Raw genomic sequence first — 487,587 nt, 5'->3', positions numbered from 1 at the left:
TTCCTGACGGCTCTTGGGGAATTTCCCGCCGCCTCGGTTGGTGATCCTGTTGATGCCCTGGTCGCTCTCTGGAATGGGGAGATGACTAGGGCAATAAACACGATCGCTCCAGAACGTCCCCTCTCAAGTAGCCGAGCTAAACCAGCTCCTTGGTTCACTGAGGAGCTGGCAGCGTTGAAGCGAAAGAAGAGGGAACTAGAGAGCGTGTGGCGTTCGAATCCGAGCGAGCCAAATCGAACACGGTTTATGTCCTTTTTAAGGGCATATGCCGCGGCAATAAAAGCCGCAAAGAAGACCTTCTTTGCGGCCACTATTGCGTCTGCAAAGAACCGTCTGGCTGAACTGTTCCGAGTTGTCAGAGGCCTGTTAAAACCCACCATTCAGGATGGGTGCCCTGATGACTCGGCAGCTTGCTGTGAAGCTTTTGCTCAGTTCTTTGCAGACAAAGTCGCCTTGATCCGCTCTGGTCTGGACACCATATTAACGGCAGTCTCTGAGGATGTAACACGAGCATCTGCTTGTCCGGTTTTGATGGATTCATTTCAATTAGTTCAATCCGAGGATGTGGACAAGGTGCTTGGAGGAATGAGAGCTACCACATGCATCCTAGACCCCTGCCCATCCTGGCTTCTGAAGGAGGCCAGAGGGGGATTGGCCGAGTGGGTGAAGGTGGTGGTTAATGCCTCCCTTCGGGAAGGCATATTTCCAGCCAGCTTAAAGCAAGCTGTAATAAAACCGCTGTTGAAAAAACCATCACTGGACCCCACTCAATTCGTCAACTTCCGGCCTGTTTCCAATCTCCCCTTTTTGGGCAAAGTCCTGGAACGTGTGGTGGCCTCACAACTCCAGGCATTCTTGGTAGACACGGATTATCTGGATCCGGCACAGTCTGGCTTCAGGCCGGGGCATGGTACTGAGACAGCCTTGGTCGCCTTAGTGGATGATCTGCGCCGGGAGCTCGACAGGGGGAGTTTGTCCCTGTTGGTGCTTCTGGACCTCTCAGCGGCCTTCGATACCGTCGACCACGGTATCCTTCTGGGACGCCTCGCGGGATTGGGTCTTGGAGGAACTGTTTTACAGTGGCTCCGCTCATTCCTCGAGGGTCGGTCTCAGAAGGTGTTGCTGGGAGACTCCTGTTCAACCCCACAACCTTTGTCTTGTGGGGTTCCTCAGGGCTCAATATTGTCTCCCATGTTGTTTAACATCTACATGAAGCCGGTGGGTGAGATCATCCGGAGTTTCGGAGTGCGATGCCATCTGTACGCGGATGATGTCCAACTCTGTCACTCCTTTCCACCTGCTACTAAGGAGGCTGTCGAGGTCCTGAACCGGTGCCTGGCCGCTGTGACGGTCTGGATGGGGGCGAACAAATTGAAATTGAATCCAGACAAGACAGAGGTACTCCTGGTCAGTCGCAAGGCCGAACAGGGTATAGGGTTACAGCCTGTGTTGGATGGGGTCGCACTCCCCCCGAAGACGCAGGTTCGCAGTTTGGGTGTGATCCTGGACTCATCGCTGAGCCTGGAGCCCCAGGTTTCGGCGGTGACCAGGGGAGCATTCGCACAGTTAAAACTCGTGCGCCAACTGCGCCCGTACCTTGGGAAGTCTGACTTGGCCACGGTAGTCCACGCTCTGGTTACATCCCGTTTGGACTACTGCAACGCTCTCTACGTGGGGCTGCCTTTGAAGACGGCCCGGAAGCTCCAATTAGTCCAACGTGTGGCAGCCATGATACTAACGGGAGCGGAGCGCAGGGAGCATACAACTCCTCTGCTGCACCAGCTCCACTGGCTGCCGATCTGCTACCGGGCTCAATTCAAAGTGCTGGCGTTGGCCTTTAAAGCCCTAAACGGTTCTGGCCCAACTTACCTATCCGAACGTATCTCGGCCTATCAGCCCGCCAGGACCCTAAGATCTTCTGGGGAGGCCCTGCTCTCTATCCCGCCTGCTTCACAGGTGCGGCTGGCGGGTACGAGAGACAGGGCCTTTTCTGTGGTGGCCCCGCGGCTATGGAACGCCCTGCCCTTGGAGGTAAGATCAGCCCCTTCATTGATGGCATTTCGAAGAAGATTGAAGACCTGGATGTTTAAGCAGGCATTTGGTTAACCCAATGCAACGAATGGTGACTGACTAAAGGACTGGCAATATGGATGACGAACTGGATCACGTTTTTTAGTTAAGAGTCGAACTGGATTGGTATTGATGTATGAATTGTGTTTTTATGTTTTTTATGCTTTTAATTGTATACTGTGGATTGTTATACTATGTTGTAAACCGCGTTGAGTCGCCGGCTAGGCTGAGAAACGGCGGTATACAAATATAGCAAATAAATAAAATAAAAACCTTTCTTGCTCGTGAAATGCCTCAGCAGGGTTACAAGATCTCAGGGCTATGCCTTGCTACATTTTATATGATAAAATAGATACTATATAAAAAGATACAAGTTAAGGCAGAAGGTTAGAAAAAACAGATACATTTTATTAAAGGGTTGGAATTATAAAGTCTTTGTGGGGAACTACTGCCACTTGTCTATTCCTAACCTCCAGTGCTTCAAAATAGTGAAAATTTGAAAAAGTCTTAGAAAAGAATAATAATAAAATAATATATTCTTTATAAAGCCCTTGGCAAACTATATATTTATTTGCGGGGTGGGGTGGGGGGTATTATCATGCTTCAACAACAAAACTGCACTCATTCTACAATGTAGATGCACAGTGAATCGAAGAAAGAACCAAATCGCTGCTGATATTCTGAAGGAATGATATGCCTTCATGTAAATGTTGTAGACCTTTTCATTTCCATTGTTTGGCCTGTCTTTTAAAGCACAATCCTACACATGTCAGTTCGGATGACTCTAATCTTATTTTGAGGGAATTGTAAACAGGTGTAAGTCTCTCCTGCTTCTCCCCACTTTTACATGGTAGTTTCTATTTAAGTGCTTAATGTAGTTAAATTGTTTTATTGGAACAAGGAAATTACCATTGTTATTCAGCACCATTATCACTTTCAAAATGCATGCGTTTCACTTTATATTCTATTCCCTTCTGCATACCCCCATCTCACTGTTTTGATTTTTCTTAATGTTCATCTTCTGTCTGGAAATTTGTCCTTAGACCATCTGCTGTTTTCCACCTCGCAAAACAACACCCTAAATATGCCTACAGTGCCAATTTCTCTCTAAACTGACACATAAATGTGGAACTATCACAATCAAATCACACAGAAATGCCAGAGTCTAACCCTTATTTACTGATGAACAGATTTTTCCAGGTGATTAATAGCACAGGTGTTTAATGTAGTTCAATATTGGAAATTTGTATAATTACCAACCGTAAGGTATTCAGGAAAGGTGTTTCAACTACCATTTCCATCCTTGAAATTAGAGCTTGTATATGATGTGTGTCTGTGTGTGTGGGGTGGGGAGGCTGTTTAAAATTTAATTGTTGTCGAACAAACCTGAAAATATTTAAAAGCCACTTTTTTAAAAAAAAAATCAAACATCAGGAGCAGGACATAATTTGCAGCACACTTCAGTTAATACTTATATGCACTTGTTAAGTTAATAGATTTAAAAGGACTGAACTTGTTAAAAGGACTTACTGTATTTGAAACATGTATGTATGTGCCTTCAATTTGTGTGTCAAATTGTGACATCTCTTGATTTTCTTAGGCAAGGAAAACTTAGGGGTAGTTTTGCTAGATCCTTTCTCCAGAATATAGCCTACAGCACCTGGTATTCATTGGTGCTTTCCATCCAAGTACTAACCAGGGTTGACTTTGCTTTGCTTCAAAGATCTGATAGCTTTAGGGCATTTCCTGGTGCTAAAAAAGAAAATAGTCTTGGTGTGAAGGCTAGCTTCCACATTTGAAATGCCCTATCACTGACTGCAACTTATCCACTGGTGAGAGGGGAAATCAGAGTTGGAAGAGACTATAAAGAAGATCCAGTCTAACTTCTTGCCATGCAGGAAAACACAGCCAAAGCACCCCCAGCAAATGCCATCCAGTCTCTGCTTAAAGATCTCCAGATGAGACTCTACCACTCTTGTTGTTGTTGTTGTTGTTGTTGTTGTTGTTGTTGTTGTATATTTGTTTAGTCGCTTCCGACTCTTTGTGACCTCATCTTTGTGACCTCATGGGACCAGCCCATGCCAAAGCTCCCTGTCAGCCATCACCACCCGCATCTCCACATGGTGATGCTTCCCCACATGTGATGGAGGAGTGTCGCTGCCAGTAAGGTGGTAGCAGGGATTGCTTTGCTGCCCCACTGATTTACCACTGGTGAATCAGAACACAGGACCTCATCAATGTGATGAGGTTCCAAGTCACCTGTTGGGTCAATGAATACTCCTGCGACTTGCCTTTTCTTTATTTTCAATACAACCTTCCAAGTACTAATCAGGCTTGATACTTTTTTACTTCCAAAATTAGACTGATTTTGATGCCTTGGAGGTATTTACTCAAGTTCTAATGCTAGTTGGGTTTGATTCTGTATACATGAAGAATGCTGACAAATGGCCTAGAAACAATTTTTGAAAACGAGTGAGTTTTGATGCATTCATCTCAACACCTTATTGTTATTTGCCTCCTTGTTGTTACATTCCCTGCAAATGGGATTTCAGCAGGGCATTGAAAGCCTGACCACAGTTATGTGTGTTATAAATGGAGTACCACACTTAGCTGGCAGAAAATTATTCTTGTCACAAAGGCCACCTAGCCAGACTCTAGGCCAGATATAATAACATCCCAAGAAAAACCTTTTTCTTCTTCAAAAGGATTACAATGTGCTCGCCCCTGAAAGAGGTCAGATGAGCTGGGTAACAACTGTACCATATTCTATCCACTGCTGATTAAAAACAGTGACTCATTTCTACAACTTTAAATCTTCCTGCCAGCAAGGATGATGGCCTTGAACCCGATGAAATACTGCAAGGACATGATTGTGGTGTAAAATTATTCCTCTTCCCTCCACTATCATTATCAGTGTGCAGGCTCTAAATGAGTTCTAACTTGTGTTCTGTCATATTCTGAGTTTTTGTCACACCGCCTCATTGCCTCCAGCTTGTCTGTATCTGAATGATTCTCCCCAGAAAAAAAGCATGCACCTGGGAATATTGATAGAACAGGTTGAGTATTCCTTATCCAAAATCCTTGGGACCAGAACTGGGTTATATATATATATATATATATATATATATATATATATATATATGTACATAATGGGATAGCTTAGAAATGGACAAATGTCTAAATATGCAATTCATTTATGTTTCATTTATATCTTCTACATATAGCCTGAAATTAATTTTATAAAATATTTGTAGTGATTTTGTACATTTAACAACATCTGAGCTCATTGAAGCACCCAAAACCAAAGATGTTACTGTCTCAGCCACACATGTGGGCAATTTCAGATTTTGGAGCACTTCAGAATTTGAAAATCCAGATAAGGAATACTCAACTAGTTTCAACAACCAGCAACTTTTGCATTACATAGACTGGTCCTGGCTTCTGCAAAAGTGCAAATCATACTGATAGGAATCTCTGCCAAAGCTCTCAATCTTTCAAGTGAATGACATCATAGTTGTACTAACTTATTGTTAACAGCCTGCTCTGGGTCCCATATTGGGAGAAAGCAAATAAAAAATAAACTATTATATTAATTGCACAGTAATCATTACTTAATTCAGTATAGGGCTGGGCCACAATTTGAAAGCTTGATGTTTTGTAAAAGGTGAGGTATCCAAGGATGCCTGCCATAAATGCAGGCAAAACATCAGGAGAGAATTCTTTTAGAACATGGTCATATAGCTCGAAAAACCTGCAACAACCCAAAATCAAAATTATTTCAGTCTACCAATTAAGCATATGATTAAACACTGCCTTTGAAAGGAATTGTATTTTACATGCATAATCCTATTGAATTGTGCATTAAATTTACAGCAAAATTTTTCAACTATGGTGATGACACCTTCTGAATTTATTTTAAGTAGGTATCAAGATGGCAGTGCAATGAATTGTGTGCAGGTTGCAGTCTCACTTGATTAATTACATTACAGGTTTGTTGTTTTTATTAATTTTGTAGATACTGCTCCTTAATTCATATGCTGCCTCCTTTTTTCCTAATTGAATTCATTGAAGTTGAAACTGCTGAAGATGTGGATTTAGGACTCCCGAATTTTCTTTTCACAAATAGCTTCAAGTGAGATACAAATCAAGTTTACATCCTCTCCAATCTGGGAGCCTGCTCACTTTTGAGGTATTCCATTAGCACACAATTCTCAGGCAATATCCCCGTTCTGCCTCGTTACATCTTGCGTACAGAAACTGCAGAAGATGCTGACTGCACTGTTTTAAAAGTGCACTTCACAGCTCCAAATTCCTGTTTCTGAAGTGAAGATTTTATTTTATTCTATTAAATAGCTGTCAGGATTTTTAACATTCATTCCAGTGCTTGCAGTTTAATGTATAATGACTACAAGTTACATGCGTATAGTGAAAAGAATTATTATAAAACTGAAAACTTTCCAATGCATGTGTCACACATTTCCCCTTATAATAATAATATTATTATTATTCACATTCATGCCTTTCCCAGATGAGTCGATTTGGTGTAATGAAAAATAGAAATGGACTCAGACTTTCTTTCTTTTTCTGTTTCTGTTTCACCAATCTTCCTGTTTCATCCAAAAGGTTGCAGATATAAGGTTTTAGGATTTTATAATAAAGTAAATTAGGAAAGTATTTTACAGTATCTCCTAACACCACCTACTTATATTTCAAGAGAAAACCTCCAGGGAGAATATTTATACAAAGAGAACGTGACATAGGGCTCATATAATAGTACCTGCCTGTGCTTACAGCTAAGGGAAATAAATATTTGGTTTAGAAGAAAGCATTTTAAACTCACTGAAAGAGAGTCCTGACATGTATTCTCTGAAAGAAAATCCTGGGGAAGTGGAGAACTCACAAGACCTGCTGGAATTAATGGGAATGTGCAAAAATTCAGGATCCAAAGGATGCAAGGTTTATGCCTTTGTTCTCTAATGTCAAAAGATCTGTTCAGATTGCGGAGAAGTGTGGAAGCATTGTGCAAAATTAATACAGTTGTCTTGGAGTATAATTAGCTGCTTCTTAATCATGCAATCATAATTTGGAAGCATGACCTCACTTCTCGTATCTCGTGTAACTAACGAACTCCACATAGCATTTACTACCAGGTAATAGCATATCATGTAACTTATTTAGTTACTACTACAGGATTTTGAGAAACTAATGGCATAAATTCTTTTTAAGATGTGATATTTGTCAATTTTCCATTCTGGACATTTCTCCTAGAACTCAATTTGCAATGTTTAATAGGAAAGTTTCCGCTAGCTAGTTTCAGGGATCTCACTCACTGGAAATTAGTTACATTGAGAAATGGTAAGTGATAAGTAGCACAAATTCTGGCCTAGCAGCAAATCATCTTCCTGATTGGATGCTAAATAACATATTTTCCTAAGGTAGATGTACGCTTTCATGCTGTAAGCATTTTAGCATGATCCTTCCACCCCACTGAGCTGCAAGCTGAACAGAAATTGAAACTGTCACTGAATTTCACAAGGCCATTACATCACAAAAAGTCTACCTTTTTGAAATTAGCATTATTAAAGCCTGACATATAGAAAGACTTTAAAAATACAATTGGCTTTTTATTACATTAATCTGCTTACAAGTCTTGACACAATAAAGATAAACACTTCAATCACATCTCCCAACAAAGGATACATATTTCTTTGAGAAATACATTCTTTGCACAGCCTGGATAAATGTACTTGCTTTCAGGTAAACTTTATTGCAACTGTATTCCAGCTTCTGATTTGCACAGTGAAGTTCACTGGTCAGAAAAATTAAAAACCACAACTGAGGAAACATGGCAACCACCACTATCCCAAATGAAGCCCATGTTTATGGCAGCTGATTTTTATCTCTGAGATAGCTGTAGAGTGCATCCAGTCCTCCTTCTATGATCTGCGGCAGTGGTTTGGACAAAGGATTATGCGAAATATGGAAGCCCTTATCCATTGGATTCCAAGCAATTTTGGGCAGTCTGCGCAGCAAATAAAGTTCATCTGGAAGAGTCTGGATACAATTGTAATCAACATTTAAGAGTTCAAGAGCCGCAACTGAGCAGATAGACCTTGGCAAGGCACGAATGTTATTATAGTCAGCAATGAAGATCTGTAAGTTGACTAGAAATTGGATACTGTCTCCAATGTTTTCAAGTTTGTTGCAGCCTACGTGTAAAAAATCTAAGTTTCTCAATGCAAAAACACTTAGAGGAATGTAAATGAACCGATTGTTGCTAAGGTTCAGCTTCCTCAGGTTTATTAGTTCGGTGATGCTTGGCGGGAGATGAGAGATACGGTTGTGCGAGAGGCTCAGAACTTCCAGTTTCTTGCAGTGTCCAATTTCTGCTGGTAGTTCAGTCAAACAGTTCATATTGACAAATAAGATCTTCAGGTTCCTGAGCAGCCCAATCTCTTTTGGCAGAGATTTCATACGATTTCCACACAAGTTCAGCACTACCAGTCTGTCAAGTGTACCCAATGCAGGAGGAAGAATCACCAGTTGGTTATGTGAGAGATTCAGTTTCTGGACCTGTGGCAATCCCCAAAGAAAGTCAGGAACCCTTGTCATACCCTTCATTATGAGGCTCAAACTGACATACTGCAGTCCACACTTTAGTAGTGTCCTTGGGTCTTTTCCAGAGAGAAGAGTTTCTTCCCATAGAGGTAGCTTCTGGCTTCTCTTCAGCAGCATCATGCTCTTCTTGCCTTGGCCCTTGGAGTTCTTTCCACCCATAAAACCTCCAGCTTTGCTGCTTCTGCTATTTGAAGCTGTGTTTTTGTTGCCTCCTATAATTAACACCTGGCAAAAGGCTTCAGTTTTCAAACAAGTCATAAAACAAGATCAGCCCAGGAAGATGTGCAAAGACCTTGAGGACCATCTTTCCTCCCAGGGAGCCTCTGCAGCTGCTGAAAGAAGTTTCATTTCTCCAGGATGGGACTTGAAGATGTTTTCCTTGTTGCTATATGCCGTGATGACACACTTGCTACTGACACTTCTGAACAAACATCTTCCATTCAAATTGAATGCCACAAGGCAGCTGTCACTGTCATTTTGTCTGTGGCTTTATTGGACAGATACGCATCCTCATTGCATAGAGGTCACCGCAAAGCCGTATATAACTTCACCATGTCAGCTTTCTTGGATTTCTGGTGCATGAGGTAGCAACAGGACAATTAGGAAGCGTAACTATAAAAAAACATGGAGAGAAGATGACCCCACCTCCAAGTAATGTTTATTCAGCTGAGGAACAACTTTCACATTGATATCAATGTTTAGAGCAGCACACGCTTCTATAGAGATTTAGTTTTCTTGCATAAATTTTGTTTTGTGGATCACAGAAAAACAAAACTTCATGACATTTTTCAAGTTTTTTAAATGAATAAAGGAAGTTCCAAGGTAGCTTTTCTTTATATCCTGCATTCTTATCAATAAATGGATAGAATTTAGTGATTTTGTCTCCTTAACACATACAGTACAACCCCTGTGTCCATAGGGGACACATTCCTGAACTTATTGTGGAAATAGGAAACTGGTCAATAGAAAACCCTATAAAAAGAATATGACTACTACTGAAAGTTACCATAGAGCCATTCTGGAGGACCTAGAATATTCCTAGAAAAGGCATCTTTTGTTGGATGCATATATGTGAAACTTCTGATAGCAGTACTGCACATATGAGGTCATCTTGTACTTGTAGCTGATATTTACACATGGACTGATAATCTTCAATTTACCTTGGTCTAACCTGGAAATTGTCTAAATTCTTAATACATACTTGTACAGAAAGTTTTTTGGCAATTTCTCAAGGGACTTTGAGGCTCAGAAAATTACCTACTCAGAACTATTCTATTCATTATCAATATACTTATCTACATACTACTATGCATATTCATTCTTATGTACAGGTCTGAAGTCACAGGTGGGATAAAGAATCAGCTCCAGGTTTTAGTAAAAATTATAATGGTGCTCTTCAATGGGCTATGTTGAAGTCTACTCCTAAATTAGGTTCAGCACCTTATACATATCCTTTAAGGTTCATGTCACACTAAAATTTGAAGTAGATTAATCACCCTACAAACATCAAAGTAGTCAGCCAATATGCTGGCATATTTCTCCTGATGACATACTTCTGATGCTCCAATCTAGTGTGCTAAGAGGAAGGGACATTTTAGAAAGCTGAGAAGTGGAGGAGATATTAGCAATTCTTCTTAGCTTCAGTTTTGAAAACTACTGTGTCATTTCAGGTTCCGGCCCAGTGTATCTATCCGAACGGATCTCCCTCTACGTCCCACCCCGGAGCCTAAGATCCCGGAGCCTAAGATCCTCTGGGGAGGTCCTGCTCTCGACCCCACCTTTATCACAGGTGAGATTGGCGGGGACGGGGAGCAGGGCCTTCTCGGTGGTGGTCCCCCGCCTATGGAATTCTCTCCCCGGGGAAATTAGATCGGCAACTACGCTCCTTTCTTTCAGGAAAAAACTAAAAACATGGATCTGGGACCAGGCATTTGGACAAGCGGGTAAATAAAGAGGAACTCTACTGATGGCTAAGAAATGACTAACGGATTGGTTATGTGGAACTCTGGAAACAAAACGCTGACTATAAGAATGGTTTTTATATGATGTTTATATGATGTTTATACAATGTCTAGGTACTAATGCTGATGTTTTATTGTGACAATCGTTTTAATTACAATTTGTATATCGTTCTTTTATATTTTATATTTTGTATACTATGTATTATTATGTATAGGCATCGAATTCTGCCTTTCGTGTAAGCCGCCCTGAGTCCCCCTCCGGGGGTTGAGAAGGGTGGGGTAAAAGCACCAGTAATAAATAAATAAATAAAAATAAATTTTCACAAACTCTAGCTGTTGTTTTTGCAGTTTGGTATTGAAGAATTTTGTTCAATCTGTACTGAAACTGAAAACAAACTATGATGTTCAAGTACAGATGTTGGAGAATATCCCAGAAAAGGTGGGCATGTCATTTCAACTGCTGACAGCACTTGACCATGCCAAAACAGTTCAGAATGTTTCCACCATTTTTTATTTATGTGTTTCTCTCAGAAAAAAGATATCATAGATGTGAATGCAATGTTAAGTATAACAATCTCATCATACAAGGCTAAAATTGGCGGCAAACACCGATCTAGCCTCAGTCACCCATGGAGCTAATTGGCTCCTATCAGACAATGTATCGCTGGCTCCATGGGTGAAGGAGGGTGGAACCGGCATACCACCACCACTGCAACAATGCAACAATACTGGTTCCACTGATTTTCATGGGTGGAAGCTGCGTGCTCCATTCTTCCTTCATGGGATCAGCTGCTGGAGGAGTCCAGTGATACAGGTTGTGAGGTGGTGGCTTCCTTATGCCCCACAGTGAAGTGGAGCAACATGGGACAGTCCTGTGATGGTCGTTAGGAACAAGTCCGCTCTCCTAGGCCCATGATTAATGATGAAATGTCTACAGTCTCTCCTGCTTATTTTCACTTAGGGGAAGAAGAAGTGGGGGAGAAGTTAGGAGATCACTCCAAGAAATGACCTTGCCTGTTTAATTCAGTATAGGCTAAAATGCTCATGCAGAATATCTTAGGAGCCAGAGTTTGGAAAATATACTTTTAAAATTTTCTAGGATTTCTCAACCTCTATTGCCAAAAGTCTGGGAACTACAGTCAACATTAACTTTTCAAAACTATATTCAGTTTCAGCAGGAACCTCTTTCGTATTCTATACCCAAGCCTTCTCCTTAGCAATTGTAGAACAAGGCTGTGTTGAAACAGATGATTTGTACTTTTCCTGTTTATCAAACTGGGTGGAGAGGAAATGCATGGTATTCTCACAACAATGACATTATTGGTAGTCTCACAACTTGTGAGGTGCACTAGGCTAAGTAGGAGTATGTACCTGATTTGCTCCTAGGGTGCATCTATACCTTAAAATTAATGCAGTTTGACATCACTTTAGTTCAATGTTATGGAAACCTAGGAGTTGTAGTGTTGGTGACGTACCAACACTCTTTGGCCAAGAAGATTTCTAAATGTAATTCACTAACAATACTAACAATATTAAATAATTAGTAGGCACAGGTTTCCAATTTGGGTGCTGAACTCTTCCAGTCAAAATGAATGCTAGTTTCCAAATGGGAGCAGGATTCACAAGACAAGGATGTTAGAGAGAAAAAACAAAGACAAAAAGAGCCAGAAATTAGCAATATCATATAATAATTCAGCAAAAGGCTTAGAGATATTAATTTTTGGACTGGAGCTGTCATCGGAAATGCAACCTGTGCAAGGTCTGGTTCAGCTGCAGCATTTGGTTTCTTGTTTAGTTTCTGTTCAATTAATTAGCAATGTCTTGAGGGTGGAAAGAGTGAAAAGAAGCTGAAAATTAATTGAGCAAATAAAATCTTGTTCTAGCTTTTATTAAATGTAAAAGCATGGCATGTTCCTGAAATTGAAAGCATTGGGGCCTGATGCTCATTCTCCATCAAAATCTGAAAAAGTACTGCTACATATCAATTGGACTAAATGAAGGGTTTTAAAAAGTCACATTTACAAAAATGAATGCAAAAGATAGGCAATGGAGTAATTTTAATCAAAGATGCTTCAAAGGCTTCATACCCAACTCAGGACTACTGTACAGATTTTACTTTTAGGGACAATAAATGAATGAGAACTCCCAATCATTGATTACAAACCAGATTCTAGGCAAAATTTCTAAAACATCATACTCGGGTTATGGATCTAACAAAGATTGTATCAAATGATAGCAATGACAAGTTGTTCTTATCTAGAAAGTAATGGCAGCTCATAATATAACATTTAAATTTACTGAAAAGATTTAAATCTTTGTATAAGGAAACACATTGCAAAAATATTGCTGAAGATGAACATGGAATAGGCAGTGCCCGATTTCTGCTATCTGATTCAGTTATATGAATGTCTGAATACAGTTAAAAACTAGGATGCTATTCTAATGTTAAGAGTGACAATGAAAATAACTATGTGAAGAGCAAGGGTAATTTATTGGTCATTATATTTATTTATTTATTTACTACATTTATATGCTGCCCCTTTCACCCCGAAGGGAACTCAGAGTGGCTTATAAGTTATACTTTTTTTCTGATTTGTGTGCTATTTTCTTTGGACTTCATTCTGGTCTTGATTTTATATAATAAATTTTCTTTCAAATAACCCATTGAAGCTGGAGACGCAATGTTTGAAACCAAATTCTTCCCACTTGCTGAGTTACGGTATATTTTGCTCAAGTTTCTTGTTCATTTTAATCTACAAATGGGATCAATTTCACTGAAAAGCTGAACAGAAAAGGGCAGCGGGACATTCTCTCATTCTTATATATTTGTTCTTGCTTCGCTGAAAGGAGTCATTCAATAGCAGTTGCTATGGCCGGGCAGCCAGGTTGTTGAAGTACTCTTGCCATGAGTATGTCCGGCTGTGGAGGCACCTTGGCCAGGAGTTGTAAGGCAGCAGAGCCAAAGAGGTGCTGCTATGGCTGGCTGTGGGCAGCTAGGTCGTTGAAGTGCTTTCGCCACGAGGCTGTGGGGGCCGTGGAGGTGTAATGCAGCAAGGTGAAGAGGTGTTGCTATGGCCCTGTGCAGGTGTTGCTATAGCCAGCAGCTGGCAGCTATGCCATTTAAGTACTTTCATCAAGAGGTTTTAGGGCCGTGGAGGCACCCTGCCCAGGAGTTGTAAGACAGCAGGGCCAAAGAGGTGTTGCTATGGCCCCGTGCAGGTGTTGCTATGGCTGGCAGTGGGCAGCTAGGCTATTGAAGTACTCTTGCTGTGAGGCTGTGGGGCTGTGGAGGTATCCTGCCCAGGAGTTGTAACACAGCAGGGCCAAAGAGGGGTTGCTGTGGCCCCATGCAGGTGTTGCTTTGGTTGGTAGCGGGCAGCTAGGCCGTTGAAGTAATCTTGCCGCGAGTCTGTGGGGGGGCATGGAGGCACCCTGCCCAGGAGTTGTAAGGCAGCAGGACTGAACAGGTGTTGCTATGGCCCCGTGCAGGTGTTGCTATGGACGGCAATGGGCAGCTAGGCCACTGAAGTACTCTTGCTGTGAGGCTGTGGGGCCATGGAGGTGTCCTGCCCAGGAGTTGTAAGGCAGCAGGGCCAAAGAGGGGTTGCTATGGCCCCACACAGGTGTTGCTTTGGCTGGCAGTGGGCAGCTAGGCCATTGAAGTAATCTTGCCGCGAGACTGTGGGGGGCATGGAGGCACCCTGCCCAGGAGTTGTAAGGCAGCAGGACTGAACAGGTGTTGCTATGGCCTCGTGCAGGTGTTGCTATGGATGGCAATGGGCAGCTAGGCCACTGAAGTACTCTCGCCGTGAGGCTGTGGGGCCATGGAGGTGCTCTGCCCAGGAGTTGTAAGGCAGCAGGGCTGAAGAGTTGTTGCTATGGCCCCATGCAGGTGTTGCTATGGATGGAAGCAGGCAGCTAGGACATTGAAGATCATAACATCTGTGACCAGAGCACATAAGTATTATAAGGTTCAAAAATCAATTACCGTATATACTTGAGTATAAGCTGACCCAAATATAAGCCAAGGCACCTAACTTTACCACAAAACCTGGAAAAACATATTGACTTGAGTATAAGCCGAGGGTGGGAAATGCAGCAGCAGCTGCTGCTAAATTTCAAAATAAAAATAGATACCAATAAAATTACATTAATTGAGACATCCGTATGTTAAATGTTTTTGAAAATTTACATAAAACTGTAATTTAAGATAAGGCTGTCCAACTCTGATTAAACCATTTTTCTAACCTCCTTCAATGTAAATGTGCTTATGTATCCTTCCAATAATTACCATGATTTATTTTAACTATACATTTTGGGGAAAATGCTGTGTGTATATGAATAAGGAAAAGTGGGAAAGACTGATGCCGAGAGAGGAGGACAGAAAGATGTGCGCTGCGTGAGAGAGGAGGAGAGGAAGGAGAGCTGGATTGCTGTGCAGAGAGGTGAGGGTCCTGGCAGGAAGGTGTGGGACTGAAAAACCCTCACCCAAGTATAAGCTGAGGGGGGCTTTTTCAGCCCGAAAGAAGGGCTGAAAAACTAGGCTTATACTCGAGTATATACATAACCTTGAGTTTTAGCCTTCTATGGATATCAATACAGTACATATACTAAGCTGTGATTATATATAACCATTATTGTGGTAATATATAACAGGGTTTTTAAAATAAAAAACTGCACACAATTTTTGTAGAAAGCCATTTTGGTATCACTCTCTGTGATGATGTGACCTGGTGTGGATCAGATCCTCCTAAAGATGCCATTGAAGGCTTTGAATGAAGACTTTGTACATAGTTAGAAATCCAGATTTTCAGTTGCTTGGAAAAGCATGCATGTTTGCCAGTTTCTCATCTTCAAACTTTTGTCCTTCTTCATGTGGGGAGGACAGTGAAAGTGACCGTGGTGGGTCTGGCATGCTTCCCGCCTGTCACATTTACCTTCAAGCACATTCCTAATGCATGAACAGGGATTACTTCATGAGCAACATGGAAGGGAGCCAGCGAAGCAAGAACAAATATATAAGAATGAGAGAATGTCCCGCTGCCCTTTTCTGTTCAGCTTTTCAGTGAAATTGATCCCATTTGTAGATTAAAATGAACAAGAAACTTGAGCAAAATATACCGTAACTCAGCAAGTGGGAAGAATTTGGTTTCAAACATTGCGTCTCCAGCTTCAATGGGTTATTTGAAAGAAAATTTTAATGAGAGGTTCAGAGAGCTTTGTACATTAATTATATCTACCCACATTCCCTTCTTTGCATTACACCCACCATTTTATGCAAAAAATCATCCAACAGTACAACATATGAGGAGTGCCTGAAAAACTCTGGGGAACTGCCTCTATATGTCCTGATTTTCCTGCTTTAGCTCCAGGTTTAGCTTCAGCCATGCCTTCTGGCAGTGGTCAATGCTGAACTGAAATGCCCTATGCGACATTTTTGTTTTACAACTTTCCCTTCCAGTGTTGACATTTTGGTATGTCATATTCATGGCCACATGGTGATAAAGATGCAAGACTGCTTTGATTTACTTAATGTTTATATGTATCCAATTTGTTCATTCAAGATAAAATGATAATAATAGTAAAGATACTGTGAATTACTGCACATGTGCGCACACAATCACATTTTGCATTTCAATATACAAATTGGTTTGAATGCTAAGACCTAAATGCAAATGTTAGTCCCATCTAGAGTGGACTAACTGAATAAAAAGTTGGTGTATCAACATGATTGTAGGAACCATTGACTGTGTCTACTCTAGCTAGCTCCACCAATAGGATTTGTATGAGTTAAAGTTGCCTGTCAACATATGGTGACTACTTGAATTTTTATAGAGGTTTCTCAGGCAAGGAATGCTCAGAGGTGATTTTGCAAGTTTCTTCCTTTCAAATATAGTCTGCAGCACTTTAGACGTATGCTTTTATGTTGCAAGCAAAAGGATAAAAACGTATGTTTCTCACATGAAATGATGCATATAATGATGATGATGATGATAATAATAATAATAATAATAATATTTTTGTAATAACAGAACTTAAGAGCAAAACCATGACATATATTACTCTACAAACTGTATCAGTCTTGAATTGCAAATTACAGAATTTTTCATCATTGGCTAGGCTGGTCAGAGATGTTGGGAATTGTAGTTTAGCAAGATCTGGAGGAGTAGACAATTCCAACCCTTCTGTTATTAATTTTATTTAATTGCTAACACTTTTATATCCTCCACCATCCAAAATTGGGGAGGAGGTGGGCCCCAAAATCAAACCTGAAACCTTGAGCAGCCATATCATATCATATGAAAAGGAAGGAAGGAGGGAAAGATGCTGCATGAGATTAACACAGCTGTTTCTTTGAAAACATAATCATATTACACATGATTACATAAAGATTGTACATTATACAACTACTCCTCCCCATTTGCAGGTTTAACTTTTGTGGATTATTCATGGATTTCATTAATATAATCTCTCTAGGAATCTCTAGGTCCTTTAGCATGGCTGTAGGATCAATGTCTGCTGGAAGGGTCAATTTTGATGTTTGATACTGTTTTTATTGATGACATTGAATTGTTGCCAATTCTGTGAACTGTCCTGAGTCCCCTTTGGGTTTGAGAAAGGCAGTACACAAATACCGCAAATAAATAAGTTGACCACAAAGTTATTCTGGAAGACCTAGAGATTCCTAGAGTTTGTAGAATTTTGCTATGTTTCAACTTCCAGCAGGAGTTGATTATAGAGCCACACTGGAATGCTTAGAGATTGCTAAAGAAGTGTTCTATCAGGTGAAAGTAGTGTTTTAAAAGTTATAGTTTTTCCACTTTCATGGGGGTGTTGTGTCCTTACCCCTGTGAAAATAGGAGATCTACTGTCTGTCTATCTATCTATCTATCTATCTATCTATCTATCTATCTATCTATCTATCTATCTGGGAGAAAGTTTGATAACAAGCTGGATATTTCTCCCATTCCTCCCTTTTATTTTTCTTCTTGTAGCCGGTTAAGTGTGCAGAACACTCCTAGCCTGATAGCTGTTTTATTCACAGGTTGCATCTTGACAGAGCAGTTATTAATTCACAAATGCACATGTATCCATGCCATGTATTATGCAGATACTCCATTTAAATATATATGGTTGAGAATGTGTGTCCCTGTGGGTATGAATGAATGGTCATGTATCAGTTATGAGAATAGGTACCACAATATAAATTTGCAAACACATAAAAATACTATGCACTCGCATGCACACTACATACACACTTTTTAAAGTGCTTTCTATTAATTCTCATGAAACGATTTTTCCAAAACATTGGTTTGATGGCACTCTTTCTTATAGTGACCAGACCAACTGGCATGTTTACACACCCCTTCTTCTCGAGATTGAATTTCTATCAGTGTCTAGAATACATTTAGTTAGGTCATGTTTCCTCACCTTTTTTTAGACCTTGCAAGGAGTAATTAATAGACACAAGCAAAACCTTGTCCAGCCTTGATGCTATCATTTTGCTCCTGTTTCTCAGATTGAGTTCTCACTGCTAGCTTGCTGTGCTGTCTCTCTATTACTCTCTATTACATGTTTGAAACCACGGGGATAGGTGTTCTGTTCTTCACTGATCTGTTAACACTATTGACACATGGATAGAAATCAAGAACCCCGTATAACCCATTTCCCTGTCAGATGGCAAAATCCTGTTGTTTTCTTATGGGATTCAAGGTAGGTTATTTTGCTGTACATGGGCCCTTGGTATCCACTGGGGCTTCATTTCAGGACCACCCCTACTACATACACACCTGTGGATATCAAAAACCAATAGAAGCTGAAGTTCCATTATATGCAATGGCATAGTATAATGCTGTCCTTTATATAAAATGGCAAAGTAAAGGGTTTGTTTCCTGGGATTTTTTATATACTGTATTTACTTTAATCTAATTCTCACCTTTTTTGGCTAAATTACCTTCCCAAAATTAGGGTGTGCATTAGATTCATGTAATATGGTAATCTTAGTGCTGAGCACCTGGTGTTCCTATTTGAGGGACATCATCTCTAATTCAATTGCCATGTCTCAATGCTAAGCAGGACTGGGATTTGTAGTTTGGTGAGGCAGCCCCCATGACTCCAAAGCATTGAGCCAGGATAATTAAAGTGGATTCATTTTACAGCATAGATGCACCCCAAGGTTTTCTTTTCCATTGTTGAAAGCTTTGGTGTTCTAAGACTTTTGTTTTTAAAGAAGGAATTTTAAACCTGCAGCAAAAGCAATGCACACTTTTTTAAAAAACCAAATTATAAAGAGTGCATTTTTTTCCGCCACACATTTTGCCAGGAAATACTTTTTTTGGTTTCAGGGTTTTGAAAATTTAGGTGTGTATTAGATTTGATGGTGCATTAGACGAGTAAATATGGGTATACATATATTCAAGCCATGGATGCAACATCCATGGATACAGAGGGATGACTATTTCCCCCCCCCCCCCCCCCTTTGTGTTACAACTGTTAACTGCCTAAACAATTGCTGCATGTGATACTGGTTCAACACTGCTATCAAACATTGCCATCTAGTGGGTATCTGTGATTATTTCAGGGGAAAAAATGACAAACTACATTACACTTTTTATAAGGAATATTTTTTAAGAACATCATAAATAAGGGAATGGCAATAAGATAGAAACACAAGAGGAGCTAATAATATTTCAAAAGATCACTGCAGTTTAAGAAGTCAGGTAGCAAACATATGCAGAAGGTTAAAAACTCTAGTGGAAAAATACTTTTGGCTACCAGGGTAGTTTTAACATGTTAATGAAATGCTTCTCTTCCTCTTACTCCTAATATAAATATCATTATGTCTATCCTTTTCTTAGAAAAATACTTTCAGCCTCATGGACTAGTATTTTTTAAAAAGGGAAATGTGTGGGACTATACCGAATTTTTCAGCCTACATTAGGCTTTGCATGTGTTGCAGGTTGTACAAATGTTCTATACCCAAAGGATGTGTGAGTATATAGAATAAAAAATGTTCCATCCAAATGCCCAGAACTAGAAAACAAAAGAAAATGAAAGTGAAATGTAAGCAGATAAAACAAAACCAGCCCATTTTGTATTGTCAGACCTCAAGGAATTTCTTTCTCCCCCCAGCTATAGGAATTTCAATATCCTCAGAATTAGATCAACCTACAGATAAACTTAGCCTACCATTGGTGCTTCGCCACATCCAGTTAAGTGGCTGACAAATAGCACTGGACATATTTTTGTCTCAATATGTATGAAGATATAGATAAAAGATACCCTAAACTTAATCCAAAAACCAACAGATCTATTGATTTTTTTTGCCCCAGGCTTATATTGTTTGCAGAGGGGAAAGAAAATAAATATAGGAAGTAGTTGAAAGGCAGTGGTGGCTTTTTATTGGGCATGTTTTACACGTCTTTTAACTTTTATAGACTTTAAGTTGATTTTACAAATGTATTTTGATGTGATTTTAATAGTTTTCAAATAGCATGGCAAATGTTTTTTCCCCATGGAATATTGTAAAAAACATTTATGAATATAGAATAATACTCAGCTGTTACAGTACATATATATTTCACTTGCTTGAATAACATTGGGTCCTCTGGGGATGCCAGCCACAGATGCATGTGAAACGTCAGGAGAAAATGCTGCTAGAACATGTCCATACAATAGATGGTAGGCAGTTAGGTAGGTAGGTAGATAGCTTTGTAGACACTATTGAAGACCTTGTACTGTTTTAATATGGCAGAAATGTATATCCACATATTTCCAGAGTTTCTCACAGTTGCACAATTGTGCAATAGCCTTTGATGTGCACTGGCAGATTTGCTCCGCACCTGAGTGAAAGAAAACAGGAGGTTGTGCGTATGTGTCTGTTGAATGACTGCTCTTGAACAACCTCTGATAAAGGGCAACTACTATTGGAATGTTGTATCATGATAGTGTGTTGAGTCCCAACAGCTTTCCGGCCATTGTTGGCAACCTTTGGATACCACTGCCACAGAATGCATATATGGTATTGTCATGTGCTGTATGGATTCCACAACAAAATATGACTCTAAAAAGTACAATTTAGTGTCTCTTGGTTAAAAAGAAGCCATGTGGTCCAGTGTTGAACATTGCCAACGCCTATAAAATTCAATGGGGCTTACACCCATGAAGGAGCCCCCAGTGGTGCAGTGGGTTGCTGAGCTGCTGAAATTGCTGATTGAAAGGTCGCAGGTTCGAATCTGGGGAGTGATGTGAGCTCCTGCTGTTAGCCCCAGCTTCTGCCAACCTAGCAGTACAAAAATATGCCAGTAAATTAATAGGTACCGCTCCGGCAGGAAGGTAATGGCACTCCATGCAGTCATGCTGGCCACATGACCTTGGAGGTGTCTGTAATGAACTCATACCTTTTCTGCGTAGGCCACAGCCTGGAAGTCAGTGAGCTGGCCTCCATGTTGGGAAGGCAGCTCAGGATGGCGGACATGATGGTATAGGCAGAGAGGCAAGGGGAGGAGTCAGCTAACTCCTGATTGGTTCAGGCCCCAAGGGGAGGAGTTGAAGAAGAGTGTAAATAGGCTGTCATTTCTTACAGAAGAGAGAGAGAAGGATTTGATCTAGCAGAGAAAAGATTAGGATTTCAGACAGGGAGAAGAGAGTTTCTTAGTTAGCTAGGAATTAGCCTGTTAGGGAATAATTAAAGAGCAAGTGCTTCTGTATAGTTTGACTAGGGCAGTCAAAGTGAAGGCTTGTTTACTTGTATTAGGACAGAATACAAGTGGGTTTATTTCCCTAAAGTTCAGAGTAGTCCAGGGGAAACCTAGATACTCTGGAAGGCAGCCAGGGGTGGCTGGTCAAAGAAACGCACTGTTACATGTTACAGGATAGTGTGAGGAAAGTAGCTCATGTTAAGGAAAAGTTACTCCTTCTAAAGAAACCATTTGCTTAATAAGTCTGTGCTTCAGAAACAAACTATGCGTATGTACCTCTCAGTAGTCAGTTGTTTGCTTCAAATACTTCAATAAACCTGTTCTCTAGTTTACTGTTAATCTGCCTCAGCCTTGTTTCATCATATAAGGTTAGATCCAGTAATCCTCCACATCTCTACAGTTTAGTCACCAGAAAGGGAGCCAAAAGGAAGAGCCGGTGTATAGGGGCATTTTACCTCAAGTACAACAACAAGACAATTCCTTAAACTTTAATTTTGGGGTGGTGGCAGCAAACCTACCATTACACACACACCGTTCTCTCTTATCACCTGTAATTTCCTCGTATATTTGTTACAGTGGTGGCAGCAGTGGGATTGAAAAAGAAAGGTTCCCCCCTGTCGCGTGCAATAAGCCCCTTATCTTCATAACAGTGTCTATGGACAATGTTGGCTCTTTGGCTTAGAATTGGAGATGAGCACCAACCTCAAGTCAGGCACAACTGGACTTAATGTCAGGGGAGAACCTTTACCCACACCCAGGGAAGTGTATTTAGGGCTGCAGTCTGATGTTACAAATTCAATGTGAGTTGGGACATGGTTGGGTAGTAAGAGTAACCTAGTTACCCTGATACATGAAGACAAAGATGGCAAGTAAAAACTGAAGAAAATAAGACACAGAAATAAATGTAACCTAATTTTCTCTCCTATGTCTTCTTTTTAAATAAACTCATAACAACGAGAATTCAAGGAGTGGAAAGCTTCTGGGATGACAATAAACAAAATAAAAATTCTCAGTTACAAATACTGAGAAAATTAAATCCCTTCATTGATGACTATGCAAGACAAACAAATTAATCCAGGTTTTCTTCAAGTAGATTTTCTATTTGAGAAACAGTGAGACTGTGTGCAGCTCTTACTAAAAACACAATATACAGTGAATGTATAAACAAAGAAGAAAGAATCTAAAGCTAAATTATATAAAATATTAATAAATCTCTTGAATGTGATTGATGTAAACCCCACACTATGAGAAGTATAATAGCCTTTGGCAATTACTTCCATAAGTTTTCCTTATGATTTCATTGTATTTGGAATTGGTTCACTATAACTCTGAATCTAGGGCTCCTGATCACATATTCACATTTGCAGGGAAGATGCCATCACTTTACAGGGGTGCTTTTTTATGTTTGTTTTGTTATGCTAGGCTGGAGATTGGATTAGATGGCCTTTATGGTCCCTTCAGTTCTATGATTTGATCTCATTGTGCAACACCTTCATTTTCTTCCCACTGAGTTTACTTACAATCTTCAAAGCTGTTAGCGATGGGGGAATTGATCTTCTGCAAAGATAATGGTGGTATATTGTTGCGATTTATCCTTGCAATAATGTAGTCTTTCTGTTCTGGAATGGCAATTAAAACTCATTATATTCATAAAGGTCATACTCCTGATGTAGACCTTTATTTCTTGAAGGAGAGTAACACTCATTTGCATTTTTGAATTGTCCTTGGGGCTCTGGCACCATGTCATGAATTGCTGTTTCAAGTCAAAGGTTTCTGCCACTTCACTGGCTGCACCATATGAGTTTGGACCTCATCATACAGATGAGGCCCCCATCCTGCTTCACCTGCAATCTCCAGCAAACTGGAAGGCATGCAGGGTGCCTGATGGTCCCCGCATGCCCCCCTCCTTCTCCCATCACATGGGAGGAATGGGACAAGGCACATTGGCACCGTGTCCTGGGTAAAGGGCAGAAAAATATGGGTGGCTCCATTGAAGCTATCCAAAACACAGCTTACCTGGCATTTTCGGCGATGAAACATCTTCCGAAGCTTCTTCACCACTTCAGGGATCAATAGGGTGGGACCAAGCCAGCATCATGTGATAGTGCTTGGCAGGCCCAGCTCCAAAGAGTAACAAGGGGCCAAAAGCCCCAAGTGTGATTAGGTCCTTTGTTTATAGGTAAAGGTAATGGTTTCCCCTTGACATTAAGCCTGGTTGTGTCCAACTCTGAGGGGTGGTGCTCATCTTCATTTCTAAACTGAAGAGCTAGTGTTGTCCGTAGACATCTCCAAGGTCATGTGGCTGGCATAACTGCATGGAGTGCCATTACCTTCCCAACAAAGCAGTACCTATTGATCTATTCACATTTGCATGCTTTTGAACTGCTAGGTTTGCAGAAGCTGGGGCTAACAGCAGAAGCTCACTTCGCTCCCCAGATTGAAACCACCAACCTTTTGGTCAGCAAGTTCAGCAGCTCGGCAGTTTAACCCATTGCACCACCAGGGGGCTCCTCCTTTGTTTATACATAGTCAGAACTGGCAATTCCTGGTGTCTTTAAGTCCCATTTCCACTGACTATTTAATACAGTTTCAAACCAGTATTGAATAATTTTGGTGTTGCTGATGATTACTTGGGAAATCCTGGAACCAGTTTATGGTCCAGATGGAGATTACACAAACCACAGACCACTGGCACACATTAAGGGCTTTCTTTTATATGCTTTCATGAGAGTTTGGCTGTCACGGTTTAAGACAAACTGTATTAAATGGTTATTGTGGATGGAGCCTTAGAAATCTTGCTTCTGCCTAACTGCTTACATTTGAGATGAGTTTCAAGAAGTGAAATGTGACTATAAATATGATGGCATATTTTCAGAACTGTGTTGTCAATTATATATTTGAAAGCTGAATAACCATAGGATGAAGGAGTATTCAAAATGTTGACAAGAGAAAGCAATTTAATGGAGAGTCTAATTATACTTGCTTCACATCTACAGATGAAGAATTTTGGATTACGAAGTGGTGTATTCAAAAATAGCTATGTAGAAGATGAAGGATGCAGGAATAGCTTGCTGGTAAATCAATAACCTCAGATCTTGAGTCAGTGATAGCAAGTCAAACAGACCTGGAATTTTTTTCACTTGTCTAAACACAGTGACTGATGATAAAAGGAAGATAGGGAGCTTATCTCTCCAAACACCTAATTAGGTTCCGATTCCACATGTTTGTCATTTTTAGTAACATGCCTCTAATCAACAGCGCTTGTTTACACAGAAACACAATCTTTGTGAATTAGAAAATCTTTATCCAGCCATCAGTTTATGCTAAAAACATATGCAAATTGTCTTTTAATCCCGATATAGAAATATACAACATTGTTGTCAAACACTAAAACTGAAACTTTTAAAAAGCGGAGTCCCTTCATTTAAGACTTCGTTGTCTTCTACTCATAATACTTGATGGGACTCCTGCCAAAAGTAGCATTTGCAAGTCAAGTTCCTCTACTTTTCTCTGTAACATTTTGATTTGCCCAATTTGTTCTGCTGCCTTAATGTTTGTCTATCAAGACCAGTGCGAAGTGGCAGTATGTGTGTGTGTGTCTGTAGCCTCTGATTAAATGCTGTATAGCGTTTCTTATGGTGGGTTGTTTCCAATTTTAAAATAGTGTCCCAAACATATCTCCTTGGCCAAAATATTTCTTAAAATATAGACACATTGACTGAGTTTCAGAAAAGAAGTCTATACTCTCAAAAGCAGTAATGTTATGACACTGAGAGCATATAGTAGTGCCCACAAACTGTCCAGAAGAGGTAGGGAACCTCCCTTTTAGAACCTAGCTACGAGAGCAAGCTTTGCATTGCTGAGTAAGTATTCTTTCTCTTTCTATCACTACTCTTTTCAATAAACGTGGGTGGGCACTTTCTGAAGCAAGGATAACAGTTGGTTGGAAGAGTTGCTTTTATTTGCTCAGAACTTGAGGACTACTTCAACAGGTGGTTGGAAGAGTTGCTTTTATTTGCTCAGAACTTGAGGTCACAGTTTATGACAGGATCTGGGAAGGCACCTATGGAATCATCTGCCCAGTTGATGGAGGGATCAGGTTCAGTTGTTGTGATCAGATGATGTGGGAGAAAGTGCTCGTAAACTTGACCATTGCCCATCTTGATTGATAAAATCTAACAAGATAGATTGATTGAATGGGTTCAGTTGGTGGTAGATGCCCTATTCTTTCATGAGGTGGTACCTGCTGCCCTTTAAGGACACTCGAGTGTGCCTGGGGTAAAGAGAACTTCATTGGATCCAGAAGTATGTGGGGACTATTGCCCCATTGCTAATATCCCATTTGGGTGTGTGGTGTCTGGCAACTTCTGCTAATATGTGTAGGAAGCAGGTTATATTTGGTCATTTCTGCATGGTTTTGGGTTATGCCATGATACTGAAACAATCTTACTTGCTCCAATCGATGACTTACTCTGGGTGAAAAATGAAGGCATAATGCCATGTTGATCTCAAGGACCCATTTCATAGTATTTCCTTGGATTGGGAGTAGGAAGCAGAATCAAAGGTGTGGTTCTTCCTACCCCTAATTTTCAGGAACAGTGTCAGAGACTGGCACTGGGGAATTCCTGCTCAGTTCATGGCTGTGAGGTACAACAGGATTCCATGTGAGTTGGATATTTTAAAATTTTATCCCAAAATAAAATTCCATGAAATGCATAAAATCATATATATACTGTACCTGTAATTACAGCTACAAAGGGGACAAATAAATGAGTATCTGAAGATGTACAGTACTTTTGTGGGATGTGATGTTTCACATAAAGTTCTAAATTGTTGTTAGATTGATTGCATTTATGTTTTTTTAGGTCTCTGTTTAACATTTAGAGGCCACAATGCCAAAATGTACCTCTCTTAGATTATCAGTAAAAGTATGTGTGTGAGGTCTGCTGTACCCGCTGCCTACCCAACTCTTACGTCTGCTCAGTGCCATGAAGTGCTACCAAATGAAGGGAGAAGGGACAAAAGGTGTGGTTCCTGTTCGTAGAAACAAAATAGACTCCAGTGGAGATACAGTATATGGTTGGATCCTGACCACTGTGCTTACAATTCTAGGTGCTGTGATTGGTTTGAGCAGTCAAAGAGCAATATACATTTTTAAAGCGAGGAAAAGTAGTGCTTAAAAAGATAAAGAACTCTAGGTAGAATGTGTGGTTTTTAGGATAAGGTTATGATTATTATCTGTAAACATGTGAGGTCTCATGTTTTATTTCCCAACTTTTGCCTTTTATTCTTCATTTCATGTCTCTACAGGGAGAAGATTCTTTCGTCTACCCACTGACATGCTGTTTCTGGAATCAGTTGACTTTTTTCTACTGCGGATGTTTTGCTTTCCTCTCGATGCCAGAATTGAAATTTAAGAAGCTTCTGGAACGAATGAAGGAGATCTTCTCTAAGGAAATAATATGATTAACATAAACATTCTGCTTCATATATAGAGCGATGTTCTAGTCTTATACCTTGTGGAATTCATTAAGCTAATTTTGCTACTTTTGCATCTCTTAAGATCTTACTCTGCTGGTCATACTGAAAATATAAGCAAAATCTAGTGTCAAGAAGGCGCTTGGACAAACTCTGTTTTTGAACACATGGAATATTAAACATTCAGTAAAAGAAGTTCAATACCACTCTTTTTCCGCTGGCTTTTCCCCATTGATTGCAATGGATTTAGATACACTTAAATTTCCACTTCACAGTGTCCAAATACTTTGGACAATCCTGTGTTGAAAAATCTGCTCCTATTTCATGCACCAGGAAAGTATCATGGAATTAGAATCCTTAATATTTTTTGTTATACAGAAATTAAATTTTGGAATATGACTATGGAAACACTACCATGAGGTTTTCAACACTATCAGGACCGGGTTGTGGCACAGCTGGCTGGGAGTCAGTTGCATTAAAATAACTACTGATCGAAAGGTCATGAGTTCAAAGTCAGCCCAGGTCAGAGTAAGTTCCTGACCATTTGTCTAGCTTGCTGTCGACCTTTGCAGCCCAAAAGACAATTGCATCTGTCAAGTAGGAAATTTAGGTACCACTTATGCATGGAGGCTAATTTAAGTAATTTACGATACCATACGATACCATAAAACTCTTCAGCAGCGTGCAAAAGAATGAGGAAGTACTCCATTGGTGTCACAAGTGGACGGTGAAGCAACAGCTCCCCCAGTGGCTGGAATTCAAAGCATACCCTCATGAATCTGGAAAGTTAAACAGCCTCTGTGTCTGTCTATATATGTTGTGTGTTTATGGCATTGAATGTTTGCTATATATATGTGCATTGTGATCCGCTCTGAGTCCCCTGTTGGGTGAGAAGGGCGGAAGAAAAACACTGTAAATAAATAAATAAATAAACTTTCTTGAAAAATTATTTTTGCAAATCAAAACTTTGTACAGTATATGTATTTGTTTTTGCTGTGTGCCTTCAAATAAGATCCTACACCATGGGCTTTTTGTTGCAAGATTTGTTCCAAAGGGGCTTGTCTTTGCCATCCTCAGAGGCTGAGGGCATGTGACATGCCCAAGGTCACCCAATGAGGTTTCCATGCCTGAGTGAGGCTTTGAATCCTGATCTCCAGAGTTCAATGCTCAAACCACTAGATCACACTAGCTCTCATTTTACACAAGTACGATATGATAATTTGTATAATCTTCAGTTTTTTTCTGGATGAAGATTCTTAATAAGGCTGATAGCTAAGTGATAGCTTAGCCATTATATTCTCGTGCACTATACAAAGAGATAGCGAGAATTATTTTGAGTAAAAGAGGGAAGCTTTGCCTCTGTCTTTGTATTGTCTTGTTAATTGTATAATGGCACTGAATGTTGCAAGATTTGTTCCAAATGTTTGCCATGTATGTATTCTGTAATCCACTCCTGAGTCCCCTCATGGAGACAGAGTAGAATATAAATAAAGTATATTATTACACTCCAGAAGTTTTTACCTTTGCCCAATTACTTTTGTTCCATCTAACTTTAATAAACATCATGAAAATCTACTTTGCATATGTTCAGAGAACCAGTTTATGATGTACTTCCATGTTTCCCAGGCATTGATTTCGGCATGGAAAACCATTTCTGGGTTTTAATTCCAGCTAAAAGAAACTTTAGGATGGAAGAAGATATTGTGATTGTGCGTGAAATACATAAAATATATTGGATTCTATTCAAATCTGTTTTCTTCATGTGTTCACTTATTTATAGTATTTGTATTTCTTTTTGTCTCTCTCAGGGAGACTTGCTTTCAGGAATAAACAGTCTATGTAGGAAACATCCTTGGTTTAGGATAAGACCATAATCTAAACCACACTTTGTCCTCCAGTTGTTTTGAACCTCTTTTCCCCAGATTATTTTAATGCAATTCAATAACACTATTAACTGCCATGGCTCAATGCTATGGAATTATGGGAGTTGTAGTTCAACAAGGTCTCTAGCTTTCTCTACCAAAGATTGCTGATGCCTTCCTAAACTGCAGCTCCCAGGCTTCCATAGAATTGAGCCATGGGAATTAATGTGATCCCAAACTGCATTAACTCTACAGTGTAAATGCACTCCAGGACTCTGGAAACCACCTACTGTGTGATCTTAAGCAAGTCACACTCTCTCAGTCTCAGAGGAAGTCACTTCTGAACATTTTTTTGCAAGAAAAGTCTGTGATGGAGTCGTCTTAAGGTCGGAAATGTCTTGAAAGCATGCAACCACTTCCATGCTGTCGCACTTTGCACTTAATACACTTAGAACTACTATGGCTCCATGCTGTGGAAAAATGAGAGTTGTACATTGAGGAGGTCCTGGCACTCTTTGGCAGAGAAGACTCGAGACCTTGTAAAACCCCAACTCCCAGGACTCCCTAGCATGGAGTCATGACAGCTCAAATGGTGCCAAACTGCACCAATCCGATAGTGCAGGTCAGTGGATCTTAACATGGAGGATGTGGACCAACCACCAGTGGGCCATGAGGATGAAACTCTGGTCCGCGAGCCTCTTTCCTCTTTATTTATTTATTTCTGCTCCTTTCATGCTGCCCACCACTCTTTCCCTGTCGCTGACCATGGCTTATGTTCTGTATCAGAAACTAGAGCTGATGTGGTCTATCCGATGCAATTTTCTAAATTAGCACCTCGAACTGAATTTAAAGTTGACCAAAAACTGATTTGTAACCCTTTTGGATACTAATGTTGGAGAGTGGTCCCTGGTCAAAGTGGTCCATGGTTAAGTGGTCCCTGCAAAGTGGTCCCTGGGCAAAGTGGTCCCTGGTCAAGTGGTCCTTGGCTAAAGTGGTCCATGGACAACTGGTCCCTGCAAAGTGGTCCCTGGTCAAGTTGTCCTTGGCTAAAGTGGTCCATGGTCAACTGGTCCCTGCAAAGTGGTCCCTGGCCAAAGGGGTCCCTGGTCAAGTGGTCCTTGGCTAAAGTGGTCCATGGTCAACTGGTCCCTGCAAAGTAGTCCCTGGTCAAGTGGTCCCTGCAAAGTGGTCCCTGGTCAAAGTGATGTCTGGCCAAAGTGGTCCATGATCAAGTGGTCTCTGCAAAGTGTCCCCTGGCCAAAGCGGTCCCTGGTCAAAATGATCCTTGGAAAGTGGTCCCTGGTCAAAGTGGTTCCTGGTCAAATGGTACCTGCAAAGTGGTCCCTGGTCAAAAAAAGGTTGGGAACCGCTGGTGTAGATGCACCCCTCTATGCACCCCACTGGTGTAGATGCACCCCTCTATACCCCCCAATGGTGTAGATGCACCCCTCTAGGCTGAGGACAAAACTCCCAAGGAAGCTGGAGGTGGCTTGTGGTGTGGGCTTCTTTGCGCAACTCCTAAGTGTCTGAAGAAGGCGCCTTTCCGGCAACGAGAGCCCTCAGACCTTTTCCAGCGTCCCCTTCTGCGACCCCAGCGACTGCTGGGATGAACCACGCAGTACCAGGGGGCTACAAAAGAGCCTGGTACACTTGCGAGGGTCTTGGGTCACCCCAATCTCCCTTTGGGTGCCTTCCAACCTGGCCCCAAATTCCAAGCTGTTCCTTTTGAGGAGTGGAGAGGAGAACTCTTGGAGGAGGGACCTCTCCCCTCTCTCCTTTTTTGCAGAGACCCCCGCCCTTCTGGGAATGGTTCCCTCCAGACCCAGGGGAGGAGAGGGGAGGGGGAGAGGGAGCTCACTGGCCTCCGAGGGCGGCAGGGAGGAGAAGGGGCGGGTGGGAGGAGGAGGGAAGAGGAGGAGGAGGAGGAGGAGGAGGAGACCACCAGAAAAGGCTCCAAAGAGGGTCTCCGCGGCTCCTTTCTGCGTCCCACCTGCGGAGGGAGGATGGCTCGCCTTCTGGGCTCCTCCGGGCTGCTCCTGCTGCTGCTTCTGCTCTGCGCCGGGGCTGAAGGCCAGCTCCGAGGTGAGAAAAGGGGTGCCTTCGGGGGTTGGAGGGAGGAAAGAGAAAGGGGCGTCGGAAGGACTCCAGTCTCCAGCCCACGCGGATCCCCTTCGGAGCACGTGCTTAGGCATCGGTAGCTTAGGGGAGTCCCACACCTACAGGGAGCTGACCCTGATTCAGACCCACGGAGCATTCTGGTGACAGTGATGGTGCCCCCCCCCCCCCAAAGGCATTACTGACTGAGTTGAAGAGTCTCCTTATCTTCCCATTCGGAGCTCCAGAGGTCGGACAAGGTCTCCTTTTGCTCCCACTTTCGTCCTGGTCCTTCTCCCTTGTTCTCTCTCTCTCTCCCCTCTTCTCTTCGGTTAGTAATGTGTAACTCACCCCCTTCCCTTTCCCATTTCTTTCCCTTCCCGTCTTCTTTCCTTTCATCTGGCAGGGAAGGGGAGTGCACTGGCTTCCAGGGGGAAAGGGGCCCGCCCCCTTTGCTTTGTGGAAGCCGAAACTTGGGGAAGGCTGAGGAATGCTTTGAAGTGAAGCCTCCCCTTCTCCCAGGCGCTTCCCTTTGGACCCCCTTTTTTTACTGTCTTGGATCTCCATACACACCACGTCCTCAAACTATTGGATGCAGACTTTCCCCATTGATACTACAGACCCCCCTTTCTGTCTTGATCTTCACACTGCACCAAGTACTAAGGCTGTTGGATGCAGCCCTTGCCCTTCCCCGCTGATGCATGAGTATCTTTGCAAAGGCTGCCCCATTGTCTCCTCTAACAAGGAGGAAGAGGCCACATTCACTGCCTTATCCCTCCCTCCTTCCTCCCCTCCTTCCTCAAGCTGTCCTTTTCTTCCTGGGTAGGCTGAGTTCCAGGCTTTGACCACTAGTTCTGGAAAATGATGGATCCTCCTCACTTAAAAAAAAAAAAGGTTTCCCTCTATTCACTTGTGAGATTTAGATAGATTGGCATTGGCACTCACATGCAAGCTGCAGAAGAGGCTACTGCGTCCCCAAGTGAAGGATGCACGCGAACTAAGGCGTCCCACAGGAGGGATGCATTTCATCAAACTGTTCCTTTGTGGCACAGAAGCAAGGGTGCACTCCGCCATCCATTACTGTTTGGCCAGCTTCTGGTCAAAGGACATTTAGCATAATGCCAAGTTTTTAGAAACGTTGTGTTTTTCAATGCATTTTAACTGTAGAATCAGGATCATAAGTGTTGGAAGAGACTCTCGTGGACCATCCAGCCCAACCCCCTGCCAAGAAGCAGGAAAATTGCATTCAAATCACCCCATCCAGCCTCTGTTTAAAAGCCTCCAAAGAAGGGCAGAGAGTTCCAGGGCAGAGAGTTCCACTATTGAACAGCTCTCACAGTCAGGACATTCTTCCTAATGTTCAGATGGAATCTCTTGTAGTTTGAAGCCATTTTTCCGCATCCTAGTCTCCAGGGCAGTGAAAAACAAGCTTGCTCCCTCCTCCCTATGACTGTACCCTCAACTCGCTTCTGAAAGGACAAATATATACTGTTTGGTATTGCTGAGTGAGAGAAACAGTTGGGAATCTTTGCAATATCCTCTGTTGTCATGATTCAAAACTTTTTTAAAAACAAACAAACAATACATTACCTGTTTGCAGTGTTTGCCGCGTGTGAAATTTCTGGCTAGCTTTTTGTGGAATAATCTGCAGTAGTCAGATTTGAAATGCATCTTTTGTGGCAGGAGAAATACCTTATCTTTCTCTTAGTACGCTTTGTGGGTTCTCAGGGGTTCTTTCACTCCACATGATTACAATACCACGAATCCCCTTTAGTGGCCATGATAGCAAGCTTTGAGGTCCTGACTTTGCCATTTGGGGAGGGATGTTTGACAGGTAATTTGAAGGTGCCTATTTATTTATTTATTTACAATATTTATGGCCTGCCTTTCTCAGCCATATGGGTTACAGGTTGCCTACACACATTTAAAATTATTTGCCAGAAAGCTTTAGTGCAGGCGTCCTCAAACCAGGTTGCTGTGAGTTTTTTAGGCTGTATGGCCATGTTCCAGAAGCATTTTCTCCTGATGTTTCACCCACATATATGGCAGGCATCTTCAGAGGTTGTGAGGTCTGTTGGAAACTAGGCAAGTGGGGTTTATATATCTGTGGAATGTCTGGGATGATGAAATAACTCTTGTCTGTTTGAGGCAAGTGTGAATGTTGCAGTTGGCCACTTTGATTAGCATTTCATGGGTGATCCTTTGTTGGGAGGTGTTAGCTGGCTCTGACTATCTGGAATTTCCCTGTTTTTTTTAGTTTTGTTCTTTATTTACCGTCCTGATTCTAGAGTTTTTTTTAGATGCTGGTAGCCAGATTTTGTTCATTCTCATGGTTTCATCCTTTCTGTTGAAATTGTCCACGTGCTTGTGGATTTCAGTGGCTTCTCTGTTGACTTCATCACACTAGAGAAAAAATCCATTTAAAATCCTGTTTCCTCCTCCTGCAGAATTTTGGGGCTTGTAGTTTGGAGGCTGTTAAAGTCTCCTCCCTAAACTACAAACCCCAGAAACCAGCTTTTAAGTGGATTTTTTCTCTAGTGTGATGAGGCTGGACGTAGTCTGACATGGTGGTTGTTAGAGTGGTTCAGCATTTCTGTCCTCAAACTTTTAAAACATAGGGTCAGCTCACAGTCTCTCAGACCGTTGGGAGGGGCAGACTTTATTTTTTTAAAGTATAGTCTATGCACACTGCATGTATCTTAATTATAATACAATAATAAATAAATGAAAGAACAATACAATATTTAAAACGACAAACAATTTTAACCTACTTAAACTTACCAATATGCAGGCATACCTCCCAGTATTTAATTGGGAAGTATGCCTCCTTTTGGCTGATGAGATAGTCAAGTTAGTTAGGATTGTTGTTGCATGCCTTCAAGTCGTTTCAGACTCATGGTGACCCAAAGTATAAAGTTTAGGGTGAGGTCCAGGTAAATGTCCTTGGGGGGCCTCATTCAGCCCATGGGCCTTAGTTTGGTGACCATTGTACTAGTGCTTCACCAAACTTGCAAATCCCAGGATTACACAGGATGCGGTGTGGAATCATTGTGTAGTGTGAGTGGGCCTCGGATTTTTTTTATCGCATTTGAAGTGACTTGAGAACATATGGCAAGTCGCATCTGGTGTGAGAGAATTGGCTGTCTACAGAGACATTGCCCAGGGGACACCCGGATGTGTACCATCCTGCTGGGAGGCTTCTCTCATGTCCATGCAGGCTAGAGCTGACAGATGGGAGTTCACCCCATCTCATGGATTTGAACGGCAACCTTCAGGTCAGCAACCCAACGTTCAGGTCAGCAGTCCAGCCAGCACAAGAGTTTAACCCATTGCGCAACCACGGCTCAGATTAGATTGTTACTTTACAGTCACACTGGCTCATTTAAGAATGTGATACAGGAGATCTAGATAGTATTATCTACAGTCACTGTTTGTCACTCTGGACTACCTTTTAAGATTAAGGATGAGTTGGGGGGAAAAGGAGAGACAGGTCTACTTGGAGGAAATAGTTGGATAGGAATGTAACAAATAATTATATCTGTCTGGAAGAAGATCTCATTGAAGTCACAGTATTTAGTGGGTATATACATAGTTATGTATGAGACTGCAGTTTTGTTAGTATAACTCAAGTGCTATGCTCTGTCTTCATATCTTAGGTGTTACATGCTGCATAATGTTAGAATAAGTAAAGGTTTCTCCTGACATTAAGTCTAATCAAGTCTGACTATGAGGCCTGGTGCTCATCTGCATTTCTAAGATGAAGAGCTGGTGTTGTCCATAGACACCTCCTAGGACATCTGGCTGGCATGACTAGATGGAGTGTTGTTGCCTTCCCGCTGGAGCAGTACCTATTGATCTATTCACATTTGCATGTTTTTCAACTACTAGGTTGGCAGAAGCTGGGGCTAACAGTGGAAGCTCACCCCACTCCCCAGATTTGAACCACCAACCTCTTGGTCAGCAAGTTCAGCAGCTCAGCGGTTTAACCCGCTGTGCCATCAGGGCCCCTAAATGTTAGACTAACAAAGTCATTTAAAATGGAAGCCTAATATGCATTTTCAGAGCTTCCCCCCCCCCCCAAGATTCAAAAGTTACACTGTTTACATGAATAACCCATTTGTAAAGGCAATTTGATATGCAAAGCAACTAGTAGAAGTAACTTATGAACCAGATCATCTCAGTCTTGCCAGTGAAGGATTAGTCCAATAATACAGGAGAGTTTCCTAGAGTCTCGAGGTCACCAGATCAATTTCTTGGACAGTTCTATAAGTGTAGCAAAACAGTAAAACACAGCAAACACGATGGAAAACAAATCTTGATATACTTGGGTGTAATAGCACTGGAAACCTTCCAAGTATTACCTCCAAAGTTTGGAAAAGCTGCCAGAATCTGCTGCTCTTCGTGCTGCTTTTTAATACTCAAATGAGAACCAATTCATTCTCCTGCTGCCCCACACCTTGCAGTGAATTGCATAGATGTCATTAACAGTTTTGTGGTTGTTGGCAGGGACATGTTCAAATGTTGATTTAGTTGCTATAAAGGAGTTTGAAGGGTAAGAAGCATGGGGCAGGACATGTCTGAAGCTTTTCTGCATTTGTATTCTTTCTGTGTCACTTCTGAACTGACAGACCTATAGAAAGAAACATATATGCATGAGGGAAACTCCTGAATGAACGTCAAAGCCCTCCATGCTGGCAAAAGTTTATAAGGTCACACTCATGTCCTTGTCTCTGTAAATACAGTCTCTGTAAATACAGGTGAGCACCCGCTGTTAGCCCCAGCTGCTGCCAACCTAGCAGTTCGAAAACATGAAATGTGACTAGATCAATAGGTAGCACTTTGGCAGGAAGGTAATGGCACTCCATGCAGTCATGCTGGCCATGTGACCTAGAAGGCATCTATGGACAATGCCAGCTCTTCGACTTAGAAGTGGAGATGAGCACCACCCCCAAGTCTGACTCAACTAAACTTAATGTCAAGGGGAAACCTTTGCCTTTAGGTTGTATTTTGGAGGAGGGAACTGGCAAACCACCTCTGAGGGCCCTTCCACACAGCTATATAATCCAGAATATCAAGGCAGATAATTCACATTATCTTCTTTGAACTGGGTTATCTGAGTCTACACTGCCGTATAATCCAGTTCAATGTGGATTTTATAACACGGTGTGGAAGGTGCCTGAGTGTCCCTTTTCAAAGAAAAGCTATGAAATTCATAGGGTTGCCATAAATTGACAAAAAGTGTCAATTTATGTTTGCCTATTACTGGAACTGATATCTATCATAAGACTTTTTATGAGAATGGATTTGCATAATTTAGCAATTTCCCTTTGAATTGAAAACGTTAATCCAAAAGCAATCCCAAGGATTAAAGAACCCTCCCCTCACACAACTATATGCAAAAATACAGCTGACAAGAAAAACAACTTCTTAAATAAAGTACAATTAACAAAACTAACCTGGTTGTTTCTACAGCTAAATTTTCATTATGCACGGGTTGCTGACAGCCAGAATTCATATATTAGAATACCATTGAAACTAGCATTGATAAGATGCTTAGCATTTCCTGCTTTTCATTATGTGGGTGCATATTTCCTGATAGAAAACAAAGACGCTCTGAAGTGTAAGAATGCTGCTGCTTTGCTTTAAAAATGCTGACTGTGCAGTCACTCCACACAATTAGTTTTGATATAGTCTGAAGTGTAGTGGTTTTTCCCCCATTCCCGCCAGAAAAATATGTTTTTGATGTGTTCACAAATGTTTGTAGTAACAGTAGAAGAGTGTTTTGATGGTTGGTGGTCATTAAGTCTGCTCCATTTCTAGCCTGGTGTGTATGCTCCAGCCTTTGATCCAGAAATCCCTTTGCTGTTAATATTGTTGAAACCCTATGGATTTGAGCAACCTGGGAGGCATGTGGTAGAAATCTTAGCTTAGCCTGAACTACAGTACATTCTTTCCATTTTCAATATGGGGATATATCTCCTCTTTCTTTTATTTCTTCCATCTGGCAGCTTTAATGAGGCAGCTCTCCTAGTCAGACACTAGTCAGACCTGGGACTTTCATAGATTCACCAAGATCATTTAATCATGTGTCTATCAGCCTTCTGCCATGTTGGCTCTTGTGCTTTGTGAAAATATTATTTAATTAGCCACCTTGTGGAGTGAAGACAAATAAATCTGCAAGGTTTTCCAGTTTTATTTGGCTTCTTTGCCCCTGATTCTGTATAACCCAGCACTCATCCTCAAATCAGTGACATCTGAAAAACTGAATGCAAGCCATTTTAATCCACATATAATGGAGTAAGCTACAAAATAAAGAAATAATGCAGAGGACTTCTCTTGATGAACAAGAAACAAGGCTGTACCACTACATACATTATACATAGCAAGCCTTCAATTTGTTGTTCGCGAACAAAGCAGGGTCACAGACCATGATTTGATTCTTATGACCTAGACATTATTATGATATAGAGCCCCATCCACACATCCCTATATCCTAGAATATCAAAGGGGAAAATCCCACAATATCTGCTTAGATCCACACACAGATAATGTGGGATTTTCTGCCTTGATATTCTGGGGTATAGGGCTGTGTGGAAGGGCCCATGTTGTTGTTGTTTTGTTCAGTAGTTTCCGACTCTTCGTGACTTCATGGACCAGCCCACGCCAGAGCTCACTGTCAGCCGTCACCACCCCCAGCTCCTTCAAGGTCAATCCAGTCACTTCAAGGATACCATCTATCCATCTTGCCCTAGGTCGGCCCCTCTTCCTTTTTTTCCCCATTTTCCTCAGCATAATTGTCTTCTCTAAGCTTATCTTTCTTCTCATGATGTGGCCAAAGTACTTCATCTTTGCCTCTAGTATCCTTCCCTCCAATGAGCAGTCGGGCTTTATTTCCTGAAATATGGACTGGTTGAATCTTCTCGTCTATGGAAGGGCCCATCGAGTCATATAATTGGAAGAGACTACAAGGGCTATCCAGTCCTTGCAGGACTGGGCTATCCAGTCCTGCTATGCAGGAAAACACAATATAATTTGAGTTTCCTTGGTCAAGATCTCTTTGAGGGGCTGTGGTTGCTTGCAAGATAAAAGAGAAACTTTTTGATAGGTTGTTCCATGGAAAAGAGGTGGGGAGAAGATAGGAGTGCTTGATATAGCTGGTCTGTGGAACAAGAAGCTTTAGCTTTCTTTCAAGTTTTAAATTAGGGCAGCATACAGTTTTGAACAGAACAGCCCCTCCTCAATTCTGCTGTCCACCATCCTGTGGAGCATCCTGTTGGAGGTCTAGATGGCTAGGCAGGAAAGAGTAGTCTTTGGGCTGAAAAAAAGTCCTCTCTTCTTACCTTTCTATAAGGGAGTAAATGCCTAAGTTTTGTATGCCTAAGTGATATCACCATGTCATCCAGCTCTGTAGTGTAGTCAGCTCCCCTTTCCCAATGTCATGCGTATTGCCATGTTTTTTTATATTACATTCCCATGCTATAGCAACAACTGGAATTTATGGTTGTTACTGAAAGTAGGATCAGGATTTTATTCAAGCCTTAGCTCTACTGCATGGGAGAAATCAGGGGAAAGGGGCAAAATTGTGTCCCTTCTTTTGGCACGTTGTAACACTGGCAAAAGTCCCCAATATTATCTCTCTTGTTCACTTTAGGCTTTCTCACAGGGCCTTTCCAGACAGGTCCTATATCCTAGGATCTGATCCCAGGTTTTCTGTTTATCCCAGATTATCTAGCAGCACAGACTCATATAATCAAGTTTAAAGCAGAAAACCAGAGATCAGATCCTGGCCCTTGGTTAAGCAGGTAAGGGACGCTTGAGGAGAAGCTCTGCATTGTTATCTCTGGTCTCTAGAAGGTACAAGATTATATTCCTGCTTTCCCTGCTCTTTTTTGATTGGGAAATGGAGTGCATATCATGGGGATTTAGAAGGAGGGGTGGTTTTTAGAGAGAGAGGCACTTTTTGTGAGCCCTTTGAGATATCAGATTAGGCATCGGGGTCAGAGTCTTCCCAGCTGTGTGACATGCACATGAGTGCTGATTGTTGATTTATTTAACCAGTAGATAGACCAATAACAATACAGGCTGTCAATATATCAAAATGGTTTAAAGATACAGTGGTTTGGTAAACATAGAAGATGCATTCACTGTAAAAGAAGGAGCTATTTAATCAGGCTATTAATCCTAGTCTGGATCCAATTTTGGAGGCTTTTAAACAGAGGCTGGATGGCCATCTGACAGGCGTACTTTGTGCTTTTCCTGCATGGCAGGGGGTTGGACTAGATGGCCCATATGGTGTCTTCCAACTATGATTCTAAGGCATAGAATAAACTATTTCATGTTTTGTTTTGTTTTTTGTAAAAAGAATAAAAGGGAATTTTGAAGGGAATGAAAAAAATCATATAGAGAGTAAAAGCCATTTTTAAAACTTTCAAGTCACTTGTTGTTTTATGAAGACCCCATGAATTTCATAGACTTTTTTTTAAAGCAATGGATACTCAGATGTAGTTTGCCATTGGATTTCTCTGGGAACCAGCCTATAATAAATACCTGGATTAGGGACCACCAAATAATACCTCCAGGAGGTCCTTGATCCAGATATTTACTGGGCTTGACCCTGATTAGCTTCCAAGATCAGATGAAATCTGATGACTTCCAGTGTTTAGACCTAGTCTAAATGTATGATGTATAGCTTTGCCATAAATCAGGTTTGTTATGTTAAATGTGTAATTTGATGGAATCTGCCCTGAGTCCCCTTAGGGAGATAAGGCAGAATATAAATAAAGTTGTTGTTGTTGTTGTTGCTATTACATAAATAATCATCAATATGAGTAAAACAGAAAGATATCTTGCTCCATCATTCCTCCAAGCAAACATAAAGCATTCATTCCCAGAAAAAGAATCGAGAAAAGGAAACCAAGATCAATGGTTACAATGCTCAAATGCTGTATATTGTCTTAAATAAAAATCTTCTTTTTAGAATACATACTAATAATAATTTTAGGAAGTAAATATATGAACACCTTGCCTTAAATATTTTATTGAATATTCAAAAATATTTCTTTCTATAATCCATTTTAATTTTTTTGGTTTTCCAAATTTAAGGGATTTTTTAATAAAAAAAACAGGATAAAAAGCTTTCCAATTTATCCTCCATACCCAACACTTCATATATCTACTCATCATCCTTACCGGGTTGCTAAAAACTACAATTTCCTAGCTTTTTTGTATTGCCTTTCAGAGAGCAAACTAGGGTTATTTTCAAGTCCAATTAGACTTTTGCCCATAGTGTACAAAAGTATGTGTGATGCAGAAAAATCTTACGAATGCATTCTAAGCAGGCTAAAGATTAACATAAAGCCTCTTGTCAGCAATAAATACTTTTCTCTCTGTCCCCCAGACAACAATGTCTTCTGTGTACTGAAAAACTATTTGCACATGTTGATTAGTTGTTGGTAGTTCCAGAACTTAAATGGAAATGACATCTCTTCCTAAAGAAGAAGAAGAGGAAGAAGACACTTTCTTCTCTCTTTTTTCCTTAACAAGGATTCAACAATGACAGGCCCAAAACGTGGGACCTGTCTCGCTTTTACCTGAGACTCCCAAATGACTCCTCAGATAAAAGCAAATTAATCTGGAGAAAACTGGGATTTCCCAGTTGGCTCCAGATTAATTAAACACCTGTAAATATCCGAACCTTAAACTAAGATCCTGATCTTTCCAGATGAGGGCCCTGTGAGGACTGACTCTCAGGACAGTCAATCTCCACAGCCATCCTGATTTTTCGGCTTCCACCACTCCCCCAGCCACCCACCCCCCAACTCTCTCCTCCTCCTCCTCATTTTCATGCATCAGGAGTACTCTGCAGAGTTTTTTGGGGGGGCAAAAATGGGGGGCTGGATGCTATCCTAGGTCAAGCTTTGGTTGACCCGGGATGGCATTTAGCCACCCCTCAAGGGAAAGACCGGGGTTTTGGTTGGGGATGGTGACAGAAACCTGAGACCAAGTAGGTTAAAATAATCCACTTCCTCCCAGGTGTCTGGCTTGTCTGGAAGGGCCCAATGTTGTTGCTAAAACATTTTGTCCGTACAATTTCTGGACAAGAGAAAGATATATCTTGCATAGGGTTGAGAAGTGTACTATGATATTAATTCATTTCATAATTACTTGGTATTCAAGATAATTTGTTTATATTTGTTGAAATATGTTCAGGGAGTATTATGTTCTACAGGTATCGTCATATCCCTATGTTTCCACTTAAAGCCACAGTTTAGTACTCCAAGAAATAATTCAAGGATGAGTGCTTTCATTTCTTCCTTTTTTTAATTACACATCTAGTTTCTGAAGTGTGCCTACAGTGTATGTCTTTATGTAGGATTCTCCTGGAAGACTACAGAAATCAAATGATCTTTCTGAACCCAATATCTCATCACTTGTATTCTTTTTCATTTTATGATGTCCTGAAACTAGACTAGAGGCAAATGTGTACAAGAACTGTTTTCTATATGGCGAGAACAACCTTAATGAAATATATTAAGGCCATCCTTTCCATATGTAACAATGGTCTCGTACAAAATTACCTCCAGTATTAAGGTTTAATAAAATGAAAAACAGACAGATGGTGTGAAGTTTGGTTGTTATTGTTCATTTGTTCAGTCGCTTCTGACTCTTTGTGACCTCATGGACCAGCCCACACCACAGCTCCCTGTCAGCCGTCACCACCCCCAGCTCCTTCAAGGTCAAGCCAGAAGTTTGGTTAGAAATCTAATTTCAGTACTCTTCCATTTGCCTCACTTTTGGGTGGTCCAGCCAAGTTCTTCTAATGTGGGGAGGAATACGCTTTTTCGGACTATTTCTGTATTTTTTTTTTTTTTAAAAAAATCTGTTTTAACTTAGCAGTAAACAATTATCAGCTTGATTGATGTTGCTTTCCGAGTATGTATTTCTAGATGAATGGTTATGGCTGAAGGCAGGGTTAAAAGCTGAAAGTATTATAGTTTGTGAGTCTCAGAAAGAGGGGTGTTTAGTAAAATCACTTCCGGGAAACAAGACTGGTCTTTTTGCTGTAAGTTGTAAAAATCTTTCCAGGAATCTCGCCTATCTCCTTGTAAATGCTGCCTGGGGAGCCTTTTTCTCTCTCTTTTAGTCAGCAATCTTCAGTGGTTGCCACACTGATGAGAAGAGTTCTCTGTGGGGTTTCTGTGATCAGTAACTTTAAAGAGTCATAGAAGGCTGTGAGATCATCTTAAAACTTTGAAAATACTTGACCAGACCACTGATTGTTTTATTGCTTCCTCTTGAAGATTAACTTTGCTAGAATGGTGACCAAGTCTTGCATAACACTTGCGTTAGGCCCATGCCGCATATGGAACTAGATTTATTTTAATATCTTGCTTTGATTCTAATTGCCCTCATTCATCTGTTACCCTTATCATACTTATCTATTCTTATACTGCTCAGAATGCCAGGCCACAGTCCCTCAAACTGTTGGAGGGCCAGATTACAATTTGAAAAACAAACAAAAACAAAACCTTAGTTTGAGGACCCCTGGTTTAAGACTTTGAAAAAACTGGTAGGTGCAATGGCTTGTTGAACACAAAGCCATCTGTGTTTTCAGAATGTGAGATATTGAAATATGTGATTTCATAAAAGGAATACTAATTCACAGATGGTTTTGGGGATCACACCCATAATGACACATATTCTTGTCTTATTTGTGCTTGAACTTCTCTGTTTAAATTTTAAAAATTCAGTGCTCAAGATGGTTTAATATTGTAATTATGGAGCGATTCTCAGGCTCACATTTGAACGTGAAGAATTGCCAAAGTGCAAATTCCTAAGCTCCAATATCAGTATTCATGGTTCACTCATAGTTGGGGTTGTATAAACATTTTAAGTTCTGGATATCATCATGCAAGTTCTAAGTACCAATTCTTCAATGTCTTAATATTCTAATCCAAAAGTCTCTCCTGATCCATAAAAGCATGAAAGACCCTTCATTCGAAAACATTTGTTCCAGATTTTTATCAGAATAACAGAAGAAACAGCTGTCTACTTGTTATAAATTTCTGGTTGCTTTACTTGGAAAACTAACTTACAAAGAAACTGTCTTTGAACTATTTAAGTGGTTATTTTGGAAAGAAAATTATACATTATTCGTTGTTGCTTTGCAGTTTGGTTTTCTTCCCATGGACAAAATTGGAATTATGAAGTGATCTTTTATTACACTCAGTGTAATAAGAAATACTTGTACATTGCACCACTGATGGAAATTGTTCTTGTTGGTTTGATACAGTGTTCATAACATAGTGCTCTGAACACTGACTCATATGGTAGCATTGTACATACATATTGATGTACAATTCTAGCATATTGTTTTATAAACTTGGAGTGGACAACTTCCAGGTAAGGTTTCTGTAAGAGCAGAAAAGACTGGCTGGGCAACAGAATATAGCCACCAGACTTTTGTGAGAGGAGGCCTTTTGTGACATGATCCAAATCTCAAACATTCTAGGAATCCCCAAACTTCTAGAAGTCTAGCCATCTGGAAGGGAGAAATTTTACTGCTGTCAGGATGAATGTGTTGCTTTGACAGAGTAGAAAGAGTTAGCATTTGTCATAACTCACCCTCTAGAACTGAATGATTCAGATGGAGAGAAAACAGATTGCTAGGAATCTGTATCTTTTAACCATGGTGGTTTTTCTGAGTCAGGGCTTATGGCAGAGGAGGACCCTACTTCCCAACAGAAGCTGTGGACACTGAAGACCCATTGCCATCAGTCATTGAGTGATGAAGGGACAAGGAAAGTTTGTGTTGCTCCCAGTGGTAATTAAGGTGCAGCCCTAAATGGTTTGGGACCTGCCTACCTTCACAATTGCATCTTCCTCCATGAACCTGTGTGCGCTCTAAGATCTTCTGGAGAGGCCCTTCTCTCATTCCCACCTCTGTCACAAACACAGTTGGTGGGGATGCAGGAGAGGGCCTTCTCAGTGGTGGCCCCCAGCTCTGGAACTCTCTCCCCAGGGAGATTAGGCTGCTGCTCACCCAGTCCACTTTTCATAAAGACCAAAAAATGTGGATGTTCCACTGTGCCTTTGATTAAACAGTTTACTAAATAATCCCCCCCCCCCCTCAGCCATAACTGTATATTTGGCTCCTGCACTTTACCACTGTTTTCTGCCCTATAGATATAGTGTCCTAATTGACATTGCTTTTCTAGCCCTAACTTGTCATCTGGCTCCTGCAGTTTTTCCATCTGCCCTGTCCTTGAAATTGTATTGCACAGGCCCTGTCCAACTGAGTTTAGTATTTGGCTACTATGTCAGACCACTGGTTGTTTCTTGATGTTATTTTATGGTGTTGCTTTTATAAATTTTACTATGCTATGTTTTAACCTATGTTTGACCAGGCTTGTCCCCATGTAAGCCGCCTCGAGTCTCTTCTGGGAGATGGTGGCGGGATACAATAATAAAGTTGTTGTTGTTGTTGTTGTTGTTGTTGTTGTTCTTCTTCTTCTTAATTAGAGACACCTGCCTATAAATCTTGCAGCCACTGTCTGGCAGTTTTATTGCTTTCAACCCTCCTTGGCAACTACCTATACTATTCATGTTTAGTTGAGAACCCAAATTATACCCAAAAATGTGGTTATTCCAGAGGAAACTCAACACACCAGTTGCTAGCTGCAGCACCCCTTTGAGGTGCCTTCCCAACACTCTGGATCCAGAAGCAAACCTACCATTTGAACAATGAATGATTCAACTCTGAATACGGATTCTGAATTGCTGCTTGATTGTAACTGTTCAAAGTAACAAACATAATGTACCACCTCTCTGAGCAACGTGTAGTAAATACATTATCTGATATTCTATATACTGGTATGAATCCGTTAACAAAACTTCTGACAATTTTACAAGTATTTTTATGCCCTCCAGGTCCCCCTCCTCTAAGTGGAGGTTTCTTTATTAGCATCAGCATCCAGAGGATGGTGAAGGAGGTGTGGTGAAATGCAGACTTCAGTGTCTGGTTGCATCACCAATGTTATAAACTTTGAGCCATGAATCAATGAGATTCTGCTCCAACCAATACTAGGATAAATGTGTGTACCTGCCTACAACTGGCCCGGTAAACAGCAGGTGCCTCCAGAATCCCTTACTGAGTTTACATAAACAGCAAAACCAAGAAAGTGAGAGCAGATAAGCCTTCTACACCAGTTACCTCCTGTATGCTAAAAATGATCTGTCAGAAGAGAACCCCCTTTGGTTATGTCTCCAAAATCTTAAGAAACATAAAAGCTGTTGAAAGAAAAAGTGATCCATGGATGAATCTCTTGAGAAACTTTCATATCATCTCTAAAAGATTTGAAAGATTTTTATTTGCTTATTGGCATGTAGGAACGTATTCCTATTCTTTAGATGTTATGAGTGTTCTTATTATCTCTTCTGTTAAATAAGTTATGCCTAGAAACACATTTCCTTGTTAATTGACGTATACAATTTGAAGACTATGAACTGTGTTGAAAATAATCTTTTGAGGTAGGATTATGTACCTTGAGTTCTGCTGAACAGTTTTCAAATCACCTCTAGAAAAAGTCTCATGTCGCTATCCCAGTCTCTTTCCTCTACTGTATTCCAATTTAATGTTTACTTAACCTTCCAACCTTAGTTAGGTTTATGGGCAAATCATCTGCACAGATTTTAGTGGGGTGTGCTTTCGCATACTATATTTAGAGTGTATTGTTGTTACTGTTCCAGGTGTAACTTTAATTCAAGGTCAAATGAACTGTAACCTATTCATGGTATCAGGTAGCACTTCTTTTTACTGTGAGAAACTTTTCTCCCCCTTTAGACAAAAATGCACAGCTGGATAATCAAAGGAATACCAACTTCACTTCATTATATAAAGAAACTGGCAAAGATTAAAAGGAGCAATTATACACACTTGCTTGTTTAAATTAGCACTCAGATCTCTCTCTTATTCCTCACTAGTTCTTTCTTTTAAGCCTCATCCAAGCAGATGATTAAAAAAATCTTGATTAAATAGCTTAATCTGGAGATATTTTCTGGACTTTTGATGAGTGTAGTAGGACATTTATATGACTTGTTGCTCGGTAGGACATAAATCCATATTTCAAAGAATGTTTGTGGTAAGACAGTTAAGGGCATACACCTAAATGCCACAAACCAGAAAACAAATCTGAAATGGTGTATATTCTATGAGTTATAATGCTTATTTTTAGTAATTTAGCCTCTTTGTCTGCAAATGTGCAACCCACATGAGAATAGATGTGTATATGTGTGTGTGCTTGTGCCTTGAAGTCGCCTGCCCACTTACAGCAACCCCATGAATTTCATAGGGTTTTCTTAGGCAAATAATACTCAGCGGTAGTTTTGCCAGACCTTTCTGTGTTAGGGGAAAACTCTACTTAGTAGAGAGTTGAAACATCAGGAAACAATATCATAAAATACCTATATCGCATATCTAGTTCTGTGTGACTTCTGCAACTAAATACGTACCTGGAGACGAAAATGTCCCATTTGCCTCAATGAGCATTACATCTTTTTAAGTACTCTTTCATCAAATGATATATTTAAAGCAAATATAAGAGTACAGGAAATGACCAGTGGCAGTATTACAAAGTACATTAATGCAATGAAATGCAATATCCATAGGGGCTTGCAGCAAAACCAGCAAACAGAACTTTGGCACTTAAAAAGCAAACTCATTTATTATGTCAGTTTATATTTTTCAAGCCAAGATCTCACAGTCCCAAGTTATTTACTTTTAGTCACCAGTCTAAAGTGCTTAATTGGAAACACATTTTGCTTAATGGATTCACAATGTAGAAAACCTATAGTTGAAAACCTTATTCAAAAGTCTAGAGGGAAAAAATAATCTCTTTTTACTTTGCATCATGAATGACACTGAACAGGGTCAGGGGCAGTGCTTAGCAGCAGGATCTATCCCCATGCCTTTGTCTGTGGACTGTTCCTGATATGATTTATAGCCCACGCAGTAGACATGTGGGAAGATCATAGACTGCATAGGGAGAGGGCTGGTTAGCCCCACCATCCACCTGCATATGTTAAAATGTGCGAAGCACCATAAGAATATTTGAAATGGGTTCAGTCAATTTGGGGGGGGGGGAGGGGACTACAGTTACTAAAATCTTCATGCTAGCTTGAGACTTGGACTTCATAGTTAAAATGAACTTTCCAAGCATGGTATATGAAAATGTTCATTAGATTTTAGGTTTTTTTTAATGTTCACATAACTCCTTTCAGGTTTTCTAAAGCAATTCTTGGCTGATCTGTCAGAAGAGAACCCCCCTTTGATTTGTTTTAAAGTTTCAATGAGAGCTTTAGTGGCAAGTTGTATTAAATTTCATTATTTCATTGAGTAAAACTGACATCTTTTATTATGGTAGACTGGATTGTGAACGTGGTTCAGAATTAATTAAGTGTCATAACACATTGTGATTTGTGTCCCAGATATATTGCCAGACTTGTCCTGGACATAAATCTTTTTTGAATTTTTCTCCTGCTGAAAAAATAAAAAATATGCATTTGAGCCTCATACTGTTATTCTAAAGACACTGCTTTATTTTTCTGTTACATATGTTTCTAAAGTTGCTGTTTCAGACATGTTAATTTAGTAAATTCCTAAATGGGCATGTTTGTGCAGACACATAAGAAATCACCCTCCTGTAACAGAAACCTGACAAAGGTTCATGAAAATATAATGGAACTTTTATTTGTAAGTTGGATGAAGGTGTAAAGCAGTGTTTCTCAACCTGGGGGTTGAGACCCCTGGGGGGTCATGACGCGGCTTCAGGGGGTCACCAAAGACCATAAGGAAGCATCTATTTCTGATGGTCTTAGGAACCCCTTTGGCAGAACAGGCTGAAGATCTCTTCGCCTGTCATTATCTTTCTTTTTTGGAAACAGAAAGTAAATTTCCCCACCAGAAGCTTTCCTTCTGCTCCAAACTCCAAAACTCAAGGTCAATGGCCACCAAACCCTTCCAGTATTTTCTGTTGGTCATGGGAGTTCTGTGTGCCAAGTTTGGTTCAGTTCCATCGTTGGTGAAGTTCAGAATACTCTTTGATTGTAGGGGAACTATAAATCTCAGCAACTCCCAAATGACAAAATCAATCCCCGCAACCCAGCCAGTGTTTGTGACAAATTTGGTTCAGTAAATGAAAATACATCCTGCATATCAGATATTTGCATTACGGTTCATAACAGTAGCAAAATCACAGTTATGAATTAGCAACGAAAATCATGTTATGGTTAAGGATCATCACAACATGAGGAACTGTATTAAGAGGTCGTAGCATTAGGAAGGTTAAGAACCACCAGCGTAAATTAATCAAAATAAACTTTGCCATATTGTTGAGAATGATGCATCTGGTTGTAAAGTATTGTGAGATGACAACCATATGTACCTTTCAAAGTGCCTTATAACATGATTTTAATTTCTCCCCTTCTTTCAGGTTTATTTCCCGCCATTCTTAACCTTGCTAGCAATGCTCATATCAGCACCAATGCTACTTGTGGTGAAAAGGGCCCTGAGATGTTCTGTAAACTTGTGGAGCATGTTCCTGGCCGACCTCTACGCAATGCACAGTGTCGAATATGTGACTCCAGTAGTTCAAATCCCAAAGGCAAGTTAGACTGGAACTGTTTCTGGTTGTTTCATGAAATGCTGCTTATTGTATTGATTGTGTTTTGAGTTACAGCTGGTTAGGCATATAACTACTTTGGTAATTTAAAGAATAATTCCTAGATAATGTCGCTATAGTCACTAAAAACTTAAATTATGGATTGTCAAGAAATGTACCAAGTTACAGCAGATTTGTTTTAAATCAGTGGAATTCAGTGGATCTGATGATTAACATGGTGGCATGAATAAACTGGACATAATGTACATCAAACATCAAATGGAAGCAATAATAATCCACAATATCAAGACAGATAATCCACATTATCCGCTTTGAACTAGATTATCTGAGTCTATACTGCCAGATAATCTGGATTTTATACAGCTGTGTAGGAGGAGCCTGTATAACATTTCTCTATTCTTTGTTATTTATTTATTTACAGTATTTATATTCCACCCTTCGCACCCCAAAAGGAACTCAGGACAGATCACAATACACACATACATGGCAAACGTTCAATGCCGTTTTTGACATACAAGACATACATACAGACAGAGGCCATTCAGCTGTTCTTCCACCGAGTCCTGGAGGTTGCTCAATTCGGCCACAAGGGGAGCTGTTGCTTCATCCACGCCAAGCCTCCCCACTTTAAGCAGTCCCTAATCTTTCTACTCACAGCTCGCAGCTGTTTTTGAACTGCTTAGGTAGACAGTGAGCTAGGCAATTTCTTTTTTTTAATAGCTTTTTTTAAAAACAGCTATTAACAGTCAGGCGCTCAACTCCGACTCGGGCTTTGAACTTGCCACCTTTTGGTTGACAGTGATTTATTGAAGCTGATTAACCAGTTGCCAACTTAACTTTTTAGGACACATGTACATATCTTATTAAGATGGCAGGAATTTATTTAGCATGCAGACTGAATGCAGCAAGTTAAAAATTCTAGGAGGGAAATCTGACATTAATTTTCATTTATTGTTTATTTTTAGAACAACACCCTATCTCAAATGCTATAGATGGTACTAACAACTGGTGGCAAAGTCCTAGTATTCAGAATGGAAGAGAATATCATTGGGTAACCATCACTCTGGATTTAAGACAGGTAATAACAGCAACATAAAGTATGGCATTTTAGTGTATAACATGATCAAAATATTTCTAGTTTTCTGCCATGGAGTCCAGTGGGAGAAGTAAAGAAAGTGATCAGTAGGTGACTATTTTTATCTTTTACCCACTCTTGTAAGATTTTCTTAAACTTAAAATGGATTCATTTAGTTGTATCATCAAACCCATTCTCCTTATTCTTTGGCCGGTATCTGATGGTTTATTTCTGTTCATGGTAACAGAATTCCCCTTGTGGGTATGAAATCCTGGGGCCCTTCCACACAGCCCTATATCGCAGAATATCAAGGCAGAAAATCCCACAATATCTGCTTTGAACTGGGTTATCAGTTCAGATAATGTGGGATTTTCTGCCTTAATATTATGGGATATAGGGTTATGTGGAAGGTCCCCATGTCTATGTGAAAAGAAAGAATCCAACACTTTCTATTAGCACAAGTGGTAGGATGTTTAGAGATCGCTCCAGCAAGTCTGGCAGTGTTTCCTCAACTGGAAAAACTGGCATTCCTATGATGTAGCCAGTGATCTTTGACAATTAGTTTTCAGCATCCTCAACTAAAGATAGTATATGCATTGCATTTTACATCTGTACATGCTAGTTACTCTTTATGTTTAATTCATATAAGTATGATGGTCTATGCTGCCCTCATACATTAAGGGTATATGTAGATATATTCTATCTATGTATGAATAATAAAGATTGGTAAGAAGTATATAGACAAATTTAATTTTATCATGTTACTTTGAATTCACAGCACAGTACTTGACTATCTTCAAACAGCATAGACATTAATGGACTTTTGTTTAGATTGATTTCTATTTTTGCCAATCATTAGATTCTAAAAGTTTAGAAAACCAGGTTCATAAACTGTGGACTGATTTAATCTATTTTGAATAGGAATGAATAGGAATAAATGAATAGGAATGCATTAATTTAGCTCATTTTTGTGTCATTGAAGTGTTTTTGTTCTCAAACTCATACTTACATTTAGTCCAGATGTGCAGTCATGCTGTAACGGTGCCATGAATGTGTCGCCTGAAGATAGTTCTCCACATAGCTTTTTTCATTATTGGCTCTCCTGTGTCATAGTGTTGAATAAATATGCCTGAGAGAGCAGATCAAATTAAAAGATAACACAATGACCCCCTGGAGGAACACTGTTGCTTTCTTTTCTCTGAGGAATGATGCTGTACTTATCCATGAGTGATCTATAATTTTGACCCCAAAACCTGCTCTCAACTTGTACACAGGTTGTATGGGTATTCAAGAGCAGTAATCTTCTTTTTCCTCAAATTTGCTGTCTTTTATTTACCTACTAAATGTAAAATCAGTACTTCCAAATCAGCACTAATTCAGTTAATATATGAATAATGGACAGCTCTGAAAGGTCCAGCACTGCATGTAATTTGAGGTTGCATGTCAGTAGTGCTGTGTGAACTGCTCTCTTGTCTTGGTAATATAAGAGTTTTCCCTGATTAAAAAAAAACTCTTTTGTAATTTCAAGAACAATTGATTCACTGAATTCTTTGTAACTGTTGACCTAAAACAGTTCGAAAGCTGAGTTCTAGCTATATTAATAATAAAAAAATATTCTTCAAGTTTGTATAAAATCGATAATTTATTTCATGTCAAGAGCATTCCATAAATAAATATAAAACTGATAAAATAGAGGGAGCACAAGTGGCTAAATAATTTTAGACCAAAAATGGGCAGCAGCGACCACATTGTTTGTAGCCTTAAACAGTTTTTCCTCTGTGCATGAGGCAGGGCATTGTGGACAAACATACAGATGTAAAGTAGTAGGTGGAGGATTCTTCTAGGTAGTGCCATTTAACCAGGTTGTCTTTTGATCTTCCAATACCATTTCTGGGTATGTTCAGGGACTTCCAAGTTGCCCATTCTTGGTTGGGTAAGACACTCATGGGGGGGGGGGGGGCATCCATTTGGGATTTCCTGGTTTAGCCGCCCTGGAGGTTACTCTTGATGTTGCTGGGGGAACATTAAGAGGAGTGGTGATTCCCATAAAACTTTTCCTTGATTTGAGTCTACTGGGAGGAGGCTGATAGCTATGCAGTGGATGGCTTTCACAGTGTTCAACCTTATTTCTCTCACAATTGGCAGCAACTTCCTATCGCACATCAGGGAGGGCAATGCCATCTAGCTTATAGAGTTTATCAACAGGTGTAGGTTTGAGACATCCTGTGATTATTCTACATGTTTTGTTCAATGCTATATTCACCTGCATCACATGGACAGACTTGTGCCAAAGAGGGCAGGCACATTCAGCAGTTGAGTAAGACAAGGCCAGGACTGATGTTCTTATTTATTTTAGGTCTGCAATCCTTGTGCTGCCAGTAAGTTTCTTTGTGCTTGGTGTTTATACAGTGTTTCCTAAATGTTAGTGTTTGATGTAAGGTGACACCGAGAGATTTAGGATGGAAACAGTGTTTAAGCTCTTGGCCTTGCCAGGTAACTTTCAATTTCCTGTTGGTTTCATGGTTATGTAGATGGAAAGCACACAGTTGTTTCTTGGCAAGGTTAGGCTTCAGGTGGTTATCTGTGTAGTGGCTGGAGAAATCTTTCAGAGCATTAGTAAGTTGGTTTTCAGCTGTTTCAAAGTCTTTTGCTTGTGTTGTTAAGCCAAGGTCATCAGCATATATAAAGCTCTTTGTGTGTGGTGGCTGTCTCTGATCGTTAGTAAAAGGAGAGAAGAAAGATCACCCTAGGCCATGCCAGAATTACATAATATGTGTGGGTTGAACGTGGGTTCAGACTGATCCCATAATATTCCTTACAAGAGAAGCACTGAAGCCCCTGTTGCTTGAAATAGCACATCTGCATAATACAAGGACATTAACCAAGTTGCCTACTGTAATATCTTCTAATAGCAAGCAGCAAATCTATATCATGGACAATGCAAGAGCACTAGCTTGTCTTTGGACAAAACTGTCTCTTTTATTTTACTCTAATGCATAGAATGAGCAGCGTCGCTCCTCTAAATGCTTTGGTAATATCATATTCATTATTTATAATATCTGCTGTTAACTCTTTAATTATAATAATGCTTATAATTTGTATCTGAATTTCAAGTCTTAATAGGATATTTTTCTCTGAAATACATATGAATCACTTCTTTGATATGGACAAGTTGCCACTAGAAATAACTTCCAGGACTCATAAGATACTTGTTAGAACAGGTGATTCTAGTAATTATATTTTCTCTTAAAGTACTTTGAAATCACAGAAGTATCCTTTTCTGAGATGAAGTGAACATTTCTTGCCTTCAATGCATATTTTGATCTAAATCTTTATAAATTAAATTGCTTTCTTAAGTGAGCAATTTACTTGCAGACAGCCAGCCTGGAGGAGAAATTTAGCATGACTTCCAAATGTTATTTCTTTATGTGATGCCACACTTCAATCACCATCTAACTTGTCACTGCATACATAGTTTTTAAATATTTACCATGTTAATGGGATGATTGAACTTTGAAATCAGTGAGTGTGTCAGCTTTTTAATGCCTCATGAAAAATACAATAGAAAACAGAAATCTCTACCACTTCCACCAAGACAGCATGGTATGACATTTCCATTGTAAGTGAGATCTGAGATCATTAACAGCCTTGAGGAATCATCTTGATTGTTCTTATACATGTGAAAGCTGCTTGGGTATTTTCCAGAAAGACCATGTGGTAAAAATATATTTTATAGACTAGCCTTGAATATTGCTTTTTTATTACATCTGTTTCAGGTTTTTCAAGTTGCGTATGTCATCATCAAAGCTGCAAATTCTCCACGACCTGGAAACTGGATTTTGGAACGTTCTGTAGATGGCATTGAATTCAAGCCTTGGCAGTACTATGCAATTAGTGACACAGAGTGCTTAACTAGATATAATGTAACACCAAGGCTTGGGCCTCCTACATATAAGAGAGATGATGAAATGATCTGCACTTCTTATTATTCTAGGCTTGTGCCGCTTGAACATGGAGAAGTAAGTTTCATTTTTATTCACATAACCGTTATTATTATATGCAGGGTGGCTGTATAGGCACTGTAGCATTGTATACATATGATAAAAAATGGCCAAATGTTAATTTTGTCCCACTTAGTTCAGATTTTATTCAGAATTAAGGCATAGGCTAGATTGTCCTTCAGATAATAATAAACTTTATTTCTATACTGCCTTATCTTCCAAAAGGGATTCAGGGCGGTGAACAACGAAAGATTGGCAAACATTTAACATAAAAACAAGTTCAAATAATAAACATAACATAAAAACAAGTTCAAATAATAAACAATCAAATACATTGGGATATACTTATAAAACAACTCAAAATAACAGGTGAGAAAGTTTAATATACAGAATAAAATAATTGGGACACACTTCTCTAATGACTCTAGTAATGGTCATAGAGTTAGCAATGGGCCATCAGGACAAAGGTAAGTCTCCATGAGCTGGGTCAAAATTTAAAATAAAGTATGAATCCTTCTCCTCCCCATATGCTCGAGTATACAAGTAAACTTTTAACAGTTTCTTAAAGGAGAGGAGGGAAGGGGCAGTTTTCAGTTATTTTGGAAGGGAGTTCCAGAGGTGGAGAGTGATCACGGAGAAGGCCTCCTTTCTCATTGCCATCAGCCACACTTGAGGTGGGGGTGGGACCAAGAGAAGAGCCTCCTCTGCAGAGTGCAGTGCTTGGATTGGTTTATATCCAGAAAGGTGGTTTTTCAAAAAGTCTGGGTAGTTTTTCAAATAGTCTGGACCTGGGACAAACAGGGTTTTATAGGACAAAACCGCCATTTTAAATTGTGTCCAGGACCAAACCATTAGCCAGTGGAATTGATTGTGTGCTCACTATGGCCAAGCTCCAGTCAACAATCTGTCTGTAGCTCTTTGGATCAGTTGAAACACTCTTCAAAAGCAGTCCCATCTAGACCATGTCACAGTAGTTCAACCAGGATGAGATCTGATCCCTCAAGTAATAGATTGGTTACTTTCTCAACCTGTGGGTCCCCAGAGGTTTTGGTCTACAACTCCCAGAAATCCCAGCCAGTTTACCAGCTGTTAGGATTTCTGGGAGTTAAAGGCTAAAACATCTGGGGACCCACAGGTTGAGAACTACTGTAATAGATGCAACTAGCAAACAAACTTTATTCCTAGCCACTTCCGAAATCTGAGTTTCTAGGCTTCCAGTTGAATCCAGGATTGCACTCAAGCTGTAGACTTGCATCTTCAGGGGGAGTATAACTTTGTCAAGCACAAACTGAATCCTTTTTCACGATCTCCTCTTTGACTAGCCAAGAGTATCTCTGTCTTGTTTAGATTCACTCTCCATTTGTTCACCCTTATTCAGTCCATGAATGATGACAAATTGTGGTTTAGAACCAAAACTGTTTGTTTGGCTTCTGGTAGAAAGTAGAGGTGCGTGTCATCTGTGTACTGTTACAATTACTGTATGTATAAGTAGTAGTATAATAAGTTATTGTTTAAGACTAAAATTCCCAGAATCTTTTCTCCAGTGGGGCTGCTGCATGTTGACTGCAGTTTATGGGCATTGCAATCCCAGGATTTAATTGGATTCTACCTTCCAATTGGAGCTGATCCAATTAGTTCCAAGAGTAGAGCCACTGAATCAATGTGGATGTAATAAAGCAATATATACTCCTGGAATCATTACATTGATTCAGTGGCTCCATTGGGACTAACAATTGGTGTTAGGATCTAAAGTAACTTTTCTGAATTCTGTTATTTAGATATGATGAAAAAAAATATTTAAGTCCCACTCCCAATCTCACTCTAAGTAAAATCGTAGAATTTGAAGTAGCAACTGAAAAGTTCTGCTTAGGAAGATAATTCTTGTTACAATACTATATATATGCCATTGTCTTGTCCTTTTGCACAGTTAATTAAATGATTGACTGAATTGTCACCTCCTTTCAAGTTTAGTGCTTTAGCTAAAGTGCTAAGTTAGAGCAATGGAGGGGGAATCAACATCCGCATTGCCAATTTGTTGGTGCAAATTGCATTGAGATGCTTGAATGATGTACATACATAGAATGGTATAAAAGTTCGGAAGAATAATAGAGAGCTAACAATACCTCTGCCAGTTCAAAAGTGCATTGTCAAAACCTGGTTGGTGTTCAACAAAAAAGCTTTGTTTTTGAGTTTGCTTTCCTCTGGTTGCATTTAAGATAACTTTTAATTAAACATTTTTGTGGAACCCCAATTTGCAAAGGAACAAATTATAATTTGGGAGAACCATGTAAATCAGGATCTGACTGATTTTTCAGTCTTAGTTTGGAATGAAAATGGAAGCTATACTGCGGCAGTTTTGACCAATGACCAACAGGATTTCATTTGAGATAGCTGAATATTGTGTTTTGGGTTTAATACAAACTTTGCAGCTCAAACCACTGATAAGAATGGCTTGCAAAGCCCTATGAAAATCAGAAGCTTTTGTCAAATGCTTGGGTGGGAAGATATGCAGCTTGTAATTTATTTTTCTCTTTTGAAACAAAATTGGAAACATGCTTTCCTTACATGTTAGAAACCACCCTAGGTCCCTGTGGGGAGACAGGGCAGTATACAAATAAAGTTTATTGTTGTTGTTCTTGTTTTGATATTTGACTTACATTTTACATTTTTGGGCTACAATTCCCAGAATTGTCCAACTACAATTTTGGAGATGTAGACCAAAAAGTAAGTTTCCAATCTTTGCGAAGATTTAATGGCCCAGACCAGCATGAGAAACAAGAATGTGTTACGTAAATAGGCCTTGCTAGGAGATAGTCCATAAAAATTCTAAGTTTTAAAATCCCAGTGGCTGTTTACTGAAAGCTTATGGCTGTTTATTTAGACCCAGAATCTAATTATCCTTTTTTTCTTTTATTTTCAAAAATGCTCTCTCTAAAGACCACCTGAAATGAGAACAAAAATGTCAAGCACTGAACCAGCAGCCCCTCCCCCTGCCCCAAATGCTGTGTTCAGATTAAGCTCCAAAACAGGGATTGGCATTGTTTCAAAAAGAGAGCATAATTAAAAGAGCTATGTATTGGCAGGTCAAGAGTTTATTGTTCTTTCTTTTAAGCAGTTCTATTCATAGTGGTTCTATAGTATAGATGACAGAAGCAGCCCAGTATTGTAAGGAAATGGCACACTGAATACTGTAGCTGACATACTGTGAATGTCTGTCTTTATAAACTAGCAAACTGGACTCTGACCTTGTAGAAAATAGCTACTAAAGGGGACTCTCCGATTTCTCTTCAAATTAAAGATGTCTACGTCCTTATATGTATAATGTTAACACTGTTCATCAAATTAACTATACTAATTTGACATACTGGATATTTTTTAATGGTAGCTACTCAATATTTGCATCAGGTGCATATCCTGAAATTGAATTTGGTATATTAAAGCAAATTTATGGATGTTTAATGGTATTATTTGTGTCTAGTCACTCAAGGCTATGACAAAAGAATTTTAGATTCCCTGTAATAAACCGTAAATCAATGTATTTGGAAAATAAAGTAAAAATATATAGGGTCTCAAACCATTTGCCAAACTGATATATTTAGCTCTTTCCTAGTATTAGTTCTATTATATACAATTGTTGTCACTGCAGCCTAGAGAAAGCAAGTTGGATAGACATTCTTGCTGATACAAACTGCACAATTTCATTGGAGAAAAAGAAAGGAAACTCTTCAAATGTGCAATTTTTAGAACAAATAGAAGTTTAATATTTCTTATACTTCATGGTTGTTTAGCTACATTATAAAAGATTAGACTGTTAGTATTTCTTGATCTCAAAGATCTTTTCATATTACGAAAAACAAAGCAAAAATAAATAAATAAATTGATAGCCCTTTAAAAAAACCAGTAACGGTATCTCTTGGCACGTAATGAGTAGTTTGCTTCATCCATTTCCAAGTCTAATAATATGGGATCAGGATTATACGTCAGCTGTGCTGTGTGTTTGTCTGTCAGTATTCCTGATTTTCTATGTTCCTCCTTTTTCTGTTTTAATACTTCCTTTGACATTTCATTTGCATATATAACATTGGAATCAAATGGCCCCTGCAGCTTGGAATGAAAGTTCATAAATGTCTGCATACAAATACAATTGCCCCCTTGTCTATCATTCTGTGTTCCTCTGCGGGTCAGTCTTCCAAACAGATGTCTGGATTTCTTTCCTCTTCTTCCATATGCATGTTCATCATTTCCTTTGTGGTTTGGAAGAAATATTGTGGGAGTTGTGAGTCAGAAAGTGGTTAATTCAATATCCTTAGAATGACAGCAGCGGTGGAGAGGAAAAATTGTTTTCTTTGGTATCAGTTTTGTAGAAATACATTCTTTTTGTTCTTCTGGGTTGGGGGACAACAGCTGTCAGGGTGAGTCTAAACTTTCCTCACAAGTTGTGCTAACAACAACAACAACAACAACAGTTTTACCCACCTCTCATTGTGGCTCAAGGTGGGTTACAACATTGCTAAAAACACATAATCATCTAAAAACATTATATGAAACACACATATTGAAACTTATTTCTACAAATACATATTAAAATACACAGGAACAAAGATATAGGACTAAAGTTTAAAATTCATGATTAAAACTGATTGGATAGGCCTGCTGAAAGAGATAGGTCTTTGAATGTGTTTTAAATTCCGACAATTCATTTAGCTGTTGAAGCTCTTCTGGCAGGTTGTCCCATAGTCTTGGGGAAGATGATGAACTTGATTTTAATTGGTTTCTCTTTCTCTCTCTCTTTGTAGATTCACACATCATTGATTAATGGAAGACCTAGTGCTGATGACCCTTCAGAGAAACTATTGGAGTTTACTTCTGCACGATATATCCGTCTTCGACTGCAACGTATAAGGACTCTTAATGCTGATCTCATGACCCTTAGCCACCATGACCCTAAAGATGTTGACCCTATTGTTACAAGAAGGGTAATAATCCAATGATGTTTATTTGCTGATATTGTCGTATCGTATGAATGGGGTGTGTTTTACCGCTATGCAGATGAATGCTTTACTTTTGGAATAAACATAACCCACATTACTTGCTAGTTTTATGACATAAGAAAGTTGTCTTGCAGTGACTTCGCTAATCATTATCCATATGGTGGTGGAAATTGTGAGACATCGGGATGTTGAATCTTCTTATGGGTTAAAAGGTGCATAAAATGGATATAGGAACATATGGCTAATTCCATCTGTTGCTAAATCCACAATCCATAGATTGCTAGCAGTGATATGAGGGTGAGTTTGCATACCAACATAAGCATATTGAGCTCTTACTCATAAAAGAGATGGAATTCTGGGCCAGTCTGTTCCTGGCTTATCAGCCAAGACAGTTAACAAGAGTTTAGAATTCTTGACGAACTCTTGTCGTCAAAACATAAGGAGAGAAATAGAAAAACTGGAAAAATATACTGAATATTCTATTCTTTCTCATTTAACATGGGAATCTGTATCCATCTGGCCCTAAATCATAGAATCATAGAATCAAAGAGTTGGAAGAGACCTCATGGGCCATCCAGTCCAACCCCCTGCCAAGAAGCAGGAATATTGCATTCAAATCACCCCTGACAAATGGCCATCCAGCCTCTGCTTAAAAGCTTCCAAAGAAGGAGCCTCCACCACACTCCGGGGCAGAGAGTTCCACTGCTGAAAGGCTCTCACAGTCAGGAAGTTCTTCCTAATGTTCAGATGGAATCTCCTCTCTTGTAGTTTGAAGCCATTGTTCCACGTCCTAGTCTCCAAGGAAGCAGAAAACAAGCTTGCTCCCTCCCCCCTGTGGCTTCCTCTCACATATTTATACATGGCTATCATATCTCCTCTCAGCCTTCTCTTCTTCAGGCTAAACATGCCCAGTTCCCTAAGCCGCTCCTCATAGGGCTTGTTCTCCAGACCCTTGATCATTTTAGTCGCCCTCCTCTGGACACATTCCAGCTTGTCAATATCTCTCTTGAATTGTGGTGCCCAGAATTGGACACAATATTCCAGATGTGGTCTAACCAATGTGTCCAATGTGCAATACATGTAAGTTCTTGTTAGATATTCCAAGATTCAACAGTATTTAGGTGCAGGTATTGTATAAGAATTATTATTACTAATACAATAAAAAAAGATTATTTGAAAAGCACAGTGAGTGTAATATGTTCATCTTGACAGGTGACATAAATCCATACTTGAGAGTACCCTTGAGAGAATGATCACATGCGAAAAATAAAGTACTAAGCAGTTTTTCCTAATTGTTTGTTTAACTTGGTTTGAGCTATCGTCAGAGTGCTAAACTAACATCTTGTATTCTCAGAAAATGCCTGCAGACCAAATTGATTTCATGATCTCTTTTGGCAGTCACAATATATACCTGAGGTCAAAATGAGTATTGAGTTAAAGGTAGAAGTAATGCTTCAGTTTTTAAATGGCATACCCAGACCAGATTTTATGTTATTTATAGCATCCTATGGATCTAGCATAAGAACATAATGCTAGCAAGCAGACAGAATTTGATACCAGAGTCCTCCTCCCTCTAGGTCAGGGATGGGCAAACTTTGGCTCTCCAGGTGTTTGGACTTCAACTCCCACAATTCCTAACAGCTGGTAGGTTGTTAGGAATTGTGGAAGTTGAAGTCCAAAACACCTGGAGGGCTGAAGTTGGCCCATGCCTGCTCTAGATGGTGATCCAGTTGCATTGCTTTGGTTTGTATGTGTGTGCATGTGCATATATCTGTAGGAACTGTCTTGGTTTACAGTAGATAGATACATATTGGTGTATTCATAAAATATAAAATAATGGTTTTTGTTGTTTCTAATATTAAAAGGCATCTAACTTAAAAAATTAAACTTTACTGTTTTAGTATTACTATTCATTAAAAGACATCTCAGTTGGCGGGATGTGTATCTGCTATGGCCATGCTCGAAGTTGTCCTTTGGATGTTGAAACAAAGGTATGTTTATTTCTTCCCTCCATATTCATCTCTCTCTTTTTTGAACTAAAGTAAAACTGTTAGTTCTTCCAATATCTACTACAAATATCTGCATGCCACTGAAATATTATTAAAGCTATTCTTAGTTCATTAGTCACAATGTAGTTATCCAAACATATTTTGACTGCAGCTTCCAGAATTCATAACTAATGCTTCCTGGATTTTTAGTCCAAAATGATCTGAGGCACCAGGTTTGGGAGTGACCAATTGCTGGCAAACTAGTACATTAAATTATTTTAGCCTAATTTTTAAAATTATTTAAATTATTGTATGCTGCCTTGAATCCCATCTTGGTAAGAAGGTAGGATATGAAATCAATAAACAGATAGATAGATACCAAAATAAAGTGGAAGTGTCATCTCTGGCAGGTTTGAGAGGAATTTTCTAACCATGTAGTTTTCTGGAAGCTGCAGAAGCTACTAAAAATGTCCCCAAAAGCAACAACGTAGAAGTCCATCTCTTGTTTGAAAAAGCAAGGTTTCTTAAAAGCATTGAACACTGCATAAACTATTTATAAGGTAAATTGCTTCTCCTAGAGGCTTCCAGGACAACTGAGTTCCATATTTCCTTTCCTTTCACTCTGATAAAGCACAGTCTAGAAAGTCTGGAGAGGTCAAGGACCAAAAACCCTGAGATGGAGAAAGTCAGAAGGCACTTTTGCTATTCTTGTGATAAAGGCCTATCGCATTCCATCTCAAGTACAGACTATAAGTAGTTCTGGAAAGATATACATTGTTACAGTATAAGTGTTTTCAATAAGCATATCTTTATTAGCATAAGCATTTGAGAGCCAGTAGGATCATACCTTTGTAGATCCTTCTAGAACTGGATAATAATGAAGGAAAAGTGCCATTCTAGCATGAGTACACTGCCTTCGATACCTTCATTGCTTCGTCTTTTAGCTTTTAGCTTACATATATGCATGCTTACCCTTGTACACAAAAATCCAGATGTGCATAGTCAACAAGCACAAGGAATGAGTGAACATATACAGAGATATTTTCTTCCACTGCAGTTAACATTGTGGCTAGTGGTGTTATTCTTCTAAACAAAACCAACAACAATTAATGAATGCATAAAATGCATGATTGTATGTTAAAATATATTTCTATTCAGCTCTGTGCCAATCTAGAATGAATATTCACATGCTTATTGTGAAACTTGCTTTGCTCTCCCTGAAATTTACTCAGAGGAAAATATTCAAATTTGCATGAGTAGTCTATAGGATGTTATTTTGCTGTACTGAAAAATAAAGAAATCCACAACACAATGTTGAAGGTTGTGGTTTTTCTCTAGTATGCTTACAAGTTGGGTTGTATTTAAATAGGTTTTGAGCTCTTTCCTGATGAGAAAATTAACAAGCTTACAATTGGACAGAAAGTTCCATGGTTTAAATCTAGAGAAATATATCATTCCTATAAAAGAGGATAGCAGAAGGAGAACAACTAGGAAATAGTACGAGTCCATTATATAAAAATGTATTGTTTAATGAAGTGTGTAATAATACACCGGGCAAACCGAATGTGTAATCATATAGAAACTGGCAAGTATTGTCAAAGGCTTTCATGGCCGGAATCACTGGTTTGTTGTAGGTTTTTTGGGTTATATGGTCATGTTCTAGAAACAGCCTCTCCTGACATTTCATCTGCATCTATGGCAGGCATCCTCAGAGGATGTCTGTCATAGATGCAGGTGAATCATCAGGAGAGAATGCTTCTAGAACATTGCCATATAGCCTGAAGAACCTACAACAACCCAGAAATTGGCAAGGCCCATTAAAAACCATGTAATTTCTTCATTCTGGCCCTCAATATTTAAAATAGACTTTGAAAATCTCTGGTGAAGAGGCATTTTAAAGCATTAGGTTGTAAAATTATGTTATCATTTGTTTCCATTTAGAAACTACAGTGCCAATGCGAACACAATACTTGTGGCGAGAGCTGCAGTGAGTGTTGCCCTGGCTATCATCAGGCACCATGGAGACCAGGGACCATTTCTGTTGGCAACAAATGTGAGAGTATGTAATGCAAAAATGACAATTCTATGAATGCTTGGTTTATGGTGTTTGTTTTGTAATTATGAAATGAGTAAAAGATGATAGTGGCAGATTGACCATTGCTTTTTTGTGGCATAAATTACCATTGAACTTTTTCCAGGACTCTTTTTTATTATGTAACAGTCCACTTATATGGAATTTTTTTTTTTTTAGCAATTGCAAAAAATTCTGCTCTTGGCAGATTGAGCATGTAGTAATATAAATGCTGAAATGAGTTGGACTTTTTGTAAAACAGAAACCTCTGAGGATGTCTGCCAAAGATGCAGGTGAAACGTAAGGAGAGAATGCTTGTAGAACATGGCCATATAGACCAAAAAAACCTACAACAACCCAAAAATTCAAAAACCTGTTAAAAATTAAAATTCAACCATCAAAGCAACCTTTTTTTGCATGTTGGTCCTAATACATGCCCTCCAGTACTGGTCTGTGATTTTACGTTCATTCTGAATTGGCTACATTTGTTTATTTATCTCCTGGAAATGCTTGGGGATTGGTAGTCAGTGACTTGGGGATCATCCTCGGTATGATCGCTTTGAGCGGCACAGTTCTAGAACATAAAAGCGGTTAAAGTTGCAAATGGAGAAATATTCAGAGAATCTTTGAAATCATAGGGCCCTTCCAAACAGGTCCTATATCCTAGGATTTGATCCCAGGTTTTCTGTTTATCTGGCAGTGCGTACTCATATAATTCAGTTAAAAACAGAAAACCTGGGATCAGATCCTGGGATATAGGGCCTGTCTGGAAGGGCCCTGACATGCTTGGGTTTAAAAAAATGTTTTAAAGGTGAGGTGCTGAAATCCAACCAAGATGATATGGGAGGATGTATTTTTCAGGTATTTATAAGTGATTTCTTTGTAATTTTAGTTAATAGTCTTTTGACTTCTGGAAAGTGTAGAAAGCAAAAAAGAAAACCCCCGACTATCTTAAATGGTTCTGTATTTAAATAGTGCTGCAGATCATAAGTAAAGAAAGGGCTTCTCTGTATATACTAGATACTAAATCTACTGGGAGAAACCAATGACATATTTGTACAGGATGTGTTCAGCATGATTTGTTTTACTGTTGAATTTATTTGTTTAACCATGTTTTATCATACAAGAATGAAAGTGGATTCTTTCTTTATTTTTTTAGGATGTAACTGTCACAACAAAGCAGAGGATTGTTATTATGATCAGAGTGTGGCAGATCAAAACAAAAGTATAAACATGTATGGCGAATTCAAAGGAGGTGGAGTGTGTGTCAACTGTACCCAACACACCACTGGTATAAACTGTGAGATCTGTACTGATGGATACTATAGGCCACATAAAGTAAGATGATGTTGTGTTTCACTGATTCTAAACTGTGTTAAGGGGCTGATGCACTTTGTTCAGCCTATTGTTTATTTATTTATTTCTAAATATAATGCCATTTAAAAGAAAAGTTATGGTGGAAGGCAAACAGAAAAGAATGTCATTGTGAGCTGACACAGTATCATTGGAAGCAAGCTGCTAATTTTGTTGCCAGGCGAATACAATGCTTTATGTCAACTAAAACCCCTTTGTGTTTCTGCAGCTGTTGGCCATATTATATAAACTTAACATTTGTTGAAGGGTCATCTACCATGGTGAGAGACTGGTTTCCCTCAGGACTTGTCCTTTACACCTCAAAATACAGGAAAGAGATTTTGGCACGGTGTGCTCATCCACCACTAGCTCTCTCTCTCTTTTGGAAAAACAGCAGTTTCCTCTATGGCCTCTATCCTTCCTGCAGACTTTCCTATACAATACATAACCTCCTTTCTTGGCTATATTTAGGCCATATGTGCAATGTGGTAAGAGCCCTGTGTGCCTTTCAGGGCCTAACTTTTTAAAATTAAATCTGTGTGCTGCTTCCCAGAGTTGGAGAAGTTACATTTTTTGAAACCATGGCTCTTAAAATCCCTTGGCTAGCAATTCCAAGTTGTGCTGCTTCCATCAGTAAACCCTGTCAAAATGTCTTATTAGTGGCCTGAATCTTGCTGGGTTCCTTTCTGCAGCTCTTGCCTACTCCTTTGCGCAAGGGCACAATTCTATCCATTTTACCTGTTGAGATGAATTGATATACCACATCATCATATCACCGACAGGGAAAATGAGAACTGAATTTTCATTTCTTTCAGGTGTCTCCCTATGACAACAATCCTTGCCTTCCTTGTGAATGTGATTTGTTTGGCTCTTTTGGTTCTGACTGTGTTAGGGATGATGAGCATGCCGAGAAACAGCATGGTATGTAATCTCTAAAAAGCAACTCAGCCAGTATTTTCAAAACTTGTAGTTGCATATGTGAGGAAACACTGGGAAAAAAGATAAGCTCTAGATTTAAAGCGATAGTAGGGGAAATAGAGAGAGTGGGGACTGTAATCTGGTAGGATAGAGAAAGAGTGGTTGATGCCTAATAAGGAGATAGAGGAGTTAAAGGAGGTTGGTGGATCACACATGGCTGGATTGGAGATAAGAAACCGGAATGTAAAAAACGTATCTTGAAGACACATGTAGCTGTTTCAAGGTTAACAGAGAAATGAGAAAGGAATGTCCGGACTGGAAAAGAAAAGAAAATGAAGTAAAAGCAAATGAAGTAGAAGCATCTTCTTCTTGTCTTTTAGATTGGATTGTAGTCAAAAAGTTTGTCCTTAGCATTGGATCAACCAAATTCTTTACACTTTGTGAATTATGTTGCGTTGGATATCTATGATTTTATATAAGAAGATATAGTTTGTTGTATTGGAACATTCAAGCAGAAGCTAGTGGTGTAGGCAATGGGATATGATGAACTGTGGCTTTGTGGGCTTAGTCCTTAAATCCTGGGTGGAATGGAATTCCAAACAGAACTAACATCAGATCAGGTCAGATCAGGGGGATGCAGCTGACAGAACAAGACTAATGCAAAAAATACATATGGAATAATGCATATTCTGGGTGTGAGAAGAATATAATGAGCATTGGATGCCTAAATTGCTGTGATATGTACAGCAGTTGGTTTCCAGGTCTTCTCACATCATGTTTTTCCTCTTTTGTGCCCAGATAAATGAGTCAGTCTTTGTGATGTGGTTACACTTGCCAGACAGTTAAGATATATGTCTAATCTTTAGATCTCAGACCTATTGCCTAGAGAATGTGGGTCACACCTCTAGTCTTGGTTAACAGGGGCATTGCCCAGCATACAATGTGGCATTGCCTTTGCATTGTACCATCTTGGACAAAATTAGTATTTCTCGATGTCATGATCTTGGTGAAATACTTAAAAGGCTAGTGTGGCTGAGGTTCTTGATAACATAGGAAGGAGATGACAACTGAAATGACAGATGAGTTGTATGATAACATGAGAATCAGGATGAGGGAATGTAGGAAAAGTTATTCTGATTTAATCACCATTATTGACAGAAGAATGTTTACAATTATTGCTGGTATGGAAGACTTACATGTGATTGTCAGTCAGCCAAGGCTCAACATGGCAAGGAAAAGAACAGGAAGGGTAGCTTTTGCAAAAGTTTTTCCATTGTGTGGCATTAGTGCCTGTAAACTGTGCTTCTTTAAGGATTTACTTGGCATATTGATAACATTGGATCCAGAAACCAATATAAATATTATTTTCTGTGTTATATTCTCCTCATTCCTGTTTTTTTCCAAGGTGTTCAGCCTGGGCAGTGTCATTGCAAGGAAGGTTATACAGGAGCAAAATGTGATCGTTGTGCCTTTGGCTACAAAGGTTATCCAAATTGCCTGCATTGTAACTGTAGCCTGGTGGGTAGCATTAATGATGATCCATGCGTTGAACCTTGCCTTTGTAAAGTAAGTCAACAATGAATTATTTTTGATTAATTGTATAATTTGAAGTAAAATTTGATGTTTAGTAAGAAAAATATTTTAATGGTGAAAAATACAGCAGTTATCTGAGATGTAAACAATAATCTTTGTGGATGGGCATTTAAATTAAGGGTTGTGGTATATTTCTCACAAATTTTAGGGAAGATTGAATGACAAAATGTAAGCAAGTAAACACAGCTGGGGTTAGAAAGAGGAAGATCAATGACAACATGTTTGTTGTTGGAAGTTTTTGCTTTTTGCTTTATCACTGTCGGAGATTTAGAGCTAGAGAAATAGATTCTCCCTTAACCCAATGCAAGCTGACATTCTCCACATTCCACTTAAACCCAGGAAGCCACATGAAACAACTTTATTAATCTAGTCTTCAATTTAAATATTTTGGGTTTTTTTCTGTATGTACCAAGAGAAAAAAAATCTCAGTTGAAGTAAATCTCAGTTGAAGTAAATGGTTACAGTAGTTTAAACTGTTTCTGTAACCATCACATAGACCAGAGTGAGATGACTGGAAATGCTGTTGTACTTCAGCTCTGGCAATTCTTCACCATTGGCTCTGCTGGCTAGGGTTGGGAGATCTGCATTTAACAACATCTTAAGGATCATATGTTTCCCATCACTATGGTAGAAATCCAATGTTTGCTCAGGACATGATGAAAAATACCTCCCCTTAGCCTTTACATCAGGGGCGACATGTGACACGGGTCCATTTTTCCGCTTTGCAAGAATTCTATTGCCATTGCTGAGATAAAATTTGCTGTCAAGCAGAGCGAATTTATTTGTAATCCATGTCATTTAATTTAATTGTAAGCCATGCATGGAGGGAACATATGGTTTGTTTAAAGGAAAAGGGTAACATTTAAAGTAAAAAGGTCTCCGCTTCCACCCCATTCTTTCTTTTGGAAGGAAGTATTCCAAAAAAGCAGAGGCTTGCTGTTCAGCTATGGATCTGTAGTGCCTTCTGTTTCAATGTTGTTCACATCTGCAGAGGAAGGGCGCTAGTGCTGAAGAAAGAAAGAAAGAAAGTGTGAGTTCGTGTAGGAGAGCATAACCCCTGAAAACAATGAAGCAACTTGGGCAGTTCTGAAAGTCCAAGTTTTCTGCCTAAATTATTCCAGAAGATGCACAAACTACCAAAAGTTCCAAAGAAGCAAAACATCAACAAAAGAAGTGGCTGGAACTCCACTTTTAAAAACTAAATCTTAAAATGTTAGATTTTCTTAAAATTTTCTTAATGTTAAACTATGCAAAGGATGGTGGTAACCTAGGCCTACACTGCGATATAAAAAAACTGGATTATCTGCTTTGAACTGGATTATATGGCAGTGTAGACTCATCTAATCCAGTGTTTCTCAACCTTCCTATGCCGTGACCCCTTAATACAGTTCCTCATGTTGTGGTGACCCTCAATCATAACATGATTTTCATTGCTACTTCATAACTAATTTTGCTACTGTTATGAATCATAATGTAAATCATAATGTGATATGCAGGATGTATTTTCATTCACTGGACCAAACTTGGTACAAATACCTGATACGCCCAAATTTAAACACTGGTGGGGTTGGGGGGATTGATTTTGTCATTCGGGAGTTGTAGTTGCTGGGATTTATAGTTCACTTACAATCAAAGAGCATTCTGAACTCTACCAAAGATGGTATTGAACCAAACTTGGCACACAGAAATCCCATGACCGACAAAAAAATACTGGAAGGGTTTGGTTCACCTACATCCTTAAGTTTTGGAGTTGTGGTTCACCTACATCCATAGAGCACTGTGGACTGAAACAATGATGGATCTGGACCAAACTTGGCACGAATAGTCAATATGCCCAAATTTGAGCACTAGTGGATTTTTTGGGGGGAGGGGGGGGAATAAACCTTGACATTTGGGAGTTATCATTGCTGGGATTTATAGTTCACCTACAATGAAAGAGCATTCTGAATGCCACCAACGATAGAATTGGGCCAACCTTCCCACACAGAACTCCCATGATAAACAGAAAATACTTTGTTTTCTGATGATCTTTGGCAACCCCTCTTCCACCCCCCTCATGACCTCCAGGTTGAGAAACTCTGATCTAATCCAGTTCAAATCAGATAATGTGGATTAATTGTGTGGATAATCAAGATTATATGAAGGTGTAGAAGGGCACCTATTTAAAAGGTGACTTGTCTCACCTGGTGGCTTTCAGGAGGTAATTCACCTTTTTGTTGGAAGCAAGAAAGGAAAGGCCTAAGAGATTCTTGATTGGTCATCCTTGCTGCTGACTGGAAGTTAAGGCCTAAAATTTAATCTTTAACTTATCTTTCCACACTTCATTTCATAAATATAAAAATGTTTAGGCTTCTTTTAAGCAGAGGGATTATTTTTGATGTAAAGTTATATTTTTCTTTCATATCATGCTATAATAGGTCAGCAATTGTTTCTAAATCACAACATATATATGTTTCTGTTTTTGACTATACAATAAATAATATGTGGCTTTCACAGGAAAATGTAGATGGAGAAAACTGTGACCGTTGCAAACCAGGTTTCTATAATCTCCAAGAAAGAAATCCTCATGGTTGTACTGAATGTTTCTGTTTCGGCGTTTCCGATGTCTGTGAAAGCCTCCCGTGGCCCATTAGCCAGGTATAAATTGACCGAACATGATCAGTTTTCCTTAGATAGTGCCATACACTTGTCTCATGTTATCACCTTCTCTTCTAGTACATATTCCTTTTCAGTTTTATTGTCACATAAATGCCTCCATTGCAATGATAAATGATTATATTTGGTTACACGGTTTCATGGATAAATTGCGTAGTTCAAGCCCAGCTTGAGCCTCATGCTTGTGTTAATTTAACAGTGCTGAACAGCTGGTAGAAAATTAAGAAACATATTTTTGTTTGGTAGTATATAGTATAGCATATTGTTTATTAAATATTAAATAGAAAGCTACTTACTCAGAAGAGAAAAGAAAAAAAGCAAGCAAACAGGTGAACAACACGTAGATAGTTAATATAAAGTGTTGGCTTTCTTTCAGGAGGCAAAGTGATTCACTTATTGCTTCCAGACTATAAAGGGTTTGCTATATGTTACCATAGCAAAAATGAAATCTTGGTAATATAGGTCTATTTTTCCCCCGAGAAAGGCTTATTATCTTGGACAATTTTAGTCAAGAGGATATTGTTTAAGCCCATGTCTTTTTTCTTATGCAATCTTTATGAATTAACAGTGTCCTATAGTTCTAGTCCACTTGCATTAATACTCTATAACACTGCACATTATTGTGTCAATTTAGCATTTGTAATACTTTGCTGTGTATTTTCTTAGACATTAAATAATTTTCTCCTTTTTCTTTTACTATAAGGTATCCTCTATGGCTGGTTGGTTGGTGACTGCTCCATATACTTCAAAAACCATAGAGTCCCAACATGTTCAGTTGGATGGACCTCATCAAATAAGTATTAACAACATTGCAGTTGCAAAAATATTGAAGTCTCCTTACTACTGGTCTGCACCTAAACCATACCTTGGAAATAAAGTAAGCATCTGCTGGAATCTAGGATAGATTTTACTGCAGTTTTGTTGTTCCTTATCACTGTTTTATTTACATTGTATGTTTACCCAGTAGTACGCATGAGGAATGTTTAGTGAAAAAGACCCAAGATTTCTTGGGAATCTTGATGAATCAGTGGTATACGGAACAACTCTTCCAACTCTGTTATTCTTTGATTCTATTTTGGAAATAACTGAACATACTAGAATTTTGGCACTACTGGTTGAAGATGTGATCTATGCAAAAGCTGAGGAACAGATCATCTAAGTGATTGAAAATTCAGCTTTTAACTGTAATGGAGAAAGTGATTTGATTGCTAAAATAAAAATGACAAATCCTAGTGATACTTTTCAAGGAGATAATCCTTGTTTGATGTTAAAAACATATGGTAAAACAGATATATGGATTTAATAATGTGTCTAGAGAAAGATGTTTTGCATATAATGTCTGGAATCTTTTGCATGAATAATTATTATTACATAAAGTGAAAGCCCACTTTAACAATTTACTTCTACAGTCATTGAGCATGTTGGAAGTCTCTTTCAACCATACAACCATCAAAAGTGATGTCACCAACATACCAATTTCTGTGTTACCAGTGAGTGGGGGTAATTTAAGTGTTTGGGTCTCTTGTAGATGCCTGTCCCTCTGTGTCTACGAAGACTTGAGGGAACACACCCAACAACTGGAAAAGTGATACATTTGTCTCTGATCCTGCCCCAGATTCCCTACAACATGGAAATGTCTTTATTGTATGGCTGCACTGCTTAAAAGATTGATTTTGGGTGGTTTGATATTGAGATATGGATTAACTACATCTCCCTGTGGATCTCAGGAGTATTCTGCTTTATCTATTTTCTGTGTCCAGTCTATATGTGGGATGCGTGCCATGGATAATAGTTTAATAAAATGCAAAACTTGCTGATATTAAAGAGAATGAAAAGAAGTATTGTTTAGCTGCATATGAGATTTAAATTTTACTTTTATAATCTTCTCCCAACCCTTTCAAAATGTTTGCTCTCTTTTACTTCCAGCTCACTTCCTTTGGTGGTTATCTGAAATATAGCGTGTCCTATGACATTCCCATGGATAGTACAGATAGTGATTTGGTTTCTAATGTGGATGTTATAATTCAGGTAAATCAAGATTATGGGAATTAATGCTTATTGGTGTGATCCAAAGAATATGATTATTCAAAGTATTTTTGAGTGCTGATGGAGTGTGTGTATATATATATTGCATGGTTTATATTGATTCTTTCCTTCATGGAACTGTATTGTGCAGAATCTCTTGACATTTTGAAAATTGCTGTTAAGCAAAGGTGTGTGTGTGTGTTGCTACTAAAATAATGATATTGAAAACTTTTGTATATGTGCTGCTCTTTATATATTTACTTTTAACTTAAATATTGCCAGCCACATATTTGCATTGCCAGTGAATATACCCAATTCAAAGCCTATAGATTAGACCTTCCAACAGTTCATTTTTTGAAGTCATAGTTAGATTCTATTAGACCAGTGTTTCTCAACCTTCCTAATGCCGTGACCCCTTAGTACAGTTTCTCATGTTGTGGTGACCTCCAACCATAAAATTATTTTCATTCCTACTTCATAACAGTAATTTTGCTACTGGTATGAATCATAATGTAAATATCAGATATGCAGGATGTATTTTTCAGTCACTGGAGCCCCGGTGGCACAGTGAGTTAAACCCCTGTGCTGGCAGGACTGAAGACCAACAGGTCACAGGTTCAAATCCGGGGAGAGGTGGTTGAGTTCCCTCTATCAGCCCCAGCTCCTCATGCGGGGACATGAGAGAAGCCTCCCTCAGGGATGATAAAAACATCAAATCAACTGGGCATCCCCTGGGCAACGTCCTTGCAGACGGCCAATTCTCTCACACCAGAAGTGACTTGCAGTTTCTCAAGTCGCTCCTGACATGACAAAAAAAAACTGGACCAAATTTGGCACAATCACCCAATACACCCAAATATGAATACTGGTGGGGTTGGGGGGGGATTGATTTTATCATTTGGGAGTAGTCATTGCTGGGATTTATAGTTAACCTACAATCAAAGAGCATTCTGAACCCCACCAACAATAGAATTGGGCCAGTCTTCAGACACAGAACCCCATGGTCAACAGAAATACGTTTTTTTCTGATGGTCTTTGGCAGTCTGACAACCCCCTCACGACACCCCCAGGGGTCCCAACCCCCCCAGGGGTCCCAACCCCCAGGTTGAGTAGTGTTAAACTAGTCTCTATAATTTTAAAGTGTAGATGCATTTCTCTGGGGATGGAATTCCAAAAGGGGATGGAATTCCGAGCCCCAGGGGAGTGGCGGCATATAAGTTCAAATAATAATAAATAATAAAAGCTGGGATCAACCACAGAGAAAGATATCTCTCATATCCCCACTAAGCCTGTGTTAGGGAACTAACAGAGGTGCCCTTCTCTGAGGGAACTCAGAGAAGGGCACCTCTTGAACCAGTTAGAGCCTAGGGAATTCATATTGGAAGAAACTAGGCCTTCAGATTGCCTAGACCTGAGTTGTATATGAATTATCAGATTGCTTTTGTTATGTTTTGCTATATTCAACAATATGTGTAACATTGTAATACTGATACTTAACTTACAGAATTGGTTGAAAAGGCTTCACAATATAATTTACCTGAAACTCTTCAACAAATCCAAAGGTCCTATATAAGTTTTAAGTTCTGGCCACATTATTTTTCTTACGTATTTATTTATTCAATTTATATCCAACTAGGAAACATTTCATTCAGATAGCTTTCAGTAATTTTTAAACAACTCCAAAATCAGCTACTAATACACTTAAAAAATCCAGGTTAAAAACATACCATTAAAAAATAAACTACATCTTCTTTCAATTACAACTAAACTTACCTGCCAAAATTCTGTCTAAATAAATAGGTTTGTGCCTGCTGGCAGAAGGAGAAATGTAAAGGGGCTGTCAGAGTAACCTTCCTTGGCAGATAATTTCAGAAGTTAAGAGTATCCAAAAAGAAAGCCCTGCAGACACCCACTTTTCCCTTATTAAGCATCAACTGTTTATATATTTGGGATGTTCAATTTTGTATTCACAATCTTATTTTGCTATATAAGAATATAACAAGTAAACAATGAGTTCTTGAGTAGCTCTCTCTTGCAAGATTGTAATCAAAGTAGCTTGAATGAGGTAATAAAAGATAGCTTTTAAATCCTTCACATATATCCATTGGAGCAGGCAGTACGTTTTTGACCTGAGGCCAATGGGGCTTATTTCTGGAAAGATGTTATAGGATTGCAATTGTTGATTTCATCTTGTCTACATTACAAGGAACCTGTGTGCTGTGTAAAATCCCATATGTAGCCAGAATTAAAAAAAACAAAAAAAACAACAAACCCTTGAGTTCTCCATACAGTATGGAAGTACATTCCATTGATTTCAGTCAGAAATCTAATTTTATATAAAACCTGGTGTTACTCAAAACTAAATTTATGGGATGAACTGTGAAAAGGCTGGAAATTGGATGCTTAGAAGGTTATTTGGAATAACCATTTAGTTATGCGTCAGTGTTTCATAAAGTACAGTGGGCCCCCTGGTGGCTAAGTGGGTTAAACTGCTGAGCTGCTGAACTTGCTGACCAAAAGGCTGACAGTTTAAGTCTGGGGAGAAGGGTGAGCTCCCATTGTTAGCCCCAGCATCTGCCAATCTAGCAGTTCAAAAACATGCAAATGTGAGTAGATCTATAGGTACTGCTTCTGCGGGAAGGTAAAGGTGCTCCATACAGTCATGATGGCCACATGACCTCGGCGGTATTTATAGACAACACTGGTTCTTTGACTTAGAAATGGAGATGACCACCACCCCCAAGAGTTGAACATGACTAGACTTAATGTCAGGGAAAACCTTTACCTTTTACTGATTTGTTAGTGTTCCATAAAGTACAGTATATGGAATAAATTAATGAAAGCTGTAAAAACTTTGAATTATTTTTTTTAATGCCTGCTTGTAGTCAATGACACTTGTTATTTCAGGGTAATGGACAAATATTGGGTACCCGAGCTGAAGGATTGTCTTTACAGCCATATGAAGAATATTCCAGTTCTGTAAGACTTGTGCCTGAAAACTTTGTTGATTTTAACACTAAGAAGTCAATAGACCGAGACATGCTGATGACAGTTTTAGTAAATGTTACCCATATTCTACTTCGGGCCAGTTACAACATTGCAAAAAAGGCTGTATACAGGTGAGAGACATGAAATGGTTTGTTCTAGAATTACATTTTTGAGATTCTTTACTTGAAATGAAATGCAGGAGAAAGTTTTTAAAATCTTAAAACTCTGGCTTTGGTCTACTAGGTAATTGTCTGTTGCAGTTCCAGTCAGGTTCAAGAACAAATCTATGCAACAGCATTCATGTGATTTTCTTGGGTTCACAGAGGCATTGGGAAGAGCTCAGACATAGACTGAATCTGTGACTTCAGTGGCAACCTTGCAAACCAGGCCTCTTCCTTTTAGCACAGGAATGGACCAGAAAAGAAAGATCCTCATACCTGAGCCTAATAGTAAAGACAGCTGAAGGGTCCTCAGTTCTGTCCATTAAACAATTGACTGTACAAGAAAGCAGATCATGTTGTCTCCTCACTAATTTGATTCCTAACGGATGCAACAAGTAATTTTTGCATCCCCCTCCAAATATGAGAAAATATTCAAAAACTGTCCAGTTTCAAAGAGCGCTTGGTCATTTTGCAAAGAAAATAGCACAAAAAACATTTTTCTGCAGAAACTGTATTTTTATACAAAGTATAATTCTCTGTGTGCAGAAAAAAAGGTTTTTTTTTGTTCAAAACAGCCATGGGTGAATTTTTCAAAGAATATTCCCCAAACTGTGAATATTCTCAATTAGTTCAGGATTCTTCTCCCCAGGATTTCTTGACAGTCAAGAAACACATATTCTAACCATTGCAAAGATTTTTGAATATTGCTTTCAATCCTGTTCCTTTCATTCTTCCCCCTTGTGAAAGCAGCAAAACAGGAGCATGCTGGACATAAAAATTCAGTGCTTATTTTAGTCCGTGAATACTAATACACAACAAAAAGTGAATGTGAATCATGGTTTGTTCTTTCTCCTATCTCCACCACTGGAAGAGTATTGTCTAGGCCACAGCTTTCCAAAGTGTGTTTTGCAACATGTTACAGCTGCAGTGTGTCGCACAAATGTAATGATAAACCTCAGAGTCTGTGTGATATATGCGATAAATCATATATTTTAAAAATGTATTATAATTTTTATATTATTTATATATGTGGACATATCTCTTATAAGGTATTGGTTTGATCCCTGGTTTGCTAGTAAGACTGAGTCCCCTCCCACACAGCTGAATAAAATTCCACATTATCCCCTTTGAACTTGAATATATGGCAGTGTGGACTCAGATAACCCAGTTCAAAGCAGATATTGTGGGATTTTCTGCTTGATATTCAGGGTTATATGGCTGTGTGGATGGGCCCTGAATTACTGTGTCGTGCATTGATGCATGTCTAAAAAGTGTGTCATCAAAATGAAATGTTCGGAAAGCTGGTCTAGGGTGAAAGGGGGCTCCTGCTAGGAATGCTAAACCATGCATAAGATTTGCACAGATGCTTAGCTACATTGCCTTTTGAAGCACTTCAATGATAAATTACTTTGGCAGGCTTATTTTAAAATTAGTGATTTTTGTTATGGGAACACTACAGGCAGGCTGTTCATTATGACTGACATCACAAAGTCTTTATGACTGAAATTTTTATTCTGGAAAATCCGACGGTTTTTCTATGTTTTATAAGTGGATTTTACCCACACTGTTTGCCTAGGAATTGACTTCTGTCTGCTACAAACAAAACAGCACAGGAACAGCCCACATTCAAGTGAGACTATGCCTGTGGTGATTCGGGGAATTAAAGAGATTGCTTGGCTTGGCACATGCAATGTTGACAAAGCAGCTCATTTATAAAAGCCCACTTGCAGAGCAAGAAGGATGGCTCTTTTCTAACAGGCCAGTGGGGACTTTTAATTGGAAAGCATGTCCTTCTGAATTCTAATGAGCTGATATTTTGTTAATCATTGTTTTGCATTAAACTGTGTGGAAGGAACAATGAGACTTCAGATCGCCAAACCTCCCATTTATTCTTGAGTATGTTATTTTTCTGTACAAGATTGAGCTATGGTGTGTATTTAAGGACAGCATTTCTAAATTTTGCTGAAATGTCATGTAAGTGAAATAGTTATTGGTAAAGTCAGAATATTAGAAATAGTATATAGAGTTCCTAGAAAGTGTGATACCTAATTTAGAATGTTGCTCTCTGAGAAGCCCAATTTAATCAGTAAGAGCAGATTTCTGGCTGTCCTGAACACTTTAGAAATGTATCAACTGTGACATGACTCAGAAACAGTTGATTTTGTCTGTGATGACAAAATGTCTCTACTATTAAAATAAACAAGGAAACTCTGTGAGCACTTTGAACAACTTTTCTACAAATTGACCTAGTCATGGAATCTATTTTGTAGCTTATGTCTCTGCTGCTGGCTACCTCAGAGGCCCATATTTTTGCTGACATGATATATTCTCAACAAATGAATATGGGGAAAGGAAAAACACATTAAAATCACAGCACTGAGGGAAATCAACATTCTGTAGTGTAGCAAGTATCCTAAGTCAGCAGTAAGTAGGTTGATAACGTCTTGAGTTTATTTTCTAAGTCTGTATGTAGATTGGCACACTTCTTTACAATTCTTTTCCTTCCTTTTTTCTGTGTCTCTGCAGTCGATTCCTCCTTTTGTTTTACCCGCTAGAGAGAATTTGTTTAGTGAGCACATGGAAATTACATCATGGCTTTCTGGAGTCATTGAAGCTGTTGTCCAAAAAAGTGTTCCTATCCTATGTGCTCCAAAGTAGTCTAATCCCACACAGGGCAGGTTCTTTCATTGCCCTTTGCTCATGTGTGCTAGATAGCTTGTGTGTGAGCAACTGTAAAAAATACTGAAAACAATGCAAAACTCATATTGATTATAATGGGATGCATTTGATACCACAGAACATTACATATTTATATGTGTTTTAGAAGTGGATATATACATTGCTAACAATGTATAGTTGAGTTTTACCTTTGCATGATTGATCTATTTTGAATATACATTAGCACTGTTCAAGAAGATTTGTTTCTTTGTGATTTGTAGCTTTCATAACTCATTCACAACTTTTTATTTCATTTTAAAAATGTTTCAGGAGAAAAATAATACTGTGTCATTGCAGGTTGAATTCTGTCACTTTGGATACAGCGAATGCTAATCTTGTAGATCCATTGACAGCTGCAGATGTGGAATACTGTGAATGTCCTCAAGGTTACTCTGGGATTTCTTGTGAGGTAATTTTCCATTTTTTTCTGTAAAAAAAGCACTTTTGAGTAGAGATCATACATTCAAGATGTTATACTACTTTTTAGCATATTTTCCATTTACAGATTAGTCTCTTTAAAGTCTTTGCTTTGCTGAATTAAGACTGTTTTTTTTCTGTTTTGCACACATTTTATTTTCTCCTTTTACTGGGGTGGGCAACTGTGATGGGATGAAGTTTAATATCATCTCTATGTTCCCCAGTGGGCAGGACTGCTGTATTTTGGGTTTTATGATAACCCTTTTGGTTTGACTTATGTTCCAAAACTTATGTTCCCAAATCCATGACATCACTCTTTTTCATACCTCGGTTTCCTTTGCTTATATTTTAGCCTCTGGGAACAACAAATTTGTCTCTGATTCTCTCAATCTCTTTTGAACACTAAACATTGTATTACACAGCGCATGTTTTAGCCAGATGTCCCAGCACCCAAAGTCCAAATGCAAAAACTCTCAGACCAATAGTAAAAGTGAACAGCAAAAATCTTTACTCTTTACTTTGCTGAGTTGAAACAAAAGCTGGCAATGTTGCATACAAAAATAAAGAAGTGCAACAAACTTACATAGTCTTTGTAAGAAACAGAAAATAAGGCATCTTCATCTTTACAGCAAATGAGAGCGCAAAATAAATCTGAAGTAGCTGTTTCACCATAGCCTCCTCAGAGTAGCTTCTCCAAACTGCTCCCCAGAACTAAGCCTTTGTCCATAGGTCTCTTCAGAGAAAAGGCTCTCCAGAAGCTCTCCCTCAGGATCTCTCCATCAGCATATCCTGCTCGCACTCCAGAACTCCATCAGGCCACCAGAATACATTCAAAGGAACTCAAACAGTTATAGCCCTTTGGGTCACACTATTTAAGGTTATTTGAAATTTGGATAATTTGATAGAAAAATCTAGCCAAATCATTGCATTCATGAGCTGGTATGCAGTGATGTTGGTAGTTTTTGGAAGAGTTTTGATGAGAATATTTTTTTCACATTTTTACCACTCCTGTGTTTTATCCTGTTGGTTATATTTTTCAGTTTAGCATTGCAAGTTTTTTTTTAAAAAACTTCATAAGATTTCAGAATATGTGTACTTCAGAATTTAAGACTATCCTATGATTCTTCTTTAAGGAGAAGTCAGGGATATGAAAACTAGTGTCATTATATAGAGAGGGGATATCTAAGCATGACAGATTACAGAGCAATTAAATACAAAAGCAACCCTTGTCCATTTGATATATTCATGCTTGCAGCCTTTTTGGCTCTCCAAAATTAGTAGAACAGAACTATTGGGAACTATTGAGAAGAAACTCATATGGCTTTATACTTTATTTGATTGGACAGCAGAATGAACTTATCCACATTCCACTTGTCACAGTATGAGCCCCCCTCCCCAATCACTTTTCTTGTTTCTGATATGTATAATATGTTGTTAAATCCCATAACCAACAATACTGCTTATGTTAACTTGTTGTTAAGAACTATTCAAGTTCATGTGAGTCTGCATCTATTTCTTCATGCCCATTGAAACTGTAGACTTCTTTTTCTTGAAGATTAACTTCCTATGCCATATGAAACTCCTACTCATATAGCTATGTGGATTGAGTTCAGAGATCAGGTTGTATCATTATACTAGTAGAATTAATACATAATTTCAATTGGTTTTACTGCTTTTAAATATTTTAAAAATAAAGATAAAGTGACCTCAGAACAAATTTGTGCTAATTACTTCTGTACATTTATCTTTTTTAAAAAAAGTCGTGCCTTCCTGGCTACTACAGAGTGGATGGAATACTCTTTGGAGGGATTTGCCTGCCGTGTGATTGCAATGGTCATGCAACAGAATGTGATATCCATGGTGTTTGTCTTGTAAGTTATCTATTACCCTTCTTATAGTTACTTTCCTGAAAATATTGTGATAACTTAGTACCAGCAAATGTACAATAAAGAAAGATAATGTGTGCTTGTATGTAAGTTACTGATGTAGTTCCAAGTGAAACACAACTATGTGAAACATGACATGGGTACTAAAGATCTAATGGGAAGAGATCTAATGAATCCCTCATCCCTGTAGAGGTGGGTGCTTTTGCTAGTGTGCAGGATAGTTTTGTAATATATGCAAACATGGAGAAGCATCCCCATATGAGTTTTATAACCTTTCTATAAGCTGCTTTCTGGGCATGTTAAAGACATTAGCTATCTGGCTTGAGTGATGAACTAATATAAAACACAGTTATATATATAAAAACTCATGAAAGCTATAGCTTTTTCCATTGAAATCAGTGGCAAAATTCCTATGGCTCTGAGCAGAAGAATGTTGGAACATAATTAGTTGATGGTATTTATTTTGCTATTGTGAAATTTCCATTATTATCTGCACATTTAAGACTATTTTTTCCATATGCTGAAAATGTTCTGAATTATTTCTGCTACTTGGCAATGTCAAATATTACAGAAGGTGATTTACTCTGCTACCAATAATAATGAGCCTAATTCATGAAGCAAAATATATACACTAGAGCCACATAGCTACTCATTATTGTTGCTGCCTTAGGATGTGTCTATGCCAGGCATGCACAAACTTGGGCCCTCCAGATGTTTTGGACTTCAACTCCCACAATTCCTAACAACCTACTGGCTGTTAGGAATTGTGGGAGTTGAAGTCCAAAACACCTGGAGGGCCCAAGTTTGTACATGCCTGGTCTACACTGTATAATTAATGTATTTTATACCACTTTAACTGCTATGGCCCAATGTTATGGAATCATGAGAATAGAATTTTTGCAAGATCTTTACTTTTCTCTGCCAAAGAGCACTGTTGCCGCATCAAACTTCAAATCCCAGGATTCCATGGCATTGAGCCATGATAGTTAAAGTTGTGTTAGACTATATTGTCTACAGCAGGGATCTCCAAACTTGTTAAGCAGAGAGCTGGTTCATGATTCCTCAGACTGTTGGAGAACCATGAAAAAAACATGAACGTATTGCCATGCACACTGCAGATATCTTATTTGTAGTGTTAGAAAACATGAAAGAATGATACAATATTTAAAATGGAGAAGAAAAAAAACCAACATTAACTTACCAGTATTTAAACGGGTCTCTTTTTATTTGATGAGAGTTAATTAGGATTGTATGTCTTTAAGTCATTTTAGACTTTGTTTGTTGTTCATTAGTTCAGTCGTTTCTGACTCTTCATGACCTTATGGTTCAGCCCATGCCAGAGCTCCCTGTTGGCTGTCACCATCCCCAGCCCCTTCAAGGTCAATCCAGTCACTTCAAAGATGTCATCCATCCATCTTGCCCTTGGTCGGCCCCTCTTCCTAAGTCTAAAATTTAGGGCAACCCTAAGTCTAAAATTTAGGGCAAGAACTGAGTAAATGACCTTGGAGTTCCGCAGACTTGCTGCATGTTCTCTTGTGATGGAAATCCACCCAAAATGAGTATCAGAAGGTCCCCTTGCATTTTTCATAGGCTTGTGAACACAACACTTCAGGACGTTCTTGTGATCAGTGCCTGCCAGGGTTCTATGGAACACCCACCAAGGGCACAGCAGAGGATTGCCAGCTATGTGCCTGTCCACTGAGAACTCCTTCAAACAAGTAAGCTACTAATTGGACATATCAAATGACATATCCACCACTATCAAGTAAGCAGAGTCATGAAGGTACAGTTAAAAGAAAGTAGACTAAAATTAGTGTCACGGAAAGGTGTAAAAATAACATTCCTTCTGAAATGATAGCTCTTGCTTGGCCAAGGAAAGCAGTTGGAAAGCTTCCAATATTTTTCCAAATACAATTGTATCCCTTAGGGCATTTCTTCAAAAGATTGTCCCAAGCTGCTAATATTAGAAAACCTTCTAGTGTTACATTGTTGATGCGCATAAAATCAGTGCAAGCTCAGTCTTGTCCAGCTACAGGATAATGTTGGCATTTAGCAATCTGCTCTAGGCATGCTGAAGAGCTTGGGCATGCCCATTTGGTGTCTTCTAAAAGCAGCTCTTCCCTCAAACATGACATCTTTCTGAGGTTGAGAGTACTGCTTGTGATACAGCACAGCATGATACTTGTTAGGGAAAATTATCTTTATCTGAGCAAATACTAAATGTATTTTTACACTGACAATTACACTTTGATTATTATTAATAATAATTACAGTAGAATCTCACTTATCCAACCTTCGCTCATCCAACATTCTGTATTATCCAATATAGTCTGCCTCCCGCCTGGAACCACAGCAGTTTCAGTACATTGTGATGTTTTAGTGCTAAATTCGTAAATACAGTAATTGCTACATAATGTTACCTTGTACTGAACTTCTTTTTCTGTCAATTTGTTGTAAAACATGGTGTTTTGGTGCTTAATTTGTAAAATCATAACGTAATTTGACGTTTAATAGGCTTTTTCTTAATTCCTCCTTATTATCCAACATTTTTGCTTATCCAACATTCTGCCTGCCCATTTATGTTGGATAGTGAGACTCTACTGCAATAATTAAAAGTATTATTGGAATAAATTCATGATACATATATGTAGCAAATGGATAAGTACCCTAATCTTTCAATTTTTGGGGAGAGAGGTATACTGTTACTGTACCACAGATTAGCGAAACTCATTTGGTTGTGATTTAGAAGAGAGTCTTTTCTGTTGTACTCTCACCATGTTGTGCCATTAAAATGGGGTGTGTTCCCATTGTTGGATGTTTCCACCATTAATATATTTAGCCCAGTGGTTCTCAACCTTCCTAATGCCGTGACCCCTTAATACAGTTCCTCATGTTGTGGTGACCTCCCAACCATAAAATTATTTTCATTGCTACTCCATAACTGTAATTTTGCTACTGTTATGAATCATAATGTAAATATCTGATATGCAGGATGTATTTTAATTCACTGGACCAAATTTGGCACAAATACCCAATGTGCCCAAATTTGAATACTGGTGGGGTTGTCTTTGTCATTCGAGAGTTTTAGTTGTTCACCTACAATCAAAGGGCACTCTGAACTCCACCAATGATGGAATTGAACTAAACTTAGCACACAGAAGTCCCATGACCAACAGAAAATACTGGAAGGGTTTGGTGGGCATTGACCTTGAGTTTTGGAGTTGTGGTTCACATACATCCAGAGAGCACTGTAGACTCAAACAATGATGGATATGAACCACTTGGTACGAATACTCAATATGCCCAAATGTGAACACTGGTGGGGTTTGGAGAAAATAGACTTGGCATTTCAGAGTTGTAGTTGCTGGGATTTATAGTTCACTTATAATGAAAGAGCATTTTGAACCCCACCAAAAATAGAATTGGGCCAAACTTCCCACACAGACCCCCCAAGACCAACAGAAAATACTGTGTTTTCTGAAGGTCTCTGGCAACCCCTCATGACCCAACCAGGAGTCCGGACCCCCAGGTTGAGAAATGCCGATCTAGGTATTAACCTAATTGTTACTTTTATTAGTTACATGTGGCCCTTGTGGTTTGGTTCCAGAATTGCATGTGGATACCAAAGATCCATTGTTACTCAATTTTCATTATATACAGTGGCATACTCAAATTGTGTTCCCCATATAAAATGGCAAAATCAAGTTTTTAAAAACATTTTTGGAGTTAACATTTTAAATCCATATCTGGTGGAATCCACAGGTGCAAAATCTGTGGATGTAGATCACCAACTGTACCCCAGATTTTAAAATGAATAGTTTAATAGATTTTATTAAACTTACTGTTTTAGTGGTGACGCAGCGGGTTAAAGGACTGAGCTGATGAACTTCCTGACCAAAAGGTTGGTGGTTCGAATATGGGAAGCAGGGTGAGATCCTTTTGTTATACCCAGCTTCTGCCAACCTAGCAGTTTGCAAACATGCAAATGTGAGTAGATCAATAGGTACTGCTTTTGCAGGAAGGTAACGGTGCTTCATGCAGTCATGCTGGCCACATGGCCTTGAAGGTATCTACAGACAACACTGGCTCTTTGGCTTAGAAATGGAGATAAGCACCAACTTTCAGAGTTGGACATGACTAGACTTAATGTCAGGGGAAACCTTTATCTTTACCTTTATTGTTTTAGTGTATTTTTCCTTTTAGTCACTTTTGTATTGTAGGTTTTTGAAACTGAATGATTTTTTACTTGGTAAAATGAAAAATGGCATATGAATGTCGGAAATAACTAGATAAAACTATGTATTTTGAATCTTTATTTTGAATCTGTTTCTGTAGTTCAGTGTTTTCCCAAAGTTTCCCATTGTGTTACTGCTGTTTTCTATTTTTATCTCCTTGATGATATTTCATTTTTAATTTATGTACATTCCTTCACAATTTTTTTGGTGAGACAGAATAAACAAAAATTTAAAGTAGCTAATAAAATACTGTGATTGTTTATAGTTTTAGCCCTACTTGTCACTTGGACAGCGTTGGTGACGTTATCTGTGATAAATGCCCTTCTGGATATGCAGGACCCAAATGCGAAAGGTATGAAGCTACAGTAATGAAAATAACCACAAAGCGTCATTGTCCTTTGGTCCAATATCTGCCTTCCCCCATTTTAGTATTCACTTTCAAAATGTGCATTACCTTTGTCAATGACAGAGTCCTTTGTCATAAATGTCATGTCAGGGATGCTAAATTAGAAAGTTGCTTTAGTGAAAAAAGTTCCCTCTATCTTGGTAATTTGGGGAGGGAGATGTTGAACTCTGTGTAAGAAATTCTTGCATTCTATGCTTACTTTTTCAAGTCACTTAGCTAAATCTGGGAGATATACTTTAATCTTGTTGGCTATAATGCCTGGGGTTCACAACTTCCAGGAAGAAATGGATCCAATTTTTCAAACAGCTGCCAAATTGGATAGAAGAAATACATGTATGAAAAGCTCATGAAAGTTGCACTGGAGGATCCTGCATTTTTATCATCATTGTTATTTTCCCTTAAACTCTTTTGACTTGATATTTGTAACATGATTATTTAATTTCCTTTTAACCTTTCCATTGTTCATATTGATTTGTTAATGACTTAAAACTGTTAACCACTTGTCCCATAAAGAGAGAAAGATGGGATATAAATAAAACAAATAATTTAAAACACTTGTTTTATGTAATTTCATCCAATTTCCTATCTGTTGTGCAGATGTGCAAATGGGTACTATGGTGATCCTTTGGTCCCAGGACAATCATGTGTACCTTGTGACTGCAATGGTAATATAGATCCAATGGAAGATGGCTATTGCCACTCACTCACAGGCGAGTGCCTGAAGTGCACTGGGAATACAGTAGGACGTCACTGTGAAAGGTGCGCTAATGGGTATTATGGGGATGCAGTGATCAACAAAGATTGCCATGGTGAGTTAGCCTTGTTTAATTAACCTATGTAGGATTCCTCTATATATAGGAGATTTGCTTACTTTTGAAAGTAGTTTTATAATAAAATAACACATTGAAGAATGTGGGTTGTTAAAATACAATAAATAGATTGGCGCCATAATCTTAAACACTGTGGTTATAGGGACATATTTGTGGGAATGTTTTGGAATAACTTTGGATTGAGGTCTTAGGATCAGAGCTCAATCTCTTTCAGATTTAGAAGTTGTAGAAAGAATTATTAACATAGATGAATTTGTTTCTGATAATTAAGCAAGATTATTTTAGGATTTTGCAACCAGGATAGTAATGTGTTGTTGAAGGCTTTTATGGCGGGAATCACTGGGTTGCCATGAGTTTTCTGGGCTGTATGGCCGTGTTCCAGAAGCATTATCTCCTGATGTTTCACCCACATCTATGGCAGGCATCCTCAGTGGTTGTGAGGTCTGTTGGAAACTAGGCAAGTGGAGTTTATATATCTGTGGAATGTTCAGTGGAAGAAAGAACTCTTGTCTGATTGAGGCAGGAAGCAGCCAGGCTTTGAACTTCAAAGCCATTCAGTGGTAAACAAACTGGCCAATTGTAACATTCACACTTGCCTCAAACAACAGACCTCACAACCTCTGAGGTTGCCTGCCATAGATGTGGGTGAAATGTCAGAAGAGAATGCTTCTGGAACATAGCCATACAGACTGGAAAACTCACAGCAACCCAGGATGATAATGTTTTCCTCTTACATTGTTTCAGCAGTATAGTGTTAGAGCACTGGGTTGAGTCTTAAGTGATTTGGGTTGTGGTTTTAACCATAAAACCTTAGTTTAGCGACTTTTAGTCTGTCTCCCTCAAGGGATTGTTTTAAGAATGGTATGTGGAGGAAGAAAACCATTTAAAATTCTTGAACTCTGAAGGAAGAGCAGCATGTAAATGTAACAAATAAGAGGTAGGAACATTTAACCTGCCTTTGGAAGTGACTACGTGGAGCTCATAAATTATTTTGAGTTTTGATACATGTCTTAATTTTTTTAAAGGCTGATTACTGTAATTAAAGCAACACATGACAAGACTACAGAAAAATTGGGAATAGAATCCTAGCTTTTATGCAGAAAAATATTATTTACAATAATTTGCATCTCACGGTAATTTGCCTTGTCCCTCCCTCCCTCCCTCCCTCCCTCCCTCCCTCCCTCCTTTCTCTTTCTTTCTTTCTTTCTTTCTTTCTTTCTTTCTTTCTTTCTTTCTTATGCATAAGCTTGTGAGTGCAACATGGAAAGCTCTGTTTCCAGCATCTGCCATCATGAGACTGGTCTTTGCCAATGCAAAATGAATGTGGTGGGACAAAGATGTGATAAGTGTTTGGTAAGAAATAATAAACATGATGCTTATGGGCGCGATTTTACTGATGCACTTAATTTGATTAATATACTAAGTGTCTCCGTGAATGTCAACTTAATTATCAAAATCCATGAAATTTGGGGGGGGGGGGCAAAGAATAAACCAGTTCAACAAATCCAAGCAAGACAGAAATCAACAGTTCAATCAACATGACATAAATGTTTTCATTACCATAGTGGAAATAGTCTACCATTACCATAGTGGAAATAGTCTAGCAAAAGTAGTGTGAATTCAATATTAGAATCAATGGGATAAAACAGAATAAGTGGACCCAAGAGTCCAAGCAACTTGATTTAAAAATATTCATTTCAGGAACTTCAGTGACATGTTTTTTTTTTTAAAACTGGCTAGATGGGGCAACTTTGGCACTTTATTCCCAAGATTGTCACTATAGCGTGAAAAATGTAAGGAAGTGACCAGGACAAGCCATCTTTGCAAGCTTCCCAGAGGTTTTAGTGATTAGTATATGACCCACCACACTCCTTTGATATCAGTAATTCATTCTCATTTTTATTAATAATGGCAATAATAGAGGAAATGAAGAAGAAAAAGTATGAGTGAGATTTTAAATTTGCAGCCTCTAGCTTTTAACAGTATTGTCCAGAAATAATATGGATACTGAAGTACTTCCAGCCTCTGATAAATACTAGTTGGACTTCTAACATCACATTGTTCTTTCCTTAGTATTCTCTCAAGGTTTCTGAGGGATGCTATAGCAATAAGCAATTCTGTGTGCTGGGAAAAATGTGGACTTTTTCCCAGTGCACTGCCAAAGAGAGCCGTGCCATGTATATGCAAGCCAAGCAGCAGGAGTGGATAGCATACAACAATGAAATAGAAAACATGAGCAACGACCTATTTTTGTTTCAGTGAACTCTGAAATACTGCTGAAATCCTTTTCTTTTCTGCCCAACAGTTTGGATATTATGGCATAAGTACAGGACTTGGCTGCCTTCCCTGCAACTGCAGTAAAGCTGGCTCAGTTGCCGAGGACTGTAATGATGAAGGACAGTGTCGCTGTGTGCCAGGAGTGGCTGGGGAGAAGTGTGATCGTTGCGCTCACGGTTTTTATGCATTCCAGGATGGTGGTTGCACACGTAAGCTATAGCCCATAATCTGGCCATGGCAGCTTCTTGAACTGCATGAATTTTCTTTCAAAAAGTGCTTTGTGTTTCACCACAGGAAAGGTCAGCTGGGGGTCTGTTTAGCATGCATTTTCAAAGCCGGGTCAGCAGAGCAGTATCAAAGCAATTCTGATAGATTTTTGTCTGCAAGATGAATCCAATTAATTTCACTGTTTGGATAAAGACTTGGACTGATGGAAATGGTTCCTATGACAGTATTTCTTTTTGCCATTTGGGAACAGGGTTATTCAGTTATTATTTGTTTTACGGCATTCATTTGTTTCCTTTCATCCTGTCAGGGCCCCTGGGGCCATACACAAAGGATAAAAGCAGTTTAAAAACATTAAAGCATTAAAACCAACTAAAATGCTCCCAAGTCCCTCTTTAAAAACAGTTCACAAAATGGACAAAAAAGCAGAAAGAGGACACTTTTCAAGATCCAAACGTAAAGCAAAATAGTGCATATTTCACTGCCTACTGGAGATTCAGGAGGAATAGAATCAGTCATATTTGCCTTGGGGAAGAAGTCCACAGTCAGTGCTCTGCCACAGAGAAAGCCCTGTCACTACTCCTGAGACTAGAAGTGGTTGCTTCTTGGGAATGGCATTGCATTTACCATTGACTAATTTGTTAAAGCCTGAATCCCTGGAAGAGCAGACCTATTGAATCAATTGGTGAATGATGAATCAATATTTATTCAACAGACTTGCTCTACCTGGGGATTAACACTATTATTGGAATCAGTATCAGGGCCTTAGCACTTTTTGGGAAAATATGGAAACGAAAATTGTTAGGAATTAGCCTTAGTTTGGCAAAATAACAAAGTGTGCCTCACTTTTTCTGTGTTACTTCCCTGACTTCCCTTGTTGAACCCAAAAACAAACAAGGTAGGCAGTTTACAACAAAAACAAAAGTTTATTTATATAGCACTCTATCTCCCCGGGGGGACTCAGAGCGGTTTCCAAGTAACGTCATCAATACATACAGAGTAAACAACATAAACATAAAATTAACAAAACAATATAAGCAAAAAAATTTCACAGTAACACATATATATTAAAAGTAATCCTACCTATTCAACGCAATTTAAAAGGCCAGGCCAAGGCTAGTGCAAGCTCAAAATTTCTAGGGGTGGGAGGGAATTAAGTGCAGTGCTATAGCAGGCAACAACAATAACAGGCATGAACTATGGCTGTTCATATCTGGGGCCTATTAGAGGGAGTGACCTGGGTAATTGGTAGGGAGAATAAGGCCATATTCAACAATGTCTGGGGCTGAGCTAGAACTAGTCATTCTCAAAGGTTTCCCAATGCCTTTGCATTTATGTATGTATGGTGAACCTACATCCTAACTAGCTAATGAAAAGATAAGGTAAAACTTTCATTCTTAACTTAACAACCTGTTGATGGAAGAAGGAAATGCACTCCCCCTCCGATACAGAGTGAAAATGTTACAAACATTCTTTCAGTCTGGCAGCAGTTACCCCCCCCCCCCCCAAAACAACAACAAAAAAACAAAATAAGCAAACCACAACAACCAAACTCCCAAACTGCATGTTTCATTTTTCTTCTTTCCAGTTTGTGATTGTGCCCATACTCTTGATGCTTGTGATGAAGATTCTGGGGAATGCATTTGTCCTCCTCACACTGAAGGGGAAAAGTGTGAATTTTGTGCAAAAAACTTCTGGGGTCTTGATCCAGAGAAAGGATGCAAGGTGAGCAGGTGCTTGTTGGGGACTATTTGAAAGCCAAGGATCCCCCGTGTATACCAGAATTCGAGGATGCTCAAGTCCCATTATAGAAAACACACCATAGTAAAATGCAAGCCATGAATGATTGATCCCCTGAATGCGAGCTCCATGGATATAGAAGAACAAACACTAAAATTATAAACTTTTCCAAATATTTTCTTTTCAGGCTTGCAATTGCAGTGAGTTAGGTTCGGTCAGTCTCCAGTGTGACCAGCTGTCAGCTCAATGTCAGTGTAAGCATGGGTATGGAGGTGACAACTGTGACGTGTGTGCCTTGGGATATAGAGACTATCCAGATTGTGTTCCTTGTGATTGTGACATACGCGGAAGTAAAGCAGATGTATGTGACCAGAGTCAAGGAATCTGCAGTTGTGAAGAGGAAACTGGCATATGTGTCTGTAAGGTATGTATACAATATTTCCCAAAATATATTAAGGCAAAATTATACAGCTACTCTATGAAATAAAGGGAGAACCTTAGTTGCTGAAAGGGCTGATGCAGTGAAACATAAAAGCATAAAATGAATTGTGTGACTGAACCCTATGATGTTATGGATGCTGGTCCCTATGAGCACTGAGGCTGTGTTCTAACATGACAGAGAAAAAGTAAAGCTAATGTTGTGAATTTTGGCAAGTAAGTGTACAAGGAGGAAGCAACAGCACCCCATAGTTTGCAGCAGTTCTCTCAAACAATAGTAATTTCCCTAGAAATCAATTCAATTGTAAGGTACTTTATTTTTGGAGTACTTGAATTACATTCTCCATGTGAAGCATTGTAAGTCAAAATTGTGTATTGTGCACTTGAATAGCGAACATAGTAGCAATGAAAGCACAAAAAAAGGAAGAGAAAACATGCTTTAAAAACCTAGGCTCCATTTACAAGATCTGCAGAATCGAGCTAGTCTGAAGCATTGTTGTTTCTAGCCAACTCTGGATTCTGCCATGGTGTTTACACCACTCTGCTCCTTAACCATTTCAGTGATAAGAGTGAAGTCTCCACTATCTAGTCAGTCCAAACCAAGCTCAGCCCTGCTGGGCAGTCAGCCTTAGCTTTATTGTTGTCAATTGCCATAGGCCCTCCTCTCCTCAAGTTGTAGCCTCTGATCCACTTCCCCATTCCTAGTCACATGGGCATCTTTGCTAACATCAACAGAGGTGCCGAACAATGGCCAGGAGCTCTCTGGAGCTCGCTGGCCACTGCTGTTGTGACAAAAAATGACAAAGGTAAATGCCATCCTATGGAGCATGGAAAATGTGGGATGGTAGCACTGCTCCTCATGAACAGAGCATTCCCCACTTTACCTAACGTGGGGCAAATCTAGGTTAAGCAGCTTCTCCTCCCCCTGCCCTCTAGGTTAGGGGTAAGATAGGTCTGATCTTCATGTAAACACTACAGGTTGACTTCTTGCTCACTTCGGTGTATTTGATCCATGTAGATGGGTCTCTAGGGCTCAAAAGATTTAGGTCTTGGATACTGTTAAAGTGCTGTGTTAAGGAACAGGATTATAAAGAGGTGAGATTAAGTATACCCAGGGATGGTACACTGACTAAACAATCAAGGTAGCAAACAATAATGAGACAATTGGTTGTCTAGATTTCATATTATGCTCTTTTCAAATTATAGATAAATTTGAATTAATTATGAGCATCTCTGGTGTGTGTGTGTATATATATATATGCATTTGTAACTGTTGTTTAGACAAGTGTTCTGGCAAACATATAAGTTGAAAATGTTTAGACTAACCTTCAGGCACTCCTGCTGCTAACAGCCTTTTTCTTCATCAGGAAAATGTGTTTGGATTACACTGCAGTGAATGTAAAGCTGGGACTTTTGCACTTCATGCTATTAATCCTTTGGGATGCATTCCATGTTTCTGTTCTGGGAAGTCAGAGTTTTGTACAGAAGTAGAAGACTACGTGAGAGTTCTGGTTAGTGAAGTAGCTTCATCTTTCTTCTTTAGTTTTCTCTTCTGTTTCCACTTAATTTTGTGACATCTAACCTTGGGAAGTGGATAAAGTGTAATTCTAGGGGCCACATGCCACACTCCAACTGTGGCATGTTCCCTTTGGACTCCATAGGTTCTTTTTGTCTGACCACAAATGTATGAATTGCCTCTCCTGGAAGCAGATTTCAGTCTATTTCTTTGTCAAAAAAAATACGTACTGTTTTATATAAAAATCACCCAGTTTTCAAAATCAGAAATGGACTTCTAGTCACTTCTGATTATGTGTATAAGGGGGTCACGACTAATCGGTAATCAGTTTTATGTCATACCAAATAACAATAATGGTAGCAAACTGTATCTAGTATGAACATGGAATATAGGGCCTTTTGGTGGCTATTTCCAGGCTTCTTCCTCGAGAAATAATGCTTTCTTTCCTAGAGAGAAACTAATTTCTATTTGTTGCATTATCATTTGTTAGTCAGAAAGTTTCAGAGGAAATGTTTAAAGTAAACAAATGAAATATTGTTTCCACTTATTTACAAATGATTTGTGTGCAAACCCTCTGGCAGTGAAATTTGTTTTGTGGTTAATAGTACTAACTTGATTATATCCTCAGAAACGATTACAACTTTATATCTCCTACTTTCTCTCATTGAGTCTCCTTCCCAGTTTAGTGTTTGCATGGTCTATGGATTATATAGGGAAAATGTGGAGGCAAATGTAAGCAAAGAAAGAAAATTGTGCATAAACGTGTGCTATCTAACTTCACAAATTTGAGTTGTGCTCATGCCAGAATATTAAATATTTTAATCCAGTTGTACCTAAGTTGATGATCATCAGATTTATACTTCTGCTATTTTATAACATTTTGTTGGCGAACTTGGCTAAACTGAACCAATATTTAGTATGACTCATGAATTTGAATGATCTGCTTGTTGTTGCAGGTAACCCTGACTCCTCAGCAGGGTGTTATGTATGTGGTTTCTCAGAGTAATCTCACTGGAACTAGTGAAGGTGTATTTACTCAGTATCCAGATATCTTAATGGATGCTGCAACAGTCCGACAACACTTGAATACAGAGCCATTTTACTGGAAACTGCCCCATCAGTTCCAGGGAGACCAGGTGAACATCGCTTATATAACTATCATTTTCTTAATTTTTAATTGTTTGGAGATGGCTCTAAGACTCAAGCAATCTAGAAAATTTAGTGTGCAGTTGTGATATTTGCATTCATTCGTGTCATGCTTTTATGGTTCAAATGTTACTGTTAAGTATAAAACTGTCAGATTTTATACAACAGTTTTAACAAGTATGGTCTATTGATAAAGTTTAGTGAAAATACTGTATGTATATTACTTTGGTATTGTTCCATTATCTGGGCGGGGGCCACTAGTGGGCACTAGAGAGAGAAGGATAGTCAATTTTACAGGAGTGGAGGGTGGGTTGAAGGAGGAAAACCATTTTCCCTCATTTTCCTGTTATTCCCCCCAACAATGTCCCTGTCTTGTAATCAACCTTCATTTATAATATGGGAAGGGGGAGGGGGATTAACCAGCAAGAACTGGGGAAATTGTTTTCCTCCTTCAACTCCCCCTCCCCCAATAAAAATGAACTATCCTTCTCTCTCCAGCACCTCCTAGTGGCCTCCACTTGGTAAATGGAACAGTATCATTACTTTTGCTTGATGTAGATTTTAGTAAATATTGTTCAGAAAATGTTTGTGAAAAGAATAAGTGTAATGATTAATCCCTCAAACAGCTTATGGCCTATGGTGGAAAATTGATGTATTCGGCTGCTTTTTATGCTGTGGACGGCATTGGAACCTCAAACCTTGAACCACAAATCCTGATGAAGGGAGGACACACTAGTAAATATGTCATCTATGTGGACATCCCTGCTCCACAAAACGGAGTAAGACAAGATGAAGAAATAGTAATGATGGAGGTGAGTATAAAATAGCTTATTTCTATTTTACGTTGCTGTTTCTCTTCATGGCATTTCCTACCTATGGTGACTTTAAGGCAAATTTGTCATAGGTTTTTAAAACTAAGATTTGCTCAGAGGGCATTTACTATTGCCCAGACTAGGGGCGGTTAACTCTGGCAGGGGTTAATTTGCACCTCTTTCAGATCTCCACTGGGCCACATTATTCCAAAATGAAAAGGAAGTAGTGTGATATCAGTTCTTATTGTGTTTTTGGACAGTTTTTTATTCATAGGGAAAGCTGTTGTGATGTAACACTGTATTTCCAGCAGTTTTGTGTTGTTCTTGGCCATTGGGGGGTGGGGGGTGACGGGACAAAACCAAAATCACTTGGAATTTAAAAAAAAAATGTTTTTGGACCTGCCAGCTTTAAGGGCACAAAAAGGTAATTGCTGCTGTATCCGGCCTGCACTTCTCTCACCCGTTTCAGAATATAGATTAACTGCTTTGAACTGGATTATGTGAGTCTACACTGTCATATAATCCAGTTCAATATATTAAATCTGCATTCAAAAACTGGATTTTATGACAGTGTAGATGATGTCTTAGATTAATACAAATTCTTCTTTATATGTTTATGTTATATTATGAAAGTAAATGAATATTAATGTTAGGATTTATTAATTTATGCAACATGAATCTATCCTGCACTAAATTACATAGATGCAAATACCTTAAGGGGCTTATTAGATTTTCAGTCATGTTGCAAACGCCAATCCTGGATTCGTCTTTGCTGGGAAGCATTTAGACAAGCCTTCCTGAACCAGACATTTTAGTCTACAACTTCCATCAGCCAAAGTCATAATGACCAGTGGCTAGGGGTTATGGGAACTCAGTACAAGTACCTATTGTGGATGGTAATGTGGATAAAATCCTCATTTTAGGATATATTATTGGTTTCAAAGAATTATGAACAGAAGCAGAAAATCTGGGTCATTCTGTGCCCAAAACTTGTGCAACATATCAAGAGTAATGTTGCATTGAATGGCAAATAATAACTATATGGGCTACAACATATAAACCTAGTAAGACATAAAATATATTTAAAATTTAAGAATACTCAAGACAGAACTTTTCTATTGAATTAGAAGGATGCCTTCAAAAAGTAGAGGATGTTTTCTGATAAATACAAGACAACTTGGCTCCAAAGCAAAATAAGGGAGATAACACAATGATTGCAATGAGAAGTTGGAGAGAACCTTGTGTCAGGAATCTGCAGCTGTTCCTTGCAGAAGTCAGGAGGAGTCCAAGGTCACAACAGAATCAGTTCAAACAGAGTCCAAGGCACAACAGTTCAATAACAAGGGGCTCACCAAATTTTCAAACAGGTTACACACATGAAGTCCCAAGTTCCAAAATACAAGGATCAAAATTAAGGCTGAAACATTCCATACACAACTATTTTTTCCAGCAAAGAGCTGTTGCAAGCACCCACCCTTGATGCTGCTCCTGCAAAGTCCATCTCTTTCTTTGGGCCAATCGATTGAACCTGTGCAGCTGAATGGCATCCCCCCTGAGGTGCAGCCTAGATGGGAGTGTTAAGCCCCGCTCTTCCTCCTGAACAGCCTCATTCTGCCGAGGCTCAGTTGGCTCTATTCCCAAAGGGTCCTACTCCTGCCCAGCAGTAGCCATCTCTGTAGTGTCAGGCTTTTCATCCCCCTTGGGCTCAGATTCTGCTGCTGGAAGGATATCCTGCTCCCCATCATCCTCTTTTTGCCCCATAATCTTGATATCTTGTTTCAAAAGTGTCTGCATTTTATTAATACAACCCAGTGCATTTTGGAAGGGCATCTCCTTCTTAGAGGCATACCAGTAGACATGCAACTTTCTCCTAGACAGATGTAACAAAATGCCTTGCATATGAGTGCTCTAAAAATAACTTCTCCCCTTCCTTTAGTTGCAATAGCCCTAAGTTGGAAATAAAAATGGCCTAAAACACATGGTTTGTGTGTCTTTCATAGTGTGCAGTGGTGGTTGCCCTGCCAAGCTCAGAGTACACATGAAGACAATAGCAGAAGTGTTTTGATTTCTGTTTTAGAGTCATTTGGACCAAGTATTTGAAATGACTTCTTGCTATCCTTTCTTAATTGTACATAGTATTGTATTCCAATAGCACACAACTTTTTGATGGGATAGGCTTTTGATGGATAAGTACCGTAAATGATATTTAAGTAAATATCACTGAGTATTAAGGACTAAATGACATTGATTTTTTTTCTTTCTAGAGTGCCTGGAAATATTTCAACTCTGTTTCTGATGAATCTGTCTCACATTCTGACTTTATGTCAGTGCTGAGTAACGTTGAATACATCCTTATAAAAGCATCATATGGTCAAGGTTTACAACAAAGCAGGTAAATTTGCATATTTTGCTTTGTTGTTATTGTTATGTGTCTTCAAATCAGTTTCATCTTATGGTGACCCTATCAGAGAGTTTTCCTTGTAAGATTTATTCAGATGAGATCTGTCTTCTTTTTAGACTGAGAAAGTGTGACTTGCTAAGGTCACCTAGTGGATTTCTTAGAGATGATTTGAACAACACTGAAACTACTAAATTGTTCTGTCTCCTGAATTGTTTTAGGAGATAAAACCATGGATAAGATATTAAGAGTGCCTTCTTACTATGATTGGTTCTCAAGATCAATAAGCTTCTGATTTTGTTCTTGATTATTATCAAGCTACACTTCTGAAATGCTCCTAAAAAGTCTTTAGTGCAGCATGAAAAAGTAATATCATCATCTATATAATGTCATCAGTGTGCATGGTGCAATTATTGATTTGATGGCTCCCTGCCCTTAGTATTACTCTAAAAAATTCTAAGTGGAAACTAGGAATTCCTGCTGAATTTAAGGATGTGCTTGATTGGGGTGGAGCATTCTTTGGAGTTAGCTTTACATATATTCTAAGATGCAAATAACTAAATTAAGAGGATTCTGACATGTCTAGTAATATGGAAGAAGTAATTGGTCGTCAATGATCTGCATTAGGTAAGACATAATAGAGAGTGACACATGTATGCTTCTTTCATAATCCATAACTGATTATCTTTTTATTTAAATTATAGTTGTTATGCTTAAGTTGCTCTTTATGTGGGGTTATTTTGGGCTTTTGTATTTGTATTTACTGTTATTGAGGCATTGAATCTGCCTTTTTCCACCCTGAGTCCTCCAGGGGAGATAGGGTGGAATAAAAATATAGAAGTTATTACTATCATCATCATCATCATCATCATCATCACCACCACCATCATCATCATTTGAAAATTGTGAGCAACCTGTTTTGAGTTGTGTTTCTTAAATGAATATGACTGCTTTGTGATTTTGTTTTATTCAAATATCTCATAGAATCTCGAATATCTCCATGGAAATTGCTGTGAGAGCCGATGATGCGCCCTTCATTAGTGACACAGCTCATTATATTGAGAAATGCCTCTGTCCTATAGGTTATGCAGGACTCTCATGTCAGGTGGGTTCATAAAAGTGATTTACATTTAGGAAAAGACCTTAACAGTTCTTGCAATCTAATTTAATAAGCAAGTTCCATTGTATTTTTTTCACTTCCCCCCAACATCCAGGACTGTGCATCAGGATACTACAAGGAGAAACATGCAGGTTCACATTCAAAATCCTCCTCTTGTGTTCCTTGCCAATGCAACAACCACACTGATGTTTGTGATCCAGAAACAGGAAAGTGTTTGGTATGTGAACCTCTCCACTAGGTTTGTTTGCTTTGTCTCAAAAATTGACAGATCAGATGGAAAACTAATATTTTACCCCATACTTCAATAGAAAAGACTCCATCTTCCAGTGGAGTTTACATAGGGCCAGTTAAAAAACCCAAGCTTGGATGACCCCTGACTGCAAGCTTTCAAAGAGATAAAACACTCAGTGTGAAAATAAGCCAATCAATCATGAGTTAATTTTAAGATTTACAAAGAAAAAATATTTAGAAATCAGTGAATTTTTTATTTCGAATAAATTCATCGGGTGAGAACAAGTGCAGTTTAGTGGTTTGAGTGTTGGATTTGGAGACCAGGGTTTGAATTCCCACTCAGCCTTCGTAAGTCACAGTGTGACCTTAGGAAAGTTACACCTTCCTCAGATGAAGGCAATGGCAAATATGAATAAACCTTACCAAGAAAACTTCCATGTCCTTAAGTCAGAGCTGAAATAAATGCATATAATAAACATGTATATGGTATTGCATCCTAATCATTTAAAATTTAAAACTTGAATCCAGTTTCAGTCAGAGTCAGCAAAACCATAATTCCTGCAACCTTCTTTTCATCCTTGAAACCTGCTCTGGCAGCCTGGAAATCCACCAGTTTTTGGCACTCCAGAGGGTTACAGCAAAAGGAGCATGAGACGGATGTCTCTGGGCACTCCCAGACATGACTAAAACACAGGCAAAAATGGGTCAAACTAATCTGTTTTGCCCGTGTTGTAGTCTCTGCCCCCTCCCACAACCCCAGGATTTCCCTCCCAGGATGGCTACATGCTGACACTCCTAAAACCTACCCAACAGACATGCCAGGTATAGAGGGCCTCTCCGGAGAACTGTGGAATCACTTCAGAATGATGCTGAAAGGAAACCTTCCAAAATCATTCTGAAGTGACTCCACTGCTCTTCTGAGAAGCCCTCTGTTACTGGCAAGCTTGTGGCATAAGTTTTGGGGGTGGAAATGCAGGGCTGGGAGGGAAGGGGGTGTCATCCTGCTCTTCCAGGCTTTTGGAAGCCCAAAGAAGTGATATGGCTGTGGGGACACATCCCTGAGTAGTCCCAGTAGTGAGTCCCCACAGATCCAATATCCCATTAAACTTGGGCCTTTCAGGAAGGCCCAGATCTAATGTGGTATTTAATTGATTAGGAACAAACCAGGGAAACCTTGGTTTATTCTGAATTTATTCATTTTACCGGAGACATCATTTGAATGCCTCCGGTAAAAACTGGGGCAAGTCCTTCTTTTTGGACCTGTCTGGATCGGCCCTCTGTCTGCTATTAGATTTCATCTTTAATTTTACATTGTAAGTTATCCTTACTTAATCACCACTATGGATGCCTCAGCTTGGTGAAGGCAGGGAATAGTAGAGTTGCAGTATGCAGTGCCTGTGAAAAGAATGCTGACACTGATTGGTTTTATGGATTGAAGTCTCTTTTCCCTTCGAAGTAAAGGTATAGCAGCATCTGTTTTATAGTAAATTCTTGGTTGTTTGACATTAATATTAGTATTGCATTTTTATCCTCTTGGAATGTTTTGTGGTTTGTCTTTAAAATGCAGGGTGCAATTTTGTTTTAAATTTTCTGATTTTTCTCTCTCCTAGGACTGCCAAGATAATACAGTAGGTGACCACTGTAGCCTTTGTGCCCCAGGCTTTTACGGTAAAGTGATTGGATCTGTCAATGATTGTTCTCTGTGTGCGTGTCCAAGAACAAGCCCTGGGAGGTAAATAAAAATTAACTTGGGTATCTTTAAAAATTATAGGTGCTATATTCACTGCTCTCTCCATGGTATTGTAGCAGCCATGGAGGTTATTGTCAGCTGAGTTTCTCAGGAGCTAAAAAGAATGATTTATAATCAGGGTTAGATAATTTGCATGGAAATGAAAGTAGATGGTGAAATGACTAATCCAGACCAAGATCATACCAGTACATGTGCATTATAGATGGAGCTTGGAAAAGTTATTCTTTTGAACTATTCTGCTAGCAGGCTCGCCTCTCTCAAAGCCAGCCATTATGGCTGGTGGGTTTTATAAACTGTAGTCCAAAACAATAATCGCTTTTCCTTACTTATACCTATATGCAAGTAACATCTATTTTACAAAGTAATAAAAATCTCCAGACAGCAGGAGAGGGTGTTGCATTTCTGAACGTTTCATACATAAATATCCCTGTACAGAAAAAGTATCATGTCAGGGAGGAAGGACTAACCTTTTTACTTCTATATGAGGTGTTTGCTCATGAATTGTTTTGACAACATATTCTCTTTTCTTCTTTAAGTTTTAGTTCCACATGTGTTTTGCAAGGTGTTAGTGATTTCCACTGCAATGCTTGTATCACTGGATATGAAGGGCAATATTGTGAAAGGTGAGATAATTGCAAAAGTTATGTTATGCATCTGAGTGCTGAATAGTTTGCATACACTGACATATAAACACATGATGTGGAAATAAAAATGGGATTGTGAGCAGGTCTAACTTGTTGAGGAAAGTTACTGCTATGTTATTGAAACTTTTAATTGAATGTAAAAGCTGTTATTCTAGCTAACCCTAGGAGCTTCTCTCCCTCATTCCCATTCTCTCTCTTCTTTTCCTCTACCGCTCAACCCTTTGGTTACTTTCCCAACCTGTACCAGGTTTGCCTGGCTTCGAAATCCCTTTGTCTCCTGCCTCTTAATGCTGTTCTTTTATGCTTCCCTGCCCCCTTATCACCCTTACTGGCTTTTCTCACTGTTAAGCCTTTCCATTTTCTAATTCTCCTTTTCATCCTTACTAAACATCAGGGGGTTCTTTGACTTACTCACCTTTGCCTCTATAGGGCTGCCATATTCTTGTTCTCTAAATCCATTAAATCACATGTGTACTTTGTGAACATTATTTGCTTATTATGAAAGGTTTGACCAGCATACACCACCTTAATTTCTCAATAAACACTTCTTCTAAAAATGTTAAACAGAAAGGTTGTTAGATTTTTGCATACATTGTACAGAGATGCTCAGTATGCAGCCCAAAGGCTTTTGTGTGCCACCATCATCCTTAAAATATCCTCCTTCAGAGATCCTATACTTTTAACAGCTGCAAGCTTGGCTGACCCTTCTCTCCTTTTCTTAGACTGACAGGCAAATCCCTTTTAATTTATACAGGCTTTGGGCTAGCAACTGATTGCTATAGAAGGGTCTTGCCAGTGTGGATGTTTTATTCTCATTATTTTTCACCTGATCTCAAATTCTTTAGAATTAGTGTTTTGTAATATGATCACTTATTTTATTGTTTTTGTTAGTCGAGGCCCCATACCATGAATATCTTTTTTTGTGTTTTGTTTTAATCTGTGTTGTCAGCTGCTTTGGGTCATCCCATGCTGGGAAAAAGCAAGAGTATAAAATAAAAATAACTAAACAAAATAAACTAATCAGTAGCTTTTCCAGGAATGGGGCTTCCATGGAGTTTGGGATATAGCTTATGAGGCAGTTAGCCAGCTGTGCTTATCCTTAGCATAATCAGTATCAGGTTTATCTGTATGTAGTGCTTTATGGTCAAGAAGGCTTATAATAAGGTTAGAAGAAAGTTACATAATACACAAGAAGGCTCCCAGATAATTCAATATTTACAGTTCAATGTTTAAACAGTAATATAATTAACATCTCACACTAACCAAAATATCCAAAGATTAATCTGTCTACTAATTATTTGCACTGATTTCTAGGGGTTTTTTTTAAATTGCCAAAAGAGCTATAACAAAATTAAATGTCAACTCACATCTAAAGAAGCTCCTTCCCTCAGGATCTCCAGACACAGATTGTTACTGATTTTGTAGCTGATGTTAGTACTGTCCTACCAGTCCAGGTATACTGAAAATATTGTCTGTGTAAATTTTGCATTGAGTAGGTCCTGAAGTGCAAATAGGCTTTGAAAACTGCATGGTTTTGGAAGACTTTTCCACAGCTGAAAGACATTAACTGGTTGAATCCTTTTCAAATTATTGTATATTATGATGACTATATTAATAACACACGCAACCCAACCTTTAAGTGGAATACACTGGATGTTTCCATCTCTCCTCAGACTAGTCATAATCAGACCAGATTTATGTCATAGCTTACCATAGCTATCCCCTATGAGTCTAAAGTACAATCCAATATAATCATCACCACCATCATCATCACCTGAAGCCTAACCCTGGCAAGACACGAGTGTGTGCTTTCCACCTATGCAACTGTGAGGCCAACAGGAAATTGAAAGTCACCTGGGAAGGTCAAGAGCTTGAACATGGTTTCCATCCTAAATATCTCAGTGTCACCTTAGATCGAACACTAGTATATAGGAAACACTGCTGGAACACCAAGCACAAAGTAGCTGCACGCAATAACATCCTGCAGAAACTTACTGGAAGCACATGGGGTTCAGACCCAAAATTAATAAGAACATCAGCCCTAGCCTTGTCTTATTCAACTGCCGAGTATGCCTGCCCTGTTTGGCATAAGTCTGCCCATGCAAAGCAGGTGAACATAGCGTTGAATGAAACATGCAGAATAATCACCTATAACTAGTAAAAATGGTAGAAAAGTATTAACAAATCACATAAAATTATAACAACACCCGTCAACACATGTAGCAAAAAATCAAAATAATACAATTTTAAAACAGTAGATGATACTAACTGCCATCAATTCACAAGGTGCCAAGTGTCAGCTTCATATGGGCCCATTCAGCCTACTCATGCTCAAAGACCTCTCTGAACATCCATGTTTTTAGGTTGGAATGGAAGGATTGAAGGGTGGGAGCTAATCTATTGTCTTTTGGGAAGTATTCCAGAGCTAGGGGGCCACCACAGAGAAGGCCCTCTCTCTTGTCCCCACCAACCACGCTTGAGACGGTGGTGGGACCAAGAGTAGTGCCTCCCCGGTCAATCTCAGAGCCTGCACCGCTTCATAGAAAGAGATGCCATCTCGAAGATAGGTTGACCCTAAAGTGTGTCTCTATAATTATAAAGGAAATTGTTCCTATGATCAAAATTCTTTGACATGTTCAACACTAAAAGCTTCGTTCTTTCCACTATAAACACGTTGGTGTCATCAGTTGGCATTTAGCGATAAAGATCAAAGTTAAACAGAAAAAAGAGCACATTTTTTTTAGTTCAGAACAGGATGGACGGAGGTCTCTAGCTCAAAAATGGATGTCCCTTTCTTCTGTTCTTTGTTTGAGAACAATTTTTTTTCCTGTTTCTCTCTAGGTGTTCCCCAACTTACTATGGAGACCCTAAGGCACCAGGTGGCAGCTGTCAGCAGTGTCAGTGCAATCCAAATGGTTCTGTTCACAATACCTGTGACCATATCTCTGGACAATGTGTCTGTAAGCAAGGTGTAACAGGATGGCTATGTGATGAATGTGAACCAAGGCACATTCTTGTGGACAACGAATGTACTTGTAAGTTTCTTGAAAACAAACTAACTTTTGGTGTCTTTTTTTAAAAAAAATGTTGTTGTTGTTCATTTGTTCAGTGATTTCCGACTCTTCGTGACTTCATGGACCAGTCCACCCCAGAGCTCCCTGTCGGTCATCACCACCCCTAGCTCCTTCAAGGTCAATCCAGTCATTTCAAGGATGCCATCCATCCATCTTGCCCTTGGTCGGCCCCTTTTCCTTTTTCCTTCCATTTTCTCCAGCATAATTGTCTTCTCTAAGCTTTCCTTTCTTCTCATGATGTGGCCAAAGTACTTCATTTTGGCCTTTACTATTCTTCCCTCCAATGAGCAGTCAGGCTTTATTTCTTGAAGTATGGACTGGTTGGATCTTCTTGCTGTCCAAGGCACTCTCAGCACTTTCCTGCAACACCACAGTTCTAAAGCATCTATCTTCCTTCATTCAGCCTTCCCTATGGTCCAGCTCCCACATCCGTAGGTGACTATGGGGAATACCATTGCTTTAATTATGCGGATCTTTGTTGCCACTGTAATGTCTCTACTCTTCACTATTTTATCAAGATTGGTCATTGCTCTCACATAAAATAGATATGGAGAGGAGCTTCCAGTATTGCGTGGAAAAAATAATTCCATATGACTGCCATCCTAAATACATTTCTTTGGAAGAAATTTTTGTTAAAATTCATGGGACCTCCTTGCAAGTAAATACATTTGGGTAGGAGTATGGCTTTCAGCATACTCCACACTGTATAAACTTTTGCACTAAGAGTGGGCATTGCATTTGAAAATTGTGTTAGTTTATGTTTTGTTTTTAGTATTTTTTTGAAGATTCAAGAGATCATATACTTTTTGGATAATTTTTAACATTTGTTTAGGGGAGATTTGTTGATGTGTTGTTTGCTTTTCCCTGTAGAAAGGGGTGAAACATCCTTATGTGGATTGGTCCTTCCTTTTCTCACACAGGAATGTGATAGCAAATGTCTATTTGAGGAAGTCTAGTTCCTTCTGTTCACTCTGATAGCACACACCTAAGGTGTGCTTTTCTCCTTTTCCCAAACTTTCTATCTGTTGAGGCAAAGATGATGGGAGAGGTGAGGATGTAAAAGAATAGACTAGTATGGTAGATAAAAGGTAATAGCAGATTTATAGTACAGTGTAATGCCTACAAGACTACTACATTAGGAATCGGAACAATAAGGTTCATATCCTCATTCAGTGAAAGTCATTGAATGAAAATGGGTCAGTTACTGTCTCTCAGGTAAATGTACTTCACAAAAGCACAGTTGGATCCCCATATCCATAGAGAATTTATTCCTGAACTTCATATGGATACATTAAACGGCAGATAATAGCAAACCTAAGTGATTTTCAATAGGATGAATGATGGAGGTAGCAAGAAGAAATGAAAAATGAAAAAGTGAAACTGTGGATATGTGAGACTGCAGATATTGGTACCGCGGATATGGGGGAACCTACTGCATGATAGACGAAATGTGTGTGCCATCTTGAAATTGTTGGATGAAAAGTAAAATAATGATTTCAGTAGGTGGATATACAGTATAAATAAATAGTCTTATTAGGTCTACATAGACAAACTGCTATAGTGATGATATTGGAAATCTTTCTTCTTCATATTTTCTCTTGTAGTCTCACATTATGTGTATTGCAATAGGAATTGCCTATAGAGTTGCTCTAAGGCTTATAACCCTAAAACTTTTTTTGTGCTTAAAATGAAATACATTAAGCATTTCACATCTTGTCAGTCAAATAGTTTTTAAGATATGCCTCTATTTTTACTTGTTTCTCCTGTGTGCTGACCTATATTAGTTTTAGGATTATTTAATGTTTAATACACTTACCTGTGCAAATATGTGTGTAAAACTGTAACTAATATTTCTGAAATATTTTTCACAGCTTGTGATGATGATTGCACTGGATTGTTGTTAAATGATCTGGATAATCTTGAGGAAGCTGTATTTTTGGTAAATCTCACCGGTGCTGTCTTTGCACCATATGGAATATTGACAGACTTAGAAAATGCAACAAAACAATTCCAGGTAGGTGTGCTATTATTTTGTTTTTCTTCTGTATAGCGCTCTTTATTTTGTTTGGTGGTTTTAGAGTTCCAATCCCAGCACCCTGTCTAAAAAGAAACCTGACATATTGTGATTAGGACAAAAATGAGCAACCTGTGATTCAGAAAATATTGTTGAACTGCTAATTCTCATTATTTATAAAATTTAGTGGTAGGGCATGATAATGAACCACAGGTTGCCCATCCCGCATGAAAACAAATAATAAGAATAGCAAGAAATGGTAGAAGTATGAGTTTGATCCAGATTAAATCATCTTTAGAGTAAACATGCCGTTGTTTAGAGTAAAAGATGTCGTTGTAGGCGTCTACTACAGACCCCCAAGCCAGGAGGAAGAACTTGATGAAGTCTTCTGCCAACAGTTGACCAAACAGGCACAGAGAAGAGATGTAGTAGTCATGGGCGATTTCAACTATCCCGATATTTGCTGGAAAACAAACTCGGCCAAGAGTACAAAGTCCAACAAATTCCTCGCTTGCCTTGCAGACAATTTCATGGTCCAGAAGGTAGAAGAGGCAACAAGGGGATTGGCTACTCTTGATCTCATCCTAACAAATGCGGACGACCTGATCGATGCGGTCAAAGTGGTAGGATCCTTAGGGGCAAGTGACCATGTGCTCCTGCAATTTGAGGTACAAAGGAAGGCCGAAACTAAGACAAGTCAAACCCGCATTTTGGACTTTAGGAGAGCTGATTTCCAAAAAATGAAGGAAACGCTGAGCAGCATTCCGTGGACACAGATACTAGAAGACAAGGGAGTTACGGATGGATGGGAATTTCTCAAGAGTGAAATACTCAAGGCACAATTGCAAACTGTGCCAACAAAGAGAAAAAATAGAACTTCTAACTGTGCTAAGACACAAAAGAGACATGCACAAGAAGTGGAAAAAGGGAGAAATCACCAAAGAAGAATTCAAACAAATAGCCAACACCTGTAGGGAAAAGGTCCGCAAGGCTAAAGCAAAAAATGAGCTCACACTTGCCAGGGACATTAAAAAAAATAAAAAGGGCTTCTATTCTTATGTCAATAGAAAAAGAAAAAACAAGGAGGCGATAGGACCTCTTTGAGGAGAAGATGGGGCAATGCTGACAGGGGATAGGGCAAAGGCAGAACTACTTAATGCCTTCTTTGCCTCGGTCTTCTCACAAAAAGAGAGCCTTCAACCTCAGCAAGATGGAGTGGATGAGGGATTGGAGGACATCCAACCCCAAATTGGGAAAGAAGTCGTCCAGGAATACCTGGCCGCTCTTAATGAGTTCAAATCCCCGGGGCCAGATCAACTACACCCCAGAGTATTGAAGGAACTAGCGGAAGTCATTTCGGAACCATTGGCAACCATCTTTGAGAGTTCTTGGAGAACTGGAGAAGTTCCAGCAGATTGGAGGAGGGCCAATGTGGTCCCAATCTTCAAGAAGGGAAAAAAGGATGACCCAAACAACTACCGTCCGGTCAGCCTCACGTCGATACCGGGCAAGATTCTGGAAAAGATTGTTAAGGAAGCGGTCTGCAAACACTTAGAAACAAATGCAGTCATCGCTAATAGTCAACATGGATTTATCAAAAACAAGTCATGCCAGACTAATCTGATCTCTTTCTTCGATAGAGCTACAAGCTGGGTAGATGCGGGGAATGCCGTGGATGTAGCGTACCTGGATTTCAGTAAGGCCTTCGACAAGGTCCCCCATGACCTTCTGGCAAGGAAACTAGTCCAATGTGGGCTAGGCAAAACTACGGTGAGGTGGATCTGTAATTGGTTAAGTGGACGAACACAGAGAGTGCTCACTAATGCTTCCTCTTCATCTTGGAAAGAAGTGACGAGCGGAGTGCCGCAGGGTTCCGTCCTGGGCCCGGTCCTGTTCAACATCTTTATTAATGACTTAGATGAAGGGCTAGAAGGCATGATCATCAAGTTTGCAGACGACACCAAATTGGGAGGGATAGCCAATAGTCCAGAGGACAGGAGCAGAATTCAAAACGATCTTGACAGATTAGAGAGATGGGCCAAAACTAACAAAATGAAGTTCAACAGTGACAAATGTAAGATACTCCACTTTGGCAGAAAAAATGAAATGCAAAGATACAGAATGGGTGACGCCTGGCTCGAGAGCAGTACGTGTGAAAAAGATCTTGGAGTCCTCGTGGACAACAAGTTAAACATGAGCCAACAATGTGATGTGGCGGCAAAAAAAGCCAATGGGATTTTGGCCTGCATCAATAGGAGCATAGTGTCTAGATCTAAGGAAGTAATGCTACCCCTCTATTCTGCTTTGGATAGACCACATCTGGAATATTGTGTCCAATTCTGGGCACCACAATTCAAGAGAGATATTGACAAGCTGGAATGTGTCCAGAGGAGGGCGACTAAAATGATCAAGGGTCTGGAGAACAAGCCCTATGAGGAGCGGCTTAGGGAACTGGGCATGTTTAGCCTGAAGAAGAGAAGGCTGAGAGGAGATATGATAGCCATGTATAAATATGTGAGAGGAAGCCACAGGGGGGAGGGAGCAAGCTTGTTTTCTGCTTCCTTGGAGACTAGGACACGGAACAATGGCTTCAAACTACAAGAGAGGAGATTCCATCTGAACATTAGGAAGAACTTCCTGACTGTGAGGGCCGTTCAGCAGTGGCACTCTCTGCCCCGGAGTGTGGTGGAGGCTCCTTCTTTGGAAGCTTTTAAGCAGAGGCTGGATGGCCATCTGTCAGGGGTGATTTGAATGCAATGTTCCTGCTTCTTGGCAGGGGGTTGGACTGGATGGCCCATGAGGTCTCTTCCAACTCTTTGATTCTATGATTCTATGATTCTATGCCATATAGATACTACTAACCTAATTTGTGTTCCGAAGTGAATGCTGTAACTTAATATCATTAAAAAAACCCAAACATCTTCTTGGGTACAAATTTATCTTTTGTTTTGATTTTATATACATTGACTAATAAGGCAGATATTATACTGGAATTATTATTAGAATAATTAGGATTTTACAGTAGTTATCTGATAATGATAATAATAATGATAGTAATAATAATTGTATTTCTGACCTTCCTCTCATCGAGAATGGTCACAGCACAGACAAATGCACAAAATTGGAAAAAGTCTAAAAACACATATATTAAAATGTAGTTCTATAAAAGATTCATATTAAGATGTATTTCTATAAAATACATATTAAATACACAGAACAGAGATTAAAACACAGGACACGAGTTTAAAATTCATGTTTAAAACTAGCTGGTTTATAGTTAGAGAATACATTTTGAGAACACTTACATTGTAATCAGAAGCTGACAGCTTCTGTTCTTAGTGTATTTGGCTCTTTCGCATTACGCAATTGTAGCACTATTTAAGAAGGAGCATTTAGAATGATCTGCCAGAGAGTTGTAGTGTATCACCAAACTCAAGTGTTATAATGGTCTACTGTGAAAGAGTCTGTGGAGAGCCACTTCCAGTCAATTATAGACAGCTCCAGATGTTGCTGGACTAAACGTATTTTTAAATGTAATATTGGCTGGATTTCCAGGCTTTCATTTAAGTAGGTTTATTAGTGGAAGCTTTCACCACTACATAGAATGCTGACATTTAAATGTGGAAATTGCTTGCTAAAAGACAGCTTCTTAGATTCACTGGTTCTTTGTCTTAACTTCTCAGGAATGCATGCTTTTTTTCCTAGGGGTCCTTCTGGGCTAAAGAAGAACCAACTTACTCACTAGAAATTATGCGTGACCATCTTGTAACCCTATCAGGTGACATAGACGAGCTGCAGAAAGAGGTAAGAGCTCTGTATTAAACTTCCATTCCACATCTATACATTTTAGAATACTTAGTAGCAAAATGCACTGTAATCAGTAAAATTATAGAAGTTTACCTGTAGGGTTTACCAATGTTTGTTGAATTGAGGAGAGTGCATGAATCATGCCTGATAGATGTTGAAGGGTATGTCTGTATTGGCCAAGTTAGCCTGGTACAAATCTACCATTGGTCATTTATTCCACTGGATTGTCACTTTCTTGGTGTTACCTCTGCCACTCCAAGTCTAACTCTCTTCCTTCTTGCTAGTTTCATTGGCATTAGCAGAAGTGTCCATGATGGTCGGCTATGAGGTTTGACTCTGGTGCAATCCTCCCCTTTCCCCTGTGCATGGAAAGGGTGATGGTGACAGTATCCATCTGGACAGTAGATTGGGATGAATTAGAGCTGATCTAGTTGTCTGAACTACCCCAAAGCTCCAAGATATTCAGGAATTTTATACATACCCATGAGTATCTCCTGACTTTACTTAATACAAGGCAAAATCAGAGTATAACCCAAACCCCAAGAAAACTAATGGAAAGCTGCAGTGCATCATGAAGAGAGCCAGCAGTCTATGGATGGTGAATCTGGGTTTTTGAGCTAGTGTAGACAAGCCCAGAAATGATAATGCCAATATACCAAAGTTAATGAGATCAACATGTTTCAGGGCATTAGATGCTTATAAGAATATTTAGTACCAGAGGGAGAAATATCATAGAATGCTTAGAAATAGGCTCCTACTCCACAAAAAAGAGAGCAATTTAATGTTTCAGCAAAGTTTTAAATTCAGAACTAACAATAGAAACAGGTTAAAAGACATAACCAAGTCAAGTAAGCCTTGTTAACTGAGGTATACCCAAGGTACACAATTTAAATATTTAGTAAAAAAAAAAGTTCATTGCATAAAAATATTCTGCTGTTGCTAAAGATTTTTCAGCACAGATTTGGGATGTTGTCATCACAAAGGCACCACATTCTACCTTATAGTGGAAGCTAAGCAGTGTCAATCCTAGTTAGTAGGTGGGAGACCACCAGTGAATACCAAGTATTATAAGCTATATTTCAGAAGAAGGAAATAGCAAAATCACCTCAGAGTATTCCTTGCCTAAGAAAGCCCTATAAAATCTGTGGTGTGAAGGCAAATACACACATGCACACAGCAGCAGCACTGTTCTGTAATAATGCAGCATTAAACATTTGAAAATGATGGAGAATTTGATACAGTTGGGACTCACAAAGCCCAGCAGTTTTAAGAGGCTGATGATTCTATGGGTAAGGTGACATTGACCTTGCATTTGTAATCATCCTGTAGAGCAGGACTGAGAATATTAAGAGATACAATTTCACGAAAATATAGATAAATCATAGTGAATTCTAGCTGTGTTCTTTATTCCTTGGCACAGATATTAAAATGATGCTTTAGATATCAAACTTAATTAAGCTACTGTTTCATTTTATGTTAGTCCACAAGAATACTGGAAAGAGGAAGACATCTCAACAACGATACAGAAAAAACCTTAAAGGAGATGAATGATCTGGCTTTATTTATCAACACATTACAGGAAACTGTTACAGGTAACATTTAATTGTAGGCTACAAAAAAGAGTAATATTTTTTAAAATAAGAGGAATATTTATTCACATTTTTACTGTATTTGTCCAAAACAGTGTAGATAAATCACTTATCTCCTCTAATTGATCTTTTCTGCTTTCTTCTAGTACTGGAAGAAATGGCAGCATCTCTCAACCAAACTCTAGGAGCTGATTTCCCATTGTATAACAAAACATTACAGGAATTGCAAGATGAGATTCCCATTAAACTGGACTTAATGCGTGGAAGACGTTTTAAGCATCTACACCAAAACAGCACTCTTGAACTGAAGTAAGTGCACTGTTATTTCTCCATGTGCTCACATTGATAGTGCAAATAGTATAATAGACAAATATATTTGTATGAAGTTAGCTTTAACACTTAGTCAAAATGCTTCTCCATTGAGTCTGGCATTGCCATCTCTGACTGACAGCAGTTCTTGAGGATTTGAGGCAGGATTATTTTATGATCTTTAGATATGCAGTATTGTCTGTTATTCTATTGCATAATATCTTCTATTGCATACCTAGGTGCCTTTAGTCTAGGTATACAAAAAAGATTATGGTGCCTGGAGATAATAGTATCTGAAGTTGCAGCATTCATTTTTCATGTGTTCTGTCACCTGGCTTTACAGCCGGTCCTCTAAAATGTTCTTTAAATAAGTTGTCTGTAGATGGGTCTAAAGGAACCAGATCCCATCTGATCTTGAAAGCTAAACAGGGTCAGAATGTGTGAAGTTCCAGAAGTTGCTGGACAGAGAATATCCCGTGTTCGAGTGTTGAAGGGTGCCATCTTGAGGACAGTGCAGTGTTGACATGCTCCAGTAAATGCAGGATCCAGATTGAAAAGCATGATAGGAAAGATGGAAGGTTGTACCCTTCCATCCTTAGCATAGTCCTGGTTTGGTCTGCACCTACATTTTATTTACAAAAAGAAGTGCATTTGCTCCAAAAGATAATTTTTGATGGTAAAAATTACAGTTGTGGATCCCCACCATGATCCAGTGGTGGAAAACAGAGGGATAGAACCATTATCCCTTGAGCTTATTCTAGAGTAAGCCACATGTTTAAAATTTGGTTTGATTTGATCTAAACTTCTATCAAGATATTAAACCTATTCAGTTATGTTCGTATGAACCCAGCTATGATTCACACAGATTTCTGAAAGATTGTATCCAGTCATGAGCAATACATTTTTACATTAAGGTTTCTAAAACTGTATAAACAAAATATAGCAAATTATAAAATGTTTTTAAGAAAATAGGCAATGGATTGTGTTTCTTTCTTCTTTTTTTTAGAGCTGCAGAAAGATTTTTAGCTCAAATCAAAAAAGAATATTGGAAACCACAACAAGAGCTTAAGAACCTGCAAAAAACAGTGAAACGTACCTTATTGGACCATAGCGCTGGTCTTCAAGAAGCCAAGGATGTTGTGAATGAAGCTACCACTAACATCAATGAGACCAGTCGCCTTCTTTTTCTTATCAATAGTAACCTCAAGAAATTCAATGTAAGAAAGCCAGCAGTATATGTGTTATGTTACCATAGATGTTTTTGTGTATATAAAGTAGCCTGTAAGGAAATTTTGTTTTTTAAAACTATATTAGTCTTAGCAATAATAAAAAAAACATAATTTCAGGTATGTAATCCATTATGTAGTGGTTTGATATTGAACTAGAACTTTGGAGACCAGTAGGTGACCTGGGACAAATTATATTCTCTTGGCTTCAGAGGGAGATAACCCACAAATGTGGAAGGCCGACTGTATGTCTACTTAGCATTTTGTATTTAATGGGCATAACTTTATATACAAATCTTATAATATATTCTATAGTAACTACTGTTATTGAGTATTACGTACTTTTCTATAGAATACAAAGAGGAATGTTGATGAAGATCAGGAAGTCACTGTGGTGCTGACCAAAGAAGGCAAAGTGAAAGTGGATGCTGCCGCTTTCCTTGCTAAAGATGTAATTAACTTGACATCTGTAAGTATATAAACATTTAAGTACTAAGTTGATAAAGTTAATTATCATGATTCAAATGTTAGTAACTTTGAATATTTAGAGCCTAGAAATTCATTGGGATGGACTGATGCTATGGAATGGCAAACTGAGGCAGCATGTGGATGACCTGGTCATGCAGATATCCACCCGAGGAGCTCTTGATCTCATTTACAAAACAGAAAAGCATGCCGCTAGCTTACAGAAAATTGTTCGTGAATTGGAGACGTAAGTAACCAGAAACAAAAAAAAATGAAGTGTCACAATTATTGCTTAATTTAAATTGGGGTCTGGCTGTATCTGTTGGGGAGAAATTCTTCATGTTCTATTTCAATTCAATTGGGATCTGATATTCAGTATCAGGAGAGTATCAGTGTACACCCCAGTATCAGTGCACACCAGGACAAAACTGCAACTGATAGTCTATGTACAACTCAGAAGAAATAGTGCAATGTGATTGTATTTGTGCTTGTGTGGATTATGGCACAGAAACTGGTTCCTGTTGGAATAGTATTTCAGGATATTTAGAATATAAGGGGTAATCAATATATAATAATAAATATTAACTATTCAAAGACTTAACGATGTTATCAATATTCTGCAGTAACATCTTGTAGCACTTTTGAGATTAACTGAGAGAACTAAGTTGCTAGTGGAAGCTTTTGTAGACTAAGTCTATGCATCCTAACAGTTTGAAACCAAAATAACTGCCATGGCTCAATGCTATGGAATCCTGGTTTTTGTAGCTAAAACAGTTGATCAGCTGTTAGGTCTGTGAAATGGACACACAGCTGCTTTAAAGGAAGCACAAATGGAGAGCAGTTAGAATTCTCTGAAACTCTTTATTTTAATGTTTATAATAATAAACTGAGACTTAATAAACAACAGGGGAAGAGAGAAGTCTGGCAGAAGTTTTTTTTTTTCATCCCTCCATTATGTGCTGAACTTCATTGTGCACATTCAAACCTGCTTATATTTTTCTATTAAGATAGTTGCATATGTGCATATATGGTCATAAAGGAGTGATTTTTTTAAAAAAAAATCATCGGATGTTCCCTGTCTGCCCCTCCATCTTGTTCCGTAATAGAGGGAGCATGTGAGGATTTGTGCCAATCTGTAACCTGTCTTGAGTCGTCGTATGGCTGAGAAAGGTGGGCTATAAATATCGTAAATAAATAAATAAATGGGGGGACCCAATCCCGGGACGAATAAGTCTGTGTGGGGATGTTTAGTCATGTCTCAAGATTTTTAACCTCCATTTAAAACCCATTTGTTTGTGCTTTTTGGAAGTGCCTTCAGACTCAAAAGTGCTACAAGACTCCTTGCATACAAATATTTACCGTGATAGCTTAAAACCAGTACTAGCAGTTCTTAGTACAGGTAGTCCCCAAGTTACAAACAAGATAGGTTCTGTAGATTTGTTCTTAAATTGAATTTGTATGCAAGTCATAACAAATACATTTTAAGTGTAACTAACCATTTACACACACACACACACACACACATCTATGCATGCTTTGGATAGCATAGGGAAAAAATAACACTCCTGTGGGTGTATGTTTTGCTGTCTGTGCCCCTGTTAAGAAGATTTCACCTCACTTTCTGTCCCTGTGAAAATTAGATTTTGAAAAATTGGGCTTGTTGTGGAAACAAGGGCTGGTGATAAAGCTTTAGGGGAGACGCCTTTCCCCCCATGATATTTTCCCTTCCTAGGGGTAGATTTCTTTCTCTTCCTGTTGTGTCACTCTCATTTATAACTATGAGTCATTTCTGCATAGGGTGATTTTAATTCAGGGACTGCCTGTATTTCAGACTATAGGGATTAATATAGGTAATAACAAAATATGAAATATATTGATTATAGTAATATCTGTTTAAAACATGGATCTTAAAATATTTCTATTTTGTCCTACACTTCAGCACATATACCTATGGCAGCATTAAGGTTGATCTCATAGTAGTAATATGGTTGTTGCAGTATATCAGTGAAGAGTGACTTAGTGGTGGGAGAAAAGGCCATTTTATAATTCAGAATTTTGTTTCACAGTTCTTTTGAGGGTGTGGTGGGACATTGGAAGACGTATTGAGCAGGCAGTGCAAAGGCTGTTCATTTTGCTTTTAATCTACAATGCATTGAAATCTTTATTGGGTTTAGAAGTTATTACACAGCTCACACAATGCATTTTCTCACATTGGATTGATGTGAGTGGACACCTTCCATTTGAAGCCACACACAGCCAGTAAAATCATCCTGACTAGACTACCAATGTCAAAGTCCTTTTGTATTTAGCCATTCCCATTTTTAGTCATAGTAGTACTAACCGCCATAGGGTGGGAATGGAAGGCAAAGATACTGGAAGTGGAATGCCAATTACTTCACTCTTTTTGTGGGAGTGTAAAAAAAAATCCTAAGGCAAATAAAGGTTATAGTGTAAAGGGAATTCACATTAGCAACTGCCTTGGGGATTAAGGGGAATGTACTGTTCAGTATTCAAGTGTTACTGGGTTTTTTTAAGGATTAAAAAGGATTTCCAAAATCCTCCAGATCATGTAATGTTCTAAATGATTTATGTTTTATGTGAAATGGCTATGTGATTTCTTGCAGTGGTCTCTTGAATGTTAGAAATGTGTCTCTGAATGCAACAAATGCAGTCCATGCTTACTCCACCATTAAAGGTCTAGTAGAAAATGCCGAGAGCCTAGTAGCTGATGCCCATTGGATTGTAACTGAACCAGAACATATGGTAAGTGCTGGCTTCAAATCCTAAGTTGGTAGGCAAGGCTCTTGTGTGGACAACCCTCCAGGTGCTCTTTCACATCACCTAATTATAGCCCTATGATTTCACTTTAATAGCCAGGGAAACATCCCATTGAATCCTAGGACCCTTCTACACATGGCTAAAAACTGGGAAGTAACCGGTATAAAAGTGTACGTGTGTGTGTGGCTACATGGAGTTGATAGGGATATGATGATACAGTCTAGCATACAGATGGCTCACTATAAATTACCCTTTGATCCTGTGCACTTCTATTTATTAGTATTCCCAGTGAAATACAATGTGCCATGTATTTAAAGTACAGAGGACTTGTATCTGTGGCATATTACAATTTGACTTGTATTAGGGATAATATACATAGGATTTCAGAATATATGCGTTTTTCTCACAAAAAAAATATTTATTTACTTATTTAAAGCATTTATATTTCGCTCTTCTCACCCCGAAGGGGACTCAGGGTGGAGCACAGCATATAAACGACAAACATTCAATGCCGAAACATACTAGACCATACACATACAAAAATTACGTCCTATTCTATGAAAGCTATTATTTGTACAACTAGTTGTAGGTTTGTCTCAATATGGTATGTATCCATAAGAAAAGATTCATTTAAACATTGCTGGTATACTAGCCTGCGATAGATTTTTTGAAAATTATCAGGACAAAAATCAATTATTTTAGTTTTGAAGGGGTAATCATAAAAATGTTTCCTTCATATCTGATTGTTTGCAGCCAAAAGAATCATTTGATTCAACTGGGAAACATGTTCTCCAGGCTAGCTCCAAGTTATTAACTGAAACCAAAAGTTTGCACAAGAAGCATGAAGGTAAGCAGCATCATAAATTGCAGTTTGCATGCTAGATTTTAACAGCTATATTGATGGCCATTAAGCAAGAAGATTAAATCTAAACAGGCAATTTTTAAGTTAAGATTCAGTAATGAAAATTAATCATAACCATCTTGAAATCTTCTGACATATTTACGAGCTTGTGTTAGTGAAAGATATGATCCAACACACTGGAAGAGCACCAGATTAACAATGGCTGCTTTTAACAAAAAAGCCATTTTAGAAGTTTTTACCAGATAGATATGTAGAATTAAACTCTCCTTTCTTGCAGATGTCTTAGAAATCCTTGATTAGACTGGGGAATCTCCTGTTTATTGTTTCAGTTTATGTCTTACTTTAGATGAAATCAATTATAAGAAGCCATAGTGGGCTTGACTTGATCACATTTCTACATGTACTGCAGCGTGCATTATTTTATATTATTTTAACATTTTGTCATGTTCTAAATAACTTGTTTTTACTATTATAAAGTTATTGTTATTGTTTTAAATTGCTGCAATTTGAATTCATTGTATGTTTTCCTAAGATCTGCAGATAGAGGGGAAAGTTTGGGAACCAGGGTTCAGATCATTACTCAGCCATGGAATCCTATTAACTAGCCTTGGACAAATCAAAATCTCTCAATCTCAGCAAAGGCGAACCCCTTCTCAACAAACCTTGCAAGAAACTGCAAGACAGGTTTGACTCGGGGTCTCCATAAGTCAGAAAGGACCTAAACAAACACAATAACAATGAATATTTTAATAAATAAATATAATTAAATATTGGGGAGAAACCATGAAATATCATCTATCTAGATTTCACAGCCATACATAGAAATAGGGAATAGAATGACAAGGACACCTCTAAATTTAGTATTCAGTAGTGTAGCTTTAGTCTTCAGGGTGCTGTCTAATTCCTTTCTTCCCTAATAACTAACATAAAAATATAAAAGTGTAAAAAATGGATGATTAACATGATCCAGTTCTGAATTGCTTCTCTGAAAGAAATAAGACCATCACCTACTTAGCATGAGGGAAGAATGGTCACAATTTTCCCACTTCTGTGTCTTGGAGAGAGGCACATGTAGGGCTCTTCTACATATGCTCTAAATATTGGAAGAAACCGGGATAAAAGAGGGGGTGGCAGCGGCTTAATGATGTTTCACAAAAATGTGTGCTGATTTGGAATAACAGCTATAAAACACATGTTAAAAAGGTGTACTTAAAACCCAATTTTGGTGGAAAATGTGCATAATTGCATGACTGTATATTCCTGCAATCAAGGAAAACATATGATTTTGTTCATATACCTGGTGTGGACTACTCCAGCACATGTGCGCATTTTAAAATCTTGAAACAGCTGATCTGGGATGTAAATAAATGGAGGAATGGACATATAGGTGGCTAAATGGAAGCACAAATGGAAAGCAATTACAATGAGAACTCTCTGCAAGCATTCCTTTGTTCTGATCTTTAGGAAATTAAACAGAGGTGGAATTTATACCAGGGTGAAGAGAGATAATAAGAAATCTGCTTGTGTGTACATTTAGATATCTGCATGAGTGCACATGAGGTCCAGCGCATCTAAGAGAGTCTGGTTTTTTTTTTTAAAAAAAGTAAACTTCCACCAGATGCTTTGCCCCACTTATTTGTCTTGTATTTTGATGGTGTCTGGAAGCGCCAGTTGTGTGTTTTGGTTCTGAATTAGCCTTTTTAAAAAAAGACCTTTCATATGAGACTTCCATTTTGTTATCTATAGGTCCACTTTAACGATGGTTATGAGAAGTAGATTGGTTTATCAGGATTACAAATAATCTTCTCTTTACAGGGCTTGTGTCTGGCTTGCATGACATGAACTTAAAAGTAGGAAAGTTTAAAGAGCAAGCTAGCAGGATTGCTAAACAATTCAATGTTTCATTGCTACAGCTGAATGCATTGTCAAATGGTAAGTGAAATCTGTCTTGCCACGTGCCTCTTTGTCATGAAAGGCTCACACATTTAACATGCATATCATTCATTAATTCTAATTGGAAAATATCAGAATTCCTTTTTTATGCTTTGGAAATGATGAAAACTTTTTTGCATATATATTATATGTTTGCAGGTGTCATGTTTTTTTCTAGCAAAGTTATGTGCCTTGATCCCATAACCGAAATGGGGATATTCACTGGGAAAAGTGTTTTGACTGCATTTCTCTGAATTCCTGCTAAGGAAAGACTGAGCTATTAAACTTATGCCTTCATTAACTTCATTACTCTTTAAAGTTAGCTGAAATTTGCAGTGAATTCATTGGCCATTTTTGCACATATATAGCAATATAGTAGCACATATATCGATGTAAATAAGGTGCTTACACTTTAGAACTCCTCCGTGATCTTTTTCTTGCTATATTTACTTTTTAAAAGCAAGGTAGCAATTAGCTAGAAAAACATAATACAAAGTGTAGAGTAGCAAAAAGGCTGGCTTTAATATGCATTGTTTGGCAAGTTTCATCCGCTGTGGCCTCAGTCTGAAAAGCACTTCCAATTTAAAATGCTGAGTCTGCTCTTCATGAACAAATTAAGTTACAACTGTTTAATGAGCCCATTCTTCTTTTAAGATTAAAAGCAACCGTTTTGCAATTCAGGATGTTAAAGTGCACTGAAATGTAACTTACATTCCTTGAATGTAAAGGAAACCTGCACTTAAATGTTAATACGATTGTTATAATTGCTGTAATGTCTGCTAACCCCATAGTCAGTACTGTTAGGATGCAGTGCTGATAAGTTAGAAACTTTACTTTATGTTTTATGTTACATGCAGCAGGAAACAGCAACATATGGGGGTGAGTGATTAAATTCAAATTGGGAAAATGGCCTGGGGAAAAATATTCCTCTGCTGTTCATACTTTTTAATGTCAAAATGTGACTTGATTCCAAGCTGTATGAAAAAATGCATTCTTCTATATGAGCAGATATTTGGAAAGAGAGAACATTTGTAGGTCTGCTCCCAAGATCTTCAACCCCTATTTGGCAGTAGGCAAAAATTTCTTTCTTATAGAAGGAGACTTCTGTAAATGTATAGTTTGCTGAAAAGGAGATTGGCCCCAGGCCCTACCCTGGCCATCAGTTAGATCGCTGCTCTGTACTTTACCAACTTCCCTGGCCCTATTCTTCCTCATTGGCCCAGCCCTCCTATAACTGTTCAGCAGGCCTTGGAAATAAGTAGCCCCAGGTCCTACCCTGATCATTGGTTAGGACCCTGCTTTGCACTTTGCCCACTTCCCCGGCCCTGTGATACTTTGTTGCACAAACCCATCCCTCTCATAGTTGTCTAGGCCCACTCTGAAATTCTGGCCGTTGGTAGTTGAATTTTGCCCAATGGCATAGTACTGGAACTGACTTTAATTTTAAATGTGTATGACTGTTTTAATAGTATTATGATTATGTTTTATAATGATTATTCTGTATGATTTTGTGTTGGGAACTGAATGCTTTTACCTATGCTGGAAACTTCCCTGAGTCCCCTCGGGAAGAAAGAGCAGTATACAAATAAAAGTTATTTATTTATTTATAACCAGCTCAGTGCAGTGTTTTCCTCTGACATATTTTTAATTGTCTTAAATTCCATTTTTATATTTGCTCTTATTCTGTGTTTTAAATCAATTTCCTGCTCACGGTTCCTTGACAAGAGTGGGTTATATATCAAATGAATAAATAAGCAAAGAAATCTGTGGGAGAGATCTTGTTTAGTCCTTTCACGTTATATACATTTTGCCCATAAAATCAATTGCCAAGACTAAGATTGGAATCTTCTACTCCAGTTAGATGTGGAATGATAAGCAGTCAAATAATCTTGATCTTCTGTTTCAGATACCAATGAAAATATTCTTGCTGTAAAATTTCTGGCCGCATCAGCTAATGTGACTGCTGTAAATAGACTGAGCCATGCTGGGGGTTTTAGTGAAAAGTTACTGAACACTTCATCCGCATTGTCTAAGGTTAATGAGACGTTACATAAAACCAATGAACTTATAATCGACTCATCAAAAGCTGGTATGTTTACTGCTTCATTGCTCTTTAGAAATGTCACTGTATGCAAGGAGGGGGTGGTGTCAGTTTTGAAACCACAGTGCTCCTTATCTTTATGTACATAAAAGCCAATTTGAATAGTAGAAATTCACCAGAACTCTTTCTTGAAATCTTAATTTTTTTTGTAGCAGCATCAGCTGAAAAAAAAGTGAATGAAGTTGAAATCCAAGCGGGTCTGTTATTTGGTAGACTGAAACCTCTGAAAGTGCTGGAAGAGAACCTGAGCAGAAATATTTCTGAAATAAAAGAACTCATCAGCCAGGCCCGCAAACAGGCAGCCTCTGTAAGAACCTTGCACGTGTATACATAAGACTGGGGGAATGGGAAACAGGCTACATAGCTCCAATACATTTCCCAAGTAATATGAACTTTACATTAGAATCAGACCACAATCCAGACAGTTTCTTTAAAGGGACTTCTGTTTTGGATTGGGACATACAACCAAGATAGGGGGACCTTGCATAGATTTGGGATGAGAACATTTTAAGGTCACCACTTTAAATCACATTGCCTTAGATCAGAGCTTTTTAAGTATTTCATGTTGGTGACATACTTTTTCAACATGCATTATTTTGTGGCACAGTAATTGAGTTTTACCAGTAAACTAGAGGTTAAAGCAACTCTTTATAACAGAAAAGGACATATATATAAATTGTAATATCAACATGTATTGGGACACAACAAATCTCATTAAAAACTTTCATTCATATTTTTAAAATGTATGCTTTATTGATTATTTCACATACTTAGAGGTTTTGTGTTATTTTTGTGTGACACCCCTACACACTGCAACTGCACGCTAATGTATTGCAACACACAGTTTGGAAATCTCTGCCTTAGACGATTTTGCCTTCTTCCAATTGTGCCTTTAATAAAACTGAATCACATATTGTATTCCTCCCCCCTCTATTTCTGCCTCCCTTTCTCAACTGTTCTTCTGTGCTGAGTCTTAAGTGTAAGCTACAGAACCCAAAGACTTTTATTAATAAAGCACAATGCATGTTGATAGAACTATATAAGTAATGATGTTTAAAATGTAAACATCTGTATTTCTAAATTTTGTTAGTTTGTATGTGCTTTAGGAATTCATTGCATAACCATCAAAATACTTATTTTCAAGACAATCAGGGCTTATATGAAAACCTTACCTTTGCATTTTCTTCTCTTCTTTTCAGATTAAAGTTGCAGTCTCTGCAGAAAGAGATTGTATCCGTGCTTATCAACCCCAGATATTATCTACTAATTACAATACATTAACGCTGAATGTTAAAACAACTGAACCTGATAACCTCCTATTCTACTTGGGTAGCAGTGGCAAAGTAAGATTTTTGATATTTTGTGTGCCAAATGAAGTCTTCCATTTTATGTACAGTGTCTGAGGTATGTTTTGGTTGTAGTAATTAGTGATGCAATCAATCACATCTCTTGCAACATATAGACATTTGACTAAATCGGTGCTGATTTTACATGAAGACTGAAATGAGCACAGAAACCTGCATCACAAAGCCACTGTAAAACTCAGCATTTGGCAATGCTCATATTATAAAAGAAGGAGACAGAAATACTGCAGGATAATTTTTTTTAGTTAGATGAATCAAAAGTAGATGAAAATGGATGAAGCATTTCTTTCATGTCAGGAGCGACTTGGGAAACTGCGAGTCACTTCTGTTGCAGTTTATCAGTCTATGCAGAAGCTACACAGTAGTCTTCCCAGCCCTCTAGTTGAATCACAGAGTCAGAGTAAAAGGAAAAACAAAATTTACTCTTGAGTAGTCAGATACATATGCAGCTTTACAAAATAACCAGCCTTGAAAATAAACCTAGTCCATTGCAGCAAAATAACTCACACAAAAGTCCAATGCATTAAAATCATGCATTCTCTGCTTCTTCATTGGTGCAAGAAGTCTTGTAGTAAATTGTTCAGGATCTTCAGCAAGTCCTATAGTATAGAAGTCCCATCCAGTCTCTTCCTGATCATCTGATCACCATGTCTCTCTCTGAATACACCATGAAGCACTCCTCATGATATACTCCATTCAGGGAGTGGCTCAAGCTTAATTGCTTAATTGTCCAGGTGTTCTTCCTCAACACGCACCCATACAGGCAATGATCCTTGTAAAAACTTAGCTTACATATGCACATCCTGTAATAACTTCTGGTGTGAGAGAATTGGCCGTCTGCAGTGACATTGCCCAAGGGATGCCCAGATGTTTGATGTTTACCATCCTTGTGGGAGGCTCCTCTTATGTCCCTGCATGGGGAGCTGGAGCTGACAGAGGTAGCTCAACTCACTCTCCCCAGATTTGAACCGCTGACCTGTCGGTCAGCAATCCTGCCAGCACAAGGGTTTAAGTCATTGCGCTACCAGGGGCTCTGATTAAGCAGTCGCCTGAAACTGGTATTTCTCTGTACTATCATCCAGGCACTGATGATGCTTTATGCACCAAGGATGCCAGTTGCTTTCAATGGTGGGAAAAGCTTTGATGCTGATATGACACATTCGGGCAAATCTGCTACTTCCATTGAAACGAATAGGTAGACAATTGTAAACAAGGGAAATCTCTATAAGCTCAGTGGCAACTATACATTTGGAAAAAAAAGGTTTGGATACTGCATTTGGCGTAGAATCCAGCTCATTCCTCAGCTGAGCCTGGATTGTTCTTTCCATTCTTTTCCCTACAGCTGCAGGGAAATCAGATGCTGATCTTTTTGCCAGTAATATAATGTTAGTACTTACAAGTAATTTGCATTGTTGTCTTATAGTTTTCATTTTTACAAGAATAATTTGTTCTCTAACTAAGTTGCTTTTACTGCTTAGGCGAGCAAGCTGTATCCCTTAAATAATCCTTCAGATAATGAAGCTTTGATAATTTTGTATTGTCAGCATATTTTGCAAATGCACTATTAGTTTTATATTTCCGGAATGCTTCATTTTCAGATATTACTTTTAATGGTCCTATAAATTCTTTTTATTCTTTTTTAATTGTGTGGAAATTTGTTCCACTTAGCATTACTTCACTCTGTATTCATGCGTGTTAACACCAGCCTTTTAAAAATCAAACTGGCCCTTTTTCTTTCATTTAGTTTTCCAAATTTGGTACATATACTAATGAAACTACTTGAAAATAGAGCAGTCATATCAATATTTTTGTGGTAGATTGTTTTTGTGAAACTGCTTATTGTGGGGTTTGATCAGTTACAGTGCCATGACTCCACTTTAACTGTTGTGGTGCCATCCTATGGAAACCTGCTATTGGCAATTTGGAGTTTTCCCAATCTAAAAAAGACATGATTCCATAGGATGTTGTTGCAGAAGTCAGAATAGAATCAGAGTACCGTGATTGTTTAGTATGAAAAGGGCCCAGGACTCTTCTAGATTTGACTAGTATTGATAATGACTATATTTTTATAGTTCTACTTATATCAGTCTTAGTTATGTTGATACTACTGGTATATTAGTGACCTGACTATTTTCTTCTTAGACTGATTTCATGGCTGTGGAGATGCGGCGTGGCAAAGTAGCTTTCTTGTGGGACATGGGTTCTGGATCTACAAGACTGGAATATCCTGACTTTCCCATAAATAACAACAAATGGCACAAGATACATGCTACAAGGTAAGATGTTAGCAGCATATGACAAGTGTGGTTTGTTTATTTTAGGAAAACATCAAATTTTCTGTCATTAGCATGTAATTACTGCTTAAAGGACAATATATATAAAGGTAAAGTATATGTCATCCAAGTCAGAATTTTCCAAATGTTAGTCTTCCGGGTTTTTTTGGATTTCACCTCCCAGAATACTTGACCATCTGGGGAGTTGAAGTCTAAAACACTTGGAGAATTAGTGTTTGAGAATCATTGTCAACCATATATATACTACTTAATAGCCAATGTTAATCTCAGAACACTTCACAACTCTTCCTTTATCTCTCACTATTTAGCACACTCTGGTAACTGAGTATACATAACAATTTTCATTATTTTCCCCCTCATAATTAGGTTTGGAAAAACTGGCACCTTAACTGTAGAGGAAACAAATTCTCTCCAGAAGCCTTCTGTGAGAAGTGCTACCTCTCCTGGAACAGCCACCATATTGGATGTAGACCAGTCAACCCTCATGTTTATTGGTGGACTTGGAGGACAAGTCAAGGTGAAAAAAATAGTAACCATATTGTAGTTGACAGTAATAGTTTCCATGTAGGTTTCTTTTGTTGTTGTGAATGAATGAGGCAGAGTTATCATGCATCCAAAGATGGAAAGAATGATGTTTAACACTGTGTGGAAGTTGTTATGATTGGGCTCAGATATCTTAACTGTGAGTAAGGAAATTATTCACACCAAACATACCAACATATCTTGCATTCTGTTATCATAATAGGGTTTCTGCACAGTCTTGATGCCCCTCAGTTTGATTGTACATGTTGTGTATTTTTCCTTATTATTAACTTCATGTGCAGGAATTCACATTTTTAAAAAGTTCCTCATTAATTTTTTTATTATTATCTGGCTTGAGTAGGCAAAGGGATTGTGTAGCAACTTAGAGACTAACTGAGAAGATGAAGTTGGTAACATGTATTTTTGTAGGTCAAGTCTACTTCATCCGGCTTTGTCTATGAACGCTTATGCTATAAACTTTGTTCTCTCAATGTGTTGTTGAAGGCTTTCATGACTGGAATCACTGGGTTGCTGTGAGTTTTCTGGTCTGTATGGCCATGTTCCAGAAGCATTCTCTCCTGATGTTTCACCCACATCTGTGACCTCACAACCTCTGAGGATGACTGCCATAGATGTGGGTGAAACAGCAGGAGAAGATGCTTCTGGAACATAGCCATACAGCCCAGAAAACTCACATCAGACCTTTTGTTCTCTCAGCCTGTAAAGTGCCATAAAATCTCTTTGCATACTGAAATTCCAGACTAACATGACTTGTGTCTTTGAATAGTATTTGAGAAAATAGAAATCCAAAAATGGGCTGAAGTCCATTTCTGGTTTTGAAAATATAGGTTTTTTTAAATGTTTAATAATGTAGAGGAATCCTGCTACCTATTTAAAAGCGTAATTCTAACTTCTGGAACTTCCAAATGAGTCAGTTCACATTTTGATGGGCTACAGAAAGGTCATTGTTGGGAGTATTAAGGATTGAGGGTTACAAAAACAGCCTTGTAGAACTTCCAGTGGCTCCAGGGCTACACATTATCTTCCTCTGCTGCAAGTTGTTTGACATTTATTTTATTCATGGAACATGTATGTTCTGTAACAGAAATCACCTGCTGTTAAAGTGACACATTTTAAGGGATGCATGGGAGAGGCAGCTTTGAACGGCAAAACTGTTGGACTCTGGAATTATATGGAAAGGGAAGGCAAATGCCGTGGATGCTATGGAAGGTAAGAAATTGAAGTTGTTGTTGCAGCTAGTTATATGTAATGTATTCTTTTATAAATAAAATTGTCCCCAAACTGGGATTCAGAATAGCTCATAAAATGATTAACAAGTCCAAGTAAAAGTACAAGAAAGTGTAATAATAAAATACAGTTAAACAAACTGTAAAACATAATCCAAATAAACGTGGTTTGAAAGCATCTCCATAAATACTGTGCCAGACCTTTAAAAGCCCCTTTCTCAGCAGCCATTTCTTGCCAAAACACTACCTGAGTATGAAGGTCTTTTCTTGGTAGTAGAAGGACAACAGGGAAAGGAGACTAAACTTTCTTAGGCTGGAGCTATACTGCTATATAATCCAGTTTCAGAATACAGATTAACTGCATTGAAACACATTATATGAGCCTATATTGCTGTATAATCCAGCTTGTATATAAGTGTACCAGATATTAATGTCACACTTATATAAATGTTTGATTTCTTCTATTATTTCACTTAAAATAGTACCAGATATAAATATTTTATTAAGTGTGTGTGTGTGTGTGTATGTATGTGTGTATAAATTCATTCATTCATACATACATACATATTTTCATAATTGTAAATGGCTATATATCTCAAGCATCCTGTGTGAGAATAAATAGTCTTGATTTTGGAAATTCCTGTTTGTTGAGTCTCATTTGTAACCAGCAGAGGGAGGCACAGGGCTATCTTAGAAACATCTGGGCATGGATGACACTTTTGTGTAGTTCGGTTTTAAAATACAAACTTTAGGGAAATCATAAACTGTATGTGTCCTGGCCTTATTATTCATTTATTTATTTACTTTGTTTCTATACCACTTTTCTCAGCCCTCAGGCGACTCAAAGCGGTGAACAACATCAGTACAAAATATCACAAAACAAGTATAGGGCAATTAAAAAGCATTATCACATAAGTCATTAACATCAGTATAACAATCATTAGCGCCTCAACAGTAAAATCAGAATCCAGTCTCGTCATCCATTATTCCGTATTCCTATGTTCAATTACACTGTTTAATCAAATGCTTGTTCGAATAGCCAGGTCTTCACTTTCCTCCGAAACGCCAGCAGGGAGGGGGGCCAATCTGATATCTGCAGGCAGGGCGTTCCACAGCCGAGGGGCCACCACTGAGAAGGCCCTATCTCTCATCCCCACCAAGTGCGCCTGTGATGCAGGCGGGACCGAGAGCAGGGCCTCCCCAGATTATCTTAGTGTCCTAGTCGGTTCATAGGAGGAAATGCGTTCGGAGAGGTAAGTAAGGCCAGAACCGTTTAGGGCTTTATAGGCTAAAGCCAGCACTTTGAATTACTGTGAGTACTGTGAGTATGCCAGTGTCTGTGGATAGGATTTGCCTTTCTTGAAAAGTAACCAGTTGGTGCCAGAGAACCTTTGAAAGCTTACACTCCTTTTGTTTTCCCAGTCCACAGGATGAAGATATTTCATTCCATTTTGATGGCAGTGGATATTCAGTTGTAGAGAAATCACTTCGTTCCACTGTGACCCAAATAATTCTATTTTTCAGCACCTTTTCACCCAATGGGCTCTTAGTATATCTGGCTTCTAATGGCACAGTAAGTACATTATTAGGACTACTTAGTTCCTTAGATCATATAGGATTAATTTTAGGTGGATAAGAAAAGGATTTAGATGTGTGATGTTTATTCGTTTCCCCTGACATTCATTCATTACGTTTTATTTCTCATTTTTAATGTCGTGAAGTAGCTTGAACCTGTGGAGATATCATTTGATTATTTGCCATAAAATGCTGTTTAAATGCTTATATAGTGCTGGCTAGTGAAGGTAGAGGGTTTCCAATTCTTATTTCTTAATAAATGCTTGGAAGTAGATTTGGATAAGTTAAACAGAGTACTCAATAGTATATGGCTAGACAAATAGCCACCAGATTGGTAACAGTTCAATGGCCTGTTAAGTGTACTGTTTTAATCTTTATGTCTTAATCTTTATGTTTTTAACTGTTATAATTGCTGTTTTGTATTTTATGATGCGGCATCAAATTGTTGCCAATTGGGAGCCGCCCTGAGTCCCCTTAGGGATTGAGAAGGGTGGGGTAAAAATGTTCAAAATAAATAAACTAATAAATAAAAAGACAAATATCAGAACAACAGACCAATAACTGAAATTGAAAGGAGATGTTAGTTTCATTCATATATTTAATGTATATCCTGCCTTTCTCTCCCAAAAGGGTCTGAAAGCTATCTCACAAAATACATGAAAACAAAAGTTGAAAAACAATTCGATAAAAGCATTAAATTATTCAAACATACCTTTATGAATATATATAAATTCATGGCATTATGTAAACATTGTATGTGTGTACATAAACAGGTATGTGTGCATGTTTGTGTGTAATATATATGTATGTGTGTGAGAGAAACACATTTTTGAATAAAACTTACAATACCCTGCACAAATGACACCCTTTTAATTTTTTTCTTTGCTTCTTCTTCTGCAGAAGGATTTCTTGTCTCTGGAACTTGTTGATGGAAAAGTGAAATTAATGGTTGATCTTGGTTCAGGTCCTCTTACACTTAAAACAGAAAGTCGCTACAATAATGGAACGTGGTATAAAATTTCTTTCAGTCGAAACAAAAAAGAAGGTAAAAATGTGGAAAAGGGATTAAAGAAGAAGTGTTTTTAAAACCCAGGTATAGGGATATCCTAAGCATTTTAAAACCCCACTGAATTTGAGTTAAAATCAATTGATTAAGCACCCCAACTTAGCTCCTCAAAAGAAAAAAATACATTGGAGAGATTAACTGCAAACAGTGCCAAATCTCTTACACACCAGATATGGGGAAAGAGTCATATCCTATAACTGCAGCTTTCTTAATGTCTTATTTCACTTTCCCTTCAGTTTTTCAACTCCTGCTTTTATTGTGGCCAAGTATGATAAAAAAGGAGCTATATTTTTTCCTTGTTTATTTGTTCACCACCCCCAGCTTCTTCAAGGTCAAGCCAGTCACTTCAAGGATAACATCCATCTATCTTGCCCTTGGTCTGCCCTTCTTCCTTTTTCCTTCAATTTTCCCCCACTATGACCATTTTTATGGGTGCAAGTGTGTGCACATGGGGAAGGATGCCATTTAATGTATGATCACCACTGAAGACCAGAAGCAGTACACATTTCTTTTATTTTTATCAGTTTATTTAACTCTGATCTTTTAAGAATCGGATTTATACAAGTATGTCCACTTTTAGATGGCCAACAACTAACGTGATTATCTGGTTGAACAGGAGTTTTGGTCTCTTACTGTACCAAGAGGCAGTATTTTAAGATTTGATGGAAATTCAGTTCAGTTCATTTCAGCTCCTGACTTGAAAGGTGTCTAAAATACCAAAGTTGACTATCTGGACAGGGTTATAGTGTACCCAGATGAATCTGAATCAAGATGCATTCAATGAAATAGAGCACTAACTAGGTCCTTTATAAATGAACATGTTTGCAACCCAGTCCAGCAGGACGCTTCAGGGTTTTTTCCCCATAGAGGAGATATCTATGGAAACAGAATCATAAGGCTCTGTTGTTACAATGGCAAAACATGAATCTTTATCTTTTTACACCAGTGCACTACATTCCAAAATACTGGAGAAAGTGAAATAAGAGTGGGCAAAAGGTATTCTCCATTTTAGGCAATACAAATTTGGATTTCAACAATTCTATAGATATCACTGATTCTAGTTCTACATATACTAAATTAATCAGATCAGTTGCATCAAGGTTTTCTAGTGTTCCCCAACTCAAAGTACTGACTCACAATTTTCCATCTGAGGATCCAAAAATCCATAATTTTGAATGCACTTCAGATAATCAATTCAAAAAACTTTGTAAGTTTTCACTATATTTCCTGTCAATGAACCTGCCATTTCTAATAGTAACCACTTCAACCAGAAGGATATCATAGCTCTTGGTGTTATCTTCTGTTGCATAGAGCAAGATCACATTACTTAGGTTAGACCAAACTTTTCTGATAAGGGTTCTCTTATCATTTCAAGAGTCACAATAAGTTTACCTCTCTACCATTCTGTTCTTACCCATGAAAAAATGTAGTATTATTTATTTATTTACTATATGTAGTATTATTTATTTATTTACTATATTTGTATACCGCTCTTCCCAGCCCTCGGGCTGAATGATCTAGTAGGAATGCATAGATAATTAGGAAAAGTTAGACAATATTTGTTTCATTCAGTTAAGAGGAGGGATAATACATGCTCCCATTTGCAGTTAAATCCTAATAGAAAGAAATAAAGCTTTAGAATTTTATAAATAAGGGATTTTGTTGTAGTTTAAACTACATCTTTCTTCAGCTCCTTGCTTGTTTTTCAGCTCCTAAAGTAAATATTTAGTAAATGTAAAGCTACTAAAGTTAATTTTTAGAACTCCAATTTGAGTTAGGAGCATAATAGAAAAAAATAACAATATCAATAACCCACCTATATATTGCCATTAAAGAAAATCAAAACTCAGTTGGAACTGGTAAAGGATTTGGATTTTTTTCTCTAATTATCATAGAAGTAAAAGGCTGGGGGTAATTTTGGAAAGGTGAAAGGAGTACTTAAACCTCAAGTGCAGAGGTCCCAGTAAATATCAGTCTCCATGTTATAGTGTCAAACTAAAACAGAGAAAAAGCTACCCCCTGTGTTTTTAATATAATGCATGTCTTGAACTTCAGAATGTCCCTAAAGAAGTGGAGAAATGTACTTCTGGTACATGCTGGGTTTTAATAAACTTGAGCACTCCTGAGAACCTGCTTCATCTTTGCTTTTCAATTAGAACTTAAGTGCAGAAGTTACCAAATATTCTGATATGTGTTCTGTCCAATTTACTATGTATAGAACACATTTAAACATCTTTTAGATTTTTCAAATAGGTTTTTAGAGTGTGTATCTGTTAAATCAGAAAACTTAACATATACTTTTGTAATTATAACAAATTCAAGCTGGTTTACAACCTTAAAAATGAGAAATAGATGGAACACTGAAATTCTTATTACCTCCTCTAGAAATAGTGCCCAAAATAGCATGTAGACCATATGTTTCCTATTTCTACTTCATTGAGAAGGGGCTTTATACAAGAATTAGATTACTTTAATAAAATGTCTAGAACTTTAGTGGTAACAGGCTGTTTTCAATGAACAGCAAACTGATACCTTATTGCTGCAACATTTTTTTCTGTAATGTTTGAATGAAAATAAATGTGGTGTAACAAGCTCTTAGATGCTCCTTTCACAGATCTCTGATTTAATTCCTTTCAGGGATTTTGGCAGTCATGGATGCTTATAATCTCAGTTCTAAAGAAACCAAGCAAGGAGAATCTCCTGGCACAGCCTCTGACCTGAACCGATCTGATAGGGATCCTATTTACATTGGGGGGCTGCCACGTTCAAGGGCACTAAGGTGAGTTCACAAGAAGAAAACATTTTCTTTTGTTCTATTTAAAAGTGTGAATATTCGTTATGAACAATCTAACAAGCAGTAAACAACAACATCACATTTCAACCAAACAAAAGAAAATTTCACAGTAAAGCGACAGAAATGTTGTTCTGTTAATAGATTTATATGCTGTGCTATGTTTCCTTTGTGGACAGGATTCAAATCTTAATTGTGAATGCACCAACAAAACATTTCGGTGTATTGGTTGTCATAGTATCCTTAATATTTTGTAATCACAATTCAGTATGTATTATGCATTTGTTCTCAAGTAATAGATTTTCTTTCAACGAAAGTAATCTTTCTTTCAGAAAAGGACTTAGCAGCAGAACATATGTGGGATGTATTAAGAATTTGGAAATATCTCGTTCTACCTTTGACTTGCTTAAAAACTCATATGGTGTGAGGAAAGGCTGTGTTCTGGAGGTAAGACATACTGATAGGTCATAGAGTAGACTGAAACTCTAAGAGGTTTTGTTGCAACTGAAAACAATGTGTGATAACACTATAATAGTTGATCAGATGGCAAATAATGAACTCTTGTGTTGTTTTGTCTCATTGTTTGATCTAATTTACTTATTGTTTCTTTTCTTTTGCAAACTAGCCCATATACAGTGCCAGTATCTTAAATAGTGGTTACATTGAGTTGTCTCCTAAGCCTCTTTCACCAGACTCACAACTTATGGCTACCTTTGTTACTAAAAATAAAAGTGGCATCATCCTTGTGGGGTTCAGCAAAGGGGCAGAAAAGCGGAGGCGTAGGCAAGCCCACCTGGTAAGCAACCTGTCACTTTCAAATTGATTTTCTCTACTTCTGTTTTCAGATACCTTAGTTCAGTGTTTCTCAACCCCTTAACAGAGTTCATCATTTTGTGGTGACCCTCAACCATAAAGTTATTTTTGTTGCCATTTCATAACTGTAATTTTGCTACCGTTAGGAATTGTAATGTAAATATCTGGTATCAGGATATATTTTCATTCACTGGACCAAATTTGGCACAAATACCTGATACACCCTCATTTGAATACTGGTGGAGTGGGGTGTGTGTGTGTGTGATTTTGTCATTGGGGAGTTGTAGTTGCTGGGAGGTATAGTTCCTCTGCAATCAAAGAGTATTCTGAATTCCAGAATTGTAGTTGCTGGGAGTTGTAGTTGCTGGGAGGTATAGTTCCTCTGCAATCAAAGAGTATTCTGAATTCCACGAATGATGGAATTGAACCAAACTTGGCACACAGAACTCCCGTGACCAACAGAAAATACTGGAAGGGTTTGGTGGGCAGTGACCTTGAATTTTGGAGTTGTAGTTCACCCACATCCAGAGAGCACTGTGGACTCAAACAATGATAGATCTGGACCAAATTTGGCACATATACTCAATATGCCCAGATGTGAAAACTAGTGGAGTTTGGGGAAAATAGAGCTCAACTTTTGGGAGATGTAGTTACTGGGATTTATAGTTCACCTACAATCTAAGAGCATTCTGAACCCCACCAGTGATAGAATTGGGACAAACTTTGCACACAGAAGCCCCATGCCTTGAAGGGATTAGTTTGCGTGAGCCTCCTTTCAGCCTCACACGCTCTCCTTCACCTGCAGATGCATACTATGCTGCCATGCGCTGAGCACACCTGCTTTCCCCTCCCCATTTGGAGTCTCAGAAATAGCCCTCCCCTTAGCTGAGAGACCGGCTGAGAGGCCGCCCAATCACAGCGGAGGAGGGCTTTTAGTGGGAGGATTTGCTGTCTGTTTCCAGAAAGAAAGAGAAGGACAGGCGGAGAGATATTCCCACATGGACAGCACAGCAAAAATAAATAAAATCAAGGAGTGTACAGCAAAGCAAAATCTCTTTTTAAGCACATAATTATGTTTGTTGTCAAACCAAAATCGATTTGCCTTTTTTCTGCAAGATATAATTTTGTAAATTTTATACACTTGACATATTTATGAAGCTTACAGAATAATGTCTGCTGTGTAGTAGACCTTATTTCTTATTTACTATTCACATAATGCTTTATTATGCAATATTATGCATTTTCAACATCAAAAATATGATTTCAACAGGTCTCACTTCAAAATGTTACCTTCCTTTTGTATGAGCAACACGATAGCAAATGGTCCAGGCCATACATCTCTGGATGCCAATGTATTTCCCAACTGCAGTGGCGTTATCTAATGCACAGGTGTCAAACTTGTGGCCCTCCTGATGTTTCAGACTCCAGTTCCCAGAAGCCCTAGCCAACAAGGAATTCTGGGATCTGAAGTCCAAAACATCAGGAGGACTACAGGTTTTTCATCATGGATCTCATGAATGTGAATGGTCTTGGATTAAAAATGTTTGTGCTATACATTTTGAAAGAATATTATATGATGCATTTCACTCATTCCAAAAAAAGAAAATATTTTGTATGCTTTTCCCCCATTGGGCCATTTCAGAAAAATAGATGTGGGGACACAGGAGAGCCCAAAGAAAAGTTGTTTTCTGTCTCCTTCCCTTCTTGCCAGGCCTACAGACCTTTAATAAAACCTTATTAATGTGATCCTCTTCTGAATTATTCTCAGCCATTTTTCTCCATTATGCTGGTCAATGGTCATTTGGCGGTGCATGTTAATGCTGGCGACAGAGCAAGTACCAGAAAGGTCTTGGTTCAACCTGATAATGGAACTTACAGTGATGGGCAAGAACATTCTGTCATTCTGACTCGGAATAAGAGGTACATGCTGGAGCATTTGTTTAATTATAGCCTGTTGTCAGTTTATCTTGTTCCCTAAAGAACTGACTGAGCTTAGTTTATTTCAGTACAATAATCACAGTTGTATTTTCTGTTATTAATGGAGGAGTTCCTATTTATATGGTAATTGCATCCTGCACAAGCACTGATTAAGCTGTGCATGAAATCTGCAAATGCTTGGCCGCCAGAGGGAATCCTAGCAACTATTGATGCAAAATATAATTACATAATTAGCTATTTTATTTATTAGACTTAAAAACATACCAATCAACCTACAGTAGGATTAGCTCTAGAAAATAATTATAAAGATATTAAATAATTCTATATCACCACCAGAATAAGGCGAACAACCACCACCCTGAATCATGTTTAATTTTGAGCAATTTAAGGTGGAGCATGGAAATTACTGAATCTTTCTTCCATTGCAAAATCTGAAATGCACATTGTGGTGGCACTTTGTTAGGAGAACCAAAAGGTGCAGATTGTGTCATACTAACTTGAAGACCAGTGGTTTCTTCATTAGACAGACAGACAGACAAAGAGATCACACAGGGAAAGAAAACTGAAGATAGAATGACAAATCTACATTTGTGGTCTTGAGGGAGAGAGTTGAAGCAGATAAAAGGCTAGACCAAACACACTAATGGGAATTAGGAGTATTAAAGCAAAGGCATTAAAAGAAGTGCAATATTTTCCATTCTTTGACAGCAACCAAGTACCATCATTAGAGAATTAGAATCTGTAGTAGCTAAACACTTAACCAATTTCTCTTTGTTTTGTTCCTTCCAGGATGATAATGGTCCAAGTGGATGAGAATAGCCCTGCAGAAATCAGACTTGGGCCACTGGCAGAAGCTAGACCAATGAATATATCTCACCTTTTCATTGGTGGAATTCCTGCAGGAGAAGGCATTTTAGGGCTAAAGACGACCAGCTCTTTCTATGGCTGTATAACTAATCTGATATTTAACATGGAGTAAGTTAGTTACCATGAGTATTAATACCCTTTCATTCAGTAATACATACAAATTACTCTTTCATACTTAAGCACCCATATTTTGTAGCAGGCAAATAGACCATTTAAGTCCTGTGCAAAACATGTCTTCTTGTAGGACAGGGATAGGCAAACATGGAGGGATGGGGACTGGTTTTCACATATATGCCCCTCCCAGTGGACTATATTGGTTCACCAAAGTCTCTAGATTCCTAAATATTTTTAAAAAACCACTTATCTTGGCAATTATCACTTCCCCCAGCTCAAAACCCCTACAGAATGCAGTGATTTTCCTTCGTTTGCCTTAAAAACGTATCAGTATCCCTCATAAATTTGCCAAAATTGAAACAGCAGCTGAGTGATTACACTTCTAGTTTTGATTCAAGTTTCAGCTAATTTTGAGGGATTTCAACAGGTTTTAAGATATATTTTGTGTTTGGGAGAGCAAAGCTTGTGTGTTTTGATCTGTGGCGGAGTGGAACAAAAAAAATCACCTAGAATTTTATTTTGTTAAAGATCATCAAGTTTGGGACTTGGGGCTTGGGGCTTGGGGCTTGGAGCTTGGAGGCCACACATGGCCCAGTAGCTGCATATTGCTTACTCTGATATAGATGTCTTTTTATTGTCCTATGTTGAAAAAAGGGAAAAGGAATGGGGACATCAGGATGTTGAGAAAAATTATTATATAAAAATCAAAAGTAATCAATTGGCTGCATATAGCCCATCCTGAAATAGGTTGTGATTTTGTATACTCCATAACCTTCAGTTATAGCAAAGTCATTTAGTCAAGTCAACTTTATTTTTTATCCTGTCCCATCTTCCCTTGGGGACTCAGGGTGGCTAACAATATGGATGGCAGCCATTCGATGCCACACAAATACACAAAGATACAAATACATAATACATTGAAAGCAAACAATTAATACCATTTATCATAACTAAGACATAATAGCAATCAAAGAGACACAATTTGCAACAACATTTAAAAACAGGATTAAAAACCCAGTTCAATACATTAAAAGCCATATCTGTCTTCAAAGCCCTGCCAATAAGCCATTCATTGTGTGGTAGCCAGATATTCAAATGTTTGATTCTCCATAAGCCTGGGAGCATAGGTGCATTTTTAATTCTTTCTTGAAAGAGGAGCTTGTGGGGTCCATTTTAATCTCCTTCGGAAGAAAGTTCCATACGTGGGGGTGACTACAGAAAAGGTGCTCTCTCTAGTCTCCACAAGCTGGTTTTAGGATGGGCGTGGGATCGAGAGGAGGACTTTGCTTGATGAACGTAGTGACTGGGCAGGTTCATATGAGGGGAGGCGGGTGGTCCGATAGTTTGGACCCGAATCATTTAGGGCTTTAAATGTAACGACCAGCATTTTAAATTTTGCCTGGTAGCAAACTAGTAGCCAGTGGAGCTTCCGCAACATGGAAATTGTTCACTCCCTTTATGGCCCTACAGTTAGTAACCTGACCACTGATCTCTAGACCAGCTGAAACTTAAAGGTTTTAATGCAATATTGCAAACCTTAAAATGTTTCTGATTAGTACATGTACTTTTTCAGATCTATGAGTAGAGGTCAAAGTCAGATTGTGGAAAAAAAATATGAAATGTCTGACTGATGTAAAAACATGTGAGAATTTTGTAGATGAAAATACAGGCAGCCTATAAATGTTGTTTCCAGCATTTGTAATGTGAAGAATGCAGTCTTGTGTTTCATTTCGACAAAATGACATGTCTCTTTCCTTTAAAATCCAGGCTTCTGGATTTCACAACTGCTTTGAGGTATGAAAGTGTTGATATGGGTAGCTGTTTCCTTTGGGAAAAGCCAAAACCTGCCATCAATCCAGAAGACCCTGAGATCCTTTCTGAAATGCAGATGTTACCAGTTTCCCTACAACCTCTTGCTGAAATTAAAGAAGTATGTAAATGATCCAGTGTAATATAATACATAGTTTTAGAAGTGAAGTAGAATACTGGGAAATGAGGCTTTGAATCCATGCTTGACTGGGTGGCTTTGGGAAAATCACACTCTCTTAGCCTCAGCTCTGAACAAATTTTGTCAAATAAACCCCATGATAGGTTTGTATTAGGGTCACCATAAAACAGAAAGTACTAGAAAGCACATAAAATCAATGTAAATAAAGATCCAGACAACTGATTCTTGTGGCAAAATGCATCTTGAAGAGATGGCAGATGTCATGGGGAGATATGTTGGAAAGAAGAGAACTGACAACAATTTTATTGCACCATCAGAATAATGTTTCTGTTTAGCAGCAGGGAAAAACTTGTACATATAGTGGTATTGTTGAAGAAAGTTAGCAAAATATTCTGGTGTTGTCTTTTCTGTACAGTATTAATCATCAGCAGATTTGAGATACAGAAAAGTAGGGGGAAAAACACACTATATACTCATGCATAAATCTAAGTATTTTAGTCAAAAAATCAACCCAGAAAATCTGGGGTGATTTATCCATGGATCAATATGATTGTTCCTAGACACTGATAAAGATGAAGTCTTCAGATACATAATATGAGTTAATGCTTCACTTAGTCCGTAGAGCAGTGGTTTTCAACCTGTGGGTCCCCAGATGTTTTGGCCTTCAACTCCCAAAAATCATAACAACTGGTAAACTAGCTGGGATTTCTGGGAGTTGTAGGCCAAAACACCTGGGGACCCATAAGTTGAGAACCACTGCCATAGATTTTCTGTTTCTGAATAGTATTTTTACTTGAAATTAAACTACTGAAGCATTCTTTTGTATTCTGGAATGGGAGAGTGCTTCTATAGCTGTAATATAATAAATATCATAGAAGGGTTATGCTCATCAAGAGGGGAAAATGTTGGATTTCTGGTTTTGGCCTTACAGTCAAAGAGAAAAGGGGAATGAACTGCTTACTCATTTCACAGTTGCACCAGGTTTTTCTGCCATTTCATTCTGAATGATAGAGATTGATGCTTATTAAGAAGCAGAACTATCTCAATCACTGAATAAATTTACAATTTACAAACTCAGTTTTCATTTTTGCTAGGGAGCATTATGGTATGTCTGCTTGGATTCTTACGATTCGGCTTCATATTTGTAATTTGTACCTTGAATAGTCAGCAATCTGTTGAAATCTAGCCAGAATATTTTGTCATATGCAGTGATGGATATTAAGCCCTTTAACTTGAACTCTCTCATTAACAGAAACCATGTGCAGAGGGTGAAATACTAAATTATGTCTCCGGGGCGTATCAGTTTGGACTTTCCAGAAACAGTCACTTGGTGCTACTTTTCAATCACTCTACAGTTAGAAAAAAGTAGGTGTATCATAACAGCGTATATTTATGATGCTTTTATGAAATATGCAATGTTTTGTACAATGTTGCTTGCCTTGAAAACATGTATGACAGATGATAGTTTGAATTTTGTGAAATGGCGACTGAGACTGGGAGATAATGGCAAAGGGCACAAAAGATTACTTCTGTTCAGTTCCGTTGATGGATGGGAGAGATAAATGCCTACATTCTCATTCTCTCTCTCTCTCAATATAGATAGAGAGATAGAAATAAATAAATAAATAAATAAATAAATAGATAGATAGATAAACACACATACGCACATGCCCTGAAATGCTGAAGTGGAAAGAATTTCAGGTAGAATACATTCAAAATAACAAATTTACCCATTGTTTTAAGTGCTCATTTTTCAAAAATATGGCTTTTCCAGTGTGCCTTCCCTGAATAAGGAAATAATTCCCAGCAAAATGTCCTCAGAAGCACTTTAACTACTCGTTGGGTTGCTCTCCCTTTATTTCTTTTAAAACTCTCTTACCAGATACATCCTACCTCTGTTCATGACCAGCATTTACTTTTTAAATTTTAAACTATTACATTTGGCCCGGCCATAGGTTTTTAAATCATTGCGTGTTATTGTTTATATGTGATTTATATTAATTGTATTGTTTTATTTGCTTATTGCTTTTTGTTTTTTGATGTGTTGTCGGGCTTGGCCGCATGTAAGCCGCTCCGAGTCCCCTCGGGGAGATGGTGGCGGGGTATAAATACATTTTTATTATTATTTATTATTTTGAATCCATTATACCTGTGGTTTTGTTTTGTACTATTGCCTCCCTTGGCACATCCCAACAGCAACCTAACAGGTGGGTATAAGACTTAACCTGTCAATAACTGTGACAATTCACCAGTGTAGATGATGTGTTAGAATTCTAATTGGTTCATTTTTCAAGTAAGTTCCCCCCACCATATTTGCAAATTAATTCATATATTTCATGGAAGAAAAGTGAGATTTTTCTAAACAAACATAATAAGTTCAGGAAAAAGTGAAACTGATAGGTTTTTATGTGCCTAGTGCAGGGCTTGTGTGTGTTGAACTCCAAGGTGACTTATAAAGGAACCTATAAAAAAGCATGATCATGGAACAACCATTCTTGTCTCCTCCTAGCAGAAAGATGCCTCCGCTTTAACTGCCCTTCAGCAGAGTTCATCTTTTGAGTAGCATTTTGCAGTAGCTGGAGGAGAAAGGCTGGGGAAAGTTCCTACCTGCAAACATCTCAACCTTGAACCCATCCCATTGATTTTTCCACTAGCTTTTTTTAAAAAAAATGTTCCAGTCAACACAGTTAGAAAACCTTTAGCACCAATTTTAACCTTAGATATTCTCTAGGTACTTTGCTGCTTTGTTTTTAACCCCATTCCCCTGTCTATCACAAGTTATTTTCCTCAGATTTCTGTTCTGCTCAACTTTCTTTTCTGTTTTATTCTTCCTACATCGATCCTCTTAGAACAATTTCATTAAACTTTTGTGGCTTGAATCCAGATATGTCCCTCTTCAAGCCAGTCCTTCCATTCGCAATAGGATTTCAGATCTAGCACAGACTTCCCCCTCTATTCTTTATAGGTCACCAAACTAAAAAAATTGCCATTGGTAGTATGTCCAAGGTATTTACTTCTTTGAGACTAATTGAGTATCCCAGGAGTCTCCATGCTGAAATAATTTCTGCCTGCTCTTTTCTAGGTTGTCTGTGCAGTTGAACCTCCGGACCTTCGCTTCCAGTGGTCTCATATACTACATGGCTCATCAAAAGCAGATTGATTATGCTGCGCTTCAGCTACATGGAGGGAAGCTTTATTTTTCATTTGATTTGGGAAAAGGACGGGCAGTAGCTTTTCATGGCACAATCATCAATGATGGGAAATGGCATACGGTGGGTGCCCCAAATGTTCACATTCAACCTTATCTCGGGCCACCCTTGGACTTTTCTCTTCTTCTTCTATTTAAATTCTATTTATTCATTCCCTATAGAATTTCTTTAAAAGCCTTTTTTGTTTTTAACAAATGCCCTCTGTATTTAGATATCCAATGTTGTGAAAGTATAATAAATTAAGACTACATTGACTTCCAACATGAGACCACCGAGAGGCACATTTCTAGTCACAGTACAGGCAATTCCCAAGTTACAAACATCTGACTTACAAATGACTTACAGTTAAAAACAGGGGTGAGATAACAGAAAGTGACATAACAGGAAGTGTGAGAACTCTACTTCTCAGAAGGGAAATTCACTCCTGAAAGGGTTATCATGGGGGAAAGAAAGTGAGGTGAAATCTTCTTAACAGGGGCACAGACAGCAAAACAAACACCACAGGAGTGTTAATCCTTCCCCTAGGCTATCCAAATAATATATATTATATTGTGTTTTATTATATTATATTGTGTTATATTATATTATATTAGTGGAGTTACACTTAAAAATGTACCTGTTCCAACTTGCATACAAATTCGACTTATGAACAAACCTATAGAACCTATCTTGTTTGTAACTTTGGTCTGCCTGAATATGGACTTTTGTATGCACCAAGAGTCTTATTAATGGCATATATCATCTTATAGGTGAGGACGGAGTATATGAAAAAGAAAGGTCTAATAGTTGTTGATGGGCATGAATCTGTGGCTGTGAATGTTCCAGGAGATGGAAACACACTGGATGTTGACGGGAAGCTCTACTTAGGAGGTCTACCCTTCGATTACTCAGCCAGGAATATTGGAAATGTAAGAAGTCTTTTGTTTTTCTTAATGAACTTTAAGTATCTTACCTACCAAGCAGATCAGTCCAAATGGCACCAGTTTGTAAGAGGAGATCAATTTGCAATGCATAGAAACACTGAACTCATGTGGAGAATGACACAATTGTCTTGTCATGAACAATCAGCATGTGAGCTAATTTTAAAATAGTATTCCGTGTTGTCTATAAACCATGTAAATTGACCCATGGTTGTTTTCAGTGTAGATTATATGAATAGCATGATAATTGTGCTTTTGTTTTTTTTACTTCATTTGTTCCAAATATATTTAAAATATATTAAATCTCTTTATTTAAACCAATATTTCAAGTAATTATTTTAAAACTATTTCAGTGCATTTTTTAAAACAGCAGGGTAGTCCTAGTTTGGAAGTCTTAACAACTGTGATTCATTGTCTCTTTTATAGACTCAACAGTGTTCTTTTTTCTTTTTGCCATTAACAATAACTTCCTCAATGCTTTATAGTTCTGAAACAACAAGAAGCCTGATGTATCTATATGTGAGTGTTTGTAATAGTGTTCTACACATGTGACAGTGTATGTGCTTTACTAACACTGGTACTGACTGTATTTTCAGGTTACTCACAGCATCCCTGCTTGCATTGGTGGAATAACTGTTAATAATAAGCAAGTGGACAAAGATAGCCCAGTTTCCATTTTTTCTGTGAACAAATGCTACACTGCAGCCCAGGAAGGAACATTTTTTGATGGAAGTGGTTTTCTTGCTCTTGGTAAGGGAGACATTCTGCCAGCTTCACATCAACTAATTTACTAATTATATTTTAAAAGACAACTGAAATAAGATCGGAAGGGATTTTCTGATTATGTATAAGCAGTCTATAAAGAGTTCCTTGTATAATTATTCTGTATTCGAGAAATGTATGTGTTTCATCAATTCCATTTGAATAGAAAAAGCAAGTAAAAATGATTAAAGTTAAGGAGCTGGGTTTATTTTTTCTGTTGTGAGGTAAGCCACTGAGGCAGTTTTGTACACTGAGAACTTCTTCCTAACCATTACTTGTGGTTACTAATTACTTTATGGAATATATGAAATCCTTGTAGATGGGGTCAGATTGCTCCCCTTTCCCTAAATAGGGCTTAGGCTATTATGGCTGATGTAAATATTGATATTTTTACCTAATGTGTTCATGGTTTTCATTGACTTTAGTGGTGATTTAATGAAACTTTATAGATCTGTTTTTCCTGGTTTTTTTTTAATGATCTGTCTAGTTCAGAGGTTCTTAAGCTTTTTTGTTCCATGTACCTCTTTGCCAGTCAAGTAAAAACCATGGACCCCTTGTCAGAATGTAGTGGCAGGTAGTTTTATGACACACAATATCAGCAATTTTAGTATTATTCAGTTATGTTTAAAATTTTCCTATAATCTCAATACCTTACAACACAGCATATATGTTCAAACTTTTTTGAGGTATGCAACAGCTGTAATGTGATATGAAATCAATATTAATTTACTCTATACACTCTATACATTCATAAGCGAAGAAAATGCTAGATTCCAGTTAGAGGTCAGAGAAAAATAAAGGTAATATGTTGAATTTTTAAAATCCAAACTCTTCTACATGCACATGAACATGGACCCCTGGAATCTCTCATTGGACCCCCAAGCAGACTGTGGACCCCTGGTTAAGACCCTTGGTCTAGTTGTTTCCAAACCATGTGCATGTAGATGGAGTATGATTGGCTGGGTCACTTTTCTGACAGTTTATTTGTTATGGGACTTCACCATATGGCACTGCCTTGTCACATGTTGAGGGGCGGTGTCTAACTGGGATGGATAGGCCTACCATAAGGAAGCATTACGAAAGGCAAGGGAGTTCAAGAAGAACTGCTATTAAAAGTAATGTTCCCTAGACTGATGCCGTCCCTGATGACGGCTGCCAATTCCTAGCAAGTTTCCAGGAATGCCGTTCTCTTGCACAACCTTCCAGGAATGCCGTTCTCTTTTTCATTTTTAGTAATGAAAAGAAATCATTACTATATTAGAGAATCTGTGAAATAGAGAATATTGAAGATGCCCTTCCAATAATCTGCTTTGTTAGACCAAAAAGTAGTAGGACTGGCCTTCTCATATTACTATATTTAAATCAAAAAGTTAGCAGCCTCATCTGATCATTTTGGCTTTTCCAGATGTGGATGTTTCATTCGCCACAACATCCTATTCTGAAAAACTGAAATGCCTCTCTTAATGCTTTTCTTTTTGTTTCCTTTTTCAGTTAAGGAAGGTTATAAAGTACGATCTGATGTTAATATCACATTTGAGTTCCGCACTACTGTTGCAAATGGAGTTCTTCTTGGAATCAGTAGTGCAAAAGTAGATGCTATTGGTCTGGAACTTGTAACCGGCAAGGTATGTTATGTATTCAAATGGTATATGAGGATATCTTGATGAAACAGTCTTGATGGATCTAGCTCTGCATTCCTAATCACTGTCAAGAAGAATACATAAGTTATGTGCAATTCTTGACAGAAAAATTGTGGGAGTTGTTAATGTATGACAGTATAAACTGCTAAGTACACACTTCGTTATGAAAATAGGGTTTAACCCTTAGTTAACCCTTAGAATCATGCGCCTAATTTTCAGTAGCAATGTGCTCCTTCCCTATTTGGATTATTAAGCTGATTTTCCAGCTGTTTGTTTCAATACACTCTGGGAAAAGAATACAGTTATAATGCAACAAAAGTTTCCTAGTGATTTTCTAATTAAACCAATGAGAAATGAAGGGGTCTCAAAAGGAGAGTTAAGATCAATTACTAATTAATAATCACACTAGCTGCCCCCGGCCACGCTTTGCTGTGGCCTCAGTCTGGTTCCTTCCTTCTCAACCACTTTCCTTCCTTCCCCTTTTCTGTCCCTTCTTCCTTCCTGTGCATGCATACTTGGCTCTCAAAGCTGGTATGGCCAGCTCTGTCCCTCATGCAGGAGGGAGCGGGGCCAGGGGAGTTGTTTCTGCACATGCACTGTATCATTATTTAGGTTTTTTTGACTTTTTAAGTCCCTTCTACTGTGTTTTTCATTGTTTTTATGAGTGATAGTCACTTATTGGCCTGATAGGTGTATTGTGTCCAAATTTGGTGTAAGTTCATCCAGTGGTTTGTGAGTTATGTTAATCCCACAAACTAACATTACATTTTTATTTATATAGATTAGTAACATTACACCTGCCACTGGCCTGGGCACATAACATCTTTTCTAAATAGGCAATATCTGTGGGGAAAATGAACTCAAGCTGCAATTTCAGACATACTTCAGTTTAAGTTGAGTTTAACTAGTTCCAAGAAACATTTCTAAGTTTGGAGTACACATGCATAAAAGGTTTTTGTTGTTAAAATATTTGGACTGTGGTTAAGACTCTAATAGGAAAGATAAAGGTTTCCCCTGGCATTAAGTCTAGTAGTTATGTTCAAATCTGGGGGATAGTGCTCTCTATTTCAAAACAAAGATCTGGCATGGTCTATCGACACCTCCAAGGCTATGTGGCCAGCATGACTGCATGGAGCACCGTTACCTTCCCACAGAAGCGGTATCTATTGACCTACTCACATTTGCATGTTTTCCAACTGCTAGGTTGGCAGAAGCTGGGGCTAACAGCGGGAGCTCACCTCGCTCTCCAGATTTGAACCTTCAGCCTTTCAGTCAGCAAGTTCAGCAGCTCAACAGTTTAACCCACAGCACCACCAGGGGATCTTGACCATTGTCCAAAAAATTTTTATGGCAAAATGACTGGAAGATGGGGATGATGACAAAGGATGGCACTTTCTTGAGGGACAAACTTTGTTTTCTTCTTAGGAAACTGGGAGGGTATGGGTTTTTTGTGTGTGGCTAATTTTGTGTTACTCAGACCCTTCAAGGCAATCCAGGGCTTCTTGTCCTGCAACTCCCAACATTCCTTACCATTATTTATTTGGGTAAGGGTTCTGGGACCAGGAATCCAAGAACATCTGGAAGGCCACAATTTCTACTCCACTGCTAGGGACTAATCTGCCTTATTTCCTCAGCTTTATCTTTCAAATTATCCAGTAAAATTCTTGGCAATGTGAGACAGGCCAGGTGAGGAGGTGACTCTGGCAGTTACTCTCTGTAAAGCAATTGGTTCAATCAGTACAAATGAGGAATTCTAGGAGTTGTCCCCAAAATGTAATTTCTTTAAATTCTGGATCCAAACCTCACATATATTGGGCTCTTTAGCATCAGTAGTACCAGGCATGTGAAAGAAGACGATGCTATGGCACATTTTTGCACCCTAAATCTTCAACTGGTACCTATCTGGAAGGCCATGAATGAGAACTACTCAGTCCTTCAAGTCTGATGTCGTAAATACTGAACAGAATGCCAGAATGATTTTGTTGTTCCTTCTAACAAAAAAGAAGTGCTCGTCTGTTCACAATCATGCAGGGAAACATAAATTGTCAAAAGTTTTATGGGGTATCCTAACCTTTGTATACATCCTTTCTCATCAAGCATGAGATAAATTTTGAATATTCAGTCACATTCGTGAAAGGTAAAATGCTTTCAAACAGCGTATACCAGATATTTTTCCTGCTTTGACAAGACAGTTGTTTTCAGGTTCCTAGCTAACACATTTTAGACAAGAAACATAGTAAAGCTACGTTCGCCTTCTTAAATTTCCATGCATTTTTCTGTGGTTATTGCAGGAGTAGTTACTTACCTAAACTGCTGAAGACACCCACTTTGCCCACATAGGCAATATTGCATTACTTGTTTCTTTGTCAAATGTAGGGAATGTACACAACTGCATTCACTTCAAGTGAGCTTTGATTTAATCATTCTCCGTGTGATTAAAATGAAAACATTCCCACATCATTGTTAAATGGTTTGTTAGGTTAAAGAAGCCATCTGTTTCACTTGTCTCCTGTCCTTACTGCCATTTGGCTGATTTTGTGTAGGTTTTATTCAGCGTCAACAATGGAGCTGGCAGAATAACAGCTACCTATGAACCAAAAGGCACAGCCAGCCTGTGTGATGGAAGGTGGCACAAGCTTCAAGCAAACAAAAGCAAACATCACATTGCTCTGACAGTTGATGGGAATTTGGTTCAGACAGATAATCCACATATGCACTCAACCTCTGCAGATACGAACAACCCCATTTATGTTGGAGGCTATCCTGGTATGTAGCTTTCCTCACTTTCAAAAGCAAGAGCAGGGGGACAAGTAAATAATTATAACTCTTTGGGAAGCTTTATGTGTAGTTGTGTGTTGTAAACAATTGGGAGTGAAAATGCCAGAATAGGATATACAGTGTTCCCTCACTTATTGCGGGGGTTCCGTTCCAGTGAAAATCCACCAAGTACGGATGCCATATTATTTTAAATATTTATACATTATTTATTTTTTTCCTTACCCGTGCATCCTTACCTGCCTCCCAGCCCATCTCAAGGGCGCCTGCTTGCCTCCCTGGCCTCCGCAGAGCGTCTGGAGCCATGCAGGCAGCAGCAGGCCAGGGAGGCAGGCCTTCCCCGCCGTGCCTAAGGCTACTGCACTTCTGGGGTCTATGGAGGCCAGGGAGGCAAGCCTTCCTTACCGTGTCTCAGGCCGCTGCACTTCTGGGATCCCTGGCCTCCATTAATTAAAAATAATTAATATTTTTAATTAATATTTTCAAAAACCCGCAAAACAGCAAGTCTGCTAAAAGCGAACCGTGAAGTAGCAAGGGAACACTAGTTTGTTTCCTGGAATAGAAAGAATGCCAAAACACAGCAGGATCCAGTGATGTGAGCAGTTTTTGAGTGTTATTGATGCTCCTTTATTTCTCTCCTCCACAAAACTAAATTGCGGCCAGCTTGATCTTGGGAGCAAAATGATAACTCGCAGACCCCTCAAGAGACCTTTTGACCATCATCATGACTTTTAGTGGTCAAACAGCCCCCAAGAACTGTTTGGTCACTGTCTCTGTGACGCAGGTGTTATTACAATATATCAGGGCAGCTTTGAATGTGCACATTTTAATGTCTTCCAGACAGTAAGCAAACTCATTGTGTTCTCTTGCTTGTTTTCTAGCTGATGTAAAACAAAATTGTTTGACCAGTAAGAGCTCATTCCAAGGGTGTTTGAGAAACCTCGTCCTGATCAAGAGCCAACAGGTGGAATCTTTTGACTTCAGCAAAGCCTTCGACCTGCGTGGAGTCTTTCCACATTCCTGCCCTGGGGCTGAGCACTAAATGGCAAGGAAAAAGGTCCACCTCAAGAGGTTTTGCATACTGTTAATGAAAAAGAAATGTTTTAACTGTATAGTGATCTACCTATATTTTCCATCTCAGGATGATGTTTTTAGCCAGAACTTTTATACCATTTGTAATTTTTAAAACCTCTTTGTGCAACAAATACCTCTACTAATAGGTTAACAACATTAACTCAGTACTGTTTTTTTTTAATTGCTGGTGATTTTTTTGTAAATCAATGTTTACAATGTATTTTCTGCTGATTACTTGACAGTATTTCTTTTGGTTTAAGTGGCTCTTTTTATTATACAGATGTAAAATAAAATAGGGCTCCACACAATAAAAGCATTCTTCCATAATGTGTGTGTCATCATAGACTATCTACCACCACAAGCTATTACTTGTGACTGAGTATGATTGTTTTCCAACTGTAGAGTCTTCGTGGTGGGTCCCTAGGTGATTGTGGAGACCTATTCTGGATCTGCTTGTTCTTTCACAGTGATTACATCAATTTCTAGATGGAAGGCTGTCTTGACAATGGTTGGTTTGATGAACCTTCCTCTTGAAATGTTTCTCTTTTTTGCTTTCCATTGGTAACAGCTAACCTCCAGTTAATATGCTCAAGGGCCAGGGCTTCCCAGCTCTCGGTGTCTATGCCACAGTTTTTGAGGTCAGCCTTAAGTCCATCTTTAAACTGTCTGTTCTTGAGTTGAGAGTATAGTAACTGCCTTGGGAGATAGTAATCTGGCATTCAGTCAACATAGCCAGTCCTGCTAAGTTGATGGTAGAGGATCATCACTTCAGTGCTGGTGGTCTTTGTTTCTTCCAGAATGCTGGCATTTGTCTGCTTGTCTTCCCAAGAGATTTGCAGGATTTCTTTTGGAGACAGCACTGATGGAATCATTCCAGAAGTTGAGAGTGACATTTGTAGGCAAGAATATTTATTTATTTATTTATTTATTTATTTATTTATGTCCTCTATTTATATCCCGCCTTCCTCTACCCCGAAGGGGACTCAAGGTGGCTTTACAAATGGCAACTATTTGATGACTTTAGAGAACAATTAAATATATTTAAATTAAAAATTAGAGATAAAAAAACACATTAAAACATACAAATATTATCACAATTAAAATCACACAATTCACAGTCATAATTTGGGGCCGTTTTGAAAATCAATGCACATATTTCATAGTTATTTTTGCGCTACAGTTCATCCCCAAAGACTTGACCCCAGAGCCAGGTTTTTACTTTCCTTCTGAAGGCCAGGAGGAAGGGAGCTGCTCTAATATCACTGGGGGGAGAGTCCCACAGCTGAGGGGCCACCACTGAAAATGCTCTGTCCCTCGTTCTCACCAGACGCACCTGTGCAGGTAGCGGGACAAAGAGCAAGGCCTCCCCCGACAATCTTAATCTCAGTATAACAGGGTTAGGAGGACAATAGCTTTATAAACAAGTCTCTTGGCATCCCTACAAATGTCCTGATCCTCAAACACTCTGCTTTATTTAAAAAAATGCTGCACTTGCAGAGCTCAATCCAACAGTGTCCACGCTTCAAAATTTATTTTTCTTTTTTGAACCATGGTGGTGACATGGATGTGGCAGTCCAGCTAGAGAAGAGAGATGTAGACTATGTTTAGGGCACCTTTTCTAGCCCCCTTCCTGTATGGGGTGAGCAGAGCGAATCCCAGTCATGGATACAGCTGCCGAACTGCTCAACAGCCTCGGACCTTGAAGTAGAGAGACTGAATCCATATCCATCGCCATAAATGTCATAAATAAATAAAATAAAATATTTGTATAAATATACAAAATGGAGAATCCTAAATATCACCACCAGTTACCTTTATGCAGCAAGGACACAAAATTTCTTGCAGTTTCAAACAATGGGACAAATGGTCCCTCCAGCACCTATGAAATCATTGTTTGTGTTATGTGCCTTCAAGTCAACTTCAACTTAACAGCAACTCTTATCCTAGAATTTTCTTGCAAGATTTATTCAGAGGAGGTTTGCCCATGTGTTTATTTAGGCTGAGAGAGGACTTGCCCAAGGGGACTTCAGTGCCTAATTCAAACATTAAGGCTGGATCTACATTGCCCTCTATCCCAGGATCTGATTCCAGATTTTCTGCTTATGCCAGATCATCTGGCAGTGTATACTCATATAATCCAGTTCAAAGCAGATACTCTGATTAGAACCTGGTATATAGGGCAGTGTAGACCCATCCTTAGTCACCTGGAATCCTCATCCAACACTCTAATTGTGGCACCTCATGTTGTCTCTCTCCTGCCAGAACTTCCCATATCAGAAATTCTAATACAGTGCAATGTAGGAACAAAACCATCAATTTCCTATCTGTTGTAGTACCTGCTTCTGGGTGCAAGAGGAACAGGGAAGATTTTCCCATAGGGTGCCATATAAGACTACTTCAGTCATGTGAATAAAGGAAACAATGACACAGAGGTTTAGAATACAGGTCATAACTGTTGAATGATGAATACATTAAAAAAAACAGTTTTAGAGCCATCTTTACTAGTCTGGGCTACTATTGTGAGATAATAACAGTCTGAGCCCATTACTGGTTTATAAAGCTGTTGGTAAAAGAGTTTCAGTACAAAAATAAATAAACATAAGAATGCAACATGCATACATCAAGGCAGACCTGGAAAATAACAATAAAGTGGGAGGAATTGCGGCATTTTGCCCTGCTCTGTTTGCTTGTCATATTGTGTAACAAATTCATAATTATAGACAAATCTGGGTAGATTTATTTTTTAAAGGTCAAGCTGAGGCTGCATTATGAGCAAGCTCCCCTGAGATGTTTTTAAAGGAGGGACCTCAGCATTGGCAGGTAGGTGCTATTGGTTTTGTCTGCTTTTTTCATCCAATTTCATTCAGGCATCCTTATGAAGATTCTTACAAACATAATAAATACTCAGAAGTGTCTTGAATGTATTCCAGCTCACTTGCTCCCAAGTAAATGTGCAAATGACAGCCTGTAGCTTCAATTACTCCCAAGAGGGCTCAAAGATAAACCACTGCCATTGGTTTCTTGGTGCTTGATCACCTAGTACACTTCTGATTCATACTCACATACACATTTTCTTAGTCACTCCTTCCCCCAGCTTGAGCTGACCTTTTCCATTTGGGGGGTCCAGACTATAGCTAGATTCTCACTTTCTGCATTAAGACTTCCTGCATAATTGAGATTTTACATGCAGAAACAAACGAAGGGAAGCATCTTGTGGTAGTGATGTAGTGGATGAAATCTGATTTCACAAGAAAAAGTTTATTAAGGGCTATCAGAATGGTCAGTTGATAGATGCTTAGAATTTCTAAAGCTTTCAGGGAAAAGCAGAATATGCAGCTTTAAGACTCTAGCAACTGACTGAGGAGTTACAGTATTATAACTGAATACTGGACAGTACCTCTCTGAAATGTATATGTTATTAAGACAATTATTCCATTTTGCAAATCATGGATTATAAAATGTGTACTACCACTTTTTATATCCCTCTAAATATTGTAAATAGCTCACCTATATCAAATGTCAATCTACAGACATACGTTACATTGATTTACATAAAATATCAGGTATTGTATGCAGTCTGGTCTGACATGGGTTATCTAGTCCCATGGTGATAATGCACTTGCTAAGTCATATGCTCAAATACATATCAATTGCAAATGCCTTTTTCTTCCTTCTTTCTCTATTTCACTCCTAAATTGAACATGTAATCCATATTCCATATTTAAAACCATCAAAATGTGTTTAAGGTTCTGCTTAGAAGCAGAAGAGTTACAAAAACAAAACAAAAATCACACACACTATAGTTACTACAGATATAAAAATATATGAAAACTGGAACTCAATACATGCAGTACATTTACTCTTCTATTACAGTGGTCAGTGAATACTTCCCATTTGACGCTGTATTTTATATTTTTGTCACCCAAGGCGAACTGTAACCATAGTATAGGTTACACAGTGTTGGTCATGCCTTCATTTTTACGTCATATGAAAGATACTTGGTTTTGCAATTGAAATAAAAAGGGGTCTAAACTGCTTGGGATCGTGTTCAAAGTCTGTATGTGATGAAAACAACAATCCAGCAAGGTCATTATTTTCAACATTAGCTCCTTCGTCACACCAGAAGCAACTTGGAGTTTCTCAAGTCACTCCTCTCTCACACACACACATTAAATGAAAAAGCAAAAAAAAAAAGTGTCTGAGAAGGGGAAGGATGATGTATTCGAACAAGAAATTACAAACTTCACATGCTATGAATGTATAATAATAGAGGGATACATCATTAAAAAAACAACTTGCAAATTTTATGAAGTACTCAGACTTCTGTCTTTCAGTTCTTTCAAAGTAGTTTGTATTTGAAATCAATTCTCAATCATTTTTGTGTGCCTTTAAGTCATTTCCAACCTACACTGACCTAAGAAAAACTGGTTAATTATCAGATTCATTCTGAGATATTTACCATTGCCTTTCTCTGAGGCTGAGAGAATGTAACTTGCCCAAGGTAACCCAGTGGGTTTCGTGGCCAAGTGGGCATTTGAACCCTGGTCTACAGAGTTATAGTCCAACACTCAAACCAATACACCTCACTGGCTTTTCATTCATTCATATACTGTATAAAATACACACGTTAACTTGTGAAAGTTGCTACATATTAATTTAGACATGGATAAATCCAGAGAAATGCCATTAAGACCCTGATATGTAATTGTTTATACCTATATATTTATATACATGCACAGTACATTAACAGTAAAAATGCTTTACACAGTAGTTTTTCCCTCTTATTGGCTGTCTTGAACTGAGTCACAAGTATTTGACAATAAAAAGTCCTTTGACCAGGGATGGTTTTTGGCACTGTCCTTCATATTAAATGGTACTGTCTCTTTTCTTTCAAAAATCCTTCCTACTGGTAGTTGTCCTTATCCTCCTGGGATTCCACCTTAAGTAAAGATAAATGTACATGGCGTGATGGTGACAGTGGTACTGGTGATCTAGTTTTTGTTCTAGAGCTGTTTGTATTCCTTCATATCCGTTCAAAAGTGGCAGCAGTAAAACCAGTGTTAAAAATGTAGTCATTACAAAATAAATTATTAATATAGCAAACCATTAACTGAAGTAAAAGTTCTCAAAATCTATGAAACACTTGGAAGACACAGGTTGCAAATCACATTGAGAAGATATTTGCTGAGTTTTGTCACTACTTTGGTTTCATCACGGACAATGTGCTTACAAAAAGGGAGCTTTTCAACCATTCTTTGGCATTCTCCAAAGTGCTCTGTCAAAATGCCATTACAGATTTCAACTTATTTTTGGTTTAATCACCCATTCTGCTTGTGGATTTGCACGGTAAACATCCAACATGTAAGCATCGGGATCCAAACAGTGTTGTCCTGAAAGAAACATTGCATTAAAATAGTTTTAGGTAGTGTTATCTTTATACTTCTAACATTTTTAATGCGGGATTGGAATCTATTATTGATGCTCCACTGATAAATAGTTATGTCAGGAATGCTAAATAAATAAATAAATAGAAATCCCAGTTCAGGCTGATGTTCAGGTTTTGGGAGGGCTTTTGGGAGAAAAAAAGAGCTCCATAATGCAACAATAATCCTACCAATCTGCTCTTTTCTTTCTGAACTAAGTCTTGTTTGGGTAACCAAAACATGTCCAAACCACATTTCAGGTGTGTGTTTGTGTTTCGGGGGGGGGGGGGGGGGATAAGGACTTTGTTGAGGAAGAAAATCAGCTTCAGGATAAGCAGATATTGGCTGCCAATCCGTTGGGCATTTGTGTTGTCGAAGGCTTTCATGGCTGGAATCACTGGGTTGTTGTGAGTTTTCCGGGCTGTATGGCCATGTTCCAGAAGCATTCCACCTGACGTTTCACCCACATTTTTGGAAGATACCGTTAGAGATTGTGAGGTCTGTTGGACACTAGGCAAGTGAGGTTTATGTATCTGTGGAATGTCCCGGGTGGGAGAAAGAACTCTTGTTTGCTTGCGACAAGTGTAACTGTTGCAATTGGCAACCTTGATAAGCATGGAATGGCCTTGTAGTTTCAAAGCCTGGCTGATTGCTGCTGGGGGATCCTTTGTTGGAAGGTTTTCTTCTTTCTATTGAAATTGTCCATACACTTGTGGATTTCAATGGCTTCCCTATGTAGTCTGACATGGTAGTTGTTAGAGTGGTCCAGCGTTTCTATGTTCTCAAATAATATGCTGTGTCCAGGTTGGTTCATCAGGTGCTCCGCTATGGCTGTTGGGCATTTGTGTCACTATAAAATGACTCATGTAAATTTTGATTGCAACATTATGTAATGCTTGTATTCTTGGAATTGGAGCAAAGATGTAATGATAACTCTGAGACTATTTTATAAATGAAATAAACAGCAAGGCCATTGCACTATAGGTCTTATTACTCATTAGGCATCTAAGTGCCATGGAGTCTGTTGGGTAATGGACATCAGAATGCTATGTGAAACAGGATACTGAACACAGAATGTGATGCATTGCCACACTGTACTAGAAGGATTGTATGTCCTGTCAGGGATGTAGCTATGTCAGGAAGCTATAATGTAAAAAAAAATAATTGACCAAGCTCTGCCCCAAACTAGTCCCCAGATTCCTGACAGCATTAGATGAGGAGGCTATTTAACTGTTCACTCTTATTATGCATTCCCACTTCTGCTGAAGTGATTGCCTACTGAAATCTGTCTGACTAGTTATGTGTTGCAGCTAGGTTTAATTGCACAGGTAAAGTTTATTTAAGATGACATGTCTACTACTGTGGAAGCCAACATTTACCTATATTTCCTCCAATTTCATGTAAACGTTGGGTTTGCATTTTCATCTTCTCTGATGAGGTGCGGCTATAAATTGAAATGGAAAAAAATCATGTCAACTGAAATGACCATTATGTTAGCACATTTCTTCTATTAAGAATAAGAAATCTGAAACCCCCCAGTTAAAATCACATATAGATCTACCAGTAAATCCAAACAAACCCCCGGCCTATGCTAAACTCTATTATTTGTTATAGTTTCTAGAAAATTAACATAACGGTTTAGTGCATGTTTGCAAATACTCTTCTTACAGTTCACATAATACAGTAGTTCTTGGTGTCTATTGGCATTTGGTTCCAGGATTTCCTGTATGCTTAAGTCCCATTATGTACAATGGTATAGTAAAATGATATGCCATATATAAAATAGCAAAAGCAAGGCTTGCTTTTTGGTTTTAATAAATAAATCTGTGTGTTGAAACTGTGGTACAAAGAGCCGACTGTACACATATCTGAATTAAAGCAGCAATTCTGTGCTCAGTGGAAAACAAAGATTAGTCCTTGAAAGGCTTCAGTACAGTTGTGGGAAGGTCTGATTTTGCTTCTCTCTCAACACAAATGGCAAATGTGAAACAATTTGGAGCAGAGCTTTGAGGCTTGGATCCCATTCCACAAGCACAAAGTGGGAAATAGGCAGCCTTCCAAATGTTTTTGGGGTGAAAGTCCCAGGACTTCTAATAGTGAGGTATTCTAGGAACCGACAACATATAAAAGAGCTGTTCAATATCCTTCCCTGTTTTATTCCAGTCTTGGAATGAACACAATTTGCTTCCATTGCAAATAACAAGTGGGGAACAGGGAGTCACAAAGACCCCAAATAAACCTAAACAAAAAAAGCATTCAACATAAATTTTCTCAATTTCTACCTCATCAGCATATACCTATTCAAAGACATTGAAAAAGGTGCTTTGGAAACCATTCTGCCTTTTGCACAGGATTCAACAATGTGGATGCCTTCCTTGAAGTTTGAGTTAAAACTTGAGCAGATTCACTGTTCTAATGTGGAAACCAAGAACTGTCAGTGATGTGCGAGGTGAAAGCAATGTGTGTGTGGATATGAAATAAAATGAAATTTAAAGTCACATTAAAAAAAAAAAACAATATTTTAAACCTGCTGTCAACTAGAAACTGCCTCTTCCACCACAAGCGATCAGGGAGGCTGCCCTTTTACAAACTATTGTTTTGTCCACCAAAGCAATCTATCAGAAAAAGGGTAGAAGATGGAAGGATTGAGAAGGCAAAACATTTTTTGGACTTTGGGGGCCACAAAACAAATTTGGACCCAGGAGCTATAAAACAGACTTGTGGGTTCACAAACCACTTTCCCTACTCCTGCTATACCTCAGTGCCTAGCTTTAATTTACCTGTTTTCACAGTGAAATCGTGCCAGAATATCTTTGGCTTTTGTTTGACTGTTCAGCTGAATTGCCATAGAAACTTTTGAATGTGATGGTGCATGAACTCTTATCACTCCTTCAGGTATGTCAGACTGCAGAAATGAGAAACAACAATCTGTTAATTTCAGCAAAAATATTAACTTAAGTAATGATTAGACAATGGAGTTTCCCTGCTCTTTACTTCCCATTTTGCCCATGAAAAGCCTTTCTTGATTAATAATCAGGCCTAGAATGTCACGTATAACTTCCATTGGAAGAAGAAAATTTGAAACAAGTGGAGACAATGAAAAGAAGAGCTATCCCTCTTTCCATACTCTCTCACTGTCCTGTTTACAGACAGTCTTAATTAACTCACTTTTCCCTCTGCATTAAAATGTCCTACTTTGTTACTTCCTCCTCCTCTTCATCCTTGACTTTTCTCAACTGGTGCAAACTGAGTTCAAAGTGCAAAAGTAGTATAAGAGAGAGTTGGTGAGGAAGCCTCATAGTAAATACAAACCTCTTTTGGCTTGCTTCCCAACATTTGAGGGCTGCTTGCAAAGATTGTAAAGAGATCTGCTGTCTAATTAAGGCATAGAATAGTCTGGGAAAATAGTTTTTTCTCATTAGCTAAAAAAATGTCACCAGATTTTTTTTTTAAAAACTCATGGGGGGTGAATTTCACATCATCACATTTTCTTTTTTTATAATATGTTTATTATAATTTTGCTTACAAATATTTTAAAAGCAGAAAAAGGGTCGTGATGGGAAAGAGTAATAGGAGGGGGTTAGGTATAGGGGTGTACTGGGATGGATTAAGGATGCGTTGGGGAGAGGAGGGGAGAAGCAAGCAGTCAAAGATAAGAGAAAAGAAAGGAAAAGGAAAAGAGAAAGAAAGAAAAAGAAGGGAGAAGAAAGGGAGAGAGATAGTACATAAAGAGAATAAAGTCAGGTTTGATGTAGGTTCTGTTATTGACTTCCACCTTCATCTTCCCTGGGTAGTTTTAGTTTTCACACTGGTGCCGTAGTTTTGTTTACTATTGGTCACTTCTCTTTTAGATCATTCGAGTCTTTAATTTTTGTTTTCGGTTATATATCTCGTAATCATTTGGGAATAGCGAGTCGTTGTGAGTTCCATTATATTTCCTTGTAATTCTTATACAGGGTCCAGTCTGTTGGGATTATGGGTTTGTCCCCCGGATCTTTTAGATAGAAGTCAATAGGTCCATGTCCATGATTTCGGATAATTTAGTTTCCCATTCTTCTTTAGTTGGCAGTTCTTTTAGTTTCCACTTCTTGGCGTATATTATCACAGTTTCAAGTCATTTCTACCCAGTGACTAAATAACTAATGTCACAGAAACGAAGAGGGTGGAGGTGGGAGAGAGAAAAGAAAGTGAAGGGATGTGGGGACTGTGGAAAGAGTAATGGAAACATTTGTTGGACCTGAATAAGCCAAAAGGATAAGGAGAGGTTTAATTTTTTCTTGGTGACATGATCAATAAATCTTACAGAACTAGCAGTGGAAGTAATTATTTCCTGTTGAAGATAATGTAGCAATAAGATCTGCTGTTTGTAAAGGTAGATCTAAACACAATCTCACTGACCTTACTTGGAATGATACAACATTTATCAGTCTTTTTGTGAATAACAGAAATAACTTAATTAGCAATGCTTACTTCCATTTCCTAATACAATTAGTACCACTCGGAGACAAGAACAATGGAAGACTTTATACTCAATTTTTACTAGCGTCTATTTCAGAATATCTGAATAGTAGATTTTATGTTGAGCTGACTGAAATGTAAGTTACTTATCCAAATACTGTTCACTGCCAATCTCCCATTCCATTTTCTATGACTAATACATTTCTCTGTCAAAGATTTATGTCCGAAATCAACCAATTTGCAGTTCTGAAGTCCTGAAAAATATTGTACTTTTTTCTTGTCACTGTGGGAATAGATTTCATTGTAAAGCAAAGAAACCATAGTTAATAATAAAATCCAAACCCCTAAGATAATGTATATGTGTAGTTTCCAGATGTGAGATTTGGAGAGTTTGCCTCTTCTATACAGTGCTGTACCTTCTCAGGAGGAATAAGAATAGCTGAATTTTCGCAGGGGAAAACTGACCTCTCTGCTGACCATAGAGTACGAAGAGACCTCATGAGCCATCTAGTCCAACCCCCTGCCAAGAAGCAGGAGAATCGCATTCAACGCACCAAAGCTTTGGAGTGGATATTGTCTGGTTCACAAGTATGCCAACTATACTCTTGCCATGATGGATAGCCTGCTTACTGGAGTTCATGGACTGATAAACTTGTGTAATGCACTTTATGTGTGCTACCTTTTTGCTTCGTCTAGAATAGGGGTGGGCAACTGCAGGCAGGTTCTCCCAACTGTGAGTACTAGCTGTATGGTGAGCTAGATAAATGTGCATTTGACCTCCCAGCTGTGAACTTTCATGGCAATCAAATCTTTATGAAGGAAGCAGAGATGGATACTTCCAAAATGGAAGCAGTACTCTCCTGGTATCTTCCCAAAACAAGGAAGGAGGTCAAGCAATTTCTGGGTTTTTCAAATTATTACCTCTCTTTATTCTAGACTTTACAAAGCTTGATGCACCTTTATCTAACCTTCCACTCTACTGGGGTCTGTCCACTCAACTAGTTGTCCAGAATTTTAAGAAATTGTTTATATCAACCAATTTTGCAATATCCAGACTCCTGGATCTACATTTGAGTGCCTCTTACGTGATCATTGGGGCAGTGCTTCTCCAACCAATAATATCATGGAATCATTTTTCTTGTGCCTACTACTGAAGAAGGCTGACATCAACTAAGCAGAACAATACCATTTGGGAGAAAGAGCTCCTCACAGTTCGGTTAATGCAGGGGTCCTCAAACTAAGGCCCGGGGGCCGGATGCGGCCCTCCAAGGTAATTTACCCGGCCCTCACTCAGGGCCAATCTAAATCTGATACTACTTGAAAGCACACAATAACAACAACAATAATCCTATCACATCAGCCAAAAAGCAGGCCCACACTTCCCATTGAAATACTAATAAGTTTATATTTGTTAAAATTGTTCTTCATTTTAATTATTGTACTGTTTTTAAGCACTACAAATAAGATATGTGCAGTGTGCATAAGAATTCATTCATGTTTTCTTCAAATTATAATCCGGCCCTCCGACAGTTTGAGGGACTGTGACCTGGCCCCCTGGGTTAATGTATGGAGATCTCTATTAGAGTAGGGCCACACCCCCTCTTTATGCATCCACATGGATCACTGCAACCTCAAATCTCTTCAGATGATACAAAGGTTAAATCAGAATCAAATGTTTATGCCTTTATAATTTGTAAGTTGGAGCACCCCGTGATGCAATGGGTTAAACCCTTGTGCCGGCAGGACTGAAGACTAACAGGTCGGAGGTTCGAATCTGGGCAGAGCGTGGATGAGCTCCCTCTGTCAGCTCCAGCTCCCTATGTGGGGACATTAGAGAAGCCTTCCACAAGAATGGTAAAACATCAGATCATTCAGGCGTCCCTTGGGCATCGTCCTTGCAGACAGCCAATTCTCTCACAGCAGAAGCAACTTGCAGTTTCTCAAGTCGCTCCTGACATGAAAAAAAAAGTAAGTTGTACTTTCAAACTCACTTGCTCTCAGAACCATTTCTCCAGGAATCTGGAATATGCTTCTCAGATGGGTAAAGAAACCTTATCTACTATTCCCTGCCCAAAGATTTTTGCAGCTGCTTAATCAGATCTGAAGCACCAAGGATGTGATGTGATTGTGAGGACATATTTATGGGAAAAGGGAGAGATATACAAACAAATAATCACCTCTGTTCTTTCTGGTCTCTCTCGTTCCATAGTTTTTCTTCTTAACAACCTTCGTACACCTTTGTCAAACATTAGCTGCCTTTTGGTATTGTTAATAGTAGCCTCATTCATCTTTCTCACCTGAGAAATCAGAAATGTTGGGACCTAAATGGACAAATACAAGAAAACTAACTATACATGATAACCTCAGAGACATCCCTTGAATGCAATTTTATTCAAGAAATTCAATACAGGCAATCTTGGAAACAGAGGTCTTATAGTAATCTTCTAAAAAGGACAATAAAGGCATTTTCTGCACTAATCCCAGAATTCCTTCTTGAAATGTTTTATTTATTCGCCCTTTTCCTCTCTCTTTAGAAAAAAGGTAATGAATGCCAACATGTTCTTCTATGAACTTTTCTACTCCTGTGTCTGTACAGCTCTTGAAGGATAAAGCTTTAGTCAGCATCAAAGCATCAAGCACAATATTTTCAATTAAAGGACTGATGCTACAATCTTTATGGTCTTTGATGAGCAAATGCAGGTACTCATTTTCCACCTCTTCTGTCTTTCACTATAGATAAAAAGCTATCATAACCTTCTAGCTACATGGGAAGAAAGATGTTTCTTGTGCCGTATAAAAAGCCTCTAACTTTTTGTTTATGGATTTCAAAAATCATGCAAATGCACTGGGTCACTTCCTACAGCTTTACTGAATGTGCTTGCTTTAGTTTGCAGCCTCTGATTGGTGAACATATAATTAACAATTAGCTCCCATAGCAGCCACATGCTGTGAAATTGAAGTTTGCATCTGTAAAACAGGGAGTAAATGTTGACTTGAATGTCAAGGCCTCCAGGCTGAAAATTGAATTTGAATCAAACCTATTTGGTTTCTCAAGGAAATAGCATTTAGAGGCTTTTTTCTTTTTGCCAGGCTGCCTCATAATTTAGAAACATTTTAGGAACCTGATTCAATTCTGAAGATTGTTCATTTCTATCTTGAAATATAAAATTGGCTCCATAAATCAAGCATGAAGTTTAGTTTCTTCTGACAAGAAGACCAACATATAAACACGCAACTTGACTCTGTATAACTTGACTCTGCCTATTACTGTAGAACATGGATCTGGAAAAGCTTCAAATAAAAAGTTATTTTGAAATCTGAATTTATTAATGTTATTTTTTAAAGAACTATTTCCCAGAATAATCAATGGCCATGAATGCCAGAAGGCTGCTGAAAGCTGGAGTTTAAATTATCAGCTTTCCAAGGTTTGGGTGCATCCAGACAACCCTTAAAAGCACAAGCTGTGTTTTCACGTAAGGCATCCAAAAGATGCCCCACTTAAAAATGAATTCATTTGAGACCCATGTCTTTCCAGCCTTTCTGAAGACCCAAGTCTTTCCAGCTTCGGGCACTGTGTAGATGGGACCAGGGGTCACACTGCATGACTTCTGGTCTCCATCTACACATCTGTCTTGGGTTTCTTGGGCTCCTGGAGCCAAAGAAACCTGAAACAGCCCCCCTAACTCCCCCAAAAATCTTTTTAAAAGTAAACAACTTACTCGGCCACCATTTCCCCTTCTCTGGAGCTCTCCTGGTGCATGGAAATGATGTGCCAGGAGAAGGGGGGGGGTCCAGGAGAGATTTCCTTCCTCCCCCTTCTCCTGGCACATCATTCTATGCATCAGGAGAGCTCTGGTGAAGGAGGAATGGCAGATGGGTAAATTATCTTTTTAAAAGGCTTTTCTGAGGGTTTTGTTTTGTGTCCTGGTGCCCTGCTGGAAAGTCCCACAGGGCATGTGGACACCCCCAGCAAAAAAGCATGTGCTTTCTGGGGCATGTGTGGACTTTAACCCAGGTGCAATCACAACATAAATACACTTTTAGGTGACTTTAAAGTTTCTGTAACTTATATCAAAGTAGCTGTTTCAAGACGAACTAGTTCAAATTTAGCTTTGATTTCCTCATGTAAGATCAAGGGGAAACCATCAGAACCTCTCTCTGATTATGAATATGGCATACACCCCTATATTAGTTTTATCAGTGCATGCAACATCTCTTTGACTAACTACAAGGCAGACATATATTTAATTAGGTTCCTGTTACTTTAAGAGATGAGCAACAAGTTGGAAACATTTCTGTGATTTAGTGCCTATTGATTTTCCATTTACTACCTAGGTGCTAAAGATATAAGAATACTGCCACTAAATAAAAGTATGTCAATCCCATTTAATCATAATCTTAAAAAACAACATTTTGACTTACTGTCCACAGGATATCCTGGTATTTTATCAAAAGTCTCACAACATGGGCTGTGGTGGCAGCTGCTAGCATCTCTTCTTGGTTTGCACGTTTGCCTTTGTAGATGAAAAGGTTTGGGGCAATAATCATGGAAACATTCCATAAAGTCATTTTGTTCTTCTTCTCATTAGCCACCACTTTTTTCAAGAACTGCAGAAGGGCCTAGCAGAAAGAAGCCTACTCAGACTCAATTTACTAGATTACAAAGCTCATTCTGTGTGCTTTTAACCTGTACTACTATGAATATTAGTTTGGTCACAGTAAATATTGGCAGAAAAGCTAGGTGTATATTAAGAACTTTCTTTTGTGTGCTTTTGTGGGAGTTTGTTGTCTAGCCCCTTCGGGGTCAAGAAGGACAGGATATAAATATAGTAAATAATAATAATAATAATAATAATAATAATAATGACAAAGTTTTGGAATACAATACACCAGACATCACGACTGTGGAGAAGAAAAAAGTCTGGATTATTGATGTCGCCATACCAAGTGACAGTCGCATTGAGGAACAATAACAGGAAAAACTCAGCTGCTATCAGGACCTCAAAATCAAACTGCAAAGGCTCTGGTATAAACCAGTACAGGTGGTCCCAATGGTCATTGGCACATTGTGTGCCATGCCAAAAGATCTCAGCCGGCATTTGGAAACAATAAATATCTGCAGATCTGTCAACTGCAAAAGGCCACCTTACTTGGATCTGTGCACATCATTCGAAAATACATCACACAGTTCTAGATGCTTGGGAAGTGTTCAACTTGTGATTTTTTTGATACAAAATGGGTGTAAGTAACATATCCTGGTTCAATCTCTACTTTCATATCTCTGTAGAATAGCACCCATTTTTAAAAGCTAGAATTAGTTATCATGCAAAATAATCTGCAAACTAGCAAGTCAAACTGGTACTCTACAAAATATTCGCTCTGATCTGCAGCATAATTTTTCATCATACTTGTTTGAAACCTGATCTTAAAGCTGTGACAGAAAAGGACAATACAGTGGCACAAGAATACAAAATCAAAGCAATTCACTAAACAACGCACAACATCAAGTGAATGATCATGCAATCATATGGCTTTGTTTTGTCTTATGCCTATAAAGTAACATTAATCTATTAAACCCATGCACACTGGGGCACTCTGAGAATTGTCTTTCCCATTGCTTTAAGTGATAAATAGTCAGCACACACTAGAAAAATAACCTTTGACAATGATGAAGCCTGGCTGCTTTCACTGTTTCCTGATTAGACACATTCTTGTAACATTTTAACAGAGATACGGGGAATAAAGAACTACATGCTAACCAAGGGATCAATTAATTGTAGATGTTTCAACCATCCTTCTCTCTACAGAATTAATTGTTCCCAGAGGAAAATAGTTGCTCAGCCTAAGAATAAGAAAGCATTACATTTGTTATGCTCTTGGAAACATGTAGCTTCTGCATATAGAATCAGCTCATTTGAAAGTCAGCAAATACAGATAGCAAACCTCAGTGAACAACATGCCTACCTTGGCTGCATCCCTGCTGGCATCAGGAAGCAACAGGATCAGCAAATGCAAGGCCTGCAGCTGCAGTTTGACCTGAGAGATTTCTAAGAATAAAATGATAGGAATTTAACAGAAACCCTGAAATCTGCCACCTGAGAAAAAGCCAACTTTTTTTTCTGGAGCACTAGGTTGTTTTGGTTTTTTTAAAGCAATGTAGGCACTTGTCCAGTAAGATGACATTAGCCTTATAGCCTTACAAGTACTTTTTTTTTAAAGTGAAGACTTCACCCCACTTAACATGTCAAGAGTAGATAACCATACAGCTCAGGCATAATCTGTTTGAAATTAAATAGATGATTTTCCTACCTCTGTCACACACTAGCAAACTATCCATTTTATTCAGGAGTTCTCCGTTAATTTGCCATCACATTGTAGAGAGTTGTCCACTGTTCCTTACTGTTGTTGTTGTTGTTGTTGTTGTTGTTGTTGTTGTTGTTGTTGTTATTCAGAGGTAGGATCAGGGCTGTAGCCATTCCCCCTCCCCGCGAATTTTTTCAGGTTTACTCATGAATTTTAACTGGTTAACCAAATCCCCATGCTAAGTCTATGAGAAGCAAACATTAAATTGATTTAATTCAATCTACATAAAATATAGAATGAACCATACTGTTTAAATTATTTTGTGTTATGGAATTACTCTTCATGATTCACTATTTTTTTTCATCTCTCTCTCCCCCCCCCCTCCTGAATCGAATTGCTCAATGGCTCTGGGTAGGATGGCCATCTGTCGAGGGTACTTTGATTGTGCTTTTGCTAAATGACAGAAAGAAGTGGATTGGACTAGATGGCCCTTGGGGTCAATCGCAGGGGAAGAAGGAGGGAAGGAGGCATCTGGGGGAGTTAACACAACACACAGAAGGAAGGAAGGAAGGAAGGAAGGAAGGAAGGAAGGAAGGAAGGAAGGAAGGAAGGAAGGAAGGTCGGTCCCCAGAAAGTGCATGAGACAGAAAGGGACACTACATACTGCTGATCTTCCCTTCTCCATGAGCAAAAGCTAATGGTGGAGCTTTTTCTCAGAGGGAAATTTCCTGGTCGTTTAACAGTTTGATTTTCCTGTTTGTTATCTGCATTTGGATAAGTCTTTCATTTTGTTCAGTGGAAGATCTTGCCATTGATTGCTGCCTTTCTTAATCAAATCCTCTTATAGGATACTTAATCAGTAAGCAGTATCACATTTTCACCCACTATCACAAATCTATGTATAAATTATCCTATTACTGAAGGATGGATATCAGCTCCAGTTCTCACAGTTTATAGTTATCACAAATGTCAGTTCCATTAACTTGTTATCTTTTGGATGTAATCCCCAATGAAAAGAGTAATTCACCCTATTAGGATTTTCCAAAACAAAGATACATTCTGAAAAAGTACAATTTGAAGATCAACACAGACTTGCATAAGCTTGGCTTGCCTTCAAATCAACTAGAATGTGAAAATGTACAGCTGGAGCTGGAAACTACAACAAAAAAGCTTTAATCCTATTCAAACTTGCCTGGGAATATTAAGGCTTATTTTTGAAAAATTGTTTGGGACGTGTTTATGCTGTTAGCAATTAAAATCTGAAAATAATAATGTGTAAAATGCTGGGGGAACAGAATAGTCTGGTCATGATATGTTCCAGCAGCTGTGTTGTGGGGCATATAATTTATGAGCAGGTTTGCAGCAAACAAGATAATCTTTCCACTCTAATGTTCAGTCTTTTAATTGTTTTATTTCATTTAAATGGTTAAGAAGTCTATATATTTCTTTAACTTTTCTTTATTTTGTATCAAGTGTTAAACTGATAGGTTTCATCACTTGCATTCCTCATTGATGCTCTATTATACAGTGTTATTAACAATGTTTGCATCATCACATTTGCATAGTTGTTCTGATATTACTGATTCTTGGTAAGTGAAGACAGATTAAATCATTTTATATTTTGCATGTTGGTTTTGGTGTTATTAGTGTTTGGAATATATGATACCAGAAATATTAATATCAAAAATGGTTTATAGTTATGCATTATCACTAACTAGAATACTGAAACTGAACTAGTTGCAGAATACATATACTTCTCACCCTCCTCAAGGCTGCCACAGTGCCAATGGACACAGGATGGCCTTGCCATAGCCCTCCTTGAGGCCGATGCAACACCAACGGACCTAGTGGGGCCTCACCATTGCTATCTACAAAGCTGCTGCAGCTCCAGTTGTTATATTGTTGTTTTCTGTTTGTTTGTTTTGGCAATGAATGTTTGCCATTTGTTACTTTTGGTTTTTTTTAAACGTATTTTATTATGCTATAAACACAAATCAACAAGACATATTCCAAGTGTTACAAGCATAAATCCTGAGTAATTCAACAAATACTAATGACATTATGCTAATTTACACTGGGGTAGATTATATTTTCCCTCCCCCCGTCCCTCTCCTTCCCTCCTCAACCACAGTATATTTCTACTAATCTTGCAGATCCAGCCACTGGTAAAGTCTTTGTATTTTTTCTTTGATGTGATCGTTGACACCTCCATTTTTCACTCAGTTGAAGTGGACCTTCTGTCTATTTGTAATGACCTTTTGTTTGTCCATTCTTATTGCTTGCCTAGTCATAATTCCCATAATGTCTAACAGCACTTGATAATACTTATAATCATTCCAATTGCTTAACATCCATTTCAATTTGTCTTTCCATCCTCTAGTGATCACTGCATGTGCTGCTCTTATTCTTACTTTAAATAACTTCTGGCAATTGATTTTTATACTCGGATGCTCCAACACTCCCCATAGTAGAACTCGTAATTAATTTGAAATTTTATCTGGAATATCTCTTGAATTTTTCTTTATATATTTTTGCCAGTGTTCCTTTACTGGTTTTCCTCTTGCATTTAGCAATTTATCTACCCTTAGTTCTTCAGTGGGCTTTGCACCCTCTTTTTTTTTTTTACTTTTCTCAAATCTCTCTTAATTTTAATCAATTTTCTTCCCCCCCCCCCTTTTCCAAAAACTCTGGCCAATTAATTATCTCTTTCTTATTTTTATCTGTAAACCGCCCTGAGTCCCTTTGGGGAGATAAGGCAGAATAATAATAATAATAATAATAATAATAACTTCCTCATGTTTGTTTTCCCCACATAAATTTATATATTATATACATCTCCAGACTAATTTTATATACACTTTCTTGAATACTGATTGACCATGCATGATTGGACTATGCCCTCCCTCTCTCCTCTTTACATTTAAACTCAGCCCCAGGTGGTGGATAGAAAATCCTACATAAGAAAATACTGGAAAGCTTCAGTTCTGGCCTTCAAAGGGGCCTTAGAAATAAACCTTTTCTTTAGGAATACATTCCTGACATAGTTGATCCTCTGGGTCACATGCAGGCCATCTTTCCTTATGGCCTGCCAATCAGTTCTTCTTTAATGTCTCAGAAGCCTTCAGTTTTAATTCAAAGCAGCCCTCCATCTCTGTCTCAGGTTAAACACCACATCATTCATTTTCAAGGGATGTTTCATGCCATGTTGTTTAATGTTGCACAGATCCAAGATATTATTATACCACATATGCATTGCTCCATTTGTCTATTTCATCAACCTCTATAGCTATGTATCCGCAACTGGAATTGCTCTCATTCTGCTCGTGATTCTATACTGTTTTTCTTAATTCTCTAAAAAGTTTTGTTTCTGCAGTGATCACCTCTAAATTCTCCTTCCTATGCTCCCTGCGACAGAGCTTGAAAATAACACATGTCCAAATAACAATGTTATCTATATCATGTTCTTAGGGAGATAGCAAATTCATAACAATAATATCTGGTAATAGTTTAGTACAACTGGTGCAAATTTTACTTATTATTCCTAAAATATCACGGGGGATTTTTGTGTGTGTGTCAGGAGTTATTTGGGAAATTGCAAGTAGCTTCTGGTGTGAGAGAATTGGCTGTCTGCAAGGACGTTGCCCAGCGAATGCCTGGATGTTTTTGATGTTTTACCATCCTTGTGGGAGGCTTCTCTCATGTCCCCACATGGGGCGCTGGAGTTGACAGAGGGAGCTTATCCATGCTCTCCCCTGATTTGAACCTCTGACCTGTCCGTCTACAGTCCTGCCAGCACAAGGGTTTGTCCCATTGCACCACTTGGGGCTCCTTCTGCAAGTCGCTTCTGGAGTGAGAGGATTGGCCATCTGCAAGAACATTGCCCAGTGGACGCCTGGATGTTTTCAATGTTTTACCATTGTGGAAGGCTTCTCTCATGTCCCCGCATGGGGAGCTGGGTCATGGAGATCATTTAATAGTATAAACATAAATGTAGCATATTACTAAATTACTACAATTAATTAGTAATTAGTGGCAACAAGAAGTAACTTTTTTTTAAATGAGAGTATTAAACTCTCCATGTTTTGCCTTGTAAGGAATATCACCAAATAATCACAATCACTAGAGTGGCTTTGTGAAAATCCTGTGAAGTTGCAATAAACCATATTTGAGACCACATGCCTTTCTTCCACAGATTAATAAGGCCATAGGAAGCAGTGGTAGAAATAACAGGTCCAACAATATATAGCGGCTTTCCAAACCTAAAATTAAGATTATTTTTTTTTCCAATGCTTCTTTCTCAAGCTTGTTTTCTGATGCTCCAGATACCAAGACATGAAGCAATGGATTCAAACTACAGGAAAATAGATCTCACCCAAACATTAGGAAGAAATTCCTAATGGGAAGAGGTGTTCAACAGTCTCAGAGTGTGGCAGAGTCTCCTTTTTCAAACAGATTTTAAAACAGAGACTGAATGGCCATCTGTCAGGAGTGTTTTGATTGTGTGTTCCCATGTGTAGGGGGTGGACTGGAGGGTCTTTGTGGTCTCTTCCAAATCTACATTTCTCTGGCTTCATGGTTCTAGGATTGGCTGGTATCAAAATTGCTGGCACATAGTATCTAATCCTGTGATTCAAACTATCCTGACTCAACAGTTCATTCCACTGAAATCACTGTTATCTTTTCATTTGGCAGGAAAACTGCATCCTGTACAAATCAAAATATAAAAATAATAAGCAATGTTAAACTGTCTCTCCCCCTTTGATGAAACCCACAATTTTTGCTAAAAGAGATAATGCCAGGGAGATAAGTAACAGAGCATGTCTGTTTGGGAAAGGTTCTCTTACTCTTCTCTATCAATGTTATCATCAATGCCCTGCCATAAATGATAAATGCTTGTTTACAAGCCTAACTAGCAAAGACCTAAGCAGAGAATTCCACACAGGCTGTATTTCAGTGGGAGTTCTGGAGGCTGTGCATGCAACCTGTGGCTCTGTTTGTATTCACAGCCCAGCAGTTCCATTCTTCTACTGTCCTGTCAAATAAACAAATCAAAGCCAGAATCCAAGCAGCCAGACTCTTCTAGCTCCCCTACAATGCCGCCATCTGTGCCACACAACAAGCAGTGTCTTATATTTGGGAGAGATTGTAAAGCCAATTGCAATGTGATATTGAGCTCATTAGGGATCTTTCACTGCATGGCAGGTAAGCCGATATGCAAGTTTCCTTTCCACTGATTTTGTCAGTAACAGCAGCCATATGTAGTGAAACCCATGTAACCACAGAACCCATATCCATGGTTTCACTTATCAGGTTCACATGGAAGACTGGTCTTCCCTGTGAATTTGCTTGGTCCTCCAGGTGATTCTATGGTATATTTCTCCTGGAAGTTACTAGAAAGTTGATCTGAAGCTCCTAGCAAATCCCTTCGGGGGGGATATCTCTTTAGCAGGTAGGGGCAAACTTTTTTGCCCTAGGGCTGCAGTGTGGGCCCAGCCAGAAGGGCCAGATTGGGACAGTTGGCGGGCAAGCGTTAGGTGGGGTGGGGCCCGGGTCAGGTCATCATCAGGTGACTTGGACCAGCCTTGGAATATGTCTTAGATTGCGTGATTTTAAACGTTGTTTAATTTTTAATGTTTTAATTGTTTTGGAATTTAATGCTTTGCTTATTTATTGATGTGTGTGTGTGTCTGTGTGTGTGTATGGCATCAAATTGTTGTCTTAGTAAGGCTGCCCTGAGTTCCATTCGGAGTGAGAAGGAAGGGTGTAAGTGTGGTAAATAAATAAATAAAAATAAATAAATACATAAAAATATCCCTCTAGTATAAGGATGGGGTTGCTCACCCCATCCTTATGCTAGGGGAGGGCAAGACACATGGCCACTGCTCCGATCCTCCTCCCTGAACCTCGGGCTGCACTCTTGGCATAAGGATGGGGCGACTAGCCCCATCCTTGTGCCAGGAGAAGGGTGAGACAGGAGGTGGCTGAGAGCTTTCCAGAGGGCTCTCTGCTGCCACCTGCCTTCCTGGGGCCATCCTCCTGCCATAAGGATGGGGCTGCTTACTCCATCCTTGTGCCGGGAGGAGGGCTTGAGGAAGGCACATGGGGGCTTCGAACCCTCCAGAGTGCTCTTAGCTGCCTTTGTCCTTTCAGATAAGAAAGTGACAGATCATCACGTCCTTATGCTGAGAGGGCAGAGAAAATTAGGAGGGTCGGGGCTGCGTCCAGCCTGCGGGCCTTAGTTGGCTCATGCTGCTCTATAGTATACTGTAACTGGTATTTGAATGTATCTATGGTTTCAGGTATCACCTTTGGAAACAGGGGTCTTACAGCATTTGTTTTTTATATGTAGAATTGTGCTCATCTACTTTTAAAAAGTCAGCTGGGAATGTTACTTGATTTAGATTAATACTGCAGTCTAAAGAAGAGGTGCTTTAACTTTCTGCCATGCTGTGTTGGTTATGAAAACTTGCCACTGACATTGCAATTTTTTTTTAAAAAAACTTGTTATTAGTTTTTTCCCCAGTTCTAAAAACCCTACCAGGTTTATGGACAACCTTATGGTGCCTGTTGATGTGGAGAGGATGACACATCATCTAATCTCTGACTTCCAGCACAACTCTACCTTAAACAGTGACTCAGACTGTGCCTTAGAGGAATATGCTTGAGTGCCCCCAGGACTCAAACTTGAATAGGAGGCAAGGAGAAAAGACAGCAAATGATTGACAAACCTCTAAATAGAGGAGAGGATAGAAGCTTGGTATGTGTATGTGGCAGGGACTAAAATTCATGTCTCTTGTACATGTCAGCTAGGACTTCTGGAAGCTGAAGTCTAACTACATGGAAGACCATTGCTCTAGATTGAAGTCTACTTGCAGATGGGAGAAGAAATGATCTTGGAGTGGTTGCTGGAGTAAATATTGGAGCTACTGATTTTTTAAAAAAAATTCTGGAATGTGAATAGTGACTCAGTCAAGCTGTTGGGTTAAAAAGAGGATACTATGCAGAATGCTAATTGCTCTACTTACTTTCCACTAATGAGATGAAGGCAGGCAGATATTCCATAGTGAAGAGAGGACTTGGAAGTTCCCGTATAAACATCTTCAACAGACCTGCTGCATCATTGTTACGCACTTGATCCCAGTCAAAAGCATCTTCATCAAATTTTGCTTCAATTTCTTGGTGAAGACTCTGCAGAATAAAACAAAATGACTGGTTAGGGAAAGCTGCTAATAAAAGGGACTTTTGTTGAAAGAGAAAAACTACTTAGGTGGAGTGTAATATTTTCAGACAAAGCTGTTCCTAGAATAAATGTGTCAAAAATTGGCTCACAGCTCTTATATCCAAATATTTGCAAATCAGCTTGTATCAAGTACCTTTTAGCTAGCTCTTCCAAAATAACACTCAGCTGTGTCAGAATATTATTCTGGCTGTTCTACTGCTTTTAATAGATAGAAGACCTTGCAATTTTGGAACGAACAATAGAGGCATACACTGCTTGATATTACAGTATGTGTCCCTTATGTTCCAAACTACTGGTACATGTAAGACTTGGGCAATAGAAACCTTAAGCCACTAGGACAATTATTTAAGGGAATTACTAGCCCAGTCATTACTATGCCACAACACTGCTCATATCATATAGTTTTCTTTTTCCGTGTCAGCAGCGACTTGAGAAACTGCAAGTCGCTTCTGGCATGAGAGAATTGGCTGTCTGCAAGGATTTTGCCCAGGGGGTGCATGGATGTTTTACCATCCTGTGGGAGGCTTCTCTCATGTCCTGTATGAGAAGCTAGAGCTAACAGACAGGAGCTCACTCTGCTTCCCGGATTTGAACCACCAACCTTTTGGTCAGCAGTCCTGTCAGCACAAGGGTTTAACCCACTGTGACCACTGGGGGCTCCTGCTCATATAGTGACAAAAGCTCTTCAGCCAATATTGTTCGTATAGTGGCAAAAGCTTTTCAGCCAAGCCAGGACTGTATGACTTGAAGAAATCGACAGAGACACTGTTGAATGTATATATGTCCTGCTCCAAGCTGTGGTTTCCAGTTCGAATAACATGACAGTTAAAAAACAAACAAAAAAAACACCCCACTTTCTGAGCACCTCTTGAGAACTTGTCTCTCTACCCTTTGATAATTGTGTGAGTGACATCTTGTCAGTTCGCTATGAGTAAACACTGTATGATGCAGACCCTGAAGAGTATGCCAAGGTGAAGTCCATAATGGATCAGGACTGGAAGGCTATAGATTTTCAGGTAGAAGAAGTGATTTGGAGCATAACTGGAAAAAGGGACTGGAAATGAACAGAACTGGTTTTTGTTGCTAGTGGATCTGCAAGCTGGATGTGGCATTTATGATCATGGTAATAATGCCATGATATTAAAGATGAATACCAAACTGTTATGAGTATGTATGTCTGTTTACACACCCGTAACCGTTCAACAAAATGCTAATCAATGTCTGTACAAGCTTCCCTCACAGATCTACTCCATTCTAGACAGGCATGTTCATCTCCTGATGGGCATTCTTATCTCACAACTAGAGGAGGCCCACTAAAATAGTTGAAGAGTAGGTCAACTTGCCATAAAATCCAGTTGATTTGTGGCTCTCTTCTCATCAGGCCTAGCAATAAAAATTAACCTCTGGTCATGATGAAGTGAGCTAGTGTGGTACAGATGTTTGAGCTTTGCACAATGACTCTGGAGAACAGGGTTCAGTTCCTCACTCAGCCATGGAAACCCACTGGATGACCATAGGTGAGCTATTCTCAAACTCAGAAAACCCAGTGATATGTATAGCTTAGGATCACCATCTGTCAGACGCTACTAAAGGCACACAACAACAGCAGCATCAGCATCATGATGGATAATGAACAAGTAACTTTGTTTTCCAGTAGATATAATCGGAAATCAACGGATTGATGAAATCACGTACTTTTCTAACTTTTTGTTACTTTCAAAGAATATTCTTTAATTAAATCCATATGCTTTTGTTTTAAACATTTTTTTTCTGGAATGGTTTCAAATTCTAATGTCAACATAATATGCAATGGTGTTGAATGGTGAAATCTGGATTGGCTTAGAAGCCCTTACTGGCTGACATTTGATCAAATTTAATAACTTAAAATTAAAAACATTACATCTTTCATGTGAATTTTTGGCTTTTCTTCCAATAAATGAAAGTTTGACAGAATAATACATAACAGAAAGCATTGCCTGGATACAGAAACATAAACGGCCCAAAAAACAAACAAACAGAGTTGTATATAAACAAATTACAAGGAAGAATATTCTGATCAAACATTAGAAAGAACTTTCTGCTGGTAAGGGCTATTTCAACAGACTTTCCCCAAAGGAGGCAGATTCTCTTTCATTGGAGCTTAAGTGGCAGGACTACTTTAGTAGTGAATTCCTGCATTGGTTGGGAGTGGTAGCCTCAACCAAGCCAGTAGTTTTTATGAGCATGATCAAAATGACACTACTTGAAATCCTTTGGAGTAATCTTCTGGGTGGCAGGATCCTGCATTTTTTCTACATTTTTTCCACATGCTTTGATTGTAATGACTTTGATTACAAGTAAAATAAATAAAATGTTGGTGTTGAATGCTTCTAGGACTCAATCTTCCTGCAGTAAGTCATCTGTTCCAATTGGCCTGTTGTAAAATGTCCTTCCCACTACTATCTCATCTGTTTTGTCCTAAAATTACTAGGTACTTCTATATGTTGGGGTTTCCCCAACATACAAACTACATAATGATCAGTTCTTAGGAATATAGATACACAAACACACACACGCGTGCATGTGCACTCGTGCACACACACACACACACACGAGGGATAAACAGTTCTATATTGCTTGTTCATAAGTATTTTCTAACAAGAGTTAACACCAATTTATAAAATTTGTGTGAAACAGCTACATACCTTAACCCGTGAAGCAGATCCTGGCACTCGAAGAATTCCTTCTGTTTCCAGGCCTGTTTCTTCAAGCTTGAGTAACAGCTATGCCCAATAGATAAAAAGATTACTATTTAAAATGTCTTTCAGTGCAGAGGTAAAAGATATGCAATTTGGGCTTTACAAACATAAAATAGTAAGATCATAATCCTGCCCTGATTTTAATGCTATTGGGGCATTATGCTCCAGAGACTCAGCACAATGTGCATGGGGCATTGAGGTGTAAAGGCTGGTTCTGTAACTCCAGCATCCACATCCCTGCCTCCTTGGTACTTTGCCTCCTTACTTAGGGAAAAGAAGCCTGAAGGTGATTTCCACTCTCTCATGCAACTGGAAATTCTTGTGTTAAGATGGTTGATTGAGTGGAGGTTTTGCTTCATATTTAAGGAAACATAAATGGAAACCTCCTTCACAGTTCATTACTGAAAGGATGAGAAAGGGAGGCAAGGCAGTTGGCATGGCCAATATACAATTGTATGCCCCTTATATGTTCTGTTTTAGGCATGCTACCCCTCTATTCTGCCTTGGTCAGACCACACCTGGAATACTGTGTCCAATCAGGGCACTACAATTTAGGGGAGCTGTTGACAAGTTGGAATGTGTCCAGAGGAGAGCAACTAAAATTATCAAGGGTACTGGAGAACAAGCCCTATGAGGAGTGGCTTAAAGAACTGGACATATTTAGCCTGCAGAAGAGAAGGCTGAGTAGGGACATGATGGTCATGTATAAATACGTGAGAGGAACATACAGTGACAAAAGCTTTTCAGCCAAGCCATAGGGTGGAAGGAGCAAGTTTGTTTTCTGCTGCCCTAAGGACTAGGATGTGGAACAATGGCTTCAAAGTACAGGAAAGGAGATTCCACTGGAACATTAGGAAGAACTTCCTAACTGTGAGAGCGGTTCAGCAATGGAACTCTCTGCCCTGGAGTGTGATAGAGGCTGCTTTTTTTGGAGGCTTTTAAATAGAGGTTGGATGGCCATCTGTTGGGGGTTGCTTTGAATGTGATTTTCCTGCTTCTTGTAGGTGGTTGGACTGAATGGCCCACAAGGACTCTTCCAACTCTATGATTCTATGATTCTATGAACATGCAGTCCTTGTTAATTCAGTTGGCCAGACTGTGTCCAATGTTTTCATGTTGAAGTTAGATGTTTTCCTCTACAAAAAAAGGATTAGTTTTGAAGTAACATCAGAGGACTAGAATGGATCAGTCCAGCCAATGGAAGGGTATCTAATACCATATGTCACTTTGGGACCTACTGAAGTATTCACTTTCCAAAAAGTAGGTCCAATATTTAGTTTCATAAAATCACTTTTGAGAGATGAACCAACTATGGATACAGTTGATTCAAAAAACGCTTTTCTCTCTCTCTCAAAATATGTTCTTCAGCAGTCAAATTCTTATCCTTTAAGAATCAGATTGTATAATTTCATTGTATAATTTGGCCATCAAACAATACCAATTTTGGAACTAAATTTTAAGCTTATCCCTGTTTGAAGTAAACACTGACTTAAATGCATGAAGCTGTACTATTTAAAGTTGTATCTTTGTTTAATAAAATATACAGAAAGACACTCTAGCATTCAGGCTGAAAGCAGTTTGAACATTTTTATGGAATGTCTTTCTCAAAATCAAGATTTAGTCGTGGAGTGAACTTTTATTGTCCTAATTGGCTGTAACTTTTTGTTTTACTCACTTTTTGAAAGATGAGTGGAACTTTTATCCCAGGAACTTTTTTCTGGTCATTTTCCAGCAATACTGCCAGTGGAACTCCAAAAAGGCCATTTTCTTAAGAAAAAGAATATTAAAAAATAAGGAATCCTTGATGAACAACACCTGCTGAGTACTAAAAAGTCACAACTATATATTTTGACATCATTGAATGCAGTTACCTCTTCCCTTGATCCTTTCAGTTCGGTTCCTCTTCAACTCTATACCTAAAGCATCGTAGAAGGCTGTCAGCTCAATCAGAGAGAAATAGCAAATTTTCTTCATGTCATCAAGAGACAAATCTCCAATTGCAGTCAGTCCTAATCGGCTTTTCCTGATTGTAAAGTTCTATAATATATTTGTAAAAATTGGTTTAATTAAGATTTTAAAATTCATTTATGTAGTTGTATGCACTGACATAAAAACAGTTAATAAATAAATAGTACAATAGGCCTCTCTTAAAAGCACCTCATTTAAAAGTCTTCAGAGTAAAAAAAAAGTTTTGAATAAAAGAAATGCAGGGAAAGGTTTTCAGATTCTAAGTTTGTAGTCTTAAGTCGCTTACTTTCAAATATTGCTATTAAGGTTATTAAGTAATCCCAACTCTTTTGGTTGGGAATCTCAGAGTTGTAGGGGTTACTCCCCACTAACATAAAGTAGCTCTGTCAGCACTGGGGCTGCAAGAAGTAAGGCAGCCTTTTCTTATGTCCACCAAGAGCTCATCTACTGCCAAAGTTGTGCCATGACCTTGAAACAGTATGTAGTAGGTGAAGCATTGCACATCAGTTTCTCAACTATACCAGACTGCACCTACAATCTTTTCTATTCCTTTCCTTATAAAAAAAAATCTGAGTTAACAACACAGCAAAGTCATCCCACATATTCCACTTTGTAACTGAGATGAGCTTTGGAAATGACATAGAATTCACCTTTTAATTCCTGCATCACACAGAAGTGTAAAAATGTGCACTAAAGAAGGTTTTTATTTTAATATATGTTTTTATTGCCAACACAGGTAGAATAATATCACAATCAATCACCATTTCCAAATACATAACAAATATTCTTTTCTTAGTGTTCTTATCCTTACCTATTCCACCTTTATCTCCCACTTGTGTCTATCAATTTTACACCCCTCTTCCCCTTCCCCCATCCCACTCTCTGGGAACAGTGCTTGCCTTCATTCAAATATTTTAATTGAAAAATCGTGGAAAGAGAATGGTTCAGTTTTCCTTTCCTTTGACTTTATCTATCAGTTTTCCCCATTTGTGAACCCAATTCTTCTAGATTCAACATGATGTATATTTGGCTCTTCTTTCAAAGATGTAGTGCTGGAGCATATAGTCTGCTAGGCAACTATACCATTTTTAAACTTCCCACTTTTTATGGTTTTCAAACCCAAGGCCACTGTTGCTTGGGCAGCAACTACTATATTTTATAATTTCCCCCTGTGATGGCACACCAGGAAGATCTAATGAGAAACCTAAATGTGTCTGGCTATTTTCCCAGTGACCATCGGTATGCCCTAATTACTATTATTCCCCCAAAATAAAACTCTATAAACAAGATTAAATTTAACAATTGTTTACTAAATAATCAAGGTGAATTACAACAATGTACAAAGGTGTGAATCTGAGGTAAAAAACAACTATAATTTCTATGAGGTAAATACTCTATAAACTCTGGGGTATGTACTATCTAAACTATCTATCTATAACTATCTATCTATAGGGCAAATACAAACTATCTATCTATAAACTCTAAGGCAAATACGGCTATAACTATTCTATGTATATGTACTATCTAATCTATCTATAAGGCAAATCTAACTATTCTATCTATGACTATCTATCTATAAGCTTTGGCAAATACTATCTATTCTATCTATCTATAAGGCATTTACGTGATTAGGATGGCCTGTTCAAATTGCTAGGCCAGACCAGACACTATCTGGCAACTATCTATAAGCTAAGACTAACAAAGAATGGGAAAAAAGTTCTATAACCAGCCCATTCTGGCTCTGAGTCAGAATGGGCTGCACCAACCGAACTCGGCCTCTAAGCTCTCCCCTAAACTTGGTAAAATGGAACAGTCCAACTGAGAAATAAACAGGCCGAGACATCACACTCCCCGCTCAAATTTGGAACAAATTTGCATATACAAACTATAACAAATCACTTTATACAATTACATACAATAAACTTTAAACCTTTAATAAACCACCAAGTCTGTGAAAAGTCTTTGGTGAGTATCAATCTTTCAGTTGGTGTCCGTCTTGATTGGAGTCTTCCTGATATGGTCATCCACACTCGGACACTCTTCTTGGGTGACACCCATAAGCCAATAGTTCCAGGAAGCACTTTGGTCCTTTAAAGCAATGTCTCATACCTTGATGTCTTTGTGGGGGTGCTGTCCAACCTTTCTTCAATGGAGTTGACTCAGGAAGCTCTGGAAAGGTGTTGTCCTTTGAAGAACCTGGGTCTGCGAGGCATTCGGAACCCAACAGCCAGCTGGAACGCAGCAACCTCCGAGCAGACGCCCCTCGGGAAATGATGTCTGCAGGTCTCTCCTCAGCGGCGACATGAATCCACCGACTTGGCTCAGCACAGGAAATGCTCTTGTTGCTATCTGGCCTATTGCTGGTATCAGGCACAGTGTTCGGCTCCAAAGGAATGGAATCCTGACAAGCTGACTCTTTAAGCAATGCCTTCTTGTGGGATGGCAATGCTGCAGGGAACACTGCCTCTGTCGCCTCAAGCTGCTCAGAATCACAATGGAATGCATGAGCACTGGACCCCAGAAAATCTGGGTTGCAGCCACTGGAACATGGAGCCTCTTTCTCAACAGTTTTGGCAAGCAGCACCTGCTGTGAGTGTGGAAGGCTAGGTGGAGTGCCAGATGTATCACTGGAGTCAAAGGCTGATCTCACTTCGTCAGGCTTATTGTCTTTAAAGGGAAGGGGAGCTATCCAGCTTCCCTCTTCTGACTGCACTCCTTCTTTGCTTGGAATGTCCAGAAATCTTTGCTCTTCTTTGGAGAAGCTCAAATCATCACCCTTATCTTTTAAGTCTCTCTTGGGGCTTTTGAAGAAGGAGGGGTTCCAGGCCACAGATGGCATGGAAAACATTTGATTTGGTGCAGAAAACACTGCCTTTTCCCTTTCTGCACCTTTGCCCTGACCCAAAGGAGAAACACCTGAGGCTATGGTTTGATTGGCGAAGGAATTCTGGACACAAGGTGCATTGTCCAAAAACCCCACTTTAACTTCTTTCTCAGGTTTGGGGTCAGGGAGGGACCAGGTGGCAGGAACAGGGGAACAGGTGGAGAGCATAAAGGACTGGCTCCCCGCTGTAGACTTCTGCACTTTGACAGGACCCTCATCTTCATGAAAGACTGATGCTGATGGCGGATGGTTATGCTGAGGTGCAGATCTTCCCCCCTCCGCATTAGGCAGATCCTCTATTGTGTTGGTATAGATAGGGCTTAGCTTTTTGGTAGTGACATCTTTGTCAGACAGAAGAAGAAATGACATCTTTGATTCGATGTCCTCCTGAGGCAGCAGCCTAACATTTTCAGGAATCAACTCATCCTGAAAAGCTTTGGCAAGAATTTTTGCCCTAACAGCAAGCTTGGCCGCTTCTTTAGCTTTTTCAGTTATATTTCTTTTGCTTTGTAAAGCTGATAACTGGGCTTCCATTTTAGCTTGCTGTATGGCCTGATCAGCTTCTAGTTGAGAGAAGACAAGCTCTTTCACAGCCATAGCCGATTCAGCTTCTGCCTGCAATATTTGCGCCTTGAGCTTCATCCTCTCAACTTCTTTGAAATGTTGAGCTGCCACAGAAGAAATCTTACTGTGGGAAGATGAGGCACTTTTGCTGGAATGTGCACTGGAATGTGAACGGTGGCTAAGTGATCTGACACTTAGGGGACGCTGAGGGTAGAAACCCTTGCTGGACTTGGGGCTTCTAGGAGGGGATAAAGAGTAAGCTTCCCTCAGCTGAAATTCCTGAAGCCGAAACTGTGCAGATTCAAGCACGGAATTAAACTCTCTTTCTTTACTTTGATAGTCCAGTGATAATACTTGTAGCCTTGCTTGGGCATCATCATCATTCATGTTTGTAAGGACTTGTTGTTGTCTTTCTATAATAGTTTTCCAGAGTAAAAAACTATCCTGGAGCTCTTCTTTGTGCACTGCTATTACCTCAGGGTCTCTGGAGGCTAACAAGGTGTTCATGCTATACTGCACGTGTTTCCAAGCACTTTCTGCCTTCACAATTAAATGACTTTCCCTTTCTAGCAACAGCTGTAGGGCCTTCTCTGTGGGGTGCCTAACCCTATGTGAACGGGAAATGTGTACATGTCTGTCTGCACTTCCATCAGAAAGCCCATCCATTCTTGTTGTTTGCTGGTTGCCGAGGCAACAACTCTATATGGGTGAAGAGGACTGAGTGTGAGGCAAAATGTTCACACAGCCTGCTGTCACCACCTATGCTATAACAGCAAAACAACAATTTACTGGAATAGGTTTAAGAGTATTGTAACTCCTTTTTCCTCAGAAAAATGCAAAAACAGGCCCCAAAACACCTTTTCCCGCTCTTTCTAAACTATAAGCACAAATCCCATAGAAATCTATGTAGGCAAAATGGCTGCCGCTTCTTTTTGAGGGGACAATAAGGCTGTCACAGTTCTGATGTTATTATAGTAGCCTTAAAGGATGAACACAAAATGGCTGCCAAACTGTAAAAAACCCCTTTTGGCGCCAAATGCCCCCTTAAGACAAATAGCAGATGCTAGCTTTGCCCTTTTCACTCTCTGACAGGAAACAAGCCTCCAATATCTTTAAAAAGGGCAGGCAGGCAGCTTTTTTACTTTAAAAGCTGCCCCTAACTCTCCTTACTATAAAAGTATTCAATTTAGCAACACTTCACCCAAGTATTCCTATAACTTTGTTACACTCTCCAATGGAAAAGTGGAAACAGTGCCTTTTCTTCTCTCACACCCCCTTTGCAGGGAGTGGGCTCTCTCTTATAACTTTCTATAAGCAATTTGAATCGGCTACAAGCCGATCAGGATCCTAATCACTGTGATGGCACACCAGGAAGATCTAATGAGAAACCTAAATGTGTCTGGCTATTTTCCCAGTGACCATCGGTATGCCCTAATTACTATTATTCCCCCAAAATAAAACTCTATAAACAAGATTAAATTTAACAATTGTTTACTAAATAATCAAGGTGAATTACAACAATGTACAAAGGTGTGAATCTGAGGTAAAAAACAACTATAATTTCTATGAGGTAAATACTCTATAAACTCTGGGGTATGTACTATCTAAACTATCTATCTATAACTATCTATCTATAGGGCAAATACAAACTATCTATCTATAAACTCTAAGGCAAATACGGCTATAACTATTCTATGTATATGTACTATCTAATCTATCTATAAGGCAAATCTAACTATTCTATCTATGACTATCTATCTATAAGCTTTGGCAAATACTATCTATTCTATCTATCTATAAGGCATTTACGTGATTAGGATGGCCTGTTCAAATTGCTAGGCCAGACCAGACACTATCTGGCAACTATCTATAAGCTAAGACTAACAAAGAATGGGAAAAAAGTTCTATAACCAGCCCATTCTGGCTCTGAGTCAGAATGGGCTGCACCAACCGAACTCGGCCTCTAAGCTCTCCCCTAAACTTGGTAAAATGGAACAGTCCAACTGAGAAATAAACAGGCCGAGACATCACACCCCCCAAACTTTGATATTTTTGTTCTTTTTTAATTTCTGGGTGAAAAATTCTTTTTTATTCAAAACCAATTTATGCCCTATTAATTCTTCCATTTCCTTCTTTACGTTATTATAAAATTCTTGTATTCTATCCAAATCAAACTTACAAAGAGCCATGATAGGTCAGGTCAAATCTAGACCAACATTCATGGCCGAAGAAGTACCTTTCTACACATTAACACGAGGAAATAATGATTATCACACAGTTTTACTTGTGGGAATATAATTCTTTCTGGGAGACTAGGGCAGATAATGTTTTCCATAGTAGTATACAGGGTGTTTGAAAATATCTTTTCAAGATCAATTGGAAATAAATTGAAATTTTAAAGATAAATTTTGGACTCCCTTTAGAAGGTTCAAATGATCTGTTGCCTTCCTTTGAGCTTAAAATGGACAATATTTTAGTTACCTAGATATATACAGCCACATATATCTATATCTATATCTATCATATATATCATATATACCGAACGCATCTCCTCCTATGAACCGGCTAGGACACTAAGATCATCTGGGGAGGCCCTGCTCTCTGTCCGACCTGCATCACAGGCACGCTTGGCGGGGACGAGAGACAGGGCCTTCTTAGTGGTGGCCCTTTGGCTGTGGAACGCCCTGCCTGCAGAGATCAGATCAGCCCCCTCCTTGCTGGCGTTTCGGAGGAAAGTGAAGACCTGGCTGTTTGAACAAGCATTTGATTAAACAGTGTAATTGAACATAGGAATACGGAATAATGGCTGATGAGACTGGATTCTGATTTTACTGTTGAGGCGCTAATGATTGTTATACGGATGTTTAATGATTTATGTTACAATTGTTTTTAATTGCCCTATACTTGTCTCGTGATGTTTTGTATTGATGTTGCTCACCGCTTTGAGTCGCCTGAGAGCTGAGAAAAGCGGTATAGAAATAAAGTAAATAATAATAATTAATAATAAAGGCTAAAATGTCTTCAGATAATGGTTGAAGTTCTGTAAGGAAGTTAATGTCTTTCTAAGTGGAAATACGTATTCTGGCTAGTTTCATAACATCTAATAAATGTACAGGGTTGCTGTTACATTATTATGTAACAGAGCCAACAAAAGTGTCTGGTGTGCATTGGGCACTCTTGCTAATATCTCAATATGCAATTCTTAGCACTTGCCACTCTCCTACTTAGCTAAATATATGTAAAGTCACATTAAGTAAAAGGTGATACAGGATCCCAGTAAATGTGATCCTCCCTGTTTATAATCTATCTTGGACTACTGCAGTATGAAATGAGTAGCAGGGTATAAGTTCCAGGAGAGTGAATGTCCAATCGCTTGAGTATAGGCATAAGAAATAAGCATTTCTGAGCACATGCCATCCTGACATGCCTTATCTGTATTATTGAATTATAATAAATTACTTTAATGTTAAAGGATGAAGAAACCTTCTGGGAACTGAATACATGCATTCTTTATATAAATAAAACTGTTTTGAAGCTATTAATAGATAAATACAACAGTACAACAAGACAGAGCAGGAGGAGCCTTGTCATGGTATGCTTTAATATTGTTTTTGTCATTTTATGGCATTTATTATGAGATCGATCAAGCATATGTTTTAGCGGTTTATTTTGACTGTTTGTTTTAATTGTTTGTTGGTTCCTGTTTTATTTCCATTTTGAGAATAAGGCATTGAAAGTTTGCCATTTTTTGTCTTTGGAAGCTGCCCTGAGCCTCTTCAGGGAGAGAGGGTAAGTTAAAAATAAAGCTGTTGTTGTTGTTGTTGTTGTTAAGCCTCTTATACGTTTCATTTAATCTTTGTTAATATTACAGGATTCTCCTTCCTCCCCATAAACAACCTTTCCATGAAATCTTGAAGCAATAGTGACTCTTTAAGGAACATGTGGTAAAATCTTTGCTACATGTTTTGATATTGATCCAAGCTTTGTTGATGTAAAATATGGGCATATGAACAATACTTTGACTTTACTATGCATTTTAAAATAAGATTCAATGTAGGGAAGAAGCAATGGACTCAACAAAGATAAGTGAATCAATTTTATTTGGCTTGTTTAAAATTTGATAAAGCCTGTTTTGTTAAACATCACATATGTGTCTTTTCTCTTTGAAAATATTGTGCACTATTGTGCATTGTTTCTGGTGCCCAAATTTTGTTGTAAAATGTTTTTTAATTACATCTCAACTAAACTACACATTTTGTTCTAACAAGAACTGAGCATATACATTTTGAGAGTACTGTTGTAATTTTTATAGTCAGTGCAAAGTCTAATTAATGTCTTAGTAAACTAAAAAAAGAAAATATGGTGGTGCAAGACACTTTATATACTGCTGGTTGTTTCAGTCATGCAACCTGTTTCTTACTTACTCATATGGGCAACCCAAATGTCCAGCAAACAAACTGTAATAATTCCAGAGTACATTTATTTATTTTGGCGTGGGGGGGGGGGGAGTACAGCTCCCAGAGATTGGGTACTTGAGCCATTTGATATGGCTTTGGCTAGGTTTTGTGAGCCGTTTTGTAAAAAGCCACAATATATCTTCCAAGCTCTCCTTTACTCTCCAAAAGTACACTGAAATTCATTTTAAGACAATTATTCAGTTGGAAAGAAGCAGCAGATAACTGAAGGATTAAACAAACAAGCATATAATTTTGAAGAGACAAAACTTACAGGCAAAGAAGACTCGTCCTTTTTTAACCTTTGGTTTTTATGCCATTCTCTATGCTTTGGAATCACTGTCATTGATTCTGAGAATGAGATATCAAAGGACAGTTCTTCTTTTACCAACTGGCTGTCTTTATCAAATTCATATTCTAAATGGTTATTTGCTGGAAATAAAAAATATTTAATGTTAACACTTCCTTCTTACCACACAAAACATTTAACGAAGGCTTAATTATAACAGCCTTTCCACCAAAAGGCAAAACATCCAATATATAATCAAAGATAAAGATAGTAAAATATGAAATATAGTCAGCTTTCCATATTTGCTGGAAAAAAGGCACAGGCCAAATCACAGCACAGTTATGTTACCTATGTTACAATGCAATCCTAAATAAATCTGCTCAGAAATGTCGCACTAGAATCCATGCAAGCTAATTATATGTAGGATTAAAAATATGAGAGTATAAAGGAACATACATTTCTTTCTTATTTAAAAGATTTATTTAAAAGTGTGGCCAGAACCCATCATAATATTGATATTTGGACAAAGTCTCTCTCATATTTGTCTACAGAATCAAGCTTTGTATTTCTGTACTCACAGCTACGCATTTCCCAAACTGGTTTTTGTATGGGAAGTTGAATGCCATTGGTTGTAACAGGTGATACTGGTATGGCTTCAAACATAGGCTGGAAATGAAAAAAAAATAACAATAACTTGGTTTTGATGCAATGTTGCAACATTCCATTTCTGAGTTTTGTTTTGCTTTGTGTTGTGATATGAAAGACTGTAATATTTTTGTCTCTTCTGTGCAATGTTATACTTTGAATAAAATCAAATTAAAAAACATTTAAAAAACAAAATAGAACATAATACAATAAATCCAAATCCACACATACTATTCTAAATACTACACTGGATGCAGTTTCTAGTGGAATCCCTGAAAAAGATATCCAGTACAAAAATACAGATGAAATATGGCAGCAGCATTAAGTGTAACTGGGCATGACTGAACTGTGTAGGCTTTAAAGCAAAGTATGCCTCATGTGCCTGTTGGACTGATGCCTATGGTTGTGATGCATGTGGATAGCCACATCTACCAAAATATGGCCTTTCTAAGGGTTTACAAGAAATTACCACATTACTGCCATGAAGGCCTTAGCAAATTCCTAGAGAAGATACTTTTATGGTCACTTCTGGCAGAAGTCATTCATTTCATTACAATTTGCTATTATCTATGGTTTCCTGTTTGCACAGTAAGTTCAGGAACATGTCCCCTGTGGATAAGGGGCTTGAACTGTATTCATGATGAAGTCATATATTTTCACAAATGTCCACATGCCTGTTATAAATCACTAAAAAAATTCCATAATAATAAGTAATTACCTACCAGTGAAGAAGACCTAAAACAAAATATTTATATCTAAATTGTTCCTTAGGTTATAATACTTCATTGTTATATGCCTTCGAGTCATTTCCAACTTATAGCTAACCCTGACCTTCTTAGCCAGATTTATTCAGAGATGTTTTGCCATCGCCTTTGTTTGAGGCTGAGAAAATATGGCTTGTCCAAGTTTATCTTGTGGGCTTCCTAGTCTCCTTAATGTTACTTACTTTGAAGTGGCATTTTCAGTGACTCACACAGCTATAGCCCTGGAAACAATGACTTTAAAGTAAGCAACATTCCAAAGTGACAGACTAATTTCGCCCCTTAACACCATCTGCTCAAATTGTGCTTCTTCTCTTCAATACAAGTTCTTAATGTTTGTTATTTCATCTCTTTCTAAGATGTTTTTAGACACATCTAATCAAAAAGAGGTGTATCACTGATGCAGTATTTGTTGAATGACATTGCTACATCATATAAGTTACTGGAAAATGCAAAACTTGTCTTTGGAGAAGACGAAGGACCTTGTCGCATTAAGGGTGAGATCATTAGCTAGAAAGCCATGGATTAGCTAGAAAGCCATGGATTCGATACGCATTGTGGAGAACATGGCAGAGTCTGGCGGGGAGCATGGGCAACCTGTCACCCTGCATCGCCCTAGCGTCCACTACCCAACTTCTCCCTGTTGTTGACTATGAAACATGGGAAGCCTCCCATGTTACTGCCATTGCAGTTCACCATGCTCCCACTTCACTCATGGCATGGAGCCTCGCTGGAAGTAGATCGACATTGTGGGATGGGAGGCAGTGGGCTCCGTGCTCCCAGTGAAGTAGGAATGTCATACGACAGACAATTTTGTCTGTATGATGAGGCTGTAAACAACTAGACTAGACTTTTCACTTGTTTGCTTCTCTATTTTAAGGGGCCAATACTTGCTCTTCAAAGAAGAACACATTCTAAGGATTTTGAAAATCACAAAAAATAATAATGAAACTCCAAAAGGGGGATGGTGTGTAGATCCATTTGTTAGAAATTCATTAGCTAGAAAGCCATGGAGTCGATACAAAATTGTAAAATGAAGAGAAGTCAATTGAAACAAAAATATCCCATTAATTACACTGATATAACTACACCAGATCCAATCTAAAATGCTTATCTTTTAAAAAAGACACAAAACCAGGCAAAAAACATTCTGAGCCTGCCCCCCCATTCCCAATGGAACAGATATCAACTAAACAGCATTTCCCCTATAAGGATCAATTCTATAAGTAGGAAGAGAACCAGTAAAGCAAGTACTAGCCCTGACCCAACACTTCTTTCAGAATTGGCCCAGGATGATATCCTATTCAGTAGTATTCAGTGATATAAGATACGCATGCATTATGAGTAAAAATGCAAAGATCTGAAAAATACTAATAATTCTACTTACTGAAGCGTCATTGATGCCAAAGATATCTCGCACATCTCTAACTGTGTGCTTATTTTTCTTTCTCATTGTTTGAGTGTAAGTATTATATCTCTTCTGCACAGCAGCTGCTTGTGTTCGGGTGAGGGTAGACAGTAATGCCTCTCCATCATCCTCTTCAGATCCCGATATTAATGTTGATAAACCTACATCTTGCAACCATTCAGCTTCCAATTCACCTTCTGTGGAAGAATAAAACTGTACTGATAAGAAACTGAAAATGGAAGTGGCACTGTAACATCACTTGCTCTTCAGAATATTTATCTTCTTATTTGGACTAGAAAATTGACATATTTGGCCTTACTATGCCCTTTACCAGGCTCCGCTTTCTGTTAAGACTCCAACAATTTTCTCTGCACCAATGTTGTCTGGTTATTATTCTATATATTTTCTCTGTTCTTTGCTTTCATCTGATTTTTTTGTTCTACACATTTTTCCTGCTAACTTTTAGAGTCATGGGAAAGGTGATTTCTAGTGGACTCATCCAGGACTTTTATTTCTGTGCTGTCCTGAGTGAAGACACAGCAAAGGGAAGAACATTGCCCTCCCTACAGCTGTGGAATAATTTCTTTGTATAATTTTTATCTTTAATTTGACCATACCAACAGAGGTAATTCATTCCAACAAAACTGTATACATAATCTGAACCTGTTTGAAAGATCATAAACATGACCAATAATACATTCTTGTGCTTCCACGCTGATAGTTAACCTCCAGACCTCTCCATTGATCTCTCACATACCCCATATTTTCTCCCATGCAAATAAATAAAGGGTCTCATTTAAGAAATGTTGAGCAAAATCAGCTGATATCATCAGGCTTACAAAGTAAGACCTACTGAAATCTGGAACATGCTACTGACAAAATATATTTAAAACCATGCTGTCATTCTTACTGATTTTAGAGGGAAAGTTTGCAAACACTCTTCAAAGGCAGTCTGACATAGAGCGTGTTACAGTAATCAAAATGGTATGTAACTAAGGCTTTTCCACCATGGCTGGATCCAGCATCTCAAGGAACAGGCACAGTTGGCTCACAATTTCAAATAAGCAAAGGCACCCCTGGCCACTGCAGAAACCTGGGCCTCCAGGAGTACCCCAAAACTTCAAGTATGCATTGCTCACCATCAGGAGGCTTGACTTCTAGCAGGGTTTGTTCATCTGGCCTATCTTCAGTGCTTTCTTTGATATTCTCTACTTCACACCAGAAATCTTCCATGGAAGTGCTGTCAACGGAAGCTTGGGAATTAGAGCGACTGTACACAGGAGGACGCAAGGATTCACTGGAAAGCATTCTGCTAATTCTTTGGCACCGTGGAAGGGATTTTCTGCAAGGAAATAAGTTTTGAACGAAGACTAAACATTTGGTCATTCTCGTCAGCTTTCAAATCTAAATTAGGTAAGGTTTTCCTAGAACAAAATAGCAATTACTGTTGTCATCACAGTCACCACTGCTGTCACCACCACCACCATCATATTTATTTATTTATTTATTTATTTATTTATTTATTTATATCTTGCTTTCCCCCACAAAAACAGAACTCAAATGGTCTACAAATTAAAGCACAGGAGACCCCTACTGGTAATTTTAAGTCTTGTATCAGGCACATGAATAGCTTAGGTCTGGATGGAAAGGAGATTTCAACCCCCTCCCCCCATTTTTTAACAAATTTAACTATTAGCAAATTAATACAACTAGGGCACTGGGAAGAGAGAAAATTGAAATGGGAAAAAAACAGCAATGCGGTCAAGAAAGCTACACAAACACTGCTTTTTTGAGTTTGTTTTGACAAAAAGAATTCCTAGACCACATCCCTTCAATTGTTAACTTGTATTAAAAAGGTGAAATGAAAACTGTTGAAGAGACAACATGGCCATTCTTAGTTACTGGTGTAATAAAAGAAGATTGTAACGAACATGTCTTTTCTGCGTTCTCCTCTAGTCATTTGGATGCTACAAGTCAGTTTTTCCGCATGAGCAACTCCCCATTCCAAACCAACCAACATCAAAATGAAAGATCTTTCAATATTTTCCATAGTTTCATACTCTCTAGTCATGCAGGCCCCAACAATATAGTAATAGGTTTCCTATGTAAAATATTTGAATGTTCCCTTTCCAAAAGAGTTAATTATAATAAAGTCCCCCTGGGATGTAATTGTTGACAATAATGCTTAGGAGAATAGAAGGGTGAGTCTGCAAGACATAAACAGAGTTCTACATGATAGAGTGACTTCCAGGGTCCTCAGTCATGGGGTCACCTGAAGCTGACATTCACTTGATGACAGTTAACATCAAATGTTGGAATAAACAAATTACATCTTAAGATTTCAAAGCTTAACATGTGATGAAGGCCTGTTCATCTATCCTCTCTGAGTATTCAAGTGGTGAGGAAACAAAGTTGCTTCCTTTGCTTTCCTTGCAGTCTACTGCTGTTAGTAGCCCAGATCATGTCAAAAAGGATAGGGTGAAGTGACAGGAAGCACAGATATAATAGAAGGGGGCCAATCGATACTTAGAACTTGGAGATCAACTGGAAAAGTTATGGCTATAAACCTGCCTGAATTTGAAATAATATTGGCCATTAGGATTTTCCTATAGGAGGCTCCTTTTTAAGGTACCACAAATAAAGGATTCACAAAAGGAAATGAAATAAATAACTCAGCTTTGTATATGACCTGTGGGAATAAAAGAAAATGTAAAATAACTCTTTCAAGTAGTTTTGTGATTTGCAGATTTATAGCACAGTAATTTCCTTTGCCAAAAGTCCACAGATACAGAAAGAATTTCAAACAAATTAAAATATAGCATTTCAAAACAGGGGAGAGCTTTTATTATGCTATTATTCTTTTTTACAATTGTGTTATTCTATGAAGTAATGTATTTCTTGCTTAAAATGACTGGCTCTGCTATTTCAACTCTTTTTTTCTCCAAGTAATGCAGCTATGGGTTGCTTATTGTTTTAAGAAGGACAAAGCAGAAGCAAGATAATACAAGAAACATCTAAATGATCACCGCTAAAGTGAGAGAATTCCATCTAGTCTGGTTACTAGAAAGACAAAGACAAAACAGGCTTCAGCTCAGAGGGAGCAACTCCCTCAAGTTTTCTAAACTGTTGGGTTCTGGTACTATTATCTGAACAACTGTCGAAAGCACAATTCTTTTAAAAGATCCTTAAAATACACAAACACATGTACACACACAGACACACTGTTGTCTCTTCACATTGTAAGGAATATAGGCACGGGGCCCAGCTCTCTCGACTATACCTAACTCAGGGGACAGTTAAGCAGCTTTTCCATGGGTTTACCCAGATCAACCTGCAGGTCTGATCTAATCTCACACTGATGTAAATAGTCAGTATAAATGTACCCCATCTTATGCATTAAGGAGCTGTGCACATGTGCTGCTTAGAAAATTCAGGTATAAGGGCCAATAAAATGGATTTTAAAATGGGTCAACTAGGCCAAAGAAGGAAACTGTAATTATCCTGCTTACTTGAGAAGAAACACAATGCCCATGAACAACTGCAACCTTGCCATCAGAACTATATAGATATGAGAAGATTACTCAAGAAACAGTTACAAAGCAGATCAAGTAGATTTATCCACTCTGTAATGTGGTAGGGGTCTGTTCTTCTTCTACAATAGTGCTTCCACTGTTGACCTTTGCTGTATCAGACAATAATATATGTAATGTATAGGGCTATATGATATTCTGAATTATACATATTTTTGTGAGGCCTGTTGTCTGTGCCAGAAATTAAGGAGATAGTGGTTGTAACAGCATGAAAATGGTGATGAAGAATATGATTCTAGTCTAACAAACAAATCAATAGGCCAAATACAACCACAGACGGCAATCAGAAAAAACCCCGTCCCAGTGGGTATGACAATTGTGCTCCACCATTAAGTGTCATAATACTCTCAGTCTTCAAGCTATCTAAACATGCTGTTTTTGAGCAACACTTGTGAATGCTTCCTGTATGAAGAATAAAATTGTTTGCTGTTTATTAGTCACTGTCAAGCAATTCAAACATTCCCTCCCTCCCAGAGGGAAGAACATCAGCAGTGATCCTTGCTCTCCACAAGCTCCACACCCTAAGTCTTTCCTTACATCATCAAGCCCCAAGTGACAGCACAACTCACCCTATTAAGAAGAAAGGGATTATGATTTCAACAATAGGCTATTCTTTTTATTTATTGTCAAAGGCTTTCATGGCTGGAATTACTGGGTTGTTGTAGGTTTTTCTCTCCTGATGTTTCGCCTGCATCTGTGGCAAGCATCCTCAGAGACTATGAGGTTTGTTGGAAACTAGGAAAATTGGGTTTATATATCTGTGGAAGGTCCAGGGTAGGAGAAAGAACTCTTGTCTGTTGGAGCTAGGTGTGAATGTTTCAATTGGCCACCTTGATCAGCATTTGATTAGCATTTTCTTTTATTGTACTATCAAATAAATACCATAAAAATAGAGTGCATCATGCTTGCAATATTTAATGTGACAAGCAACATTTCACTCACCAATGCAGGTTTATAGACAAAATCATAGCTATGCAAAGCAATAGTTTTGTGATTAAAGACATCAGCAAAACTTCTCAAAATGACAGAAGAAGCACTTGCATTTATTCAAAATAGCAAGATAGAAAGTCTTCCTGGGCTCAACTGTGTATTAATGGCACTGGTTAGATTCTAGAAATAGATAATTTCCACCCACTCTTCAACAACAACAACAACAACAACAACAACAACAACAACAACAACAGCAACTTTATTCTTATATCCCGCTTCCATCTCCCCAAAGGGACTCAGGACCAAGCACAATATAAACAAAGGTTGCAAAGTAACACAATAAAACATATAACAGTCAACTATATTAAAACCAATAAAATGTAAGACATCAAAAAACATAAACCAAACAACAAAGAGCCAAAAGCCAAGAAAAGTGGGCATGTGCAGATTTGAGACTAACAGGGCTGGACAAGGGCTTGTGCAAACGCAAACTGTAGGTCCGGGGCTGGGAATAAAGTGATGGAGATCCAACCAAAAGATTAAGGCTAGACAGATTTGATCAGTAGCTAAACCATTATTCAAAGGCACATTGGATCATCCAAGTCTTCAGGTCACTGGTTATGCTGGCTAGGGCTGATAGGAGCTGCGGTGTGACAACATTTCAAGGACTACAATGTTCATTCCTGCATCCTATCTATCTATCTATCTATCTATCTATCTATCTATCTATCTATCTGCATTTTACTGCTTTCAATGAAAGTCACTTCAGCTTAATAGTCCTAAAGTTGAAGTCCAGGGAAGCTTTATGATTACTTTGATTTTGCATTCCTTGCAGTATACAGAAAGGTATTGGCATAAAATTTAGTGATCTATCTATGTAGCCCCACTACTTCCCTTTTGCGGTGGCAATGAAAATAGAAATTGTACTGCCCAATTAAATTGTGTTAGCAAGTTTCACATGTTTTAAATCTCTACATAGCAGAAGCAACAAATGTATCCAAATTAATTACTCTTTTTGCCACAAATAATATACCCAAAAGATTTCTTTTTAAAAAAAAGCCAATTACAGACTTACCCACCATGTCTTTTTTCTTTACTGTTAGTATACTAATTCAAATATCTGGCTGCCGCTTTTTTTAAAAAAAAACAACTGCTGTGAACATGATCACAAGTCAAATTCAATTATAAATCAAGCCATCATGAAACTTCTGGTCTGGGTCATAAATATTTCATACAATACAGCCAAAGATGAAAACAAATAGAAATATGATGTCTGGGTTGAATAATTGAAGGCAATAAGAACTCCACCCAGTGAAAATCCAACAGCAGTTGCCACACTCCACCCAATATAAAACCACCAATTCTATTCAATTGTCTTTTGCTATGTGTTTAGTGCATGTCCAGGGCATGAAATTGCCTTCAACGGTCCTGATGTAAGTTTGATTTAAATCCTGCAAGAAAACCGCAAAATAGCAATACTCTGGACAATCATCTTGCCTACATGAGGTGAGGTACTGATGAGCTTCAAGCAGCATGGTGTTTTCCTTTAGGCATTTGTTATTTTTGTTGCTGGACCATGCACATTTTTAACATATCTCTGAAGAAAAGCATAATTCATCTCTAAAAGTCAATCATACAATTTTATTGGGAAACAATCAGCATTTCATATCCACAGATCCCACATCAACAGATTCAACAGCCCATGGCTTGAAAAAATTTTTAAAAGCTAAAAAGGAAACTGATTTTGCCATTTTATAGAAGGAACACCATTTTACTATGCCATTTTATATCACAGGACCAAGCATCCATGCACATCCACAATCCCCTGTGCATACCAAGGCCCCCTGTATAGTCCTTATCAGTCTAATAAACAGTTGCCATTAAAGGTCCTTTTGTGTCAAATAAATCATACTGAACTAGTTTGGTGACACTTAATCATTGCCTGAATAATGATAACAGAATGTCTGTGCTTTCTATTCAATTAAATAATGTGAAGAGTCCTTAAAACAGAAGAGCAGCAACAAAACTACACTGTGCTTAGCAGACACATTTAATTCTCATCTAAAAGGAGAGCTGACTGAACATTGTTCTTATTTAGATAGGAGTGGCTCATTATATTGAGGCATCAACAATAAAGCTGATGAAAAAGCACAATAATTAGTCTGGACAGATACTGAAAGGAAAAACTATAATGTAAAGAGGGCATACAAAATATTCTGGTGCCAACTGCTTATACCTACACAATTGGCAAACTCTGGTAAAATAGAATTATTTTGAACAGAAGCTGTTTGCTTCTAGGAGGCAGGACTGCATCTTCAAACCATCATCAGGCCTCCCATGGCCATCCATAAAAGTCCCACTGCAATCCCTATTCAGCACATGATGATACAGAATGGTCCATTTAAGCTAGTATTATTTATCTACACTGATTGATATGAAATCTACAGCAGCAGTTTCCCCCCACAAACGTTTTAAACTAAGCTAAATTCTGAGTACTGAATCTAGAAATGTGTATATACAAGCATAAAAGCTATCATTTGCTTTACTAGACTGCTATCATCCAATATCTCTGATTTTAACATACCTTAAATTCTATTTACTTTCATTTCATTTAACAGTGTTTCTGTAACAACTTGTTCTCAGAGATAATAAAGTTATACATTTCTTCTGAGTTATATGAATTACAATAACTAAGAAAGAAAGAAATACCATCCCCCACCTCCCAACCACCTTAACTGGTCCTCTGTTACCTTATAACTAGATATTTTATTCATAAGTTTCCAGGACCACATCGCTTTCATTGCCATGTTGGTGATATCCTTAGAGACTGTCAAAACATTAATGGCTGTTAATGCATGGCATATTGTTGTATTGACCTTAAATTGTCAGGTTTTCCAAAGAATAATGTGGGACAGTCAGACTTGCATTAACTTCTGCTATTTAAGAGCAGATTACTGCTTCATCATCCAAAGTTTATCTGAGGTAGAAAAATATGGGAAAATTTTTCTTTTTCCATAAAAATGGGAGAAATGCCTACACAGGAAACAAAGTGAGCTGCCCAAAGGGTACCTCACAATTTGAGGTTTTTGGATTTCAGAAGGAAAGGGAGACTCCTCCTTAGTGGCCAGGACATCTTCAGAACAGATTAAACATGTGAGTTAGACCTATATAAGGCCCATATAGGACTTCTCACAAGACAGAATTGTGTGAAATTACCAGAATTCTATGCTCATGGGACTCCAGAATTGTCATGAAAAAAACTCTATTTTGAGATGAGCGTCATATAATCAGCATGGTCCAACTTAGATGTCCAAACGCATCTCCCCTTATGAGCCAACTAGAACTTTAAGATCTTCTGGGGATGTTCTGCTCTCAGTCACACCCTCTACACAAGCACGATTGGTGGGGTCGAGAGACAGGGTCTTTTAGTGGCAGCCCCATGGCTGTGGAACTCCCTTCCCAGTGACATCAGGCAAGACCCATCCCTTCTGGTCTTCAGTAAAAAGCTGAAGATCTGGCTCTGTACACAGGCGTTTGTAGAGTAAGACATTATGGATTTCAACACAGTCTGAACAAGGATTATGTCCCCAAATTTTGTTTCATACACACAATTATTAACAATATTGTGTATAAAATTAATTTCAGGCCATGAGTATAAGCATTTATGAAATTTAAATGAATTTCGGATTTAGATTTGGGTCTCATCCTCAATATATTCCACTATGCACATATATGCATCTATAGATATTCCAACATCCCAAAAAATCCAAAAAACTTTGGATAAGGAATGCTCAACCTGTACTAGATCTTTGGATTCTCTAGTTAATAACTGGAATATAAGAAAAGTTTTCATGCATATATTGACCAACAAAGCTGCCATACGAAAAATGGGTCATACTACACTCTTGTGAAACAGTGGTGTTAGTTCCTTTGTATCAGGATCTACTGGACATGTCTGCAAAAGGTATTATTATCTTCAGTACACACTCAGCAGTATTTCTGACTTGTGTGACTGCTTTAATGATTTATATGCACTCTATAATGGAGTGTTGCTACACACAGGGAAAAAACAGAAATAGTACCTGAATAGGCACTATGTTTAATCAGGAATGTGGCTATTGGCAAGTTTTTGCCAGCAACTCACACAAGACTGTACAAATTATTTATAACATGTACAAGATACAGTTGCTACTGCAAACCGAAGACACATGGAAGTAGCGAAATCTTAAATAATTCAATAAGTAAAGGTAAATATATATATAAAAAGAAAGAACCCCTCAGATCCTATCTATATTGCTGATTTATTTCTAATTCATTTTGGCTCTTAAATCACTTAGTAAGTGATGGAAAACGTGTGGAAAAACCAAGTAAAAGTAACTGAATAATAGAAAACTCAAATTGGGTTTCTTGTATTATTAAAAAATGAATTTATTTCTGTGACCAAATTGCTCAAGCACATTCATCATAGGCAATCACTTATGGCCGAGTATGATTGACTTCCAAAAGGAGGGTCTTTTGTTTGTTTTGCCTGATACACACCTGTGCATAGATTTGTTTTATGTGCGGTCATCAGTGCACAGTGACCAACAAACAATCTTCATAGAAAGAGGTTCTAATCCAACTGATACCACTATGATTGATGGCCACTTATCTGTTGCAGCCTTCACCTGTCTTCACAGCCATTGTAAAAATATAATATATATAAAAATACTGAAAATATAAAATAGAATGTAGGCTATAATGTACATTTTGTATAAGCACTTATTACAGATAAGGAAGAAACAATTCTGAGACAATTACAATAACTCTCATAAGAAACTCTGAAATCAGAAAATGTTGCATGCAGGTGAACATTAACTGCTTGTTTCTAAGGGATTGTCTACACTGGCTTAATAACCTGTACTCACTGTGCATTCAATTCTGTTGTCTCCATGACATTCTGCCACTTCCAGTGGTTATTATGAGGTACACCGGGTTAATAACTGGAATTGGCTAAGGTTGCCTTAATTAATTAATTAATTAATTAACTAACTAACTTTATTTCTACCCTGCCCATATCAGCCCAAAGTTGACTTATCAGTTTTGAATCTGTTGTACACTTTTTTCACTGAGCAAATTGGGTCTTTGGACTGTAATAAAGACTGATGATGATGATAAACATTTTGGAATTTGGAATTTTAATCATGAAGAAAATAAAATATTTAAATTTCTTCATCGAGAACCTTGTCAGGATGTGTTCCTGTTCAGACTTAGGCTCCTTCCACACAACTGAATAAAATCCCACACTATCTACTTTGAACTGGAATATATGGCAGTGTGAACCCAGATGACCCAGTTCAAAGCAGATATTGTGGGATTTTCTGCCTTGATATTCTGTGTTATATAGCTGTGTGGAATGGTCCTTAGAGAGAAGATACTAAATGTTTCTGCTGTGAAGATAAAATCCCCTTGTTTGTGTGAAAGTTGGCCCTTTAGTCACTGTTCAATGTAGAATCTGGCTCCTGTTAAGAATCAACTTCTCAGGATGATGGCATATTTCTTGGGTGCGACAAACATCTGCTAGGAATTGCATGACAGAACACATGCAAATGTTCAAACCCAAAAAAGCTGGTAAAACTAAGATTTTATTATCTTCACAGCATTTTCCCTTGTGGCTTGATAAATCTTATGAGTCATCTAAGGGATTATGTTCTGTGAATAATTTCCCATATTTCAAAGATTCTGTCACTACTCCCTCCTTTCTAACACTAGAAGAATGTAAGCACACTAAGTGGGCTGAAATGCTATCTTCCCCTTGTGCTTACCAAATGATCTAGCCTTCTTTTCACTTACAATGCATTTTTACAGCCCCTTCCTATTGAGAGGCAAGTTAATAAAGGCTATCATTTATGGCAGAGACTAGATTTAAGTGGAAGCAGTTAGCATCTTCCTATATAGATATAAGCCTGTCTACTAAAATATCATTGGGAAGCCTGGCTTGTGAAATGCTTTAAATCAGGTTGAGCAAATGGAAGCAGAAGACTGCATTTTTACAGTCTTCTGTCAGCCTCCAACTCCCTGAGCAACAATGAATTTTTTTTGGATGAAAATTACCTTGAATTAGTCAAACAAAATGTTGGCATCCATTCAGTGTTGGATTTCCTCAACAACAACATCTGACAAAAGTGTCTGGATGTGTAGATCATAAGTCAACCAATTGGGGTGGGGGGGGGGGCATATTACCATATATTCTACTTTTGTTCTTTCCTGTATTGAGTACACTTCACATGAGATAATATAACTACTACATATGTTGAGAGCCATTCCTAAGCAGTAAATGTATGCATAATGCAGCTTTGATCTCCCAAAAACTACATAACTGAAGGCTATTTTTTTAAAAAAAAAATCACAAAACTTTAGTAGCACAATTGTGTATAAAAAGTATGTGTTAAAGCATACTTCTCACGTATTGATTCACTGGGTTTCCTACAATTTCACAAAAGGGTTGTATACTGCTACTCAATGTGGTGGTCACTGAACCAGTGCTGATCTACAATCCATTGGCTACCAGTCATAGAAAAAAATAGTGATAGTAAATGGACACAAATACAATACTGGTTCCTGACACAAGGGGAGGGGGATCTTGCTCATTCCTCAACATCAGATTTACTGAGAACAATCTGTATAGATCAAGATAGTGGCTGGGCTTGCATGTTATGATAAACCAGAGCTCTTATGAATGCAGCTATGGCATCTGATCACAAATGTTATGGATCAGCATTGTCTTCAACAGATCCTGCATCTCTAAGACAGGCAAACAAACCACCATCACTGCAGTACTGATTCTCTGTTATGAACTTTGTTGGGCTTGCTATGTTATCCAAATCTCCGATCACCATCTCCCAAAGAAGTTCATTTATTCTCAACTGCCCAATGGAAAATGGAATGTCGGTGGACAATAAAAGAGATATAAAGATGGGCTTAAAGCTAACCTAAACATATGTGGTATAAACACCAAGAACTGGGAAGGCCTGGCACTTGAGCATTGTAACTGGAGATCAGCTGTTACCAATGGATTTCGAAGAGGCATGAACACAGATCAAAAGGAAGAAATGTGCTGAGAGTAAGGCATATCAAGCAAATCCTTGTTGTGACTGCTTCCATCTGGAAATCTATGTCCCCATTGTGAAAGACCATATAGATCCAAAATAGGTCTTCACTGTTACTTACAGACCCACTACCAAGACTTTACCCATGGAAGACAACCATAGTCCGCCACAAGTGATTGCCTATTATGGTGATGATAACCCATCTCTCCCGTAAAACACATGCAGTGTCTTATGGCAAGGACTGTTATGCATGGTATACATATGCTGATACCCTTTTAATATAACAAGAATTAATATTTGAAAGGGAAGAAATAAAATTATAACGTGTCGTGTTTGCTTTTTACAATGAAAATCCGAGTACACTGGCACAAGCTAGTGTAATGCATTCAGCACTGAATTACGACTGTGGTTGTCAATGCCGTGTGCTTTCAAGTAAATATATTTTTTAAAATAATGTTTTGATTAAGTAATGATATTGAACACTGTGTTTTGATACAAACCATAAGAGCATTTGCTAAGATCCACAGATTTTTGCAAGTATTAAAATAATGAGCACTTACGGTATTTTAGCAGAATATTAAGGAGAAACATTTTGTTTGTAATCCTGATAACAGCGTTCAATTACACAAAAAGCTATTGTGACACTATCAGTGTAATCCTTTATGCAGTTACCTACTGAGCAGAACATGACTCTCACTGAAGTAAAACTCTAGGATTGGTTCATAGTGAGAAATAGGATGCTTAATGATTTAAACATTTTTTGAAATAATGTGAAACAGAATTTCTCCACTTCTCTGTCTTCTGCTTCACTTTTAATGTAAACCCCTTATTAATAGATTTCACAAAATAAAGTAAATAATATAAAGTTGCTGAGATTAAGCACTGCCATGTTGATCTACTAGACTTTTGTCAAATTTACTATTATCAATGGAACATCTATTTTAGATCATAATGATTCAAGCTTTTCAGAGAAATAACACATATGCAATCTCACTGAAACATACTCAATTTCAGAATATCCTAATGTCATTTTACAAATCACATTTCTTCTTTTTAAACCTTCCTCAATGCTTAAAAATTCAATAATATACTTTTTTACACTGGTTGTAATTGCATACATTCACTATTTCTTTCTACCCCTCAAGGAAAAGTAGAGAGGAAAATAATGATTGGATACAAATCTGGAAATCTTACCTTTAGTAGACTGAAGTTTTAACAAAGATACTCGAAACAGAAGGGTGAGGAAAATTTGCCATAATTCTGTGGCAATAGCTCCCTTTCAAATCAAACATAAGGAACGTTTTTGGCATGTGCTGAGACAGAATAGAGCGTAGTGCTTCTAGTAATGCAAGGTCCAGAAGAACAAAGAACAAGTGAGTTGTTGCTGGTCCTTGAGGGAAGGGGAGCATAGTAACTATTTAAAGGCTTGGTGCCTTCAGGATAAATGCTTTGACTGTGTTCTCCTGTTTGTGTCAAGACTTAAAACCTTTTATCCACTTCATAAGAAAAGAAATAAAAGCTCCACCAGCTTCTAGTAGCCCTGGAGATTCATAAGGGCCCTCTTGTGAGAGTGAAAGTACAAGAAAAATGATTTGTTTGTTTTCTACCAGAAGGCTATAAGTCACCCTCAATTAACTTTAAAAAAAAAGGCAGCAACATGGATTCTCGGTATCAGTTTCATCCTGTACAGAATACTTATGTACTGCATAATAACTAAAATAGCTCAGGAAGAACATTTGGAAAAACGAACATTTATAATAGTGGGTATTTTTTATGTTTACCATTTAATCAAGTGAATCTTTTAAAATGGGCAAAAGCACTCATGCTAGATCTCTGACACAGATATACAGTACAACACCATATCCATGGGTCCAGTATCTGTAGTTTTATTTGTCTCTAGGAATATTCTAAGTCTCCAGCACGAGAATAATAATAATTTTATTTCTTATCCGCCTCACCTCATGGTTAGAGGCGGGTTACAACATAGTTAAAACACATAATTATTGTAAACATTCTATAAAATATGCATATTAAAATGCATTTTTATAAAACACATTAAAATGCACAGAACAAAGATTAAAACATAAGACACAAGGTTAGTATTCATAATTAAAACTGGCTGGGTTGGTCTGCCAGAAGAGATAGGTCTTCAGATGAGTTTTAAATTCCAACAACTCATTTAGCTGTTGGATCTGTTCCAAGAAGTCATTTCACACTCTTGGTGCGACCATTAAAAAGGTTTTTGGGTGACGGTTGCCAATTGGATTCTGGCTGGTTGGAGTAGTCAACCACCAGAGGATCTAAGTGTGCAGGGCAGATTTTATGGGAGATGGCAATCCTGTAGGTAAGGGAGAAAGGGTGGGAGAAAGGGTCTCATGTAACAGAATCCCCTGCCTGCCTGTCCAGAGCTATAAAGCAGGCATCCTCAAACTATGGCCCTCCAGCTGTTGGGTTTTCAACTCCCAGAATTCTTGACAATTGAACAAGCTCATTAGGGCTTCTGGGAGTTGGAGGCCCAAACAGCTGGAGAGCTGCAGTTTGAGGATGCCTGCTATAAAGAATTTTGGGGCAGGGGAGTGTTATTGGCTGCTCTTCATCAGGGAGCTGAATATTTGAAATAAGATGGCCAACTGGAAGAGCTTTCCATGAAAATTCTCCTAAGGAAAGAAACCCTAGATGACAGAATTATTGTGTTGTATGGGAAGAGAAAGTGATAGCTTTACATACAGTCTGCCTCAGTTTATTTCCAATAGGTGAGAGAAGGGGGAGTTTACCAGTTTTCTGAGTTGAGAGACTGGGTTTCCCACCACCATTTGATGTGTAGGCTAAACAGGAACAAGTGGGAACAGTGAAGAAACCTTCACACCATCCCTGCAAGCTCCTCACTGGCAGCACGAAGATGCTGTTGATGAGGCTGCTCTTGAGCTGAACTCAATGGCTTCTGCTAATGGCACCGATTTGATCCTTTCTCCCTGTCCTGGCGGTTGCAGTAGCTGTGTGTCTGTGGTGTGTATATGTGGGGGCAGGGAGACTATTTGGCTCCAGGAATTGAATCGAGGAAAGCTGTTCTTCATCACCATGCCTCTGGGAAATCCATGCAGAAAGCTTTGTCTTCTGCATGCTTCCCTCATCCCTTGTCTTCTGTTCCTCCTCTTTTTCACCCCTTTCCCTTTCCTCTCCTCTTTCCCTAAGGACTCCACATTGAGGGAGCTGGTGCCCTCTTCACAGTTGTTTTGCTTTTCTTTCTTTTTGAAAGACTTTACTTTCTCACTTTAATGACAAACCTCTTTGGAATACAAGGAAACCCTATAAGGCTGACATAAGTCAGTTTGGAAGATACACAACAACAATCAAGTCACAATAGGAAAAAGGGGTGGGATAAAATTAATCAAGATCATCAATAATAACAAGTAATTTTCTTAGATCAGGGATTCTCAAACTTTTTCTGCTATGGAGCCCTTTTCGATGCAAAAATTTCTTCTGGAGCCCAAGAAATGTCCATATTATATTATATTATATTATATTATTATATTATATTATATTATATTATATTATATTATATTATGTATGTATATCAGGCATGGGCAAACTTTTTGCCGCATTGTGTTATAAAATTTGACATCCAGGGCAGTGGCAGATGGATAAAGAGTGTTTGTGTGAAGTAATTGAAAACACCATGAACAAATTTCTATGCACACTGAACATATCTTGTTTGTAGAGCAAAGGAAGGGAAGGGAAGGGAAGGGAAGGGAAGGGAAGGGAAGGGAAGGGAAGGGAAGGGAAGGGAAGGGAAGGGAAGGGAAGGGAAGGGAAGGGAAGGGAAGGGAGAACAATAATCTCTGCTAGTCTATCAGCCCATCTTACTACCATAGGCCACACAACTAACTAACCCAGACAACTTTGTGAACTCCATTTACAGTTGGCTTCTGTAAATTAATATAGACGTTTGTTCAGATTTTATGTCATTATATACTTTTTGTCTGGCTGTTGGTTTAATTGATGTTAAGTTTAATTCATTGATCTTAGCATTAATTTTATGTTAGGTTTTAATTGCTGTTTTCATATTGGGGTCTTCCTGGGATTTTATGTTACTATTTGTTTGTCTTATGGAGGCACTGAATGTTTGCTGTTGTATGTTGGAATCTACCCTGAGTCCCCTTGGAGAGATAGGGTGGAATATAAATAAAGTTTTATACATTATTATTTTATATAATTTTAACTAACATAAACTTAACAGTATTTTAGTGGAAGACCTCAGAAGTCATCCAGGACAACTCCCTTTGGCCATGCCAGGAAAGCACAATCAAAGCACCCCCAAAGAGATGGCCACCCAGCCTTTGTAATAATAATAATAATAATAATAATAATAATAATAATAATAATAATAATAGCAGAAACCCCAGGGACTATCCAGTCCAACCCCCTTTTGCCATTCAGGAAAAGCACAATCAAAGCACCCCCTGAGTGGTGGGAGGGATATAGGGTTTTGGAAGCAAGGAAGGTGAGGGGGAAAGGATCTGGGCAGCACAGAATGGGAGGGGAAAAGGTTTTTGGTGGCAAGGAGGGGAAGTATTTTGGAGGTGAGGAGGGGGGGGGAGCAGGAAAGAGGAAGGAAAGCTTGGAGGGGGAGGAGGAAGAGAGAGTGAAGCGCGTAGCCCCTCAGTATGCTTTGCGGAGCTCCAAGGGCTCCACAAAGCACTCTTTGAGAACCACTGTCTTAGATCAACATTTATAAACAAATAATGAAATCTATTATTATGCAAACAAGACTTCAATTTATATTTCATTTGCATCTAAGAAAGTGCTAAAATGTCAATAAAATTGATGTTCTGGGTGCTATTTAAAGTGCTCTTAAAAAGCTTTCTCTTTTAACTAAGGAAATATGTCAATGTGTTACTGCCTGGTTCATTATAAAGTTAGTGCTTAACCACTAATCTGTTTAAACATAAAACCAGCCATGCAAGAAAAGAATACTTACAGAGCATGAGAAAAGTGAAGAAAGAATGTGTAATATGTAGTGCCAGTATGTGAATAATACCAATAAAAAGGAATGATCTGAAGGACCAGTTCCCTAGGTTGTTCTTTGTTTGCGGCAGAAGAGTTGCTAATTTTTGTAATCATGAAGAAATGACTTAACTTAGCCTGGAATAAGTGAAATTACATGACTGTAAAAATACCTTGACAAATTAAATGACTTATTGTTAACACTGCCTTTATGATTGTAAAAAAATACCTTGACACATTAAATTACTTATTATTAAAACTGCCTTTAAAAATAATCCAGTTACTGGGTGCTTTATTAGTAGATGTTTAAAGTTTAATTCCAGCATTCCATTATTAAGGCAGTTTTTAAATAAATAAGTCTATGCATAACATTGTATCAGAAATGAAAAACACTCAATTATGCAAAAAAAAAATCTTGCATTGGTGTGAGCTCTTCATAAAGACAAATGTATGCATCATGTAATTTATGACTTTCAACCCGGAATGGTCTCTTGTCCTTTTGACAACACCATATTGTGTGTGATGTACTCACCTTTGTCTTTGTGATGGGCACACAATCCAAAATACAGGAATTTTGGACATTCTGTTCCATTTGTATAAAAGAAAAGACTTCACAAACCTCAAATTGAGAGCATTACTTACAAGAAGCGACAAACTTTCCAACCTTCAAGTAAAATGCATGCTATATTAGGGATACTGTCAATTTTAGTTTTCTACGGCATTGCCTACCCAAAGTATTCTAGAAGGTCACTTGTCCCACTTGAATGTTTATAATGTTTTCAGTTTTTAAAAACTTAAACTTAAAATATCCCACACACTCAATATTGGGGGGAGAGATCAATTTTTGTATATTTTTTCCTCCAGGCTGCCTTAGGGTTGAAAGTGACCTTTGTTTATAAATGAGTGTTAAATTCAAATTTCAATCCACCGTATTCTTAGAGAAAGATCTTTCTTAGGCTCCAAATAGTCCAGAGAAGTTCAAAATCTTACACCATTGGAATAATATAATCTCTCACCAATTTGTTTAAGTTTTTTTTAATGGGGTAAATCTGAGAATCTTAGGAGGCACAAAAATGCCCATGGATCATACTTTCGTCACACTTTTTGATAGGATTTTTATTGGTAAGTTGCACTATTTATATATTTATTGCTATATGCATATTACAAATTTCTTGAGAATGTCTTTTAGTAAAAAGGCAGAAACTACCGGAATCACCGGTCAAACAAAATGAATGGGAAGTGACTATGAAATACCTAGAGAAGTTATTACAGAATAATCTCCAAATTTCTGAAACCATCTAAGCTCAATATCTTATGAGCACCCAATATCAGACTTCCCTACCATCCTGAATCAGATGTCTAAACTCTGAATTGATAGTAAAGACCTGGATTCCAATTTCTTCTGGTTATACAGTAAAATTATTTGATCATATAACCAAGAAATTATGTTTTTTTATTTCAACAACTATTTTAATTTTCCCCCGGTGGCACAAAGTGTGCTGAACTGCTGAACTTGCTGACCAAAAGGTCAAAGGTTCAAATCCGGGAAGTGTGGTGAGCTCCCGCTGTTAGCCCCGTCTAATCATCATCATCATCATCATCATCATCATCATCATCATTTAATTACTTATTAATCGTCCTCCATCCAAGATGCTCTAGGTGATTTACAAGCTAAAATGGTAAAGGATAAAAATACATACATACAGATATTGATAAAATTAACAAAGATCAAAAGCTCTAGTAAAAAGCCAGGTCTTAAGGGCTAGGGTAAAAGGCCCTACTTCACGAATGGCTCTCATGTAGGGCGGCAAGGAATTCCACAAGGCAGGGCAGAAATAGATAAAACTCTGCGTCTGGTCCTTTCCAAGTGCACTTCTCTAGGACGCGGTATATAAAGTAAGTCATGTTGGGATGGTCGTTGCGACCTCCGATAATGCCAACCTAGCAGTTAGAAAAACATGCTAATATGAGCAGATCAATAGGCACCATTTCAACAGGAAGGTAACAGTGCTCCATGTAGTCATGCTGGCCACATAACCATGGAGGCGCCTACGGACAACCCTAAAACATTTACCTTTACTATTTTCATTCCTTCAAGAGACTACCATCTTCAACATGAAATGTTTATTATACGTAGTCTTTGCAATCCATGTTTTTTCTGATCTATAGAACATATGGTAGATTCTAAGCAAATCAATGATCATATATATGTTTCTCCTTTCATCCTGCTACTCCAGTTTTGCTTACAGTGGCTTACCTACCATCTTAACAGCTGTCTCTGCAACTGGTTACTTCCTCTGATTTTCCTTCCTTCCTTTATTGATTCTTCTTTTCAATACTTCTCAATATTTGATGGCTGGTTATGCTCACAACAGTATGATTTCAGAATAAATAATACTTGCCATTATTGTTTATTCCCGAATCTTAAAGTTTTCTAGTTTTGTTTACATTCATTCAGTCTCTATTTGGATCTTTTCTAACTTCTATTTTATATCTGTTTCCATGAACTTTTTTCTTGGCAATTTTTATACTCAGCAACGGATAGTCTTTACATTATCAACAATATGGACTCAAAGTTTTATAACTCTGTTATGGTTCTTCTGAGCTACTTGAAACAACAGTGGAATATATATATATATATATATATATGATAGGATCTAGTATGCTAATTTTATCCTCCTGACTTTTAAAGTTGGGGGAGGGGGCAGGTTCTTTTTCCATTACAGCCATGCAATAAACTCATAGGTACATCTTGTATTCAGAAGTATCATTCCTAAGTCATTACCTTTGTCCTGAGAGCAATTCACCTTTTATTGCAGTACTAGCTGCTAAAAATTTAAAGCCCACTTTATCTAAAGCTAAAGACAGACATGAAAAAACTCTGGAACTGAAATAATCTTTACTATGTATGTATAAACAGTTCTAGCATTGCTGTATTTGTAACCTGACACCAAATGACAAAAGATGATCAGGACAATAGGTCATAAACAGTGAACTGCAGGCTTTGGTGGATTCTGAAAGGTTCTAAGTAAACTTCAAAAGGACATTCTGTCAAAAGCAGGAATTTGCATGCACACAATCAATTATTCCAAAATTTCAATTCGCTTTTATTAAATGTGTCCAAGGTTCACCAAGACAACTCGCTGATAAAAGAGGCTACATCTTATTATCAGGAAAAAGCATTAAAAAAACCAATGAATACCCCTATTCCAATAGTAATTTTGAGTCAGAATCTACAAATAAGAAGATATGAATCCAAAATCTAAAAAGCCAATTGGTACACTTCAACTTGATGCACCATGTTGTAATCCTTTACAACATGTCATCCAAACAGCTCATGCTGCCCTGAGAGGTTTATTGTGTGCTGTGTGATTAGTATGGAGACCCAACAAGACTTGCAGCTCCCCCGAAACCAAAATCAAGCATCCACTGTTTTGTTTCCATACTTCACGGCCTTCAATTTAACCTCAGGAAATAGAGGAGGAAACATCTAAGGAATGTGTTGTCGAAGGCTTTCATGGCCGGAATCACTGGGTTGCTGTGAGTTTTCTGAGCTGTATGGCCATGTTCCAGAAGCCATGTTTCAACCACATCTATGGCAGGCTTCCGCAGAGGTTATGAGGTCTGTTGGAAACTAGGCAAGTGAGGTTTATATATCTGTGGAATGTCCAGAGTGGGAGAAAGAATTCTTGTCTGCTGGAGGCAAGTGTGAATGTTGCAATTGGCCACCTTGATTATTTATTTATTTATTTATTTATTTATTTATTTATTTATTTATTTATTTATTTATTTATTTATTTATTTGCAGTATTTATATACCGCTTTTCTCACCCCTGGGGGACTCAAAGTGATTTACATAGAAATAGTTGCAACATTCAATGCCTTACAAATGTATACCAAATTCCAATCAACACCATAACAAAGTATAAAATCAATGGGACAATTCATCATAAGATACAATAAAAAGATATTTAAAACATGAAATATAAGAATTAAAACACCAAATAAAAACATTAGAACCACATGATCCAAGTACGTAGACCGTTAGCATTGAATGGCCTTGCAGCTTCAAGGCCTGGCTGTTTCCTGCCTGGGGGAATCCTTTGCTGGGAAGTGCTATCTGGCCTTGATTGTTTCATGTCTGCGATTCTCCTATTTTTTGAGTGATATTCTTTATATACTGTCCTGATTTTAGAGTTTTGAATGGAAAAGGGTTGATTAACCTTCTCTGTCACTTGTACCGTCTTCTAAAATGACATTTTGATAAGATAGCTTTTTAAACACACACATATATAGAATTTTTAGTTAAGCTTGTAAACAAAAACCTCTAGTTCAGGTCTAATCTGCATAATTTCACCATAGGTTTTTCAACAGACACTTAAATCAACCTGTAATTACTGAGAAATGCCAGCAATGGACATCTTCAACAATTTCATGGAATTATGTGAAAATACATTTCCTTCCAGCTACTTGAAATATTCAGTTAAAAATAACAATTGTACTGTATACTGGCTTGCACAACTGTTTTCAATGAAGTAAGCATTTTATCCACACAGAGAAGAGCTGAAAAATGATAACCTAATGCTTCTTCGGCTTTTGCAGGAAAAAGTTGCTGAGCATGGAAAGTGTTCAGAAGAGGTGGATCAAAGTGAGGTGGGGGAACGCTATCAAATGTGATAAGCTATCGTATTACAGATGGGGTTGTTGGCAACACACTTGCCTAATTGCAGTGACAGTTTTAAATTAATCACAGTAACTGTAGACAAGATTTTCTAAACACTCTGCTGTGCTGATTATCAAAGTTTCCTAAAGAGTCATGAACTGTTGCTCGATTTAATGAAAATTCTTTCTAAATTACTTTTGTAAATCAGACCAGTGAAGTGAAACATTCCTTTTACTCAGTTTTGCAGAGAGAAAACTCCCAGGACTGAATTCCCCAGAAAGGACAACTGTACCTATTACTGGTTGTCTCCTTTCTTTCTAGAATGGTTTGGCAATGGTCTGTTATTTCTGTTAATATTTTGCCTTCTCCCAAAAATAGAACTCAAGATGGTTTACAAATTAAATACAATACAGTTAAAACATACGAATTGCTACAGAATCATAATCAAGATGTAGACATTCATAATAGGGATAAAGATATTGTCCTGAAGGCTTAAATCACTGATAACTACAACAGGACACTTATGAATATTAGGTAGTTTCACTGTTTCAACATGTTTAATATGTTGCCCCATATAGTATGCAAGTCTATATCTATTTGTGTCATGAATGACTTTTCAAGAACTTTAAAGCATAGGTTCTTTTTATTGCAATTTCCAGTGTGAGAGGGTACATCAGATTACAGAAAAACATTTAGACAAAGAATGACATTGGACATACAGATTTACAGATTCTATGCAACTACACTGGATTTTTTGCCTAGGGATAAATTCAACTGAAGGACTAGTTTCTTGAATTAATCAATTTAAAACAAGAATGAATAATAATAATAATAATAATAATAATAATACATTATTTATATCCTACCACATCTCACTGAGTGGACTTGGAGTGGTTTACAGAAATATGAATAATATAACAATAAACAATAATAAAACAAATAACTAATTTAAATTAAATCAACAAAGTAACAACACAAAACGATACAAAATGAACCAAAACATATTAAATTAACACAACCATAATCCATTAAAAAACAGGGATTGTATTATATAAAAGCAATTAAAATATCTTAGCCACTGAAGTCCACTTAAGAAATTTAATTCAATTTAAATGCTCCAACCGTTGTGTATTGTATGTTTAACCATTATCAAAAGCCTATTTATTAGGTCCTTTCCTTTATAATTTGGCCAATGGTCTAGGACAGTGGTTCTCAACCTTCCTAATGCTGCGACCCCTTAATACAGTTCCTCATGATCTGGTGACCCCCCAACCATACAATTATTTTTGTTGCTACTGGTGGGGTTGGGGGGGATTGATTTTGACATTTGGGATTTATAGTTCACCTACAATCAAAGAGCATTCTGAACTCTACCACCGATGGAATTGAACCAAACCTCGCACACAGAACTCCCATGACCAACAGAAAATACTGGAAGGGTTTGGTGGGCATTGTCCTTGAGTTTGGGAATTGTAGTTCACCTACATCCAGAGAGCACTGTGGACTCAAACAATGATGGATCTGGACCAAACTATGCCCACATGTCAACACTGGTAAAATTTTGGGGAAAATAGACTTGACATGTGGGAGTTGTAGTTGCTGGGATTTATTGTTCACTTACAATCAAAGAGCATTCTGAACTCCAGTAACAATGGAATTGAACCAAGCTTGGCACACAGAGCTCCCATGCCCAACAGAAAATACTGGAAGGGTTTAGTGGACATTGACCTTGAGTTTGGGAGTTGTAGTTCACCTACATCCAGAGAGCACTGTGGAATCAAACAATGATGGATCTGGACCAAACTTGGCACAAACACTCAATATGCCCACATGTCAACTCTGGTGGAATTTGGGGAAAATAGACTTGACATTTGGGAGTTGTAGCTGCTGGGATTTATAGTTCACCTACAATCAAAGCGCACTCTGAATCCCACCAATGGTAGAATTGGGCCAAACTCCATGACCAACAGAAAATACTGTGTTTTCTAATGGTCTTCAGCGACCCTTCTGTCACCCCCCTCACGATCCCCCCAGGGATGCCAACCCCCAGGTTGAGAAGCGCTGGTCTAGGAACGGAAGTTCAAAACACCTGGAGCAACAAAGTTAGAGAATCCCGGCTTTCGGTAAGAATTTGTAAAGAGTTGGTGTGTTTCAGTCCTTGATTCTGCAAGCATTGCCACAGGAAATAAGAATGGAAAGTCCTTGATGTGCTAGTTCCACTGCCCTCTCTATGTCACTTTGCTATAGTAAATTAATTCAAAATTAACAGTTTCCTAATGTCATCTAAAATTACCCAGTAGTCTATAATGAGCTAAAATAATTATGTTGTGCTTTTATAGTAAATTAATAATAAAGGAATTGTAATTACAACAATTAATGTATTAAAATAATATTTTCAAGTAGCAATTGCTTCTTAGTGGGTTCATGCAAATTTGATTGCTTAATACTGTACTAATTTTAAAAGTTATAATTAGCTAAATGAATATACAGTTTACGCACATCATTATCATCCTCATCATTACAGTATATAACTGTTATAGTCCATGGAATTACAATCATTTTAATACACATGCAAAAAGACAAAAGATAAAAATCTGACAAAATGGCTCATTATTGAAAGCTCTTGCAATGCATTGTGAAAACCTGTTAGCACAGAAAACGTTCACTCGGAACTAGAAGGATATTAAGGAGACAATAATCCTGAGCTTTCAAAAATTGAAGTGCTAAGCCTGGGAGAAATCACCAAAAAAATCTATCTATTTTTTAAAATCTCCACCTTTTTTTTCTTTGACCCCACCACTCTAGGTGTGCAGATCTTGAATGGAAGCATTTCCCATACACAAGTTGAAAAAGTCTACAGTTTGAAATTGGTTGTACTTTTGTCACCAACACTGGAGCAGAAACAGATTTTATGAAGTTCTGTTACGTGAACAAGTATGCTTCAGTGGAACCCCCCTACTTTCACAGAGCTAGGGGCACAGGTCCGGGTGAATTTTTGGTACTGTTCCATTAGCTGACAAAGGCTAAAAGAGGGCACTAGATGGAGAGGGATAGTCCATTTTATGGGGGGTGGGTTTTGAAGGAGGAAAACCATTTCCCCCATTTTTGCTGGTTATTACCCCTTCTCCCTTCCCATTTAATCAATGGGGGTTGTTTCAACAACACCGATATGGGTGGGGGGAATAACAGGAAACTCTGTGGTCAAATTTGGCCAGAGGCTGACCATAAAATCACCCTGGAGAACACATGAATCAAATCAACAAATAATCAAATCCGTAGACAGTGACACTTGAAAACGTAGAGGGACAATTTTGATTGTTGATGCTCTGGTAGCATTCTATTCATATATATCTATATCTATATCTATATCTGCTTCTGAAAACATTCAAAAACTTTAGCTGAAGTATATTAAAAAATCTTCTCTCCATGAACTAAAATTACTATGATTCCAATGTCTGAGGATTGTAGTATTTATAGTTCAAAACATCTGAAGGGTATCAGATTGCCCACACTTGCTGGTCCAAATAGGGAAACAAGAAAATTACATGCTATGAGTTCTCATCTAGATTGTACCACAAGAAATATTTTTCATTTACAGTGGCTGCTAGTTCATTTCCAAGACCAATTCAAGTGCTTGGATTTTTTCGATTTAAATATATTAATGGCTCACAAAATGGTCATTTAAAGAAATATATATTGCCATATTTACCTAGTTACTCCCCAAACTTTCCCCAAAGATTTGTTTTGAGTTTTTTCCACCAACTGGAATAACTATCAGAGGAAGATGCTTGCCTGGCACTTAATGTTATGGTCTTTTTATCAGTAGGTGAAGATCCTGTATTTTCCAAATCATTGTACAGTATAACCCCAGTATCTGAGGCCCCTTCCACACAGGCAAATACAGGGTGAGGCAGCATAACTTCCTTTTTTTTAAAACTTAATAAAACCCATTGAATGAATTAGAATTTTTTTTATAACGTAAGCACATACCTAAAGTTTTGTTTTATGTAGTTTTGATGATCAAATTAGGTAGGTGACGTCCCCCATTCTCCATACACTGAGTAAACCAATTTCTGGCGTTTGTCATGACTCTTGCCAGCATAGCAGGCATTATGTTGGCAATTTCTTCCTGGATGTTGGTCTTCAAATCTTGTAGGGTCCTTGGACGGTTCACATAAACACGGGATTTCAAAATACCCCATAGAAAAAAATCACAAGGGGCCAAATATGGAGAGTGTGCCAGCCTCTCTAAATCTGCTCGAAAAGTAGGCCTCAACGGCAAAACCACGCTCCTCACTCTTCCAATGCATGAAGGCGACTGAACTGTGTCAGGACAAAACTTTATACTCCCGCCTCTCAAACGAGACTACTAGCGCTCCGCTACGTCTTCAACTGACTGAATGGTACGCATTTTAAAAAAGGAAGTTATGCTGCCTCACCCTGTACAATCCCACGTTTTCTGCTTTGAACTGGAATAATGGCAGTGTGGATTCAGATAACCCAGTTCAAAGCAGATATTGTGGGTTATATTTGTACCATGCCCTTCTCAACCCCCCCCCCAGGGGGGGGAGCCTCAGGGCGGCTTCCAGCTGGCAACAATTTGATGCCTCCATGTGCACATAATAAAATACATAATAAAAACCATTAATTATATACAGTTAAAAACATTAAACCAATTCAATTAAAATCTGTTTAAATATACGGCTACGTGGAAGGGCCCTGTGGTCCCTTCTATACTGTACTCAGATCCCAGGATCTAATCTGAGGTTATCTGCTTTGGACTGGATTATATGAGTCTCCACTGCCATATAATATGAAATTCAGGCTCAACCAGGCTCTAGTCTAGTGTCTCAAACAATCAGCATCTAATCCCTCCCCCCACCTCATTATTTTCTCCTTTTAAACTCTCTAAGAATTTAAGACAAATCAAAACAGATTAACTTAGTCCATTGGAAACTGAAATCTGTGCTCTATACTGCATATATGGTAAGCGCTCAAGCCAACAAGTCTGGATTCTCTCACCAGCATATGTTTGATTATTCTGCTTAATAATACTTGGGTTTTAAAAAGCACTAGGTCAATAATGGTTTTCTTTTACTTGGAGCCAAGAAGGAAAGATGTGACAGTATCTTCTTTGCCTGGCAAAATACATGTTACATATAATGAAAGTTAAATGAAAATTGTATGAAATTGTAAGAGTGCAAATGTGTTGTATTTGTTTATTTAATTTAATGAGCATACAGAGTGGCAATTAAGATTCCAGTACTAAAGTACACACCAAAATTCATTTTTCTTTTTAGAAACACTAGTTGAGAATTTAGGTTTTTAAAAAAATTAAAACATATGTATAACATATAATAAAGCAGAAACAACACTTCCCTTTTAAAACAAAAACCCAGCAACAATGACTATCTCAAGAGCCAGCATAGCGTAGTGGTTTCAATATTGTCCTAGGTTTTTGGAGGCCAGGGTTTGAATTTCTGCTTTTAAACTATTTTGACAGGGGGCCCTTCCACACAGCCTTATAGCCCAGAATATAAAGGCAGAAAATCCCTCATTACCTAGGTGTAGACTCAGGGCCTGTCCAGACACAACCTTTATTGCAGTATCTACCACAATAAAGGAGGAGCTGTCCAGACAAAGTTCTGGACAGTCCCGAATTAATTCGCTACAAACCAGGAAAACCCTGGTTTATAGTGATTTAATTAGATAGTGGGTTTATTCCGTACCTTCTTGGAATGCTAAATAAGCCCGGTAAACTGTGGAAATACCCACCCTCTCTCCACCGAAGCCCCCACACCCCTTAGAAAAGTAATAAAAACTTACCCAGTCTCCATTAGAACCCTTGGCCAGCTCTCATAGGAATGATGCACCAGGAGAACAGGAGGGGAGGAGGGAGGAAAATTGTCCGTCCCCCCGTTCCCCCCCCCCACTTTCCTGGCATGTCATTTCTACATGCCAGGAGAGCTGGCCAAGGCTTGTAATGAAGGCCGGGTAAGTTTTTATTACTTTTCTAAGGTGTCTGGAGGCTTCATGGGAGGGGGGGGTAGGTCCTCCAGATGTTCTCTTGGGCTAGTCCCAAAGAAAACATCTGGACACCCACCCCAGAAAGTGTGTGCTTTCTGGGGTGAGTGTGGACAGGCCCCCAGGAAAATTCACTGTTTGAAAACGCGGATCCTCCTGGGATAAATGCCTGTCTGGATCTGGCCTCAGATAACCCAGTACAAAGCAGATATTGTGGGATTTTCTGCCTTGATATTCTGGGATATAGGGCTGTGTAGAAGGCCCTGACACAAAGAGAGACAATGGAAAAATTTCCTCTGCTAAATATTGCTAAGACAACTTTACATGCCTGACTGCAAAGCAAGATAGGATGATTGAGGGGATCAATGTTTAGTACTACAATCCTATATATTCTACTCTTTTAATTGGGTAAATTCCCAAATCTGGTACTCAGCAATTTGGGCATAAGCCTCGGTTATTATAGTAGGGCTTTCTTACCACTTAGCGATATAGCAAGGATGCAGTCAAAAGAGTTATGCACTCTGAACATGACAGTTCAGAGTGTTCACGTGCAGGACTGCATAACATGACTGCAGTTCTGATCATGCCTAATATTAAACATACATAGAAATACACTGCAAAAATCGCCAAACAACGGAGGAGATAGATTACACTTAAAAACTAGTCTATGAAAACACCATGCAGTTAATGGTTCAGGAGCATGGTCTGTGGTTTTACAAAATATTATTTAGCTAACAGGAATTTGTTTTATCTACTTTGTTTACTAGCCAAAGCCATCAAGGGTTTTATAACAGAGAGCTTCAGACAAAATAAGTATAATGCACATTTTCTTTATGTGGATCTTTTAATATTAAATTATCCATTAAAACTTGCACGTATACCTGAGTTGCAAATACTTGTGGAATCATTTTTATATCTCTGATTCACATTTGAATTGTTATTGTATGTCTGTTGCCTTGATACTACAATCTATATACATTGTCATTCGCTGTGGTCCTTTTATTTGAAACTAAAATTATCTGCAGCAATGGAAGTATCCAAGGATTCTGGTGAGCCAGACAAACATCTGGATTCACTTATTTGCAAACAATTGAATATTTCTCTGTAGACTATGGGAAACTATGGCTTACATTGTTCCTGTGTCAATAAACTACTTATGCATCTAGCTTTAGTGGACCCATTGTTGTGTATGTTATGAATAACTGTGGTTTAGATATGGAAAGGTTCTCCAGTTCAATCATTTTAAGTTTTATTTCAACTATAAGACTTTTAAGCACAAGTATACTATACTGAACCATACCCCCCGCCCCTAAGAAAAGTAAGCAGTTTAGGTTTCCCAAATAATTGCATTCTGTGATAGGCATTGAGTGATTATAGAATTTGCAAAGTGTAGTACAATAAACATCCAGATTTGAAAATAGAGAAATGCCTTTGAGCACTGCAACTAAGAGGAAGAACGTGTAACCTGCTCAATAAATGACTATATTACAACTATCTCATACCAAATTTCTTTACATAATGAATTAATGATGCAGTTTTGGGGTGGGGTTTGGCACTGTAGTCTTGTCTTAAAAATGCTTTGACACATCTCCTAGGTTTAATCCATTTTAAACCAGTTTCAAGGACACAGGAAGTCAGAATCAGTCACAAGAACAATTGAAACACGTCAAGATCTTTCTGGAAGTTAAACTTATGAAATGTCCATATAGCCTACACACCACAGATGAATTTTATTCACATACATCAGTCATTGTTAATATGGATGAATATATAATATATAGCTAATGAAAGAACCAGACCAGGTCCCAATGATTGAAAGAAGGATAATTTCAAAGTAAAATAGGATTCAGTAAAAATAAAATTGAAAACAGGACCCTAAATTTGAATATTACATTGGTCAACACACATTTTGGTTCCTCAAAGGTCTGTTTCTGGGTATATTTGACCTGCTGATTCCAAAAACTGCACCATTTTCCCAAAAACTCTAGTTTTTTGAGATACAGAACATATTGCATATATCAGTCTTCATCTGCTTGCCTATAGAAAATCATGATAATCATATCTAAGGAACTAGAGCTGATGCACTCTATCCGATGCAATCTTTTGAATCAGCGCCTCCCAAAAACCTCAAGAACATGCCTAAAAACCAAGATTTCAAGAAAAAAATGCTGGCCTGTGTTATCCTTCAGGAATGCATTTTTATAAGTTTTTATTTTTATTACAAAGTATAGTGAGATGCAGTTACATATGATCAATGTCTGTAATTCTGTCTTCATCATTTTAGTGACATTCCTGATAGACTTTATACTATTTGCCCTGAATGATTTGGTTATCAGTTACTTCTATTTCCTTTTACAACTTTACTGACTAAGTAGCTTGGTTTTTGTTTAATGGATAGTGCTTCATAGCAATGCCTTTACATTATTATTTTCTGTATTGATGCCAAAGACATGTAATGTGAAAATAATGATGCAGGAAACAATGTAAACTTGAAGGAAAGAGTGTGGATGAGCACTCTTGGATGAGAGCCGCCCTCCTCCCTGAGGACTACCTTCACTGATCAGTTGATACCAGTTAAAGTATGTTTCAATATGTTAGAGAGTATCATGTGTTATTCATTTTGACATAGAGCTTTCAAAAGATTATTTCCTTTCAACAAATGATTTGCAGAAACTGAATCAAAGGGAAAAGGGGGAAACAGGAAAATTTCCACATGTAAGTCTGCCTTATTCCAGTCATTTAAAAGTAAAACAACAAAAACTGAAGTGTAATACAAAGACCACAGCATGATAAAAAGCAGATTTTTCTGTTATTCAGACTTATTTAGAAATCTATACCATTGCTTCTTATATAAACCATACATACAGTGAGATCTAGTTTACAAAATTCTAGCTTGCAAACTTTTATTTCCAAGCCCTATCATTTTGTTTTTCTTTTTATACTTACAGCCTGCATGAGAAGGTTTGCTTTATTGTGATTTATTTTAAAAACCTGGTGCATGTTAGTCACTCTGAATGGAATCATCCTAGGGCCCTTCCAGACAGGCCCCAAAATGCAGGGCCTGTCAGGCTTTTACCTCAGGTGTCCAAACGATGCCACAGGTAAAAGCAAATTAATTCAGAACTAAGTAGGTAAACTTTGCTTACTCCCGAATTAATTAGATACCCCATTCGATCTGGGACTACCTGAAAGGTCTTCCAAAAAGCTTGAGGAATGAGATGGTGCCCAAAGTCTTCCCACCAACCCCACCAAAAAACTGCCCTAAAAACTTGCCAAGAAGACTCCAGGACAGCCATAATGGCAGCTAGGTTAAGTTTTTACAAGTTTTTAGGGCAGTTTTTTGGCGGGGTTGGGGTGGCTTCATGGGGACATCCCACCGGAAAAGCCCAGAGTTTTTTTTAGAGTGGCATGACAGGTTTAAACCATGTTTGGAAGCTTCCTTAGACAACAGTAGTAATAATAACAAAATCCTTATTTAAATTTAGATAGGTTGGAAGTGGGCAGATGTGTACCATTATTTAGTTTTAGTTTTTTATCTGGTATATTTTATTGTCATTAATTTATTGAACTTTATATTTGTATTAATATTTAGTGGTTTTAAAATACAATAAATTAAAAAATGCAGGGTGGTAATAAATATAAACTCAAAACTACATCTCATTGGTCTTGATTTAACTGTGTCTTAAAAGCCTAAAGGGGTTGATGACAAAGCTGCAAAATATGCTGAATGTTGAATTGCATATGAATGTTCAACAGTAATTCTACACGGCTATCATTTATTTTAGTTACCAATTACTAGTTGATTTAATAATAATAATTTAAAAACTTGTTGGGCTTTACAGACTTGGATTTACAATTACAGGAAAATGAGGACAGACTTTTTACTTACGTTACGACGGCAGCCAGAATTACTCTAGCAAAAATCTGGAAACAGAATAATATTCCTACTAAGGAAGAATGGCTCGGAAAAATCAGAGAAATAAGAGAGATGGATGAACTAACCTTTTTTTTGAAAAAAAATACTGGAAATCCGATAAAGAGAACAGACTGGACACTTTATGATAATTACGAGAAAGAAGAAAGTAAATAAGAGTCCTATTTTAAAATAACGGGAATAATTTTGTTTTGGAGATACAACACCTGATGAGGAGATGGAAGTCAAACTTTTTTATTTTTATATATATTTTTTTCTTTTTTACTTTTTTTAATTTTTTTTTAATTATTACTATTATTGTCCCTATATTGTGTCTTTCTTTCGCACTGTTCTATCTTCTTTTGAGTGTTCCCCCTCTTTCGTTGTATTTAATAGATAAATTCAATAAAAACTTATTTATAAAAAAATAATAATTTAAAAACTTTATTTATCTCCTGCCCTATCTCCCCATGAGGAATCGAGGTAGGTTACATTGTTCTTTCTTTGAAAAAGTGCCAGGTTTGTTATTTGTAGTGTTATTTAAAAAAAAACAAGATTAGTGCTTTTAAAAAGATAAGTGAAACAGCCCTGTATTCAGTTCCCTTTGTTTCCATTTTTATTAACGCCATATTTTTGCTTACAGGGGCATTATTAAAGTAATAATTTCCTCTAGAAGTACTACAGTACAAAAATCCATTCTTTTCCTGCCAAATATCCTGCAGCTAAATAATCTAAATTATTGTTTATTCCCATCACTATCATCCAAGCAAGACTCATACGGAGACACGTTAGCAACTTGTTTTGTTTCTAAAATTTCTTTTAAAAAAATCATTACCTCTAATAGTTTAAATCAGGAGGTACAGAAAGCATATGCTCACAAAAATGTAATGAGAAACTGAAGAAATAATTCTGTATGTGTAAAATAAAAGCAGCAATAAAGTACTGTACTCACAAATGCTCATTCAGGGATGAGTTTAAAGCAAAAACATTGCAAAGTTCTTCTCTTACTTGTCTATAGCTCGTCTATAGAAATTCTATTACAACATCCCAAACACGACTGATTACATAATGACAAATTTAAGAGATTTTGCATATTTCATTGCCATATTCTCATGGAAACTGCTGAAGACATTTATGCCATTATTTCTACTTTACCTCAAGCTTCACTTCATCACATTTGATTTCATCTTCTAATGAAGCATACATGTTCAGAGAAATCCAAATGCAAAGAACTGTGAGAAATCCACAAGAAAGATCCTCCCTTCCAATTCCTTTGTTAGCCAGTAGTTCCAGTGATGCATTCAGAAAAGGAAGGAAAATCTGTGTTGTTTCATTGTTTTATTTGGAGTTTTGTGTCCAAAGTTAACATGTGATAACATTTCCATCTGTATAGAAACAGTTTTTGAGCTAGATCCAAAACAAATAATGGCCAATGAGGAAAAGTATTGTGAACATAGATGATGTCTGTGGGTTATCACACACAATATCTTGGTCGTTGGTTCCAGCAAATATTTGGGGGCATTTTAAATAAATGCAAAAAACAACAATCCTGAAGTATAAAATAATCAACAGGTTGAGCTTGGAAAGTGGGATTAGGTCTTTGATTCTGCTCTGAGCTTCAAAAAATCATGCCTGGAGTAACCTCCTGATATGTGCTCTGTAGTTTTCCAAGCGGGAGAAACTATGGTGTGATGGTTGGAGTTTTGAATGACTCAGAAGAGATAGGGTTAAAATCCCTGTTTGGCCATAAAATCTTTCAAATGACTTTGAGCAATTCACTCTCACTATCAGCTTCAGAGGAAAATGGAAAACTGCTAACGAACAAGTCTCGCCAAGAAAATCCTGTGATAAGTCAACTTAGGGTTACCAGAGGTTACAACAACTTGAAGGCACACATCAACTTTTGCAAATATAGGCGATATGTGAATGCTACTGACTTTTGTATCAAGTAGACCAGATGGATCACTTTATGGAGGATGGAACAGAATCAGTCACAGTGATTTCAGTTTCACCACTGTGCATTGATTGTAACAGAATTTTAGTTGTCTACATTGGATCAATAAATTGAAGTAATAACTACAAAAGTCTTACTTGATGCTACATGGATGTTAATCCCATTGACAACTGTCAGGAATGCATTTGCACAACATCATCACACATCTGCCATCCTGTTAGTAAGAATGTGAAAATGTAGGGCAGTATGAACACTGACCCCATCTACACTGGCATATAATGCAGTTTGGAACCCCCGATGGCGCAGTGGGTTAAAGCCCTGTGCCGGTAGGATTGAAGACCGACAGGTTGCAGGTTCAAATCCAGGGAGAGGCGGATGAGCTCCCTCTATCAGATCCAGCTCCTCATGCGGGGACATGAGAGAAGCCTCCCACAAGGATGATAAAACATCAAAATCATCCGGGTGTCCCCTGGGCAACATCCTTGCAGATGGCCAATTTTCTCACAACAGGATTCTCCTGACACGACAAAAAAAAAGTTTGGAACTTCATTATATGGTCAACGTAGATGCATATAATGCATTTCAATGCAGTTAAACTGTATTATATGCTAGTGTAGAGAGGGCCTGGGTCTAAACTAAATTTATAATGTATTTTCAAACTGCATTATATGGCAGCACTGATGGGGTCGCTATTGATAAAGAGGTTGAACTTATTTGTTTATTGTAGGCAGTAAGCCACAAAACAATCCACTGCTTATTTCTCTGTAGAATCATAGAATCAGAGAGTTGGAAGAGTCCTCGTGGGTCATTCAGTCCAGCCCCCTGCTTAGAAGCAGGAGAATTGCATTCACAGCATTAAACTATACCGTAAAATAGCACAAACAATAGATATTAATAGGATAAAAACATTTGATATATAATTCATTATTCTTTCAGTTAGTGTCAGTAGATTTTTATTTTAAGCTAATGCATTCTGTCATATGTTTACTGTCTCTGGGCCCATCATTAAATGTTTATATTGTTCTTTCCCCAAGGGAAGTTATTTCTATGTTCCAGAAAGACATAGTACAATAATAGTGCCCATGCTATCTACTAAATTGCTTTTCAAGATAGTCAAAATGTAAGATAAATAATGCCAGATGTTTGAGATGTTTAGATCCTTTATAGCCCTTTTCAGAACACGAAAAGAACAATTGTCATCTACATATTTGTATGTGGTGGTCAAAAGTACAGGAGAAGCAGTTCAAGTTGTAACAACTGATACAACATATTCAGCAGGCTAGAAAAAGCCACAATAGATTGCCCACTACTATGAATTCATAGTGATACAATTAGACAACTGTTTTAATATAGATTCAGTGCAATCCATGTACCTAGTCATCCTCAATAAGTTTTATGAATCAATTAACATTTTTTAATGATTTCAATTGTTTATTATTTTAATTGTTGCTGCGACCTATGGTAACCCTAATGTGAACTTATTACTGTGTTTTCTTAGCAGAATTTGTTTAGAGGGATTTACCCTTGGCTTTCTCTGAGGCTGAGAAAGGGCAACTTGCCCAAAGTTTCCATGCCTCAATTGGGATTCAGACTCTAGCCTCTCAGTGTCCTAGTGCAACACTCAAAACACTACACTACACTGGCTCAAGATTTCAATAGCTTGTGTAAATTCAAATGGCATGAGATTATTTTTTACTCTTTGCTTTCCACATATGCACCGAGGAGCCCACTTGTAGGAAAAAATGCATATACTGTGTACTGAAATGAAAAGTCATTACTTAGGAGTTGACTGGCATGGGCAATGCCCACTGAAATTATTTCAGGAATTTTGTGTTGCTAATAACAGCTTGAATTTTAGGCCAACTCTGCCAACTGCAGCTAAGCCTGTGTAGGCTGACAAAGTACATTCTTGGCTGTTTCAATAGATGGAGAGCTAGATTACATTACAATCTTTGTGATGATTTTACATGCATTTTTACCATCTGGAAAAACTTATCTTTGATCATGTTTGAATGAGATATTGATCTTCAAAAGTGTACTGATCTGGATAATTTGTGTTTCTTTGGATCCTCCAAACAGAACGTTTATTTGAACTATGAATTTGAACACATGTACTGGTAGAGCCCATTTCTGCTAAGTATGACCGGTTCTGACAGCAATGATACTGAAAATTGCAATAATGAAATACCGTATTTCATACAGTCTAAGATACCACCAATTGTAAGATGCATACTATTTAGAGTACCAAACAGAAAAAAAACTGTATTTATTAGGCTTGGTTGATCAAGAAAAAAAATGGTTTTAAACTCGTTTCGTTTCTAGGAGGCGCCAGCGCTTCTAATCTGATTGGATTTCAGAAATTTCCATTTTCAAAATTTCAATATTTACGAAATTTTGTTAATATATGAATCGATTCGTTAATGGCGGACGCAATTGCGCAATGCACAAAAAAAAACAACCTCCAAACGGGACAGGGGGAACTTCTGAAGCTTCCCTCTTCCTCTGTTGTTGACTGTTGGTGTGAGAAAAGTAACAACAACTATATATATTATATTATATTATCAAAAAACTGTCCCAAGCCCATAGCACGTCCAAAAGCAGAAGATTAAGTCAGAATGAGATGTCCATCCAAAAACAATCTGAAGTAAGAATGGAGTCAGCACTTACAGGAATCCAGTCTTTAAAACGCTTTAAAACAGCTTGTCTTAACCCAGCTAATCCTCTTCCTGGCCTAGCATCTTAAAACTATTACTATATATTATATTATATATTATATTATATTATTATAATATTATTATTATTGTATATTATATTATATTATATTATTATATTACTATATTATTATATTATTGTATATTATATTACAATATAATATATTATAATGTAATATAATATAATATATATATATTATATTATTGCATATTATATTATATTATATTATAATATTTAACTATATATTATATTATTATATTATTATTATAACAACAAAAATAGCTAGAAGCACTTAATTCAGTGTATATCTATCAAGAACTTAAAGTCTGTAGCAAATTGCTGTACAAAAAACGTAACTTAGCAAATAATCCGGATTATCCTGGTATAATCTGGGATAACAGAACGGTCAAGCAAACTGCTTCAAAATCACAGGGTTAGATAGAAATCACAAGGAAACAAGGTGGAAGCAAGGAAAAGTGTTATCAAAAAACTGTCCCAAGCCCATAGCACGTCCAAAAGCAGAAGATTAAGTCAGAATGAGATGTCCATCCAAAAACAATCTGATGTAAGAATGGAGTCAGCACTTACAGGAATCCAGTCTTTAAAACGCTTTAAAACGGCTTGTCTTAACCCAGCTAATCCTCTTCCTGGCCCAGCAGCTTAAAACTATTATTATTATTATATATTATATTATATTATAATTATTATTATTAAGAATGGATGGCCATCTGTCAGGGGTGCTTTAATATACAATTATATATAAACCAGGACTTGACGAAGCGGATTTTTAGCATAAGTATATGTTATGTTGTACTTGTCTGGTTTGTATTGTTGTGATTTATTGTACACTGTCTTTCTCTGTTGTTGTTCACCGCCACGAGTCGCCCTAGGGCTGAGAGTGGCGGTCAATAAATGCAAGAAATAAATAAATAATAAATAAATAATTATAATAATATAATATACAATAATATAATATAATATAATAATATAGTAATATAGTAATATAATATATAATATAATAATATAATATGCAATAATATAATATAATAATATAATATGATATAATATAATATAATATAATAAATATGATATATAATATATAATATAATTGTATTTCTATTTCTAGAAATGTTCATATGAGGGGGAAGTATGTTTTAGGATTTCATTCCTCACTGTTTTTCCAGGCATTTCTAAACACTTAGAACTTGGATCCCACAGAGTCCATCAAATGATGCAGGATCTTTCCATGGGTTTCCCATTTGACCACCTTTCTAATGTGTATGGAAATGCTAAAATTTTAAGGACAATCAACTCCACTTGGTTCCCTGCACATAGAGTTGGCTTAAAGGGGATAAACCGAAGTGAGATGGGAATTGTTATCTTTCCCCATGTTCTATTTGTTTTATGATATTTTCCTGTGTGCAGTCCATAAATTATTATTTATCATATCAGAAGCAAACTGAGGGTGCAGTTGTAAAGTATTTTTTTAAAAGAAACACAGAATTTAAAAACTTGGCATTATACTAAATGTTCTTTGAACAGTAGCTGGCCACTTGGGAGTGCCTCTGGTGTTGCTATAAGAAGGTCCTTCATTGTGCATGTGGCAGGGCTCAGGCTGCATTGTAATAGGTGATCTGTGGCATGCCATATTATCAAAGGATATCTATGCCCCACACCACTGGAGAAATTATACTGTTTAGCTGGTATTGCACCACCTGACATCTGCCTGGAAGTAGCAGACAATAAAGAAAAGGCCAAGGCAGTGACATCTCTGGCCCATCCTCTGTTTGGATATTAACCAGCATGCCAATGCCTTAAATCAAGAAACAGCTTTCTAAGATCTACAGAGATACTCACAGAAACACCACAGCAAGTGAGAGTCTGAAAGTGGCAGGCTTAAACCTGGAATCTCAAGCCATAGCTGATACTGAATGAGAGACCAGGGGAGGGCGCACAGAATACTGGGCAACTTGAAAGACACTGAACAGACTGTGCTCTGGCACCAAGAGATGCAGAGCCAACCTTAAGAAATGGGGCCACAAAGTGGAGTCCACGACATGCGAGTGTGGAAAAGAGTCCTTAAATGCACCCCAATGATACAGTACTTGGCAGAACTCTAAGTATAGGAGACAAAGCAGTAAGTTATATATATTGCAATGGCACAGTTATGCTGTATAGAAAAGTTCTCTTTTTAAAAATAAACACCAGGGAGAAGAACTGGGAGGAGTCTACGCTATTCCATGTGCTGGCAAAGCAAACGGATGATTTCTGTAAAAACTGGAGGAGGAAAATATGTGTGGTGGGGTGGGTAATTTCTTAGGATAATTTTGAGACAGGGCTACATGAAACGCTACTCGAAAAATATGATTTCACCTGCTTCCATTTCCTTATGGGATAAAATCCATAGAATCGAGGAAATAAAGTATAAGCAATAATAAAGAGCAAACTTTGTGTTTTGAATGCATACTTTCTATGTGAAGTCTGCAACGAGCTTGATCCCCTGCAATTCTTACTCTGTTACTCAAGTAATACACAAAATATTGATAATGTCAGAAGGGGAAGGAGATATAGAAGGGACCAACAGATCAGCAAAGATAGGATACATGAGTACTGAGAAGCAAGTGAAGGAAGGTAGTTGATAGAAGGTAGAAGAGTAAGGGAGACGGAGGGCCCTTCTAGACAGGCCCTATATCCCAGGATCTGATCCCAGGTTTTCTGTTTATCCCAGATTATCTGGCAGTGCAGACTCATATAATCCAGTTTAAAGCAGAAAACCTGGGATCAGATCCTGGGATATAGGGCCTGTCTGGAAGGGCCTGGAGCTTTTTACATTTCCTTCATTTCCTGAGATTAGTGGAGAAGCTCTGTCTCCCTCACCCTTCTACCATCTGTCAGGTGCCTACTTTCACTTCATCCTTAGTAGATCCTATAGCTTACCTACAGACCACAACACAGCCAATTTTCAATAACCATTGAAACTCTAAATTGGAATTTTCTGTCTTTCTTATGGTGATGAGAGGGATGGAATCAATGGAGAAGGAAAGGAGGTGGTGTAACAGATCCCTCCCCAAGGACAAACTCAGTATAAACACAGAAGAGAAATTAAAGTTTTAACAGATCTGGACACAGCTTTCAGCAAATTTTACAAAACTGTTCTAACAGCTTTACACTTGCAGTCTCCTTCTCAACCATGCAGATAAACAATGATTAGTTAGAATTGTATTGACTCATAAAATGGGACAACAGATAATTAACTTCAAATCTGTTTGTAATTGCACTTATATCATATTTCGTGTTGGGCTGATTTATAGTTCCTGCTTCACTTCTGTAATGGAATTAAATTTAGCTTTCTTCATAAAGTCTTTTTAGACACACACATGTACAAAAACCATTAATGCCAAAACTGCATTAGAAGGAGAAAGCTGTCCTTGATGATATACAGATCATAGCCCACAGCTGTAAAATAAATCTGGTGCCCTTCTTCACTTTAAGAGAGTAAAAAATGAATCTTATAGTGTCACATTTAAAGCAAGGAGGATTCAACAACATTTGACAGCTAAGAAGAAGCATATGTATTATTCCATTTTGCATTAGTTGCAATGGCTTGTCAGATTTCAGCAGATAAGAGTATCAAATGTAGTGCATTTTGGGGGGGTTAGCTTCAGACTTGATGTATATACTATTTGGCACATAATCTGTGAATCAGCAAGAAGACAGATGTATACTACTTGGTTTATAAATTCATTATATAAGCATGTGTTTGTGTGTGTATAAACAGGTTGCTTGAACAAAATACATAATATCTGAAAATTCATTTAAACCAAGTTTCAAATTTTGATATAAAAAGCAATACTGTATCAATATATATAGCAAAGACATGCAGAAATATCTTCATATCTTAGAGCAAGACCTTTTAAACTTTTCCACTTGTGGCCCCTTTCATAGAATCATAGAGTTGGAAGAGACCTCACAGGCCATCCAGTCCAACTCCCTGCCAAGAAGCATGAAAATTGCATTCAAAGCACCCCCCGACAGATGGCCATCCAGCCTCCACCATACCCCGGGGCACAGAGTTCCACTGCTGAACAGCTCTCACAGTCAGGAAGTTCTTCCTAATGTTCAGGTGGAATCTCCTTTCCTGTAGTTTGAAGCCATTGTTCAACATCCAGGACAGCAGAAAACAAGCTTGCTCCCTCCTCCATATGACTTCCCCTTGCATATTTATATATGCCTCTCAGTCTTCTCTCCTTAAGGCTAAACATGCCCAGCTCTTTAAGCTGCTCCTCATAGGGCTTGTTCTCCAGACCCTTGATCATTTTAGTTGCCCTCCTCTGGACACATTCCAGCTTATCAACGTCTCCCTTCAATTGTGGTGCCCAGAATTGGACACAGTATTCCAGGTGTGGTCTAACCAAGGCAGAATAGAGGGATTGAGTCGCCGAATTAGGCTGAAAAATGCGGTATAAAAATAAAGCAAATAAAATAAATAAATAAATAAATAGCATGACTTTCCTGGATCTAGACACTATACTCCTATTGATGCAAGCCAAAATCCCACTGGCTTTTTTTGCTGCCGCATCACATTATTGGCTCATGTCTAACTTGTTGTCCACAAGGACTCCAAGATCTTTTTCATGTGCACTGCTCTCGAGCCATGCATCCCTCATTCTGTAGCTTTCAGCTGGCTTTGGCTATCTCGGTATGTAAAATAGGTATAAAAATAATTTAATAATGCCAAGTTAGCATTTGAAAGGCTGATTTTCTTTTTTCTAGGTATAGTTAAAGCATCTTCTGCAGAGTCCACTGTAAACTCTGCACCAAAGATTTGTGTAAAGATCTAAAATAACCACTAGGTGATGTTCAGAAAATGATTATTCTTATCAAATTTTGGGACCCCAACATTGAACCCCTTTGGGGTTGGGACCTACAGTTTAAGAAGCAGTGCCTCTGAGGATATTCCTCAGAGACCCTCTTGACTATTGTCCTGTTGGGCTTCTCTGGATATTGCAAGATATTTCGATGGTACCCACTCATCCACTCAATACTGTTTGGAATGCTAGGGAGGGCCTATTATGCAAATTCAGAGGATACTCAGGGTTCATGAATTAGGATTTCAGCTATGTGGACAGCTGGATAGGGTCCATGTTGGCCCACTCCATTACCCACATGCACACACTGCCATAATCACAATTTTCTTATGTTGATTAGGTTATCCTCACTAGACAGCAGCTCTGGAAGAGCCTGGTCATTTGCTGTCACTTTGTTGCAGCCATTACTCAAGCACCCAGCCATGTGGTCACTCTGACCCTTCCTCATTGATATGGATACCAGAGTTATGACCTCAGCAGATGCACAGGTGATGACCAAGCTCTCCCAGAGCTAAGGAATAGCAGTAGTAACAAAAGGTAAGGGATGAGCCAGTAACAAGATGGGCTCAGGCAGGGGTCCTCAAACTTTTTAAACAGAGGCCAGGTCACAGTCCCTCAACCTGTTGGAGGGCCAGATTATAATTTGAAAAAAAAAATGAATGAATTCCTATGCACACTGCACATATCTTATTTGTAGTGCAAAAAATACTTTAAAACAATACAATAATTAAAATGAAAAACAATTTCAACAAATATAAACTTAGTATTCCAATGGGGAATGTGGGCCTGTTTTTGGCTGATGAGATGGGATTGTTGTTGTTGTGTGCTTTCAAGTCATTTCAGACTTAGGTTGACCCTGAGCGAGGACTGAGTAAATGATCTTGGGTGGCCGTATCTGGCCCCCAGGCCTTAGTCTGAGGACCCCTGGGCTAGGGCATTTGGACACATGGCCCCAGACTCACATTTATCCACATGTTGTTCAACAACCGTTAAAAAATAAAAAGTACACATTGATAACATAAAAACTGATATAATACAATCTGATATAATGAACATTGTTAACAACTATAATTTCACTGCAAAGATGCACATAGATAAAGCAATATAGAGAATAACTGCTAATAGAAACATGTTCCCATGAAATAAAAGATGCTACTAATGAACAATGTGAAATAAAAGTATCATCCAATGTCAACATTTTGAGTTTTGGGGAATTAAAGGTATTTCTAGATAGATGGTTCCTAGAATTACCAGTCAAAACACATTGTGTACTCTACCATCTTCCATTCAAGAAATCAAAACATAAATGTGGAAAAGAAAAAAAAGACAAAGATATGTGGTTCCTTCATAAAATATTGAGATAGGGTAATGAAACAGTAAAAGAATGACTTTGGGAGAGCTTGGTCATCACCTGTGCATCTGCTGAGGTCATAACTCTGGTATCCATATCAATGAGGAAGGGTCAGAGTGGCCACATGGCTGGGTGCTTGAGTAATGGCTGCAACAAAGCACATGAGCATCATGTTTTCCTCACAACTGAATTCAATGTATTGAGCTGAAAATGGACTCAATTATTAATTTCCACTTAAATACCACAACTGTTTTCCTCAAAGAGCGAGCAACTAAAACCACTTACAGGAACTTTTCCTGTAAAGTACATTACATTTCCAAGCCCTTGGAAGTTCCCTTTGAGAGCTAGTTTCCTCTCTTGCTTTCATATAAGTTGTCTTACATTTCTTAGTTTTTAACATTTCACTAGGAGAGGCACTTTCCTTAACTTTTCCCTCCAGATATATCAGATATATCAGGAGTACAAAAAATCAAAACAAAAACCCACCATCTTGATTTATGAGAGATGTAGGCCCCTTCTACACAGCTGTATAAAATCCAGATTATCTGCTTTGAAGTGGTTTATGTGGCAGTGTAGACTCAAATAATCCAATTCAAAGCAGATGTTGATTATCTGCCTTGATATTTTGGACTATATGCCAGTGTAGAAGGGCCCTTACACAAGCTGCATTGTTCAGAGCTCAATTTCTTTAATTTGTTTATAAGGAAACAAAACAAAACAAATCCCATCCCTGAATATCTAAATATCTAAATATCCACTAGCCACTCTTTTCTGTAGCAAATTTAACAAGCACCTTTGCTGGTATTAGGAGTACCAGCAATACAGAGAAAGAAATTATTATTATTTTTCAGACATTTATATCCCATCCTTCTCACCCCTGAGGGGACACTCACGGCCGGTACCCATTAGTTGCCAACAACAGTAGTAATAAAATCACACCTAAACATTAGTTAAAACAGCAAAATTAAAACATCCGTTTAAAATAAAACAAATCCGAATCCAGAGTCATAATCCGAGGTCTGCCCATAGTCACACAAAGTCTCCAAAGAGTAGATTCCTTGCAGAAAAGAAGTTTCTGAACACTCTTGAAGGGCAACCCTAAGTAGAGCATGTCACAGTAACTTGAACTGTACCTAAGACTCATGCCACCACAGCCAGATCTGGAATCTCAAGGAATCAGCAGAGTTGCTACACAAGCTTTAACTGTGTGGAGATACTCCTGGCCATCACAGAAACCTGGGCATCAAGGTCCAAAGTTGAGTCCAGGGGTGCAGCTACACTTTAGAATTAATGTAGAGGGTATTCCAAAACTCTATATACATAGGAAACATTAAGGAACTCATACACACACACACACACACACACACACACACTGGAAAGCTTTTGTAAAAAATTGCAATTAAAATTTTGTAAATAAAGGTATATTTTTCCCTTTTCCTCTTTTCCCTTTGTATGGAGACTTATGGGACACTATGTAATTTAGATCCACTTTAATTGCCTTTCATTTTCTCTGGCAGAGTGCTGGTGCCTCACTAAACTACAACTCCCTGGATTCTATAGAACTGAGCCATGACAATGATAATGGTGTCAATGCACCAATTCTATAGTTTAGATGAAGTCCAAAAGTACACCCCAACTATGAACCTCTGTCTTCAAGGAGAGTGTAACCCCAACCAGAGGCGGCCCTAGGTAATTTTCAACAGTAAGCAAACAGTATTTTGGCGCCCCCCCCCCCCCCACCAAAAAAAAAAAACACAATCACTGATATATATTTTCTGTTCGTCGTGGGAGTTCTGTGTGCCATATTTGGTTCAATTCCATCATTGGTGGAGTTCAGAATGCTCTTTGATTGTAATAATAATAATAATAATAATAATAACAACACTTTATTTGTACCCCGCTACCATCTCCCCAAGGGACTCAGTGCGGCTTACATGAGGCCGAGCCCAAACACAACAATACAAGCAATAATAACAACAATACAAGCAATTAAAAACACATAGACAATAAGAAACAACATTATCAATAAGACAACACAGAATTAAAAACAGTGGGAAGGCCAAATGTTAGGTTAAAATTGGAAATAATGCTGGGACATGAACGGAAGATGATACTGGTGTTTGTGGAAGGGCATACGAGCAGACCTAAAGAAATGTAAAGTGCTTTGGAAGACAACGTGCTATGGGGTCATTATTCCGGGACGGCACACTGGAACAGCCACGTCTTCAAGTTCCTCCTGAAGACTGCCAAGGTTGGAGCCTGTCTGATGTCTGGTGAACTATAGGTGAACTATACATCCCAGTAACTACAACTCGCATATGTCAAGGTCTATTTTCCCCCAAGAGCCCCTCAAGAGCGCCCCTGGGCAAAATCAACTATACTGCAAATGCTTACTTTGCATAATGGGTTGAGCCGCCCCTGGCCCCAACCAACACAGGCTAAATCCCTGCTTTGTTTTGCTCATAGGAACAATTTTACTATAAACCCTTAGATGTTGATTATTTCTCTTTTTCAGTCTATGTCATCTATGTTCTGTCATCCATTCCTCGTGCATTAGACCAGTTAAGCAAATGCACATTACGAAGGTTCTTACAACTATGATAGTTTCTGGAGTTCAAATCTGCTGCGTGCTTTTAATGCAAAGAACCTTTCACAGAGTATTAGACAGATGTAATTGTACTGGGACAAAAAGAAACATAAATACCATAGCACATGAATTTTTCATTTTTCTAGCAAATGGGAACAGTGGCTTAGACTCAGATTTCACTCCATCTGGTATACAGTTGGAGTGATTATCTTTGTTCAGTTTCCTAGGTCCCTACAGCCTCTAAAAGCCTATCTATTGTTCATGTGGTACCAAGCCAAGGATTGGGACCAGTTCCCTTCCACCCAGGTGCCCCCAACTCCCATCATTCCTGGGTACTATCTTAACAATTTTTGGAGTGGTAGTCATAAAATCTGTGAAGGGTTCTCTCCCTCTGCATTAAGCACACAAAAGAAATCCTTCCACCACTTTACTGCGTGCTATAAATTCCTTACTATATGTGATGACAGAAGCCACAGGATTTGCCTTGTTCTTGTGGAAATGAATGGCATATTTATTCATGGGGATACATGATGGATAACCTACTCATCTGAAGAGCCAAGATTTTCTTTTTCTTTTTTTGCAGGCAACTTCAAGCATCATTTAATGACTGTGCAGTAAGTGACATTATTAAAATGAATGGAGGGCAACTGGCCAAATGTTCAACCAAACAAGCTGATCAAAAAGACAGTGCCAGATGTTTCCCATAAGTTCTGCATACAAAGGCACCAGGGAAATCAGCAGGGGCACCATGCTGAGGTAACCAGAGAAGCCAACTCCAGTTTCAACCACAACATGAAATTCTATAAAGACTATAAATACTGCATTCCTTAGTGAGAGTCTCAAAGGACATGTTGGAGATCTTTCTTGAGCATACAGGGAAAATGAGTTCGCTATTGTCTGCTTTATTTATATGCATTACCTCCTGTATGGTTTAATAATAGTTCGTAGCAACACATTTAAATAGGATGACAACTTCTTTTTTGAAATTGGCTCTTAATTTTCACTCTGTGAAAGATGTTGTGTCCATACCACCACAAGATGTGATCTTTTACCTACCATCTAAAATCCACCCAACTCTATTTCAGAATAATTTTCTACAATATTATCCCCAACAGATCATCTCAGAGATGTACAAGCAGTTCCAAGTTGCAAACATCTGACTTACAAATGACTCATAGTTAAGAATGGGGGTGCAACAAGAGCAGGTAGGAGAAATCTACCCCTCAAAAAAGAAAATAACTCATGAAAGAGTTATGGAGTTATCACTGAAGCTTTATCACCAATCCTTGTCATGGCTCCTTGTGGAGCCCGCGGTGGCACAATAGGTTAAACCCTTGTGCCGGCAGGACTGAAGACCAACAGGTTGGAGGTTCAAATCCAGGGAGAGCACAGATAAGCTCCCCCTGTCAGCTCCAGCTCCCCATGTGGGGACATGAGAGAAGCCTCCCATGAGGATGGTAAAACATCAAAACATTCGGGTGTCCCCTGGGCAATGCCCTTGCAAACAGCCAATTCTCTCACACCAGAAGTGACTTGCAGTTTCTCAAGTCACTCCTGACACACACACACACACACAAAACAATCCTTGTTTCTACAACAAGCCAAATTTTTTAAAATCCAATTATCACAGGGACCAAAAGTGAGGTGAAATCTTCTGCACAGGGGCACAGGCAGCAAAACAAATACCACAAGGTGATTAACTTTTCCCTATGTTATCCAAACCTTGTGTGTGTGTGTAGAGTTTACACTTAAAAAATTACCTCTTCCACCTTGCATACAAATTCAAGTTAAGAACAAACCTACAGAATCTATCTTGTTCATAACTTGGAAACTGCCTGTACTGGACATAGTAGTACCAGATAAGAGTTCTCCCCGATAAAACTCCGGAGGACTCTACTTTTGAGAAAATTGTTCTTCCTTCCAAAACATTGAGACATTTTTGAAAGAAGCATTTGAAAGAGGCATTTTGTTTTATTGTATTCTCCTCCAAGGAAGTTGATGGTACAATGTGATACACATACAAAAATAGTTAAGATTGTTTATATTGTACCTTGACAGAAGGGTTTTTACATCATTTGTATATAAATCTGCATTTCTGACAGTTAAACCAGCCCTGCTGCCAAAATATCCGCATAAGATCCTTGTTTCTCCAGTCGCACAATCCATTTTCAATGTGGGTTATGGCAGTATGCTGAACAGGTGATTTACTGCACAGAACCCCCTGAACTATTTTGTACCAGTACATTATAAAGTAATATTCCAATTGGACTGGGACACAATTTTAATGTTCTTTTCAAAGATCTCTATAATAATACCAAAACATATATAATTGCATATATTGGTATTTTAGCTAACCAACAAAGCTTCACCAGAAAGTGCCAAATTTGTACTTTTGTCTACTTTATTCTAGCAATGTTAATTCTTTACTGCTTCATTTTCCTCCCCTTCCCTCCCTCCAGTTACTTCCAAAACTAGTTTTCAGATACATGCTTCTTGAAGTACTGTACAAGATTTTCTTCCTAGAACGTTAATCCAAACTTCTGAGGAGTTGGGAGTGTAGTACACTTTAATTGGTGGAAGATTAGAGGCCGATAGAGCATTTTAGAAGGAACTTGCTATAGCTGTCTGTTGTAAATCCTTTATGCAACTTCACCTGACTTTGCGTTTCCCACTTTTTATAAAGCATACCCTAATACAAAAACTAGTATGATAACCATGACTTATGTTTTGAAATCCCACATTCCAAAACCAGAGGTGGTCTCACAGCCAATCCTAGAGTTTTTGTTTTGCTTGGGCATTTTTACAATCCCTAGAGCCTCAGAAGGTTATGGGACAGAAAATTGATCTCAGAGCTGCCACAGCTACCTGGTACTGATACTAAGAAATATGGCTATGCCAAATGGATGAAGCTTCATGGGTTTTAGTCCATGAAAACACAAATAAGAACATCTTTCATTCTTTAATTGAGCAATGCAGCAGAGAAGAGAGATGCAATAGTTTTTCCAGTTCATAGGGCCTGGTAGATTTGTATCTGGAGGACAGACAATGTATATGTGCTGATTGAAATTATCTTTTGGAAGAGGGATTTTTTCCTCCCCTTTTGAAACTTTTAATATTCTCACTGGGAGAGAAATAAGCTACAGCAGAGTCTTGCTTATCCAGCCTTCACTTATCCGACATTCCGTCTTATCCAACGCTGTCATCCCACGCCCCCCCCCCTTTCCTCCAGCATTTCCCTATCCATTAAGGAAGAACTCCCCAACACTCTATCTCCATTTCCAATAAGTGAAAAAGGCAATACGAGGAGGAGGAGGAGGAGGAGGAGGAGGAGGAGGAGGAGGAGGAGGAAGGGAGGGAGGGAGGGAGGGAGGAAAGGGGTGAAAGAGGCAGGAACGGAAACAGAAGTGTCCCCCATCCTTCCTCGCTCTTCTTCTGCAGCCAGGCACTTCCTGCTGGGCCATTCTAGCCCCAAAGCATTGCCTTGCCTCAACGCTTTGAATCCCTGTTGTTAGTATTCTAGGTGCCTAGCACCACGTCAGATGGGTAACGGTAGGACACTCCGTTTTAGCCAACATTTTTGTTTATCCGATGTTCTGCTGGTCCGTTTATGTCGGATAAGCAAGACTTTACTGTACTAGTTCCAAAGCTGAAAGAGTCATCCATCTCTCCACCATTTCAGAATTCTATTGGGACACAAGAGGGTTTTGGATCCTAAATTTTTCCTCCATCCTTGCATGACATAAATATGGACTGTCTGCTTTTCACTATCTTTTGGAGTTCTAATAGAAAAGACAGTAGGCTTGAGAGGAATCATCTCGTCGTCACATTATTTTCAGAGGGGAAATGTATTTTCCACACAGAGATGTACTTCATTTGATTGTCCACAGGAACCCTTCATCAGGACTATGCAGTGACTCTATAAGACTACGAAAAATCATTTTATGTATCTTCCTTTTGTTCTTCTGAAATCTGCTTAATTTATACTTGTCATAAACTTTTGTTTCAGGGAAGCATGCTACAGAAAAAACAGAAAACTATGAAAATTAGTCTGCTACAAGAAATTCCAGGGCTATCAGGCATAATATGTCTGGAAACCAAAATGTTTACTTTTTGTGAAAAAGCAAAATGACCATGACCTAACTAAGAACTTTCAAATGATTCTATGAAACTTCATGACTGTGCATGTTCGACCAGGAAGGAACTTGTTTTACCAAATAAAGACCATGTGATTGAAGATCAGAATAGTTTAACAGACTTCATAAATATTTATAAAACATATTTTTATATTTCCTGCATGTGTGCAGCAACTGGAAACACAATTATCAAGGGTGATGGACTTATTCTGGTGTATTGTTATACATCTCATAATCAACAACAATTCTTTATTGATTAGTAAATTTTGACCATATCAAAACATGCAAAACATACAAATCATACACATACAGTAAAACCATATATGAATACAAAGCATCATGGCCTACTGGCCTGTCGACCCACATACATCTCATAAGCAGCAACATAAAGACTTTCAAAATTGTTAGAATTATATGTCATGATAAAACAAGTCAACCACAATGACCCCGGCCTACTCACATACTCATGAACTTCCCTTAATTCTCCTTCATAGCTTCAGGGTGATCAGAAACTTTCATTCTCATTTCTAATTAACTATGGCTTGAATTTATTGAATTGTTTTCAAAATTTGATATTTCCCAACAAAAGGAAAACCAAAGAGTAAAGAGGACCAAACAAAAAGAGTTCCTGTATAGTAACAGTGCAAACAACTAACAAAAAAAGCTGAAAAGTTTGACCTACAATGATTTATTTGTATTGTCGAAGGCTTTCATGGCTGGAGTCACTGGGTTGCTGTGAGTTTTCCAGGCTGTATGGCCATGTTCCTGAAGCATTCTCTCCAGGCTGTGGGAAAGAACTCTTGTCTGCTTGAGGCATGTGTTAATGTGGCAATTGCCCACCTTGATTAATATTTAATGGCCAGGCTTTGAAGCTGCAAGGCTATTAAATGCTAATCAAGGTGGCCAATTGCAACATTCACACTTTCGTCAAATAGACAAGAGTTTTTTTCTCTCAACCTGGACACTCCACAGATATATAAACCTCACTTGCCTAGTTCCCAACAGACCTCACAATCTCTAAGGATGCCTGCCATAGATGTGGGTGAAGTGTCAGGACAGAATGCTTCTGGAACATGGCCATACAGTCCAGAAAACTCTCAGCAACCCAATTCTTTATTTGTTGCTACAGGTTAAACAGACATTTATGTGTTTTTAAAGATATACATAATAAACAGCAAATTGGGCTAAACTCCGGGGCTCTTTTCAATTCAGATGTGAAAGGTATGTTACCCATTGATGTGGCAAGTGATCTAGTCTGAAGAGCCAAGAATCTACTGGTTTGTAGACCTGTACTATTAACTTCCTTTTTATAATTACTTCTAAAAGTGCTATAGGATCCCTTGAATACTTACCTAGACTAAAACTGTTTTTGAATTCCATCACCAGGAATCAACTGATATATTTCGTACCTCTTTGTGCCTTTCTGCCTTTGCTGCCATTGACTGGCATGTAATCAGATCTTTGTGACAGAATTGTCAATACTGATATTTATTATGCCAGTTCAAGAATCAAGAGAGATTACTGGTTTGTAATAGTTCTAATTTCAGTTTCAGTAAAAATCCAGAACATGGTTATGACAGATCCGGATGTGCGAAACAGGTGCCTAAGTCTCTGTGCTAACTCTGACATTCAGGAGACTATGAATCAATACTGTCCAGTGTAATAAATGCCAAATACCACCCATGGAGAAATTCCATCATGCTCTCCTGAACACCAGCTGAAATTGATTTCATGGGTTGTTTTCTTTATACTGAAAACATGGATTGTTTCCTTCATACTGATGACCATTCAATGTAGGAGAGCATATCTTTCTACGACAGTACAATTAAGCCTGCAGGTGTTTCCAATGCGATGCCAAAAGGAATCTTATGTATAACAGAAAAACATGTTCTTATGCTTCCTGTATAATGTGCTGCTGGTGTTTTTTTTTTTGGGGGGGGGGGGGATAAGATCATAGGTTTCTTGGTTTATTAAGTTGGGATTGTTACTACAAGGTAGCACTTGATGCTTTTGAAACTACATTGTTTGTACTCTCTTCAACCTACTGAAAGTGGAGTACTGTTAATATAACAGTCCTTTATCTATTGTTGGAGGCTTTAATGGCTGGAATCACTGGGTTATTGTAGTTTTTTTTTGGGGGGGGGGGCTATATGGCCATGTTGTAGAGGCATTCTCTCCTGATGTTTCGTTTGCATCTATGGCAAGCATCCTCAGAGGTTGTGGGACCTCACAACCTCTGAGGATGCTTGCCATAGATGCAGGCAAAACGTCAGGAGAGAATGCCTCTACAACATGGCCATATAGTTTGAAAAGACCTACAACAACCCAGTCCTTTATCTGATAAGGAGCCAGCAAGATGTCATGGTTCGATTGCTAGACTAGGCCTTTGGGAAGCCAGGTTCAAAGCCCCAAGCAGCCATGGAAATCCAGTGGGTGATCTTGGACAAATTAATCGTTCACATCATGAAAGGAAGACAATGGAAAATCTTTTCAGAATCACTGTAGGGCCTCATCTACACTGGCCTGTTAATCTGGGACCATGCCAGAGGAAAAATGCTCCAGATGAATCTTGGAGGCATCCACAAATACAATTCCAACCCCATGAGGTGGTATCAGCAGAGGTGACTGCATGACCAAGAAAGGGAGGGGAGTAATGAGTACAGGGAAAAGGTGATGGTAGCAGTGACTCATATGGACAATGGATGGGTCAAAATGAGATCCAATCTTGCTGTCCACACTGCACTGAAGCTGTGAGGTTGCTCCAGAGTTTTGGCAAAGTATCCTCCAACTTTTTTAAACACAGAGCTAAATTGGGTCAACCTGACACTAACCACCAGAAGTGCAGAATAACTGGGTTGCTGTGAGTTTTCTGGGCTGTATGGCCATGTTCCAGAAGCATTATCTCCTGACGTTTAATTCACATCTTGGCAGGCATCCTCAGAGATTGTGAGGTTTGTTGGAAACTAGGCTAGTGAGGTTTATATATCTGTGGAATGTCCAGAGTTAGAGAAAGACCTCTTGTCTGTTTGAGGCAGGTATGAATGTTGCAATTGATCACCTTGATTAGCATTGAATAGCCTGCCAGCTTCAAAGCTTGGTTGCTTCCTGCCTGGGAGAATCATTTGTTGGGAGGTGATTAGTTGGCCCTGATTGTTTCTTGTCTGGAATTTCCCTATTTTTTAGTGTTGTGTTTTCTCCCACCCTGGACAGTCCACAGATATACAAACCCCAATTGCCTGGTTTCCAACAAACCTCACAATCTCTGAGGATGCCTGCCATGGATGTGGGTGAAACATCAGGAGAGAATGCTTCTGGAACATGGTCATACAGCATGGAAAACTCACAGCAACCTTGTGATTCCGACCATGAAACCCAGTGCAGAATAAGTTGGAGAATGCCTCAAACACAAATAACAACACAATGCTAATGAACCTTCGCTCCACCAACATACAAACTGAAAGAATGGTATCAAGGGGATAAACAGTGTATAAGACAGAAAATGCTATCTACCAGTTGTGTGAACTTGTTTACCCATTTTCTGAAGGAATCTCTTCATTCTAATCTATTGAAAGTCTGCAGGCATTCAGAGAAAAAGGAATATCAGATAATTGCCATCTACATCTTTTCAAATCTCCAATCTGGTGAGTCTGTGCAATCCTAGAACTTTTGATGGGACACACCTATGTAATCTATTTCTGGAAGACTGCTACAGAGAAGGTGTTTCCTGTCTTGTCGTTCACCTGAATTAACCTGACTTAAAATAAAGAGTCTATTGCATTGCAAATTTGAATTGTTATTTGTAGCTGACATACATTGTAGATACATAGTGATTTGGTTGCTCTGAATTATGGTTTGCTTGAAAGAAGTCAATATCAAGCTGTGATCTGACTTTTAAAATGAATCACAGTAAAGGTTAACCACATCTGAGGGTTCCATCACAACGAAACTTTAGTGGATAGAAATTGGTCCTCCTTTTCCTGGCAACAAGGAAGAAGAAAGGGGGAAGGAGAAGGCATGAATTTTGGGGGAAAGCTAGACTTGTTTCTCATATGATAAGCCTTACTTTTCAAAATATGTTACTACAATCACTATTGTTAAACATGAAAATTGGCTCTAGTGATAAACAAAACACAGTTTGCTTCCATAAGAAATCAAAAGATAAAGACTCCTATATAATAATATGCCAATTAACAGTGTCACTTATACTGTAATATTGGGCAAGCATACCTGTTATATTAGTCACATAAAATTGCATCTGCCTGAACAAAACCTGAACACAGGACAGCCAGGTTCCTTTCGCCACCTAACATATAAATGTATATAGTTGTCTTAACGAAGCAAAATATGAGCATACTACAGTGTGATTCAATGACACTTGGAATGGGGTAGTAGGAGACAATTGTAAGACCAAAACCTATGAAAAAGTATTTGAAGAAGTAAATGGGACATGGAGTAAAACACGGACTTTTAAAGTAATTGCTAAACCTGTCAGTATATTTGCTTTCATGCATTCATGCATTCCATTGGCCCGCATACTGAAGTAATACAACCTCTTTCCACAGCATATTTTGGAAACACAGATGGGGCTTCCGACTGTCCATATGGCAAAAACTAGTTATTGCAACCAAACAGCTGCAGGAAGTGGGCAACTTCACAAGCAGAACCATTCCATGTGTGAGTCTACATTTTAAAAACTGGGAAAGTTTATGACAGTTGTTATCTATATTATCTACCACTGGATTGTTGTTTCAATCTTTTACATATAACAACTTCTAGTTTTATTTGCTCTAAGCATGTTTAAGAAGGTTAGAATACAAACAGATTTCAAAACTTATTGTGAATGTGTGAAACAACACCAATTAAGTCAAGACAGACCAGTAGAAATGTATATTTCAAATGTGTTAAATCCAGAGGATTTTTTTTTTTTTTGTGAAAACTCGGTTTCAGTGGAGACTCCCACTGGAGAGATGGGTTCTATTAAAGCCCTCTCTGTATTAGTCCTACCCAAAGTGGTGTTCTGTGGAAGGATAACTGGTCTATGAGCCACGAGCTTCCAGTCCCTGGGCAGTTTCCAGTTAAGAACAATTATAGCAAGAGGTATAAATATGGTACCAGTCCCTGGTACAGACAAAAATGCCAGTTCCTAACATCACATATCTTAAGAAACACTTTTCTACCACCTTTAATTATGTTACAAAGAGCACTGTTTGTTTCTTTGTTTGTTTGTGATATTTGTATACGGCCGTTCTCAACCCCGAAGAGGACTCAGGGCAGTCCACAGTGTTGGCAACAATTCAATGCCATAGACAAAAACACAGTATAAAACATCAAAATTGATCCTCCTCTGATAAAACATTAAACATTACTAAACACATCACAGAAAATAACATCACATATCACACAAAGACATAGCCGTTGTCAGTAAACAATCCTGGATCATTGCATAGACTATCGCTAATGAAACAGGTTTGTGTGTCTTGTTTAAATCAGGCATGGATAAACTTCGGCCCTCTAGGTGTTTTGGACTTCAACTCGCAGAAATCCCAGCCATCTTACCAGCTATTAGGAATTGTGGGAGTTGAAGTCAAAACATCTGAATGACCAAAGTTTGCCCATGCAAACTAAAGAAATACAAATCACCATAGGAAAAACCTAGACTCTTTGATTTTGTTGACAAATAACTAGAATACCTGTGTGTCAGCATACAGCAAAGAGGGCAAGGGTCACACCTGTTCAGCAGTTCATTGACAAAACTGAAGAGTATTTTGGCTACACTATCCTCTGTAATGTATTTGGGCTGGAATTTTCCCTGCTCTATAGGGTCTTTATATGATAGATCTAGATCAGGCAGGGGCGGCTCAACCCATTACGCAAAGTAAGCATTTGCAGTATAGTTGATTTTGCCCAGGGGCGCTCTTGAGGCGCTCTTGAAGGAAAATAGACCTTGACATATGCGGGTTTAGTTACTGGGATGTATAGTTCACCTACAATCAAAGAGCATTCTGAACTCCACCAATGATGGAATTTAACCAAATATGGCACACAGAACTCCCACAACGAACAGAAAATATATATCAGTGATTGGTTGGGGGCGGGGGGCAAAATACTGTTTGCTTACTGTTGAAAATTACCTAGGGCCACCTCTGAGATCAGGCATGGGCAAACTAAGGCCCAGGGCTTGGATGTGGCCCCCTGTGTGCTTAACTCAGGCTCTTCTCATTTTCCTTGTCCTCTTCGCAGAAAGACGCCGCTGCATCCTTATGCCAAAGAGATGGAGGAGGAAGGCATGTAGCATCTGAAAGCCCTCTGGAGTACTATCAGCCACCATGTGTCTCAACCTACTCCTGGCATAAGGACAGTGCGAGCAGCCCCATCTTTGTGTCGGGAGGACAACTCGAAGAAGGCACACGGTAGATGAGAGCCCTCCAGAGCACTCTCAACTGCTGTCTGTCTTGCCCTCCTCCCAGCACAAAATAGACATAATGTGCCAAAGGACATTTTGAAAGTCCAGGGAAACATTTGAAATTATCCTGTCCATTGGTTGATTTTGCATTTTGTTATGTCCATGCACTGCCTGACAGAGAATGACAGCTGACACTTAGTGGCTTGACTATAATATGGTTGCCATAAAGCATCTACTTGTTCTTATTATTGTGTGCCTTCAAGTCATTTCCAACTTATGGTAAAACTATTCCATGGTTTTCTGAGGCTGAGAGTGTGTAACTTGCCCAATGGGTTTGAATAGTTAATTGGTGAATTGAATCTTAGTATCCAGAATCATAATTCAAACCACTGCATCATGCTGGCTCTCACAAATAACATACTGGTCCTTTTAAAATCTAGAGTAAAGCTATAGAAATCCATCAGGTTAACAACTGCATTTCTTTCACATATTAGGAAGTTAAATACGTGTTTGGGTTTCTATCTTCTGTGGTTTTAATATCCGCCTTCAATGTATTTTAAAAAAACAAAGGAAGAAAACTTCTCATTTCTTGGGTAGCTGAAAATCCCCCAACGTTATACACAAGTAAAACTGTCACAAATAACACTCTTAATTGCAGAAGTCAGCTAAAATCAGCTTCTTATTTAGAAGAAAGGTCAGCTTCACCAAGACCAAAGGTGTTGCCTGGGAAGATATTACTGAAACAATTTCCTTTATCAGCAAATTTATCTGGGACAAATGTAAGGAATGTCTCCAAGATGTACAATAATGTTGTGAAATTCCTGCCTCAGGGGAAAAATGCTGCTAGTTAGATGAAACCTTTTACAAATTACTTCTTGTAAGTTTGAGCCACCATGGTGTAATTATTTAAGCAATGGACTAAGATTCTGGAGATGTGGATTTAATTCTCTGCTTGGTCATGGAAACCCACTGAATCAACTTGGCAAGTCCCATATCCCCTGCGATAGAGTTGCTTTAGGACAGTGGTTCCCATCCTGTGGTCCGTGGACTACTAGTGGTCCGAAAGAACTAAAATATGGTCAGCGGCCTCACAGTTATGACACTGTTGCAACAGGAGCGACTGGCCTCACAAAAACCTCTTATAGTGCCGAAGCTTATTAAATATGGTTTTCTGTGGGTGAACAGATGGTGACCACTGGATGGCATATGTTCTGTATCAGAAACTAGAGTTGATGTGGTCTATCCAATGCAATTTTCTGAATCAGCACCCCAAATAATCAAACCAAATCTAAAGTTGACCAAAAACTGATTCGTACCCCTTTGGTACTAATGTTGGAGAGTGTTCCCTGGTCAAAAAAGGTTGGGAACCACTGCTTTAGGATAACCGTAAGTCAGAAGACTTGAAGACACACAACCACAAAGCATTAACAATTTTATAGTGCAACAAATATTTTGCATTCTCCATTTGCTGTGGCAATTATTTGTTCCTGTTCTAGGAGCATTCCAAATTATACAAATATACTATGCGAGTACTAAATCAGTATGTCTGTTTTGATCAGTAATCCCATTGTTGAAACGGGGGAAAAGTCACTTGAGCAACTGTTCTGTATACATTTCCCCAGACAATCATTCTGAATTCACCCAACATGACTTAACTTTTAGCTAGACATTGGGTGCATCTTCTACGTTGAAGTAATGGAGTTTTGACACCACTTTAATGGCCACAGCTCAATGCTAATGAATCCTGGGAATTTTAGTTTGGTGAGGCATCAACACTCTTTGGAAGAGAAGCCCAAACACCTTGTAAACTATAACTCCTAAGGTTTCCTTAGCATTGAGTATCAAATTGCACTAATTCTACAGTGTAGACCAGGCATGAGCAAACTTTGGCCCTCCAGGTGTTTTGAACTTCAACTCCTACAATCCCTAACAGCCTACCAGCTGTTAGGAATTCAAATCCCAGAATCCCATTTCCTTGTGCCAGGACAGTTCAGTTGGTGTCAAACTGTTTTCATTCTACAGTGTGGATGTAGTCCAGTCCAAAACACTTGGAAGGCGAAAGTTTGTCCATGCCTGATGTAGTCTATTTCTCTCTCGGCACATTTCCACCAGGCATAGCCAAACATTGGCCCTCCAGGTGTTTTGGACTTCAACTCCCACAATTCCTGACAGCCTACTAGATGGACCACTCTAACAACTACCATGTCAGACTACACAGAGCAGCCACTGAAAACGACAAGCACGTGGACAATTTCAACAGAAAGAAACCTTGAACATGAACAAAATCTGGCTACCAGTATTTAAAAAACTCTAAAATCATAATGGTAAATAAAGAACAACACCCAAAACAGGAGAATTCCAGACAGTAAATAATCAGAGCCAGCTAATCACCTCCCAACAAAGGATTCCCCCAAGCAGTAAGAAGCACTACCATTGAAGGGAGATGTTAACAAGTGGGAATGTGCCCAGAGGACTAAAATGATCAAGAGTCTGGAGAACAGGCCCTATGAGGAGCAGCTTAAAGAGCTGGGCATATTTAGCCTGAAGAAGAGAAGGCTGAGAGGAGACATGATAAGTATGTGAGAAGAAGTCATAGGGAGGGAGGAAGCTTGTTTTCTGCTGCCCTGGAGACTAGAATGTGGAACAATGGCTTCAAACTTCAAGAAAGGAGATTCCATCTGAACATTAGGAAGAACTTCCTGACTGTGAGAACTGTTCAGCAGTGGAACCCTCTGCCCCGGAGTGTGCTGGAGGCTCCTTCTTTGGAAGCTTTTAAATAGAGGTTGGATGGCCATCTGTTGGGGGTGCTTTGAATGCAATTTTCCTGCTTCTTGGAAGAAGGTTGGACTGGATGGCCCATGAGGTTTCTTCCAGCTCTATGATTCTAAGCCAGACCTTGAAACTGCTAGGCCATTAAATGCTAATTGAGGTGGCCAATTGCAACATTCACACCTACCTCCAACAGACAAGAGTTCTTTCTCCCACCCTGGACATTATTTCACAGATATATAAACTCAGTTTTTCTAGTTTCCAACAAACCTCACAACCTCTGAGGATGCCTGCCACAGATGCAGGAGAAACGTCAGGAGAGAATGCTTCTGTAACATGCCCATACAGCCCAGAAAACACACAGCAACCCAAAAATTCTATGTTTTCTGGTGGTTTTGGGCCACCCCTCCGACACCCCCTTGCGACCCCACCCTAGGGGTCACGACTCCCAGGTTGAGTAATGCTGGTGTAGACTAATATACAGTGTTCCCTCACTTATCATGGGTGTTATGTTCCAGGACCACCTGTGAAAAGTGAAAATCCGCAAAGTATATACATGTATATCGCATTCCAAGGGTGAAGCAGAAGGAGGAGAGATTTAAAGGCATTTTTTTCTTTTTCTTTTTTATATAGCTAATAACCCAGCCTACTGGCTGTTAGGAATGGTGTAAGTCCAAAACACCTGGAGGGCCAAAGTTTGCACATGCCTGATCTACACTGTAGAATGAATGCAGTGGAATGGTGGGAGTGGTCATTTGACAAGGTCTTCTTCAGCATTCTCTGCCAGAGTCCTGGTGCCTCACTAAACTACCACTGCCAAAGCCCCATAGCATTGACCCATGGTAGTTTAAAGTCAAAAGTGCATCTGTTCTCTTTCCTTCCATCCTTGTCCCCCTCCCCCGTAGTCTTGTGCCTCCCTCACAACCTCTGAGGATGCCTGCCATAGATGCAAGCGAAACGTCAGAAGAGAATGCTTCTGGAACATGGTCACACAGCCCGGAAAACTCACAACAATTCAGCCTATTGGCTATTAGGAATGGTGTAAGTGGTCATTTTACAAGGTCTTCTTTGGCCTAGTGCCTCACTAAACTACAACTGCCAAGGTCCTATAGCATTGCCCCATGGCAGTTAAAAGTCAAAAGTGCATCAGTTCTCTTTTTCTTTCCTTCCTTTCCTTTCTCCCCCCCCCCTCCAAAAGATGCAGGAGAAACGTCAGGAGAGAATGCTTCTGGAACACGGCCACACAGCCCGGAAAACTCACAACCCAGCCTACTGGCTGTTAGGAATGGTGTAAGTCCAAAACACCTGGAGGGCCAAAGTTCGCCCATGCCTGATCGACACTGTAGAGTGAATGCAGTAGAATGGTGGGAGTGGTCATTTGACAAAGTCTTCTTCAGCCTTCTCTGCCAGAGTGCTGGCGCCTCACTAAACTACAACTGCCAAGGTCCCATAGCATTGACCCATGGCAGTTCAAAGTCAAAAGTGCATCAGTTTTCTCTTTCTTTCTTTTCTTCTCTCTCTCTCCCCCCACCCCTTCCTTCCTTCCTTCCTTCCTTCCTTCCTTCCTTCCTTCCTTCCTTCCTTCCTTCCTTCCTTCCTTCCTTCCTTCCTTCCTTCCTTCCTTCCTTCCTTCCTTCCTTCCTTCTCTCTCTCTCTCTCTCTCTCTCTTTCTGTTGACTTTTGCCTCTCTCTCCTGCCCTGGCCCTTCTCCCTCGCCCCTGGCTCCCCGCATTACTTCCTCGCCGCTTATCTGGAGGCCAATCTCGGCGCAGCAACAAACCCGATCCGCCGCTCTCCGGGGACTTTCAGGGGAGCCCCGGGAGGGGGGCCCACGCCACCCAACGCAGCCACCCCTGAGCCTCCAAGGGCGCACACAATGGCCCCACTTCCCCCACCGAGGCGAAGAACCGAGCCCTGGCAGGGCAGAGGGGCAATTCCTCCCAAAGAGAGAGAGGCAGCAGGGTAGCAGCGCCCTTGCAACTCTCTCCCCAAGCCTTCCGAAGCGTGACTGTACCTGAGGGGCGAGCGGCTGGGTCCAGCGAAGTCCGGCTCCGCTTTGCCCGGCAGCCGGGAAGCAGCCGCAGCGTAGGAATGGTAGGCTGTCAGCACCACGCCGCCCGAGTCCGTCACCTCCATTGTCTGTCACCGGGGGCGCATGGCTTCCTGGAGGGGGCTTGGCTTTTGGCAGAGAGGGAAAGGGAGGGGGAGGGGGAAAGAGGGGGAGAGAGAGGGAGAGACCCTTCGCTGGGCGCCCCGAAGCCCGATCTTGGGGCTGAGCCTCTCGCCGAAACACCCCCGAGGAAGCCAGACCCAGGAAGGCCCCCTCCTTCCCTCCGCAGAGAAAGAGAGCAAGCACGCAAGCAAGAGCGAGCGAGCCGCAGCTCGAAGGGAAGGAAGCGCGATCCTGGAAGTGGGTAATCCTGCCTGCCTGCCACCAAGTCCCCAAGAGGAAGACAGCCGAACTCTCTCCTGACCTCTCGGGGACTTTTTTTTTTTGTGTCCCCTCGCCACTCCCCCGGCGCCACTCGCCGGCCTCTCCAGGGACACCTTTTAAAGAGCGAAGGCACCCCGAGTCGCGTGGCTCTTTGGAAGCCGAGCAGACAAAAAGTTCACCCAGGGAGGCAGGAATGGAGGGAAGTTCTGAGAGTGCCTTAGACCACCAGAAGATCCATCCAGTCCATACTTCAGGAAATAAAGCCTGACTGCTCATTGGAGGGAAGGATAGTAGAGGCCAAGATGAATTTATTTATTTATTTATTTATTTGGGGTGCTTCTACCCCGCCCTTCTCAACCCCCTAGGGGGGACTCAGGGTGGCTTACAAAAGGCACAATTCGATGGCCGACAATTCACAAAAATACAATATACAAAATTACAATATAACGACAGTCACAGCAATAAAATCATATTGTGGTCAATGTTCACCAATTCATAAATCCACGATCCATTTAGCATCGTCATTGTCCTTTCCTACTCTGGTCGTCATTGTCTTTTGTCCAACTGCCAGCTTACCCGAAGGCCTGGTCCCACATCCAGGTTTTTAACTTCCTTCTGAAGAAGAGGAGGGATGTTGATAACCTAATCTCCCCAGGGAGTGCATTCCACAAGCGAGGGGCCACCACCGAGAAGGCCCTGTCCCTCGTCCCCACCAGTCTCACTTGTGATAAAGGTGGGGCCAAGAGCAGGGCCTCCCCAGAAGATCTTAAACTCCGAGGTAGGACGTAGAAGGAGATACGTTCGGACAGGAACGAAGTACTTTGGCCACATCATGAGAAGAAAGGAAAGCTTAGAGAAGACAATGATGCTGGGGAAAATTGAAAGAAAAAGGAAGAGGGGCCGACCAAGGGCAAGATGGATGGATGGTATCCTTGAAGTGACTAGATTGACCTTGAAGGAGCTGGGGGTGGTGGCGGCCAACAGGGAGCTCTGGTGTGAGCAGGTTACAAAGAGTTGGAAGCGACTGAACGAATGAACAACAACAATATTCTTTGAACTGGATTATATGAGTCTACACTGCTAGATAATCTGGGATCAGATCCTGGGATATATGACAGTGTAGCTAGACAGTGTTATCACACTAGAGCAGTGTTTCTCAACCTTTCTAATGCTGCAACCCCTTAACACAGTTCATCATGTTGTGGTGACCCCCAGCCATAAAATCATTTTCATTGCTACTTCATAACTGTAATTTTGCTACTGTTATGAATTGTAACGCAAATATCTGATATGCAGGTTATATTCTTATTCACTGGATAGCTCAAATACCTGATATGACCAAATTTGAATACTGGTGGGTTGGGGGGGGGGGGTTGAGTTTGTCAATTGGGAGTTGTAGTTGCTGGGATTTATAGTGTCAGAAGGGTCACCAAAGACAATCAGAAAACAAAATATTTTATTCTTCGTGTCCTCTGCGAAATCCACACCTATGGGTTTTCCTTTGCGCATGCGCAGAAATCCGGAACATTCTAAAGTTTAATGAAATTAAAAATGATTATTTGTGAGGCTCCGCCCCCCTCCCCGCCCCCTCGGTATATATGCCGCTGCATGCGGCTGAGGAGTAGTTCCTTTTTCCGCGCTAATCCGGCAGCATCTCGGAACGTTCTCTCTGTATCTACTGGCTATATCGACCTTTGGACTGTTTTTCTGGCTTCCACCTTCTCCATTCCTGACCCGGACTGGCTGACGACTCTCTAATCAGGCTAGATGTCTTCTCCCTATTTCAAAAATTGCTCGGCCTGCGGAGCTACCCTCCCTGAGGCCGATAAGCATTCTAAATGCTTACTTTGTTTGGGGGAGGCTCACAATCTCCAGACTTGCGAGATATGTTTGAGTTTTACCACTAGAGCCCGCAAAGGCAGAGACGCCAGATTGAAGGCTCTGCTTTACGAGCGTGCCTTGGCTCCCCAGGCTCTTCCCGCCCCCTCCCATTCCTCCCCAGCTCAAGAGCCCCCCCAGCCTTCCTCCCCACGCGTTGGGGACAGGCGGGACTTGGGCCAGGCAAGCGCTTCCCCCGCGGAGCCGCCTAGAAAGAAATCCAAGCCCTCTAAGCAAGCCTCAAGGGCTGCAAAAACGAAAGAAAAATCTACCAAACAGAAAAAGGGACGGCAACTCACTGGCGAACAGCCCTTGAGTCCTCCTATGCTGGAACCGATGCCTCATCTCCCCGGTTCCGTCCTCCAGCTCCAGGAGCCCCTCCCAGCCATGCTCCACATGGACGATCCTGCTTATCTTCCCCCCCTGGAGCTCCTGGCTCCTCAGCTCGAGTTGCAAGCCCAGCCCACAGCGGAGCTTTCTCCTCCGCCCCTCCCTCCCTCCCAAGCCTCACCTCCTCCTTCCCTCAGCCCACCAGATTCCCCGGTTCCGAGGGAAACTCCTCCCCCGGGACAACAAGCCTCTGCGGCGCAAGCCCCACGCCGCCGCCAGCGTTCTCCTTCTCCTTCCCCTCAGCCCTCTCCTAACCCCCACCCTCCCAAGAGGGCTAGATCTCACCCTCCTCAACAATACCATCCTTATAGTCCCCAGGACTACCCTTACCATCTCTACCCTCCTCCCCCTCCCTATCCAATATATCCCTTCTACTATCCACCCCCCCCTAACCATCCCAAGGACTACAGTGCCCATTATCCACCGCAGTTCAGTTATCCACAGCCTCCACATGCACCCCCAACAGCTACACTCTCTCATCCTCCAGAAGATCAAACGGAACCGGACCCTCCCCAACCCTTTCAAGACCCCCTCACTCTAGTTCACCATGACTCTGAAGCAGTGGAGCTTGAATCCACTGATGACACCCCGCTTCTCCATGATCCTATCCCAGACTCTGACCCTTCCCCTAAAAATTTAGAAGAGTTTAAAAAATTTTCTGCCCTCTTCATAAGACTCTCTAGAGCTTTGAATCTTGCCACACCTGAACCCACAGATACTGTGGCAGACCCATGCTTCACCTCTACTGAACAACAACAACCAGCTTCCACTGTGTTGCCCACTTTACCTTATTTACTAAAAATCTTGAAAAATACTGGAGTTGCCCCGACTATGGTCCCGGCAACTCCCAAAAGAGCAGACAATTTATATCGTATTGATCTGTCCTCAGCTTCATGGCTTTCTAAAATGCCTAAAGCAAATTCCATTGTAACAGATGCTCAGCCAAAACCTGTACAAACAAACCAGACTTCCCCCTCTGACAAAGAGGGAAGAAAACTTGACTCTATGGCCAAAAAATTTTACTCCTCAGCATGCCTGTTTGCACGCATGGCTCACTATGGAGTATACATGAGTGTGTACCAAACCCATTTGTGGAACAAGATATCCCCTTACTTAGAGTTATTACCTCCAGCCAACCAACCACTGGCTCTGGCTCTTAAACAAGAAGCCCTCCTTTTATCATCTTTGCAAAAAGACCTTGCAAGAAACACAGCTGACACTTCAGGGAAACTCATTGCAGGCTCAGTGGCCCTTCGTCGCCACGCCTGGCTAAGGGCTGCAATCCTCTCCCAATCACAACGCACCCTTATTGAAAACCTTCCTATGGATGAGGCAGGACTCTTCAATCCTGAAACTGATTCACAACTTGAGCATTCTCATAAGATGAAACAAACGGTCTTCAAATATGACCAACAACCATATTCTCACCAACGGCAACGGTGGGGCTCATATTACTACCGCCCCCACTACTACAACAGACCCTACAATACCTCCTTCTACAGGGGACGTCAAAGATCCTACGCCCAGTCTACAGCTCCAAGACGGCCACAGCTCCCCTTCAGAGGTCAGTACCGTGGTACCAGGCCTGCCAACAACAACAAACGTCGTTTTTAGCACACCAGTAACCATTACCACTCATCCCTCCATACATACACAACCACTTACATACCTAAACAGGCTACAACCCTTTCTTCCAGCATGGCAGTCTATCACTACAGATGCCTGGGTCCTGGACATAGTCGAAAGGGGATACGCAATAGAATTCGACTCTTACCCACCTGTGGGTAGGATCCTCCTCACTCAACCCTCCCAGGAGATCTGGGAGGAAGTACACTCTCTCCTTCAAAAGGGCGCCATATCTCCTAGCCCTTCACAGAATGCCAGCAGCTGTTTTTTCTCTCGATATTTCCTGATAGACAAAAGAGATGGGGGTCTACGCCCCATCCTGGATTTACGCAGACTCAACACTTTCATTACACCCCGCAAATTTCGCATGGTTACACTTCCTAACATACTCCCTTTCATTCCACCACAATCGTGGTTGGTGACAGTAGACCTCCGAGACGCCTACTTCCACATCTCAATTAGGGAGGCCCACCGCAGGTTCCTGACCTTTGCGGTGCAAGACAACCACTTCTCCTTCAATTCTCTCGCATTCGGCTTGTCCACGGCACCCAGAGTGTTCACAAAATGCATGTCTGTCATAGCTGCACATCTCCGCCAACAAGGCATCACAGTTTTTCAGTACCTGGATGACTGGTTATTTTGTTCTATTTCGAGAACACAACTACAGAACGATATTCATTACACCTTGTCTCTTTTGCAGGACCTGGGTCTGGTTGTAAACCAGGAAAAATCCCATCTCACCCCGACACAACGAATCCAGTTCATAGGAGCCGTGATAGACTCCACTCTCCAGAAAGCCTTCCTCCCAGAGGACCGCTTCCTCAAACTTCAGCAAGCAATCCGAACCCTCCAGCACTCCCGGCGATCTTCGGCTTGGGCTATCCAATCTATCCTTGGCCACATGTCATCTACCACAAATGTGACCCCGTTCGCCCGTCTAAAGATGAGGCCGCTACAAAGCTGGTTCATCAAGTCCTTCGACCCCCTCCGGGAACCTCAATCTCGCATTCTATATCCGCCACACCCCGTCCTTCACTCCCTCTCATGGTGGACAAAGCAGTACAATGTTCAATCAGGGATGTCCTTCATCCAACCCCATCCCTCCATGTCCCTCACGACCGATGCCTCCAACTCAGGTTGGGGAGCACACCTCAAAGGGTTCAAAGTGAGCGGCCATTGGTCTCCCCAAGACCGCCAATTCCACATCAACGCGCTCGAGATGATGGCAGTAGAAAAGGCCCTCAGAGCCTTTGTCCGCATCATCTCGAACCGCAAAGTCCAAATTGTAACAGACAACACCGCTGTCAAATATTATATCAACAAGCAAGGGGGAACCCGCTCTCAGACACTATTAGCCATATCAACACGGATTTGGGAATGGTGCATTCGGAGGAATGTCCTTCTCACTGCTATCCACCTACCAGGCCAGGACAACACACTAGCGGACTCTCTAAGCAGATCCTCAAAGAACAATCACGAGTGGCAACTACATCACACACACTTCAAGACTCTCACCCGCAAGTGGGGCATCCCCAGGATAGACCTGTTCGCATCCCCCGTGAACACTCATTGCCCTCTCTACTGCGCAAGGCTCCACCCTCACGCATCCCCAGGTTGTCTCGGGGACGCCTTCCTGTTCCAGTGGTCCCCAGGCCTACTCTACCTCTTCCCACCACTTCCTCTCCTATCCCCCGTCATAGCCAAAATAATTCAGGACAACACAGACTGCATCCTGGTCACCCCCTGGTGGCCACGCCAACACTGGTTTGCTCCCCTGCTCCAGATCTCCAACAAAGAATTCCTCCGCCTCGACCCGACCCCAGACCTTCTCTCAGTGGAGAATGGTCTAGTCCTCCATCCAGATCTCCACTCCCTGTCCCTCACGGCGTGGAGGATCAGGCCACAATGAACCTCTCTGAGGAAGTATCACGAATGCTATTGGCCGCCCATAAACCAACCACTAAGAAGTCATATCATTATAAATGGTCATCATTTGGGAAGTTTACACAAGCAGTGGGATTCACTCCCTTATCAGCACCAATTCCTGTGGTACTAGACTTCCTAATGCACCTTTCCAACAAAAACTTCTCCCTTTCCTCAGTCAAATGCTACATAGCAGCAATCTCTTCCTATCGTAAAAAATCCGGCTTGCCGTCCCTTTTTCAAGACCACCTGATTCAATTGTTTCTCAAGGGCTACAAAAATGTCCACCCTCCTACTTCCCTCCCTTCCCCTCAATGGAGCCTAGAGCTAGTGTTATCCCAGTTATCAAAACCTCCCTTTGAACCTATGGCCTCTAGTGACATTTCCCATTTGTCTTGGAAGACAGCATTCCTTGTGGCCATCACGTCGGCCAGACGGTCGAGTGAATTGACGGCCCTCCGCTCCGACCCTCCTTATATCAGGTTCCACGAGGACAAGGTAGTCCTTCGGACTGACGTCACGTTTTTACCCAAAGTTGTTTCTTATTTTCATATGTCACAGGATATTATCCTGCCGGCCTTTTTCCCCAACCCATCCTCCCCGTTGGAGGTAGCGTTACACTCCCTCGATGTTAAGAGGGCTCTTTCCTTTTACCTGCATAGGACCTCCTCCTATAGGAAGTCTCCTAAACTATTTTTGAAATACAGAAAAGACATGTTGGGCCATCCTGTATCCTCACAGGCACTGGCCTCCTGGATTGTTTCAACGATCCGGCTAGCCTACCAATTGGCAAAGAAGGAACCTCCTTCTCACATCGTGGCGCACTCGACTCGCTCGGTGTCCACATCTCAAGCCTTTCTTCGAGGAGTCCCTCTGGATCAAATCTGCAGGGCAGCTACGTGGTCTACACCATCCACGTTTGCCTCCCACTACAAGTTGGACATTCAGGCGAAGAAAGACGCTGCTTTTGGCAGAGCTGTCCTTTTTTCCTGCGTGGCATGACCCACCTCCAGGTCAGTAGCTTGCTATTCACCCATAGGTGTGGATTTCGCAGAGGACACGAAGAATAAATAGAGGTTGCTTACCTGTAACCGTATTTCTTCGAGTGTCCATCTGCGAAATTCACACAACCCGCCCTTCCTCCCCTCTGTCATGCCTGTAGACCTAGCTGCGATTAGCGCTGGGGAACTACTCCTCAGCCGCATGCAGCGGCATATATACCGAGGGGGCGGGGAGGGGGGCGGAGCCTCACAAATAATCATTTTTAATTTCATTAAACTTTAGAATGTTCCGGATTTCTGCGCATGCGCAAAGGAAAACCCATAGGTGTGAATTTCGCAGATGGACACTCGAAGAAATACGGTTACAGGTAAGCAACCTCTATTTCTGTTGGTCACGGGAGTTCTGTGTGGGAAGTTTGGCTCAATTCTGTCACTGGTGGGGTTCAGAATGCTCTTTGATTGTAGGTGAACTATAAATCCCATCAACTACAACTCCCAAATGTCAAGTCTCTTTTCCCCAAACTCCACCTATGTTCACTTTTGGGCATATTGAGTATTTGTGCCGAGTTTGGTCCAGATCTATCATTGTTTGAGTCCAGAGTGCTCCCTGGATGCAGGTGAACTACAACTCCAAAATTCAAGACCAATGCCCACCAAACTCTTCCTGTATTTTCTGTTGGGAGTTCTGTGTCCAAGTTTGGTTCAATTCCATCATTGGCGGAGTTCAGAATGCTCTTTGATTGTAGGTTAACTATAAATCCCAGCAACTACAACTCCAAATTGACAAAATCAACCCTCCTCAACCCCACTGCTATTCAAATTTGGGCTTATTGGGTATTTGTGGCAAATTTGGTCCAGTGAATGAAAATACAACCTGCGTATCAGATATCAGGTATGTATCGTCGATATTGCAGTCCCAGGCAACAGCAGGATTGAAGATAAACAACTGGAAATGCTGGCACGATACAAGGATTTAAAGATCGAACTGTAAATACTCTGGCACAAGACTCTGGCACAAGCCAGTAAAAGTGGTCCCAGTGGTGATTGGCACACTGGGTGCAGTGCCTAAAGAACTTGGCCTGCACTTAAACACAATCGGCACTAACAAGATTACCATCTGTCAGCTGCAAAAGGCCACCCTACTGGGATCTACACACATTATTAGGCGATACATCACACAGTCTGAGTTTGAGATTATTTCCTCATACATTAATTTCACCTCTCTTCTATTATCAGTTCAAGATGATACCTATTCCAATGTGTGCTAGCAGTATTTTTTTTTGCTCAGTCATCAGCATCCATCCCAGAACACACAAAAGGGAAGAAATAGTAACTGCCAGAATACCAAGGATATAACTCAAAAAAGTCCATAACAATGAAGAGATTTTTTTTTGCCCATCAAAATTTAACTCTATGATGAAGTAGTGCTTACCATGCACAAATAACAATTCAACAACATGAATAAAAATAAAAAAAACTTACAAAGATCCAATGGATAACTGTGAAGAGAGTCCAACATCCATACGCTTTGTGTCTGAAACACTTTACATGTGCAAGCTTTTTCAGGGTTAGTCTGCTCACAAGATAAGTTATTTATACATATCAGAGCCATTTCATAGCACATAAATGTCACGTTTCATCGCACGCCCACCACCTTTCACAAATTAAGAAAACAAGAACAGATTTTGTGGTTTCTGGTTTTCAAGATTGTCCAGCCACATGGCTCATGGCTCAGAAAGTTCACAAGGAGGGCAATGGTCATTCCCTATTGTTCCTGACATCTTGTATTCAAAGTTAGATTTGAGGTCCCATAGTAAAATGGTACAGCCTAACTCTTTAGCTAAAGGGATTGAAAATGCAAAAGGCACCATCCAGAAGATAGACCATAACCTGAAACTTTTTGGATTATCTATATCTATCTGTATCCACAATAAAGGTGAAAATATATATGAATGTGTGTGGCCGGGGTGTCCACTTACACAGACAGGCTCCCACTTCCACAAATAGCTATAGCTCTCACTACTCAGGAGACACATATGGCCCTTCCTCCAATGACATTGCCAGTTATAGAGAGTGCCATAAACATGTACAAGACCCCTGCAAATTCTCTCCACAAACACCATACTGTGCAGCACCCAAGTGAAGGCTTTCATATAGGGACAATTTCATCCTAGATTTTCTGTTTTCCTCCACCACAAACATCCCAGTGTTTCTTACTCTCTCAATTGGTGTGGAATTTGCATAACCCCACCCACTGTCTCTCCCATAACCCTTTCCTGTTCTTTCCTATGACACACAGCAAAGAGAGGAATTCATCAGCAAGTAGAGTGGTTTGGGGAGAATTCAGCATGGTTTATAGGATTTATAGTAATGGGATTTATAGTTCACCTGCAATTCATGAGCACAGTGAACTCCATGAAAAATAGAATTGGACCAAACTTGGCACACAGAGCCTCTATGACTGTCAAAATATACTGAAGGTCTTTGGGGGAAAATCACCTTGATTTGGGGGAGTTGTAGTTCACCTACATCCTGCTTCTTGGCAGGAGGTTGGACTGGATGGCCCACGAGGTCTCTTCCAACTCTATGATTCTAGAGAGCACTGTGAACCCAAACACCAATGGATCTGGACCAAACTTGGCACACATACCTGATATGCTGAAATTTGATTACTGGAGGGTTTTGAGGGGAACTGACCTTCCTTTCTGGAAGTTGTAGTTCACCTACAACCAGAGAAACTTTGACTTCCACCGATGATGGACCTGGACCAAACTTGGCACACAGAACACCCATGACTAACTCAACCTACTGGAGGGGTTTAAGGAGAGTGAATCACCATCGTGAGAGTTGTACTTTACCTTACAGCCAGAGAGCACACTGAACCCCACTGATTATGCATCTAGAGCAAACTTGCCCAACATAACAAACTTTAAGTACTGATGGAGTTTCTCAGGGTTAATCTGGCATGATGTGAGTTGTAGTTCACCCACAACCTTATGCATTTTGTACAAATTAAAAATTGACTTTTTCAGCTAACTTGGGCAATGCCAGGTACCCAAGCTATTGTAGAAATAAAATTGATTTTGTCATTCAAACAGCCTAACGGCTCTTTATGAATAACAGGGGGTCTTTGCAGTCCCTAGTTCATAGGGTCATCTTAAATCAAAGCCATGTTGGTGGCACACAACAAAAACAGCAGATATGAATAACAACCACGAACAGGAATAGCTTTTTAGTGACATAATCTTTAAAACAACCCTCAAAGGACCTGATTTCAAAAGACTTGCATTTGTGCACTGGATTTTTTTTTTGCTTCATGATAAATTTAATTTAGCAGTTAAACACATATGCGGCAAAAGCCAAATGAAGTGTAGTATTTCAAAGCAGAAATGACTCCTTCAATAAGGTCTTTCAGCATTTTATTCCATCAACAGAAACTTGAGATGTGGATTTCAGAGTGCATACTTTTTAAAGGAAAAAAATCTTTCATCTGCATACTTTGATAACTACCATAATTTTATATCAATATATTGTTGAAACAGCTAACGAAAGAGAGAATTATTTAAAGCTTATCAAACTTCTTTCTGACTATAGAACCTTTTTTTAAAAAATAAAGATTCTCATAGCAATAAAATAGAGATTATGCTTTTTGATGAAAGAATAGCAAGAAGATTTTAATATGCTGTGTTTTTCTGAAACTCACAACTTCAAACCACTTCAGTGTTTAACTTCCTCCTACAAATAGCAAGGTTGAATAAGCACAGGAATGCTGATCTGTAGGCCTGGACTCTTATGGGATCATCATAACATGTACTGGCCCCAATTTAAACCCTGAACAATATGAAGCAATATCATCTACAGTACATATGCACTGTACTGTACCCCAGTGGTGCAGTGAGTTAAATCACAGAGCTGACCAAAAGGTTGCAGGTTCGAATCCAGGGAGTGGCGTGAGCTTCTGCTGTCAGCCCCAGCTTCTGCCAAACTAGCAGTTCAAAAACATGCAAATGTGAGTAGATCAATAGGTACCACTCTGGCGGGAAGGTAACGGCGCTCCATGCAGTCATGCTGGCCACATGACCTTGGAGGTGTCTAAGGATAATGCCGGCTTTTACAGCTTAGAAATTGAGATGAGCACCAACCCCCAGAGTCAGACATGACTGGACTTAATGTCAGGGGAAAACCTTTACCTAACCTACATATGCACACAATTTTTAGTTACATGCCTATTGTTTCTAGTTAGAGTTTAATGGCTGTATCCTTGAATTATGCCATTGCATTTCTGTGCTACAAAACTCACTCTTTCAATATAGTTTGCTATCAGAATTGGCTAATTGTCATGTTTTGTTTCTTGATATAAAACACAATGGCAATTTCAAATAGTCAAAGAATGATTTCCAACATTATGGGAAAATTAATTTAATGTTATGTTTCCTTCAGAAGTTTATATTAATCTATTCCAATGGTTTCCAACATGCAGTTCGTGGGCCACCAGTGGTCCCCAAGAACTCAAATATGGTCCGCGGCCTCACCATTACTACACCAGTGCAGCAAGAGCGACTCGCAGAACCCTCTTATAGTGCCAAGGCAACAGAGTTGTCAGGAAGGGAAAAGCTGATTACCCACAAAAGGCATGACAACAAGCCTCCCTACTGCTGCTTCTCCTCCTCCTCCCTCCCCCTGAGTGGAGCCATTCCACGTGGTGCCTGGAAGCAGGGGATGCCTTGGTATCTTCATTTTTAGGCCTGTCCCTGGGGTTATTTGGGGTGCTGATTCAGAAAATTGCATTGAATAGACCACATCAGCTCTACATTATTAAATATGGTTTTCTGTGGGCAAGCAAATAGCAACTACTGGATGGCTTATGTTCTATATCAGAAACTAGATCTGATCTGGTCTATCCGATGCAATTTTCTGAATCAGCACCCCAATAACCAAACCAAATCTAAAGTTGACTAAAAACTGATTTGTAACCTTTTTGGTACTAATGTTGGAGAGTGGTCCTTGATCAAAGTGGTCTCTGGTCAAAAAAGGTTGGGAACCACTGATCTATTCAATTACTGTTCATATGTTTACTATTTTAAATAGACTTCATTTAAAAGGAATATTATTTTTTTTCTATTTCTCTAATAAGCCATCTGTTCATACTCTGAGACCTGACAACCCCGATTTGTGGATACAAAAAATAAGTATTGGCCAGTGAATGGTGCAGTAGTTAGCCTGGATGCAGTGGGAAACTTAGCTCTTCATCTAAATTCAAAAAGAATTTAGTGTATGACATTGCAATTGACAGTGAAGGCCTGATAAAAGGGTGCTGCAACAAATGTACAGAAGGCTGCAAAAAGAAATAGCACTAGGTCAGGAATTGGCAAGCTGCCATAGAAGACACATGGCACATAATTAACCCATGGATGTTGCCCCACCTTTTTCATTCCTTCGCAGTTTGCTCCAATGTAACAACCTCAGATTGCAGCGAGCTCATGGTATTGGCATTCCAGGGCAACTAGCTCAATGTTTTTCCAAACCACAACAGATCTGGCTCCAAGAGGATTTATTACCAAAGAGTAAAACCATAACTAAAAGAAACCACCACACTGGCACTACCACTTCTGAATAAAAGACAAATTATAGGCTCACATAACAAAGTCCAAAAGACAAAAATAAAGAAAAATGGGGAGTGCGAAACAAAGAAGATTAAACAAATGCAAGAGATGAATCTGAGATGCACAGCTTTATTTAATATACAGCTTTATTTAATATACTATACTGATAGCTAATTAGAGAGCTTGTGTGGTGTGATGGTTTGAGTGTTGGAATAGCAATCCAGGAGAGGAGGGCTAAATTCACAACTCAGCCATGGAAACCTATTTCATAACCTTGGCCAAGTCAGATTTTCTCAACTTTACAGGAAGGCAAACATCCTTTGACTAAACCTTGCCAAGAAAACTCTATGATAGAGTTGCCATAAATAGGAGCCAACATAAAAGCACATAGCAACAAAATTACAAGGCCTATGTTGTTTTGCTATAGCCTAGTTAATTTAAAAGAATGTACAGTTATTCTTCCATTTCAGTCTGCACGTCTCAGGACGTTATCCCATGGGCGGGAGAGAAGTGGGAAAGCAGGGGAAATTTTCTCCAAGGTCCATCTTTGGGGATGGTCAGTCATCCCACATCCTTTCCCCATCTCTTCCTCCCCCCTCCCCCTGGCTTTCCCCCTTTTTCTTCAATCAGGAGTTGGATAACACCTGACTTCTGAAAATGGAGTCTAGTCCAAATTTTAATGGCATTGGGTCTAAAGGAGATAGCATGGAGTAATGTTTAGGCAATTCAATCACACAGATACATGGCCAATAATGTAGGCCCTGGAGACCTGTGTTCAAATTGCCACTCAGTCATTAAACCCACCGAGAGATGCCATGTGAGTCACACTCTTTCAGACTTAGCAGTGAACTCATCTTACCAAGGAGGTCCTATGACAAGTTCGCAACAGGAACAAAACAACCACAACACAGAAACTATGAAGTAAGAAGTGAGTTTTAAAGAATCACTTTCATTGTTAAAACAGTTGGATGCCACATGTTCATACTATACTGGAATAGAGGTGGGTATGGGGTTTGTTTGGTTTTTTTGCTAGTGTGGATAAAGCCGAAATAGCTATCTATTATGTTCCATCATTTCAAATGAATAAATCTTTCCTGCATGGCAGGGGATTGGACTAGATGGCCCATATGGTCTCTTCTAACTCTATTATTCTATGATTCTAGGAAATCCATTAATTTAAATCTCTCCTTTTTACAAGCCTCCAGGAAAGCTATACTGTACATAATAAACTCCAGGTACTAGTGCATTGGACCTAAGGTTCCCAATTACAATGACATAAGCAAGACAATACACTTGGATTGTGCATTCATCCCCAATTTAGCTAGATTTGAATTGGCACAATTGAAGATTCTGGCGACCTGGTCTTTAAAAGAAAAACCCATAATTTCAACTCATATAGTTGGTGATACTGGAAAGAAAAGATTCCAGTTAGACAGACAGGAGATGTGTGATCCAAACAGACATATGTGGGTCATCACAGAACATCAGCTTTCACACACTCACACAGTATATGATGCACAGAAAGTAACCTTCAAAGGGAATACTCCCACGTGAAACCTTCACATATTAATATTATGATAATATGTTCATAAACACAAACAGTAAGAATGACTCAGTTGCTTTGAATGGATCTTATAATCTTGTTCTGGTAACCAGACAAAATAAACTTCCTGGTCAGACCTTTGAAATTCTTGCTGGGGAACAGGTGTAGATTTACCCCAGCTTGACAGAAATGCCTGGAATCTTTTGCCTGATCTACAGATTATTCTATCTGGTCTTCGGGGTTTGCGGATGCTTTGTCTTGGTTGCTTCCTAAACATCATGTTAACATCCCATTCTTGCTGCTTCTTGGGATGTTAACATCATGTTAACATCCCATTCTTGCCCATTCTTGCTGCTTCTTGTTCTTTTGTGTGTTCTTCCCACTGCTGTTTCCTTGTCCCTTCCTTCTTATTTGCACTGAGTCTAATATTTCAGGGTTTTTATTTTAAAAAATCAGATTTTACCCTCAGTATATTTTTATCTATGCTATAGATGAACTCCTTCTAATGTTGGCTAAAATCTAGCCTGTTTTTACTTCTTAATTTCAGGCAAAATCTCTTGGCTACTGATCCTCAATTGCACATTTGTAGTGGTGCACTGGAACCTAACCTTACATACTTGTAAAGCTTGGACTTCGTCATTGGAAGGGACAATAATGCCACCTTCCTACAACATTCTCCTCCGAGTTTCGCTTCAGTCCCAAAAATGCTGGGAAACCGATTTCCCCCAGCAATGATAAGTTATCCTTGCTGTAATTCAAAGTATTTGGAGGTGGCTTGAATAGTTAATTTTACAAAGGACCTGCTGAAATGAAAACTGATAGAACTGGTTGTTGATATGAATCAAACACACTCTCTGCATTTTTTTTTAAAAAAAATCATTGGTGGCTTGTATATAAGGACTGTTATGATGAGCACCCGCACTTCATAATTTACCAGTGCATCATTGCCCACATGTCTAATTTCACCAGAAATGCCTCCACTTCCATGGGCAACGTAAGGACCACAAAAGTGTGCAGAAATCCAGCACAGTATTACTTTTATCTATACAACATTTCCAATAATCAGTTGAAAGAATGTGATATATGAAATATTGTAGTTTCGTCTCCAATCCCAGATTATCAGTTTGAGTGTACATTAACCAGATAAACTGAGAAGAGATTTAACATGGTTGGGCTACATTCAAACAAATGGCAGATATTGTCACTGAAGTCAAATCTATTCGAAGATAGGGTATGTTTAGCTCAGAGTATGTTTAGTTTGGAGACTATTTAACCAACTTTGTTTACCTTGGAGAAGAGAAGGTTGAGAGGGGACAAGACAGTCAGGTTTAAATATTTGAAATTATATAGTATTGAGGAAGGGGCAAACTTGTGTGCTGCTCTAGAGACTGGGATACATCTACACTGATCCTTTATCCCAGGGCTGATCCAGAGTGTTAAATTCTGGAATGCACCCAGGATGGTTTTTACCACCAGCTGCTGCTGATGTGGGAAGGATTTCTGATCAATCAGTGGCACCAAACTGGGTTTAGCACCCTTAGTTGATCAGGACTCTTTTCCATCTATGTAGTGACTGAAGGTGGGGTGTGCTGGTGATAAAAACCATCCTGGGGGCATTCTAGGTGACCAGCCTTAGCATCCCCCTCACATTATTGTTGTTGAAGTGGTAGCCAACAGGAACCCTATGACTAGTGTCTATCGCTCATTACATGAGGTGATGTCACCTGGGACACTAGAGTGACATGGAAGAGGAGAGAGAGAGGAGGAGGAATCACCTTTTCCTCCTTCCTTCTTTTATTGCCCTGGCCATGGCTGGGGGCAAGCAATGGACACTAGCTATGTTGCATCTGTTCGCTGCCACTAGGACAATAATTGGAGGGGGCTGCTGAGAGTCATCCCATGTCCCAGAATTGCTGTGTAAAAAGTTGTGGCTCATTCCATCTTGGAATGAGCCAAACTGCTTATAGAGGCTCATACTGGTTTGCTCTGTGTTCTCAGGGAGATCTTAGAGCAATCCATGATTTTTGTTAAGATGGTTCAAAGCTGTGTTAAGTGGCCTTGGCCCAGGTTAACCTGAATTAGCTCCATGCCTCATGTGCCACAGAGCTAATTTGCCCTCTCTTTTTGGATAATAGATCAGTGTAGATATTCTTGGGGACATGTAACAATGGATTCAAATTACAGCAAAAGAGATTCTACCTAAACAGCTGAAGGACTTCCTAACAGTAAGAGCTGTTCGGCAGTGGGCTATGCTGCTTTGGAGTGTGCTAGAGTCTTTTTTTCTGGATGTGTTTCAACAGAGGCTGGATGGCCATCTGTTGGGAGTGCTTTTGTTATGTGTTCCTGCATGACAGGAAGTTGCACTGGATGGCCCCTGTGGTCTCGTCTAACTCTGTAATTCTATAATTCTAGGGACTAGCATCATCTCAGGGTTTCAGGACTGAGAAACTAAGGGTTGTATTGATTGCCCAGAGAGTGGAGAGGTGCAACAGGAAAGGGTGCCTCCAGCTTTTCATCCTTGGCACCTGAGCCTTGTGTAAGCATTCTGGTTGAATTTGACACCCTGCCATCTTCACATGCTGATAGCATTGAAACCATGCAGGCTGTCTAGATGTATAGACGTGAGAGAAAGAAAGAAACAAAGACAGATATTAGGAAAATCAACCATGGGTCACAACTTTGAAATAGCTTGCAATCAGATGGAAGAAGTCAACAAGTTTTTATTCTTTCAATGCCAGTAAGTATCAGGGCTTGTTTACTAACTAAATGGATAGATGGATGTGTTTATATCAGCATATGAAAGCATTTCAGTGTAAATTCTCTGTAGTGTTATTTGAGTGTTCATAGCAAATTACATTAAGCATGAATATGCCAACATAAAAGAACAAAGCTTTGGACTGCGAAGGGTAACTAAAAATATTTTTTCACTTCTTTCCAAACTCAGACAGCACTTTCCCCATGTCAGCTTTACTTAGCCTTTTTCTTTTGCTTTTTCACACATATGTCTGCAAATGCAGTGATCCAAGATAACTTCCTAAAGCTTCAGTGAAGTGGAAATGAAATTACATACAACTTTTTTTCAAGTTAGTTTAAAGCACTGGATTGGATCTCATTCAGCATTTGCAAGCACCTTGGGATTCTTTAATAATACATCTCCAGTCTATAGGTCTATGAGCATAGATGTTTCTTCTTGCCTCTGCTAAATAGATCATCTACAGGAAAAGGGATCCAGAGATGGGTGGACTCTGCACTTCTGTGGGGGGAGGGGAGGGGAAGAGTGGGAGGAAGAAGTTTCAATGAATGGAATACAACCTCACAAAGACACTTGTGTGAAAATGGCCTTAGCACTCCTCTTAGCTTCATTAGGAAGTATTATAAATAAGTGACCGATTATACTCATTTTGCTCTCTGTTTCCTCTGTGGTTTGGCCCACATGACTGAATCATCAGGAGCTTTTTGTTCCATGGACACTTTAGTGTAGTTAAATGAAACCCCAAGTACAAATCCAACATGTAAAGAAGATGTTTCCAGAAAATCCTTCTTGGCTTCTGCTCTATTCAGCTTCAGTAACTCTTCACAGATTTTTCCAATTTTTGTCTTTGTTTAATGTGTATAATACAAAAGGCCTATGCAATGTGATTTGATCTCATAGGAAAGAATGAGGAGCCTGTGTATATCTGGGCTCATGAATAATAAATATGTGTATATGAAACAAATTTATCACTTTATTACTTTAAAATTGTGCCCTCCAATATTATCTGTATTTATTTATCTGTACATCCTACCAAATGCAGTAAAACTTAATAGTAAATATGTTTAAAACTGTAATATTTGCTTTAATTGCTTGAGGTTTTCAAAATTCAGAACAATTGGCCACCACTGATATGAAAAGAAAACAATAATTGGAGATTTTTTTTAAAATGACAGAAAGGGGAAAGAAAGCTTTAACAGCACAAAAGTTAAGGCCAGAATGTATATTTTATCATCAGTTTTATCACAGTAGGATAATACTTATAAATAATACGTATATATAATAAAATAATAATCAAATATCACAATGGAACCACAAAGACTGGCATGCTTAGTACATTAAATACTCTTTCTAGTGAACTATATTGTTGACTACAAGGAAAGACAAAAAAATCTGATTCAGAGAGCTATAAATGTTGCTCTGCTTGAGGTGGAGCTGATTTTTATGATGAACCCTTCTAAAAACCAGGCAGTAACAATTACAAATTACAAATAACTAATCTAGGCATGGGGGGAGGGGGGAGAAATCCAAGTGAAAGCTTTGTGTGTGTGTGTGTGTGTGTGTGTCAGGAGTGACTTGAGAAACTGCAAGTTGCTTCTGGTGTGAGAGAATTGGCCGTCTGCAACGATGTTGCCCAGGGTATGCCCGGATGTTTGATATTTTACCATCCTTGTGGGAGGTTTCTGTCATGTCACCACATGGGGAGCTGGAGCTGACAAAGGGCGCTCAACCCACTCTCCCAGATTCGAACCACTGACCTGTCTGTCAGCAGTTCTGCCAGCACAAGGGTTTAACCCATTGTACCACCGGGAAGGGCTCCTTAAATGACAGCTACATGATAGAGAATGCTTTTAACTCCCTGGGTAAACCAGGATAGAGACGTCATTTAACTGGTTTACTTGGAGTGGGCTAACATGAAATCATTGGGATGATCCTGCTGAAAGTAGGGTTGCAAGGGACAGAGAGAGGGCAGCCCTTTGGTTCACATTTTCCCCAAGAACCTGCAAAGAAGGTGTGTCTGGGATTCAGAAATCATGGCAGTCTTTATTAAGTTCACAGAAGAACTAGAAATGACAGAAGCAGTTTTTTAGCAATTGAACCAATTATCTACAAATTCTCAGGCTATCAGTACTACTGACCAAATATAGATGAGGTAGTACATATGCAGAAAAGGCTTTCCAGTTTGATGCATGGGTGTGCAAATGTCCTTTGACGACTAGGTAATTTAACACCAAGCCAAATGTTTTTGCATAAAAGGCTTTCTGTTTGAGAGTAGGTATTGCCATACTTCATGTAAACACATCTATAATTGTATTGGCTATGCTGTTTGATAGCATTATTTCCACTCAAGAGCTCTATTAGTAAATGAAACCTTGAGCAAGTCACATTCTCCCAGCCTCAGAGGAGGACAATAATAAGCTTTTTCTAACAAATCTTATGAAGAAAAACTTCTGATAGGTTTACTTTAGGATCTCCAGGGGTCAGAAATGGGCTTGAAGGCACACGACAATAACAAAGTAAAATATTCGCATGACATAGTATTACATGTTGTTCTTGCACACAGCATTGTAGGAAAAGCCAAATATAGCACAAAATGTATTCTTCAATCATTTAACATTTATCAAGGAATGCTTTGATTTCTACTACATTTGACATATTTTTACTAATAAGTCCCTTAAGAAAAAGTCTTTAGTGAACAGAGACTAAGTCGTTATTCATTTTATTCTCAAAACAAACACTCTGTACTCTTTTCGTGTTCCTTTCTTCATAAAAGAGAATAACATTTTTCTTGATGTAAAATACCTGAAGGCTTTTTGGGTCTGTTTTACTATTTTCAATGTTTTTTTAGTATAGTAACAATGTAAATACACTCTTTCATGGGCAATATATTGGATGCTATAGTTCTGTTCTGTGTAAGATACATTCAACACCTGTGATATTCTGATTTGAAGGGGTCAGATATATTTTAGTTCCTTGGAGGTTTCACTAACACTTCAGGAAACTTCCAAACTGGTTATCATACTCATGGAAATAAAAACAGAGCAGCATATGTTCCTTTGAAATGTGTGATTAGAGAGCAGACAGAAATGTTAAGACTAGAGACAGGAAAAGACTTCCAGCCAATATGCCTGTTGTACTGGATATTTTCTTTCTTTCTTTTTTATTTATTTTTTTAAAAATCTTAAATCTAATTTACTCTTTTACAGTGCTGCTCACTTTCTGTTCTTTCCTGCTGGAAAAATCTTAAGGCTACCGTCATCTGCCCTTTTGCAGAAGAGTAAATACCATTGAACTCAGTAGGATTTCCTTCTGGATTAGACATGCAGAAGACTGAACATTTTATAACTATATAATTCACACATATAACTTGAATAGATTCAAATCTACAGTGTAGAACCAGCCCATTTGGCTTCTCTTTGAAATTCTCAATTAGACTGATTGCAATAAAGACAATTTTACTGGCCTAATCTTAACACATAGGAAGAGATCATACTGAAGACCAATGTTCTGTTCCCACAATGGACATCTTGTAAAACCTATTAGGATCTAGTTATATGGCCACCAGAGTTGCTCCACTTCTTCAGGGAGTGTGGGGAACCTGGTGCCCCACGCCCCACATTGCCTGGCTCCAGCTGGAGGTGATTCCACAGGGGAAACATGGAGCACACATGGAGTGCGCATCTTCCCCACATGGATTCCAATGGAACATGGGAAGCCCATGTTGCTGTGGTGGTGGCATGTGCTTCTCCACCCTCCTTCATCCATGGAGCCACGCTGGCATTGTTTGATGGGAGCTGGCAGGCTCTGTGGGTGACCTAGGCTAAACTGGCTCATGCCACTGATCTTAGCTCCATGTGAAGAGGTACTTTGAGTGGCATATGAGTGTACCATTTCTGTCATCTTCCCGAGCAACAGGTCTTCGGTGGCATATTTTATCTCATAGTGAAGTAATGACAGCCTTGATACACAGCAGCTATAAATAGCAACCATTGATAAATTTATGGAGATCATTTGTGTAAGATGCTTCTTACACTGGTAGATCAGTGATTAGCACTGCTCTTCATGGCAATGATTTGCACTCATTCACCATGCAGTGTCTGAAAAAGCACAACAGCTGGGGCTTCAGATAGACTGCTGACCAAGGGAATCATACAAAACCCCTGTTGAAAAGCTTAGGTCCAGGCTACCTGAAAGACAGTATGTGCCAATATGAGTTTTTAGATCCCCAGGAGAAGTTGCTTTTTACCCCACCCTACCACCTTTACAGGCATGTTTGGTGAGGAAATGCAAGATAACGTCTAGGTAGCAGCTCCTAAACTATGGAATTCTTCCAGACCGTGGAAGCAGAGGCGGCCCTAGGTAATTTTCAACAGTAAGCAAACAGTATTTTGGCATACCCCCCCCCCCCCCAACCAATCACTGATATATATTTTCTGCTCATCGTGGGAGTTCTGTGTGCCATATTTGGTTCAATTCCATCATTGGAGGAGTTCAGAATGCTCTTTGATTGTAGGTGAACTATACATCCCAGTAACTCCCAGTAACTACAACACGCATATGTCGAGGTCTATTTTTCCCCAAGAGCACCTCAAGAGCACCCCTGAGCAAAATCAAGTATACTGCGAATGCTTACTTTGGGTTGAGCCGCCCCTGCGTGGAAGATAGTTTGGGTACCCCTTTGCTCTCTTTCCAATGCCGTGTTTACTCAGGTCTTCGGGTGAAATGTCTGTTGAAGACAGTTTTTATTATTATATTTTAACAGCCTTTTCTGTTTAATGTAAAGGTAAAGGTTTCCCCTTGACATTAAATCTAGTTGTGTCCAACTCTGTGGGGTGGTGCTCATTTTCAGCAATGCCCATAGACACCTTGAAGGTCATGTTGCCGGCATGACTGCATGGAGTCATAAAATATTATTAGTATTATTATTTATATTTAAATAATAATAATAATAATCACAATCATATTTTTTGTACATCAGCCTTTTTGAAGTTCTCTGGCAAAGTGACCAATCTCAGAGATATATGGCATATTTTTGTTTCATATTGGAGTTTTTAAAGGACCTTTGGATGGATGCCATCTGGATGCAGTGAATTGTTTGTTTTTCTATTGTCAGTAAGGTTTAGAACTACATTTTATGTCACCACCAGCCTAGGTCCTCAAATTCTCTTCCGGATATTATCGGTTCAAGTATAAGGCCCGATACCCACACTTGAACTGTTATGAAGATACATGCAAATAATTAATTCATCTCTTCTGAATGTCCATATCCTTTAGCAGCTCTTTAACTTCCAAAGTTCCAAACACCTCCCTAGCCGATTTCCTGCTTTGATTGTTTTAAAACAGTTGGTCTTAATGTTATCAGCGATATGCTCTTCAAATCACTTTGCATCCTTTGGCAATTTCTGCATATAAGTCTCCTTATTTGCTTTTTTCCTTTAAGATACTGTAGACATTTTTGTTTTCTCTAATAGTATTCTTGACACTGCTCATTTCTCACACTGGTGATTCTGGATGATCTCATGGCCTGAAATGAACACGACCAGCCAGGGCCGTAGCCAGAAAAAAAATTCGGGGAGGGTTGACAATTTCGGCAGGGGGGGGGGGGTTTGAAAATTTCGGGGAGGGTTGAAAATGCCTCTTAGCTCACGCTGAAGCAAAGAACACAGCAGGGGGCAGAGCAGCCTTCAATAGCCTGCAGCTCCGCCCCTGTCAACCACCTCCACCAAGTCTGCCCTCCTTAATGAGAACATTCAACACACACACCCCCAACTTGGTTGCTTCACTACATCGGCTATTGCTGCAAGTAATGACAGTGTGAATAAATTGTCAATATTTGCTTACAGTTCTGGAGGGACTCTTAATTTTTTGCATCTCATAGACTTAGCACCATGGGGATTTGGTTAACCAGTTAAAATTCATGAGTAAACCAGATTTTTTTTAAAAAAATCTGAAACATTTTGGGGGGGGGGTTGAACCCCTAAAACCACCCCCTCGCTACAGGCCTGCGACCAGCTAAGACTCCATGATTGTGCTTTCATCTTCTTGACACTCTCTTCTTTTTCTTTTTTCCTCTTCTTGCTTTGTATCAAATGCCTTGTGTTTTTTCAAACATAGTTACACAGAAACCCACATGATAATGATGGCTTTGTCTTCCACTACATTACTTATTTACTTGAGAAACAAATTTCAGTACAATTCTTCCCAACAGGCACTTGCCAGTGTACAGATAGATTAGCAGAGCCCACGAATGAGTAAGATACTAAGAGTAGAGAAGTAAACACGAGTAAGGGGCACACAATTTTAAAGCATAATGGTGCATTGTGCACTTTTGCAGCTCTTACTGTTCTCACAGATATTACTACTGAAATTGTTTTATGCGGCCAAAATTTGGTGGTGTTTGGACATGGTGTGCCTCTAGGGAAGGCCTAAAAAAAAAGCCTCTTGGGTTTTTTTTTTCCGTATCAGAAGTGACTTGTGTCAAGCTGCCACAAGAATAGGGATAAAAGATAAACATTTTAAGAGGCACGGGATTTTTTGACCACAAGAGATTTCAGAATGAGGTTTGGGGAAATGTATACTGAAAGCTCTATCCTTTTGATTCTCTCAAGACTTGTCATCAGTACAGCTGGCTCAGCACACACCTAGTCTTGCCTGTTGTTTCTGGGAAGGATTTTATTTTTTCCCCATTCTGATTGATCAAGGGCAGATATGGTTTTTTTTTACCTTCCTTGAAGTATTGTTTACAGGGCAAATGCTTCTCCTTCTTTGGCTTAGCATGAGTTGTTTATTGATGGAAGAAACTAAGTAAAGATGTGGCCAAGTTGCTGTTGCCGTCTGAACCAGTATCTGCTATCTGCAATTATCTTTGTTTTGTCTTCTTCTATGAATGTTAGCCAAGCTATTCCCCAAATACACACTTTTTTGGATTTTTTTAACAACTTTACTTTCTTTTAAAATTATAAGCCATACAAATTGGCTAGATCACAAATGGTTTGGGTCCAGGCTATTTGTCCAATCACATCTCCCTATATAGACCACCTCGTGGAGTCAGCCAAGGAGATCCTGATCTTGGTCCTACCCTCGTCTCAAGCATGGTTGGTGGGAACGAGAGAGGGGGCCTTCTCCATGATTTCTCCCTGTATCTGGAACTCCCTCCCTAAAGAAATAAAAATGGCCCCACCCTCCTCTCCTTTAGGAAACTTCTGAAAATGCACGTATGCACCTTAGTGTATGGAGAGGAGGATGACTAAAATACTTTAATCCACTGGAATGTTGGTGAAACACTGACAGCTACAATATATTTTTAATAAACACCTCTGTTAGTCATTTCATACCCAATTTATTTTAACTGCTTTTAATGATATATGTCTTAGTTTTATTGTCTAATTGATTTATTGCTACCTAGTCCCATTTCAATATTTATTTTTTATTATAAGTTTACTATTGTTATTGTGCATTATTTTGTATTATTTCTGATGTTGCTTGCAATTGGTAAGGCATTAAATGTTTGCCTGTCTCTGTATGTAAACCACTCTGAGTCCCTTTCAGGAGAGGGGGCGGTCTATAAATAAATAAAGTATTATTATTATTATTATTATTATTATTATTATTATTATTTCAGTGTATGCATACATAGAAATACATCTCATTGGGTATAATTGGGCTTGCTCCTGTGTAATGCCACCTAACATTATTTAATATATAACTACTTCAGGAGAAAAAGGAAGGTATAAATAAATATAATCATCATCATCATAATTATCATCATTATCATCATCTAATACTTTGCTTGTTTCATAAATTGATTTACAATCAACAAATACCTTCCATTGTATGTAATTAATTTCTAAAACCAATGGAATTTCTTTCCCATTTCATGTCTACTCTCCCTGGTTTCTTTTCATTCTCTTTTGGGTTTTAGTTAATGGATTAAATGTTCTTCATGTGAATGTTCCATTGTCTTTCCTTTTTCTTAATTTGTTCCTTTATTTTTGTGTGTTCTCTTAGTTCCCTTTTTTATTTACTCCAGACTAGACCAAACATGCTAATTACAGGCAGCTCTTAGTGAATGGTGATTCCACAATAATCCCATGTCTAAGAGCTGCCTATTGATTCATATGTTTTGAGGGGACATGTAACATTAATATTTATTCCATGTATGATATCCCAGCCCCCCCCCCCCCCCCGTATTTTACATTAACATTGATAATACATTTGTTTGATTCAATCCAGAAGGCAAACAGATATTGATAGTAATATTTTGGTGCTTAAGTCATATTAAGATTGTACATTTGTGATTTGTACTCAGTTGTCTTTATGTGCGGTCAGTGGATTACTCTCACATTTTTCTAGTTAGTGTTTATGTCCATAGCTTGGCCATAAACATACCATTCAGCCTACACAGTTTGTAATTCAGTTGCTATTCTGTTAGTTTTTACGTTCGTTCAACAGTTCTCTTGTTCAGAATCTTACTAATGCTAAATAGCCTTTGTGTTTTAGTCTTGCTTCTGTCTGGGGAAAAAACAACTTTTGACCTTCTCTTCAAGTGTGATGCCTTCTATAATCATCCGTTTCTCAACATCGTGATTCAGTGCAGACATGAAAACAAATCATGATTTATGCAAAACCTATACCTTTGGCCAGAACTTGAATGTATAAAGGTAAGCTATGGTTTAAAACAACACATAGGACTCTGTCACATGAAACTGATACAGCATAATAATGGCAGGATAAACACACCTTTGGATGGAGCTTCTTGCATGATGTTTATTATTTATTTATTTATTTGCTTTATTTTTATACCGCATTTTTCAGCCTAATTCGGCGACTCAATGCGGTTTACAATGCAATTTATAACAATAACAATTAGTTAAAACACAACATACTCAACAGACAATACAAGACAAACAACATAGTCATCAACGCCTCAGTAAAAATCAGATTCCGTTCTCATATTCCTTCTACCATTCCTTTGTTCATTTATACCGTCTTCAAGAGTTCAGTTGCCTTCTTGACCAAACGCCTGTTCATAGAGCCACGTCTTGACCTTCCTCCGGAACTCCAGCAACGAAGGGGCCTGCCTGATGTCTACGGGTAGGGCATTCCATAGCCGAGGGGCCACCACCGAGAAGGCCCTGTCCCTCGTCCCCGCCAGCGACGCAGGCGGGACCGAGAGCAGGGCCTCCCCGGACGATCTTAACGTCCTCGTCGGTTCATAGGTGGAGATGCGTTCGGAGAGGTAAGCAGGGCCAGAACCGTTTAGGGCTTTATAGGCTAAAGCCAGCACCTTGAATTGTGCCCGGTAGCGGATTGGCAGCCAGTGGAGCTGGCTCAGCAGAGGAGTGGTATGCTCCCTGAGTGCCGCTCCCGTTAGTAACCTGGCCGCCGAGCGCTGGACCATCTGAAGCTTCTGGGCAGTCTTCAAGGGCAACCCCACGTAGAGCGCGTTGCAGTAATCAATCCGGGATGTAACCAGAGCGTGGACTACCGTGGCCAAGTCAGACTTCCCAAGGTACGGGCGCAACTGGCGCACAAGTTTGAGTTGTGCAAATGCTCCCCTGGACACCGCCGAAACTTGGGGTTCCAAGCTTAGCGAAGAGTCCAGGATCACACCCAAGCTGCGAACCTGCGTCTTCAGGGGGAGTGTAACCCCGTCTAACACAGGCTGTAACCCTATACCCCGTTCAGCCTTTCGACTGACCAGGAGTGCCTCTGTCTTATCTGGATTCAATTTCAATTTGTTAGCCCTCATCCAGTCCGACACAGCGGCCAAGCAACGGTTCAGGACCTGAACAGCCTCCTTAGTAGTAGGTGGGAAGGAGTGACAGAGTTGGACGTCATCTGCGTACAGATAACACCGCACCCCGAAACTCCGGATGATCTCTCCCAACGGCTTCATGTAGATGTTAAATAACATGGGGGACAATATTGAGCCCTGCGGAACCCCACAAGACAATGGTTGTGAGGTAGAGCAGTTGTCCCCCAGCAACACCTTCTGAGTACGATCCTCTAGGAAGGACCTGAGCCACTGCAGAACAGTGCCACCAAGGCCCATTCCCGCGAGGTGTCTCAGAAGGATACCATGGTCGACGGTATCGAAGGCCGCTGAGAGGTCCAGCAGAACTAACAGGGACACACTCCCCCTGTCTAGCTCCCTGCGCAGATCATCCACTAAGGCGACCAAGGCTGTCTCGGTACCATGTCCCAGCCTGAAACCAGACTGTGACAGATCAAGATAATCAGTGTCTACCAAGAATACCTGGAGTTGTGAGGCCACCACACATTCCAGGACTTTGCCCAAAAAGGGAAGATTGGAAACAGGCCGATAGTTGACGAATTGAGTGGGATCCAGTGATGGTTTTTTCAACAGCGGTTTTATCACAGCTTGTTTTAAGCTGGCTGGAATTTTGCCTTCCCGAAGGGAGGCATTAACCACCACCTTCACCCACCCGGCCAATCCCCCTCTGGCCTCCTTTAGAAGCCAGGATGGGCAGGGGTCTAGGATGCATGTGGTTGCCCTCATTCCTCCAAGTATCTTGTCCACATCCTCAGGTTTCACCAATTGAAATGAATCCAACGAAATCGGATAAGCAGATGCTCGTGCTACATCCTCTGAGACTGCCGTTAACATGGTGTCCAGGTCAGAACGGATCAAAGCGACTTTGTCCGGAAAGAACCGAGCAAATGCTTCACAGCGGGCCGTCGAGTTGTCAGGGTTCCCATCCGGAGTGGTGGGATTTAATAGACCTCTGACAACTCGAAACAGCTCAGCCGGACGGTTCTTTACGGACGCAATATTGGCCGCAAAGAAAGATTTCTTTGCCGCCTTTATTGCCACGGCATATGCCCTTAGAAGGGCAACAAACCATGTTCGATTTAACTCGCTCGGGTCCGAACGCCACACGCGCTCTAGTCTCCTCTTCCTTCGCTTCATCGCTGCCAGCTCCTCGGTAAACCAAGGGGCTGGTTTAGCTCGGCTACTTGAGAGGGGACGTTCCGGAGCAATTGTGTCTATTGCCCTAGTCATCTCCCCATTCCAGAGAGACACCAGGGCATCAACAGGATCACCAACCGAGGTGGCGGGAAAATCCCCAAGAGCCATCAGGAATCCGTTCGGATCCATAAGCCTCCTGGGGCGGACCAACTTAATGGGTCCCCCACCTCTGCAGAGGTTAGGAGGTGCAGTGAGTCTAAATCTGACCAGATAGTGGTCGTTCCATGGCAACGGAGAGGTGGACAACTCCTCAACACCGCCACCTTGCTCCCATCCCTGGCAGAAAACCAGATCTAATGTGTGTCCAGCACTGTGGGTGGGGCCAGATACCCGTTGGGACAGCCCCATGGTTGCCATGGAAGACATGAAGTCCTGAGCTGCTCCTCCTAGGGTAGTCTCGGCATGTACATTGAAGTCCCCCAGCACAAGAAGCCGTTGGGACTCCAATGCCAGGCTCGAGACCACCCCTGCTAGCTCAGGTAGGGAGACCGTAGTGCAGCGAGGTGGGCGGTACACTAACAGAATCCCTATTCTGTTCCGGTCACCCACCCTCAGGTGGACACATTCGAAATTAGTTGACTGCGGGATGGGGCCTCTGGTCAGGGGGATGGAATTTTTATAGACTACCGCAACTCCGCCTCCCTGCCCTCCAGGTCTCGATTGGTGCTGTACGGAGAAACCTGGTGGACAAAGCTGGGTCAAATTCACTCCTCCAGCTTCGTCCAGCCAGGTCTCCATAATGCACGCCAGATCTGCCCGTTCCTCCAAAATTAAGTCTTGGATGAAGGATGTTTTCCCGTTGACAGATCTGGCGATGTTCTCTCTCTCTCATAATTGTATTTGCACTTGAATTGTGATTTCATTTTTTCTTTTCATTGATTATTTATTTATTTATTTGAAACATTTATATTCTACCCTTCTCACCCTGAAGGGGACTCAGGGCAGAGCACAACATATACATGGCAAGCATTCCATGCCAGGGCATAAAATAACTATAAATATACACAAACACTAAAATCAGTTATATCTACTTTAAAATCAGTTATTTAAAACCATCCCAAAACACTATGCTGGCTCTAGTCAGTGGAGTGGGTTTCCTATTATTGCCTTATTGCACTATCCCAAAGGCTTGGTCCCATATCCAGGTTTTTACCATCTTTCTGAAGGACAGGAGGGAAAATCTGCCCATGAAACCAGTATTGTTGTTCTTCCACCACACTACCATGTGCAATAATGTCCTTCCAATACTGTGAAGCAGAGGAAGATCTCATGAGACTGCCCAAACTGCATGATTGCACAGTTGTGACAAAATGGGGAAATGGGTTTTGTACCAGGGATGTTCTACTCTCCTTTACACAGTTGCCCTCTTTCCCCCTTCAGCACATTTCTTTTTAGATAGTTTGGAGGTTATTTAACATTTTATTCCAAAATCTTTTTCAAAGGAATTGTAAATGTATTTCTTTAATATTTTTGTGAGTTTCATAGATATTAGACATTTTCTCCAATGAGATGAATATGGATGTGTATATGGCTCTCCTCTTTTCCACTTTATATTTGGAATACGTGCATGAGGTAGGTTGGATTCAGGGTGAAGGAAAAGAAGACAAGATGAATCTTCCTTATACAAAATGACTGGAAAAGTCAACTTGCCAAAATCTCATGAATCCACCCATTTCATACAAAGTAAAATATAATCTCAAACTGGTAAATTGTATTGTGAAGTCAAATTATAAACACTAAGGTGCAGTATAAAAGAAGAGGGATTCTCAATTACATTGGATCACAGTATCAGCTAGAATTGCATCTAATGTGATAAACACAGGAACAAGCCACTGAGGAGGTGGAACAAAACAAATGTTAAATTATAACCATTCATTTGATCAGTCCTGTGATTACAGAAAAACAGGTTTTGGAGTAAGACATTTATTTGACACATACTTGTAAATCTGCCAAAAAGGATTTCCTAATAAAACAAAGCAAGCATTAACCTTAAAAAAAGCCTAGTTTTCATTCCAGATACTCTTGGATTTGGTTAACATAGTGAATGCTGAATTTAAAATATATAATAGTTACAAAAGTGAAAAGCTCCTGTGAAAGGAAATATTTTACTCTGCACATATTCTGACATTAGTATGGGCAGGTACCATATATAACCATGCATAAGTCAACACCATATGTGAGTCTGAGGTCAAAATTATGGATTTTGATATGGATATGTGGACACGTGGATAAGTCAAGGATTGATGTGAAGAAAGCACCAAGTTAGAAAGCATCACTCCTGGCCACTGCCAACATTTCCCCACATAAACATTAAAAAGGCCAGAAGTAGCACCATGAAAGAGAGTAGAGGAAATTAGATGCTTTTTAAAGGTTCTCCAAGATGAACTAAGCTCTTGCCTTTTGCCAGTCTACTTGGAGAAGAGGATGGTCCCCCCCCCCCCTTTTTTTAAAAAGTTATGGTAAAGTGTTCACATTGAACCATGGATAAATTGACTCTGGTTTGTTTGTTTTTAACTAAAGTTTCTAGACTTATACATGCGTATAGAGTAAGTATCTTATCTAAATGCTGGAAAAATCCAGATACACAAGTTCACCATCAGCCCATTGCCTATCAAAATATTTATTGTTGTGAATCCTCAATTTATTTCTGTTTTATGGCAACCATGAGGCAAAACTGTTGTGGGGTTTCCTTGGCAAAATTTGTACAGAGAAGGTTTGTCTATGTCTTCTCCCAAGATCTTGTCTACATTAGCTCTAAATCTGGGACTTTGGAGCAGTCTGGGCAGTGGGATCAGTTTTGATCTGTTGTCCAGAGGGACACAATTATCATCATCACTCTTTCCCTGCACTGATAAGCATACAGAACAAAGGATGAATCATTCCCTTGGCTGCTATTGCTTCTCCCAGCCAGTTGGAGAACTCTGTGTGAGCTCCTGGTAATTGGGAGCAAGTCACACTGACATCAGCAGAGGTGCTCTGTTGATGTCAAAATGGGGCACCCGCAATGTCCAAGAGCTCACACAGCTGGCCAGCTGGGAGTGGCAAAGGTGACATAGATGGTCCATTGATGCTGATGCAGTCTTGATCTGGCTGAACCATGCGGCTCCAACCCACTTCCACAGGGCATTCAAGAGTATTTATGTGGCTGCCTCCAGAGTTAGTCCAGAGCATTTGAACTTGCCTCAGATTTATTGGCCATGGGTGGTCTTTCCAATGTTGTTTTTTCCAGGGAGAAACATACTTGGAATATAAACTTGAAATTTAGCAGAAAGATTTGAATGACAACCAGAAATGCTCTATCAAGTTTTGAGACATCTAGCACTCATGTCCTAATGAGTTATGAATTCAACAGGCAGTCATGTCAACATTTCCTTTTATTGCTATAAGAGCTTCGCTATAAAAGATAGAGGGGAAAATAATACAAGGAATCAGATTATTAAAAATTTCTGGCCCATGTGGCAATGCAAGCAAGCTAATTAAGGAATAATTCAGGAAGAACCCCCCCCCCCCACTAATACCCTTCCATTAAACAGCACAGTTAAGGTGCTTACTGATTTACTTGTGTGCCAAAATGCATGAAAATGGCAAGTTAAACAATCAGAAATTAACTGAAAAACTGTGTCAAAAGAAACTTGTTTTACAGTCTTATATATTGTGCTTACTTATAATTTAGATTCCAAGTACCCATACTTTTCTTTGTTCTTTCTGGGGTAGTTGGAAAACTTAAGCCATGGGCATTATGTAACAGAGTCCTTCTGAACTTCTGCTTTTACCACATGCAGTGTGTAAATTACTGTGCAGTTAGAACTGAGGTATCAAAACCAACTTGGATTTCTTCATGGGAGAAAAGTGACGTGTAAGGGGAAAAAAAACCTCTGGCACAGAATAGACTTCATCATAGAAGCAATTGACTTGAGATTTAAATTTTTTCTAGAGGTCTTCTTTTGGCCTAAAAAGTGAATTTTCATCACATCCACTGACATGGACAAGATTTGTTTACTTTATATATGTTGTGTGAAGAAAGAAAAAAACAATTTTAGTCCTTACAAAAAAGATGGAGGAGTCAATGTAAAACTGTTTATATTTATGACAGTATATTATTGTTTCCTTGGTAGTTATTGATCTTTACCTGATCATAGTCTGAGTAGAATACATATCTTCTGCCAATATTCATTCATATTGCTGATTCATTTTTTGGGTGGGGGGACCAAATAATGATGCTGTGGTTCAACCTAAATCTGTCAATAAATATGGAAAAGAAAACAATGATCCATAGCGGCAATGTTCAGTATATATTATAATTCCCAAGAAAAGGGCCACCAGGGCTTGCAGTAACCACAGCCATTGCATTAATTTCCCATGCAAGCAAAGCAATATTTCCCATGCAAGCAAAGCTCAAAATTCTATAACAAAGGCCCTTAACATATATGGAGTTAGGACAATATATTCAATCATATTTCTCATTTTTGTGCATGAGTGCAAGCTGGTCAGTGAAGGAAGTTGATAGGAACAAGATCAACTCATTTGACAGGTGGTGCTGGAGAAACTTCTATGGACACCATAGATTGTTAAACAGACAAATAAGTGAGTCTGGGAGCAAATAATCCTGAACTCTCCCTAGAAGCCAAATTATCTAAATTTAGATAGTTGTACATTGGCAATATCAGGAGAAGACAAAGAGTGCTAGAAGAGACAATAGCCCTTAGTAAGGTAGACAGCAGTAGGAAAACAGGACTACAGTACAGATGAATTGTATTGACAGGGCTTGAGTCTGCAAGATCTGAGAAGTACTGTTGATGACTTGATGGCAGTTAAGAACAAACCCATCTTCCCTTGCTTGGACCACATTCCAGCCCTGTATAAGGCAATGACATACACATTTATCATAAAATTCCAACAAAGAAACGCTATTATTTCACTTTAGTTCTTAGTTTAATCAATTTTGCAAAACAATGAAAATATAGTGGCTTTAAATTGCAGTAAGATGCAATTTAAATGCTTGATGGAACATACTAGAAGATAAAGGTATGCATGAACACAAAAACAAAGAAAGCGTATTACACAAGATAGTATAAAGAAAAACATATTTTTCTTTTTAGGTGTAGACTTCAAATGACTATATCTTTATCCGTATATGTCATTAATATAGAAATAAAATTAACTTTAGCTGATGTGGCACTTTCTTGGAACTTTCAGACATAATCTATTGGTAACATTGGTAGGAAAGCAGAGTTTGCAATACAAATCTTCCATGCTGCCAGGTTGATAGTCAAGCACGACAGAACAACAGAAAAGCACAAGAGAACAACTAAATGGCAATAAGTGAATTGCAAGAAAGAGAAGTTCTGTTAGGTAATTTTCACAATAATCAAAAACAAAAAAGCCATTAGTCATGGGTTTGGAACCATAGGAAAATCTGTGAGGAAATAGGCAAGAGTGGAAAAGGAAGAGGCTCTTCACACTAGTGTAACAACAACAAATTAAGCATGCATGGCATCTTTTTAGCATTATCTATGGGCTTCCAAATCAATAACATCAAATGTACTTTCCGTTATAAAATGCTAAAATCTAGCATTGAGAACTGTATGCACAAGTGTCCACAACAGATATGTAAGTTGGATCATAGCAAACAGATTTAGTTCTGTTTTTCTGTTTCTAAAAAGTAAGAGTGGGGAAGGATGTGGGGAGAGATAAGCCTGGAATTTGTTTTTGGCACTTCTCTCACAATAGATGATCTAACTATAACCTGTGTTTTTAGGGAAGAACATAATCAATGGCAGGGATCCAGTTTCCCTTCCTCCCTGCAGAAGAAATTTTAAAAGGATGTGGTTTCTGTGAAACGAAGGAATTTGTTACAGACGGCACAATCAGACTCTGAATCCAGTTCCTGCAATCTCATTTTTACTGCGGAAAACATGAGTGTAGTTTCAGGACTGTGGGGTGATATGTCAGGAATGGTCCAGGTTCAAATTCTGGGCCTGGTAAAAATGACTGCTAATGGTTGTAATGTCAGTAGACACTTAACTGAGTCATCAAAACAGATGTGCAATGTTTACATTGTTCTCTCCCCTCCTTGTTCCCCACCCCCAAGTTGAAAGACCTCTTGTGGCAGACATATGTTTATAAGCAGCAGGGATAGGGTGGCTTCTATGTGTTATTCTCCAAACCAGGGGAGGTTTCATACTACCCAATTAGAGCACCATGATTCCACTTTAACTGCCATGGCTGCCTCTTATGGAATCCTGGAGTTTGATATGCTGGATGAATTGAGATTCTCAAAACAATTCCTTAATGCAGTTGCAAACCCTAGGATTAAATATTTATTTATAGAATATATTATAAATGAGGAAGAACACACATGTTTAGGAGAAGTGGCAACAGTTTGCTTTTGTTTGAGTCTAGAGGAAAGGGCAAGATTCTGCCCCTTTTGTTCTTCTCTGCCAGATTATTGAGCACTATCTACTTCTGCATTTTGAAATGCCTTTATATGTACCGAAATACATATAAAGGCAGGGGACAAAGGGAGGAAGGGGAAAGAGGAGAAAGATACTGGAACATTTTAAAAGCAGATGAAAAAGTGGGATAACAAACAATAAACTGGATCTGTCCCTGCTAAATTGAAAAAAAAAACGAGGTTATGGAAAAGCCACTGGATTCTCTAATATGCTTTATTTTTTACAAGGCAGGAGTTCACACTCTGATTTTTTTTCTTACAGATAATGCAATTAAGCTTTTGCTTAACCATGTAAGAAGTATCTTACTAAGACCAATCTTGTTCAATTGTCTTGGGAACATGCAGAATGTGAAATGTGTATTTGTTCAGATGTTGCTGGACTACTGCTCACATGATCTCCAGTCAGTTTCAACAATGGTAAGGGGTGGGATGAGTGTTTTTTTAAGTGGAGAGCTATATGTTCTCTATACATATACTAAGTATGAAAATTGATGGTAGTCTTTTATGGTGGTAGTCTTTTATGGTGGACTCCTTCCCATCCATGGAAATAATTGGTTTATGAGCTAATTCTAGAAGCATATGTCTTCTGAAGAAATGACAAGTAGCTGATCCTAAAGAAAAACTCACTTTCCTTTAATTGAACATAAAGCCATAGCCATAGTTACACAATTTACATAAAACGAAATATACAAGGTTGGCTTTTTATCATATTGACATAAAACTGGAAATATACTTCAGCAAACAAATTAGAATAATATGGCTGGATTACTAATAAGGAGCATACCTAGCTTTTTGGAGAGTCCTGGGAAGCATATCAAGATAAATGTAGCTGCAGAATGTAGCTGCAGATGTATAATGGCATTCCCCATGTGCTTAATAACATTATGAGATTGAGAGATGAGAATAGAAAGAGCCATCAGGAAAGAATGCTTCTGAAACATGTCCAAACAGCCTGAAAAACTTACCGAAACCCAGCCTACTGGCACTTTGAAGACTAACACTTTTACTGTGACATAAATGTTCATGGGCACAAGTGGATTTCATGCATGAAGAATTATTGTCAGTTGACATGCAGATATTGAATATATGTGTAGAAAGGTAATAAAAAGAAATATTGAGGCCAGATGAACATGAAATTTCCAAAATATGATCTCTAGGACCTCAGGCAAAAGGTTTAAATATATGGAAAACAAATACAATTAACATAGCTACTCATCAGCCTGAGAATAGTTCATATGTGACTGGAAAAGACTATGAAATTATTTTGTTTTATATCTCTGTTTTGCATTTATATGGACTGTCTACAGACGTCACATGCAAACTCCTGGAACGATTCCATCAGCGCTACCTCCAGAAAATCCTGCAAATCTCTTGGGAAGACAGGCGGACAAGCGTCAGTGTGCTGGAAGAAGCAAAGACCACTAGCATTGAGGCGATGGTCCTCTGCCATTAACTCCGCTGGACCAGCCACGTTGTCCAGATGCCTGACCACTGTCTCCCAAAGCAGTTGCTCTACTCCTAACTCATGAACGGAAAACGGAATGTTGGTGGACAGGAAAAGAGATTTAAAGACGGGCTCAAAGCCAGCCTTAAAAACTCTGACATAGACACTGAGAACTGGGAAGCCCTGGCCCTTGAGCAGTCCAGCTGGAGGTCAGCTGTGATCAGCAGTGCTGCAGAATTTGAAGAGGCACGAATGGAGGGTGAAAGAGAGAAACGTGCCAAGAGGAAGGCATGTCAAGCCAACCCCGACCGAGACTGCCTTCCACCTGGAAACCGATGCCCTCACTGTGGAAGAAGATCCAGGTAAAGAATAGGGCTCCACAGCCACCTACGGACCCACAAGAATACTGATCCTGGAAGACTAGTCTACTCGGCCAATGAGGGATCATCTAAGTAAGTAAAATACATTTAGATAATTCCAAGACCATTGCTATTTCTTGGTGCCCACTTCTGTTGAATATCTATCTCTGATAATGAAGAGTCTGGATCAATAGCAATAGCTACTTAAATAGCTTTATCTAGGCAAATGGGGAAGATAAATAATCTGCCATAGAAGTAGTGGTGAGAATAACCATGGAAACATAATTGTCAAGAAGAAATCATTGCATCAACAAAGTTATGGAGTGGAGTAATTCAGAAGTGAAAACCAATGCAAAGCATGTTAATGAACTGAAAAGGATGTCCTTATTTTCCTCCCACTACTTACATCTATTAATACATGTCAAGAGCTGAGATGGAGGAATACTTGAGAAGGCACTAACAGCTGCTAAGTAAAGACACTATGGGCAGCAACCAAAGGAACTGAAGCATTTAGCCATGACCTTCATATATACTCAAGGAATTTGGAAGGCATTAATTTAGAGTCCACAGCAATGCAAGTGAGGTAGTCTAATATCTCATGAGAGAAACATGTATGTATGAGAGACCACAGCCATGAATTTCATTGCTTGTCAGGCTGATACTAAACCAAGATATGCTGCTTGGAAAGAGTTAAGAAAAAAATACAATGGATTTTGCCTCAAACTAAATAAGCTGTTAGTAGAGAAAGTAGAGAGATATGTATTCTAATATGAACCAGCATTCAAATTGTGTATTTAGACTTTCTGTTGTCAGGCTTTAGCCTGGGCAGTAAAACAGGAAGGCTGGCATACTTGTCTACATATTTGTCTTGTTGCAACTATTTTTGTGTTGCAGTTTCTATATCAATATACAAAGTTTCATTATAGCCTGAAATAATTGGTTAATATAGCCCCGTATTTTGTTCTCTTGCTAGCAACATCTCTTGAGAATTTTAGACACTTACGGTTGCATTCCCTTAGCTATTTTGTCTTTGGATGTTTAAACTGTGACTGGAAGTCACAGTGACTAAGGCAGAAACTGGAATTATAAATGCATGACTGGTTCATATTCACTGTCTCTACAAATAAACAGAGTGGGCAATAGGGATTTTGAAAGTCCTTTAGTCTGGATTTATCAGGTAGCAGTTGCTGTGAGCAACAGAGGTCTGTTCTTATGTCAATCAGGACAGAGAATACCCACATTTCCACCCTATTCCAGTGTGAGGTGGAATTATGACACTTCTTGTGTCACACCAGATTGCTGGGACTGTAGGTTGGAAAAGTCAGTCTGTTGCTTCATTGATTATAGTTTATTTTCTCATGAGAGGAAAAAATGTAGCCCTTAAAAACAGAACAAAACTATGTATTTCAGTTACTTCCAGTATTTATTTACTATGCTTCTATACCACCATTCTCAGCCCAAGGGCAACTCATGGCAGTTTACAAAACAGCAAAATTCGATGCCCACAACAGTACAAAAATAATGTAAACATTTAAAACATTTAACACAGGTAAAAAATTCATTACAATTCACATCAGTAACACAATAAAAACCATAAGTCCTCCGCATTTCATTACCAGTCATTATCCAGTCACATTGTCCAACCGTTCCGAGATCTGAGTTTAATAGCTACACTGCGTTTTTGCTTTGTGAGTCTCTCTGAGAGATGGTGGAGGGGTATAAATAAACACTATTAAACACTAGTATCTGCTAGTGTTTAGTTCCAGTACCCCTTGTAGATATCAAAATCCATGGATGTGCAAGTCCCTTTATATACAATGGTATAGTAAAATGGTGTTCCTTATAACACATGCTGAACAACTCATTTGAGTACTGGAGAGAAACTGAGGATCTGTGAGGCTATGGCTCATATACATTCACATTAGTGTCATGCTTGCCATGTGCCCAAATCAAGCTTTGGTTGTGGATTTTCCCCTCAATATTTTTGTTGAATCTTTGGATACAGAACCCATTGATATGAAGGAACAAATGTGTTGAAAAGAAAATAGTAGGAAGGATGCAGATAGGTTCTCCGCCTTATTATTTACACTTAGAAGCTTTGATTTTTACTCACAAATTTCTTTGTTTATTTCAAACACACCAAGATTCCTCTTTCTTAATTCATTCTTATTCTTACCTGATTTGATAGAACTTATGGACACAGTCTAAAATTACTTTTACTGCTGGTTTCTTCCACTTGCACCATAAAAAATGGGTTACAAGGAAAGGAGAACTAAATCATGAGGTTTTATTAAACTATCACTGGGGAGAACCATTTGCGAGGAAATTTTGTTGTTTTTTTTTAAAAAGAATTGTATATGTTTTATATCAGTATTTTCTAGACATTCATTGCTTCCATTATGTAGTCTTTCTCAATTATACCTTTCAGATTACATATTCAATCATCTCCAGCTAATATGATCAATCTAGTATCTTAAAAGGATACATTAAATTATCAAACATCATTGAGAAGTAGCTGAGATAAAATAGTATATATCTCTATGGGGGATGATTATTGGTGCTGCATATCTATTTTGGTGCTGCATTTTAAAAGAATTATTGATGCACTTTATGAGACTGATATTGATTGCAGTTGTTTTATTCCTGCAGTTATTGTTGCATTTTACTGATCTTAACCAGGAGGGTTTTGTGATGTGTTCATGTTGGTTGTTATTGCTTTTTGTGTTATTGTCTTTGCACTTTTTGTATTTTGCGTGTTTGCACCTTTGAGTGCTTTGTGAGTCTCTCTGAGAGATGGTGGAGGGGTATAAATAAACACTATTATTATTTTCAGATCTGAGGAACCTGTTTTTTCATGAGCACTGGAGTCTGGGGCAAATGAACACCTTTAGAGATTTCTGAATTCAGACATTTGTTTTGAATGCGAAAGTGAATGGTCATCACAGTCCTTCTACATGAAAACCACATTTGCTTATTCCAAAAGTCTTTCAGTCATACAGTTTAGGACTCCAGGGAAAAGGAAGGTTGTTGTCGAAGTAAAAAAAATGGAAATAATAAATATCACACAATATGTATGTCAAATTTGGCACTAAGCAGAGCTGATCATAGGAACAATTTGCTAACAGCCAATACATAGCCTTAAGGTTGCCGAGTTCTGCAAGGGCATACCTGGAATGCATGTACTTTCACCTCAAGCGTATATTAAATTCCCTCCTTTGTTTTGTAAAATGTCTTTCAGGATTCATAAAAATTAGAATTAGAAGCAAGATTTTTGGATGTGAAGGAGAAAACTTAAATGCAGAAAATCTCTTTACCTCTCTCTCTTTCACACAAGTATACACACATATCTGGAAAAAGGAAACTGGGGTTTTTGAGCATCTGCACACACATTAGGAAAGAAAATTACGTCTCCTTCCCTTTCATCTTAGAAGGGGGAACTGTCAGACAAAATGTCAGGGAGATCTGTCTGAAGTTGAACTAAAGAAGAGATAAAGAAATGTGTTTGTAAGCATGCAAAATGAAGACCAAGAAAATGGTTATCTTCTAGAACTAATTCTAATATTATATGCAATTTCCTTCCATCTACTGTCAGCAGCAGTAACATTAACTCTGCCTTGGCTGATTCTTTCCTTGACCTTTCTTGAGTTAATTTACTTATGCATATACATTTCTTTCCTGTGTCCAACACACTTAGGTTGGCACAATCTACACTTTCTTTTGCACATGCTAAAGTTGTTTCCTCTAACAGTCTCTTCATTCTGAGTTCTGCATCCTTGAAAGTGCTATGTCCTCATCTATCATTCATTTATTCCTATTTCATTTTTTCTTATGATCTGCAACTCGAACTGGCCAAACCCATCCACTATGTTTTGACTAAGCTGTTGTGCAGTTGTAGAATGGGAAATAGGGTTACATTTGAGTCTTGGCACAATGTGCAAACAAAAGATTAGTTGAATTGTGGGATGAAGAAAACATAACATATAGCCCAGAGGCAGGAAGAATTATGTGTCAGCAATGTTTGGCAAAACTAGGCTAAAGACTTTGCAACTACTTGGCACTGGAGAGGAGAAAGATTTTCCAATCTTCCCTTTAAGCATCCAGATTCCTCAGTCAACACAGGGGAGCTTTCATGGTTTTTCTTGACTGAGACATCCTCTGCCTTTACGTGTACTAACTCTCAAAGATAAGGAAGATCCCAGTTCCCTTTAATTGTCCCACAAGTTCTGGGAGTATTTTGAAGTTGCCTGTCAGGTCACCATTGGGAAGCATAAAAAGAGAGGGCTGGAAATACGTGACTATATTTGCATTTGTAGAAACAACAATCCACAATTATCCAAACCTAACACAGTACAAGTTGAAGGCAGGTTTTGTGGCTTAAACACATAGATGTTGATATGACCCATGAATAAGATTAAAATCACTGCATGGAGAGGGGAAAACGCCAGCACTACCTCAGAGGGCCACCATTACCACTGTCATTTCTCTATTAAGGCATTCAAAAAGGTGAGAAGTTGCATTGCAGTAGAAAAAGGAGAGAGTGTCAGTGCTTCTTTTGGGTTGTTCCAGGACATAATTTTATCACTAAATTAAAGTACAGTCCTTACACACCCAAGGATAAGTCAATTCTGGATTTTGCAGTAATCTTAAATCCAAACTTTCAGACTTATACGAGTATATGTAATATGTGCAGTGTGTTTATTTTGTCAGGAGCACTGGTGAAAAGCAGAAAAACACATGTGTAAGGCAGGCAGTTAATCAGACAGATACTCAGGCTAACAGATATACTCACAACACAGAGGGATAATCTGGAATCTAACTAGAATGTCACCTGGTGTTTGGGAGAGTAGGAACCAGGGAGATATTTACCAAGCCTCAATTCAGGGTTAGTTGTCTGTTTGCACCTAGGATTGGTTGCCCAAAAGTGGGAGGGTTCTGGACTATGATTACAATAGCAACCTAAACCTAAGACGCATAATTTGGGACCATCATTTGAAACCCCTACAATTTTTAGCCCTTTCAGATTTAATGAATATAACCAGACTTTGGAATTCAGTCCATGACAGCTGTACGGATATGTTAATTTTATTTTTATTGCACTTTTCACAATTATTTCTGCATTCTTGTCCCTTTCCAGATCTTTAGTGAGCTGTGAGATTTTCTACACATTCCAGCATGAATATCTATGGTTATTTTTTGTGTATTTCTCCCCAAATGTATACATTTTATATGCATTATTACTAATAACTACTTTTAAAAGCAAATCCAGCTTTTCACAAAATCATATTTATGTGCATTTTAAAAATATGTCTACATTTTAATTTTGTGTTTATTTTATTTTGGCTGTGTGATATTGTTTTAATTTGACACAAAACAACAACAACAACACAACAAATATCCAGGTTTCTAAGTCAAGTGCTTTTGTTTCAGAAGGTGTAAGATTAAGATTTATTCTTCAAAAAAATGTAAAACAGCATAAGACAAAATTCCACCTAGTTTTCAGGTAGAAATTTTCATCAGATGGGAGCCTCACTTTATTTCAGTTGGTTGAAATTCTGAAATACCTGGAAGTTTTTTTTTCTTAATGGAAAATGTTAAAATGTTAATTATTAAATTTAAGTATGCTTGATGTTCAATTTAATTTTTCAAAATAATTTTTCTAAGTTATTATTTTCAAACTGCATATACAAATTATCATGTGTATAGATAAACAGGAACAGCTTGAATCACTTAAGAATTGAAAATAAGGGCCTTTTATGGAATTCTTAATGCAAAATTGTCAGATATGGCAGCTTACAGATAAATTTTACGGTCCATTTTTCCCATAAATTTAAATAAATGTATATTTATCTGCAGAAAATTCAAATGTGTGTAAATTTGCACATTTGATAATATGTACAAGAATGGGTTGTTGTAGGTTTATTCGTGCTATATGGCCACGGTCTAGAGGCATTCTCTCCTGACGTTTCGCCTGCATCTATGGCAAGCATCCTCAGAGGTGCTTGCCATAGATGCAGGGGAAACATCAGGAGAGAATGCCTCTAGACCATGGCCATATAGCCCGAATAAACCTACAACAACCCAGTGATTCCGGCCATGAAAGCCTTCAACAATACAATGTAAAAGAATGTTGCATGAGAAAATTGTATTAAATGCATACATTATGGAAAATGCACTTTAAAAATGGAAATTCCATGCAAAGGAGAAAAAAAATTCCTGAAACAGAACAGAGATACAATGAGAATGCTGAGTTTCTTTGGAGTTGCTGGAGCTTTGTATCAAAATCAGTTTGTTCACAATCTATCTAAAACTGTTTCATACTAGCATGATAAAGGCAAACAGATAACCAAACTTTGCTCACAGGAAGTTTTGAAAATGACACTTTGCGACAGCGTGGGCTTAGTTGAAACCTGATAAAGAGCTCTTAAATTCTTTTAGTAAAAGGTATCTAAAATAATAGAGCAACAGAGATTTTTAGGACGCATGTTAAGAAATCTTCAGCAATGACATCACTAGCAATGTCAATAACACATAGTATTTGCCAACTTTCAAGATTGCAAATGTTAAAAAAGTGAGATAATGCTCTTCATTTCTTGGCAAGTAAAATATCCTAGGTACTAAATAATTTCTGAACCACAAGAGAAAGAAGACTATATAAAAGAATTACATCTAAGCTAACAAAATACGCAACTTTCCATATGTTGGAAGAACATTTATGGTGGTGATCAATTTGTAAGATTAAAAAACCCACTTCAGCATGACATATGTAGCTAAACATTAATTGCAGAACCATATGCTCTGAACTACATTCTAGAAAAGAACAAATCCCACTCCAAGAGAAATCATTTACAATAGTAGCCACAATGACCGTAGATAAATGATAACAATGGATGGGCATGCCCAAGGGTCTGGAGAACATGCCCTATGAGGAGCAGCTTAAAGAGCTGTGCATGTTTATCCTGAAGAAGAGAAGACTGAGAGGAGACTTGATGGCCATGTATCAATATGTGAGGGAAAGTCATAGGATGGAGGAAGCAATCTTGTTTTCCACTGCCCTGGATGTCGAACAGTGGATTAAAACTACAGGAAAGGAGATTCCACCTGAACATTAGGAAGAACGTCCTGATTGTGAGAGCTGTTCAGCAGTGGAACTCTCTGCCCAGGAGTGTGGTAAAGGTGTCTTCTTTGGAGGCTTTTAAGCAGAGACTGGATGGCCATCTGTCAGGGGTGCTTTGAATGCAATTGTTCAGGGGGGTTGGACTGGATGGCCCACGAGGTCTCTTCCAACTCTATGATTCTGTAATAGTTGATTTTACAAAATAATTATCATTTTTAAATGAATTTTTAAAGGAGAAAGGAAACAAGTGACTCTGGACTGACCCAAGAAATGGATTGATTATTGGCATTTAAAGGCTATATTCTGTTATTTCCATGCACATTACACAGAAACATAAAAACATACAACACAATCAAATTCTTTCTGGAACAGTTGGCCCTGAGGACATTCACAACTGTTCCACCAAAGGGCAAGAATGGTTATTTGCACACAATAGCCTTTTATTTAGAACTAAGTAGATCATTCATAGATGCCCTTGTTATTTTAGTTAATGTATCATTTCCCTTCTGTATGAATATCATAATTTCCCAACTCTTGTTATACAGAATTTGATGCAGCAAAGGATATACCCGAGGGTATACTAGTTTCCATTACAAATTGGCATGTTCCTCAGCAGTGTGATGTTGAAAGGGCTTTATGGGCCAAAGCATTCCATAGGGATGTGTGCCTCCTTCATTTGGCCTAATGGTTGCCTGACCTTTGGCCAGTTGCCTCTCTGCTCAATGTGATATGCTCGTCCTTGATCCTATGCACTTGACAGATCTCTACATGTGAACTATTGACCTGAACAGCACAAAAGACCTTAGTGTATGAATGGGAGCCTCTCTGGAAATGCATGCATGGATTTCCCAGGTTTTCTGATAAACTTTTGCTTTCCAGTTCCTTAGATAAATGAATAAATTCCTCACAAGACACATTATAGCTCAAAACAGTTAACAAGAAGAAGAAGAAGAAGAATTTTAGTTCTTACCCACCTCTCCTCATGGTTTGAGGTAGGTTACAGAATAATTAAAACACCAACATTGTAAAAATACTATATATCCACACATTAAAATGTATTTTTAAAAGATACACATTAAAGCATATTTCTATAAAATACTTATTAAAATACACAAAACAGAGATTAAGCCTTTTTACTGGGCTAAATTCATGGACTTTGGGAGAGTGGGATTCAAGCACTTCTATATCACACTAATACAGATTTCCACTACTTCTTCCACCTTATCGCTCCTACAAAGATCTGTGAAAAAGGAAATGGCGGCATAGTGTCCATGCTTCTGATTGGTAAATTCAAAGGTGGTAAACCATCTGTAATCCTTAATCCCTTTTTTGCATCATTCCAGCAATTGCAGGCTCCCCTAACCGTAAAAAATGGTTATGCTGCGAAAAGGAAAAAGGACAATTCCTATAAGCTTCCAGGAAAAGGTTTTTTGCTTTAAAGCATGAGGCTTTGATGTAACTATAGAAAATGTTGATCTTTTCTGGGGGCAACATCTACAAAAAATGCCCAAGAACAAAAGCACAATGAAAGCAGTTAACAACAATAACAACAGCAGCACTTTACAAAACTTGAGAAGCTACACATGCATCTAGGAAGACCTTTTGCCTATCCTTACTTTGAAGTGTCTGTATGCTTTTGTGTGTATGTCTATGATTTCTCTCCCAACCCACTTTCAGTTTTCAAAACACAGAAAAACCCGTGTGTGTGTGTGAGTACAGTGTTTGACAGGTCCTTAGGACCAGAACTGATCCCTGGACCCACTAATCTTGCACACTAATGAATGAGAAGCTCCCTGTCTGGAGGCTTCCCTGCCTAAGATGCAGAATAGCCCAATTAACATGCTACTGTATTATGTGTGCATGTGTATTGATATATTTACAGGGTAATGATGTAGGTTTGTTATAGCTTCTTATCTTTTAAGTATAATGCATACTTTCTATGATAATGTTGATTTTTGAGCTGGTTAAAGATGTTTGTGTATAAAAGTGTGGGAAAGTTATGCAATTTGTCCACAGTGATCCTCTTCCCTTAGATTACTTTGGGTTACCCAAACAAAAAATTCATCTATGGTGGAAGGCACTTCAAACTTGCAGTTTGACCCAAAAAGAAAACATATTTCCCTTCCCTTTCACCATAATTATTGTTGATCCTCAAATACACCTGAATCTGGTTTCAGCAGGGGGAGAGGAACAGAGAAGTTATTCTCGTTGACTTTTTTGTTTGTTTTTTTGCAATGCATATGAAAAATGCAGGTTAAATTCAGGCTATAGCCAATGGACATATAACCATGTTGACTTCTCTACAGCTCAAAAAGATGTATACTGTGCTGTGTACCTATGTTGTGCATCTTTACAAATGATTCTTCTTAGCATGAGTTGACCTCTAATGTTATTTGCACATCTGCAGATTGTATACAGGAACACCCAGAGTTTGTTGTGACTTGGAGGGACTTCAGATGTTCTTTCTTTGCAATCTGTTCCCTTGAGAGAGCAGAGGAGGCTCTGTTTATCTGACCTTTTAAGGAATGCAGAAATTCTGAATCATCACGTTAGGCATTTGCTGTCAATGTACCAGTGAATGTCTTCAAATGCTGACTTAACAATCAAACTGATTTAATGAATCTCTCCCTGTATTGGTAATAAATGTAGGCAGGAACATTGGTAGGTATTGTGTTTAATCAGTGTACATTATCATCCATTGTTTTGAGACAGATCAGGGTCCTATTAGATGTTAAAATATTTATAAGTTCTACTATGCAAGGCAGTTTCTTCAAATGACAACTAATAAGCCGCATTCTGTGTCTTTACCAAGGTTGAGTTAAAGTGATTGAATCCTGAAGTAGTGGGAAAAATACGGTTTTTTACACGAACACCCCTATTTGTAAGCCCGCCTCTCTGCTGCAGTGGTTCAAACTTGGTTGTACTGTTGGCTACATCATTCCCCTTTCAGGCATGGGGACCAATCTATAAGCAAGGATTTCTCCAGCATTACTATAGAGACAGAGTGCCCAAATAAGTGGGGGTGGGCGATGGCACATGTGCCAGGAGAGACGGTGCTGCGTGCCACTTTTTGCACATATGCCATAGGTTTACCACCATTGCTATAGGCGAACTGTGTGTATGTGTGTACAATGTCAACAGCTGTATAGAAATCCTATGCCCTGTGAATCTTGGATAGTTTGCATAAATTACACCATTGATGATAAAGACTTAGTCTTTAAGAATATCTTCATATGCTTAGGCATTTCACGTCAGAGAAATTAGTATTCTTTCCAGGAAAAGTCTCTAGATCTTTTCAAAAAAATATATTCCAGAAAATGTGCTATCATGCATGTATTGAATGATAGGATATTGATCTGTGACATATGTTGCTGTTGTTGTGTGCCTTCAATTTTTTTCTGACATATGGCAACTCTTAAGCAAACTGTCATAGGGTTTTCTGAGGCTAAGAGTGTGTGAATTGCCTATGGCCTCAAATAAATTTTCATGGCTGAGTAGGGATTCAGACTCAGTCTCTAGAGTTATAGTCTGATGTTCCAACCACTACTCCATTCTGTGACATTTCAAAGAAAAACAATCAGAGATGAACAAGTGAACAAATATATTGCCTTATTGTTTCATCAACAGAAAACTGAGGACATTGTCACACACACCTCAGAAATATTCTTATGGAGTTGTGCAGTTCTGAAATTGAAAATAATAACAATGGGGAAGCAGGAAACTCACTTACAGTCTTTCTCTGATTGCCACTGGAAGTGTACCACTGGCCATTTTGCCAAAGGAGAATCAAGTGGAATGAAAAGACTTCCTCCAAAATATATCCCAAAAGAAACACCAAAGACACAGAAAGCTGCACTTTGAATACACATGGAGAAATTAAAACTGATTAAAGCAGATTGTTTCCCATTTTTCAAAAAGTATTAATGACAGAATATTTGCCTATTGTGACTATGAATGTCCAGCAAAACAGACCTTGCATCATATGACATGACCCATAGGCACTAGTAAGCAAAAGGGTACCAGAGACAGGATAATAGGACTGTGTGATAAGGTTCTAGGTTTCTGTCCTGCTGTAACAGTTCTGGATACTGGGTATAGATGGCTTTCCCACAGACAAGTGAAAAAAATCTTGCAGGAGTCACCACAAGCTCCTTCAAAATCTGGTTGTCAGTTTTCATACATCTGTGTTCATTTGCACTTCTTAAAGAAAACATACATTGCTTTGCTTAAAAATGCTACTTTCCAGGTATATTTTGGGTTGGTCCTTTGCCTACTAAAGGCAACATCCTGCAGAAGACTCAGCCACTCTTTAGCAGTGAAGTATTCCACAATAGAATTAAAGCTTTAAGAAGGATGATCTTTTCACTTTCTCCATTTAGTCCTTTTTTGTTATGAGAAAGTAAAAGGGTCGTGATTTTCCGAAGGGAAGAGACATCTGCACACCATACCTTTTCAGTAATTAATCACCTCTATTACTTTACATTACACACTGGAGATAGAGGAACTATTTTATCTAGTGAAATTCACTGTTTTTTTAAATACTATATCTGTCTACATTCTAAATTTAACAGAACCGGTTTTCTGTTCCTCCTCAAACTTCCACAAGGGTTATGCTCTGGATAGGCTCTGAAAAATGTGAGTTAAATGATGAAGGGGAGTTTCAATATCTATCTATCTATCTATCTATCTATCTATCTATCTATCTATCTATCTATCATCTATCTATCTATCTATCTATCTATCTATAAAACAAGAAGCAATAAGTCAACAAACTGCTAACATTTTAGCTAAAATGCCTGATTACTTCATATTCTCATTTTTAGGAAAACATTTCCAACATTGAGGAGGAAATTCGTTTTTAATGCATGAGCATAGCATCTCCCATAAGAGCCATGAATGCTCTTAGTGGTCTGGGCATTAAGGCTGATGCTTTATTTTCAGTCTGTACAGTTGGACACACCGATATTTCTTCTCTCTGGAAGATGAATTAGTTTTAATAGGTAAGGGACACAATATACTTTATATTGTTTGTTCCTGCCACTTTCCTCTGGGAAGAATTTATAATTCCTTGGACTGCATACAGGTTATTTTGAAAGTCAGTAAACATGTAAGAGTTTGGGAATTTCATACTCATTCAGTTCTGGGATACTGGTTAGAATTAATATCTTCGACTGGCGTTTAATGTCTTCGGCAACTCTGTTCTGTATCTTTTCTTTAGCTGAATCACAGTGATGGTCAATACCTCATTTGAAATGTTAAATTCAGAAATATATTGACATATAGACATAGCAGCATTGGCAACTGTTGTTATGCACAGATTCTTGAACTTTCAAGAACACCCTGTTGTTTACTTAAATCAACATTTTTTTGCTATTGTGTATGAGATCCAATGCTATTTTTGGATATTCCTTACCTGGATCTTCTGCTTACTGCTTTTTATATGATATGTGAGCAACCTGTGATCCTTTAGATATGATGGATTGCAAGTTTCCCAGGCATATAACCAATGACAAAGAATAGTGGGAGTTACACTCCAATATTTGAGGGTACCATGTTCTCCATTTCACCTTTGCATAATCCTCTGAATGAAGGTTTTAAAAAAAATCTTTGGAAGTTTCTCTGTTTTGCAAAGATATTATATAAAATGGTCTTAGGATATCAAAAGACTATCTTACTTTGCTCAAGAACTTCCGCCATTTAAGCTGTGGAATCAAATTTCTCAAAGAAAGAATTTGGAGGATTAAGTTATACTAGTACAACCAGAATGTATGCACTCTTAGCAAACAAGTTTGAGTAAACAGAACTTTTCAAGCTCCCTGATCTGTGTCAAGAGTGTTCTTTTAATCATATCATAGGATTGCAGAAAAGGCAATAAAAAGCAAGGTAAGATGAATAAGACATCAGACTTAAACAGCTAGGCTCCCCTTTTACTAGATTTGACTGATTCTTTCCCATCTGAGTAGTAAAGATAGGAAGTTAAAATCTAGATTATCCACTTTCAATAACAAGTTACCATTCTTTTTTGTTTTTACCCTAATCCAAATTCTCCGCCATAATCGCCGTTGGGATAGGTAAAAGCAAATATGTTGTAGTACACTCAGGGTCAGACTCAAGACAATAGCACATTACATTTATAAAGCAGAGATATCCACTTTGCGATCGCCTGGTTTGCTTCAGCAGAATTATGGGAAATCTATTTTAGGGAAGCCAAGAACCTCTGTAACTGAGAATCCCAAAGGCCCTAACCTAAACTACATTTCCCAGAATTCTGCAGGAGCAAACTGGGCAATAGGGAAATAAATGCTTTATAATGCTAATGTAATATCATAATTATTCTATTTCATTACTTAGCTTTATCAAGTGTAAATGTTTTCATTAGAAAAAACTGTATTTGTCAAGTTCGAGCATAGAAACCTCACAATTTCCACTTCCGTGATTTTTTTCTGATATTTTGCTGGCTACTTAAAATACTTGCATTAATTTTTTAAAGAAAAGAACCTTTTGAATAGAAAATGAGCACAGAAAGATTGTGCATTGACACATTGTTATCCATCAACAAATGACATCAACCGTAATATAAGAAAACCCACAAGCTGAAGTTTTGAATGTAGCTTGACTGCCTGTGTCTCCTTATGACAAAATAATACCAAACATGCCATCCAATTGCTAACAAACCGGCTTTCTGCATATGAATAGAAGTTCACTTTTTAAACAATAATTATATGTCACGGGGTGGGGTAGGGGGATGGCATCAGGATTTTAGAGATGTTTAGGTGGGGGATGGCAAACAAAAAAGAGATTAGACACCACTGCTCTAGCATCCTGTAAAATGGTGCCACAAGAGTTACTGTGGTATCAACCTGCTATAACTATGCAGTACACAGGAAACATAGAGTAGCCATGCAACCTCTGCCTCAGCACCATCTTGACTGAAAACAGAGTAAGATCTGAGACAAAATATATGCCTGTGACTAACATCTTCACCTTTCTTTTGCTGTATGAGCTTTGACAACATTGCCTGGGGCAATACACAGTTATAGATGCACTCTGTTCCCAAGCTAGAAGACACAGTTCAATATACCGATCTCAGAATATACCAGATAAACTCAATTACGAATTAAAAAGAAAGGAAAATGTAGGTCAGACAGAACGAGTAGTTGTTTTACACATTAACAATTAATAATTCTAATCTATTAACCTAACATAACTCTCTTTAATGACTCTCCTAGCCAATAGACATTTGCTTCACCTTTTCTCAAGTTTGGCCTTTCTTTTGCTAAGTTTCCATTCCCTCCCTCATAGTTGTTAATTCTGGATCCAGCCATTTTTAGTATTTGAAACACAACATAGCAAACAAGATCATTCTGCTGGCTGTTGTAATTGGATCACACACCAGACACTTCCCAAGTGTCTAGGACTGTGTGATGTATCAGCAAATAATGTGTGCAGATCCCAGTAAGGTGGCCTTTTGCAGCTGGCAGATGGTAATTTTGTTAGTGCTTATTGTATTTAAGTGCAGGCCAAGGTCTTTAGGCACAGCACCCAGTGTGCCGATCATCACTGGGACTACCTTTACTGGCTTGTGCCAGAGTCTTTGCAATTCCATCTTTAAATCCTTTTATCATGTCAGCTTTTCCAGTTGTTTCTCTTCAATCCTGCTGTCACCTGGGATCGCAACATCAACATATTTTGTTTTTTAACACAATTGTGAAGTCAGGAGTATTGTGCTACAAAACTCTGTCTGTCTGAATTCGGAAGTCCGAATAATAGTAATAATAATAATTATTATTATAATTATAATTCATCATCACCACCCTCATGATTCCTGAGTATAAATCTATTCAAATCGATCAATTAGAATAAAGACCTATTAGAATAATTTACAGCATCTTCTAAGCATATCTGTTCAGAGGCAAGCAATAATGACATTTATGGGATCTGCTCACAGGTAAGGCCATACAGGGTTTAATTTTAGTCTTATGTTATTATTATTTGCTACCATGAGAACCATTAAAGGTTCATATTAAGCATGCAAATATTTCCTTCTCTGACTACATTCAATAGCATTTTCCAATGTAAATAAAATCATATTTATGAAATGTTATAAAACAAATCCTTAATATCCTTATCACTGCAGTATTTATTTATTTAATCACCTTTCAAGAAGAGTTTGCTCCAGGCACAGTCAGCCCATTGTATGCTAATCAAGGTGGTCAGTTGAAAAGATTCACACCTAGCCCACTTACAAAAGCCTTTTGTCTCACCCTGGTCATTCCACAGATATATAAACCCCCTTTTTTCCCAGCTCCAGCAGACCTCACCTCTGAGGAAGCTTGCCATAGATGCAGGCGAAACATCAGGAGAAATGCCTCTAGAACATGGCCATATAGCCCGAAAAAACCCACAAGAACTGAGATTTATTTATTATTCATATATTGTACTATGATGCATGTTTGTATCATTCATTCATTCTTTCTTTCACCCCGAAAAATGGTCCAGATGAACCATCAGTGGAGCTTAGAAAAACAGTATTTAAAACAGACGAAGTTGCCCACATATCTTATAATGACACAAAGGACTGGTTGTTAAGTGAATATGGGCTGAGGAGGAAGTGAAAACATTTTTCAGTTTTAAGAATACTTGCTGAAATTACAAAAATATATATATATAAATACAGACTTATTATAAGTAAATGTTTTATGTTTCTGTGTCATTTCTAACACATCCATGGAAACATGTGCTAGATAAGATATACAATCTTCTACAGCAGAGATTATGTTTCACAAACTTAGCTATATCCTTTCAGGAAATCGTGGAAAATTCTTGACTTGGGGGAAAGCAAAAAAGAAAGAGAAAGGGAGAGGGAAATAGAATTACTGAGAAATATTGATATATGGACTGCAGAACAGAAGTGAGGTAATTTGTATTGCTATTAATGACAAGAACGCAAGATAATAATAATAATAATAATAATAATAATAATAATAATACTTTATTTGTACCCCGCTACCATCTCCCCAAGGGACTCGGTGTGGCTTACATAAGGCCGAGCCCACAATACATCAATACAAGCAATAACAACAACAATACGAAGCAATTAAAATAAATCTCAAACACAAATAGCATAAACATTGACAATAGCATAACACACATTTAAAATCTATGGCTGGGCCTAATGTAATTAAAATTTAAAATAATGCTGGGCATGAACAAGATAGGGAGGTGGGGCATTGGTGGGAACATACAAACAATCCTAAATCAGTATAAGGTGCTTTAGAGGACATAGTGCTAAGGGTTCATTATTCTGGGAAGGCACACTGGAATAACCACATTTTCAAGCTCCTCCTAAAGATCGCCAGAGATGTTCTCAATAGCAATTGTATTCAAACAATGTCAACAACATCTTTGACTACATTGTATTTTATTGTGAAGTTTTTCTTCTTCATTTAAAGAAATGCTAAAAATCTTGTCCACCAGACCATCGATTAGAATGTATCTCACCCAAGAGCACAGTTTAAAACAATTGAAACCAAAGAAGACACCATGTTGAACAAGATTTAAACATACAGGAAAAATAACATACAGGAAAAGGAGATTTAACTGACATTGTGATACCACTAAAAAAAACCCTTCTCCAAGCTACTATTGGTATAGGAAGAAAGCTTTCTTGGGGGCAATGGAAGCTTTCTACTCTGGTGCATACCAGCTTTTCAAAGGTCATATTTGGTGGGTCCATTCTGCAGGGGAAAATGTCAAAGATCATCATTGTTACTGGGAACAGCAGATATGTTAGATGTATTCAAGCATATACCATCACTTTCGTTTTATCCCTGAGAGTGCTATACCAGGACATTGTAGCAAGGAACCATCAACCAGCATTGTTGTTGAATACTAAAACAGAAGGGTATTATTTATGCCACTTTCTGCCCCGGCTAGATTTGTCTGTTCAATAGTCTACAGCTTCTGACATTCACAATGATTCACAATGCAGTGAATTAAGGATTTTGCAAATGATCTGAGTGACAACAATGAAATAGATTTTGTCCTTATACATGACACAAATTTTCAGAAATTCTTTACATCTAAGTTTTGATTTATCATGTTGAATACACAAGTGGGGAAAAATCAAAGTTATATGTTATGTTTTTTACATGATGTTTAACTGTTTATACTAATTAATCATTGAGTAACCTTTAGGCATTCATTTATTTAGGCTTCTTAAATAAAATTGGCCTTAGGTCCCCATATATCCAAGCATATGTAATGAGTACAAAAATAGTTGTGAATTTGTTGATTTTGCTTATTAACACATTAAACAATATACGTGGAAGAAAGCAAACTGAAGATAATTAGAGCAATGCAATTTTCAGATAGCAAACAAAGCTGAACATCTTTTAATACCTTTGAATTATTCATCTCTTAAAAGCCAAGATGCTAATCATTAAATATTGAAGAATATGGTAAGTTGCAAGAAAGTAACTGCATCAAATGGAGAGGATGTTTTGGAGGTCAGACCACCATATGGACAATGGCATTAATGTCTTTTATTCTAAAAGGTTTAATGGCTAAATCCCTTCCGTGTGTTCCTTCTAAGATTGGGAAACAGATGTTTCTCCATGCATTGTGCTGGTGTCATGACATTAAGAATGATAATGTTCTGTCTTCAGGAATATTTCACATTCAGTGGCCATCTAAATAAAGCTAAATAAATTTTGCAAAATTTGAGTCTCTCTGGAGATGTCTACTTATACTTGCATGCAAACCAATAGGCTGATACAACATTATAAACCTTGGGAGCATTGTTAGAACACACACATAAAATCATACAATCATACAATCATAGAGTTGGAAGAGACCTTGTGGGCCATCTAGTCCAACCCCCTGCCAACAAGCAGGAAAATTGCATTCAAAACACCCCCAACAGATGGCCATCCAGCCTCTGTTTAAAAGAAAACATTAGTGTCATCAGTGTGTTTTCATCTATTTGACAAGCAGTGGGATACAATTGTGTAGGCATTGGGGCAACTTTTGATGGGAATTTTCTTTTTTTGTCTTTTATTTTCTTAATGGGGTGGACTTCAATGCGAGTATAATTGCGTTTTTAAAACTCGATTGCACTTGCATTAAAGTGCTGTCTGGAACCACCCAGAGACAAACATTTGCCTTCTCTATCTAACTTTTAAAATAAAGAAAACCAACCTGATTGATCCTGCTAGAATGTGAAAGAAAAATGTCAGCTTTAATTTGTCAGAAGAATGGATGGGTGTTATATTTAGTGCATCTGAATCTTTGTCTGAACAGTCTTTGGCACACACCCTTGAAGCTTCCATTCTGCCTTTTCCACTGCTGGATCACTGACAGCAAGCCTTTCTGCTGCCTCTGTGGAAAGGTGTCCAAGGAAAACACACTATTGTCCTTGGATTGCCTTCCCAGAGACAAGAGAATTGTGCTGTTAACATGTTACATTGATCTCCTTTATGTTTACATTTAACTATGCACCAGCACACATAATCGAGTTTTTAACTGAAACTAATACATAGTGCTTTAGTTCCAAAGATATATTACCTACTCTTAGATGCAATGAATTTGGGTAATAAAGTAAATCTGAAATAAAAATTCTTTTTGAAACAGTCCTCCAAACATCCTCCTGACCTTTGCTTCCAAAGCACAGACACAACATGAGGCATTCTTTTGCTCTTTTTCCAGGGTGAAAGAGCAGGTTTCCTTCCAGGCTTAACTTCGGAAGTGAGTCTCGACAGCGCTGGCCCTATGAAATCAAATCTCCTTTTTAAAAAAAGGCAGACAGAGCTGTATAAGAACAGTTCTTAATAAAAACATTGGATTAAATTATGCCACATTAGAGGTTTAGCAATAAGAGAAGGTATTGGATTGTTTATCCCGGTTTAGCTCACAATCATAATACAATTGGCTGGAGAAAGTAAAATGCTTTCTTCAAAACAGCTTGAAGGAAAATAAATTTTTTATTTTAAAATATCTGTAAATTTGTTTTAAATGAGCAAACCCCCTTTATTCTTTGCAATAAACATATTTGCAAGAAACCTGTGCTATCACAATCAGAAAGTAGAGCCTGAAAAAGACCAGGGCCACATCTACAACAGGCAGGTTATTATGGACTGGAAAATTATGGTTTATCCAGGGCCATAGAAGAAATGGGCCGAGACTGACCTGCTTTAATTATTATATTATTTTTACATTGTAAACAATGGAACCCATTCGGAACAGAAGAAAATAAGTCAGCACTTCATTTACAAAAGCAACACCAGAAAATATCAAGGCCTTCCTGCTAGGCAATAGCAATCTTTCTGGCTCAAATATACTACTGTACTTCCTGGTTAACTACCAGTTGTGAAGTTGGTCTCCTTCCTTATTGTCTGTGTTTACTTACATGATGGCTTTCTACCACAAGCCAAATTAGTGAATAATCAAAACAAATACTTGAGTTCTTTGTATAAGCAATGTGATGTAAAATGGAGCTTTTCTGTTATTCCTGGCTCATGAGCTCAGTCAATCTGGTCTCAGCCTTCCCTTTTGGCGTAACAAAATAGCGGAGTCTCCCGCTGAGTTGTTTTTGTTCCATTAGCTGTATGTCAACTTCACTGCTTTTATTCAGAATAAAGAATTGTCCTGTCTAGGCACTGGCACCTCCCTGCTTTTAAGCAATGTTTAAAGTATTTAGGAATTTCTAAATAGGTAAATAGACAAGCAGAAATGTTTACTGTGCTGTCAGATGAGATATATCTCACAGTGAAGACTTTCTGCCTGCGCAGATAAGTAATATGCCTTCTAAGATCATTAAAATGTTATAGAAATGGCATGTAGTAGTGCAAAAGGTTACATGACAAGCGCCTTTCCCAAATGGGTGCCTTACCTTGTATATGGGATTGGGATAGCTGCAAGAATTGGAAACAATGCCCACTCTTTATGCTTTTGTTTTTTTGTAAAAAAAATGTAATTGGTATCTATCAATCAATCAAACACGTAATAAAAGTGAGAACTGTCTATGTGTGTGAAATGTGTATGTGTGTATGTATGTGGTGGAGGTGTCCACTTACACAGACAACCTCTGGCCACAAACAGGCTATAATTCCAAGTGCTGAGAAGCTTCCAAAGGCACTCCTTCAACTGACATTTCAGGTTATAGCGAGCACCATAAACATATAGCCCAAATGCTGCCAATGTCCTCTCCAAACACTACGGCCCACCACCCAAGGAATGCTTTCCTTCCAGGACAATTTCATCCTAGATTTGATGTGTTTTCTCCAACACAAGCAGGCATCCCAGGGTTCCTTGTGTGGAATTTGCATGACCCCACCCACTGCCTCTCCCTTAACACTTTCTTACCTTTTCCTATGGCACACAGCAAACAGAGAGAAATTGATCAACTGAACAGACTGGAGGGGTTTGGGGAACTGACTCAACAGGATGAAAGTTGTAGTTCACCCTTATCCAGAAAAACTGTGACCCCTACCAACAATGGAGCAGGACCACATTTGACACAGCAAAGCCCCATAACCAACTGAACATACTGCAGGCATTTGTGGGATTTCACCTTGATTTTGGGAGTTGTAGTTCACCCTTATCCAGAGAGCCCTGAACCCAGCCAATGTCAGATCTGGACCACACTTGGCACACAGACCAAACATGGCCAGCTGTGCATTCAGGCCTCATTTGGGGAGAATTGACCCATGGTTCTGGGAATTGTAGTTCACCCACATTGTTATGTATTTTCTAATGGGAGCATTCATAAACAACAAAATTGAAGACTGGCTTTTTTTAATAAATAGTGTTACTAATTAACTAAATGATATTACCTAACACTCCAAAACAAACAATGCTTTTTTCAAATAACCCGGGCACCATTGGGTGCCCAAGCTAGTATATATATAAATGTATGATGTGAAACACAGACACAGACACACACAGAGTATGACCCTGTATCTGCAGGACTGGTACCTGCAGTTTCATTTATCCACAACCAACAACATTTACAATTTCTAAGCATTTTCTGGGTCCTCCAGCACTACGCTATTGTATTCTTGGGTTGAAAGTCCTTCATTTCAATAGGATTTGTTATTATCCATGGTTTTGTCTATCCATAGCAGAACACAAAGATTGTATGGTATATACACACATACATTTGTATGATATCATGTGCACCAGCAGCCTCGTTGACTGTTTTTCGTGTAAAAGTGATATAAAGTTATTTCTGACATCCCCATACTTGTTATTTTTTTAACTTGATGTGGTTTTATTATTACTTCCAGAGAAGTGATGATTGAGGAATTTTCCCAAGAATCAAATTAATGTGGCTGATCTTACGTGCAATGAGTTTTGATCTGAGTGGAAAGCCTGATTTACTGCTCTGCAAAATATCTTGGGCTTGTCCTGGAAAAACTCAAACTGCAGGAAGTCTAAAAATGCCTTATCTCTCTTTATGCCTGGAAAGGACGGATGCTTCTAGAATTTGGGCAACCTCCACACCTCTTTTGAAAGGAAGAATATTTGCATGCCTCATCTGAAAATGAAGACACGTGACATATCTGTGAATATGGATTGCAACATGAATTAATTGCTGTCATTACAGCCACTAACTGTTGAACATAGGAAGGCCTATGGATTCATAATCTGTAAATGTGCTGTATATGTTCTCTAAAGGAACAGAAACAACATCAGGATAATACAGGGATTGTGGGACACAGGGATTTGTTATGCAAGTTTCTTGTTTCTTTCAGCAACTGCCACCTGAGCCAGTTTCTACACTTTACTTAAGGAAAGTTTCAGTTCTGGATAGAAATGTCCCAATCATTTAGAATGAGTAATTTATCAAGTGAAAAATTATTGGTGAAAATATCGAGTAAGATGAGCCTGCCCATCACACTTTAAACTTTGGGAGACCTATTCCAAAGGTATTAATTCCAAGGTCTGAAGTTGAATGAACTTTAAAATTCACTACAGGTTAGTGCAAAAGGGGGGAAAATACCAGTTCTGTTGACAATTAAGGTGGGTTTGTCACTTGACTTTGCTGCATAAAGTTATGCCACTCCTTCAGAAGCACGTGATGATTTGTTTTTCAATCCATCCATGTGTGACACTTCAAAATAGTTTCTGTTACTCCCTCCTTTCCAGTCAGCGATGAACTGTAATCAAAAAAATTCTGCCAATCCTCCAGTAAACACAGGAAGGATGTGCAAGCAATCATTTCCTTATAACAATATGAAAGCAACTAGCTTCAGAAAAATCAAAACAATCCATAAGGGAGACTGCAGGTCTTTTTGTGTTTTACCATTATCCATTTGTCTGCCAGCATCCCATCATGCATGCCTGGAAAGGGTTGTGCAGGGGAACAAGTAATTTGACTTAGAAAGTGAGTTTTGTAGCTGCTGCCTGCCCAATGGTGGAAGACCTCTAGCTTCCAACTATTAATGTTGATACTGCTTCTGTTACCTCTGTTGGTCCTGTCTTTGGCAGATCCATTGGAAAGGTTACCTTTTGGACTACAAGTACTGCAACTCCCTGCCAGCACTAGCCTTGAATCTGGGAGTCACTTTTCTAATATCTGCTTTGACATTCCTCCTCATCCAGCTGCAAGAGCCTTAAGCTCCTTTACTGTTTTGCCATCAGTGTCATCCACCACTGCCACTTTCATAATTTAGGTTTATGCACAGAGGGTCAATTTTAGTCAGGCTAGCAACATCCAGGACCAGACTTCTACTGAGATCAAGCCTTGTGGACATTCTGATCTGAAAACAAGCAGGGTAATCTGAAATGTGCCTGTTTTGAAGTATGCTCTATTGAATGCAATAGGTCTTGTTATTATCTTCAAGATGACTCTGACATATAGCAACTCTATCAAAGGGTTTTGTTGGCAAGATTTATTCAAAGGAAGGTCGCCATTGCCTTCCATTAAGATTGACAGAAACTGTAGACCTCATCACACGTGAAAAAATAAAGATCCTAGGATGCTTCTGCCCCAGTTCACTCACAGAGCCCTATTAGGTACACAACACTGTGGGATTAAACTGCATGGTGATGCTTCCCACGTGTGATGGAGGAGTGTCAGCTGCCAGCTGTGGCATCAGGATTGCCCTGCTGCCACCCTGATTCACTAGGGAGGCTGATGAATTGCAACACTGGAACTTATCCATGTGATGATATTATTACACAAAGTCACTTAGTGGGCTTCCAGCATGAATTGAAACCCTGGTCTTCCAATACTCAGACCACTACATCATATCAGCTTTCATGCATTAGGATGTACAGGTAACAAAGTTTCCTATTAAGTTTTGTGAAGCATTGGGCATATTCCTTGAGACCACAGAATTTCTGAAGTTCCAGTTTCACACATCAAAGAGCCCATTTCAGAAGACAGAAAAAGTATCTGAAAATCCGAGGTTTTGTTCCTGTACAATCTTATTTTATTTTTGTAAATCTTCATACAAATATTTCCTCATGGCATTACTGAGACTTATGGCATTATCAAGGACTCAATGAGCCCTGAATCTGGATCAAACCCTCTTTTTGAGTTATATCCTTCCAGGTGTAGAAAAATGATAGCTAGGAAATGATGAGCGACTGTGGTATGGGGCATTTCTCTTTAACACTGATGAAGACTGACATGTCAAGAAAACTTTTGCCTTTACTAATGATATTTTCTTCCTGTCAGGTAGGATAATGTTCTTCAAAAACAGTTCTATTTTTTAACAGAAAACCTCTACAAACCATTCTTAATTGAGCTGTTCTTTACATTCTAGTAAAAAGAGTCTCTAAAATTATTATATGCATTTCACAAGTAAAATACTGATTGCTGAACACAGAATGTAGGAATGGAGAGAGGGAGAGACATTAACAATTAGAACTTTAATAAATTAACAAACAGTAGTAGAAGTCCTGTTTGTTAGTTTTTAAGTTGTTCATGTGTGGACCTGACCTATAACCTCAGTGTGCTCATTGAACAGTCTTTAGTAAGTTTAGCTTGTTCCTGCCATGCCACCTAGTGGTTGTAGCACTGTACTTGAGTACAAAAGTTGTATATTGTTTCTTAAGTATTCACACACAGAGAGACAATCAACATAATATTATTTAAACATTATACCAACATGTTTCACTTGTCTACTTCATCTGTTCAGGGATGTGTGGGGAGTTTGGAAGTGTACAATATGTGTGTGATTTAATTGTTTTATCTTTTTAAAAATTTATTGATATTTTGCTCAGTTTATTTCTCATGCATCCTTAAATATAATACATATATTCAAATACTACTGCCTTTAAAATACTGCAGAATTGGGTATTCTTCCTCATGAATAACTTTTATTCTTGGGTAGACTGGCCGTACCCTTGGCCAAGCCAAGGTAGTGTTGGCAGGGATAACAGCACCATTGAGGTGGGATCTCTTTCTGAGGAAAGGAGGAGCTTGGAAATGGCAAAAGGAGAAGACAAAAAATGAGAGAGATTTTTGATGTGACTAATGAGATTTTGAGAAAATGGATTCAAACAACAATAAAGAAAAATAAACCACTTTTTATTTTCAACTGTCACCTACACATATATTCTTCTATGTCAAATAAGTGGCATATCTAAGTAAATGTGCCCAGGAGATAAATGTAATGGTTTGATCAGTAGACTACAATTCAGGAGACTGAGATTTGATTTCTCACTCAGTCATAGATACATAGTGGATCACCTTGGGTGAGTCCCACACTCTTATCCCCAAGAAAATCCTGTCATAGGTTTGCCTTATGACTTGAAGGAACAAAACAATAACAGGCTTTGCTACCAATATAAATGTAGTTGCCTTCTCGCTTGCTTCATCACCAACTCCTAGGAAAACCAAGGCATGGGTTTGGCAGCACCTGAGGAGAGGGATGCTTGGGAGCAATTCCATCCACTGCTCTGACCATTTCTTCAAATGCTCTGACCAAATCTCCAAATGAGCCAACAGGAATCCATCTAGATCCATAAACCTCCTGGGGCAGACCATTATAATGGATCTCCCATCCCTGCAGCGATTCTGAATCCCACCAAGTGTAAACCCCATCAGGTGATGAGCTGCTCATAACAATGGAACTATAGACAGCTCTTCCACTCCCAGATCATATTTAAGCTACTACAGAAAGGGAGGCTGAGAGTATACCCAGCAGCATAAAGAAGGCCAGCTACAAGTTGGGATACACCCATCATTGTCATGGCAGAGTTGTAATCCTAAGCCAATCTTGATATGAATGTTGAAGTCATTCATCACAAGATGGGGAGTTTCACTCCTAAAACCACCCCAACTAGCTAAATATGGGAGATTATTGAGTAAATATGTGTGTGGTACACCAATATAATTCCTAATCTGTCCCAATCATACAGCTCCCAGGTAAACATACTCAGACCAAGGAAACTGCTGATTAGGACATGTAATTCATAGAATCAAAAATCATAGAGTTGTGCCATCCAATCCAACCCCCTCCAAGAAGCAGGAAAATCGCATTCAAAACACCCACAACAGATGGCCATCCAATCTCTGTTTAAAAGCCTCCAAAGTAGGAGTTTCCACCCCACTCTGGGACAGAGCATTCCACAGCTGAACAGCTCTCATAATCAGGAAGTTCTTCCTAATGTTCAGGTGGAATCCCCTTTCCTGTAGTTTGAAGCTATTGTTCTGCAGCTTCACCTCTCTGACCCCACTCCCACTCTCACCTGCTGCTGAAAAAGATGAGAGAGATTTCACCTCATCCAACCATGCCTCAGTATTATCTGCAAGGTTGGCATGCTCATCCAGGATCAAGTTCTGATTCACAGTTGACTTTCCATGCACACATCTGGCATCCCCAAGCTACATTTTCAACTCAAGATTTCAATTGTCAAGGCTATCTAAGTGGGACAGTTAGAGACAACTAGCTCCCCATTCCTGTCTCTTCAATGAAAGCATAACTCTCTCTCTTTTCCATATCTTCCTCCATCCTGTACAACCATTATGACTGCAACCACAGAACTAGTATTTCTTGTCCCCCCTTTTGATATCCACAACAACTCTTTAAGGTAGTTTTGCTGAGAGTTAGTGATCATAAATTGCATTATCAAGCAATAATCTGAACTTAGGTTTTCCTCTTCCAAGTCCATCACTTTAAACATTGCTTTATGCTGGTTTTCTTGGATCATAAAAATGTATAAGACTGAAATGTAGTCATAAAAATAGCAACAATTAATTGTAATTTCTGTAATACAAATGAAAATTATAACAATATGCATCACTATAATGCAAGTTATAATAATATACATCATTTGAGTGATTTGCATAATATTAACCATCCAGATTAGGCATCCTAATTTGCTATATAGCAATCCTGCTCAAAACCAATGTGCAAAATGGACTAATCTTTCCTTAAAGGTTATCACATGCTTAAATAATAGAAAAGCTGAAACATACAAGAATGTAATTGTGCTGAAGTATAACTTTCATATAATGTTTCCATTTTAATGCTAATATTATGTGCTCGATTAGAAAAGGCATTTTACAGCTTTTGCAAAATTCTAAAATGGTCTTTTTAGCCACAAACTGCATTCATCATCACTTTTAAAATGCAATTCAAAACCAGGTGGAACATCAGCAGAAGCTTGAGACAGCACTAGATTGATTTCATCTATTTATGACCCAGGATGAGCTAAGTCAAAGCTTTTTTTTTAACTGTCCTTATGAAAGTCCCCCCCCCCCCACACACACACATTTTTGAGTAGCAGAAATGCAATTACATTTCTCACCAGACTAAGCAAGGAAGCCAGAGAGCATACTTCTCTGAAATACTGCTACTTAGGAATGCTTATGTATCACTTTATTATTCTCATCAAATGTTTTCTGGAAAATGGAAGTTACTCATTTGGATTTCTGTCATTTATGTTTGCACTAGGGATGCCTATTGTTTTAATGTAGCTTGAAACTATCTTAATTCTGAAATAGAAATTACTGAATATTTTCTTTTCTTCAGTATAATAAAAATACCCAAACTGACAGAGTTCCATTCCTTAAAGAGAGTAATTGTTTTAAAAAGAAATGAAGGCCATGGGTCAAAATCAACCTCTTTATAAAAAATCTTATTGATTTTAGTAGGAACATTAAACAAATGATTAGATCTCTCTTACTGAAAGCAGACTATTTATTTGCATTTTCAAAGAAATAGCCATATTAGTCTCTTGCCACAGGAAAAGGAAGAAGGAAGGGTTCCTGAACTGAGATAAAACAGAAATACATATGGAATGAGATGCCATCTACAGTTTCAAAAACTGCCCTAACATTATTTTACAATAGGCAGACAATCCAGGTCATAATTAACAAGTCAGATTACATACAGGATGCTGAGACACAACATCACATTTTACAGAATCCTTTCCAAAGATCCCTCTGAAGGAGATCTGAAGGAACTAAAAATATTGAGAGAATTCTTCACTGATGTACAAAACCAAAAACAAGTGGATACATTCCAGAAGTCTAAAGTGGGCACCTTCTATTTACTACATAAAGTACACAAATGAGACAATCCAGGAAGAAGTATTGTCTGAAGCAGTAGAACTTTTGACTGTTGGGATATCTAGATATATGGATTCAGTTTTCAGACCATATTCCCAAAGCTACAGGAAAGGTACAACTAGCAAAATACAGTCCATCCAAAACCCCACCAAAACATCATATCAACCACTATGGATGTCTAATCCCTATATACCAACACCTCATATCAGGATTCGTTATAAACCATCAAGAATACCATCCCAAATAAAGCTGCACCTGTGTGTCCACCAAACTTGGGCACTTTGGATTTATTCATAACAATTCACATAATGGCACCACAGAATGCAAACATCTTCATGGCTAACCTGCAACAGTGCACCTCAGCATATGTACCCAAATAATTCTCCACCCACGTTCTTTTGCTCATATCTTTATAATTTGTTCACATGGAGATGTTCCACCAGGATTTCAGCAACTTCTACCCTACCATCATCCTGAACCTGGAACAATCCACACACGAAAATCAGTTTCTTGACACCACTGTGCAATTTCACAATGGACTTCTAAGGATCATGCTCTAACAAAACCCTCTTGATCTCTATTGATATTTACATGTCTCCAGTTTCCATTCAGAACATACCACTACATCTATTATTTCTAACTAGGTTCTCTGATACAACCATATTTGATAAGACTCAGAAGTTGTTGTTTATTTGTTTAGTCTCTTCCGACTCTTCGTGACCTCATGGACCAGCCCACGTCAGTGCTCCCTGTCAGCCATCACCACCCCCAGCTCCTTCAAAGTCAAGCCAGTCATTTCAAGGATACTATCTATTCATCTTGTCTTAGTTGGCCCCTCTTCCCTTTTCCTTCCCTTTTCCCCAGCATCATTGTCTTCTCTAAGCTTTCCTGTCTTCTCATTATGTGGCCAAAGTACTTCATCTGTGCCTCTAATATCCTTCCCTTCAATGAGCAGTTGGGTTTTATTTCCTAAAGTATGGACTGGTTGGATCTTTTTGCGGTCCATGGCATTCTCAGAATTTTCCTCCAACACCAAGACTCACAAAACAGAAACTCAAAACTCTTGAGTTGGCAATGGATATTTCTGAAACTACAATACCCAGCTAAGGAGACAGAAAACCAATTGACAAGGCAAGATTAATATCCAGGAACCATTTACAACAAGACAAATCGAAAACACAAAGTAACAGCATTCCCCTAAAGGGTATCTACATTCCTGAGCTGTGATACACAAATGGATAATTAACGAGCATCAATTCTATAATAGCCTTCTCACAAGTTCTGGGAGGCAGGCTTTACAACAAGATACAAACATAGATGATAGTAAAGAAACAAGACCCATTTTACTCCCATGTCTACTCTGAGAGAAATATTATAGAGGGCAATAACATCATTCTCAACCTCAGAACATTTACTTGCTCTTATACCAATGTGATATATACAATGGACAGACAAGACAGTCTCTATTCAAGAGAAATAGTGGACACAAAGCTGGCAACAAAAATGGCAATATTTACAAAATAGTTGCAGAATAAGGACCTTTTCACACCTCCCTCCCCCTTGTGCCGTTTCACCAGCAGTCGCCTCACGGTGCCCCATGAACCAATGGCTTCACTTCACTTCATAAATACAAATGTCCTCACTACTAGAAATATAATAAAAGGAATCTTCTCAGAGAGAGTTTGAAGCTAAATTTGTAAAGAGATTTATTTTTTCCTTACATCAACAATAACTGACCACTTTAAAAAATATGAATGATCTGTATTACCTTTTGCAGGCCTTTGGGAAATTAGGCGAAGGGGCATCATTTGTTTCTTTCTGGATTCTATTGCATTCTGTCATACTCTCACAACTGTATAGACATGCTTTATGCTGGAGGCTTTAAGTCTGTACTGTATCCAAAGAAGTAGGTTTATATCTAAATAAAAACCAGTTAACCTTAAAGATACTGCTGTAATAGTTTCCCCTTCCCATCCCTCCCACCTTTTTAATTGCATGCTTTATCTACAAGAGATACACACATAGCACTAAATGCATTTCCTTGCCCTAGGGAACCCCCCCCCCCCCCCCCCAATCCCAGTTCCTCTAAAACTTTTGCCCCACTTAGCCAAAACAGCTCAAAACCACCATCCTTTAAAACCCATTCAGCCATGGCCAAAACTGGCTAAAGATGAAGGTAGATACAACATAATGTCACTTCTGACCATAACTAGTGCCCCAGTGTAGGCCCCATGGGGTTGTGAAGGTGACAAATGCCCCCTGTCTTTTTATTGTTCCTGCACTAAACCATATATTACAGAGGTTAGAACAGTGTAGCCCTCCATGTGTTGTTAAACTGCAGCTCCCAGCATGCCCCACCATTGCCCTCACTGGCTAGTTGCTATCCAACACTAACTATCTGGGAGGCTACACAACTCCAACTCTTTAGTATAGAGCCGAGAATCCAAAAGCTGTTGTACTGCCCCTGTAATGAGATAAAACAAAAAGCATCGCTTTAAAAATGTGATGAAATGAAATCTCTCGGAGAGTGCAGATTTTATCAGATATTTTCAGAATTCATTTTAAAAGGAACAGCTTCAAAGTTGCTGAATGAAAGCTAAAACCATACTGTTGAGAGAGTGTGTAGTTACATTCCTAACTTGATAGTAAAAGGACTTGGTGAAGGGTACAATGAAATTCTTTTGAACCTAATCTACTTGTTTAATAGAACTGCCATATCAAAGAAAAATAATATTTGGTTCTGCAGTTTTTAAATGGTCTTTGGTAAGTGGCATCTGAGCTATTTGCATGAGCTAGCAATACAGTAATACCACCAGAATGTTATCCTTGACAAAAAAAAGTGTGCTGGTATTGCAAATACTGCAAAGACGTGCAAAAGTTCACCTTTGCAAGTTAATATGTCAGCTGAAAAGATAAAGAAGAAACTATTTTATAACCGGCATTAGAAACTGAACAGTTGGATAAGAGGTTGCACAGAGAGTATATCAAGGATAATGTGTGCCAGTAGACATATCATTGCATTGATCACATCTCCCTATTAACAAGTTCCTCTTTCCTGGACTCTTATGTGAACCTGCCATTGATGCTGTGGTATGGAACGTGTAGCTGTTCACTTTTTCCTGGACAGACTATGTAAGATTCTACCCATTCCTTTGATTTTAAATCACAAAGTTTTACTTTTAGCCAGTCTTTCAACACTCACATTTAAGGTGCAGAAGGAACATTTTACGAGAACACTCTTTATGAGGTTGTTTAGTCTAATTGAATTATTTTACTGTGAAAAAAACCCAAACATGATGTAGTCCGGTTAATAGATGGCACTTGTAAGCTATCTAGTACAGAGTGTTCAGAGCTTCCCTTTTAAACTTATTACAACACAGCTCCAGTTTACTGGAACTGAGGCATTATTACAAGGATACCCAGGAGCCAGTGAAAATGAATTTGGTGGTAGAATGCCTAGGTTTTTGTCATGGTTAATGGAGCATTTAAATACTGCCGTCGCCTTTTGACAGTGTTTACTGTGTGCCTATAAACAGTTTAGGGCTGAAAATGAAACAGATTAAAACAAAAACAGCTAGGAAATAGCACATCAGTAGAATTTAGGTAACACATTTAGTATTTAGCCACTGTACCAAATGTATTGTCTTTGTTTCAATGACTAAGGCAATTTTTCCAATGGTATAGAAAGATATTTGCATGCTACTGTTTTCTTGGGGGAAATCCTGTAGTGGAATTAAAAATAGTCAGAACTGCTGCAACTTTTTTTTTTGCTCCATAATTTGCAGGAGCCCTAATGCTGGCATTACCAAAAGTAAGTTTTGCAACCCCTGGTGAATTTTCCCCTTTCCAGTCTGCAGAAAATCTGGGAATCTCAAAAAGTGAAACTGATGTTGGGTTTCAAAATTATTGTAACTTTCTCTGTAAACTGAAGGGATATCCCTTTAGCTTAATCAACATACTGCATTGATTTAAAAATATTTGGAATTGAATACATTTTTATTATATGCAGTTTGCCATCGTCTCCAAATAGAATAAATCTTATGGCAGATACTTGAATAGGACCACCGTCTGTGGATGTACACTGTACACAGGGGCGGCTCAACCAATTACGCAAAGTAAGCATTTGCAGTATAGTTGATTTTGCCCAGGGGTGCTCTTGAGGCGCTCTTGGGGGAAAATAGACCTTGACATATGTGAGTTGTAGTTACTGGGATGTATAGTTCACCTACAATCAAAGAGCATTCTGAACTTCACCAATGATGGAATTGAACCAAATATGGCGCACACAACTCCCATGATGAACAGAAAATATATATCAGTGATTGGTTGTGGGGGGTGCCAAAATACTGTTTGCTTACCGTTTAAAATTACCTAGGGCCGCCTCTGACTGTACAGTTAGGATCTCATCACATTTATGAAGTCCTCTGTGCTGATTTGCCATCTTCTGTGGTGAATTGGCAGGGCAGTGAGGCAATCCCAACACCCGACACACCAGCCGGCCAGCAGCGATGCTTCCTCATCACACGTGGGGAAGCATCGCTGCACGGCTTCTCCCTATGGTAGCTCTGTTGTTCCTAATGGAACATGAGAAGGCTACCATGTTGCTGGCACACCAACGGAGCCCCACTGTTTGTGAGGCTAAACCATGTTATGAGCAGCATAGGGCTCCGACGTTCAACTGGGGCAGAAGTGTTCTAGGACACTAAAAATTCTTCATGTGATGTGGTCCTTAATGCAGTTTGATACCATTTTAACTGCATTGCCTCAATGCTACGGAGTCACTAGAGCTGTAGTTTTACAAGGTCTTTAGATTTCTTTGCCAAAAAGGAGAGAATCCATAACATTGAGCCATGCCAGTTAAAGTGGTGTCAAACTGCATCTTCCTCCCTGATTTTTAAAAAACCATTGCTTAGAGTTACAGAGAATCATTTATATGTCATAATATTATAATTTTAAGTGGGATTTTTTTAATTCAGGAGAACATCTACCTATGAGCCCAAAGGACCATTTCAGCAAATATTATCATATGTGTGCATGCCTGTGTGTATTTTAATGGAAAATGTTGGACTAGAACTGGGAAAGATCCTGCTTGACCAGGGAAACCCATTTGGTGAGCTTGGGCAGGTCATTCTCTCTCCACAGGAAGGCAATGAACAAATATGTCCATAAGTTGAAAATGATGTCAAAAACATCACAATAGTACAATATAATGATTTAAATAGTATAAATATAGGAAGCCTTGTATAGGAATTCTCAGATGTGACAATGAAATCATGATTTCCTCAATTAATAAAATAATGATTGCATGTATGGATGTACATATGACTGGCTAGCAGTCATATTAAACATACATTACAGTTTCAAGTTTCTTTCTTTCAAAAATTGCCAGATAGGTGGCACTATTTCCTTTTTATGAAGAAAGTTTGATTTCAAATAGAGCAGGGAGACAGGCAACTGGATCTTTTGGTGCTTGAATAGATCAAAGTAAGGTCTTTTGCTGATTTTTTAAAAAAACTCTAGATTCTTTAAAAGACAAAATATTCATTATAACGTAATATTGTTTACTTTAAGATTTTTATAACTTTTGAATCTATTTATAGCCACAAAGCTTGCCAATTCAGTTTTATAAAATGAAACTCTGTCCCCTTCTACACTGCCATATAAAATCCAGATTGAGGTGGATTATATGGTTGTGTAGACTCATATAATCCAGTTTAAAGCAGATAGTGTGGATTATCCACTGCAGTAATCTGGATTATATGGCAGTGTAGAAGATGCCTCTGTCTCACTAAGGACCTTATCACACTTAAGGCTTTTGGCCTCTTGCTCCTCTTCGGGGTCTGCCAAGCACCATCAGATGATGTTGGCTTGGCACCAGCCCATTGATCCCCAAAGTGGCAAGAAAGCATTGCAAAACACTTTCTCATCTACTACAGAAAGGTAAGTGGTTTTTGGGTAGCTCTGATGGAGCTACTAGCATTTTTGGAGCATTTCCCCAAGGGACATTGCTGCCCTTTCCCCCATCTGATGGGAACAGGGCAGCAACGTGCCTTGTCCCAACGTTCCCATATGTGTGGGGGTGCTATGAGGCCCTTCACCGGAAAAAAGGAACAAAATTGGGGGGGGGGGGTGGAGGTTAGTGTGAAGAGGTCCCTAAATGACCTGATGCAGCCCAGTTCATAGTATTTTAGGACTACAATATCATGAGCATCGGCCAAAACTCTGAACTAATAATACCACACAGTTTTAACTTAATAGTTTTACCACTTTGAATTTAGAAAAGCAATGGAATAGTATGAATACTAGAAACTTCTTAAATGACACCACACATTACTTCATATCCTAATTATCGCTCAACATAACTTGTATGTTACCTATACACCAATAGAGTATTTCTTTTATACCAGATCCCTTCTAGACACATCCATATTTTGGATAGAGAAGCTGTAGAGCAAGAAAAGGAGGATTAAATATAAATGTGAGCAAAAAATCCAAAGGGAGCAAGGCACAAGATGACAGCTGTTTTATGAATTATTCTAAAAATTCTGGCCAATCACATGCCATCACAAGGCACAAAGTCAATTGCTTTACTTCCATCTCTGCAAATAAAAAAACCCCCAAAATGTTAATTCTTGATTGCCACATAGATAGCATTTTCTACCTTTATCTTTTCATATAGGACCTCAACTATTATCACAACTGTTGTACAGTTCACTTTTTATTTTCAAGTTGCACAGAATAAATCCTCATGATAAACTTTCCTATTATCACCCCCCCCCCCCAATGCCATTTCTAAACTACTTCACATTTAGAGTTGGGCAGATATAGGGCCCACTTAGTTTTTTCCTCAGTGCTTCAAGGTCAGCAACTAGATCTGGTCCTAAATGATAAGCATATTCGGGAGGTGGGGGTGGGGTGGGGGTGGGGGGTGGGTGGGTATGGGATTACCTTTTAATCTACTAACAGATTCCTATGTTCTTTTCTTGTCTCTTTTGTAGAGATAGCTCTGCAACAACATATATTTATTCCCACACTTTGCTGTAGTGTATTGTATCACTAGAGATAGTGGTTATTAATTTAAATCTGTTTGAATCTAAGTGCATCATACATTATGAGGAAGCACTTTACGTTTCCTCAAATTGGACATCTCTTTCAGCTCAGGAAATAGTTTGTGTGAAAGAGCTGATAAAACCATCTTCTGCATTTTGTGTAATTCCTTGCTTTCCTGTGAAATCAACTGGACAAAATTATCCGTATGGCTAACGGCTGGTCACATCGACACCAGGAAGAAAGCTGTTGACATTTTCATTTTAATCCAAAGAGATTATTCATAGGAGCAGTGGGAGCAGGGTGATTTGAGGATATGTGGATTGATTCTACACTGGTAAAGCTGAGCACAGTGCCCTTCCAAACATGCTCCCTATGGATAAAGATGGTTGTGCAAACCAGAACAACCAGTAGATATGTTGCCATCCCAGGTTATGGGCTGTAACATGGTGAAGTGTGATCCGAAACAATTTCAAGGCTCAAATCTTAGCAAAAGTGGGAAACTCCTTCTCATCAGATGTGGCCAGGCATGTAGCCGGGGGTGGGGGGGGAGGCTTGGGGGGCTTCAGCCCCCCCCCCCGAAATTCTCATGGTGGTCTGTGAAAAGGCCTTACTGGTACATTATTTAAACTGTTATGTTTATTCATATCATGATCTGATCACCATGCTCAATATATCCCATATACATGGGGGTATTGGGGCAACGATAGAAAAAGTTTGCTAGGGTAGACCCTCTTTCACTCAAACTCTGCCCCCCCCCCCGAATCAAACTCAGCTCCCCCCGAAACAAAATCCTGGCTACGGGCCTGAATGAGGCTGTGCAGATTTGAAATTTTTGGAGCAAACCCAACCTCATGCTCATTTTCTAAAGTCATTTCCTAAAAAACTTGGGGGGAAAGATTTATTTATCGTGTCAGTAGCAACCAGACGATTGTATTACATTTTAAACAAAATTTTAACAAACAGACAAAACAGAGTTTGCAAGCTTGGTAGTTGATTAGATGTCCTTTGACCAGTATCTGGCCACTTGGAGTGCCTCTGGTGTTGCTGCAAGAAGGTCCTCCATTGTGCATGTGACGGGGCTCAGGTTGCATTGCAGCAGGTGGTCAGTGGTTTGCTCTTCTCCACACTCGCATGTTGTGGATTCCACTTTGTAACCCCATTTCTTGAGGTTGGCTCTGCATCTCGTGGTGCCAGAACGCAGTCTGTTCAGCGCCTTCCAAGTCGCCCAGTTTTCTGTGTGCCCAGGGGGGAGTCTCTCATTTGGTATCAGCCATAGGTTGAGGTTCTGGGTTTGAGCCTGCCACTTTTGGACTCTCGCTTGCTGAGGTGTTCCAGCGAGTGTCTCTGTAGATCTTAGAAAACTATTTCTTGATGGGGGAAAAGATTAAAAAATAGAAAACAAAATAGGAATAGTATTTTCTATTTTTCATATGTTTTCAGAGAAGCACTTCATATTTTTACTTCCTATAAATTATTTCTATAATTCTAACAAAGTCATCTATTATAAGACAATGTACATAACCTGGTTATTGTGATTCCTGGTGTTGGTTTCCTTATTTGTCTTTTAAATTGGCACAACTGTTCTACACTATCAAGAATGAAAAGAGACAAAATATTTTTCTGTCATTTATCATTGTTTATGACTTCAACTGTTTTTATTGTTTTTCCCAGCTCTTAATAAGCTGGCAGAGCCCAAGAGGTTCCTTATAGTGCAAGACCTGTAAATTAAAAAAATGAATCAACTTTGCAATTATTGTCTGAATAAACTGTTCTTTAACATACTAAGTAGGATTATTTTATATTCAATCAAAAGTAAAAGTAATTTAATAAAATGTTGTGTTCCTAAAGTGACTTCATACTTTAAAACACAACTAGAAAACAATCCTTGTTATACCAATAAAGTGGTTCATTCCCATCCATTGTAACTTCAATCTGCTCTTGATAGCTAGCTACAAACTCATTACTTCTAAGCTCTGTATCTGTTTATTGTGTTGAAGAATTTTAAGCCAAATGACTGGTGCAAGTAGTCTTTGCAGGCAATGCACAGAACCAGAAAGGTAAGTAACAAAAGGTTTTTTAAAAGTATGCATGTTCACTCGACCTTGCCAAACATGTCTTAAACAAAAAGGAAAGTTTCTTCCTTCAAGTTTCCTGTTGACATAGCAATCTCATGAATGTTATATTTTTTTAAGGCGAGGTGGTTTCCATTGTCTTCCTTTAAATATATCGCCTCACAAGCCACTTCTACACTGCCTATAACCCAAATTATCAAAACAAATAATCCACATTATCTGCTCTGAACTGGATTATACGAGTCTACACTGCCATATAATCCAGCTCAAAGCAGGTAATCTGGATTTCATATGGCAGTGTAGAATGGACCGTAGTCTTTGGTGGCCTCCCCTTCTACATGTCTGTTGAATTTCCTTTATCAGAGGGGTCTGCTTCCTTGAGGGTATTGATTTAGTACCAATTGGAAAACTGACTTGGCTGTTCACTATTCTTCTCCAAATTCATGTTTTTTTAATGCAATATTCAGTAGCATGAAGACTTTGATGAAGGGCTTAGGTTAGAAGAAATTAGCATTGTTATTCCGAAGGCTATGAATTATTACTAGACTACACAACTAATTTAAATATTAATACTTCAAAATTATTATAACAGAAGAAATTCATAAAAATATAGCATTAAGAAAAATTTATCAAATGTAACACTTTAAATAGCTGGCATCAGACAGTAAAAAGGGGACCAGGTTCTCCATGAATCGCCATATGAAGAAAATTATCTAGAAAACAGTGGTCAACAGAAAGTTCTACTCAAAGGTCAAAAGCTCAGTAATAGCCAAAGAAACACAAAGGCCATCTATATCCCATATAATAATAAATATAAAATATAATAATATGTTCATTGGAACATATTCAGCAATGAATGAATGGGAGGTGCAAAGAATCCAGTCAACCAAGATATTTGGCACACGAGGCTGGAACTTGTTCCTCTCTGCTTGGGAAAAAAAGTTTATAGAAACAACAAAGTTATTAAAGTAAACATTTTCTGCCATTCAAACCAGCTACTTGAGAAAACTGCATCACTCTATCTAATGACACAGACAGTCTGACTCTGGTGGAGTTCCAGAGAGTTCCAGATTTCAGATATGACACTAGCAACAGCAACAGCAACAGAAGTATATGAGAACTCATTCCTTGTAGTCTCATTCCAGTGTTCAAAGGTTTTCTGCCACATAGATGCAGGAATTACATCTAGTGGCACAATGCATTAAATCCTTGTGCTGGCAGGACTTGAGAAAATAGGTCAGTCAGAGGTTTGAATCTGGGGAGAGTGTGGATGAGCTCCCCCTGTCAGCTCCAGCTCCCATGCAGGGACATGAGAGAAGCCGTCTACAAGGGTGGTAAAAAATTCAGAACATTTGGGCATCCCTTGGGCAACATCCTTACAGACAGCCAATTCTCTCACACCAGAAGCAACTTGCTCCTGACACATACAAAAACTGAGCTGATATTTGAGAATTATGGCTAAGCAGAATCAAACTCCCCATGGTTTGTTGTTGTATGCCTTTGAGTAATTTCCAACTTACAATGGCCATAAGGTGAAACTATCTTGGGTTTTCTGAGGCTGAGGCGCACTCAAGCTGTTATGCATTTCCATGACTGAGTGGGGATTTAAACCCTGTTCTGCAGAGCCAATGCTCAAACCACTACACCACACCGGATCCATCCTCTATGATCAGATCAGCCTTACCTAATTGTGTCTAGATGTGTCTATATTTGACACAAACTCTTCCACTACAGCTTGATACAGTGAAAACATTTTTAATACTGGACTTAATGCACCCAACTGCCTATTTGGGTTGTTCCATTTACTTGAAATAAGACAACCCTCCTGCATGTGGGAACTTCCTTCTCCTGCTAAGTTGCATGTTCCCTGTACTTCAAAGTCCTCACAAATGTAATAGCTAATAGGGCCTCTTGGGTATCCTCGCTTAGTACAGGTGTCGCTCAGATAATTAAAAAAGGTGCATCATCTCCTTAACAGAAATATAGCATGCAAAGAAGAGGGACAGGTTCCTGCATCAAACACGCACACACACAGCTGTAGATCCCAGAATTTCAAGGCAGAAAATCCCACAACATCTGCTTTGAACTGGGTTATCTGAGTCCACACTAGATAATGTGAGATTTCCTGCCTTGATATTCTGGGATATAGGGCTGTGTAGAAAGGCCCCAGAAACACAAAACATCTCAACATGTTTCAGCAATCTTTTTATTCAAACTAACTATATGCACATGTGAAATGAAATGATCAGATAAGCCTTCCATAAGGAAAGAAAAACATTTTGAATTTTCTGGAGACCACTTGAAGGCTTCTTATAAAAATGCAATTTAAAATCCTTCTTCATGAAAGCAACTTCATTGTAAGCAGAGGAATTGGCCATAGGAGAGAGATTACATCCTAACATTTTGGGATGAGAGCTATCAAATCTTAGATATTTGTTAACATCTGTAGATGTTCTATCTAAAGGGCTAATGATATGACCTTTTCATTGTCAAATCCAGAGAATTAACTTCTGACGTCTTAGTTGAGAATCCACCTGTATATTTATATTTATACAATTAACTGTCCTGTGAAATTATATTAGGTCACCTCCATAACCTCTCCAAATATAGAAGTCATCACTCAAAAATCCTATGCAGAATACCTGCTGTTTATTCAATTCTCCATTGGGACATGTGACTTCTCTTTCAAATTCTCCAAATTGGCAACTTTTGGAGTCATGGGGTGCATCAAGACTATTCCCTTTATCTGCCATTTCCCCCTCATTTTAGTAAGGCCTATATCATCCAAATAGAGTATGGGGAAGTTTTATTTTTTCCTGTCCAGAGTTACTTGCAAGACTGCCAAAATTTCCTCCTGGGGTACATTAGTATAAAAAAAAACTCAGATTCATAATATATTACCCTCATCTAGCCTTTGAGATATTATTTTATTACTAAAGTTCCATATACAGGGTGCAGCAGCATAACTTCCTTTTTTCAAAACTTAATAAAACCCATTGTATGGATCAGAATTTTTTTAATATAATGTAGGCACATACATTATATGTATTTTGTTTTACGTAGTTTTGAAGACCAAATTAGGTATGTGACATCCCCCATTCTCCATTCTCCATACACTGAGTAAACCGATTTCTGGCATTTGTCATTACTCTTGCCAGCATAGCAGGCATTATGCTGGCAATTTCACATAAACGTGGGATTTCAAAAAAATCCATAGAAAAAATCACAAGGGGCCAAATCTGGAGAGCAGGCCAGCCACTCCAAATCCCTCCTAATTGAGATGTGGCGCTCTGGGAAGTGTTCCCTCAAAACAACCATTGATGCTCTTTAAGTGTGTGCAGTTGCACTGTCTTGTTGGAACCAAATGTCCCCTAAGTCCAACCCATCTAACTGTGGGGGGAAAAAATCCTGTAACATTTTACATACCAGTCCAAATTCACTGTCACTGTGACTTCATTTTCCTCAAAGAAGCAGGGACCAATAATTCCAGCTGAGGAAATTGCACACCACACTGTGATTTTAGGTGAATGCAAAGGCCTTTGATTCAATTCTCAAGGATTGTTGTCAGCCAGTAGCGCATGTTTTGTTTGTTGACGGATCCATACAAATGAAAATGGGCTTCATCACTAAAAAACAAAACAAAAAACAATAGCGTCCCCAGGAACGACTTCAAGAAAAACCTCACTCACGTTCCTCGGAGAATTGAAGTCACGTTCAGAAAGTTCCTGCACAATCACCATCTTGTAAGGATGGAAATGAAGATCACCATGAAGAATTCTCCTCGCAGAACGATCGGAAGATCCAAGGGCAGATGCATGCCGTGATGACTGCAACATTGAAGCTCTCACTGCCTCAATGTTCTCAGGTGATCTAATGAGCCGAGGGACTCCAGTTCTTCATCTTGTCGCACTTGCAGTTTGTCTGAATGTAGCGGCCCATGTCACAATTGATTTCTGGTCTGGGACAGGGGCCAATGGGGCTAAGTTAAAGCGAATCCGAAAGGCGCACTGGGTTGCGATTACAGAACATCTGCTTGAAAAGTAGGCCTCAACAGCAAAAGCACGCTCCTCACTGTTCCAATGCATGATGGCAACTGTACTGTGTCAGGACAAAACTTTATACTCCTGTCTCTCGAATGAGATCACTAGCACTCCGCTACATCTTCAACCGACTGAATGGCGCGCATTTTTAAAAAAAGGAAATTATGCTGCTGCACCCTGTATAAGTTGGGTTTTGGGATATAGAAGGTTTGAAAAGTGATCCACAAAATGAGCTAGTAGTTCCAGGGCTGAGACACAGCCAGACTATTGGGTGACCTCATCTGTGAGGTATCTCCTTATGTATTTTTGGGAATATACTTCTTTTGAACTGACCTGAATCTCTCACATTCAGCTTCACTGCACAATCCTGATGTTCAGTAATATGAGAAAGAAAAAAAACATTTTTCTCTCTGCATTTTATCTGGACCATGCATAATTTTAGACATTTCTATCCTGTTTTCCCTAGCTCATAATTTTAGACATTTCCATCCTGTTTCCCCTAGCTCGTCCTTTCCAAGTTAAGAAATCAAACTATTAAAACTTTGCTCCTGCTCATCAATCATTCTGTTATTTTTTTCTGCAGGTTCTCCAGTCCTGCAATATCATTTACTAAGAAGGGAGAAAATAGTGTATAGTAGTGAGAGTGTTGAGCTAGGACTTGAGAGATTCAGTTTCAAAGTCTCCAGTAAGACATAAAATACACTAGCTAATCTTAGGCCAATCACTTTCCATCAGCTTGACCAAACTCACAGGGTTGTGATGGGAAGAAAGTAGAGATGGAAAGGTTATGCCTGCCCACAATAAGGCCCAGACCAAGATATTTTTGTCTTTGTCCAGTGCTTTAACCTAAGATAAGGAACACAATAAGTTGTATAGGTGAGCTCTCTGTTATCTCCATCCCACTCTGCCTGCCCAAATGCACACAGTAACAGGCACTATCATGTTCATATCTGAGCTATGAAGTGGTGATGACTTTGAACCACTCACAAACTTTCAGCCTTAAGAAATGGAATCACAAAGTGGAGTGCACGACATGCAAGTGTGGAAAAGAGCAAACCACAGACCACCTATTACAATGCAACCTGAGCCCTGCCAGATGCATAATGTAGGACCACCTTATAGCAACACCAGAGGCACTCCAAGTGGCCAACTTCTGGTCAAACGGCAATTAGTATAATGCGAAGTTTATAAACTCTGTGTTTTTTAAAATACATTACACCTGTACCCTCGATTTGCTTCTGATACAATAAATAAAGTTCATGTTACCCATTAGGGTTGTTTTGAGAAAGAAAAAAGGTCGAGGAGAAGGAATTAATCATATAAAAGATAAATGGAAGGGAATAAAAATTGAAATAGATATAGTTAGGAAAATATAGGATATTAAAAAGAAAAGAAGAGAGTCATTTTGCCCTGACTTGCAAAATAATCTGCTGTGGACTGCACTGGTCTTAGTGTGGTAAAAATGTTAAAAGATGGTAAAAAAAAATACCATGTAGGGGAAACAAGAGAGAGGCTGTTAAACCCATAAAGGTATGCAAAATTGGCATCTTTTGGAACTGGATGTCACAACATGAGTATTTTCATGGAGTCAGCAAGCTGAGTTACCCCTCCTCAAGGAAAGTAAAGGAATGATGGGGAAAGGCAATAAAAGAAGCCCATAAAATTTTAGTTCACCATTGCAGTCATAATGTCTCTCCTCCTGAGATCTCTTCTGACTCTGTCCAGTGAAGCAAAAGAGCCTGTTTTGGCAGAGTTCTTCCTTAAAAGGTCCCCTGTTCCTAGGTTTGAAGATACATTTATGTGTGACAGGCAAGTCTGCCAATTCAGAAAGTTTTACTTTCTTTCTCTGATTAAGAAGTCAATGAGCTTTGAAAGCCAATGAGCTTTTGTGCCCTTCATTGTGTTTTACAATGTTTTATACTGTATATCATACAAATATCCAAACTCCATTTATAGAATGTAATATTGGGCAGCTGACTTGCTTGTAATTTCTAGAAACCGGCATCTTATATAGCAGTTACTAATTTAGGTTTTAGAGTTACGGATCTGTAATTGCTCCATATTCAGCTAAACTGTGAACATTTGGCCCTCCACATTTGTAGATTTAGCTTTTATATATATGATTATCATAATGTTATTTCTGCGAATCCTAGGTCCTCCAGGGCAACTCTATGGTTAGCCGTATGGTCATGCTGGAGAATCCTAGAGAAAAGGTCATAGTATTTTTGACCAGAGCTTTCCAGAATACATTTATAATAACTACTATTATTCTACATTTGTCATAAATGTTAGTAAGATACTAGCTTAGATGTATATACAGTAACTAGATGGATGGTTTTTTTCTGAAGTGTTGAACTGACACTTTAATTTTCCACCAAGGGAATTTAGCAACTGCAAATTTGTGTTATTCTTTAGCTGTTCCTTTTACTATTTAGCAGATGTCTGCCAGATGTAAACTATTTACAATCACATTCTGTTTTCTTTTGTGGAAAAGGGGAAAAAGGTACAGATAGTAAAACAAACAAAGAAGTGCCAAGTATTTTTAAACATGGATGCATCACTGTCAAACATATGCACAAATATTACAGAATATTATGGCTAAGTATTATCAAAGGCTTTCATGGTTAGCATATTATTCGAGAACACAAGACCACCCTAACAACTGCCATGTCAGACTACACAGAGAAACCATTGAAATCCACAAGCATGTGGACAATTTCAACAGAAAGAAAGAAACAATGAAAATGAACAAAATCTGGCTACCAGTATTAAAAATGCTCTAAAATCATAAGAATAAATAAAAAACAACACTCAAAAACATGGGAATTCCAGACAAACACCATCAGGGACAGCTAATCACCTCCCATTGTTGGGATTCCCCCAGGCAGTAAGAAGCCAGACCTTGAAACCACTAAGCCATTAAATGCTAATCAAGATGGCCAATTGAAACATTCACACCTACCTCAAACAGACAATAGTTCTTTCTCCCGGCCTGGACATTCCACAGATATATAAACCCAATTTTCGTAGTTTCCAACAGACCTCACAACCTCTGAGGATGCCTGCCATAGATGCCGGCGAAATGTCAGGAGAGAATGCTTCTGGAACATGACCGTACACCCCAGAAAACTCACAACAACACATTATGGCTAAGGTTTTTTTTTGGAGTGGGGAAAAATTCACAGACCTTTGCAGATAGCTTAACAATATTGATTAGGTCTGTTGACTGGTTTGGAATGAGCAGATTAAGGCACAATAAAATTTAAGGTTTTGTCTTTGTCTTGAGAAACACAGTCAATCTTGGGGTGCTACACTTTAAAATTAAGGCAGTTTTACACCACTTTCATTGTCAAGGCTCAATACTATGGAATCCTGGGATTTGTAGTTTGGTTAATCGCTAGCACTCTTTGGCAGAGAAGGCTCAAGACATTGTATAGCAACAACTTTCTAGATTCCATAGCACTGAGTCATGGTGTTAAACTGCATTAATTCTACAATGTGGATACAGTCAAAGATACATCATTGCTAATATGCTCTCCCATTAGAGTCTGGAAACATTTTATTTGGACTGTTAGAGTCACAGACATACATTTTATCTGACACACTGTCAGTTAAAATGGTATAGAGAAGGAGTTCAATCCAGGCAGTGGTCACTCCCTTTGTTATATGTGGGGACTAGCGACCAACAGGCACAAACAGAAGAAGAAAGGAAGAAATGTGCTGACAGGAAGGTGAATCATGCAAACCCTTGTTGTAACCTCCTTCCATCTGGAAATCTTTATCCTCCTTTTGAAAGACCGTGTGGATCCAAAATAGGTCTCCATGTTCATGGTAAAAATAGCTTCTTATGAGGTTCCTGTCCTGTGCAAAGCTTATATTTTATTAAAAATAATGTTTGTTTTCTGAAGATTCTTCTCCAAGGGCTTGTCTACACTCGATCTCTACCTCACATCAGACCAGTAGCTACTCCAGGACATCCAGATGATGGCCAGGAATTTCAGGTCTATAACACTAAAACTGGTTAACCAAGTTTGACCCTGAATTAGGAGAAGTCAAGAAATACTCCAACATTCAGAAAAACCAAGGAGCAGCACTTATATTTTGGGGTTAGTGTGGACAGATGGACCGGTTTTAATACAAACTGGTCCACTGTTCATATAGGTTGGTGCTTATATCCCCCTTTCCCTGTATCCTTGTTTTTATTGCTGCTATTGTGGTTTTACACTGTTTTAATGTTCAATTTGTAATTTGTTGTTATTTGTACTGACTTGTTATAAACTGCCTTGAGTCGCCAATAAGGCTGAGAAAGACACTATTCAAGTATAGTAAATAAATAAAATAAAATAAAAGGGGATAGATTGGGCTCCAGGCTATTGCCGGGCATCTTTGCTGAGGGACTCTATGGCAGCCTGGGAGTGGCAAAAGGGGTGTGCCAAGGTAAGGTGAAGATCCAGTGGGGTCAAACTGGTTTTAATCCCACTAGATAGTTTGAAATCTGCCCCATCAATGCTCCAGGATGGGTAGTGTAGCTGTCCCTGGGGCTGGTCCTGAATATTGATACTCTAGATCAGCCTTGGATTAAGTGGATGTGTAGATGAGGCCCTCACTGCAAATGCGTAACTTTAGTCCAACTTAACAAAAATACAATTTCTCATTGCTAACATATCTTTGCAGTTCTTTGTGAATAGCTAGTTGCATAATTACAACAGGCTATGTTTATAATCTTGCAGCAATCCGTGAGTCATAACAACTAAAGTGATATATTATCTGCCAAGGAATGTTTGGTACTTTGCAGGAATCTTGCCCCACTTGGGTTTTATTTAGACTTTGTAGACCAGGACTTTCACTTAAAGCACCAGGAGACAAAGGCAGAAAAAAATGAAAAGGCATATCACTCCATAGTTCCTAATTGCTTGCATATGATTAAAAAACACACCTTGTCCACTGATGCTGTGATATGGTGAGACACCATGAGGGGGAAATGTATAAGGGGGAAGCAAATTTTGCATATAATACTAAATTTTCCTTGTGAACTGGGATGGGGGTTAGGGAGATCACAAAAATATTGAAGTGATTAATAATTCAATTGAGGTCTGCTGGGATCTTCCAGACAGGACATCTGAGATAAATATTTGAAGGTTGAACAAGACTGCATTTGGGTCACAGGGGAAGGGGCTCCTCTCACAGCTGAGGATTTAAATTCCAGATGGACATGGATCTGTAGAACATGGATGATCACAGCCCATATTAATTGCAGTAAAATAATAATAATAATAATAATAATAATAATAATAATAATATAATTATGAAAAAGTTACGGAAAATGAACAAACTACTCTTAGACTTCTAAATTCAGACTGACAGAGTTTTGGAGCACAATACTCCTGACTTCACAATTGTGGGGGGGGGGGGGGGGGGGAGCATGGATCCTTGATGTTGCAATCCCAGGTGACAGCAGAATTGACAAGAATCAACTGGAAAAACTTACACGATATGAGGATTTAAAGATAGAACTGCAACAAGCCAGTAAAGGTGGTCCCAGGGGTGATCAGCACACTGGGTGTAGTGCCTAAAGACCTTGGCCTGCACTTAAACACAATCGACGCTGACAAAATTACCACCTGTCAGATGCAAAAGGCCACCCTACTCAGATCTGCATGCATTATTTGCCAATACATCACACAGTCCTAGAAGGGTCCAACATGTGATCAAATACAAAAGCCCGCTTAGTGATCTTGTTTGCTTTGTTATGAATCAAATATTAATAATAATATTTGTAGATCAACCTGTCTCCCTGAAGGGACTCAGAGCAATATATGGCAAACATAATATGAACATGCACATATCCCCGCATGCACATCTTTGCAATTTATTAATATAAAGCACAACAATCGGAATTGTGGATTCCGATCCCAGTTCACTCTATTTTAAAAAAAATACAAACATGAGGGAAGATATATCAATAGTTTTTAAATTTAATTCCTTGATGGTTTCCTACTCTCTTTTAGTCTATTTTATTCAGTAACCTGAATTATGTGAAAAATTTATCAAGCTTTGACAGAAACTCACAATTTCTGTTCAGGGTTTTCTTTTGTTTTCAAGTATTATTTCTGTGCAAATGTGCACAGACTTTCATTTAAAAGGATTCTATCATTATCTCTTTCAAAATCTGTTCTTGTATGTATTGTTAACCATTGTTGAAACATCATTTCCTATAGAGAATTGAAACATTATTAATGTATCTTAGAAGTACTGCAGTGACACTCTTCTTTGTTTGTTCTATTTATATCTCACTTTTCTTCCATAGCAAGACTTAAGGCAACTGCAGTATACGGGAAGGAAACTATCAAATCCTCATAAACTGATACTGGTTGTATGGTAAGTTATCTTTTGAGAGCCCACTGGGTGACCTTGGGTAGGTCATACACTCTCAGCTTCAGAGGAAAGTAAAGGAAAACCCCATCTAAACAAATCTTGACAAGAAAACCCTTTGATAGGTTGGAAGCAACTTGAAGGCACAGAATAGCACAACAATGTTGTCTTTTACATTAGGTAATTTCCCCTCGTATTGGTGATAAATCAAAGGCAGAGAATCAAAGATTTGATACTAAATGTGATGTTGCTATTGTGTTTTCAATTAAAGAAGGGTATCTTTCTTTCCCATAAGGTGGCAGCATACGTGCTAAGTCTCTTGCTGAAACTGCAATCAAAACCAATTGATAAAAGTGTCCTGCTGCACATAATGCAGCTTGAACGAAAAATAATAGAGAACTGTAAGGAACAATATGATGCTTGATATCTTAGGGTCCCCTCCTGTGCAAGGTACAATGCAGTATAACTGAGATACTTTATTTTCTCATATTTCATGTTCAATACATGTTTTGATAAACACAGGAGGACAACAAAATCTGGGAATATATTAAAACTTTATGGTCCATTGGAGACATGATAACTTGATGTGTGAAGTTTCAGTATATGAATTTTGAGACTGGTTTATCAAGATTTATTCTGTATCATTGGCATCATTGTAGACCCTACAGTGTCACTATTTGTTGCCTAAGAAGAAATTCACCACTTCATGACTGAGAACAATGTACTTGTAACCAATTTGCATTCATTTATTCCTACATATTCATAATCTTGACATTATTCTTATGATTTCAAACCCCTCCAATCCTTTACTGAACTACAGAGGTCTGTTTTGCTATCAATCATAATAGTGTCCTGATCTTCTGCCCGGCTTCTTCCAGCAATCTTCAGTCACACCAGCACTGCTAGAGGGAGGAAGGCAGAACATTTAGTATGGTGTTCCCTGACTGACAGCAGTACAGGCAAATAGGATGGGGGTAAACAGACAAAAGAAGTTGCTGCGGCCCCATGTACATTAACTGTTTAATGCATTTCATAGCTAGCTTCAAACTCTGGTAGCCAGATAACAGACTCCCACAAAAAGTTCTTAATGTGCATCAGTGTTCTGGAATTGCAGTTTCTCAAGTTGCTCCTGACACGACAAAAAAAGTACTCTGGAATTTGTGTAATTATCATCTGGGCCTTTCACTGGTTTCAGGATTTCTTATGTTATCTTCTGCACAGCAAAACCACTTTCCTTTATTCTGGGTTGAAGATGCATCACATGGTTAGTGTAGATGGAGCCAGAGTTAAGTAAGCTAGTTAAGCTAGTATGCTAATATACTTTATGCTTGTATATTACTTAGCTAAGTACCTGGTCTAAGGTTTAAAACCCAAACCACTACCAAGCTGCTTCTCATTAGTCAACAGATATAATAAAATTTGTTGATTTAGTTCCCTAAACATATTTTCAAACAGTATGCCATGCCAGTTTCAGTAAATGTGCTTCAGAGCACAGTTCTGAACATTATGCCCAAAGTATATTTTAAATATTTTATGTGAAGGATAAACTCTAGTGGTATATGACTTTTATCCAGTATATCTGACATTATGTGTGATTTTTTTTAAGCTGGAAAGGAAAATAAGCTAGTTAATTCAGACATAATAACTTGATAACTTGATAATAACAGTTGGCCTGGATTGCAGTGTCCATGTTAGTTGGAGATTATGAGAAATGGAGCCTAAGGTAGCTGGAAAGCACTAGGAGCAGTGCCAGATTTAGGACAAAAAAACCCCCCTGTGGTTGTTAAGTTATGAAGCCCCTTATTTGGGCCCTGAAGGTAGGCCCAGTAGGTCTACACTGCTTGCTTTGTGGCACACTCCCATAGATCATCAACTCTATCATTATGTCTGGGATTTAGAATTGCACCACATAAGCAAAATCCATCATAAAAATATTTTTTGGCAGGAAGATGGGCCCCGTGGCCAATAAGGCCCTGTGCTTAAATACACCTAAACACAGGGTTGTTGTTTTTTGGGCTATATGGCCATGTTCTAGAAGCATTCTCTCCTGATGTTTCACCTGCATCTATGGCAAGCATGCTCACAACCTCCAGAACATGGCCTTATAGCCCAAAAAACCTACAACAACCCAGTAATTCTGGCCATGGAGCACAATGGTAAATCCAGCACTTACTAGGAGTATGAAGCTCTTCTATGTTCTTGAGAAAGCAACATAAATCTGTGGAAAATGCACACTAGAGACAAATAGATTATCTTCTGGAAGACAAGTTATTCGCTTGAACTAATGCAAGAATCAACTTAAATAAGTTAAATCCCTTCAAAGGCTTGGAGAAGATTCTCTTAAAATGCTAGAATGCATTGGGCTACTTGATTGTTTTTACTGCTGTTGATGTACATCTTGAACAGCAACATAAAAATGTGCTATCAAAGTATACACAATTAATTCTATGCACTTTGTAAAGAAGAATGACACACCACCCAAATGAATCAACTCACAGGCATGCATGCTAGACCTGTAATAGCATATAGCTTTACATTTGTCAGTTTACTGTGCTCAGTCCTTGGCTGAATTCAAATAATGGGAGAAAAGTACAGAAACCTTTTATGAGATCTGGAAGTGTTCAGGATTTTCAGATAATACGTTCTTACGAGCAAGATTGGTGCTTTGTAAAATGCTTGCTACAAGGTTGCTCTGGCCCAGATATTTAATTACGTGACTCAGACAATTAAGAGTAAAAGCGTGGTGTGAAAATGTCTCCTAAATCAATGTCATTCTGGTCATTCATCTTCTCAAACCTGCCCATACTGTCTCTTTCCATATCTTGCTCTTGCTTTTAATTTTAAAAGAGTGAATGTTTGCTAGGAAGGGAGGGAGAAGAATTGCATAAACAAGCTACAGATGTAATCTGAGCCTGAAGAAGTTAACATAAGTGAAGTGGGTTTTCAAAGGGCATTGCATGCCCAGAGCTCTTGTGTTCCTCACAAGAGAGGCAGTAGTTAGAAGATATTTCTCCCTGACCGATTGCTGGAACCTTCAAGATGATAATCATAGCTTTTCTTGTTCCTAATGGACTGATGATATCTTTTCCTAGTAGAGAAGTGAAAAGGCTGCCGAGCTAGTTAAGAGATAAGCTCTTGTTCTACAGTAAGACCTAAAGAAGCTACCTTGAAGTAGTTATTAATGTTCTTTTCTTATGTCATCAGTCAAGTCGTTGTATTTTTCTCCCCAAAACAACAAGAACACTGAGTGGAGTTTGGATTTATTTCTTGCTTTAAATTAAACCCTGTGGGGTTCTGAAAGATTACTGAGCATGTTTCTACCAACTTAGAAGAATTGGGGGGGAAAAAACCCAAAACAAAACAATAACATGCAACCAGAAAAGATGTGAACAGAAAAGATGTGTGCAACAAATTGAATGCAAGTATCAAGACAAAATTTGATATACACAGTTTGGAGCTAGTAATTATACGCTACATACAGAAGCTTCTAATAGCTCGTTTGCATAAAGCTCATTTTTCCTTCCTTTTCTCTATATACCAAAGAATGAATTCTTTGCCTCTTTACTGAATTTATTTAGATTACTTTTTATGAAACACCAACTCCAGCTTTGTAAGTAATGATTGCAGGATAAATAAATAGAATGAAAGAAAAGGCAACTCTTCAACGAGAATTGTGAAGTTATAGATTATTTATTGAACTGAATTGCCAGTAATGGATTAGACTATTAAAACTGTTCTAAGCAAACTTTGAAAAGGACAGCTATTTAGCCATTCATATGCAAGCAGTGCATTGTATAAAATAAGAGAATTTACAAGTGTAATATACAACAAGGCTGACTATACATTCTTTGTGATTAATGTTTTTAATATGTGGTGAAGGAATGTTGAAGAAACACTACTAGTAATACTAATTCTTTTTTATTCTACCCCAAAACAATAATGTTGCTACTAGCGCTGCTGCTGCTCCTGTTTCAGGTCAACTTGAGTATTACTTCAGACTTAACAGCTATTCAAAATATCAATGCTACCCTACCCCTCAAACAGGTTCAAAACCTTGGAGAGCTCTTTCCCCTGCAAGCAGCAAGGAGCAGATTATCTTAGTAGCTCCCATGTTCCATAAACATGGGAGCTACTAGTTGCTGCTGGCTACACCATTTTTCCCATTTCTTTCTCTTTGCTACTGTATATACAGCAAAGAATTTCATAAAGGTGGGCAAAATGGTCTATAGGCTGTGTGTGACCCAGGAAGCTGTTTTTGTGGCCCCTAGGGCTCTTCAGAGGTAAGAAACATTGTCCCAAAATGTCCTCTAGGTAGACTTCTGTCATGTTTTGAGGTTTCCATGGATCATGTTATGTTCAAGGGAGGATTTTCTTTTTAAAAAATCAGAAGATATTTCCCTTTTCTTTTAAAAAGTCTACCCAGAACCTAAAATTGCCTAGCCTTTAAAACATAGCAAAAATATCCCTCTACTCTGTGGAAGAGAGCTTACATGGAGCATGTATGTATTCAGATAATTCCATGAGGTGGAAACAGCCAAGGAACAAGTATCTAATGACCTCATCAGATGGTGAGAAATCATCGACATGTGCTGGTTCACCTTTCCTTTTATGATGGAGACTGCCATCTCCCATCCCACAACACAATGCAACTTCTGATGGGAGAGAAGGCGAAACGGCACATGCTGCCATGGCAGCAACTTGGGAGGCTTCCTGTGTTGCCTTAGATAAACAGGGGAAGCCAGGCGAGGGACACTTTCCCCCATGGGATGAGAACTTGGGTGAGTTAGGCAATGCGGGGTGTGGGGCAATGGGTTCCCAATGCCGCCTGATGGGCACCGCCAGAATCGCCATGATCCATGGTGATCCAAGGGCACATTTGATGATGTATCTTCACTGTAGAATTAATGTAACTTCTTTGGATGAAGTTAGCAGTGTTTGAGAAGCATGATCCCCACATGCAGACTTTGTTCATATATCCAAACAATTTACCCACATCCCAAATTCCCCTGCTGTATTGGTTTCCCCTGCTGTAAAATGAGGCATTTTAAAAGGTATTTAATGGAGTCCCTTTTGGCTAAGAAAAAAGCAAAAGTATTTCAAAAAGAGTGGAAGACTGTAAGACAGAAACAAGTGTATTGATTTGCTGAGGAAAGTCAACAAATTCTGAACCTGCTTCAAGGGCACAATGCCAGGGTTTAAAATATCCTACTCAAAATATGTTGGTAATAAAATGGCACACTGTATTAAGTTAGAAGTACCGATTATTTTTTTCTTAAAGTGAAACAAATGTATTCATTATCCTTGTGGCCTGTGGATATAAATTATATGCTTGTTGTTTTAATGGCATTATGACTAAGGATATAGTTTAAAAATTGCTTTTAATGTTGCACTATGAGTGACTACATACTTTTTTTCATTGCCTCCATAACAGACATTGAAAATTTAAGCAAAAAAGTGAACAATATAATCTCATTCATCATTCCCACATATTTTCCCCTTCCTCCCCTTGCCAATCTCTGAAAAGAACATGCCTACAATGTAGCATTGGTAGTACCAGAATATCTCTGTGATTATGACTAGGAAACCTTATGAGTAGTAAGCTTTCTTAGTGGTGAATTTTATAAGCATCAAGTTTGCTGTGTAAGAAGCTAGTATTAGGGACTGTAATTTTTTGTGAATCTCTGTTTTGCACATTTTTCCAAATTCTATGAAATTTTGCTGTTCAGAAGCTAAAGCCTGATTAGTACAGCATGACCCTCATATCCACAGGGGAGACATTTCAAGACCCTTTGTGCATACATGAAGCCATGGATAATAGTGAACAATGATACTTACATCGCAAAGAGAATTTGGTTTAGAATGTGGATGCTCAGCAAACCTCACTACCTCTGAGGATGCTTGCCATTGATGCAGGCAAAACGTCAGGAGAGAATGCCTCTAGAACATGGCCACATAGCCCAAAAAAACCTACAACAACCCAGTTCAGCAATCTGACACATATGCATCTATATAATATAGCAGTACTTACTTTGAACAGGGAAAGAAGATTTTGATTAGAATTTCTATAGCTCGCTTGGACTAATTTTCTATTTTCCTTTAGTAGAACCTGAAGGACCATCTGTCAACCATATTTTTCTTTTAGCTTCATGAGAAGTAAGTGCTTGTCTACACCTTCCAGATGTATGGAAATAATTCTTTTCCCTTGGGAGTTTAAAAAATCCTCACTGTAAACAGATGCTTCTGCCCAGAGCTTAGAAAGTTGTTTTTTAAAAGTACAGTTTTTATCTACCATTTCTATAGAGCCCCTTTAACACTGAATACAATCCAGACGATCAAAACAGATAATCCACATTATCTGCTTTGAACCAGATTATATGAGTCTACACTGCCATATAATCCAGTCCAAAGCAAATAATCTGGATTTTATATAGCAGTATAGAAGGGGCCTAGGATAGGTTTTCCCCTGTTTCATCTGAAGGAGGCTAAGCCTGAAAATCCTAATAATTAATAATCCTGAAGCTGAATCAATCTATAAACCTATACTATAGAAGCTTTTTACACGAGACAGTAAACTTTACCCTTTTCAAAGCAGGCAGATTCAAAGCAGGCGAATGAGATAAGTACTTTGGCAAACTAAGATAAGAATAGAAAATAGGCAACTTTAATGGTAGGTTACATACCTGTGACCATCTTTCTTCGAGTGGTGCTCTGCGAATTCACACTTGTGGAGAGACTGCGCCTGCGCGGGCTCCAACGGAAACTTCTACATTTTAAACTTTTCAAGTTTTGGCAGTAACCCCGCCCAGGCCCGGCAGGGGATAAAAGGGCACCCCGCGCACACCGATCCAATTCCTATGCCGCTACGGTAGCGAGAAATTGGAGGTTTGCTTGAGGGGAGGCTGGGCGGGTTAGTGTGAATTCGCAGAGCACCACTCGAAGAAAGATGGTCACAGGTATGTAACCTACCATTTTTCTTCATGGTCTCTGCGAATGCACACTTGTGGAGACTAGCAAGCTTAGGTCCCGGAGGTGGGAAGAAGGCAAACCGACTATTAAAGTCAAGGGCCAAACAATTTTATTAAGTGCAAACAGTTACCAAACAAGAGGTTGCAATCACTTCCGAAGAAGGGCACAGTGCATAAAGTTTTATGGGAGTACGTGATCCTCCCGGTCACGTGAAGGTGACCAATTCACAGTGAAAGACACTCAACAAATGAGGGCATTCTTGAACAATCAAATAAACTTTTGACCCTTGGAAAAAAACACAACACAGTCATTGTTGAGGACACTCATTGCAATGAGGGCGCATTAAGTAGTTACACAAAAAACAGTATTGTCAACAAGTGCAAACACATTTGTAATGCAAAGTCATCGATAGCAACACAAAAAAGTACCCGTAATGAGCCTCCACGAGGCTATAGTGCAAGGTTGCCTGCGCCCCAGGCAGCAAGGGTATCAAGTATATAGGTGTAATTACATTCACCATCACCGGCAAACAGTTGTATTTAAGTAAAAAACAGGTAAATAACATTCACAACCATATACGGTACCGAAGAGAGCCATGGTACCGATAAACACACACACACACAAAAAGAACTTGCAAAGTTCTAAGGTGGACACGATCCTAGAATCGCCCTCCCAAAGGCCATATCAGGTGTATACCTGGTGTTTAGCCTATAATGTGCAACAAATGTCTGTGGATTCTTCCATATGGCCGCTTTACAAATAGCGTCCAAGGGAATCCCTTTAAGGAAGGCCGTCGATGTCACCATAGCCCTGGTTGACTGAGCCCGGACAACCGAGGGGGGTTGATGTCGAGCCAGCTGGTAACAAAGCTCGATAGTCGAGGTAATCCAATGAGACAAGCGTTGCGCCGTAATCGGCAAGCCCACCTTATCATGGGCATATGCAACAAACAATCGTTGAGTCCTACGAGACTGAGCAGTTCTGTCCTTGTAACACAGTAATGCTCTCCGCACATCGAGCATACGGAGTCTTTTTTCCTCGGGGTAGAGGGAGATTGACAAAACGAGGGAAGGACAATGTCTTCATTGACATGGAAGGGGGACACAACCTTAGGGAGGAACGTCACATCTGTGCGGAGAACTGCCCTGTCCTCATGGACAACAAAGTATGGTTCGTCCACACGCAGTGCCGCGAGTTCCGACGGCCTACGGGCCGAGGTGATCGCGACCAGAAAGGCCACCTTCCATGACAGAAGCCGAAGATCGATCGACGCCAAAGCTTCGAAGGGAGCTTGTGCGAGACGAGCCAGCACGAGGTCGAGGTCCCAACCTGGAGTTGGAGAGCGGACCGGGGGATGTAGGTTATTGAAACCCCGCAGGAAGGACTTCACGGAGCTATCCTTGAACAAGGAAGCTTCCCCTGCGCGTTGAAGCTGCCAGGAGATGGCCGCCAGGTGAGACTTGAGCGACGACAGCGACAAGCCCCGTTCTGTAAGGTGCAGCAAGAACAGGAGGATCGACGGTACCGAAGGTCGACAATCGTCCAACCCTTTCTCGGAGAGGAAGGCCTGGAACCGATTAAGGCACGCCGAATAGCATCTCTTGGTAGCAGGCTTATGAGCTGCAGCCAGGATCGGCAGAACTTCCGGGCACTGGGACTTCAGAACCGGATCCTCCACGCCGAAAGATGAAGAGAAACGAGGTCGGGGTGGAGCAGTAGACCCTCTTCCCGAGAAAGCAGATCCTGCCGAAGTGGAAGGCGTCTCATCTGTCCCTCGGACAACTGGAGGAGGACCGAGAACCACGGTTGTCGTGGCCATTCCGGCGCTATCAAGATGCAGTTTTTGCTTCATAGGCTTTGCGGCCTTGGAAGCTGTCGACACCGAGGCCTTGGAAGCCATCGACATAGTTGCTCTCGGTCTCTTCTGTGCTGCCTTTTTCGCCCTTGTCTGGCGAGGCTCGGCCTCCGTCGAGGGATCGACAGATTTTGATGTCGATGTCTCCTTCGACGTCGATGTTGATGTCGAAGGCCTGGATACCGCAGCCGACGTCGACGCCGATGTCGATGTTGAAGGTACCGGAGCCAACGTCTGCTGGTACAGGAGGTATCGAAGCTGATGAACCCGGTTTTTACGGGACTGTGCCGTCAACGATTGACAATGACGACACGAGGAGGTGATATGTGCCTCTCCGAGACACAAGAGACAAAGAGCGTGCTTGTCCGAATCAGGAATCTTCCTCGGACAATTCGCGCATCTTTTGAAGCGAGTTGTTGACATAATAATGTCGAACAACTCGAAGAAAGTTCTGTCAAAAATCTCGATCCAACAATAACTCTATCCAACAATAGAAGTACCGAAGCGAGCCGTGCGGCAGAAAAAAAGGAATTGGATCGGTGTGCGCGGGGCGCTCTTTTATCCCCTGCCGGGGCTGGGCGGGGTTAGGGTTAGGGTTCACAAGTGTGAATTCGCAGAGACCACGAAGAAAAATGTTTTTTCACATAATGTTTAATGTTTTAATAACCAGGTATAGGATGTTTGACCTTTTGCCTAATCTCATGGATTAAGATGTTTGTTAAAGGGTATAAGAAGCCCCACTTTTGGGATGGTGGGTACAACAGCCACTTTGAATGAAACACCGTGTTGTTTCTGGCTTGTTCGTCTCTCCACGGCCGTGAAGAAAATAAACGAGATTTGCTTTACCTCTGGAGGGTAGACTCTCTTCATTTGCTACCCTCTGCGATGAACTCAGCAAGGACCCCAGGCAGGAGGCCCCCTACAATCTATGCCTCTTTTAATGCCTTATCCCTAATACAGTTCACTCTGGCAAAGTTAACAAGGTAAAGTAAACACACCAAATACAAACGTCCTGGGTTTGAAGGATGTTCATTGCCTTACTCAAGAATACTAGAAATGTGGGGACTGAAGGATAAATTCATTTAGGAGGGAGAAATCTAATAGGGGGAGGGCAAGGTCCTCCTTTTGATATACATTCACAATAAGGTTCTATATATTGCTTTTAATTTTGTGGTTTTTGATATGGCTTCAGGCATAATGCATACCAAACCTAGTTCCATATTTTAGGTGCTGCTCAGCTGAAAATCAATGTGAAATGAGAATGGCTGAAGCTAAAGCCCGTGCTTAAGGCTGTAAGAGAGCAAAACTTAGATTCAGGGAAGTATCATTATAGCTAAGCCACAACACTTCCAAGAAACCAGCCACAAACATGATGGACAATGTCGGCTATCTATGTTATATGTCATGATAAAAAAGAGGGGGAGAGCAGGACAGTGTATTCAGAAAATGAATATAATAGACCTCAATTGAAGGGCAGAAGTCAGAGCTCTTCGTGTAATAACCAATGTCAGAGAGGAATGATTTGTAGGTTCTCATGAGAGAGGAAGATTGGAAGTAAGTTTTAAGAGGCTAAAGTGGTCACTGTTCTAATACTGGTAGGAATTTCTCTCATGGAGAGATATTAAATGGAGAATGTACAACAGTTTAGAGGGAGAGAAAATATCTAATTTGATTTCCCTGTATTTTTAACCAGAGGGATTATGATCAAAGGAGGAAAAGGCTGTTCAGTGTACAAAGCAAAATAATCAATAGGAAATGCCATGCCGCTTCTCCAAAAGAAAATGTTCAAATCAATGCCAGAAATGAGATGGGATATTAGTGCAGAGGTTTTCGATTGAGCTAGGATCTCTGCTCCCCCCATTTTTCTTTGGAGAAAGACATTACTAGTTCAGTGGATACATATAAAAGAATTGCGTGCAGGATTTTCAATAGTGGATGAAGGCTGGGAATTGAGGGCATGGAACTAGACTGGTAGTCCCTGAGAGAGAAGTCACTTTAACCCACGCTGTCATGTCCCTGTCAACATGCTTGTACAATAACAAGAGCAAGAGAGGGTGGTGTTTTTTTCAAGTTCCTTCTGTAGGAGGAAGTGAGTTTTTTCAATATACTTTTTTTAGTGATTTGAGTTCATAGTAAACGTATCCACCAAGATCAAATATTTGGTGCATTAGGAGTATTGTTATGAGTATGATAAGGAGATGGCCCAGTGGAGTCAATGTGATCTTGGTCCAGCTGGACTGGCTGCATTCCAGCCTGCTGCTACTGCAGTTTCAGGACAGTGTGCATGAAATGGTAAGGAGATGATTCAGTGGAGTCAATGTGATTGTGGTCCAGCTGGACTGACTGCATTCCTACTTGCAGCTACCACAGTTTCAGAGCAGTGTGCATGAACTACTCTGGACTGACCTTGAATTAATTGGATTAATCAACTAGTATAAATGAGTCCGTAGAATTATATTAGCTCGTGTTGTTGAAGACTTTCATAGCCGGAATCACTGGGTTGGTGTGAGTTTTCCAGGCTATATGACCATGATCCAGAAGCATTCTCTCCAGATGTTTCACCCACATCTATGGCAGGCATCCTCAGAGATTGAGGGGTCTCTTGGAAATATTAGCAAGGTTTCTCCAAACAGGATTTGTCACTGCTTTTCTCCAAGACTGCCAGTGTGTGGCTTGCCCAAGGTCATCCAGTGGGTTTTCATGCCTAAGGAGGGATTCAAACATTGGTCTCTCGGATTCTAACCAAACATTCAGACTACTATCCCAAGGAAAGCAATTTGCCATATGATCTTGACTGCTCTGAAAAATCAGAAAATAAAATTTAAAAGGCATTGAAATATACATATAAGGAATGTTTCCATTTACTTTTGAAGGAAAAAAATCTTTGATGTGAAAGGTGAAACTACTCCCTCCCATTCAATTTTAACTGTTCCTCCATCCCCCTGGAAAAAAAAACCCACAGTCACTCAGAGGAAGATGATGAGGATAAGGAGTAAGTAGATCACCAAAAATTATTTTCAAAATCTTTCATGACCATAGGTAGAATCTGGATCCCACCCTTGATGTCACAATTTTTACTGAAGAATTATAGTAAAGTCATTTTTGTTATAATTTAATTATGCGTACTCACTGAAGCACCTATGATGGAAGAATGGACTGTTAAGGTTGCTAAGTTAGCACACATGGTCAAATTAGCATGAGATCTAAAGGATAAGCCAATCAAAGACTTTTTGAAATATTGTAAAAAATTTATGGATTTATTGAGCAATAACAAATCTCAAAAATGTAATAATCTGTTTTTGTGGTTATTCGTAATTTTGGGGATTAGAACTTCACTGTATTAGTTGTATGCCTTTCTTTGACCCTTCTTTATGTGGTTTTAACTTCTTTCTCTTAAAATAATGCATATTCACTTGTTTCTACAGTATCGGAAGTTTCACAAATGCCTTTCATAAATTTGCACTTGTTTCTCTTGCATTAAGAGAATCAAGTTCTTTTTTTTAAATAAGATTTTCCTTTACAGTGAAAGAGGGGGAACAATCATTGTGATAGAAAGTTATGAAATTCAGACAGACCGTGGGGGGAGAACAAATAGGGAGGGAGGAAGAAGTGAGGGGTGGGGTAATAGTGGTAAAGGAAGATAGGGGAAGGGTGGGGGGAGTAAACATGTGCGCGTTTCACTTCCGTTCAGTCCACAGAGGAGTAGTTATCTCGTTATATAGTTCTTTTTCCTTTCTTTTAAATTCCTTATATGTCTTGCCCATAGAATTTTATATGTCCAGCTTATAAATCAAGTTCTAGAACTGTATTGAGAACCTGAAAATAGGAAGACTTCCAAGGATGCACATCAATAAGGCTTCAACATGTTTTTTTAATGTTATACATTTAGATGTACTGTTAATAAATAAAAAGGCAGTGATATTTCTCCCTGGAGTTATTTATTTATGAAAACATCTGGCTCATTTAATCTTAAGGTGCTACTCTAAATTTCAGAGCTTGAATCTCTGAAGGCTTTTATATTATAGGAACAACAATGACAGAACACAAGAACAAATTTATGAAGACCAGCTGTGAAACTGCTGCTGCTGCAGAGACAGGTAAATATTCATTATTTCAAGAGAAAACTGTAAAAAGAAAACACAGGAAGGAGAAAAGGAAGGGACTAAAGAAAGGCATATGGCTGATACCCAGTAGGGTTTGAATCCCCCAATCTTGACTTTAATGTAGAGAAAAAAATCTACCATTACAGATCCAACCAAATAATCCTACTAAAATTACTAAGAGAATTCCAGAATTTGGGGCAGCCACTGAGAAAGTCCTGTCTTGCATCCCCATCAAATATGCCTGGAGTGAGTTGAGACTGAGAGAAAGGCCTGTACTGAGGAATGCAGGGCCTGTGCAGGTTCATATACAAAGAAATGGACTGAAAAAGACTCTGGACAAAAGAAATATAAGGACATTACAAGCATTTTGAATTATTCTAGAAACAGACTGGCAGACAGTGGAGTTGTTGTAACAAGGGAGCTTTACAATCCTTGTAACCATTCCCAACCTAACACAGTGCACTAATAACTAGGTGGCATTATTTCATTCATAAAAGAAAAATAAACAAAGCAAGCACTAAATAACACATGAGTAATCAACACTATTGTTCAAATACACATATTGCTAATAAATTTGAATTGTTGCTTGGATTCCAGATGTACATCACTCCAAAAAGTATATGCAATGGCTTAAATACTACTTCTCCTTCAATGTATCCTGTCCCCAACTCTGCAAATCTACTTTACCAGGCAGCAGCCCCACTGGGTGAAACATCCCGACTCGGTGAAGGGGGTCTATTCAGCTGATGATCAAGTTGCCAGTGGATGACATTTCCACCTTCCTCCTATCAGTGAGCAAGGTTGTGACAAGGAATTGCAATAGGGATCCAGGATCTGATTGCTTACTGGTAAGAGAGTATGAAAATGTCACCCTCCAGTACCCTGATCAACAACTGAAAAAACATCCTTTGCTTGATTTGCTGCTACCTGGTAAAGTACGTTTGAGGGAGCATTTACAGTTGTGGCAATAGTGTCATCATGGGAATTTGGCAGCATTCGTGAATTCAAAGCAGTTATGGATGCATAGCTTTAGATTTTGACTCTATGACTATAATAAAGAATACTACTCATCAGCAGCAGCTACGAAGGGTATGTGTGTGTCACGTGTGCCTTTTCTAGGTCGGCAGTGCTTAATATATTCTTTAGATTAATCAATGCAGTGTAATTTGATCCAGCAGTAGAAATGAAACTTGTTCTTAGATAAGTGGGAATAATGTGATTAATTGAATAAAAAGGAAGTAGCCCAATATAGATTAATCAGATAAACACAGACAGGCATATCTTTCTCTTTTGTAAGCACTAATTAAAATAAAAGGTAGGAAAGGCTATTTGAAAAACATAATCATGTAGGTGCTCCATACTAACCCCATTACACTAAAAAGTACGCGCAATAGTATGACAAAAGTGTCACTTTGGCATGACAGCAGTGCACCCAAGTAGGCCAATAATTTCTGCACTGGCCCAATATGCAGAATGCTTCCATTTTAAGATTGCCAAAATCCATTAGTCTTGTTCTTCCTGCATTTCTTAGAATCCAATTCCATTCTGATTTATGGGACTTCCCTTGTCCTATGGCAATTTGTATTTCTGTGCTCATTTTCTAATGTGTACCTTTTTGTATTTCTTTTTTTCATACCCATTTTTCAAAATATATACATTTTAGTTGTGTCCATTAATCTATACATTGATTTGTATGTTTCCTGCCTTGCGAAATTCATCTCAAGCATCAGAAATATATGAATTTCCATTGCAAGATTCTCTCTGTTTTGTTCCCAGTTTCAGGAGATGGAAAATGTGTGTTTCTTTTCAGGAATGGGAAGGGATTAATTCCTTTCCCATCCGTAGTGGATTTAAATGTAATTGGGACACATGGGCCATTAATGCAGGTAAAGGATTTATTGGTGCATGGTTCAAGTCCTATGTAATGCAGCCCTAATTGCTGCCCTAGAGGGTGTTCTCGGGCAGTAACCACAACCTTATTACCGGTAGTTTCAGGAACAGGTTGCTTATGTATTGCCATTGTCTAAATGAGGCAGTGAAAAGCATATTTAATCCTTTATTTATGTGTTACACAGTAGCAACTGATCAGTACATTGCAAAGTGTCCCTAAGATGTTCAGTTCGGTTTTAGATGCACAAGTATTACTGCCATATGAGCTATTCACTGGCAGACAGAAAGCACTACGTGTTATGAATTATTAACATATGCAAAAAAGGAAAACAGAAATGAAGAAAGCTTTTATCTATGTGAGTCTTCTAGAAATTCAAGGGTAAAAACAGTCTGTGGCGAACTACTAACATACCTGCAAACATGCCGTCTCAGTCTCTCTCTCTCTCTCTCTCTCTCCCCCCCCCCTCTCACACACATATGCAGGAGTCCCTGAGTTACAAACATCCAACTTACAAATGACTCATAGTTAAGAATGGGGGTGAGACAATGGAAGCAAGAGAAATCTATCTTCCAGAAAGAAAATTCACCCCTGAAAGAATTATCACAGGGAAAAGGTGTCTCCACTGAAACTTTCTCACCAATCCTTGTTTCCACAATAAGCCATTTTTATTCAAAATCAAATTATCACAGGGAAAGAAAATGATGTGAAATCTTCTGAACAGGGGCACAGACAGTAAAACAAACACCACAGCAGGGTTAACCCTTCTCTCTGCTATCCAGTATCCAAAGCTTGTGTGTGTGTGTGTGTGTGGCTGGTTATACTTTTATAAGTACCTGTTCCAACTTACATACAAATTTAACTTAACAACAAACCTACAGAATCTATGTTATTTGTAACTTGGGGACTGCCCATCTATAGAGAAATATAAAATCATACACATTCCAGTGTCTGTCTGTCTTTTTCTTTTTAAAATAATAATAATAAAGGTTCTACTCTTTACCTATTAGCCCTTAGGATAGAACCTAAATCGATAGGCAGAACTATAGCTAACTTGGGGTATATATACCCTGTGGAATGAATGCAGTTTTACACCACTTTAGCTGCCATGGCTCTAAGCTATGAAATAAGAGGAGTTGTAGTTTTGCAAGTCTTATCTGCCCATAAGTGCTAGTTCCTCCTCAAACCACTACTTCCATGATTCCATAGCAAAGAGTAATGACAGTTCTAGTGATGGCAGGCTGCATTAATTCTTCAGTCTAGATGCACCCCTAGTCAGGATTAAGAGTTTAATATTCTGGGATAGCATTTAGCTAGGCCACATTGAGCTGCAAAATATTCTTCAAATATTCAATGGGATTTTCTGAGCAGTTACAAATCTCACCCCATAAGAAGGAGAATATCCCATTGGTTCTCATGATTGCTTATTTGAATTATAATCTTACCAATCAGGGTTCCTGTTAAGGGTGGAAGAGAAGAAACGAGATCTAAGAGCAACATCTGTCAAGATTGATAAGTATTGCTCCAACATGATGTTTTATGTTTCTTAAAAAGAGAGGTGATTAAAATGTCTTATTTTTTGTTGGCAGTAGTAATTTCAAAGAGGGCAATTAAGTCAGGTATACTCACAGTTCCCTCCCCAAAGAGTACATCAATGTTCAGCAAAATGCCTTATAATTAATTAAGGGGGGGAATTGTCTTATCTCTGTAAAATTAGTACTTTTCAAAACATGACAGTGATTTTTGCATATCTTTGTTAATATTGCTTACTCCTGTACTTTATATGTTGGCCCATCATGGAGTATCGGTCCTAACTCAAAGGACCTTAACAGAAAGGTCCACGGATTTGCCCCACATCTTGGTGGGGGGCATGGAGAAGCCGCCACTCCATGACCCAACATTGCCCACCTTACCTTCCTACTCATCCCATGGGCGGAAGCGTTGCCACCCTGGCTTCCCCTTTTTGAACGAAAGGCAACATGGGAAAGCTCTCATGTTGCTGCGGAGTTGTTGGGTGCTGCTTCACCTCCCTTTTTGGCATGGAAGTTCCTTTACATTGTGAAGGGCACCATGCTGTAAAGTGATGAGGTGGTAAGATACCTGTCTCCACTAATTAAGCAGCTCTGAGAGATATACCATTTTGGACCAAGGAGATGTGCTTTTGACTCATTGCTTACTTGAAATGAGTGACAATTCCCAAGCTGTCCTGAGATGAACTCGGAGAGCTGAAACAGCTCCTCCACCAGCTCCACTGCTAGAGTTATAAGCGTTCCTGAAACTGAGTGGGATTGAAGTTCGCAGGAAGAAGTGTTCAACCCTTTTGTTGTCTACTCATTTTCTATTCTAAATTGTCACTCATGCTCTCCCTCTCCTTTGTGTGCTTCCACATGGAAAAAGGGAATTGTGAATAAAGAAATAATAATTTTCCAGTTCCAATCATTCTCCCACTACTTATTTAGTCCAGGATTTTATCAATTTTATCCTAATGCATTTGGCCCACTCACTGTGTTCTGTTTATCATGTTATTTTGTAACTGTTTATTTTATTTTGCTATTTCATGTATTTTATTTTTATGGGTTTTTTTCTTTCTTGGTATTTTATTTTGCTGTATTGTAATTTTGGGCTTGGCCTCATGTTAGCCGCTCTGAGTCCCCTTCGGGGAGATGGTGGCAGGGTACAAATAAAGATGATGATGATGATGATGATGATGATGATTATTATTATTATTATTATTATAAACACAACAAGATGAGGCCACAGCAGACACTCTGCTGGCTGTTGTAGTAGATCACACATCAGACACTTCCCAAGTGTCTAGGACTGTGTGATGTATCGGTGCATGCAGATCCCAGTAAAGTGGCCTTTTGCAGCTGGCAGATGGTAATTTTGCTACCACTAATTGTGTTTAAGTGCAGGTCAAGGCCTTTAGGCACTGCACCCAATGTGCCGATCACCACTAGAATCACCTTTACTGGCTTGTGCCAGAGTCTTTGCAGTTCAATCTTTAAATCCTCATATCGCTTCAGCTTTTCCAGTTGTTTCTCTTCAATCCTCTTGTCACCTGGAATTGCAACATCAACAATCCATACTTTGTTTTGAAACACGATTGTGAGGTCAGGAGTATTGTGCTCCAAAACTCTTTATTATTAATTATTATTAATATTTATTATTCATAATCATCATCATCCTTCTGTGCTAGTTCACAAGGCACTGCTTAGGGTCTCCAGTTTTGATGGGTTACCTTCAGGTGTTAGGTGGGGTTTCTTACTCTCCAGCTTATATGGGTTCAGCTCAAGATAAGCAACAAGGCTGTTTTAAAAACCCTAGTCAGGCAAATAACCTTCTAGCTGGTTGTTGATGTTACTGTACTTTACAAACAATTGATTTAAATCAATTGTTGCAATTTGCAAAGACATTTAATTTCCAGACAGGAAAATGGATTCTGTCTAAATGCATAAGTGTTAGAATGAAACGCTATGACCATCTGTGGTTTAGTGATATCAACAGGCTCTTCATCTATGATATCACAAGGGCTCATTCCTGAATCTCTAGTTCTGGCCTAGAAATTTCATGCCTTGGGATCATAGAATCATAGCCATGACAGCCTTCTTCTGAATAAAATTCAAAAATGACTAGTGGGGATCAGATTGCATGCATCAGAATGCAACCCTGAATTTGATTTGAGGACAATTGAAATGACTATGTATCTTGCATGTGGGTTGGAATCAAAGCTGTGAATCTGTGAATTAAGAACACCAGTCAGCTTGTTTCTTGATAGACCATTAGAACCCACTTTACAGGTGTCTTTGTATCAAAATTTGATGATATTATGGAGATTTTCTGGGCAAGATTTTTTTGAGGAAGTTTGTCGTTAACTTCCTCTTAGGCTGTGAGAGTATGACTTGATCAAGGTTACTCAATGGGTTTCGATGGCTGAACAGGTATTCAAACCTTGGTCTCCTAGAGTTACAACAGAATACTCAAATCACTAGAACAAATTGGCTCCCTGTACCAATATAGCAACAGACAGTAATGCTACAAGTAATTAGGCATTTTAGACTATAGCTCCATAAGACACGTGCTTATAGGAAGTCTTGTGATTAAACCTGTTTGATGCAGTCTTTGTTCTTCATTAATAACTTCTAAATTAACCTCATGTCAGTGTTGATTTTGCTTTTAGCAATGTAAAGAAAAAAAATCAAAAGATGCACACCCCCTACAATTATTATGTGTTCTTATTTCTTTAGAATGCATTGTTGGGTGCCAGATGTTTCTACTTGTCAGAAAAATGCTCTGGAAATGCTAGATTTAATTTTAAGAAATCATTCAGAACTGTTCAGAGCACAGTTTGATAATTAGGTTCATTCCCCAATTGGCCCTAGATTGATCCAGACTTGTCAAAATTCCCCAAATGGATGTGGATAATGATTTACAAATCTGAATAGTAACCCTCCGCTGTTTACTTTTGTTGGGAATATTAATGATTGTGATTTATTTGTTTGTTCACACATCTGGATGGAACATGAAGTGATGCAAAATCCTAAAATAGGGTTGAACTCTACAAAATAGCAGATAGGTTGCACTTGATTTTGCATTATATTTCACCTAACTAACAATTCTGGGGAGGCCTGGTGGTGTACCAGGTTACATCAGTGAGCTGCTGAACTTACTGATCTGGGAAGCAGGTGAGCTCCTGCTGTTATTTGTATATGAACTAACAAAAACCAGATGAGTGCAAGGAGGGCTATGGTTGGGTAAATAACATGGAAATTAGGCTTGGGTAACCACGTAAAAATTTGGTTCTAAACTGGTTTTGTTTTTAGGGGGCCCTTGCGTTTTGTTTTTTTTTAATAATTCTGAAATTTTCCTTTTAAAAATTTCGAAATATACGAAATTTTGTATAATTACGAATCGATTCATTAATGGCGGACGCGATTGCGCAATATGCTAAAAAAAACACCTCCAAATGGGACAGGGGGAACTTCTGAAGCTTTCCTCTCCCTCTGTTGTTGACTGTTGGTGTGATAAAACAAACAATAACTATAAAACTTGCACCAGGCATGCGAAAATAATTACGAAATAATTACAAAATAATTACGAAATAATTACGAAATAAATTAAAAAAATTGTTTCGAATCTAATTTACTCCTCACACTATTCCTGCATGGCTCAATATTGGATTGTAAGCTAATTTAAATACGAATTAATAACGAATTACAAAATTAACGAACGAAACCGCCCAAGCCTAATGGGAATATTAAAAAGAGAAGGATCCGCGTAGTAAAAAAAAGGTAAAGGTTTCCCCTGACATTAAGTCTAGTTGTGTCTGACTCAGGGTGATGCTCATCTCCATTACTAAGCCAAACAGTCCATAGACACCTCCAAGGTCATGTGGGCAACGTCCTTGCAGACGGCCAATTCTCTCACACCAGAAGCGACTTGCAGTTTCTCAGGTTGTTCCTGACACGACATAAAAAAAATGTGGTCAGCATGATTACATGGAGTGCTGTTACCTTCCTGCAGAAGCAGTACCTATTGATCTACTCACATTTGATGTTTTAAAACTGCTAGGTTGGCAGAAGCTGGGCCTAACAGCAGGATCTCACCCCACTCCCCAGATTCGAACCACCAACCTTTCAGTCTGCAAGTTCGGCAACTCAGCGGTCTAACCCACTGCGCCACCAAGGGGCCCTAACATGGAATTATTTTAAATAGAAGGAGCTGCCTAAGCCTTAGGCAAATAAGCAGTTTACTAGTGGTAATGAAAGTTACAGAAACTAGTTTTCAAAGTGGCTCCTAGCTCCCACACAAGCTTCCTTGTGATGATAGTTCTGCTAGATCAAAATGGTCATTCAAAAAAGATGAAAAATATTATTATTATTATTATTATTATTATTATTATTATTATCTTCCCTATCTCCCCTGGAAGCCTCAGGGCAGTTTCCAAGAAAAGATGGCAAACATTCAATGCCATAACGAACAATAGAAACAAAACAGATCAAATCAAGACCAAACAGTAAACATACACATGAATACAAACTTATAGTAACTAGCTAAAAAGGTAAGTAATCAAATAGCCATGGTAGATCTAAATCAGGGGTCCTCAAACTTTTTAAACAGAGGGCCAGGTTACAGTCCCTCAAACTGTTGGAGAGTCGGATTATAATTTGAAAAAAATATGAATTTCTATGCACACTGCACATATTTTATTTGTAGTGCAAGAACACTTAAAAACAATACAATAATTAAAATGAAGAAAAAATTTAACAAATATAAGCTTATTAGTATTTCAATGGGAAGTGTGGGCCTACTTTTGGTTGATGAGATAGGATTGTTGTTGCTTTTGTGTGCTTTCAAGTCATTTCAGACTTAGGTTGACCCTGAGCAAAGGCCAGGTAAATGATCTTTGAAGACCTCTGATGTAAATCAATCACATTTACAGCATAAAAAAAATCTAATCAACTAAAATACATTAAAATTAATAAATGATTTACAGATTTACAGATATCGATAATGGGAAAAATATTCCTGAATGCATGAAAAATGCAAACATGTACCCTAAGAATGATTAAATTTAAACCTAAGAAACATGAAAAGGGAGGAAGACTCTTTCTCTGAAGCTATCTCAATTCAAACTGGTCACATTCATTTGGACTTTAGCTGAAATTCATATCCCCCCCCCCCAAAAAAAAATATCTAAACAGGCTCTGACAGTTGTTTTTGTCAGCCAAAAAGAAAAACCTGAATAACTTCACGTTAGTATTAACAGCTTACTAGATTTACTTTGACAAGGAGTATCAGTTAAATATGTCGGAACAATCTATAAAAATGATAATGGACGTCGCTGTATGTTTTTGCCACAACTCAAAGACCACAGAATCTAAAAGCACTGAAAACTTGGCATGGATATTGATGAGATCATATGGTTGTGTGTAAAGAAAATATACCATATCCTTGCTGCATTACTATCTTCAGTCTCTAGGTGGAAGCGTTCCTGAATTTCTTTCCAGCTATGAACCTGCAGACAAGCATGGACTAATTATTTCTACATGGGGCCTCAATTTATTTATTTATTTATTTACAACATTTCTACCCCTCCCTTCTCAACCCCAGAGGGGGGACTCAGAGCACCTAACACAGGCAACAATTCAATGCCACAATATCACAATATAACAACAATATAAAACCAGAAATAAACAATAGATTAAAAACAATAACATTAATTATACAGTCATATAGCCGTTTCCATTATCATAACAATCAGTTCAAGGTCCAAGGTGCCATTGTGCCTGCTAGCCCAAAGCCTGGTTCTAAAACCACAATTTCAAGGCAGCTCCTTATGCTCTTCAGAGTTGGCAATTTGCTTTGTATTTGGTATGGAAAAGTTTTAAGTTCTCCATTTACAGTATAGGTGGAAAAATTTTGGTTGTTTCTTTGGTTAGGAAGTTGAGTTGTTTGGTGATACATTATTTCTTCAAGACAAACTGCAGAGGTCCACACTTCAGCTGTGATATTAAACACACATTCTCTGTAGATCATTTGTACTGAAAATAATAAAATTCTATTGCAGTTCCAATATTCCAGCAGTTATGTGGTGTGAATGGCCATGGTTCTTCTCTTCCCTCCTTCCTTATCATCAAACACGGTGAGATCATGTTGCTTTACTCCATTCCTTGTTCTTAAAAAAACAACAACAACGTTTTGCCATAATTGTGTAATTGTGCTGCCATAAGGTATATGTGATCAAAATGCTGCAATTATGGCTCCATTTGTGAGAAACATTGAAACTGTGTAATTGTGAAATTGCAGCATAAAAAGAATAAAAAATTAAATAGCAAGCACGTACTATTTAGGATGAATACAAGGATGGAAGTCGGGTCAAATGAGGCAGTGCATAAGACTGATTGTGTGAATGTGCATTTCCGAAGCTGCACCACAGCCCTATTGGAGAGAAGGTGGGAACGTTATTCTTTCCAATCCATGCCTATATATTTCTATTTTCATGATTGTTGTGAGAAAACAAATCGAAACATATTCTATCTTTAAACTTTCTCGCACCTCTAAAGTTTCCTATATATTTTAACTCTGGTATTTTTTAATAAATGTCATCTTATAAAATCCTTTTTGAGATCATATCTGCACCTAATGTATGCAATTATGTTATTAAGCTGCTGTTATTATTAATTATTAAAGACAAGAAAATTGAAGACTACTTATCATAATGTAAGATATTGTAATGGCTTAGATGTCTGACAGAGATATTGAAAGATAATGACTAATTTAATTCTAAATATGTCAACCTTTAAAAGAAGGAAAATATCTTTGACTGTTGAAAAATATTGTAATGGAATAGAAAGAAGAGAACTGTTGGATTTTTATTTACACAGGCTTGAAAAAATGAATGTGTATATATGTATTGTTGAAAGGAAGCTGAGAGGTTGCCCTTTTCTTTCATCTTCAATCTTTTATGCGTCATCATTTTCTATTTCCTATTTATCTTTCTATTTCCTTCTTTTTGTATATTTGTATAATTTTAGTACATCTGAAAAATGTCAATAAATTATTATTTAAAAAAATACTGAAAATCAGAAGTAACTTGAAATGTTACACTCACCTTTGGACAGAGAGGTCTGCCATATGGCTGGAGGGGAGCCTTTGAACCCCCCAGTCGAGTAGGCCAAAGGTCTTCTGAGATCTATCTCCTTTGGGGCTTACCTGGGGGGAGGGGGGTTACTTCTCTCCTATTGGATTCTGGGACTCAGGATGGAGGCCTGCAGGTATGTCCTTCCAATAATGACCAGCTGGGATGGCAAACCATCACTTGGAGTGCACCTGGGATCAGGTGCTTCGCCCAGTGGTTGGCTTGGCAGGTAGTCAGAAGACAATACCTGCCCTCATGCCATTGCCCATGTTGCAGTACTCCCCTACAATTAGTTATTTGGTTCATTATCAGTTTTAAATAGGTCAATAAATTACCCATTATTTCTCTATATCTTTGGATCTTGTCTCTTTATTTTACGGTGGGGATTCAAATGGAAAATAATCAGGAAAATGCTCTGGTGGACAAATTAATCTTTGCTTGATGGTGGAGTAGTTGGCCCCAACTAAACTCCCTAGGCAGATCATTCTGCATAAAAGGTATCTCAATAGAGGGGGGGGGGGGGGGGGAGAGAGAGAAGTTTTGAAAATATTCCAAAAATGGCTGTAAAATGGATGTCCCAAATGTCAGAACACTTTGATAAGGACAATCCTGAATGGATGAGAATCTCCAGCATTTAGGAATTATTCTGTGCAAAGAATAATTCCTAAATGCTGAAAATTTGTCTTTCATACTGAAATCCTGTTTGCTGTGTAGAAAACTTGTTTTTTGTGCAGAAAATACAGGTTTCTTTGTAGTGTGATATCAGCAGGTTGGCCTGAAAGCAGTGTTGAGTCCTGGTGAATCCTTTGGCCAAAGTTATTATTTATTGCCTGTTTGTTTTCTTGCCCAGGTTCAGGGCTCGTCCCAGTTCCATGTTTGCCCTTGAGGACATAGTATGGCTAAAATTTCAATCCCATTCAACATTTTCACACAGCCCCCCCCCCCCCAAATACAGAATATGTCTTGAGCTATGCATTGTCTTCATAAATTGCACAGGTATTCACTGCTTTTTTTTTTACAAAGAGGAGATAAATGGTAACATTATACATTCTTTAGGAGATTGTCCATCCTACAACATAGAAGGTATAATAAAAATTATAATATTTAAAAGAAAAATGAAAAAGAGTTTAGAAAAATCCTAAAAACTAATAAAGAAAAGGTTTCAGTGAAGATAATATACATGCAATGAGAGGAACTATATTGTGAGATCTACAGCATAGAAATCCAGACATTTTAATACCAGTATTTCTCTAACTTCATTATTATACATACTTTTACTCCTTTTTAAGCCTAATAATTATGACTGCTCATGCAGTTGCATGAAGTTATTATCATGATAGCTGTCACAAAAGTAACAGCAGAACCAGGATGGGGGAGAAGCAGAGCCATGAGATTTTCTATATTTTATATTCATTCAAATGTCATCAGATTTATCTGAAGCAGTACAACTGTTAATTCCCTCTTTTGAAAAAAATTAACAATGTAGACAATAAACTGAGAAAATGAGTTTTAAACTGTTTTATGAACAAAATAATGGCTGCTATCTTGTTAGTTTTTTGTGATTTAAAAGGAATAGAGAAGACCATAGCTAAACCATATTTGGAAGTTTGATGCTTATCATTTTAATTAATGAAAATCAGTAGGGCTCTTCTTCCTGTATTCCTTTTTTAAATGATGGAGTTTCTGTAATATCTGTCAACAACTACTGTGTTTCCTAGTAGGATCACTAATTTTCATTTAGTTGAAACATATGCTTTTACACAATCTTAACAAAAATGATTTCTCATTAGTTCAAGGCTCATCAACATGTCTTAAAAATCATTTATTAGACTTGTCTTTAGCCTGCCAAAAAGAAAATGCATTTGGTGCCTGTTAGGAGTGGAAACATAAGTCAAAAAATGCCAAAAGAAGCAAGTCAATCTTCCTGAGTTGGACATATGGTGAAACTGTCCTTGGCATTCTTTGCGAGACACTCACCGAGCACAGTCATAAATACGCTGCTTTCACTTTTGTGACCATGTACTCCCCGATCAAATTATACATCTTGCTACAATTCCCAGTTTTCAGAAGCTTGGGGAATTGCCTTTTTCAATGAATGATAGACAAGCAATTTAGATGGCACAAAAATGGAAGAAAAAGGCCAGCAAGAGCAACAAAAAGAAATAGTGAAGAGCAGTGCGTATAATATGGATAACACATAAATCTTGAGCTGAACTTAAATCCACAAACATGCACATAGCCTTTTTGCTGCCTCACTCACAGATGACAAACAGCAGTATCCTGTGCATATTTACCAAGAAATAAATCCCAATGTGTTTAGTTGGCCTACTTCCAGGTAAGTTTCCATAGGATCACTTGGACAGTTTTTCAGGACTGGGGCGATTTCAGGAAATTTGGAAACAAGGTGAATAAAACTTGCTGCAGTTGCTGTGAGAGGAGGTTTAACAATGTCCTCAAACACCTTAGAAATATGTGGCATTACTCTGATAGGAGCTTCTGTAAAATAAAATGGTTTCCACCAGTGCAAGATGACATTTTTTCCTAGAAGCCCCTTTATGCAGTGTCTTTAAATAGTGAGGAATCTTTGTAAAGAAATCATATCTGCTTGTCTCCCATTCCAACCTGATCAGATGGACCAAATTGCCTGTTCTATGCCGATTTCATCCCTCTTTATGCACACAAACCACCGGATCCCTTCCCATGGCATTGACCTGCTTCCCTAGGGGCTCCATGTTTAAAGAGGGGGGAAATCGGCATAGTGGTAGCAACATGGGAGGCTTCCTGTGTTGCATAGAAAACAACGGAGGGAAGCCAAGTGGCAATGCTTCCCCCTGTGGGATGAAGTGAGTGGGGAGGTAGACAATGCGGGGCATGGGGTGACAGATTCCCCATGCCCACCACTGGGTACTGTCAGATTCGCCATGATGAATAGGGGGCTTATTGTGATAAGGTCCTTAGTCTTGTAAATTTTTCAAATCTGCTCTATTTTTATTTATTTATGTGAGTAGCCCATGACCTTTTGTTTCCCTCCTGTACAAATTCAACAAATACATTTTTTTGTATTGGTAGGGGGTCCCAGTGTCTTTGAACTTGATAGCCTTTTTGGCCTCTTCTAACTCTATGATTTTATGATTCTGTGTAATACACCAAAATAAACTGAACATATTTCCATTGCTAAACAAGGTATCTAGAGCCAAATGTGGCTGACATCCAGCACCTTCATTACAAGGCTATTCTTCTCCTTTGAAAAGAAAGTTACCATACTCTTGATTACACAAATTGCTGTTTGACATTGCTTTGAATAGTAAACACCTTTTGCAAAAATGATATTCATTTTTATTGACAGTTGTTTTACACTCTTCATAATAAGCACAGAGCACAAATTAGCAACCTGTGGCTAGAAAACAGTTGAAGGTATCATAGTAATCTACATTTATTTTCAGCAATTTACATTTCGCTTGCTCCAGGCCAATCCACAAAATGATAACATTCACTTTGTACAGTTATGCATATAAGATTATGCATATAGATGGTATCAAACTCCAAAGAAGATGAAAATGTCCCAGAATATTTCAAACCAATGTTGGGAATGCATATCTGCGGAAATTATAAGAAGTCTAAAAGTTACTAGTCTAAGATCTATATGTTCATCCAAAAAAATGTAGAGGTAGATTTTATACTTTTAACAGAAATGTTTTTGTTGGGCATAACAAATAAAGAAATAAATAGTAAATATATATGGCTTTTTGATATATGTAGCAAGAGTATTGTTTTCTCAAACTTGGAAACAGATTGAAATATTGACAGTGGAAGAATGGATTGTCAAAGTTACTGAGTTGACTTTTATTACCAAATTAACATAGGTTTTAAAGGATAAACCAATTGCTGACTTTTTGAAAGATGGAAAATAATTTATGGAATTCAAAAGCAATAACAAATTAAATGGAGGAATAAGCTGTGGCTACCACTATTAGATATTTTAGTAGGATTATTTAGCTGGCTCTATAAGTAGAATTCTTTTTGTTTCTCTTTTAGGGCCTGTCAGCACAAGCCAAAATGTGACATGAACTAACATTAAAAATGCTGATTTGGGCTAAATTTAGAGGTGACACAGAGGGATGGCCATACATACCTGCCGTGCTGAGGCAGTGTTGATTCCGATGGGCATGGTCAGTGCCACCCTTTTTTCCCTGCACCCCATTTTGCCACAAAAATCAAAAGCACAGAGTGAATATCGATGCAGGAGGATTCCTTGTAGCTTCATGAGATTACATAACAGAGCTTTGGAGAGAGAACTGCCCCTAACCACCCCTCCAAAGCTCTGTTGCATCATCCCTGAGTGCCATGGACCAACAGGGAAGCCTCCGGCATCAGTAAACACATCATCCCTTTGCTTGAACAGCAAAATAGGGTACAGGGAGGGAAGGGTGCCACTACCATCCCACTTCCTTGTAATGCCTGAGCCCAGGGAGTATGGGATGGCTATGAAGATGTCCATCCGGGATAATGCATGGTTACCCCCAATAGCAGTCTCTGCAGCCATGGTACCAGTAAACATCCAGAACTTCTTGGGAGGTGCAGATCTTTGCTGGCATTTTTAAACCCAGGAAAAACCCACATTAATAATTTTATCCTGGATTATGTCAGATTAGTCTGATGTGTTGTTTGGATGCCCAGACTAGTGTGATTACTATCACACATTATGTGGTGATGTACATGAGAAAGATGACAGGGCCAATTGGATTTGATGCGGATGGCTAGGACGGTTTTAAATTGTGTTATTTTAAATGGTGTATTTCAATGTTTAGATAAATGTTTTTTAATGTTTATGTATTGTATCCAGGCATTGAATGTTTGCCATGTATATGTTGTGCTCCGCTCTGAGTCCTCTTCAGGGTGAGAAGGGCGGAATATATGTGTTTTAAATAAATAAATAATAAATACATGGGTCCTTAGGATTGAAGGGATGAGACTCCTATTGAATATTAGTTGCTTATCATTCTTTCACCCCTTCTTTTAATTCTGTTTCAGTATGAGTCAGTTATGTTTGGGCCTATTCATAGTGACTAGATTCTTCTTAAATCAAGTTGTAATTGCTTATCTGACATATCATTTTGTTGGCTTGAACAGCAATAGAAATTTCTTGAAAAACTTTTTAATAATCCAAGACTATATTAACAGGAATGAGACACAAGACTTTCACTCAGATAATTCCCTCCCACCTTCCAATACTTATTTTTCTTGCCAATGGAACAGTAAATATACTCTGGAAATATATTTGAACTTCAAATGCACCATCCAATATTAGAAATTCATTCCTTCAAATAGGCCCAGCAATTGAATAACTTCTTTAAAATTTGGACTAAACCCAAACCGGATTCACTGCCCCATTGCAATGGAAGCTACCAAATAACACTGGCTCTGTCAAAGCTCAAGCAGCCATCTCCAAAGAGATGCTAACATTTTTGACACCATTTTAATGTAACTCCTTTTTTCTAGTGATGAGGAACACCCCCTCTTGTCTTAAGTGGATTAAATCAGCCATGTTTAAACATTTGAAAGGATGTCATATTGAAGACAGAGCAAGCTTGTTTTCTGCTACTCCAGAGACTAGGACATGAAACAGCACATTCAAATTACAGGAAAAAGAGATTCCACATAAACTTTAGGAAGAACTTCCTGATGGTAAGAGCTGTTTGGCAATAGAATATTCTGTCTCAGAGTGTGGCGGAGTCTCCTTCTTTTGGAAATTTGTAAGCAGGAGCTGTAGAGTCATGTGTTGACAGTGTTTCATTTTGTATTCCTACATTGCAGAGGTTGAACTGGACTGCCCTGATGATTTCTTCCAGCTACTGTATATGATTCTATGAAATTTGATATGAATTCTTTCTCATTTTTTCCAATATTTGCCACCAGGTTTCCTTGTGATAGTTCAGAAAGTTCTTCAAGATGGTAGAAAGTCTTTGGATGCTGCACTTGGCCTGTCAGTAACTCAAGATGTGGTAACTCAACAGCAACATACCTGGAACATAGCTGTTGCTGAAGTTTCCTCTTTAGCTCTGTGGGGCTATTCACAGGTGTGACTGATTTAAATATTCATTCAAATTACAATAGATAAATGAGGGAATAGGTCACTGGGGTGCACAGTATACCATAAATCACAGAAAAATCAATGTATCTCAAAAGAAAATGCAGCACAGATTTTTAAAAATCAGAGAAAATTTGTTCTCAGATATGCAATACAAGCAACAGACATATATGATTTACAAAATGTAGAATTAGTGATGGTTGGCCCTTTATATTGGCCTCAAATTTTTCACTATCCATTATAGTTAAGGTTTATTGCATTCCAGACCACTTAGGCATTGGTCTATGGTTTAGTACCAAAGGTTGTATCTCACTTCTTCCAGACCCCAAAATGGAGTCATGCAAACAATAAATTAACTTATGAGAGGATATAATTTTTAAAAGCCCTAATCATAGTAATTGCTAGCAAGGTGTTTCTCCCAAGATGACACTAGACATAAGCATTGTGTTTAGGCTTCCTAGACCACTTGCTATAAAATGATATACCATCCACGAGATAAAAGTGAAGCAATTGCCTTGAGTCTCATCTATGGCCTTTATCCCAGGAAAATCCGTGTTTAAAAAATGTGGATTTTCCTGGGCCTATCCACGCCCACCCCAAAAAGTGCGCACTATCTGGGTGAGTGTCCAGATGTTCTTTCGGGACTAGCCCGAGAGAACACCTGGAGGCCCTACCTCCCTTCCCCCAAGCCCCCAGACCCCTTAGAAAAGTAATAAAAACTTATGTGGCCTCCATTACAAGCCTTGGCCAGCTCTCCTGGCATGTAGAAATGATGCACAAGGAGAGCGCATGGGGGGGGGATTTCCTCCCCCCCTCCGCTCTCCTGGCGCATCATTCCTATGCGCTGGGAGAGCTAGCTTAGGCTTGTAATTGGGGCCACGTAAGTTTTTATTATTTTCTTAGGGGTCTGGGCTTGGGGGAGGGAGGTGATCATTCCTACAGTTTACCAGGTTTATTTAGCCTGGTAAACTGTGGGAATATTGTCTGGACTGCAGTATTCTGCAGTCCAGAACCAGAAATAGTGGATTTATCCTGCGCCTTCCAAGAAGGTGCGGAATAAATCCACTACCAAATTAATTTGCTACAAACCAGGGTGTTCCTGGTTTGTAGCAAATTAATTCAGGATTGTCCAGAACACTGTCTGGACAGCTGCTCCTTGACTGCAGTAGATACATGCAATAAAGGTCCTGTTTGCACAGGCCCTGACTTGTGGTGATGCCATGAATTTCATAGGGTTTTCTTAGTCAAGGAATATTGAGGTAGTTTGCCCCTGCTTTTCTCTTCTTAGCATCTGAGATCTAGTGACTTCATGTATTTAGACAACACAATCCCCAAGATTATATCTGTCAAACAACAGTTTTAAGACACCTCCTTTGTTTGTGTTGGTGGGGAAAATCCCTCTGAAGTTTTCTAGCAGAAATGGATAGTTATCATTGTGAGCAGCTTGAGGGTAAAGGCGGGATTTGTGTTTTTAATAGGAGAAATTAAGAGGCAGTTTTAACACTATTAACAATGGTTGGCTTTCCCAGCAGCATAAAGCTGTGAAGCTGTAATTTGTATTTTCAGAACCGGAATACAAGAATCAAGAAGGCAACAGAATGTCACTGAATGGTGGAAGAAATAGGAATGAGATGTCTATAAAAAGGTATTGATGAAGAAGATTGTTTGAGTATCACAACAAAACAAAATATGATAGAGGGTTTTTTAACCTTACATTCTCTTGGGGCTTTTAGCTTGCTTTATAATCCACATTCTTTGTGGACTGTTGTATTTATATAAACATCTGAGCTCTGTATTTTCTCCAGTAGCAATTTTCCTGTTCTAATAGTCATGTGCAAACTCTATTCCTTCCCCTACAATGCAGTTAACTGTATAGGGAATATCTTTTTCACCTCTATTTTAGACTTCCAATTTTGCAAAGCAATTTAATCAGTCTCCCACAAATTTCCCACACAACCAATGCACTAACTGTATTTGTTCTGTACTGTATCTGTCAAATGTGTACACTTGTATGGAACTGCAGTAAAGTCTAGCAATTCACTCAGCTTTTCCCTCCTTCTTGCCAGCTACTACATAGGTATGTTAGGGTTAGGGAAAGTGTGAAAAGCAGGAGATTCCCCTCCCTTCATGAGAACCTCTTGGAAAATGGGAAAATATATATCTATATCTATATATATGCCTTTTAAAAATACTAACAGGGTATGGCCACAATGCTACCTCACTCCCAACCATAAATTCATTGAGCATGAGGTATTTGTATGAGTCGGTATTATGATTAGTAATAATTTTAGATAAGATATATATACAACATCTAAATAATTGTAGAAATTACATGCTCAACTACCTCTGGATGACCACCTCCCAAAATGAGATGGAAACTTATTGGATGATATCTGCATTTCAGTGAAAGAGGCAATAGTTGTACATACTTGAAATGCCTATTGTATAATACAGATCTTAAGAACAGGGAAAGAGGCAGTGATGGCTCCTTCTTATGACCCATTCATCTGTTCCAGAGTGCAAACACAAGTGTTCATAGCTGTCATTCAGCTAGAAATACATTAGTCTCCCAAAGTTATTGGTTTTGTTGTGGAATACACACAGAACTCAACTTAGAAGATGGGCATTTTGTGACATTGTCACTGAATTCCAGCAACATGATATCTATATTCTTTTAAAGACAAAGCACCAGCTGAGACAGATTATTTTCCCCCAACAAATCCATTACATTTGTATTTATTACAATTCTTTTTCATACAGGGGAGACTGACAGTTTCTTAAAATAAATGTAGCTGAAAATATGTTTTCTGGCCCTGGATGTTGGGCTTTGTAGAATACCATTGATTTTGCACTCTCAAATATTTGACAAATAGCATTTTAAAACCTTCCCAATAATGGATTTATCATTGGTTTAAAAGTTCTTTGCACTTGTAAACAAGCAGTTTTTTTCATCTGACAAAATAAGGGAAAAGTAAAGAAAGAATACATGTTTTCATTCCTAAAGATTGTATAATTGCATGCCATCCCTATAGGACAGAATGCACTAAATCTGTCTTATAGGACAGAATGCACAGAAATTACCCAGTCCAATTAATATTTAAAGAAAATATGATTCATTGGCTTGAATGTTGTATGTACATTATTCTTTCATGACACTTCATTTTATTTCTCAGCCAACAGATATTTATTTATCGTGTCATCAGCAACCATTGTATTACAATTCTAACAGAGCAAAACAAACACACAGATTAAAAAGAAAAAGGAAAAAAAACACAGATTTTGCAAATTTGGTATTTGGTTAAATGTCCTTTGACCAGTATCTGGCCACTTGGAGTGCTTCTGGTGTTGCTGCAAGAAGGTCCTCCATTGTGCATGTGGCAGGGCTCAGGGTGCATTGCAGCAGGTGGTCAGTGGTTTGTTCTTCTCCGCACTCGCATGCCGAGGATTCCACTCTGTAGCCCCATTTCTTAAGATTGGCTCTGCATCTCGTGGTGCCAGAGCGCAGTCTGTTCAGCGCCTTCCAAGTCGCCCAGTCTTCTGAGTGCCCAGGGGGGAGTCTCTCATCTGGTATCACCCATGAATTGAGGTGCTGGGTTTGGGCCTGCCACTTTTGGACTCTCGCTTGCTGGGGTGTTCCAGCGAGTGTCTCTGTAGATCTAAGAAAACTATGTCTTGATTTAAGTCGTTGACGTGCTGGCTGATACCCAAACAGGGGATGAGCTGGAGATGTCTCTGCCTTGGTCCTTTCACTATTGGCTGCTACTTCCCGGCGGATGTCAGGTGGTGCAATACCGGCTAAGCAGTGTAATTTCTCCAGTGGTGTGGGGCGCAGACACCCTGTGATAATGCGGCATGTCTCATTAAGAGCCACATCTACTGTTTTAGTGTGGTGAGATGTGTTCCACACTGGGCATGCATACTCAGCAGCAGAGTAGCATAGCGCAAGGGCAGATGTCTTCACTGTGTCTGGTTGTGATCCCCAGGTTGTGCCAGTCAGCTTTCGTATGATGTTGTTTCTAGCGCCCACTTTTTGTTTGATGTTCAGGCAGTGCTTCTTGTAGGTCAGAGCACTGTCCAAAGTGACTCCCAGGTATTTGGGTGTGTTGCAATGCTCCAGTGGGATTCCTTCCCAGGTAATCCTCAGAGCTCGGGATGCTTGTCTGTTCTTAAGGTGAAAGGCGCATGTCTGTGTTTTAGATGGATGCAACCAGAGACGACTTGCAGCCAACAGATTATCATAGAATCATAGAATCATAGAATCAAAGAGTTGGAAGAGACCTCAAGGGCCATCCAGTCCAACCCCCTGCCAAGAAGCAGGAATATTGCATTCAAATCACCCCTGACAAATGGCCATCCAGCCTCTGCTTAAAAGCTTCCAAAGAAGGAGCCTCCACCACACTCCGGGGCAGAGAGTTCCACTGCTGAACGGCTCTCACAGTCAGGAAGTTCTTCCTAATGTTCAGATGGAATCTCCTCTCTTGTAGTTTGAAGCCATTGTTCCTTGTCCTAGTCTCCAAGGAAGCAGAAAACAAGCTTGCTCCCTCCTCCCTGTGGCTTCCTCTCACATATTTATACATGGCTATCATATCTCCTCTCAGCCTTCTCTTCTTCAGGCTAAACATGCCCAGTTCCCTAAGCCGCTCCTCATAGGGCTTGTTCTCCAGACCCTTGATCATTTTAGTCGCCCTCCTCTGGACACATTCCAGCTTGTCAATATCTCTCTTGAATTGTGGTGCCCAGAATTGGACACAATATTCCAGATGTGGTCTAACCAAAGCAGAATAGAGGGGTAGCATGACTTCCTTAGATCTAGACACTATGCTCCTATTGATGCAGGCCAAAATCCCATTGGCTTTTTTTGCCGCCACATCACATTGTTGGCTCATGTTTAACTTGTTGTCCACGAGGACTCCAAGATCTTTTTCACACGTACTGCTCTCGAGCCAGGCGTCCCCCATTCTGTATCTTTGCATTTCATTTTTTCTGCCAAAGTGGAGTATCTTGCATTTGTCACTGTTGAACTTCATTTTGTTAGTTTTGGCCCATCTCTCTAATCTGTCAAGATCGTTTTGAATTCTGCTCCTGTCCTCTGGACTATTGGCTATCCCTCCCAATTTGGTGTCGTCTGCAAACTTGATGATCATGCCTTCTAGCCCTTCATCTAAGTCATTAATAAAGATGTTGAACAGGACCGGGCCCAGGACGGAACCCTGCGGCACTCCGCTCGTCACTTCTTTCCAAGATGAAGAGGAAGCATTAGTGAGCACTCTCTGTGTTCGTCCACTTAACCAATTACAGATCCACCTCACCGTAGTTTTGCCTAGCCCACATTGGACTAGTTTCCTTGCCAGAAGGTCATGGGGGACCTTGTCGAAGGCCTTACTGAAATCCAGGTACGCTACATCCACGGCATTCCCCGCATCTACCCAGCTTGTAGCTCTATCAAAGAAAGAGATCAGATTGGTCTGGCATGACTTGTTTTTGATAAATCCATGTTGACTATTAGCGATGACTGCATTTGTTTCTAAGTGTTTGCAGACCGCTTCCTTAACAATCTTTTCCAGAATCTTGCCCGGTATCGACGTGAGGCTGACCGGACGGTAGTTGTTTGGGTCGTCCTTTTTTCCCTTCTTGAAGATTGGGACCACATTGGCCCTCCTCCAATCTGCTGGAACTTCTCCCGTTCTCCAAGAACTCTCAAAGATGGTTGCCAATGGTTCCGAAATGACTTCCGCTAGTTCCTTCAATACTCTTGGGTGTAGTTGATCTGGCCCTGGGGACTTGAACTCATTAAGAGCGGCCAGGTATTCCTGGACGACTTCTTTCCCAATTTGGGGTTGGATGTCCTCCAATCCCTCATCCACTCCATCTTGCTGAGTTTGAAGACTCTCTTTTTGTGAGAAGACCGAGGCAAAGAAGGCATTAAGTAGTTCTGCCTTTTCCCTATCCCCTGTCAGCATTGCCCCATCTTCTCCTCGAAGAGGTCCTATCGCCTCCTTGTTTTTCCTTTTTCTACTGACATAAGAATAGAAGCCCTTTTTATTGTTTTTAATGTCCCTGGCAAGTCTGAGCTCGTTTTTTGCTTTAGCCTTGCGGACCTTTTCCCTACAGGTGTTGGCTATTTGTTTGAATTCTTCTTTGGTGATTTCTCCCTTTTTCCACTTCTTGTGCATGTCCCTTTTGTGTCTTAGCACAGTTAGAAGTTCTTTGGACATCCATTCTGGCTTCTTTGCACTTGTCCTATTTTTTCTCTTTGTTGGCACGGTTTGCAATTGCGCCTTGAGTATTTCACTCTTGAGAAATTCCCTTCCATCCGTAGCTCCCTTGTCTTTTAGTATCTGTGTCCACGGAATGCTGCTCAGCGTTTCCTTCATTTTTTGGAAATCAGCTCTCCTAAAGTCCAAAATGCGGGTTTGACTTGTCTTAGCCCACTAATATCTCATGAACAGCAGCTAGGATGGGTTAGAGGGCCTTCCTGGAGGCTGCTTTCCAAATTGTAAAGATGCAAATTTCCTTTGCATAATACAACCACCCCCCCCACCCCCTGTGTCATTGGTCCTTTCACTTTTCATCAGAGATGTTAGGAAACATCTGAACCAGTTCCCCTTGGAAAACTGGAATAAATTTCTTGACTCTTGATCTTCAAAACACCCAATTCTCAGGTCTGCTATCACATTATTTCTTCTCTAATACAGATATAGGGCTTTATCACACTAGAGCTTAAAGAGTATCATACGACTTTTAGAAAAAGTCTTGTGTCTGATATCTGGAATGGAGCTTCCCATAAGGAAGAAGCTAACAGCTTCTGACTGAAACAACTTTACATTTCTTCTGACATAGAGTCACTCATAGTTACAGTGCAGAGTTTCTCAGCATTACTTTAATGAACAACTTCCTTGTTGGAATAAAGACAGGTTGTATTACACATATGATGGACATTATAGTTTAGGCTGCCAGAGTAATCAAGCTTGCACTGATTTTGCCATTTTGTTTAATGTTTATCTGACAATTTAATGCCTGGATGATAACAGCCAAAGCCACACATTAGAGCAGTGACATAATCACAGGAGTCTCATTTTTTTCCTATGATGTCTTGTGAAGCAGTTGGGAAGACCCATACAAGCCAAATAATCAGCAAGTACTTGGTCAATTTTGCCCACTGTTTGCATCATCCACAGACAACTTGTAACTTCACTGAAGTGAATGCCTTGTCACACCACTTCATTATACCACGCTATTCAGTTTGAGCAATTCTTGTGAGTAGTTAGTTGTAGTTAGTTGATGGCAATCTGTATCACATTCTTGTCACATTTCCACTTTAAGAGCACATTTTTTTTATCCACATTAATAGTGTCATTAGTGACCCCTGTATCCCATTCCTCACTTCATGACTGGTATAATCTATTCTTTTAAAAGTCATTGTAATAGCATTGTAATGGGAAAATGGTAGAGCATGCTATAATATTATGTCGATAAAATAGCAAGCATTAAAAAACCACAGAAATCAGAAGAAGATGTTAGGAGGGGTTTAAACATACTAGAAAAGTAATCTTATTCACCTGAACACTGGAAGTAAGGGCCCTTCCAGACATGCCCCAAAATGCGGGGCATGTCAGGCTTTGAGCAGAGACACCCAAACAATGCCACTGGTAAAAGCAAATTAATTTGGGAGAAAGCAGGTCAACCTTGCTTTGTCCTGAATTATTTTGAGACCCCATTAGATCTGGGCCTTCCTGAAAGGCTTGGGTTTAATGGGCTATTGGGCATGTGGGGACTCACCCCTAGGTACTCCTGGGGGTGAGTACCCATAGCCATCTTGAACCTTTTGTGGTCCTGGAGTGCAAAGGTGCAAGATGGCATCAACCCCCTTCCCCAAAGACTCAACCAAAGGCCCTTAAAATGTGTTTAGAACTTACTGGGCCACTTTTAAACTGCTCCAGCAGTCCTCCTGGTGTGTAGAAATGACACCCCAGGAGGTGCACGGGGGCGGGGGGAGCAATTTTGCTCCTCCTCACCTCCTGGAGCATCATTTCTATGCACCAGGAGGACTGCTGGAGCTGCTTAACAGTGGCCCTGTAAGTTTTTTTTAATGTTAAGGGCTTTTTGGGGGGGGGGCTTCTGGGAATCCAACCCCCTGGGAAAGCCCAGGGTTTTTTGGGGGAGGAGGTATGGGGAAAAAACCTGTCTGGAAGTGACCTATGTGGTCTGAGGCTCCTCTGCCCAAGATTTCCTGGGGGATCCTTGAGGGAGAAATAACCTGACCACACCCACAGTACAGCCACTAATGGATTATTCACGAAAGAAAATGCTACCAGATGTCTGCATTCAGATTATGGCAGGAACAAGGATTATTTCCTACATAAAAACACACACATTTTCAACAACCCCGCAATGCAACAATGCCTGGAGAGCTCAATGTTGTACAATAAAGATGAGGCAAAGGCATGACGAATGCATCACTGTGATAGTATAACAGCATGGTGTGATAATACCCTAGCTCTTCTCTCTCAGTTTGCAAAAAAAAAAAAAACTTTAAAAATTAGCAACCACTAATCTCCCAGACATCATCTTAAGTTTTGCATACAAATTCCCTTTTCAGTTTTACTTTTCAATTTCTCATACATAAAAGGATAGAAATTGGTTTCAGGCAAATTTCCAAGGTGATAGCATTCTTATAGATTAGTTCAGGGATCTACTCCCAACATAAAAGAAAAGATGTGGAAAGCATACAACATGTCATAATGCTTTCAGTCACTCAAAGAGAGCTCCTCTGAGGTTGTAACAGCAGGCCACTAGTGATATGCTAAGGATGCTACAAATACACAATGCATGTAAAATGTAGGGGAAAATCTTCATATATTGGGAATCAAAACAGAATGCTCATTAATTTTAATTACAAGTTCAGCCTTGGATCTTATTAGTTCCTTAATTTAAAAATGAAATGTAGTAATGGAACAACATATGGGAGATTAAAATTGACATAGCAAGTAACAATTTAAGGTGGAAACTAAAAAGCAATGTATCTTCCCTTCTTTCTCCTGTTACTCAACTTCTATTCAAGTTGAAAGGAGAATTAGTATAAAATGGAATCCACAATGTGTTGTAAGACAGCTTCCCCTTGATTCTGTCCAGATTCTCCATCGGGTTTTCAAGAAAGAAAGTGGCTATAATTGTGTCTTTATTTCTTGAAAACCTGGTAGAAACCAACAATCAATGGTTTGGGGACAAGCACTTCTCTATGGGTGGTGTCGGATTTACCATTGTGTTTAGGTGTGCTTAAGCACAGGACCCTGTTGGCCGGGGGGGGGGGGGGGGGCACATCTTCCTGCTGGAAAAAAAAAGGATTTTGCTTATGTGGTACAGTTCTAAATATGAAGACATTTTGTTTCAGAACAATTACAGAGATAATGTTAGAGGTGATAGTTTGTGGGACTGTGCTACAAAGTTGGCAGTGTAGCTTACCGGGCCTTCCTCCTTCAGGGCCCAACTCAGAAGCCCCATAACTTAACTAGCACAGGGCCTCATTTATCCTAAATCCCACACTATCTATGGGCAACCACTTTGAGTATCACTTTTCAGTGGAACATGAATATATTTTCTGCTTAATATTTGATATAAATTGCCACTTGGAAATGTAAACCTAGAGTTGGGATGTATTTGAGTATCACTGGAACATATTTTATGATCTGTTAAACTGAAAGGATGATGAAAGCAACAAACTGAAGAATTCCATAAAAGAGATAAAAAGAAGATAGATTCCTTCAACAAAAATATTTTGACAAAGCACTTACTCAAAGCATTTGGAAGAAATGAATAACCAAGAACAGATGACGTATCGATAAAATAATAAATAAATAAATAAATAAACTTTATTTATACCCTGCTACCATCTCCCCAGGGGACTCAGTGCGGCTTACATGAGGCCGAGCCCAGAATACAACAGTACAAGCAATAACAACAACAACAATACAAGCAATTACAATCAAACAAGTCAATAAAACAATAACATAAGCATTAACAATAGGACAACACACTTTAAAAACTATGGGTAAGCCAAATGTAATTAAAATTTAAAAATAATGCTGGACATGGGCAAAAAAGTGATGGGGCATTTGTGGAAACATACAAGCAGACCTAAAACAATATAAAGTGCTTTGGAGGACAAAGTGCTATGGGATCATTATTCTGGGAAGGCACACTGGAACAACCATGTCTTCAAGCTCCTCCTAAAGACTGCCAGAGTTGGGGCATGCCTGATGTCCTTAGGAAGCGAGTTCCAGAGTCAAGGGGCCACCATCGAAAAGGCCCTCTCTCTCAATCCCACCTATCGCGCTTGCGATGCAAGTGGGAGCATGAGCAGGGCCTCTCCAGATGATCGAAGAGATCACGTGGGTTCATATACAGAAATGCGGTCACGAAGGTAGGCGGGTCCCAAACCGTTCAGGGCTTTGTAGGTGAGAACCTGCACCTTGAATTGGGTCCAGAAAATGAATGGCAGTCAGAGGAGCTCCTTAAACTGCTTGGAGATACAGAGACAGAACTGATTCCCATTCTAACTAAAACCCGACAAGAATATGCAGGACAAAACAATGGCCCACAGACTGTAAATGTGCAATATATGATTCAAACTCCAAGAAACACACAACCAGGGATTATGGCAATGACCCAACCACTACATCCGTCTCCCATTCAGGACAAGTGATATTCAAAATTTAACAACCTTATGGTGCATGGAACAAAAATGCCAGATGTTCAAATTGGGACAAAAAAAGGGAAAAAAACCCACTAGAAATCACATGGCAAAACTCTGTTGACTAATAACATGTATTAATAAAATGTAGAAAAATCATCCTGAGTTATAGCAAAGCATTTGATTGTGCAGATTATGTAAAACTATTGATCACTCTGAAAGAAATGGGTGTGCTACAGCATTTGACTGTTGATGCAAAACTGACTCTGTCGATGAAGCTGTTGTCAGATCAGAATATTGAGAAACAGAATGGTTTCAATTGCCAAGGAGATAAAACAAAAGTGCATTTCATCATCCTAACTGTTTAATTTATATACAAAAAGCATCATATGAGAAGGAGAATTAGATTTGTTGGAAAGAAACATGAAAACTGGGAGAAGGAGCATAAACAATTTAAAATATGTAGGTAACATCTATTACTAGTAGAAAATAGCAAAGACTTGGAATAAGTTGATGCAAGTTAAGGAATAAAGTGTAAATGTAGGGTTTCAGTGAAATATCAAGAAAACAGAAATAATGACTACATTGGATTTACATAAGGGTAGATGATGAAGACAGTGAAATAATTAAAAGAATTGCTCAGTCATAAATAAAAGACAGCAAATTAGGGGAAGACTAAGACCACATTACAGAAGCATTGATTCAATCAAGGAAGCTGTGGTTCTGAGTATGCAAGAGCTGACTCTTGGAAGTCTCTCATTCATAGGGCTGTCATATTTTGAAACTGGTTTGAAAGTAAATAGCAACAGTGTGTGGGCATGTTTTGACTCAGTCTGAGCAATTAAAGGGATGGGAAGAAACATCACATGCTGCAGCTGGGAATAATTGCTTTGCAGTGTCTTGTGCATTTCCCACCAGAATTTCCACAATACAGTATTTCAGTTAACCACCTGGAGGAACCAGAAAGTTTATCCTGGATTTTCCAACAGCACAATACTAACATGTTGGTAATGAGTAACTAAGGCTGCAGACTGTAGAATTCACGAACCTCGACATAACTGTTATGGTTCAATGGTTCAATGATATGGAATCCTGAGATTTGTAATTGCTTAGCCACCAGGACTCTTTTGCTAAGAAGGCTAAAGACCATGTAAAACTGTTGTTAAAAATCAATTCCCAAAATAAGAATTTAAAATGAATCTCTGGATCAAATGAATTTATATTTTATATTAAATTCATACAACTTCTGCAGCAGCAAAATCTCTCTGCTCAAGTATTTCAAAATAGCACAAGTCTAACACTGCCCTTTTCAGAAAAGATCAAAACAATTATTTACTAAAAATTGAAATGCCTGGGGGAGGTGAAGGGAAATGCATGCTTAAACCTCACCTTAATCCCCTTATCTTTAAAAAAAAACCTCAAAAAAACAAAGTACAATCAAGTACACAATTTCTTCCTAATCTTCAGTTTGGATTGCTACAAAAATAAGACAGCTTGTATGACGGATTGTGTACCAAGTACAATTTCTGATACTGCTTTGCTTCAAAATGCAAATTAATACAAGATCAGTTGAATCACGTTTTTCAAAATCAGATGAATCAAGAGTAAATAAAATATACTGTTCATGCTTGGGGGACTTCTCCAGCATCCAGCTGAGAGATGGGCTTATACAAAGAGATAATACCAACAGGAAAGGACTAATCCTGCCTACAAAGATCTTCCTTCTCCTAAGGCAGTGGTTCTCAACCTGTGGGTCCCCAGATGTTTTGGCCTTCAACTCCCAGAAATCCTAACAGCTGGTAAATTGGCTGGGATTTCTGGGATTCGTAGGCCAAAACACCTGGGGACTCACAGGTTGAAAACGACTGTCCTAAGGGGAACCAAAGGATGGGAACAGTCAAACAAAATCAGCCCAGTGAGTTGTTGTAAGTTTTTTCGGGCTATATGGTCATGTTCTAGAGGCATTCTTTCCTGACGTTTCGCCTGCATCTATGGCAAGCATCCTCAGATTTCATCAGCCCACTGATGAAATCTGTATGTCTTCTATTCAACTGTTCATACTAGCATAACCCTCCCTTTTTTCTCTGAGGCTTACCCATCTGTGTACACTAGACCCAATTTATAATCCTATGTCAGACTGTTTGCATATTGCTTCAAACCATTTTCCAAGTCCAGCTCTTTCTTCCTGGGTAAGCCCTCCAAATGGCTCCTGCTTCAAATGAATTAATGACAGCTATTCATTCTTCCTGCCACAAAGAAGACTTTGCCCATCTCTAATGTCAGTGAGATTATACTGTCAATGGGAACTTGGATCTAGTCTTGACTGTTTTTCAGCCAATCAGGGGAGTGCATGGGGACTTTGAATGGCTGTCAAAGAGGATTGCATTGTATTGCTTGGGTATGTCCAATTTTGTTTTGAGCAGAGACTCTGTATCAGATATCCTCTGAGGTCTGAAACTTAATAAACCTCTGTGTGTTGCTTTCAAATTCAGTCTGCCAAAGTAGCAACGGGTGCCAGGCTGCAGATCCACACTGTTGCTTGGCAGATAGCTGAATTTTAGCTTCAAAACTACAAAGTCCATAGCATTGTGCCATGACAGTTAAAATGTTATCAACCTACATTAGTTCTATAGTATAGTTGCACCTTTCTTGATTGCATGAACAATAACAAGCATTAACCAATTGGATGATAAAAGTAATGAGTAACTACTTCCTTTTTTAAATGTATCATTCCATCCTCTACAAAGTACTTTTTCTGGCCTTATTTTCATTCAACATGTTCTCGTATAAATTGCAAGGGGGAAAGGAGTACTTGTCTGCATGGTCAGGTAGGGTCAGATATTCTTTCTCCCGGATGGTTGCATGCTTTGAGAGTGTTTGAAGTCAAGCCATATTTCTCAGCTGGAATTCAAGCAAGCTGTAGGAGTGCCTTTACAAAGGTCATGCTAACAGAGAAAAGCTTCTGCAATATTTGATCTCAGAACATATTTATTTTACCACTGAGCTCTTGAAAGCAAAAGCTAAACATCTGTAGTGGCATATGTATGAATTCCCTATACCAGTCTATACAGAGATGAATTGCAAAAAAAGCCTACACCTACTGTCTCTCTGTAGTAAGCAATTGTAAAATTTATTTGCTTTAAAAATGAATCAGATTTCCATGAAAATATTTTAATTGTACCTATCCATTGAGAGAACATTAATATTGAGAAGGCAAAGGCACCAAGCTCTTGTTTATATGTTATAATGCACTAAATTAAGGTTTTCAAAAATTAACACAGATTCTCACATCAATTTTGTTTTTTTGTTTTTTTTTGGTTGAACTGCAACTCTCAGAATTATTCACCCAGCTATAATTATAGACTAAAAATAAGAGATGATAAATATTTATTCACAGTTAAAGAAGAAGTAGACATGTTGCATAATATTGTTTGACTTCTAAGATTACATTGACAATTGATCTTGCAGTTTTGATTTGCCTTTATTTAATGGTAGATCCCTAGTTTTTTCTGGCATTCACAAAGGATAGACCCTCAACTTTAAAAATTATATCCAATGACAAGCTGTTCCCTCTCCCCCATTTTCTGAGTATTTTATTAATAATCCTAATAAGTATACTTATCCTCAAAGAAGGCTCAAAGCATCCTAGGACACTTGTTTTGGCAAGTATGATGAGGTTCTTAGTCCTTGGTTGGCTCTTTCTCATTCTGTCAGTAGCCAATGACCTTTGTATTTATAAGGACTTTGGCTATGAATTATTGTGGCAGAGGGCTCCCACCTCCATCACAAGCAATGTTGGTGGGAATGAGGGAGGGGGCCTTCTTGGTGATGGCCCCCCATCTCTGGAACTCTCTTCCCAGGGAGATTAGATTAGCACCCACCCTGTCCACCTTCCGTAAAGACCTGAAAACTTGGATGTGGCTTTGATTAATCTGCTCATCAATTGACACGACCCTTCTAGCCTTAATTTAATCATCTGGCTTTTGCACTTTACTACCAGCCCCGCTCTTGCAGTTGTATTGCAGAAGCCCTGCCCTCTTAGCTCTAAACACACCTATTGTGCTCAGCTACTCGTTGTTGATTGTTGATGGTTTATGTTTTATTTCTTGTAATGCAATGTATTTTATTGTGCTATATTTTAATTTTGTTGACTGGGCCTGGTCGCCATGTAAGCTGCTCTGAGTCTCTTCAGGAAGATTGTTGTTGTTGTTGTTGTTTAGTATGCACTCCTAAAAAATCTTCATTGTGTTTTGAACATGCCTTAAATTGATTTAACTCTCTACTTTTAATCTAATTTTAAATTTATTTATACCTTTGCATAATACAAAATTAGCTATTTAACTGGCTGTGCCGGGTGAAAGTGTTGTAACTCAGCGTGTGCCTCATGTATCTACTAGTGCTAGTAGGAGGAAACGAGGCTTGGAAGAGGAAGACGCTCAGCAGCAGCTGAAGCGCATTAGGGACATGTTCCTAGAATCTAGTGATGGGGAAGAGTGTCAGGGGTTTACTCATGAGGAGATGGAGATGGAGGATTACCGTGGTGTAAAGCAAGTAGCACACAGTTCAGATAGCGATGAGGAATCCATTTCCAAGTGTCTTAAAGAGATAGCAGATAGCTACGGGTCTGAAAGTGATGAAGAAGAGCTTGACTGGACTAGGGTCCAGGATGTGATTAATGCTCCAACCTCCAGTGATGAGTTCCAAGGGTTCACAGACCCATGGGTTTCGGATACTGCTTCTCAGGATGCAGCCCGGAGTGCAGACTGGCAACAATAGAGGGAACGCAGTTCACCTGTGGAACTGGATGCACCTGGAGGCGAATCTAGTGATTCTGATGGGATTTAAGGAGTAGCCTTGGGTCCATCATGTTGCAGAGTTCAAAGTGTTGTGTACCTGTGTATTCTGCTGTTAACTCTTGCCTTGAGTCCTTGCATCCAGAATCGTGTTTCCGTGACCGTGCTGACTACTTTGCCTGCCTTGGAACTGTGAGTCTTGTCTCCTGCCCTGACCTTGGACCGTCTTGACTATTCTGCCTGTCTCCTGTGTTGACTTCGGACCATTCCTCATACTGCTTTTTGCTTTGTGATTTTTGAACTGCCTGTATTCCATTCTAACCACTAACTGTTTGTCTGTTTTACTTCCGTTTCCTTTTTTCTGCCCAGACTGCCTGGGTTGCTGCCTTGTTTACATTCCTGCAAGCCGCAGGCGCTTTTGTTTACACGCTCTGCTGATAAGAGTCATTTGACTTGTTAATTTGCCATTAAACACCTTTTGTTAACCCTTAAGCTGCTGTTTCGCCTCGTTGGTTCGCCTGGGTCTTGACAGAAAGGAGTGATATAAATTCAATACATACAATTACAACAACAATTAAAGACACCTTGGATTAATAAATGCATAAATATATTCATAGAAAAGAAGAAAGGAGGAAAGAGTACAGAATGTTAAGAAAGAAAGTGGGACAGAAAAAAGTGTTTAATGCCTACATTAAGCCTACTAACTGGAAATTAAACCCAAGGCACTCCCACCTAAGTCTCTGGATCTTATATGGCCTCTTCCACAGAGCTGTATCAAATCCACATTGAACTTGATTATATTGCAGTGTGGACTCAGATAATCCAATTCAAAACAGATATTATGGATTATCTGCCTTGATATTCTGGGTTATATGATTGTGTGGAAAGGCCCTAAGTGAGAACAAAAACCTCAGACCTGTCCCTTCCACACTACCATATAATTCAGATTATCAAAACAGATAATCTACATAATCTGCTTTGAATTGGATTATATAAATCTACACCACCATATAATCCAGTTCAAATCAGATAATCTGGACTTTATATGGCCTTTGCTTCCACTTGGATCTTCTCGCAGTCCAAGGCACTCTCAGCACTTTCCTCTAACACCACAGTTCAAAAGCATCTATCTTCCTTCGCTTAGCCTTCCCTATAGTCCAGCTCTCACATCCGTAGGTGACTATGGGGAATACCATTGCTTTAACTATGCGGATCTTCGTTGCCAGTCTGATATCTCTACTCTTTACTATTTTATCGAGATTGAACATTGCTCTCTTTCCAAGAATAAGCGTTTCCTGATTTCCTGGCTGCGGTCTGCGTCTGCAGTAATCTTTGCACCTAGAAATAAAAAGTCTGTCACTGCCTCCACATTTTCTTGCTCTATTTCCCAGTTGTCAATCATTCTTGTTGCCATAATCCTGGGGGTTTTTATGTTTAGCGGCAACCCAGCTTTTTCACTTTCTTCTTTCACCTTGATTAGAAGGCTCCTCGGCTCCTCCTCACTTTCAACCATCAAAGTGGTATCATCTGCATATCTAAGGTTGTTAATGTTTTTTCCAGCAATTTTCACCCCAGCCTTGCATTTGTCAGGCCCTGCACATTGCATTGTCAAACTGTACTCTTCGCTAAAAGGGGAACAAAGGAGCACACCAAATTCTTAATTTTTCCTTACATATCTGGAGAAGGGACAAACATCTGTTTGTGCTCTTAGAGGATTGTTTATTTAAAAACGGATGAATTCATTTCACTTTATTTGAAGCTTATAGCTTATTTTCAAAATAACATGTGTATTGATTGACACCTGGCACAATTTTAAAGCAGGCAAGAGTTCTCAAGGAATGGGTGGACTTCTTCCTTCTGCAGCCATGTAGAGCACTCCCCTTTTGAGCACGTATAGCGTGAGCAGGTCCATCTCCTCAATGGAATATTAAAGGTGCATCATGGCAGTTGATATTCCTACATATTCTGGTAACTATGCTTTAACTCAACTGGGATTGCTTGTCAAACAACAGTTTAACTTTGCTCAAAGACTTTGATGTATTAAAGGAAAGACAATTTCAACCCGTGCAAATATTTTAACTACCAAAACAAGCAGATTGTTATGATAATAAAGCATCTAAGGCAACAGCAGTATATTACTTTCTGCCCTAGGTACTGTTTTTAAGGATTAATAAGAAGTTAACAAATATTTTATAAAAGGACAATGGGGCATCTAAAATTTACAGAGCATCCTATTTTCATTTTCCTATGAATTAGGACAGGTAGTGCCATTGGGAGTCACCTGCCAGTTCATATTTTAATTGAACTTAAAAATCCATTGAATGCATTGCTTTGCTAGATAACTGAATGCACTTAAACAAAACCTGCTTATAAAATTGTTTATTACAGTCAGATTTTTTTAAAAAAATGTAATTATTCTTCAGCTAGAAGGGAAAGATGCAGGGCTACTAAGGAAGCTAACTCTGTGTGCTGCTCATGTCTTGGTGAATAAAACATGACCTACATTACATAACTCTATTACACTACTAGAAACATGTATTCATTCCAGTTACTATGGTGATATGCATAATAGAAATACATACAGATGTGTGATGAAGGTAGCAATATAATTTTATACACGTTCAGATATACTATAGATAACATTATCAATGTTAGGTGTCTTGGCAAAACTTCTGTAGACATCTTAATAATATATTTTGAATTTTTAGTATCTTTCCCCTCCCCACAAAAACATTTTTTCTATTATTCTGTGGTGCGTCCCGGGGGTAGACAGCATATTTCCAAATATATTTCCTTTTGCTACAACTCAAATATTAAATGTCCTTCATTATTACATGCTGTGGGCAGCAAAACCAGGCAATTCCAACTGGATGGCCCCCTATGAGGGTCTTCCTTCAGGGGCAAACCAAGAATGGGCAACTTGGAAATCCCTGAACAGACTCGGAAGTGGAGATGGCAGATCAAAAGACAACCTGGCAAAATGGCACTATCAGAAGAATCCTCCACCTTGTGCAATTATGGAGCAGAACCAGGCCCGTAGCCAGCATTTTGTTTCGGGGGGGGGGGGGGGCTGAGTCTGAGTGAAAGAGGGTCTACCCTAGCAAACCTTTTGTATCGTTACCCCAATACCCCCACGCATATGGGATATATTGAGCATGGTGATCAGATCATGATATGAATAAACATAACAGTTTAAATAATGTACCAGTAAGGCCTTCTCGCGGACCACCATCAGAATTTCGGGGGGGGGGGGCTCAAGCCCCCCAAGCCCCCCCTGGCTACATGCCTGAGCAGAACAAACAACTCAGCATCTGTATGCTTGTCCACAATGCCCTGCCTCATGCAGAGGAAGAACTGTTTGAAGCTACAGACAGTGTGGTCACTGTTGTCCATTTTTGATCTAAAATTATTTAGCTGTTTGGGTTTTCTTTATATTATCAGTTTTTACTTATTTATTTATGCAATGCTTTTGACACTAAATAAATAAATAAATAAATTACATACATTGGAATAAATCATGGAAGCAAGGTTAATAATAATGATCCATGGGGTGCAAGAGATAAAAATAAGTATTTCGTTCATAACAAAACTTTATTTATTTATTTATTTACTATATTTATATACCGCCCCTCTCAGCCCAGGGGCGACTCAAGTTCATCTCAATACTTTGTTATATATCTTTTATTGGCAATGACAGAGGTTAAACATTTTCTATAAGTCCTCACAAGGTTGGCACACACTGTTGCTGATATGTTGGCCCATTCCTTCATGCAGATCTCCTCAAGAGCAGTGATGTTTTGGGGCTGTCACTGGGCAACACGGACTTTCAACTCCTTCCAAAGGTTTCTATAGGGTTGAGATCTGGAGACTGGCTCGGCCACTCCAGGACCTTGAAATACTTCTTACAAAGCCACTCCTTTGTTGCCCTGGCGATGTACTTGGGATCATTGTCATGCTGAAAGACCCAGCCATGTTTCATCTTCAGTGCCCTTGCTGATGGAAAGAGAGTTGTACTCAAAATCTCATGATACATGGCCACATTTATTATTTCATTTATATGGATCAGCCACCCTGGTCCCTTTGCAAAGAAACAGCCCCAAAGCATGATGTTGCCACCCCCATGGTTCACAGTAGGTATGGTGTTCTTTGGATGCAACTCGGCATTCTTTCTCCTCCAAGCATGATGAGTTGTGTTTCTGCCAAACAGTTCTACTTTGGTTTCATCTGACCATATGGCATTCTCCCAATACTCTTCTGGATCATCCAAATGCCTTCTAATAAACTTCAGTTGGGAACACATCTGGCACTGCAGGATCTGAGTCCCTGGAAGCTTTGTGTGTTACTGATGGTTGCATTTGTTACGTTGGTCCCAGCTATCTGCAGGTCATTCACTAGGTTCCCCCGTGTGGTTCTGGGATTTTTGCTCACCATTCTTGTGATCATTTTGATCCCATGGGGTGAGATCTTGCATGGAGCCCCAGATTGAGGAAGATTATCCGTGGTCTTGTATCTCTTCCATTTTCTTATTATTGCTCCCACAGTTGATTTCTTCACACCAAGCTGCTTGCCTATTGCAGATTCAGTCTTCCCAGTCTGGTGCAGGGTGACAATTTTGTTTCTGGTGACAAATAGACAGCTATTTGGCCTTCACCATAGTGGAGTTTGGAGTGTGACTGCTTGAGGTTGTGGAGAGGTGTCTTTTATACTGATAACAAGTTCAAATAGGTGCCATCACTACAGGTAATGAGTGGAGGACAGAGGCGCCTGTGTGTGAGACACAGAAATCTTGCTTGTTTGTAGGTGACCAAATACTTATTTTCCACCATAATTTGCAAATAAATTTGATCAAAATCAGACAATGTGATTTTCTGGATGTGTTTTCTCATGTTGTCTCTCATAGTTGAGGTCTACCTATGATGTCAATTACAGGTCTCTCTCATCTTTTTAAGTCAGAGAATGTGTACAATTGTATCTGACTAAATCTTGCTATTAAATCTTGAGATTTCTTTTGAGCACTAAGGAGAAGAGAACATTTAAAAGCAAAGAGGATATGTTATATATGGCTGGAGGTTGAAAGAATACTCTGCCTTACCACAAGGGAGCTACAATTCTTTCTCAGTACATTACATCTGTTTAGCTGAAATGAGGAAAGAACAAAATATTTTGCAGGTGTTCTTTTATAACAAGATTTCTATTTCAACTACCAAGCGATTGTCATAGCCTCATAATTTATCTGCATTGGTTTTGTTACTTTATTGGAAGGAAGAGTACACTCAGTTCTCAAGGTAGACCTAAAGACAAACATAAATATCTCATTACAATTGTCAGTCCATTGCAAATCGCAAAGGCTTCTACTGCATCCTTTGACAGATATCTCTTCAAGCTCTACCAAATCAACCCTAAAGTTTTAAATTGCCTAGAGAGGAATTTCATGAGAATCATGAAAACAAGTCAAGAGCAATGTCTCTGCATTACAGTTCCAGTATGAGTGAGGGGGATTAGCATTCTATTTGGACAGTGATATTTTGACCCACCCCCATGTTTAATTGTTTAGACATTTATATGCTTGTTACGTTTTTGAAAACGATAACTTTCTAGCAGAGAATTAAAGTGTTTCACAAAACTATAAATTCCAGTATGCCACTGGATGGAACCATGGCAGTGAACACAGTAATAAGGTGCTATAACTGCATAGTGTGGAGTCACATCCAACACAGACTTATAATGTCACAAAAGGGCAATTGTTAGTAATTTAGTAATTTATTCAGTTCCTTGTGCAATCTGATTGTTTTGAAGATATTGAAGGGTTTTCTGCTTAAAGTACCAAAATGATTTGGCTAGCTGGAGTTATTTTGCACTTTGACAGGGACTGATGAATATTTTCTGCTCTTCAGGTAATGTCTTGGGCCAAGTTTGGTAGAGAGAAAGGAAGCCACCAAAGGCAAATAGTTGATGAACATTTATTTGCATTTTAATTGTTCAGCTAATGAACCATTTCTAGTTTGTAGAGTAAATGAAATAGTTTGGAGGCATTCAGATGAAAACAAGCTAAACAACTATTGGCATTCTGATATCATCCTTTCCAGCTGATAATTATATCAGTAATAAGATTTCAATATTACAGTCAATACCAAGAGTGAATCAATATTTTATTACTGCAGAGTTAGGTAGAACTTTCCCCTTAAGATTTTATCAGCTTTCATCATTACTTTTTTTTTCATGTCAGGAGCGACTTGGGAAACTGCAAGTCACTTCTGGTGTGAGAGAATTAGCCGTCTACAAGGATGTTACCTGGGGACACTCAGATATTTTATGTTTTACCATCCTTGTGGGAGGCTTCTCTCATGTCCCCACATGGGGAGCTGGAGTTGACAAAGGGAGCTCATTGGCGCTCTTTCCGGATTCGAACCTCAGACCTGTCAGTCTTCTGTCCTTGCCGGCACATGAGTTTAACCCTTTGCACCACCAGGGGCTCCCTCTTATTACTTAAGCTTTAAGCATAGACCAATTTGTCACTGTTTTTCTTCAAGTTATTTCCAACTGATGGTAGACCTTGGGTGACCTTATCATGGAGTTTTCTGAAGTTGAGAGTGTGTAACCCACTAGGTTTCCATATCTGAGTGGGGAATCAAACTCTCGTTTCCAGAGTCATAGTTGTTGTTCATTCGTTCAGTCGTCTCCGACTCTTCGTGACCTCATGGACCAGCCCACGCCAGAGCTCCTTGTCGGCCGTTACCACCCCCAGCTCCTTCAAGGTCAGTCCAGTCACTTCAAGGATGCCATCCATCCATCTTGCCCTTGGTCGGCCCCTTTTCCTATTGCCTTCCACTTTCCCCAGCATAATTGTCTTCTCTAGGCTTTCCTGTCTCCTCATGATGTGGCCAAAGTACTTCAACTTTGTCTCTAGTATCTTTCCCTCCAGTGAGCAGTCGGGCTTTATTTCCTGGAGGATGGACTGGTTGGATCTTCTAGCAGAAGAAGAAGAGTCATAGTCCAATGTTCAAATTACTACATCATGCTGGCTCACGCAGAAAATATTGGCTTTAAATTTGGGGTTATAGACTGAGATATTGATAAATAATTCTCTTACTTTATAACAGTACCATTCTATTTGTAATGAAACAATTTACAGAAGCATCAATCACTTGGGGAGTTCTCTAGGGTAAAGAGGAATGAATCAACTAACAAAGATCTACAGCAGCATTAAATGGATTGTCTATATGTCTACATTGCAACTAGTCTATGATATTAAGTGCTAATAGAGCATAAGAGACCACTCGATTTAGTAATGTTATTGCTAGCTATGAATGGCAGTGAATTAACTGTATGGAGACATCTTGTCGCATAGTTTGCAAATGGAAGGCTACACAATTTGCAGATAACAATACTCAAAATGCACAAACAAAATAGACAAAGTAAATATCCCAACACACACACAAAATCACATAGACTCATATGGAAAATACAGCCTGGACAGATGTAGAAGCACTAAATGTGAAAATTGTGACCTTATATATCAGTAATTACCACTACAGAAGAAAAGTGAAGCCACTACCTGCCCTGTCACTTTTGATTTCATCTCTGACTTCCAGTCTGGTTGCTTCCCCCCCTCCCCCAAATTTTGGAGAAAAGACAGTAAAAATTGCAGAAGAGGATATGCTTTTTTTCTACTCCACAAATGATTTTTGTTGGGCAGGGAATGCTGTTTTCTATGCAAAAATACTACGAGGAAATTTGCAGAGAATAAGTACCAAGCAGCAGATATTTATTTATTTGAGTTTACACATTTCTCTATTACAGTGTTTCTCAACCTGGGGGTCGGGACCCCTGCGGAGGTCACAAGGGAATGTCAGAGGGGTTTTCAAGGACCATGAGAAATCAGTATTTTCTGTTTGTCATGGGAGTTCTGTGTGGGAAGTTTGGCCCAATTCTATCATTGGTGGGGTTCAGAATGCTTTTTTATTGTAGGGGAACTATAAATCCCAGTAACTACAACTCCCAAATGAGAAAATCAACACCCCACCCCATCAGTATTCAAATTTGGGCATATCAGGTATTTGTGCCAAATTTGGTCAAGTGAATGAAAATAGATCCTGTATATCAGATATTTACATTATGATTCATAACAGTAGCAAAATTACTGTTATGAAGTAGCAACAAAAATAATGTTATGGTTGGGGAACATGAGGAACTGTATTTAGGGGTCATGGCATGATGAAGGTTGAGAACTACTGCTTTATTATGTCCCAGCGGACATGGGTTTCCGAAGCCATGAATAAAAACAATACAAAGATAAAAACATTTTAAAAGCACATTAAAATACTTCTATAAAACATTTAGAAGCAGTTTAAAAACAAAATTATATGCCAATTTTGAAATAGTTAAAACAGCTATTTCAACTGTCATGCCATGAGGAATAGCACTGCTTGGGCTGCCTGCGGAAACTTAAAAAAAGATGGGACAAGCCTAATTTCCTTGCATTTGGAGTTCAACAATGAAGACTTTTTTTTCAAAGGCGTTGTTTTCAAATTTCAATGGTGATTTGATCTCTCTGCCTTTAACCCAACAAGCAGGCACTTGATGTTTTAGTGTCCTTTTGTCTGAGCCATGTTGCTTTTTTCCATGACAAAAAAAATAAATTAACAGGATAGCTTTACTGCCATAAGTAAGTAAGAAGTAAGACTGCCCCCTCTAAGAAACTTGGAGATTCACACTCTCCACCTCATTCCCCACTAAAAACATCAAACATTTGTTCCCTAATGCTCTCCAAGGGTAGTGGGGAATATTTTTGCCATGGTTTTCTTTGGATTCTCTGGGCCATTTTAGGTTTGGGACCTAAAATAAAGTGTCTGGAAGCTACTTCTTTTCAAATCTGTGTTAAATCCCTTCCTCAAACAAAAATGACCCTGGGCAAAAACACGGTAAAATGCTCTCATGTTTACTCTAAGTATTGAACCCTAAGGCCCTTTGGGCTGCACTTTGCCCACTTCTCATCAAGATTATAAAGTTTTGAAGTGAAGTAGTTTTCTTGTTTTCTATTTAGCTTCATTCTTCAAATAATAATTATGAAAAATTATGGAATTTGTCAGCAGAGATGAGCATTTCTTGGTTGAGAGGAAATGCATGAGCTAGACTTCATTTAATAATTTATAATATCTGTATGCTCATTGCATGACAGTTGTTTAACCTGGACATTATAATTAAAGCCAAAGCAATACTTCCAGATGATGACAATGACAATGCTGAAAAGATAATCTGCACCTAATAGACCAGTCAGTTACCAGAATCCTTCAAGTATTCTCAATAGTTGCCAAGTACTATTCTCTAGAGCAATTCCCAGTGCAATGTGAATTTCACATCAGATTAGGTTACCTTAACAGTTTCTGATGTGCACACAGTGCACTAGAAAACTCAAGAGAAATGGAGACACATCTCTCCAGGCCTAATGATATTTACAGTGTGCTCCCGGAAAAAAGAAATAGCCTCTCTGAATCCCATTAGAAATATAGCAAAGCTTGGATATTGCAGTGAAACAATTGAAGGCAAAGTAGTCAAATATCCATGGAAAAGACTAGGCCTGTGCGGTTTCGTTCGTTAATTTTGTAATTCGTAAAACATTCATTAATTTTTGCATTTACGGTACGATAACAAAACATATTTTCAAACCCGGAAGGGTTTTTAAATATCGAAACGGCAACTCCCACAGTATTTACGAGCTTTCGCCCGTTTTGTATATGGGGCGGGCGGGACGAAGGGGCGGCGCGAGCGCACACCCAGTGAGCCAAGCACCGCCCCTGCCTGTTGGGCGCCCGGCCCGCGTGCGCTCACCCTTACAGCCGGCCTCCGCGCGCCATCCAATCGGCTCCGGCTCCTGCGCCCTCCTCCTCCTCCTCCTCCTCCTCCTCCCAGCTGTGTTGCAGCCAGGAAGTGCCAGGAGGAGGAGGAGGAGGAGGAGGGCGCAGGAGCCGGAGCCGATTGGATGGCGCGCGCGCTCACCCTTACAGCCGGCCTCCGCGCGCCATCCAATCGGCTCCGGCTCCTGCGCCCTCCTCCTCCTCCTCCTCCTCCTCCTCCTCCCAGCTGTGTTGCAGCCAGGAAGTGCCAGGAGGAGGAGGAGGAGGAGGGCGCAGGAGCCGGAGCCGATTGGATGGCGTGCGCGCGCTCACCCTTACAGCCGGCCTCCGCGCGCCATCCAATCGGCTCTGGCTCCTGCGCCCTCCTCCTCCTCCTCCTCCTCCTGGCACTTCCTGCAACACAGCTGGGAGGAGGAGGAGGAGGAGGAGGGTGCAGGAGCCGGAGCCGGAGCGCAGGAGCCGGGGAGGGGATTCCTGCAGCGCCGGCTCTGCCTCCGTGGCCCGCCTGAGATGAGACCAGACCAATACCATCTGATTGCCACAAATTGAAGGCTGCATCCATCCAGGCTATTTTGCTGTGAGTTTTCAGGGTTGTATGAGTGTATGACCATGTTCCAGAAGCATTCTCTCCTGACATTTTGCCCACATCTATGGCAGGCATCCTCAGAGGTCTGTTGGAAACTAGGCAAATGGAGTTTATCTATGGAATGTCCAGGGTGGGAGAAATGAAAGCAATTCAATGCTAATCAAGGTGACCATTACTGCAACATTCACACTTACAAAATGTTTTGTAAATATTTACGAAATTTCGTAAATAACAAAACATTTTTTTGGAAAGTTTTGTAAATATTTTAAATATCGAAACAAAAAAACACCCCAATTACAAATCAATTTTAGAAACAAATTTTTTCTTGATCAAACAAGCCTAGAAAAGACCCATTCTTTGCAATTTGTTGCTCTAATTATGCATTGGAAGTCAACTCCAGGTATGTCTAAGGCAAGAAAATTACTATTTTACAATTTTCCTAAGTGGTTGAAATACAAAAATATCTGTATGTGTTCTCTTGATGGTGGAGGAATCCTCTGTATTAAAATGATCATTGAGTTCATTGTGCTTCAGAAGATGTCTTCTCTTCCAGCTATTTATCATGAAGCCATTAGCATCGACTCTATAGTTATAATCAGTATTAATGAAGTACATAAGCCATGGATACACAGAGATTTTTAAAGTTAACCCTAATATAAGAGTTGTCACACTAAAATGACACAACTGTTACTCATCAATTTACTCTAACTACTGACCTCTTTGGCTTTATACAAAAGGAGAAGTGGGATGAAGAATGAAGAGGAAAGCACGTATATGTAGGTACTAAATTCACATGAATATATTCATGTCAAATAATCAAGTGAAATGTCCTCTGGTTGAAGCATGTCTGAGAAAGAAGGATCCACATGGAAGTTAGTTCTGGACAAGCCTTTGAAAGCCCTTGTTGTCTTGGTCCTTTACCTGCTTCATACTGATGAAATTTACATATTACATAACCAGTAAGTGCCTTCAAAATTTCCCATGAACTAATGGTGATCCCATGAATTCTTGGGAAAGGCATTCTTACAGGTGGCTTTGTCAATTCCTTCCTGTGAAATGTAGCATACAGCACATGCTACTAACCAAATCTGACTCTATTTCAAGTGGGGTCAGATATTTTCAGATTATTTTGGCCTCTGTGACATGACTACTTTATTTTATGCAATCATGTGAAATATTTATTCAATAAATTATTTAAATGGATTACTTGTCAAAGATCTATCATAGCTTATTAAATAGCATTTAGTAATATTTCAGTGACATGGTATCCATGACCTTTGCCTATTGAAACCCTCAGTTTCAAAACTGTAGCTAGAATTCAAGGGAGAAACTTCTATTTTCTTCAGAAAATAGAGAATTCATAACATCCTACTTTAGCCCTCTGTTTGAAGGTTCATAATACAGAGCTCACCATTGCAAGATTGGATGTATCCAGAAGTCATTAGCCAGAAGGGGAAATACAGTCCAGGATTATGCAAAAATACTTTCAATAAATATTATATAGGTCTCTTTGGAAACCAGCCAAAGTCTAGGTTGTTTCATAAAACAATGACACAACCTAGACACAGCCCTTTCCTGTGTTACCATTTATTGAATTTGAAACTCTTGTATGGAACTGTGGTAAAATGATAATTTCACAGTTCCCTTGCTCAGCTCTCCCCTTCTCCTTTGATCTAATCACTACTTGGCCCTGCTGGGTGGCAGGAGGAGAGCTCAGTATACACATGCAATAAATAAATAAATATTAGCAGACAACCTGACTTTCTCCTAGAATGGGATCCAAGAAGGCTTCCAGTATATTGTCAATGAGCTGGACGTAAAAGTGCCCTACTCATAGCAAACAGCCTCTTCCATGAATAAGGGAGTCATTTTCAATATCTAGAATCCAATGAAATGCTTCCATTCCGCAATCTCTTTCCCAAATAGTAAAAGTTCACCCTAAAACAAGGTTTATTCCATACACTCACCCACAAGCTCTTGTACAACTTCTTTGGGCCTTATGTGGGCTAGGTCTGGGTTGTACAAAGTATTTCCCTTCAACTATCTTGTGTGTTTCCGGAAAAATCTCTTGACAGAGAGATTGCATGTGTAGTTTAACATCTTGAGTTGTAGTTGTTCTTATTAGCACAAGTTTTGTAGCTATTTTTGATAGTTAGGCCCCATCATTATTTCTGATATAGCATGATTTTTCATATAGCATAATTTATGTCCTAGTCCAAAATAACAAAAATCAATTAAAATATTGTCCTGGGGAAATCTTTAACAGTAGACATTTTCAATGGCAACAATTTAAACTGTCAAGTTAGAAGTCCCAAAGTGTTCATCACTCTAATCAACAATTTAACTGGCTTTTTAAAAAAGAAAATGTCCCTAACCACTAATTTGCATGATAGAACTTTCAACTCGATAATTGGATATGGTTTAAAGTTTTTCAGTAGATGTTGGATTCCAGCTTACCTCTCCAAAGTGTATGCTTGAAACTGATTGATTGATTAATTCTTTCTCATCTTGTATCATAAGATTTCAATAAAGTAAACAATTAAAACACTTTAAAACAATTCCAGACAAAAGCAATAAAATAACTTCTATAAGAAAGCAGAGTAAATACATCACCAAGTTAAAAAATAGAAAATTCAAAACAGCTAAAACATATTTAAAGAAAGTTAGCTTTAGAGGTGTTAACAAAAAAGCATTGGGAACTTGATGCCTAAAAGAAACCAGTGTTGTCACTTCTTTGATTTCAAAAGGGAGAGTGTTCCAATCACTGCCATTTCTTGTGTTAACATATGATCTATCACATTTTCCTTCTAGGAAATAGAGCACACCAACCATCTGTTGAAAGATAAATCTAGCATCTACACTGTAGAATTAATGCAGTTTAACACCATGGGCAAATGCCATGGAATCATTGGAGTTGTAGTTTTATCAAGAAGTTCAGACCTTCCTCTGCCACCAAATGGATACATTTAAATATATATTTGTATGTTGTGCTCCGCTCTGAGTCCCCTTTGGGGTGAGAAGGGCAGAATATAAATGTTTTAAATAAATAAATAAATAAAGATTTGAAACCCTATTCTTTGAAGTAGTAAATATCATATAACACAAACCAGATATATTTTGTTTAATACATTAAGCATCAATCTAGACCAATTAATTATATTTGATTTTAAGTTTGTGTTTCATGCATTTAAAGGCTTAGGGAAATGTTTACCCTCCCTTCCAACCCATATTGTCTCTTTTCCAATGAGAAATGTATGTAGGCACACTTAATAAAATTTAGAAATACTTCATTAAAGAACTTATACTTCTGAAAGTGTATTTCACTTTTTTTTAACAACAAAGCAGCAATCCTACACTAAAATAATGTGCAATAAGCTGGGTTAAACTGTGTTGAACTTACTTTTGTGGAGGCACATATACAGGTTTATCAATATGCTCTATAGAATGGAAGTTTAGTAAAACCTTTAAAAATAGTCGTACAGGGAGCATACAATCCCTCTGTTATGCCAGCTCCACTGGCTGCCGATCTGCTACAGAGCACAATTCAAAGTTCTGGTTTCAACTTTTAAATCCCTATATGGTTCTGCCCCAGACTTCCTGTCCGAATGTATCTCCTGTTATGAACCATCACAAAGTTTAAGATCATCTGGAGAGGCCCTGCTCTCGATCCCACCACTGTCACAAACACAATTGGTGGGGACGAAGGACAGTGCCTTCTCAGCAGTGGCCCCCTGTCTGTGGAATTCCCTCCCCCGGGACATCAGAATGGCCACTTCCCTCCTGTCCTTTAGAAGGAAACTCAAGACTTGGTTGTGGGACAAAGTGTTTGACCATTGAATAGCAGCAAGTGAGAAGAAGACATAAGCAATTTGAAGTGACAATAAACTGACCTGGACTTTGGTTTTTAACTGGCGTGTTTTTAGCAACTGTTTATTTAATGTTTGTTTTAATGAATTTGTTGAATGTTTTTATAATTGTGATGGCACCGAATGGTGTTTGCTGTGAGGCCGCCCTGAGTCCCCTCTCGGGGGTAAGAAGGGCAGAGTACAAGTGTATGAAATAAATAAATACATAAATAAATAAATAAATAATAGCAATACAATGTAAAAGCTCAGTATGTGAAAATGTTCCTGTACTGTTCTTTCAGTCGCATTGGTTATTATTTGTATAAAACTGGGTCATTCAGGAATTTTTTAAAATTTACATCTTAACTGAATACATTTACATACTAATTGCATTTAAGTGAACCAAACTCATTAATGTTCACCAGAAGGATAAAAGATGAAAATATGAGATTTTTGTTCAGGATTTTGTAGTACTAATAAATAACTTGATAATAACAGTCACAGAATCTTCTCTACTTCTCAAGAATTTTCTTAGTTATAGAAAAAATGAGACAAATGATAATTGAGATCATAATGTTCCTCATGCATATTTTAACAGTATTCCTGACCCTAGGTGGCATCTTTGAAATTGGCATATCCATTTATTGAACTTGGTGGGGGAAGAGGGAATTAAGAAGTAACCAGGCAGCATGTGTCCCTATTGAGTTGTTGCAAATGGGGAAGAATCCATAGAGGTACAGGAAAGTGATTTCATTTTTGTTTCTCCATCTCCAGGCTAGCAAACAGTTGTAACAGCAGTCCTAGAAACTGGAAGATGAATTTGCAGGTGTTTGAACTTTGTCTGAGATACTAATGAATGTCCCCCCAAAGGTATCTGCATTTAGGATGGCATGTTTTCAATGATATAATAATAATAATAAATATAATAAATATAATAATAATAATAATAATAATAATAATAATAATGTATTTATACCCCACCAACATCTTTGAAGGAGCCCCCGGTGGTGCAGTGGGTTAAAACGCTGAGCTTGTTGACCAAAAGGTCACAGGTTCGATTCTGGGGAGCGGCATGACCTTCCGCTATCAGCCCTAGCTTCTGCAAACCTAGCAGTTTGAAAACATGCAAATGTGAGTAGATCAATAGGTACTGCTCCGGCGGGAAGGTAACGGCACTCCATGCAGTCATGCCGGCCACATGACCTTGGAGGTGTCTATGGGCAATGCCGGTTCTTCGGCTTAGAAATGGAGATGAGCACCACACCCCAGAATCAGACATGACTGGATTTAATGTCAGGGGACAACCTTTACCTTTACCTAACATCTTTGAAGGGACTCAGGGTGGCTCACAAAGCACTCAATGGTGCAAACACACAAAGTACAACAAGTGCATAAACAATAACACAAAAGCAATAACAACCAACATAACATCATAAAGCTCCCTGGTTTGGATCAATAAAATGCAACAAGAGCTGTAGATATAAAACAACTGCGATCAATATCAATCTTATAAAGTGCAAGGTGAAATAATCTCTAGGTCCAAGAAAATCTAAAATCCCAAAATCAGAAATGGGGGGGGGGGGGCAGAGATAGTGGCACCTTGACTTTCCAATGGTTCAATGTACACAAACTTGATTTCATGTGCAAAATTTTTAAAAATACTGTAGTGTGTATAGAATTTCCTTCAGGGTGTATGGTATAGGTATATATGAATCTCATGTTCAGACTTGGATCCCTTCTCCAAGATATTTTATTTATATACGTATATGCAAATAGAAATATTCCAACCACCCCCAACCCACCCCAAAATTTAATATTTCTTCTGTCAAGCAGTTTTAATAAGGGATATTACTTAAGCTGTAACTTAGTTCATATATGTTGAGGAAAAGATAGAGAGAATAAGACATAGTTGGGGGACTGTGGATTACCTGATCTTCACAGGCTCTGCCTAGGAGAAGACCCCATTTATCCAAAGTGAAAGGCATCCTAGTTATATTTAAGGTAAATTGTCTTTGCACAAAGCCTAATGATTTGTTTTAATTCAATACAGCTCTGATATCAAACATGTAAGATGGCTGTATTTCTGTGTACAAAGAAAGACATTGAATGATTTAGAAGGTATTGCATGACTGGGAACAGAAAATAACAGATCTTATCAGGCTGTTAAGTCCTCTAAGCAATTATGTTTTCTTTCTCCTCCTCTCCCATCCTGTTTTCACTTCATTCATTTGTTCACATTAGGCTTCTCCATAGCTGATAAGTCTAGCATAGGCTAGATAATTGGATATTCTTATGTGAATTTTGCAAAGTACTAACATGCTGTTATTAGATCAAGGCTTGCCCTTTCTTTTTTCTTTCAAGATTTTTGTAGTATGAAATGTGAAGCACTTTATCAAAGAGTGCAAAGAAAGGGTCTAAACCACCTCATTGCTCTGGTGTCAGGATGTATTGGTCCTAGGGGGCATGAGCAGCAAATGATGCACCTCTATTCATTGTCTACAGCTGTAGGCATCCTTCTTTGGTATAAAACACAGAACTATTGCATATATATATATATATATATATATATATATATATATATATATATATATATGCTCTGTTCATTTTGAGTGACATCATAACTCAAAAATCTGCTGGATGAATTGCCACCAAATTTGGCTACAAGACAGCTACTAACCCACGGAGTAACCATCACTCAAAAATTAGTTGCTAGGATTTATATTTAACCTATAATCAAAGACCTCCACCAACCTCCACCAACAATGGAATTGAACAAACATGGCACACAGGACTCCCATGAACAACAGAAAACACTAGAAGGGTTTGGTGGGCATTGACCTTGAGTTCTGGAGTTGTAGTTCACCTACATCCAGACAGCACTGTGGACTCAAACAATGAAGGATTTATACCAAACTTGGCACGAATACTCCATATGCCCAAATATGATCAGAGATGGAGTTTGGGGAAAATAGACGTTGAAATTTGGGAGTTGCAGTTACTGGAATTTATAGTTCACCTACAATCAAAGAGCATTCTGAACCCCACCAACGATAGAATTGGGCCAAACTTCCCACACAGAACCCCCATGACCAACAGAAAATACTGTTTCCTGGTGGTCTTTGGTGACTCCTCTGACACCCCTTTGTGATCCCCCAGGGGTCCCGACACCCAGGTTGAGAAATCCTGCCTTAAGGCCATATATTAGAAACCAACACTTTCTCATTACTTTATTTTCCAGGTCACTAGACGCGCCATAGCAACGCGTGGCAGGGGGTGGTTAGTTTAATATGTATTCAATGACGTAACTATTTGCATCTTGGGCCCTTTTATACTGCACAGCTATAACACTTAAATTCAACTTTAACTGGAAAGGTATCTTCCTTTGGAATCCCAGGATTTGTAGTTTACTGAGACAATGGTGCTCTCAGGCTGGGATTTAAACACCTCTTCTTGAACTGCAGGTCCCAGTACTCCATAGAATGAACAGAAATGCATCTGTTCTGTGCCTTAAGAAGAGAAACTCTTCTCTCCTTTAGGTAAAACATGCTTACTTAGATGAGTCCAGCTGCACTGATTTATAGCCAAGTATAAATTAGTTCAACCAAAGCTATTCTGATATTTGGAGCACAGATGCAATGATTGATTAATATCTTTGGCTTTGAGTACCTCTTGGATTGGTGCTGTTTTTTTCATTTGACTTCAGATTGTGTAGATTACCCCTTTGTTCCTGTGGACACTGGAATTTTCTTGTAATTGCCCTGGCTTTTTCTCTTTGTGGATTGGAGGCATATGATCTTGGGTGTTTATCCCAATTAAACAGGATAGTGATGCAATTTTGTAGTTTGAAAGAGGCCCATATTCACATTCAAAGTCTCACAATAAAATTGTACATAGCATGATGCTTATGAGTCTCAGGCTGCAGTGGTTGGTAACTTCCATCTCAGTGTGATGGTGGATCTACCTGGGCTTTAGTTCTAACATGAAAGTCACTAACCAACATGCCGAACTTTTCTCAGGGAAAGTGTCTGGCATCTTGGATGGCCACAGTGGATGCAGGATTAGTATGTTACATTAGTATGTTACCTCCCTCTCCATTGTTGTTCCTGCTCAGTGGGCAGATGTTCCATATGAGGAACTTTGATATAATCTCAGCAGCTGGGCCCAGCTCAATCATGGTAGCAGCTGGACTTCATTTGGTGCATTTAGCAGTTGCCAGGCAGCAGTAACCAGTGAGATGCAAGGAAGTGAAGATAAGTAGCTAGAAGTGTCACAGACAATGATGCAAAGTTAACAGTTGAAAATTTGATCACATCAATTGCTCTAGGAGAACTGTCTATTTCTAGACTATCAGCCAATGGCACTGAGAGGGCAAACACATACTGCCTAGTTTATAACACAGGCAAGTATTCAGTCAGATTCAGTCTATCATTTTTGCACTCATCCTATAGAAATCTTCAAGTGAAAAATGGAAATGCTTGATTTAAAACACAGGACTATTATCTATCTATCTATCTATCTATCTATCTATCTATCTATCTATCTATCTATCTATCTATCTATCTATCTATCATCTGCTCTGTTCATTTTGAGTGACATCATAACTCAAAATCTGCTGGATGAATTGCCACCAAATTTGGCTACAAGACAGCTACTGAGTAATCATTAGGATAAGATTTGACTCAAGACCAAAACAGATATTACTTTAAGCACATTCCCAAGAGCTATGTCTTTTCCTACTTACCCTAGAGTTTGTTAGAGATTAGCCCCCTGTGCCTAATCTAGAGTAAAACAGGAAGCTGCAAGTTGTCTCCTTAAGGTAATGTCTGCTTTAAAGTAATGTCTGTGGAGATTTTGTAATTTAAGGAAGAAAATTGCATGTATGGATGAAAATTGTTTAACTGTTTCCTGCTTAATTAAATGTGACTTCTTGTTCATTTGACTATAGCAAAATTTCATGGAAGACGCTAGTATGTTTTATACAGTAGATATAGTATTTAACAATGGAACACATTTATTTAACAATTTTCCTCCTTCCCCTATCCTCCTCCTTCTCTTCCTTGTATTTGGTCACAACAGCATGCCCTATTTTCATTTACAGTGTGTCTAATTTAATTACTGGTTTATTTGGGCAAGTTATAGCCTGTTGTCTGAAGGTATTTTTTGTATCTCTAATGTGAAAGTGTTAAAAGGTCCTTCAAAGCAAAAGTAGTAGAAAGTTCTTAAATGTGTTCCAGGTTATGCTGCCACTATGGGACTCAGGTGATACAAAAAAGCAGATGTGAAAAGGTCAGTTCATGTGCGGCTGGCTGGTATTACTTTGGTATTTTTGAATATTCTTTCCCCTCTTAGATATTGCAGCACAGAAAAGATGGCTTTCTCAGCCTCAATCCAGAACTTCACGTTCAAAGTCTTTGTATGACTTTCCTATTTGAACTCTAAGGACCTCATCGCACTAGAGTATGAATAAAAGTGAAACAGGCATTATTCCTATTGTGACATCGAAATGATTTTCTTCCAGTCCAGAATTGAAGCTTAAATCTAGATGGTCATAGCTATGAAAAGTCAGGCCTCTCACTGAAACTTTATAGTATGATGAATCCAATGACATCCCTCCAAACAGAACAACCATCACTGTGAGATGATTTACGAACTTTCCTGTAATTTTTATCATGTCTTTGAAATCTGTATGATTTTCTATAGCAGTGGTGCACAACCCATGGCCCTCCAGATGTTTGTAACTCCAACTCTCAGAAGCTCTAGCCAGTGTGTCCGATGGTCAAGAGTTCTGGGAGATGAAGTCCAAAACATGTGGAGGGCCAAAGGTTGTGCATCACTGCTGCATAGCAAATTGGCGGGGAGACATATAAGAGTTGGAGAGGAGGGAAAAGGAATGTCCAATTACAAGGACAGCTCTGCTTTTATGGAACAGCCCGTGTAAACTTACGCTTTAAGTAGGAGCATACACAGTACCAATAATGGACTCACAGTTGGATTGCTCAAATGGAGACATTACTTATGGCACCTCTATATAGATACATGTTAAAAAGCACCAGATTCCAGTGGATTTAGAAAGCTAAGCAGGGTCAGTCCTGGCAGTTGAAAAACCCTAACTAACATCAAGTGCTGTAAGTATATTTCAGAGGAAGGAACAAGCCAACTCTTAATATTCCTTGTTTAATAAAGTTCCTTGCACATGAAGCATTGTTACTATAAATTGGGTGGCAACTTGAGGGTACATACATATTATTAATCAGTTTAATGTTTTGATCTGTTTATGGTGGGCTCTTACTTTGTATTTGTAGCTGGACTTAAAATGGTACAAATCAGAAGACTCAGCATATACATGTTCAATGTTAGCTTCAGTTTAAGAGAAATGATGTATATAATCCAGCACTGAAATAAGCATTATTTAAACAGGTAAGATAACTGTGAGTTATTTCACATACTTGGAAGAATGGTAATAATAATAATAATAATAATAATAATATCTTTATTAATCGATATATGTAAAAACAGGGCACTTTTCTGGTTGATTTAATTTGTATATTATGATGATGATGTTTTTTTAAGGCTTCAAAGGGGAAAATCCAAAAAAGTGTTTAATGTTTCTGGTTAAGTTAAAAACACCTTCAAATAATAGATGAGCTGTTACAAGATCCCTGTTAGCACAGTCTACTGAATCAGATATAATATTTTTTCGTGAAGTGTTTATTTCTTGTTTAAGCTAGTTTTAATACTTGCGATGCTTTGTATGTTTAAAAAACTCTGTTTACAGAGGCATTTATCACTGGCTAAAATAATCCAAGGGGATTGTTTAAAATGGTGGTGTTGGTGCTGAATGATGACAATTATTACTATATGATACATTTACACCATGTTTAGACAGGGATCAAAATCTGTTGTCATGTTACCAGGTGTTGCCCATCCCCATCACATCATAGTTTTGAACAATTGTCTGAAAACCTTTTCCAGAGGGTTTCCAACCCCTCAAAATCAGGCTTTGATTGTGTGTACGTGTGTGTGCGAGCATACATAATGCATGTGTAGATGTGCAGCTCTCTGTGTTTGTGTGCAACTGAAAGTATGAGATTGCTTCTTAGTTCTGCTGAGGGAAACAATTCTGTTTGTAGGATCCTAACTGGTATTTGGTGGATCCTATTTGGGATTTTAATTGTCTTGTGATTTGTAATAGCCTCAATAATTTTGAAATTCATTGTAACAGGGTTAGTTCTTAAATCAGATGGAACATCTGAGGAAAAGCTACAATTGACCAACACATTGATCCAGGGAAGGTGTATCAAGTCATTTCATATAAGAATTAATAAAAAATGAATTCCCTGAACTTTTCGATGTAATGTCGCTTGCATGTATCCTGATTACTTTTATAGATTTCTAAAAAGCAAATATTGAAATCCAGTTCTGCATGTCTTTTCCCCCTATGGTTCTCCTTCTCATCCTTCCACTTTGCCAAATATTTAAAATTGGGGAATCCTACTTTTATTTCCTCCGATATGGCAAATTGGAGACTCCAGACATCAAGACCATTGTATGGTACAATAAAGTACAATATGCTTTAGAATGAAATACTTTTTTTCCATTTAAAGAGTGTAATAGAAAAAACAACAAAACCAAATTACTGATTTTTGTTGCTGTTTTTTTTTAAATCCAAATTGTGGTCCAAAGTCATGTTAACAGAATACCTGTTCTGTGGTTGCTGACAAAACTGTACTTATAGGTAAGTACCATTTCTGGCCAGTAATTTCTGAGACAATCTGTCTAACACACTCCAGTTCTTGCTATGCGATAGAAGGGAAAGTCTAATTGGAAATATAGCAGAATTATATGTATTTTAATATATATATCTAGCTATTTTTATCTACATCTGTTCCCTGTTTCTCATAAATTAGTCATTTACTTACTGGGTATGTTCTGTTTTTAGAAAACTCTGTGTTATATAAGAAATCAATTTTGAAGTTTTCTCCTGAAAGCATTTTGATTAAAAGCTGTATTTACCATCAGTCTGAGCTTCATGAATGGCCTTTCATCTAAAAGGCTAATTGTGTTCCTGGATCACCCACATCATTCTGCTTTCTTGGAGCAACCACAGAAAGCCATATTAGATGCCCCTTTACCCAAGCTTCAATATGTACTATTTTATATACAATTCTGTTTAAATATTATTTATTCATTTTATTAGAAATAATATAATTCAGGACCAAAGTAAAGAAAATAAAACAAAATTGAGAAAAAGGATAGATGTGTATGTGACACATGGAAATATAATTGAGTCAAAAACACAATAAACCCTAAACTAAAGCCATAAACAGCAACTTAAAAAACTAAACAGTAAACATTAGCTAAAATTCTAATACTCAAGAACTCTGATCCCCCAATCCAAACTATAATGAAAAAAGAAAAATCCAAAAAAAGAAATATATTACTTTATGATTACAGGATTATCTAAATCAGTGGTTCTCAACCTGTGGGTCCCCAGGTGTTTTGGCCTTCATCTCCCAGAAATCCTAACAGCTGGCAAACTGGCTGGGATTTCTGGGAGTTGCAAGCCAAAACACCTGGGGACTCACACACCGAGAATCAGTGATCTAAATAAATCTGGTAGAATTGAAAATAACTATCACCACACCCATTACATTATTTAGAAATTAGATTTCTAATTGGTCAAAAAGTCTGTTGTTTCAATTCTTTTGAAAAGTCTTCCATTGGTTTAGCTTTTAAAATCCAAGTTTGCCCAAAGTTGTAATTTCGGCAAACTTGGCAACCGTAACAACCCATTTTTCCCTTGTCGATGCTTTGGAGCATTCTCATGTTTGGAAACGTGGACTACTTTTTATTAATTCTGTGGGAAATGACATTTCCGATAGCAGTCCCTAAACAATGTCTTGGCCAGTTTGAGAGCTACAGGAAGATGGCCATTTCCAATATTGATTAGACAAAGAACTCCATAATTTTAAAAACTCCTTTATCAGCAGTTCCTAAACTATGTCTTGAACAAATCCTTTGTTTTTAAACTTGTATCAAAATTTAGGAACTCTATGAAGTGAATATAGCCCAACTGTTCCAGTTATTGTTATGTGCCTTCAAATCAGCTTTTACAGTAATTCTATCCCAGGGTTTTCTCAACCAGATGTATTCAGGGGAGGTTTGCTGCTGCCATCCTCATGAGTAGAAAGATTACGCCTCGGTTGAGGTTATTTTGTCAGTTTCCATGTTTGAGCAGGTATTCAAACACTGGTTTTTGGGAGAACTTGTCGAAACCACTGCAGTATGCTGACTGTGTCCAGCTCTTCTCGAACTTTTTTTTCCATATGAAGGTAATCCTATATATTAGAATTAATAAAAGATAGAGCCTAACTTCAAGGAGGCCCAACTTTATTGATGGGAACAGTATGTATACTGAATGAATGCAAGGAATTTACCAGTAAATCCCTCTTAATAACAACTTAATAATAATAATTTTATTTATACCCTGTACTATCTCCCCAAGGAGGCTCATGAGATGATTGTAGCAATGAAGAAAATATGACCTTTTACAACTTCAAAGCAATAACAAGCTTACTTTTATACAGCTACTCTCAGTGAACACATTTTCAAATACCTCCCTCATTATAAGTTATAGCTGAGTCTTCAGTTACTGTTCTTATGTTCAAATGATACTCATCAGACAAGCCTGTCTTCCTTCTGCGCCTCAAAGCAATAGTTATTGCTGCATTAATCTGTAAATGAAGTTGGAGACAGTAGTTTTGGATGCGTTAGGTTTCTATTTAATGACTCCTGCTGAACACAGTGGAAAGGTGAATAATGGTAATGCAGCAGTATCAGCTATAAGTGAAGACATATGAAGGTGTCCTTCTGCTAATCACATCTAGCAAAAGTCATGTAGTGTCTGTTCTGCCTGACTGCCATTTTCTGGGTAAAGGTTTTCCTAAAAACTGGCTTTCAAAATCTGCTGGTGGATATTGCTTTATCAGTAGTTGATGGTGACTTTCTTATCAACACAGTCATTTCTGTTCTGGGTTTTACATTGCCCTTCAAAAGAACAGTCCAAGGAGTGAACATTTACCCAGTTATTTTCAGCAGTTTGAACAACTCGTTATAGAGGGTGAGGCAGCATAATTTCCTTTTTTAAAATGTGCGCCATTCAGTCAGTTGAAGACGTAGCGGAGTGCTAGTGGTCTTGTTCGAGAGGCAGGAGTATAAAGTTTTGTCCTGACACAGTTCAGTCGCCATCATGCGTTGGAACAGTGAGGAGCGTGCTTTTGCCATTGAGGCCTACTTTTCGAGCGGATTTGGAGTGGCTGGCCCATTCTCCAGATTTGGCCCCTTGTGATTTTTTTTCTATGGGGTTTTTTGAAATCCTGTGTTTATGTGAACTGTCCAAGGACCAACATCCAGGAAGAAATTGCCAACATAATGCCTGCTATGCTGGCAAGAGTCATGACAAATGCCAGAAATCGATTTACTCGGTGTATGGAGAATGGGGGACGTCAACTGCAATTGGCAGAGACGAAGGACAGGGCCCCCCGGCTATGGAACTCCCTCCCCAGGGATATTAGATCATCTCCCTTCATCCTGCCTTTCTGAAAAAAAGTAAAGGCCTGGTTCTTTGAGCAAACTTTTCAGAATGCAGAGGAATAGATAACACAGAACTATGAATGGTGAACATGGAATCGCCAGATGATGTTACTGGATAATGTTTTTAACAGAATGACAGTGATGATTATCTGCTTTAATGGTTTTTATCTATGTTTTATATTATAACGTTGATTGTTTTAATGGCACTTTTATGAGTGCCTGACATTGAATTGTGCCAATCTGTAACCTGCCTTGAGTTGCTGTATGGCTGAGAAAGGAGGGCTATAAATATAGTAAATAAACAAATTAAACTCATTTAAGACTCACTGCAAGGTCTGTGGCTGAAGGTTAGGCATGGAAATCATATTTGAAAATGTTTGAAATGGTTAAAAACATGTTTCTGAGTGTTATGAAACCCAGATGAGAAGGATCCTTGACTGACAATAACCTTGGTAGTTTGGGGTGCATTCTGCATTGAATTCACATTTGGTTGCTTTGCACAGAAAACTGCACTTGCTGCATAGAAAATTATTTTATATTCTGAAAATGTTTACTCTGAAGACAATGTTTCTTTCTAGGCAAGTTCACCATATAAGAATTTTGTGAATGAAAGTTTCCAAATAGAGTATTTTCTGTAAAGAAAGCAATATTGTCTGAATAGAAATTAGTATTTGACCACAGGACTCTTAGTTTCAATATAGAAAATGTTGTATTCTGTACAAAAGAATATGTACTTGGGGATATTCTGCATTATAATTCCCATGTAGTTGATTTATATAGAAAACAACTTTTACATATGATTTTTGTACATAACAATTATTTTCTGTACAAAAATGCTATTTTCTGTGCAAAATCACATCCATTTTATAGCTAGACTTGAAAGATGCGCAGTTATCAAATACTTTCTCACTAGAAAATGACTAAAATTAGTTGTTGCTTTTTACAAGAATTCAATTGACAAAGAGTTACATCAGTACTCTGGAACCTTCTGTACAATACCATACAGTGCAACTGCTGTATCTGTATACTTTCCAAGTTTCTAAATACATGACACTGGATATATTTTGACTATACTTGTCAAGAAGCATGTCATAGGAGGACCTAGAGAGGCCCCCAAATAGTAATCTTCCGTTACAGTGCCTTTGCAGAGGTATAATGTGAGGTCACTGAAACTACCCATTTTTACTTGAGTGTAATGCACCATCAAATCTAATGTGCACCTCAAATTTCAAAACCATAAAAAGTATTTGTTGCTGACTGTAATGTGTAGCAGCATAAAGTGCACTCTTTGCAATTTGTGCATTACAGTGGCCACCTTCTTAGAATTTTAAAAGAAGTGTTAGAACACCAAAGCTTACAACGATAGAAAAGAAAACCTTGGGATGTTTCTATGCTGTAGAATGAATCCACTTTAACTGCCCTTGCTCAGTGCCATGGAGTCATTGCCATGGAGTCAAGGCTCAAGGGTCTGTAGTTTTACAAGGCCTTGAGCCTTTTCTGCCAAACAAAGCAGATGCCTCATCAAACTACAAGTCCCAAGATTGCATAACATTGAGCCATGGCCATAGCCATGGCCATTATAATTGGTGTCTCTCAAATAAGAGCTCCAAGTGCAGTTCCTGAAGTATCTTCTTCTTTTGTTTTAGCTCAGCACTAAGATTAACGTATTACATGAATCTAATGTGCATCCTAATTTTGGTGAGGGAATTTAGGTTTGAGCAAATACAGTATATCAGCCACTGTCTACTGCTTCTATTGGCTATTTTCTATGGTGGGTGGTTATTGCTTTTAATTTGCATGTTGTCCATCTGTTTCCACTTTTAACTCCCCAGTTTGATTGAACAGCCTTGCTTAATTCTCTGCATGGAGATGAGTGAAAATAAATTGGGCTTGCATTTTGGTTTCTCAGTGGACATCAGTGGAGAAGGACTATTGATCTGGATTCCTAAATATCAATTTAATTTGGGATTCAGATCAGATCACATTGGATTTAGATTGATCCAAGCTGAATTAAGCCTATATCTCAATCACTGCATCCATCTTCTAACTGAATCTTGACAACAACTATTGAGGATAATGACTAGCCACAACTGAACAGCACATTATCTGCACAGTTAGAGATAACTTCATTATGTTGCCAAACATAATTATATTAAAAACAATACTCCAGGATTTGGCTTTCATAAGCATTGCAATCTAGTGCTATGTTTTGTTATCCTTTTAATACCATGTTTAAATCAATACATATAAAACCAGACCATGGGGGCTATCACTCCAGAAATCAGTGGTTCCCACCCTCTGATCCTCCAGTTGTTTTGGACTTTAACTCTTAGAAATCCCAGCCAGCTTACCAGCTGTTAGAAATTGTGGGAGCTGGAGTCCAAAACACCCAGACGACCAAAGGTGAGGAACCCTTGCTCTACATCTGTGGTTCTCAACCTGTGGGTCTCCAGATGTTCTGACCTCCAACTCCCAGAAATTCTAATAGCTGGTAAACTGGTTGGGGTTTCTGTGAGTTGTAGGCCAAAACACCTGTGGACCCACAGGTTGAGACCCACTGCTCTAGATAATAAATATTTGCCGAAGCATAAGGTATTGCTCCTCCTAGTTCCATGGATTTAATTTGAATAAGTATTCCAATTGTGGTTTAATTCCAGTTTATAAAATAATCACATTGAAGCTTTCTTTTCTCTGTTTTTCCCTTTGGGTTTCCTCTTTCTCTGATTCTTCCCACATACCCACTCTGTTCTCTCCCCAAATTTGCAATGCCAGGTAACCATTCTCCAAGACAGGGAAGTACTTTGGAAAAGTACCTTGAGATCTGGTCACTTTCAACAAATGACTTGCAGAAAAATAGCTTTACTTCCCCCTGAGCATAAAATAGTATTTATTTCCCAGTTTTATTAACATGTTAAAATTTATTTTTCAAATCAGGCTGAGCTTTCTGAATTTCAAGCCTCCTGATGCCAAAAGCTGCAGGGTTTATTTCCTTGGATCATCAGTAAGATGCTTAGATGTAGTTTATTGAGTACTGTCTCCATGGGGTATGATGAAAAGCCAAAAATCTTTGCATGTGTTGAGCTGACTGTTCTGGCAACTGCTACAGGCACAAATAACTGAAGAGTTTCCCCATATTCCCAGCAAGGGAAAAGCCATTGCTATTGCTGCTCACTCAGCACTCCGGTAGCAGTCCACATATATACTTGCAGAGCCATAGCAAAGAAAGAGCATTAAACACTGCCAAGCCCTTCTGCTGGAATTTTGCACGACACTTCAGCAATGGGCACAGAAAAAAGAGTCTCATTAGCTTCAGGAGCTATGGATGATGATAGCTACAATAGAAATTAGATGTCTGGATACACATGGTGTCTCACTTAGTCTCCTGTGTGAACCAGACCCTTATTAATTAATCTCTGAGAGAAAATTTAATTATAGGAGCTGTGAGTTAAACACACAACACATAATTGTTCATTTTAAAGCTATTTTGGTTCTGGTGTATGATTATAGTTCAGAATGAAAAAAGACAATATTAATTGTAGACGTCTGAACAATGTATGGAAATTTTGTTTGTTATATTGTAAATTATTGCAGTTATCACTGAAAAATGAAGAAAAAAGTATCTGCCTCAAGACTACTAATTTGCAAATTTCGTAGATCGAGATTACAATAATATAGGACACTCTTGATATCTACTGGGGGTTTGATTCCAGTATCCCACTTGGATACCAAAAATCAATGGATGCTCAAATCTCATTATACACAATAGTATAATAAAATGATGTTCCTTATATATAATGGCATAATCAAGATTGTGTTTTTTTTGTTTTGTTTTGTTTCCTGGAGAAGCAAACTCACTCCCAGAAGAGGTGTTGGAGGACTCATGTTCAACAACCAGGAGTGGTTATTGCTGTGTGGTGTCCTTCAGAGTTCTGTTTTGCTCCTCATGCTATTTAACATAAACATGAAACCTATGGGAGAATTGACTGAGGATTTGGGGTTCGGTGTCTTCTGTACATGGATGACTCACAACTCTACCACTCTTTTCACTGGCAAGGAAAGATCTTTTTGTGTTTAATCGGGCTTTCGATTTTCACTGATGAGTTCAAGGATATGCAATATGTGTTCTGTCCTTAAAATACAATACTGTATTTACTCGAATCTAATGCTCATCTTTTTTCGCTAAATTACCTTCCCAAAATTAGAGTGCACATTACATTTGCCATCAAATCCTCCTCCTCCTCCTCCTCCTCCTCCTTCTTTTTTTTTTTTTGGTTTCAGGGTTTTGAAGATTGAGGTGTGCATTAGATTCAATGACACATTAGACTTGAGTAAATACTGGTATGCCTTTTATACTTCTTAATTGTCTTTTCAATCAATATCTCAAATGTGGTGATTTAATGGAATGGGTTGTCTAATACTTTTAAAACTTTTGTATTACATATTGTTTCCGTTGTTTCATTTTAACCCATACTTGTGTTCTCCCTTCACCTTCTTTTACTATTAAACTCTACTTGTCCAGATACATAACAAAGACGGCTGAAAATCACAATGAGATTCAAGGGACAAAGTACGATAAAATCTAAGAAAATCAAATTAATTTTCAGTCAGGTGAAAAAATGGCCTTTTCCAACCAGGCTGATCTGATGTCTAGACCAAAGCTTTTAAAATATGGAATTATATCATCTTTACCCTCATTTTATCAGCCTGTGTGTGTCTTAAAAGCCTGCAATATAGAAGATTAAAAATTATTTGAAAGTCCAGGTAAATATAAAACTGCAAACTAAATTTAGGTGTTTATAGCAAGCTACTGACAGAATCTGGTTGAAAAACATGCTGCATCACTAATTGCTGAGTGATTTGCTCTACATGCACCAATATACTGAAGTGCAGTTTTATTTGGCAAGCATTCAAATCACTTGATTCCCTTTGTTCCATGCTTTGGTACAATTTAAATAAATCAACAAGACTCTGGTTATTGAGTATCCCTTATCTGGAAATTTGAAATACTCCAAAATATAAAATTGTCCATGTAGGTGGATGACCTTTGCATTCTGACAGTTCAGTGTACACAAACTTTGTTTCATGCACAACACTATTAAATGTGTGTACAATTACATTTAAGATATGTGTATAAGATGCATATGACATATAAAAAAATTGATGTTTAGATTTGAGTCCCATCTCCAAGATATCTCATTATAGACATGGAAATATTTCAAAATCTACCCCCACTCCCCAAATCCAAACTGTTCTGATCTCAAGCATTTTGGATAAGGGACACCCAAACTATATAGCACAAAGCAAAATGGACTTTCTTTCTCTGGCAGCATTCAACTTTACAGCCATCATTCGTCATTATTAAAAATAATACCATTCCTTGTAACATAAATTGGTTCCCATATAAGGTAATTTTGATACTAGCCTTCTTAAAATATGTGCAACCATTGAAGAATTATAAGGCAAGATAGCTGTCTTCCAAAACTGCAAACTCACAAAATAGAAAAGTTCATTGCTACAGAAAAGAACAGGCAATTCATTAAAAATAGTAGATAATAAATTGTTCTGAGCAAAATGTTGCATATAATTGTACATCATCAGAAGACCAAAGATTCATCTTGATGTACAGACTTTATATTTAATGCTGGTGACCAAAATGTCTCACATCATCATCACAAACAGATGAAAGAAATAAGATATATAATCTTTATATTTATAACATAAACTAGCCGTCCCCTACCACACGTTGCTGTGGCCCAGTCTGTGTATACGTGTTTTGTGTGTGTATATGTGTGTGTGTATATATGGGTTGTTGCAGGTTTTTTGGGCTGCATGGCCATGTGTGTGTGTATATTTGTCTATATATGTGTGTTTGCATATATATGTGTGGTTTTGTGCATGCATTTTAATGTATTTTTATTTTTTGGCTTTTAAAGTCTCTTCTGCTGTGTTTTTCAGTTTTTTTATGAGTGATGGTCACTCGTTGGCCTGATAGGTGTCTTGTGTCCAAATTTGGTGTAAATTTGTACAGTGGTTTTTGAGATATGTTAATGCCACAAATGAACATTACATTTTATTTATATAGATATGCAACATAGAATTATTTTCAAATGTTGATTTTTGCAGACCTAAAATCACTCGTCATTCAGGGAAGTTTAGAACAGCTCCCAAAATTTGTTAACACAAAACATTATAGTGAGTTAAAATCAAAACTTTTAAATATGGCAATCTTTTCATAAAGCCCTTTTGAATCTTCCTTGCCTTGAGGACAAAGTAGGCTGCTGGTTCTTACGGTAGATTTATCAGGAGCATTTGTCACTGTGGCAAGAGTTCTACAGAATACAGATTAGTTTCAAATGCCTAAATCTAGCTTGAAGAACATGCCAGCCACTTTTTTTTTCTGTGAGAAGCTATCCACCAAAAACGTCAAAATAGTAAGACATTGACTTTTCTCTGGAGGAATTGAAGAGGGGGAAATAAAAGAGATAGCGCAATAGATCTTCAATATTGCAGCTATAGACATTTCTTCTGGGCCACAGGCATTTTCAGATATCTGCCAGTCAAAATTGCAGTTGGCATTGTCTGGAATTGTAACTCAATAAATGAGTTCCTTATCTGAGGGACACTTATTGTCCCCAGATAACTTGGCTTAGAAGTGTTTATTCTGTAAATAGGCCAGACCCATTGGAAATGTGATTAGACTGGATTAAGTTGTTAGATTTCATATCTTATATCTTGGCACACCTTTCCCCTCTTTTGACATTTCAATCCATGCCATCTCATCTAAGATGAAATGTGGCAGAAAACTATAAAGTAGAAAATTAATATCTACGTTTTAAAAAGAATCAAAATCTAGGTAGTTTAACATTTCTTCTGTGTAAATTGGTGGAACACATTATTAAAGATCAAATTAGAATTGTGAAGTACATATAAGTACAGGACTTCATGCAAGATCTCTTCTTGCTAAGACTAGAGATTCTTGTGCTTTTTTGGTTGACTTGATAAAGATATTGGTGCAATATGGAATGCGGATGCAAGAAGTGGGGTTCACAATGTGACTGCCTCTGCATTATATTGCTCAAAGAGAACCAACATGACCCTTGCAAAAATAAGTCCTGTTGCACTAACCTTTTATAGTTGTCCAAGGGTGCATCAACACTTTATAATTAATGCAGTTTGGTACCACTTTAAGTGTCATGGCTCAATACTATGGAATCCTGGGATTTGTAGTTTGTTGAGGCACCAGCACTCTCGACAGAGAAGGCCAAAATACCTGTTATGTCAGCGCATTGATCCATAGCATTTAAAGTGATGCCAAACTACATTAATTCTACAGAGTAATTGCATCCTAAGAGTGCCTACAAGTATGTGGATAAAGATGATCAGATTTTATTTATTTGTTTATCATATCAGAAGCAAATTGAGAATACAATTACAATGTATAGAAAAACCACAAAGTTAAAAACTTAGCATTATACTAAATTTCCTTTTACTAGAATCTGGCCACTTCGAGTGCCTCTGGTGTCACTGTAAGAAGGTCCTCCATTGTAAGTGGTCTGTGGGCTGCTTTTCTTCATACTCGCATGTCATGGACTCCACTTTGTGGCCCCATTTCTTAATATTAGCTATGCATCTCGTGGTGTCAGAGCACAGTCTGTCCAGCACCTTCCAAGTCACCCAGTCTTCTGTGTGGCCAGGGGGGAGTTTCTCATCTGGCCTCATAGAAAAATTTTGCCTCTTCTATGAATATCAGTAATAACAAAACTATAAGGTGCATTTTAGAAGCAATATTTCAAAAGCAAATAAATAGCACAAAGTCTTTTTTTACTTTGTGCTCTTCCACTGAGCACTGAACTGCGTACTTTCTTTTTGGGGACATGAAAATAAGTCTTATGAAACTGTCTTTGAAAACATTATTCTTCGTTGTCTAACGCTACCTTCCAAAATACCAATGGATGAAGTTAAATGTAGCCCTCAGCAATAAGAAATAAAGTGAACTCTGCTGTTGTTGGTGCTGTGAAAAGAACATTGCCAACTGTACTTTCAGCATTTGAAGAAGTCCGTATGAAGATGTCAAAAATTCTACCAGCTAAAAACCGAGCGACCTATATGTTCTTCCTTCCTTTTTCTTTTCTGCTAAAATGTACACTTATTTGCACTTACTTCCACTGAAGTGCATTTGTTACTTTATGTCTTTTCCACAATTCAGAGGTATAATTTGCTGTTCTTTTTTATTTTAACCATTATAAGTAATTTTCTGCAATGTTTGCTTAGGAGGTTTCAATGCCACACTCTGTAAGTTGGTTTTTCAAAGTACAATTGAACAGTGTTTATCTGATCACCTGGAACCTCAGGAACTTTTTTTTATCATTTAACACCTTTTTCCTGCCACAAGATTTCTTCCTAGGATAGTGCTTCAGTAATCACACTCATATTTTTCTCCCAGTACTGTTCCATTATCCAGGTGGAGACAACCAGGGGTGCCGGGGAGAGAAGGATTGTCTGATTTATGGGGGTAGAGTGTGGGCTGAAGGAGGAAAACCATTTCCCCGTTTTCCTGTTATCCCCCCCCCCCCATGTCCCCATCTTGGAAACAAACCTCCTTTATGATATGGAAAAGGAGAGGGGGGCATAGCCAATGAAAATGGGGGAAATGGTTTTCCTCCTTCAACTCCACCTCTAAAATGGACTATTTTTCTCTCTCTAGCACCCCTAGTGGCCTCCACCCAGATAATGGAACAGTACCTTTCTTCCAAATATCAATGAAAAAAAGCAAAAAAAAAATGCTTAATATATACACAGGTGAAGAAAATTGCATGCTGTGACAAAAAAAAATATTTGACCACTAAAGGAAGCATCACTTCCAAAAAGAAATGTGCTTAACATGTTAATCTAGTTTGACTACACCACAAAGAAAACTCAGCTGATTTACTTCTCAGTATCCATAAGGGCTTCAAGTCTTTTGGGTTTGTATTAACAAAACTATGAGAAAGCATTGACAATGTGAATTCCTTCAATTCAGTAAGAGTTATTTTAAGTTGAAGCTATTCCTAAAGGAGATCTGTTTTGCTCCTTTTTATTAATATTTAGCAGGTAGTAGATCAAATTACTCCAAGTGTATCTTTTCTATGAGAGTGTGAAAAAACGTGGTCTGTGCACAGGTGAATCCTTGCCAAGTTTGATAGTCTTCCTAATGTTTGGCATGCCTCTGCATTCTAAGTCCTCCACCGCTGCTACAACTTATGTCCTGGTAAAAGCTGTGCTGATTCTTTCTCACTCAACCCATTTCCATTATACACCATCTAAATAAAACAGATGGTATATAATGGAAATCTATCTTTCTCACATATTGATTTTTCTTACTATTGAAGCAACTTTCTTTCTAGTTTGCTGTTATCACAGCCTCCTTTAAATATTAACGATGCAGCAAAAGGTGTGACTACTTGAGAACTGAAGATTTGACCAGAAGAGGATGCAATATATAACAGCAGCCAAATTGATGATCAGTTGATTGCTAAGCAACAGTATAATTCTGCATTTTGGAATTGATAGAAGCTCCTTTCCATTGGGATTTAAGAATAGGAAGGAAAAGAATGGCAGCTGGCAGAAGTGTTCTGAGTGGCAGAACAAAGTTTGTAAGTAAAATATGGAAGCTACTTTCTTGGACGAAAGCTTCTAGAATTTCCAGACATTGTGACCAATAGGATTCTGTGAGTTGTAGACTAAGACCTGAATCCTATGGGTAATCCGAACTAGAACACACCCATCAAATCTATTGTTGAATGGCAATTCAACATGTAGCTGAATCAGATTCCTTAACATGTAGTTCAAGTGATATGTCAGTAGTATACTCTATTTGAGACTAGCAAAATGATTCAGGCCCCTAAAGGCAAGTGGGAAGTAGGCAGAATGAGAAGTTGTTATGCCTTTCTGGGACTGTCCTGTAATAAGAGTTTAAATACAGGCTGATTCCAGACAAGTGGTTTCTAGTGACAAGATATCATTGACTTCCGTTTTGCTTTCTTCTTCTTCTTCTACTGTTTCCTATTACCGCAACCTAAATTAGGACTGACTTCCCATCCTTTTATATGCCATCTATATCCACTGGCACAGCCTAGTGGCAATGGGTGTATCTATACCAGGCATGGGAAAACTTCAGCCTTCTACTGGCTATTATAAATTGTGGGAGTTGCAGTCCAAAACACCTGGAGGGCTGAAGTTTGCCCATGCCTGATCTACACTGTAGAATCCATCCCGTTAGCACCACTTTAACTGCCATGGCTCAGTGCTATGGAATTGTAGGAGTTATTGCCTTATAGGCTCTCTAGTCTTCTTTGCTAAATAATGCTGGTGCCTCACTTAGCTATAAATCCCAGGATTCTATTGCCAAGACAATGAAAGTGGTGTCAAATGGCATTAATTTTCCAATGTAGATACCGTCTATGTACGGGGAAAGTCCTATTGACCTCAGCAGGCATTTGACAATGAGTGTGGAGAATGTGTGATCAATAAGCATAAAGAAACACACAGCTGGTTATGCAAAGTTGGGATGTTCATCATGTTCATCAAAGTTCCAAACTGCTTGGAAATGATGAAATACAGTGGGATTTTTTTAAATAGCCATGTCCTGTGCTAATGAAAACAACTCTTCCATTTATTGGGAAACAGCAAGAGTGTATACTATTTATTGTTTCTCCAAAACTCAATTGAAAGCTTTTATGTGAAATTGGGTGACACCAAATGGGAAGCTATGATAGAGGTGGAGGTGGTATTAGAGATAAGTTGTCAAGAATCTCGGTTGTACAGGGGATCCTACAATTAAAGTTTGAGATGAAGGCGGAGTATTACCTCCTGCACTTACTGGATTTTGAAATGGAAAAAAATTTCACCTCTCAGCAGCAGCACGGACAGTAGTGGCGAGTAAATGGAAATTGAGGGAACTGCCACCATTGGAGGCATGGTTATTTAAGATAAGGGACTTTATGGAATTAGATACATTATCTAACATGATATATGATATAAGTGAAAAGAGAAGAGTAGATTGGTATCCACTTAGAATTTACCTCAAAGAAAAGAAAAAGCTAAATGTATGAGGCTCTGAATGTGGATGACTGCAATATGATAGAAAATATTAAGTAAAACACACAAGTGAGAAATTACCCCCTGGACTGTTGGGAAGTTCAATGGATGTATGCATGTTTGAGTTAGACTTCACAACCAATTACCCCCGCACTACCCCTCACTCTCCCCTTCCCTACCCTCTGACCCACCTAACCCCCCTCACCATAGTTAGGATTCTGTAGAGTGTAGGCTCCAGTAGAGAATGGATTATACAAAGTTTATAGATGAGAGAATGCAGCGGATATGAATTTAATAACTGCGAAAACTTCTGATGAGGAAAGCAAAAAGGCATGATGTAAGAATCAGCAAATTCTACTGTAACCAACACGTGCTTTGAATGTTTGTAACTCTGTAAAACTCTCTAATAAAAATTAATTAAAAAAAAAAGAATCTCAGTTGGAATTTTATTGAGCCTAATACATAATATCAGAATTAAACACAGATCACCAATCTACATAAGAATTATGAAACGTGGCATGTATGCTACATTGTGAGAGCTGTGACTCTCAGAGTTTATTGCCATTAAGAGCACTGCCAGTTGAAGCAGCATGTTCACATGAAAATGTACACTGCAATGAACATTTCAAGAGCCGTTACGTCATAAAAAGAACACTATCCTTTTATACCGAAGGCTGTCATTATGGTAACGCTTTCACTTCATGGACAAATCTGGTGAAGAAAGAAATCCAAATGCTTTTTAACAGGAAAGCTATGTTGAAAGTAGTCAAATCCACTTGGAATTTTCATTCCAACATATTTCACATATATGTGAAAACTACTGTATACTGCATCAGACCTCTCTCATAAATTGTTCTAGGGCAGATATTCTCAGCTATTGGAGTTTGAAGTGTTTTCCTATGTGCTGCACATTTAGCTTGATTTATCCTAGTATCCTAGTCTTTCCAATGATTCAGAATTAGGGACAGCAATTTTGTATAACCATAGAAAAATCTCTTTCTCAAAGCAATTACTATCTCATGGATGTAAAGAAAGTTCTTGAGTAGAAACTCCTGGACATTATTCCTAAACAATGTTTTAAAAGTCTCTAAAGAACTCAACGGAAGCTCATAAACTGGCATCGATTTTATGCATCGCTTCCTTTTGCCAGGGAGGGTGGGGGATAAACTGTCGTAAAGGTTACCAAAGGTCTTTTGTAGTAAACACAGGATACAAAACAAGCCATTGCTATAAAAATGTCCAGGGAGTAATTATTGGAGATATAAAATATGTATTATTCTTCTGGCACCGGCACCAGAAAGGAAGCCAGCATGCCTCTGGTTGTTGCTATGGTTACAGTGGCCTAGTGGGGCGTATTTTGTATCACTTTTGTCTAGCGCTTTATTTACTAGGAAGAACTGCAATTTCATCTATTATTCACAAACATCTCCTACTTCATTCACTTCCTTCCTTTCCCCTCCTACAATTCTCTCCCATCCTCCCTTCTGCTTAAAAACAAAGTTCAAATTTTCATTACAATGTTATTGCAGCTACCTAATTGTATTCAGGCAGTAGGATTAAGGTCCAGCACTTCCGACTGTGATGGTAAAGTGGCTTTTCAGATGGAAAATGTGGCAGCATCCTAGCAACTGTGTATAGGTTGTTTAGATGTTTGTTTCGTCTTACTACAAAAGCTCAAGATTGTTCACAAAGGAAGCATTATGCAACATACAGACAAAGAAAACTCTAAATATAACACTCCTTCATTTCCACATTTATCCAAAATACGTTCCTATAACGCCACATAACTCCCGTAGTAACCTATAGATGTGAAAGCTGGACCATAAGAAAGGGTGAGCAAAGGAAGATAGACGCTTTTGAACTGTGGTGCTGGAAGAAAATTCTGAGAGTGCCTTGGACTTCAAGAAGATCCAACAAGTCCATACTCCAGGAAATAAAGCCTGACTGCTCATTGGAGAGAAGGATATTAAAAGCAAAGATGAAGTACTTTGACCACATCATGAGAAGACAAGAAAGCTTAGAGAAGACAATGATGCTGGGGAAAATAGAAGGAAAAAGGAAGAGGGGCCAACCAAGGGCCTTTGCATCCCTGAAGTGACTGGCTTGACCTTGAAGGAGCTGGAGGTGGCAGTGGCTGACAGGAAGCTCTGTTGTGAGCTTGTCCATGAGGTCACAAAGAGTTGGAATAAGCAACAATAACGTCATAACTCAAAGTATCTTCAAGGTGAATTTTTTCCAAAGGCCTCCAGTATTTATTTATTTTTTGTCATGGGGATCTGTGTGCCAAGTTAGGTCCATCTTTGGTGGAGCTCAGAGTGCTCATTGATTGCAGGTGAACTATAAATCCCAGTACCTACAACTCCAAAATGTCCAGGTCAATTCCCCTCAAAACCCACCAGTATTCAAATTTGGGCATATTGGGTATGCACGCCAAGTTTGATCCAGATCCATCATGGTTTGCATTCATAGTGTGCTCTGGGTGTAGGTGAATTACAACTTCTATAAATCTCTCCAAAGAACTCTAGTGTTTTTTTGTTGGTCATGGAGTTCTGTGTGCCTTGTTAGTTCCAGGTCCATTGTTGATAGAGTTCAGAGTGCTCTTATATTGTAGGTGAACTATACACCTCAATACCTACAAGTCCTATAAATCATGGTGAATTCTTCCCAAACCTCTTTAGTATGTTCAGTTACTGATCAATTTCTTTGTTTTCTGTGTGCCATAAAAAAGAATAGGATTAAGGGAGAGGCAGTGGGCGGAGTCATGCAAATTCCGCACCAAGAGAGAGAAAGAAACACTGGGAAGTCAGTGGTGGAGGAAACACATAAAATCTAGGACGAAAATGTCCTTGTATGAAAGCCTTCACTTGGGTGGTGGGCAGTATTTTGTTTGTGGAGGACATTGGCAAGGCTCTTGTACAAGTTCAAGGCACCCACTATAACCTGCAGTGTCATTGGAGGGTGGGTCTTTGATGTCTTCTGAGTAGTGGAACCTATAGCTCTTTGTAGAGGCAGGAGCTTGTCTGTGTAAGTGGACACCCCAGCTACACACACGCGCATAAATATTTTCACTTTTATTATGTGTATAGATAGATATTTAGAGGCTGGGACTTGTCTTTTTCCCCTTTTTATTAATTTATAAATAAAATAAGTCATAGCATTATTTTAAAAGATATTGAGTATAGTGCTCTGCAAACTGCCTTTGATCAGTTACAAACTGGATTAGTATATAGGAACTTTCCTGCCAAGTGTTCAGAGTATTTCCTTGCATGTGGTCATAAATTCTGTTAAGATACTCATTTCATATTTGGAGCTGCAGGAGGAGGAAAAAGTCTATGGAGAAAATGATGCTCAATTCATACTGTTCGTTTAAATAAAATAACCCAGTATCCAACCCCACATCCAAAGATCTCAGGAAGCAATACAATAGCACGATTCTAAACAACTTAAAACAATTTAAAAGGTAAAAAATATCATTTACTATTAAACTATCTTATCCATTAACAGAAGTTAAAACCATACAGAAATGCAAACTGGATAAAATCATTAGTCCCAGTAGGCTTCAGTAAAAGGCATTTTTAACCACAAGCTAAAATCATTAGTCTCTGTAGGCTTCAATAAAAGCCATGTTTTAACCTGGAGCTAAAATTAAGTCTGTAATGTCACCAATTGAGTTTCTATAGGGAGACCATTATACAACCAGGATCCCACAACAGAGGAAGCATTTTCTCATATCCTTACACAATGCATTGTGAGACCCAAAAAAGTGCTCCTTCACATTAATCCTCAAAGAGGCATCAACTGGGAGAAAGGTTCTTTCAGGTAAAAAGGTCTCAAACCATTTAGGGCATTAAATGTTATTGTGAGCACTGTGAATTTGGGCCAGAGGTGTTTTGACAGGCAATGCAATTCCTGTGTTAAGGCCTGTACTATATTATTTCTATACAATGTTTTTGTTACCAGGCTAGAGGCCCCATTTGACACTACTCACAGCTTCTGGAAATACTACCACACTAGCCGGTTAGAAAATTACGTGTGCACAAATAATTGTGAATGTTTCAGTTGAATGTCCTCATTGAACCTATTATAGCATCCAGCCCCAGGTCCAGGATGTGCATAATTTTTCCTGATTCTGGCCACAAAGAGTTAGTATAATAATCTCAAATCCCAAATGACCTCATATCCATATTACTATATGTAGATATTGAAAAGTATTGAAGACAAGATGGAAACCTATGGCATGCCACAGTTTAAGCCTAAGCAACTGAACAGTACCTTTCTTTGGAATGGATTCTGTGGATAGGAATGCAACTGTCGCAGCATATTGCTTCCCACAGAGACTGTCCATTGTCAAGGGTATAAAAAATTGCTCCAAAATCCATAAAAATCAGTAAGGTAGCCCTCCCCCATATTTGATCAGGGCAACTAAGGCCTAGTTTGGACCATATCCAGACTGAAATGGGACTTCCTCCAGAAACATTTGAAGTTGCTCATTCATTATACACCACACACATTGTTCAATAATGGGAATTAGGACACACTCTACCTGAACTCTTGCCCTTGTCCAACCTATTTCAGATTTTTGGAAAAAAAACAAGGTGAACTGTGGGCTCTCCAGCACTGGGTTAAGTGTTTGGAGCAAGTCCTGAGGTCAGAGTATGGACAACATTTCTTTTTTGGCTGGAGATAGAGAGTGGACAGAGACCTTGAGTGAGAGGCAAGGATTAGTGAAATTGTGATACCCATAGTGGAAGTGTGAGCTGATTTTGCGGAGGTCACCTTCAGAGAATGAAACAGCTAGCTTTGATCAGCATGCAATCTTGATCAGTGATTCTCAAACTCTAGTCCTTTGGATGTTTTGGATTACCCTCAGAAGCCTCAACAATCTTGGCCAATGATCAGGAATTTTGGAAATGGAGGTCCAAAATACCTGGAAGACCAAAGTTTGGGAAACAAGGCTATTATGAGGCTATTTTTTCACTCCTGTTGATCATAACAACAACGGTTAGTAAACTGGCTATAACTTAGTATTATTAGTTAAACCAAATAATGGTGAACTTCAATCACATTTACATTGACTTAACAGTTTGTTCACAACAAAAGTCAGCAGAATTAAGCTTTGCTGCTTGAGTTAGGCAAAAGTGAAAAAAGAATGCCTGAATTCATTTTGAAAATTCAGCTTGGCTGTTTGTAATCACAAAGAAGGCCACACTGAGGTAGACACTAAAAGAAAAAAAGAATAATGCTTGAATATACTTTCCTGTGGGAAAACCGAAGAAAAATTCAGCAATAAACCAATGACATTCCCTGGAGGTGCCAACTTCAAAGCCACAGAAAGAGTTACAAGAAAGCCAACCCTTAGAATTCCCATCAGCAGCTTCCTTTGTCTTTCTTTTACTCAGCCAGATGACAGTCTTCATTTGTTAGATGGAAGGTGCATCTGCCAGCGTCTACAGTTTCTCTGTGTTTGACAGTGAGTTATCCATTAATAAGCTGAATCACTATGAAGCTTTTCATGTTAAGAATACGTGTCTAACCCCTGCCATGAGTAAGCAATGTCAATAATTTTGATGATTAACCATAAACAAAAGTTATATTCCTTGATAGATACTGTTATTATCTCTAAGCCAAATCCATCTATAGTAAACCAAAAAAGGTCCTATGTTCAATCTATGGCATTTACAACCAGGTAGTGGCTTGGGTGGAAGAATTTTTCAAGTTAGACAAACAGTACCAAGTTAAATCGTGTTCTCCCAGTCATATATTGTCCTCCTAACCCTGTTATACACCTGCAAAATATGGACTGTCTACAGACATAAAAATCAACTCCTGGAATGATTTAATCAGCGTTGCCTCTGAAAAATCCTGCAAATCTCTTAGAAAGACAGGAGGACAAATGTCAGCATGCTGGAAGAAGCAATGATGCTCCTATGTCATCTCCCCTCCTGTTGTGTCAGAAGCGACTTGAAAAACTGCAAGTTGCTTCTGGTGTGAGATAATTGGCCGTCTGCAAGGATGTTGCCCAGGGGACGCCCAGATGATTTGATGCTTTTATCATCCTTGGGAGGTTTATCCCATGTCCCTGCATGAGGAGCTGGAGCTGATAGAGGGAGCTCATTCACCTCTCCCCAGATTTGAACCTGCGACCTGTCGGTCTTCAGTCCTGCCGGCACAGGGGTTTAACCCACTGTGCCACCGGGGGCTCTTCCTATGTCATCAAGTCTGCTGGACTGGCCATGTTGTCTGAATGCCCCATCACAGTCTTCCAAAGCAGTTACTGTTCTCCCAACTCAAGAATGGAAAACGGAATGCTGGTGGACAGGAAAAGAGATTTAAATATGATCTTAAAACCAACCTTAAAAACTGTGACATAGACCCTGAGAACTGAGAAACCCTGGCTCTTGAGCACTCTAACTGGTCAGCTGTGACCAGCAATGCTGTGGAATTCAAAGATGCACAAATGGAGGGTGAAAGGGAGAAATGTGACAAAAGGAAAGTGCATTAAGCCAACCCTGACAGGGACCACCTTCCATCTAGAAGCCAATGTCCTCACAGTAGAAGAACATGTGGATCAAGAATATCACTCCAAAGTCACCTATGAACTCAGAGCCAAGACCTTACACTTGGACAAAAGATCGCCTAAGTAAGTAAGTGAATTGTGTTCATTCTGAGGTGAACAAAAAGGATGATACACTACATTGGGAAGCATAAACTTACATCCTTCTTCTATGAGACAGAACCAGCCACCAAATTTTTCTCCTCTGAATTACTTTCCACATCCCTATCAATGAAGAGCAGTCACAGTGTTCCCTTTCAGGACATGGCAGCTAATGGGGCTGAAGGAGGATCTGGAACTGTTACTGGAGATCATTGCATTACACCAGCTTGATGTAGGGTCTTGGCCAGTTCATTTTGATATGAAAACACAACCAGACAATCAGGTTAAGACAAGAATATGATTAAATTAAACAGCATCAGAGAGAGGGCTATCAAGCAATAGTATTCCATGTTAAAGGGCTCTGTTGGTCAGTTACAAAAAGCTAGCAAGGGTGACAAAAAGTATTTGTAGGAGGTCCATAAGGAAGGAGGTGAGCCTAAGCAACAACAAACCCCAGGGGCGGCCAATAAGAATGCTTTATCCTGTGTAGTCACTAAACCTATGAAAATGTGAGGATGGGGTCCTGATGTTGATCCTGTTGGAAAACTAATATGTGGAGATACAGTGTTTCCAACTCCAGCTATTGGATGATATCATTTTACTATGTACATATGGCACAAGCCCTCTTATCCATGGACTCAAGAGCTAAGGCTTAACTTATTTTGTGCCTCCAAAATATTCTTCCAGGAAGTGTTTGTGGACTTCCCTATGTTTCTCTAGTGCTATTCTATGATAAGCCTCCAGCCCAAATATAGTCAAAATGTAGGGGTCACTATTATTCATGGTTTCAGGAGTCTTACACCATATCTCCAGTTCAAAGTGTAAGGTAATTCTCAGTGTTGCTTCTGGTCAGTATGCTTTTGCAAAAGTCTTGGGGTTAGTTTTTAATCTGCAGATAGCTGAAATGTAACCAAGATGCAAACTCTTCTCTCTCCTACTTCCATTTTAGAAATCTCTGTTGTGTTTAGTGTCCAGGCAATCTGCCGTTTTGCAAGAGAAATAACTTGTCTTGAGTCCCCCTGGGATTTTATTAGTGTGCATATGTCTCTCTTTGTGTGTGCCAGTATTCAAAATACATGCATATCCTATTTTTATGAATGTGATAGTGCAGCATAGCTTATGCATTGCTTTTGGCAAAATGACCTACTTAAAATATGCTCCCACAATTCCAGCTTTCTTTTTTTCTCCATCATTTGAGTTTATAAAATGTTTAAATATTAAATAATCATAAATATTGAAGTCTATCAACAGATAAGCAGGGAATATATTCTGGTCTTCAGAGCCAAGGAAAACCACCTGGACCATTTTTTTTTTAGAAGTTAGAGACCAAATAGGGTATTTCTGCTGTTAGATTGCTTTTTTTTGACACCGTTTATAAATAAGGTCACAACACCTGTAGGTCTGCTTGAGGCTAGAAAAAATTATGTTACCATTAAATCAGGTTATAGCTTTGTATTAAGATTGAACAGAAATTTATAACAGTGAATATATTCATTCAGGATATAAATTCAGATGATGATGATATCAACTTTTCTTTTTGTAATCTTTCTTGGAGTGAGTCTACACTGGCTGCTAAATCATCAAGAAGTGAGAAGCTGGCAACAAGGGGGGCGGGCATAGGTATCTAGCACCTCATTAGGGTCCAGACAATCCAGCTCAGTCAAGGCTGCATCTGCCCTGCTGTACTTCACTTCACAACCTCGTGTTGCCACTGCAAATTCTAGCCCCACACATATCTCTTTGTGAACTCTTGGCCGTTGTGGGCTCCCATTCTGATCAATTGTGAGCTCCTATTTTGGTCCTTATAATGCCCCAGCCTCTGGGACATGCAGGTGTTGTTGCTGGACTCAAGTTGCAGGGTCAGGGCCTCGGTTCTGCCAGGGGTGAGTCCACAGGAGCTGATCCAGAGGCAGCAAGGGAAACAAACACTGCCCCTTCCCTCAAAGCTCCTGGTGATGGTACCTTCACTTCTTGCTTAGACCTGAGGCCCTGAAGTTCCACTCCTCTGCACCTGCAGAGCTGGCACAGTGTCCTGTGAACGAAGCTGGTTGGCTCTGTGTGTGACCGGAGCTAGATTGCCATTTGCCGCTGTATCTAGAACTTCCTGACCGTGAGAGCTGTTCAGCAGTGGAACTCTCTGCCTTGGAGTGTGTTAGAGATTGCTACTTTGGAGGTTTTTAAGCAGAGGGTGGATGGCCATCAGTCAGGGGTGCTTTGAATGTGATTTTCCTATTTCTTGGGAGGGAGTTGGACTGGATGGCCCATGAGGTCTCTTCCAACTTTATGATTCTATGATTTTGCATCCTTGGGATAGGAATAAACCACAAAGAAGCTGGTATTCCTGCCGGGTTGGGGGAGCATTTTAAATTGTTCATTTCTCAATCCCAATCCTTTTTTGAGGTGAAAAACGCTGATTGGTAAGCAAAAATCCTTTGTAGAGCATATTTTTTAGTCTAAGTTGTCTGGGTACAAACACAGACCTTGGCGGTTTTGTCATTCATTTACCACGATGCCCAGGCATGTAGCCAGGGGTGTGTGATAGGGGTCTGAACCCTTAACTACCACCCCCCCTCTTTTTTTTACAGGCCTGACAATGTCCCATAAAGCTAGAGCTGATGTTGGAGCTTGGCAATCCCCCCACCCCAGTGTGTCAGGTTTCTGTTCTATGTTTGGGCCCCTTGATATATCTGTTTCTTCCCTGGAAATATAAATGGATCCAGAAGCCAATGAGGGGATTTATACCAGTCCAATGCTTTCAGTAGCATTGATTCATTCTATAAACTGCTTTCTGTCCAAAAATGTACATGATATAAAACACTTCACACTAATTTATCTGGGGGAAGGGGGGTTTCTCTTCCGGATCAATCCTGGACACTTATGTTGTTCAATCTGAACACTCATAGTTGACTTTTGAGAATACTTAATGGTTTTTTCTTAAGAGAATTTTTAAAAAACAACTATTTTAGATTTTACTGCTGAATTTACTGTAATTTTAAACATCCTTTGAGTCATGCTCTGAAGCATTTATTAGTGCAATTTACAGACTTTTTTCATTCTCTTGGGTTACCCTATTTATGCAATCCATAATTAATAGTAGATAGATTTTCCACATCTCTGGATTATTTACCAAATCTTCTAAAGAAAGAGGAGGGAGACCAAATAGCAGCTGCTAGTTTGAGACATATAAATAGACCGAGAGTTCTTATTTTGGGAAGTAACACATTATCAGGCTGTGCAAAGAGCATACATGATGCTAATTCTGTAATCTTTAAGGAAACCTGACATATGTGTTTTCAGATTAATAAAAGAATATATATAATCAAGGCAGACTATATTTGAAATTGTACATTGGAGTTTGCGGATAGTAGCCATGCCAGTTCAGGATTGACACAAGCCCTCAGGTTTTTTGGCTTAAAATAACTTCATTGACCATTGTGCAGTGGTTCTCAACCTTTCATCCTCCAGGTGTCCCTGAAGTCTCAGGGCCCTTCCACATAGCCATATAACCCAGAATATCAAGGCAGAAAATCCCACATTATCTGCTTTGAACTGGGTTATTTGAGTTCACACTACTTTATATTCCAGTTCAAAGCAGATAATGTGGGATTTTATTCAGCTGTGTGGAAGGACTTTTAGTCAGGTTGGCCAACTCTCAGGAATCCTGGAAAAGTCTAAAACATATGGAGGACCAAAGGTGGCAGACCAGCAATGGGTTGGGCATGGAATCATGCAATAGGAACAATCATTATAGCTGATGGTTCTGCTTCTATGCCAATTTGTCACCTTCTTGTGATATCCTAGTACCCTTTCAGGTGAGGCTTTGACAGTTCATTTTTCAGCCTTATCTCCATTCCTGATTATTGGCTAGTTATCCTGATCCTATATTATATTTTGAGATTCTGTATTTATTCATGATTAAACATAAGTAAGCCCTAATTGAACATAATGCTGATGGTCCAATTTCTCATTTATTCAAATGGATCAACTCTAGTTTAGACTACCAATTGCATTTAGGACCACTTATTAAAACCCAGAGATATTTCTGCCTAAATATGAACAAATGTTAATATTTTATGCAGCTGAAATTACATTCCCTGGACAATTGTTTATTTCTCCATCTGGAAGATTCATCGCCCTTTTTTTAAAGATAAAATAAAAAAGTTCAAAGTTGAGATGAAATGCAGATGATGTAGCATAGATTGTAGTACCTTTTGAAAATGTTATCTTTTCAGGAAAGCAAGAAGCAGAAATTTTGAAAGATCACTGTAGAGATGTTCCCATGTATGAGAAAACATACATGAAAAATATGTGTTCATTAGAAGCCTGCTTCTCCAATGCATCATAACAGGCAGCAATAATGCAGATCACCTTCCCCAAACCAGCATCCTCTAGGTGAGAAAGATTATAACTCCCATAATCATGGAGTGATCACATCTGGAAGGGTATTGGGGTTGACAAAAGAGAAATTGGCAGGAAGGACAAATAGAAGATATTAGCCACTCATGGTTGGAGGGCAAATCTGCTGGGGACCTTATATGGCAACAGTTATGTCCACTCTTGTAACCAGTTCAATTTGACAAGAGGAGCCAGACTACCTATATTTTAAGGGACTCTTACAATGATAAGAATTGCAATTCTATGGCCAATGCACATGAAGAAACGTAGATTGTAAGGCTAGCTGAACAAGAGATTGATGGAAGTATAGTCAGACTCTTGAAAATGTAATACTAGAGGTGATTAAAGCTTTGTCTGTCAGTTTTTGATTTAGATGTGACACAGTAATTAAATGCAAAGCAGAGCCATATAAATTACATAAAGGGAAATACCTGTCTCAGAAATAGACATCACAGCAACTGAAGAAATGGCACTGAAATCAGCAATGAAAAATTATGATTGTGATCTTGTACAAAAAAAAATGCTTGTCTCTATTCAGTGACTTGAAAAGCAAGTCAGATCAAAAGGATCCCTTTGCCAAAGGACTTGCGTGACTCACCTTCCTTAACATACTGGTTCAATTTAGAACCAGTTTATCTAATTGATTATTTATTTGAGATTTACAGTCTACTAAATGCAGCAGTCTTTCTTCCTAAATCAATGTAGATGAAGGAGAGACCTTATATCATTCATCTCCCCATACCCTCATTCCCACCCATGTTATTCTACTGGAACTCCCAGCATTTCTTCTCATGGGCTAAGATGGCCAAGACTCATAGGAGTTGCAATCCAACAGAATCCAGAAAACTGGACTTTACCTATCCATGCTATAAAATGGAATTCAAGGCCTCAGCATGAACCTGAAGCTCTCAGTGGGGGAAGAGTGTGTACTGCTACCTTGGAGCTCAAAAACATAAACATGTGAGAAACTATTACTTTCTTGTATTGTTAAGGTCTTTCATGGCCAGAATCACTGTGCTGCTGTAAGTTTTTTGGGCTGTATGGACATGTTCTAGAAGCACTCTCTCCTGATGTTTCACCTGCATCTATGGCAAGCATCCTCAAAGGTTGTGAGGTCCTATTAGTTTCTTGATATCAAACCCTTCATCTGGAGTTACCAGAAGTATGTAGACAGAGTCCATTTGCACTCTTGATCTATAGATTTTAAAACTTTTCTAGATTTTAATTCTGTCAACTAATGTTGGAAAGGTCACTTCATAGCTTGAATGTGAGCTCTCTAATAACAAGTCACTGTCATTCTCATTCTCCTCACCTACCAATGATTATTACTAAATGGCAAGCTATTCTTTTCGGGAAACTTTTGTTCCCTATTTGATGGGCTTTCTGAAAACGTGTTCTCATTTTATAGATATAATTGCCTGCTTAATGTCTGGCTAGGCAATTTCAGGCAAGGCAGAATAACTTGGCAGGCATGGTCTTTTGTAATCCTATTATCAGTGAGCATAGATACTGATAATGTGAAAAATGATCATTAATTTCTACACCAACAGGTTTTTAAAATGATCATGCTATGATTTAGATTTTGTTCAGAAAATGTATGTGTTCACATGCCATGCATAGTATATGTCTATAGCATTATATGGAATAAACAAATATTTGAAGAGTAGGATTCCAACCATTGCAAACTACAAAGAACTCCAGACAACAAGCAATCAAGGGCCAGATAACACCTCCAAAACAGAATGCCTCCAGGCAACAACACCTAGGCTACCTTTATGCCAGTGGTTCTCAACCTGTGGGTCCCCAGATGTTTTGCCCTTCATCTCCCAGAAATCCTAACAGCTGGTAAACTGGCCAGGATTTCTGGGAGTTGTAGGCCAAAACACCTGGGGACCCACAGGTTGAGAACCACTGCTCTATGTGGATACCCTCACTGATTGACTTTGCAAACTGCATGACTACTCAGGTGCTAATTCAGGCTTACAAATTGCAACATCTCTCACCCTGGACATTCCACAGATAGCTAGCTAGATATACACTCCACATGCCCCATTGCCAAAAGAACCTCTGAAGATACCAGCAACAGATGCAGGCAAAATGTTAGAATGCTACTGGAACATGACCATACAGCCCGAAAAACTCACAGCAAACCAGGTTTGCCATTGTCTTCCTTTGAGGTCAAGAGGGTGTGATTTACCCAAGTGGGTTTTGTGGCTGAGCAGGGATTTGAACCTTAATCTCTGGAGTCATAATCTATGTTCCAACGACCACACCACACCGGCTCTATGTTATAATCCTTACAACTACCCAGTAAAGCTAGGTCCACAGGGGTCCAAATAGAACAGCCTAAATCAGATATTAGTCCCAAGTAGAATGGACCCACTGAATGTATAGAATTCCACACATCGATTTAGTTCCTATTGATTCAATGGGTCTCCTTTTGTTGGGAACAAGCATGCAGGACATGATGTGAAGGCAAGGGTAGTAACAAGAGTGAACATCTTTAAATTCAATGACTTGTGGACTCTGAGACTCCCTCATGCAGTATTTGTATATCCCCCTCGAAGGAAGTGAACAGACTTGGAAAGAGCAATAACCTCTTGCTTTCCTTATTCTCTTCCTTTTAGATCTGAAGAGGACATGTGGAAAAAGGCTTGTCATAACGACCTTCCCATTTATTCCCATCCAGCACAAATTCCCAGAACCTGCATTGCCTTCTACGAATGAATACAGCATAGGCTAAATAAAGGACTCTTAGAACTAGTTATACCAACATATTAATGGTCATATAGGAATAAGTTTCTATGGACAAAGTAGCATCAAACGCAATAAGAGTACTGATGCTTATTCATTGATCTGTCCTTCCTCCGTCTGTGGTGGTGAAGCTTTTTTCCATCAAGGTCTTTTTCCATTGCACACTGCCAGATGTCATTGTGCATATTTATCATACTAATTTTGGAGCTTATTTTTTATTTTTAATCCTAAAAGTTCAGTGCAAGGAGATTGCAAAATGTCTTAATGGATTTTCTGCTAAGACCTAGTAGTACTGAATACATGGTCTTCTTTTCCCATCCATCTTTAATATCATTTTAGCATATAATTGCCAGAAAGCCTTATACATTCCTGGAACATTTTGCAGATGGCACAGTATGAGTCTTGGTATTTATGCAAAGCTACACAGATAAACCCATCAAAAATCTGGCAAGCTTTCTCCGTAGTCAAATTGCCCAGCCAATATGTGAGCAGGCGAAGCTTCCACTGAAAGCAGATATGACAGCTAGCAGCCAATACATCCTTTTTGATGATCATGTGTAGTTGTCAAGAGCATCAGTCCCAACAAACTGTTTAGCATTGCCAGACAAATAGCATTTCTAAAAGAAAGAAAAGTATAGCATCATGTAGGTTGATCAAACTTGCCACGGGAGAATCTTTCAAATGCATCCTGTCCTAGTTTCTAGATAAAAGATTACACAAAATAAAGCACAAATTCATCAGACATTTCACAAATGAAATCCGGGACATACATGGCCAAGCAATGGCAGAATGTAGAAAACACAGGAGCAGTTATTATTTAGGAAGAATATAAAAACTAGGAGAGGCTGCAGCAGTTTGCTTTTGCCTAAGCTGACAGGAAAGGGCAACACTCTGCCCCCCCCCCCCCGCTATTGAGTTAAATGAGCGCAGACTATTTTTGCATTTTAAACTCAAAGCTGAGATCAAAGGGGAGAAAGCAGGAGCCAAAGAGAGAAATTGGGAATGTTTAGAAGGAGTTGAAAAGGTGGGATTAATTCAAATCAATCCTGCCCAATTTGGGCAGTTAGAAAGTATGCAAAAGTTTTGGAAATGGGTTGCTGTGAGTTTTTCAAGCTGTATGGCCATGTTCAGGTAGCATTCTTTCCTGACATTTCACCTGCATCTGTGGGTGGCATCTTAAGAGGTTCTGTTGCTAGTGAGGCAAGTGGGATCTATCTATCTATCTATCTATCTATCTATCTATCTATCTATCTATCTATCTGTGAAATGTCCAGGGTCGTAGAAAGAACCCTAGTGTGTTTGAAGCAAGTGTGAATGTCACAATTAACATGCTTGATTAGCACTGAGTAGCTTTGCAGTTGCAAAGTCAATCAGTGAGGGTATTTGCATAGAGGTAGCTTGGCTGTTGTGCCTCGAGGCATCCTTTGTTTGGGAGGTGTTAACTGACTTTGTAAATCCTCTAATATTTTGCTTGCATCTAGCGTTTTCTAAATAACATTTTTCTTCTCATAGAATCATAGAATCATAGAATCAAAGAGTTGGAAGAGACCTCATGGGCCATACAGTCCAACCCCCTGCCAAGAAGCAGGAATATTGCATTCAAATCACCCCTGACAAATGGCCATCCAGCCTCTGCTTAAAAGCTTCCAAAGAAGGAGCCTCCACCACACTCCGGGGCAGAGAGTTCCACTGCTGAACGGCTCTCACAGTCAGGAAGTTCTTCCTCATGTTCAGATGGAATCTCCTCTCATGTAGTTTGAAGCCATTGTTCCGCGTCCTAGTCTCCAAGGAAGCAGAAAACAAGCTTGCTCCCTCCTCCCTGTGGCTTCCTCTCACATATTTATACATGGCTATCATATCTCCTCTCAGCCTTCTCTTCTTCAGGATAAACATGCCCAGTTCCCTAAGCCGCTCCTCATAGGGCATGTTCTCCAGACCCTTGATCATTTTAGTCACCCTCCTCTGGACACATTCCAGCTTGTCAATGTCTCTCTTGAGTTGTGGTGCCCAGAATTGGACACAGTATTCCAGATGTGGTCTAACCAAAGCAGAATAGAGGGGTAGCATTATTTCCTTAGATCTAGACACTATGCTCCTATTGATGCAGGCCAAAATCCCATTGACTTTTTTTGCCGCCACATCACATTGTTGGCTCATGTTTAACTTGTTGTCCACGAGGACTCCAAGATCTTTTTCACATGTACTGCTCTCGAGCCAGGCGCCCCCCATTCTGTATCTTTGCATTTCATTTTTTCTGCCAAAGTGGAGTATCTTGCATTTGTCACTGTTGAACTTCATTTTGTTAGTTTTGGCCCATCTCTCTAATCTGTCAAGATCGTTTTGAATTCTGCTCCTGTCCTCTGGACTATTGGCTATCCCTCCCAATTTGGTGTCGTCTGCAAACTTGATGATCATGATATGGAATTAATGAAGGTAAGTCTGCTTGGACTGCTTCCAGCTGCTAGGGCTACTCTCTTCAAAGGGTGGAAAGTGTGCTGGTGGCCGGGGAAGGTTTTTACAAGGCCCTAGCGCAAACAGAGCGGCAGGAACCGGATTTCCCCCTTCCCCTCTTCTTATGCTTTTTCCCGCCTACTTTCTGACAGTGGAGGAGCTGGGGCTCTGGGAGGGCAGGACATGTGAGCTGTCAACCCCCTGCTCCTTTCTCCCTCGCAACTGCATCTCACATTTGCTGCGCTGTCTTGTGCAAGTGTTCCCTTCATGAATTCTGACCCGCGGTGCACAACCAGCGTAGGATCCCAGCTATCATACATTTGCCCAAGCATATTTTGTTTTGCCAAATGAGCATTGCTAGCTCCCCCACCTTTTTTTTTTTACCTTATCATCCTTTTAAAAGCTGTAGGACATGATATTTTTCATTCTGAGCTATATCCATTGCCTTTGGCCAGTGTAGAGCAATGAAAAGGAGTGCTGCAAATAACCCTCTCACCCACTGCAGCTGCATTCATATCCATTATTGTGCTTTTATAGCTCCATTTTTGTTACAATACGTTTTAATGTAAATCATTCTGAACTGAAGGAGAATGGAATACAGAGTGTCTAGAATAAATAGAATAAATGGGACTCAATGAGAACAGCTGGTCTTTCTTGGAGGTCTGAGGAACCCTGCCAAACTGTCAAGCAAAGGTAAGCAGAGAGGAAAGATCATCTGTTAACATTTCATCCAAACAGTTGAAGAGTGTTATAAAGACCCTTTCAAAGATGATGAATGAGCAAAGGAAGCAAGACAACACTTAGCTGGATAACTCTATAGCAATGGCTTAATTTAATAGCCTGCAAGAACAGCAGATCCAGATCAGTACAGATACCTGTCAAGACACTAATGTCCTTTGGAGGCTCCTGTTCCTTTTCATGCCCTTTACATTGCTACAGTTGATAGGAAACTGCTAATATCAATTTTAGAATAAAAGCAGCTGCTGTTAGGTTAAACATTAATCCTGTTTAAGGAGACCTATTGATATAAGCAGGATTTAAACTAGTTATGCCCTACAAGTCCCATTCATTGCAGTAAATCTAAGTAGGATTAATGTTAGCTGGCATTCATTGACTTTACAAATATCACCAAGCGTGACAGCATCCCTTACTTCCAATTAAATCATGAGTTGACAACTTCTAGCTTTCAAACTGGTTTCAAGTCCTTGACTTTATTTCAAAAGGTCTCAAGAAAGGGGTAAGGAGGAAGGGATGCCAAAAACAAATGTGTACTTCACCTATCTACTTTGCATTTAGCATACATAGCTTGTTTGTGATTGGCCTTAATTTGCAAACTTGATTGCTATGGAGATGCATTGATAAAGAGATCATGGTGGAAGGAAAATCATATTAATCATATCAATCATGCTGTTGGATATGTTGTTCGACTTCTCTGTATTAAACTTACAGATTTGGTAGGGTTGGTCTGAGTTCCACCATCAACCAAAACACAAGTGGATACCTAACCTCAATCAGTAGCTTGATTAGCATTCCACTGAAATATAAGTCAAGCATGCCACTGGTTACCAGCCAACCCAAAGTGTGAGACAAGGTGGATGCTGCCCTGCTCAAAATAAGAAAGGGCAATGTGCAGGCAAAAACACAGCTGCCGGCACCGCACCTGAAAAGTATGGTGGACTTTTCGTAATCAATTAATGAGTGTATACTGCTTTTCCATAGTATTCTCTTGTTTTCTCCCTGTAGCCCCATAGAACGTGATAAAGGGGCAGAGGAGTAGCACATATTGCATGTCAAATATGGAGAAGAATGAAAGGCATATGCTGAGCCCTATTAAGAAATGAGGTAGTATGGTTGCAGTATCCTGAAGGAGATGGCATGTTTTAAAATGCAGCCCCCACCCTGCAACACTATTAACCTCTGGTCTTGGGATGCTCTTTCTGACTGTGTTGTACATGTTTTTTAAAGCCATTACTCCCATTATTAATTTAATGCACCTAGTTAGTGACTAGTGATTAATATTTTCTGTGTCTTTATTGCAGCATTTGCTGTTGCATGCACAAAAGCTCTTATTAAAAGCATTGCTAAAAAGAGACACCAGATGGATAAATGTCTGCACATGGTGGCTGGGAATGCAAGTGATTCTTAAGGTTTGTTTTTTTTAATTATTCTGCTTTATTTGAAGAGTATGCCAAACCTTTTTGGTGAATTTTATGTTATCATTAGATGCATTGGTCAAAACAACAGCAATAATTAGATAGAATATTATTGAAGGATACCTCAAACAAAATGAGACAGCCGAAATAGTTAAATAGATGCAAAAAAAATTGTAACATGAAAGAAATTGATATACTAAAAGTGAATTTTACTAGATTCCAATCAGTAGACATGATAATTTTAGAGAAGGAATTACACTTTATGCAAATCCTTTTTTTTCTTTAGGGGTGACATATCTGAATGTGCTCCAACCATGAAATGTATAGTTTGTGTTAAATTGTGGGATTGTTTAACCCTTTTGTTGTTTTAATCAGACCATTCCATCTAGATAATGCTTCCTCGCTGCATTCCAAAGAAATTACACGAGAAAGAAATTATTTCTGTCATAGAAATGATCTTGTTAGACTTAGGGAAATCTACCCTTCTAGAACATGACCATACAGCCTGAAAAACCCACAACAACCTACCCTAAAATAGCAGAGAATCCAAAAATACAAAAGTTGAGCATTAGCTCATTAGTGAGCAAAGCATGAAGATATGGCTATAAAGAATTCAGAGCTTGGGAGGCAAATATGCAGAGTCCAATCTTTAAAAATCACAAAATGTTTATTTACAGTAATAAGACATAACTGTGTTTCTTAATAATCAAGAACTGAGTCTGAGCTACTCTAACATCCATCTCTTCTATGGTTTCAAAGAGAGGGAGAAACACCAATCACTACATCTCTCCTGACACACAAGAAGAGAGAGATCTCAAAGCACACAGTACATACAGTACTCTCCCTACAAAAGTGTAAGAAGGCAGAAATCAGATTCAAAAAGTTTGCAATAGAAAAATATCAATTTTAAACAACCAATCAGAATGAGAGCAGAAAGAGAGAAGAGAGATGAAAAATACACACTCCCAAATGTCATACAGGAGACATGGGTGAAGGGAAACCCTTAGTTTAAGCTAACTAGACTGTTCTTCATTGACGACTTGAGACTTGGGCAGTGTGGGGTTGAATCCCAACAGTCTGCAGGTCAGAAATAAGAGGATGTTTAATGTAAAACTGACATAAGAGTACAACAATCCCTTGCTACTTTGCGGTTCACTTTTCACAGACTCGCTGATTCCTGGTTTTTAATAAATACTGTATTAATGTAAAATGTTGGTGGTCCATGCTTTGGTTACATCCCATTTAGATTACTGCAATGCTCTCTACGTGGGGTTGCCTCTGAAGACTGCCCGGAAGCTGCAGCAAGTCCAACGCGCGGCAGCCAGACTACTAACAGGTCCTGGGTACAGGGAGCACACCACTCCGCTGTTACAACAGCTCCACTGGCTGCCAATTAGCTTCCGAGCACAATTCAAAGTGCTGGTGTTAACCTATAAAGCCCTAAACGACTCCGGCCCCGTTTACCTCTCCGAACGTGTTCTCCCCTATGAACCATCAAGATTATTAAGATCGTCTGGAGAGGCCCTGCTCTAAGTCCCACCAGCCTCGCAAGCGCGTCTGGTGGGGACGAGGGACAGGGCCTTCTCAGTGGTGGCCTCGCGACTCTGGAACTCTCTCCCACTGGAGATCAGAACTGCCCCTTATATCCTGACATTCAGGAAACAGGTGAAGATGTGGTTATGGAGACAGGCATTTGATGAGTGAGCCAACACCCTCAGATATGGATGGAGGATGATGAACAATGCTTTTAGTAGGACAACTGACCATTGTAGTTATTGAATGCAATTGCTGTTTTAATGTTTTATTGTAATATGAATTATGATGTTTTATTGACTATGTGATTTTATGGTTGGAAACTGGTCTGAGTCCCTCAAGAGAGGTGAAAAGGTCGGTATACAAAACTTTTAAATAAATAATAAATAAATTTACATTACATTATTTACCTGGTGACAGGCAGTGAGCAGCTCCATCTGGCATGGATTGGGAGGCCTGCTAGTCATGAAGTGTGGCCTACTGTGACACTGTGGCCCCAAAGTGGCTCTGGAGGTGTTGGTTGGGTGGATAAGTGAGGGAACACTGTACAAGTAGTCCTGGGGAGGACTCAAGTTGTGCCCTCCAGCTGGCAAAGGGGAGGCGGAGAGCCTGGGTCCAAAAGGAGGAAGAGGAGGAAGGTCTGTTTGGAGAAAAAGAGAGAGGGAAGGAGGAGGAGCTACCGCTGGGAGCCCGCAGCCAGGCAGTGCTGGCTGGAATGCATGTGCACACAAGGCGCTGCAGGTGGGCTTCCCATTCAGGAGCAGGGCTAACCCTGAGCACGAGGAGGAGCAAGAGGCAGTGACTGAAGGATTGAAAGATTTTGTTTATAAGGTAAAGGCTTTCCCCTGACATTAATAGTGTATAACTACTAAAGTAATGTATAAATATTAAAATAAACATAGTGTCCCTACTTAGCGGATTTTCACTTATCGCAGATGGTCCTAGAACGTAAGTGAGGGAACACTGTACTGGGAAACTTTTTAGTCATTGCAGATTTCTTTCAATTCATTACTCCAATATTTCTTCCAGTTCAATACTCCAGTATTTCTACTTTGGTCAACAATGTTTCCTTCAAGCACAGGTTCAGTGTTCAAATCAAATGTCTCAAAGAACTGTTTAAAAGGGTTGGTGGGAATGTGTTTTATTGTGATTCAAAGGTTGCAGTACTGATTTCACTTAAGATAAATGTTCAGTCGTTTGTTTGGTACAAAATTAATTTTGGAAAACTTCCTTTCAGTGGTAAAAGATGAAAGATGTACAAATCAACAAAAAAGCTGAACCATCAACTACTCACAGCCTTCTTTCATGCTTACTATTGCTAATATTATTCTATTAACTGCTGGGAATTGTGTTTCTTTTAATAAAAAAAAAACCCCGAATGGGATATATTAAGGTACTTTGTGCACTGAAGCTTGGTTCAAGCATTCTAGCTGATTATACACATGAGGCCTAAATTGGCTTTTTCTTACTTCGGTCTGCAATAAAAACTTGTATTAGCGGGAATTCATTAGTGATTTGTCTTTCCCATTCTGTCCTATGATAATAGCAAATTCCCTTGTGTTGCTACTAGTAGGAGAAAGGTTAAAAGTCTCTTTGAAAGTGTCACTTATAAAAATACCCATAGATATCATAATAATAGGGATAAAGACTGAAAAAATAACAAATAGACAGAGGGCCCTTCCACACAGCCATATAACACAGAATATAAAGGCAGATAATTCACAATATCTACCTTGAACCTAGTTATCTTGAGTCCACATTGCCATATAATCCAGTTCAAACCAGATAATGTAGGATTTTATACAGCTGCATGGAGGGGGCCACAGAGATCCTTCCCATAATTTCTGAAGCTCCGAGAACACTACTATGATCTGGGATTATTAGATAGAGTCACTTTGAACTATTTTAGTACATAAATAAAGGTAAAGGTTTCCCCTTATATAGAGAACAACAGATATCTATATCTCTCTGATGTCAAGGTTTATTGACATTAAGTCTAGTCAAGTCCGACTCTGGGGAGTGGTGCTCATCTCCATTTCTAAGATGAAGAGCCAACATTGTCTGTAGATGCCTCCTAGGTTATGTGGCCAACATGACTGCATGGAGCACCATTACCTTCCCGCTGAAGTGGTACCTATTTATCTACTCACATTTGAATGTTTTTGAACTGCTAGGTTATCAAAAGCTGGAACTAACAGTGGGAACTCACCCTGTCCTACAGATTCAAACTGCTGACCATCTGGTCATCAAGTTCTGCAGCTTAGCGGTTTAACCTATTGCTCCACCGCAGCCCCTTTTTAGTACATACTGCTATTCAAATCCAAATATTTTGAAACTGTTTTTATTTGTTTTGCTTGACTGAAGTTTGTATTAATGGAAGAAAATAGCAAACCAATGTTGTATCTATAAAGTAAGAAACTGGAACTGGTCTTGCTTTACTACACTGAACCCACTGATCAACATAGCCACTCGTCCACTATAGCACTCACCTTGCAGTATGAGAATGAAATCCCAGAAGGGGCCCTAAGGATGTATTATGTCAAATTTCAAGGTCAGATATGAAGCGATTTCCAGGGCAGTGCTCAGAAAGGTTGAGAACTTTGTGTAGAAAAATATGAAGAGAAGGAAGGAGCAGGAATGTGGCACTAGCTCTCAGAGGTTATGTACATCACTTGACTGACTCTTTGGGATAAAAAATAGCACAACTACAATGGACTGTCTACTCATGTATGATTTCCTAAGTGATTTAGAAGGCTGACAAAAACGGATGCCTCTGGCTGGGGCCAGGTGAGGCAGAGCCTGCCCTTTTAGCACGAACCTTTCATATCCTCAGGAGAAAGAGTAAGATGCAGAAACAAAAGGATGCAAGTAAGTATGCCAGCTGGAGCAAGTTCACCTACGAAGAAGTACTCATATTTGAGTAGTAGAAACTCATAACAATACAGGCCATGTTAATCAGCTTCAGTAGCTTTTCCCTGTTAGGCTATAAACCATACACAAGGATGGCATTCACTTTTTAGTTTTTTCAATAGTTGGCATGTGTTAATGTTTTCTACTGCCTTGGCTCCTTGCCTCCGGCATGTACTTGCACTTTCTTCTTTGGCTGCTAACCTCAGTCATCTGCTCCCTGTGCGCAAACTCTGGACTGCCTTGACCACTCTGTTGGCTTGGCGCTTTACCACTGACAACATGGAATTACTTTTACTGTACAATAGTTCCTTCACATTTGTGATGGTTAAGGGTGCAGGGTTCCCATGAAAATGGCAAACTGCAAATATAAATAAAAATCATGAACGCTATGTTTTAAACATTGAGAAAACTTTCCTAGTGTTTCGAGGTCCTCCAGAGTAACTCTGAGGTTAATTTCTGGCAGAAGTTATCCATAGAATCTTGCTGGAGGATTTACAAATGCCTGGCGAGAGCATGTGTAGAGCAGTAGTGATGGTGGTGGTCAACCTTATCATATTGATGAGGTCTCCCGTGGCGATTCGCCAGCCTCCATGGTGAACTGGCGGGGTAGCCAGGCAATCCTGCAGCGATGCTTCCCCATTACACATGGGAAAGCATTGTCATGTGGCTTCCCCGGCACTGGTCCCATTATTTCAAATGGAAAACAGAAAGCCTCTTGTGTTCCCGGTGCTGAATTGTGAGATGGTTGTGTCCCAGTTGAGCCACAGAGCCCTGAAAGAAGTGAGCCTGTGTCGTCTGATGGGTGGTGTGGGGCTCCGTGCCTCAACTGAGAGCAAAGTGACCTATGACACTGTAAATGAAAATGTGATGAGTTCCTTAAATCAATGAATAATTAAATTTACATTGCTTAATCCATAAGTGTAGAGGGATGATGGTACTTTTGGCCCTAGGGTGTTTCAAGTCTTTTCCTGCCATTCCCCTTTAGACTATTGGTACAGGCTTGAACATTTGGTGACCTAGAACAGGACACTGGTAATCCTGAACATATGTGCTGCAGAATGACAAGATGGATAGAGTTTATATGGTATAGTAACAGGTTCATTTTATTAAGATGCCATCTGTTATCTTTTCACATTTATTTTTGCTATTTTTGGACTAAAAATGTTGCTCCGATACGAGTTTTAAACTTTTTTTTTAAAGCACAACATGACTGTTTTTGGTTTTTAATATTGGTGGTCTAACAGCCCTCCCAAGGAAGGAACCTAGTCTGTTTAACTCACTGATATTAGGTTTAATTTGATGTTAGGTTTTTAATGCTGCTTTCATATGCAAGGACTTTCTGGGATTTTATGTCATTGTCTGTCAGTTTTATGAAGGCATTAAATATATGCCATTGTATATTGGAATCTACCCCAAGTCCTTTCAAGGTGATACGGTGGGACAGAAATAAAGTTTATTATTATTATTACTATTTGAAAAACAACAAGATGAGTCCATAGCAAACAAGATCATTCTGCTGCAGGCCCGTAGCCAGGATTTGCTTTAAGGGGTGTGTGAGTTTTTTTCAGGGGGGGGGGTTCGGAGGGCTGAGTTTCGGGGGGGGGGCTGAGTCTGAGTGAAAGAGGGTCTACCCTAGCAAACCTTTTGTATCATTACCCCAATACCCCCATGCATATGAGATATATTGAGTATGGTGATCAGATCATGATATGAATAAACATAACAGTTTAAATAATGCACCAGTAAGGCCTTTTCGCAAACCACCATGAGAATTTCGAGGGGGGGGGGCTGAAGCCCCTAAAGCCCCCCCCCCCGATACATGCCCGTTCTGCTGGCTGTTTTATTGGATGACACATTGGACACTTCCCAAGTGTCTAGGACTGTGTGATGTATCAGTGAATAATGTGTACAGATCCCAGTAAGGTGGCCTTTTGCAGCTAGCAAATGATAATTTTGTCAGCGCTGATTGTATTTAAATGCAGGCCAAGGTCTTTAGATACTGCATCCAGTGTGCCGATCACAACTGGGACCACCTTTACTGGCTTGTGCCAGAGTCTTTGCAGTTCATTCTTTAAATCCTTGTATCATGTCAGCTTTTTCTCTTCAATTCTGCTGTTGCCTGAGATTGTAACGTATTTTGTTTTTTAACACGATTGTGAAGTCAGGAGTGTTGTGCTCCAAAACTCTGCCTGTCTGAATTCAGATGTCCCAGTGTAGTTTGACGTGTTCATTTTCTGTAACTTGTTTAGGCATGTGATCCCACCAGTTCTTTGTCCCAGGCAGATGGTATTTGTGGCATATTATTATTATTATTATTATTATTATTATTATTATTTTACTGACACAAAAACACAGTATGACACAGCAAATGAGATATATATGCCAGATTTCATAACACAAAATCACAAGTTGAACACTTCCTATGTGTCTAGGACTGTGTGATGTATTATTATTGTTGTTGTTGTTATTATTTTACTGACACAAAACACAGTATATCATAGCAAATAAGATACATATGCTGAATTTTGTATTATTTTGTATTATTTCATATTATTATTACTACTATTATTATTATTGTTATTATTATTAGTCAGGAGAGCCAATGGTAAAGAATGCTGGGGATTGCAATACAACATTTCAAGGTCTTCACTTGACCACTTTTGTTTTATATTTTTAAAATAAACATTTTTATCCCACACTTTTACCATGAGATGTCAGGGAAGAAGGAGAGCAAACAATAGTCCTATGATTAATCTGAAAAAACAGTATGGTTCTAAGAAAGAGTAATAACTATTTTCCTATAATAAACATAGCTCCTCGGGTTCAATTACACTAATAAAGGATTAAATTGTACCTTGGCTTTCTCAGAAGATGAGCATTACATTATTAATTGTGTACTGCACTTCTACATGAAGAATGTATTTCTCAAAGTAGAATAAAATAACTTTCTAACTAATCCTGCACTTGTTCTTCATCTTAGAATTTAATTATTTCCAATAAAAAGATCCAATGTATCTTTTAATGACAAAGCCTAGGAAGATACGCCTTATATAATTTTCAGTAAATGAAGAAAAGTTGCTGATCAGATTTGTTTACTATCCTTAGCAGGGCTGATGGAAAATGAAGCTTTCACGTAATGCAGTAGCAGGCCCACTGTGTTCAAACTGCCAACAGTTGTCAAGGTTATTTTCATACTAGCCCCAAAGAAGAATTCATCTATGACTCATCTTCATTGGTACAGCCTGAGAGGTTCCAAAGGTTAAATTACTTTCACATTTCTGTTTTTGAGCAGAGTTTAAGATGAACAATTAGCAACTATTATTCTACTCTTTTACATTTTGCAACACATTTTAAGGAAACCATAACAATTTAGATATAGTCTAGTTCAGTTAAAGACAAGCAATTTCTGAGCTTTAGCTAAATTGTTGGATTTGCAATACTAGTCCGCAGAGGAACCAGTATCATTTATGGTCAGAAACCCTTGCTTCAGGGTTTTTTTTTCTATTAGTCTAACACTGTGTGGTGTTTTGCTACAAGGGAATTGTTTAAATCTATTCCTGGAGCAATATGTCTACAGCTATTGAAATAATTGCATTCATGCATCTCAGCTGAGCTGAGCTGAGCACCATTTGGTTAGGCTGTCTCAGCATTTCCATTATGAAGCACACACACTTCAATCGTATACAAAGGTGTGTGTGTGTGTGTGTGTGTGGCTCGGGGGGGGGGGGTCACAGTTACATAAATGCTAGTTCTTGGAAGATAATGCTGCTTGGCAAGCACACCTCTTCAAGATACAATCCCATACACACCATTTTGCACTTCCCAATACTAAGGTTATAATTTTAGTTAGGGAATTCACCTTACAATGCCTAGACAATAGACACATGTTGTTCATGATATTCCATGTGGCTGGCATGGAAATGGATTATCTGATGCTTTTTTCCACATAAAAATGGAGTGCTTCAAGTAGCTTGCACCAGATGCAACAGCAAAATAAGATCACATTTCAGCTGGGTTGTGGCAACTTGGAAAGATGAAGTAGTCAATCAGTTTATGACTGGTGCCAAGCACCAGGTAGAACCACATTAGGGCCTTGCAGGAATTTATTAACTTCCAGAGGAAGAAAGCTTACATGATGTGTGATTATTCCTGTTCCTCGCTCTAGTTTGTGTAAGACTCGAGGTCAAAAGCCTGTATCCTCAGTCCACACATATCAGATCTGACCTCTTAGTTCAAGGCCAAGGGACTCCCAGATAATACTGTTGACTTCTGCATAAGAAATGTATTGAAAGATGCACTAGCAAGAGGGCTGTAGTAGCTGATCTTAGACAACCAATTCTGACTTGAAAGGTCTACCAGCCATTGGGCTAATGTCTGTTCTTTTATGTTATGAAATGCTTTTATTTCATGTAACTTCATAAACTGCAATTTTTGGAGATTTACATATCAGTGAGCTACTGGTCAAATTCAAGATCCAGCTGGTTACTAAAATTCAGCGAGTTCGCTATGGGCACAAAGAATATTCATCTAAAAATCAGTGGTTCCACAACTGACCAAAAAACAAAAGCACTGTAGTTTGGCTCCAATTATGTGGTAGTGCGACATTGTGTCCTACTCAAGCTTTGAAGAGATTCACATATCTTCAGAGAATCCATTCAGGTCCTTTCTTTTATCACACAGATATGTTGTCTTTAAGTATTAATTCTAATAGGTCACCACCAGAACTCTGCATTGGGTTTACAAGATATCAAATTTAGCATTCATTCATTCATTCAGAATAGGGGCTACATCCACCACATCTGCCAGGGTCTATGGTCACAACACATTTGGCAAATTTGATACTGGAGCTTATGGGTTTATTGCAACTATATTTGTCTTTTACAGTTCTGCTTCTTTCTTGTTACAGATCAGCAGTTATCGCCAATCTGGCAATGAATAGCTATAGTCTTGTCCATTGGGTTGAACGTCAGGTTTGTGCCAGCTGATTTGGAGCCCATCTGAACTTGATTGGCAATGGTTGAATGATGTGACAAGAGGGGACTGCAATGCCCTCTTGAAATTATTTTTCAGGGAACACCATGTGACATGAGGTCATTAATTTGCGTAGCAATCTGGGAATCATGCCAACAGTACAATTAGTGTCGTCTGCCATTATTCCAAGAAAGTCATGGCCCTGAGAGGACCTCCTTCATTGATTGACATTGTCCAAATAAGAGTTAACAAGAAGATCTATAATGCCCTAGCCAAGGATTTGTGTCACTTTATCCCTCACCTTGATATTTCCTTCCAAAGTAGTGATAAGGCTATATTTATTTACAGAGGGGAATTGGATCAGATATCCTAGAAGATTTGCAAAAGGGTGTAAGGGTTTTATTATTTGGACTGGTAGGCAATAAGGGCTAAGCAGATATTTGTCCCTTATTTGTTGCTGGCATTGGGGAGGAAAGAATGGTGAAAACCTATGGCTCCCATTTGATAAAGGGTCAATTTCTAGAACTGTCCCTATGTATCACATGACATGAGAGTCAGGAAGGACAGTAGCCTTAGGACTGGCTTGAAAGTTTTGCCTTTCTAGAAGTCATGTAACTTGGGGTTTTGACCTTCAGGTTACCTTTCTAGGAGATGGTCAGCCAACAAGAAGCCTTGATTTACCATGGGCTCAGGTGTTTCACCAGAGGAAGCTAGGGAGGAAATCTAGTAGAGAGATAGTGCCCCAGCTGCTCCCTAGTTGCTCAGTTGTAGGAAGCCTTTAATAGGTAACAGTTTAAACAAAGTAGCCCATATTTAATTTGAACTTCATGTGTGTGGTCTCATTATTATTTTTGGTACTGTTCTACAATCTGGGCGGAGACCACAAGGGGGCATTAGGCAGAGAAGGATAGTCCATTTTACAGGGGGGAGTTGAAGGAAGAAAACAATTTCCCCTGTTTTTGCTAGTTATTCTCCCTCCCTACTTCCCATGTCATACACAAGGGTTGTTTTCACGATGGGGATGGAAATAACAGGAAAGCAAGGGGAAATAGTTTTACTCCTTCAATCCTCCTCCATAAAATGGACTGTCCTTCTCTGTCTAACGCCCCCTTGTGGCCTCCACCCAGATAATGGAGCAGTACCTGTTTTTTACTATCTCGGGGCTTAATTTTAAAACTAACATGATTGTATATGGTGTTATATCTCATCAATTTGAAATAATTGCTCATCAACTTGTAGTTTTCTTGCTTATTTTCTTTTCCTTTCTGGTATTTCAATCACTTAAAGTGATTTATTTTTATCTTTCTCATATATGAGAATGATATATATATATATATATATATATATATATATATATTGACTGTAAGACCGGTTTGAGCTTCATTATGAGCTTATCTTATTTAAAAAGCAATTTCTAATTTAGCATAATGGTTAGAATAATAATTAAGGTGAAAAGTTTATCTTAGCTTGAAAGTAAAACCAAAAGAATATGAATCATTCCTCTGAAGTCTATTAGGAAAAGTTATGTTTTAAAATATCAAAGACACAAAACATTAAACATTTTCTTTAACGCATAAGTACCACCCGCTTAGATTTGAAACCTAACAATATTTGACAGACTACATACACTTTCATTTTCAGAATTTATGGAAAGGAAGATCAATAATCAAGATGTAAGAAAGGGTAAATGTGTTGCTGGTGATTACAATCTGAGAATCTCAAGAATCTGAGAATATTTAAGAATGTATCTAATAAAATGCCCTTTTTTATCATTAGTAATTTAATAAGATTATAATGCCCTTGCTAGAGGGCTCCTCCAGTAATGATGAGTTCATATACCCTTGATTTCAAGGGAGAAGGGACTGGATACTCCCCTATATCCAGAACCCTTAGGAGTACAAGAAAAAGGAACTTGGTGTGGAGGCAGGATGGTACCAGAATCAAATGAGTGACCTGAAAAGCTCTCCCGTTCCATGGGAGTAATATCAACTAGTGCAGGCCCACCTTGGCACTTCTAGAAGGAAGGCTTGATCCTGGGATGGATGTCCCAGAGAGCAGATTGCTTCCCAGCAGTAAAACTGCTCCTGGAGGGAAGAGCCTTTTCCTCCATCTAAATAAATCCAGCATTTCAGCTCACTTTTAAGTATTCCTTTGTTTCTTTTCTCTCCGTGACTTCTAAGAACTCATTTGTAAACAATGTTCTTAAACTTTCATTGAACTCTTACCTTCAGAGGAAAGCAAATGAAATAATTTAGCCTCCAGCCCTCATTCTACTTAAAAAGAAAAGTTATAAACCAAACAGTAGTGGGAAGCACAGATTCCATTCCATTTCAAACCTTCATTCCTTTCTATTTTATTGAACCTCTTTACCTTCCTGTGAGAATGACTAATACCACTGTTATTCTTTATCTCTCTCACAGATAGAGACACATTCTATCAAATGAATGCTTGATCCTGGAAATGTCACAATAATTTCCATGTATTTTTGCTACCAGAGAACTATTGCAAAGTGCTCGTCCTCCTATGTTTTGTTACTGAGAGTGGCACTGTGGGGGTTGGAGCATGAGACTTGTATATTATCCATTTACAGATCTCAAGGTTAAAATGGGCATGATAACTGAGATTCAAATGAGAACAGATAAAATTTAGATGTTTTCAGGTTGGGCATTCTTTTACAGAAATGGATGTCCTTCATCTAATTGTACTGTCCCTTCTTCTTCTTCTTGATCATGATCACTAAGGAAAACCTAATAAGTTTTTCAAAAATGGATTCACATGCAAGGTCATACAGTCATTGTTATTATCCAGAGCTCAGGACCTTGAAGAAAATTGCATATAACTGCAAAAAAGTATGATATTTAGCATTACAAATATTGTTGAATCCATGCATGTTTGTAACATACCGTAGTTAGGACTCTCATTCACCCACTCTCACTTTCTCTTTTTCATTCCTGCTTTTGTGTATATGCAGGCACACATATACACACCAGATGGCCCATGAAAGATTTATAAAAGTCTTGTGTAGCACATTGTTTATTGCTAATCACAAACCCAGTAAACAATATGGATAACTGCAATGTTAACTTTGCCTCACTTCATTTTAAGACTTCCAAGGTTTAAGACCTTCAATTCTCTAAATAATGCAAGTGGATGGGAACACATCTGCTTTGCTCTGTAGATAGAGATGCTCTCAAAAAAAACAGCAGCAGCACATACTTCCCTTTCATTTTGGTGGAATGAGGAAGCAAGTTTGTTTTTCTCAATAGCTGTAGAACTCCCTTCCTAGGCAGAAAAGCCCCTTTCATGCTGTCCTTCCATAGGAAAATGACATTTAAAAATTCCAACTGGGTATCAAGAGTTAAGTGTTTTTGGAAAAAGAGCTTTTAACTGCTTTTAACTGTTCTGTTTTTAAACACCTTTAAAATATTCGGTTGTAAATTGTGTCAATGGCAATAGCAATTAGACATGTGCCTCTGGGGTAAACCTTGCCCTGTTCCATGTCCTGGCTTTCATGGAGCACCCCGATCCATTTTTTTGAGCCTCCCAAAATCAGGAGGGCTGTTTTCAGTTCTTTTGGTATGGGCCCCCAAAAATCAGACCATTATAGGGGGGGGGGGTTCCCACTGACTGGCTCCCCTTCCCAGCATGCTTTCTTCTTACCTGGCACCTGCGGTTTCTACTCTAGAGTAAGAGGCGCTCAACTGTAGGTACTGGCAGGTGTGAATGCTTTTTGGGCTTGCCTGTAAGCCACACAACATGTATTCTCCTTGGAAAGAGAGTGTGTGTGTGGCAGGGTGTGCAGGTAGGCCTGGAAAGCATACTCACCTGTCAGTGTCTGCGTCTGAGTGTCTCTTACTCGAGAGTAAGTGGCACTCAGCTGCAGGTGGACTCCAGTGCTGCCTGCACAATCTGCCACACATGCCCTACCACACTCAGAGTATGTGTGTGGCAGGGTGTGCAAGCAGTCCCAGAGCGCACCTGCAGCTGAGCTCCAGGCCTGCCTGCATGCCCTGCCACACACATATTCCCTTTCCAAGGCAAGGAGGCAATTGCGTACGAAAGTAGGCTTTCATGTCAAGCAGATTTTTGTTTGGGAAGGGGGCTTCCTATTTCGTGCTTCTGAAGAAACGGAAGACACAAAACAAATCGTAGGAACGAATTCCGTGTACATCTCTAATAGCAATTTAATTACATTTCAGTGTTAATTTTTCATATGTTTTTCCTATATTTCTCTTTATTTTAAATTGCCTTCATCTTGGGTTTAATAACAACAGATCTTAAATCTATTTAGTCTAGCATGATCTGAAGACAAAGTTGAAGACCTATCGGTATATTTTGAGGTTTGAAAGCCTGTCTGCATATTGTTTCTTATTAACATTCTCCATAAGAACAGTATGTACTCCTCCTTCATATGTAAACCTTCCTCCCTTTTATCTTGTACTTTCCAATCACGAATACAAGCTGGAGTGAGCAGGTATACACCAGCACATGAATTTAGTAGTCTGGCTAGATTGTCTAAACCAATTCATTTAAAATACTTTTCTAAAAGCAACTTTGTGACATCAAAGAGAAAAACAGTGCTTTTGCTACGCCTTTGAAATAAATAAGGCTTTCAGCGTCACTTATTTCTGTTTATACATTGCTTAACATAATTATCTCTCACCTTGCTTGAACTAATTGGTTTGGGTGAGTAAAATTATGGTAGTCTCAACTCCCTGTGGGGAAAATGGTTATGGCCATTCTGTCAGTTGCTAATCATAACATTAGAGGACCCAACTCACCATGGTAACACAAGGCTCTTGAACGAATCCATTAAACATCAAAATATAGATGCTGAATCCAAAATAATAGTACTGCTGGTGCTCAGAAATAACATTGAGATAACAGGATCAAACCACAGCATGCAAACTGTGAGAGTGGGTCATGTTGTGTGCTGTTGGGCTAAACTGGACATGAATCAACTCTTTATGAACTGTGGGAATGACAAGATATCTATGTTTTTACTAGCGACATAACTGCATGGTGTTAGGTGTTAGCAGCTTTTCCATTATCAAACTCCTTGTTGTGTTTCCAGTTTCTTAGGTGCATACTCTCCAACATTTCACAGATGAAAACCAGGGCATGTTTGGCCAAGCAATCATCAGATTGTGGTGGAGACGGCAAACATAATAAATGAGGAAGAGCACAAAAGCTAGAAAAGGCTGAAGCCATTTTTTTCTTGATACTATAGGCAACTTGAAGGTACACACACAAACACTCAAAATAATTGGAAAGAGCAAGAGTCCATCCGCCCACCTGCCTCCTCCCCCAGCTAAGTTGACCTAGCACAGACTACTCTTGCACTTTGATATCAGTTTGCAGCAACTGAAGTGGGAGGAATAGAGAAACATTAGGACATTTTAAAAGCAGATGAAAAAGTGCTGCATGTTTGTGTGTGTGTGTGTGTGTGTGTGTGTGTGAGTGTGTGTGTGTGTGAGAGAGAGAGAGAGAGAGAGTCCATATGTGCCTCAAGTCACCTGCTGACTTATGGCGATTCCATGAGTTTCTTATTTATTTATTTCTTATTTATTTATTTATTTGCTTCACTTGTATACCGCTCTTCTCAGCCAACGGCAACTCAGAGCGGTTAACAACCAGTATCAACAATACAGTACAAAATCATTAGTCATTTAAAACAGTAATATCAATTAGTTAACATCAGGACATCAATACAACAATACAGGAAAACAACAATCCATCATGTCTCATCAATAGAATCAGCATCCGATCTCGTTGTCCATTAATCCATATTCCAGTAATCAATCAATTGCACTGCTTAGTTGAAAGCCTGTTCGAAGAGCCAGGTCTTCACTCTCTTCCTGAATGCCAATAAGGAGGGGGCCGATCTTAGAGTTGTCTAAGTCAAGGAATACTCAACGATGATTTTGCCAGTTCTTTCCTTTGAAATATAGCCCATAGCAAATGTAACCATATTCATTGTGATCTCCCAATGAAATACCTACCAGAGCTGTATCTTCTTAGCTTAGCTTCCAAGGTCAGGTGAGATATGGTGGGATTGCAGAGAATTACTGTAATTGGGACCATGTTGATCTGGAAGAAGTGGAGAGTAGGCAGATATGAACATCTCCCTGGGACTCTACATTACTTTCTTGCACATGTATTTGCATGACAGTGCAAAGAATTTCTATTAATTAAATAATTAAGGATTAAGTATTGGTAGGGCATTTAAACTGTGACTGAATTATCCATTTTATTTGCAATTATATGAAGCTATTGTCATATGGATCCCTTTTTAAATGATGCCCTATTTGCTCTTTGTTGCAGTGTTGTGATCTCAATCAGGAACATCTGAAGCATCTGTTTTGTTTTCTACGCAGTGTAAGAAGACTCCAGTGACATTTAACACAAAGTCAAATTTTATTTTCTGTGTTCACTGGTTCACTGCTCATATTACTTTTTCTCTGCAGGGACATGTCATCATCAGATGTGACTTTCTATACATAACTTTTTCTTCTTGCGTAGTGCCTGCATATTTATTGTAAATAGTTGCCATTCAGTTTGTAAACCAAGCATGGGAATAACTGAACACTGATGGAATAATTTTGGAAATAAAATCTTTTCATTCTTTCGTGAATCCTGACCCAGGCTTGCTACTGAACTAAATAGCATGCCTCATCATCCCATATACAGCTACGACATTTTTACAGTGATTATGACAGCACTTTTTAATGCTTAAAAATATAGATATTACTGTGCTAACAAGGTACTAGTGTTACTATTAATAATTTTGGGGTGATAGAGTAATCCTTGCCTAAGAGGACTCAGTGAAATTCATGAGCTCTCTGTAAATTGACAGGAGACTTCAAGACACTCAAAAAGAAATAGAGAATCTTACAGAATAGTGAATTCGTGTGTGAAACAAAATGTTTGTGGTAAGTTCCAGCACACTCGTAAATGTTTTCAACTTGCATCCCATAGCGAAGAAAGTATATTTGAATAACAACATTTTATCATGTGAATTTGAAAATGAACATGACAGAATCAAGTGGCAGCATTCCAAGCAAGAAGAAAATAAGTTGCTGCAAGAACAAACATATTGAAATAGCATGATGAGTCATTTAATAGGAATACAAATCTTTGGAAATTCCAGCAGCAGTGAGCAATAAATTTACATGATGTTAAGATGCATGATGCGCATCTCCAGCCTGATTTCACCATCCATAAAAAATGGACTCCCCCATTTGCTAACTTCATGTTGTTGCAATGTGCTATTTTTAATGGTAGTACAGATTCAATTTGTTTAGAAAGAGACTGGCTCACAATGACATGTCAAGTCAACTTTATTTATACCACGTCCCCGCCTACCTTTGTGACCGTATCTCCTGCCATGAACCATCTTGGGCCCTCCAATCTTCCGGGGAGGCCCTTTTCTCGCCCCTCTCAAGCTCGCCTAGTGAGTACAAGGGAGAGAGCCTTTTCCGCTGTGGCTCCCCAACTCTGGAACTCACTGCCTGGAGAAATTAGGAAAGCCCCTTCCCTAGAAATCTTCAAAAAGAACCTTAATATCTGACTCTTCCTCTGCGCCTTTGATGAGTAGGTATATAATCCCACATGATTGCTCTGCCTCAAAGTTCTGTCATTGGAGTATACATCCCCCCTCATGGGAAAGTTTGATTCCACAACTCCCGCTAAAATAAGCCCTCCTCCGTAAATTACCTGCTTCCCTCTTTTATCTCGTCCAAGTTTTTAATTAGTTTTAATCAGTTTGTCTTTTTAATCACTACATGTAGCCCACCCATTATTATTGTGCCTGTGCATATTTTTTATCTTGTATATTGTTGTGTATTCATACATTTTATGTAACTATTATGTTATTGTTTATTGTTTGCATTTTCAGTTTGCGTTTTTGGTTTTTCTTTATTGTAATTGTCATTTGGGCTTGGCCTCATGTAAGCCACTCTGAGTCCCCATTGGGGAGATGGTGGCAGGGTATAAATAAAGATGATGATGATGATGATGATGATGATGATTATTATTATTATTATCTCCCCTTGGAGGACTCGGGGTGGTTAACAACATAAATGGCAGCCATTTGATGCCATACAATACACAGTGAAAATACAAATACAAATACATAATAAATTAAAAGCAGATAATCAAAACAACAATTTATCATAACTAAACATGAAAACAAATCAATAAACATGGTACAAACAGTGAACAAAAACTATGGAAAGGTGAATTTGGATGTGTGTAAGTTTTGCCCTGATCTCTCCATCTTTCAGTGCTTTGACAAGGCATTAGTGGAAGTAATGGAAGATAAAGTTTAGTGGCTTCTATTAATCACTATTGTATAATATATTTAATACCAAGCAGCGTGGCTCTGAATAGCAGTTACTGGAGAGCAGTGAGTTACATTCTGTTAGGCCAAGAAATGGGGGCCAGTTTGCCTTAGAGTCACTATAACTTGGAAACATGAAGGTACACAATCATTGTGGGAAACAGGAACATTATTAGATATTATTCAACATGATTCTTTCATTTCTCATTTCTGATAAATACTTGAAAGTTACCAATACTATATCACTTCATTGTATAAGTTGCTTGGGAAAAGGATGGGAAATTGAGTATTTTTTATTCAAAGTACTGGCTGCCAGCTCCTCATAATATTAGGCTGATATAATCTGGCAAAATTGATTACCAAAACTTCTATATAACTGACCTGCCTCAAGAATTGTCAATCGGAAATTATCAAGCTCTAAGAAATATTGAAATAATGATTGCAATTGAATATATCTTCCTGCAATCTAGGGAGGACAAGGTTACCTGGAAATAAACTAAGCTAAACACTGGAATATACTTCTAAGTACAAATTGTGTTTGTAAGAGTCTTTTAGTATTTTAGTACTAATGGCTGAAAAAAGTATTTTTTCTTCCTTCTGCAAGTACCTGTGATGAGGCCAAATTAATAACTACCTGTCTGACAATGTTCTAGAGTCCTTGCCTTTAGCACTGCATATGTGTATCATAAAAGATAAAACACCCCAAGGGCCCTCTTGGTCCATGCTCCCAACTCTCTTCTCTTTTCCCCTTTGTTCAAACAGTCACTAAGGAATTTATCATACAGTCTTACAGCCCATTCTGAAGTCCTTTCCCTACTGGTTCCTATGGGTCCTATCACATGACACAAGATTCAGTTTGTCAGTAACCCATAGGCACTTGTAGGCAAAGAATCTGTTGCAAGTACATTTTATGAAATAGAAAACAATTGACCGAATTCATCCTTTATTTCTTGGCTCATGTCATAGGCACTTTTTGTGTGCGTATGATCAAAATCCTGCCTGCAGGTCATCCTCTGTGGCAGTGACGTGTCTCAGGGTGGTCTTTTCATCCTGCTCAATTCTCCGTTGCCAGACAGCCAGCAGTACACTTTCAGTGGCATTCAGAGAAAAACCTGAGTAGAGCCGTATATGGATTCCACGTTACCATTATAGGATTTCTTTTTAAAAAATAATTAAAAATCAGAGCTGCCCTGCTTTGAAGCAGCTAAAAAATATTATACGTCTCTCACGAACTTGAATGCTTGCACGAGATCCACAGATGCATAAAATAAAAAAGAAAGAAAATTTTTAAAGGACAGTAATTAAGGCAGGGCTTTAAAAAATTGCAACCCCATTTTACTGGATAAAGTTTTAAGATAAGGCAGGGAGACACATGCGTGTAAGAGAGGAGATGTGGAGGACAGAAGGGTAAGCAAGGAGACATATTGGAACAGAAGGAAAGATGACTCCAATATACTGTTATGGCTACTCCATTTGGAAATTTGACACAGATGCTGTGATGCAGGGAAACATCAGACGTATTGAGAGGAATCATTCCTGAGTCATGTGATAAGTCAAATGTGCATTATTTTATTGGATATGGAAAGAAGAGCCCCCTTGGCATAGACACTGAGAACTGGGAAGCCTTGGCCCTTGAATGTTCTGACTGGAGGTCAGCTGTGACCAGCAGTGCTACAGAATTCAAAGAGGCACAAATGAAGGGTGAAAGGGAGAAACATGCCAAGAGGAAGACGTGTCAAGCTAACCCTGATTGGGACCGCCTTCCACCTGGAAACTGATGTCCTCACTGTGGAAGAACATGCAGATCAAGTATAAGTCTCCACAGCCACCTATGTATCCACCACCAAAACACTACACTTGGAAGGCCATCATCCTTGGACTTTGAGGGATCGTCTAAGTAAGTAGGTAAAGTAAGAGGTAATGGGGTGAATATGTATACAATATGTTTCCAGTCATCATCTAGCCTTCTTAAACCACAAGTTACCTACTTAATGTTTGTTTTTGTTTTTTTGTGGTGTATGTGATGAGGTCCTTATTGATTAACTGGTTGGTCAGAATCATTTTTCATAGTGTGTATGTGCTGTAATTTAAACTTTTTTTGTTTTAAATGGTTTAAATAATGTTACATTTTTAAAAATAATAATAATGGGATTTTCCATATTGGAAGAGATTTGGGAACAGTTGCATCACATCAGAAGTAACTTAACCTCAGGAATTTGGAGGAAGAGGATATTTTCCACAAAGTAAGAACATTGGCCAATTCATTGGCAGTCCTTGAAGCAGACAGTCTTGGTCAATGGGCCCAAGCCATTTAGAATTTTAAGATCACTATTAATAGCAGCTTGAATTAAAGACTGGAACAAATGTTACATGACAGAAGACTATTTCAAAATAGAAAATACTCTTCCTGCAGATTAACTGCAAATACGAATTGCTCATCTTCATGTTGGCCTGTCAATACAATAAAATCTGCATACAAATTATATCCAGGATTAGCTTTGATTCCATGTAGAGTCCATCTTGCTTCTTTTGGTTCCTCAGATCTTTAGGGAATTCAGGATTCAGCAGACATAGAGACTATCCCGAAAGTAGCACAAGCAATCAGCTGAAGTGTGGAAATGATGTGGCAAATGCACATCTACATCACATGACAAGCCTGGCACTTGGCAGTCCTGAGGAGATGTCTCACTTCCAAATATAGTTTAAATTTGTTATCACACTTTTGCAACTATATAAAGAATTTCAATCATAATGACAAAAGACATTCATTGGGAACTGTGCACAAACTATTTTTTTAAAGCTAAACATGGAAACAAAATTTCACCTGCCCTATCCAAAATGAGTAAGAATCTTAATAAATTGTTACATATCTAATTCAGCAAAATAACATATCTTCTATAATTAATATATCTTAAAGCATATTCATTGAGTCAGGCATGTGGATAATATTAGCATTGTTGGAACTTGTTATGCGTTTAAGTTTAAAATAAAAATGCAAGGATATGAGAATACCTTCCTGGTATAAATTAAGCTTCCTAGCAACATTTGTTCATACAATCTGTCCTGTACCCAGATTGGACATTTCATGACCAAAGGGTATTTGCGTTTGCCAGAGGTTCCCTCTTAGAAAAAGCAGACAGTCCATCTCTTCCTCCTTTAGCTTAAAGCTTTTATGTTGCTCCTGAAGATTATCCAACACTACAGGGCAGCTTTTTAGAAGACATAGATGTTACAAAGGGAAATCATATCAAGAAATTGGACTCCAAATTCTGAAATGAACAAAATTATATAAAATGGAAGCCATAGCTCCACTAGGAACTAGTATGTGTTTTGTGTTACAGTAACCTTTTGTATGAATTGTCCCTGGAACTCCCTTCCTCTAATTTTTTATAATCTACTCACAATAAACTAGGAGATGTGAGGGGAGCACATTATGAATTTGTGTCAAAGTTTCTGAGTTTATTTCTTGATATTACCTAAGATATTGGTGGTAACGACTCAGCTCATATGCCTCAAACCAGCCTCACCTATTGAAATGAATATAATCTCCATGCGCCCATTGTATACTTTGAACTAACTCTACCATTTCCACTGGAGTGAGCACTTTAAGCTCATTAAGGACTCATTGCCTAATGCCACATCAAATTCCTTTTGGTTTGCACTCCTCTCGGAGGGGGACCATTAAACAGATGGACACTTCAAATGCTTCATTGACACTTTATTGATTTTCCCACTACCACAAAAAAAGTCAACCAGCGATGATGTCCAATGGCATCCTGAGCCACTCAAGATGTGGATCCTAGCTGGACAGCTTCTGAGCAATCAGGAGCTGGCACGGGAGTTTTTGAATAGCTGTTAGATGAGATAAAATTCTCTGTACTTGCAATTGTAGTATATCAGTAATTTGGAGTGTTTTCTCCACTGACATCCTCTTTGGCCATTGATAATAAACCTCTGATTGTGACTTCTACTTGTCTATGTCTGATTTGGCCTCCTGGAAAGCTAGATACACTGGGCCCCCAGAACCCATTGTTTAAGTAGAGCTGAAATCACATAACAGAAGGACAAAGCATTAATATTGTCTCCCCAGGTGCTTTCTGTAATGTGAGCAAAATTTCCGTAAACCACTGATATAGTAAGTTAGGTAATGCAGCCCTCTTGTCTGGAATTTCCAAATGACCACATCATGACATCATTATTTCTTTATTTCCCTTCTTCTGAACTGCTTTTTCATAAAACAGTAAAAGCTTTGAACTAAAATACAGCAAAAGCTTTAAGTTGAAATATATTTGGTTCACCCTTTACCACTCAACTACTAGAATTATTGCTATTATTCCCTGCCCCTCAAAAATTCTTATCTAGCTGAAACTAGATCCTTCTGGCAGGGAAGAAAAGCACTATACTAGAACCAACCACATGACTCTAGAAATCATTGTCAAGTGAATAATAGGGCTGGGTGTATTTTATCCTTTATTGAGGAGGAATAAACTACCCATTTTAAAACTCTGCAAATGATAAAAACTGAATAAATCACCAGTAGCTGTGCTACTAACACTAGCAGAAGATGTTCTTTGTCGCATTTTTTTTTCATTTAAGGCAACTCAAGAACTGCATCAAAGATGCCTGCCAATATATTCTGCTATTGGCAACAGCAGTAGGAGTTCCAGCCAAGCTTTTAACCATCAGTGTTGTGTCTTTCTTTGTGAGGTTTTCTGGGGGAACAGGGAGAGAATGCATTTAAATTGCTTTCTTTAAGTTGCATTCAAAGTCAAACAGCAAGATGAAGAACATGCTTCTAGACCTCTGTATCCTGCTTCTAAATTTCATCTCATTTGCAGCTCAGTGTGGTTCCCCCCCCCCCCCCATAACCTCTTGGAAACAAATTATGAAATATCGGCTTCTAAAATGCACAGAGTCAGCAGTTATTCTGCTATTGGATCATGTATTCATTTTTTAAAAAACCAGTGCTTAGTCCTCTGTCTGACCTTGCTCATACTTCTAATACATGGAAGTCTTCCTGCAATATATTGAACATAAATCATAAAAGTACATAGAAAGATATGAATAATAAATATAGCATTTCTATTAAAGATTACTTGTTACAATGATGCAAAATGTATATAAAATTGATATAAATAATACTTTATCTAATAGTGCTAATCAAAACATGATGAATAAAATAGATCTCACACCCAATCTTCTAGATCATTGTGGATTAAAGTAAAGTCTCCCCAGCTTTATCACAATTAGATCCCCTGTTCCAGAAAGCTCTTTTTCTGTGGTTGTTCTGTCTTACCGAGATTGAGATCCTGCAGCAATCAGGTTGAATGAAATGCTATGATTGCACAGTTTTACTCCTGACTTCGCAGATGCTATTAGGCAAGAGGGGAAGGCGGTATTTGAGATAACACTCAGGTTGGAGAGGAAATGAAATGTAGTTGTATCCACAGATGGAGTAGACTGCCCTTTCTTCTCCTGAAATATCAGACCAGTTGTATCTTCACTGTCTTAATTACTTCCACCATTAACCAGGGCTTGAAAACTGTCAAAGAGAGGTGTTGGATAAGGAGCAAGGGGCTACAGAATAACCCACTGCACCCCATCCAAAAAGCAGCATTACCTGCCTGAACATATTTCCCCCCATGAGTCATCTTAGAGATGAAGATCATCTAGGGAAGCCCTGCTCTTGGTTCCACCTCCTTCGCAGGCACAAGTGGTGGGGACAAGAAACAGGACCTTCTCAATGGTGGCCCCTCAGCTGTGGAACTTCCTTCCCAATGACATTAGATCAGCCCCCTCCCTCCTGATCTTCAGAAGGAAAGTGAAAATGTGGCTGTGGGATCAAGCCTTCGAAGATTGTAGTTCAATAAGAGTATGGAATATGTGCAGTGAATTCTGGAATGGCCCCGGATTACAATTGTGGATGTCGTTATTTTAATAGCAATTGTAATGTTTCAATGTTTTAATATGTATGAATTTTAAATTTTCATTTAAATGTTTATTTTAATTGTATGTTGTTCTAAGACATTGAAAGGCAGGGTATAAATAGGGTAAATAATAAATATACACACATATTACATAAACAGTGTGCCCTCAAGATATGCAGAGGTTTTCCTTGGCTTTTTCATTTACTGATAGTGATGTCAAATAATTTACAGTTAATGGCCAATAAAAAAGAGGAAGGAAGAGGGAGGGGGGAGAAAAAGAAATGTGGCAGCACCTTCAAAATGGACTGGCTTTTATTTTCATACGAGCTTTTGTGGATATAAACCCACTTCTTTGGATGCAGTCCCAAGAGGTACTCCCACAACTGTATAAATATACTTTATGACTGAGGTCTTAATACCATTTGGTATTGCATCCAAATAATTCGGTTCTCTTCCCCTGTCTTTCCTCTTTGAAAACTAGTTATTGGCTGTTATGCTGTTAGTAACATTTTCCAGCATTACCCTCAGTATGTATTTGTGTGACATTACACAAACACTATCTCATTATTTCACTTCACAACACAGCAAACTCCAGTGTACTAAAGGAGGCATGAAACCTGCTCTTGTAATCATTACCATCATCATCATCATCATCATCATCATCATCACACACACACCCCACCAATCGGACAGGGCTTTATGCCCATTTCCCCTAACTCTGATCTTTACTCTCCCATCTTGATTCTGCACTACCTTCTCTAAGCATGCAAATCTTTACTTTCATTTTTACTATATGAACACAGAATTGCAACAATTTTATCTCTAGTAAGATTACAAGAGCCTTTGGACTTTTCTGCACAACTTTCTGCATTTTAGGACTTTGATGATGGCACTTCAATTTTTGCACAGAAAGCATTACCAGCAAAAACTTCATATATTCTGCAAAAGGTTCATTTTCCCACAACAATGAAATTATTTCAAAAAGTTCTAATATATTTATAAAATATCATGATGGTGGACTATTTTTTCAAGGTGTTGTCTTGATGGATTAAGACACAATTTCCTGTTGAAAATCAGAAAAATAGTAAGTGTTCTAAGATGACTAATCCATGCTCCTAAATGTAATAATCCCTTCAAGGAATATGATTTCAGTTTACCATTTCTTAGGGCAATATCTAAAATTTTATGATATGCTATGCTTCTCTGAGTCTCTACGAAGGGAAATTAATCTCAAGACAAGTAGTAGCAGAGAAAGAGAAATTTTAGTTCTTTCAATGTGACATAACACCCATGTATACCATGCTAAGATGCTGTTTTGGTCAAAAATCTGCTTGTATAATTTTGGCACATCAAAAAGCCAAGAATAAGGAGAAAGGTTGGTGTGACACAGTGGTTTCAACAGGTTGGTGTAGCACATTGGTTTTGAACTGTAACTCTGGAGAAGAAGATTCAAATCTCCACTTCGGTATGAAAACCACTGGGTCACTTTGGGCATGTCACGCAATTTTAGCCATAGAAAATCCTTAGGTCCCCTATAAGTCACAAATGTCTTGAAGGTATACAACCACGCAAAAACAAGGAGGAGGAGGAATGAGGGAAGTCTTATTCAAGCACTGAATGCATGGGTAAGATACTGGCAGGTTTTTAAATGTTTTAAGAAATATGAGGGAGGGGTTGCACAAATGTTCTTTAATTGGTTAAATGCACAAAATAGGCATTAATTTTATGTCACTTTTCTGCTAAAAGAGACACTCAAGGTATTTGATTATAACAATATTCAAATAAAACTTGATACCCCTAATAGATGGACATTTAGACTTGCCTATATCAGGATATACCGTATATACGCGCGTATGAGCTGACCTGAATATAAGCTGAGGCACCAAGTTTTACCACAAAAAACTGGGAAGACGTATTGACTCGAGTATAAGCTGAGGATGGGAAATGCAGCAACTACTGGTAAATTTCAAAATTAAAATATATACCAATAAAATTACATTAATTGAGGCATCAGTAGGTTAAATGTTTTTGAATATTTACATAAAACTGTAATTTAAGGTAAGACTGTCCAACTCTGATTAAATCATTATTCTAACCTTCTTCAATGTAAATGTGCTTACATATCCTTCTAATAATCACCATAGTTTATTTTAATTATACATTTTGGGGAAATTGCCATGTGTATATGAATAAGGAAAATTAGGAAAAACTGGTACCGTGAGAGGAGGAGAAGAAGGTGCGTGCTGCGCTGAGATAGGAGGAGAGGAAAGTGCCCGCTCCGCAAGAAGAGGAGGAGGAGAGGAAGGAGAGCTGGGTTGCTATGCGGAGAGGTAAGGGTCCTGGCAGAAAGGCGTGGGGCTGAAAGAAGCCCTTCTTTCAGCCCCACACCTTCCCATCAGGACCCTCACTCAAGTAGAAGCCCAATTCTGATTAAACCATTATTCTAACCTTCTTTAATGCAAATGTGCTTACGTATCCTTCCAATAATAATAGAGTAAAATAATAAATATAATAATAAATATAATAATAATAATAATAATAATGAGTAAAATAATGCATGTAATAAGAATTGAGTCACCGTAAGGCTGAGAAAGGTGTGCTACAAATGTCGTAAATAAATAAATAAATAAATAAAATAATGATAGAGTATATTAATGTAAATGTAAATAAATAGAGTAAAATAATAATAACAGAGTAAAATAATAAATTACTTTGATTCAAGTATAAACCAAGGGGGCTTTTTTCAGCCTTAAAAAAAGGCTGAAAAACTCGGCTTATACTTGAGTATATATGATAATTGTATTAAACAGTGGTTGTACTTCTCTAAAATAGACATTTAACAAATATTTTGAACCCTTTACCAGCTTTCTCATTAGAAGTATGAATTTATATAAATTGTTTTCCTATAGTGGAAGATCCATTCTACATGTGTATTGGATAACTCAAAATTCAAAAGTGAAAGTAATCTCGTATAATGGTTTATTTTGGAACCTTCTACCTTTTGTGGGCAGTCAAAAAGAAGACTGTAGAAAGAAGGTCAAGGTATTTTAAGCATATATAGAAAAGCTGACAGTATTGGAAACCACTTTCTTCTTTTTTTATTTGCCTGTGGTTTCTCTACAGAGCTGGCTGCTTAGTTATAATTTGTTTTTACCTAAAGGCAGATGTAGATATTTGACATGTACTGAAGGGTAGAAAGAAGAAAGCGTGGACAACCACAGTGAATTTCCTGGATGTTTGTAACTGAATGGGGGGGAAAGAGGCAAGGGATTATAGGAACCTGAAATATGGATTTCAGTGAATGAAATAAATCTCCTCCACCTCAGTACAAACATTGTCCACATTGGCACACCGGCCAAATGTGACAGCTGCACCAAAACACATCAGTGCATTATTTGTTATCTAGGTATATAGTCAAATATATACAGCTTTGCTCATCGGGCTGTCATCAGTGCCAATGTCCTCTATGCCAAAACATTATGCTGGTATATTTATTGTGCTAGCCAATCTTTTTTACCTTATGTCACCCCTTCTCACAAGCGGATCTGCTCATTCTGTGCTGTGGAACATTTGACCGACATCATCTTTTGTCATTTGTAAGGGCATCCTACTTCTTCTGTATAAAAGTCTGGAATCCCCAATCCAGACATATCTGTGTGAAGCATCAAGTGCCACATTGCTGTAGGTAACTGACAGAGCATCTAGGTGTTGATCACATATTTTAAAAGGAAGAAACACCTCCATATTCAAGGTGATCAGAATGCTTGCAAGATTTAAGAGCACCAAAAATCTCTTCCCACTCTTGTGTAAGAGTTTTTCAATGGAATTTAGAAATCAGGCAAACATGCACATATGCACATTCATGCATGCAAAGACCTTGCAACCACACACATAGGCTTACCGTAATTACTAGATGCAGATCTCCAGTGCTAAGAACTGAATGTGTAACAGCACCCTTCTGAGCAATTAAATCCTGGATTTGAGCAACTATCAAATTCTCACATCTGTGATCTGTGATCCAAGTTCTGATCCTGATCCAGAGGTATAAACTCTTGTACTTGCATCATCACCTGAAAGTATTTGGTTTCTTAGACAAGTCATTTCTGTATTGTATTGCATTTTACGATTATATATTATTACTTGTTTATGCTGATGTTCAGAGCCCCCGGTGAGCTGCTGAACTTGCTAACCAAAAGGTTGGTGGTTCGAATCCAGGGAGCAGGGTGAGCTCCCACCGTTAGCCCCAGTGTCTGCCAACCTAGCAATTCAAAAGCATGCAAATGTGAGCAGATCAATAGGTACCGCTTCGGCATGAAGGTAATGGCACTCCATGCAGTCATGCCTAGCCACCTGACTTTGGAGGTGTCTATGGACAATGCCAGCTCTTCAGTTTAGAAATGGAGATGAGCACCCCCACCCCCACCCCCCCCCCCCCCCAGATTCGGACATGACTAGACATAATGTCAAGGGGAAACCTTTACCTTTACCTATGCTGATATTCATTTCACAAATGTTCAGACTTAAATTATTTTCATTAATATATTTTTTAAAAAACTGCAGCTCCTTAACTTGAAAATAATATAGTGTAATATCCTGATTCATCTCAGTTCCTACATAATTTTCTCTGCTGATTGTCCCTAAATGTCCACTTTTTATATCCAATGCAATGTAAAGTTAAACTGATGGATTTAATGAAATGTTATACTGCAATAGTTAATATAAAGATATTCCATTCTGCTGATTTAATAAAGATAAACTGTCCATATTTAGAGAAGAATAACCTCTAGAGCATTTCCAAAGTTACATTTATTAAGCAAATTTATTTTACAGCCAGCTGTCAATATCCACAAATTCAACCCATCCACTGCTTGAACATATTCCCCAAAATATCCAAAAATTAAATCTTGATTTTTGCCATTTTATATAAGGGATTCCATTTTACTACACTATAATATATAATGGGACTTGAGCATCCATAGATTTTGGTATCCATGAAGGGTCCTGGTACCAAACCGTAGCAAATATCAAGAGCCCAGTGTGTGTGTGTGTACATGTGTACGTGCATGCACGTGTGTACTTAAGGGCAATCTCAACAACTGAAAGATGGTAGATTCCAATTACAATAATTCATTAAACCTCTTTGGACATCATAAGTGGCACTTATATATTTTGTTATGTCAGAGTGAATCTCTGACATTTTCATAGTGTTCCCCACCACCACCACCACAACCCCAAGAAGTTTAGCATGATTCAGAACATCTAATACAAAGATATTTTTCAGAGACATTCGGGTTATTTAGTGATGGTGCTGGCTTTATCTGTCTGTCTTTTTATACACCACCTTTTCCACAACAAGGAAACCCATAAGGTGATTAGCTGTCCTTGATTGTTTCTTGTCTGGAATTCTTGTCAGGCTCGGTCTACCAACATTTCATTCACCTTTAATGGGAGCGCAAGCAAGTCATTCCTAGATATCTCCTCCCAAACTCTGGAGGTGAAGAAAGTGAGATTTGACTGTTTCCATTTCTGATCACTTTCTACAGTCAGAAACAATATTTTAAAGATATTCTTTTAGGACTTTGGCCATTCAGCAGATTGGGAAATAAATTGCAACTAGTTGTTTTATTTATGTGTTAACCCATCATATTTTAGTTGCTTTGCATTGAAAATTGCACTGTTTTATTGTATTGTACTACAATTTGTTGTATTGCTGTTATTATGTTTACTCAATTGGCATGTCATTTAGTAAAAATGTGAAATACAAATTTAACGAATAACCAAAAAAAGTGCATCATACCTCATATCATAGCCATTGAAAACAGTGACCTCCAGATCTACGCAAAACTCAACAGCTGTAGAATGTTTTGTTCTTTGCACTATTTCATCTGCATTTTATAGGTGTTTGCTTTGCGTGCTTTCTGAGATGTGCTATTAACTAAAATATGATGAATTCATTTGAATGGAAGAAGCAAAAGAAGAAGCACAGTCAACCAAATCCATTCATTGTATTCTATTTTATTTTTCAACTACACATCGTGATGAAATAAATCGAATGATTATCACCTAAAATGGAAAAAACACATGGCAATGATTATTTTTTTATTTTTTAGAAGGCAAACTCTCCCATTCTCTCTGTGCTGCATGACTTGTGAGCAATTTCATGCTGAGCCTTACTAAACCTATTTCTATCAATGGTAAAAAAAAATTGTCGATTTCCATAGAGCATGCAAAATGGGATCATTTGAAAACAGTTTTTTAGAAAGAGAAGCAACTTATGTCTGAGTTTATAGAGTATGTTGACAAGTGAAGAAAAACTACCGAGTCTAGAAAGGTTCCTACCCTTTAAATAATTTTTGAAATAAATCTAGTATCACAATCTTTGTAATTTCTGTTTGGCTTACATATGCACAGAGTTGCTCTATGATATTTTATTAGTAACTGATTGATATTTCTATTAGTCTTTGCATGCAAATGCAATGGGCACACACACTTTGCCAGTATATCTCTGATTCATGCATTTAGAAATAACTTGAGCAGTGAAGCTTGGAAGACCTTTGCTGAAGCCTCTGGAGAGCTGCTGTCAATCAAAGATGATACAGAGTGCTGAAAGGACAAATCAGTCAAAGAACAAGACAAAAATTCTATTTTGCCTCTTAAACATGAGCAGAACAGTAATGGGCACCCCTTGCCCTCCTACAGCAAATTCAGTGCCACCCAGAGGCTAAACTGTACAATAGCACTATCCATGCAGCTGTCAACAATATGCAAGAATTTGGCAAGATACTTTTTAAAAGAAATTAATTTGCATTACTTGCTCTGGTATATGACTAAGTAGCTTATTGTCTATTACAGCCTATTGCCATTATTCATTGAAAAACTGAAAAAACAACTTGTTACTCAGAAAGCAAGGGAGTTCCAGACAGGAAACAATCAGGGCCAGCAAACACATTTCCAACAAAAGATTCCCCCAGGCAGTAAGAAGCTACACCTTGAAACTGCTCGGACATTAAATGCTAATCAAGGTGGCCAATTGCAACATTCACACTTGCATCCAATATATGAGTTCTTTCTCCCACCCTGGATATTCCACAGATATATAAACCTCACACCAATTTCCAACAGACCCCTCAACCTCTAAGGATGCCTGCCATAGATATGGGTGAAACTTCAAGAGAGAATGCTTCTGGAACATGGCCATACATCCCGAAAAACTTACAACAACCCAGAGCCTGAAGTCTTGCTGATAATCATTTGCTTTTATCTTACTCCTTTATAGGTCACAATTCGTGCTTCAAATCTTGACTAGAAATGGATCGATAGCCACTCAGTCCACCATGTTTCACTTGTTTGATCAATAGTTCTGTAATATTACAAATCATTCTTCAAAGTAGCCACCATATAAATATCTACACAGTTAAACAGAGGTATTTTTTTCATGCAAATAGAAAGGGTCATGATTCTATAACACCTTTCAATGTTAACATAAACATAAAGTTGGTGGTATTCATTGTTCTTGTAACTATCCTAGGAAAGCCTGTCATATTTGGTTTCAATTGAGTATTATTAGCCCTTAATTTGCTCAGGATTTTCAGCCATAGGACATGAAGCTGGACCCATTGTATAAAGATAATGAGACAATGCAATACCTACCTTAACCTGTCTGGATAGACTGAAAAAGAAAATGAGTAAGAAATGGTAGACAAATTCATTTTAGATTCTCATTAAAACTGAACATTTTTGTGACATTACTGCCACATCTCCTATCTCTGAAAAAAACTGCCTGTTTTATATACTTCCAGAGCAGAAAAACAAAATCGATATGACTAAAAGATACTCAGAGTTTCATTCTTTTTCTTTCTTTCTTTTTTCTGAGTGAATACCTATAAGGAGCCACGAAGGAGTGTGCAATGTCATAGTGTATAAATAGATATGTCTGAGGAGGGAACAGAACCTGTCTCTCTGATTGCAGAGTTAATAAGGACCTGAAGCTACTTCTTATGTTTCCTCAGGGCATCTTCTGAAATGGTGGCTGGTGTTTTAAACATGTGGCCCACTAAACATCACTCAATGCATCATTGCCAAATCTGGCAGAGAAAATATGTGACCTCTGTTCCAAATAAGGAAGCAGAGTCCTGTGACAGAGAGCGTGCGTGTTCTAGTCTGAAGTCAGAAGAGCCAGTACAAAGCAGGTCTCTGCCAAACTGGCAAGTATTACCTTTGCAGATGTAGATGATTTTATTTATTCCCCCAAGATTATTAGTGTTGTACAGTTCTGTCTCTGTTCCGTCTGCTTTCTCTCAAGAATAGAGGAGGTTATTAACGAAAATACACTAAGCATAGTTGAAAATAACAAGGCAATCAGAATTGTCATTTAGTGGTGATAGGAACTGACAATTCAGTACAGGGCTGAGGACCATGTGACTCTGTTAATGTTGTTGATTTGTAGCTGTCACAAACCCTAGTCAATCCTAAGGAATCATGTGAATTGGACCCTCATAACATGTTTGTACTGAAGAATTGCATGTTTCCCTTCCTTAATTTCAGGTCCCTTTCAAAGCCCCATATGCCTGCAAACTCATGAAGCTATTGCTTCTTCATCAATAGAAAAGGTAATTTGTTCAAGACATATAATCCTAATACATGGTGAGCCTTGCTAAAATTTGAGATGCAATCTCATAGAGGCAGGCAAACAGTTATTATTGTTTTTTAAAACATTTCTATTAAAACATTTTTCACTGCATACAAAAACATATTAGGGGTCAAAGGAAGGAAATTGGGATGGGATAAGGGAATGAAGAGATGAGGTAGGAAAAAGGTGAAGGGGGAAAAAAGGAATGAAAGGGGATGGGGTAGGTAAGACGAACTATTGACTTCCGTTCTTCTTCCTTTTGTCTACATCTTCCTTATTTGTATAGTAAATTCTTAACAACTCTATTGTCTCACTTTCCCCTTTCTATCAATGTCTATTTTACTGCTCATTTATCTAAAAGGTCTGGAGAACAAGCCCTATGAGGAGCGGCTTAAAGAGCTGGGTATGTTTAGCCTGAAGAAGAGAAGGCTGAGAGGGGATATGATAGCCATGTATAAATATGTGAGAGGAAGCCACAGGGAGGAGGGAGCAAGCTTGTTTTCTGCTTCCCTGGAGACTAGGACGCAGAACAATGGCTTTAAACTACAAGAGAGGAGATTCCATCTGAACATTAGGAAGAACTTCCTGACTGTGAGAGCCGTTCAGCAGTGGAACTCTCTGCCCTGGAGTGTGGTGGAGGCTCCTTCTTTGGAAGCTTTTAAACAGAGGCTGGATGGCCATTTGTCAGGGGTGATTTGAATGCAATATTCCTGCTTCTTGGCAGGGGGTTGGACTGGATGGCCCATGAGGTCTCTTCCAACTCTTTGATTCTATGATTCTATGATTCTATCTTCCATTTCGTGCTTTAGATATTCTTCAAAATTCGACCAACCAGTCGACTTCACAGTTTTACCAGTATTCTTAATCAAAAAGTTAATCTGTCCATGTCTTTTATTTCAATTATTTTATCTAGCCAGTCCTCCTTGGCTTCTAGTTTCCAGAATTTGGCAGATATTATTTGGCTACTGTTACAAAATATGTGAATAATGTATCTTTATTGGTTTCCGTGATTACTTCTGTATCATACATTCCCAGTAGGTAATATTCTGCTTCCATCAAAAGGTTTATCTTCTAGATTTTTTGGCATTTTTTATGAATCATCTTCTTGTTGTTGTTGTTGTTGTTGTTGTTGTTATATACAGCATCCATAAAACCAATTTTATTCCATTTCAGCAGATGCTTTAAAGGACTGCAATGTCAGAGATATAAGAGGTTACCTCAAGGGATTGTAGGAAGAGATATGCAGGACCTCCTTGAACCATATTGCTTGCCCTGAGTGCACAACAAGATATGAAGGGAAGCTCCAAGGAACAGCTCTATCACTCTGGGCATTGACCAGTCACAGAGGTTCATCAGGGAACATTATAACTGCCCTCAAGCATCCAGAGGAAAAAAGAACAGCCTTATGCCAGGCTCCAAGGCTAGGCTTCCTTTCCTGGATATTGATATTCAGCCCAAACATCCCCGACCCTGTCAAGGGGACCGAGTGTGTGCAAGATGCCCTCCCCTGGCAAGTGCTACACACTCAGGGAGGAAGTGGGGAACACAGGGCAGCCTCTGCCCCTCATGGTGATATAAGTATGTGTTTGTCTAGCAGTCTGCTTCATAAACCTTGGCCTCTGCCCAAAACTATCCAATTATTTGACTAATGAGGGTTTGAGCTCAACTCCAAGTGGTCTTGGACTTGCCACACCAATTGATATGTTGTATTGATATGTTGTTGGAGTGAATAGACTAGCCTACACTGAGTCTGATTAGCTCCAAAAGGTATTTGTTATTGATTTGACAGCAGTAAAACTCTGATTTACCTGATTTATGGTCAAATTCTTTTGCAGAACTGCCTAAATTACCCTAAAATCCAATCTGATATTGGAAGATAAACAGGGTTAGCCCAGGTAAGTACTTGGGTGGAAGACCAACAACAAATGCCAGATGCTTTAAGCTATTTTTCAGAAGAAAGAACTGGCAAAACCACCTCTGAGTATTCCTTGTCTAAGAAAATCCTATGAAATTCATGGGGTCACTAAATGTCAACAGGCAATGTGAAGGCACATGCACACATACATACAACAAGTCTCTTCTCACCTAGGTATCCTGAGCAGTGACATGAAATTCTGAGGATCTGTTGTCATTTCTGTCATTTCAACAAGAAACTTGAAATCTAGCTGTAGGCTGTTCAGTACCCTTCATACTCACATTATTGTCATGTTAGATGCTTCTGTTAAAGTGACTCATCACTGTCTGGTGTATGCTGAGAACATTTAACTAATAATTTGACCAACTGCATGCCAAAACCAGGGATACAGCCATGTGGATTTAGACATAATGCCAAATTAGAAGTGCCACATATGCCAGATTAGAGTAGCAGATGCCAAATTGGAAGTGACTGGGAAGCTGGGGGAAAATTGTGTTTTTATGAATCCATAGGGATAGCTAAATGAGTCAGCAGTTTAGCCCAAGTTAATATTTATGCTAGAGATTAGTAAGAGCTCGCCCTCTTAAGCTTCGGTGGCCTTTCAGCTAACATTGCAGGAGGCATATTGGCAGAGCCTAGAGGTATTAATTTTGAAGTTAATACATTAGCATTATGTTAAAAAATGAATTTGTTGTTATTCTGTTCTGCTGTTCAGAAAGTAACATGTCACATTCCTTCATCAGCAACCAATTAACATATTGCTTTCTAACTGATCAATCTTCACAAATTAATGTAAGATATCAAAAAATTGCCACAAACTTGCAAAGCCAAAGTACTGTGCTAAAGCAGCAGCAATGTAACCCAATACTCAATATATATATTGTCATAATCACAATAAAAGTAATGATGTTGGTTGGCATGTATTGCGTACAAAAATGTAATGAATAATATTAGTTATTTATAAGTTATTTCCCAACTCTGCAGGTAGTATAATTATAACATTGAAGGTAACCATAACATTCTGGAGCTATACAGAATAGACAGAAGAATATTATTAACTTAAAATTGCCTCCATCTAAACATTTGAATTAAGAGAACTAAAGCAGACATATTGTTAATTGTGTCAACAGAATTAATATGCACTTCGAAAAGTAACATAAAGGGAACTGGCAGAATCAAGGCAATTGGAATAATGAGGAAGAGCTTAAGCCCATCTGCACCACCATCCAAGCAAAAAATGCTTTCCCAACTCATATTTGCATTTGGAAAAAGCTTAATGTAGCAATGGAGGAAGGTATTAATGTCCTCTAACCTTGTGATCCTGCCCCCCAAATCCTAAGGAGATCTTGTGACTATTTTTAAAATGTGTGTGGGTGTTAATTGCATTAGCTTGCATGCTAATGGAATGAGCTAAAACCTTGGTTTAGAGAATGTTACACATGCATTATACTATAGCCAGCTCCGCTTCGGATTCAAACTCTAGGAAAGGAGACTTCAGCTAAACATTCCGGCCCAGTTTACATGTCCAAACATATCTCCCTCAATGAACTATCTCAGAGGTTAAGATCATCCGGGGAAGCCCTGCTCTTGATCCCACCCCATCACAGGTGCAACTGATGGGGATGAGAGACAAGGCCTTCTCAGTGGTGGCTCCTCAGGTATGGAACTCCCTCCCCAACGAAATTAGGACAGTGTCCTCCCTCCTGGCCTTGAGGGGAAAAAAAGTAAAAACTTGGCTATGGGATCAAGTCTTTGGGCAATAAGTAATACAAGGAATGATCAGGGATTAGGTGCAATTGGTATTTGATATTTGGAATGGCCTTAGACCATGATATTTGGATTATGTGATTTTAACATTTATATTAATATGTTTTTAACTCCACGTTTTAATGTTTAAATGTTCTTACATTTTTATGATCTAATTCAGGGCATCCTCAAACTGTGGCCCTTCAGCTGTTTGGGCCTCCAATTCCCAGAAGCTCTAATGAGCTTGTTCAATTGTCAGGAATTCTGGGAGTTGAAGGTCCAAATAGCTGGAGGGCTGCAGTTTGAGGATGCCTGATCTAATTGATATATGTTATTGTTGTTTTATGTTAGGTTTCATATGTATGTGAGACATTAAATTTCCATTGAGCCCCCCACCCCAGTGTTGAGAAAAGCTGTATACATGTGAAGCAAATAAATAAAAATAATAATAAACATTTGGAAAACTTCCTGACAGTTAGAGCTGTTTGACAGTGGAATACGCTGCTGATTCAGAGTGTGGTGGAGTCCCCCCCCCCCCCCGGAGATTTTAAGGCAAAAGTTGAATTGTCATCTGTTAGTACTGCTTTGATTGTGCGCTTTCTACATGGGGGGGGGGGGGAGTTGGACTGGATGCTCCTTGTGATCTCTTCTAACTTTATGATTCTGTTTTTAAAAGGATTTTTAAAAAATCATCTCTTCCATATTACAGCTGACTACCATGCCTGACAAAGCCAAATTAATACGCTAATATTTTGCTAAATGATTAGCCACAGTAAAACATAAGAGGCTACATACATTAGTTTGTCATTTTTGCTTAGAGTTCCTCCTTGAAATGAGAACAGTCTTTATGCAATTCCCCCAGCCCCCAGGCAGCAAAAACTATGCTCCTATTATCTACTCGTTTTCTCTGTTCATATCATCTGTCCACCTTCTCCTTCAGATCATCCCACTAATTGCTTGTACTTTTTTTCTATCATAGGGATATTACTGGGCTTTTTTCACATTTTAGACAGAAAATTGAAGTATGCTATATTTTCACTGGGTTCTTTTCCTATCTTTTTTTTTTTAATTTAAAGAGACTCAAGCAAGGATGGGCAGTGACTGCCTTGTCAGGGATGTGGTGCATTCTCTGAAAAATGTTCCTATGCCTGAAGGTCATATTTGGTCTACAGACATAGAACAATTACTGTCAGGCTATTCATCTGATCATTCCCTCTTTCTGGCACCCTTCACTTCAAATTGTGTGTAGGAATACTGAAGGATACTGATCTGGTCCATCAGTATAGGATAAGGGATTCCTTTTAAAGCTACCAGTATTGCCTGGTGGCTTCTAGTTCAGCAGCAAGGCAATGAATCCATACTGGGCTTCAGTCCAAATTTTCAGGAAGATGCTAAATGCTGTTTCCTAAATATATTCAGCATCTTGGAGAACTCTAAAGTCTGGAATAAAATTCAAAGTTGATTAATTGTATTATGATATAGAAACTATTAGCCATCACTGGACACAACTTCAGAATTGAGCATGCTACTTAGGTTACTACTTGATGCCAGTATGAATTTTTAATGCACTTTTTGTGACCTAGTGCTGTACAGAGAAGTATTAAACCTGGTGGCAATTCTTCCTAGACCCTAATTCCCACAGTAAGTGGGATAAAAAGGTAAAGGGTTCCCCTTGACATTAAGTCTAGTTGAGTTCGACTCTGGGGGGTGGTGCTTATCTCCATTTCTAAGTCAAAGAGCCGGCGTTGTCTGTAGATGCCTCCTAGGTCATGTGGCCAGCATGATTGCATGGAGCGCTGTTACCTTCCTGCCAAAGGGATCTACTCACATTTGCATGTTCTCAAACTGCTAGGTTGGCAGGAGCTGGGACTAACAACAGAAGCTCACTCCATCCTGTGGATTTGAACAAACAACCTTCCAGTCTGCAAGTTCTGCAGCTTAATGGTTTAACCTGCTGCACCACCGCAGCCTCATTAGTAAGTGGGACAGATAACCGTATTAAAATGCTAGAGGAAAAAGACACCTGTGTGTAAGGTTTTTTAACGTGTGGAGGTCGGCACACAGCCAATCAACACACAGTCTTCACAGAGTGAGGTCCCAACCAGTGGCATGGTCAACAGGACAACAGTGATTTCTCAATCTGTTACATCCTTCTTCCACCTTCATAGCCATTGTAACATATACCATGTTATCCTCCACCTGCTCTGCTGTTGAGGTCTTTAGGTCTTCGGATTGTTCTTGGTCTGGATCCTCCCCTGTGGCCCCCCTGGGAGTACATGACTCCGGTGGTTACACCCACAGGTTCATTGGAACACACAAGCCCCCTCACCACAGCAAGGTGACAATGCTAAATGCTGGGCTGAAGAGGTACCTAATGGCCCAAACCACAAAGAACAGCATGCTGCTGCCTGCCTTCTTCTTCTTACTAGAGAACTTTGGAGAACCACATAGAGAGATCCAATAGGGATCTGGTGGAGGAAATACTAGAAGGTCACAGCCCTATCAAACCTGGCACCAAGTCTGCAATCAAATAAAGTTACATCTTTATATTGGTGCTTTCCCTCTCAGTCATAAACCAACAATCACTCTAATCCTTTGTGTGTATATGTGTTTTCAAATAGTCTATTCTTGATTTATGGCAACCCCATAGGGTTTTCTTAGGGCAGAAATACGGTGGTTTTGCCAGTTCCATGCCCTGAAATATAGTCCAGAACATTCACTGGCAGTCTCCCATCTGCTGATCATAGTTGATCCTGTTTAGCTTCCAAGATCAGATCTAATCTTTAAAGTTACAATATTGTAAATAGGCTTATCATGTGTATTCACTGTTGAGAATCCGTCCCTATGGAGACAAAATAGTACTACTCATGTAAAATGCTCTATAAAATATTAAGGCAAATGCAATTGTTTGAATAGAACTGACCTACTGAAACAATGGAAGCTTCGTAAGTTATCAATAAATTCAATTTATTTGAAATGTTTATTCTAATTGGGACTGACAATTGCATTTAACTCATAAGTAGTTGGGTTTTTATTGATTTCTTGTTATACTGATTGAATAGTACTTTGTGATGAAAAAGCTGGGGTAAATATATAGATAAAAGTAAAGAAACAATACAAAACACTGTTTGTAATTCATTCACTTTTTCCCCTCTATCCAAAATGACATTCAATTGCCCTGGGCTTTTTTCCAATTTAGAAATACATACAGGACTCACGTTGACAGTAATGGACTCTGTTTGTATATATTAGGAAAACAGAATTTGATTCACTGAGCTGTGATGAATTGACCACGCTGTTTGGAATAAGGCTTATTAATCATTATATGCCAAAGTCGACTACCTTTATTTTATATATAACCAAGAGCTCAGTTTCTGTTGTGCAACCAACATATTTTTATTTTATATAGGAAACATTTATGTGAAATTGAAACATTAGTTCTTGTGAGTTTCTGAAAACAACATGCCCAAATAAAAATTAATGAAAGAGGAGAGCAGAACTTCATTCCTCCACAGCCTAACACAAACACTTTGTGGATATAGCTTTCCTGCAGACTACCTGAGGGCAAGACTATATTTGCATACATTTAAACTCACATTTCATGTAAGCTGCCTTAAAAGTTTATGCAAATAAAAAGTGGAGGGGGGGAAAGCAGCTCTTTGAAATAATAAATCCAATGAATGGTAGCACAATAGAGGGGAATTGTGATCTAGAACTCAAGTCCCCCACCTCAGAGTAACATATACACAATCAAATACTAGAAAAGTTAATATTTTGAACTAGAGCTTACAGGATCCCTTAACCAGTGTGGCTACCAGATCTGAATGCTTGCATCCCAAATAGTAACTTTTCAAAGTTTTGACCAATGCAATACAGGAAACAGCAATATCTAACCAAACTGTCAGGCTAAACGTTTTTTTCTCTTTAATCCTATCTTGTCTATATGGACAACCAGAAGCTCTCCAACTGTTCAAGCTGATGTAATCTCCTGTAATCAATAAACAAGTTGTGGCCTTTATGTTATCCCAACACTGTGTGTGTGTTTTCATTGGGTTGGGCTGGCAGGAGGTAGTGGTCACCAACACCTATGCAAATGGTTTTCTCTTTAATCCTATCTTGTATTATGGACTACCAGAAGCTCTCCAACTGTTCAAGCTGATGTCATCCCCTTCACATTATTTTAACAGGAGATAACTTACAATATTCTGCACACAAAGCACATGCTCCACATTCACCTCAGTGCAGTTCATATCTGCTGGGGCTGTCATGGAACCCCTGTTGCACAGAGGACTCCCAAATAACAGCACCCCATCAGTAGAAATTCATGCAGTTTTTATTTCTCTCTTTTTAAAAACAAACTTTGTATAGAGGAAACATACCATTGCACAATGAGGTTCGAGACTCTTACTGGTGCCATTGTAATTTCCCAGCACACTGCACTTCAGAACGACAAAGAAGGCAAGCATGGGAGTTCTGACCCAGCAGTAAGTGAAACCACTAAAAGGAAGGAAGAGGGAGAGATGTTGTAGCAGGTATACACCTATCAATTGGTAGGTAAGTAAGTGGGATAGACAAACACCACAGAAACTTTCTAAAACTTTCTTTGAAGTGTGACAGCTACAATCTGGAGTGAGTGTATCCAACAAACCGTATGAAATATTTTGGAAATTGAGGTTATTCATTATTCCCTTTGAGTGGGATGAAAATATTTATATGTTAAACATTTTCATAGAATCATAGAATCAAAGAGTTGGAAGAGGCCTCATGGGCCATCCAGTCCAACCCCCTGCCAAGAAGCAGGAATATTGCATTCAAATCACCCCTGACAAATGGCCATCCAGCCTCTGCTTAAAAGCTTCCAAAGAAGGAGCCTCCACCACACTCTGGGGCAGAGAGTTCCACTGCTGAACGGCTCTCACAGTCAGGAAGTTCTTCCTAATGTTCAGATGGAATCTTCTCTCTTGTAGTTTGAAGTCATTGTTCCGCGTCCTAGTCTCCAAGGAAGCAGAAAACAAGCTTGCTCCCTCCTCCCTGTAGCTTCCTCTCACATATTTATACATGGCTATCATATCTACTCTCAGCCTTCTCTTCTTCAGGCTAAACATGCCCAGTTCCCTAAGCCGCTCCTCATAGGGCTTGTTCTCCAGACCCTTGATCATTTTAGTCGCCCTCCTCTGGACACATTCCAGCTTGTCAATATCTCTCTTGAATTGTGGTGCCCAGAATTGGACACAATATTCCAGATGTGGTCTAACCAAAACAGAATAGAGGGGTAGCATTACTTCCTTAGATCTAGACACTATGCTCCTATTGATGCAGGCCAAAATCCCATTGGCTTTTTTTGCCGCCACATCACATTGTTGGCTCATGTTTAACTTGTTGTCCACGAGGACTCCAAGATCTTTTTCACATGTACTGCTCTCGAGCCAGGCATCCCCCATTCTGTATCTTTGCTTTTCATTATTTCTGCCAAAGTGGAGTATCTTGCATTTGTCACTGTTGAACTTCATTTTGTTAGTTTTGGCCCATCTCTCTAATCTGTCAAGATCGTTTTGAATTCTGCTCCTGTCCTCTGGACTATTGGCTATCCCTCCCAATTTGGTGTTGTCTGCAAACTTGATGATCATGTCTTCTAGCCCTTCATCTAAGTCGTTAATAAAGATGTTGAACAGGACCGGGCCCAGGACGGAACCCTGCGGCACTCCGCTCGTCACTTCTTTCCAAGATGAAGAGGAAGCAATTTTAATTGTATTTATAACCTGTTTTTCATTTGTATTTTATAGTTGTGGAGGCATTGAATTGTTGCTGATTGTGAACCACCCTGAGTCGCCTCTGGGCTGAGAAAAGTGGTATATAAATGTGGTAAATAAATAAATAAATATCCCCCCCCCCCTTTTTTCCCTCTTCTTAAGCAGACAATCCAAACATTATGATATGGAGGAGGGAAAAGCAGAAGTTCATGAAAGATTTTAGAGGACATCACGTTTGTAATCCATCCAACCTGAGAATGCTGAGTGAGCTACTGTATATGCTCCTCACCCTATTCTGTCAGCCATGGAAATAACCCCAATAGTAGCCCTTGTTAGGAGTTGTGTCAAGAGGGAAACATGACAGGAGGAACAATGTTATTGCAGCATACTCTGCCATCAGTGCTCTTTGACAAAGAGTAATTTGTGAAAGGAAGAATATCATCTATGCATATGAGCCAAAAAGCTGTTTTTCTAGGAACACATGCCGAATTTATATAGTTAGAAGCAGTTTTTTCTTTCTTTTTAAAGGTGTTCTTCATTTGAAATGGGCAACAGAAATAGTGCCTGCTTGGGGGGAGGTTTCAGTGGCTCCTTTCCAGCATGGTCGTTACTGCACTGGAATGGGGACAACCTCCAGAAAAGCCCACTTCTTTTGGATGCCCTTGGGGACTTGCACCCACTTTGGAATGGTTTAAGCCCTGTGTGGAAGCACTCAAAGAGATCAGTCTTCCATCGTGGCACTCCTTTCTTAACACCCTAACATCACTTGGTGATGTTCCATACAACTCTGAGGAGAAAATAAAGAACATGACCATTGTACCTAGCTCCTGCTTCATTTATAGAAAGAAAGCTGTTCTCTTTGTGACTCATGTTGCCTGGGATCAGCACAGAAGTGATTCAGTATATTTTTGGAGCATAATTAAGATTATGCTCCAATGCATATTACAGTCTGTTTTAAAGAATTCTCTATTTCTGTTAAATCATATGTGACTCTTCCATTTTTACATTCGCAAATTAAGAACCTAACTTCACAATGTCTGGTGTACTGCTGGTTTTAATTCCAACCAAATTAAATATGTATTGTTGGCATTGATTAGAAAATATTCTTTTAGAAAGGGGATGTATTGATTTCTGTATACATGCATATGAGCTCACATATACATGTACAAGTGCAAATGCCTTTTCATGAAATACCATATTTACTTAAATCTAGAACACAACTTTTTTGCCTAATTTACATAGCCCAAAGTCAAGTGCACATTAGATTCGATGGTACATTAGAATCACGCATGTACATAGACCTGCACCCCTCAGTCAAACTTGCCAGCCTCCAACTGACAGAGGGCTACAGCTTCCCAACTGGCCAAATTCGCAAGGCTGTCAAAACCTCCCCCACGGTTTTGAAGACCTCATGAATGAGGACTTAGATGGGAAGTCACCACCCATCAGTCAGGCTGAGACTGGCATGTTTCTAAATCTTGGCCTGATGAATAGGCACAGTTTCTCTTTATCTGTTGACCATTTCAAGGTGGGCAGCAGAACAGCCAACAGGCAAAGGGAAGCCGCACATTACATTTCACAACAAATCTGATTTTTTTTTCAATGCATAGCTGCATAGGTGCGCATTACAATTGATGATGCATTATACTGAAGTAGATACAATAAATAAGGATCCAATAAAGATCTGCGTTAAATCTAATCTGATGCTTTGGTATGAGATATAATATGGTGCTCTCCAAATGTGTTGGATTATCACCCCTATCATCACAGCCATCAAGATCAGTGGCTGGGGTAAGAATGATGGGAGCTGCAACCCAAGGTATCCATATCATACCAAATAGGAAATAATTTTCTGGTTTCCTCTGAATATTCCCAGATTATTTTTATCTGTGGTACATTTTTGTGCCTCTTTGTCATGGCACTTTCTCATAAGCTATTCTAAGTTTTCCAATAGTATTTTTAAAACGTGTCCTTGAAAGGTAATTAGTTCACAGGTCCTATATAATGTACAAAGCTGATTTATACTTAGTTTCTGTTTATCTTCTGACTTTTTAATGGTTGATTTCTTCTTTCCCCCACTTCTTGCTTAAAGCAGGTCTTTCCTTTCAAAATCCTTTTCTGTAAATCATTAGTCAATGTTGAAATATATATATATTCCCAAGATATACAGCTTGTTAAGATCTAGACTGATCCAGACATTGCACCTTTTATTGTATGTTTCCAGACCAATCATTATGTATTTCATTAAAAAATATTATATTCCAAATCTCAGCAAAATGGATATGCATTCATGTAGAACAAAAGTGGTGCATTTTTGAGACCATTCAGTGGTCATACTTCCTATGTGCTTTCAAATAAGTGCTTACCTGGAGCACTGACTTGCCATTGCCTTCTTCTGCGGCTGAGAAAATGTAACTTGTCAAGGTCATCCAATAGGTTTCCAATAGGTTTCCATGGCTGGATAAGGATTCATATCCTAGAGTACTTGTCTAAAACTTGACCCATGACACCACACTGGCTCCCGGGGTCTATTATAGACAGCCAAAATTGTCTATTGCAATGGGAATAATTCACTTTTAACTTAGAAAAATTGATATTTTAATGTTAAACTGTGTCAAGAAGCCCTGCAACCTATTTAAAAAGCAGATTCCTGCTTCCAGAAGCTTCATTCCTTTTTGCCAGAGAAAGGATGGTGAAGAGTCTTGGCACAGGAATATGTAAGTAAGGAACCATTTTATTCTTGTGCACTTACAAGTCTTTCTTAAATGAGCCCACAGCCTTTCTGCAGAGATATTAGAGTGGAGTTTCACAGCTAAGCAGGTGGCTGGCAAGCTCATTCACAGGTTAGAAACCTTCCTGATGATAAGTACGTCTGTGGGAACACAAGTGAAGAAAGTGGTGGCACCAAGCCATCTGCTAAAATGTGCAATTAGCTCAAGAATGCAGTATTTGCATAATAGGAACTATATACTTAAAGCCTTGGCTAATACCATAGATGCAGTAAAAGGGCTTTTTCATTACAGCAAAATTGCTTATTTGAATCTGTGTGTGCGTTTGTGTAACGAGAATGTTGATTAAGAAAATACTTGAGTATTTTGTCTGTGCACATTACAGTTGATTCTTCTTAAAACATTCAAGCTATGACCTATTTCTGAAGGTAGCTGCAGACTTCTCAGACTCCTTTCTTAACAGTTTGAAACTCCATTAAAACAGTTCAGCTGAAGCTAGATTTCTTCTTACAAAGCAACCCATTGGCCCAAATCCTATTATCTTTCCCAAATAGAGTAGGCTTATTGAATCAATAGCATTTAACTATGTGTTGAACAATTGATTCAGTGGTTCTAGTTTAGGTGGGACTAACCAAAAGGTTTCAGGCCTACTTGTTTGCAAATTACTATACAAAGACAGAGGCAGAATAAAGCCAATTCTTATCAGATGAGCTGTCAAATCAAGCAGAGGAGATGAAAAATAAGCCAGAGGTATAAAAGGGATTTTTGTTATTGGTGTTCATTTCTCAGAATGTATTACCTAACACATCTGGCTAGGAATTGGGATAGTTCTAGTGCAAATGGTAGTTTTTCCAAGACATGTCAAACACTTTACAACTGTGATGATGATCAGCAAATATCCTGACTTCTCTCTGTCAACAGGAATGACATTTTATTACAGACAAGATTTTGATTATAGAAATCTCCTGATCAAATGGCAAAACAAATTGTTACAGGAAATACGAATAGGTTTCCTGAAATGAGATTAACTTCTAAGCAAATATGGAGCCTGTATGGTTTGAGTTTTGGACTATGACTCTGGATCCCAGGGGTTCAATTCTCTGCTTGGCCATGGAAACCCACTCAGTGACCTTGGGCAAATACCTATACCCATAAGATTTACAGGTTAGGGAAAACTTAAGAATACAGCTTTGTTATCTCTGTTAGTAGTGATAATGTTTTAAACTATAAGCAATTTCGGGTAAACTGCATATTGGGGTTGATGGGAATTAAAGTATATATTGCATGAATTGGGGCAAGAGCACTATCAACTCTGTAAATGTAACTACTTTATTGCCACAGGCTAAGATGCAATGCTATACTTTGATATTACACCAGACTCAGACCCTCTTCCCATCTTCCCACTTCAGCCCTGGCTAGTATAAAAAACTTGTCTAGGGTGTTTTGTTTTTTGTGTTGTTGCTGTTGTTGTTTTGGTCCTACAGATCAGGTTTCTGGGGTTTACCAACTCAGGGTGGGGACACTGTTGCTGGGCGAAAATAGTTTCCAGCATCAGTGTACAATGCTCGCTACTTAATATATAGTTTAAGGAATGAAATAACTCTAGTTACAATTAATTATTATATTTAATGGACACTGAGGGCCATTCCAGACAGGCCCTATATCCCAGGAACTGATCCCAGCTTTTCTGATTTGAACTGGATTATATGAGCCCATACTGCCAGATAATCTGGGATAATTTTCCTCATCTGAATTCTTTTAAAAAAAAATCAGAGAACAATTTTTTTTCAGGAAATGAGACTGCACAATTATTGCAGCCTGGCTTGTAATTACCAAATGAACATAATGCAGCACTTTAGAAAAAGCTTAACAATAGAAAGTAAATCTTGTGTATTATCTTTTATCTAGCATATGGAAAGCTGACATTACTCTCATAACTTCTCATTTGACCTTGGTTTTCTCCAGTAAAAATATCTAGTGATTCATTTCATGATGATTAAGTAGGTATTTTTCCATCTTGGTTACCCTTGCTTTTTCATACTTACATAAGAAAACATTAAACCTACATATCTAGGAGCAACCCCCCCCCCCCAATAGCTCCACAGGAAAAAGTAGGACCATTTTTGAGTAAAGTGCTGGATGGATACAATAAGTCTGTGATTCAGATCTCATCTGACAGCAGTTCAGTCCTTGAGCAAGAATCCTGTGGGTGCGCTACACTGTTTCCAGGGTTATGTGATGGTGGAGAGGGAAACCAGTGAAGGTCTGCTGGTACCAAATAGGATATTTACTCCATGGCTTTCTTCCCTAAATGGTTGCTGTACCCATGGCCTTTTCCATTCTCTGCTACATCCTAATCATGTATGGTTGGTTACTCCAGCAGAGTGCATCAACAGGATTCTGGCCCGTGGCAGTCAACGGCTCCAATATCTGTGGGGCATTGAATCTCCTCTGGCTTACATATTTGGAAGCTGCCTTGAACCCATTTTGTGGGTAGGTTTCAGTACTTTGGATAGCTCCTTAAAAGTTCAAAGCTTATATAAATGTCATAAGTTAGACTAATTATCTTATAACTGGCCCCAAACCCATCTTAAAATCCACCCAGATGTATCATGGGATGGTGTAATATAGAATTGATGAATGGGACTCTGCAGGATGACCTGTCTAGTGCCTTCTTATGAGCAATTGACAATGCAGGAGCTGCAACAGGATCACACAGGGATCGCTGCTGCTGTTTGACACACCATCAATCATGGATGTGGTATAACTGGACAGTATCTCACTCCTCAGCACCAAACATCCTTACAGACAGCCAATTCTCTCACACCAGAAGTGACTTGCTGTTTCTCAAGTCGCTCCTGACACGGAAAAAAAGATGGTTGTATGTTAAGGTGGGTTTCAAAGAACATATTAGGAGAAAAATCATAACCACAATATTGTCACTATATGTCTAATACAGGAATTAGGCCATGAATAGTATGTATGTATATCTGTCTGTCTTTAGCAGGTTGCAAGCTAAAGGGAGGGGGGGGGCATCATCAATCCAAGCAATCAAACATTTGCATCTTCCCTCTTATTCTGTATGACAACAGCAAATCTAACAATTTCTCAGTCATCTCAGAGGCCAGCAACTTGATAGCAACTGAGTCCTTTCATGACTAATATACACTCTACTACATCACACTGGCTTTCTAAGAGGCTCAGATGACACTAATGGGCAAAGTTAGCTTTCTCTCACCCATCCATTGTAATAGAACATGACTAGAGAAGACCTATTGTTAAATTGAATTCTACAGTGGTGCTGGGAGTATGGGATACTTTAAATTTTATCAAATCAACTTTGATTTGTGGCAACTCTATGAATGACTGACCTCCAAGAGCCCTAGTCATCAACCTCCAAGAGCTCAAGTCTTGCAAACACAGGATTGCGGCTTCTTGATTGAATCAACCCATCTGCATTACACTTTCTCTCTTTTCCTAGTGCCTTTCAGTTTGCCGAGCATTACTGTATTTTCCAATAAGTCACATTGTCTCATGGTATGTCAATAGCACAGCGATGTCAATTTAGTCATCCTAGTTAGTTGAAGGTGCAGGTGGGGAGATCCAATCTGGTCCTCAACTGCATTGGGTAAAGGGTGCAGGCTCCACAATAATAATAATAATAATAATAATAATAATAATAATAATAATAATAACTTTATTTATACCCTGCCACCATCTCCCCAAGGGGACTCGTGGCAGCTTACATGAGGCCAAGCCCAAAAAAACACATCAGTAAAACAACAAGCAATAAGCAAATAAAACAATACCATTAATATAACTCACATATAGGCAATAACACAAAAATAATAAATAAATAAATAAATAAATAACCTATGGCCGGGCCAGATGTAATAGTTTAAAATTTTAAAATAAACACTGGGCATCATCAGAGGTAGGATGTATCGAAGCAGGAGGGTTTTAAAAGAAATGTAGGGAGAGCAACCCAACAGGTAGTTAAAGTACTTCTGGGGACATTTTGCAAGGAATTGGTCAAAGCAGGGCATTGTTTCCTTTATTCAGGGAAGGCACACTGGAACAGCCACATTTTCAGGCATATTAATGTCCTAATTAATGTCCTAATTCCCATCAAGTCATCTGTGTTTAAATTTTAGTTCAAAAAGAATAGTTTCTACAGTATTATTAAAGTGACACTGAAATGTAGTTTGTCATTGTTTTTTGAGACTCCTGATATACCAATCCACATATTGTAATGATTTAGAACAATGCCTGTGGTTTGCATTCTTTCTAATTGTCTATAATAAGTCCAAGAGGTTCAAAATCCACCAGGCTTTATTTTTGTATTTAGTATCACAATGTTGTGCCCAGTTTTATATATTAAAGAAGACAGGTTTAGAATGCAGACTGCGAAAAATATCAATTTATTTCCAAACACTTCCTGTACATGTGACATATGTTTAACACAGCAATGGTTATGCATTGGGAATAGTAACTCTTCTCCATCAAGTGCATTTTGTGCTCTTGACATATGGTATTTTCACTTGAGAGGCTTTTTTTCAGTGCAAGCTGCTACATGCATAGTATGGAAACATGGAAGTAGCCAATTTTTATTATTCAAAATAAGCACATTTCCTTGGTAAAATGTGGAAAAGTTTCATTCCCTCTCCCAGAATTCTGGAGTTTTGTAGAAGAATGATTGAGACATTGAGGACTGACAAAACAAAGTAGGTCTCCACACAAATATGCTGCCTGGCTTTGAAAGAGGACTGGATAAATCTGTGGAGGATACAGCCATCTGTGGCTACTTACTAGGATGACTATATATACCCTTTAGTATCAAAGACAGTATGGGGTTATATATCAGTTGAGAAGGAGTACAATATGAAGTTTTTCTTTCCGTCTATACAGTTACAATTTCCATGGTTACATCCTATGGAATCCTGGTTTTTGTAGTGGTGCCCTAGTGCTCTCTGGTTGGGAATTCTAAACAGTCCTACCTGAACTGCACATCCAGGGATTTCATGGGATGGAACCATTTATTTATTTATTTATTTATTTATTTATTTTTGAATTTATGCTCTGCCTTTCTTCTGGGTTTCTTCAGCAGGTGAGTTCCATGGTCCCTGTAATCAACCATGGTCTCCCATGGCTATCGAATTGGAAACAGAGGGCCATAATTGTATAGTTTGCCAGTGGGTTTCTCATAAGCAGCTGGTTGGTCACTTTGTGAATGAAATGTTGAACTGGATAGACATTTTTTCTGCTCCAGTAAGGCTCTTATTAAGAAAGCCGAGTTTATAGTATTAAAAAAAAAAACCCAAACTTCTATATTTTGTTCAAAACACATCTACATTCTTATTGGGTATTACATCATGTAATCATATATTTGCAGGCCTCAAGCTAGATTTGATCAGCTTGAGACAATGGTCAGATACGGGAGATTTAACAGCATCCCTTATAATGAATGGAGTTGTATCTGCGGGGCACCTGAACTTGAGGATACAGCACACATATTATTTGATTGTAAATTGTATCAGAAGGTGAGAGACTTCTACCTTGGTCCATATATCAAACGGACAGTGTATTGGGAATCTCGCATCAGAACAACATATTTTATGTGTGGCCAGGACCCAAAAATAACATATAAAACAGCTCTGTATTTAAGCAAAACAATATGTCTGAGAACCACATATGTGGGGCTGAGTGAGGTAAATTGTAGGGGTGATAAGGAAATATGATATACATACTCAGTTTTATCGGTTTTATCATATCTTATCATATTTATTTACTGTATTGTTATAATTGTCTTATTTTAACTTACTACATAGAGTGCAATCAAGTCTTATCAAACCTTGTTGTTTAATTTGATATTGTAATATGGTCTGAGGGCTAATCAATAAAATTACTACTACTACTATATGTGCAGTCACGTTCTGGTCTAACCTCTAGTATACTCCAGGGATAACAGATTGTAGTATAAGGTGTAAGCCTTTAAGACTCTGAAGATTGCAGTTAGTAAACAATATGGCTAGCTATTTGCTAACTCGTATAAGATTACACTTCTGATAAACCAAGCACTGAAAATGAACTTTTAAAAATAACATAGACCTAGTTTAACAAGCTATTCATGCTTATGCCATGTTAACTTCCAGTTTGGACTGCTATGGATATATTTTGCTCGTGAAAAGCACTTGGGAAGCTACAGCTAGTTTTCCAGATGCCAGATTATTGAATGGGATTTACTAATTTTAGCACATTACTACAGTGCTAAAGGATCAGCGGTCATTCGTGTTCCCTTTTCTGCAATAGCTGAAGTATTTGAAATTGGCCTTAAAAGCCTAAAATCAAGTGTGGCCCATGGGATGTATGATGTTGCTAAGCCATATTTCTCTAGCCCCTGAGTCTCCCCCTCATTTATGAAAAATCTTATTTTCAGGTGAAAAGTTTGTGTTTGTAATTCTCCCTAAAGATGATTCTTTTGTGCCAAGGCTTCCCTTTTCCATTTCAAGTTAATGCTGGCCTTGAGGAGGGAACAGTCTCTTAGGAGAACCTGGAATATTTTCTTCTTAATTTAATGTTTTCTGCACTGATTATTATATTTTTATTATATTTTTTGGATTATTTCAGAAAGCTGGGTATAAATATTTTAAAGAAATTAATCAAGTCTGTAAAATAAATTGTACAGTTACTGAAGCAGTATAAAACTGTACTTTGGTTTATATGCCCCATTGGAGACAAAAATCTTTTAATAATTATGGTTTAATGAAATCGAAACCATCACTATTATTCTCCTGCCAGAAGAAGCATCATATAATAATAATCCATGAATTTCAACACGGTTGCAGCAATCAGATTGTAATATAGTTTTTAAAAAACTGATGTGGCAATATTCTACGCCTTGTCTCTTGCTCATCCCTTTTTTCATTTAGTGCTTTATCCCTGTTTTATGATAAAAGCATTTTCTTCTAGCAATAAGGATCTGTGATATTCCAAGCAGTCGGTAAGCTGCTTATATGAATCTCTTGTTCCGCCAGATAGTTTTCATCTCATAGCTCATGGTTTGAAAGATACAACTGTTGTCATTCATTTATTTGTTAGATTTGTATCATGCCTTTCCGCCACATGAGTGCAAGACAGCACATGTAACTCCCTTGTCATTTTATTGTCACAATGATCCTGGGGGGTAGATCAAACTGAGATCCTTGGGTTCAACTGGCCTCTGATTGAGCTGTATGGTGGTTTCAGGCAAGTATTTCACTGCAGCACCACTCTGCTTTGTTCAGTGAATCCTATGGGAGCTTAACGTGATATCATCCTCTACTTGCAAACCTGACACATTTTCCACCTCTTTCAACTTTTTTCTAACATGAGAGAAATAGTTCAAGGAGAAAAAATAGCTACATCTAAAACTGCCCAGAGCAGGATCAAGATATAATTTTCTTACCTCAACATAGATTCAAATTTGGATCTCACAACTCCCAGTCCAGCATGCCAACTATTGTACCATACCACACTCACTTCCAGTTATGTAACCCTATTAAACAATTTGCCTTTCCTGAAAAAAGCCGTTATAGCTGTAACAAACTTTAAAGAAAAAACACAAACTTTGCTTTATCTGTCTTTATAGACGAATGTTAATTTTTGATTTGGAGCCGGTTCATGCCACACTACAATTACACTTTAATTGTTACAACAACATCCTAGGGAATGGTGAAGTTTTTTGTCTGGTGAGAAGTTAGAGCCCTTTGACTAAGAATTCTAAATAATCCACCCTAAATTACAAATCCTAGACTACTGTAGGATGTTATAATGGCAGTAAAAGCAGAATCATACTGTTGCAATTAGTGTAAATAATGTTAAGTGTTATAGATTTGCTTTTTCTTCCTTCCACATACAATGATCAGAGCCTTTCACAAACCCCCACTTTTTCCAATAGTAACCCCCAGTGGCCATTCCAGAATTGGAAGAAAAAGGAGAAAGGCCTGGCTATGTTTCCATAGACAGAGGAAGGCTGACAACATCTTCTTTAGACATCTCTGGTAAACTTCAGCAAATCTTAGTGGAAAATGTTCTTAGTCTGCATCTGGCTATCTTGGTCTGCAACTCTGATTCCTCCTCACACTATAGCTGTTGTTGGCTGGGAGCTTCAGACCCCCCCCCCCCCGAAATTCTCATGGTGGTTCGCGAAAAGGCCTTACTGGTGCATTATTTAAGCTGTTATGTTTATTCATATCATGATCTGATCACCATACTCAATATATCCCATATGCATGGGGGTATTGGGGTAATGATACAAAAGGTTTGCTAGGGTAGACCCTCTTTCACTCAGACTCAGCCCCCCCTGAAACTCAACCCCCCCCCGAAACCACCCCTGAAAAAAATTCAGCCCCCCCCCCCCCCCCCCCCGAAACGAAATCCTGGCTACGGGCCTGGCTGGGAGTCCACTTTTCATTTTGAAAAATGGGTATTTCCTCCAGGACCATCACCACATGTTGAGCAGTATGAAGTAAAGACTGCAACCTCTTCCAAAGGTGAATCCTTGTCCTGGAGGCTTGCAAGAAAGGCAGTCCACATTTTGGGGGCCAGAACATGGCATTCCAAAGAATTGAGAGTCAAAAGCTGCAACAACAGTTTGAAGGTTACATGCTGTTTGAGGCCATTTTCACCTGTCTTCCTGAACACTCTAAAGGTAGTAGATCCTGTTTGATCTAAGAAGCTAAGCAGGATCCTGTCTTGTTAGTACTCTAATAGGAAGCAACATAGGAATAAGGAATACCAGGGCTGTAAGCTGCACTACCAAAAAGGCAGTGGCAAACCATATCGTGACATTCCTTGCCCAAGAAAGTAATATGAAAATCATGGATCACCAAAGTTGACAGGTGACTTGAAGGCACATGCAGACAAACAAGGACGTACATACTTCCAGCAACCCCAGTTCTCTCTATCCCTCCTTTTATCTCTGTCTTCTTTTCACTCACACAAATACAGCTCTTTCCTTTAAGATTCACTGTCTACTGGACTAAACCAATTAGTTCATAGTGATTATATAAGCACATGTTCCTCTCTGTTAGTCATGCCTCCTCTCTTCTTTTTGTCTATTGCCTCCTCTCTGTCAAATCTCAGACGTCTCAAGAAATCACACTGTCTTTTTGTTCTTTCATGGACTGTGCAGTCTGATGGGACTATGTAAGATACATAAATAATAACAGAAAGGTTATGACATAGAACTCTAGCAAGCAGAAGTTGAAGTATATTATTGAGGAGGTAAATATTTGTGCCAAATCATTCTCCAGTTCAACAATAATGTCAGAGCCTATTATTTTAATATACGGTACATTAAAAACTTCAGATAGAGACTAGAAAATGTTTGCTAACATCACATAATGATATTGCACTTGCCATATAAAAGACAACAAAAAAGACATCAAAAAAGAATTGGCAAAACAAAAATGGCATTTTGTCTCCATCTCTAGAATTGATATAGTTGAAATAGCTTACGCCAAGGTTGTCCTCCAAGGTTTTATTTGCTTCTTTATTTCTTTAATTGATATGCCAGCTTTCTCCCAACATGGAACCCAAGGCAGCTCACAGCACAAACTGAAAAAAGTCAAATCTAATGCCAAAAAGTAAAAAAAGTACTTTATTAAAATATTAATGCAATAAAATGACATAAAGGCATTAAAACATTATAATAACAATAAAATACAGCAAATCGTCCCTAATACTATTCAAATTCTTTTTGGGTAGACAGTGAGTCACCATATTTCAGGCATGTCCACAGTCCAGCCCAAGGGCCAATTGCGGCCCTTGTTCAAATTTCCACTGGCACCCAGCTTCTGTCATAAAATCAATAACATGCAGCCCACCAACACTATGTGTTGACCACAATATAAAATACATGTGTACAAAAAAGCAATTTTATATTTCACCAGAAAATAAGTTTCCTCAGGGAGATAGGGCGGAATATAAATAAAGTTATTTATTATTATTTAAGATGGCAATCACTCAGCCAGTGTCTCACAGCCCGCTACCTCGCTTCCATCTCTCTTTTTCAACTAACCAGCCAACCCTCATTGCACTCTCTCTCTCTCTCTCTCTCTCTCTCTCTCTCTCTCTCTCGGCACATTCCCTCAGCCATCCTCATGTACATGCTCTAGCGGAGCCTTGAATAGGAGCAACAAGTGAATTCTCCCCAAAAAAAGTTAGTCTTCGAGGGAACTCCCTCTAGATATGCTGATTAGTTAGGTATTTTCAAATTTCGAGATCACTATAAAACAGATCAGTCTTTCATACAAATATTTGATGTTTTTAGCATAATCACAGTTTGTGTCTTTCTGTATGCTATTATGCTCCTATCTCACATGATGCTTTAGTATTAACTCCACCAATATGTCCAAGGATTGGATTGAAATCCATGAAAGCACATGCTGAAATGTATGAGCCTCAAAGGTGGTGCTTGATTCCTATTCCTTCTGTTTTAAAATACAACTCAAAAAGTCACATGCATGTGTGGGTGTTTCTGTGTGTATATATATGCACTTGCACTTACACAGATAAATTATAGATGATATTATTTATATCCTGTTTTTCCTCTCTTAAAGGTGACTTAAACTGCTTAGATTTATTTGTATGCCATTTACAATTTTAAAAACCATAAAATAATTTGCTTTTAATGTTAATAGGTTGCCCCCACCCCTTTTCACCTCACCAAATCTGGCCCTGTTTGCAAAAGGTTTGGATACCTTTGACACATTCCTTTCAAATGAAAAGGCTTTTATATCTGTTGGTAAAAGAAGGGCAATGAAAAGCCAACAAAATCCTCCAAGGGAGAGAATTCCACAGCAATCAAGGTTTTCTTCCATATCCATATTAAACTGCTAAGATAATGGAGTAAAAATAAAGCATTGCCCAAATATTTTAAAGCTCTGGTAACTCATTTAGGAATATACAGGCCTAGCATCCTTTATTCAGGATTCCAAAACACACTGAAATCTGAAAATGTCTATATCAATGGCTGAAAGAATGACCCCTTTATTTTCTGATGATTTGATATACTCAAACTTTGTTTCATGCACAAAATATTGTGAATGAAGCTATCTTGAGGATATGTAATATAAACTCTCCATAAAATATAAATGAACTCTGTAGTTAAATTTTAGTCCCATCTCCAAGGTATCTCATGATGTAGATGCAAATATTACAAAATCTGGGGGAAATGCAAAATAAAAAATATATCTAATTCAAAGCATTTTGGATAAAGGATGCTCAACCAGTATCATTTTTCAAACAGTCGAGGCTTAAGCTATATAAGACTTTACCAATCATGTCAGCACTCTGAATTGTTCTTGGAAATCAACTTGTGGCCTGCAAAGTTTATTTTGTACTCCTTGACATCTTGAGAATCCTTAGATCATCCTTTTTCCAGAAAAAAGGGGGCAAAGGTCAGTTCACATCACTGGAAGCAATTAATCCTTTAGCTAGGTTTCAAGCCCACGGTGCACTTTTTGACATCAAAACATATCTATTTTTCAAAACCAGGAATAGAGCTCTGGTCACATGTGAGTCATTTGGGGGTATTTTCTACTTCCTATGGAGCCCATGGAGGTTCCTTGGACAGTAATTTAGCCTCAGATCCAATGAAGTTCCCCACCAATGAATGACTTTATCCATGTACTCATTTAAGAAGCTAGGGATAATGAGGGATGGAGCTGGGGGCAGATGGGAAATGCCATGTGATGGTAAGGGAGTGATGCGGGGTGCTGCCTGTTGGTTTTCTCTGCTGCACACAGATTTGCTTTGCTGCCCCATGGATTCCCTTACTGTCCCTGAGTTTATGGACCTCTGTCCGATGAGGTCCTTAATTATGACTATTAGAAATGTTTACTCTTTATTGAGGTTTGTCACTCGGTTATTTTTTTCCCCATTGCACTTTGAATGCCATGAACTATGTCCAAAACACCTTGGTTACAAATACATATATTCCTGTAAAATCACTTTTAGTTTAGCTATGCAATAAGAAATGCAGCAGAAATGAAAATTTGCATCAAATGCTATTTTAGGGAGGAGACATTGCTGAAATATATCATCACACATAGTTCCCTCTCTCTGCTGCAAACACACACACACACACACACACATCTGATACGCTGATCCATTGCAGACACCTCTAGGTGGTCACACCGAGACAGATCTGACCCTTTCTATAAAAAGCAGAGCATCATAGAGTTCCTGAATGTTTCCATATAAAATCTGTGAATGTAAGCATCATCAAGGTAACAAGATGTTAGGAAGTTGTTTGGAGTCATTGGATTTGTTTGCATGAAAAATAAGTTAGAGTTCCATGGTTGTCCTGTCTTGTCATGCATGGACAATGTTTTGGTGTACATGACTCCATCATTTCCAATGGGAGATGCTAGACATCTCACAACTTTCTTCCTGGAATAAAACATGGATTCATTGTTGGGAGAGGGAAAAGAGGTCGGGGGAGGGGCATAATAAGCCAACATTGGAGCAGATTTCCATGGTTTAAATTAGCTGCTCTTGCAGGAAACATGAGCAGCTGAACAGCATACTACTTTTTCATAGCAGGCCAAGTTCCCATGGGTCCTCAAATTGCTATATCATGTGAACCTAGCCAATGTGAAAGGTCAAGCCATCCTAGTTATTTTGAATATTTTAAAGGGAAAATAATATGATTTCATTTGTGGAAGCTCCAGAAAGCATTTACACATCAGGAGGGAATGCTTCTGGAACATGGCCATACAGCCCGAAAAACTTACAGCAACTCATTTATACATTGACATGTTGACGAAATCATCACCATTATTCGCCTTTATTTATTTATTTATTTATTTATTTGACGGCCCTCCATGCAGTCATGCCGGCCACATGACCTTGGAGGTGTCTACGGACAACGCTGGCTCTTCGGCTTAGAAATGGAGATGAGCACCACACCCCAGAGTCAGACATGACTGGACTTAATGTCAGGGGACTACCTTTACCTTATTATTTGAACTTATATGCTGCCACTCCCCTGGGGCTTGGAGCGGCTTACAAAAATGGCTAAAATCTAACAAAATTTAAAAGCAATTTAAAACAATTTAAAAACAGCAATATCAAACATTAAAAGCCTGTCGAAACAGATATGTCTTACATGCCCTGCAGAAAGCTGGTAAGTCCCGCAAGGCACGGACTTCAGGTGGCAGAGTATTCCAGAGTGATGGTACCACTGCTGTGAAGGCTCTGCGTCTGGTTGCTGTTAGACACAAGGTCTTGACACTGGGGACTTCCAATAGATCTTGGTCCTCAGAATGGAGGGATCTCTGGGGTTGGTAGGGGGTGAGGCAGTCCCTCAGGTACATCGGCCCCAGGCCATGCAAGGCCTTAAAGGTGAGTACCATCACTTTGAAAGTGATCCGGTGCTCAATTGGTAACCAATGCAGTTATGCAATGTCAATTACATAACCTATGTAATGTCAATTACATAGACATGTTTACTGGAAGATCAGAAGTGGCTTCCATGCCAGATAAGCTATTCTCTGGAGCACTCCAGGTAGAATTTAACACAGTATAAAGAGACTTTGAAAAAATACACCCCTTAGATTTCTGAAATAATTGGCATTATTCATTCAAGCCATTCAAGACTAGACTAAAGTCAGAACCCACCCCTTCCTTTCGATTACTACTGTGTAGCTTAACCTTCTCAGGAACTATTAATCAAAAGTTTGTGAAATGATAGTGCACACTGCACATGCATACACACATACACAAATATTAAGGAGTTATTGTAATTAAGTTTTCCCATCAAAAGGCTGCATTCTCTTTGTCCTATATACAGTTATACACTGAAAATATGCTAGGGATTTGTAAGTATCTGAAGGTAATTGTATGTTTTGTAGATACGTGTGTGTTCACATTTTATTTTGAGATTATTATGTTTGCACTCCTATATCTTCTAATGTATATCTACACATATTTTTTTTATTTTATTTATTATTTAAACTTATATGCCGCCACTCCCCTGGGGCTCGGAGCGGCTTACAAGAATAGCTAAAATCTAACAAAGTTTAAAGGCAATTTAAAACAATTTAAAAACAACAGTATCAAACATTAAAAGCCTTTGAAGCTGAACAGAGAGGCAGGTAATAAATAAAAAATATCGTTGTTATTGTTGTGTAGTAGAAGTGTTGTGACTGCAGACCTAACAGGCACCATTGCATTCACTTAATACAGGGGTTTTACATATTTATTCCATTTGTTTGCAGATATATGTGTTTGTGTGTGTTCAAATATATATTTATCATGTTACCATTGTTTTAATTATTTCCTACTTCAGATGATTATTTTAATGAATCTCAACACAGAACATATCACAATGAAATATGTAGACTTGTACAAAGGAGGCAAGAAACATCAACTATTTAAGAAACACATGTGATGCTATTGCACTGGCAGAAAATAACAAAAGTATTGAGGAAAGTCATGGCAAAAAGTACACTGAATACTAAGAAAACAAAAAAACCCACAAGTAATTTATATTACTTTAAAAAGAGTAATGAAGAAATCAAAATAATAAGATTTCTGATGTCATGATAAAATAGAGATGATATCCAAAAGTTAGATAAAGACTAGGACAGATAACTATGATGCCCATCCTATGTGGATACAACACTTAAAATATAAAGATACATTATTGAATATCAGAATGAGAATTGCTCATGCCCTTGTACTTCTGATTTCTGTGACTGGTTGTGAAAGTTGGACAGGGAAGAAAATTGACAGCAAGAGAATCGACTCATTTGAAATGAGTGTTGCAATAGCATTCTACAGATACCATGAATTGGCAAAAAGACAAAGAAATAGGTCTTAGAGGAAATCTGAAATCTCACTAGAAGCCAAAATGAACT

The 487,587-nt window shown here is 38.8% G+C and overlaps 3 protein-coding genes across 5 annotated transcripts; 1 reads left to right on the top strand and 2 right to left on the bottom strand.

Annotated features, from left to right (window-relative positions):
• Positions 1-7,670: 7,670 nt before the first annotated feature.
• LRRC30 (leucine rich repeat containing 30) lies at positions 7,671-9,102 on the bottom strand. Its single transcript, XM_067467037.1, has one exon. The coding sequence runs from the start codon at positions 8,944-8,946 to the stop codon at positions 7,951-7,953; it is 996 nt and encodes a 331-aa protein (XP_067323138.1). The 5' UTR covers positions 8,947-9,102; the 3' UTR covers positions 7,671-7,950.
• A 21,505-nt stretch (positions 9,103-30,607) lies between these two features.
• On the top strand, positions 30,608-146,472 carry LAMA1 (laminin subunit alpha 1). The gene is made up of 63 exons (XM_060775074.2): positions 30,608-30,771; positions 48,273-48,443; positions 49,427-49,539; positions 53,313-53,555; positions 58,334-58,513; positions 60,430-60,519; positions 62,458-62,575; positions 63,747-63,925; positions 64,756-64,861; positions 66,264-66,424; positions 68,948-69,088; positions 69,810-69,983; positions 71,033-71,134; positions 74,039-74,250; positions 77,296-77,407; positions 79,176-79,286; positions 80,892-81,019; positions 83,802-83,888; positions 84,540-84,751; positions 86,019-86,125; positions 87,078-87,258; positions 88,863-88,999; positions 89,202-89,438; positions 90,820-90,963; positions 91,925-92,104; positions 92,741-92,926; positions 95,191-95,318; positions 96,309-96,429; positions 96,539-96,661; positions 98,286-98,407; positions 98,962-99,048; positions 101,911-102,104; positions 104,015-104,157; positions 107,863-107,961; positions 109,445-109,556; positions 109,700-109,862; positions 110,869-111,079; positions 111,441-111,557; positions 111,637-111,800; positions 114,178-114,316; positions 115,085-115,178; positions 117,009-117,125; positions 119,032-119,214; positions 119,379-119,533; positions 120,426-120,569; positions 122,733-122,866; positions 123,251-123,401; positions 124,512-124,636; positions 126,076-126,226; positions 127,129-127,273; positions 129,932-130,073; positions 130,418-130,532; positions 130,711-130,881; positions 132,667-132,818; positions 133,626-133,811; positions 135,585-135,747; positions 137,018-137,130; positions 138,848-139,037; positions 139,724-139,882; positions 140,491-140,644; positions 142,148-142,281; positions 144,840-145,062; positions 145,953-146,472. The coding sequence occupies exons 1-63, from the start codon at positions 30,693-30,695 to the stop codon at positions 146,111-146,113; spliced, it is 9,276 nt and encodes a 3,091-aa protein (XP_060631057.2). The 5' UTR covers positions 30,608-30,692; the 3' UTR covers positions 146,114-146,472.
• Positions 146,473-148,578: 2,106 nt separating this feature from the next.
• ARHGAP28 (Rho GTPase activating protein 28) lies at positions 148,579-254,074 on the bottom strand. 3 transcript variants are annotated; one of them, XM_067467463.1, is made up of 15 exons: positions 254,004-254,074; positions 186,420-186,622; positions 185,260-185,477; positions 183,045-183,132; positions 182,452-182,609; positions 174,179-174,344; positions 173,983-174,074; positions 172,254-172,331; positions 169,355-169,517; positions 161,991-162,073; positions 160,449-160,646; positions 158,204-158,347; positions 154,349-154,473; positions 152,948-153,012; positions 148,579-151,535 (listed from the first exon to the last, which is right to left on the bottom strand). In XM_067467463.1, exons 1-15 carry the CDS (start codon positions 254,042-254,044, stop codon positions 151,444-151,446), a joined length of 1,914 nt encoding a protein of 637 aa, XP_067323564.1. In that variant the 5' UTR covers positions 254,045-254,074; the 3' UTR covers positions 148,579-151,443. The 3 variants fall into 3 exon arrangements, with proteins under 3 accessions (XP_067323564.1, XP_060631055.2, XP_060631056.2); XM_060775072.2 differs by lacking the exon at positions 254,004-254,074 and adding an exon at positions 245,284-245,756; XM_060775073.2 differs by lacking the exon at positions 254,004-254,074 and adding an exon at positions 198,083-198,250.
• Between the last annotated feature and the right edge of the window lie 233,513 nt (positions 254,075-487,587).

The sequence above is a fragment of the Anolis sagrei genome, chromosome 4 (genome assembly GCF_037176765.1).
Source record: "Anolis sagrei isolate rAnoSag1 chromosome 4, rAnoSag1.mat, whole genome shotgun sequence".
NCBI lineage: Eukaryota > Metazoa > Chordata > Lepidosauria > Squamata > Dactyloidae > Anolis > Anolis sagrei.
This window is presented reverse-complemented; position numbering and strand designations above follow the sequence as displayed.

Bases quoted from the DNA above. Each gene is read 5' to 3' on its own strand.
- LRRC30 (XM_067467037.1), bottom strand. From the start codon at position 8,946: ATGACTTGTTTGAAAACTGAAGCCTTTTGCCAGGTGTTAATTATAGGA.
- ARHGAP28 (XM_060775072.2), bottom strand. From the start codon at position 245,405: ATGGAGGTGACGGACTCGGGCGGCGTGGTGCTGACAGCCTACCATTCC. The intron at 183,133-185,259 runs GTAAGTAGAATT...TTTCATTTCCAG, and splicing joins TTGGCATCAATGACGCTTCA to CCTATGTTTGAAGCCATACC. The intron at 154,474-158,203 runs GTGATTATTTGT...TCATTTCTGCAG, and splicing joins AGAGACCAGAAAGAACAGAG to TCTGACATACCTGAAGGAGT.
- LAMA1 (XM_060775074.2), top strand. From the start codon at position 30,693: ATGGCTCGCCTTCTGGGCTCCTCCGGGCTGCTCCTGCTGCTGCTTCTG. The intron at 71,135-74,038 runs GTAAATCAAGAT...TTGTTATTTCAG, and splicing joins ATGTGGATGTTATAATTCAG to GGTAATGGACAAATATTGGG. The intron at 139,038-139,723 runs GTGGGTGCCCCA...ATCATCTTATAG, and splicing joins ATGATGGGAAATGGCATACG to GTGAGGACGGAGTATATGAA.